The sequence below is a fragment of the Natator depressus genome, chromosome 10, assembly GCF_965152275.1.
Source record: "Natator depressus isolate rNatDep1 chromosome 10, rNatDep2.hap1, whole genome shotgun sequence".
NCBI classification, from domain to species: domain Eukaryota; kingdom Metazoa; phylum Chordata; order Testudines; family Cheloniidae; genus Natator; species Natator depressus.
In genome coordinates, this window is record NC_134243.1 from 32,267,869 (window position 1) to 32,818,430 (window position 550,562).

General features: G+C 48.9%; 10 protein-coding genes and 1 long non-coding RNA gene across 30 annotated transcripts; 4 read left to right on the forward strand and 7 right to left on the reverse strand.

Moving 5' to 3' along the window:
* Positions 1 to 3,778: 3,778 nt before the first annotated feature.
* NUDT16L1 (nudix hydrolase 16 like 1) lies at positions 3,779 to 8,671 on the reverse strand. Of its 2 annotated transcripts, XM_074965657.1 has the most exons (3): positions 8,417 to 8,671; positions 6,151 to 6,411; positions 3,779 to 4,884 (listed from the first exon to the last, which is right to left on the reverse strand). In XM_074965657.1, the coding sequence occupies exons 1-3, from the start codon at positions 8,615 to 8,617 to the stop codon at positions 4,480 to 4,482; spliced, it is 867 nt and encodes a 288-aa protein (XP_074821758.1). In that variant the 5' UTR covers positions 8,618 to 8,671; the 3' UTR covers positions 3,779 to 4,479. The 2 variants fall into 2 exon arrangements, with proteins under 2 accessions (XP_074821758.1, XP_074821759.1); XM_074965658.1 differs by lacking the exon at positions 6,151 to 6,411.
* A 17,007-nt stretch (positions 8,672 to 25,678) lies between these two features.
* LOC141994442 (forkhead box protein J1-B-like) lies at positions 25,679 to 34,747 on the forward strand. Of its 4 annotated transcripts, XM_074964666.1 has the most exons (4): positions 25,679 to 25,809; positions 27,497 to 27,621; positions 28,517 to 29,061; positions 31,721 to 34,747. In XM_074964666.1, exons 3-4 carry the CDS (start codon positions 28,546 to 28,548, stop codon positions 32,492 to 32,494), a joined length of 1,290 nt encoding a protein of 429 aa, XP_074820767.1. In that variant the 5' UTR covers positions 25,679 to 25,809; positions 27,497 to 27,621; positions 28,517 to 28,545; the 3' UTR covers positions 32,495 to 34,747. The 4 variants fall into 4 exon arrangements, with proteins under 4 accessions (XP_074820767.1, XP_074820766.1, XP_074820768.1 ...); XM_074964665.1 differs by lacking the exon at positions 27,497 to 27,621; XM_074964667.1 differs by lacking the exons at positions 25,679 to 25,809; positions 27,497 to 27,621 and adding an exon at positions 25,948 to 26,007.
* A 29,676-nt stretch (positions 34,748 to 64,423) lies between these two features.
* Positions 64,424 to 169,984, reverse strand: MGRN1 (mahogunin ring finger 1). 3 transcript variants are annotated; one of them, XM_074965659.1, is made up of 18 exons: positions 169,774 to 169,984; positions 146,101 to 146,219; positions 144,483 to 144,571; positions 131,275 to 131,421; positions 123,895 to 124,012; positions 109,395 to 109,461; positions 107,434 to 107,466; positions 105,717 to 105,769; positions 95,709 to 95,756; positions 87,233 to 87,301; positions 84,362 to 84,521; positions 76,119 to 76,228; positions 73,253 to 73,476; positions 72,359 to 72,482; positions 71,540 to 71,585; positions 69,528 to 69,635; positions 68,395 to 68,439; positions 67,032 to 67,172 (listed from the first exon to the last, which is right to left on the reverse strand). In XM_074965659.1, exons 1-17 carry the CDS (start codon positions 169,859 to 169,861, stop codon positions 68,399 to 68,401), a joined length of 1,644 nt encoding a protein of 547 aa, XP_074821760.1. In that variant the 5' UTR covers positions 169,862 to 169,984; the 3' UTR covers positions 67,032 to 67,172; positions 68,395 to 68,398. The 3 variants fall into 3 exon arrangements, with proteins under 3 accessions (XP_074821762.1, XP_074821760.1, XP_074821761.1); XM_074965660.1 differs by lacking the exon at positions 107,434 to 107,466 and having other exon boundaries at positions 169,774 to 169,983; XM_074965661.1 differs by lacking the exons at positions 68,395 to 68,439; positions 107,434 to 107,466 and having other exon boundaries at positions 64,424 to 67,172.
* Positions 169,985 to 175,354: 5,370 nt separating this feature from the next.
* Positions 175,355 to 177,801, forward strand: LOC141994443 (uncharacterized). The gene is made up of 3 exons (XR_012641129.1): positions 175,355 to 175,455; positions 176,378 to 176,575; positions 177,237 to 177,801. It is a non-coding gene; the product is annotated as an uncharacterized LOC141994443 (long non-coding RNA).
* A 14,363-nt stretch (positions 177,802 to 192,164) lies between these two features.
* On the forward strand, positions 192,165 to 212,241 carry UBALD1 (UBA like domain containing 1). Its single transcript, XM_074965662.1, has 3 exons — positions 192,165 to 192,434; positions 201,488 to 201,547; positions 207,180 to 212,241. The coding sequence occupies exons 1-3, from the start codon at positions 192,315 to 192,317 to the stop codon at positions 207,501 to 207,503; spliced, it is 504 nt and encodes a 167-aa protein (XP_074821763.1). The 5' UTR covers positions 192,165 to 192,314; the 3' UTR covers positions 207,504 to 212,241.
* An 8,675-nt stretch (positions 212,242 to 220,916) lies between these two features.
* On the reverse strand, positions 220,917 to 250,773 carry C10H16orf96 (chromosome 10 C16orf96 homolog). Its single transcript, XM_074965663.1, has 16 exons — positions 250,272 to 250,773; positions 241,251 to 241,355; positions 240,057 to 240,137; positions 237,905 to 237,991; positions 236,741 to 236,894; positions 234,758 to 234,843; positions 231,164 to 231,274; positions 229,803 to 229,877; positions 228,407 to 228,571; positions 225,404 to 225,522; positions 224,235 to 224,297; positions 224,025 to 224,120; positions 223,539 to 223,716; positions 223,115 to 223,214; positions 222,366 to 222,458; positions 220,917 to 221,163 (listed from the first exon to the last, which is right to left on the reverse strand). The coding sequence occupies exons 1-16, from the start codon at positions 250,692 to 250,694 to the stop codon at positions 221,024 to 221,026; spliced, it is 2,076 nt and encodes a 691-aa protein (XP_074821764.1). The 5' UTR covers positions 250,695 to 250,773; the 3' UTR covers positions 220,917 to 221,023.
* A 4,195-nt stretch (positions 250,774 to 254,968) lies between these two features.
* On the forward strand, positions 254,969 to 290,342 carry CDIP1 (cell death inducing p53 target 1). Of its 2 annotated transcripts, XM_074965664.1 has the most exons (5): positions 254,969 to 255,134; positions 282,181 to 282,278; positions 285,080 to 285,226; positions 286,012 to 286,273; positions 287,145 to 290,342. In XM_074965664.1, exons 2-5 carry the CDS (start codon positions 282,194 to 282,196, stop codon positions 287,254 to 287,256), a joined length of 606 nt encoding a protein of 201 aa, XP_074821765.1. In that variant the 5' UTR covers positions 254,969 to 255,134; positions 282,181 to 282,193; the 3' UTR covers positions 287,257 to 290,342. The 2 variants fall into 2 exon arrangements, with proteins under 2 accessions (XP_074821765.1, XP_074821767.1); XM_074965666.1 differs by lacking the exon at positions 254,969 to 255,134 and having other exon boundaries at positions 282,194 to 282,278; positions 285,084 to 285,226.
* Positions 290,343 to 292,785: 2,443 nt separating this feature from the next.
* HMOX2 (heme oxygenase 2) lies at positions 292,786 to 386,708 on the reverse strand. 6 transcript variants are annotated; one of them, XM_074965674.1, is made up of 8 exons: positions 340,358 to 340,400; positions 334,267 to 334,341; positions 333,338 to 333,526; positions 304,428 to 304,562; positions 299,813 to 299,930; positions 297,778 to 298,269; positions 293,775 to 293,895; positions 292,786 to 293,692 (listed from the first exon to the last, which is right to left on the reverse strand). In XM_074965674.1, the coding sequence occupies exons 4-8, from the start codon at positions 304,514 to 304,516 to the stop codon at positions 293,568 to 293,570; spliced, it is 945 nt and encodes a 314-aa protein (XP_074821775.1). In that variant the 5' UTR covers positions 304,517 to 304,562; positions 333,338 to 333,526; positions 334,267 to 334,341; positions 340,358 to 340,400; the 3' UTR covers positions 292,786 to 293,567. The 6 variants fall into 6 exon arrangements, with proteins under 6 accessions (XP_074821775.1, XP_074821774.1, XP_074821776.1 ...); XM_074965673.1 differs by lacking the exon at positions 340,358 to 340,400 and having other exon boundaries at positions 334,267 to 334,380; XM_074965675.1 differs by lacking the exons at positions 333,338 to 333,526; positions 334,267 to 334,341; positions 340,358 to 340,400 and adding an exon at positions 386,592 to 386,708.
* On the reverse strand, positions 330,771 to 389,287 carry LOC141994999 (uncharacterized). Of its 5 annotated transcripts, XM_074965671.1 has the most exons (7): positions 389,270 to 389,285; positions 386,592 to 386,705; positions 372,554 to 373,657; positions 359,212 to 360,122; positions 349,410 to 349,423; positions 342,413 to 342,419; positions 330,771 to 333,251 (listed from the first exon to the last, which is right to left on the reverse strand). In XM_074965671.1, the coding sequence occupies exons 2-7, from the start codon at positions 386,611 to 386,613 to the stop codon at positions 332,331 to 332,333; spliced, it is 2,979 nt and encodes a 992-aa protein (XP_074821772.1). In that variant the 5' UTR covers positions 386,614 to 386,705; positions 389,270 to 389,285; the 3' UTR covers positions 330,771 to 332,330. The 5 variants fall into 5 exon arrangements, with proteins under 5 accessions (XP_074821772.1, XP_074821768.1, XP_074821769.1 ...); XM_074965667.1 differs by lacking the exons at positions 330,771 to 333,251; positions 342,413 to 342,419; positions 349,410 to 349,423; positions 372,554 to 373,657 and adding an exon at positions 363,087 to 363,200 and having other exon boundaries at positions 358,926 to 360,389; positions 389,270 to 389,287; XM_074965668.1 differs by lacking the exons at positions 330,771 to 333,251; positions 342,413 to 342,419; positions 349,410 to 349,423; ... (1 more) ...; positions 386,592 to 386,705; positions 389,270 to 389,285 and adding exons at positions 363,087 to 363,200; positions 365,588 to 365,791 and having other exon boundaries at positions 358,926 to 360,389.
* Positions 389,288 to 395,601: 6,314 nt separating this feature from the next.
* SLX4 (SLX4 structure-specific endonuclease subunit) lies at positions 395,602 to 434,657 on the reverse strand. Of its 4 annotated transcripts, none has more exons than XM_074965680.1 (15): positions 434,525 to 434,657; positions 422,453 to 423,154; positions 421,320 to 421,568; positions 419,328 to 419,505; positions 418,234 to 418,449; positions 416,706 to 416,923; positions 415,317 to 415,576; positions 413,458 to 413,674; positions 410,995 to 411,083; positions 407,499 to 407,645; positions 405,137 to 405,306; positions 400,978 to 403,487; positions 399,391 to 399,493; positions 398,594 to 399,094; positions 395,603 to 397,910 (listed from the first exon to the last, which is right to left on the reverse strand). In XM_074965680.1, exons 2-15 carry the CDS (start codon positions 422,820 to 422,822, stop codon positions 397,577 to 397,579), a joined length of 5,562 nt encoding a protein of 1,853 aa, XP_074821781.1. In that variant the 5' UTR covers positions 422,823 to 423,154; positions 434,525 to 434,657; the 3' UTR covers positions 395,603 to 397,576. The 4 variants fall into 4 exon arrangements, with proteins under 4 accessions (XP_074821782.1, XP_074821781.1, XP_074821780.1 ...); XM_074965679.1 differs by having other exon boundaries at positions 413,458 to 413,671; positions 415,317 to 415,630; XM_074965678.1 differs by having other exon boundaries at positions 415,317 to 415,630.
* A 13,346-nt stretch (positions 434,658 to 448,003) lies between these two features.
* On the reverse strand, positions 448,004 to 527,100 carry TRAP1 (TNF receptor associated protein 1). The gene is made up of 18 exons (XM_074965682.1): positions 526,998 to 527,100; positions 505,849 to 506,016; positions 504,005 to 504,087; positions 502,937 to 503,077; positions 484,725 to 484,796; positions 483,660 to 483,820; positions 482,005 to 482,114; positions 479,657 to 479,730; positions 473,069 to 473,224; positions 472,469 to 472,589; positions 472,176 to 472,245; positions 463,338 to 463,485; positions 459,637 to 459,822; positions 457,867 to 458,005; positions 456,755 to 456,840; positions 449,970 to 450,115; positions 449,480 to 449,552; positions 448,004 to 448,850 (listed from the first exon to the last, which is right to left on the reverse strand). The coding sequence occupies exons 1-18, from the start codon at positions 527,083 to 527,085 to the stop codon at positions 448,749 to 448,751; spliced, it is 2,124 nt and encodes a 707-aa protein (XP_074821783.1). The 5' UTR covers positions 527,086 to 527,100; the 3' UTR covers positions 448,004 to 448,748.
* Between the last annotated feature and the right edge of the window lie 23,462 nt (positions 527,101 to 550,562).

The following is a 550,562-nucleotide window of genomic DNA, read 5'->3' on the forward strand; positions in this document are numbered from 1 at the left end:
GTTGAAGTGACTTGCACTACTTCCCATTGACAGTGGCACCTGGTAGTGTTCTTGGCACTGTTAGGGCAGTCTGCATAGCAGCTCTTCTGTCTCATCATCAGGTCCATTTGCACCATTTTATCAGCAGGTCTTTCTCCTGGGGGTCAGTAAGATTCATAGTTCACCCTCTTCTTGCCCCTTGTCCCCCTCAAACACACTTTCTGGATGGCTGCATTAAGGGGGTTGTACTGACAAGCATCTCACTGCTGCTGATCCAGGCACATCCCTTGGTGCTGCTCCTATTTTTGCCTCTCCCCCTCATGTAGCTGAAGGGGGGAAATGGCATCTTATGTTGAAGTCATACTACCCCCCTTCCTGGGCAACCATAACCCAAGCATTGGCTCTCTCCAGCTCCATGGGGGCTGGCTGATGCAATACTTGATGTCACTTTATCTCAAGACCTTCCCATCTTCTCTGGTCCTTCCATCAGAGCTCATAGAGCTGACAGCCTTAAAGGACCTAGCAGAGCCTTGCTGACTACCCAACCAGCACAAGTGTGATGGGAGGTGGCTTCTTCCTCTATTTCAGCCCCATGATAGCTGTCACTGATCTCCAGTACAGCCTCACCAGAGCAATCTGTCTGAACTAATCAGATCCTGAGTGCAGCGCTGCTGGCTGCCAGTTACCCTAGCCCCATAGCATTGGCATTAAGCAACCATAGCAATGGATCTGGCAGCTTACAAGGGTAGACTGAGAGGGGTGACACCTATCACTGTAGTGCATTGGGATGAGACTTATGTTGCAGAGAATGTCCAGGATTGCTATTGTGAAAGAGGTTAACAGGGACTTCCCTGAAACTACATACAGCTTTGCTGGGTTGAGGTAAGACTTTTAAGGCTAACCTGACCTCTTTCCCCAGGCTCCAGGGCAATCTAGCTAAGGGCCCCTGCAGTGACATCAGGGGAGCAGGAGCTGGATCTAGCGCCTCTCCTGCCAATAACAGTGGACCCATCAATTGAGTGGACAGGCTCTAGCAGAGATGGTTAACATCTCTCTAGGGCAACTATTGGACTACTCCACATGTCCATGCTGGTTGTCTGCCTCGAGCTGATTTTTTTTTAAATTCCAGCTCTCTCTCAGAAGCAGGCAAGGGGCAAGACATTTTGTCAATGTGAGAAAACAGATTTTTTTTTTGTAGAACAGGGACATGCAAGAGGCATAGGCCTTTGTGTCAGGCATGTGTCTTTGTCTGAAAATCCACCCACAGTTAGCCACTTAAGCCTTTTGGAAAATGAGCTTGCCTATGCTTTGTGAAGACTTGCTAGAGCAGGGGTGGGCAAACTTTTTGGCCCAAGGGCCACATCAGAGTTGCAAAACTGTATGGAGGGCTAGGTAGGGAAGGTTGTGCCTCCCCAACAGCTTCCACACACACCCCCCACTTCCTGCCCCCCTCAGCACCCCTGACCACCCCCTCCCTGTCTGTGACCCCTCTCCACACCCCTGCCAGGCCCCCTGGGACTCCCACACTTATCCAACCCATCCCCTGACCACCACCCCCCAAAACCTCTTTCCCTTATCCAACCCCCCCCCCCACCCCAATACCATGCCACTCAAAGCGGCATGTCTGGTGGCCACACTGCCCAGCAGGAGCTTGCTTGCTGTGCTGAGGCTGCAGGGGAAGGGCTGGGGGTGCTAAAGTTTAACTCCAAAAATCTCCAGAGAAATGGATCCAATAAAATGTGACTCACTTTGTCTAGTATCTAGCACCAACCCTGGAAAGAAAAGTCTCTAAAGACTTTTTATGGTGCATGTTCTCTCCCCCCACCCACCCCCACCACACACACGTCAACCTGACTACATGCACCAACCCTACAGCCCCACTGAGCATGCTCCAGCCCAGGGCTGCAATAGGGCTAGGGAGCAGAGAAGCTGTCTTTCCTGGGTGCTAGGTACCATCCCCTGCCCAGTCTCACTGGCAATCAGGCACAGTAAAGGACAAAGCCATCCCCTTCAAACACTGAAGTGACTAACAGACATAAGGTGCTGTAGAAGAGGGCTGGGGGGGATTAGATGGAACAAGGAGCCTGGGAGCAGAGACTGAATCTGGAGGCTGGGTGTCAGGGAGGAGGGAACTGATCAGATGAGGAGCCTGGGAACCAGCAGAGCATGGGGGGAGATGGAGCTGACAAGGAGCCAGATGCAGGGGGAGTACTGAGTGGCTGGCAGAAGGAGCTGGGGGAAGCATGAAGGATACAGATTGAATGAGAAGCCAGGAGGAATGGAGAATATGAGGCAGGAGGCAGAGTAGGGCATTGGAGGGAACTAGCATCAACTGGACAAGGAGACCAGGAGTAGGGAGAAGACAGTCTGGCCAGGTGGGACAAGAACTTACTGGGCAAGGAGACAGGGGGTCCAAAGCCCGAGTAGAAACTGGAACAAGTGGAGGGGTTGGTCAGCTCATCAGGCCCACCAGATAACTTGGTGACATTTGGTGTGAGCTGTGGGATGTCCTGGTGGGGCACAAACTAGGAGATGGAGACAAGAGGTCAGAGATGACTCTGGGGTCAGACTCTGGCTCTCAAGCTAGAGAAAACTCATATTCCACTCCAAGAGGCAGAGGGGGCTGGAGAAAGAGGGAGTAGAGAAGAGGATTAATGGGAAGAAAGTGAAGTACTGGCCAATCTTAGGAGAACCCCATACCAAGCATCAAGGAATCTATTCTTGCCTTGAGCATCCTGTTACAGCAATCTGAGCTGTCAGGAGAAGAGGGATACAGAGACAGGCCCACAGTGGAGAGCTTCCTTGGCTCAGAATGATTATTCAGTGACCAAAGCAAACAGCTTGGTAGGAGTACCTGAAACAGATATGGCAGCATCAGGCTCCACCCTATGACCCTTGGTAGGGCAAGGTTGCGCTGCAGGGCTGGGGGAATCTGCTGGAGGATAGTTCATAGAGAGCTGACATTATCCCATCTGTTGAGCAGGAAAACACAGAGCCAGATGTGAATGAATGGAAACAACATGCCTGGCCACAGGAGGAGAAGAGGGCCATCTGTTTGGTTCCCCTGTTGTCAGGGAAAGCTCTGGATGCAACTCGTGCCGTCAGCAAGGATTTGGTAAATGATTATGCAGAAGTGAAGAAGGCAATTCTTTGAAAATACCAAATTATGAGACATTGACAGTGGTTCATGGCCACTGAGATAACTCCAGACACTCATCTCTCCCTCCCCCACTCCCGAGACTGAGACCACAGGCACTGGCTGCAGCCAAAGAGGAGACCTGGGAACAGTTCCTAACCATATTGGGGAAGGAATTCAATATGTAGGTCCAAGAGTGGCAACCACAGTCCAGCACAGACATGGCGATGTTGGCAGACCTATAGTGGTGATGCCTGGTGGATTTCCAAATAAGGACTGCTCCAGTTCCACCTAAGAGTTTGAAGTGAATAAGGGAACAAAGACTGTGGGCCAGGGTGGACTAAAGGAAAAGGGGGTGAGAAATATAAGGGTAAACTGAAAATGGCTAGTCCAGTGGACAAAGGAAAGGAACCAGTTAAGTGCTATTACTTTAGTCAGAGGGGGCACAAAGCCCAGGATCACCCTACAACAAAATCAAAAGTTACTAACCTCTTATGAGCCTGGCAAGTCAGCAAATGGAAGCTCCCAGCAATCAAGTGCTGGCTGCTCCATTCCACGCAGATGCAGACACCAAGGCGTACAGCCACTCAAAGCGTGCTAGCGGGAATAGCTTTGCTCTCCAGTTTTCATTTCAAGAAAGAAAAGGTCCCAAGGGCGAAGAAGTACAGCAAAGCCATTTATTTAATTTTCCTGCTCCCCCAACTCACCATACGCAAAGCCACACACTACCTTTCTGCACCCCACAGGGGCACCGACAACTAAGCCACCTGGGAACTGCCACTAGCCAGGTAAGCTGCCACCGTAAACACTTCCATGTGATACCAAAGTCACGAAACCTGGGAAAACTAGGAGCATCCCTGGACTGTTCCTACAGGAGGGCAGTTTCATTTCTGCACATGGCATGGAGCTAGAGCTGGCAGACTTGTCTCTCTTCAGTTGGGTTCACTTATTTCCCCCCACCCCCACCCCCACAAAACAGCTGTGATGGGTTCACAATACTGCAGCAGGGGGCTAAAAACTCTGCTTGGAACAATTTAAAAAGTAACATTTCTGTTCATTAAAACAATACCCAAGCTGGGACCTGAATGGAGCAGAGCATCCCTGTAAATTAAAGCATTCTAAGACAGTCCTCAGGTAAGCACATGGACTCCAGAGGGGGACAGTTAAGAGAGATCTGGAAAGCTTGGTACTGTTTATGGGCCTTACAAAATATAGCTTTCCATTGCTTCAGGCAAATCTAATCCCATCCCACCTGAGGAGCACTGAGGTGGAGTCGAATGGGCAGCATTTGCAGCCAGTGACTGTCTGGAAAGTAAGAAGAAAGTCTCTTTACCCATTATTAACCAAGTCAAACAAAAAATTGGTCACTCAGCCATAGACTCAGCCACTGGCTCAGTCACAGGCTCTGCTGCTGACTCAGCTGCTGGCTTTGCTGCTGGTTCAGCCACTGACACAGCTAAAGGCCGATTTGCCAGCTCATTTGCTGGCTTAGCCACCATCTGATTGGCCGTCACAGCAGCCGTCACACTGGCCGTCACAGCAGCCGTCACACTGGCCGTCACAGCAGCAGGCTCAGCTGCAGGCTTTTTTTGCTTCTGGGTGGCAGCCACCGCTTCTGCCAGCTTCTCCTCAGGCACCATATTCAAAACCTTCAGGGCAAAGAGCAGCTGGAATTTAGCAGTCCCGATGAAGGAGTTCCCCAGGAAGTTTGGCAGTCCGCCCATGCGGTCCTTCTGGGTGTACAAAGGGACACGGACCATTCCCATCACCTGCAACAGCACACACAATTCAGTAACAACAAATTACACTTTCAGCCCACCCTCAGTGCAAGCCCCACCAGCCACCATGATCCATGCAGGATGAGCACCAGCTTATCTGCAGGTGCCATACCTCCCCAGACCACACCCTACCTCCCAGACCATGTATGCCCTCCTCATACCAGCCCCTCTTATTCCCCCAGGATGAGCACAGGTGCCACATCCAACACCCCAACCCCCAGCATGAATACCACACCCCTGCCCATTACTCCATACCAAACCCAGGTGATGCCCCACATACCCTCTGAACAAGCACCCTAGCCCCAGTCTGACCACCCACTCTACTTACCCATTCCACCAACCAACCCAAAACACCACCACTTCTTCCCTCCAGCATACCAGACCTTACCCTTTGCTCTATCCCATCCCCCAGTATAAGCACCACAGCTTACCACCCCACCTTTCCCTACCCCATGTTCCATACCACTCCCCACCACCACATCCCAGGTGTACCACCAACTGCCCCCAGGGATGATCTACATTCTGGGTCTAGGCCGTGCCCTTCATACCACTCTGCAAGAGTGCTGTGGCTCCATGTCCCCCTCAACAGGTGCCACAACCCAGGGTCACATTTAGTGCACACGCAGCATCACTCCTGGCAGATCACAGCATCGCACCCAGGCTGTACAAAGGGTCCTCCACCATCTGTGTTCTACATCAGGGGCATTAGATGACCCGGCACAAGCTCGCCAACCCTGCCAGAGAATGCTGTTGCACCAGATTCCCCAGAAAGAAACTCATGTCTCTTTCTCTGACTTCTTACCAATTTGTGTGCAATCCAAGCTGGGCCCAATACCTTGTTGATTAAAGCAATGCACTGCCACACAGAAGATCACATTTCCAGTCAGACACAACACATCCAGACCTCGCGTGATGCTCACCAGAGCTGAGGGTGACTTGAAGTTCACCCAACCCCCATGTCAGAGGCACCATCTTTATGACTGACAAGCAAACAGGACTCCCCTTCAAAGTGCAGCACAAAGCCCTGCCTATGCTACCGCATCCCTGCCAACTCCCCAGTGAAAGGCCAGGGCTCAAAACTAGGATTGCCATGTGGCAGTGCGTAGCACTTGCTAGTTGCCACTAGTAGCTGTTAAATGCGGTGCATTCCCCCGCCCAGCTGCAATGGATAGCAGCCCAGCAGGCCTAGTGAGGGAAGTTTCATTCCCCGATGATGTGAAGTCTCAGAGCTTCCAGACACCCCCCCGAATACCCCACCTCCAGCCCGTGGTCTCGGGAATGCACCGCGCAGATCTCGATGGTGTGCAGCTCCTCCAGGGTCAGCTGCCTGGCGTAGAAGTGCGCCACCACGCGATGTGGCCCCTCTGTCAGGTGCGAGCATAGATAATCAGCTTCCGTCAGGCGCACACAGCCCAAACCCAAGCCCAGCACCCGATTCAGACCATCCTCCAGGGACCAGTAACGGCGATCCACGAACCCCCCAGGAAAGCCCAGTAGTCCGTCAAATCGCATCTGCATCTGCAATAGAGGCGCATTATGTTAATGGGGCACAGCACATAGCCCCAGGGACCCTGTGGGAGAGGAGAGGGTACCCCCAGCCAAGAGCTGGACACTTACCACCACAGGAAACCTCTCCAAGACAAAGGGGCCAAAGCAGGTGAGGCACAAGACAATCTGTACCCTAATCAGAGAGGTTTGAGGCTTTATTGTACCCCTCTTCCATTGCCCCACTTGCTTTGGCACAATATTAGCTTCTTTTTAAATTGCCTTTGTGAAGGAAAACCTAGAACCTGACCCAGTGCTGGGCTGTCAGACAGTTTTTGCAGCTGAGAGGCATGAACTGCCCCACTCATCTCACTAGGAAATAAGTGCTGAAGGCCAAACAGCTCTTTCACTGTGATCATTTTTAGCAGAAAATCCTTGGTATTTGAACAGTTTGATACTGTCAATTTTGCCTACCCCCTCCAATTTTAGCCTAGTGGTACCCCCAGAAAGCCCATTCCTACTTCTCTGCAGGATGAAGCTGAGCCTCAAGCAGGTCGCCTTCTTATGAGATACCTACAGAATGACAAAACAGTACTGGGGAATCCTGACACATCAATACTGCATCATATGAAGAGCCTAAAAGGGAAACCCATCCAGCCTCGTGCCACTGTTGGAGTCAGGTGACCTGCAAGCAGCCAGCATCAAGTCTTCACAAGTGCACCAGACACATCGCAGCCAGAGGACCAAGCCTACCAACCAGAGATACACAGAAAAGACAGAGCCACTGGTGAGCTCAAGGGGCACATTCAGTCCCCACCTCCTAGCTACTGTCCAGGAGTGGCATGCCAGTTTTGGAGTTCCATGTTTTGGATCAGCCTCAGATAGTGGATGGTTGAAAAATCTGAAGCGCCAGCCTTTCTGCCTGCAGGAAGGGAGATGGGTCTCTCCTCTGCAGGCTGCTATGAATGGGGCATTTCCGCTGCTCTGCCCCTCCCCCACATCTGGGTTTGAATCCTTCTGGGTGACTACCTCTGGGCTCTGCTCAGCCCTTCCCAAGGTGCAGCAGAGTGAAACAGACATGACTCTTGTCAGTTTCAATGTCACTTACAGCACTGTGGAGAGCAACAGCAAAACCAGCCAGACTTGTTCAGTTCACTTTGTTCTTGCTCAGCAAAATCCTGTGCGACAGCAGAGGCAATGGAACACCCCGTCTGCAAACTCAGGCAGACGGCATTGCAGAAGTTCACGTCTGCAAAGCCATAAGGGCCTTACAACTATAGGTAGAGACACATGCGCGCACACGCACACACACACACCCTCTCTCTATGGATTAAAGGGCCTGTTCTGCAACAACTGCCAGCATAGAATCCACTGGCCCAGGGAGACCCCGCTCAACGCGCAGCATGAGCGGGGAGGGCTAGTGGTGTGTAGGGGAAGGTGGTTAGCCACTGTCCTCGGGCCGGCTGCTCACGCCCTGCTGGGGCGAGGCAGGGCCAGGCAGGGTAGAACTAGCAGATCTGTGCTTGGGCAGCGACAGGCAGCCCCCCTAGGGAGTTGGTGCAGTAGCGCGGGGAAGGCCTCAGCCCTAGCCCTGGGCGGGGGTCCCAGCTCTCCATCCCGCCAAGGGGACTCATGGCGTTCCCGCACCCTGAAGGCCGGCTCCCCACTCCCCACCGCGGGCCCCAATCGCCACTCAACCACGCCCGGCTCCCCACTCCCGCCCCCAGCCCTCGCCCAACCGGCCCCGCCCCCGGCCCTACCCCAAACCCGGCCCCAGGCCCGGCCCCCCACCTCGCCCAACCGGCCCCGCCCCCGCCCCTACCCGAAACCCCAAACCCGGCCCCAGGCCCGGCCCCCCACCTCGCCCAACCGGCCCCGCCCCCGCCCCCGCCCCTACCCCTACCCGAAACCCCAAACCCGGCCCCAGGCCCGGCCCCCCACCTCGCCCAACCGGACCTGACCTAGGCCCCAGCCCCCAACCGGACCCCAGGCCCCGCCCCATGGAACCCGCCCGAGGCCCGCCCCAGGCCCCGCTGACCAGCACGGCGTAGCGCAGCGGGATGCGCCCGAAGAGCATGCCCGGGTTGGGCGCGTACAGCATGGCGTGGCACGAGTGGCTCCAGCCGGGCCCGAGCCGCATGGCCTCGTAGCGGCTCAGCGGCTTCAGCTCGGTCACGCCGGGCACCGAGAGGGAGGGCAGCAGCCCCGCCGCGCCCGCGCTCCCCGTCAGAGCCGCCATCACCACACGGAGCCGCGACGAGAGAGGGGCCAACCCCCCTCTGCGCGCTGACCTATCACAGAGCTGCGGGGCGGAGCCACACCTGAAACAGCCGATCACCGAGCCCACTGTCCGCATCCAGCCAATCAGACCACGGCGTGTGACGCCAATGCAACAGCCACCACCCAATCCGAGCAATTCCATTCCCAGGAGGCGGGCACTGTAACGCCATCCGTGGCCCTAGTAGCCAATCAGCAATCAGATCAAAGCTGTGGGCAGTGAGGCGCGGCCGCGCGGCATGCTGGGTTCGGGCCAGGCCGGGGAGGGGAGGGGCTCTTTACTCCCAGGCAGAGCTGACTAGAGCCCACTTCCCGGGGGGTGGGCAGCGAGGAGAGGTGGCGGGAGTAGCTCCTTAGCACCGCCCTCCCCGTGACCCCTGGCTGCTGCCCACAGTCGTGATTGGCTGCTGCGACCAAGAGGTGGGGCAGTGAGGAAAGGCAACAGAGGCGGATCCCAGCTACGAAAAACGCGGTCGCTGGTGGGGGCGGGACTCTCACTGAGCTCGCGGGCTTATTACCAGCGCCTGGACCGACGAGACGGGGGAGGAGCTGGGGGGAGGGGCTGCACTGTTACCCCGGGCGGGAGGAGCTGGGGGGACACGCGCCGCACTGTGACCCCGGGCGGGAGGAGCTGGGGGGGGGGACACGCGCCGCACTGTGACCCCGGGGGGGGGGGCGGGACACGCGCCGCACTGTGACCCCGGGCGGGAGGAGCTGGGGAATGGGACAGGCGCCGCACTGTGACCCCGGGGGGGGGGCGGGACACGCGCCGCACTGTGACCCCGGGGGGGGGGGCGGGACACGCGCCGCACTGTGACCCCGGGCGGGAGGAGCTGGGGGGGGGGACACGCGCCGCACTGTGACCCCGGGGGGGGGGCGGGACACGCGCCGCACTGTGACCCCGGGCGGGAGGAGCTGGGGAATGGGACAGGCGCCGCACTGTGACCCCGGGGGGGGGGGGGGGCGGGACACGCGCCGCACTGTGACCCCGGGCGGGAGGAGCTGGGGGGCGGGACACGCGCCGCACTGTGACCCCGGGCGGGAGGAACGGGGGGGGGCACAAGCGCTGTACTGTGACCCCGGGCGGGGGGGGACGACACAAGCGCTGTACTGTGACCCCAGGCGGGAGGAGCTCGGGGGGGGGGGGGGAGACACTCGCCGCACTGTGACACCGGGCGGGAGGAGCTGGGGAATGGGACAGGCGCCGCACTGTGACCCCGGGGGGGGGGGGGGCGGGACACGCGCCGCACTGTGACCCGGGGGGGGGGGGGGGGCGGGACACGCGCCGCACTGTGACCCCGGGCGAAGGGGGGGGGGAGACACGAGCTGCACTGTGACCCCGGGCGGGAGGAGCTGGGGAATGGGACAGGCGCCGCACTGTGACCCCGGGGGGGGGGGGGGGGCGGGACACGCGCCGCACTGTGACCCGGGGGGGGGGGGCGGGACACGCGCCGCACTGTGACCCCGGGCGAAGGGGGGGGGGAGACACGAGCTGCACTGTGACCCCGGGCGGGAGGAGCTGGGGAATGGTACAGGCGCCGCACTGTGACCCCGGGGGCGGGACACGCGCCGCACTGTGACCCCGGGGGGGGGGCGGGACACGCGCCGCACTGTGACCCCGGGCGAAGGGGGGGGGGAGACACGAGCTGCACTGTGACCCCGGGCGGGAGGAGCTGGGGGGGGGGGAACGACACGCGCCGCACTGTGACCCCGGGCGGAGGGGGGGGGGCGGGACACGCGCCGCACTGTGACTCCGGGCGGGAGGAGCTGGGAGGGCGGGACACGTGCCGCACTGTGACCCCGGGCGGGAGGAGCTGGGGGGGGAGGGGTCGGGACACGCGCCGCACTGTGACCCCAGGCGGGAGGCGCTGGGGGGGGGCGGGACACGCGCCGCACTGTGACCCCGGCGGGAGGAGCTGGGGGGGGCGGAGACGGCGTCACACTGTGACCCGGGGAGCTGTGCGGTGTTTGGGGCGGGGCAGGAGTAGCTGGGTGGGGAAGACTGGGTCATGTGGGGGGGGCGTGGGGTCTGGCCACGGGTACAATGGTTCCTAATCTGCATTATACTGTTCAGCCATCAGGTGGCGCTGAATGTAAATACCCTACTTAAGCGCCCCACAGCTGTCCTTGGCAAAGCTTTAGGGACGAACACATCTGGGGTGTGAGGGAGCTCTGTAGCAACATCTAAACACCACATTCCCTCCTCTCTTAAGAAAAACTCTCCCAATTATAATAAACGTTGTTCTAAGCACAGGAACAAATAGGAAACAAAACAGTAGACTGTAGACAGAATTATTACACTAAAAACACTATAGATACTACATAACATAGTCTCTAGTCCAGACAGGTGGTTGTTGGTCTGACAGGCCGTCTCTCAAGCCCCGGTTCCAGTGCACTGTCTTGTGTTGATACTACGGTGAAGTCATCCAATGCAGACTGGGTTTGTATAATCTCTTCTTTGTGCATAGGCAGGTGCAAGACTTTCATACCCTCCCGTCAGAAAGTCGATAGGTGTAAGGTCCCTTCTTCTCTATGATTTTAAGAGGAGCTGTGAATTTATGGTCCCCTTTGCGTAAAGTTCCAGGTTTTCGTATTCTAACAAAGGAACAACACTGAAACTTTGGTTCCTTAGCACCACGCCGCTTGTCTGTGAAAGCCTTATACTTTGCTTGGTTCTGTTCAACTGTTTTTCTCACAACATCCTCGGTTGGGGCCTCAGGTCATGCCTTTAACAATCCAGCAATGTTCAGTTTAGTATTCATCTGTTTCCCATGCAGTAACTCTGCGGGTGATCTTTGCGTTGTGGCATGTCGTGTAGCCCAGTATACTTGCAAGAAATCAGTAGTGAAGGTTATCCACAAGTAGCCGTTTGCAAACTCTCTTTCAAACTTCTGTTAAACCGTTCAGTTTCCCCATAGGCTTGAGGGTAGTATACGGATGACCTTCTGTGTAAAATGTTCCTCTCTACTAGAAAAGTTTCAAACTCCAGGAAAGTAAATTGACTACCATCATCTGAAACCAGTTCTTTGGGGTTACCTTCCCTGCTAAAAACTGAAGAGAGGAACTTAATTACTGTAGAAAAAGAAAAGGAGTACTTGTGGCACCTTAGAGACTAACCAATTTATTTGAGCATAAGCTTTCGTGAGCTACAGCTCACTTTATCAGATGCAAAGTACAGAAGATCTTTTTATACACACAAACCATGAAAAAATGGGTGTTTACCACTACAAAAGGTTTTCTCTCCCCCCACCCCACTCTCCTGCTGGTAATAGCTTATCTAAAGTGATCACTCTCCTTACAATGTGTATGATAATCAAGTAACAGAAGAGATTTGCGATGTAAACGCTACCTCAGGCCATTTACTGAAATAGTCTATTAAGGTGATGGCATAACGACAGTCAATTGGAGCAGTATCAAAGGGTCCTACAATGTCAATCGCCACTTTTTCCCATGCAGATTAAGGAAGAGGAACAGGCTGTAATGGAGGGGTACATGTCACTGCTGTCTTATCGTGCATTTGGTAAGTGATGCAGGATTTTATGAGTGCTTCAGTTTGAGAGTCCATCCCTGGCCACCAATACAGATCCTGTGGTCGTTGTTTGGTTCTGACAATTCCTTGATGAGTATCGTGTGCCAGGTGTATGAGTTTTGACTGTAATTCTTCTGGCACAAGTAGCCGGTGTGTACCTCGTAGCACACAGCCATCGAGCAAAGAAAGTTCATCCTTGTCAAGGTTCCTCCCCCACTCTGAACTCTAGGGTACAGATGTGGGGACCTCCATGAAAAACCTCCTAGGCTTATCTTTACCAGCTTAGGTCAAAACTTCCCCAAGGTACAAAATATTCCACCCTTTGTCCTTGGATTGGCCGCTACCACCACCAAACAAATACTGGTTACTGGGGAAGAGCTGTTTGGACACGTCTTTCCCCCCCAAATACTTCCCAAAACCTTGCACCCCACTTTCTGGACAAGGTTTGGTAAAAAGCCTCACCAATTTGCCTAGGTGACTACAGACCCAGACCCTTGGATCCTAAGGGTATGTCTACACTACGGAATAAGGTCGAATTTATAGAAGTCGGTTTTTTAGAAATCGGTTTTATATATTCGAGTGTGTGTGTCCCCACAGAAGTGCATTAAGTGCATTAACTCGGCGGAGTGCTTCCACAGTACCGAGGCTAGAGTCGACTTCCGGAGCGTTGCACTGTGGGTAGCTATCCCACAGTTCCCGCAGTCTCCGCTGCCCATTGGAATTCTGGGTTGAGATCCCAATGCCTGATGGGGCTGAAACATTGTCGCGGGTGGTTCTGGGTACATATCGTCAGTCCCCCCTTCCCTCCCTCCCTCCCTCCATGAAAGCAAGGGCAGACAATCGTTTCGTGCCTTTTTTCCCGAGTTACCTGTGCGGACGCCATACCACCACAAGCATGGAGCCCGCTCAGGTAACCGTCACCGTATGTCTCCTGGGTGCTGGCAGACGCGGTACGGCATTGCTACACAGTAGCAGCAACCCATTGCCTTGTGGCAGCAGACGGTACAATACGACTGGTAGCCGTCCTCGTCATGTCCGAGGTACTCCTGGCCGCCTCTGTGAGGTCGATCAGGAGCTCCTGGGCAGACATGGGCGCAGGGACTAAATTTTTAGTGACTTGACCAGGTCATTCTCTTAAGTCCGGCAGTCAGTCCTATTGAACCGTCTTATGGTGAGCAGGTAGGCAATATGTCCTTCTGCACCGTCTGCTGCCAGCCAAAGATGTAAAAGATAGATGGAGTGGATCAAAACAAGAAATAGACCAGATTTGTTTTGTACTCATTTGCCTCCTCCCCTGTCTAGGGGACTCATTCCTCTAGGTCACACTGCAGTCACTCACAGACAAGGTGCAGCAAGGTAAATCTAGCCATGTATCAATCAGAGGCCAGGCTAACCTCCTTGTTCCAATAAGAACAGTAACTTAGGTGCACCATTTCTTACTGGAACCCTCCGTGAAGTCCTGCCTGAACTACTCCTTGATGTAAAGCCACCCCCTTTGTGGATTTTAGCCCCCTGAAGCCAACCCTGTAAGCCGTGTCGTCAGTCGCCCCTCCCTCCGTCAGAGCAATGGCAGACAATCATTCTGCGCCTTTTTTCTGTGCGGACACCATACCAAGACAAGCATGGAGTCCGCTCAGCTCACTTTGGCAATTAGGAGCACATTAAACACCACACGCATTATCCAGCAGTATATGCAGCACCAGAACCTGGCAAAGCAAAACCGGGCAAGTAGGTGACGTCAGCGTGGTCACGTGAGTGATCAGGACATGGACACAGATTTCTCTGAAAGCATGGGCCCTGCCAATGTAGGCATCATGGTGCTAATGGGGCAGGTTCATGCTGTGGAATGCCGATTCTGGGCTCGGGAAACAAGCACAGACTGGTGGGACCGCATAGTGTTGCAGGTCTGGGACGATTCCCAGTGGCTGCGAAACTTTCGCATGCGTAAGGGCACTTTCATGGAACTTTGTGACTTGCTTTCCCCTGCCCTGAAGCGCATGAATACCAAGATGAGAGCAGCCCTCACAGTTGAGAAGCGAGTGGCGATAGCCCTGTGGAAGCTTGCAACGCCAGACAGCTACCGGTCAGTTGGGAATCAATTTGGAGTGGGCAAATCTACTGTTGGGGCTGCTGTGATGCAAGTAGCCCACGCAATCAAAGATCTGCTGATATCAAGGGTAGTGACCCTGGGAAATGTGCAGGTCATAGTGGATGGCTTTGCTGCAATGGGATTCCCTAACTGTGGTGGGGCCATAGATGGAACCCATATCCCTATCTTGGCACTGGAGCACCAAGCCGGCAAGTACATAAACCTCAAGGGGTACTTTTCAATAGTGCTGCAAGCTCTGGTGGATCACAAGGGACGTTTCACCAACATCAACGTGGGATGGCCGGGAAAGCTACATGACGCTCGCACCTTCAGGAACTCTGGTCTGTTTCAAAAGCTGCAAGAAGGGACTTTATTACCAGACCAGAAAATAACTGTTGGGGATGTTGAAATGCCTATATGTATCCTTGGGGACCCAGCCTACCCCTTAATGCCATGGTTCATGAAGCCGTACACAGGCAGCCTGGACAGTAGTCAGGAGCTGTTCAACTACAGGCTGAGCAAGTGCAGAGTGGTGGTAGAATGTGCATTTGGACGTTTAAAGGCGCGCTGGCGCAGTTTACTGACTCGCTTAGACCTCAGCGAAACCAATATTCCCACTGTTATTACTGCTTGCTGTGTGCTCCACAATATCTGTGAGAGTAAGGGGGAGACGTTTATGGCGGGGTGGGAGGTTGAGGCAAATCGCCTGGCTGCTGGTTACGCGCAGCCAGACACCAGGGCGGTTAGAAGAGCACAGGAGGGCGCGGTACGCATCAGAGAGGCTTTGAAAACCAGTTTCATGACTGGCCAGGCTACGGTGTGAAAGTTCTGTTTGTTTCTCCTTGATGAAACCCCCCGCCCCTTGGTTCACTCTACTTCCCTGTAAGCTAACCACCCTCTCCTCCTCCCTTTGATCACCGCTTGCAGAGGCAATAAAGTCCTTGTTGCTTCACATTCATGCATTCTTTATTAATTCATCACACAAATAGGGGGATGACTACCAAGGTAGCCCAGGAGGGGTGGTGGAGGAGGGAAGGAAAATGCCACACAGCACTTTAAAAGTTTACAACTTTAAAATTTATTGAATGACAGCCTTCTTTTTTTTTGGGCAATCCTCTGTGGCGGAGTGGCTGGTTGGCCGGTGGCCCCCCCACCGCGTTCTTGGGCGTCTGGGTGTGGAGGCTATGGAACTTGGGGAGGAGGGCGGTTGGTTACACAGGGGCTGTAGTGGCAGTCTGTGCTCCAGCTGCCTTTGCTGCAGCTCAACCATACACTGGAGCATACTGGTTTGGTCCTCCAGCAGCCTCAGCATTGAATCCTGCCTCCTCTCATCACGCTGCCACCACATTCGAGCTTCAGCCCTCTCTTCAGCCCGCCACCTCTCCTCCTGGTCATTTTGTGCTTTCCTGCAGTCTGACATTATTTGCCTCCACGCATTCGTCTGTGCTCTGTCAGTGTGGGAGGACAGCATGAGCTCGGAGAACATTTCATCTCGAGTGCGTTTTTTTTTCTTTCTAATCTTCACTAGCCTCTGGGAAGGAGAAGATCCTGTGATCATTGAAACACATGCAGCTGGTGGAGGAAAAAAAAAGGGACAGCGGTATTTAAAGAGACACATTTTATAAAACACTGGCTACACTCTTTCAGGGTAAACCTTGCTGTTAACATTACATACATAGCACATGTGCTTTCGTTACAAGGTCGCATTTTGCCTCCCCCCACCGCGTGGCTACCCCCTCAACCCTCCCCCCTCGCTGTGGCTAACAGCGGGGAACATTTCTGTTCAGCCGCAGGCAAACAGCCCAGCAGGAATGGGCTCCTCTGAGTGTCCCCTGAAGAAAAGCACCCTATTTCAACCAGGTGACCATGGATTATATCTCACTCTCCTGAGGATAACACAGAGAGATAAAGAACGGATGTTGCTTGAACGCCAGCAAACATACACTGCAATGCTTTGTTGTACAATGATTCCCGAGTACGTGTTACTGGCCTGGAGTGGTAAAGTGTCCTACCATGAAGGACGCAATAAGTCTGCCCTCCCCAGAAACCTTTTGCAAAGGCTTTGGGAGTATATCCAGGAGAGCCGCGAATGCCAGGGCAAAGTAATCCTTTCACATGCTTGCTTTTAAACCATGTATAGTATTTTAAAAGGTACACTCACCGGAGGTCCCTTCTCCGCCTGCTGGGTCCAGGAGGCAGCCTTGGGTGGGTTCAGGGGGTACTGGCTCCAGGTCCAGGGTGAGAAACAGTTCCTGGCTGTCGGGAAAACCGGTTTCTCCGCTTGCTTGCTGTGAGCTATCTACAACCTCGTCATCATCATCATCATCTTCTTCGTCCCCAAAACCTGCTTCTGTATTGCCTCCATCTCCATTGAAGGAGTCAAACAACACGGCTGGGGTAGTGGTGGCTGAACCCCCTAAAATGGCATGCAGCTCATCATAGAAGCGGCATGTTTGGGGCTCTGACCCGGAGCGGCCGTTCGCCTCTCTGGTTTTCTGGTAGGCTTGCCTCAGCTCCTTCAGTTTCACGCGGCACTGCTTCGGGTCCCTGTTATGGCCTCTGTCCTTCATGCCCTGGGAGATTTTGACAAAGGTTTTGGCATTTCGAAAACTGGAACGGAGTTCTGATAGCACGGATTCCTCTCCCCATACAGCAATCAGATCCCGTATCTCCCGTTCGGTCCATGCTGGAGCTCTTTTGCGATTCTGAGACTCCATCATGGTCACCTCTGCTGATGAGCTCTGCGTGGTCACCTGCAGCTTGCCATGCTGGCCAAACAGGAAATGAGATTCAAAAGTTCGCGGTTCTTTTCCTGTCTACCTGGCCAGTGCATCTGAGTTGAGAGTGCTGTCCAGAGCGGTCAAAATGGAGCACTCTGGGATAGCTCCCGGAGGCCAATACCGTCGAATTGTGTCCACAGTACCCCAAATTCGACCCGGCAAGGCCGATTTAAGCGCTAATCCACTTGTCAGGGGTGGAGTAAGGAAATCGATTTTAAGAGCCCTTTAAGTCGAAATAAAGGGCTTCATCGTGTGGACGGGTGCAGGTTTACATCGATTTAATGCTGCTAAATTCGACGTAAAGTCCTAGTGTAGACCAGGGCTAAGAACAATGAATAATCCTCCCAACACTTGCACCCCCCCTTTCCTGGGAAATGTTGGATAAAAAGCCTCACCAATTTGCATAGGTGACCACAGACCCAAACCCTTGGATCTGAGAACAATGAAAAAGCATTCAGTTTTTTTATTAAAAGTCTTTTTGTAAGAATAGAAGTAATTAGAAATAAGAAATGCCCCCTGTAAAATCAGGATGGTAGATACCTTACAGGGTAATTAGATTCAAAACATAGAGAACCCCTCTAGGCAACACCCTAAGTTACAAAAAAGATACACAGACAGAAATAGTTATTCTATTCAGCACAATTCTTTTCTCAGCCATTTAAAGAAATCATAATCTAACACGTACCTAGCTAGATTACTTACTAAAAGTTCTAAGACTCCATTCCTGGTCTATCCCCGGCAAAGACAGAATATAGACAGACACACAGACCCCTTGTTTCTCTCCCTCCTCCCAGCTTTTGAAAGTATCTTGTCTCCTCATTGGTCATTTTGGTCAGGTGCCAGCGAGGTTACCTTTAGCTTCTTAACCCTTTACAGGTGAGAGGAGATTTCCTCTGGCCAGGAGGGATTTTAAAGGGGTTTACCCTTCCCTTTATATTTATGACAATCCTGAACTCTAAAATAAGGCCGCAAAACTGGGTCAAGGTTTTTGGGGTTACTGGGCCATCTCTTTGTCAGAAATTCCTGTAGTTTTTGTTGAATCGGACACGCTGAACAAGAAGCTTGAAATTGTTCTCTTGTAACTGCAGTAAGAGTGTTTGTAATAAGCACAACCACTACATCCTCATCCTCTGGTGGATAATCTGGTGAAGGCAAAGGCAGGCGAGAAAGGCAATTAGCTACCACATTTTGGTTTCCAGACTTATATTCCAGTTCATAATTGAAAGAGAGTGGTCTTGCAGACCATCTAGCAATACGATAGCCTGCTCTTCCCAGTCCTTTCGTGGTGAGCAACGTCATCAAAGAGCTGTGGGCTGTGCGCAACTTGAACGTGCAGCCCCACAGGTAAGTTCTCCATTTTTCAGTAACCCAGACACAAGCAAGTGCTTCGTTTTTGACTGTAGAATATTTTCTCTCAGGATTACTTAGTGTCCTTGAAGCAAATGCAACAGTCCTCTCTGTGTTGTCCTCATGAAGTTGTATGACGACAGCCCCAAGTCCATAATCAGAAGCATCAGTAGTTACAATTGTGGGCAATGCAGGACTGAATAGTACAAGTACTGGACTATGTACAATCAAGTCTTTCACCATTTCGAAACTAGCTTGTGCATCCGTTGTCCACACTAAGGTTAAACTTCCCCATAGTAATTCTCATAACGGTTCAATGACAGAAGCATAATTGGGAATGAATTTTGCATATCAGGAGGTAAGACCCAAGAAGGAACATAAGGTTTGCAAATCTGTTGGAGGAGGAGCATTTGAAATTGCCAGGATATGAGCCGGATCAGGTTTTAGGCCAGCCTGTGAAGTTGTATGCCCCAGAAAGGAGAGTTCAGTTTGTCTAAATTTCCATTTGGACCTATTGAGCTTGAGGTCTGCTTTGCTGATGCAGTTTAGTACAGATTGCAGATTATTGTCATGCTCCTCCAAAGTATTTCCAAACACAATAATATCATCCAATAGCACTGAACTCCATGTTGATTCTTCAAAATCAATGACATTTTTTGGAAGGCACTTGGGGCTGATGCGAGACCATATGGAACACGTTTAAAACAGAATAGTCCCTCGTGTAATAAATGCTGTGAGGTCTCTGCTATCTTCATGCCACATAACCTGGTGGTATGCGCACTGCAGATCAAGAGTAGAAAACATCTTTGCTCCACGGAGTTCTGCAAATACTTCTTTGATTTGAGGAAGAGGATGGCTGACAGTCACAATGCTTTATTTGGCTCCCTTAAGTCCTCACAAAGGCGAATGCCTCCACTCTTCTTCTGCGTCACTACTAAAGGTGAAACCCATTCCGAGGAGTTAATCTCTTCAATAATATCCTCTTGAACAAGTTTTCTAAGTTCCTCTGAAACAGCTTCCCTGACTGAAAATGGTAAGTGCTGTAATTTCTGTCATACAGGCCTCACATTATTCCACATTTTAACTTTATGCAGAAACCCATAAGCACAGCTGAGTTTCTCCTCAACATGGTGTTGGGTCCCAGCTGAAACTGGTCTATGTACCGCAAGAGTGCTTTGCTGAGGAAGATCAATTCGTCCATTAACTACCCTGAGATTTAAAGCAGCCAATAAATCCAAGGATAGGAGTGCCTTTGTGGACAATGTAGAACTCTGCAATTACACAGCAATCACCAAAAGTAACTATTGCTGGCAGGCAGCCATGTACTGGAATATGGTTTTTCAAATAGCACACCAAGTGAAGCTTGGGTTCAGTAAGAGGCACATCTTTAAAGTAATGCAAATAGATGGAATCAGGTAGTATAGATACTGCTGAGCCAGTGTCCAACATTAGCTGAATAGCGTGTGTGATTTGCCTGAGGGTATGGCTGAAATGTTTACCATGCACTTTATTTGTTCTGGAATATGTGCAGTAGTGATTTTGTCCACGCGCAGCACAGTAACATCTGGTATTGTAACTGCATGCACCTGTTGATTGAACTGGCTGCTGCGACATACTTTAGCAAAATGCCCAATCTTTTTGCAATGATTGCACTGAGCTACTTTTGCCGGACATCCTGTGTAGTTGCAAGATGTTGCGGGGATCCACAGTGAAAACATGCTTTTACTGTATTTTGAATTTGCTGATTTGGTGGTTTTTCATTAGTTTTCCTCTTGTAATTGTTTGTCTGCAGCGCTGGTGAACTTTTCTACAAAGTAGTCACAGCCTGGACTGTGCCTCCTGTATCCATGCTCATTACTTTGGCTTCAGCTGTAGCTGACTCAATCTGGGTAGCAATGGTTATTGCTTTTTCTAGTGTAAGTTGTGGTTCTAGAAGTTAACATTCTCTTACAAGAAGCATGGGATTTTTCCTCAATGAGCTGGTCTCTAATCATCTCATCTGCCATATTTCCAAAGTCACAAGTTACAATCAGACTCCTCAGGGAAGCAATATACTGCATTATAGTCTCCCCTAGTTTCTGCTTACACTGGTGAAATCTGTAGCGATTAGCTACTACATTCACTTTTGGTACAAAAGCATTCTTTAATGCAGTGAGTGCAGTCTCATATTTATTGTCTGCAAGGGGAAAAGTGTAAAATATATGCTGCCCTTCTGCTCCAAGGCAGTGGATTAGCAGAGCATGCTTTCTTACTTCAGAAATCTCTGTAGCACTGATTGCAAGCAGATAAGTCTCAAACATATGGACCCAGGCAGTAAAAGCAATTGGAGGCTCACCTGGGCTTTGTAGAAAGGGTGCAGGTGGGTTCAGAGGCAGAAGATCCATCCTCATCACCAAAATGTTGTAGTAGCCAGGCAAGGTACTAACAAACTTCAACAGAACTTTATTTTTTGAAGTGGAAACCTCTTTACCAAGCTGCTGCTGCTGCACCCTCAGTAGCTCTCCCTCAGCCTCTTCAACTCCTCCTCCCTCCTTCCTGTTTCCTGTCCTTTCAGACTCCCATCAGCCAGTGCTCCCAATTCTAATAATTACAAGCAACATCTAAACACCACACCTCCCCCTCCCCAGATCCCTGTTCCAGCCCAGCCCAGCCCAGAGCATTGCTCCTGTTACACACCTTGGATAGTGCTGTGCAGATACTGGGGTGTGGGTGTCTGCTCCTGGCTGGGGTTTCAGAGGGAGCACGGTGGCCTTGGCTAGAGGATTACACCCCCTACACACACCCAGATCTTCAGTTATTGCAAAGTTGAGCTGGGAAAGCTCCAGCCATCCCATTCACCCAGCCATGGGGATGACCTGTTTGCTCACATCGCAGTGCTGGAAAGGATTGACTAGAGCTGCCTGTTCTAACTGGGCAGGCTCCTTTCTCTGCAGTTGGTATCGAAATGTTGGGGGGCGGAGGAGACTGAGGTGGATATTTCCTTCACAAATCAAAGGCAAAAGCCCAGCTCCCTGGTGTTCCAGCCATGGCTGAAATGTCTCCAGATCAGCTGGCTCTGTGCCCAAATTGTCATTAGCATTCACTCATCCCTTCTTGTTGGGTTCTTTTCAGAGGTTCTGGAGGGAATCAATGCTCAAATGGCTGGGATTGAGGGGGATAGAGGGATTGGGGGGCTGGGGAAGGAGAGAGTGCTCTGCCCACACTGGGATGATACTGCCTTTTTTCGTTACTCCATTAACCAAGAGAAGGTGCCTGCAGTCTGCCTGGGGAGAGATTGCACAGGCATATGTATGGGCTGCCCTGAGGGTGCAGCCTGGTGCTCTTCGATAGCTCAGTGGGTCGTGCAGGGTGCTATAGTGTGCTTGGAATTATGCCCTTAGATCTCTGGTTTGAGTCCAGCTGGGAGGAATGGTCCGTCCTGAAAAACAGCTGTCCCATGACCACTCACACAAAGCATGTTAACAGCTGCTTAGCATTTGCTGCCAAAGCCTTAGGCTTCCCTTTGGAAGCAGAGATGTAAAGGAGATCTGTGAGTGAAGGAGTGATGGGATGAAGCAAGGACACCAAGGGCCTTCTCTGAATAGAAATATGGAGGTTGTACCTCGAGGGCGGCCCATGAGGTGAAGGTGGACCTGACCCAGACATCCCTGTCTGGCTATAGATGTTGCAGGAGAACCAGTTCGGAATGTGCTTTTCTGGCTGTAGGTCTGAGGGAGGTGGCAGCCCCCCTTCCAGGTGTAAAGCAGTCCAAAGCCAGCAAGGGCAAACCAAACAACATTGGAGCCCCCAAAGAGTCCAGGCTCCCCCAGTAGTTGCCTGAAAGGTAAGAGGGCAGGGGTGTCTGGAAAGGCAGCCTGGCTCCGTGACCCCTCCTGTCCAGAGGACCCAGGCTGAGGGCCCTAGGTTCCAAACAAAGTAAAGATGGTCCCTCTACTTCAGGGGATGCAGGTAGCAGAGGCTCTTCAGCTCTGCTCTCTGAGTGCCACCCTGCATATGGCTTGGATCCTCCCTTTTAAAGGGCCACCCCTCTCCAAGTTTGACAGGCCCCCCACCTGTGCCAAGTTGGGACTGACTTTGCTCTGCTGAGCTCTGTAACCTCTACCTGCCTGAGGGGTAAGAACTGTCCTGTCCCACCACAGGAATATAAAGGGTTCACATCTCCCAGGCAGCAGGCACAGAGCCAGGCACCCAGAGTACTCCTGCAGCTGGTTGGTTGGCCATAAGGATTCCTTTCCTTCCGCTCCTAGGTAGAGGCAGAAGCTCTTTCCTTACCCTCCCTATCTCACAAAGGGGGGAATGCACTTAGCTATCATCATTGAAAAGGGCCTCCTTTGGCAAAGGCACCTGATGATGGGCCTGCCAAAGTCAGGATTGAACCAAGGACCTTCAGGTAGTCAGTGCTATGTTTGCCTGAGGGCACTAAAGTGCTTAACTGTGGCTTTTTCTCTTGGAGGGGGAAGGGCCTTGGTAATGAGCCATGAAGCTTTAGTGCAAAACTTGCTTGAGACTTCAACTGTCACAACTGCTGTGCAGGTTCTTCTAGCAACTCTCATGCCCAGAGTCAGAGCCTTGGATCAACAACCCCTCTGCTTCCCATAGTGCTGAGAGGAATGAGTGACCTATGCACCACAGGTATTTCAGAGTTGGGCCGACACACTCACCAGGAATTGACCCTTCCTCTCCTACCACAGTCCGGCAGGTATCCCTAGACCAGCACAGCCTGCGTTGTGCCCTGAGTGTCTGGATTTCTGAACACTGTTTGAAATCACACACTGGAAACACCTTTATTTTCACAAGCTCTTTTCGAGGCTGGGCCCCACAGCCTGTTTCTTGCAGAAAGGAATTGGTTACCTAACACTCAGCCTGCCTGGATGCAGGTAGTAGATTCTGCCGGGATCTCTCTGGGGCCGTGGCTCTTTGCCTCTCACTCAGACCTTGACCTTATTCAGCCCAAAAATCCCATAGTGTAATCTGACCTTGGCCCCCCATAGCCAGGACATTCAGTGATGTTTACTGACCTGTATGCCAGGGGAGGGGGTGGTCCGTTAACGAGTGACAGCAATAAGAGCAGTGTGGTGGCACATGGGTGAGGGGTCATGTACCCCTCTGGAGGCCCATGTGCATTGGATGAGTTTGTGGCTGCAGAAGGGTCCCCAGGATGCTGTGGCAGAGCTTTGGTTGGGGGGGCCCCAGTGTTGGTCACCTGTAGGTCCAGTGGCTACTGGTAACCTTGGCAGTCTACACAGGCCAAGAGTCAAACAGGGTGGGGCAGGGGGGTGCTGCCAGCTAACACCCAAAACCTTTCAATCACCAGCATATTCCAGCCCAGCATGATCCCTGTCCCTGCATCTCACAAGCCCTTCAGCATACCTGGCCACGTCTGTGTCAGTGCTGCAGAGCATGAGGTGGATTCCCATCCCATGAGCTCCCCGCACATCCTGGACAGCCAACAACACCTAGTCACAACTTCCCTGGGCTAGGTCAGAACTGGCGACCTGGCGATGGGTCCCTAGCCCAGGCCCCCTTCCTGCCTCCCTCTCCCCAGCCCTTGCTGGCTGTTGGTGGCTCCCAGAGTCCAGCTCTGGTGGCCAAAGCTCAACATCTGGCCTCCCCTTTGAGGCCTTGGGGTAGGGAGAGAGGGGAATATTGAGGTTGAAGTGACTAGGACTAGAGTCCAGGGGAGAGTGAATGTGTTGGACATTGGGACCAGCCCCAGGAGCTGCTCCAATAAGTTTGGGTCAAATAAAAGATGCTCAGGCAGAGTCCTGCTGCCAGGCAGAGGTACACTCCTGTCTAGCCCTACTCTGCCCCAGGGCCAAGGCTCACCAGGGAGTGGGTGCAAATAGGAGACTCCAAACACAGTGTGACTTGTGGGGAGCCAGCAGTGCGTGTATGTTCGTGCATTGAGGTCCCTGCCCGTGCCTCTTGAGGCAGTTTGATTTCTTTCCTTCCAAGAGACCCCCTCTGCCCTTCCCTGCTCCCCCGCTCTCTGGCCTCTGACTAGCTAGGGCCGGGGCTGTTTAGTTTATCAGACTGATGAGGGGAAGTGCTGAAGCAGGGGCTAAGGTGTCCAAACTTTGCAGCCCCGAAGACCATGCTGGGACCTGTAGCATCCAAGAACTGGACCATGTGCTCTGATAGGGAGGGAAATGCTGTAGCTGGTGTTTAAAATGGGCTAAGAAAAGTCTGGGGTCTGTCATTGTTCATGGAAGGTTAGAGCAGGGGACTGGGAGCCAGGACTCCTGGGTTCCATTCCAGCTCTGTCCTGAACTTGCTGTGTGACCTTGGGCAAGTAACTTTCCCTCTGAGGCTATGCCTCAGTCTCCCTATCTATGGTGTGTAGATAATTCCCCCCTTTCGAAGTATGGGCTTTGTCTGTGGATGGAACATGGTAAAGGTGCCACATTTAAATACAGTGACACTGTCCTTTGCCAGCAGGCAGCTCACCTGGGATGCAACACATTTGGAATAGGATATACACCCTCTGTCATCCCCCATGCTTGGAGCTGTGCCTGTGGTCTCCATGGCCCCTGCTCTGGCCAGTATGGGATGGTGCATGCTGGGATTTGCAGGCTCTGTGAGCTGCAATATGCATTGCAGCTGGCATTGCTCTATAGACCTTTCTGGGTCTCCTCTGAAGGGCTGATTTTCAGAGGTCCTGAGGCTTTGGAAGCTGCAGGTGGCTGAACGTCTCTTATCCCCCAGCTCTCACACCACTTCTTCGCCCTCCCACACAAGCCGGACTCATCCTTGCCACTGGCCAAGGACCTATGTGGAAGACGCTTTCCCCTCTTCCTTAGTTTCACAGGCGGCCAGCTCTGGAGATTTCAGCATGGGCCTCCCAACAATTGGTGTTTTTCTTAAAGTCTGGGTTCCTGGAGTCAGGTGATGATGTGAGACTCAGCTTGCATTTTAAAATCCATTCCTAGCCCTGGTGGTTGCGGAGAAAAGCTGGAAAACGTGACCCCCCAAAGGCTCAGAGACCAGGAGACCAACGGGGAGAAGCTAGATTTAGGATTTCTGAAAATCTCCTGAGGTTTAAGTCAATCTCATGGTCTGGAGGCCCACCTTGTGCTCTTGCTCCCGGCCCCTCAACTCAAGGCACTTTTCTTTGTCCAGCATGAGAATTTATAGAGGCTCCCTAAGTGCTGAGCGGGCTGGGAGCCTCCCTCCGGGCCTCATTGGCCAGAAGGCACAAGGGACTCCACACGCCAGCAGCCAATGAGACACCCAGGATCGGTTTAAAGCCGCCCCCCCCGCCCTACAAAAGGCGATACGGGCGCCCCCAGCATCTCCCTGCCAGGCCAGCCGGGCGGGTGGGGCGGTAGCAGGGGGCGCGGAGTGTCTCTCTACCGGTCCAGACAGGTGCCCCTGGGGCCGCCACCCCCAGCCCGCACCTCTCGGCAAAGGTAAGAGCTCCGCTGTCCCTGGCAAGCGCCCGCCCGCCCCGTTCCGGGGCTAGCCCCTGCAGCTCGACACGGGGTTTGGCAAGTTTGAGGAAGAGACGTCCCCTTTGATACCCCCCCCCCCCCGCCCCGCTCGGGCGCTGCTCCAAGAGGCTGCTGATCCCAGCACCCAGGCTGCGAGGCACGCCACGAGCGCATCCGGTGGGTCCGGGCAGACGTGCGGGCATCGGGTTTGGATCTGGATCTCGTCTGAACGTGGCTCCTTTCCTGATCTGCCCCCAAAGGAAAAGCGGGGTGGGGAGAGCAGGTCCCGGACGGGGTTGGCCTCGCAAAGCGGGCTCTGTCTGGAGGCCCCAGGAGCTGGAGCTGTGGGTCCGATCGGATCCGCACGCATCCGTGCCTCTAGCCTGGTTGCATAACCAGCGTCGTGTTCATTTTGTGGGTGGGGGCAGAGGGGGTGTCTCAGACCTTAGGGGGCTGTGACGGCCTTCATCCCCTGCCGGGGGATGGGACGGGAAGGTTGCCTTCGGCTGAGAGTCTGGGGCTTGGCCGGGATCTCCTGTGTTCCAGTTCCAGTCCCAGCTCTGCGTGGCCTGGAGACACTAGCTCCGTGCCTCGGTTTCCCTGTCTGTAACAGGCTAAGCTTGACGTTGCCCTGCCTCCCAGGTGGCAGTAACCGGCCTCTCAGGAAGCCTGGTGTGGGTCCAACTGTGTCAGGCATAGAGTAGAACAGCCCCTCTTGTAGATGCCCCAGGTTGGCTCTGCCTGGCTGCCCTGAGGTTTGCTGAGGAGCCCAGGAGCCACTGAGTGAGAGGGGACTTTCTGAGCTGCCCCATCCTGCCACCACTTGGGCCCTCCTGGCAGCTAGCAATGGGTCTGGCTCTCCAGGCTCTCTGCCACGCATGTTGCTGCTGGTCCATTCTCAAGCTGCTAGCGCCTGGGGCCACCCCGAGCCGCCCTCCCCGGTGGCATTGTGTTCCCCATCGGCTGTGCAGTGCCCCCGGTCTGTCGGCGCACGACCTTAATGAGCGTCATTGTGTGGCCACCTGCGGTAACAGGAGAACTCCTACCTGGAGGCCGCCTCAGCACTTTTGTTTTCCACACTGCACGTCCCAGGTGAGCAGGGCAGAGCCAGGTGCCAGTGTAACTCATCTCGCCGCAGGTGGCAACTGCTTGGCCTTTGTCTCCCTGCTGGCTGCACAGCTCCGTCCCGCGCCTGGGGAGCAGGGGACTCAAAGCCTGGGCACTGCCCTCGCTCAGTGCAAAAGGGGACTCTGCATTTGAGGGTGCATTTTCCAAGGGTGAGAACCAGCTGATTCCTTGCCCTTCTCCTTGGCGCTCCCTGAGCAGGTCCCTGTGCTTCCTCAGTTTCCCGTGTGTAAATGCAGATGGTAACACAGGGTTGGAAGGTGCTTTGAGGTCCCTGCTGGAAGGTGTCAAAGATATGCCTGTTCTATTGTGCTGGAGCCTCCTCCAGCAAGGTCTGACTGAGGTCTTCCCGGAGACCTAGTAATGAGCTGGGGGTGGGGGGTTCAGGGCCAGACTGTATTTACATGAACACAGCCACTCTGTCGAGGTGCAAGCAGACAGAGCTGTGTTGCCCAAGTTATCAGTTCTGGCTGGCACTGGGGTACAAATCACTTTAATGCTGAATACAGGGCTCATGAAATGTTATCCTTTATTGTACCAGTGAAGGGCACCAGGACTGCGTAGCCAGGCCTGATTGAGGTGGGGCTCACCCTCAACTGAACTGAACTCGCTAAGCAGGGGGTTTGGATGCCCTCTGCCAGCAGAGGTGGGGAGGAGTTTGTGCCGGTAGGTGTTGACTCTGCCTAAGGGTTACAGGCACCATCTGACCTGCCCCACTCCACTGTTTAAACACAGAACTGATCAGCTCTAGCTGTTCACTTAAAATGAAAGATTCCCAGTGGAGCTTGAATTTCATGCTAATCAGGTCTTAGTGTTGACCGGGTGGTTTCTGCAGAAGGCTGTCCAGCCTGCAGCAGTGAGGTTCCCTCACTGAGAGCTGAAATCACTGAGTACCAGGGGAGAGGCCAGGGGCAGCAGATGAATACAACAGCAGGGAAGACGTTGCTTGAGGTTTCTTTCTGTGAACGCTGGGTCTCTGCTGACCAAGGACAGCAGCTGTGAGTGGGGTGTGGTGGACGGGGTGGCGTGTTACAGGGACATTTGTTGGTTGGACTTGCACACCGCCAGTTGAGAAGCGGAGGCCAAGGGGACTGCATGTACTCCGGGACGGGAGTTTTGCTCATGGGCAGACATGTTCGAATCACGGTTGTGGTGGTTCCCCTTTGATTACATTTTCTCCGCTACGCACAGACTCTACTTGCGAGTGGGGTGCTGTTGCCTCTTAGAGGCACCAGGGGAGGGGAGTGTTTAGTTTTCCCTGATTACTGGGTGGGGTCTTGAGCCAGTTCTGTGTTGCATTGTTAAGAGGGACCCCTGGATGTTGAAAACCTGGCCTTGGTTGCTGCCAACTCCACCTGGCAGAAGGGCTACACTCCCAGGGAAAGATCCACATCCCCAGCAGCTCCTGGAAACCCCAGCCCTAGCTGTCCACTCCCTGCAGCCTGGGTCTCTCCTCCCTCCACCCACAGATGTCCTCCCCTGCGGTGCGTCTCACAAAGAGCTGTGCAGGGCATGGGAGAGGGCTGGCCTATGGCTGACGTGCCTCTGTTCTGCCCCGCAGTGGGAGTGGAGGGAGTCTATCCACGGAGGATGCCCATCCTCGCCTCGCCTGACATCGCTGCCCGGTTCAAGGAGAAGTGGCTGCTGCTGCACCCTGAGGACCGGGACAATGTGGGTGGGGCCGTGACCTTGGACGACAGCCTCACCAGCCTGCAGTGGCTCCAAGACTTTTCTATCGTCACCGCTGATCCGGAGAGACCACCTGTCCCCAGCCACCCTCTCCACCAGCCTCCCCAGCAGCTCTTCCAAGGGTCTGAGGCCCCGGCCAGCCCACCAGCAGGAGACACTGCAGCCAAGGGGATGCCCCTGCGCCTCGGCAAACCCACCTCCACAGCCACCTCCCCTAGCACCAGCTACCTTCCCGGCCTCGGCGCGGCAGTGATTGATTACAAGAGCAACCCTGGGGTGAAGCCCCCTTACTCCTACGCCACCCTCATCTGCATGGCTCTGCAGGCCAGCAAGCAGGCCAAGGTCACCTTGTCAGCCATCTACAGCTGGATCATGGAGAACTTCTGCTACTACCGGCATGCTGAGCCCAGCTGGCAGGTGAGTCGGTGGCTTGAATAATTAACAGCCCTGTTGAGGCGATGGACAATGGAGGCCTCCGTCTGTCACCAGGAGGACCGGGGCTCCACAGGTGGATAAATGAGCTGCGGCATTTGATTCCTTCTGCCTCGGTCACCCCCCATCGAGGCTGCATGTGCCGAGGGGTGGGGGTGGGGAGCGCAGGGCACTGTTTCTCTTTCTCTGTTGCTTCTTGGAAGACCCCAGCAAACACTGTGTTTAGCTGTGTGGCTGCTCCTCCAACAGGTGTCTTCTGGAGTGGGGAATACTGGAAAGGTGGCTTATCCACCCTTATTTCCCTGTGGCCTTTCACTCTACAGGTGGTAGAGAGGGTGTCTGCTTGGGACTGAAATGCAGCCACCTCTGGGGCAGGTCACGGCTGTGGGAGAGCTCCCAGCAAACCTACCGAGCAGTCTCCTTGCTCAGTGGGTCAGCTCTGCCCACTCGTCATGGTGGCCATGCAAATCGCTTCCCCACCTCCGCTGTGCGGAGAGGAGCTTGCTGGGATTTCAGAGGGATAAGTGAGAGGACTCGGGGGGAGGTGGGTCTCCAAGAGCCAGTGTCTCTGGGTTCATCAAAAGCCCCTCGCTATAAAGAGCAGGGGATGAACACACCGGGCTTGTTTGTCTAGACCCAGGGCTGCTAATGGGGCCACCTGAGCTCTGGCAGGGAAGGCTCTGGGCCAGGGGGGTCCCAGGAGGCATCGGCAGGTCTCTGACCGTGCTGACAAGTGAGCAAGAGGCAGATTCGACCCCAGGCGTGTTGTTCCTGCTCCTGGGAGCTGGACATGGACAGCGTAATGCTTCCGGGCAGCCCTGCACCCATGCTCACCGTGCTACCCGCCCCAAGTGTTTCAACACCATCGCTGCGGTCCCGAAGACTCGTGAGACTGGCTGAAAAAACCTGTGATTCTAACACAGGAAACAGTGGGTGTCTTTTCTCCTCGGGGTGTGGAAGCTGCTGGGAGGGCGGGGAGAAGCTGGAAAACATGGTCCCAACACGCATTCTTCTTAGACCAAGCTGAGGTCCCCATTAGCAACACACCAAGGCCACGTGCACCTGCTGGGCAGCGTCAGGGCAGGCTGAACTAAGCAGGGCTAATCCGCGGGGCTGCTGCCAGACCCCCTGGTGGCTGCAGCTTAATTCCAGCCCAGCCACCCCCAGCTCCAAGGGGGAGCCCAGCCCATGCAGCCACACGGCCTTCCCTGAACAGTCCTGACTCCACGCAGCCCCTTCCCTGGGCCTTCCTGCTGTGGGCAGCGGGTGCTGCTCTGCCCAGCTGGCTCTCTGGGGGCAGGGCAAAGACCCTCCAAAAGACACAGGACTAGTCCATGGTGTCTAAGCCCACACGGGCTCTTTGCTGGTCCCTGCCTTGCTGGGATGCCTGGGAGTGTCTCAGGAGAGGAGCTGGCGGGGTGGGTGTGTGTGTGTGGGGGGGGGGGGTGTGACACCTGCCCAGTATGTCCCAAAGAGCCCTTGCTGCCCAGATGGCACGTTCAGCCCAGCGCTGCCCCCACAGGCCGCACCTTACCTTGCTCGTGGTCTTCTTATAAGCCTTAGGCTCAGAAAGGTGCCAGGAGCAGCTCTGGGGAGGAGCATCTCCCTGGCCACAGCCCATACACCCTTTGCTCCTGAGCCCAGCTGCAGGGGAGAGGGGTCCAGCGTCTGTGGCCCATTCAGCTGGACAGGGCTGTGTGTGACATGGGTGGTTGGTTTCGGACCTGCCCGTGCTTTTTATAATGGCTGCTGCATAGTCCTGGGGGTGGGGGGTGGTTTGCTGCACCGGGAGCAAGGGCAGCCTCAAGTGGACAGGCTCTTCTCGGCACTTGGTCCAGAGCTGCTTGTCGGGGGGGCAGGGAAGGGCCCTGGATCTGTATCTGGAGGCTGAGGGATGGCCCTGACTGGTGGAGGATGCTTGAGCTCCAGCACAGCCTCTGCAGGGCTGCCCCCAGAGCAGAGGGGCTTCGTGTTAAGGACCCATTGAGATGCATGGGGCATTTTCCCATCTCCGAGAGCACCGGTGTCAGGCTCTCAGCAGACTCAGGCAGGTGCCCCGCATTGGTCGCCCTCCAGTCACATTTCTTCTCAGCCAGGAGGGCCAGAAAGGGACATTGTTAAGACTGAAAGTGGAGATTCTGCTCCGCACGTGACTGAGGCCTTCGCTGGGCCTGTAGTGCCTGAATTTCCTGGCCCCCAACCCCAAACGCTCACATGGTGAGTCACACATGTATGTTCCTCTGCGGGCCCCATCTGTACCATGGAGCCTGGATATTGGCAATGGGCAAAGCTGGCAACCCTGCAGGGCTATGGGGCCACCCCACGCACATTAGTGGGACATGGAGAGGTGAAGGGACTGGCTAGATTGGGTAAAGGGTGCGAATGGTTGGGACTGGGAGCCAGGAGGCCTGGTTCTGATCTGGTTTCCTTCCCAGGTAAGTCACTTAGGCACCTAAAGATCTTTGAGGATCTGGGCCTAACTCCTTGGTCCTTAAAGCCCAGTGCCTCGGTTTCCCCAGCTGTCCAATGGGGCGAATGCTATGCACTCTCTAGGTGCTGGGAGGACTCAGCACGTCCAGGTACTGCTGGCCCTGCCTTGCCACCGTGTCCTTCATGGGCCTGTTCCTCCTTCTCTTGGCTGCAGAACTCCATCCGGCACAACCTGTCCTTGAACAAATGCTTCCGGAAGGTGCCGCGGCAGAAAGACGAGCCGGGCAAGGGGGGCTTCTGGGAGATCGACCCGCAGTATGCCGATATGTTCGTCAACGGTGTGTTCAAGCGGAGACGGCCCCTGGCCGCGCCCTACAGCCCGCCACGGCAGCACCCCGCCGTGCCCGCCCCAGAGGCTGGGTGCAGCCTCTTGTCCCCCATTCCTCACCTGGGGGACAGGCAGCCAGGGCACACCCCTCACCAGGCTGCCCACGGCCCTCTGCACCAGCATGGCCAACGCTGCCCCTTGCTGGATGCCTCCAGCCCTCCGCCGAAGCGCGGCTGCCCAGCAACCAGAACTGCCCCGTCCCCTCTGCTGCCCTCTAGTGGCAGAGACGCAGAGGCCCTGCGGGGAGATTTCGACTGGGCCGATGCCTTTGACGACGTCTTCCGGGGAAACGGCAGCAATTTTGAGGACCTGGATATTAACGCAGCGCTCAGCTCGCTGGCCACAGAGATGGACCTTGCCGTGCAAGGCAACTACATACCCCCTGCTGGCAAGTGGGGCGCTCTGGCTACCAATCACCCCAGCCCAGGGGCTTCCCACTGGGAGGATTTCACCCCCTTTGCCGACACCCCCCAGCACCCCTGGGAGGAGGCGAGGGGGGAGGCACTCGGCAACCCCTGGGGCTTTGAGCAGGGTTTCAACTTCTGTGACAGCTTCCTCAGCGAGATGCAGCCCTGGGACAAAGTCGATGCCTTCATGTGATCCCCCTCTCTCCTCTGGGGCAGGGCCCCAGGCGCCCATGGGCTGCAGCGCCCAGCCCCCCAACTGATCGCTCTTCTCTGACTGCCCCTCACTCAGCTGAGCTGGATCCAGGCCCTGGCAGGTTGCCAAGGTGCAACCGTTCCCCTGCAGGGGGCACTGGGCCCCTGCCTGTCTCCTACCCCCTGGCGTGAAGGCAGGCCGAGTCCCGCCTGCTCTCCCAAGTGCTCTATGGGCAAGGCCCTGTCTCTGCTGTCCCCGAATGCCAGCACCTGCGGCTTCCCGAGCCCTCGTGCAGGGGTCGCATGGGGAGTCGTCCCCCCACTCCCACCCCAGCAAGCTGTAATGCCCCAGAGCGGCAACTGGGCCGTGCAGTGACCATTGCAGGGCAGGCCGGATCCTGGCCCTAAGCCGCAGGAGGCTCTGTGCCCCATTGCAGTCCCCAGGTTGCAGGGGGGGCCAAGGTGGCAGCAGCTGTGGGGCAGGACCATGGGGGAGGCGCCTGAGGAAGCTGTAGGGGAAGAGAAGGGGTGGGCAGGAGGCTCGCAGGGCACTGCCATGAATGGCGTCGTGCCCGAAACACACCAGGATGGCCCAGGACAGGAGGGAAGAGCTGGCACCAGAGTTGCGTAGCCTGCCCCAACAACACCGCTGTGGGTGACCTGCTTCTTGGGCTGGGAGGGGCCTCTGCTGGGATCGCCCCAGCCTGGGAGGGAGGAGGGAGCAGCTGTGCCATGGCATGAGCCCCACTGCCAGGACCTGGGTATTTGGCAAGTGGCCTGGAGACCCAACCGCTCCTCCTGCTGGGAGCTGCTGATGCCCAGCCAGGGAGGGGGGTGAGCTGGCAGTGAAATTCCCTCCTGCACTCGCCCGTTGCAGTAGCTGAGCCTGGAGCTGCAGGTCTGCCAGGCAAACCAAAGGAGCCTCCCCCGGCTGCATGGCTCCAAGCCAGTGCTGGCCACTTTCTACCCCTGAGGGAAGCAACTGGCTCTGCAGCAGGGCCCTAGCCAGCTTCACTGCTTCTAGGCCTCATCTGGGCTGGCTGCTAGGCATGGCAGCCTCCCCTCCCCCTCAGGGTGAAGATGGCAGAGGTCACCCTGCCTCAGGAGTGGGCAGTGCTACCCTTTGGAGCAGGGAGCCAGCGAGAGGCAGAGGCAAATGGGCCAGCTGGGTCCTGTTCCCGCTTCTGCCATTATCCTGCACTGTGAGCTTGGGGAAGTGCCGCTTGGTGCCTCAGTTTCCCCACCTGTGAAATGAGGAAAATGATGAGCCGGGGGTTGAGCAATGAGCACCCCCCAGCACACTGGAAAGTTTGTGCCTGTAGCTCCAGCCCCGGAGTCCTATACAAGGAGCCGCATATGAACTTCTGAAGAGCCGCACATGGCTCTGGAGCCGCAGGTTGGCCACCCCTTGGTTAACTGACCCTAACCTTTAGCCCCCAGCCCCGTGGGCCAGCCAGCCAGAGCAGTCCCAGCCGCAGAGGCCCCAGCCCCTCTCCCCTTTATTGGTTAACCCTTTAAATGATCTAATTGTAATAGTTTAAATGGTTAACTTTTAAAATGGATATTTACATCCCTAATTAAGAGGGAACAGAGGCAGGGTGTGAGAGTGAGAAAATGTGTGTGTGGCTGTGAGTCCCCTACAGCCATTCAACGGGCAGCCCAGCTTTGCCAGGCCAGGCCGCAGGCGTTCTTGGAGATTTCACAGAAAACAAAGCACAAAATCTCAATGGATCTATGGACGCTTCTCAAACCTGTGCCCGGCGGAGCCGTGCCTGGGCACCCAGACGGCAAAGGAGCCGGGCTGAAGCACATCCTTGCAGCCTTTGGCCTGAAATCCCTGGGCTTGCGATGGCCCTGCAACTTGACTGAATTTGTAAACACGCACATGCACATTCATGTGTGTCAGGAGAGTCCGACTGAATGTTTCCCACTTCCACCCACGTCCTCCCATCCCCCGCCCTGCCTGGGCCGTGGTCACAGTGACGACTAACCCTGCACCAGTGCTCAGTGCACCTGCGCCGAAGCGGCATTGACCGGGCAGCCCCTGTTCCCTGGATGATGCGCTGCTGACAATGTGTTCTTTGCCTGCTGGCGTGTGAGCGTGCAGCGAACGGGCCTGCTGACCTGGCACGGCGCTGAAGCTCCTGGGAGAAGCCACATGCTGAAGTCTCTGACTTGTGCAGCTTTTTGTGTTTAATTCCCTTGGGTTTTTGTTTGTTGTTTTTATTGTAAAAGACAAAAAGAATAAAAATAGACCCCTCCTACAGCGTAGCGTTCAGTTCCAGCGTTCACGGCCCATTGCATGGGCTGGGATCATGCCCAGCTGCCCCCCAGCACACAGTGGCACGGCTCCTAATGCCAGGCTGAGAACACACCAGCCCATCGGTGTGCCAGGCAGTTCTTACCCCTGACGGAGGGGCGGGGGGGGGTGGCAGGGCAGCCGAGGTGAGCGAGCCCCGTATGGCGAGCAGGGCTGATGCCAGCTGGGCCAGCTAATATGGGCATTGCTGCATCCAGGGGTGCAAACCTCCAGTGCAGGGTTCCCTGGTCCAGATGTGAATGCGCCAGGGGCCTCTGTGTCCCAAGGCTGCCAGGCCTCACCCTGCTTTGCTGCCCAGATGGTTAATCTGGTGCTCAGCACCTCCAGGCAGGTGGAGTCCAGCCCCTCTGCCCCTCCCACCTCATGGAGAGCTTCAGGTCATTCCCCCTTCACTGCTCCCCAGCCCCACCTCCCTCTCTGAGACTCACCCCCCCCCCGACCAGCCAGAGCCCTGGCACTGCCACACCTTGCCCAAAGCAGGCTTAGCCAGGTGGCTGCTGACCCCCATGATCCTCCACTCCCACCCTATTCTGTGTGCTGAGCACTAGGCTGGACCCTTTAAGCAGAGCTGAACGGCTGCCTCCCATGCAGTGGCATGGAAAGGCAGGGGCCTCCTTGGGGTCTGGCCCTTTTATCCATCTCAGCTCACCCCGCAGGCTGAGGGACACCACACAGAGAGACTGCCCCTGGGCTGCGGGAGATGGCGCCACTGCTCTGAGTGTCACACTGAAATTTGGCTGGGGCTGTCCTCTGCCCAGCTGGCACTGCCCTTGGAGCTGCAGTCGCACCCATGCCCGCTGCGTGCTCTGCCAGTCTCCCCCAGCCTGGCAGCAATGCCATGGGAATCAGGACAGAGGCAAAACTCCATTTTGTCCCCGCCCCTGCCCACTCCCTATGGTACTGTTCAGCCTAACCAGTTTAGCCAACAGCTCACTGACCCCATAAACCAAAGCCAAAGCGCCTTGCAGCCCAGGCCCCTTGACCCTGCATAGCCCCAGCGGGCACGGCCTTTTGAAGCCGGGAGCTGTAAATTGACGCAGGAGGATGAATGGCATGAGCCGGAACTGGCTCCGAGTCCCTCCCAGGGCAGCTAGCGGGATCCCCAAGCAGTGGGGCTGGCTCAGCCGGCTGGAGCTAGGACCAATGGCTGCCTCTCACCAGTGGGCATCACTGCCCCAAATCCCCCTCACTGCCCCCCCATCCCTGGGGCTGGTCAGCAAATACTCAGCACAATGTGAAGTGGGCTGAGCACGGAGGCTCAGCACTTGGGCTGGCTGCCATGGGGGGTCCGCAGAGCCAGGCTAGGAACAGAGACTGAGGCTAGGGGGCAGGCGCTGGTTGGGTTCAGGTTGCTGGGAATGCTGAGCTTGCTTTGCAAGACCTATGGCCTGGGCCAGTGAGCCACGGACTGCGGCGTGCGAGCCTCAAGTGGCTCTTTAATGTGCCTCCTGCTGCCCTGTGCAGCCCATGTGTGATTTCATTGTTAACTGATCAGAGTTATTAACCAATCAGGAGGCTTTTACTATGTAATTAACCAATTGCAGTTGATAAAATAATAAACCTTGTCAGTGATTTTGCTGTGAGAATAATAGCGAGTGACACACACAGATATATGTAGAGAACCTCAGTATTTCCCCTGCCATGCTGTTTAAATAGGATTTGCACTCCGGTGCCAGAAACAATGAATGTACACGACCGCGGCTCTTTGGGAAATGGTGAGCGCTAATTTGTCTCCTGAACCACTGAGGTTTAGCACACTGGCCTAGGCTATTTGCATTGCCCGCTCAAACCACTGACCCCTCTCCAGCTGCGGGCTGGCTTAGGCAGGTGCCCCGTGCTGTCACATTTTGGGCAGTACCATGGGTGATATTTTAGGTAAATCATTTAATGAGCTGATTGGCATATTTGAAATGAACGGACACATACCCATATCTGCTGCTGCAATTGGTGAGGGCGTGGGTGACCGCCCTGGTGGACACGGCCCTCTGAGTTCCTGCAGGGCATCGGGGCAAGCTACCCTGCCCCTGCCCTGCCAGCCTGGCGCAACCTGATCTGGGAATTCTGGGGGCAGTGGGAGCCTGAGGGGTCACTGAGGGATTGGGGTTTAGGGTGACTGCCCCCCATCATACTCTGACCCCTGGCCCCATTCTCCCCCTCTTTGCTTCTGCCTCTTCTCTGGCAACAACTGTGCCCAAGGCCTGTGGGGGAGTGGGGGGGAACCCTGCCCACCCTGCAGCTGGGCACGTGATGTTGCGGCTGGCTCCATCTGCCCCCCAGGCTCCCCACTGCCCCCATCTCTAGGCCTCACCCAGCACGTGTCTGATGCCCTGCTCATCCTGCGGGTGTTGGAGCACAGCAAACTCCCACCATGAGGCTCAGGGCCAGCCCTCCCACCTTGCCCCTCTTTGGCAGGGGGCTCGTGCTAGGGCATTTCTGCTTTAAGTGCCATTTTATAATCCATTGCATTGAGTCCCTAGGTGCTTGGAGAGCCAGCGCTGGGCATGGGGAGACTAAGGGGTCACAAGGCCTGCTGAAATCTCAGCACCTAATCCTGGGCACAGACCCACCCATAGCACCCAGAACTCCAGGCATAAGAACCTATGTACTGCAGCGAGTGCCCCTCTGGAGCCTGGGAAGCCCCAACCTGCTGCCTTGTGGGGCCTTCTGAGCTCCCCACACCCAGTGATTCAAACCACCCCACCCAGCTGGGCCTTTTCCACACATCCCTGCAGGACAGGGGGGCACACAAACCTACATGGGGGCAAGTCCCCAGGGCTGTTCACAACCTGCCAGAAACGGTGAGACGGAGGCCCTGTGATTGGCCAGGCTAGGCCCCGCATTTCCTTCACACCTCCTCTGTGCAGCCCTCACCCAGTTCCCCCTGGGGCAGACGGGCAGTGGGGACCCAGTAGTGTGTGTGTGGGGGGGGTGCCTGGTCCCCCTTCTGCTAAGGGATGGGATTCTCATAACAGGCCTGTGCTGGAAGCGCTAACCCAGCCAGACCCCTAGGGCCTCCCCACTGCCCCCAGGCTCTCTACAGGGCCCTTTCCCCTGCCCTCCGTGCAGGCTGGCTCTCGGTCTGGGCTCGCTGCGTGGGGCTGGCAGGTGGAATGTGGGTGGCATGTTTGCACACAGGCGGTAGCTGTGAATGTCATGCTCGAGCGCACAGGACTGCATGGCGCGGGCTGCGAGCGGGAACGGAGCCCAGCGGGTGGGTGCTGGCAGCTCCTGCCAGCACCGGAGTGACCGGCACTGAACCCGGGCACACAATGGCTGATTAACCCCCTGGCTGCCGGGCTATGGGACAGATGCAGAAGAGGGGTGCTGGGAACAGGGGCATGTCACCTGCAATGTCACGCTAAGCTACTTGCAGGAAAGAGCTGGCTGAGCTTCAAGCCCTGCTTCCTGGAGCCCAGCAGAGCAGGCAGAACTGGCTTGGCCAGCCCTGCCTAGGAATGGGACTGGGAGTCCCCACAGAGCACATCCCACTGGGGGATAGGGCCAACCTGAGCTCCTTCCCCACTTCACTGAAGCAGGGCAGCATGGTGGGGTCCTGCACAGGCCCTTCCCCTTGAGGGGCTGGGTTTAGTGTGGGACCGAGAGCAGTGAGCAGGAGCTGACCCACCTCCCTTTGCACACCTGGCAGCTTCTGGTCCAGACTAGCAGGGGGTAGCGGGGACTGCCTGTAATGGTTGAGGAGCAGCAGCTGAACTGTAAGCGTGGGGAGCCCTGGGCTGGGATAGCGGGGGGGTTGAGGGGCAGAGCTGGGGACAGAGGAGAGCCCAGGGCTAGAATAGCAGGAGGGCTCCGGGTCAGGATTGAGGGGTATTGGCAGAGCTGGGGGGCAGCCTAAGGCTAGACTAGCAGAGGAGCTGAGGGTCAGGATTGAGGGGCACCAGCAGAGACAGGTGGCACAGGTGTAGTTTAACTTCTATATTTCAGGGGGGGGGGCAGCTCCAGTCACCGCTGGAGAGCTCAGCTCTCTGGACTGGGCCAGAGCTGCTCCAGAGGCAGGGCCCCAGGGTTCAGTGCCAGGTGCTGGAGGGAGCCCCAGGGAGCAGGCTGTGGGCTAACCCAGCCCTGGGGCCAGGCTGCATGGGACACAACTGGGCCCCTCCATCGCTCAGGAGTCTTGGCCCTTGGGCATTTCACGGGTCAGGTCCAGGAGCTTCCCAAGCTCAGTGTCCCAAGTGGGGCTGGGTGGGGGGAGGTGCCATGCGTGCCACCCTTGTCCCTCCAGGTAGCCTGCGGCACCAGCTTGGCCCTGGGGCAGGGAGTGGCTCACTGAAGAAAGGCCCCATTAGCGGGTGTCTGGTGCCATCCCTGCCAGTGCTGGAGCCTTAGGCCTCCCATGCCCCCAATGCTGAGACAGGGCAGCCCATGGCTATCCAGTCCTCCCAGCATCACATGGGGGACTCTCCAAAAGCCAGCACCCCGTGGCTTTCCATGCAGGAGGGCACACTAAAATGGGGTGCACAGGCCCCCAAGTATTGGGGGGCACTTGTGGGTCAGTGTGAGGTAAGCGTGTAAGGTCCCCACTTCGCCCTCCCCTACATTGCTGGGGCAGGGACCATGGGTGGGGGGATAGGGCTGAGGAGAGAAAGCCCCCCTGGTAGCTGCAGGCAGGACATGACCCTGAACCCACAGACTGGCACCATGCTGCCCTGCCTGAGCTCCCTCCCACAGTGTGTCCTTCCCCCTCTGTGTGTGCCTCCCTCTCCCTTCCTCTGTGTGTACCCCGCCCCCCCCCATCAGGTGCACTGTACGTGTCTGGGCTTGCCCTGCAGTGCCCGCCGTGTCTCGTGGCGCTCAGGAGACCCGAGCATGCCAGGGCGCGAGTGAGCGGGAGGCGCAGGCCCAGCGAGCAGCATGGGGTGAACAGCGTCGGCCCACGTGGGAGTGGCCCAACCAGCCGGGTGCAGCCTCATTCTTCCTGCCTATTTGTCTTGGCACAAACGAGGCACTGACTAATCCCATCCCATATGAGGCCCTCCTGGCTCCAGCATGTGCAGCTTCTGGGGGCATGGCCCCTAGCACAGCCCTCCTCCCCCCCCACCCCGGGGTCACCAGACAAGTCAGGCTCCTACACCTCCATCCACCCCCTTCTCTCATCCCACTTCCCCCTCCTCCACTCTCCCCCACCCCTCAAGATGTTAGTCCCCCCCACAGATTGCTGGAGAGGCACGAGGGGCTCACACCTCAGTGAGGGCCCCACATCCTCTGGGCATGACCCAAGGGTATGTGATGGGGCGGTATCAGTGGCCTCACTGCAAAGTAGGACCCTGAGCCCCAAGCGGCTGGGCTGAGACACTTCCAGACATGCCAACTCTCACAAATCTGTCACGAGAGACGTGAGTTCTAAGTAAAATTAAGCCTCATTCAGGATCCCGTGATAGAACTTGCAAATCTTTGGATTTTTTCGCTCCTGGAGCAATTCACATGAACAGGGCCGGCCTTAGGGGTGGGTGACTGCCCAGGGCACAGTGCGGGGTGGGGTGGGAGGGCATCTGAGTACCACACATTGCGGGGGGGAGTTATTGCAGGTGAGCCTGGGGTTGGAACCCCTGGCCAGCTGGGTGGGAGTGGGCAATGCCCCTCGGAGCTACTACACAGTAGCCAGGGAAAGGCGGTCTGGCAGAGTTGCCAACTCTTGCCAACTGATTGCGAGCCACAGGAGTTTGGGGCCTGCAGGAGCCAGGAGCTGTTGTGATGACACAAGACGATCCTCCAGCCCTGTGATTTCCAGGCCTGGGCCCATGACAGAGCTCTGTGCGGCAGCCTTGGGGCTAAGGAAACAGACCTGCCCTGCCGCTGAACCAGGCATGGTCCTAGCGCAGAACCCGAGGGCAAGCTGCGGCTGGGGCCTCCCACTGCTTTGGACCCGCTCCTCTACTTGGGAGCTGGAGAGAGGAGAAGCCGGGGCCGGGGGGAGGCGGTGAGCTGGTGTTGGTGGGTCCAAGGAAGGTGAGAAGCCCAGGGGGCAGCCAGCCAGGGGAGGACGGGGTGGGAGTCAAGTGGATGGCAGGTCCCCTATCATAGGCATGCGGGGAGGGTAAGTGGGGTCTCCATCTGAGCAGCCAGGGACAGGAGATTTCTGTGTGTGCATTAACGGCTGAGTTTTCAGTCGGAACCTGTCACACCTGGCCAGAAGTGGGGAGGGGGGAGAACCAGTGATCCCACTGGCGCTACGATGGGGCTCCTACACCAGACTCACTGGGGTGGAGTTAAGGGTGCTGCCAGGGGACCGGGGCTGGAGGAGTGGCCCGACGTGGGTCGCACGCCAGTGCTTTCCTCCTGCTTGCCTTGTCTCGACACCAGGCCCCTCTCGGTGCGCTCTGTCCGATGTTTTTTCCCTCAGCACCGGAGCTGGAGAACAGCATCGAGACGCGCGGTGCTGTTGGGGCACTTTGTCCCGGAGCGCTGAATCCGAGCGGTTTCCACGCAGCGAGCCCTCAGTCCAGCCTCTCTGTCTTGCTTCGTACGAGGCTTAAACTCCCGACCGATCTGACAGAGCTCTCGATCGTGAGCCTCTCCCAGACACTTCGGCCAACTGGAGCGTGGGTCGCTCGCCAGTATAGGTTTGCCACAGGCGGCACAAGGTTTGATGCCCGGGGACCAAGGCATGCCGGGCCCCAGGGGCAAAGGGAGCCCCTCTAACTAACGGCAGCGGGCTATCTACACTAGCACTGTTTACACTATTTACACTACTGCTACTACATTAAGACTAATAAACTAAGCTGACAAGAAAACACTGAAAACGCCTTGCCAAAGCAAGAGGAGCTGTTCCAGCAGCCGTCACAGGTGGTAAGAAGGAACTGAGCGGGCCCGGGGCCGGCGGTGCTCCTTATACCAGCGCCTGAGTGTGCGGCACCAGAGGGCCTAGAGCCGGCCCGACGGCTGCCACGGAGGGGACAATGCGGTGTGGAACGGACGTGCGCAAGCCCTCGAAGAAGAACCCCAAATAACACCTAATGGGCTATTTCCCTAGCCACAGCAAAAAAAAAAACCCTCATCATTTCTACTAATCGGCAAAGCAACTTCTAGCCACAAGAGTAACAGTCAGACACCCGGCCCCAAGGTCAGCTAGTCACACTCCCATTCTCATGGCTGTCACTTATTAGTCTGATTAACCAAAGCTACAGCTGTGTTGGTCTGGCTGCCTAAGCAAGGCCACATTATCTTTGCTGACTATGTGGGTTTCTTGTTCTCAGCTTCTGGTGGGAAGAACACAAAATGACAGTGGGTTATGCCAAGTCCAAGGCTCTCGCACCACCAGGCCTCAGGTCTGATAAACCTTTGCCAGCCCCCAGCCCCCCCCAGCACCTGCCCCCAAGCCCTGGTGTTTGGGGAAGCCAAGCTGTGGCCAGTAGCAGGCTGAGAAGAGATTATGGGGGGGAATAGGCAGCAGGGGGCTACAGGGAGCATGGAAAGTGCTGGCAGGGAGGGAGGGTCCCCAGCACACAGCGGTGTTCCCGGGTGCCATCCCCACCTGGCAGTGTGAGACTGATGGCCTGTGCCACACACTGCACACCAGATGCTGGCTGGGCATAGCAGGAGTACGGGCAGTAGCTGTGCTCCCCACGGCACAAAGAAACACCCTGCGCTGGCTCCCTGCCCGGCCTGCTTTGGCACTCCATGCTGAGCAGGCAGGACAGGGAGCCTAGCCAATCAACGCTCACTGCCCTTGCTCTGTGCCAGTTACAGGGCACAGGCACAGAGCAAGGGCAGTGAGCATTGATTGGCTAGGTTGGCCTTTTTGGGTGATGGCAAAGCCACACCGCAGCTGAGACTCATCACTGTAATGAGCTGTCAGTCCTGAGGTCTCCCCGGGATGCCCTGGGTCCAGGTGGTAAAGGCCTGTGGGTTGAAAGCAAGTTCTATCCCTGCCTGAGACCCTAGCAGGCCTGGCCCTGGCATGCACCATCTGCTCTGGCTTATTCCACTGGGGGCGCTCGTCCCTTCAAGTCACTCCTATAAAGCAGGTCAGGGTTGTTATTTTCGTTTGACTGGTGGAGAACTGAGGCAGAGGGAGATCTGACCTAGGTTGCACAGAGCGTCTATGGCAGAGCTGGGGCCTGACCGGCGAGCTCCCATGCCCCAGGGTTGTGCTCCCAGAGGTTGGGCTGCTTTTTCATATGAAGGAAACTTGACCTCCTCTAAGCATGTGGCTCACAAGGGGTCCCCCAGCACAGATCATGAGCACGGAGGGGCTGATTAAGTTGTCCAGACACATTCCACCCTGGAGGAGTATTAGAGCGGCTCCAAAGGTATCCAGCGAAAAGGTTTCCAGAAAAAAATGGCCAAGTTTAGAAAAGAGAAGTTGAGCAAAAGAAATGGTCAAATGTTTTGTGAAAAAACTTTTTCCATTTAAAAAAAGAAGTTTTTTTCCCCAGAAACGTCTCCAAATGGTTCTCCAAACAAACAAAACTTTTCAATAACGTTTTTCAATAGAAATATTAGGGGGGAAAACACAGAAAATGGCAAACAATGAAAAACGGCTCCGTTTCAAATGGAACCAATGCCAAAAGGGCAGTATTTTTGGCACAGAGTTTGATTTTTCAGTTGGCTCTCGTTACTGTGTGTGCCTCTCCAGGTCCCTTCCTGCTGCAATTTGGAGACAACGTTCTTCTTTGCTTCCTGCTCTGAACTGTTGGGTGGTGCTGCTGTGCGGTGTTAAACAGCTGCCGTGCTCCACCCTAGAGGTGGCTGTAGGTCTGTCGTGGGCAAAGTGATTTCTGGGGCTATAGTGGGTAAAGCACTTCGGGATAACTCAGGCCTAGAGATGAGCCGGAAGCAAAACTCTGGCTCGGAAAAGGCCCCTGTGGGGAAAGTTTGGATTCAACTCAGCATCTTGTGGCTTGGGCCCATCTTTAGTCCAGGTGAACAGGACTGTGCCGGGCAGGCCTCGCTGTCATGAGCGCCAGAGTGTGTGGGCCCCCTGCTGCAGTGGCAGCTCCTGGACGTCCCTATGGCTGCAGGCAGAGTGGGGTGGGTGTCCACATCCTGCTGCTTCCTCTGAACTCCGAGGCGGAAGGAATGAACCAGCTGCTCCCCGACAGAAGCAACAATCCTCCCCAAAGGGGCTGTTCAGACTGGGCCTCCCCAGCTCCCAGAGCGCACAGGGACAATCCCTGCTCTCCTAGCCCCCTCACCTGCTGCTGAGACAGGAGCAATGCCAAGGGGAAGGGGAAAGGGCAGCTGCGTGGGAGTGGGGTAGTCCATGGAGAGGCCCACAAAGGCCCAGCAGGGTTAATGGCATGTTCCTGGCCTGTGTGACGCAGGATCAGCCCCTGGGACTCACCAAATGTGAACCAGGAGGGTTTTAAAAGTAAACAGGGTCCATTCTCCTTTGAGAACTGGTCAGTGTTGAACAAAATCTCCCCCAACCCCCACCCCAAGTGAAAACGGCTCCATTATTCAGCTGCAGCCCCTTTCCCACCAAGCACACGGAGACTCAGCTTTGGAGGAGAGACTAGCTGCCCCAGTGGCACTGAAATCTCATCCAGAGGGGGGGCCAGACACGGCCAACTTGGTGATAACGTTGGTGCCCAGCACTGCGCAAGGGGCTGTTCTCACGGTTAACATTCAGGATGCCTAGGCACTAGTCCCTGCTCTACCACTAACTCAGGCAGGTTCCCGGCTCTCTGCGACTCAGTTTCCCTGACTGTACAATGGGGATGCTGCTGCTGACATGTCCTGGGGGGCTATGGGGATTAATTACTGCTGCTTGTGAAGTGCTGGGAGCCTAGGGGATGGAGGCTGTGGAAGGAGCATGCTAGAAAATGTGTCCTAAGGCCAGAGTGTTCACCCCACCACCACTGTTGACCCTTGACAGGTCCAGTGCAGAGCCCCCCGAGCCTTTGGGCTGGGAATCTGCTCAGTGCAGGTTCTCCCCCACATTCTCTCTTCCAGAGAGGGCAGGCCAGGATAACCCCCTTCCTTGTTGAATTTCTGCTTCCTGGGGATGTTTGTTCCTGTCCACGTGCAAAGGTTTGCTCAGCCCCTCTAGGCCCCCAGCCCTGCACAGGCCGGGCTGTAACACAGCATGGAACCACCACCAGGGAGATGCCAGGCTGGGGTCGGCAGCAGCCCTGCACCATGGGGTGGGGTCAGGGGCATGGGGGTGGTTAATAAGAGGGTCACAGCCTGCCCCAGGATACTTCCAGAGAGCAGCTGGGACTTGAAGCAGAGCCAATACCCAGGGCCCGGTTTGCCCCTGGCCACAGGCCCTTAGCGTCATCTCACCTACCAGCTCCCTGCCTTAGCTGCAAGCAGCATGGGCTTGCCCATGCCCCCCAGCTACATGCAGTTACAGTGCTGGCACCACCGGCCAGGGCATGGGGAACCCTGCTCTAGATGGCAGGTGAGGTGGGATGGGCGGGGGGTTTGTCTAGGAACAGGCCCTGACAGCCCTGAGATCTCAGCCTAGGCCTGGCCAGGGATTGCCTGGATGGGTTAATGTTGCCCTATGGGTGGCCGAGATGCTGCGTTTTGTGACCACCCCCTCCCCTGAGGTGTGATTTACCCTGCTACATGTCACAGGGAAATTCCTCGGGGGACCGTCTGCTCCTGACAGCAAACCCCAGAAACCAGCTCGCCTGCACCTCTGCAGAGATGCGGTCCCGGCCGATTGGCCAGGCAGCCCCAATTGCAGAGGAACCCTCTGCTCGGTTGCCTTTCCTCTCACAGCCCCCAGCCTGGCCTGTCCCGACTTGATCAGCCACCTCAAGTCACCTTCAGCCCTTGTCCCTGGGATGGGAATCAGCAGTGTTCCGTGGCTGCAAGCATGATGTGGTCCTACAAGAAGATAGAGGGAGGGTTTTACCCAACCCCACTAGCTGGCTCAGCTCTGGGAACTGGCTGAGACTGGCGGAAGCGCCTCCTGGCTGAGCCGGGACATTTCATAGGGCCACAGGGTTGGAGGGTTTGGTCTGTTTCTGCTTGACCCATCATTGTATCTTTTCTGCAAACTGAGTCCCCCCGTGACCATCACCTTCCAGAGCTCTGGGTGAGGGGCAGCCACCAGGGTGAGTGATTGGGTCCTGACATGGAGAGCCAGGGGAGTCCACAGATCACCCCCAGAGTGCCAGGCAGAATGGACGAGTAGCTAGGGCCAGGTCTGGGGCTCTGGATCTGGGTTCTGCCCCTGGCTGAGCCAGGCACTAAGTCCAAGCTAGTGAGCTCTGACGGAGGAGAGACCAGCCCTGTTCCCTTTGGCTGTTGCTCCTGAAGTGGCTCCAGGCATCATTTCTTCTGTTCCTGGCACCTCCAAGCCCCAGCACAGTCAGCCTGCCCCTGCACCTGGACCTCCTTCTTAGGGTGGGGCACCTGTTCCCAAACCTGACCCCAGGGATGGCACCCCCAGGGACTCTGCTTGCTTTTCGAGCACCTTGAAGCCCACAAGATTGCAAAGTGCTTTGCAAACTACATGCCCAAGAATTGCTTCCCTCCTGGCTGAGATGCAGCAGCCTTTGGGGTGGGACGTAGCAGCTGCTGAACAGAGCATAGCAATGCTATGCCACAGTTCAGGACAGCAGGGAAGGATGCTGTTTCCCACTGAAACTGCCGGGGTGTACATGGAGAGGAAATTCAATTGCCCACATTTGCATTTGGCCAGTGTGGGCGGGGAGGGCTAACATCCCTACTCTGTGTCATGTGGACATTAATGAGCCCAACCGCCGTATGAAATCCCCTTCAAAAGGCTGCGCTGTGCCCCCCGTGCTGAAACCAATGAATTACCAAAGCTGCCCCGAGCAGCACCCACCAAGAACCACAGAGTCCTGAGCCATCTCCCAGGGGAGCCCTTCCCCCAGGCTGACACCCGCCACTGCTTGGCTGGCGGCACAGAGGCCGCATTGAACTCGCAGCCCCATTGCTTGGCCATAACTGCTGCTTGACTCTTGACGCTCTAATAGTCTTGCCTTGTTCTGAGAGACGGGGCGTCTGGCTGAGTGGCTCTGGGTATCAGGGTGGGGCTTTCTCTGGCCTGTGGCTCAGTAGCCCCTGTGCCCTCATCTGTTAAGAGAGGGGGAGGGGGAGGGATGGCCTAATGCAGCAGCTGTCTGGCCTGTGCTCACAGGGTTGATGAGGTTGGTCTTAGCACCAAATAGGGATGTCTCCCCTTAGATGTGTGGGACAACATACTCCAGGCCTTTCAACCCATGGGAATCCAGGTGTGCCATCTGTCACGTTCCCTCCACCCCTCCAGCACAGGGGCCAAACCCTGAGCTGGGGTAAGGAGCCGCAGCGCTCTGGGCTCAGCTGATGCCAGCTGACCCCGGGCCAAGTCCGGCCTGTTGGCTTGTCCCTGCTTGGCTCTAGCCCGGGTGGTGGAACCGCTGACAAGGCCTGAGGCTCCTCCTCAGCACAGGCTGGTCCTGGGGTGAGAGGTTGCTAGGGGGGATCGTGAGGCTCAGGACCCTGGAAGGGGCCGGGGGGCTCCCCTGGCCCTCATGCCCATCCTGCGGAGTCTGTGGCACACACAGCCTGGCTGGTTCAGAGGCTGTGTGAGCAACCCCTCGCTAATGTCTGGCAGGGTTCAGGATGCAGTGAGAGCGGTAGGGGCTGTCTGTGCCCATTGGGCCCAAACAAGAAGCTTGCCTGGCTTGTCTCTGCCAGTCCAGATGGGAGCACTGCCAGGCTCTTATTAGCTGGATAGTTTGGAGGCAGATATCTCCCCCTTCCCACAGATTCCTCCTCCCGCTCTCATTTGGGGCTCACAGAGGAGAGTCTCTTGCTCAAAGTGTCTCTTCCAGCCCAACCCCTGGGTGTCTGGGCCCTGGGCCAGTGGGGGAGAGGAAGAGGAGTCCATGCACCCGCCCCATTGTGGCACCAAAGCCATGGGCCAGAGCAGCAGCGAAGGAGGCTGTGACGTTATTGACTTGAACTGGGACCATATAGAACATTGTTGCAACCAAGGTCCTGTAGTGGCACCAAATCTTGTATAAAAGGGGTCAAATAAGGTGTCTAAGACAAGGTTATGGTTTGCTGGTTATGATTATGCTATTTGTTTGCATGTATCATTTTTGTATTTAAAGATATAAGTATTGGCTCTATACTGTCTGTATTTCAAACTTATGCTATGCTTCCAGGTGACACCCCAGACAAGTTGGTGTCAGCTCTGCCTAGCCTGCTTGATGGCCAATTAAGGACCATCAGCTAGATAACTGACCCATTGAGAGAAGGCAGACATGCCTTGGGACTCAGCAAGGTATGCAGGGACATGCCTGTGGACAGAACTCTGAGGTTTTTCCAGGCCGTGTGATGGACAGCTTGTCTTTGGAACAAAGAAAGAAAGACCACATGGCAAGAGAAGTAATAATTTTTTTAAGATGATGTTAAAATAAAAATAAAACAGTACAAAGTTTAAGCATAGAAGTTTCTGGTTATCAGGGAATAAGGTACAGATTATCAAGGGGTGTGAAGTTCGGTTTAGGAATGGGTGGCGTAAGGAATACATAATCTGCAATGTCCCCGATTGGGGGTAAAAGGTTAACAGGTCAAAGTACAGCCATTGAGATATGGGGGTATATTGTTCATATAATGGCTATGTTCAGGTGTGGAGTATAATGAGTGGATACGATGATGAGGATGGATTTACCCTCATTTGGTGAGATTTAATGTTCAGTGAGTTTATGGTTCCAGTTCATATGGTCCAATGGAAAAAGTCTCTTGGTCCCTTTCTCATAGTGGATGCACGATGTCGTACCGGTTCACACCTCCTGGTACTGTCGGTGGCCGGTGATGTGTTCGATGTCGATGTCCCTGGACCATCGGATGGTGTCCGAGACCATGAGGTGCCGCATGAGCCGTGCGTAGCGTCGACCGATCCCACAGGTCCACAGCACACGCTCGTTGCAGGGGTCCCAAGCGCCCAGGGCTCCGACGATCAGGGCATCCATCTGCACCTCGTAGCCCTTCACTCTCAGGGTGTCGGCCAGGGGGCGTATTTTTCCAGCTTACGAGCTCAGGCTTCATGGGAGGCTGGGGTCCTGTTCTCAAAGGAGACTGTGATGTCGATGAGGATGATCTTTTTCTGGGCCTCGTCGGTGACTACCACGTCAGGTCGCAACTGGCTGTCAGTACCAGGGATGGCGCAGTTCACTGCGACCTCCCCCAGGCGCGGTGCAATGGCTTTCACCAGGCGGTTCTGGATGGCATTGTGGCGCAGCTGCCAGGCTCTGGAATGGGGCTTGCAGCTACACAGGATGTGGGGCAGGGTCTCGTTGAGTAGCCGCACTTCCTGCAACGCTTGTCTCGGTTCCCGTGGCGGACAGCTCCGTTGAGCGGGACGGAGTTGAGCCGGGCACGGTGGATGAACTGCCAGTCGGCGAAACAGGTGAAGCTGCCCCCGGTGAGGAAATGGTTGCTGGCGTCCCACTTGTTGGTCAGTTTGAAGGCTTTACCCTGATCGGGTTTACACTTCAGGGTTTCCATGTACACTGAGTGGGTGGCTGCCTTCAGGGTCCTCTCCAGCATGCCCCTGGCGTGTAAAGAGTTGCTGCAGCTCCTCTGTCTGGTCTTCAGTCCTGTTTCATACCTCTGGAGGGACTTGGCTACACGGAAGCTTTGAACCAAGGACTGAAAGACCCATCCCAGCTGTGGATGTTCTCCAGAGACTTGATTTGAACCTGCAGTTTATTCCATCACCGCTGCAAGCCTGAACCAAGAACTTTGCCATGACTGTATGTAATTGATTCCATTCAACCAATTCTAGCTCTCATCTGTATCTTTTTCCTTTTATGAATAAACCTTTAGATTTTAGATTCTAAAGGATTGGTGATAGCGTGATTTGTGGGTAAGATCTGATTTGTATATTGACCTGGGTCTGGGGCTTGGTCCTTTGGGATCGAGAGAACCTCTTTTCTTTTACTGGGGTATTGGTTTTCATAACCATTTGTCCCCATAACGAGTGGCGCTGGTGGGGATACTGGGAAAGTGGAGTGTCTAAGGGAATTGCTTGTGTGACTTGTGGTTAGTCAGTGGGGTGAGACCAAAGTCCTCTCTATCCGGCTGGTTTGGTTTGCCTTGTTGTGCATAGAAACCCCAGCCTTGGGCTGTAACTGCCCTGCTTTAAGCAGTTTGTCCTGAATTGGCACTCTCCGCTGGGTCCCACCAGAACCAGCATCGTTACAGTGGTGTAGTTGTGCTAGGATCCACAGAACCAGGTCAATTAAACTTTGGGTCAGAACCCCACACTATCCAAATTTGAATTTTGGTATTGAGAGTTTGGTTGGTTAAAGAACAGTTCCAATGGGTGAGCAAAGAGCATATGAGGGCCTTGGCAAAAAAGCCCTGGAAGATTTGTGTTCAGAAAAGGGGATAAGCTTTAGAAAGAAAGCTACAAATCAAGAACTGAGAGATCTGTTAATGGCCGGTGATCAGGAGGCAGGAGCACAGCCTTACCTGATGCTACAGAAGGTGCAGAAGCAATTGGAATGCAAAAGGCAGCAAACAAATGGCAACTTGAGCATGAAAAGAAACTAGCAGAAATTCGATGGCTGGGAAAGCAAAGGATCGCTGCTGAGGAGAGGGTTCACCAGCTGCGACAAGAAACTGCCAGAATTCAGCTCAAAGTCAAAAAAGCAATCGAGAAACTACCCTCTTGAAGTTTCAGTTTATAACAATGTTGGTATGTTATATTGCTCTGACCAGGGGGAGCGGGATTCTAACCTGGTGGGAAATAGCTGTTTGTCTGCAAAAAAGCAGTTTGTCTGTGAATGAAGTTTCTGAATGTCTGTCTAATGTCTCAGAAGTGAATCTGGAATTAGATAAAGAGCAGAAAGAACTCATTGGTCAGGAAAATGTTTCTCAGGAGCAGATTAAAGTGGATGGTCAGGTGGAAGTCCTAACGGAGGAAGGAAAGGGTAGATTTTTGATGGGTGATGGATTATTGGCAAGTACAGCTTGTAAAAGTGAACCTGGAAAAGGTAACTGATTTGCTGGAAGTAGCTCAGTGTAGTGAGAAGAGCAGCAGTTTATCTGTTGGGAGTGGCAATGTGCCTGGTAAGGAAATTTTGGATGAGCCTAGGCAGCTTTGTGAGCTGATGGCTTTGTCTAGTCAGCAGTTTGGGAAGGCAAGGATAGTGGAAGATGAGTGTCCTTTTACCTTACCTGTTAACTGTGTGGAGAAGTGTGACAGTGAAGGAAATGTGCCTGTGTCTGTCAGGGGTATTGACTTGCCTATGGAGGGAGTTACCCCGGTCTCCAAGCAGACAAGGGAAAGGATATCCCAAGCCGTGTGTCTGGTAAAGGAGAATGTGTCTCTGGCTCTTTGTCTGTGGAGCAGACAGAAGGTGCCTTTCAGCCTGTGATGGCTGAGAATAGTGCAGTTGTCTCAGAGTTGGTTCTGAATTCAACTAAAGCCCAGGAAGGGAATGGTCCTAAGTTTGTGTCTTCTAGGGAGAATGGCACTGTAACTAGGTTGCATCCAGTTAGTGTCCTAGCAAAATCCCAGAGATCAGACAATTCTGGTGCTTGTGTGTTGTTGGGAAAGGGTGTAGCAACTTTGTCTAATCAGGGTGATATCCTAGCCAGGGCACAAGGAGAGCAGAAAGGTGATATGCTGGTGTTACCTGATGGTGTGGAAACTTGTAGCAAGAAGGAAAAGATTCCTGAACTTGTGTGTGGCAAAGGGAAGGAGAATGCTTCTAACTTTTTATCTAGGAAGTCTATAAGTTTGCCTGAAAGGGGACTGTGTAGGAATCCGCTTGATGGGCCAGAGGTGATCCTGGTTGTAAGTGAGACCCAGACAGAGTCTGTTGCTGCTCAGGAAAGTGTTCCTTTAGAGTAAGCCCTAGGTGAAGAGGGTAAGGGCAGAATTTCTGTGAAAGGTGAATTTTTGCTTAGAAAAGCTCCTGGGGAAAGGAATCCTCATAGTAGTCTTTGCAAGCAGTTTACTGCAACTGAAGGGTGTGAAAGTGATGTAATCAAGAAAGTTTCAGTTCCTAACAACCAGAAATTTTCTGTGGTGAATGGATCCCCTGACTTTCCTTTTGGAAAGTGTGGATAGCTTTGAGAAGGTCTCAGATCCAGTGTGGATAGCTTTGAGAAGGTCTCAGATGGAGTGAAAGCTGTTAAGAAAGTTGGACAGCCCTATAACCAAGTGGCTGTGTTTGGCCAGCTTGTTGGGGAGACAAGGTTGTTGAGAGAGGAATGTCTCCATGCTGATTCTGTAAGTGAACAGTCTGTGTCTCAGGTTCAGAGGGAAGACTGGGTAGCTGAGTCTGCAGAGCAGAACAGCTGTGCAGTTAATCTCTCAAGAATGCAGGGGATGGCAGGTATACTCTCATCTCCAGACGCTTTGGATATGACTTGTAGTCTCTCAGTGAACTTAACATCTAATTCCATGTGGAAGCAGAGGTTGGTAAGGGAAGGACAACAGAACTTTGAGTATAGCTTGTTAGTGAAAATGGATGGTATCTCTTTAAGACAGAGTCCAGCCTTGGAATTGGTAGCAGTTAAGGATCTGAAAACTGGGGAACTGGCTCCTGTCTGTGGTAATGCAAATTACTTGGCTGGCAGGGAGAAGAAGGACTTGCTAATAGCTGTTAGCACAGAGAGCACACGCAATCTGCCAGTGAATTCTGTTAAGCAAGAGAAATCAGGGTTTGATCCTTCAGGACAAGGAGGAAAAAGAGAACTTAATTTTGCAAAGGGAAGCCACAGGTTAACCCTAAAATGCCAAAACCCCAATGGTATTGTGCCAAAGGTGTGGCATGACAAACATGACTGTAGATGGACACTTGCAAAGAATTTGTTCGTATTACTCATGGTAATTTTTGTGACTAATGTGTTGCTATGACCAAAAACTGTAAAAATGCATGATGTGCCTAATCTTTTGGAAAATCCCTTGAACATGTTAAAAGGACCACACTTTACATTAAAAGGCTTTGTTATACTGATATTTCACAGTTAATGCCTGTAAACAGTATTGGAACTTTTCACAGGGGAAAAGACATTCCAAACCTGATGTGATGTATGAAAAGGGAAACTGAGGCACACTACCATATTGCTTTCATGGCTAAATGCCAAGATTCCTGTACTATAAAGAACAGTAATATCTACATTAAGTTGATGTTAATTGAGTTCCAAACATTTGCCAGAACATGTATGGATAAAGTAGCTATGTTCTTTAGCTCTTGGCAAGATCATGAGACATACAGAAACCATGCTGCAAGAGCAGATCCACTATTGTTCTAACCAAGTTTTACCTTGAGTTGGTAAAGAGAATCCATCATGTTACTGAACATGACATTTTTATTATACACTGATATGGCTTCTAAACTAATACTTGCTGTAGTAAGACAGAACCAAGGATGGGGAGCACTTGGGATGCGGTCAGTGATATTTGTGTTAGCCCTTCCTGCATCCATTTTGCGTTGGGAGTGTGGCTTTATTGACTTGAACTGGGACTGTATAGAACATCATTGCAACCAAGGTCCTGTAGTGGCACCAAATCTTGTATAAAGGGGGTCAAATAACGTGTCTAAGACAAGGTTATGGTTTGCTGGTTATGATTTTGCTATCTGTTTGCATGTATCATTTTTGTATTTAAAGATATAAGTATTGGCTCTATACTGTCTGTATTTCAAACTTATGCTATGATTCCGGGTGACACCCCAGACAAGTTGGTGTCAGCTCTGCCTAGCCTGCTTGATGGCCCATTAAGGACCATCAGCTAGACAACTGACCCATTGAGAGAAGGCAGACATGCCTTGGGACTCAGCAAGGCATGCAGGGACATGCCTGTGGACAGAACTCTGAGGTGTTTCCAGGCCGTGTGATGGACAGCTTGTCTTTGGAACAAAGAAAGACAGACCACATGGCAAGAGAATATAACAAGCTGCTGCAGCTCCTCCATCTTGTCTTCAATCCTGCTTCATACCTCTGGAGGGACTTGGCTACACTGAAGCTTTGAACCAAGGACTGAAAGACCCATCCCAGCTGTGGATGTTCTCCAGAGACTTGATTTGAACCTGCAGTTTATTCCATCACTGCTGCAAGCCTGAACCAAGAACTTTGCCATGACTGTATGTAATTGATTCCATTCAACCAATTCTAGCTCTCATCTGTATCTTTTTCCTTTTATGAATAAACCTTTAGATCTTAGATTCTAAAGGATTGGCAACAGTGTGATTTGAGGGTAAGATCTGATTTGTATATTGACCTGGGTCTGGGGCTTGGTCCTTTGGGATCAAGAGAACCATTTTTCTTTTACAGGGGTATTGGTTTTCATAACCATTTGTCCCCATAACGAGTGGCACTGGTGGGGATACTAGGAAACTGGAGCGTCTAAGGGAATTGCTTGTGTGACTTGTGATTAGTCAGTGGGGTGAGACCAAAGTCCTCTCTGTCCGGCTGGTTTGGTTTGCCTTGTTGTGCACAGAAACCTCAGCCTTGGGCTGTAACTGCCCTGCTTTAAGCAGTTTGTCCTGAATTGGCACTCTCCGTTAAGTCCCACCAGAACCAGCATCGTTACAGAGGCTGAGTCGGGGAGGGAGAAAAGGGTCCCTTCCCCATGCTGGGCCTGCTGGACTGGATGAGGGGTGGGGAGGCTGCAGGGAAACCAGATCCGTCTGACTACCTCTCCCTTGCCTATTGTCCCTGGGCCAGGGTTTGTGTGAGGTGCTTAGCACAGAGCAAGCTGGGGCTTGCTTGCACCACCAGACAGATGTACCTGCCCTGCTCCGCATTCCAGCCACCGCCTCCCGCTCCCTGCCTGGCCATTGTTCAGTGGCTTGGTCACTGGCCTGAGCTGTATGGCACAGGTCCCATGTGGACTAGGGTGCTGTGCCCCATGCACATGTCCCAGCAGTGGGAGCAAGGCCCGGTCCCAGGCGTCACAGCCTAGGGGGAAGGCAGGGCCTGGGGAGGAAAGCTGGGGCCCCTTTGGGGAGTACTGGGCTGTGGGGATCCAGCCCTGGGCTTGACTTCCCCTCTCTGACCTGGCTGAATCTTGTGCCTCATTCCCTGTCCCAGGGGCTAGTTCTGTCCCAGAGGGCCCCCTGGGAAAGGTGGGTCTGAGATCCCCGCCGAGGTACTGGGGGCGGGGGGGCAGTGGGATGCAATGGGCCAAGTGAGGGTGGCTTTCTCCGGGACCCCCAGTTCTGTGTAGTGCTGAGTGTGTATGGGGGAGGTGGTGGGGAACCTCATGCTGCTTGACAGGGACTCAGGGGGTGTACCCTCCCAGCACACCTGGTGTGGTCTGGGTGAATCTGTGCCCCCCAGCCCTGTGCTCCCTATTCCCTCTCTGTGCTGCTTCCCCCTCCCACCTGCTGGGAAAGGCCTTGTACAGAGCCCCCCCAGGACAGAGCAACCCCCCCCAGCCCAGCCCCAGGGGAACACACAATGGATGATCCCACATGGAGATGGGGGCGGGACCAGCCAGGATAGTAGGGGCTAGACTCAGGGACAGTGATTCCAGACAGTATGGGGACCCCACACAGCTCTTCCAGCGTCCCACAGCTCCTGTAGCTCTGTTGATGCCTCTCAGTCCTGACCTGCAGCCCCTTGGCAATGAGACTGAACCATGCCTGGGCAGGGCAAAGCCAGAGGACACTCGAGTCAGTCGTCCATCCTGGGCATAGGGGCACAGACCCAGCAACCCATCTAGTAGCTGGTGCTTGTCTGTATCAGCAGTTTTATCTGACACAGCGAATGACTGCAGGTTGTGGGGCTGAAATGATCTCAAGTTGTTCTCAGGCTGTCCGTGGGTGAGGTGCTCGGCTCGCTTTCATGGAGCCGGGCATGGGACAGGAGTGCCTAGTGCTCGCTTTCAGTAAGCAGACCTGGTGCTGTGAGATGAGCCGAACGCTGGGTTTAGGCGCCTGATGCCGATGCTCATCAGAGCCCAGGAAAGGTGCTGGTTGATACAGACAGCAGGACGGTGGCCATGGAAGTGGGAATCCAAGGAGCATGTAACAACTCACCTGCCTGGAAAATGGAGATGCTGGAGGGTTGGGCCCATCCCCAGACACTGCCAGCGATGAGAGCTGAGGGATCTACGCTGTGTCAGGCAGGAGGGCTGCTGAGGTATGGGCTCAGGGGGAGCTGCGGTAGGTGCAGAGCTTGGTGGCAGTAGCAAATATTCAAACAAGAACTTTGAAGACCGGAGTGGAGAAGGGTGAATAGGGTTGGTTGGTCCAAAGGGCCGGGCAAGAACCATTCCGAAGAGATAGGCAAGTGCCGTTCTGAACAGACAGCCGATTGAAAGGGAGTCGGGTGCAGATTCACGAATCTGGAGTGTCAGAGATGGGTGCCATGAGGCATCCAGTGCAGTAACGCAACTGATCCCGGAGAAGCCGGCGGGAGCCCCGGTAAGAGTTCTCTTTTCTTTGTGAAGGGCAGGGCACCCTTGAATGGGTTCGCCCCAAGAAAGGGGCCCGAGCCTTGGAAAGCATCATGGCTCCAGCAGCATCCGGTGAGCTCTCACTGAGCCTTGAAAATCCGGGGGAGATGGTGTAAATCTCGCATTGGCTGTACCCATCTCCGTAGAATCATAGAATATCAGGGTTGGAAGGGACCTCAGGAGGTCATCTAGTCCAATCCCCTGCTCAGACCAGGACCAATCCCCAACTAAATCATCTCAGCCAGGGCTTTGTCAAGCCTGACCTTAAAAACCTGTAAGGAAGGAGATTCCACCACCACCCTAGGTAACCCATTCCAGTGCTTCACCACCCTCCTAGTGAAAAAGTTTTTCCTAACATGTAACCTACATCTCCCCCACTGTGACTTGAGACCATTACTCCTTGTTCTGTCATCTGCTACCTCTCAGAACAGTCTAGATCCACCCTCTTTGGAACCCCCCTTCAGGTAGTTGAAAGCAGCTATCAAATCCCCCCTCATTCTTCTCTTCCGTAGACTAAACATCCCCAGTTCCCTCAGCCTCTCCTCATACGTCATGTGCTCCAGCCTCCTAATCATTTTTGTTCCCTCCACTGGACACTTTCCAATTTTTCCACATCCTTCTTGTAGTGTGGGGCCCAAAACTGGACACAGGACCCAGATGAGGCCTCATCAATGTCGAATAGAGGGGAACGAGCAAGTCCCTCTATCTGCTGGCACTGCCCCTATTTATGCAGCCCAAAATGCCGTTAGCCATCTTGGCAACAAGGGCACACTGTTGACTCATAGCACATAGTTGACCTCCACAGCAGGTCTCCAAGGGAACAGCCTTTGGTATGTGTAGGAAGGGAAGTCGGCAAGCCGGATTGGGATAAGGATTGGCTCTAAGCCGGGCTGGGTCAGTCGGGTTTGGGTGTGCAGTAGAGCTGCACGAGATGCCCTTCTGGATATAAGCTGCGGATCCTGAGGATCGCCCAAACTGCAGTGGGCATTGCTCCCCTCTGGCCTTCTGGGGGGTAGCTGCTGCCCTGCCTGGCACCAAGTAGCTGATTTAGTACCGGTGGGAACAGGGAACGCCAACAATTTAATTCACACAAATGCCTGTTGGGGCGCTGGTACAATGTGAATTCTGCTCAAAATGTCAACCTGAAGCAATTCCATGAAGCACATGCACAGACACTGGTCAGGCGGAACTAGGACTGGCACAGTCTGACCCTGAGGTCCCACTGCCTGGAAGCAGCCCAGGCCTTTTAGAGCCAATCGATGTGGGTCAGTGGGCCCTGCTTGAGCGGCCCGTTCCTCAGAGCAGTCCCTAGACACAGCCCCATGCAGACGCCCAAGGCACTTGCCAAGCTGGGCTCCTCACACCTTTCCAGGGCTGGGACACTTCTGTTCTATTTGTTAAGATCCCTTTGATGTCACTTGTATTCAAGGTCATTTTCTTTTTGCTTTTCCTTAGCTGTCTTTCTTGCCCTGTGAGTTGGGACCCCCTGTCACGGGGTACTGGCTCTCGGAGGCAGGCTGGGAGGGCAGTCGCCCCATTCCATGTGCCTGGGCAAGGTGAATAGGGCTGAAGGAATAACCAAACTAGGCTCTGGGAGAGAGGAAGATGGGGCTCGAGAACCCAGGCCATTGTTCCTTTCAGGGTCTGAGGCCAGGCACCTTGGTGGAAGGGCAGCCCGGCGCCCCATGAGCCTAGGCAGGAGTTGGGGGGATTAGACCCATTGGGGAAGGACCAAGGGCAGGGGCAGATGACCGGGTGGGTGATCCAAAAAACAGGCTCCATCCAAGTCAAGGAGACAGCTGCGAGGCATAGCTGAGCCAGGGCACAGCCGCACTAGGAGGGCTGAGACCTTGCACCAACTGGGCCAGCTGGCAGGCTGGGGAAGTGCACACATGAACCACCCAATGCTCAGGAGGCATGTGGAGCCCCAGACATGGTGTGTGTGGGGGCAGATAGGAGGACTCTGCTGGGAGCCAGCTGATGTTTAACAAACCAGAGGGGCGCACTCTTTGTAGCTTCTGTGGGCTGAGCCCCAGGAGCTCCTTGCATCCCTGCATTAGCTCCCTGCGGGCTACGCTCCAATCACCTTTCTTGCAGGGAATCCGTGGAAGCCCCCAACCTCCTCCCAGTCTGGGGTTTTGTGCGCCCTCCAGTCCCAGCTCCACTCACTCCAGGGTCCCCCAGCCCAGTGGCTCAGTGTGCACCATTCCCACTCCACCCCATGCCTTCCATTCCCCCCACTGCCAGGGCCTCTGTTCACCCCTTCCCACCAAGGTCCTCTATCCCCCACCACTCCATGCCAGACCCAAAGCATCTGCATTGGTGTTGCTTCAGCCAGGCCTGAACTGCAGTGGGGGCGTAGCTGGCCAGGTGCTCCTTGCCCGGCAGTGGCGCTGTGCCAGGGGGTTGTTGTCTGTGTATACAGTAAAGTGAGCAGCTGCCAGGTACCTCTTAAACCTCAGACAAGGGCTAGCAGTTCTACTGGGAAGTTGCTGTAGTGGCCATTGTCCATACCAGAGCTGTTCAGTCCCCAGCTGGCATATGCTACCCCCCACCTTCCTGCCCTGGGGAAGCCCCGCACCCACCCCATGTAGCAGCATGGGAACAGCATTTGAGGGGAAGGGCGTAATTTGGGTAGGCTGGTATCTTTGCCGCTAGCAGGGTGGATTTCAAGCAGTGGAAGGGCTCCTGGCAGCCTTCAGTCCAGCCGAAGTGACTCCTTGGCACCCGTGAGAACAGGGAGGTGGATCTGGGGCACTCAATGGCTCGATGATGAGGGGAGCGGGTGTGCGTCCTCATGTAGGCCGCACAGAAGCATAGTTTCCTGTCAGAGGACAGTGGGGGCTGCCCTGGCTGTAGCCTTCTCTGATCACATCTACTCCTTTCATCTCATCAAGCACCATCCCAGGCTGTGCCCGTGAGCTGGTCCCACAGCGCTAAGGGCTGGGCTGGCATAGTGGGAGGCAGCCCGCGGCGCCTCACAGTGGGGCCCGGCCATGGGGACAGAGCAGGAGAGGGATGCAGGCAGTGACTTCGGCGCCAAATCCGGCCACTGCGTCATGACACGCTGGGCAGAAACTAGGGTTACCATGTAGCCAGGTTTTCCCACACGTGACCTCGCTTTTGGTCCGCCGAGCTCCGTCAAGGCACATTTTTGAAATATGAACAAATGTCCACGATTTACTTACTTACCTTACTTCTGCGGTGCCTTCAGAGCCGGGCAGCTGGCTGCTGCCCCCCGCCCCATTCTCCTTACACCCCAGCCCCCCTGCAGCATCCTCTATTTGGGAACCTGAACGTGGTAACCCAAGCAGAAAAATCTTCTCTCGCCACCGCGCGGCATCCTGGGAGATGTAGTCCTGCCCCGAGCCGGGCTGCTAGGAAAGAGGGGCATGGCCCATCACCTCCATGGGCTTCCCTCCCAGCAACAGGCAGCCAGCGCCATGGGGAGGCACCCCAGCCCTTCCTCTCACTCACCCACCAGGGCCCGGGGCTGAGCGTGCTGGAGGCTCCCCAGAGCCCCATAGTGCCCCCCAACACTAGGAGCCTGTATTCCAACCCCATGAGTGTCACTTCTACCCCGCCCTCCCCCATACTATGAGTCTCCATTCTAACCCTATGTGTCTCCTCTACCTCCCCCGCCCGGGCCTCCAGTCTAACCCCATGTGCCTCCCCCGCCCCCTTCCTGGGGCCTCCATTCTAACCCCATGTGTCTCTCTACCCCCCCCCCCCCCCCCACACACACACCAGGGGTCTCCGTTCTAACCTCATGTGCCTCTCCAGCTGGGGGGAAGGGGTCAAAGTGATCTTTGGGATGAGGGTAATTGCTCCAAGAGGGCAGGGGCAGGGGAGGCACTTGGAGCCACAAGCTGGGCACCGGCCACAGCTGCCATTTTTCTGGGTGCTGCGCGCCTGCCCTTTCCAGCACCTCCATTTGGCAGGGTGGCCCAGGGTAGCTGTTCCATGAGATCTAGAGCTGGTGAGGCCATGGGAACAAGCCCACCTGATGTGGCCAACCAATGGCTCGGTGCTTAGGGGGGACCTCTCGGAGTGTGGTGCCATGGGTGGGCTCTGCCTCCTGTTCCCTTTCCTCCCTCCCATAGCATCTGCACCCATCTCCCCAGCTCAGGCCAGGCGGAAACTCAGCCTGGAGCGGCCTGGCCGAGGTCACACCCTCTCGGGGGGTGCCTCATGAAGTGGCGTTGTCCGCAAGGGCCCATCACAGAGGGGCTCGGGGCTGTGGGACATCAGGTCTTCAGGCCCCATGACCTGCTAAGGCATGCAGAAATGCGTGTGGTCCTGCTTGTACAGGGAGGGCAGTTCTGACGGGAGGCCTGTGTGGTTGAAGTCCATGGCTGCCTTTGTTACAAGCAACCCACTGAACTTCTCCTGTCCAGATCACTGGTGCTCCCCTCTCCGTCGCGGGGGGATGCCTTATGCCTAATGGCCTCGCCCTACGGCGGAGCCATGGAACAGCAGGTATAAATGGCTGGGGATCCTCTTGGGAGCAATTTCCCTGGGCTGGGCAGGGCCCGAGAAAGGTCATCCCCCCTTGCTCCATGCCCGTGATGGTCGAGCTCTCTGGGCCGGCCCCGAGACTGCAGAACTCCTGGGAGGGAAGGGAAAGGTAGAGGAGAGCAGGCAGAAGGCATGCACACACCTTGCAGGGACCTTGCTGTGGGACAGGGTGAAGAGAGGGGTGCTTTGTCTTATACACGCAACTACACCCCCCCCCCCCAAAAAAAAGTGTCCCAATTTTTCGCACTAGCTATCTGGTCACCCTAGCCTGACCCTGCCCTTGACACTTCCCAGGTAGGTCTTAATAACCCCAGCACCTGTCTCGGCCATGAGGGAGAGGGGAGTGCGTCCTCTGATACCAGTCCCTCATGCCAGACACTTTAGGCTTCAAAGCGATAACTCTAAGGCAGGGGTGGGCAAACTTTTTAGCCTGAGAGCCACATTTGGGTATGGAAATTGTATGGTGGGCATACATGATGGGCCATGAATGCTCATGAAATTGGAGGTTGGGGTGTGGGAGTGGGTGAGGGCTCTAGCTGGGGGTGCAGGCTCTGGAGTGGGGCTGAGGAGTTTGGGGGTGCAGGAAGGTGCCATGGCCTGGGACCGAGGGGTTTGGAGGGCGGGAAAGAGATCAGGGCTGGGGCAGGGCGTTGGGGCCCAGGAGAGGGACAGGGGTGCAGGCACCGGGCAGCGTTTACCTCAAGCAGTTCCCGGAAGCAGCAGCATGACCCCCCTTCAGCTCCTAGGCAGAGGCGTGGCCAGGCAGCTCTGCACGTTGGCCCGTCCGCAGGTGCCACCCCTGCAGCTCCCATTGGCTGTGGTTCCTGGCCAATGGGAGCTATGGGGGCCACACCTGGGGTGGAGGGGGGGGCAGCGTGCAGCACTCCCTGACTGCCCCTATGCATAGGAGTCAGAGGGGGACTTGCCGCTGCTTCCGGAAGCCATGCGGAGCCACAGCATGCACAGAGCAGGGCCAACCCCTGACCCTGCTCCCCGGCTGGAGCAGGGCAAGCCCCAGACCCTGCTCCCAGTGGGAGCTTGAGGGCCGGATTAAAACATCTGAAGGGCTGGATGCAGCCCCTGGGAATTTCTGAAGTCAAAATGGCTGAGAACTTAAAAACTGAGACAGATCATTAAACCCAGTGACGACTGACCCTAGTGATATTCTGAACCAAAAGAGCCCCGGATTGTAGCTGTCTCCATCACTTCACACAGACTCAATATTCTAGGCTTCAGTGTGACACACAGCTCAACAATGCTGGGATCTTCTATTACCAAAACTGAAAACGCTGCCTTTCAGTCTTTAGCCCAGCCAGACATGGATTTTTCCCTTTCCCCTGATGTTATTAGTTTCCTTATCAATCTTTTACGCTTACACACACACACACTCTCTCTCACACACACACAAACACTGAAAAAGGACAGGCTTTTACCCAAAGTTGTCCTCTTTCTCCATGTTAGAATAATACTTTTTGGCCATCTAAAGTCATGGGGGCAGGGCATCAGTGAGGGTCCCACAGGTTGAGAAGACAGGGATTGTCATGGATCCAGTGGTGGGCAGTATGTTTTGAAGGGAGGAATGAAAGGGGGAGGGAGGGCAGGGACGTGGGAGTTGGGAGACAGAGTTGAAGACCCCCAACACCCCCCTGAACAACTCTGACCCCTGTTTTTCTCCCCATACTCTCCTACCCTGCTTTGAGCTCCTCTTTCTCCCTAGAAACAGCATCATTGGAGGAAAAGGGGTAAGGCTGGTGCCCTGTCCCCATGCTTGGAGAGAGCATGGGAAAATAGGGAATTCTGGGTTCCCTTTCCCTATTGAAGAACAGTGGAGGGAAGGGGAAATCCTTGAGCTCACCCCCTGACCTGGTGGAGCAGGCACGGGGAGGGATTGTAGAGGATGTTGGGGGTAGTTTTAGGGGAGGGAACAGATTGTTCTCTGGGGCTCAAAATCACTGACCGAACAGAATCAGAAAGGGGAAAGTTGGGAGATCAAAGGCCCCTTTGAAGACCATCCCTCTTTCACCAAGGGATCAAAATCAGTTTTTCATCAGCGCTCTAGTCAATGAACTGGGGTTTCTAAAGATGGGGTTTGGCTGGTCCCCTACATCTTCTCGAACACAGAATATTCTCACCTGCTGCTCTGACCGCATCTCTGCTGCTCTGACCGTTGAGCTATGCACCACTCAGTGGCCAGCTCCACTTCCTCCTGGCCATGCCTTAAGGGGAAGTGGTGGCGCTGCGAGGAGCCCATGGACCCACCTGTGGCAGGCAGGGGTCGCAGAGTGGAAATGCAGAGTCCCTGTGCCAGCTCTGGGCCCTATGAGGCACAGGGGACTCTACACATCCATCTACAGCACAGAGAGTTCTGGGAGCTGTGAAGTGGCCCATTCATCTCAATGAGGCGTTCTCAACTGAGTGAGAACACCCATGCAGATGAATACAGCCTGAAAGAAGGTGTCAACTGCTCCAGTCACCTCAGTGGGTATTCTCAGCCCTTCTTCCTGTGGGCCTATACCAGGCACTGAGCATGCCCATTCTCAGCTCCCAACTATGATCTCAGAGCTGCGCACTGTGCCACACACCAAACATACCCATTCTTAGCTTCCCACTAGCGCCAGGGGCTCCTGGACACCAGGAAGAGAGCAGTAGCTTTGGAAACATCTTGAGCCTGGCCCCTGACCCCATTTCTCAGTGTCTCAGGGCAGGCCAGGGCTGTACCTTTTAGGGGAGAGGTGATCAGGGCCTGAGTTTTGTCTCCTTCTTCTGCAACCCGAACAGTTATAAGAATCCCAAAATGATAAAAGCAGCTCGGGCTGAACCTTCTATCTCCGGAACCCCTCATCCCACCCCCAAATGCACCCCAGGCTCTGGCAATGAACAGGGATAGCCAAGCTGTCCACCGGCTCAAGCTTCCTTGGCTCCCAGCGAACAGCAATTGGGGTCTGAGAGTTGGGGGCAGGGAGGCCAGGCTGAGCTCCTAGCTCCAACATGGGGTGGGAGGGAAGGGCCCCCCCCCACCAACCACTGGCTGTAATCGGTGGTTTCTGCACTGTGACATGTAGTTAACCCTTTGACTCCTGGAGTCTCAGTTATCACCACTGTTAAAGGCTAGGCGCAAGCTTAGGGGACACAAGGCAGCAGCAGGGAGTGCCAGGAGAAGCTTGATGCCAGGGAGTGAGCAGGCACCGTGTCAGAGCTGAGGGGAAGAGCAGGGCGCCTACTCCCAGTGCACAGTCATGTTGGCGGGGTGGGTGCCACCAGCCCCGGAGCAGTGAGTCCAGGTGCTAGATGGAATGAGCCCATCCTGCTTGTGCAGCAGGGACGTCTCCCCACAGCCAGTGGATGAGCTGGCCTGAGGGTGGGGAGGGCCATGGTCTGAAGAAGCAGTCATGAGCAGCAGGGCCCCAGCAGCCCCCTGGGAACCTGGAGCCTGCCTGCACCCAGCCAGACCCCAGGCCTGGGGCTTTGCCGATAGCTGCTTGGGGAGACAGGTGCTGTGCTCGGAGGGTGGGGCTGGCAGGACGGAGACCCCTTAACACCTCTGCAGCCACAGCCTCCACCAGACCTCTCCGGGCCCGCTGTGCACATCATGGGGTCTGAGTGCCGTGGGGCCTGGCCTCTGCAGCGGAGTCGGTGTCCGGTGACAGGGCAAACCCAGGCCCGAGTCTGGGCTCAGCCGCCTGCCCCAGAATGCTCTGCTCCGCTCCCCCTGCATGGGGCGGGGGATGCACACATAGACTACAATAACAGCCAAACAGAGGCTATTGCTCCATGGATTTATTACTCTAAACAGAGGAACAAAGGGAGGAGCCCCCAGAAATCCCTGCCGGGGAGACAGGCGGCTGGCCCATCTCGCTGGGGAGGAGCAGAGAATGACAGGCATGGTGGCAAACGGAAGCAGACGGCAGAGCCCAGCAGCCATGCACACAAACCTGCCCCTGGGAATGCGTCCTTGTGGGCAGAGCTCCCAATAGGGACAGAAGACTCCCGCAGGGTCCAGGCCAGCCCCAGGGATGGGGTGAGGGGCTCCCCACAGCACAGAAAGCAGGAACAAGGCACACGGCAAGGACACCGCACTGAGCAACATGGATCAAGGCGGGCACAGGGGGCACCAACAAGGCCATGGGTGCTGGGGAAAAGCAGGTGCCCAAACGCCTCCTGCTCCAGGTCCCGGTGTGCAGCTGTGTACAGAGTGCAGGTCTCCCTCAGCGCCATAGGCTGTCAGCACCCCCACGGCCCGCTAGCCCCACTTGGAACCCTGCCCAGGGAGCATGCAGCTGCAGGTCAGGACGAAGGGCAGAGAGATTCACGCCCCTGGAGATAGCGGTGATAGGAGCTGCCCTGCTACCAAAGGGAGTCACCGAAGTCAGTGGCAAGGGCCGGGAGGTGCTTTTCACGGCATCTTCCTGTGCCATGGCTGTGCCTGCTCTCGGAGGGAGGAGCCGTAGCAGGAGCATTGGGAAGACCGCCCCCTCTGCTACCCCTGTGCACACCCCATCTCCTCAGCAACAGACACCCGAGCCCAGGAGAGTGCAATGAGGGCCCAGGGCTGATCTTCTGCCTCATGAAGGCCTTACCAGGGTGGGAGCAGCTGGCTGCAACTCAAAGGGGCCATGGGTTAGGGGGTGGTTCTCTGCCATGGAGGCCTTTCCCATGCCCCAGCGTGGCAGGAATCCTGTACCATGGGGCAGGACCCCTCCGCCTGGGCTTCACTGCTGGTGGTGCTGCGTGCTGAGCATGGAGCTGCTGGCTTTGGAGAGATGCTGGGCCCAACCCCACCCACAGCTGAGTGCTCGACTCAGCGGCCCTGCCCCAGCCAGCGGGAAACAAACTGCCAGGCTGATCCTCCCACACCTTTGGGCCCTCAGCTGTAACAGGGCCTAGCACTGCCAGGGCGCTGCTCCCCACTCTCTGCAGGCTGGGCTCCCTGCCCCTGCCAGGGCTCAGACACACCACGGTGGTGCTGGGGCTATGGGGAGATTCCAGGGGCTAGGACTTGGGCTGGGGAAGGGTTTCCCCAGAGCTAGGAGGAGCAGGTGGCAGGGCTTCACCGCAGCAGGGAAAGTGGGCAGAATAGTAAAGGACGAAGAACAGGCTATTCTCCCTAAGGGCTCCCCTGATGTGTCACTCAGCAGGGCCCCGCTGGCCCTGGCCCTGCAGGTAGCCAAGTGGGTGCTGCTGGTGGCTGCCTGGCGGGGCAAAGCCCCCCCTTCCGGCAGGAGGCTTGTGCTTGTGTCTAAGGAGCTCAGAAAGCAGCCCCTGGAGCCTGAGGGCGCTGACAGAGCAGGCTGCCCTGGAGCCGCTGGCAGGCGTTCGCCAGTGCTGTGAGCTAGGTAAGAGCTTGCCTGCAGCCATGCATGGCATGCTGAGGGCCCAGGAACCAGGGCCTGGCAGGAAGAAGCCACACAGCAGGGCGGGACAGGTGCTAGGTCCACCCCGGCGCAGCAGTGACCAACTCCCCAAGAAGGACGGGCTGGAGGGAGCAGGGTACCAGCTGGTGGCTGAACCCAAGAGCCCCCGTGCAGGATCAGGAAGGGGAGTGGCATCCCGTGCTCCCCATGCTGGAGATTTGGCTGGATCTTCCCTGGGAAGGACTGAGCAGGAGCAGGAGCAGGCTTCCCACAGAGGGGCTGTCCCTCCTGTGAGTGCAGCTGGGGCCCTCGTCCCTCTGCAGGGGAAGGCATAAGCCCATCCACACTGCTCCTCCCACACGAGGCTGCAGGGGAGCCAGCGCCAGCTGCAAAGCAATCATGGGGCCACCAGCTGGACAGGCAGCAATGCCACACCCAGGGGACCATCGCCTGGGGACAGTGGCACCAGGAGGAGAGGGAGTGCCACATAAGCCTGGCTAGAGACCCCCCTGGGCTGGGTGCCCCCAGGAGAAAGCAGAGCAGACCCTGGCCGGCCTGCAAGGGGCGACTGGCCCAAGACGTATTTACAGGGGAGGGGCAGCGCAACCCTACAGCTGCGAACAGTCATCGTGTTTACAAAATATACATGGGAGTGTCCTTCATTTGCACCCCGCCCCCCACCAACTCCCTCCCGCCAGCTCCTCTGTGGAGGGAGGGAAAGGGGGCGGAGGGGTTAGAACGGGAAGTACTTTAAACATCTTTAAAAAACCAACCTGTGCAAAAGTTGTGCCCGTTGGTGAGGGGAGCAGCCAGTCCCAAGAGGAAAGTGGGAGCCTGGCTCGAACCCGCTGCAGGGGGCAGCGCCTGGCCTTCCTCTTGCCCCGTTTACAGACTCATTTAACACACCCGAGCCATGTTCAGAGTGTCATTTGGGGGCCCTGCTGGGCGTGGGAGGCTCCCAGCTCCCTCGGGGAGAGGAGAGCTTGTGCATGTGGCTTGGGACGCAGCTGAGACCGCCGCAGGCCTGGGCGGAAGGAAAGGCTGCGCGCATCCTCTGGGCAGAGCTGGGGCTGGTCGAAGAGGAGGGGCTGAGTGGGACTGTTGGCGCCATGGCTTGGAAGGGTCTTGGAGTCGGACGACCCTGAAGGAGGGGGGAGAGAGAGAGACAGATGTCACAGCCCAGGAAGACAGCTCGCTCGCCTTGCGGTCCCTCCCTCCCTCCCTCCGATCAGCCTAGGGGTGGAGCAGGCGGGCACAGGACGGGCTGAGCCACAGCTTGGGGGAAATCAGCCAGCATGTGCGCACCAGAGGAGCCCTGTGGGCACGGGACCTTTCGGGGGGGGGGGGGGGGGGCTAGAGGGACTCAGGCTGCAAACGGGACGCTCCCCACAGTCCAGCATATGCCAGGTATGTCCCGCTCTCCTTTGCTCGGGAAGGGAACTGCCCTGTGCTGGCTCCCAGGACAGAGGGGCTGGGTGGCGACCCAACAAGGATTTCCTCTCCAGTTTCTTGGCTTTGCTGATGAGTGCATGAGCCCCATGCCCTCTGCCACAGTTCAGCAGGACGCGGACCCAGCGGGCACCGGGGCCCAGATGGGAACCCCCGCAGGTTTCAGGCTCTTGGCCCCCCAAGTCTTTGGGGAATCCTGCACATGGTGAGCGGAAGCAGATCAGATCAGATCTCCTTGTGTGTGTGTGTGAGAGGGGGTTTCTGGGCCAGTTCCGCACCCTGGCCACTTGTGCTAACAGGGCTGAGTTACCCACTTGCTTATGGGCCTCCTGCAGGAGCATTCAGCGAGGGGCTGAGGGAGGGTGCTCAGCATGGCAGGGACCAGGCTCCTCTGTTCCTGTAACAGCAGCGGTGGCTGGAGGCACCATGTGCCCCTAGTCGTGAGGAGCAGTGAGCTGAACTCACCTCGCTCTCTTGGGGAGAGGGACACTGGTGGCCTGCCCAGTGGAGCCTGGCGGGGTGCTCGGCCTGGCTAGCGCTGGGCAGAGGGGACTCAGGAATGCTGCCAGGGGCTGGGATCAGAGCTGACAAGTCACTTTGCAGACAATTCACAAAGGACGCACAAGCTGAGCAGTCTGGAGAGAGAAGCCCTGGGAGCAGCTGAACTCCAGGATTTCAGGCCAGTTGGCTGAAATCCCATGCCCTGCACTGGGGCCTGTTACTGCCACCCTGTGGTGAGGGGAAACCATTGCAGCAATGCACCATCCTGGGCCGAGCTGGAAGGGCAGGGAGGGGAGAAGGGGCCAGCCTGGTACTGACACATTCAGCTAGTCTGCCCCCACCACAGCCCCACCCTGAAAGGGGTCCTGCTGCCCCATGCAATTCCCTGCGCGTAAGAGAATGAGACGACGTACCAGCTTACTCCTCTATCCCAATAGAGCAGGAATCGGGACCCAGTGCTGCCCAGGGCAGGAGCAGGGAGGCAGACAGAAGGAAGGAGACATTAGAGAGATGCTCAGAACAGACCGCGACTCTACGGGGGAGAACAGGCTGCAAGGACTACAGCTGACGGAGCTGCACTGGGAGCAGCTCAGCCACGAAGCCCCCCGAAGCGCAATCCCCCGCCCGCGGCACAGTGAGTGGGCCCCTCCCTCGCACAGGGCAGGCTGGTTCCAGGATGAGCCCAGTGTGCCGCGTGTGGATTGTGGTGACAGCAGGCACAATCCCCCTGCTGCCACAGCCCTTCCTGCACAGGCATCCTGGAGGAGGATTCCCCTGCTCTAACGGCAGCGGGGCTGCAGCCTGGGTCCTCCCCTGCACAGCCAGCAATGCTCACTGCTCAGCGGCCCCAGCATGGCAGGCCCTGCCTCTCCCTCCCTGGGTCAGCAGTATGGAGACAAGGAGCAATAAAGCCAGGAGCCTGCGCTCTTCTCTGGGTGTGCCCGGGATCTGCTGCCAGGTGGGCTTTTCCCCTTGGTGGGAGCTCACAGCTGGAGAGCCAGGGCCAGTGATCAGATGCGGCTGTCACTAGAGGAGGGAGACCAGGGGTTTTCAGCCCCCCCCCCGCCCCCATGTTATGCCTCTATTCATGTATTCATGAATCTTCGGTGGAGTGGGGAAAGAGAATCTCACCAACTTTCACACCCCCCATGTCCCGCACTTTCAATTGTGTTGCCGTCTAGTGGCTGCAGCCCAAAGAGCAGAAAGGAGGAAAGGGGGTGGGACTGGAAGCAGCAAGACAAAAGGGTGAGGGAGGAGGGGGACGGCAAAGGGAGATATAGGGCAAGTTACCTCTCTGGGAGCCCCACTCACCCATGCTCCTGGGGGCAGCAGTTAGCTCCATATGATCATGGCAAGTGGGTGCTTTAGGGGAGAGTTTCACTCTCCACTGGAGACGAGCTGCCTGATGCGCCGACCCAGGCAAGCAAGCTGCAAGCAGGGTGGCTCAGCCTGCAGCCAATAGGCACAGCACAGACCCCTTGCCAAGCCGCGGCGGCGCCACCCACCGCCAATCAGCGCCGTGCCAGCACAAGGGCTGGGCTGTTACCTGGCAGGTACACATCAACGGGGGGGTCGCTCTCCGACCGCGTAAGGCTCCTGTGCTCGCTGCAGCTGCTCTCCGGCAGGATGTCTTCCATGGAGGGCAGGCGGCTACCTGGAGTCAGCAGAGAGCTGGACAGCTTAGTCCCGGGAGAGAGACGGAAGGGCCTGTGCTGCCTTCCCTCCCAAGGAGAGACCAGTGCTAACAAGGGCCCCCCACTGGCATGCGCATGGGGAGAACAGGTTCCTTCCCCACTGCCCCTTGCTGCGCCCTGCAAACGCTGCCAGGTGACAGGGCCAGCGACTGAAAAAGGCACTTCTCTTGTCTGCAGCCGAGACACTTGAAGACACATCAGGCCTAGGGAGCCCAGCGAAGTCGCGAAGTGCCTCCTGCCATTTCTCCTGACAGCCCTGCCCTGGGCACTGATCACAGCACTAGAGTGCGAATCCTAGCAGAGCACTGAGCCAGTCCCAGGCATGCAGGAAACAGCCTGGATCTTACCCACGGAGCAGCACTGGAGCAGGGAGATGGCCACCTGGCACTGGGCAGGACGGAGAACCACCCCTGGTGCTCTCCTCCCTCCCCATGTGGAAGCCACCTCCCACAGCAGATCAACAGGCAGCCTGGTGTTACTGAGGGTTTGTCTAGGGAATGAGATCTAGGCTTTTAAGTTGCAGTGAAATTTCCCATCAAGTGTTTGGGAATGGTGGGTGCTGCCTGGCACAATGGCCAACCGAGAGCCTTTGCCTCCCACCTGGCCCTTAGGCGCAGGCTGGGGAACATGGTGACAGCAGCAAAGGGGAGGGGAATGCACACAGCCAGCCTGGCACTGCACTACTGATCTGCCCCGTCAGCCCACCCTGGGCAGAGCTCAGCTCCAGGGAGAGCCGGCTGGGAAGGAACGCATGAGAAATTTCAGTCACTGTCGCTTTCCTAGTTCCCAACTGGCACGGTTTCCCCTTCAGCTTCCACCACTGTCCAAATGCAGTTTTTAAATGCTCCCTTTGGAAGATCTGAGACATGAGACACGCTGGAAGGAGTCACAGCACACAGAGCTCTGCAGATCTTGATAGTTCTTCACACAAAGATCCCTGTTGCACAAAGTCCATGTTTCAATGAAGAATCACACCTGGGGCCCAGCAGTGATGGGTCAGGCGCTGTGTCTGTGCACAAGCACTAGGGGGCGCTCAGTCTCCAAGGAAATCCCATGGCAAAGCTCAGGCTTGTCTAGAGGGTGAGTGCATGGCAAACTGGGGTGTCAATCTGCAGCACAGCAGCCTGCCCCTGCGCTAACTGGCCATGTGGACCCTGCTACCACACGCAGAGCTCCCGAGCGCTCAATGCACACAGGGGAATGTTTACGTCTTGCCTCTGAGTTGGGAGGTGAGATTCCCAGCTCAGGTTAGCGTGTTAAGAACAGTGGTGTAGCTGGGGCTGCATGGGTGGCTGCTCAGACCAGCCACCTGTGTATGTACCCGGGATCCAGGCAAGTACGTATTCCAGCAGCTATCCCAAGCCGCGGCCCATGCTACCCCAGTTCCACTATTTTCAGCGTGCTAGCTCAAGCAGAGCTAGTGCAGGTATGTCTGCACAGGCTGGAAATCACATCTCCCAGATTAAACGTGCACATACCCTGAGTGCATGGTCGAAGGATCCATGTGGCCAGTTGATACGCAGCAGGCTAGCGTGCTGCAGATTAACCCCCCAGCTTGTTGCCCAGACAGGCCCACAGACTGGGGAATTGCAGCTGATTAGCCATTGTCAGATTCAAGTTTCCAAGGGGAACTGGAAACCCCAAAGCCGGTCCCTGGCAGAGGGATTCCCACATTCAACAGAGATCAGTGACCCGGGCATGTGATCCTAGGCTGAGACCATGTCCATCCCCAAGGAGCACCTTCCAGAGGGATTAGAAGGAGTCCTGCCATAAGCTGAGAGAGCAAGGCCAAAAGGCTAGCAGGGGGTCAATTCCAGCCTCAAACTCCACCCTCTAGACTAACTTATCTTAAGGCAGGACGTACCTTGCTGCAGAGATGAGATCCCCTCCATTTCTTCAGCCACTATGCTCTGGAAAAGGAGAGAACAGAATGATCTCTGCAGGCTGGAACCTCTCCCCTCGGACTCAGTATACTGTACCGACATGCTCAGGAGGGCTGTGCCCAGGACGGGGGGCAGCCTGATGCCCCGATACAGGGTGCCCAGCATTATCACCACACTAGTACCGTACTGGCCTGGGGAACGAAGGTGGCCACCTGTCCAGTCACACCACCCCCTGCTGAAACCCCCTCCTGGAGGTTCCCAGGTGTCAGATGCTGATTGTGGGTGCACTGGGCAGGCCCAGGTTGGGGGGTTCAGAGCTAGGAAGCTGCAAAGCCAGCTGCAGTGATTGGAGCCAGAATTAACCTAGATCTGCCACTCAGAAACCCTTCTGCACCGGCAGGAGCATCCCATGTTAACAAAGCCCTTCAGGCGCCAGCCCCAAGGGGTTAGAAATGCCCTCCCGGGCTGTAATTGTAATAGTTCCCATTGTGCCCAGGGGGAGGGGTTGGCAGCTTGGGAAACCCAAGGCATTGGGGGTGGGGGGTAGAGAGCTGTGGAGTTAAGGGAGATGGGAAGTGTTTGGGGCTCCCCGGCAGCAGACTCCGGGCTCCTTCCCATCACGCACTAAAGGGTTTACCCTGAGCCCTGTTACTCAGGAAGATCCTGCCCGAAATGCACCTCCCCCCAGACTGGCACCCGTAGCCAGCCGCCAGGCCATAGCCCAGAGAGTGGCCTTTCACTGGTGCAGGGCTCATGGGGCAGGGAGCGACCAGGGTTGAGTGCTTGGGATGGGGACTTACTCCAGGAGAGCTGTTCTTCCTCAGTACCAGCTCGGCCCCGCTCAGCGCTGGCTGGGAGTCTGAGTCCTCAGAGAGCTTCTCCTCATCCTCTTCGTGGATCGGCGACGAAGGAGATCGTAACGCACTGGGGGTAGGAGAAGAGTGACGTTGCAGAGAGCCACAAAACACAGCAATTTACATTCCCATGGCACCTCCCAGCCCCCGGCAGGCACAGCACAGCAGAAACGGCAGAAGCCAGGAGGTGCACAAGAGTGCAGGCAGGGGAACGTGTGATCAGGAACCTCCCTCTCATAGAAAGGGCCACAAGGGCATAAGCAGCCGCTTCGAGTGCTCAGACCCCTGGTGCGTGTCATTTGAGACACAAGTCAACAGTCACCTGCACAGAACCTGCTCAGCAGGGCAAAGGGTCACCTCAGGCCTGCTGGGATCTGAACTTGGCATTCCCAGGAGTTTCAGCCCCTTCTTGCAATGCTTGTCAGGGCTCTGCTTCCGGACTGGGCCTCCACGTGTCAAGGGGAGGTTCACCTGCCTGGGGCTTGAGGGGCATGATACCAGAAAAAGCTCAAAGGAAGTGTGGGCATAGAACTGGGGGTGCGGGACATGGGGGGTGTGAAAGCACAGCTGCAAAACCAGGCTGAAAATCCGGGGCTGCCACTTCCCAGCCTCACACGGCACTAGGACAGCAGATCGCTGTGTGACCAGGAGCCAGGAAGGCTACTCCCCAGCTCAGTGTGTTTATGGACAGCTGATATGAGAAAGCTGGGGACCTCCTGTGATGCAGCCTACGGAGACAGATGGGAATGGTCGGTAGCTCTGAGCTCTCTAGGGGTATTTTAGAAGGCACGTGCAGGGAAGAGGCCCTGGGGGAGGGACGTTTCCGAAGTTAGGGCTGACCTGTCTGGAGATTTGCTCCGCTTGCTCTTTTGAGGGCCGCTCTCCATGGCTCTGTCAATCCCGGCTAGTGGGCGGCCGGCTGGGGGCAGTCCATCCACCACCCCAGTGTAGCTGATTTCCTCGTACAGAGGAGCGGAAGGGATGGATGGGGAGATGGAGCGGAGGCCATTCAATGCTTCCAGCAGCGAAATGGGCTCATATCCTGGAGGGATGTTGTCGGAGCTCTGCAGGTGAGGAAAACAGGGGTAATATTAGGCAACCCCACCAAGCTGGACCCAGTGCGAAACCGGGATCCCTGCTTTATTCTTTGCACAGTAAATCCTTTGCTCCTTTAATGGTTAATTTAAAGGGGCACCACCAGCTTAAAATTTTGTGCACACATCTGTTTCAAACAACAGTCAAAATTCTATAAGGGAAAGATTAGAGAGAGCAATATCTTATGTATCTTATGTGCTTGCTATTTGTCAGTTTATTTCTTTTGCGCATCCAACAGCCCTTCCTGCTGCTTCCTCCACATAGTGAGTTTCCTTTGTTGTGTGTCTGGGTCTTTCACATGACTGGGAAACTGGGGGATGAGGGGACATGCCGTACATGTCGACGGTGTCCTGTTAAAAGTAGTTAAACCAATTATTAATCACCATCATCAGCGGCAAACTGCGCCTCAATTCTGCACTGCAGTGCTTGTGTTTTGGGGGCAGGCTGGTAAATTCCCAAAGGGAAGTTTTTATTGCGCTGAGGAGGAGTATAAAGAATATGCCCAGCTCAGCATCTCTGCCACTGACTGAGATGTTATAACCCATTCACTTTGTGATGCCTTTCAGTGCCAACAACATCTGCTCTGACAAAGCACAAGTGCCTTGTAGAGGTTGGTGCATGCGTGCCGGAGGACATGGCAGCGAGGTACAGCACACTGTGGGTTTAGGCAATTGGAGAGGCAGTGGGGGATAGTGAGCTAAGCGAGCAATGAAATTCTTAATTGCATTGACACTAAAACTGCCCCTAGGTTCCAGGATTATTGCCCCACCAAGCTGGAGGGGGCATTGTGTACAGACACCAGCTCAGAGCTCCTGTTTCAGGAGGCAGCAGACGTGAGGAGACAGTAACAGATTGGTTTATATTGGGGACGTTTTCTTCGCAGTCATGAGGGGCAAGAACCAACCCTTTAATTTTGTGTTTTCTTTTTTAAGCGAAAGCTCAGGTGCTGTAGCTCGGTTCTGAGGCCGGGGGATGGGGGTTGGGGGGGTGGATCCTGCAGTGAAGTCCACAGCCAGGGGCCACGCAGGGCCCTGCGAATCAGTCACTGAAACTTACATCTTTAAGCAACAGCTCCCTATCATCGGGCACTTACCACCCAGCTGTCCCTGCAGCCTATTGCTCTGCCTACAGCACCACAGGGAAGGGAGGGATAGCTCAGTAGGAAGGGAGGGATAGCTCAGTGGTTTAAGCATTGGCCTGCTAAACCCAGGGTTGAGAGTTCAATCCTGGAGGGGGCCATTTGGGATCTGGGGCAAAAATTGGGGATTGGTCCTGCTTTGAGCAGGGGGTTGGACTAGATGACCTCCTGAGGTCCCTTCCAACCCTGATATTCTATGATTCTATGACCACTGCAGGGTGCCCTGCGCGATCCTCAGAGGGCTGCAGCTTGCGAGGAGGCTGCGGGCTGTGTCAAGCTTGTATAACAGCATCAGACAACAGCCCTCATCTTTAATGAAGAGATGTGACCTGCAGAGAAAACAGGTCCCAGTGCGCCACGCTCCACCATGAGCCAAGCCCCCAGGCTGATTGGAGCAAGAGGAAGCAGGAGCCTCCCTGGTGTTGAAGATGAGGGTAGCTGCAAGCCTCACTGGATAGGTCTAGGGGATAACAATGGATTGCTCCTCCCTCTCTTAGGTCCGTCACTTGCATTTATACTTCAGCTGTGCTTCCCCCTCCTACTTGCCAAGGCGCGGCCCCTGATTCGCTGCGCTGTACCGCAATAATGAACAAGTCCCAGGGTGCAAACACTCAACTAGAAGAGTTTTAGAGAGGTTTTTTTAAGCAACTTCACAAACAAAGGTGTTTGCTTTACACAAGGTGTGCAGGGACTCTTTTGCAATCAGTTCTGCTTGCATCTGAGACTTGGTTTGACTCTGCTATTGTCAACCCCAACCTCTCTGAACAAGAGTTTTACAAAGAGAGCCCAAGCATGCCCTTCAAAGAGATCAGGGCTAGACAAATCCAGACAAGCTCCCTCAAGCAATCCCATGGGTGGAACAGGAACTCGATAGAGGCTCTTTTGCCCAGTCCTAGAGTCTGGAGCAGGAAAACAACTAAGAAAGGGTTTTGATCTCAGGGTTCCAGTACAGGACCGGGGCCAGGAATCCCTGTGTTCTGATACTGACTCCCTCTGGACTACAGGCAAGTCTCCCAAAATGTATCCATCTGTAAAACAAGGATAATGCTGCTTCCCTCCAGCACAGTGGTTGGGCGAGCGCTATTAGAACGAATGGGAACAGTGTCTGGGGTTAGGGCACTTTGAGCATTGGGAGGAAGCGAAGCCCAGAGTGTTAGCAAGCCCTCGCACGTGGAAGGTCTCACATGCTAGTGAGACTCCTGGTGATTAATGACAGGTTTCAGAGTAGCAGCCATGTTAGTCTGTATCCGTAAAAAGAAAAGGAGGACTTGTGGCACCTTAGAGACTAACAAATTTATTTGAGCATAAGCTTTCGTGAGCTACAGCTCACTTCATCGAAAGCTTATGCTCTGATGATTAATGTGACCAAGTCCACTCACTGTTTCCCTTGCACATTTCCTGTTGGGTAGGGAGACAGCACTCACTTTGGCGGAACACAGGGCCAGAAGCCATACAGGGTTGAGAGTTACTTACAGAGTGCTCATCATGGTCCATGGTCTGGGCCAGGACGGGGCTGAACGAGACGGGCGACAGAGCCCCAGGCTTCTTCCTCACGGCTCGGATCTGCAGCAGGGCGCGGAAGGCTAGGAGGGAACATTGTACAGGTGACTAGATGGCCAAAGCAGCATGCCAGACAGCGCCGGCTTGTGCCACAGCAACTCCACTAGGGACATGGCTCAGACACCCCGTTAGCAGGCAGAATTCACCATGGTGAGACCCTGCACCCCAGAGACCAGGAGCTCCTGGGGGGAGCTGCCTCCAGCTGACTGGCACCGATTTCAGGCTAAGGTCTCGTAGCTGAACACACGGAAGCCAAGTGCTGGTGTCCAGCCCCCTTAGCTCATCCACTAGTGCAAGAAACTGGAGGGAGGAGCAGTCTGGCAGCAGACAGAGCCCCTGGGCCCGAGCAGCATCTGTAGCGAATGAAACGGCAGCTCTATTTATATGGAAATACAGCCCCATGCCCTTCTGGAAGTGCCCACTCTCATAACTAACCTGGGGGGCGCTGCTGCACCTGAGCAAGGCCCTACATCTGCGGCCAGCGCCAGCTGTGTCAGCCTGCCCCCAGCCAGCGACCCACAGGGAGGAGAGGGGCTGACACATGGTGGGAGGCCAGGAGTTGGTACACTGTGGCAATCCCCGATGCAGGCCCAGGGCAAAGATGCAGTCGCCAGGCTCGGGCACCGTGGGGCAGCACTGCAAAGGCCCTCAGACAGGCAGGGACCCCAGCCATGGCTCAGGAAGATTCCTTGGTGCATGGGATGTTGCACTAGTGCTGGGAGGTGTGGGGATGGGGCCAGGCCTGGGGCTACTCCCTGAGAAGTGGGAAGGAGAAAGAAAAGCAGGCCAGGCTCTGACAGATTTGCACACAGAGCGCCAAGGAGACCGTCAGCAGCTCTCTGTGACTGCTCTGCAAGAACCGCGCTGGGGGCAGGAGAGACAGCTCCCTCTACTGTTTCTCAGCCTCAGATTTGTTGCTCCAGGCCAGGGTGGGGGTGAGGAGTTGGCCACTGTGTTAATGTGGCATTAATTTTCTGGTAACGGGGGGGAGTTAAACGATGACTTGTTAACATGCTAGGGCTAGGAGGCACATCAGATGCGCTGAAATCCCCTAGTGAACAAGACTCTGAGATAGTCTGAAACGGGTCCCGGCCCATCCCATACAAAGGGACAAGGTGATTAAACTCAGGCCTCCTTGTTTCATTCACAGGCTCACGTTGGCCTCCATGTCACTACCCTAGAGCAGCCTCTGCCCAGGGTGCAGACAAATCAATGGGTTCTTTTGAGGGAAAAAAATAGATTTTTTTTCACCACTAGAAATCAAGGGTTGCTATTTAAATTACACGGTTTTCTTTTTAAAAAGAAACCTGATTAAAATGAAATCTGAATTTAACCCAAAATATGTTAAGGCCTAAACTTACTATAATTTTTTAAAACATTTAAATAAAAAATAAATATACTGAATCCATGAGCCTCTATCAAAAACTGTGAGATAAAGGCTGCTTTATTGATGTAAAGAATCCAGGGAACACAGCTAACTTTTGAGGTCAAGCTTTATAAATATGGCACATTAGGTAATGCACTGTATTAAGGCCTTATTTTATTTAATAAAAAATCAATTTTATGTGCTGTTGTGTGTGTTTAATTAAATTCCAGTTACTATCCTATTGCAACTTAACACAAATTACAAGAAAAAAGTTAATTAGCTAGTAAATAAGCAATATATTATTCACCATTTTCTAACATACTAAAAATATACAATTAATAAGCATTTGAAAATATTAAGCTACATAATTGCTTAAATAAATGTATGTAGTTATAGTGTACTGTCCTAGGTAGCAAAAAGATGTCCTAAATCTAGAGTAAAGGCTCTATTTAGTTGTAAATCAACATGTTTAAATGGTTATATCAACCAATGACAAGGCACCTTTCTGTAGAAATAACTGAAGTACAGCTGGAAAAGTTGATTCAAATTGATGATTTGGCTGTCCATGGGGTGATTTACATCAATTCACCCTGCCTCCATCTCATTTCTGGCCCCAACTCACTCTCTGGAAAGCTCTAATTTTGTCACTTTGCTCAGACTTAGGTTAAAGGGAGTCTAAGAATACACCAGGCTTGCAACTGTTACCGCTTGCTTGTGCTTAAAGACAACCCAGGGATTAGTCAGTTTCCCTGTTGCCCTCAGCAGCTAGCAGGGCAGCGTGAAGCCAGAGGTTACGGGGAGTTTGAGCTGCGTTGGCTGTAACTTGGTCTAAATTCAGTTTCAGGACTAGACAAGAGCCTCTGATCAGGATGCTGCTGCAGACTTGGATGCTTGAGGCACTGCACACTATCCAGTTGTCTAGGTAAGGGACATGCTGGACACCTAGGCAGCGCAGGCAGGCTGATACACGCGCCAGGCCAAAGGGGAGCACCGGGTGTTGACTGCATGTATCTCAAGCTATAACGTGAAGGTGCTTCCTGTGGCCTGGATGTATTACCAGGAGTATGTGTCCTGCACATCGAGGGCAGCATACCAATCTCCACTCTCCAGGGTAGGGTAATGGAAGCGAGGGGGACCATCTGGAACTTGATTTTCTTAGTTCAACTTCCTGGAAGTTTTGGGGAATTAGGAATAGAATCCCTCTGTGATGACAATGAGCCTTTTCTATCACTCCCCATTGCAGAAGAGACCGGACTTCTTAGAGTAATACAGTCTTGTGAGATGTCCCTGAAAGGGGACCGGGAAGGTGGGCCGCGGGGAGGGAGGTGAACTGGATAACACATTCCTCTTCACATTGCTGAGCACCCACTGGTCTGACGTTATTTGAGTTCCAAGCACTGTTAAAAGTGCAATAGGCATCTTCCAAAAGCTGGGATACATGGAGAGACTGGTATGCTGTCCAAGTGACTGTTAAGAAGCTGTTGATGTCTAGTGAGAAGGGCCTGATGGAGACAAAGCCATCCGGTGCCATCGAGAAGGCCTAGATTGTCTCTTAAGAGTCCTGAAATCTCTGCTGGAAATGTGATCTGTGAGGGCAGAGGTCTAAACTGTTTCCTCTTTGATTGGGGTGTACACCCCTATTGAGCTCAGCTGTCCAGGAGTTTTTCAGGGTGCACGTGACAACGTCAGTCTTTTGAGAGAACAATTCAGACCGCTCAACGGCAAATCCCAGATTGCAGCTCCTTTGGAATTCCAGAAACCTGGAGCCACGGGGAACATCTCATGGCAAGGACAGTGGCCACGGATCACAAGGCTGTATCAGTTGCATCAGTGGCTGCGTGGAGGGATGTTTTTGCTGTGAGGTGCCCTTCAGAGCCATAAACTGTTCCCTAGTCTTCTCTGGTAGTCTGGCTAAAGCTGTAAAATTAATACAATTGTATTTGGACAGGAGAACTTGACGGTTAGCCACCCTCATCTGCAGAGTAACTGTAGAGTGAGTTTTCCTGCCATATATAGCCAGTCTCTTGAGCAACCTGTCTTTAAGCTTGGCTTTGAGATGAGACAGGTGGGAATGCTCACTGGCGGCCATAACCACCAGTGAGTTGGAGACACATCAGAGAGTGTGATAACTGATAACAATCAGAATCCATTTGAGGAGCTTGGCAGCATCTTTCCTGTCTTTTGGCTGCAGGTGGAATAGAAACTGGGGTCGCCCAAGGATTTTCTCTGGTCTCAAGCAGGGCTTCTTCAATGGGAAGGACCACGTTTCCCGTAGCAAGTGTTTGTGCAGCATCAAGGAGACTGCAGATTTTCTTGAACCAGCTTCACCTGCACTCCTAAAGAAGAGGCCACTCTTCTCATTAGGTCCTGGACAACCTTGAAGTCCTCTGGAGGTGACTCTGCGGGTGACAGCCTTGTCTGGAGATGACGAAGTGCGTGGAGGGACATCCAGGGGTTACTTGAGTATTTCATCCTCCTCAATAGGGGACAGTCAGAGGAGCCTGGTGAAAGGCTTCTTGCACTGGAGAAGGGGACCCCGGCTGGTCTGAGATTCTGAAGGAGGTCTCAGTTCCCTTGGAATGGGCCACGACCAGTATGGCCAAGAGAGGGGAACTCCACAGTTGGAGCCTCCCACAGTGGAGGGCACCATCTTGGGGCTTCCTTGAAAAAAGACGAGTCATAGTCCTTAGAATCTGTGCCCCTGTCATGATGTCTACGAGGTGATCTGAAAGGTCAGGATGGTAACAGAGTTCCGAATCTGAAGAGGGAACGTGTAACTCCCCAAGGAACAGAGGGAGCATTCCTGTCGGGGCTCATGGGGGTCTTGAGAGAGATGGGCCCTGTAGTCCATATATCGCATGGGATAAGGAGGTTTGAATGCTGATGAGGTAATGGGTGTTGGCAGTTTTGAAGTCGACTTTGTCAGTGATGACAAAGGCTTCGGTTTTAATTATCGCTCTGGGAAAGCTGACTTCATGAATGGTCCCGGATACGTTGAAAATACTGGCAATGTCTACCACACCAGATGTGTCTGTGTGGATGGTGCCAGGTGTGTCAACAGTATGGACAGGGCCAGTGGTGCGGATAGTGCTGAGAATGCCAAAGACCCTGTGGTGCTCAATACTAGAGCTGGGTGTTGCAGTAATGGAAAGGCTGGTAAAAGGAGACACCCAAGATCTCTTGCAGACAGGAAGGCTAAAGGAGTCAGAGGCACAGACTCGATCATTGGTGGATCCAGCATTGCCAAGGTGGTCTGGATTGTCTGTACAGGTGAAGAGGGGCCTAGTAAAGATAAAGGCATGGGACTCAATGGCCCTGGAGGAACTGGAGTCTGATGGAGCTGGTGAGTGCTTATGTTTACGATGCCTCAAACCGGTACTGAAGGACTTACTGGAAGGCTTGCTCGACGAAGCCTAAGATTTCAAGTGCTTTTCAGCATCGGAATGCTTTGGGTGCTTTGAGGCGGCCGACAGTGAGAGGAAGAACACTGTTTTTCTCTTGACTTGCATTCCGAGATGCGGGCAGCTGGAGGGGCATTCCTTGTGGATTCAGAATCCATCATCTCATGTGCGGGTTCAGTTCCAAGGCAAACCCACCGCCACAGTGAACTTCTGGCAAAAATCCCTCTGCTTTTTAACTTTAGTGGGGGAGGAGGTACAAACTGGATATCTGTCCCTCACAATACCTTTTCCTAGTTAGAATAAGCAGCTTTTGTGCCTGTCCATGCCAAGGAACAGAGGAGGTGGTGGCGGACATGCCCCTTTCGTGGCCTTGGCTCACTGCACAAGGAGAGTAGGAGGGCATGTGCCACCTAGTGGTCTGCTGGCAAAAGCCTTTGACTTGAACACACTGAGCACCCGTATCCCTGCACTGGAACATACATGTGCACAATCACTTGTTTTATCTAGTAGTTATTAAAAAAAACAACAACCCACACACTTCAGCCTGTCTCCCCCCAGTGTGTGTCTTCCCCCCCCACCCAGTTCTTATCCTTTCCCCCCACTTCTGTCTACTCCTGAGTCTCTACATTCCTCCACTGTCAGCAAATAGACATGCTCTGCCAGCAGGTTTCATCTCCCTCTAGTGGTCAGTTCACAAGGAAGATAACGGCCTTCTATTACTACCAATTACTCAGCTCAAGTGGCAGAGGTCCCAAACTAGCTGGTGACCTATGTGAGGGTCAACATGGTTCCACATGAGGGCATCAGTTTTTTCAGTAAGCTTTTTTTAAAAAAAGAAAATGATATAAAAGACTGTGTTAAAAAGAATGTTAAGATTGTACAGTGAAGCACTCATAAGTTAGCCTTACATCTGGCATTTCCTGTCTGTACAACCTTAATTTGCCCCCCTCCAATACATATGCATTATGATATAGTCTTTAGTTACACGATCAGATACTGTTCTTTCCACAGGATCTTCTGAAGACCCAGCTATCCTTTTTAATGGTGATCTGGAAACAAATGGGGGTTTTCTTTGTTTGCTTTTTTATGCATAAAGAATGCCTGAAAGGGTTTCTGTGGTGTCTAGAACAGAGGAGTTTTGAGAGCGCTCTATGGTGCACACTACATTCTAGGTCTTAAAAGACACCAGAAACCAGCAGTATATATGAAGCCAGGCTGTGTGCGTGTGCAAGTATTTAGTTAACATGGTTACTTGGGACCCAACTGTGCCTTTGTGGCTTCATCACATTATTTTTGATATGTAAAGAGCAAAAGCATAAGAGTTTTCTATTTAAAAAGAGGTTACTTTTGAGGGGGGAGGGTTCTTTTTCTTGGAGTACTCTATGGATCCCTTGATTCCCTGCTCTGTTCACTCCCTCTGAGGCACCTGGCATTGGCCACTGTCGGAAGACAGGATACTAGGCTAGATGGATCTTTGGCCTGACCCAGTATGGTTGTTTTTATGGAGGACTAGAGAACTAAGGTGATATCACAAGTATCAAGGAAGTGAAACCCAAGGAATGACAAGGAAAAATGATGTCTAGTAGGACCATTTAAAAGTCTCTGTTGAAGATTTAAATATCAGCATCCTTTCAATTAAGGACCTATAAAGCTTCTCCCCTCCCCCCCCAGCACTTCTCTGGTCTTTTCCCAGCAATTATTTCCCTCCCCCTCAGCTCCTCCATTACCCCTGACTCTCCCCCAGCCTTTGCACTGCTTCTGGCGGTGTGGGAAATACGGTTCTGTATTGCAGTTTAAATGAATTATTACTCAGAGTTCTGTATTAATATGCCTAGTAAGGAATCTATTTGTCAAAAAACATTTCCTGAATCTTTTCTGTTGTCTGTATTTTTACAGACATACTTGCCGACAGGTATTTTGAAATAAATGACCAAAAGTAATTGAAACTGGTGTGATTATATTGTGTTATTTTGACAAATAAAATATTCAGCGTTTTGCAGAATTTTAATTTTTTTGTTGCAGAATTTTTAACTTTTTGGCACAGAATTCCCCCAGGAGTAGTATTTGGTGCATTTACGAGCACCAGAGAGAACACCATCTTCTGAAGCAGTCGGGGACACTTAAATATTTATATTGCAGTAGCTCCCAGAGGCCCCAAGCAGGATCAGCTTCCCAGTATGCTGGGCACTCCACAAATTCACACCAAGACAGGCCTTGTCCCAAAGATCTTACAGTCCAAAACAGTGAGCGGGGGACAGACTGGAGGGGATCCAGGATGGAGCAGGGGGAGAGGAACTCAAGGCAACAGCTGTAAATACATGTTTGAGGAATTTGGAGGTGAAGGGTACCGGGGATATGGGGCGGTAATTGAAGAGGTAGGCGAGTATGGGATAGGTTCAATACATCTGATACCATGGTTTGATTCCGGCTGATCATATGGCTTTCGGGTGGCCAACAAACAAGCAGGGAAAGCCAGCTGCTTCAGGCCCTTTCAAATCATAACACTGAGCTGTTTAGTGCAAGGTTAGCCACCCAGCCCCAGAGACACTTAAACGAGCTTGCAATTAAACGAGTTACAATTAAATGAGCTTGCGTCCACAATAGGCCCTCCCGAGGCTCAGAAAAACGATCATGCTTGGAAGAGCTCATCAGAGCCGAGGCCCAACTTGCAACCTCCCAACCTGTTTGATTAGCTCCCAGCATGGGGACATGCTTGTGACCTAATCCAATTTTCTGTCCTATTCCTCGTAACTGCTGAAATATTAACAGGGCACTGAGCTGGAGACAGGGCTGCAGTTACTCTGCTCTGCATCAGGCATTCATTTTTTGAATGAATAGGCCCTGAATTAGGGGATATGGAAAGGATTTAACACCTCCAAGTGCTGGACGAAAAGCAGGCTGGTGGTAGAAGCCAAACAGACTGCTCACTCGCAAGAGCTCCAATCATTTAATAGAATGCCAGTGAGTTAGCATCGACCCTCTGGAGTGACGGGAGCCAGTTTGCTTCAGGAAAAACGGTGGTGCTTACATAAAAGACACACCCTTTTCCTCTCCCAGATGGGGCTGCTAGCTTGACACACAGGGTGAGTGGACTGAAAGGAAGATGAAGGTACACACTGCTGGGACACTGGTTGGAGGAAGCTAAGCAGGCTATAATTCATCTAGACTTTGCCTCCCATTCTGGTCCCACTGGCTGAGCAGGAGGGGAGAGAATCAGACTACAGGTTTCTGCCCCACCCATAATCCCAGGGCACCAACCAGTCACTTATGCTGCTGGTAGGTAAAGCCACCCCTGCCCAGAGAGGTTAGGGCTTTTGTACCCGAATGGGGAGACTGCAGCTACCCAATGGATGGCAGTGAGACCTGCGCCCTCTGCTGAGTGTACTCACGCAGCCTGCAGATGGGGCAGTTGTTGGCCTGGTAGCGCAGGGTGTCTGCACAGGAATTGCACAAGCACAGGTGCCTACAGGGCAAGATGAGGGTGTCTCTCAGGTCGGACAGGCACACCACGCACTCGTTGCTGTTGTCACTGTTCTCGTCATCGGAAGGCTGTTACGAGAGGAGAGGCAGTGCCACATGAATACAGGTGCTTTGCTGGGAAGGAAAGGGACACTGCAATCCAATGAGGTCCTTGCAGCTCAAAGGTGAAATATGGCTCAAAAGGTAAAGAGGCTGCAATCCATGCTCAAGGAGCTCAATCTATTTAACTTAAAGAGAAGGTTAAGGGGTGACAATCACAGTCTACGAGTATCTACACAGGGAACGAATATTTGATAATGGGCTCTTCAGTCTAGCAGAGAAAGGTCTAACACACTACACATTTTTTAACCACTGCAACAATTTACCAAGGGTCGTAGTGGATCACTAGCAACTTTTAAAACCAAGACTGGATGTTTAGAAAAACATTTGCTCTAGGAAGGATCTTGGGGCAGGTCTCTGGGCTGTGTTCTACAGAAGGATCGCCCTCGACGATCACAATGCTCCTGTCCAGCCTTCTTCCCCTGCAACAGAACAGGCAACCAGCAGGGGAGCTGCTGAGCAGCAGGAGAGAAGGGCAGCAGCTGCCCACAGCTCAAACCAGATCTGCCCTGGGGCCAGGGCCGGCTCTAGGCACCAGCCTAGTAAGCAGGTGCCTGGGGCGGCAAACGGGAAAGGGTGGCACTGCGGCGGCTTTCGGCGGCACGCCAGAGGCAGCTCCTCCGCTTCCCTCTTCGGCAGCATTTTCCATCGCTGCTTGGGGAGGCCAAAAAGGTAGAGCCGCCCCTGCCTGGGGCAGCGGCGGAGGGAGGTGGTGACACCTACCATCCCCTCCTGCTGATTCACACACATTAATTTCAAAGTCCTGGCTGCAGCTCAGGGAACACTGTCCATTCAGAACCCAACACTTGTGAACAGTCACCCTCCAGGGCCGCAATGCAGAGCCTCAAGGGCTTCTAAGTAGCCCCAGGGACACAGGCTGCGGCAGGGAGTTTATGGCCTTATTCAAAGTGAGATACCTAGGGTGGGAGAGGGAAGATCCCTCCATCCCCCTTGGTGTAACACTGCCGCACTCTGGGCTCGATTATACGGCTTTCATTAAACAAAGCCCTGTAACTTGCAACTGACAGCCAAATGCAGCAGTCGCTACAAAGAGGAACTTGCTCCCAGTCACAGCAGCTCCCTCTGCTGAAGCCGGGGGGGGAGGAGAGAGGAATCCTTCCAGTGCAGTGGACCCTGCTCCCCCCCATCAGCACCCCTTGCTGAACCTGGAGCAGTCGCAATTGTTGGGGAAGGGCCCAACCATTAGTGACCTCAGTGATGTGCACAGACATGCTCGACCTTTCGTGTGAGTTCCCTTTGCTGACGCACGCTGGGACGCACGCCGCACCGTGGGGCGACCTAGACGTAAACAAGAAGACACAGCATCTGCTCCTGCCAGATGAGCGAGCCAACCTGCTGACCACACTAGCGAGCAGCTGGAAGCTGCCTACGGACATCGTGTGTGCTCTTGATCAATTTCAGGGCTCCTGCGTGTTGCGCAAGGAGGTCCTTCCTCTCTCCTTTTCACACTGGCTGCTCAGTGTACTGGAACTGAACGACAAACAGCCCGAAGTCTCGTACTGACAGGGCTCTGTCTGAAAGAGCTGGGTCCAAGGGCTCGTCAGAAGACAGCAGGAGTGCAAAGAGGAGTCTCTAAGGGGACCAGGTAATAGGATTTGAAAAGAGTTCCCTGCCTCTCCACGGGGCTACCTGGTGGAGCAGCCACACAGAGGGCAAAGATTGTTAGCACAGGCCTGGGAAAAGGCTGGGGGAGAAGGGGCGGGGCTTCCCCTGTTCTGTTCCCTTCCTAACATCACTTCCTCCCGCAAGTGCAGCACTGGGGAATCGAGTACAGCACTCCCAAAAGCATGCAAATTTGTAGAGGCCAACACCCGGCACTCACCGTGCTTCTCATCTGCAGAGCACATCACAGATGAATACTCTCAGCCTCTCCCCCCTGCCCACTGAGCTGGGAACATTACAGCATTACAGAGGGGTAAACTGAGGCTCAGAGAAGTTAAATGACTTGCCCAAGGCCATGCAATAAATAAGAACCCAGGATCAAATCCCAGGCTTGTCTTCTCAGGAAGGAGCTGATTATGTTTGTAGTTGAAGCGGTTTCCATATAATCCCTTTGGCACTAGTGAGACTACTCAGAGTCAACTCCTCCACGGCTGCAGGGACATGGAGAGAACAGCAGTCCATTCCAACACCCGGCCATGTCCAAGGGATGCACTACAGTGGCAGACCCGGCAGAAGGGGAATGTTAACCCCTGGCAACGAGGAGCCAACCTGCACACACTAACAGCACCGCTACAGTCGCAAACCTCAGGGATGCAGAGAGCTCTCCTCAGCCTGCCCTGTGCTAACCGACGAGTCAGCTGCAAGGAGTGATCTCAGGGGGTGGGATCAAGGACCCATTTACAGGGGAGGAAAAGGAAGACTTTTCTGGGCTGGGAAGCAGCCTGTGCAGGGCACCAGAGACAGAGCGCGCAGCAGCTGAGACTGGCATGGCTCTTCTCGTGATGGACCGTTATTGGTATGGGCTATGGAGAGAGGTGCCCACAGAAACCCAACAGCAGCTGGTGCCTCACTCCCTCTAGCTCCTGTGAACATCAGGCACAGAGCCCATCCTCAGGCTGCCAAACAAAACCAAAGGGGACAAATTCACCACTGACTGTGGCATCACAACAGAAGGGCCTGGACTGCCATAATTAGCAGTAAGGCAACATGACCAGTACCTTTGTCTCCTGGTTGTTTTTATTCTCGATGCCATAGATCTCCTGAAGCAGGTAACTCACCCGATCCACCTAGGAAAGAAAGGGACTTCACTTAGCCTAGGAGTCATGGCTGCTCTATTTGCATTTATTCCATTTTAGTCACTTCACCTGCAACAAGGGAGAGAATGGGCTGCCAGACCAGCGCCACAGCCTAGGGCGGGGGTGAGCAAACTTTTTGGCTCGAGGACCACACTTGGGTGGGGAAATTGTATGCAGGACCATGAATGTAGGGCTGGGGCAGGGGGTTGGGGTGCAGGAGGGGGTGCGGTGTGCAGGAAGGGGCTCAGGGCAGGAGGTTGGGGTGCAGGAGGGGTGTGGCAGGGGGCTCAGGGCAAATGGGTTCGGGGTGCAGGCTCCGGCCTGGCACTGCTTACCTCGAGTGGGTCCGGGGTGGCAGTGGTGCACAGGGGACTAAGGCAGGCTCCCTGCCTGCCCTGGCCGTGCACCACACCCGGAAGCGGCCAGCATGTCCGGCAGTGGCTCCTGGGGGTAGGGTGGAGAAGGCGGCTCCACCACATCCTGCCCTTGTCTGTGGGTACCACCCCCAAAGCTCCCATTGGCCGCAGATCCCCATTCCCGGACAATGGGAGCTGTGGGGGGCAGTGCACGGAGCCCTCTGCCCCAGGGGCCACAGGAACGTGGTGCTGGCCGCTTCCGGGAGTAGTGTGGAGCCAGGGCAGGCAGGGATCCTGCCTTCGACCCATTGCGCCATGGGGCTGGCAATCCCGCAGGCCGGACTGAAAGCCCTGATGGGCCAGATCCGGCCCACGGGCCATAGTTTGCCCTCCCCTGGCCTAGGGGGTGTAGCACTGCCCGTGCAGTGCTGAAGGGGAGCTGATCTACACAAACATAGCAAAGGAGAGAGTCTGGATGAGCCACAGCCCAGCAGAGCCCCTCCCTTCACCTTCACGCTGAGGAGCGGGCTTCAGACAGGGGCACCGGAAAAGGGGGGGCCCAGGAGGCCATTAGTGGCGGTGAGTGCAAGTGATGTGAAGGGAGGGGAGGAGCGAGTGGAGGCGGGGTGAGGGCAGGGCCTTTGGGGCAGGGCCATGGTTCCGGCGCCAGCGACCCCCTCCGCTTTTAGGGAGCTTCCGTTGCCCCAGCTTCAGAACTGGCTGAGGGGCAGGGACAGAACAGGGGTTACATCAAACACAACTGATAATACTGCACTTGGCTCATAGCAGGCCTGCAGCAGGCGCCTGCAACTTCCGCTGGCTTCAATGGGCGCTGCAGGACCTGGCCCCTCTCAGGATCAGGCCCTTCTTGGTGGCTTAGCTTTAATCATGGATGGCCATGCTGAACTTCAGACCCCCCGGCTCAGTTCCGTATAGGAAAGGCTGGACAAACGCAGCAGCAGCAGACCTTGCTTCTGCACTGTGGCAGCCAAGTTTCCCCAGCACTTGTTACCAGCATGTGGTGCTCTGCTTGCAGATACCCACGAGTCAACAGAGCCGGAGAATTGGTTCTGTATGAGAAAGCTACTTCAGAGGGTCAGGCTCCTGGGAGAGCGCTCCATGAGCGCAGTGAATTTACCTACAAAAGTGCTCGAGCCCTTGGGGTGTCTCCCCTTTAGGACAGTACATGGATAATTACTGGGATGGCACGTGCAAGTGCAAAGAGGCACAGCTGGCAAATCGTGGTAACTGGGTATGGACTGTACTGCAGCTGCTATGCACCTTTGGCCTTGCCATGTGCCCAACGCAGTGGCCCTCCGCATGAAAACCCGTGGAGGAGCAGGATCAGCAGCTAGTGCGGTGATGCCTTGGCCTAGAGTGCGTGTGCATGTAGTAACTAGGTCACAGGTTCAGTTCCCACTGTGGGAAGGCTTCTTAGGTTATGTTTTCCCACACTGGGGAGATGTGGCAGGGCGGGGGTCTGCCACTGCATCACGAGACAGATGGGGTAAGAGGGTGCAGAGGATCTTTTCTTCTCTGTTCCAGGAAAGGGTTGAGGGGGAGACACTGAAAACTGAAGAGAGGAAGAAGGGCTCAGTGTTCAGAGCAGACCGGGGACTTGCCAGTAGGGGCTTTTACAGAGGACAGCTGGGGCAGCCACGCTGGCAGGTGCAGTGCTAATCTCATCTCAGCCTTCTACGCATGGAAGCACCCTGGTAACGGACACAACCATTGATCACTGCACTTTGTTGCAGATGCTATACAGTGAGCTCCACCAAAAAGCAAATCTCTCCTGGATCCACCCTGTGAAAAGCCCAGGGAGTGGGCCAAATGGTGGGGCGACCCTCAGTACTGCCCAGAGTGACATCCTGAAGATGGGACATGGAAACGTTTTACTGCATATCCAAAACTGACCCTTTGCCACTACTCTGCAAAGCCACCTGGAATCAGATGCTCGAACTCTCCCACCAGTCGGCCAGTTGAGTTTTCCACCTCCAGCCAATAACAAGAACTTGGTTGTTTGAAGGGCTGTGTCTGTGACTAAGAGCTTCAGTGCTGCAGGAAGCAGCACACACAGACGACACAGGCCAAGCCTAATTATATCCATCCTGCTTGCCAGTTTAAAATGCTCTGACTCATGAACCAGCAGCTTAATTCCAGTGTCTCCCCACTGAACTCAGCATGGAGCCTACATCCATGCTGGGGCTGCATTTCAAGGCAATGAGGTCAGTGGTTGGACTCTGGAGTGAAATTCTCCACAGTGCCTCTAAGCTACAGGCTGGGGAGTTTTAGAATTATTGTGTGGGAGCAGAGCGTTTATAGCTGGACATTTCAAAGAGGGCCTTGTTCCATCCTCCTGACTCCTTGGGTAATCAAGATGTGCAGAGGGGGTCAGCTCCAAGGGTGCCGACGGATGGCAGCGTGGGCACTGGAATCTAACCAGGGTGATGTGTTCCCTTTATTGAAAGATCTCTAAAATAGAATGTAGGATCACACGCCAGTTAGAAATATACGAGGCCCAGTCGACGGCGAAATCCACCTCTCCAACAAGGTAGAATGCAACTCCTGCTAGAGAGACCTTTAGGTATTAATTAGTGCACTACACCCCATCTAGCCAAGAGAAACTCAGCTCAGATCATTAGCCAAAGGGCTTACAGCACTGGGTACCCAGAAGACCTCAGGGAGTAACAGGTGGTTACAGTGGTAGGGAGGGAAGGAAAGAAGTCTAATGATGGTATGAGAAAAGTTGACATTAATATACACACACCTCAGTCCACTACTTTTCAGCTCATTCTACACACACGGGGAGCAGACTAATCCATGTTAATTTCTGCAGAACTCTGTGTTCTTGTAGGAACAGCTTACAGGTCTATTTTAAAAACCTGGGAACATTATGGGTGGGACTGTTTAGCTCCTAGATTTTATGAGCTGAGGAGGAAGAGACAATTAGGAAGGCAGAACTGTGTCAGCAAAGAGAGACAGACAAATACACACTATTTCATAGCAGGAGTGGGCTCCCATATTGTGGTAAGCTGAGAACTGTGCTGGCGGCCAGTTAAAAGGAAACAGCTCTCCATTTCAGCAGGCTAAAGTACTAAGGGAGAGCCATGCACATGTAATGTAAGTCCATGCAGTAACCAGCATTTATTTGAATAGATCATTGCCATGTGGGCCAATACTTTACCACCAGCAAACTTGGCAAGAAGAACAGGCTGGTTTTGTGAGCTTGTGAATGCAACATTTCTTCCTGATTTAAAAAAAACAAACACACACACAAACAAAACCAACCCTGAAGAGGAGACACTGCTGATTTCACTGTGCTCTGCTCCTTCACAGCCACAGGGCAGCCTCCAAGATGGCATTCTGCTCTACACTGCCTGGGAGTTCTCAAATTCACAACAACGACCGTTGGGGATAATCCCTTTCTGGGCCTTACTTTACACACGTCAGTTAGTTTTCTGGGCTGAATTCTCTTGCTCCGTATCTTAAACCTATTGATGGGAGCTCCACGACCGGAGCGGAGACTGAGTTTTAATATAGCCAAAGGCAAAGGGAGACATCTAGCAAAGAGGAATGCAGGCCAGACCTTCTGAATGGGGGACTGTACTCTGGAAAGCAAGAACACTGAAAAGGATTTAGGGGTCAGAGCGGACAAGCAATTGAACACGAACACCCAGTGCGAAGTTGTAGCAGAAAGAGCTAATGTGATCCTTGGATGTGTAGACAGGGGAGCAGTAAGTACAAGCAGGAGGTGATTTTAACTCTGTGTATGGCACTGGTGAGACCAATGCTGGAATACTGTGCCCAGTTCTGGTCTCTGTATTTTAAAAAGGATGTTGAAAAACTGGCCAGGGTGTACAATGATTTGAGAACTGAAAAAAATGCCTTACAGTGAGAGGCATACAGAGCTCAATCTGTTTTGTTTATCCAAAAGGAGACTGAGAGGTGACTTTGTTACAGGGTCTAAGTATCTTCATGGGGAGAAAATACCGGGTATCAAAGGGCTCCTGAATCTAGCAGAGAATGGCAGAACAAGACCCAGCGGCTCAAAGCTGAAGCCTGACATATTCAATGAGAAATAAGGCACATGTTTTTAAGAATGCAGGTGATTGACCTTTGGAACAAATGACCAAGGGAAATGGTGGATTCTCCATCTCCTGATGTCTTCAGATCAATGCCGACTGCCTTGCTGGAAGATATGCTTTAGCCAATCAGAAGTTATTGGGCTCAGTGCAGGGGTAAGTGGGTGGTGTTGGTGGCCTATGATACACAGGATGTCAGACTAGATGATCTAATGATCCTTTCTGGCTTTAAACTCTCTGAATCCCCAATGGCCTAGAGAAGAGTATGAGCTATGGTGAACATCAGCAATTCATCCCTCTCTGTGGCCTACTGCAGATGAATGCTTTTCCCCACTGCTTGAGTTCTTAGATGAGTACGTTTACAGCAGCTTGAACTGGAGCGAGCAACTCTTGCTGTGTAGATGTCCCACAGCAGGAGGCTTGAGACACTTTTCACACTGCTTTGACTGTGGAAAGCTCTTTTAAGGACTCATCTACACTTGAAATTCTGCAACTGCACTGCTGTAGACATTACCTAGATCAACAGAAGGGGTTCTCCCATCAGCATAAGTAATCCACCTCCCTGACAGGGGATAGTTAGGTCGATGGAAGAATTATTCTGTTGACCAATCGCTGTCTACACCATGGGGTAGGTCAGCTTAACTATATCACTCAGGGGTGTGGATTTTCACACCCTGAGGGACGTAGCTGGGTCAACCTAACTTTAGTATAGACCAGGCCAAAGTCAAGAAGATACCACTTTCAGCCCATCTTCCCCAGCAGTAAATGTCTAAGCCACTAACTCCCTGCTGGCTGCAGCTACAGAGGCAAAACAGACCAGCTCTGATATGGACAGTAGAGGAGCCTTATATGACAACAAGTTTCCAAGATCAGTTCCAGAGTCAAAAGTTTATTGAGAACAGCTGTTTCCAAGTAGCCATAGTCTAACTGCCTTTTGTTTTTGCCAAGTTTCCTGGTGTGGAGCCTATATTTTTCCTGTACCCTTTGTAGGCAACCTTTGGAGAGACACCGGGATTGAAATGAGTCAGACGGAGTTCCCCTCTCCCCCATACAGGTGGCCCTTCCAGGTTATGCGGCTGCTCCCCTTGCTGTGGATCAACAGAAGTGTCAGATTCCATATCCCATTCCAATTCCCTGAGTAACCCAGTTTCCATAGCAAGCCTTTTCCCTCCCCCCCAAGTTTCAGCCTAAAGCAAAATTTGACATGGCTAGATTAGAGAAGGGCTATGATAGATTTCATCCTTTGTGCAAGTCTTGTAGAAGCAAGTGGGAGCCAACCCAGCCCAGAGACGATGCAGTTAGTGAATAAAGACTACAGCCCAGCCAGCTGCATCAGATGCACCACAGTAACAACAGTATTTACTGAGAATAAATGACCAGTGCAGAAATTAGATCACTAGCCAGATCACTGGCTGTAGAAACAGGCAAGCAAACTGAGTTACTGTTTGCTCAGTGCTGGGAAGATGTCCCATGTTAAGTATTGACAGGTTTCAGAGTAACAGCCGTATTAGTCTGTATTCGCAAAAAGAAAAGGAGTACTTGTGGCACCTTAGAGACTAACCAATTTATTTGAGCATAAGCTTTCGTGAGCTACAGCTCACTTCATCAGATGTATCCGATGAAGTGAGCTGTAGCTCACTAAAGCTTATGCTCAAATAAATTGGTTAGTCTCTAAGATGTTAAGTATTATGATGATCACAGGTCAAAGACAGAGTCCACTCTTAAAGACCAACCAGAACGGCAACTTATTAATGACATTCACATCAAACCAAGGCAACACATCTCACGTTTTAGGGGCTTTTTATCTTGCTATTTTTTTCCACCAAAAAGCACTACCTAAAAGCTACAGAGAGGCATAGTTTTTAAACCTCCCCCACCCACTGAGTTCTATCAGCCCATCAGGACAAAGCACTCTAACAGGCAATGCTCTCTCTAAAGCAGCTCAGGGAAAATGCAGCTTTATTCAAAAACTGAATAGCCACATTAGAAATAAGGCACACATCTGCCAGGGAAGTGCAAGCCCCAGCACCCAAAGTCTTAGGGAGAGCTAAGTAAGGTGCAAAGAAGAGGGAGACATGATTAAGGTGAGGGGAAAGGAAGAGATGGGTAGTTGTTCTGTGGGTGGACTGGAACAGGGGAGAGGAGAAAAACCGGGTGGGTGCAGAAGTCTTTGTTCAGTGCTTAACACAATGGGGTCCTGGGCCATGACCTTAGCTCCTAGGCACAACCGCAATACACATCATAAAGGCAAGGTGGTCATCGGTCAGGGTGCCACAAAATGGATGAATTTGGTAGTGGGATAGAGAGGAAGGAATGAGTTTCCAAAATGCAGAGAATACAACAGCAGGATTTAGGAAGGGCCTGGATGGGAAGAGAAAATGAAATCTCAGACTTGACACCAATACTGCAAGCTTTGGCCGTGGGAAGGGAAGCAAGGCTGCCAATGGAGACATGAGGGAGACGGGGAAGAAGATCAGGCTGGGTTTTTGCCACGCTATCAATCCTGTTGCTATGCTGCAAAGGAGTCTAACTGTAAATAACCTGCTGCTCTTTTTAAACTCCACATCACTGGTGCCTCCGATCCTCAGCATGAGATCTGCTGGACTAATTCCTCCCTGCTGAGCAGATCTGTTGAGATCACCAGCTCAATGTCACGGTGAACTCAGCCAAATTCCCACGAGGGGAGGGGCCACCATCATATAACCAGTTTAGAATAGTCTTCCAACAAGGGCACACTCCTGGGCATGAGTGGAAACTGTACATGCCCAGTCTGCTTCTGGATTGAATAGCCACTGCATTCACCACAGCTCACTCTTTAGTCTTCTGTTACCTCAGCTGAACATCTGTGTGCTGCGTTTTCTTCAAGGCCCTGCACTGCAGGTGCCCCCAAGCCACCTCACCTTACTCCTGGCAGAGAGATAGCGTCAAACTTCTCCTCCAAAGTCTGAATTCCTTGGGAACCTCGGTGTCTTGTGAGTCTTCCAGCTCTCAGGATATTCCCTTTAACTCTGCTTGGAATTATATGATGGCTTCAGTGTTGCTCATTCTCGCTAGGCAACATCCATGCCAGCTCTCTCAAGTCCCTCTGCGCTGGCAGGAAGATGGACCAGGTGAGTTAACAGCTCTTCTATCTCTGCTTTCTTGCAGTTGCTCCCAGGTTTCCTTTTAGCTGCCTGTGGACCAAGCACCCTCCATTTAGATCTCCTTGGACTGCTCCCGTCACCCCAGCTGCTCCTAGGATATCACCAGCAAAAGACGTTCCTTTTCTCAGCGAATAAGGAGACTTGACACATTGTGCAGGGAGAAAACAAGTACAGAGATCCCTGCAATTAGCTAAGGCATGCAGATGTGCAAGGAAAAGAGCTAACAGTTGTGAGGAGGTGGCTAACACTGGGGTGGCCAAAAAATGGTCCACCCAATTAGACTTCTAGAGCCTCTATCACAGCACACAGAGCTGAAGGGGCAAAGAGTAGATTCTGAGCAAGTGGCGTTTGTGCTGCCCAACACATCCAGCAATGATGCAATTCAGACAGACCTCAAACTGATGTTGATAGAGCTTAGTGAAGACATCAGGACGGTAGATATTTCTAAGGCACTTACCATTTTGATATGCCTAAATCGGCTATGGAGATCCAGGAGCACAGAATGACAGACGTTGATCTAAACACAATGCACCACTCAAGCCAATACAAAAGGTGCTACCCGTGACATTACAAGTCCCACGGCGCAATGCTGGCACCTTTTGGTTGCACAGGCCCTACCTCCACAATAAAGAAGAGGAAGGCTCCCATCTGCTCCTTAATCTAGACAAATTAGGTGCAGCCCGTGGGCTTCTGGCTATCTGCCAATGCAGCTGCCCTTTGGGCACATGGGGGCATCTCTGAGATGGCAGCAAACATCTTGGCCCAGGGCATTTTTTTTTTTGTCTATAAATGATATAAACAGGGACCATATACTTACAATCTGCTTCTGTTTTAAAGGCTTCACAGAGAAGCTGCCATCCACGTGCTGGTGGGGGGAAAAGACAGAGAGAGGTTAAACGGACTCTACGGAAATAGCCAAAGCAACAGTGCAAAGACACTCAATGCGCAATTAGTGTCCCCACACAGGGAGTGAGTGCACAGCAGGTAGTGCACCCCAGGTCCTGAGGGTTTCTTCCCCGTGTAGACAACCCTTCGATGCTGCACCAGGAGTAGCGGGATAGCTCACGGCGGGAGGGGTAGCTCAGTGGTTTGAGCATTGGCCTGCTAAACCCAAATTTGTGAGTTCAATCCTTGAGGGGGCCATTTAGGGATCTGGGGCAAAATTGGGGATTGGTCCTGCTTTGAGCAGGGGGTAGGATTAGATGACCTCCTGAGGTCCCTTCCAACCCTGATATTCTATGATTCTAGTCCTTACTTTATCTATCTGAAAGTGTCACTTGAAGCATTACAGGACTAGGGGCCTCATTCCACAATCAGGCAGAGCTGTGGTTTTCCCAACATTTGCCAGGTGCACAGAGCATGTGGCAGAGAGTCAAAACGGACTTACAGATGGTCACCATGTGCTCCTGTGACTGCAAATTTAGTTAGAGCTACCACGCTAATGGGCCACGCTTACTTAATCGACTGTAAAAGCTAGACCAGAAGAACAGAATCTACTACAGCTGCTCAGCACAAGACTCTTCAGCCACAGCTCAGCTCAATGCTCCGCAGAGCCCTTTGATTTTGTAATTGAGGCAATGTGCGCTCCAAAATTACCATCAGCAGGGGGAAAAAAAAAGCCACAGCTTTTGCTTTGGGGAAGCAGCCATGCTGCAGAAAGGGCTGTTTGGGAGTTTGCCATCCAAGGCTTAAGTTACATTCACTGGGAGCACAAGCCAAAGGGCTGCTGTGAATCAGGAGGGGCCTCCTGATGGGATGGGGGAGACCAGTCTTATCTAGTACCTGGGTTATTTTAAGTGCATCATCTTACAGAGTGTGAAGGGAGTAAGAACATCTCCAGAGACCTAGTGACAAGAGGACTAAAAACACTTTCCCTGCAGAGTTTCACACAGCTTGTGTGGTCTCCTTACAGACCTACAGGGAAGGAAGGAATCTAAGTAAACAGAACCATTTACGCTGGCACTCCCCAAAGCAGTTCTGTATTGCAGGACAACGGAAGTATGTCAAACTGACTGGTAATATGTCAAGCACCATTCAATCCTGCTTTGGGGAAGTGCACCGCAGATAAGAGGCTGTAATTACCAGGAGGAGACGGCTCCCTCCACTGAAAAACAGAAGCCAATGGAACAACTCTTAAGATTTTTTTTTTTTTTAAACTGAAGTTGTTTGTACATTGGCCTGTGGCCTCATGAGCAAACCACACAGGCCGCCCAAGGGGATGCAGCGAGACTGACTTTCTTTCAACCAAGATCCTGAAAACAAGTTCATCTGGGCCTCCAGTAGCAGGTCCTGGGCATCACCTGCATATTGATACCAGACCCAGCTGCAGGAAGCTGCGAGGACCAAAAAGTCAGAATCCCTTCAAAATGTATCTACTGCCATGCCCCCCGCTGGGTGCTACCCCAGTGCAGGAGACTGTTCTCATGCGACTCCCGCACCAAGCCAGGCGATCTGGAGAAACATCCCGCTGGTGGGACCTTATCCAAAATGGGACATTTGCCCAGTCCGTTCTCTACCAGGTGATTCCTGATTTCTGAAGCTGCCACTACACTGCTGCAGCTGCTATTGTAACGTATGGAAACTAACTAAAGACAAAGGGAGCCCCTGTCCCTCGGACTAGACTCAGACCACCCATGGGGGGTCTCTCAACAGAAGGTCTGCCTGTGCCTTTGGTGTCCCTGATCTCCCTAGAGGTTTATCACAGACAGGGTTTGTTGGGACCCAGGAAGCAGCACGAGTGGCTCTAGCAGGTTTTCCATGTGGTGTGTGTGCAACCATGTAGCTCCCCCACAGCAAGACAGCAAGGTCTGACTACCCTACTGGGATGACACTGTTGTTTTGTGTTTGTACAAACTCTTAAGGCTTTCAGCTGCTAGAAAGGAGGACCCCATTTATGTCCTGGCATGAAGAGAAAGCAGCTAGTCTCAGCTAAAAATTCCTGCAAACTCAGTGTCTTACTTTGTAATTCAGACATTTCACTATGGTTTCTGTCCTGCTACTTATCAACACCAGAGCACAGGAGAGGCAGGCATCAAACATTTATTTGTGAGGCTACCACAGATTTCTAGCGAAATCTTTCTCAATGCTCCGTTGAGGAGGTGCTCACCTCCCATCACCCCACCTCTGTTACCACCTCAATACCAGGGTTTGCTAGATGGAAATGCAAACCCGCTGAATGAGTTTTGAAGCTAGGAGCTTTTAAAAAACCTGTTAAACAATTAACGGCTCTACAAGTACATCTCCAGATGCAAAAATGACGAGAGCACTGACGTGGGCTAGAAAGAAGAAGAATGGATGTGAATGGGCGAATGTACAAGGAGCATGAGGGGAACTTGGCTGGTGGCAGCAGCCAGAGCTGTAATTTTGCCATCACAAGGTGAGCAGGGCAGAGAGATCAGGTAATCAAAGGGGCAACACCTACCATAATATGCCCTCTGCAACTTCCCGTAACTATCAGGTTGAAGGTGTGGCCCAGACCAATGGCTCTCAACCTTTCCAGACTATGGTACCTCTTTCAGGAGTCTCATTTGTCTTGCGTACCCCAAGTTTCACCTCACTTAAAAACTACAGGCGTACAAAATCAGACAAAAATATAAGTGTCCCACCCCACTATTGCTGAAAAATTGCTGACTTTCTCATTTTCACCATATCATTATAAAATAAATCAATTGGAATATAAATATTGTAGTTACATTTCAGTGGATATTATATAGAGCAGTATAAACAAGTCATTGTATGAAATTTTAGTTTGTGCTGACTTCACTAGTGCTTTTTATGTAGCTTGTAAAACTAGGCAAATATCTAGACGAGTTGATGTACCTCCTGGAAGACCTCTGCATACCCCTAATTGAGAACCAATGGCCTAGAGGAAAGAGAGCAGGGCAGGGCTCACAGACAGCCAGCCACGTAAGCAGAAAGCACCCCTCTCTTTTTGAGATTTTAAACATGAAGATGCACAGCCCAAAGCATGGTATTTTAACGCCCTTGCATGGCTATCTTGTCAGTCTCTAAGACATAGATTTTCTCCAGCAACAACAATGACAAATTGAATCCCACTTCTTGCTTTAGAAGTGTCTCAACAAAGCAGAGATGGGCAGACAAGAGGAATTCTAACAAAGGATACAAGAGAATACAAGTTCCCTAATGAAGCCATGTCTCAGCCTGTCACCTAACAATGCTCTTGAAGGGCAATATGCAGATACTGAATTCTGCAACATTTACTTTTCACATTTAACAGCCAGAGAGCTAGGAAAGTGACTCCAAAAGGTCCGAATTCAGTCACACACACACACACACACACACGAAGAGCACCATGCTGTAGAGTCATCATCAGGAGCATGCTACAGGGCCTACACGCTAACAGCAAGGCATGACACTGGAGGGAAGGATGCATGGTGAGGACACAGGCCTGGGAACCAGGAGAGCTGGTGTGACATTGCATTCCATATGCTTTATGAAAATATGCTTGGAATGTGAGTATCATGTATGGAATGTTTCAGAATAGCAGCCGTGTTAGTCTGTATCCGCAAAAAGAAAAGGAGTACTTGTGGCACCTTAGAGACTAACAAATTTATTTGAGCATAAGCTTTCGTGAGCTACAGTGGTTCCTCTAGGCCAGTGGTTCTCAACCAGGGATATGCAGAGGTCGCCCAGGAGGTACATCAACTCATCTAGATATTTGTATGGAATATGCTTCAAGCAAAAGGTCTCTTGTAAGGTATCATTACAAAGCTTATAATCTACTGAGTGTGTTCATCCTATTTGTATGCATGTATCATTCTTGTATCTAAAACTAGAAATATGACATATTACTTTGAAGTACTACTGTAACTATGCAAAGTGTGGGCCATTAATGGTGGCTTGGAATCTTGATGGCTCCCATTAACTAGGACAATTGGTTGTAAATGGCTGAGTGATGAAGACTGAAAATCAGGGTGTTAAACTTCATTCGCTGCAGATGACATTTGGAAATGGAAGCGGAAGTCTTGAAAAGAAGTCCATTGAAAAGTAATTTACAGGGCATTTCTACCCTGAAAAGGGATGTGTCAAAACAGCCCCGCCTTACTCAATAAGCATTCTCCCTGGGGGCATTCAGAGCCAGAACTCTTAACACACTACAAGTGATTACTCCATTTTACCAATATGAGTGCTCCAAAGCCAGCCCAGCTCTGAGAGTAGGAGCTGGAATCTAGTCTGGCTCTTGCACCACCCAAATTGTTATCTCAGTAGCATCCAGAGGTGAAAGTAAGCCGGTCCGGTCCGGTGTACCAGCAAGAGCCAGTACTCCATGCCGGACTGGACCAGCTTCCCCAGGCTGGAGCTTTAAAGGGCCCAGGGCTCTCCGCAGTGGCCGGAGCCCTGGGCCCTTTAAAGCACTGCCGGAGCCTTGCCACCACTACCCCAGGGGCTCCGGCCGCAGGTCTCGGGGGGCGCTTTAAAGGGCCCATGGCTCCCGGCAGTGGCTGGAACCCCTTGCCCTTTAAAGCGTTGCCCAAGCCCCGCTGCCGGAGCCCCTGGGGTAGTGGTGGCAGGGCTCCAGTGGTGATTTAAAGGCCCTGGAGCTCTGCTGCGGTAGCGACGGCCAGAGCCTGGGGCCCTTTAAATTGCCCCTGAGCTCCCAGCCACCTCTGCAGCTGGTAGCTCTGGGGGTGATTTAAAGGCCCCGGGGCTCCCAGCCACAGCCGGAGCCTTTTAATCTTGATTTAAAGGGCCCCAGTATTTAAAGGCCCTGCCTCTTCCGATTGAGGCCAAGCCCCTTCCTGTCGAGGCCACGCCCCCTAAGTCCTTAAATTACTTTCACCCCAGTAGCATCCCATTGTAGAATAGTTGCTGATGAAGAGTGAGCCAGAGAGAGAGCATGGGGGAGTATGCAGGGCTGGTAGGAAAGCCATCTCTTTGCTTGACAGCTGTGTAGATTTGATCTCGAGTCAGACACAATTAACATGATTCCATTTTCAGAGCAGAACTGTATTTAACTCATCTAGCTGGCACGTCTAGAGTTGGAACAAGTTTACATGCAAAGGATACTAGAGATGGGACTCCATGGCACTATTCTTTTTTCCATTTCCTCTGTGTTCCTGGGGACACTCAAGGTGCAATTAGTCAGTTACAACCCAGAAAAGAAGTGGCTGATTGAGATATTTTGGGGATGGGAGAGGAGATTTACTGCAAGACACTTAATAGCCCTGGGAACCATCTAGCAGATTGATAGGTGTGTACACATGTAAGCACACATCTGTTCACTGAGGCAGTCATAAAAAGGAAAGAACTGCATCATTAACATGAAACACACAAAAAGACTCAAGAGCCGCATTTTCCAGTCACACACTGAACTGCCGAGGCCAGCAGACTACACACGTACTGCCGAGGTTACATGTTTGTTTTACCAATACATAAATAGCAAATTACTGAAGCCTGCTGGTATGTCCGAGTTCTGTGAGCACCCTTCTCCGCTTGCTCTGGTGACTCTGGCAGTAATTGGATCCTTAACAAACAAAGCTGCTTTGGATTAATGGCCTGCACTTCAAACAGCCCCAGACCTTTCTAAGGAGAGTAAATGTGCTTTAAGCAAACAAGGTGGGGAGGGCCATGGCTGGGGTGGAGATTGTCTGGAAGGAGCAAGGCTGCGGCTGCAGAGCAGAAAACTGGCAGAGCAGAAAACGTGCAGCTTCCTGGTTGCTTGAAGCCTGTATTCCTTTCATGAGCAGTGCGGGGGGCTGCAAGGGACATTTTGCTGCTATGTTCCATCTATGCTTGGATTTGCCTTCCCTAGTCTGCCAAACATGGGCGATGGGTGAACCGTGGGCTCGGGGAGGCTAGCCCCCAGCCTGCCCCTTCTGTCCAAGGCCCTGCAGCCCCCCCTCCCCGCAGGCCGCCTGAACGCCCCCAGTCCCGGAGCACCACGTGGGTGGTGTGAGCACTGGCTCCAGCCACCCGGAGTTCCTGGCTGCAGGCTGGCCCCCACTAGCCCCAGCCTGGGGCCCCGGTCATGGGGGAAGAGCTGTAGAGCGCAGGGAAGCAGGAGGGGACCTGGGGACAGAGCCACCATGCAGGGCTGTTTGGGAAGGTTCAACCTCCCCTGGCCTCTGATATCTGCTGCCGATGGGGCTAAAGTCCTCAATGGTCACTGCACTTCACAAGCTCTCTGTTCAGACTGCAGTTGGGTAGCTCAGCCTTGCGAGCAGAGTTTTGGAGCCATGACAGGATCATGGCAGGATGCGCTCTCAGGTTGCAAACATGCATCACCCATCACTGCGTCACAATCCCATCAAGCAAAGTCAAGGAACCATATCCCAATTCCATGGCTCCCTTTACACTTTCCTGCGTCTTCCACCAAGACTCCTGGCTGCTTAGCCCTCTGGAGAAGGGTCCTAGAGGCTCCCTCCATTTGCTCAGCAGTGGGCAGCACATTCTGGAAATTGCCACTATATTCTGTGCCCAACGCTGGGCAGGACCCGAATGGCATCAGCCAGCAACGTGAATTCCATGCAAGGCCACCGAGAGTTCTGGCCTGCTGCATGAACAGTCTGAGGGAGGCCAAGGCTGCCCCTGGGGACATACACATTGCTCAGCGAATGGACTGACAAAGAACTCCTGTCTATAAAACACCCTAATGTTAAAATTGTTCAGCTCCCAGTCTGCCACTCACTAGCAAGCCACCTGCTGGCATGGCACAGGCAACATTGCTCCTCAGTCTTCAAACAGGTAACCAGCTACTCCTCTTTACTGCACCCCCCCCCCCCACCCCCTTTCCAACCCTCCCACTCTGCAATGCCTCACACAGGGCCACGGATCAGGCCAACCCGCCTCCACTGTGCTCCCAAAACACCAGGCAAAGAATAACCCTCCACGCTCGCCAGCAACCCCGGACACAGGGGGCCAAACAAACAGGGCTAGAAATCAAGGAAATAAAGCAGGTAACCTAGCCCCTCATAACATGGTCAGGGCATGGGAGGTTCCCCAGAGAAGAGGGTGTCCCTCCTGACTGTCCCAGGCCCAATAGGGGAGGGTTGGTCTGCATTTAGCCTTTAAGGTGACATTCAACAAGACACAGGAAACCAAGGGCCAGCTATGGGGGCAGGAAGATGGGGGGGCTATGGTTTAGGAGAAGGAGCCATGGGTGTGTTCCACCCCCAGTCCAGGATCAGCTGGGCCATCAGCCCCTCCACAGCATGAGGGGAACCCCATACAGTGATCACAGACTCCTTACTGCCCTGGGACTCCACCCTCCATTCCACACTGGCTGGGCTGTGCTGAAGGCAGGGGCTGTGGTGCAATGCTCCCTGAAGCAGTCTGGCAGCCAAGTCTAGCAGGAGGCACTCAGGACCGCCCAGGAAAATCACCAATACCTAGGAGCAGGCTGCACCAAGGATGGTGATGTCCAGCTGGTGGGCTAGCAAGCACAGAGCAGGTGGAGAGTGAAGAGGAATGATGGAGCACTCTCAGTCCTTGTGTTCAAACATGGGGCACTCAAGAGGTCTGGGCACTGGACTGAGCTCAGCACCACTGATGCAATGGCCCAGGCAGCTTTAGGTGCTTTTGAGTTTTGCTGAGCACCTTGCTCTGCTCTCTAAATATTAGGGAGCCACTCATCTCCACCTGGCATAAGGTGCACTTGGCATGCTTCCCCTTCAGCCGAAACCCCATGGACCTCCACAGTACAATAGCTGGAGATCTCAGTGCTCTATGCATCAGGTCAAAAGCACCCAGACTCCTTGGAATTACAGGTTAAGCCCTTGGATCTTCTGAAGGAGAGAAAGTTCCAGGAGGGCTCAAAACCCCAAGATCCTTTCTGCCTTGCTTGGAAAGCGAGCAGCCCGTGGGCCACTCTGCTCCTCCCCACCATGCGGCAACATGCCGTGTGAGTACTAGCTGCTGCCTCTCTCCCAGAGTGAGCTGAGTGTCGGTGTCACTGTGCATCCAGAGTGTTGGACTCTCTGGGACAGAAAGTGCTACTGAAATGGAAACTATCACAGCAGCACTAATGATTTCTAACAGAATTATCATGCACCATGGAATGTTGCACCTTCCGGTATCAGTCACAGTGAGGTGCCAATTCTCACAGCTCAGGAGACAAAACTTGCTCCATCAGCCAGAGGGCATGGGGAACAGATTTCTATAAGAAGCGTTTATTATAAAGGCTGGCCACATGGTGCTAGAATATGATGCCAGGAATGCAGAGCAAGGTTCATTTCAGGACTCCAGCTCCGCAGCCACAGGAGGCTGGGCACTATGCGAGAGTGGTGAGCTTGGTCTTCTCAAGCGGATAGTGGCGAGACAAACCCCATCCCTCTGACTGTCCTGCATACAAAATTACACTGGCAGTGGATTTGGCGCTAGCTACAGCCAAGAGGGCACGAAGGCAGCAGCAAGGGGAATAACTAAGGGTCTTTGGAGAGCAGGGAACGGTGAACGCTTTGGCTACAGACGTTAATTCACCAGGCACCGTGCAACACCACTCACTTTTGTCTCACATGGAACAAGGGCCTGATCCTTCCCATAATCTCATCATAGTCCCAAAGGGGCACCTAGAGAATCTCCCACCACAGGCAACAGCCTGGCTCTGACCATTGCAGGTTTCAATACCTGCCCGGCTCTCTCCTGATTCACAGTATGGGCAGGGCCAGATATACTGGGAGAGAGCAAGTTTGCTCTTCCTGCTTCCAGGAGAATTTAGGGAAGAGGCAGGAGGGAATTCCCAGAGGAAGCGAAAGCTGCCCTTTTCCTTGTTCTAACAGTTCCCTAGCTGGCAGATGGCACCCCCAGCTGAGCTCTCTCTATCCACCGGTGGGCCTCCCCACTCCCCAAAGCAGATCGAAGAGAGACTTTTTATCCACCTCCAAGGTCAGCAAACACCACGTAAAATAACTTAGTTCCCAGAGCACCTTTCCAGCCAGGGGTTTTCTCCAGCACCGACTGATTAGCCCTCCCACTCCCTTGGAGGAAGCTATCCCCACCATGTTACAGCTGGGAAAACTGGGGCAGGGAGGTTGTGCAACTTGGCCAGGGTCCCAGCAAGCCCTGAGCAGAACCAGGCTTAGACCTCAGGCATTGCAGACTCCCACACTTGGGGTACTAGTCCACGGCTCGGAAAAAGAAAAGCAAACACGCTGCTCCCTCCGATCGCTCTCCCAGCCCCTCTCGCCTCACCCTCAAGTGCAGTTTGCACCACTAAACTCCCTGAACAACCTCTAGGTATTCCCACTAAGATGCCTTAACAGCTGCAGCATGGAGAAGCAGTAGCTGCACTGCTATCAGAATCTGCATGCCGCGGGGGGGGGAGACAATCAAAAATACAAGGACCTATCCATACAGCAGAGTTCCCTGTAACATATCATGGTTTAGATTTGCCCTCTGGGTGGGAATAAGCTACTATTACCATGTTCCCAAACACTGTGAGAGCCCTGGTCTTCACATATGACATAGCACCAGTTTGTAACAGGATTTGGTCTCAGACTGAACAGTCATATAGCAGATCTGGTCCTGCAGATGGATCTTAAGGCTCTGATCATACTACCATGACAGCCTTCTTTTGTCTAAACACCACTGCATTTAAACATCCTGGATGCTGGAATCATTCCAATCCTCAGGTGACCAGGAGATGTTGCCTACAATTGGCTGGTTGACCACCACAACTCTGTGTACTGAATACACCTGCATGGGAGCTGATGTATGTTACATATGATGGTAGCGTATTATGGTAGCACCTGGGAGCCCCAGTCACGTGAAACAGAACAAAAGACAGACATTCTGTACCATGGACACTTCCATCCACGTGGCTATGTGGACACACAGGAAAGGAAGCAGAACGGCAGGGCTCAGTTACCTTTTCAAATGCAGCCAGGAGAACGTGAGCATGGCCAGTAACTTCAACCACCACTGGAAAGAGAGAACAACATTGGTTAAAACCTTGAACAAGGTTGGCACCTCCAAGCCCACCACACACACAGGGAATAGAACGAGGGTTATGCTTCTCCCCGCCATTTTTCGGTGGGGGGGTGGGGGGGGCAGGAAAGGGGGAGAGAGAGTATTTCATGGCTATTGCTCTGTGAGGCCAATCCCCTTATGGTTTGGAGCATGTTGGGGAGAAGGGGTTCAGCATAAAGAATGTAACAGCCCAGATTATTATGACTGGGAATCCAGCTGCTGCACACAAGTTGAATTCTATCCCATTTCCCCCTTTAATTGGCCCATGCTGCATTTTCATCCTTGTCTGCAATGTCAACAGCTCTCCCAGTTTATACTGTCCAGGAATTCAATTAGTGGCTTCTCCACATTAGCCTCTGGAGAATGGTAAACACTTGGGCCCAGAGAACAGCCCTGTAGGGCCAAATGGCACCTCCATCCTGCAGACAGCCTGTGAACCACTGCCCACTCAGATCCATTTTACCAGCTGCATCTCTCGCAGCTGTTCCGTGCAATCCAGCTTCTCCTTTACAGACACCAAAGCAGTGAGAGCGAAAAGCTTGCTGGGTTTCTTTTACTCCCTAAGCTTGTTACCCTCGCAAAGAGAGACGTCAGGCTGGTTTATCTACAGCTGGCAAATCCTCAGTGTTTATTGCCTTATTTTACTCTAGTCCTAGGGATTCCCAATGCATTTATTAATTGTACCAGCAGTTTATCAAGTACAGACACAAACATCTTGGTTTCATTCTCTGGCCCCTTCTGTCTTTTTCCCCCAAAACAGATATCACGTTTGGCCCCTTCCCAATTGGGGGTGATCTCATTCTTCTAGGAGAGCTCAAAAGCAACTGCTGAAGCTTCCAGCACTGTACGTGTGGCTCCATCAACACTCAGGAGCCAGGCAAAGACAGCGTGTTTTAGGAGTCAGACTTGTACATGCAGAGCCTCGGATGAGAGTCTGGAGGAGTCACGAGGCAAGACAAGGGGGACAAGGGGTATAACTGCCTTTGGTCCCACTCACATGACCACATGGCAACTAGCTAGGGATGCAGGGAAGGTTTTGAGTGACCTGCAGATTCTGCTGTCAGCTCCCAGGCTAGTAACGGCAGAAGGAAATGACTCTGCTTCCAAAGGGAAGGGAGCTCGGTAGTTCCTTTGCAGCCCCAAAGGGTATAAACGACAAGGCAACCCATTCATTTGATTCTGGCTTAAAAAAGCAACATGTGGGAGGAGGAACTATGGACTCTCTTGCCAAGAGTGACTGGTGACCCTTGGGGTCACACCGAGCTCTCACAGAGAGTCTTTAGCAGGTAAAGTATAGTTGGCAAAGATAACAGTGTGTGTATGGAGGGCCAGGGGGGCTGATCCCCTCCCTGCTATCAGTGAGGGGGAAACACGATTTTTCTGCAAACAAGCCAGTATAAATTCTAATCTGAGCAATGGAATTAACTTCAGCTCTCCCATAAACCATTTTAAAGCCAAGTTAGAGATAGAAGAACCTAAACGGAAACTACGCCTGTTCATGCAGGCAGCTTGCATAGCCAGAACTGGACAGTCACATGCTGCACAGAAATCTCCCCTCCATTAAGGATTTTAAACTTAGAGCAGTTCCAGTTCCAGCCCAGTAGCTTTATACTCACAGTTCTGCACAGAAAGCAAGCATCTCCTGGCAGCTTTCGGACAAACAAAGCATTTTGCTGATTGCTCTTTTCATTTACCATTCAATTTTATTTAATGTACATGCCTATCACTTACCAGGTGATCAGAACACCTACTACTAGCTCTTTCATTCATTAAAAGGAAAGAAAAAGGCACATCAGATTTTCTCAGATCCCTTTGCAGTGTCATATACTGTGTGCGTTGATATTTTTTCCAGGAGGCGATTTAAAAGCCATTGCCTGTCTAGGTTATTAGGACAGATTTACAGAGTTTATTAAATCAAATGAGAGTGCATTATTGACTAAGAGACACTGCAGTATGCACACAGCTGTATGCTTGCTTCCTTATTCCCCATCTCTTCTTGTTCTATTTATCAGGCCATGATAGGCATTTCTATATATACGCACCACTGCAGTATACAAGTAGATTGTCAAAGCACTCCCCAGACATAATGAAAGAGACACTTTTACATCTAAGAAAAACCAAACTTCTTTACCAGTGTTACTAACAGCACCTTAGATTATTACAACTGCAAACATTTTACAACTCCTTTCCTTCATGCTGTATTATGCCTTATTGCTCAACTTCATGTTGGTTCATATTTGGGGATTTTTCTCAACTGGTTTTGCTTGCCATCAGTTTCTGGACAGTTTCACATTTCTGGTTCCCATGTCCTAGCACAATGCTGCAATGTTTGTGCTGGAAATGGAGTTACTGTAAATAATCTGTTGGTCTCTGCTTTGGAAGACATTACAAAAAAAAAAAACAAAAAAAAACTAGGGTGAAATCCTGGCCCCATTGACTTCAATAGGGAAAGGACTGCGTTTAGGACAAAGGTAACCAAAATGTCTCCCATTAACTGCCGACATTCAGAAGGAGTGGTAGCCACACACACAGCCTGCAGAGGAACAAACCTCATGCAACATGAATGGCAGTCTAGATATTTATTAGCCAGCCATGCATCAAAAAAAAGCAATGAATGTTTTTAAATGGGTGAATGTATTAAAAACCAACAAATAAAAAGCTGCTCTGGCTGATTGTCAAGTAGGGCCGAAAGAATTCAGCTGCCCTTTGAACTAACAAAAGCCTTTCAACATTCAAAGTTAGGTTTCACTGTAAAAACAGTTTGATTTAACAGTGATTTGAAGAGCTTGGAAACATTAATATTATAACAGCACCTAAAGATTTCACACAGATCAGGGCCTGCCTGCCTGCACATACACATAGCCAGAGGACTTGCAGTCTGATCAGACAAAGAGCAAGTATTACTATCCCCATTTTACAGATGGGAACTGAGGTGCAGCAGGATGAAGGGACTTGCCCCAGGTCACACCACAGTCTGTGGCACAGCCAGGAACTGAACCAAGGTCTGACCTAGCCAGTGCCTTAGCCATAAGACCACCCTTCCTCTCCAAATGAAATCTGAGTGTAAAAGGCAGATTTGACTGTTACCTGGGCCCCTTTCCCCTGGATGTTTAAGTCACATTCCTGAAACACCGGAAGCACATGGAGTCATTAAGCCCCATCCTGCATGAAGCTCGTGTTTGGGGGTAGCACCCCTCTACAGCTATCTCTACATGCAAGCCAAGGGTGTGATTCCCCTGCTTATGTACATATACTCAGGCTGGAGCTAGCACAAGTATAAAGAGCAGGGTAGCCGCAGAAACACAGGTACTGGCAGTGGAGGCATGGCTGAGTCGTGCTGAGTCCAACCCCCGCCCCGAAACTGGTGGGTACGTACTCAGCACGGCTCAGCCATGCGGCTGCTGACACCCCTTGTGCTACTGAGGCTACACTGCTATGCGTGCTCTCGTTAGCTTGCTGAGAGCTAGTGTGCGTGTGCGTATGAGAGAGGGGGACTCAATCACCGAGTTCACAGTGCAGACAAAGCCTCCAAGGAGCTTGGAGAAACAACCAATCAATGAAAAAGCATCTAGCTTACCATCCCCTTCATCCACTACGGCTTGGATCACCACAGGGAACACGCCACGATCCAAATCAAAGTTCAACTGAGAAGAAAGAAAACGGGGTTTCAATAATGAGAGACAAAGCCCACGTTAAGCCAACTCCAAGACAGATTAAAAAGTAAGGCTCAAGACTGGTGGCTGGCTGTGGGGAGCTGTATTGTGATACAGAGTGTGGCCCACAAAAAGTGATGATTCTTTGTTAGGCCTGGGTGGCTGAGCTCCCCTCCCAGCTTTAGGGGGTGGGGCTGCCAGGGTAGAGCAGAGGCACTCTGGTGAGGTAGTACAGGGGGACTCCCCGGCCACCTCCTGTGCTGTACTTGTTCTGCAGAGAGAGGATGTCATTCTGATGGGCTGTCAATCCCCACTTCCAATGAACACAAAGAATCTGTACCAAACATAAGACAACGCTTATCTTCCAGAAGGAAGAAATGAACATATTTATTACGGGTAGAGTGATTAAACAGGAAACATGGCTAGCAGACTAAGGAACCAGAGCAATTTGGATTTATTTGCACCCCACCAATTCACATATCCAAAGGAGCTCCTGTGCAATTTCCAGCTGCACAAAGTATCTAGAAAATAACTAATGCCATTAGTGATGCGTCGGAATGGTACGCTGTAGTAGCAGTATCTAAGGGTAGTGTTGCAGATTTTGCTTCCTGTTTTATACAAACTACGTATCACAAACTAAATATGAGTCAATAGTGAAATACTGCTGCAAAAAAAGCAAACGTCATTCTGGGATGCATTAGCAGTAGTGTTGCAAGCAAGGCAAGAGAAGTAATTCTCTCTCTTTACTCAGCATCGATAAGGCCTCAACTGGAGCACTGGGTCCCATTCTGGGCCGCACACTTCAGGAAAGATGTGGACAAAATTGGAGAAAATCCAGAGAGGAGCAACAAAAATGATTAAAGGTCTAGAAAACATGACATGCGAGGAGTGATTGAAAAAACTGGGTTTGTTTAGTCAGGAGAAGAGAAGACTGAGGGGGGACATAACAGTCTTCAGTATATAAGTGGTAGTTATAAACAGGAGGGTATTAAATTATTCTTCTTATCCACCGAGGACAGGACAAGTAATGGACTTAAATTGCAGCAAGGGACTTCTAGGTTGGCCATTAGGAAAAAACTTCCTAACTCTCAGGATAGTTAAGCACTAGAACAAATTATCTAAAGAGGTTGTGGAATTTCAGTCAAAGGAGGTTTTTTAAGAGCAGGTTAGACAAACACTTGTCAGCGATGGTCTAGATAATCCTTAGTCCTGCCTCAGTGCAGGGGACTGGACTAGATAACCCACCGAGGTCCCTTCCAGTTCTGCAGTTCTGTGATTCTATCACAGCAGTAATGTCCTAAGTGGTGTGGTACAGATTTTGCTTCCCACTTTATACCTCAGCACAATAATAATAGGCTACAACATTTTAAAAGCATGTTCTTCAGCTGGTAAATTAGCAACCCTGCCTATACCACGAAAGAAACCCAGAGTGCCACATACAGTCCTTGATGTTAGATTATCACACACCCCAGATCAGTAAAATTGCAATCTGGCATAAACCTCTCCCCCTGAAACACAGCACACGGATTTTCCTCTCCTGCCATGTTGTGTACACAGTAGGTCAGGAACACGAATTTCAAAACAACAGCAGACAGTGACAATTTAAAATCTCACTTGAGAGTGCACAGCATAGGCCCAAATGCTTCCATTGCCTGAACTTCATAAAGCACTTTAAGAACTGCAGGGAATCTTATAAATTACAGAAAATGGAACTTTAAAGTATCGTCAGATGCCAGGAGAGGAGGTGGCTCAGGAATTCATTTCTTGGAGTTTTCTGAAACTACTGCATCAGTTCCCTGGCTCAACTTGCAAGCCTGACTAAGTCTGTTAGCTACAGAGCTCTAAGTAGCTGCAGTTACACACTAAGCCATGGCTTCTCTTGTGCTCAGCACTGGCCATGAGATCTCCAAGGCAGAAGAGCAGAGTGAAAGGGACCGGCTTCCAGCTGGAGAAGGCACCAGCCCTTGGGGGAAAGGCATGGAGGAGGGCAAGAAACTCAGTACCTGAGGTTATTGAGGCTGTGGTGCCCCAAAACAGGCTAGGTTTCTTGCCCTCCTCCATGCCCTTCCCCCCAGGGCTGGTGTTGTCCATGGTCCCACTTGCCCTCCAAGTCTGTTTGCAATTTAAATTGAAGGCTGACTTGAGAAGAGCCTTTCTTCTCAGCCTTTCTTCTGGACTCCTAATGAGCAAGAAAGAAGAGTCCATTGGATAAAGATGGGGCCTATTATTCACAGATTTATTTTAAGATGAACAAGTGATCATCCTAGGTCGGACTATCAGAAATGACCCTTTCAAGGCCTCTTCCTGCTCTCTGAGTCCTCCACAGTTCAGAAAATAGGAACATTTAACTACAGCACCTATCTCACAATAGTATCCAAACACTGTGTCAGACTCATCAATGTCACATACACTTATGGCACACCTGCTGTCAGATGTGCACAGGGGATCTGAGCTACATGAGCAAGGTTCACACAGACATAGCGGAATACCACAGCCAAGTTCCAATTTGCAGACCAAGAGTTCTCCCCCTGCACTTCAGGATAATCACCCTTGTTCTACAAAACAGCACACACATACCACCACAGATGGGTGCCTGGGGGAATGAGAAATGGCGGTCCAACTGTTAACGTTCTGCATTTGGTGGGAGAAAGGATAAAGCCCCTAAGTCAGATCTCTGAGGTATCCAATGAGTCCTCCAACACCAACAACATAACAACAAAAACCCAATATTCCTACGGAAAAAAAATAAGCAGAAAATTCCTTTTAGGCCATCTTTACACAGCATGTAAAGCAGCAAAACGACCTCACAGTGCAGATACTTTCCCTCTTTTATCGGGTCTCATTTATCAAAGCCACCAGGCCAACCAAACGCCTCAGGCAAGGAGACCCTATTCACGTGTATATCCCCAGACAGATAATTAGAAGTTCCCTAGCAACTAATCAACTTTGCCTGCAAACAGAACCCTAAAGGGCTGTTGTGGGCAATATGCTGCTTTCAAAAGCCACCTCAAGTTGTTAGTTGCCATTAATGGCCTCATCGTTATAGCTGTTTACTGCATTAAAAAAGCACTGAAAGGAGCCAGCCTTCTGCTCTTGCTGGCAAGTGAAAGCACAGTGCCTGAAGTGACATCTTCACCATGAGCTCGGGTGCGATTCCCCTGCTCATGCTACCTGAGCATAAATAGATGTGTAGCCATGGTAGCCCGGGTAGATGCAGCAGAGGGATGGTTGAGCCATGCTGAGCACATACCCACTAGTTTCAGGGAGGTTTGGCTCAGCCGTGCCCCCAAAGCCGCTACGCGTGATATCAAGGCTACGCTGCTATTTATATTAGCACAAACTTCATGAGAGCCGGCATGAGCATGTGTACACAAGCAGGGGAGTGACACCTCTGGCTCGTACTGCAGATGTAGCCTTACACACACACACACACACACACACACACACACACACACACACTTCGGATGCTAAGAATGCAGATACCCCAAAGTAGTGAATTAACAAAGCTGGCAGGAGGGGGCCTGATTCAAAGGAGAGAGGCTGGAAAATAATACCGGGGAAAGATGTTGCCAGGCTCAAGAGGTTCAATGAACATCTGGCCTTTCCTTCCAATAGGGTAAAAATGGACTTGAACTGCTCCCCCCACCCCAAACGCACACCCTAGAACTCCTATGCCTTCAATTTCACAGGAATAATGAGACCAGAGCATGCATCTGTAGAGTATGAGACTTGAACCTCTGGGGCCATGTCCCTTTCTCCCCACCCCATGCTTCCTAGGTTTCTCTCTCCCCAGCTCTGGATGCTGCAGAGAGCCCAGGGCGTCAGATGCTGGGCCAGCAGCCACTGTGACTGCCATTCAGGGTCTGCACAGGCGCCAAGAGCCAAGTTGGAGGCTGCATGGCTGGTCTTTGCCTGCTGCCGTGCTGTGCACCCTGCTGCCAGACAGAGCTCCTTCCTGACCCTGGCCCTTCAGCACAGCACCAGGGCACGCAGCCCCATCCACTTGCCCTGCCAGACAGACAGACAGCCTGTGCAGGGAAAGCAGAGGGGACTGCGCTCAGCGGCTAGAGTCAGTAGGAGGCCAGTAATCATGGGTGTATCTGTCCACTCCCCTCCCAGCCCTGAGCCCAGTCTGCTTTCCCTGCGCAGCACTGAAGGGCCAGAGTTGGGAGGGGAGTGGAAAGATGCACCTGTGAGTACTGACTGGCCCCCTGCTGTTGAAATATGGGATAAAAGGTGTCCCAATTTAGTAAGGGACAGGTAATTTTCCATTTAAATAAGGGATGTCCCTTGTAATACAGGACTGCTGGCACCCTACCCTCAAGTCAAGCTGAATCGCAACAGCAGGAGGTAACAGAGCTGCGAGGGGATGACACTGCCCAGGCTCATTCCATGGCTACCTGACGGCTTCACTTTCCAGCCCTGCCAATCCAGCAGTAGTGACAAAGAAATCAATGCCTGCAGGCTATAGGTCACTAGATTCCCTCAAAGCCACAGAAAGGCCCAATTCCAGAAAGGGCTCACACAGCTGCTTCACAAAAGCAAAACATTGTGAGAAAGGAAAGAGTGTCTGTGTTCGTTCTGAAAAGCGCCAGAAGAGGTTTGGACACATCCCCACATGCCAGCATCGTGTGCGCGCACTAGAAAAGGAAGAGAATGATGAATTCCTGCAGGAGGTTACAAAAAAGTTCCAGATGCTCAAGGTTCACTCTGGAAATGGAGGAGTGAGAATGATGGTCCACAGTATGAGACAGGTTATATACCACATCTTCTCCTTGGGTCACAGACAGGCATCCAGATACGCTCCTCCTGGTATCTGTACTGATGACCAGCTTTTCTGGATCCAACATCAGGTAGCTGATAAATAGACACTCTCGCTCATTGGGTTTGATCAGCAGCAAAAGGTCAGAACATTTTAATCTTTAGGTTTCGCCGTTCTCACCCAAATGAGTCAAATGGGAGCAGCTCACTCCTCTCAGAGGTATTGTTTCAGGCTGTCTGCAGCCAGAGGCAGACGGCACTGCACAGTGGTTACAGGCAGTTTGCAATTTGAAGGTTATCTTCATGGGGCTAGAGACTTAATTTCAAAGCAACAACACTTGTCTTCTAGAGCACGAGACATCCACCAATGAAAAAGCAGTCCTCAGGGAGCAGCGGTGAGCCTCTCCAATTGGACCCCCCCTTTATCTTGTTTTTTCCCCAGACTTCATCTAGGACTGATTTTATCACCTAGTATCTCTAAAAAGAATGCTTTATAACTGTTGACTGCTGGAATTCCAAACATCCAGAGCACTCCTTTTCAGCTGTGTAGTTTCTCAGCAGGAGACCCTGAGTACATCTGGCAAATCGGGGGCAGGGAGGAAGGGGGAGAGGAGAAACAGAAGAGAGTAAACTCCCATGTAGTTAAAAGCATAATACCCAAGAGAGCTTCTGAGTAGGGATAACTATCCTGTACTGCACTTGAAGTTCTAGCATGTCTTTCCATCTCTAACTGCTATGAGCTTAATTTAAACCTAGTAACTTTACCCACAGCTGTTCATGATGTTCCTTCAGGGGAGCATTTAGTATGCTGAGAATGGCTTCATTTTCAAACCATGGCACAAGGGGCATTTCTATAGAAAACAGAGACCCACCATCCCATTACCTCTCTCTGTTCAGTGTGCTTCCTTCCATTAATTATAACCTAAATTTTAAAAGGTTTCAGCGTGGTAGCCGTGTTACTCTGTATCAGCAAAAATAACGAGGAGTCCTTGTTATTTTTGCTATTTTTAAAAGGTGTAACAGTGGATCTCTTAGGCCTGCGCTGCACTAAAAAGTTAGGTCGATCCTGCTACATCACTCAGAGTTGTGAAAGATCCACAACCTGAGCCATGTAGTTTAGCTGATCCAGTACAGAGCGTGCTGGGTTGATGGCCTCATGGACGGTAGAACCTCTCCCACTGGTGTAGGTAGGGTCTACACTGAAGCGCTATGGCAATGCAGCTGAAGTTGTGCTGCTGTAGCCCTTCAAGTGTAGACAAGCCCTCAGATACAAAGTATACTAGTACCACCTACCAAGTACAATGTGGCCCATTAAATACCCTGCTGTACTGCCACCAGACGGGCAGCATACGTAATATCTTAGGCCTATCAGGCTGCAGCAAGCTCCCAGGGCTAGAGTAGATCTTCACTAGAAAAGCTGCAGCAGCACAGGGGTTCTTCCCTCGCTAGGTCAACGGGATCTACACTGGGATGTAGGTTGGCTTAACCATGTCGCTCAGGGGGTGTGGATTTTTCACACCCCTGAGCGAGGTAGCTGGGTCAAGTCAACTTTTTAGCATAGACCTGGCCTTAGTCCAGATTTCCACTACAAACTTATGTCGGCGGAAGTTAGGTCGGCACAGAGCTGCTGCAGTTGGTACACTGCTCATGTGCGTGCATACCGGCCCCTTTGTGTTGGCAGTGTGCGTACTCACCAGGATTGCTTGTATCGATGCAGAGTGTGGATAGGTATCCCACTATGCAACTCACCACCTTCCAGCACACTGTATTTTGGGAAGTCTTGGCAATGCATGATGCGGCCAAAACGAGTCGCACAAGACTGACTGGGAGCACGGGGTCAACTTCCCAGTTTGCAACTGTCTCCATCCCATAATTTTATCTGTATCCCAAAATCTTTGCACCTTTTTTCAAAATCCCCCAAACCCACATGGCCCTCTTCACTGTCCGCCACGTCTGACAGAAGCATGGCACCTGTATAACTCTGCACTAGTGTCATGAATGTTGCAAGCACAGGGCGCCTGATCCTGAGGAATTTGCAGAGATGCAAGAACTACTGAATGCGTGAGGAACGTGACATTTCCCTGGAGGATAGCGTGCTGTGGGCCATAGCGAGAACCAATTCAAGTTTGTGGGCAGCATTTGCGGAGCAGCTGCAGATGGTGGAGCACCACTTCTGGGACTGAGAAACAAGCACCGACTGGTGAGATCACATCGTAATGCAGGTTTGGGATGACAAGCAGTGGCTCCAGAACTTTCAGATGCGCAAGGCCATATTCCTGGATCTGTTTGCTGAGCTTGCCCCAGCTCTCCAGCGTAGGGACACCAAAATGAGAGCTGCACTGGCAGCAGAGAAGCGAATGGTGATTGCATTGCGGAAACTTGCAACGCCAAATTTATACCGATCAGCAGGAAATCAATTTGGAGTCGGGAAATCCACTGCGGGGACTGCTGTGATGCAAATGTGCAGGGCCATTAATCGCCTCCTGATACGCAGGGCTGTGATTCTCGGCAATGTGCAGGACATAGTGGATGGATTTGCAGCAATGGGGTTCCTGAACTACAGTGGAGCAATAAACGGCACACACATCCCTATTCTGGCACCAGACCACCACGCCACAGAGAGTATATCAACAGAAAGGGCTAATATTCCACAGTTAGGCAAGTGTTGGTGGATCACTGGGAACACCTTACTGATATCAGTGTGGGCTGCTCAGGGAAGGTGCACGATGCTCTCATCGTTAAGAACACAGGACTGTTCAGAAAGCTGCAAGCAGGGACTTTCTTTCAGCAATGCAGAATGACAGTTGAGTGCACTTTTGGTCATTTGAAGGGACGCAGGCGCTGTTTACTCAGTGACCTCAGTGAGAAAAATAAGCCAATGGCTATTGCTACCTGTTGTGTCCTGCATAACATCTGTGAAGCAAGGGAGAAAAACGTTTCTGGCGGGTAGAGGCAGAGCAGCTGTCTGCTGAATCTGGACAGCCAGATACAAGGGCTATTAGAAGAGTTCAGTGTGGAGCTACACAGCTCAGGGAAGCTTTGTAAGACCATTTTAACAGTGAGCCACAGTAGCATGTGTTGGTGTAGTGGGCTCTACCTCACCCTGCTCTTTAGTGGCCTGGTAGGAATCGTGTGGTGATTGCTGTACGTGTAGTAATACAACATTGTCAATGCACCTATTAATGTTGTTTCTGAATGACCTTATGAGTTGTGAGACACTTTACAGTAACAGGTAATTGGCTGCTTTCAGAACTGCTGAGCACTCAGCAGCATATGTTGTGAACTAATAAAAATGAATGGTTACAAATAATAGAATTTTATTCTGTAACAAATTCAGTGCAAAAAGAACCCGTGCAATTTCAAAACAAATCCATTAAAAATGGAATTTATTAAGAGAACAGAACTTGTGAAGGGGAAAGAACATTCATGTCCATTTCAGCTACAAATACACCGACTGTGGCTGTCATGGGTCAGTGTATGTAAAGCTGTGATTGTTTTTCATGTGCCCCCGGGTGGAGCGGCAGGGGTACTGCAGTGACCCCTGATTACACGTGAAATGTTGAGAAGGGGGTCTGTAGGGAGGTCCCAATATTGGGTTCTCAATGGGCTGCAAAGAGAGGTGAACCTGAGATTGTTAAACCTGCACCAGAGTCTGCAGCATTTGTGTTTGCTGTCTGAGAAGCCCCATTATGTCTTGGTGCATTTCCGTCTCCTTGTCCTGCTGGAACTCCTGAGCCTTTCTCCTCCACTCTTTCCTTCTCCAGGTGTCCACAAAGTTCATCCTCCAGGCCCTGTGCTCATGGTGCAGTGCAATACAGGATCTCATTAAAGATGTCATCCTGAGTTCTCCTTTTTGTCCTCCTTATCTGGCTCTGCCAGTATGGAGGGGGAAACCCTGAAGGTCGCAATGGCAGCAGCTGCAGATATAAACACACAGAGGTACCACTGTCAGCATATTCACCACAGAAAGCAAAACTTAAGATGCTCAATTCACTCCCGTTGCTCCTCTAAAGTTTTAAGCTCTGCATTCTTGCTTCTACTTGGGATTGCTTGTGCACGGCACCAGTCACTGCACCAGCCATGGTGAGTATGATCCACTGGGGGTAGGGGAAATGAGGAGGGAATTGTTTGATCACATGATTCTAGTCATACAAGGCAATGGCACTGTATACTGAATGGCACAGACGAGGGTGATTTTAACTGATATCTCAGCCCTGAGGGTAACAGAGGCAGAGAGAGCACAGCTGCTGCTGGTGTCCCAAAGCTGCCCGGCTCATATGCTGCTAGCCTGTGTACTGCAATGGTGCCTGCTAAAATGATCACCAAGTGGCATGGGACAGCGTCCTACCACGGTAGAAGAAATAAGACAGCCCTCCCTAGCAACCTTCGGCTGACAATGGAAGAGGACTGCCATGAAAGTTTCATTGAGATGTTCATGGAGAATTCAAGGGACATCCCTGTGTACATAAACACGTGGCCCCCTTGCCTAACTCTAGAGGGGAATGAAAACCTGATAGCAAACTCTACCTCTCTTGGTTGTACCACTCCCTCTTCTAGCAAGAATCAATTAATAAGAATGCCCTGCTACTTTGGAGATGCCACTCCTGTAACTGAAATATTTATCCACACACACTTACCAAGGCTCTTTACCCTGCAGTGGACTTGCCCAGGATCAAAAGGCAGGACTGGCTGGATTGCGGTGGAATCAAAAACTGGTCCTCACTGTGCAGCTGGATTCCCCCGGTCACCTGTCTCCCATATTCCTCCTCCTCCACGTCCTCCTTGCTGTTCATGGCAGGGACCTGTGACTCAGGCTCCTCAGAGATATCCACGGTGCTGGGGGTGGTGGTGGGGTCTCCACCGAGGATGGCAAACAGATCTTTGTAAGAGCAGCAGGTCTGTGGCTCGGCACTAGACCGATTGTTGGCCTTCCTGGCCTTCTGGTACATCTTCTGCAGTTCCTTGACTTTCACGCGGCACTGCTGGTGGTCCCTGGTCATGCCCCTTCTCTTGCATCCCCTGAGCAATTTGCTCATGGATGTCAAGGTTTCTACTGCTGGTTCAGATCTATGCCTGCACAGCCTTTTCTCCCCACAGGCCCAGGAGATCCAATATCTCCTGCCTACTCCAGGCAGGAGTGTGCAGCCATCATGGTCAACTGTGCAGTTTCACTCAACAAGAGAGAGCTGTTAGGTGTGGTCGACAAGCCAGGCAATCAGGAAAAGGAATTTCAAAAATGTGCAGGGCTTTAAGGGGTGGAGGTGGGGGTTCTGGTCTCTGTGACCCCGGGGAAGCAGAGTTCACAATGATGACCAAAGCAGTCAGTGTGGGGCATTGTGGGACAGCTGCTGGAGGACAGTTAAGGTCGACATAAGTAACACGGCGTCTACACTTGCACTGCATTGACCTAAGTACAATGGCTATGGCTCTTCGCTGCTTATGGTGTCAGCGTAATGGGGCACTTCCATTGGTGGGAGACAAAGTTAAGAATAGACAAATGCACAACTAGGTCCACGTATGCTATCTTGCATCGACCTAACTTTGCAATGTAGACCAGGCTTAATTTACTTTGTGGAGGGTGCAGGAGAATAGAAAATTGGGAATCTACCACCTTTTTATTCCTAGCTTCAGTCTAATCGTTACAGAGGCCGAATGTTCTAGGAAATGTTTAACTATGGTTAGTCTACAGGCTTCCTAGAAAAATTTTCAGTTCTCAACTATATAATGACATGACTATGTATCAATTTAGACCAGTTGCTATTAAAGGTCTTGTGACTGAAACCACTTCCTGTCTCAGCTCAGCCTCAAACACTGCGAGATCCTCTGCAGGGGTTCGCTGCGTCTCTAGCTAGCCATTTCTATACCACATTTTCAAAACTACCATGTCTCACTCCAAACATTCCCAACTCATTAAAGATAATTGACTAAGGTGCAGCTGAAAGCAGCTCTTAGGTTCCTGCTCCGCTTTCTGCTCCCAGGTTTCAGAGAAGCAGCCGTGTTAATCTGTATTCGCAAAAAGAAAAGGAGTACTTGTGGCACCTTAGAGACTAACCAATTTGAGCATAAGCTTTCGTGAGCTACAGCTCACTTCATCGGATGCTAAGTCTCTAAGGTGCCACAAGTACTCCTTTTCTTTCTGCTCCCAATCTACTATTGCAAGAGCACAGCTACATTTTGGCACGTTTGGCGGGGAAAGCATAGGCCAGAAGTACTTTGTGAATTTGTGCACTGTCTGAATGTACGGTCTCCCAAAGGCTGCACTTCATGTTCCCTCTTGGATGTGTAGAAGACAGTCTTTCGACAACGAAAGCCTCTTAGTACAGTTTGCCAATGAACCAACACATTTGTAAAGACAAACTAAAACATGCACTTAGTAAGATTTATCCAGCCAGCCACCCCAGGCAAGACTGCTTTCCATCCTGTCATGTGGTCAAGGGCTGTGTCATATACAACCACTGCAGTAGGCAAAAGCATGAACTCCATCTTATTCTGACAAACTAACAGTGAAGCTGGCAAGCAGTCCACAGGGTTTAAGTGAATACAGCTGAACAGCAGCACACAGTTTGATGTCCGACAGGAGTGCTGCATTTCAGAGAGTAGTTAGGAAGACCTAGCCACATGCATGTTATTGGGCGTGGAGGGGGGAAGGGAAGGTAGATATACACACAGAAACCCTCCTCTGAGCCATGCTGCCTGTTCTACATTTGCTCTCCAAGCAGGACTCCCAGTGAAGTCAGTTGCAGACCTGCCAGACGGCAGGGCTGATTATGCAACAGATCGGCAGAGTGGATCAGCAGAATTTGGTCCGAAGAGGAGATGGGAAGGGGGTTTACAGCTTATGTTTCTATAGTACCTCTGACTCCAAAGAGCTTTGAAGACTTGATCAACAGATGTGCAATACACAGATCACCTCCACCTCTGCTGACACACAGCTGTTTAAAGACGAGCTGCAAAACTTTTGCTAAGAGTTAAAAACCTGTTTGCACAATTACAAGTGACTCTGGCTGGTCAGAAATGCCATTAACAGAGGATTTGAACAAATTTGCTTTTCTAAGAGGCTGAGGAGAGTCTGGGCTGCCAGCATCTTGCTTCCTTCATCAGAGCGAGTGACAAAGGGAACGAAAAGCAGGGCTGAGAATGGGACAGTTCTTTCAGGCTGTCGTAGGTGTACTTGTGAGGTCATCTATTGGCAGAGAAACTAGAACATCTGCAGCCCAGATTTCTCAGGATCATGGGGAAGAGCCTGGTAATTGCCTTACGGTTTGTTTTGAAACTATGGTTAGGGGTGTATTTTACCAATGGCTATTCGCTCTGCTGGGATTGCACAACATATATAGGGTTTTTTTTGTTTCCACGTTTAACCATGCACTGCAGCATTACAACAGTTTGGGACAGGAAGTGAATATCATCATATCCAGTTGAACTTGGACAGTAGGGTGAGGGTTAGAGAAAGTCCCTATCTTGGTTGGAATCTGGCCAAAACACCTGGATTAATACCACTCATAATACTCTTCTGAGCAGAGAGCATCATTAACCACAAATGGCCAAGACCTTGGTATTATAGCTCATCAACAAGGACAGCACCTCTAGCAGCAAAGCTTCCCGCAATTCCATGCTGGAGCACTGGTATGTTACTGACTCAAAGGACGCCACTTCCTCTAGCACATAGGCAAGGAAAGTATTTAGCTAAAGAAAACCCAGCCTTCCATAGCTAGTGATATGTGACAAGTTCCGAGGATAAGCTAAAGGAAATGGTATTGAGGAAGCCAGTCAGATGCGCCTATTAATCTTGTCCCAGGAGACAAAAATAAAGGGAATTTAGGAACTGAAATGAGGCAAATTTAAAACCAATCAGAGAAAATGCTATTTTGTACAGAGTGTAGTTCACATGTTGGTCTCAATGCCAAGATACGACTGAGATAGACTTCAGCATGATTAAAATACCAGGTAATAACTCATTTATATGAACAGGGAACCCTTACAGCTCGCTAGCTAGGTTTAGAGGCATATTCACCATCAGTATTTTAGTAATTTGACAACTATGCCGTCCAAGGGTGGTTAACATCAGTTATGGTAAACACGATATTTTAAACTGAGAAAGATCCCACCCAATATTTACTTAACTGGCAGGTGCTGGGAAAAATGGAAACAAAAGAAAAGAAATGCAGTGACTAGCTCAGTCACCTCTGATCTCACAATCCTCCTCTGCAGTAAGGTGCACCATCATTTTGAAATTAAAATCAGCAGACATAAAAGTCTCACCCTAAGGCTGATAAACCAGATGGAACAGTGAAATTAAACATACCAAAAATGCTGTTAAACATACAAAGAAACCCAGAAAAAATACCAATCTTTTTCTCGCTAATCTCTCAGTTCTAGGAAGGTAGGCAAGTTACTTGTAATAACAGTAACTAACATGTCACACAGTATCATTTTGGAGTTGACATATCCCTTTATGTTTTGGGCCCACATGACTTGATAGAATCCCTTTCATTTTCTTGTAAGAATCTTCTTATCTATCAGATACCGGACAAAGGGAAGCTTATGGAAGGCTATACATAAACGCTCACTTTCCCAACCAACACAGCTCCAGTCATGGTGATCTTGAGTTCTTTGAAACCTGTGAATGAATGCAGATATGCCTTATAGGCTCAATTACCTTTGTAGCATCTTTCCAAAAGGGTTGTGGTGAATTCTCCATTACTGGCAATTTTTAAATCAAGATTTGGGGGATGCTTTTCTAAACTATCTACTCTAGTTCAAATAGGAATGATTGTGGGGCAGTTCTCTGGCCTGTGTTACACAGGAGATCAGGCTACATGATTGCAGCGGTCCCTCATCCCTTCTAGCCTTGGAATCTATGAACACATATGCGCCCCCTCAATATTCTGTAACAGACACACACTAGGAAAAAACAAACACACGCCGATTCACCAGTAGGACATCATGAGAAGTGGAATACTAATACTAATTCACAGCTCAGAACACAATTCAGAATTGTACTCTTTTCTAGAGAAGATAAGTATTTATTTTCAAAGCGATCAAATTCCACCCTGCTTGTATGATTCTGACTTCCTTTGATGGGGTAAAAAAAAAAAAAAAAAAAGAAGTGAATATTGTAACTGGAGACTCTCTCTTTAAAAAGAAGTTTACTTATCAATCATGTGGTTTAATACGTTTGCTAAGTGGACACCGACTTTTCTGCAGGCTCTGTGTAACCAGACACATTACTAGGTGATAAATGCCTCTCTGAAGGGGACTTGCGTTCCTGAGCTCCCATAGTGCCCTGATCAGTTGGGAGAACATCACATCAAGACTGGATGAAAAAGCAGCAGCTTCCTCTGGAGATGGCACCAGTGTCATTCACCCAGAGAGCTGTAGATAAGTTCCAATCTACTCCAGGTATCTGAGATCTCGACAGACAGTCCAACCCGCCCCATCCCATGCCCCCCCCCCCTTTTTTTTTTTGGCTTAATATACCTACCCAACAGTTGTCCTGAATGTTTCAGACCCATTTTTCCCAGGGCCCTTCACCCCACACTGACAGATCATGCCATGGACTGGTAATTTTCCAGCTACAACTCAGGAAGTTAAACAAACAGAGCCCAGTGTTTCTGGAACAATAGGGTTTTGGAGAAGAGGGAAATCTAAGGAGAGATTTACCTCATCGTCCTTCCAGTCTGAGAAATCAATCTTGAAGGAAGGCAGGGAGAATTGCTGGCTCACCCCTCTCTTGTAATGAACCGTCTCTGACTGCAGAGAAGGATTCTTTGTGCTGTATCTGGAGAGGGGGCAAAAAAGAAAACTCAATGTAACAAGTGATTGCTCTGTGCTGGACTCTAAGAAAGTCATTCACGCCTGCAGCCTCCCAGGAATCACAAATGGCTGCTCTGAGAAGAGGAGCTGGCAGGGGCTGGCAGCCATTCACTCTGGACACAAAAAGGAAGGGAAAGTGAGCTCAGGAGAGGGAAACAGCGCAAGAACACAGCCTTGATCTGCAGTCAAGTTGATCAGTTCCATAGTGGCCTGGCTGGGAATATTAGTCAATGGGGCAGCACAAAGCACTGCAGACAAGGGACCCCAGTCTAGCAAAGGCTGACCCCACAGGTCTGGAGTATGGGTACTGGTAGCACATATTTTAACAGGCTCGGGTCTCCTCAATACCTTTGAAGAGGAAGCCTGGCCCCTCCCCTCACACGCACAGCTGAAAGCTTGAGCAGTGATCTAACAGTGATAAATCTTTCCACACCTCCCCTCACTTGCTGACAGGCTGCCTGCGTCCCGCCTGCGGGATGGCATTTGGCTCCCTCTAATGGCTGCACACAGAGAGCAGTGGCAGCTTAGCATTGGATTAGCATTTGGGCCAAGTAGCAGGAACTAAATTTGATACCCTCCTCTCACACCCATGTCTCCAAGCCCCATGCCCCTTTCCCTCCCTGCAAGAGCAGCATCCTTGATCTGAAGGCAGTACAATTCCACTAGCTCAAGGGCACCCCCCACCAGCCGCACCAATACCAGATCCAGGGGTGTTGGCCAACTTTCCCGCCACACCTACGGTGGAGTGACAGTTATTCCCTTGTATAGGGTCTTACTCTGAAACCAAGGCATCACCTGGAGCAGTAGGGCCAGCTGCTACCCTCCAGGCCTTCTGTACTTGTAATCGGCTGGGTTCTCTACCCTAACCCAAGTTAGAAGTTCCAGCAGGGCTGTAAGCATCCCAGGAAACTTCCGCCTGGTGCCACTATTTACTGTGTCCAGGGTGTAAAGTGGTATCTTACAAATCATAGGGGAAGCAAATGTCCCTGGTGCAAGCTAATGCAGAAATAATGATCCTTGAAGGGTGTTTAGCAGAGTTCAAACCAAGGACCTACAGTCCAGACCTTTATGTACTTGAGCTAAAGGAGTAACTCCATTGGTTAGCCATAGTAATAGGCTGTTATCCTCAGTATTCTCCGTTGTAAGGGAGAGGAATAGCAGCGGCTCTATAAAAACAAATGGTTTGAAAGAGAGGCTTTGTGCTTGCTCAAAGAGCAGGGGCTGGAGAGAAACCAAGCAAGGGAAGTGAGGAGAATGGGAGGCGCAGCTCTTGAGGTGAAAGAGGATGAGAGAAGGGCAGAGGTGTGCGAAGGGCAAGACCATGGCTCTGAGGAAAGTGTGCAAGGAAAGAGGAAACCAGGGAGTAGAAGCACCGCTAGGAGATCTGGATTCAGCATCTTTAAAGGATCTGATTAGCCCTTTTGTGATACAGAAGTGGAGCTTGCAGACTGTCAGGAACTAAAGCACCTGCTGTGACTGGAAAGCACACTTGCAACTTCCACGAAGTACAACTTGGCCAAGGTAACTAACGCAAAGCGTGTGGAAAAGAGATGGTAAGACACAGCTCCCACGAGGGCTCCAAAGAACACGACAACAGCCACTACCACCTACTGTGCCCTGCCTCTGCTCCAGCCAGGAGCACGATGCAGCTCCCACATATTTACACAACAGCAGTCATCACCCTCACGTTTTCTGTCTTGCATTTAGAGCTTAAAGCTTCCCAGAGCTCCACAGTAATGCTTTTGTTGCCATGGTTGCATGGTACAGTTGGTTGGCTCCTTAGATGCACTTTTAACTAGCTGATAGCTCCATTTCCAGCGTGTTGGTTGGCAGTCTAAAGCAGGGGATGTTCTCTTCGGAGCCCACAGCAGGCTGCTCCAGGACAGCTACACCGCTCACCCACCTAACAGCCAAGAGATTTAATGCAGTTCTGACACATGTGATCAATAATTAGCTACCCACAGCCTGTTTTGAGCACCACTGCACACCTACCATTAAAAAGCACCAACCCAGGGAAAGCACCTGCTCATCTGCCCTTACCCTTACACGCTCAAGCCAATACTTTCAAACTGGGGGCCTAAAGTTAGGCTCCTAAATCCACAGTCAAGTCCTTAGGATTTAGCTGCCTGATTGTCAGAGAAGCTGAGCACTTACAAATCCCACTCAAGCCCGTGGGAGCAGGAAGCTTGGAGAAAGAGACAACTTCTATTTTAGGAGTTTAAACGTCTGATTTTAGGTCTCCCAGTTTGGCCTCAGCTATCTTGGTGATGAGCACAGTATAAATGTCTGGAGGAGAAAGAACTGAGGATGTCTTAGCCAGCCGGCCTGAGCCAAAAATTACATGCCCCAGGCAAGCTCCCCAGTTGGTGTACACTGGCATAGTTACACTGGAAATCCATTGCCACGACACTGACACCAGCTAAGAACCTGGCTGGTAGAATTTGCCAGGCTGATTAGACAGTCAGTGGAACCACTTGCATGGGGTGCCAAAGACTGATTTTGCAAATTAACAGCTGGGTGAATAAAAAAAACATCCAGGGGACTGCACTAAAACGTGCTTTGTTCATTCTTGCCGGGGTAGTTTCATTTTAATGATTTATGACAATACTTCACAATGTACTAGAAAAATGTTCAGAACAGTACAGCATAAAAATAACACAGCTGTAGTAATAGGAGATCTCGCTGCAACGCTGTTATTAAAGTGCTGTGGGGAGGTGGGAAGTGACAGCTGCTTTGTGTGTGAATTATAGGGTACGCAGGTGAGTGTGGTTTTACTTACTATACAGTCAAATCAGCTACAGCAAGCACATGGTGTCCCAAGTCAGGCATAGGCATCACTTCAATTCAATGGCAGAATACGCTAGACAAATGTTGCTAAAGGCTGAGTATGAAAAGCCAGATCCCTCAGGTCTCTGTCAGAGTCACTTAGGACCCATGCAGGACAGGTCACACACAATGTTTGGGGTTTGATCCTGTGTCCGTTTGTATGTCCATTCCTGACCTGGTGGTAGGTTGCCACATAGTGCAATGTCAACTCTCTCCTTTCTCCCAGGAAGAGGCACAGCTTCTCTGCACCAGCCCCGGAGAAACTGTGGCCGAGTGTGTGAAATCTGCCCTTTGGCAGGCAGGTTTCACCATCCCAAGACTGTAGCAGGTCTAGATTTGCTAGCTGGACTTATTGTGTAAGACGTGCTGCACTCATATTTACTCTAACTAGTATGCCCAAGTTGTTCAGTTACATGCTAGTGCAGCTGCAGAGAAAGGCAAGAGGGGGCTAAACTCTTATTAAAGAAAGAGGGTTTACCTGTGGGCAGTGAAATCTCTGGAATTTAGTTGTATGGCATAGGAGTTTCAAGCACTATAGCATTTCTTTGGGGGCTGCTATCTGTATGGCTCAAAGCAGGCTTTGGCCTTAAAGAGAGGAGTGGGTTTGTGCCCAGCAGTAAATACCCAGCCCTGGATTGCTTCACACACTTCTGCTATAGACACTCATGCTTAATTTGACTTCTCTGTACAATCAAGGAGAAAGGACTTTCACAGGCCATGAATAAGCATGAGACTATTAAGTGACAAGAGGATCATCTAGTACTGCTGCCTCCTTTCTGTACACACTCAACTGAATGCAGCCAGTAGGCCAAGGCATACATTTAATTAGCTGGTTCACCGCCATCAAAAGGAATTAAGTTCAAAATCCCACATTCAAACAGAATGTGTAACAGGTAAGTGACCCAGTGTCACATGGGCTGTCACTTTAAGAGAGACAGGGTTGGGTGGGGTGGTTTTGCAATACCTGATACTAATAGAAATGAAATGTAATAAATCATTCCAATGAAATCAGCTGTGCTTCATTGTGCCTGCAAGCAAACAGTGCAGTATAAGTAATTTAGGGAAGAGCATCTCTTGTCTCTAGAGCACATGGAGAAGAAAAGCTCTGCACAAGTACTGAGCAGTATCCTCACACAGAGTTAGAAACCAAAACTATTAGGTCACCTTTGGCAGCACAGAATTGTTCCTTAAAGTGCATGTCCAGCCCAAATGGCTAGTTTTAAGTGACTCCAGTCATGGGGCTGACTCCAACTCTTTCCCTTAAGGGACTACTGAACGTTCATACCTCACAGTTAGGAAATGGTTTTGTGACATTCAGCAAGACACCTGCAGCTGTAAAATCCCTAGGGACCCTGTTTTAACGAAGAGCATGACATGCCAGTGTGGTGTGAGGCTTTGGACAGATTAGGGAAGGGAGCTCAAAGCCACTAATCACGCAATGAAACACACAGGCTGCTCATACCACACACACATGCTATCTTCCCCAGCCTAACAGGTTCCAGAAAACTCAGCTGTCTCATGAAACAGACAGACAAGTCTCAGGCAGAGAAGAGACAAGAGACTCCTTGTGTCTTCAAGATGGATTCCCGTGGTACTGATGCCATTCCTTTTCTAATTGGAGTGCTGAGCCATTCTGGGAGGAGATTTCCTTTTGTCTTTGAAATGGACCCCAGTTCTCTCAGCAAAGGGAAGGAGACCTATTAGCTCTGGATAGAGCTGCAGGATAAGCAGGCCGGGGGGGGGGGTTGTGGTTCATGTAGAATGGTCTCTGCACAGAGAGCTGAGAGTCCCTCCTCCAAAATGCAGCAAAATGACTCGAAGAGGCCCAAGCCATGCTCCAAGCCGGGGACTGAAACAAACATCATGTTAGTATGATTAGGGATTGTGAGGTGGGTCTTTCAGCAAAGTAGCCAGGGAAGTGAGCTTCAGCCATTTAGAACTTCCAAGGAGCATGCTGCAGACTGGTGGCTAAGAGGACACGTCTGCCTTGGCACCTTTGGAGGAAGCCTCTCCTGCTTCAGAGATTGGCTTCCACTTAAGAGGAAAAAGTGACTTTGGTTTTCAGAGATCCTGTTCCCCCCTGAAGCACTGGGCATATCAGTCTGAAAGGGGTGAGAGGGGGCATTGATTCTAACACACACAACAGTTGCACACACTGACCCTTCAGTTTAGATATTAGCGTCAAACCAATGGAGATAAAGTACCCTCAATGATCGTGCACTCCAATTAGTGTGCTAAAAACGCAGCTCTCCACTTTGAGGTGTTCTAAAAATGCAGCCCAGAGTTGTTTTTTCCACCAGAACTTGGAGAATAAATCAAAGCAATTATAGTGTTTGCCCTTACAGAACTGCTTGGCAAAGCTAAAATCAGGGCTTTAAAAGAACGTTTTTAGTAGCAGCGTGCTAAATCCAGAGAAGCAGAGATACCCACTTCAGGCAGCTGCACTAGCCCCAAGATGTGCTTACAAAGCTGCCGCCACCATCACATGGGAAAATAGTCTGGGTTGAATTAAAGCAGTTTATAAAAGTCTATATTTGCTGCTCTCTTCCCCAGATCCCTATTATCTACCACATCTGCATTAAATCAGGATCTTGGCTTCAGAAGAGTCCATCGGCTTCTGTTGCAACCATAACCACCACCACCACCACACAGTCATAAGCCATCATTATCCTCATTGTATGGGTGGGGAAACTGAGGCATGGTTGATTTGCTCAAGGGTCAGTGAAAGGCAGGAACAGAACCCAGCTGTGCTCTTTCAGTCTAAGGACTTGCGCACTGGACAGCTATGCCACCCCAACATAAAGGCACAGTCCCTAAAGATGATCCCTTTTCAGAGCAAGGATGAGGGATATTCTGCAGGGCAGTAGGAGAGAAGCTGGCACCGCTGCTTAGCCATGTTTCACCAGTTTTAGGGACAGAGGACTTCAAGTGCCAAGAGTGTCAAGCCAAGACCTTCGCTAGCACTAAATTCACAGGAAACCTTTTTAAAGACTTACAAAAACATAACATGGAAACAGTTAGGATTTCTAGAAGCCTGCCTATATACTGCACTGCTCAGGAGAAACTGGGGCTGAAGAGCTGGGTTTTCAAAGCTTCCCAAGAGGTGCCAAAGCTTTGTAAGAGGAGCTAATTTATTACTTTTCACAAAGAGTAAAGACAGCTGCAGGCTTTAACAAAACTAGAGAGGAACCTGATCAAAATCCTGACTTTGGACACCCTCCAAGTTTGGAGGAATTCACATCTGGATGGGAATGTTCAGCCTTTGGCCCCATTTCTAAAAACAACATTCATTGATCATTAGCAGGATGTTTACATTGTGCCTAAGCAAGTCTTTTGACATCAATTCTATTTGATTTTTTTTTCTGCTTTAATCATCAATAGATCACTTATCTTAAATTACACAAGTCTCCTTTAAAAGCCAGTATGATGTATAACACAATTGCAGAAACCCTTAATTCTAACTGTAGAGAGATGTCAGCCATCAATTAGAGATCTACATTAAGCTTCTCCAGGCTAGAGATTTCTGTTAGTGACAAAAGATCCTGAGCTATTTATAAATAGAGGGGTCTAAAAATCATGCCATCTGAGGCCTGCAGTAGTAAGTCACCAGGCCCCCGTGTACTTAAATTGCATGGAAAAAAAGAAAATTACAGGCACCCTAGGTCTTTAAACACAGGAGTGTGCCCCCTTGAGACTAAAACATCCCAAAAATATAAAACTCCGCCTTGATTGGACGCAGCCTAGATATGCTGATCTAGATTAAGCATTGCATATTAGGACTTTGAGTCTTCATGACTGAATTATATTGACGATACAAGCCACACTAACATTCCCTTGGTTGAACTTTGACCACACAAATGTTAGAGTAGGCATCTGGAAGGAAACATCTAACAGGCATTATTGCCTATAAAACACAGGAGAGACCCTTCAGTATAATTAATTTCATAAGATGGTCATTTAACCCCTAAAGCCGGGGGAGGTGGCTCGATTCCTTACACATTTTTCCCCTCTCCTGATCCTTGAAGGGCGCTCATTCTCACTGCATCAGTTCTATTGACCCAGGTGTCGCAATGAAAAGGGACATCCTCTTGAAATCTAGTCGGTCAGTTTCAAAAAATGAGCTTACACCTTCAGGAGCTACACCTTGTGTCTCCCTGAGAAACTGTATGGCTTTAGTTTTCTTTTCCCAAATGTGCGTGGAAAAACCCACACAACTAACTAACAGGGGAAACTACTAAGATACAGAGCTGCCAAATGCACAAAGCAAGCAAACTGTAAAGGAGAAACCTCGCGCTCTCTCCTGCCTCCTTTGGTGCTACTTGTACCAGGAGAAAAATTTCAGACAGACTTGTGACCTGTAAGTCGCCAGTGCCCCTTTAAATCTGTTTTCCCAGTACTTACACTGCCATGCCACTGATGAATTCCTCTGTAGCCTGGCAGTAGATTGTGATGGCAACACGGGCATCAGCATCAAAGGTGAATTCTAGGCTGTACAGGACTTTCTGCTTCCCGTTCTCCTCAGTAGGACTGTCTAGGTCATCCTTATACCTACAAGAAAAAGCCAGAGTCAGGACAAACTTTACAGATGGAAGAGACTTGCTATCTCATCTACTTCATCCCCAGAGGCCAGTGCAAGAGTGTTCCTAGAGTATGTTAAGCTTTGTCCAGTACAGTCTTAATGATTAAAGCGATGGGTCACCGTGTCACCACAGAGAGGTCCACTGTTCCAGCAGAGCTAACTGTCAGGAAGGTTTTTCGGATAGTCAGCCTAAATTTCCTTGTTATCTGCCTCAGATCAAGATACCCCCCTAAACCCATCCAAGTCACCCTGCTCTTGCGAGCAACCCCAAGCAGCATAAGTCTCCCTGAGATGAGCATTTAAGCCAAGAGGAGGAGATCTGCCCTAAGCAGCAGCTGAATCTCTTTCAGAGGTTATTTAACTGAAAAATGCCTGCTACTGACGTGTTAGCTCAGGGGTGGCCAACCTGAGCCTGAGAAGGAGCCAGAATTTACCAATGTACATTGCCAAAGAGCCACAGTAATACGTCAGCACCCCCCCATCTGCTCCCCCACCTGCCGCTCCCAGCACCTCCCACCCACTGGCAGCCCCACCAACAAGCACCTCCCCCTCCCTGCCCACACCTCCCGATCAGCTGTTTTGTGGCATGCAGGAGGCTCGGGGGGCGAGGGGTAGGAACAAGGGCACAGCAGGCTCAGGGGAGGGGGCAGGAAGGGGTGGAATGGGGGTAGGGCCTGTTGCAGAGCCGGGGGTTGACCAGTGAGCACCCCCGGCACATTGGAAAGTTGGCACCAATATCTCCAGCCCCGGAGTCAGCACCTATACAAGGAGATGCATATTAAACTTCTCAAGAGCCATACGTGGCTCCGGAGCCACAGGTTGGCCACCCTTGTGCTAGCTGATCTCACAGTCACTCTATTTCAGTCCCAGGGAGGCAACGGTCACAATCCTACAGAAGAGAAAGCATTATAAATGAAGTTATCCACACAATGGACAATGCACACTACAGCCTGGTTCCCGCCGATGTAAGTGCCATAGTACACCGACATAATAACCCCATCTCCATGAGAGGCAAAGGGCTTATGTCAGCGCAAAACTGTTCCTTACATCGGCTGGAGCCATGAAATTGACAAGAAAGCCAGCTTCCAGCTAGGCTGCTGCTGGGTCTCCACCCCAAGCTGGGCTGCCACTCAGGCTCCTGGCTTAGACTGCCACCCGGGCTCCCCAGAGGGAGCCCTGCTGTCCCCTGGTGTCTCGACTCCCTGCTAGGAACATGGCAGCTGACCAGATTCTGGGCATGGATCACCCCACCGGAGGCGAGACACACCAGGCAGCTTCCCCTCCACTCTCAGTAGAGAGGTAAGAAGCCCTGGCCAGGCAGCTGGGCTTCCGGTGGGAAGCAGTGCAGCGCTGAGAGCCCTGGATCTCAGGCCCCCACACTGCCCCTCTTCAGACAGTGGACGTGCTCCTGGTGAGGACATGCACCACTGACAGGACGGCAGTGTGGACATCAGCTGTCACATTAATTACTGTGGTGGCTGTAAGTCAATCTAACATAGGTCAACTTAATACTGTAGTGGAGACATGCCCTGAAGGAGAGATAGAAGGGACAAGACACACTGGAAAATCAGAGGAGGATGTAATTTAAAATGCTCCTCCACCGCCATCATCCCTTTCTCCGTCACAGTCCTAGGGTACGGAGGCCTGGTAGGGAGCAAGGCTCCACAGCCCTGGGGCTCACTTCTGGTTTATGCTTTATGTTCCTAGAGCCATGCTTCAGGGTTTCAGCTGGCCACCTGCAGCAGTCAGGAAGGGATTCTCTCCACAACATATCTGGGGAGGGTTTGGGTTTTTTTTGTTTTGTTTTTAAATATCTCCTTCCTTCATCAGCGATGGGTATGGCTGGAGATGGGACACTGGCCTCTGAGGTGGCACCGAGCATTCTCTCTCTCTCACATGCTTAGACGGCTGGCTGTTGCTCAGGGTCCAACTGATCGCCATATGTGGGGTCAAGAAAGAATATTCTCCTAGGTGAGATTGGCAGTGATTTGGGGCATTTTTCACCTTCCTATGCAGTTTGGGGTGCAGGTCACTTGCCAGGATTAGCTGGGTCTATCTCACTTAGTTCCTTGCCGCTGCAGGGGCCTTGAGCACTGGTACACCTTGGCTCTCCTGATCTCTGCCTGCAGCATAAATGCGTAGTCTCATTTTGGTTGTGGGGTTAGCATCTGGATGCTGGGTGGTGGTGGTGGTCTGGGAGGTCAGACTATATGATCTGGTGAACCCTTGTGGGCTTAAACTCTACTACTTTATGTTGTTCAGCACTTCCTGGGCAGTGCTGGACTTCCACTAGTCCAGTATCTGGTCTCATGGGCTACTATCAGATGCTTCAGAGGAAGGTGGAAAATGATGAAATAATCTAGCCCCATCAGTTAGGGGTTGGTTTGTGTCCTAGAGTAGGACGGTTTATCTTTCTTATACATTTTTATCCAGCCTAATGTCACTGCTGATTCTGTCATTATCCCTGTACATTCTAATCCTTTTCTGAACCCTGTAAGCTCTCTTAGTTGCAAGAACATCCTGAGGCAATGAGTGCCTGTCAGGCAGAAGAAGGGTTAAAGCAGCCTTGGAGAGGCTGCGCAGAACCCAGATAATTAGAAGAGGGCTGACTGAGCCAGCCAATAGGGAGAAGGCTTAGTGGAGCAGCCAATTAGGGCCAGGCTGGCCCATATAAGAAGGGCTGCTGAATAGAACAGAGGGAATCTCTCCCTGGAGTGCAAGGGAGAAGGACTGGCTGCCTTAGAGGAGTACCTTAGATAGAGCAGTGCTGGGTAGGGTTAGGGGAGCAATAGTGAGCTCTAGCCTGAGGATTGCCAGACTGAGGCCCCTGATAAAAAGGGCCAGGAAGGTGCTAGGGCTACAGGGAAGTGGCCCAGGGAAATAGGCAGTGGGAGTTGGAGGAGCGGCAGCACATGGCCGCCGGCTATAGGGTCCCTGGGTCAGGGCCCAGAATAGTGGGCAGGTCCGTCCACCCTCTTTTCTCCCACTTGTCACAGAGGGAGTGACCAGTATTCAGACTGTAGTTTACACCTTGAGGGGAGGGGCTAGACCGAAGGCTGCAGTAGGCCACAGCAACAAGTGGATGGACTAGAGACAGCTGGTTCCCCCGGAAGAGGGGAGAAAGCGGAGTGGGGCACAGCTGGAGAGCCGTGCCCAGAGGAGGACGCCACGATCTGGGGAGCGATGCGGGTCTTAGAGGCAGAGCAGAAGTGATGGCAGTGAGACACCACTAGAGGAATGCTCATTGGTAACCAAGAGCTAATTTCCAGCATGGCCAGCAGGAGGCACTGAGGTGGTGAGTCCTGCCCCATTACAGTGCCTTAGTTATTTATGTGCTTGTAGAAAAGTTATTTCTGTGGATCAGTTTTAAACGGATTGCCTTTTAAATGTCTATAATGATACTGAGCTTGCTGCCCAAGCCCAGCTTCTAACATCCTACCAGTAGCACATCTGAGGCTCAGCTGGTTAAATTAGGTGGACAAACCATTCAGGGAGGCCTAGATAACAAAGGGGCTTTTGCCTAGAATCCTTCTGGCTCTCCAGCACCTGTAGATCTTCTCTCCCAAATAGCCACACAGAGCACTCTATAAGGCTATCCGGAATACACAGCAGATGTAGCTAGATGTTACTTTAGCAGGATGTCTCCAAGAGAATCCATAATCAACATAAATCCAAACACCAACATAAATTCCACCTTCAGTGGGCATTTAATAGGTATGAGGTTTTAAAGCATCAGTGATTTAATATAAAAGCTGCCAAATAAAGATTAAAAATAGTCAAATTAAACAAGCAATGCAGGGAATGGTTACAGCCTTATTTTTATTTCCTTAGTGCACAGCTATCTGGAAGATTCCATACAAATCAAGCAAGAGACGACAGACCTTTCTCCAGGGTTCACCTAGGTCAAAACAGGAACTGGCTTCTTAACCAGCGCTTTTCCAACTTGCTGGAATAAAAAGGATAAAAGCAAGAAATAGCTGCCATTCTGAAACCGTGGCCGCTATGACCTACATAAGGCAGCCGAAGTAGAACGTGACCAGGTTGCGTTTGCACTATTATGCAAATAGATACAGTCCTGATCTAAGTCTGGTTACCGGTGCCACTCAAGAGAATAAATTCACGGTAAAGCTCAACGCTGTAACCATGGAAAGGCATAGCCAGATCAGCAAGCTCTCCGAGTGAGCGCGAGTGTAACTTCGGCATTTCAAGCAGACTGACAGACTGAAGGAAGCAGAAACCTCTAGACCAAAATTTTCAACAAAAAAATCCAACTTTTTCCCACTTGCAGATCTCTACAAAATTTCAAAGGGAGTTGCGGACCACTTTAGAAATCTTAGACAGTCTGTGGCCAGGGGGCCGCAGACCACCGGTTGAAAACCACTGCTCTAGACATGTACAACACAGAGAGCAGCAGTGCAAGCTTCCCTGCACCATTCCCTGCCAGCGTGCTTGCCCCTGAGCTCAAAGAACACCCCCTAAAGGCTCAGGAGACCTTTGTCTCCATGCCACCACTGACATTGGGGGAGGGGGAATCAGTACCAATTTTGAGTGGGAGGGGAGATGGTGATGGGGACACCTCCCCAGTGGGAAATGTACCAAAACGTAGACCTCATTTCACATAGGCAGCCAGGCAGCCATTGGCCAGGAATACCATTGGCCTAGGCAGGGTTAAAAAATCAGCAACACAAGCTCTATATACTATTAACAGCCACCAAGCTAGCCAGGATGTGCATATTAACATACACTAGGCGAAAGCAGGGAAGCTACACGTAGCCATGGGAACAAATGCAGCACAGTTAGAGGTAAGAAAGTTGCGTATCGTGTCATTCCGAGGGCTCTGACAGTGCGCACCCACTGATACCAGCCCGTTTCTCCACGGTGCTTGCTGTGCACGCTAGGTACGGCAGTGGCAGACACAGCCAGGCTAACCCTGCCGCATGTTAAACCCTATGGGATGGGATTGTTAGAAGCACTCAGCACTTTGTCTGGAGCCTGACAACAGTGACCTCGGAAAAGACTGCGGAAACGTACAGTAAACTCCGCTCCCTGGGACTTCAAGGGAAGTGGAATTAAGCCAACACCAAGCACTTTTGAAGGTCTCTCCCTACAGGTTCTGAGCTCAGTCATTAGCAGGGATATAGTTAATTTCTCTTTACAAACATTAATACCCGCTGCCCCTTATGAGGCATGTATGGTAAGCAGTACCCCCATTTTATGGATGGGAAAACTGCAGCAGACGATGTTAAGAAACTCATCCAAGGTCACAGTGGAGTCAGTGTCAGAGCAGGGATTAAGACCCACAAGTTCCTGGCTCTCAGGGCTGTGCTGACACCTGTCAGCGTCTCAGTGTACCTTAATGAAGATCTGTGGTGTGCTTCTCTGCATCACAATGCCTCTAGTAACCACTTTGCTCATGCCTATTGGGGCCAGGTGAGGACTCTCAGACAGGCAGGAGAGTTCGGGGGTGTGCTCCCACCTGCAGGACCTACATAGTCTCTTGCCATAAAGGACTCCATCTGCTTTGTGAGATACTATCTTTAAAGCATGATCTGATGAGAGATGGAGCACCCCGAGAGAACCAAGTAGTCGGGAGCACATTACACCCCAGATTGGCTGTCCACTCGAGGCGCTGGTTACAATCGTTAACCTTTTAGATCCCAGAGAATCTTTGTGGTGTCATGAACACCGAGAGAGATCAGAGGGTTTCCTGCTCTTAGATCACTGAAACCTGTTCAGAAAGGAGGTTGAGGGCCCCTCGGCCTGCTCTGCAGTTCTTCTTACTACAGACCACCTCTTTGTCCTCTAACCTGTCTCTCAGCTTCCTCCACCGCAGAGGGCTGGGGAGCTCTGTTGCACAGCTAGCTGGCGGTTCAGCTGAGCTGCTGATGTGTCGAGAAGCCATGCACTCTCCTGGGTCCCCCACTCATCTCTCAAGGTTCTCACTGTTCCAGGTCTCCCTACTCCCATCACCTCTGGATCGGCTGCCAATGTTTGTCTCTGTCCCCATCATTCCTAGAAATAAAGTGTTTAAACCCTACATGGTCTAGGATCCAGTTATGCGAGATTGCACCTCCTCTCCCTTGCATCCCATCTGGATCGTTATAGTCAGCTGGCTTGCTCTCCTGGTCAGGTGCTGGAGTTGCACTCTCTGGAAGCTGCTCCTGTTGGCAGTCCAGCAGAGTTGGAGTTCTGTCTGACTGGAGCCGGGGATGGCGCATTTACGCTTTGAGCCCAACCATCATGGAGTAACGCTGTTGACGTATTTAACACCAGGTGCCCTGGGGCTGGGTGTAAAGAACCTGCCAGTAAGTAGGGGTGCAGGTGGTCGAAGGTTATGCTGTGCACTATGCTGGCCTGCTGCAGGAGCGAGGAGCACTGAGGGCTATTTCAGACTGCTGTGCAGAGAGCAGAGAGATCCTTTTCTACGGCCTAGTTTATCACACAGCTGGTGGCTGCAGCTTCAGGAGAAAATTGTGTACTTAATCCTCCTGTGATCCTTGCAATGTGGAGCATCAGTAGGTGGCTCTGGGGTTAGTGAGCGCTCTCCAATTCCTGAGTCCAGTTCACTTTACAGTACATTTACACAATCCTTTCTGATTGCAGGGGCGAAAGGCCCAGGGAAAGATACTGTATGCACGTACTCGGTCAATTTCAAGTTACAGTGTGTGGAAGACTTTGGGCATTCATGTCCAGTACTATGTATACAGAGTCCTTTTACAGCCATCACTATGTATGATGTTAGAGGCACGTCTGAGAACAGAGATTTGATCCATTGTTTCACCAGTATTCAAAAAGGGTGAACGGGATGACCGGGGTAACTACAGGCTTATTAGCCTAGCATTAACCCTGGACAAAACCATAGGAAAGCTGATACACGATTCAATCACTAAAGAATTAAAAGGAGAGGAATATCATTAATGCCAGGCAACATGGTTTTATGGAAAACAGATCTTCTCAAACAAATCTGATTTCACTCTTTGAAGGGGTTACCAGTTTGGTTGATAAAGGGAATTGTGTAGATATAACAGACTTTTGTGAGGTATTTGACTGAGTACCGCATAGTGTTCTGATTAAAGAACGAGCACGATACAATAATAAAGCATACTTCAAATGGATTAGGAACTGACTGACAAATCTCAAAAAGCAGTTATCAATGGGGAATCCTCATCAAAGAGGGGTGTTTCTAGTAGGGCTCTGCACGGATTGGTACAGGTTCCAAGACTACTCAACATTTTGTTGATAAATGGCATAGTCAATTGCTTGATCACACTTTGGTTCATTATAAAATATACTCAAGAGACCAAATAACCAGTGTCAGTCAGGTTTAGAGTTATGAGCCAATAATCATATAGTACAGGAAAAAGGTTCTCTTTGATACCAGGGTCCGGGAAGCCATCCTGTGCAGTAATGTTACATGCACCTTACATAGAAAGCGTGCTCCCAAAATTACACATTCCATGTGGTGTTATTTAGATCATGATTTTACAAGTTACACATCTCTTTCTACGTTGCTCAAATCCAACCCATCAGTTTGTCCCAGTACCCTAACTTGTTTTTCTGTTCCTTCCTTATCTTTGTTTGGGAAATTACCTTCCAGGTACTGGCCATGAAGGTACTTCCCTACTTTGTACGAAGGCATGGAACAAATGTATCTTGATTTTGACAAGTTTCCTTATTCCAAATGCTTACTTCAGCAAATGCAAGGAGTTATGGAATACTTAGCATAGTGAACAGGGTTATGGTACAGGCCAGCTTAGGCTATATCACTGTTACAATATTTGTGCTTTATGTTAATGGTGCACAAGGCATACCAATATATTTATATGTTGCAGATAATATATATTAGTGTGTATACATATAAATATATATTAGTTGCAGATAATATATATTAGTGTGCATACACACACACACGCACATGCTAGCCAGCATATATTAGCCAACAATTTTAATCAAATTTCTGGAAGTAAATATCAATCTATTGATGATGAACTTGCAGATGACACAAAGATTGATATAATGCGAAATGATGATTGAGGACAGGGCAGTCATACACAGCCATTTGGGTTGCTCATTAAGCTGTGCCCATTCAAACAAAACACGTTCATCCAGCCAAATGCAAAAATTACATGCCTGGGAACAAGGAATGTAGGCCAGACCCACAGAATGGTGGACTGTATCCTGGAAAGCAGTGATTATGAACAGGATTTAGGGATCATAGTGGACAGGCAACTGAAACATGAGCTCCTAGTGCAATGCTGTGGCAAAAAGGGCTAATGTTTTCTTTGGATGGATAAACGGGGAGTAGTGAGGAGTGGAGAGCGTTTTCATGGCACTAGCAGGACTGATACTAGAATACTACATCCAGTTCTGGGGTCCACATTTTAAAAAGGATGTTGAGAAAATAGGAGAGGGTGCAGAAAAGAGCCACAAAAATTATTCAAAGGCTGAAGAAAGTGCCCTAGAGTAAGGGATTTAAAAAGCTCAATCTGTTTAGTTTATGAGAAAGATTGAGAGGCGCCTTGATTACAGTGAACAGGTATCTTCACAGGGAGAAAATATTGAGTACTAAAGGGCTCTCTAATCTAGCAGAGAAAGGCAAAACAAGAACCAGTGACTCGAAGCTGAAGCCAGACAATTTCAAACTGGAAATAAGCCACAAATATTTATCAGTAATAATAATAATAAAGTATATTTCTTATAGAGCTTCTTTTATCAGCAGATCTCAACGTGTTTCACAAAACCCCTTGAGGTGCAGAAACGTCATCCCCATTTTACAGATGGGAAACTGAGGCACTGAGAGGCTTGTCCCAGGCCACACAGGGAGACCATGGCAGAGCAGGGAATTGAAGCCGGGTCCCCCACATCCTTAGCCAGTGCCCTAACCACTGGGCTATCCTTCCTCCAGTAAGGGTAATTAACCATTGGAACAAAAGACCAAAGGAAGTAGTGGGTTATCCATCTCTTGATGTTCTCAAATCCAGACTGGCTGCCTTTCTGGAAGACGCTTTAGTCAAAAACAAGCTATTGGGTTCAACACTGGGGAACTGGGGTGCAATGTAATATGGCCTGTGATATCTAGATGATCCACTGGTCCCTTCTGATCCCTGCCCAAGGAGCTTACTATCTGATTCCAGAAGTGATACAAGTGAGAGCAGCAAATGCCATGCTTAATGAAGGAAGGGGAGAACGGGACTGTGAGACCCCTAAAACAACCTGGGCCAAGTTAAATGAAGTCACACAGGGATGAAATAGCCCTGCAGCTCCCAGTGCTGTCAATGCGAGATGCACAGGCAGTTTGATTTTTTGCTGAGCACCTACAAGTTCCAGGGCTGCTTTGATCTGAGCCACACCCACCACAACATGGGTTCCTCTGCTTGTCTCTCTTCCTTGAAGTTCTCTCTTGGGGACAGCAGAAGTTTTACTTTCTCTCCCTTGGCCTGTCGGTTCGCAGCATGAGCTGGCCAACGAAGCAGGAGCGGAGTTACAGTAGTAGGGTGATGCGACAGAGGTGCAAGCCTTAATTACAAACAAGCAACTATTCTCCGCTGGCAAGTGCCAGGTAAATCGCTCTGGGCAGACTCCCAAGCGACAAAGTGGTATACTGCCTGCCTCCTCCAGCATCCCCACGCAGCCTCCCTTCGTCTCAGGCAAGATGTGGACAAATTGGAGAAAGTCCAGAGAAGAGCAACAAAAATGATTAAAGGACTAGAAAACATGACCTATGAGGGAAGATTGAAAAAACTGGGTTTGTTTAGTCTGGAAAAGCGAAGACTGAGAGGGGACATAACAGTTTTCAAGTACATAAAAGGTTGTTACAAGGTGGAGGTAGGAAAATTGTTCTTCTTAACCTCTGAGGATAGGACAAGAAGCAATGGGCTTAAATTGCAGCAAGGGCAGTTTAGATTGGACATTTGAAAAAATTTCCTAACTGTCAGAGTGATTAAGCACTGGAATAAATTACCTAGGGAGGTTGTGTAATCTCCATCATGAAGGATTTTTAAGAGCAGGTTGGACAAACACCTGTCAGGGATGGGCTAGATAATACTTAGTCCTGCCTTGAGTGCAAGGGACTGGACTAGATGACCTCTCGAGGTCCCTTCCAGTTCTATGATAAGTCTGAAGAAAGCAGCAGCGGCAGAGGGCAACAAGATCCCACCACCAGATGGCCTCTTTCCACACACATAATGCATCTCAGGACTCAATCTCCCTCCAATAACTGGAGATGACATCCAGGTTAGGAGCTGCTGACCAACGCTGGCTTCCTGACTTACTTTCAAACTTATTCATAGCACCAAGAGGAGAAAACTTCCTCAGCCATTTGACTCTCAGGACTTTATGTGGTGACAATTGGCTTGCAGCTGTTCTGTCTCCTGTGGGGACTCACCAGCTGGCAGAGTTCCTATCAGGAACTCACAGTCAGCTTATGAAGTGGCAGGGCAGGAGGGAAAAGAGGTCATCTGACTCTGTTATATTCAACAGGAGAGCTCACCCCTGCCCCTTCTGAAGTTAACACAGGGGAGTCTGGTCCTGGCAGGAAATCAGGAATTTGCACAAGTTCTCAAAGACACAGAGGTTCAGGCAGGAACATTAATGAGTGCGGAATTTCTCCCAGTGACCACCACAAATACTTCAGGTTTGGCAACACTCTGAACTTTGCTCACCAGTCACAGCATGGCCCGGAGCCAGAGTGGAAGTTTCCTCACACCCTCCCCCAAAGCTCTGAACTGCAATCTAGAAGGATCACCTAGCCCTCCAGACAGGTGAGACTCCAGCTAACAATTCGGAGACAGGGAAAACCCAAGAGCTTGTGGGAATTTTACAGTCAGATCTCATCTTTCATCAAAAAGTGAGCCAAATTCAGCCCATTTTACAGGGACAGGAGGGAGAGAAGAGGAGAATCTCCAGAGAACTAGGAACTGGCTGTTTTTCCATGTTCACAATCACAAAGAAACCCTTGCTGGAGAGGTCAGGGAGGGGCTTTTACACGTTCCTAGGGAGAGGGGTTGAACTTCCACTCAGGACAGGCAGCACAGTGCAAACTGAGACCTTTCCCTTGTGAAAAAGGCTGCTAACCCTTAAGTGTTAAAGGATTCTTTAAGTGTCTGGGTCACTAGAACTCCTAAACATACTGATCTCAAGAGAAAATTAAACAGTGCAGCACTGACCGTGCTCTGGAGCTCACTCAGGACCAGTAAGACTGACTACCATGTGAGAGGCCAACTCTTGAAAGCAGATAGTACCTGCATCTATGTGGGTTCATCGCTGTGGTACCACTGAGCACCTTACAAACAGCAATGCAGCCTCAACTCCCCCGGATGGCAGGTCAATTTCATTCTCCCCACTTGACAAATAGGGTAACTAAGCTGCAAAGCGGGGAGATGACTTGTCCATCAGCAGGCCTGTGACAGAGCTCAAATTAGCACTTACAAATTCCTGTACTAGCAGCAGGCCCTTTCACAGATATAAGACTCCGCACATCTGAGAGCTGGTGCGTTGCTAACCTATGCTTCCTAGAGGACTAGGACACTGTTTACATAGCAAGTCCTGGCTTCAGAGGAAGCAGGAATTAAGGTGTTATCCCAATAGAGACAGACATACCCTTTGGCTAGAAGAGTCAAGAGCTCTTCGTAACATGGACATTTGCCAAGGCCCACTATCTGAGTGGGCGCTTCTTCCTTCTCCACCTGTCCAGCTCATTCTGAGACCATCACTTTGAGTTTTTGACCATTAAAAAAGACTAATCAGAGTTTTCAAAGAAAAACAAGGTTGATCAGTTTCAAATGCAGTTCTGGTTAATCTAGCCCCTTTTCTACCAAGAGAGACAAGGTGGGTGAGGTAATTTCTTTTATTGGACCATCTGCTGGTGGTGAGACAGACAAACTTTCGAGCCACATGGAGCTCTTCTTCAGGGCTGGGAAAGGGACTCCCAGCGTCACAGCAAAATGCAAGGTGGAACAGAGTGTTTAGCATAAATAGTTAGCATATATCTTATGTTCTTATGACCACTCAAGGTGGTCATAGGACAAAAAGAGAGGGTTAGTAGATTACAGATTGTTGTAATAAGCCATAAATCTGGTGTCTGTTCAGTTCATGATTGTTAGTGTCTAGCAAAGTAATAAATTTAAGCTCCCAGCAGCTATAACTACACTGCCATACACTTTATACCAAGGCACCCAAACCTTGCCCAGCCATGACCTGGAATTGGCAACTTGCCAGGAATGCACACATTTCCATAAAATGACAAACGGCACAGACTCTCCAGGGGCTGTATGAAATGCTCCATGCAGCTGCCAGGCTGCTCCGACTGTGTGCTGGGACCTAGATCTACCCCAAGGCTCTACACCTGTATTAAACAAGTACAGCTGCAGGCTGATTGTTAAGACACTCCACAGCTACATTTAATCCACAGTCCTAACTCTAGCTACCTCTGCATTCGATTTAAGTGCAGAGCAGTGAGATATAGACCCGTTAGGCTGGATGAGCTATCTCCCTACAATTGTGGGATACAGTCACATGAAAGTGTGTGGATCAAGTGGGACTACACTGTGTTTTAGCCAGCAAGAAAAATCTGAAGCAGAGTTTTATTCAAAACTAATCAGTCCTCCTGGCCTGGCCCTTGCACCAAAAACAACTTCTAGCTTTGCAAACACAAAAGTTCAGAAAGAAATCTGTCTGCAGGTGTAGTGACATGACTATTATTTTCTATTTGTGTTAGTGTTCCTGAGTGAGACCCAAGTGTCACAGCTTCTTACAAGGCAGCGTTTGCTCTACTCAGCCTCTAGAGAAAGATGTCTCCCCAGTGCTGGTTGGAAATGCTGATTACCCAACTCTGGGGAAATAAATAACAGGAGTTATCTGAAAAGCCCTGGACAGCATTGATTACATGTGAACCCTGAATATTCTGAACACCCTTGGGAGTGACACTGGAATAAGGACTTGTCACTTAGTGCACTGAAGAGAAGGCCATCAAATGTAAGCGTGTCCCACCCTTTGCCTTCAATACAACAAACAGTTTGGTCAGTAAAGGTACCTCACGAGACGTAGAGAGTCTTTGCGGATATTCACTAAACTTCTCAGTGTCTTCACAGGCTCGTGTGGGGCTGGTGTGACATAGGGAAACTAGAATGAGAGGCAAGAAGTTGCTTTGTTAATATACCATCTTGGGAATTAACACTTTAAGCAAGATGCGACCTAATACAAGAAACATCCACACTGTCCGAGATCATGCTCATGTCAACACTGGGCTGCAACCAACTACAGCTGGCACTAAACAGCAATCCCACTGGCAGGCTCAGTAGAGAGACTCAAGCTGAATAGGCTAGAGAGACTAATCAGTCCTCTCCAGCTCAGCAGCAGTCCCCACAGCAGAGTGTACAAACACTGGCAGGACACAGTGCAGAGCCTGTCCTGAAGCTGCCCATGTTGTCCTTATGCAGCACTTTTCACCACAACCAGACATCTCTCTCTTAAATACCTCGCAGCTCATGCACATCTACTGTTAAATTGTCTGCCACAGGCAGGAGGCGGCACCTCTTCATGCTTGTGCTTTCTACTCCCCTCCTGGAAAGCTTGGTATTTGTTTAGTCTAAAATAAATCTCCACCCTTGGTTTGAGAAGAAGGAATATAATGCTTTCCTAAGTGCTACAGCCTAGGCTTGGCCATCTTAGCTCTACTCCTGCTCAGAACAGCGAAGTCTGAGGAAAAGACCCACGGGGAAATCCAGGACCAAGACTACTGTCCTTGTTCAAGAGAGACCAATTTACTTTCTCTCCCAGTCAGAGCCAATAGCCTCAGAGGTGCACACAAAGGGGAAAAGAAAAAGGTCTTGGACAGGGTCTTTCCCAGCAGGGAGTTGGCTGAAAGCCTGCGCTGAATTTATCCCCAGGTCTAAAACCTCCCTGCAGGAGAATCCAGGAGGTCATAGCAGTGCAATAGGTTTACAAGTGACTGCAAGGTAACTATACGGGAATCAGAGAGTCTCAGACCCAGTGCTGACAGCAGGTCAGAACTACTCAGCTCAGCAGTCTGCATTGAAGGGTAAAAGAACCAATGGCAATTAGGCTATTGATATCAAGCCTGTTCATAAGGCTTGGAAGCTTGTATAAAATGCAAATTTGAGAATCAGGAGCAGCACCCATGACAAACTGAATCATGCACTACTGTTACTTCCTGTTCATACCAAAGCAATCACGAGATGGAAAAAATCTCTCTCCAGACAGAGCATTCTGCAATTCCGTATTGCTGTCCATGCCAGGATCTCAGAGCTCCTTACAGTCTTGTCAGACACCTGAGAGGTAGGCATGATGCCCATATTGCAAATTGGAAAACAGAAGCAGAGAGAGGCGATGTGATTTGCCCAAAATCTGTGCTGCAGTGGGGCTGGATCGTGGCAGGATGTTCTCAAAATGGCATCCTCCATGTGGATGAGGGCATTATACCAGATGCCCACTCACAAATATACCACTGCCCAAGATCACACAGCAACTCACTGGCAGAGCCAGAAATGGAACATAGGGATATCCCAATCCCCTAGTATTGTGCGCCAGCTCCAAGACAATGCTCAGTCTCCTCCTGGGTAAGTATCGAAGCTGGGTTTCCTACTGACAGACACATACAGATGTGAAATTAACAGCACATGTGAACTTGCCTGAACGGGTCTGTTCCCCAGGAAGTTTAAATCCATGTTCTCCCCGAAGAGGTAACCCTCGGGATGTGGGGTATCAAACTTCTCACCTCCCATGAAAAAGTGACTTGCAAAGTAGTTTCCTGGAAAGAGAAAAAATTAACAAATTCATGTGAGATTCATTCCTGGAGCATGGCAGAAATGTGCAGTTTTTAGTTGGGGGGAAGGCGGCTGAGCAGGGGAGCATAAGACTTTTTTTTCAGGCAACAGCCATAAATCACAGCATCGCATTAAACAGCTCCTGGCAACACTGAATCATGCAGTCAGCGCCAACAGCACTGGGCAAGAAGCAGCAACCAGAACCCTACAGAAGGCAAGTCACTGGACATTTTTCATAAAAATATGCCCTACTTCAAATGGGACTTCTATCAGGGACATTCTCTGGCCTGTGTCATACAGGCAGGTAGATGTGAGGATCACAGTGGGGCCTCATGGCCTTGGAATCAATGTATTACAGGGTTGTTAACCCGATCGTAAATTTCTCCCCCAAGGAAGAAAGGAGGCAGATTCTTCACAACACTGCTGAATTCTGGGAATTATCCCACTTTCCATCCTCATTTTCAAGGTCCACCATGTGCCTAGCCAATGAGGAATGGACACGTTTCCTTTCAGATCCCATGAACTTAGTTCCTCATACAGCCAGAGGAGTGACTGTGAAGCAATGCTTGGTTCTTCTCCCTTCCCCATGCCCCTAGGGTGAAAACACATTACAGATAGGGTGCTAGAGGTAACCCACACGGATGCTAGTCTTGATTAAACACAGACAGCTATAACTGTAAAAAACACAGAGATCTGTAAGAGATAAACCCCAAGACTGAACACAACCTTTGCTCTGCGAGAGCCTCGCCACACGTTCATCTAATTCCATTTCAAGGGGATGCACTGAGGCGGCAAACGGTGTGAGACAAACTGGGTGCAAGGTCACTGGAACTCCTTCCTCCAGCAGTCACTGAATTACTCACAAATGCCACACACAATCTAGTCACTTGCAGAAAAGAGCTAGCCGCTTTGGGCAACTGCTACTCTCAAATGCAGCCGTCACATGTTCACAGTGCAGAGAAGTGAGAGGTGGCTCAGACCTATTAAGCCCCCATCCGAGCTATCTTCCTGCAGTTTTGAAATGGGGCTTTTCCATGCCCACAATGAGAAAGGAAATGGGCCGAATATAGCTTCACTGTCTTGGCTCGGTGCAATATACAGGAATTTTGGGCCCCTCAAAAGAGCACTACCTAGAGTGACTGCATCTGGAAGGTTATGGAGAGGAAGGAGAAGAATCCATCTGGCTAGCAGCACTGGTGAGTTGCTCTCTAAAAACAAGAGGGGTTTCATGAAAGGTTTCTCCTTTTTCAATTATATTCGTTCCTTTGGCTCCAAGAAAGGCTTTTTTTTTTTTTAACCCTGCACAGCTGGTACCACTTTAATGATGAGCTCCACACTGCTGAGCTCAGCTAACAAGCTCACAGGCCTCCAGATGTTTGTGTTTTAAAAACAAGCCTGCTCCCTGGATACACCAATCACAAGCTTCGCCTGGGTCCAGAATCTAGAGGGTACCAAGTCCACTGCAGCAGCATGGCAGTATTGAGGTATCCCAAACCACAGACCCCCCCAGGCAACTAGGAGCAAAAGGAAAAGCTATTCCCGTTACAAATCCAAGCCAGATTTTCTGCTCAATATAGCCACGGATGCATTGTGATATTTATGCTTATGCTGTGGTTTGTGAAAGCAGGATTTAGGAATCAATTTTACATTTTATGTAGGTCACGCAGGAGGATGTTTTGAGGCATTTGATCTGATTAACTCCAAGGAAAAGTCCTCTGCAAAAAATCTCAGAATTGCAGTGGCTGATTATCCTGGCTCAGTGTCAGATGGCTTGCTCTTGACTCTGGTTTGATATTCTATGAATGGGATGTGTTAACGGGATTATAGCTCTTCTCAATGAACCTGGATTTATGTGCAGTTCACATTAACATTACTGTACACAAATCCCCATATATTCAAAGGAGGTTGTATCCTTTAATAGCCTCATCAGAGCACCCATGGTACTTTTTCTCCCACAGGAACTCAAGGTGCTTTATAAACCATGGACCAATCCTGCATAGACCTACTCATGTGAGTAAGGTTTCCAGGAGCAGGCACTATCCCCACATGGATCACTTTGCCCACCACTGAAATGCAGCCCTAGCAGCTGTTTAAAAGAGCACAGCAATGCTGCGCTACATTACAGTTCAGGATGAGAAGTGAAGCAGACTATCATAGCCAACTGGAACTGCAGGGGGGATTTTAGGAAGATGGAACAGAACTGGCCAACTGTAATCTGGCCAGGACATTGCAGCTAGTATTTTCACACTTCTGAGAAGTGGTATTAGTATCTTTAATGTCCACAAATGATTAGGATCTCGGTTTTCGTTCTCATCCAGAAAATGGCCCACCTAGCAACACAGCCACCCTCTAATTGCAAGCTAGAGCATCTGTTTGGTACTCAGTCAAGAATCTCTCCTCCACTATATTACATCCTGGAGCACCCAGCATTTTACCTAGGGCAGTGGTTCTCAACCGGTGGTTCACAGGCCCCTGGGGGTCTGCAGACTGTCTAAGGGGTCCGTGAAAGGTTGTTGTTACCACAGAACAGTGGTTTTCAACCTGTGGTCATTGGGCCCCTGGAGGTCTGCAGACTATGTCTAAGATTTCCAAAGAGGTCCACACCTCCATTCAGCATTTTTTAGGGGTCTGCAAACCAAAAAAGGCTGAGAACCACTGCCCTAAAGGCCTCTCATTCACAAGTATTGCCCAGGCCTGATCTCACGTAGCTTGCAAGATATCTGACAATATCACAGCCCTACCTCAGCTGGGTGTTGGAAGGATAATGAATGTGTGAGGCACTCAGTGCTATGGAAAAGTCTATAAATAAACCTTGCCATACTGATGGTAGGCTGTATATGCCACCCAAAGCTGGGGAGGACTTCCAGGTCAAAACGTGAATTCTTGCTCTGCGGATGGCCCTTCTGCCTTAAAGTACTAAGGGTCTGCCTTGAGCAAGAGGTGCATGGTACAGAGAACAGCCATTATGTGACCCCAAACACTATTTCCTCCTCTCCTCCCCTATGGCAACTGGTAGATGTAAGGGTGAGTGCACATGCACGTAAAGTGCTCATTGAAAGGCAGACATTCCAAGCAAGAAACATAGCACTGTGCAAGTCCTAGAGAGCATAGGGCAAGGGATTTATAGGAGCTAAGAGGAAAAAAGCCAGAACAGCATCAGAAGCCCTTGGGAGTACTGGTAAAGACTTGGGGAAATGTACTAAATTAGTGCTAGATGGTTACCTAACAAGTCAAAGATGGCAGTGACCTGTGGTGACAGATTCATAATACAGTGTGCAATAGTTAGCAAAATATAAGTAGGTGGACACTTTTCACAAAGCGATCCCTCTGTGTCTGACCTATCAGGCCTCATCTGCAAAGGAAACCAGCTCAACACTTTCAAAAGATGAGCGTGGGAGCTTAAATTCATAACTTTGCTAGACACTGTGACATTGCACCCCATAATGCTTTATAGAAATATGCTTATGAGTGTAAATATGACATAACCAGAATATGCTTTATGCTAGATTTGCCATGTAACATATCTCTGCAAAGGTTATAATCTACGGATATATTCATCCTATTTGTATGTATGTATCATTTTTGTATTCGAAGTTATGAATATTGGCTATGTACCTGTTTGATTTTAAGTAGCCTCAGTGAAGCATTTGGTCAGCTTCTTGAGAAAAGACTGTTCTCAGTAAGTGCCCAATCAAGAAACACGTAAGCTGACAATGAACTTTGAGAGACACCAATCCCCATCTGAGCTTTCCTGGGAATGTGGCATCGGCCTGTAAAGAACTGAGTCATGCACGGACATGTGACTTGCCCATGTGACTCCAAAACTCCATCTCGTAGCTGGATTCTGCACAGGAGAGGAGAAGGAATTTCCACCCACAAGAAATGGAGGGGTTTCCCCAGGGGCTAAATAAGCCCCTGGGGAAACCCCTCCATTTGGTCTTCAGCTGGCTCAAGAGATAGCCTCTCCACCCCAAAGAATGCCTGAAAGAAACTGAAACAAAGGACAGTAACTACAGGGACGTGAGTGACAGCTGGACCCAGACTAGAAGGAGGCTAGTCTGTCAAAGAAGCTTATTGGAACATTTCTGAGGGTGAGATTTACCTGCATTTAGTTTCCTAATGTATCAGGCTTAGACTTGCGTGTTTTATTTTATTTTGTTTGGTAATTTACTTTGTTCTGTCTATTATTACTTGGAACCACTTAAATCCTACTTTCTATATTTAATAAAATCACTTTTTACTTATTAATTAACCCAGAGTATGTATTAATACCTGGGCGGGCAAACAGTTGTGCATCTCTCTCTATCAGTGTTATAGAGGGCGAACAATTTATGAGTCTACCCTGTATAAGCTTTATACAGGGTAAAATGGATTTATTTGGGGTTTGGACCCCATTGGGAGCTGGGTATCTGAGTGCTGGAGACAAGAGCACTTCTTAAGCGGTTTTCAGTTAAACCTGCAGCTTGTGGGGGACGTGGTTGAGACTTGGATCTGTTTGCAGCAGGCAAGTGTGTCTGACTCAAACAAGGCAAGGTACTGACGTCCCAAGCTGGCAGGAAAAATTGGCTCAGAGGGAGTCTAGGAACATCAGGTGGCAGTCCCAAAGGGGTTTCGGTGATCCAACCCATCACACTAACGATCATGGTTTTAATAAAGACACAGGATTCATGGCTTATTACAACCACCTGTAAGCCACTAAACCGCATTTTTGTCCTATGACTACGGGGTGTCAACGGGCCACTTCACCTTTATTGGTCCCTTAGAATGTGCGCTAAATACATATGCTAAACTATCTGTTCCAACTTGTATTTAGCTGTGACACACTTAGCCCTGGTCTACACTTCAGAATTACTTTGGTAGAACTGTCAATGAAGCGCTCCTTGCTGCTGTCCAGGTTTCCAGTGTAAGGCTTCATGAGCCACAGGGGTAATGGGCAATGTTCCCTCTAATCTTTTACATCCATGTGCAGAATGAATTTTGTTATGTGCACCAATATGGAGGTGATGTGTGGCGGGGGGGGGAGGGAGGCGAGGGATTCAGAGTGTGTGAGGGGCTCAGATATGGGGCAGAGAGTTGGGATGTGGGGGGAGGGGGAGGGCTCTGAGATGGGGCCAGGGATGTGGGGTTCATGGTATGGAAGGGGGCTCAGGGTTGGGTGTGGGGGGTGATGGCTCTGGTTGGGGCCAGAGGTCAGGGGTTCAGGGTGTGGGAGGGGGCTCAGGGCTGGGAGAGAGTGCTTGAGTGTGGGGAGGGTGCGGGCTCTGGGGTGGGGCCGGGGATGAGGGGTTTGGGGTGCAGGCTGCCCTGGGGCTGCGTCGGGGAGAGAGGACTCTGCCCAGCCTTCTCGCGCCACAGGAGCTCCGGGGACGGGGGAGAGGTGCCTTTCCCTGGCAGCTCCTCTCCCCTCTCCAGTCCAGGCCCCTGTGACTGCGCTGCGCAGCCCTTGATAGCCTGCTGCGTGGCTTTGGGGGAACTTAGGTAAGGGGTAGGTTGGGTCTCCAAAGATCACGATTGGCATTTCAACATCCCCCATTGGAATCTTCCGGTCTGGAAAGAAAGTCCCTGCATGCAGCTTTCTATACAGGCCAGTGTTCCTTAAGATGCATGGGCCATGCACCCTCCCTGACCACCCCATGTTGATGTCAGTGAAAGGACCCTGGTGATCCTCCAGAGCCTGCAATACCATAGAAAAGTAGCCCTTTCCGTTGATGCACTCTGTCGCAAGGTGGTCTGGGGCCAAAATTGGGACATGCCTTCCATCTATCACCCCACCGCAATTAGGGAATCCCATTGCAGCAAAGCCATGCACTGTTTCCTGCCCATTGCTCAGAGTCACAGTCCTTCGCAGCAGGAAGCAATTAATGGCCCTGCACACTTGCATCACCGCAACCCCCATGGTGGACTTCCCGACTCCAGACTGATATGAGAGTGACCGGTAGCAGTCTGGAGTTGCCAGCTTCCACACAGCAATCGCCGTGTGCTTTTCCCCTGTGAAGGAAGCTCTCATACTCGTGTCCTTGCGCCGCAGGGCATGGATGAGCTCCACACAGAGTTCAAGGAAGGTGGCTTTGCGCATCCAAAAGTTCTGCAGCCACTGCTCCTCATCCCATACCTGCATCACAGTCCGATCCCACCACTTAGTGCTTGTTTCCCGAGTCCAGTAGTGACGGTGCAGCTGCTCCCATGAATGCCAACATCAGTCTTGAACTGTTTCTTTCCATGGCACACAGCAGGGCAGGCAGCACAGATTCTTGTTCAGCTCATGAAATACTGCAGGATCTGCAGCGCTGTGCTCATAACACTCAGCACAAGACTGGAGAGCAGTGCAGGATCCCATGCTTTCAGGTAGAGATGGCGGGTGCACAGTTCACAGGGACAGTTGAAAAATGGCGCAAAATGAAGTCAGAAGCCCATGGAATGACGAGACGCAGAAAACTGCATCATGGGGTGGTGAGCCTTCCCCCAGGATGCACCGTGATCCACTCCCAGAACTCCTAGTGGCAGAAGGTGGTGAGTTGCATAGTGGGGTAGCTACCCATGGTGCACCGCTCTCTCTGTCGGTGTGAAAGCAAACTGGGGAAGTGCTCCACTGACACAAGAAGTGTTGTGTGAACGTGCACAAGCGATGTAATTACAGCAGTTTATGATCGTCAACGTAACTTACATCAACTTAACTCTGTAGCACAGACATGGTCTAAATTTAAACCTCTACTACCAATGACAAGCTGCTCAACCACAGTCACAGCTGACTTTTGAAGCTTGCCCAAAATAAAGAGAACATAGAACTCTTTATAAAGTCCTTACCCTGTTTAACTAGCACCTCAGATTCGTAGAACAGGGAGAATTGGGAGGGCGGGGGAAATCCAACTGAGTTTTCCCTGCTCATGCTTTGTTTGCTTCTTTACATTTTCCTCTAGACACAAATTAAGGGCTTGCTACACTTGCAAGTTAGAGAGCATTAAAGCAGCCCCGGGCGCCCTATTTCATGAGTGTCCACACTGGCAAGGCACGTAGTGCATCCGGACTCCGCAGCTGGAGCGTTCCCGATAATCCACCTCCACGAGAAGCATAACGCTTGCTGCGCCCCAGATGGAGTGCCGTGGCGCCAGTGTGGATGCCCTGGTCTATTAACGTGCTCTGATCGGCCTCCAGAAGTGTCCCACGCTGCCTGTTCTAGCCACTCTGGTCATCACTTTGAACTCTACTGCCCTGCCCTCAGACCCACCCTTTAAATTCTCTGGGAATTTTGAAATTCCCCTTCCTGTTTGCTCAGCAAGGCATGGACTGCTCTCAGTGCATCTTTCCAGGTGACCATGCCTCCACACACCAGGCGATCCCCAGTATGGAGCAATGGCGAGGTGCTGGACCTCATCAGTGTTTGGGGGGAGGAAGCTGTCCAGTCCCAGCTGCACTCCAGCCGTAGGAATTACGATACCTTTGGGCAGATATCAAGGGACATGATGAAAAGGGGCCATGAGCGGGATGCACTGCAGTGCAGGGTTAAAGTGAAGGAGCTGCGGAATGCGTACCACAAAGGACGTGAGGCAAACCGCCGCTCTGGTGCTGCCCCCATGACCTGCCATTTCTACAAAGAGCTGGAAGCAATACTTTGGGGCGACCCCACCTCCACTCTGATGACCACCATGGACACTTCAGAGCCCAAGGCAGGAGGAGGAAAGCGGGAGCGAGGGTGCTGAGGAGCTGGGGTGGGGGGGACGGGACAGCCCAGCATCCCTAGATGCATGCAACCAGGAGCTGTTTTCAAGCCAGGAGGAAGGTAGCCAGTCACAGTGGACAGTGCTTGGGGAAGAACAAACAGCAGAGGAGGTGCCCGGTAAGTGGCTTTTATTTTGGGAAGGTAGTTGTTCAGTGTGGGCTCTTGGGGCGAGGAGGGTTAAGGCTGCATGCATGTCTAGATGCGAAATAGGGCATTGATGTGCTCTCTCACATTGTGGTAATCGGCCTCAGTGATCTCTTCAAAGGTCTCATGCAGAAGCTGGGCAATCGGCTTACACAGGGTCCTTGGCAGAGCTACTGTGCTCCTTGTCCCAGTAAGGCTAACATGTCCAAGCCACTGTGCTGTGATGGGCGGGGGGACCATTGCTGTACACAGGCAAGCCGCATATGGGCCAGGGTGGAAGTAGAATTGTAGTAGAAGACCCTCCCTTGCTTCCCAGGTCACCCTCAGTAGTGAGATCTCTTCCAGGACGAACTCATCCTGTGGAAAATGGGGGGACAGTGTTCAGTATAGGGGCCCCCCTGCAGCTGTTGGCTCTCCCCAAAGCACAGAACCCCAGAGGACAGTACGGCCGTGAAACAATCAATCCCCCTTGCCCCTGTGCTTACTCACCACTTTGGGGCTCCTTGTGGGTTATGTGCACTCACTTTGGGATCGGCAATTTCTGCTATTGTGTACACTGTACTTGTCTTTAAGTACAGCAGAATCATTGCTCTGTCTGGTGTGAACAATGCTGCCTCTGTTAAGTCTTGCATATTAGCTTTACAGATGCAACCTTGAGATCCCAGCCATCCTTGTTATCAACAGCCAAAAGACTCCAAAGAATCAGGAAGCATCCGTGAAGAAGCAAAGAGGACATACTGCATGAAGTATCATGGAGCGCCAAGCAGACTCAATACAGGCACTCGCAGCAATGCAGTCGGAGCACATCCATGCCCATCCCCGTCCCAAAACTCTTTCCTTTGTGCCCCTATGTCACCTCCAATGCACTTTCCCCAACATCCGGGTTCTTATCGCCACCAACTGCCTCCAACACGTGTAGCTTCACCACCCAGCCCTGCAAACTACAACCATTACCCACTGCACTCAACCCCCATCACGATGCGTTTTAGCTAGCCTGAAGTGCAGCACTCATTGCACTGCACTCCAGACAGGAAGGCAGAGTATAACAGGACATACGCAAATCTCTGATTGTCCCATTCCCCACCCCATCCCCTTCCCTCATCCCACACAGCATAGATGTGTCATGCCCTTTCTGTTTCCCAAACAGTTGTGTTTCTTTTCAATAAATGAATTTTTTGGCTTTGAAAACATTCTTTATTATTGCATTAAGTAAAAGATACCGTAGCCCAGGAAAGCAACAGGCACTGCAAGTCAGCGCATCATATGTAGCAAACATGGATTCCTACTAACATTGGAACCACTGCACTTCACTCCCGTGCAGGGCACCAAACATTATTGGTGGCTTTCAGCATCAAATTGTTCCCTCAAGGCCTTACAGCCCCGCGCTGGGCCCCTATAATCCCTAATCCTTACAGCCCTGTGCTGGGCCCTTCTAATTGCCCTGCTCTCTGGCTATTCAGCCTCCAGGTGTTGAACCTCCAAGGTCCATGCCTGAGTGAAGCTTTCACCCTTCCCTTCACAAATGTTATGGAGGGTACAGCACCCGGATATAACCGTGAGGATGTTGTCATCAGCCAGGTCCAGCTTCCCATACAGACCACGCCAGCGGCCCTTTAAACAGCCAAAAGCACACTCCACAGTCATTCTGCACTGACTCAGACTGTTGTTAAACCACTCCTTGCTGCTGTCAAGGCTCTTTGTGTAGGGTTTCATGAGCCAGGGCATTAAAGGGTAAGCGGGGTCTCCAAGGATCACAATGGGCATTTTGACTTCCCTTATATGATCTTCTGGTATGGGAAGAAAGTCCCAGCTTGCAGCTTCCTGAACAGGCCTGTGTTCCGAAAGATGCGTGCGTCATGCACCTTTCCGGACCAGCCTGCGTTAATGTCAATGAAATGCCCACGGTGATCCACAAGCGCCTGGAGAACCATAGAGAAATCCCCCTTCCGATTTATGTACTCGGAGGTTAAGTGGGCTGGTGCCAGAATTGGAATATGCGTCCCATCTATCGCCCCTCCACAGTTAGGGAAACCCATTTGTGCAAAGCCATCCACAATGTCATGCACGTTACCCAGAGTCACGGTTCTTCTAAGCAGGATGCGATTAATGGCCCTGCAAACTTGCACTAACATGATTCTAACATGATTCCAACGGTCGACTTTCCCACTCCAAACTGGTTAGCGACCGATTGGTAACTGTCTGGAGTTGCCAGCTTCCAGACTGCAATAGCCACCCGCTTATCCACTGGCAGGGCAGTTCTCAATCTTGTGTCCTTGCGCCACAGGGTGGGGCCAAGCTCAGCACACAGTCCCATAAAAGTGGCTTTTCTCATCCGAAAGTTCTGCAGCCACTGCTCGTCACCCAAGACTTGCATGACAACGTGATCCCACCACTCAGTGCTTGTTTCCTGAGCCCAAAAGTGGCGTTCCACTGTGGTGAGCATGTCCGTGAATGCCACAAGCAATCTCATGTCATATGCGTTATGCGAGTCGACATCATCGTTGGACTCCTCACTGTCAGTTTGTAGCTTAAGGAGTAACTCGACTGCCATTCGGGACACGCTGGCGAGACCCATCAGCATATTCCTCACAAGTTCAGGATCCATTCCCGAAGACCGAAAGGGAAGACAGAGCGCGCAGTACAAAAAACGTTGAAAGATGGTGCCAAATGTGGACGGAAGCACAAGGATTGCTGGGTGGCGAAGTGATGCATCACAGGGCATTGAACAGGATGCCCTGCACCCCCACCCCCTACCCACAAGCCACAGCGCCAGAATGGGAAGAGGTTCTTTGTGGGTGCTCTCAATGCCGCTGCAAGTGCCGCAAATGTGGCCACGCCAGTGTGCTTGCAGCTGACAGCGTGAACACACTGCAGCGCTTTCCCTGCTGCGGTCTCTAAGGGCTGGTTTAACTCACAGCGCTCTACATCCGCAAGTGTAGCCATGCCCTAAATTAGTCAGTTTCACTTTCTGGCTTCCAAATATTTAGCACAAAGCGATGGGCTTCTAATATTGTCCTGGAAGGTTTACACTACATTTAAAGAAACTTTGCTATTCACTGAACTTTGCTGTGTGCCCACCCATTTCCCCCCTACTCTTTTTTTTTTTTTTAAAGTAAAATTCAGATTTTGGGCTTGATTTTTATTAAAAAAAAGTTTTAAATATATTTTTAAAGACCCAAACCCAAATGCTTTACCTAGTGCTACTGCAACTTTAGTATGCTTGACTTCAACGTTAGAGTCAGGAAATTCCAAACATTCAGGGTGGGGAACTCAGATCTGCTATGCATCCTATGTGTTTTACAACGTAAACATTAAGGTTTCACCCTTTAACAAGAGGAATATAAAATGCTCTTGTTTATTTTGGAGATGTATAAAATTCACCCTTCCACATGCTCATAATAGAATTTTTTAAAAAAAGTAAATCTACCTCTTTTCACAGACAGAGTAAAAATAGTAAAAAGAAAAGGAGTTCTTGTGGCACCTTAGAGACTAACCAATTTATTTTAGTCTCTAAGGTGCCACAAGTACTCCTTTTCTTTTTGCGAATACAGACTAACACGGCTGTTACTCTGAAACCAGTAAAAATAGTGTATACTTATTTTGTGACTGAGTTAAAGGTGACCTGCAAAGAAAAAAAAAATCACATCTTTTTCTTTCTGCTTCTTCAGAATGTATAATGGTAGCATGAAAGTTGGGTGGGTAGTTGTTTTCTGGTTACTTTTTACATTAAAAATTCAGGTCTTGTTTATCCACAGAATATTCTACAGAGCATAAGAGAACTGATAGGGTTACCACAAAAATCAGAGTACACAGAAGTGAAATCTGACAGACATGGGAAGCTATTTTTATTCATACTAATTAAAACTTTGTTTCTTTTTGTTAACAGCTATTTAACTCAATTGCCCAACACACTTAGGAGAAAAGAAGTCTTTGTTAAATAGTTAACATTTTCCCCCGCCACCACCCTATACTCACACACTCCTTCAATGAAGAACTGAGAAGGAATAAATTCTATATGCACAGTCCTACTGAAGACAATGTCTGTCAAATTGTAAGTGTTAGAGACCTCTGCTTATAAAAACAAAACACCCACTAGCAATAGCAAAAGTCTGCGACACTCCTTGTATACAGTATTTGCTTCAATAGAGGAATGTTTATTAAAAAAAGCAGGAGCTAGAACTCAACTTTCATTCTAGCGTCTTCTGAATTACTAGCATCTCTAGCTCTTTGCTGCTGGCCAAGTCTTGCTTAACAATTGCCAGCTGCGCTAAGGGATTATGCTCAACCCTTTGGCCCAGTGGCTGGAAACTAGAGCTCAGCAGAGGAGGAAGCTAAGGAGGCAAACAACAGGGTACTGCATACAGGGTTTGGAGAGAAGCAAGTGATGCTCCAGGACCAGAATCCAAGTGAGTTAAATCAGTATTTGGGAGAAGCCTAGGCAATCCCTTTAAGTGTCTTAATACTATGGTGACACTTTTGATGATGGAACCAGAATAGTACAGTGCAAGCATGCCTCCATACCCCTCTGGTTTCCAACTGAGTTTGCTAACTAGGATGGACTCCCATTAGACACTTTGGCGCAGATCTACAAAAGGACTTAGGTGTTGCAATGCCCAACTTTTAGGCACCTAGAGAAAAAAAAAATCACAGGAGCAACACTGCAATCCACAAAGCCTGAGTTAGGGGCCTTGGCTCCCTATACAATGAATGGGGAGAGAGCGATGCCTTAGAATGCAATTCACAAAAGCCAGCTCACTAGGCGGGGTGCCAACGAAGCTAGCCAATGAGAGATGCCAAGGAGAGGGGTGTGTGCTAAGCCTTTTCCCTCTCTCTGAGAGAGGTAAGTAAGTTCAGGCTGCAGGGAGGTGCCTGTCTCTGCTTAGCTACCCATACACAAGAACCTCCTCCCCCTCCCCTCTCCCCCCACCCCCAGTCAGCTGCACCTATTGTATTTCTTGTGGGAATGAAGCACCTGCCTTGCGCCACACAAAATGGCCAAAGGAGGAGGCAAGCATCTCTGGATAACGTGTGCAATGAGTTGTTTGCTAAGAAGAACAAAACACATGAGAACCTGCCACCAACAGTGGCCTCCTTCAGGCCTCCTTCACCTGAAAAGTGCAAATCATCCGTCAGCGATATGGAATCATGCAACAGTTCAGTATCTTCACATGTCCCATCTGCAACAGATGGGTGATAGACAGCATGGGACATCTTGTTCCTAACATGATGGTGCTGCCACCTGCTCCAGAAGCCTTCCTCACCTTTGTGCAGTGTGGCTGAGAGTGTACCAGTGCAACAAGGAGATGCAAATGTCGCAGGGAAAATTTGGCGTGCTCCAACGCGTGCAGCTGGGACAGTGACAAGTGTAGCAACAGACTAACGAACTCATCAGACACAGATTCTGAGGGGAAGTAGAAATGTTTCAACTATCTGCAAATTACTGTGACTATTTTTGTGAATAAATATAGCTTGAATATAGTGTTGCATTAGGCTTTCACTAGCTCATCGTTATATGTAGGAATTACATAAGAGTACATGGTTATACTTCGTTATTCACAAGGTATGTTCAAGACATTCTACAGCCCTGATATAACTCTAAGGGGACTTAGACGTCGTTTACACATACTGTTGTATTCAGTGATAGCAAGAAGATAATTTACAGTTGTACCACAGGAGCTTTAGAGCAGATATCCAAAGTATGTTTTATAGTAAGGGGGTAGGCCTGATCTACCTAACTGCATAAAAATAGACTGAAAAACTTCTCTCCAATCAGTCCATTCTACAAATGATGACAAGTACTTTGATGTATTACCTGGTACAAACAAGTTCATACCGTCATAGGACTACAAACTTTTGCTTTAACTGAAGGCAGGAAAATCCATATCACCTGGGGCTAAATATTTCCTGAATGTTCCAAAACGGTACAATTTGAGCACCAAGTTGCATTAATTGGATTTAGAAGCTTTCTGCCCATTTTGGTCAAAGTTAAACTACATTTCTATGAGTTACGGCCCTTTTTCTGATTTTATGATTTTCCAGATTGGATGCAGGATAATGTTAAACACCGAGACAGAAAAACTGCACCATCTCCAGCAACTACATCCACGCTGGTGATGACCACCAGATATGTGCCTAACGTGGTAACAATGACATTTTGCTAGCTGATAGGTTACTTCTTAGTGCCCAAAATAGTCCAACGCTGGCAGTAATGATGCCACCACCCACCTTAGCCCAGCAGTTAGAGCATTCACCTGGGATGTGGGAGACCTGGGTTCTGCTTGATGGGGAGAATGGGAGACTCCAGTTCAAATCCTTTCCCCCCATCATACAGAGGGGTGAGTTGAACCCAGGTCTCCCACATCCCAGTTGAGTGCTCTAACCACTGGGCCATGTGATAGTCTGATAGCTTCATGTCTCAGTCTCTCTTGTTGAAGCTGTTCCACTGGGGATAAATAATAACAGTGACTGAGCAAACTGGATCCTGTCTCCTACCTCCCGGTGGGGCCCCAGTCATTCTTTCATCATTTATCCACAGTGGAACAGCTTCAGCAGGAGACACTGACGTACCCCCACATCAGAATATCCCACTGCCCAGAGATCAGCCAGAGGCGGCCTCTAAGCAAACATACCGGATCAGGCCCTGCACGCAAGATAGACAACCAAATACCTATCTTCCCCTGGTTGATGGATCACTCTGGGGCTAAGGCAGGAGACAAGCATCTGGATGCCTAGGGGGAAGCAACAGGTGCTGAGGGAAGTTTTACCCTGAAAATTTAGGCATCAAGTGAGTTTAGGCGCCTATAGGGCTCAGCAGGAGTTTTGCAGATCACAGGGGTGCATAGAACTGGGACTAAGTACCTTGGGGGATCCCATCCTTTAACAGTGGAGCAAATCCATAAGGAGCAGGAGATTCACTTTTATGGGCTCCCTAAATGACTTTCACTTCACCCCCTGTATATTTGGTATGTTGTGTTATTTGTGCACGTTAAATTTAAGCCCTACCAGATATGGGTAGTGTTACAGTTATTGTGGAAACCATAACTAACTTTTCTGTGCATTTACAAATACATTACATGAGGAAATCTACACTGAAGTGCTATCACTGCTTAGAATCTAAAGGAAGGAAAATGTGAGAAAGATGTGTTCTTGATCGCACATTCCAATGTCTATAACGTGTGGAGTAACTCACAAGGCCACACGTCTGCAACTCTGTGCCCTGTTATGTTACATTTAATTGCAAGTCTCATGCCAGACACCTGCGTATGTTGGTTAGTTGTTGTCTTTCCTTCCCACACCCCACCATCCTTCCCATCTGTCCCTCTTTCCTCACTTCTCCAGGTCCCTGCCTCTTTCCATCTGACTGTATTCTCTCTTCCTTGGGAGTTTTGATGTGGAGTCATTATCAGACCACACCACAAACTCTCCCTTCCTCACCCTATCATCCTTAGCTCTGGCCCTTTCCCCATCACCTGTCTCCGATGCTTTCTCCCGAGTACAGGCTCTTCACTGCCACCTAGTCTCTGTGCTCCATGCTAGAGACATCTCTCTCCTTCCCTTTGTGGAGCACCAAGGCAAAAAACAACAGCTAGAGGAATGGAACTGCTACAACAAACACCTTGCTGGGATGCAAGTTCTAGGAAGCAAGCACTTGGTATTCTTAGTTAGTGGCTTCAGAATCTAGAACAGGACCCCAACGTTGCTGCCAAGTTACAAATAATAATAAACTCCAGAAACCAATGGAAGCTGGCACAGCACTCCAACAGCTTCTGCGCATGGGAAACCAGGTGCAAAATGGACTAATGCTTCCTCTCTCCCACCTTTGTCTTGTTTATTTATATTACAAGCTCTTCAAAGTAAGACTTCTGTCTTATTTGAGTATGTGTAGCCCGAATGGAACCTCAGTTCTGATTGAGGCCTCTCAGTGTTGTTAGTTTATAGTAGCAGTAATAAAATAAAGGGAACCCATCACTTTTTTTGGCCATTCAAACAAAATACCAACAAGCAGCTACTAACATTTGCCAAGTAATGGACTCTAAGTAATTGAGTCAATTCCATTATGCTGAGCTGCTGGAGGAAGAACATCAAGCATGAAGACTGCACCAAGGATCTGCGTGTTATGCTGCTGATCCAGCCAGAGCTGCAGGAGGGGACTCATTTGTTCCCTGTGATTGCCTATTTGTGGCCCATTTTGTATGGGCACCACTTCCCCTTCCCCACACAAAAACTCGCCGGACCAGCTGGCATGTGCACCCATTTCTGGCTTGCCCCTTGAGCTAGCTGGCCATCAGTAGAGCCAGCTCAGTCTCCATCCAGCAGATGACTGAGGCTAAAGGGTACTAGTAAAAAGGAACAAAAGGAGATCACAGGTTTTGGTCTAGTGAAGCAGTGCTTAGTGGGGTAGGTAAAAACTTTTTGGCCCGAGGGCCACATCTGGGTATGGAAATTGTATGGTGGGCCATGAATGCTCACAAAATTGGGAGTTGGGGTGCAGGAGAGGGTGAGGACTCCAGCTGTGGGTACAGGCTCTAGGGTGGGGCCAGAAATGAGGAGTTCAGGGTGCGGGAGGGGGCTCTGGGCTGGGACAGGGGGTTGGGGTGCAGCGGGGAGGTGAGGGCTCCAGCTGGGGGTGCGGGCTCTAGGACAGGGAATGCGGGGTTGGGGGTGCAGGAGGGTGCTCCGGGCTGGGACCAAGGTGTTAGGAAGACAGGAGGGGGATCTGGGCTGGAGCAGAGGGTTGGGGCGCAGAAGTGGGTCAGGGGTGCAGGCGCCACATGGCACTTACCTCAAGCAGCTCCCGGAAGCAGTGGCACGTCCCCACCTCTGGCTCCTACACAGAGGCATGGCCGGGCAGCTCTGCGTGCTGCCCTGGCTGCAGGCGCCACCCTTGCAGTTTCCATTGGCCGTGGTTCCCGGACAATGGGAGCTGCGGGGGTGACACTTGGGGAAAGGGCAGCGCACCAAGCCCCCTGGTTGCCCCTATGTGTAGGAGCCAGAGGGGGCACATGCTGCTGCTTCCAGGAGCCTTGCAGAGCAAGGGCACGCGCGGAGCCGGGCAAGCCCCCAACCCCACTCACCAGCGGGCGCTCGAGCGCCGGATTAAAACATCTGAAGGGCCGGATATGGCCGCCGGGCAGTAGTCTGCCCATCACTGGCTTAGACGGAATCCTAAGGCTGGGAGCTCACAGCACCAAGGCAGAGCTCCAGGTCTTCTGCTAGCACATGGAGAAGGCAGCTGAGGAGTGGGAATAGCTAACAAGGTGCTCTGCTCCAGCTCTGCGACAGCTTTATCTACTTTTGCATGTCCCTCAACTGTAGAATGACTGCGGGACTAGCAAGAGGGCCTACTCTTCCTCTGCAATCCCTCAACAGGCAAGATCCTTGCTGTATCAGCGCCTGTCTTGTCTACCCACCTCCCTATGAGGGAAAATGCGGCCAGCCAAAAAACGGAGTCAACTGTCTTGCAGGAGCAGACGGTGTTTTCAGAGAAATCTTGCTGTAGAAAGGCATATAAGCATCTCCTCTACAAAGATAGCTGGTAAAAGGCCTGTCAACACTTCATTGGTAACCATCCTCCAACACAATCCATCAGAAATACAAGGAGAGGCAAAGAATATGAGCCTAGGTGGACGCTGCACCTGTGCTCTGCTAACTCTCCTGTACAGCTATCATAGCATAGACACATCAGAAGGGCATACCTGAAAACCAAGCATTCATCACAGCCCTCGTATCCAGTGATAGCCCACCAAGGTGCTGTCACTCTGCATGACATCGTAAGCGGTCATGTTCCTTTCAGTGTGAAGGTTGTCATCTTTCTTATCTAAAAACTGTATTATTATTATTATTATTATATATTATATAATATTATTATGTATTATAACTGTATCATTATTTCTAACAATGTCCTTTCTGGGAGCCTTCTTTAAAGCCATTTTTGGCCTAAAGGATTTTGTCCCAAGTTGAAAACTTGCACCTTTGCAAATGATCCAGAGACTGGTTCACTCCTGATTTGAGCTGTCTCAGCAGCACGTCATGCACGCTCACAGTGAGCCTGTAGGGGCTCAAATCACAGGCCGCACCAGGTGGCAGAGAACCTGATGTGCAACAGGAGACATTTAGAGACTAATTAGCAATTAAAATAGGATGGAATCTGTGGATAAAAATGTCAGCTGAGATATTCTGAAAGACAGCCAAAAACACAGTATATGTACTCAGGAGACTGGTCAGGCATGTGCGCACATGGACACACAGCAAAACTAAACAAAAAACAAAGGTTCCTTTTAATATCTCTATTGGTAACAGAGGTACATGTAAAGGGACAGCATCAAGTTAAAAATCGTATTAAGAACAAGTTCTAACTATCACATTGTGCTCCAGAAATAATTAAGATATAACTGCTTTGCACAGTTTAACTTTTGATTTCATGGTCTAAGCTGGGAGAAATACAAAACTAGTCACTTGCATTTGTTTCCAGTCTATTTCATTTTCAGTTCTCAGGCCCTGGTCCTCTGGTAACCAGTCTTTCAGCCTGCGGGCCAAACACTGTATTCCCAAAAGTCAAGAGTCACAAATCAACAGTTTAGGGACAGATTTTCTGCCCTATTCTGCTCCCTTTGTGGCGCAAAAAAAGCAGAAGGTATCTGCGGTCCCCTGCTGTGGATCTCTTTTTTTGCTGTATTCATAACTTTTTGTCTCCAAACCAGGAGGAGGCTATCCTGGTTCCTGGTGAATTTTTTTTTTTTTTCAAAGGAAACAACCTTTAATATTTATATAACATTAGGGCAGCAGCTTTTCCATAAATGCTCCAGACTCTGGATTTTCCATCGCTGCTGGACAGCCCAGAATACATGCGTTTTGAAATTATGCTTGGTCTACTGGTAGCTCTACCTGGCTTTTCAGCCCAGCACTGTCTTTAGTCAGTCCTTTGTTCTAAGCAGTAACCACCACTAACGATGGAGTTTGTACATTCACTCCAGACTGATCCAATTCAATCATTTTAATTTCTCCTCCAAAGAAGTCAGAGGGCTGGAGTTTACCTACTCCAGAAGTAAGGTCACTCTAAGGCCTGGTCTACACTACAAAGTTAGGTCAACATACACCGCCTTGCGTTAACCTCACTGCGCATGTGTGTCTACACTTAAATTTGCCTCCCACCGATGTAAGTGCCCCATTACAGCAATGCAGTAGCACGACCTCCCTGAGACGTGTAGCACCATGGTCGACGTAGTGAGATCGCTGCAATGCAAGTGCAGACGCTGCATTACCTATGTCGACCTTAACAGTCCTCCAGCAGCTGTCCCGATGCTGACAGCTCTGGTCACAATTATGAACTCCACATCCCAGGGGTCAAAGAGAATAAAAGCCTACCACAGACCCTGCCTTTAAAACTCTGCAGTTTTTTGAAATGCCTTTTCCTGACTGTACAGCTTGGTGAGCACACCTAGCAGTCATCCACTGTTGTATGCAACTGCCCAGCCGACTATGCCTGCTACAAGCTCCTGACATGCTTCAGGACAGATATTAGTTATCGTAGTCTTGTGGGGAGAAGAGGCTGTGTAAGCACAGCTACAGACCACAGAAACATAGACATCTATGAGCAGGTTGCACAGGAGATCAGGATAAAGGGTACGACAGGGACCAGCAGCAGTGCCGCAGGAAAACAAAGGAACTATGACATGCATACCAGACGGCCAGGAAGACTAGCAGTCAATCCAGTGCCGAGCTGCAAGCCTGCCACCTTTACAAAGAGCCATACAGCTCTGTACTGAGCTCTTCTAATAGTCCTTGCATCTGGCTGCTCAAACTCAGTGGCCAGCTGCTTCATCTCCACCCTGGCAGCAAGTTTTCCCCTTTGCTTGACAGATACTATGCAAGACACAGCAGTCAGCTATAACCATTGGGATATTTTTCTCACAGAGATCCAATCTGGTGAGTAAACAACATCAGCATCCCTTCAATCTACCAAAAGCACATTCAGCTGGGATTCTGCACCTGCTGAGCCGATGAATCTCTCCCTTGGTGCTGTCCAGGTGGCCGGTATACAGCTCCATGAGCCAGGGGAGTAAGAGGTAGGCTGGATCCAGCAGGATCATTATTAGCATTTCAATATCACCAATGGTAATCCACTGGTTGGTAAAGCAAGTCCCTGCTTGCAGCTTTCTGAAAAGTCCTGTATTCCTAAAGATGTGAAGATTATGCACCCTCCTGGACCAGCCCACGTTGATGTTGGCGAAGCATCCCAAGTGATCCACCAACACTTGCATAACCATAGAGAAGTATCCCTTTCTGTAGATGTACTCTGGGGCAAGATGGGATGGGGCCAAAATCATACAGCCACTGCAGTTATTAAATCGTTTCTGTGTGCACACTTGGCTTCTCGTGTCGGCCATGCGTGTCCTCCCCAGGAGCACTTGTGTCGATTGTACTATCAATGTGGGACAGATCCTGAAACCTAGTAACAGCTGACATAAGCAACGACACCGCGCCAACCTAATGACATCAACCATGACTCTATGCCGGTCGAGGAGGTGGTGTTACTAAATCGGTGGAGAGAGGCATGTACGTCGACAGGAGCCAAAGGTAAGTGAAGACGCTTTCATATCTAGGTCAAGGCAAGGCAGCTTACTAACTGTGTAGTGTAGACCAGGCCTGAGTTTCAAGCCTTTTTAGGCAGGGCCAGGATTGTGCATGCCTTTAGGAAGCAGACCCATCCCCACAGACCATAATGCTGAAGGTGGCTGTCCATCTCTGGAAATTCAGGGTCAGGAATTCTGTACCCACAGTGGGAAATAAAGAACTGCATGGGGACCAATCAATGAACATCCCTGTAATCAAACTGCTACAACTACTGAGAAATGTCTCACAAACAATGTCTTCTGTCCATACATACTCTGAGCCTCTTAAAATAAGATGAATTAGATCATCATTCCCTCTGAAGAAATAGCACAGTAATCTAAATGCCAGGATGACTGACAAGTTACAGCCATCAGGAGCCTACATCTGGAACGCACTGTGATGACTGGCCTTACATTCCAATTACACAAAGCAGCACCATAAGTCTCTTGCTTTTTCAGTTAGTAGGCTGGTTCCCCTATACATTTCAAATCACCCCAAGATCACCAACTTCCGTCTTCCTTTCCCCGTCGTCAGGCCATTTAGAGATTCTATTGATACACTGATTTGACCACTGCTGACATATACCAGTGAACAGTGCCTCAGGTTTGTCGATCACAGCAGTGTCTCTCCAGAACAAGCACAAGGGCATCTGCTTAAGAAGCCCTTGGGAAAACGATGCCAGAGACATAGAGCTCTTTGACAGCCACCTCTTAAACGGTGGAACACAAACACTTTCGCCCCCACTGAAAGCTTCACCATTAAGTCTAATTTAACCCACATCTCTACAGTCCCATGGCAACAGGTGCCCCTGATTTATTTGAATGCCAATTAATTATCCTGGGGAGGGTAAGAGACACAAAGGATAAAGAGTCACGTGGCATTGGCAACACAGATGTTTGTGTGTGTTTGTCATTACTAGGAGAGCAGCTAGAAGGCCTGATAAAAATGTTTCACGTTAACAGATAAGTTATCACATCAACCTGGTTCCTATTTTCCCTTGCAAACCAATACTCAAGAGCAACATTTAGGTGAACCTAGAGTCTTGAAGGCTGTGGGGATTCAGGACTGGATGTCCCAACCTAAGTTCCCTATGAGCTGCACCTATTAAGCACTGTTCAGGCACTCAGGGAACCTGCCCGGCTGGGAACTGCCATGGCCGGGGGAGGGGCGCCTCTCCCCCAGCCCAAACCCAGCCCCAGAGCTGCCACATCTGGGGCACCCCTTCCCCAGCCCAAACCTGCTGCAGCCGGGGGAGGGGCACCCCTCCCCAGATCATGTGTGGGAAAAATTAGAGGGAACACTCCCAATTCTCTTTAACCAATGACAGGCAATCTCCTCTTCAGTTCAGATTTGTGCAAACTTCAGGCTGGAGCTTAGTAGTCACATTCTGGGGTCTCTGGAACTCCCAGTTTGAGGAATTCATGAATCAGAAGAATCAAATGACCCTGCCCTATGGACCATAGACAAAAATCCCTCCGTAAGCAGAATTAATGACACTGAACAAGCCTCCCATTCGTAGGAGAAAGGAAGAAAGGAAAATGATGGATGGAGCAAAACAGAAGTGGCAGGCAGGGAGCCTTTGCAGCCATACAGATCATAGAATCATAGAATCACAGAATCTCAGGGCTGGAAGGGGCCTCAGGAGGTCATCTAGTCCAACCCCCTGCTCAAAGCAGGACCAATCCCCAGTGAGGAGTCAAAGGGAAAAAAAAAAAAATCAAATAGAACCTTTTTATTGAAGCAACACATTTATACCATCAGGCAAAAAAATCCTTTCCATAAGACTTTTGGGGCTGGACAGCCTGGAAGTTACAGATTTATTGATTCAGTAAGAATCAGGTTTTCTTCCTGCGGAGGCACGCGTTTCTTGTTAAGTTCTGATGGTGCAAGGGGTTGTCTCCAACCCATGCAGTGACAGCAGGAAGCATTAAGTCTGAGGAGATGCTGTCCTCTTACTGCAAGATGTTGCTTTCTATGTCTTTAACCCTGAGATCAGACACTGGCTGGAAGGAAGCATTTCCCTGAAAGAGACCATTACCCCACCCAGTAATTTTTGTTGAGCACCACACACCTTGTATTGTTTACACTGTACAAAAAGGAAGTTAAATGCAGAGATGGGGAAATAGAGAACAGCCCTTATGGGGTAAAAAAGTCAAATGCTCTGAGTTTTAGAAGAGCAGGGCTAAGCCCCAAAAGCCCATGAAGTGCTCTTAAAACTCTACTTGAGATCCACACATTCTTTTTCCAGGGATCTCCCCTCTCCTGTACTATAACACAACCCGAAAGACTCCTGGCAGGCATTACAGGCCCATCATTTAAGAGTTTGATAAGCAAAGGTCTCTATAAGCTCCAAGGTGAAGAAAAGTCTTCCCATGACATAAATTCTCCTGTTGCGTATGCAACCCAAACTCTGCACCCTTGTGCTAGGACGGGGTCCTGAAAGAGGGACCTGGCCAGCTGCGTGCCAACCAAGCAGTGATAGCAGCAGTCAACTGCACAGGTGAGGCCCAGCAAGGTCTGAAGTAATAACTTCACTGTCAATAACACAAGGGGGTGTGCGCCGGATGGGCGGTAACTGGTCAGTGTACCTTGGGACTGCGCTGATCACACCTACACAACTGCATCACACAGTGGTCTTTAACCTCCAACCTCCCCAAGGCCCCAGGGAACGGGTGCAGGGTGAAAGCAACCTCCTGGGGGTAGAGATGGGGCCAAGCCCCAGACCTGAGCACCACCAAGGGGGGCCAGGGCCCAGGGGCGAGCACAATGCTCAGGGGCACTGAGAGGGGTGGAGGGGGCCAAGGCCCGGGGGGAGCGACAGGGGGCTGAGAGGAGGTTGAGGCGGGGGCAGGGCCCGGGGCGCTGTGCGGGGGAGTGGTGGGTGGAGGCCCGGGGGCGCTGTGGGGGGGGGGTCGAGGCCCGGGAGTGGGGGAAGGCCCGGAGGCGCTATGGGGGGGGGGGGTCGAGGCCCGGGGGCACTGGGGAGGAGGGGTCGAGGCGGGGGGGGGTCCAGGCCCGGGGGAGCTGGCGGGGGAGGGTCTGCCCCCGGGCCGAGCCGCCCTTACCGGACTTGGGCGGGTAGCGATAGGCCGAGTTGGCCTGGATGTCGATGTCCTCCACGCCCGCGATGCGCCGGCTCAGCAGGGAGCCCATGGCGGGACCGGCCCGGCCGGGGACCCAGCAGCGGCGAGAGCGGCGGGCGATCGAGCGCCCCGGACCCAGCGACTCGCCCCACCACAACCAGCCGCGAGGCAGCACGGGAAAGCGAGTCCGCCCGGCCCGTCGCGCAAGGCTGCCCCCGCCCCCAGAACAACAACTCCCAGCAGCCATCGCGCCCGGTCCTCCAGACCATTGCCCGACGGCTCGGCCGGGCCGTACCAACAGCGGAGTGGGGGGTGCGAGTACTGTGCCCCTTCACCCAATGGAGTCTTCCGGGAGTGTGGGAGATGTAATGCCCACAGCCGCCAGCAGAGGGCGACGCCTCCTGTCGGGCAGCTCAGCCCCGCCGACGAAGCTTGAGCTTGCTGCAGCCGGGTCAGCTGGAGCAGCCGTGGGCCGCGGCCAGCCCCCCTGCCCGGCCCACCCCGCAGCGCCAGGGCGGTGGGGATCCCTGATAAGGACCCCCAGCATGGCTGGGCAGGGCAACGGAGCCTCCCCGCCCTGGGATCCGCCTAGCATAGCCAGAGCACCCCGGGCATGGTGGGGGAGGGTGACAGGGAGCCCCTAGGCAGAGCGTCCCAGGGCAGCCTACGTCTAAAATGATTGGGGGAGGGGTAGCTCAGTGGTTTGAGCATTGGCCTGCTAAACCCAGCGTTGTGGGTTCAATCCTTGAGGGGGCCATTTAGGGATCTGGGGCAAAAAAAATTGGGGATTGGTCCTGCTTTGAGCAAGGGGTTGGACTAGATGACCTCCTCAAGTCCCTTGCAACCCTGATATTCTAGATTAGCTGTTACCACTCAAGAAAGAGATCTGGGAGTCACTGTGGAGAGTTCTCTGAAAACATCCACTCAATGTGCACCCACAGTCAAAAAAGCAAAGACAATGTTGAGACTCATTAAGAAAGGGACAGAAAATATCATATTGCCTCTGTATAAATCCATGGTACGCCCACATCTTAAATACTGCCTGCAGATGTGGTCACCCCATCTCAAAAAAGATATATTGGACTTGGAAAAGGTTCAGAAAAGGGCAACAAAAAATATTAGGGGTATGGAACGGCTTCCATATGAGGGGAGATTAATAAAACTGGGACTTTTCAGCTTGTAAAAGAGATGACTAAGGGGGATATGACTGAGGTCTATAAAATTATTACTGGTGTCGAGAAAGTAAATAAGGAAGTGTTATTTACTCCTCATAATTCAAGAACTAGGGGTCACCAAATGAAATTAATAGGCAGCAGGTTTAAAATAGGGCTGTTAATCGCAGTTAACTCACATGATTAACTCAAAAAATTAATCACAATTAAAAAAATTAATCGTGATTAATCGTGGTTTTAATTGCACTGTTAATAGACTACCAATTGAAATTTATTAAATATTTTGGATATTTTTCTACATTTTCATATATATTGTATTCGGTGTTGTAATTGAAATCAAAGTGTATATTATTTTTGCTTACAAATATTTTCACAGTAAAAATGATAAAAGAAATAGTATTTTTCAATTCACCTCATACAAGTACTGTAGTGCAATCTCTTTGTCATGAAAGTGCAACTTACAAATGTAGATTTTTTTGTTACATGACTGCATTCAAAAACAAAACAATGTAAAACTTCAGAGCCTACAAGTCCACTCAGCTCTACTTCTTGTTCAGCCAATCGTTAAGACAAATGAGTTTGTTTACATTTAAGGGAGATAATGCTGCCCTCTTCTTGTTTACAATGTCACCAGAAAGTGAGAACAGGTATTTGCATGGCACTTTTGTAGCCAGCATTGCAAGGTATGTACGTGCCAGATATGCTAAACATTTGTATGTCCCTTCTTCCTTCGGCCACCATTCCAGAGGACATGCTTCCATGCTGATGATGCTCATTAAAAAAATAAGCATTAATTAAATTTCTTACTGAACTCCTTGGGGCAGAATTGTATGTCCCCTGCTCTGTTTTAACCGCATTATGCCATATATTTCCTGTTATAGCCGTCTCAGATGATGACCCAGCACATGTTCATTTTAAGAACACTTTCACTGCAGATTTGACAAAACACAAAGAAGGTAGCAATGTGAGATTTCTAAAGATAGCTAGGGCAGTCGACCCAAGGTTTAAGAAATGGAAGTGCCTTCCAAAATCTGAGAGGGATGTGGTCTGGAGCATGCTTTCAGAAGTCTTAACAGAGCAACACTCTGATGCAGAAACTACAGAACCCAAACCACTAAAAAGGAAAATCAGCCTTGTGCTGGTGGCATCTGACTCAGATGATGAAAATGAACATGTGTCGGTTCGCACTGCTTTGGATTCTTATCAAGCAGAACCCATCATCAGCATGGATGCATGTCTTCTGGAATGGTGGCTGAAGCATGAAGGGACATGTGAATCTTTAGCGCATCTGGCACGTAAATATCTTGCGATGCCGGCTACCACAGTGCCATGAGAATGCCTGTTCTCACTTTCAGGTGACATTGTAAACAAGAAGTGGGCAGCATTATCTCCTGCAAATGTAAACAAACTTGATTGGCTGAACAAGAAGTAGGACTGAGTGGACATGTAGGCTCTAAAATTTTACATTGTTTTATTTTTGAATTTAGGTTTTTTGTACATAATTCTACATTTGTAAGTTCAACTTTCATGATAAAGACATTGCACTACAGTACTTGTATTAGGTGAATTGAAAAATACTATTTCTTTTGTTTTTTTACCGTGCAAATACTTGTAATCAAAAATAAAAAATAAAGTGAGCACTGTACACTTTGTATTCTGTGTTGTAATTGAAATCAATTATATTTGAAAATGTAGAAAACATCCAAAAATATTTAAATAAACGGTACTCTATTATTGTTTAACAGTGCGATTAATCACGATTAATGTTTTTAATTGCGCAATTAATTGCGATTAACTTTTTTAATCGCTTGACAGCCCTAGTTTAAAACAAACAAAAAGAAGTATTTTTTCACACAATGCACAGTCAACCTATGGAACTCTTTGCCAGACGATGTTGTGAAGGCCAAGACTATAACAGGGTTCAAATAAGAACTAGATAAGTTAATAGAGGATAGGTCCATCAATGGCTATTAGCCAGGATGGGAAGGGATGGTGTCCCTAGCCTCTGTTTGCCAGAAGCTGGGAATGGGTGACAGGGGATGAATCACTTGATGATTACCTGTTCTGTTCATTCCTCTGGGGCACCTGGCACTGGCCACTGTAGGAAGACAGGATACTGGGCTAGATGGACCTTTGGTCTGACCCAGTATGGCTGTTCTTATGTTCTTATAACATGATCTGCAGGCTGGGGGCATTGCAGAGACAGATAGATCTAGCTGCCAGGGCAAGGGATTGGCCTTACCCTGCAGTGCTCAACCACGGGCAGGGTGCTACCTGCAGGGATCCCACAGGCATGGGGCCATTCCCACAAAGGGGCTTGGCACTCTCTGTGCCCACTAGCTTTGCCTGCATCAAGGGGGACCCGTCAGGTACTCAATGCAGACCCAGGGATGTGATGGGGGGAATGGGTGAGGTTGGAGGGGACATGCCCTGGCCAGGAGATGGCTTGGGCTGTGGAATCGTCTCCCACAAATGGGCTGGGAGCCTCTCACTTGGGACAGTTAACCCTAGACCAGTGAAGCACTGGCAGACATGCAATAGGGAGCAGTCCTGTCCCAGCCTGGGAATGGAAGGATGGGGCTCAAGGACGATTCCAGCTCTGACTGCTGACAGGCGATGGATGTTGCTGGAAATGCTTCTTCTCTGCTGTGGGGCCTGTGGAGATGACTGGCCCCAGTGAGTGAGATGCCATCACGATCCAGGCAGCTGATTAGGGGTGCAGTGTCTAGCTTGGATCACGGTGGGCTTGGCCTCAGACTATGCTGGGGCAGGTAGTCTCCAGGGACCCCTGCTGTGACTCGACTGGCAAGACGATGCTCTGTCTTCATGCTAACTAAAAACCCACCCAAGGAACAGGCGCGTCACATGAGTTTTACTGCCTCATAAGAAGTTCTCAGTGATCCGCCCAGGGTGGGTCCCCATTGTGCACTTTGATCTGCAATTGTCTCCTGCCTGAAACCTGTGGAGGCAGCCTCCTTCCAGCCTTGGGACTGACATCACAGCACCCATCTGTGGGCCTGATCCTGCAAAGGGCTGAGTGCCCGCAGCTCCCATATTCACAGGAAGGGGAGGATGCTCCGCACCTCCCAGGATCTGGCCTTATGTGAGGGCTGCACCATCAGGACGTGTGAGAAGGTCAGAGGGAGCTCGCGCCTCCCAAACACAGATTTGTTTAGGTTTCAGAGTAGCAGCCATGTTAGTCTGTATTCGCAAAAAGAAAAGGAGTACTTGTGGCACCTTAGAGACTAACCAATTTATTTGAGCATAAGCTTTCGTGAGCTACAGCTCACTTCATCGGATGCACTTTTGTTTTGTTTAGGTACATTCACCTGGGCCGTGTTATCAGAGATGCAGCTAACCTTCAAAGGGACCAGAGATTCGCCAGATCAGATTTCTCATCAACGGGCCAGACCAGCTCTCCAGCTGGTGTCAATCAGTGTAGCTCCATAAAGTCAACGAGCTACAGTGATTTACCTCAGAAGAGGAGATGGCCCTCCATAGGAAGGGGTCCAGAGCAGGGGTGCTGGAACAGGAGGAGCCGAGCGCCATGTCCTTCACACTTTTAAAAGAGGCTGGGCTATGCCCTTCCACTTTTTATTGGCCCTAAGGACAAATGACTGTTGGGGGGGAGGGCGGGTTTTGGGGGGAAGAGGCTGTGTGGGAGCAGGGCTTCTGGGGAAGAGGCAGCATGAGGGCAGGAGCTTGGGGAGAAGGGGCAGTGTCGGGGCATAGCCTCAGGGAAAGGGGTGGTGCAAGGGCGGGGTCTCAGGGAGAAAGGACTGGGTTGGGCGTCGAGGAGAAGGGGCAGGGTGGGGCCTTGAGGGAATTGGCAGGACAGAGGAGAAGGGCAGTGCAGAGGGTGGGACCGTGGTTTGGGGGCGCAAGTTAACCCATCTGAGTATTCAGGCTTCTAGCATTTGAATACGAGCATTTATAAAATGTGTCACTATTTAGTTGTCTGCCTTCATGTGATGTAACTGAATGGGACTTTCATGCTTCATGCAGAGATGGGGCTGGAAACAGGGACCTGTAAAAGCTGGGGACGCAGGCTCTGCCCATGGGGAAAGCTTATGGGGGAGAAAGACAAGGGAAACTGGTTTGATCCGTTCACGAGCCAAGAAGCAGGAGAGTTGGGGGGGAGCTGAGTGATGGGGAGATCGGGGGCCAGGCGGATGATTGGGAGAGCAGGTGTTGGGGGGCGGGGGTTGATAAGGCAAGAGGCAGGGTCTGAGGCATGTGGCAGGGCAAAGGAAAGTGCAGCATTAACACTCTTTACTGAGGGGACGGCACAAGAGTCAAGGTTTCTGGCTTCCTGTGCCCAGTAGTGGCTGAGCTCTGAGTGGAGGGAAGTCCCAGGTCTGGACTTTGTGCTCCTAGTGTGTGTGCACTCCCAGAGCAGGGAGTGGAGACGAAGGGCATGCCTTCGTCACTAGAGAAAGACCTGGCTTGGCTTTCCGCTTAGCTGCTTTGCATCTGCTTCTGTGACCTGCTGGTAAGTTGGGCAAAGCATCCCATCAGCACCGCCCTGGGCACCAGCTGTGCTGCTGCCCTCTCACCTCTCCCCCACCCTCACATACATCCTCTGCTCCCCCTCCCTCCATCAGCCAGCCATTCTCGGAGCCCTCACCTCTCTACTTCCCAAGCATTCCACCATCATAGGAGCACTCTACGGCTGTGTATGCCCTGGTCTACACTAGGACTTGAGGTTGAATTTAGCAGCGTTAAATCGATTTAACCCTGCACCCGTCCACATGACGAAGCCCTTTTTTTCGACTTAAAGGGCTCTTAAAATCGATTTCCTTACTCCACCTCTGACGAGGGGATTAGCGCGAAATCGGCCTTGCCGGGTCGAATTTGGGGTATTGTGGATGCAATTCGACGGTATTGGCCTCTGGGAGCTATCCCAGAGTGCTCAGTTGTGACTGCTCTGGAAAGCACTCTCAACTCAGATGCACTGGCCAGGTAGACAGGAAAAGGCCCGCAAACTTTTGAATTTCATTTCCTGTTTGGCCAGCGTGGCGAGCTGCAGGTGAGTGCAGAGCTCATCAGCAGAGGTGACCATGATGGAGTCCCAGAATCGCAAAAGAGCTCCAGCATGGACCGAACGGGAGGTACGGGATCTGATCGCTGTATGGGGAGACGAATCCTTGCTATCAGAACTCTGTTCCAGTTTTCGAAATCCCAAAACATTTGTCAAAATCTCCCAGGGCATGAAGGGCAGAGGCATAATAGGGACCCGAAGCAGTGCAGCGTGAAACTTAAGGAGCTGAGGCAAACCAACCAGAAAACCAGAGAGGCAAACGGCCACTCCGGGTCAGAGCCCAAAACATGCCACTTCTATGATGAGCTGCATGCCATTTTAGGGGGTTCAGCCACCACTACCCCAACCGTGTTGTTTGATTCCTTCAATGGAGATGGAGGCAACACGGAAGCAGGTTTTGGGGACGAGGAAGATGATGATGATGAGGTTGTAGATAGCTCACAGCAAGCAAGCAGAGAAACTGGTTTTCCCAACAGCCAGGAACTGTTTCTCACCCTGGACCTGGAGCCAGTACCCCCTGAAGCCACCCAAGGCTGCCTCCCGGACCCACCAGACGGAGAAGGGACCTCTGGTGAGTGTACCTTTTTAAATAATATACATGGTTTAAAAGCAAGCATGTTTAATGATTAATTTGCCCTGGCATTCGCAGCCAGTACAGCTACTGGAAAAGTCTGTTAACATGTCTGGGGATGGAGCGGAAATCCTCCACGGACATCTCCATAAAGCTCTCCTGGATGTACTCCCAAAGCCTTTGCAAAAGGTTTCTTGGGAGGGCAGCTTTATTCCGTCCACCATGGTAGGACACTTTATCACCTAGGCCAGTAGCACGTAGTCAGGAATCATTGTAGAACAAAGCATTGCAGTGTATGTTTGCTGGCGTTCAAACAACATCCCTTCTTTATCTCTCTGTGTTATCCTCAGGAGAGTGATATCATTCATGGTCACCTGGTTGAAATAGGGTGCTTTTCTTAAGGGGACATTCAGAGGTGCCTGTTCCTACTGGGCTGTTTGCCTGTGGCTGAACAGAAATGTTCCCTGCTGTTAGCCACAGGGAGAGGGGAGGGGGGAGGGGCTAGCCATGTGGTGGGGGAGGCAAAATGCGACCTTGGAACGAAAGCATATGTGCTATGTATGTAATGTTAACAGCAAGGTTTACCGTGAAAGAGTGTACCCATTGTTCTATAAAATGTGCCTTTTTAAATACCACTGTCCCTTTTTTTTCCCTCCACCAGCTGCATGTGTTTCAACGATCACAGGATCTTCTCCTTCCCAGAGGCTAGCGAAGATTAGAAGGCAAAAAAAACGCACTCGCGATTAAATGTTCTCTGAGCTCATGCTGTCCTCCCACACTGACAGAGCACAGACAAATGCGTGGAGGCAGACAATGTCAGAGTGCAGGAAAGCACAAAATGACCAGGAGGAGAGGTGGCGGGCTGAAGACAGTAAGTGGTGGACTGAAGAGAGGGCTGAAGCTGAAAGGTGGCGGCAGCGTGATGAGAGGAGGCAGGATTCAATGCTGAGGCTGCTGGAGGATCAAACTAATATGCTCCAGCATATGGTTGAGCTGCAGGAAAGGCAGCAGGAGCATAGACCGCCGCTACAGCCCCTGTGTAACCAACCGCACTCCTCCCCAAGTTCCATAGCCTCCTCACCCAGACGCCCAAGAACGCAGTGGAGGGGCCTCTGGCCACCCGGCCAGTCCACCCTAGAGGATTGCCCAAGCAACAGAAGGCTGGCATTCAATAAGTTTTAAAGTTTTAAACTTTTTAAAGTGCTATGTGGCCTTGTCCTTCCTTCCTCCACCACCCCTCCTGGTGCTTCTCTCCTCCACCACCCCTCCCGAGCTACCTTGGCAGTTATCCCCCTATTTGTGTGATGAATAAATAAAGAATGCATGAATGTGACACAACAATGACTTTATTGCCTCTGCAAGCGGTGATCGAAGGGAGGAGGGGAGGGTGGTTAGCTTACAGGGAAGTAGAGTGAACCAATGGTGCGGGGGGTTTCATCAAGGAGAAACAAACAGAACTTTCACACCGTAGCCTGGCCAGTCATGAAACTGGTTTTCAAAGCTTCTCTAATGCGCACCGCGCCTTCCTGTGCTCTTCTAACCACCCTGGTGTCTGGCTGTGCATAACCAGCGGCCAGGCGATTTGCTTCAACCTCCCACCCCGCCATAAACATCTCCCCCTTACTCTCACAGATATTGTGGAGAGCACAGCAAGCAGTAATAACAATGGGAATACTGGTTTTGCTGAGGTCTAACTGAGTCAGTAAACTGCACCAGTGCACTTTTAAACATCCAAATGCACATTCTACCACCATTCTGCACTTGCTCAACCTGTAGCTGAACAGCTCCTGACTACTGTGTAGGCTGCCTATGTATGGCTTCATGAGCCATGGCATTAAGGGGTAGGCTGGGTCCCTAAGGATAACTATAGGCATTTCAACATCCCCAATGGTTATTTTCTGGTCTGGGAATAAAGTCCCTTCCTGCAGCTTTTGAAACAGACCAGAGTTCCTGAAGATGCGAGCGTCATGTACCTTTCCCAGCCATCCCACGTTGATGTTGGTGAAACATCCCTTGTGATCCACCAGTGCTTGCAGCACTATTGAAAAATACCCCTTGCGGTTTATGTACTCGCCAGCTTGGTGCTCCGGTGCCAAGATAGGGATATGGGTTCCGTCTATGGCCCCACCACAGTTAGGGAATCCCATTGCAGCAAAGCCATCCACCATGACCTGCACATTTCCCAGGGTCACTACCCTTGATATCAGCAGATCTTTGATTGTGTTGGCTACTTGCATCACAGCAGCCCCCACAGTAGATTTGCCCACTCCAAATTGATTCCCGACTGACTGGTAGCTGTCTGGCGTTGCAAGCTTCCACAGGGCTGTTGCCACTCGCTTCTCAACTGTGAGGGCTGCTCTCATCTTGGTATTCTTGCACCTCAGGGCAGGGGAAAGCAAGTCACAAAGTTCCATGGAAGTGCCCTTACGCATGCGAAAGTTTCACAGCCACTGGGAATCATTCCAGACCTGCAACACTATGTGGTCCCACCAGTCTGTGCTTGTTTCCCGGGCACAGAATTGGTGTTCCATGCATGAACCTGCCCCATTAGCACCATGATGCCCACATTGCCAGGGCCCATGCTTTGAGAGAAGTGTGTGTCCATGTCCTCATCACTCTTGTCACCGCGCTGACATTGCCTACTCACCCAGTTTCGCTTTGCCAGGTTCTGGTGCTGCATATACTGCTGGATAATACGCATGGTGTTTAAGGTACTGCTAATTGCCAAAGTGATCTGAGCGGCCTCCATGCTTGCCGTGGTATGGCGTCCGCACAGAAAAAAGGCGCGGAACGATTGTCTGCCATTGCTCTCATGGAGGGAGGGGTGACTGACGACATGGCTTACAGGGTTGGCTTACAGGGAATTAAAATCAACAAAGGGGGTTGCTTTACATCAAGGAGAAACAAAAACAACTGTTGCACAGAATGGCCTCCTCAAGGATTGAACTCAAAACCCTGGGTTTAGCAGGCCAATGCTCAACCCAATGAGCTATCCCTCCCCCCAGTATTTCAGGCAGGACTGCATCTCCATTAAACTTTTCAAGGTGCCCATGACAGACCTCACTGAAACGATTGTCGGCCGTTGATTTCACAGAGGGAGGGAGAGAGGGGGGAAGCAAATGAATACAAAACAAATCTGGTCTATTTCTTGTTTTGATCCACTCCATCTATCTTTTACATCTTTGGCTGGCAGCAGACAGTGCAGTAGGACTGCCAGTCATCCTCATCTCCTGGCTGCTCGGCAGAAGACGGTACATAGGACTGACGGCAGGACTAAAGAGAATGACCTGGTCGAGTCACTCCTATTTTAGTCCCTGCGCCCATGTCTGCCCAGGCACTCCTGACTGACCTTACCTAGGCAGCCAGGAACACCTCGGACATGACAACAATGGCTATCAGGCCTATTGCACCGTCTGCTGCCACAAGGCAATGGGTTGCTGCTGTGTAGCAATGCAGTACCGCGTCTGCCAGCACCCAGGAGACGTATGGTGACAGTGAGCTGAGTGGGCTCCATGCTTGCCGTGCTATGGCGTCTGCACAGGTAACTCAGGAAAAAAGGCGAGAAACAATTGTCTGCCATTGCTTTCATGGAGGGAAGGAGGGAGGGAGGGAGGGCCTGACGACATGTACCCAGAACCACCCGCGACAATGTTTTTGCCCCATTAGGCATTGGGATCTCAACCCAGAATTCCAATGGGCGGCGGAGACTGTGGGAAAGCTACCCACAGTGCAACGCTCTGGAAGTCGACGCTTGCCTCGGTACTGTGGAAGCACTCCGCCGAGTTAATGCACTTAATGCACTTAGAGCATTTTGTGTGGGGACACACACAATCGACTATATAAAAACGATTTCTAAAAAACCGACTTCTATAAATTCGACCTAATTTCGTAGTGTAGACATACCCTATATGTAGACAGCTAGCTAGCTAACAGATCAGGTGCCAGTAGATGGTGCTCAAGAACAGAGGCCCTGGGTTTGGCCTGACGGAGCTGTGCCAGCAAGTGGGTCCGTGCAGTTATACCAGTATAGTATACGGCAAGGGTATAGCTAGCATATAGGATACCGGTATCGCTATTCCAGCAAAGCGCTCCCCCTGATGTAAACAGTGCTAGAATGGTGGAAGAATTCTTCCATCAACCTAGCTACCTCCTCTCAGGCAACAGCAAGGGGAGAACAACAGCAAAGGGAGAACCCCTCCCATTGCTGCAGGTACTGCCTATGCTGTGGGGCTGATGCCACAGTGCAGCTGCGCTGTTATAGCATTTTAAGTGTAGGCACACCCCTAGTCTCACCATTGCAGGTGCAAGAGCCTTCTTCTCTGCAGCATCCATTTGTCTCTGCAGCCTCTGATGATATCAGACTGGCCCACCAGGCACTTGCCCCGTGGGCCTGTCACTTTCTTGGTTTAGGGCCAACCTGCCCCTCTCCTCACTGACTGATACCTTTGTCCACAGGCTGCTGCATGAATGAACAACAGAGAAGAGGCAGGAGCCCTGGGGCTGGTAGGTATTTGGCTGTAGGAGAGGGTGGATCAGAGAGTGTGGGAGAGAGTGTTTTTGGATGCAGATTCTGTGTGCGAGTGGGATGTCTGTATGTGGGTGAAAATATATAAGTGGGTGTGTATGTGGAGGAATGGGGGAGGATTGTAAATGGTCCAGGCCAGACCAGGATGAGGAAGCAGATGACATCCCAGTCTCCATGGCTGGGTCATGAGCAGCTACTTAGTTGGGAAGGAAGTAGCCAGCCAGAAGAAATCTACGCAGAGTGCATCACTTGCTGTGACCATCACTGGGCAGCGTGAGAAGCCAAAAGCAGCCTGATCGCAGTAGAAAAAACTACAACCCACAGATGGGCCCAAAGGGACATAAGAGCAACCTAATCAGTGTCGGGAGCAAAGCAAGGGGCTTGCTGGGCCGTTTGCTGAGTCCGTAATTGTCCAGCAACTGAGCTGGGAGTGTCACAGACTGAAGCTGCATTTCCCTGGCTCTTGCTCTCTCTTCCCCTTTGTACACTTTTGTTTGGCTTCTCTTAAGAAGAAAGAAGGGTTAGACCTTAAGAGCAGAAGTTCAGAGCTACCTCAGATATTTGGGAGACAGTGAGGTCTAGTGGACAGAGCACTAGACACAGGAGACAAACAACTGGAATTGTCCTTTTCTGCATTATTATTGATAATTCTACCATCTCCACCTAGTAATGGACCAATACCATTGTTAGGATCCTTTTTGTTCCTAATATACTTAAAAAAACTCCTTCTTATTGTCTGTTTCAGTAACAGCAACTACATGAAATATATGCTAATCAATGAGCAATTCCAGATTGTCTTGAGAAATAAAGAGGAACTGATCACAGAACTAAAAATTAATGGTAACTTAGGTACAAGTGATCATGTCTTGGTCACATTTATAATGTGTGAACAGAATAAAGTCCTGACCAGTGATATACATAGTTGGTGCTTTAAAAGGGCCAAGTTCACAAAGATTAAAACAATTCTGAGCCAAACCAGCTGCAAGGAAGAATTTAATCAGAAAAATGTGAATGATAATTGGGAATTGTTTAAAAACACCTGACTAGATGCCACCAAAAAACCCTCACAATCCTCTAATTGAGGAAGAAGTCCATAATGGTTAAAAAACTGACCTGATTTAGAGGGGAAGTAAGGCAGCTATAAAAAAAATATATAAAACAAATGGAAGAAAGATGAAGTTGATAATAATGAATATAAATCAGAAGCTTGGAATTGTAGAAAATAGATAAGGGAGACAAAGGGACACAAGGACAAACCTGTGGCCAGCAGAGTTACAGACAATAAGAAGGAGTTTTTTAAGTATATTAGGAACAAAAAGGATCCTAACAATGGTATTGGTCCATTACTAGGTGGAGATGGTAGAATTATCAATAATAATGCAGAAAAGGCAGAAATATTCAATGAATTCTGTTCTGTATTTGGGAAAAGAACAGGTGATGTAGTCATATCATATGATAACACTCTTTCCATCCCACTAGTATCTCAGGAGGATGTTAAAAAGCAGAACTTGCATCCAAGAGTTTTAAAAGAGCTGGATGAGGGCCTTGCCGGACCAATAATGTTGATTTTCAATAAGTCTTGGAACACTGGGGAAATTCCAGAAAACTGGAAGAAAGCTAATATTGTGCTAATATTTAAAAAAATATTTAAATGGGACAACTTGAGTATAGGCCTGTTATTGATCCTGGGCAAGATAATGGAGTGGCTGATACAGGACTCAATTAATAAAAAATTAAAGGAGGGTAATGTAATTAATGCCAATAAACATGGGTGTACAGAAAATAGATCCTGTCAAACTAACTTGATATCTTTTTTTAATGAGCTTACAAGTTTTGTTGATAAAGGTGATAGCAATATATTTAGACTTCTGCAAGATATTTGACTTGGTACCACATGACATTTTGATTAGAAAACTAGAAACATATAAAATTAACATGGCACATATTAAATGCCTTAAAAGCTAGGTAACTGATAGGTCTCAAAATGTAAATGGGAAATCATCATCAAACGGGTGTGTTTCTAGTGGGGTCCCACAGCGATTAGTTCTTGGCCCTTCACTATCTAACATTTCTATTTGTGACCGGGAAGAAAAACACAAAATCATCACTGATAAAGTTTGCAGATGACACAAAAATTAAGAGAATGGTAAATAATGAAGAGGGCAGGTCACTGATACCGAGCGATCTGGATTGCTCGGTAAATTGGGCACAAGCAAACAGTATGTATTTTAATATGGCTAAATGTAAAAGTATACATCTAGGAACAAAAAATGTAGGCCATACTTGAATGATGGGAGACTCTATCCTGGGAAGCAGTGACTCTGAAAAGCTTTGGAGGTGGAGATGGATAATCTGCTGAACATGAGATCTGAGTGCAATGCTGTGGTCAAAAGTGCTTATGTGATTGTAGGTTACATAAATGGGAATCTCGAGTAGGAGCAGAGAGGTTGTTTTACCTCCATATCTGGCACTAAAAGCTCTGCTCTAGGAATTATTGTGGGACAGTTCTCCGGCCTGTGTTACACAGGAGGTCAGACGATGATCACAGTGGTTCCTTCTGGCCTTGGAATTTCTGAATCTTCTCTCCCCTGAATTCCTAGGGCAGGGTTGGGCAAACTTTTTGGCTCGAGGGCCACATCTGGGTATGGAAATTGTATGGCGGGCCATGAATGTTCACAAAATTGGGGTTGAGGTGCAGCCTCCGGAGTGGGGGCAGAAATGAGGAGTTCAGGGAGGGTGGGGTGTGGGGAGGGACTGAGGGCTCCAGCTGGGGGTGCGGGCTCTGGGGTGGGGTTGAGGATGAGGGGTTTGGGGTGCAGAAGTGGGCTCCAGGCTGGAGCTGAGGGGTTCGGAGTGCAGGAGGGGGTTCTGGGCTGGTGCAAGGGGATGGGATGGGGTGGCGGTGAGGGCTCTGGCTCAGGATGCAGACTCTGGGATGGGGCTGGGGATGAGGGGTTTGGGGTGTAGGAGGGTGCTCCAGGCTGGGACCGAGGGGTTTGGAGGGTGGGAGGGGGATCAGGGCTGGGGCACAGGGTTGGGGCGCCTGGGGATGGCTCAGGGGCTGGCTCCGGGTGGCGCTTACCTCAAGCAGCTCCCAGAAGCAGTGGCATGTCCCCCTTCTGGCTCCTACGTGGAGGCGTGGCCAGGTGATTCTGCTGCGTGCCATCCCATCTGCAGGCCCCACCCCTGCAGCTCCCATTGGCCACGGTCCCTGGCCAATGGTAGCTGTGGGGGCGACATTTGGGGCGGGGGTAGTATGCGGAGCAGAGCCCCCTGGCTGCCCCTATGCATAGGAGCCGGAGAGGGGACTTGCCGCTGTTTTCAGGAGCTGTGTGGAGTGGCCTCCGACCCTGCTCCCTGGCTGGAGTGCCGGAGCGGGGCAAGCCCCAGAACCCACTTCCCAGTGGGAGCTCAAGGGCCAGATTAAAATGGCTGGCGGGCTAGATGTGGCCCGCGGGCCATAGTTTGCCCATCCCTGTCCTAGGGGCTGCTTGCAGAGTAAGGTGCAACCATCCAAGCCAGAAGGGAGGGGGGGGTCAGACCCTGTGCTGCTGAGCTTTGCCATTCCAGTGGATAACTATGCAAAGCATTTGGGAAGAGTGCTTCAAGGATAGTCACGGCTATGCTGCTCTCTGAAGCCCAGCACTGAGTGGGGAGAGTTAACTGCAAAAAAGCAAAGGAGAAGGATGTGTCCCAGAAGGCTGAACTCCTTCAGGGGTATCTCAGTCAACTCTGTCCACATATCTGTTCAAGGGACACCATCATAAGACCTAAGCACATCAGCCACACCATCAGGGGCTCGTTCACCTGCACATCTACCAATGTGATATATGCCATCATGTGCCAGCAATGCCCCTCTGGGGGGGAGGGATAGCTCAGTGGTTTGAGCATTAGCCTGCTAAACCCAGGGTTGTGAGTTCAATCCTTGAGGGGGCCATTTAGGGATCTGGGGCAAAAATTAGGGATTGGTCCTGCTTTGAGCAGGGGGTTGGACTAGATAACCTCCTGAAGTCTCTTCCAACCCTGATATTCTATGATATGCCATCACCTGCCCCAGGAGAAGGGCCTATTGTGGTTAATGTAAATGGGGCTACTTGTGCTGTGGTTAAAGTAAATGGGGCTACTTGTGCTTAAAAGTTAGAATTATTCAAGTTGCAGTGGGGGAGGGTTTAGGTTGGATATTAGGGAAAACTTTTTCACTAGGAGGGTGGTGAAACACTGGAATGTGTTACTTAGGGAGGTGGTGGAATCTCCTTCCTTAGATATTTTTAAGGTCAGGCTTGACAAAGCCCAGGCTGGGATGATTTAGTTGGGGATTGATCCTGCTTTGAGCAGGGGGTTGGACTAGATGACCTCCCTTTCAACCCTGATATTCTATGATTCTATGAACATTGGCCAAACCGGACAGTCTTTACGCATAAGAATAAATGGACACAAATCAGACATCAAGAATTTGAACATTCCAAAACCAGTCGGAAAACACTTCAACCTCCCTGGTCAGTCAATTACATTCCTAAAAGTCGCAATTCTTCAACAAAAAAAATGTAAAAACAGACTCCAATGAGAAACTGCAAAACTGGAATTAATTTGCAAACTGGACACCATTAAACTAGGCTTGAATAAAGTCTGGGAGTGGATGGGTATTACACAAACTAAAAACTATTTCCCCATACTAATTTCCCCCGTACTGTTACTCACACCTTCTTGTCAACTGTTTGAAATGGGCCATCCTGATTATCATTACAAAAGTTGTTTTTCTCCTGCTGATAATAGCCCACCTTAATTGACTAGTCTCGTTAGAGTTGGTATGGCAACCCCCATTTTTTCATGTTCTCTGTATATATGTATCTTCCTACTGTATTTTCTACTCCATGCATCTGATGAAGTGAATTTTAGCCCACGAAAGCTTATGCCCAAATAAATTTGTTAGTCTCTAAGGTGCCATAAGTGCTGCTCATTCTTTCAGCACAGAAGGGAGCTGATGGGGCCAGGGGAGAAGAACCAAGGAGCAATCATATCGATAGTCTTTTGCTTAGTGCACAGAATCTCCAGCCAGTACGTGCGTTCTTTCAGGGAGCATTAAGGAAATGACTGTGCCACTCTGGAGGATTTATTTCTCATCGTGGAGGCCAGGGGCCTGGGTTATAGAATATCTCCATATGGGTTCTGCTGTACAGAATCCATGTGCTAGAGACAACAGAGAATTGCTCCATTAATCACATGCAGGAGCTGGGATTGGACGCTGCCCTTCTGCTACAAAACCCATAGGCCCAGAATTGCTTGAGCTAAAGAGCATCACCCTCAGCTGACAGCAGTAGCAGGTCCTTTATCCTCTGTGGGCCCAGGGGATGTCACACGCTCACACACAGAAAGCCAGGATATTACATCGAGTGGCATGTTGAAAGCAGCAGGAACAATTCGAGGCCAGAAGAGCAGCAACACACGGTCACATAGAGATCTGAGCCAGCTCCCGCCCCCCTGGGAATGCTGAATGGGGGCTGGCTTCAGCTGTTGGGAAGGAAAGGGGAGTGCTTGTGATCAGTAGCACAACAGCATGGCAAGAGGAGAGCAATCAGGTCTTGTGCTTTTGTGGGCAGCACGGTCACAGAGGCTAGGCAGGAACCTTCTGTACTGCACTGCGCTGCTGGCCAGATGAATTGGGGCAAGAGGCCCTTTCTTCAGAAGCATCATAGAGCAAAAGCAGGATGTGCACCTGATGCAGCAATAGCCTGCTCCAGGCCCATGAATCTGAAGCTTGGGTTGTAGTTTGACCAAAGTAAGCAAGCAGGCTGTCACTGCTCAGAGGCCGCAGGGACGAGCCTGGCACAAACAACAATCCCCAGCTCTTATCCTCAGGGGATTTCAAAGCACTTTATGAAGGGGCCAGCGTAATTATTCCCATTTCTCTGAGGTGGAGGGAGGGGACGTGATATGCCCACGGTCGCTGACCAGCAGAGCTGAGACTGGAACCTGAACTCCTGAGTCCCAGTCCAGTGCTCTGTCCACTCAGCCAGTGGTTTTCAACTTGTGGGGGTCCGCAGACTACATCTAAGATTTCCAAAGGGGTCCACACCTCCATTTGAAATTTTGTAGGTGTCCACCAATGAGAAAACCACTGTGCTAGGCCACTCTGCCTCACTAAGAGACTGTCTACACTGCAACTGAAAGGGGTTATTGCAGCCCGTGTAGACATTCCCAAGCTAGCTGTGATCTAGCCAGATCCCAGCTAGCTTGAGTAACAATAGCAGCGAAGCCCTCTCAGTCTTTCTGCTGAAAGGAGCTGCAGCTGGACAGGTGAGTGAGCCCTCATTTGCACACTCACAGAACACCAAACAGTGCCTGTGACCATTTTCCACTTGCCCTCATTCTCTGACAAGATCACACCTGGCATGTAAAATTTGGCCTAAAGTGAGTTCTGAAATCTGACTTCAGTTACCCCAATGTGAATTGGGAGTGACCCCAATTAAGTATATGGAGTTAAGTGGTGTAAATCAGGACAAGACCAGTGACATCTAGGCAGTTAACTGGTGTAACTCCAGTGAAGTCTACCTGCTGTGAATCAGGAGCAACTCCGGTAAGGCATATGGAGTTTCTCCAGGATAAAGTGGAGTAAGAGGTAGATCAGGCCCTCAGTCTTTATTAATACTGCTAAAGTATTTCTCCAGCTAAAAAGAATTGCCCTTCAGCTGCCTCCTGGGCTATGAAGGAGGCGTGCTTGTTTGAATAAGGAAATGTATTTGCCTTCAGACCCTAGAACAACAGAGTGGCTCATCCAAAGTCCAGTGCTTCAGGATTTTATTACCCACTAAAACAATCTGGTTTGTCTTTCCTGCTAGGCATCTGTTTCCCCCTCACTGCCACTCATGTTCCAGCTGTAAAAGCCAACGTTCACCACCTATTCCTAGAATAACAAATACAGTCCTGGAGATTCAAGGCAATTTATGTGTGACCTAGGAGTGGTGCCTGTGACCTCTGCCTCTATAAACACCACTCTGCTCCCAAGGGCTTTGAACACTCCTCTGTTGGCTTGGGGCCCAAAGCCTCCCCCCTCTAAAAAACCAAACGCTAGTTTCTAAAAATATTGATTTTTCTTTAATTAAACCAGTTTTTAGGGGGAAATTTGTTTTCCCTGCCGTGTTTACACCTTGTCAGCTAAAGATCCCTCTGGGCTGTTCTGTGGGGGCTGGCTTGACCTTATAAAAACACTAGTCACATCCTGGAACACGGGGTACTTCTCCAAACTCTGTGATGGGCCCGGATGGTAACTGGCCCACAGAGTGCACTGCTGTTATTCTATGGTCACCCCCCAGTGTAAATGCAGACCAATGGGATCAAGTAGGTGTAAGGCCTGCCCTGCTTTGCACCGTGACTGCAGCGCACCCTCGTACTAGTAATGGACAATACTGTGGCATGTTTGTACAAAAGCAATGGAAACCACTGCAAATCACACAGGTTAGATAAGGGACCTGCTAGAGCGCTTTCCATGAACCCTTCTGGCCCTGACATATGTGCGACTGCACCCAAAATGCAGCCAAGGGATGGAGGAGTTAGGAAGCAATGTGCTCGGACGGCTCTTAGACTAGCATTCTGCACCCACCATATCACCACAAAACGCAGCAAGGCCAGAACTACTCAGCCATTGCTGGGGGCCTGCGTGTTCATTGCTAAGCACTGGGAGCACCGTGGACTTGGGAACGTTTTTTTCCCCTTTCAGCTCCACTTGCCATTTTTCCTTTGCTTTATTATCTCCCAGCCCTTCACACTGAATGTCCATGCCTGCTTATCATTCCCTGGTACTTAGCAACGCCATTATTTCCTTGTCTGCCTTGCTGATAGTGCCGAGCAGCCCAGCAGTGCCTGCCTGGCTGCGTGCTTTCTTCTGCTATGGTAATGCTGGGTTCTCAAAGGAGCCTTTCATGTCACCAGGAGCCCCCGGCTGCTTTCCAGAGCATTCAGCCACTATGGGCTCTTGTTTTACAACTTGACAACTATGTAAATGGAATGGGAACATGGTTCAGTGAAGCTAGAGATGTGAGAATGGGCCTGCAGGCTGTGCAATTCACTATCTTGCATTACTTATTTATTAGTAGTATTTATTATTATTTATCATTTGTGCTGTGGTCACATCTAGGAGCCCTAGTCACAAGCCAGGACCCCGTTGCGCTAGGTGCTGTGCAAATACAAGAAAGAGCCATTGTAACTGGATGGCTTGCCCTGCTGGGCTGGAGACCTGGCGCTATGCCAACCCTGGCTTTGAAACAAGCCCCACCTGAGGGGAATCAGGTACTTCCCTAAGAGAACCAAAAAATGAGAGAAGACTCTGGTAGCAGGAGCTTGGAGGGAAAAGCCCAGTGAGCAGGAGGCAGTGGGCGAGGGGACCCCTGACTGTGTTTGGGACTGGATGTCAGAGCCCCAGGCAGGGAGAGCTGGGAGGACTGGCCAGGAGCTGAGAGTTGAAAGAAAAGCCCTGGGACTAAGAAAAAATGCCAGTGCTATGTATGGACTTCAGTTTGGGACTCTGGGTTGTTGTGAACTGATTCTGATATTAAACTAGCCCCAGGCAAGGGTATTGTTAAGTAATCAGAGAAAGCCCCCGTGAGTTCTTAAAGGGCCCTGAAGAGAGGAAACAAACAGAGGTGGGGAGCCTGCAGAGACACCTCTGCCCAGAAGGGGGTGCTCAGTAAGAGGCCACCCCATTATAGACAGTCCCTGCCCCAAAGCGCTTACCATCCCCAGCTGCTTTAGTTCTGCTTGGATAGTGATGGGAGCAAGGCACACAATTTGGATCTAAATCACACATGCTGAATTCCAGGGATGCGGGACTGCAAGGAGGGGATGTTAGTTCAGCCTGGAACAGCTTGCATTCTTTCTACACTTACTAGTTTGGTGCCAGTTGTGTGCCCAGAAATGCACACAACAGAACACACAGATAGTCCCTGGCCCAAATGCTTTCATATAGAACATCACATTTGAGGATTTGGGGTTCAGTTTGGCCTACTATGCACCTGGAGCTCATTTGAAGAATTGGGATCCAGATAAAGATTTGGCTTCCCAAAGCTCAGAAACATTTCAATTAGGACAATAGGTTCCAAGGCCATCGTGAGACCATTGTGATCATCTAGTCTGGCCTCGTGTATAACACAGGACAGAGAACTGCCCTACTGAACTCAAACCTGTTTATCTGAGGAGTTGGATTCCTGACCCCAGGTGAATGTAGCATACAGATCATTACTGTGTGTACAAGCTCCATAAAGGACAATGTACATTGAGAACACATCCATGATCCTCCTAATGGATAATGCAGCTTCTCATAATAATGAACTCACTGCTGTCACTTTCCCTGATTAAACATTACCCTGGTTTAACCAGAACAACATATTGATTGCCCCTGCAGATTTTCATGTGGCAGGAGAACCTGGGGAAGGCTAAAGTGTATACTCCCCAGCCCTGCTCTGCAGCCTGCTAGAATCCAGGAACCTATAAAACGTCCTTGTGAGTCTCATTATCAATGTGGAAGTCGGATCAGAGGTGACAACCTCCAGCCTGCGGTGCTTCCTCCTTGGATGCTTACAACACTGTATCCTGGAACCTGTCACCTCCGCTCTCAGTGTGTATGGGGAGCACCAATCCATTCCTTTTCACACCCTCTGGCTCCGGGCTAATCAGCCGTTAGCTGGGCATCGCCTGTGCAGGGGCTGTACGACAGGGCCATCCCACAGGGTGTATGGCAAGGAATCCACCATACCTTGCCGTCCACCCAGCTTTGGCCTAGTTTCAGACAAAGGTTTACACACAATATGCCTTAAGCCAGATCCTGGGGCCCTTTGTGCTAGTGCATTAGCTGGAGCCTGAACCTCCCTACACACAAACAGGAAACTGCATGCGGCTGATTGTAAACAGTGCGAGCCTCCCTCCCACGCTATTGCCATGCTGGCAATGGTCCCAGGCGCAGCAACGCCAGCCTCACTACTGCCCTAGCTGCGCTGCGCTGCGCTGCGCCCAGCCCAGCCCAGCCCAGCCCCGCCCCGCCCCGCCCCGCGCCCACCTCTCTCGCGTGCTCATTGGGGGCGCCAGATTTGTTTACCTTATATGGTCAGGTACTAACACAGCATGGCCGATGACTGGCTGTCCTGACACGTCACTCAGCGGACGTCAGCCTCCCCTGTAAAACTATGCAAACAAACCATGGGCTCCTGGGAAACGTAGTGCTGGGTACCTTACCTACCTGGGAGCGGGGTGCCTGCTGGCTGCTCAGCCTGGTGCGGGGGGGACCTGACTGCCTGGCAGTGCTGTTACTAGCCAATGGGGGGCCTTAAGCAGGAATATTTTGGGGGCCCCTGCTCACACAATACATACTATAATTAATAGGGGGCTCCTGGAGCTGCTCCAGGTCTGAAGCCATGGCTCAGGCGGTTATGCAGAGCCCTGGTTCTGCTGACCACAGTCAGCCACTTTCTTGGTGTGTGACGAGAGCCCTGCTGCTGGGTCTGAGAACGGCTGGCAGGGCAGTGGTGGGAGGTAGGCGATCTTCGCCAGACAGGGCGGCTACATGCCTGTCCTGGCTCCCAGACACAGCTCCACGCACCCTACGCGACAGCCTATTTCCTAGCCTGTGCAGGGTGAGTCCCCGCGGTGGGGACGGAGGGGAGCCCCCAGAGCAGCCCTGCGCTGCTTTCTGCTTTTAAAACTGGACCAGGCAAAGGAGGCGCGCTAGGAAGCAACGCCGCTATGGCCTGTGTACCAGCGGCGGGGCTGTCCCACCTCCTTGGCCAACGCGAACAACTGCGGCCTTGACGCAGCCCACGCTAGCCTTGCCTAGGCCCAGCCAGCGCATCAGCCCATGGCAGCGGTGCATGGGGTCAAGTCCTGCAAAGGACCCGTTGATCTGTGGCGCGCAGAGGGGACTTGCTCTGCCAGCCTGCCTGTGTGCACGGGTGGGTCCGTTCCAAAGCTTGTCTCTCTCACCAACAGAGGCTGGTCCAATGCCAGCTGTTACCCCACCCGCCTGGCACCGCAGCTAACCAGCCCAGCCTCTGGACTACAGCTCCCAGCCTGCCCGCCCGGCCCCGCCCTGGCTGTGCCGTCAGGGAGGCCAGGCTGGGTGAGTCAGTCCCCTGCCTCCAGTAAATATTTGTATTAGCAGGAGCCGGCTCTGTAATGGTGGCTGCGCTGTGAGCGGCGCAGACCCAGGGACCCCAGGGCACGGCAGGCGGCATGTCGGTGAACATGGACGAGCTGAAGCACCAGGTCATGATTAACCAGTTCGTGCTGACCGCGGGCTGCGCCGCCGACCAGGCGAAGCAGCTGCTGCAGGCGGCGCACTGGCAGTTCGAGGTGAGCCCCCAGGGCGAGGCAGAGCTGGCTGGGCGGGGGCGCCCTGCCCGGGGGGCCGCGATCTTTGCCCATTTGCAGCACCGGCGAGGTCACGGCTGGCCTGGCCCTGCAGGCTGGGGCGCCGCGGAAGGGCTGGGGCGGCCGTGGGGCAGCTGGCGAGCAGACCCCCGCCGAGCTGGAGGGCGCGGGTGGGGCAGGAGGGGTTTCCTGGCGCTCTGCTACAGCCCGCGCCGCGGGGGGAGCTCAGCGCGGCCAGCCCCGATCGGTGCCTCTGGCGCCTCAGCCTGGCACCTCGGGCGGGCCGGGGGCTTGAGCCTGAGGGGGCGGTGGAGGCAGGAGCTCCCGGGCGTGGGGCTCCAGGGCGTGGGCAGTGCCGCTGCGGAGAGGAGCCCCAGTGCTGGGCTGGGGGGGCCAGTCCGGAGCAAGCCTTGTGCCCAGGGTGTGAGCCAAGCCATCTAATCTGCCCACCTGACTGCTGTGTCCAGAGCAAGCCCCAGGGCACTCACAGCGGCCCCCAGTGGGCTGCCATGGAGTGAATGTGGGGAGAGGGGTGCCTGAGAGGCCCCAGTGCTATATGCCCCCATCCTGCCCCTCAGAAGGCTAATCCCGGGCACCTCCAACGTGCCTTAGCTGCCGCCAATTGCTGCGGGTGCCCCAGGGTCTGGCGGAATGGAAGGTGCCACAGCTGGGGCTACTGCCACAGTTCAGGGAGTGGGTGGTGGGACCGGGAGTTGTTTGGGATACGACCGCCTGTGACAGCATCTCTGCGCTGCCCTGACAGACATTCGTGTGTGCCATGTGTGTGTGTTCAGCACACCCGCTTCTGAGGAACGCTCCATGCTGTCATGGTACTGCTGTTTGTCAGGCCCATACAGGTCAGCCTCCCTAGGCCAGGGGTGGCTTTTCTGTCTCTGACCATTCTTGGGAAAGAAGACCGCCATCAGTACTGTCACTGCGGCGCTGTTTTAGTGTTGGTGTGAATTGTGTATGTGTACGTGGATGGGGTATATGTGTACAGCCCTGTGTGTATTAGATGTGTGTGTACGAGTGTATATATGTCTAGTGTGTGAGTACTATATAGCAGGGGTGTATCTCTGTGTACGGGGTGTGCTTGTCTTCTGCCTGTGTTATTAAAGTGGGACTGTGTTTCATTGCTCCCAGATGGTCAGGGTTTCCCGAGGCTGGCTGTAGCAGATCCGCAGGGGCCACCCACCCCTTTCTGGGCCCCACTCAGGAGTGGATTTGCTTTTAAAAGGAGGTAGAAGGAACACACACAGAGCATACGGGCAGTGTTGGGGCGAGCTCTGGCACTGCTAGGGCAGTCTTTCCGAGCTCACCTGTACTTGGTGCTTGGGGGGAACATAGCAATAACTGACCTTATGTGCACTCCCGCAACACCTCTCCCTGTTCCCTGCAAGCAGAATGATGCCCCTTAGTGGCTGTGGGTTGAAGAGCCCCGGTCTGGCCTTTCCTGTGTTCCTGTCCCCTGGGGTTTGATTCCTAAGGCAGCACCAGGAGAACAGATTTTGCTGGTTAAAACTTCATTGGCTCCAACTGCTTATTCCTTTGGAGTCAGGATCCTCTGTGACATCGACAGTGATTGCTGGGGAAGTGACTGTGATGTCACTCTCGGGATTGCAGCTTCAGGTGGGGAACATGCAGGCGGACTGTGTGAGCGCAGTAGTCCCAGAAAGCTCCCTGGTGGTAAAGAATGGGAGTGTGTGTGCGTGCTCAGGGGATGGACACAGCCCTGCCTGCTACAAACAAGATGTTTTCCATGCGGCACCAGCAGCTCTTTGCAGCTCAGTGTGACGGTTTTGTCACTAATGGCACTGTTGTAATTAGCGTGTCTGTTCTGTGACACAGAAGGAGGTTTGAGTCAGTGTAGAGAGCAAGAGGTTTCTACTGCACACATTAGCATGGCTGGGGCATCCCTTGTTCTATATGCACTATAAAAGAAACAATTCTGGGTGATTTTATAGCATGGAGTCACTTGACTCCCTGTGCTGCTGGTTTGATCAGGTAGTTCAGACAGCTAGATACTGTATTCACAGGTTTTCTGGGTGCAAAATCAGAGGCTGATGGTCAAAATCAGACTGTCTGTGTGTGTGTGTGCGTGTGCAAATCCAAACAGATGAATATCTCACGCTCTCTCTGTGCACTGACTATGCACACCGAGAGAGGCACCCACAAGGCAAGCCCATCTGTATATTTTCAGATTTTGCAAAAGGAAATATTGGACACATTTAAATGGGTAGTATGACCTAGTTTCTGTTCACCAATGTAAATGAAGAGCAGCCCTACTGGACATTGTAAGACAGGTGTGAGAGAAGGATCAGACCCTACCACCTTTTACATGTGAAGCACCAGGAGTAGGAACTTGCGACAGAAAGTTATTGTTTCAATTACATTTTCCAGAAATTTGCCACTATTTGGCAAGCTGCACAAGTGCAAACAGCAATGTGCTGGCCGTGGGTCTCCCGTGCTGGTTTGGCACTTGCATGACTCAGAGGAAGCTCAGCTGTAAACAACCCAATGGGACAAGTTACCAGTCACTTTTGGTGCAAAATGCTCAGATAATTCCCTTTGCAAAACGGCTGCTGAGCATGCCCCCTTCTCAGAGCTCTGCTCTAGGAGTACTGTCTTCCGGGTACTCCAAATCCCTCTCAGTCTGAGCCCATGATCTGCGTTTGCAGAGTATTGTTACTCCACCCCCTTTCACGGATGCCCTTCTCCAGGCTGAACCAGCTCCTCGACGTGTATGACTCCCTGGAGTTCAGTGGAGCTGTGCTAATTTACCCCTGCTGAGGAGCTGGTCCACTGAGTGGTCTCCTTGGTTTCAGAAGCATTACTCCTGCATCAAGGGATTGCTCAGTGTAAAGGTGGCAGAATCGCGCTCTGCGGGTATTGATGCATACTGTCTCTTTCACAGGGGGGACCACATTGCTCCTGTTACTCAGAACTCCGTAACCCATGATCCCATGAGCATTATTATGTGCCTCTCCTGCATCACACTGTGGCCCAGGGACAGAGAGCGCGGCCCAGCCACTAGTGTTTCACTGGCAGCTGATGTTCCCATTCTCTTTGGGCACGATGGTCCATTCCCGTTTAAACTAACATTTCAAGATAATAAACTGCCTGACAACAAAGCTGAAATGAGTGACAAAGCAACAGGAGTTGGCTGTTCCTGCTGCATCTTTGGGCTTGTCTAGAGGAGAAGTTTACTGGCATAACTCTACTAATATAATTCTACCAGTCTAGTTACACCAGTGTCACCCCTTGTGTGGACGCTCTGATACCAGAATAAGGATCTCCATCCAGGGTTATACCAGTTTAACTAGAGTGGTATCATTACACTGGTAGAATTATGCTGGTAAATTTATCCATCTAGACAAAGCCCTTAAATACATACAATCTGCCCCATTTACAGCCCTTCCAGACTGCTCCATGCAGCACGGTAATGCTTTAACCTTTGATCGTTGTGCTGTTTCCAAGCATGTGATACTTGGGCTGTGCTCATTTAAGGGCTGGAGGGAGTGGATCTGGGGAGTGAGAAGTGTTTCCAGCTACTGGGAGGCGGGTTGCACAGGATCACATGAACACACATTGCAAACTCTCTGGGGGCAAGGGCTGTCTGTGTTTGTACAGTACCTAGCACAGTGGTGGTCCTACTCCATGACTAAGTTTCTAGGCCCTGTGGTAATGCACATCATAATAATGAGGGGGCATTTCCTTCAGCAGGGTTGGGGTGCACAGTGGGGGAGGGAACCAGCAGTGGGTGGGGAGGCCAAGTTGTTGTGCTCTGGGGCAGGGGAACTGGAAGGTAATCTTGATGGGAGGGGGTAGGGATCAGCATTTGGGGGAGCTGTAGGAGGCATTTGTCTCTGAGGACAAGCACACTTGTCTTTAGTTCCTTTGGGGTGAGCTTCACTCTTTCTCGGCATTGCAAGGGTTAGTAGTGAATTTCTGGGCTCCTGTCATTTTGCCACCCAGCCTCTCTGGGCTGTTTGGGAATTTCCAAATCTGTCCATTCACATCAGAGGAGAATTCCGGTCCCATAAAAGCCTTGGTACCCGGTAACCCACACAATCTCAGGGAAAAGCTGACAGACAAACCAAGGGGCTGGCTGCTCTTGATTCACTGGAGCTGAGGATTGTTGGTAATTTACTCTGTAAAATGTGTGTTGACTTTGGCCTGATCAGAGGCTGGTCTCCAGAAGGGATTTATCCAGCATTTACCAATGAGTGAAGCTAAATCTGTTGTCAGCAAAGCCGAGATCGCAGGGATCCCATCTGCTCAATCATAGCGGTGTACTTCAGGAGGAGACTCACTCAAGTCTATTGAATTGTTCCAGATTCATCCCAATGTACCTGAGAGCAGAACCTGGCCCTACCTGTCAATTGGTAACTGTTGGTAGGTGAAGCACCTTCAGATCATGCATCCTCTGGGACAAACCCACACATTGACATCTTTGTGCAATGCGAAGATTACTGTGTTGTGGTGCACTGCCATGGTGTCAGAACACTGCCCGGGCCCCAGCCGTGTTACATGATGCTCTCAATGTCCTGCAAGTCTCCATACGGCCCTGTCAGATCCAGCAGGCCAGGAGCTCCCAGGAGGTATCTGATATCAATGGGGAGGGAAACATAACCAAAGACAACACACGCTTGTGGAGCGGGAGGTTGGGAAACTGTTAGTTTGCATCCATGTAAGAGGATTACAGCCTGCAACACATTAAAAAAGGCCTGAGAAGGAAACCATTCATTTCGAAGGAACATTTTCCTGTCTCTGGGAAATGGGGTGGCTCTAGGGAGTTGGGGGTATTTTGAGGGTTCCGTCTCTGGCTCTTTCACTAGCTCTAAATTCACTCCCATTTGAATACGGAAACCAGGGCAGATTTTTCTCTCTGTGTGGTTTTTTTTTTTTTTTTTTTTAAAGTTTGCTGCTGTTGCAATGATGTCAACTTTGTTGCCACTGTTTAGGGGGTGGGATTGGGTGTGTGCCACCAGGGGATTGGCTGTTCCCATATGCCCCTCCTCCTGGTGGAGGCGTTCCATCCTTGGATTAGACTGGTGGCTTTCCAGAGCTCGGGGAGGGGGAGCGTTCGGGAGCCGCTCCTGGTGGGTGACTCTCCCCATGGGCCAGGCTGTTATTGAGGGGGCCAGGAACAGTAACTCCACCCAGCCAGTGGAAGGACATGAAAAGGGTTTCACTGAGATATTTACAGAGCACACATGGGGCTGTTTGTGAAATATAAGAGCTTGCAATAATTCCTAGGGCTCGATTCCCTTCTGCTGCTATAAATGCGGGGGAGCAGCGGGGAAGAAGAGAGACACCACTGAAGTCAGGGGGGCTGCACCAGGGTGAAACCAGAGTGAACGAGAAGAGGATTAGTTGCTTCATTTTGCATGTGTGCACACACTTCTGTGTCCTGCCTAGATTCATATCTGGACCATCCACTTCACCCACTTACATTCCTTTGTTGTTGTAAGGCAGGGCAAACCACAGTCCTGCCCAGCAGCCACATTCTGCTGCCCTTCTCCCCCAGACTCTGAAACTGCAGCCCGTGCTCGCCCTACAACTGCTGATCTGATCTACTGCCCATTCTGTTGCTGGGGAACACAGCTATCGAGCAATTATTGGGCCTCTCTGGTGAAAGGCAGGAAGACTAGTACTCTGCCAGGTGCCTTTAGTAGCAGTGGGCACCAGGATCAAACAATGCCTGGAGTCCTGTTTAAATTAACTGAAACCAGGGAGTCTCACCCTTCTAGCTTCTGTGTCGCTCCTTGAACACACCAGGGGCTCCCTGTGGGCCACCCTCCCACCTCCCAGGTATTGCAGGGACATACTACAGACCATGATCTCCTCCCTCATTCCAGGGGCACTCCATTGCCCCCTCGGCCACATGCTAAGAGCTCTGGGCCCTCCAATCTCCCCATGCCAGGGGCTGTCTCCTTTTTCTCTCCTGCTCCAAAGGACCTTTCGTCCCCCTGGACAGAAGGGAGGGGTGGGCAGCTGGTGTCCTCTCCTCCCGCCCCCAGCCTGGAGCAGGGTTTGGGCAGGCTGTGAACGGCTTCGCTTTCTTTGCCCTCGGACTCCCCTCCTGGCTGAGCACCCACTCTGCTGCTGGGAGACAGCTCAGCGGGGAGAGCAAAGAGCCATTGTTAACTGATGAACGCTTTTAGCCCTGCCAGGGGCTCTGGGAGCCCCTCCCCCCACCGGGGGCTCTGGGGGCCCCTCCGCATTCATCCTTCCCCCCTGCCCATGCCAGGGGCTCTGGGGGCCCCTCCCCATTCACTCTCCCCCCAGAGGCTCTGGGGGCCCCTCCCCACTGACCCTTTCCCCCATGCCAGAGGCTCTTTGTGCCGTCCATTCTTCCCACCCTCCATTCTTATTTTCTTCCTGGGTGTCAGAATTTTAAACTCCTTGGGAGGAAGGGCAGAGGTAATGTGGGTTATTTTGCTAGAAGGTTTTAATGGCTCCATCCACCAGTTCTTTGATCCACCGACAATTTCAGACCTGATTACAGCTGAGGGGTCTGCCAACCAGATGCCAAGGGCTCCGTATGTCCCCTATTTTCCTCCTCCCAGTTTGCCACTTTCCCCCCAAATCAATAGGTTTCTGCGCATTGAGGTCTAGAACGTTGCCTGGAATTTTGCAGTTAATCACATTTAGCATTTAAAAGTTATCACTTTACATCCAAACAGCCAAGTGCCATCAGGTGGAGTGTAGGGCCTCAGAAACTCAGCCAATGGAGGCTGCCTGCCCTTAACTAAAACCATATCCCCCTCAAGGGTTTGGGACCAAAAAAAAAACCCCCTTAAACTCCCTGGTCTCCTTTATCAATAATTGCCTTCCCCTCTCTGAGTTTTGTTCACATTTACGGGGATATAACCAGCCAACTAAATGACTACTAGATCAACCAACTGGCTGGTAGCCAGCTGCCATAAAACCTGAGCTCCCAGCCCCACCTCAGCCACCCGCCCCACCTCACGTGACTTCTCTCAACCGATAAGCTACCCTCTGCAGTTCCTCTCGCCAGGGCTCCAGCCCCTGTTTTAAGGTATGTCTGCCTTATAGTCACGGTATAATTACAGTTTGAGTAGCCATACCCAGACTAGCTTTAATCTAGCTAGGTGAGGTCCCAGCACAGCGAAATTGCAGCTGTGTGTTCTCAGCATTGGCTGTACAAACCCAGCTAGAACCTGCACAATTAGCCATGGGACGAGGCTGTGCTGACACATTGCCACAGCTTCACAGCCACCAAGACGTGAACTAGCAGGATTAAAGATAGCTCAGAGCTATCATCACACCCTGTGCTTAAAAGCTTGGTCCTGGCTACCCACTTTGGGCCCATTTCCCCTATTAGGTAACCCCAGGTGTGTTCTCATTCACTTCCCCCTTCACATACTTGCCATTGCACAATAAAGAGATCGCAGTGTGGGGAAAGGCCAGACTGCTCAGTTTGGGGCATGCTATTGAACCCCCAGAGGTATAGGAAAACTATACCTGCCAGCTGGTACAGAGACCCTCAACTTTCCCACTTTGCCTATAGGGGGAGCCAGAGAGCAGCATCTGAATATTATTCTGTTGTCCGGTAGGGACCCACCCTCTGTCCTCCCATATCACCCCCAGAGAGAGGCACGCCTGTTACCCCCCACCCTGTGGTTTACACAAGCAACTAGCCAAGCAGATGCCACCACGGCCCTCAGTATTGCAAACATTGGCACCTCTGCGCTAACTGAGCATGGCACACTCTTCACTTCCTCCCCTGAACTATTCCGCAGAGTAGCTGTTAACAGCTGCCGTGGTTTACCCCAGAAGTGGCTGCATTTTGGGGGGTGGTCGAATTGATTCCTACAGGGATATTGTGTGAGACTCTGTAAAATGCTGTGAGGATGGCAAAACTTGCTATAGAAATCAGTTAACAATATGATGAAAAGACATTGCACTGGGCACATACAGTAAAACACCACAGACCTGATTCTTCTCTCATCTCCGTTCTTAAACAGTGTGAACCACTGACTTACCTGGAGTTACTCCAGATTTACACAGTGGGAGAGGAGTGTCCAGTCCCTTCCATCCAACGCTCCCTCTGGTCTGTTTGATTGTTTAATTCTCCGGAGTCTCTCAAACTCCCAAATGATTTGGATGTTCCTCAGAATGTCAGTTAAACGGGGATTTCTATGCCAGTGCCTCAGGCTGGTGTTAGGGGATGCTGTGCTGCTGGAGGTGAGACATAAAAGCAAGGTCCTAACTGCTTGTGGTCATTATAGATCCCGTCGCACTTTCCATGAGCGTAGGAGTGCTCGCCCTGGTCTCCTTGTCTAATTCAAGCTTCGGTAATTACATTCCACTACCCTAAATTCTCCCTAGAGCCCCAGTTGGATTTGGTATTCTTCTACACTTCCTGTGCCAAACGGCTGCATAATGTAGTACTGGGCTCCACCCCAGAAATGGCTGCATTTCACCAGTGAGTGAAGTAAGTCCATATGTGTAGCATCTGTCTGTGAAACTAAATGAAAAACACCGTTCGCTCTGCAGAGGCCCTTGGAGCTGTTCTGCATGCAGCGTTGTGTGTTTTTTTAAAGAAGACGTGACGGTCTCGGGGGGGTTTCTCTGGAGCCATGGCATGTGCTGACCAAGGGGGCCATGCATGTTTTTGCATGGCATGGAGGCCAGTGCCCAAAGGGGCTATTTCAGAGTGGTTGCAGGGTTCTGATCACATGAGGTGGACTGGAAGTGACACAGGATCCAGAGTTTGGTGGCAAACGGAGGGGTGATTTTGCTTTCGCGCACACACAGGTGGGCTTCTTCTCTGCTGCACTGCCTGCTCCAGGAGCCCCACCCACCAACAGAGAGCAGGACGCTGGCAGTCAAGAGCTACCCATGCTGAGCCAAGAGTGGAGCTGTGCCCTAGGACCCTGATCCTGGAGCCCTACTCTGGGGCATGAGGGAGCTAGACCAAGCCCTAGGCTTGTGCTCCAGAGGGTCGGGTGGAAGAGTGCCTCGTTCCCAGACAAATGATAAATCTCTTCCTTCCTTTTTTGCAGACTGCACTCAGTGCTTTTTTCCAAGAAACAAACATCCCCTACAGCCATCACCATCAGATGGTAAGTGCTTCCCTGACCCTTCCCTTTGCTAAACCGGTGCAGCAGCAGTGCTGGCCTTGCATAGCTGGGCTGCTCTTGCTAATGTCCAGGCCTCTGTTCCACTCCTCCGTGAGGGAGGGCAGAAATATACAGCAAAGTCACGGGGCGGGAGGCAGGAAGCTTCCTGCCAAGAGAGAGAAGCTGGGGGTGGGCTGTGTTCTGGAAACATCCATGGGGGGAGCCAAAGGCCCCAGGCTGGTGCTTGCAGTGTGCCTTATTTGGGGTGAGGGTAAATGAGGCCTGCAAGCCAGGGTGCAGTAGCATGCAGTGTGCCCTGTACTGTGGGGGGCGCTCTATAGGGAAATGAGAGGAGGAAGAAGCTGTAATTTGCACCTGTCTGATAATGCAAAGCAGAGACTGCGGCAGGAGGGGCAGGCAGGCTTGGTGGGTGGGAGGGAGCAGAGATGTGGGGCAGGCATAGAGGGAGGGGCTGAGGGGGGGCACTCAGAGCAAAGCCAGGGTCGTCCGGGAGGCTGATCCTTGGTGCTCTGAGTGCAGGAGAAGCAGGCAGAGGGTGACGGGAACAGGGCCTGCACCCAGTGGCTTGGAGCTGAACCAGACTCACTCCCTTTGGCCCTTCATCCCCATTACTGGACCACCCTGCCCTTCCCCTCCTGGGGCTGTAGCTGTGAGAGCCTCCCTGAGAGCTGCAAGCTGGCTAGCTCCATCAAGTCCCCCAGCCCAAGAAGGTGCCTGACAGGAAACTGAACCCTGCTCTGCCCAGTGGGAAGCTTTCTCCCAAGAGTCCATCTGTGGGAGGTGCTGGAGGTGAATGCATCCATGGAGTCCAGCGTAGTTCAGTGCACTGGCCACAGGTGGGTGTTGGTGGCCCACTGCTGTTTGTGGTGGCCCTGAATGTCCCATGAGCTCCTGTGCTGCAATGAGCAGGCAGAGTAGGAATGTAGCAATTTGCTGCCCCTCCTGCTGTGTGCTGGTGCTAGTCCCATTGCCCTGCACCTGCCGGCCAGCCAGGCCCTTGCTGTTGCTGGCTGGGGAAGTTTGGGTCCCAGGAGAGTCCACAGTGCAGCCTGCACCCCGACACTAAGGCTGCACAGAACTGCAGTGTTACAGGAGCTCTCAGCGGTGCCTGGAGAAGCTGCCAGTTCCCTGGAGGCAGCTGTGATGCTCTCTGGCCTGGAGACCCTTCTCATGTCTCCTGCAGCCTCCATGGTGTGGAGGGGCCAGGTGGTCAAGGCTCCGCGTCGCTCTGCTCTTTGCACTGCCGATGACACCTATCCCATCTGCCCCACCACGGGAGGGCTCAGGTGAACGGCCCAGCGGCAGGGCCAGGGATTTGGGATGGCAAAGCCAGCTCGGCCATTTCACCTCCTGGGCGCAAACAGTCACCCCAGACTGTCGAGGGAGCCGCTGCCTGGTGGGCCCTGCTCCAGGCAGTGCAGAGAGGGTGGCTGGCTCCGGCGACAGGGCTGGAATGTGTGTGGGCGGGGGGAGGCCTGATGCCCTAAGCATCATCAGCTTCTCTCCTGGGCCAACGGCATGGGGGCAGCAACTCATGTGGCGGCTCCTGGCCTGTCTCCTGGGTTGCCACAGCAGAGCCGAACCCCAGTGAGCGGGCTCCAGGGCAGGGGGAGGTTGCGCTGCTCTTGGGCACTGCCTGGAGGCCAATTGAGGAACAACAGTGCAGCGTGCATGTGGGCGGGGCTCTTGCAGCCTCCCCCAGAGCCCCTGGCCCTGGCAGGGCCACCCCTGCCTCCCTCACACGGGTCCAGCAGCACTTGGCTGCCATGTGCTGAGTGAGGTGAGGGGTGGGCGAGTGGCATCCCAGACAGAGGGGTAGTGGCTGGTTAACGCTCCCTGTCCCGCTGAGCCGGGCTCCTGGCTTCCTGGGCCTAACCTGCAGCCCAGCAGTGGGTCCACATGTCCTGCACGACCCAGCAGTGCCAGGTTGGCTTCTCAGTTGGGCCATTCAGTTCCGGGGGAGCTCCTACCCCCACCAGCGCCCCTGGGGCAGGTGGGCTGAATGGAGTCCAGGAGGAGGAACTGACCCCCTCAGAGATGAGAAGCCTAGAAAAGGACCTTGTGGGCCCTGGCATTGGTCCCATTCTGAGTCCATGGCAAACCAGTCTGCTCCGCGCCTACCCTGCCCCTCCTTGGGAGCTGCAGCTAGGCTCTGTTGGTGTGAGAGGCGAGAACAGAAGGGCCCTGCACTTGTAACGTAGCAGATACACGGACATGTGCAGACACACAGAGACATGCAGAAATATATGTGTGCTCTCACAAATGCCTGCTTACACACGCACTCACGGGCGTAGACCACAGTCACAGGCACACACACACACACTATTTCCCTTTAAATCTCTCTTCCCAGCAGCCCCTGGGCTGCCCAGCACTCTGCCAATTTGCTTCTTGACAGCCTGTGACCCCCCCCTTATCCTCCACCCAACACTTTTCCTTGTTATATCTTGCCCACAGAAGCCCCTGGGGTCCCCATGCTCTGCCCCTTTAACTCTCGTGCCTGGGCAGCCTGTAGTCTGCCTGTGCAGATGGGTCCCTGGGATTTGCTGGCTGCCGTGTCCTCATTTGACTCCACCGTTCTCTGGGGCAATCAGGGATTTGGAGCATGCAGTGAGCATGCAGAGCGAGCACCCAGCAAGAGCCACGCTACAAAGAGCCTCCAGCGCAGGCAGCCAAGGGGGTGGGGACAGACAGTGTTGCATGGGGCTGGACACCCTGGAGTCCGTTGGGCTGCAAACCGTGAGCTCAGGGCAGGGGCTGGCTGTGTGGAGATGGTGTCCTGGCCAGCTGATTCTTGGGGTGGCACAAGCTCGCAGGTGAGGGGGAGCCCTGGCTTTGGAATCCAGTCCATCCCAGAGCAGGGGCTCTCAGGCAGGGGGGCCACCTCCCCCTCCCTCGTCCTTCCCAAACTGAGTGATGTGTCCCCAGTTGGTTAGATGGGAGGGGGATCCTGCTATGAGCTGGGTGACGGGCAGCAGGGGCTGAGCATACGCCAGGTGGCCAGGGCATCTGGATTGGGGATCCAGTTTCTGTGTATCAGAAGGGCCCCTGGCATATGTCATAAACCACAGTGGGGCTGAGGCCCCCACTTACCCCTCCCCTTTCCTCCCTCCCAATGTAGCTTCACCATTCATATTCCCTCATGGGCACCCCCTCCCCGCAAAGGGTCTGTCCGCTGGAGAGATGAGGGTGCAGGGAGGGGCTGGATCTCAAGAGTACCATGTACCGCTCCTGTCTGGGACGTTTGACATGAGCTCTTGAAAGACGATTAGTCCTCGGGGGCCTGAAATAACTACTTCTTGCAGGGAGCAGCCTTGATAGGAGCTGGCAGCCTGGCAGAACCACCCAGACGTGCTGGCTCCAATACCCACCCCCACCGAGCGCCTGCTCCAAGCCGCTTACCTGCCTGCACGAATCTGCAGGGAAGCTGCAGCTGTGGGCACTGCCCCATCTGAGGAGGGGGAGAGGCTGTAGGTGCAGTCGCCCACCCCAGCCCCCACTGCAGCCCCTATGCCAGGACCCAGCAGAGCCTCAGCCCCTCCTGAGCACAGCGTGCAGGGCACCTTGCTGCGCCTCGCCTGGCCACCCCCAGACACTGGTCAGAATGGCGAGTAATGTAATCACTGTACTGGGGGGTTCTGAGTCAGCACTGGCCCCCGTGCAGTGCTAGGGGGCGCTGTGCTACAAGGAGCAGGATGGGGGCTCGGCAGGGGTCGCTCTACCCTCTCAGTGCTGACCCCCATGGCCTGGCATACTGCTTGGGGGCTCTGTGCTGTAGGTGGGCAGGGTGGGAGCTCAGTGGGGGGTGCTCTCCTTACGCAGTCAATGCTGTCCCCAATGCAGAGCTAGGGGCGCTTTCCCTTCCTAGTGTGGACCCCAGGGAATTACAGGGTGTAGTGCTGCAGCAAGCAGGATGGGTCAGTAGGGGGCGCTCTCTGCTGGGAGTGCTGAGTGCACTGCGGTGCTAGTGGGTGCTGTCCTGCAGGGAGCTTTAGGATGAGACATAAAATGGCATAAAAACCCTTGTGGAGTAAGGCTCAGAGTTGGTTTTCTCAAGTAATAACAGTGTAATGCTTGGTACGGACCTAGCACAGCTCACAAGCTCTGCACAGACCGCGCAAGCGTTAATGTGAATGTTCATGTCAGCGTTTGGACTGAATTCCTCCCCAAATCCACCCCCTGCAGTTTCAATTGGGTACGGTGCTCTTCACTTCCCGGCCCAGACTGTGGTGAGGTGCTGCTTTGCCACTCGGGGCTACACCCCCTGCATTTGACTGCTGAGTGATGTGATCCCCGAATATCTCAACCTTGGCAGACTCCATTAAAGCCCTGGAAGGGGAGGTGCTGTGGTAGCAATAGCTATTACTGATTGCAGCTTGCCATGGAGTTATGGGGTGGGGTGCTGCCTGTCATGCCCAGGGGTTGGATGCTGGGATCCTCTCTGGCCCAGGTTGGGCTAACACAAATCAGTCGCATCCTTGCCCCAGTGGCAAGGGAAGACGACAGCTCCCGGCAAGTTTGTCAGGGATGCAGTGGCTCCGAGTTCTGTGAGTGCCCCTCGCTCCCTGGACGGTCCCTGCCAGTGCCGGCTGTGGGGAGGCAGAGGCCTGCAGTGTCCTCCGCCTACTGCTGTGCATTGTGGAGGCCACGTCTTCCCAAACGCAGTGACGGGGAAGCCACAGGAACCCGCCTGACCTTGTGGTGGCTCCTAGCCAGCTCCGGGTTCTGTCAAAGACCAGTGCTGCTGGGAAGGTAGAGCGGGAGAAGAGTGCAGAGCCGCTGACTCCAGCGGGCAGCAGTTGAGGCAAAGCAGGCCTGAGGGACCTCAGCAGAGCTTTGTGTGTGTCTGGGCATGGGGGGAGCCCAGGACTGGAATTGCAGGGGGCTGCGGGTTAGGATAGAGGGGCACTAGCAGAGCTTGCCCAGCAGCACCGTGTACCATGGCCGGCTCTGGCTAGGGCTGCGAGGCCCTGGCTTCCACGGGCATCAAACTGACACACAGATTCAGTGCTGGGTTACATGGGGAATGTGCCAGCATACCGGTACCGCCATAATTCTGCTGGCGGCAGTCCCCGGGGGCCACTGTTGCTCCCAGAGTTACCCTGGTATAATTACCGGAGGTTCATTATGCTGGTGAATTTCCCTGCATAGACGAGCCCTTAAAGATAGATAAATGTTCCACCCCGGTGCCCTCTTCCAGCTGCTTGGCCTGCACCAGCTCTCCCCTAGCCCTGCCTGCCTGGGCCTGGCTAGTGCTTGGGTAGAGACCACCAAGGAAAGGCCCAGGTGTGGCAGGGAACCGCGCTGGCGATCCAGCTGCTGGCACTCTTGCTGAGTTAGAACTGATGCCCCTGTGTGGTGCTTGGGGTCCTGGGCTGCTGACTTTTGGGGGAGACCCTGAGCCCTTGGGTCATTAACCGCGTCCTGCAGTCAGCCTCCCTGACCGCCCCTGCAGCCTCCCTTGGACGTAGGTCTCACCCTCATGGCCGGTGGGGTGTTTCCATGCTGTTACACTGTGCCACTCTCCACCCCAGAACTGGCTGCGCACTGCACTCTCTGGCCCTGAGGGTGAGGGGCTGTGTCTCTGACTAGCTTCTGTCTCTTTGTTCCCCTGCAGATGTGCACTCCTGCCAACACGCCCGCCACGCCCCCCAACTTCCCCGATGCCCTCACCATGTTCTCCCGCCTCAAGGCCTCCGAGAGCTTCCACAGCAGCAGCCCTGTGGCGTCTATGGCAACCTCCCCTCCTCCCCCACCCCCACCGCTCCCCCAGCCCGGGGGCTTCAACCCAGCCTGGGCTGCGGCTCCCCCCTCCATCCAGCAGCAGCAGAGCATGTGGACTTCGCCCCCGCCCTCGCAGCCATCGGGCTGGCCCGCCACAGTCTCCCAACAAGCCACGTCAGAACAGAAGGCCAACGTGACCATGGAGGCCGAGAGATGAGGCCGCGGGGGAGCAGGAACACGATGTGGGGAGGGACCCCCTATGGCCCCAGCTTTCATTTCCCCCCCCCCCCTTTCTGAGGAGGAGAGGAACTTTGTTGCCTCAGAGACTGGCAACCACATTGAGACAGACAGACACGCGAGCAAATAGCCACCTTGCATGGGTTTGGTTTGAAGTAGTTTTTACTTGTCCTAGAGCTGACCAGAGCTCCCCAAAGACCCAGGGAGGCCACGCTGGATGCAGGAGCCATCTCTGGCCTTTGCGTCCTGGAGCCTGTCTTTGTAGGAATCTCTCAATGAGGGGACCCCACTCCTATCTTTCCTGTTGGGACGCTGGATTTTTGCATGCAAGTGACTTGGGGGGGGGGTAAATCCCTTCTTCATGACCCACTTCTCCCTCCTAGCACCTGGAAGGGTCCCACTGCCAGGCAGAACAGGACTGTGGGTAATACACATCTCCCCCTCCCTACACCGCTCCCCCAACCCTGCCGAATGGGGGTTTTTTAAAGAAAAAAGGAGGGGAAAAAAACATTTCTGCTCAGCTGCAGGCCTCGAACCCATGCACTGAGCTTGCTTTGTACTGAGAGGGAGGGGAACGGGGGCTCCTTTGGAGAAATATAGCCACTTGTTTTCTATGACCCAAGCTCTCTGCTTTCCCCAGAGCGGGGACCTACACCCCCTCTCAGAGCCTGGGGGATCAGATTCCCATTGAGATGTGTGGGTGAGGCTGGCTGGGCAGTCTCCTCTCATGCTGCCAGGGTGGGGGGCTAGCACCCTTTGCATGACTCAGCGTATGCCCCACGGAGGCTGGGCTTGCTTTGACACCCTCTGCTCTTTGCTCCCTGCGGGGGGAAGGCCCTTCGGACACGCTCTGGCGCCACCCGGCCTGGGCATTCAGCAGTGGCTGCTTGCAATACACGCTCTTCTGCTTTGAACCCCAGTGTCCGTGCTTCGTTTTCAGCAGCCTGGGGAGGCGGGAATGCCTTTTCCGGGGTCAGGGACCTCACCTCACGCCTCCTGGCACATGCCCAGGCACGCAGTCACACGCAGACAGGGCTCATGAGGGAAGGGATTCTGTTTTATGATGCAGTGATGTGGGAGGGGAGTGGGGCTTCCTCCTCCCTGCCCTCCCCCACTCCCTCCAGGGCTGGGCTATGGGGCAGCGCTCACCCTGGCCTCACAACTGTATTGGCTAGAGACCTGAGAGGGGAAGCTTGACGGGCCGGGGAGCCCTGGGTCCCCAGAGGTAATCGGGAGCTGCTGAACTCCTCACCAGGGGTCAGCAAGAGATTCTCCTCCCCCCCAACAGGGAGACCCAGGAGAGTTGGGATGAGGTGACGTACTGCCTCTATAAATCACCCCTGCTTTGGCTGGAGTGCCCTTTCTCCTCGCTGCCTGTGTGGGCTTGCGCTAATGTTATACTGTGGCTGCGTTCTGCCCCAGAGGTGGCTGCATGGGGGGGAGTTGCTGGCATAAGAGGTGCTTCTCTTCGAGGGTGAGGTGCTATGTGCGGGGAATTGCACCAAGGGGGAGCAGGAAAGCAACTAGCCCTCAGGCTGCAGAGGTAACTGAAAGCTACATTTCCCAAGGGCTTTGCTGCAGCCATGTCTGAGGAATCCAGAGTTGTGTGGCCCAGAGACAGAGAGGCTCCATACACGTCAGACAGGTGGCGGGAGAGGAGCCATCCGGAGGCCGTGCCGCTAAGAACTCCCCAAGCTTTCCTTAGTCTGAGTGACTGCTGGTGTCTAACCAAAGCGTGCTGGGAAAGCTACCCCGCTCCTCGCTAGGGCAGGACCTGCCACAGGCATCAGGGGCAGCATCCTCTGCCCAGAGGTGGAGCATTAGCCAAAGCTACTTGAGTGCCTCGTATGAGGGCGCTGCCCAGCCAGCGCTGAGCAGCACGGGCATTTGGCGTCCCTCGATCTGTCACTCCGAACGTTGGCTGAGGCCCTGGAGAGGAGCAGTCAGTGGGTTGGAGGGAACGGGCTGGTGGCCAGGAGTGAAAGGCGGAGTGGCTGGAACAATGAACCCCATGGGACTGTGAGTGAGATGCAGCTATCTGAGCTGCCTAGTGCTCTGTCCTGTGGAGGGGTGAGCGGGGGGGGACTGCTGGGACATGGCTCTGCACAGCCTGCTCAGCGCTCACGCCGTGGGTCTGATGCGGGAGGCCAGGTACGGGGTCGCGGGCAGCAGGACTTGGACTCTGGCTGTGGCAGTAGCCAGTGCACTGTTCCCTCCAGGTGTTGTGGCTGCTGGAAGCCCAGGATGAGCTAAGCACATCCACGGGCTGGAGCTGGCATGTCGGGGGGCTGATGGGCGAGCAAAGTATGGCTGGGCTTCGACACCCCCTGGCAGAGGGGGGCATGCTGCTGGGTTTTCTCAGTGCTCCCCCCCAGCAGCAGGCTCAGCGAGAAGCACATCCTGGCTGCAGGACAGGTCTCTGGGGAGCAGCCAGCGGCACAGACCAGCCTGGCACAGCTCCCTGGGCAGGACCAGAACTCATGCCCAGCATGGCCCCCTCCGCAACAATGGCCTGGAGTTAACCCTTGAAACTAGGACTTCTCTACCCAGAATGCATTGCTGCTGCAGCTTTCTTGGCCTGCCGGAGACTCGAGGAACTTAAGCCCGTTCTAGCTGACTGAGGGGTGCTGCTGACTGGGGGCTTGGTGTTGGTGCACTGGCCCAGAGGCTGCTCATGTTACCTGGGTTGAGTGCATGGGAGAAGCTCAAAAATGGCTTGGAAAGGAGAAGATGGTGTAGCCCAGACAGAGGCCTCAGGGCAGGGGTGGAGGGAGGCCCAACCCAGAATCACCTTTGGGGTCATTTGCAGGCTCCATACAGCCCTTGGAGTTCTGTGCCTGCAGCCCAATGCATGGCTGCTTTGGTGGATCTCTACCCCGGCCCTTTGGCTGTGCCCATTGCTGTAGGGTCTGTCCTTCTGTGGACCCATGTGGCAGGGAATCTCAGAAGGGATTTCAGTAGATTTCATTCGTGGGGCATTGGTGTGGGGAGGTGACAGTGTGTCTGCACATGGGCAGAGCCTGCAGTCAGCTCCATGTGGGCCCTAGGGCTGGCAGTCAGGAGGAGACGTGTTCACATGCAGCAGGAGTGGGATGGTCTCTCATGCTGCCCCCTCATGCAAGGTCAGTCCCTGGCATGGGCCACATCTGTCCCACCATCCTCTGGTGCCACCCCGAGCAGCTGGCAGCCCTCCCAGGAAGGTCATCCTGCAGGATGCGGGGATGGGGAATCGATGGAGGGTCTGTGCTGGCATTTCCTACGTGATCCTGGGACACGTCGGCAGGAGTGACCAGCTTTGGTGTGTTGGGTGAGACCACCGCAAGGGCGGGCACATTCCCCTTCAATGCCTGATGCCTGGCACGAGCTGGCAGGGCCAGCAGAGAAAGCTCTGTGCCCATGCAACATCTTTGAGCTCTGTCCTTCCATGCTCAGCCCTTGGAAGGAGCCAGCAAAGGCCCTTTTCCCATGCTGTCCTTGCTGCCTTTCTTCTGCTCCCAATGCCCTCAGAGCCATGCTCCCTCTGCAGTGTGGCAGCTGGCTCAGGAAAAAGGGGCTTGTGCTCCCATTTTAGTTCCCTTAGTGACAGAAAATGGGCCCAGGCTAGGTGGGGCTTGCACAGTGCAGGAAGCAGATGCCCAGCTGCACTGGCAGAGGATTTGCAAGCTGGCAGGTCAATGCCAGCTGCTCTGAGCACCCCCAAGCCTCCTCCTTAGCCACTTCGTGGATGTCATTGGACATCAGTGGATGTGGTGTAGAGATGGTGTCCAGGCTCAGCAGCAGGCTGCCATATACAGATGTACTAGGATTGGACCACTTCACACGCAGGGTCTCCAGGTTAGTTAGCACCCCAGAGTTCTGCCTTCATGGTCCAGGGCACAGTAATGCTTCCCCGGGCTGGCCACTAGAATGGCCCAACCCTCCCATTCTGGTCTTGGTGCCAGCTGTCAGCACAGTGAAACCCTAAGCCATGGCTTCTCTCGTGCTCAGGGCCAGCCAGGAGGTCTCCAAGGCAGAGGAGCAGCGTGAAAGGGACGGGCTTCCAGCTGGAGAAGGCACCTGCCCTGGGTGGCAGGGCCTGGAGGAGGGCAAGAAGACAGTCTAGTGGGAGGACCCAGCTTCCTACCTGTGCTGAACCCAACCTGCACCCCACAGTTTCCATTCCCCCTGGGGAGGGCGCACAGCCAGGTCAGTGCCACGTTACTGGTGTGGGCAGTGCTGGAGCTCCCAGCACGTCACCTACAGCGTGGGGCACCCCCTGAACTAGGCCCAGAATGCACAGCTCCAGTCCAGCCTCCACTTCTTGCCACAGAACCAGCACTAGGCATGAGCAGACTTAGCAATGGCTTAGGGCCCCGAGCAGCTCAAGAGGGCCCTCTATTTGCTTTTTTAGTATGTGATGATGGGTGTGGGGAGGGACAAACATATTCCTTCTTGGGGCCCCCAATGGGCTAGCACTGGCTCTGCCCTGCCGGCAGTACTGGGAGAATCTTCCGATTCCCCCTTCTGTCTGGATTCACTTACTAGTTGCATGCCCAGCCCCCTCCTTTCACACCTGTCCTGAGCCCTGGTTCTTCCCCTGCTCCCAGGGGGTACTGTCACTCCAAGGGGCCCTGCCACAGCATCTCCCCGGGGGCTGTAACAATGCTGCTCCCACAATAGTTGTGGACTCTCATTAATAATTCAATCCCTTTTTGTGTGTGTGTTGCTAAAATAAACACCGGCCCTACCAACAATACCACCCATGCCGCCTACTGTCTTCCTTCTGCCCAGCCTCTAGAGACAAGCAAGCAGGACGTACTGCGGCTGTTCACCAGAGGATTCTGGAAGATGGGGCATCCTGTCCAGAAGCTCTCCCGCAGCTGGAGAAAGGCCCTCCCACCATATGCCCACCTTTTAGGATGAAAGCTCCCCAAAGCACTCTACAGATCAGTCACTTCACCCACCACTGAAATTCAGCCACCTCTGAGGGATTGCACAACAGCTGTTAAAGAGAAACAGCAACACTGTCTTCTATCCAGTAGAGACTGCAGGGGAGTGTAGATGGCAGGATGCACTTGGAATCTGGGCAGAACCCAAGGGTTCCTGGTTCATTCATAATGTTGTGACACTGAATGCAGGTGAAGTTGAACAAGTGCAACTTTATTAATTCCAGGGGGAATTAATCTCTGGAATTCCATCCGCCAAGATGGCCATTGACTGAAAACCACACAACACCTGGGAGGGGATCACATTCATACGGGAACATATCTCTGTCCCCCCAGGACCTGCGAGACTGGCGTTCTTCAACTATGCCACAACTCCACCCTGGCAGGACACGTGGACCGATATATAACCCAGCTGATGTCCTGGTACTTCTGGTGGCCCTGGATGAGCTTCACAATAGAGACTTTTGTCACTTCCTGCCAGGTGTGTGCCCACACCAAGATCCCACACCAGAGACCCTGAGGTTTCCTCCAACCTCTGCACACCCCACCTCGGCCCTGGGAACCATCTGCTGCAGTCCCAAGTGACACATCTCCTAGCAGAAAATCAGACACTCTGAAAGCAGCTAGCATGGTTCCCGGAGGAAAATTCCATGTTCCAGGTCCAGTTTGGGCCACTACCCTCTGATCCAAGCCCCATGGTATCAATTGGCGAATGTTTTGATGGGAGCCATGAGGGGATTCTTGAACCAATGCAGTCTCCCTTTCCTGCTCCGCCCTTGAATATATCCAACCGACCAGGCCAGGGTGGGAATAGTGATCAGTTTGCTTAGTGGAGAAGCACTGGTTTGGGCCTCCCCCGTGCTGGAGCAGGGCAGCCTGGTGTTAACAGACTGGAATGCCTTCCTGTGAGCATTGTTCGCCATCTTTAACAACTCTCATCTAGCTCACTCAGCGGAAGCTGCACTGTGACGGCTCCAGCAAGGGCAGGAGCCAGCTGCCTCGTATGTTGTCTGGTTCCAGCGACTCACGGCTAATGTTGAGTGGAACGAGGCAGCGCACCTGCATCATTTTTGGTGTGGACTCAGTGAGGAGGTAAAGTACGAGCTAGCCTGCATTGAGACCCCGACCTGCTTGGATGCGTTTATCAACCTCTCTCTCTGTGTCAACCATCAGCTGCATGAGCAAAAGGAGGAGAGGAAGAGCACCCTGCTATGACTTCACCCACACCCTACACCAAAAACCCCAGGGCCCGACCATAAACCGATGCAGTTTGATCTGGGCCACCAACACTTTTCCCTCGAAGAAAAGGAACAGCAATGGTGCAATAACCTATGTTTTTATTGCAGAGCACCAGGACACGCCCCCGCCTTATGCCCATTGTGAACCCCAACCCTCAAGGAGTCAGGAAATGAGCACACCCAGGCTGTAGGGGGAGCTGGCCTGGGCACTATGCTCTGAAACTATCCCCCAGCCCTCAAGAGAAACTCACTCTAGGAGATGTGGGTCCTCCCCACACTTCCAAGTACAACTAGAGTTACAAACCATGGATGGGACCAAGCCAATGCCCCCCAGTGGGCCCTGATCGATTCCTGGATTACTGATAACTTTGTAGATGCTAAAGCCACTTGAGCACGACAATTCCCCCTCAATTGAAAGCCCTCGTAGAAACAATAGATGGGTCCCTCCTGTCCTCAGGGCCAGTGACTCAGGAAACAGTTCCCCTAGAAGCTGTAATCCAGGGCCATCGGGAAGTGCTACAGTTTAATATGATCCACTGCTCACATTTCCCACTAATTCTTGGTGTCATCTGGCTGGAGCAGTGTGACCCTTGATCCTCTTTTCTCTCCAGGACATGCAACTTCCCCTCAAAATACTACCTAAGGGTCTGCCTGTGCACAGCCAGCCCCAATCTTCTGGTCCTGGGCTGCTGAGGCCAATCAGAAATGACAGCGCCCGTGGGAGGACTCCAGAGAGTGGCAGTTAGCCAGAAGAAATCACTCCCAAGCCTAAGTCTCCATCTTCCTGAGAAGTACTGGGGTTATGGAGACGTTTTTGCAAAGAATGTAGACACACTACCTCCACACTGAGACTATGCCTGCCCTATAGATCTGCAATCCAGGACGAAGGTCCCTAGATGGACGGATCTGTGCGATGTCCGAGCCTGAACTGGCAGTCCTTCATGAATACATCCAGGAAAACCTAGCCAAGGGCTTCACCTAGTATTCCATCCCTTTTCATCAAGAAAAAGGACAGAACGCTATGCCTTTGCATAGACTATTGGGCCCTAAACCAAGTAATAATACGCTATCAGTATCCTCTGCACACAATCTCGTAACTCTGAGATCAAGGGCAGTCTGCCAGAATCTTCACCAAACTGGACCTCCGGGGTGCTTACAATCTTGTGTGCATCAGGGCAGGGGATGAAAGGAAGAGCACATTTTGAACCCACTACGGGGACTTCAAATATTTAGTAATGCCATTCAGGCTGACCAATGCTCCTGCAACCTTTCAACATTTTGTGAATGACAAATTTAGAGACATCCTGGACCAGTACGTAGTCATCTATCTCGATGACATACTTGTGTTTATGGCCTGGCCACAAAATTTGACTAGTCCTCTACAGAATTTCTGGGTTACATCCTTTCCCCAGAGGGTGTCAAGATGGATCCCTGCCCCAGAAGGTGGAAGCCATGTGTAGCTGGACCATGTCCAAGTCCTGCTGGGAGTTACAGTGCTTCCTGGGCTTTGTGAACTTTTACTGACAATTTCATTCTAAACTTCCTCTGCAAGGCCACCAAATTTGTTTGGACACCTGAAGCTCACCATGCTTTCGAACAACACAAGGCTGCTTTCACCACCTCTCCCATTCTAGCATGCCTGGATGCAGCTCAGGCATTCATAATGGAAGCTGATGCCTCCAACATAGCCATAGGGGTGATATTCTCCCAGAGGCATGGTCCACAGCAAGTCCTGCACCCCTGCACCTACCACTCCCGAAAACTCACCCCTGCTGAACGGAATTATGAAATATTGGATAAGGAACTACTTGCAAACAAATCACCCTCCAAAGAATGGCGCTATCACCTGAAGGGAGCCTGACACCCAGAGCAAGTCTTTTCGTACCATATGAACCTTGCATATCTGTGGAAGGAATGAGCCTTGAACCAAAGACAGCTCAGGTGGGCATTATTCTTCCCTCAGTTTGATTTTTGTCGTCACCTATTGCCTGGGAACCAGGAACGGGAAAGCTGACGCCTTATCCCGAAAGGGCGAATACTACCAAGAGGGCAAGGAGCCTAGCCAAGAACCACCCTAAAACCTAAGGTCTCCTAAAACCTTGCAACATTCTCAGTGTCACAATACACCAAGACTTGCTTGATCTAATCTGGTCTGCTTTGCAGGGCAATCCATTAGCCTAGGAGGTGACAGAACAGTCTGAGCAAACAAAAGCCAGAACCAAGATGCAACACTCCACACAGGATGGGATAACCTACCTTGATGGGTGCATATACATTCCACCAGGGCACCCCCAGCTAGAAGTGCTCCATCTCTGTCATGACCCTCCATTGGCAGGCCACTTTGGGAAGCCATGTGGAAGGTCTTAAGGTAGCCATTTCTTCTGATGGCCATGTATGCAAGCTGAAGTCAGTCCAGGACTGCTAATTCTTGTGAGCTGTGTGCATGCACCAAGATGCCACATGCTAAGCTCCTTGGCACTCTAGTACCTCTGGAGACCCTATCTAGACCCTGGGCCTCAATCATCCTGAACTTCATCATGACTCTGTTGGCCACACAGTGGTCTTGACTGTTGTAGATGAACTGATCATGTGGTCTGCCTTCATGGTTTTCCAGACTGTATCACTTCAAACTGAGGCCCGCAATTTATCTCATGATTTTGACATGAAGTGCTCTGGCTAATCAACATTCGTGCTTTTACCTGCTCCACATACCATCCCCAGACAGACGGGCAGCCAGAGAGGGTAAACCAAGTAGTAGAGCAATACCTGAAAAGCTTTGTCAACTATCATAAAGAAAACTGGTTCTTTCTCCTTCTGTATGCTGAGTTCTCATACAACAATGCAGAGTCTCTTCTTTGCCAATTATGGTTTCCACTCTCGCTTCCACCCAGCCTTGCCAGCAATCTCCCTGAACCCTGCAGCTGCCAACTGGATCCAGTGAATTCATCATACCCAGGAGGAGCTTAAGGACCACTTTGGAGATGTGAAAAGGGACTATCCTTGACTCTAGAGGGAGAGACTGTACTATCTAATCAAGTGGAAGGGCAATGGTCCTGAAGAGTGCTCCTGGAAACCTTCTGTCCATGCTGCTGACCTGGTAGAAAGGTTTAATCAAGGCCACCCAGATAAACCTAGCTCAGCGCCCACCAGGAGGAAGGCGATGTAAGGATCAGGGGACTAGAATCTGGGTCTGTACAGCCTGGAACAGCTGATGTTCCCACAGTGCCACCAGGAGACCGCATGGAAGCACAGCCGGGGGCACTGTGGAGCGTAGGTGCCACAGGAAGTACCACCCAAGACACCCAGTTTGACGGTACCCTGTAGCCTGCTGATTGGCCAACCGCCATATTAAACCACAGGGTTGCCTGAAGTTGTCTGGGCAACCACACAGGCTTTGGCCTGCTGCAACACCAGACTTTGCCTGATCTCCAGTCTTCGACTCCAGCCTGACTCTGACCTTGCCTCCTGATTCTAGCCTCTTATTGCTTCTGATCTCCAACCCTGGCCTGACTCTGACCGTGATTCTTGCTTATGGGACCTGGCTTTTGAGATTCTTCCAACTCCTTCTTGGCGACTACTTGGTTCTGGGCTGGGGGTGCAGGCTCTGGGGTGGGGCTGTGGATGAAGGGCTTGGGGTGCAGGAAGGGGATCTGGGTTTGGGGGGGGCTCAGGGGTGGGGCAGGAGATTGGGCATGGTCTTACCTTGGACGGCTCCTGATCAGCGGTGCAGCAGGGGTGTTAAGGCAGGCTTCCTGCCTATCCTGGCAGCACGGACCGCGTGGCACCCTGGAAGCAGCCAGCAGCAGGTCTGACTCCTAGGTGGAGGTGCACAAGCGGCTCCGTGTGGCTCTCACCCACAGACTCCACCCCCCCCCCACAGCTCCCGGCCAATGGGAGAGCAGAGCTGGTGCTCGGGGCGGGGGCAGTGTGCGGATCCCTCTGGTCCCCACGTCTAGGAGCCGGACCTGCTGCTGGCCGCTTCCAGGGTGCAGCACGGTGTCAGAATAGGTAGGGACTAGCCTGTCTTAGCCGGGCAGCACCACTGCCGGGACTTTTAACAGCCAGGTCAGCGCTGTTGATCATAACCACCACGACCCAGTGCCTTATACTGTATTCCATGACCCAGTACTGGGCCGCGACCCACAGTTTGAAAACCACTGCCCTATGGGGCCAGGAGCAAATGAGGAGTTCCCCACAGTGCAGACTGGCTGGACAAAGGGCTGGAACCCCACCTTCCTCTGCTGCACCATTTCCCCAGGCTCCATCCAAAACCTACAAGCATCATTCTGGCCTTGTCCGGACAGGGCCTGAGCTGGCTCGCTCTTGTCCATGTGCCAACCTCAGCCACATGCTGGGAAAGCAGAGACTATCCCCTGCTGGGCCTCATGGAAATGGGACGTCTGCACCCCGACCCCCTGCAGCCTCTTCTCCCAAGAGCCCTCATGACAGATGGGCAATTGGCCAAAGCACCCACTAGGGTCTCTCACTGCAGAGAGAAACAAACCATTGACACGCAGCCCCATCTGTCCTGCCTGGGTCCATGGTTGATCTAGCTGCGTGGCACGGTCCTTGGGATTGCAGGCTGCCAGGGCTTCCAGCCTGGGCCCAAACCAGCCACCATGGAGCCCAGAGCATTGGCCGCAGGCAGAAGCATGTGACTAGCACTGACCGGGAGACGACAGTCTGCTTCATGGCAACTTTGATAGGTTTCATCATTTGTTTCCATTCCTCACTGGGCCAACCCCAACCCCTTGCTCTGTTGTGAAATGGGTCGGGATTGTGTTGAAATGTCCGGGAAGGCGGGAGGGGGAGCCGGTTTCAAGGCCCTGCTCTGCCTGACTCAGAGCAGACTTTTTTTATCCTAGGCCACTCAGAATCAGGCAGTGCAGGGCTCCCCCAGGCCAGTGCCCGAACCCCCAGGCCGTAGTGCCTGAGAGAGGCTCTGGCTGAGCCAGAAGCGAAACTGGCAGTGCCCACGCTTCGCACAACAGGAGCCACTTGCCAGGCTGAATTTTACAAATGCAATTCCCACTCTGTGTAGGCCTGACGCTGACAGTGGCTGGCAGGGACGCACTACACGGCTGTCCTGTTGTCTTCTGCTCTCTGTGTTTGCTTGACAAGGACACTTGTTCCCAGAACAATGTGTGGCTTGGCTCTGTCAGAGGGAGCCCACTGTTAAATATCAATGCTTCTGCGCCTCAGCAATGCTGCTGCCACTGGTTGAGTGCTCTGGCACCTGCATTGGTGCAGGCATTGCTCCAGGACCAGCTCTCGTGGCCCAATGCACTGGCCACAGACTCTGCTCCATGGGGCTCTGTTATGTTGCTTTGGCGGGCCCAGCTCTCGGTTCTCCCTCAGGGACAACCCCTCCAGATTCAGATGCTCTCAGTCCTTCCCAGCTAGCTTTCCCCAAGTACCGGCACCAACACTGCAGGCCTGACTTGTGGACAAGAGCATGACATTCTCTCAGAGGTGCAGGGCTGTGCAGATGCCTGGGAGCCAGGATCATCTGCATTCTAATCCTACCGCTGCCTCCAACTCCTCCTTACAGCCCTGGGCAAGTCACTTCACCTCTCTCCACCTTTTCTCCCCTACCCATAATGGAGGGACAATTGGCGTACATGAGTGTGAGCAAAGGCAGAACTAGTCCCCGGTAGAAGAGACAGAATCTAGTGATTTCAAACCACTGTAGCCAGCGAACTACCTTCCTCAGTGTGTGGGGAAATATGACACTGGACTGACACGCTACCCCTGAGGCCACAAAACAGGGACAGCACCAATGTGCCTCACTGTTCTGCCGCCATGGCCGTCTTGTCCTTGGCCTCGCTGGCCTGGTGTGACACTGAGTACTACAAGATGGACCGAGGCCAGCACTAAGCTGCCAGGTGGGAACGGCTTTTCTCTTCCCATGCTTGGACTGGATTAGAACCTCTGACCTCGAGGCAAAGGGCTGGTCACTGATCTCACGCTGATGTAACTCCTGTCATTTTGGGGGGTTACTCCAGATTTACACTGGTATAAACCGGGTTAGCATTGCCCCCAACAGCCCTGCAGGCATAGGCTGCAAGATGCTGCTCATGGTAAGAGGGGATGTTCCCAGCCATCCCTCATGCCCTGTGGCCCAGCACCCAGGCCTCAACAAGCGTGTGATCAGTAACCTCTCACCACCTGCAGTGGGGCTCTCCCCTCGGCACCAGCATGAAACGATCCCACCCAAAGCTGCTTAGAAAAGTGAAAACTTTATGGAGTTCCTTAAGTTAGTCTGTTGTGAATGCACAGCTGCGAGGGCGGGCAGCAGCTCTGGGGTGCCTGTTTTCCATGCCCAGCGCTGGGAGAGAAAAGGGGAGTGTGTTCGCAGGCCAAACCAAAGGGCCCCTGCTGGGTCTGGAGAGTGGACAGGCCCAGGAACAGCAATCTGATCTGGCGCTGTCTGGTGGAGGCCTGCACGTGTTGCCGTGCTCGGGCTCCTGTTCAGAACCCCAGGCCTCGGTGCCTCACGGATCAAGGTGATCCATGCAGTGATGCACCCTGCTGGAGGTCCAGATCCTCATGTGCCAGGAGTGCTGCACCTGGTGGAGGGACCCAGTTTGTTGGAGACGTATGGGGCCCTGGAGGCGACAGTAGCAGGAGCCTGCTGGTCTGGTGGTGGCAGGACAGAGGGAGGGAATTCTCCTGGGAACCCAGGTAAGGGGGAGGGAGGGAGGCTAGACGACTGTGTAAGGGCCAGAGATGCTCCCCCTGCAGACCCAGAGGAGCTCCCCTGACCTCAATGCAACACGCCTGGGCCTGGGTGATCTTTATAACGATTCAGCAGCCAAGCTAGCCACAGGCCCCTGAGCAGGGCAGCCTTTGGGACTCATCACAAGCTCCCATGGCCTGGGGATCCTGCTGGTGGGGCGGTTGGCTCGGCTCTGCCCCAGGGGTCCCTCTGTGCCTCGTGGATCCTGCCTGTGACTCTGTGTGAAGGCAGAACTGGTTGGTCTGGGGGAGCGACTGGTTTATAATGAGGTGACACATTCTGTCAGGGGCAGCCCTCCCTGCCCCCATCCTGCCCCCCCCATGGCTGCCCCCAGTAGAGCTCCTGGTGGAGCTGATGGCTGGTGAGTCCCTGCTGCATGGAGCGTGCCCTGCCCAGTAAGAAACCCCGCTCGCTGGCCCGGTTGTATGGGAGACGGTGGGTCTGGCCTGCTGGCGATGCCGTCCAGGGGCCATGTGCAGCAGGAACGCCTGGGGATGGCCGACCCACACAGCGACGTAGCACGGTATTTACACAAGGAATGGTGGGTAAAGGAAGGGGTGGGGGCGGGGCCCGTGGAACTGCCACAGCCCCTTGCGGCTCACAGGCTGGCCACGCCCCCCTCGCTCGGCAGCTGCCCCGGGGGGAGCTCGGTCTTCACCCGCACCACGCAGGCCGGCAGCTCTTGGGCAGGCTGCGACTTCCTCCCTGCGGACGTGGCCCTCATCCGGCCGACAGAGGCTGCAACACACCGAGGGAAGAAAACACGCTTAGCCCACAGGCTGGGTGACTCAAGGTGGCCCCAGCCCCAGGGAGTCATGGCCACCAGCTGGCAAGGGGGCGGCTTTATAGCCACCCCTGGAGTTCAAGGGGGTGAGACAGGGAAGCCTGCCCACCGCCAAGGTCCCTGGCAGCCTGGGGTAGGGGTTGGGGCTGGTCCGCAGGGGGTGCTGTGTGGAGGCTCCAGGGATCTGCCTCCCCCCACTCAGCCGTGAGTCTGCCCATGGGATGATGAGCTGAGTGGGCCAGAGCCCACAGTGATGTGACGGCTGTTGCGAGCTAGAGCCAGGGCCTGGTTCCTGCCCCCTCTCCAGCGCTGACCTCAGTGGGGTTCCTCTGACGGCCTTGCATGTGGCTGGCACAGCCACACCACTCTCACCGCCAGGAGCTGCCTGGCACCAGGTTGGTGATGGATATCAGGTTGGTGATGGTCGTGTGACCCGGTTGCTCCCCTTCACTGTCTAGCCAACCCCACCCCCTGACATCGACACGGACAGCAGCCACTAGGTCCACCTGGGAGAGCCACATCCCCAGTTGGGTCTGCCGGCCACTGGCGGAGGGCGGCTGGAGCTCTGCGCTGCTCCAGGGCAGCAAGCCGGCTGGCTGGCCTAGCAGCTTGCTCTCCTCTCCACCGCCTGCAAGTCTCTAAAGCTCAGATCGACCCTGCATAGTGGCAGACCCGCTCCTGGATTTGCTCCAGACTGTCTCCAGACCCTGCCCCTCCTTGCTTTAGTCTCCTCCCTACTGCCTCTGCTCATCCAGCACCCACCCACCCTGTGCCGCTGCACAACCCTCCCCACAATCCCCCACCCCCTTGGTGTGAGAGCCTTCTGCACTGCAGCCACTACCAGATCTCCATAGAGTGTCACGCCCCCGCGCGTGACGTCTTTCCCACTGCCCCTTGCCCATGCCCTGCTCCCTCCACTTGCATTCTCTGACTCTGCACAGCTTGTGTGGCGGCTAGTACACAAGAATATTGTTGCGCTGTGTGACCCTGGCTGTTCCCCACGTCAGGAGCCTGCTGGATGCACTCCCCCTGCCATCACAGACACGTATTTCACTGTGCACTCATAGAGCAGAGCTCTGGAGCCAGGAGACGCGCAACAGAGGCAGGCCCTGACCAGCCCCTGGGAATGCCACCCTGCAGGGACACCAGCACTCACATGCATAGGGTGACACATAGTGGCTGCCATAGGAGGTGGCAGAGTGCGTTCTTTCCATCCCATGTTTGGAGGGTGGCCGGGGGGTCTTTGCTCCTGCAGAGAGAAGAATTGAAAGAGACCAGTTAGCGTGTCAAGAGGCTAAAGCCGTGTCCAAGCAGTATGGGGAGTGCGGGGGGGGGGGGGGGGCCAGCCCAGCAGGGACAGCCCCAGGACAGAGCAAGACTAGGGGTGCAAGCCTACCGGGAGGAGATCTCACCCCCAAGCAGCCGTCTTGCGCTCTGGCCCTGAGTGTATGGAACGAGGTGGGGCCAGGGATTCATGTGACGCCCCCACAGGAATGTCTGAGTTGCTGTCCACACAGCACTCCCCACAGCAGGCTCTGCTCATGCCTCATGGCCGCACTCAGTCGGGCTGGGCACATGGTGTATGTCCATCAGCTACCAAAATGCCCAGCCCAGGCGGCTGCAGGGAACCCACTACGGCCACTTAGAACATTTATACAATGGAGCTGATAGCAGCCCCCTTCATCTTTAGGGCCACCCATGCTGACTACAGAGCCCAGCATGCAATGTCCATTTTGGGCTGAGTAGCTCGAGTGCCTGGAGCTAGTCCATTGCATGCTGGGGGTGGGGTCATCTCCACATCTCCACTCTAAAAGCACAAGTGGCCCCAGCTGTGTTTAGCCTGTGGGCTGAACCCCTCGCCCTGCCCCACACCCTCTGCCAGAGGAGCTGCCCCCTCCAACCAACCTGAGAACTCCTTCTCCAGAGAGACACTCCGGTTTGCCAGCTGTGAGCTTACCCTACCCTTGTAGAGAACTCCGTTGATGCCCAGGATATCCACTTCGCTCTGCAGGGAAGAACACAATGTGCATGGAGATCTCACCTGAATGCTGCTCTCCTCACACCGGGGGCCCTGACTTCCTCCCCGCTGCTAATCTCTTCCTCTCCCCTCTGCCACCCACCTCCCTCTCACTCACAGCCACTGCCCTCCCTGCCCCCCTGTCAGATCAATCCCCTCCAGCAGGTTCTTCTGGTGGCCCCATCTCCCCATGCTGGCCCTTGGCCTGACTCTCCAGTGGAGAAGTGGCCCCAAGCCGATTGGTCTAAAGGGAAGTGCTGTGCTGAGATTAGCATGGGAGGGGAAAACACAGGGCAACACGGGCTGGCTTACGTTATCGTAGGTGAGGACTGTCGGGTCTCCGTAGGGGTACATGGTGGTAAGAGCCTTCACCTTGGACAATCGCTTGATGGGGTAGGCGGCATGTGCCTGGCATTGCCAGCACTGCTGGGAGGAGAGCTGCCCATGGCTAGTCATTTCACGCCCGTCATTGCCCTCTACAACTTGCTCCCTGGGGAAGGAGAAAGCAGCCAGTCCGCTGCAGAACCCTGATCTTGACCAGCCAAGAATCAGCCAGTCTCCCAGAGGAAAGCGGATGAGCAGGGCTCTGCATGGATCAGCCTGTGCTTGCATGTGGTGAGCCGGGCACCTGAATTAGAGGGCTGGGAAGTACACAGGCGGCATGTGAGGAGTGCCCCATGCAGGCCCGGGAACAGCTAGGTACATGGCACGTCCCTCGTCAGATGCAACTACACAAGAGAAGCCTCCTGGCTGTTTTAGCCGTGCTGGGGACCTGCAGCTCCCTGGGGAATTGCTCACCTTGCTAGCTGCTTGAGTGCCAGGTACTCGTAACCGTTGGCACTAGCCGGACGTGGCCGTGAGAGCAGATTTGCTTTTCGGACTGTCACCAGGTGCCTGCACAAAAGTAACAGTATGAAAAGAAGTCAAACAGTGCCCTCTAGTGGAAACATCCTGTGCTAGCCTGGCTCAGCCAGAACTGCAGGAAATGGGGCATTGCTTGATACTCACGGCCCAGTCATCATGGCCACGGGTCTGTCACAGGAAATGCACTTCACTCGTTCAAAGAGCTGCCTGAAACAGACACAGCGACTCGCCTTATGCCATGCTCATGCTACGCTGTAGCCTACCGCAAAGCTCACAGGTGGCATTGACGGTAGCTTAGAAACACATTTCTTTTGATTTGTATTATGGTAGCAAATGAGATCCCAAATGAGATCAGGACCTTGGACATGCACAGTGAGAGCCAGTCCCTGCCCCGAAGAGCTTATACTGTACAAAGGGGAAGGAGGAACCAAAGTGGGGAAGTGACTTATTCAAGGTCCCGCAGCAGGTCAGGAGCAGAGCCAAGACCAGAAGCCAGTTCACCTGAGTCCCAGCCCAGTGCTCTGTCCACTGACCAGCCTGGCTTTCTAAAGCCCACTCTATGAATCTGCCCAAGGAACTCAGGTCAGTCATTCTTGCCTTGGGCATGAGCAACAGAGGAAACAGAACTATTAACTCCATTTTCCAAATATTCTAGGTGAGACTGAGCATTTGCAGCAGATGTCGAGGAGGCCAACCTGTGCTTAGCTTTTGACACTATGGGCCCTGTGTGTGGAGGCAGCTGGAGGGGATGTGGAGCAGCTGCTCCAGTTTCACTGCGAACCTTGCAAGCTGCCAGGTTAAATCCTGAGCTTCAGGAGAGAGCAGGACCTCCCATGACTAAGGGTTTGTGACTGACTGCGCACGAAGCCAGAGTCTATCAAACATGATACTGACAAGCCTGTTAGAATCCAGAGCATTGGTCATGGCAGGGCTGGTGAAGTCCTGCCTGTAAGCCTCTGTGTCTACAATGCTCCCGCAGCTGCCCTTGTCTTTCAAGGGAGGTGCCCAATGAGATTACAGCTCCCAGCAGGCAATTGGGGCCCCCTCATGATGCAAGGAGTTTGGCGGCTAGCTGCAGGATGCAGCATTTCTTGCTGGGACTAGTAGTTCTCTTTGCCGCCTCTCTATGAGCGTGGCTACCTTTGGCTCCATTTTATCCAGCAAAGTGCAGCCCTCGACTCTGGGCTGTCTACCCACGCAGTCCTTGGCGGGGCACAGCCCAGCTGTTCCTTTGTGATCTCTCCAAGGTAGAGCCAGAGGGAGGGCCCAATACTCCGCTCCCCTTCTCAGGACCCTGCCTCTCACCCACTCACCTTTTAAAGCCAGCAGCACTATCAGCATCAAAGCGGGGGCCCTCACTCAAATACTTCTTAATGAACTTCCACACTTCCTCCAGCTGCTTCCGCAGAGGGTCCAGGGCCATGCGGTCCAACTGCATAGGGATGGGGGAGAGAGAAGCCAGGTGACCAAGAAAGGAGCCCTGCCAGCAGCAGCAGGCATCTCTGTCAGTCTGCACTTTACTCCCCCTGTAATGCAATGCTAAACTGTATTATACTGTTCAGCCATTAGATGGCACTGTCTGTAAAAGACCTTATTTAAGCTAACCATAGTCATACCTGGCAGAGCACTGAAGGATCTCATAGTGAACACATCTAATGTGCATCTCTCTGAGAAGTAAGCTCTGTAGTCAGTCCGTATCTGATACGGAAGCTTGACGTGCTAGTAGCAGCCCTGCAACCTATCATGTACAAGAAGTACATGACATGGTGTCAGAAGTAAGCTAGTGCCAGAGGGGAACAAACAGAAGGAACAAAGCAACAAAGGTTGCAGGAGTTTGTCCACATGCCACTCTTCAATGCCCTAGAGAACTTCAGCTTTGACAAACCTTCACAGTGGACAGACTGGAAGTAGTATTTTGCAAGATTTCAGATCACTACAAAGCTCCACCAGTTAACTGGAGATACACAGTTATCATCTTTAATTTATACTATGGAGAAGCAGGCAAAGCATATCTTTAAATCCTTTCAGTTTACTGAAGACAGGCACAAAGATGACTAGGAAAGGGTTCTGGCTATGTTTGATGCATACTTTATACCTCAGAGAAATGTGGTTTATGAAAGAGCATGTTTTCACCAGAGAATTCATCAACCATGGGAAAACACTGAATTTTTTATAAGAGTTCTGCATGCATTAACTGAAACCTGGGATTGCAGAACATGAAAATATCAGAGACAGGTTCCTTATTGGATTAACAGATAAAATCTTTCATAGCAGCTACAGTTGAAGACAGATTTAACCCTAGCTACAGCTATACAGATAACAAAGCAGTCTGAACTAGTCAAACAGCAGAATCAAAGACAGGAGCAACTTGAAAAACCTGAAACTAGCTTAGAAGCTATAAACACACAGTTGATTGTTAAAAGTCATTATCATGAAACCCCTGAGACAAGGAGACGGAAATCCCAGGCTAAGAGGGTCAAATTCCAGCCTCTGTACACACAGTGTAGAAAAAGTCATATCCCAAGAAATGATGCATGTCCAGCCAGAGGCTCACAGTGTAATACATGCACAAAATATGGACACTTTGCAGCTGTTTGCTGCACAAAAGCAGTCAAAGAGTTGAATCAAGGGCCATGGCTTCTGGGATCTATCACTTGTGATGATACAGAATCTGCCTGGAGCGTGAAACTGAATATTCATGGCAAGACTATTGGCTTTAAAATTGACTCAGGAGCTGACAGTCATCTCAGAAGAGATTTACAATCACCTTGAACCCCTTCCAGAGCTGAAGTCACCTGACACTACTCTGACTAGCCCCGGAGGTGTTGTGAACTGCAAGGGCCAGTTCACCACAGAAACAACTTACAGAAGTCGTGCATTCAGAATGTATGTGATCAAAGGACCACAGACCAATAGCCTTCTCAGTTGCAGTGTGGCACCCTTGATGGGCCCAGTGAGAAAGGCGGAAGAACTTGGAATATTTTGTGATATTGGACTTTTGAAAGGAGCTCCAGTATAAATCACCTGAAGAGACAATGCTAAACCCTACGACAGGCAGGCTTCCTATCTCATTACTTTATAAAGTAGAAACTGAGTTATAGAGAATGGAGCGGATTGGCACATCGAGAAAATGTCTGAACCAACAGCATGGTGTGCCCTGCTGGTACTGGTTACAAAGAAAAATGGAAAGATACGAATCTGTGTGGATCTGAAAAGACTGAATGAAGCAGTTGTCAGAGAAAAATATATCCTCCCAACATGGGATGACTCTCTCCCCCCTCCCCCCCCCAAAAAAAGTGAAAGGAGCTACAATATTCTCCAAACTGGATGTCTCAAGTGGACTCTAGCAAATTCCTTTAGCCAAAGAAAGTGCTAAACTGAGTACATTTATCACACCCTTTGGGGAATTTTGCATATGAAGTTTCCCTTTTGGGATTGCTAGTGCACCTGAATGTTTTCACAGAAAGACAGCAGAACTGTTAACGAACATACATGGAGCTGTAGTTTCCATGAACAGCATTTTGATATGTGGGTCTTCAATGGAAGGACACGACAAAACCCTCAGCTAAGTCCTGAGCCTAATCAGTCAGTCCGGACTGAAGTTGAACAAGGAAAAGTGCAATTTCTGCCTACCCCAAATCAGGGTTTTGGGACAGACAATAAGCAAAGATGGAATCAGTCCCTTCTGGCTGCTGGCAGGGCAGATAAGCCCATCAGAGCACAGTGCAGCCAGCAGTGATTAGAGAATGGAGCCCAGGCCTGTGCCCTTTCCTCTCCATCCCTGTGTCAGCTGAATGGATCCCTCAGTGAAGCATCAGCACAAGACTCAGAAGCAGGGGCAGCATGCTCCCTCTGTGGGGAGACCCCTGCCACATTAGTGCCCTGGGGCCAGGGCAGCAGAGCTCAAAGCAGCCCTGAGGTAGAAGGGAGTATGTGGGCCAGATCCTGCTGCCATTGGGAGTGACTGCATTTACCTGGGAGGAACAGAACCAGGCCTGGCCTGCATGCTCCCTTGATCCCCTGCCCCTCACACAGAGGGGGGCTGGTCAGCCTGTCCCCAAGCAGCATGCTTTTTACCCAGGGAGCTGGCTGCAGGGAAGGGGGGCACTAGGGAGAGTGATCCTGGTCTCACATCAGTTTCACTCCAGCAGAGTCTGGAGTCTTTCCATTTACACGGTGTGAAAGGAAGATCAGGCTGATGGTGCTTTACACCCTATTCAACTGCTGCTTGTACCCCAGGCCCCTGCACCCATTTGCTCTGGAGTGTAGTGATTTCATGCGCTGACCATTCCCTCCCTCCCCGGTGAAGCTGCTACCTTGGAGTCCACGTCACTGAACAGCTTCTCCAGCGCCTTCTGCCAATCGTTGTCCTGCAGGGACATCTTCTGCAGCAGATCCTGCATCATCTCGTTCAGCTGAGTAGTGGCGCTTTGCAGCTCCCCGTGGTTCACCATGGCCTCCAGCGCACTCTTGTCTGCTTTCTAGTGGAGAGGCAGCGTTTTAAAGGGCTGGTCCCATCCTAAGTGGCTGTGATGCAGGGACTCAGACCTGGTGGGGTTTGGGATTCCACTGCCCCTGCCACATGGCTGCAGCCTACAAAGAAGATACCCTACAAGCTAGGACTTTCCCTCAGTGCAAGGGGTAGGGGCTGCAATTCGGGAGCAGAGGTTGCTGAGCTCTGTGTAGGCTGCATGTGCAGCATCACTAAGGACAGAGTTGCGTTTAGCATGTGGGCAAAGGCATTGTAAGGGGTGTGAGCTGAGGAGCTGAAAGGAAGCAGTTTCTGGAGGAATTCTGCCACAATTTAAGGCTGGTCCAGGTTCCTCAGGCCTCAGGGGCCCAGACCGGTGGTGAGGAGGCAGGATTTATGTAATGGGAGACCTGGATTTGGTACCAACTGCAGGATCCCATCTCTCTTGCCCTTGTTCTACCAGGTGCTGCACAATCCCTGCACAGTGCTGAGAGCTCCCATCCCATCATGGAGAGGATGGGACTGCCCAGGAGACAGGCAGTGGTGGCAGGGCAAGGCTAGGGTTGGGAGGGTGAAAAGAGGGGCAGATCCCTGGGGCTCAGTCAGAGATGGGTGGTGTCCCTGACCCAGGCAAGAAACAGAAAGGGTTAAATGCCTAGCACTAAGGCCTTGGTCCTAAAGCAACAGAGATACCTATCCTCCTCCTCCTTCCTAGGTGACTAGGCTACACTTCAAAGGGCTGCCTGGACCCAGCTCCATTCACAGCAGGAGAGAGAGAGAGAGAGAGAATTAGAGATACTGAGAAATTCATCTCAGCGGTAGCAGAGGGAATGCCTTCTGCTCTGAGATCAGGTGGTCGCAGCACCCCCTTCGAGCCTGCAAGGAGAGCAGCACCCGGGGCTAACTGAGATCCCCAGGGAAAGGCTGGGCCACTCTATGCACCATGGTCAGAATTTAAGGTCCAGGCACCGGGCTTGCAGCTGCTAGGATTTATTCCCTTTGCTGGATCCTTTCCTGTGCTCTTTACTAAGCTCCAGGACCTGCCCACATGTGGTGGGATAAGTGCTAGACTGGTGCCCTGCAAGTTCAAGAGCGCCATCGGGAGAAATGTGTTCTGTGCCTGGGCCATTTGTGCAGTGAGCGCCGAGCTTGACCCTGTACTGCAAAGCCAAACATATTATGGGGGAGGAGGGAATAAGCCCTTAGCCCTGAGATCGGTGCCATGGGGTGTCTCCACTCACCACATTCATCTCCTGCTCCAGCAGGGCTTTGTCTGCCTTATTCAGGTCCAGCTGCTGAACCATCATCCGCAGGTTCTGTGGGCAGGCAAAACATACTGTTGTAGTCAAGCATTTCCTAGATGTTAAGGCCAGAAGGGGCCAGTATGATCCTCTAGTCTGTATAACCCAGGGCAGAGAACCTCACCTTCCTGCGTCCAGCCCAGGAACTAGGGGCTGAGTGAGAGCAGCTGTTTTACAAAGAGATGTCCAATCATGATTTAAAAGCTTCAAGGGATGGAGAATTCACCAGGTCCCTGGGCAAGTTGTGTCAATAGTAATTCCCTCATTTAAAAAAAGGCTGAATTTGTCTAGCTTTGGCTTCAAGACACTGGGTCTCTCTCACTCTACCTGTGCCTGCTGGATTAGATCAGAAACCCTCCTCCCCATGTCGACCCTTGGAGACCATGATCAAGTCACTCTTTAACCTTCTCTTTGTTAAGATAAACAGACTGCGCTTCTTTAGTCCGTCACTGCCTGAAGCTCTGCCTCATTCTTCTCCTGTCGTGTCAAGCTGCCTGTATGTGTCAGTCCTGGGGAGGGACAGTCAGCACAGAACTTCAGGGCCAACCAAGCCACAGGGTGGTGGCAGATGCTAGGGTCACAAATCATCCCACGGTCTGTGGCCATGAGTGGCAAGAATTGGGCCATGTCACTTCCCCACCCACCTGGGCACCTTGTGCCCCATCTACCCCCTGGCACAGAGGGGTTTGTGGCGTTCCCACCAGGAGCAATGACAAGGAGCACGGCCTGAGCTGCGTCTGCACTGCCGTTTTTCTCACCGCACGACCACGCGTCAGCCATGTTTGTGCTGCAGCCCCACCAAGCTGCCTAACTGTGTTTGTCCCAGTGCCTTCTGGGAAATCTGGGCAGCTCTCCCTTCATGCCTGGTGCACACAGCACATGTGGCATCCCACGAGTCATGAAGGGCCCAAGGGAAAACCTCATACAAACTATTTAACCCCTCCCCCCGCTGATCCCTATGAGGTCCCAAAGCAGCCAGAGGCCAGTTTCCTAAGGGAAAGCCCCTGGGATCAGGGACCCAGAATTTTCCCTGGTTAGTGCCAGATTGTTGCTGGCTCTAGCATGCGTGTGTGAGGAGAAAGGCACAAGAAGCCTTCCCCCCTTGTTTCCCCCACACGGGGGGCAGGCCAAAGGCTGTCCCTGCTGGTGCCCTGGTGGGCGCTGGCCTCCCCAATGGTGGTGCAGGAGGCTCTACACCCAGCAAGGCTGGTCAGGCACACACAAGGGGCCCTGCGCCCTGCTGTCTTCCCCTGACCCCTCCTTGGGGGGTGCCTGGAAGGTTGCAGTGGGTTTGCTCTTACCTGGAAATCCCCCATGCTGCTCAGCAGCCTCTCCGAGGCTTTCTGCAGCTTCTCGTACTGCTCCTTCAGCTTCTGCACCTGGGCCTGCAAGTCCCTCTGAAACTCACTCCCCTGCGGAGAGCAAGGCACAGCGCCGTCTCAGACACCCAGCACAGCGATCGCCGCCCCATGCCCTCTAGAGCTAAGGCTGCCAAGCAGTTTCCCTCCAACGCCCAGCTTTCAGATGCTCTAGCATCAGGCATTCCTCAAACGCCCAGATGGGTCAAATGTGAACATGAAGCTTTGCAAAGACGAGACCTTGCTGGGGGCTAGTGGTTGGATTTCATAGAGTAAAGCTGACACAGGGTGGATGGGACCCTTTAGGAGGGAATTGGTCCAGCCCACCTGTGCCTCATTAACAGCCTTTCAAATGGGGCCTGGTAGAGGGCAGCTAGTCTCTGTAAAGAGCCAGAGAGGAACAAGAAAGTGTGCAGATGGGAATAGGTACATCCCTTTTCGCAGATGACTGCTCTACGGACTAAGCACAAAAGACGTAAAGTAACCATAGAAAGACAAATGAGAAACTCCAGAGCATTTCCAAGTGGGGAAATGATTTGGGATTGAAATTCTCACTTGCAAAAACCAGGGGAATGCTTTTAACCAGGAAGAAAATTTGGGAAGAACGGGACTTATTTTTTTATGGTGAAAAAAATTCAGATAGTTCAAAAATTGATGTTCCTTGGAGTAGTGTTTGATAATAAATTAACTTGGAAAGGTCCCATAGATAATATCATACAGAAGTGTAAAAGTTGGATGAACTTACTTAAAAGGGTAGCTGGAAGCCAATGGAATACAGATAAGATACTGATGATGATATAGAGAGCTTTATGGATGCCAGTTTTAGACTACAGATGCCAAGCTTTTGATTCAGCCTCAAAAACAATTCTTAGAAATTTGGAACAGCTCAGGCTCAAGCTCTGCTTGGCATGTGGTGTAATGATAACCCCACTAGAGTATGTGCTGCCAATAGCCACTGGAGAAACACCTATAAATCTAAGGATGAAACTATTAGATCTAACCTTTTGGGCAAAGGTAAAAAGAATCATGAAAATAAAAGTACAGATTTATGAGGATTGCTGGGAGCTTAGTAGACAAAATAATATGGAATCCCACAGACTTCCTCATATTATCAGGGACAAAAAACGGGTAAAGGTGACATGTACAAAAGACAAATGGAAAGAATGAAAAATTTTTAGTCATAGGAAGTCCAATTATAGCTGGACAATTCCCCGGTTTGTGGATTTGGAATTGTATGAAAAAGAAAAAATGAGGGAAGAAAAAACCCAAACATTTTATGACCAATGACATTTCTGCATTTACATATGGAAAATGGGGACAGCTTTGCCAAGTCTATACAGACAGATCAAAATATGACAACTTGGGTACAGTGGGAACAGTCTTCTGTGTTCCTAGTCTTGGAACCCAGATATCTAAAAGGCTATCGAATAATGTGCCATTTTGACAGCTGAACTAATGGGGTAATGTTGGCACTAATTTGAATTAGAGCTGAGCGACTGGCTACAGTTGTAATTTTATCCGATTCCTTGTTAGGCATAATGACAATCAGAACAGGAACTTCAGAAAGCTGAAATGACTAATCAGTGAAGTAACGTTCCTAACTCCAGAAATAATGCGCGCTACCTGTAAAGCCCGGAAAATCTGAGGATATCCACTTTACATCTGCGGATAGCTGCAGACCACGTTTGCGGATCGGATCTGGATAAAAATTTTGTATCTGCGCAGGGCTCTAGCTCTCTGTGTAACAATGGCATGGATTCCGGTGCATATGGGAATACCAGGAAATGAGATGGATGACAAAGCTATTACCAGCAGGAGAGTGGGGTGGGGGGAGAGAAAACCTTTTGTAGTGATAATCACCCATTTTTTCATGGTTTGTGTGTATAAAAACGTCTTCTGTACTTTCCACAGTATTCATCCGATGAAGTGAGCTGTAGCTCACGAAAGCTTATGCTCAAATAAATTGGTTAGTCGCTAAGGTGCCACAAGTCCTCCTTTTCTTAAAGCAACAAAGCATGCTCTAAAAAACAAGGAGGTGGATATCAAAATACCCTTATGTAGAGAAGAGTGCGGTCATGAAGGTGCTCACAAAGGAATGGCGAGACTTATGGACTAAAGAAACAAAAAGATGAAGGTTCTAAGATGTATGCTCAAAAATCGAAGCGAATACTACAGTAGAACCTCAGAGTTACAAACGCCTCGGGAACGGAGGCTGTTCGTAACTCTGAACAAAACATTACGGTGGTTCTTTCAAAAGATTAAAACTGAACATTGACTTAATACAGCTTTGAAACTTTACTATGCAGAAGAAAAATGCTGCTTTCCCCCCCCCTTTTTTTTAGTAGTTTATGTTTAACACAGTACTGTGCTGTCTCTGCTTCTTTTTTTTGGTCTCTGCTGCTGCCTGATTGCGTACGTCCGGTTCCAAAGGAGGGGTGCGGTTGTCTCTGGTGTTCGTAACTCTGAGGTTCTACTGCACGCTCCGTAGTCATGGCAGAAAAAGTGGAGTAAGTCATTTTTAGAGGGTTAACATGTCTTTGTGCCTTAAATAATAAGTTAAACGTATTAAAAAGACAGAAAGACGGGCTGTGTAATGTTGCAAAACCAAAGCAATTGTTGATTGTGTTCGCCAGTATTGTGGGTAATTGTCTATGGAAAGTAAGTTTCTTTATGAAAAATTAAGTTGGCTTGGAATCAAAGGAACTAGCGAGACTGTCAGGAAAATGGAATAGTGCAACAAAAGCCCTACTGTGGTTTCTCAAGGATACTAGACTCAGTGCAAAGGTATAAAAAAAAAATACCCTGGCAAAAAAAAGAATGAGGAAAGTGGCGGTCCAAGACTCGTATGACTGCTGCATCAAAACCAAACAAAAGACAAAAAGAAACAGGGAGAGGAAGCTGTGACAGAGGCGTCAGAAAGCAGGAGGTGCCTGCGGGAGACCCTTGACCGGGATGAAAGGTTTGGGCCTGGAAGCCAGAGCTAAAGGGCTGACGAAGGCTGAGGGCCAGGGAGAGCTGACTCCACCCAGAGTGGCCAGCCAAGGCAAGGAAGAGCTGCCCAGAGCAGACCCTGGGGGAAAAGGGGGAGAAGAAAAGCCCCCAGCCCTGAGTTTTGTTTTGAGTTTTGTGTCAATAAACTGGCCCCAGTGGAAGGGCATTACTGGGTAAAAAACCTGTGTGAAGTTTAATACAGAGCCCTGAAGAGGGGAAACTGAGGGAGCTGCATAGCCATCCCAGGCCATGAGGGGGTGCACAGGAGGAAGCAATGCTGTAACATGGGAGCATTAGCATATCACACCCTGTGCCCATGCAATAGAGAACGCCCTTACACGGGGCCCTTGGCATGCATGCACACTTAGGCAAGGGAACACAACTACCATTGCAATCACCCCATTTCTGCATCTATGCCCCATTCTGCTCCAGGTCCCTCCCCACTCTGATTGTAGCCATTGCAAGAGACTATGAGAGAAATAAGATGTGCTCTGAGCTACAGCGCTATCTTGGGACAAACACGCTACAGCCCTGGACCCAGATCACCTTGTCTTCTTTGCTTTGTAGGCTGCTTATTTCGTTTTTCATTCTCTCCAGATCTGCGGCTACGTCATCTGAGATCCCAAGTTTGGCTGGAACCAAATGAAAGACACCAAAGCTGTGTCTGCACGGAGAGCTCCAGGGAATTCCCCCACCACTGTCACATTACAGGTGCAGCTCCATCCCTGCCAGCAATGGTCTTGTAGTCCAGCTGCCAGCGGTTCTACCACTGGCTCACCCAGGGCTGCTCTGGGCACATCCAGGGATGAAGTGCTGGAGCTCTGTCTACACTAGTGCTCCCAATATTGCCAGTCCCAGGTGAGCTGCACCGGTGTGCTAGAGCTGAGGTGAGAGAATGCCCCCCCAATTATAGCATGTACATGGTTCTCCATAGGGGCAGGGACCTGAATGGCTCAAGCAGTAAAGGAACCATGGAAGGAAGGTTTGCTTGAAATACAGAGAAGCCTTTGGGGGCTACTCAGACCTGGATTCATAGTGAGAGCCCATCATTAAAGCTAATTCAAGATCAGGCAATGCCTCACAGAGCTACTGGAGATAAGTCACCGTCTGTGGGATAAAGGGTGATGGGGGTGGATGGGGTGAGCCCCAGAGGACATGGCAGCCCAGGCTGCATTCCCAGCTCTGCTGTAGGTATTAGTGAGGCCATCAATGGTAGCTGGAGGAACTTCTCAATGCTTTAGCACTCTGTCCTCCTGCCCTCGGACTTCCCTCTAAGAGCCCCCATCCAGGGCGGGGTGTTCCTGCCGAGAGCAGCCTCACTGCAAGAACAATGCTTCCCTGGCAAGTCAGCTCTAGGGAAGGTCGTCAAGGGCAACTCAGCTCTGAAGACAGACTGTAGACCTGGTGTAGGGGTCTCCTGCTAGGTTTGCCAACTTTCTAATTTCTGAAAACTGGACCCCCACCCCCAGCCTGCCTCTTCCCCTGAGGCCTCACCCCCTGCCCTCTTCTTTCTCAAGGCCCTGCCCCTCCTCTTCCCCCAAGGCCCTGCTGTCCCATCCCTGCTCCGCCTCTTCCCTAGAGGCCACGCCCCCACTCACTCCTCTTCCCCCCACTCCCCATTGCTCACTTCTCTCCCTCATCCCTCTTCCTCGTAGCTCGATCCTCTCCACCTGCTTCCTCCCTAGCTGGGCTCCCTGGGTCCCAGGGCTGGGATGGGAGCTGCAGCTTGACATGGTACCTGCTGCCTGCCTACCCATGAGATGCAGGTAGGAGGTGGCCCTGGCTGAGCAGGGGCTGGTGTGGGTTGATGACCCAGCACTCCACCCCCCACCTCCCCCCGCCGCCCATGGTAACCAGATTTTTGGTGTCCTGTTAGATGTATTGACCAGACACTGTCCAGGTTCCCTTTCAACCGGACATGCTGGTTGAAAACGGGACATCTGGCAAGCCTAGCTCCTGCACTTACTGCATCTCTGAGTCCAGACCCGACCTCCTCACTTTTCAGGAGGCAAGATGCTTTTCCCAGCTCCCAGCCCTGCGAGCTCCCCGGGGCTGGGCTCCCTCTGCTTCCAACATCACCAGTAGGAAGAAAGATGCTGCATTCTGGACAATGCCCAGGCCCCAAGCCGGGATAGTCCCCTGCTCCGCCTCTCTGAGAGTCGGCTTCCCCTCCCCCAGAACTGGGCTGGACCCTGCAGAGACAAATCCTAGTTCCCCTCCTGTGGAGCTGGGCTGGGCCCTGCCAGATAGACACCCCCCCTGCCCCGGGTCCCCTCTCCTGGAGCCGGGCTGGGACCTACCGAATAGACCCCGACTCCCCTCCCCCAGAGCCAGGCTGGGCTCTGCAGGACTGGCAGGCTGTCCAGTCTCACTTGTGTCCCTCCAGGCAGTGGCTCTGATTGCCCAGTAGGAAGGAGTTGGTTGCACCCAGTCAGGTCTGGGCCCTTGCTGCCCTCTAAGGCCCCGGATTTCTCCTGGAAGACAGGCCCAACCCAGGGATGGGAGCGAAGCTGGATGCTGGGGCCTCACCTAGGTGATCCACTTGCTGCTTGAGCTCACTCTCCAGCAGGCTGATGCGGGTTCCCAAGGCTTCATGCTTCTCCGGCAGTTGGCACAGCTTGCTAAGGGCCTCCCTGACCGTGTCCCGTTTTGAGTCGAGGCTGGGCACTGGGTCTGAGGAGCTCTGAAAGAAAACACCTCCGCGCTGGTTTTATGGCAGGTTGGTTCCTGCAGACAGCTCAGAAAGGGGGTGCTGATCAGAGCTGGAGTGGGGGAGTGCAGGGGACTGGCTGGGGCAGTTGGGTCATGTTTGCAGATTCCAAGTTCTCGCTATTGGAAGAACAAAACAGCAACCAGTGTCCAGCAACCTCCTTCTGCCTTTGAGAACTGTGCCCACACTGGAGTTATTCACCTGGCCTCCCCAAACCGTAGGGGTCGGCTAATACAGACACTGATCCCACTCATCCCTTTACAGCATCAATCATGACACCACCCTGCATTACGGAGCTCAGATCAGCCAGGTATCTGGGCTAACCTTGTTGGTGTGCGGGCTCAGGAGTGTCTTGAGTGAGGATGCAGGCTGGTGCTGGTTGCTGCACGCCAGGGTGCAGGGTTGTGGCTGCTAGAGGTTCCCCATAGATTTCAGAGGCCCAGTAGCATAGGGAGGAGAGCGATTGGCTGGGGATTATAACCAACCCCTGCAATAATCCCCTGGGGGCATTACTGGATGTGCTGAGGAGTGGTCATCAAGGGGTGAGCCGATCCCAGCAGAGGGCATAGACTGCTGGGTTACAGGGTGAGTGTGTGTGATGGCAGAAGAGTTTACTGTGACCTAGCACACCCTGAGAGTCCAGAGGCTTCAACTTTGCAGCATTCTCTTCCCGCTCTGAGAGAGACACCAACCCTCTTGTGCCCTGGATTGGAGCCAATCAGTGATGAGACCCACATGATCTTGATCTCAGCATGAATCAGTACAGTAGCCTTGCCTCACCCTGCAGGCTCTTAAAATCTGATCAAATGGTGAACAATAACCCACAGCAAATCCAGAGGGAGCTGGCTTGCCCCATTCAAAGAGTTGTGATGGACACAGAAACACAATTCTCATTGCTCCCAAGATGCTTCCGCTCAATTCTATCTCGAGTGAGCCCTCAGTTCGAGATAAGGTCCACCAGGCAGGTGGGAATCTGCACCTACCTTGTCAGCGAGCGAATCAAAGAGAGAGCTCCACTGCACTATGTCCACCTGCTCGGGGAAAGAACTCAGCTGTGCCTGCATCTTGTCCTGCATTCAGAGGAAGAGAAAAGGAGCTGCACATCAGAGGGGAATGGCCTTGCACTTTATATCAGAGCGAGGGATGGGTAATCTGGGACAGGGCATGCAGGAACAAACCCAGTCCTGCCCCCTGCCAGACCCAAACCTCTCAGCAGGTTCAGCAATGGCATCATCCCCACAGTATCTTTCCCTTGCACATGGCCATGGAGTTCAGGTTCCACTTGGGACTGGAAGTGCAGAAGTACCATGATAGAGCCTGTCTGCCGGGGATCTCATTAGGCAGCCTGCTCCCAGGAGATTGTCAGCTCCATTTTGCAAGTTTAAGTGGTTTGGAGAGAGGACTGGCCCTAGGAACCGGTGGTCTTGTAAGGTGCCTGAGGGTGGTCCATTGGGGGCAGGTAGGCAGGGAGAGGCCAAGGTGCATGTCACTGCTCAGGGATGTGGCTGGAGGTGGTTCTCTGCAAAGGGGATCAGAGAGGAGTGGGAGGGGAACCTGAGACCCTTTCACGGTATGTGTAGGGGTCATCCCTGCTTGTGCTTCCAAGCAGTAGTTACACCAGAGAGGCATGCTGGGACACAGCACCCACACAGCAGGGCGCACCCTGAGCAGTGACACCCTTAGCCTGCTCTAGGGCCAGCCTCTGTTGCATAATTCTCCAAGCACTCCCCCAGCCGGCACCTCCTCAACCGGCAGGCCGATCGCCCACCACCCGCTGCCATGCATGGGGCTGTGCAGGGAGCAATGCTGTGCTGAATGCAACTGCCCTCCCCCGAGCCCCAGGCAAAGCGAGAGTTGATCTGAGCTGCTAAATTCTGAGCAGAATGTGAGGCCCAGAAGAGGCGTTTGTGGCTCACGGGCCATTGACTGAGTATGGCTGCTACAGCCTGTGAGCAGCAGGGGACGTTACTGCAGATGATCAGTGGCCAGGGCCCTAGGCCAATGCCGTTCTCAGGAGCAGAGGGTGGAGTGAGGACAGGATACACTCTGCACACTCACCCACTGAGTGCGAAGGCAGCAGGAGCCTCCGTCACCCTTCCTGTGGGCACCCTACTTACAGCTACCTGCACTGGAGAGGCAGGGTGCACCAATACTGCAAGCTGCCCTCCTCTCGGGCTGCACCTGCCGTGCCTCGGAGCACAGCAGCAGCGGGGCACAGGCCAGTGCTGGCAGGTCCAAACACCTTGAAGACAAGTCGGTTCCCCCACTGCCAGTGGGCGGTGTGAAGCAGCAGCATGAATGTTGACCAGGCAGCCTTTGGTATGGAGGCCTGGCTGTGCTGCCAGCTGCTCACCCGCACAGAGCCCGGCTTCCCATCCAACGAGCGCACAGGTAACATGGCTACTGAGCTGGCGACATCTACGCATCTGGACTGGCCAGGCGTAAAGACTTCCCCATGGGACTGTGTATATTACACACTGCACCTAGCTTGCTCTTTAGTTGAGCTGTTTGTTACAGATGCTATCACAAATACAGCCACTCGCCTGGCTAGGGAATGGAGATGGACTCCACCAGGGGAGGTGAACTTGTTGGTCTAGATTCTCCACTGGCGTAAATCATCCTCGTTCCGCCAAAGTCAGTGGAACCCTTATACACCAGCTAAGGATCTGGCCCATTGTTTCTAAAGATTGCTTTGGATTGCCTTTGCAGCCCTGGGTTGTTTGTGAGCTGCTCCCTTGCGCTGGGCACGGATAGTGCTGTGGGACTGGTCACCTGTACCACTTGATGTGGAACTCAGCGGCGTAATTAACCCTTCAGAAAGGCCACGCTCTGGCGTCTATGCAAAGGGCACTAAAAGTGCGGCATCACTAAGCCCTGTGCTCTGCAAGGCTGAGCGGAGTGGCCAGGGGAGTTGGGCAGCTTGCACTCTGCCCAAGGCTCTGAAAAGCTTATCTCCCAAGGTTCCCAAGCGAAGGGACCAATGCCCACAGTAAGGCTGAAGCAGGCTCCGCTGCTCCTTCGCTGGCTGTGGCAGCCCTGCCTGGCTCCTCCTGGCTACGCTCCCTGAGTGTGCGAGCCTTCTCCAAAGCCCATTGCCAGCAGGTTCTCTCTGACTCCCAGAATCTCCCCACTCACCAGCCTGTCCAGGATGGCTTGGATGAGCTGGCTCTGCTGATCCAGCTGTGCGAGCCGCTCTCTCATTTCATCCATGTTGACCTGTTAAGCAAACCACATCGGTGGAGGAGGGATAGCTCAATGGTTTGAGCATTGGCCTGCTAAACCCAGGATTGTGAGTTCAATCCTTGGGGGGGCCATTTAGGGATCTGGGGCAAAAATTGGGGATTGGCCCTACTTTGAGCAGGGGGTTAGACTAGATGACCTCCAGAGGTCCCTTTCAACGCTGATATTCTATGGCGCGATGTGCAGAGGGAATGAGTGGCCAGCGGTGTCCTGCCAGCTCCGCACTCCAGCCTGTGCCCTGGCTCTGGAGTGGCAAGGGAATACCTGACTAACTGCACATGAGCCTCGTGCCCGGGGCTAGCTGAGGCTCACTGATCTCTGGTTGCACACAGCATGAGAGGGCTGGAAAGGGCTGCACTGGGGCTGAGCCAGGCAGGGAGCCCAGTCTTGGGCTCCTCACATTAGCAGCTCAGCTCCTCTGATGGAGAGTCAGTGTTCTCTAACACTCAGCGGATCCCCTCCGGGTAATTCAGGAATGCCTTTGGCCAAGGACGCTGTATCCTGGCTTCACTGGTTGGATGGACGGGAGCTGGGGGACAGGGCCTTGGAGGGAAGGGTCCCGCAGGGAACAAAGCAGAGGGGCTTAGTCAGGAAAGGGGAACTGGCTTGCTTGAAAGACAATAAGCATGTAAAACAATCCCAGCAGGGGGCAGCCTCCAGCTGCATGTCAGCATCCAACTCTGTCAAGGGGGACCAGGCCTCGTGCTTGGCTCGACAAGGAAGAGCATGGACCAAAGTCTGAAAGGAGCCCCGTGGAGCAGCCCTGGAAGGATGTCAGTAGCACTGCAGCAAGAGTGCGCACGCCAGTGATCTCAGGGCTGTGCTTGGACTCAGGATTTCATGGCTACTTAATTTTGTCCAGTGGGGAGGCTTGGTGTTCCTGTGTTCCCCCATCAGAGCACCCAGGTCTCACTCCAACCCCCACCCCCTCATTTTTCTTTGCTATGGGGAACAGGAGCACAGGCAGGGAAGCCGGATTCCCTGCAGGCCAGTGCAGTGCTCCTGAGTCACCAGGGCGCCCGTTTGCTAAGAGATCTCTCCAAGGGCAGCACCCCCCGCCGCCCCTTTGCCATGGGCAGACGTACGTACTTGTTGGAAGTTATCCTTCAAGACCCCCAGCTCTTCCTGGAAGGTGTTGACAGTGCTTTGCAGGGAGTAGATGTTGGTGAGCAGATCCTGCAGCGTGTTCATGGCCTGGGGAAGTGAAGAGGACAGGGAAATGAAGGAGTCAGCACCAGCTCGAAGCAGACTGGGCAGGACTGGAAACAAGCCAAGAGTGCTCTGCATGGACAGTCAGCCTGACATGACGCAGGAGCCCACACTCTGCCCACCCTGGCGCCAGAGGGCCATACCCGACTTGCTGCCGACAGAGCCGACTACAGCCAACCAACCTCTTCTTTAACCCAGAGAGCAGCCGTGGAGACTCCAGGGGCCCAGAAAACAACGTTCTATCTGGAGCCAAGTAGCCTATCCTGGGATCAAGATGCAGCATTGGATGCTCAGATCTGTAGTTTCCATGGATTACACCTCTGTGTTAAAGGGCAACTGGGGCAAACTCTGTGGGAGACTCCCAGGTCACATTGTCCATCCTGCAGAAATTAAAGCGTGGCCACAGTTAAACTGGGGCAGAATACATCCTCGGGGGCCTCTGGGAATGGTCTGCTTCTTTACCTGGCACCACGTACTTATTACAAACAGCACCTATCAGGTGGTGAGAACTGTTGGAGAGTGATGAAGAGTGGTTCAATGAGCCCAGGGCTCTCCTGACTCTGTCACAGCCTGTTCTCTCCTCAAGTACAGCTGGAATAGCCATGCCTCCCTGATGGAAATCTGGCTTCCAGTTTTATCCTGGGGGTGCTGGGCTGTGATCAGGCAAGCATCCATTCCATCGCTCACGTTGATTCAGTTCAGCCTCTATGAGCCCAATTCTCATTTCCTCTCTAGTCATTGGTTTCCTCACACTGTAAGGGGCCTTATCATGGGCAGAGCAGTGTGAAGTGGTCTTCATGCAAGTGAGAATCAGACCCTACATCTTCTGCCAGGACACTTAGGAGAGCAGTGCTGTGCCCTAAGAGGTGTTAACCATCTCTGGCAGTAGTGATATTGACTATATGGATGAGGCAGCCTGTTGGCTGTTCTCCACTGGGGAGTCCCTCAGGGCTCAGTCCATGCAGAGCAGTCTCTCATGTACACAATACCCAGCAGAAGGCTTTGCCTAAAAACAATCCCCAAATCTAGTTTCCAGAAGGGATTTGATCTCTTCCGTCGGCCTGCTGTAGCTAGAATGGAGAGGACTGAGGCTCTGTGACATCATTTACACTCATGCAATGTGGGTCTAAAATGCTACCAAGCGAGACCCTTCTGTGCTGTCACCCCTGGATGGCACAGGTGTAAATGGCTCCATGGGAGAGAGTCCAGCCCCATACATTATGGTGAGTATGAACTGCTGTAGGTCAGAGGAGAATCAGGTCCTGGATACTTTACAACAGAGCTGTGAGGGGGGTGCAGAGACCCCACGCGGCGGAGGAAGGGGCCAGAGAGGTCCTGGGAGCAGGGCTTCTCCACCCCTCTGGCCTTGTCAATCACACAGGACAGGGAGGAGAGGAGACCTTTAAAAGGGAGGAAGCTGCAGTCAGTGAGGGGAAGGAGTGGGGTTGCCCTAGGAGTGACTTCTGAAGCTGTGGAGGAAACTGCCAGACAGGAAACCTTCCCTCTGCCCCAAGGAGAGTACAGAGGACTCCCTGGTAAGACAGACAGGCTGAGCCTGCCTCCCAGACTCAGCCAGAGCCATCGCACATGTGCTGGATTGTTGGCAGCACTGTAGATTTGCCACCCCCAGAGTGTGTGTGGGGTTTGTGACTTTCTTTGTGATTCCCCAGCTGGAGAGACTTAAGGAGGCCCACAAAGGGCAGAGCCCCCCTGCAAGGAGTGGGGAAGTGGGGCCTGGATTGTGACCACCCAATGGATGTTGCTTGGGAAGGGATTAAAGTGAAACTGAAAAAGCTGCTCATATAAGAGCAGCCACATGTAGGATCAGACTGGTATAACTGACTGATTCACTGGTAAAACTTCCCATGCAGACAAGCCCTCAGTGACTAGAGGCAGGGATCTGATTCTTCTTTCACGCTGGTGTAAATCAGGAATAACTCCCCCAGAGTAACCCAGTGTGAAACCAGTGCCCGTGAGATCAGAATCAGGCCCAGGCACTCCAAAGGCAAGGCTGTCTCTGGCCCCAGTCCTCGGCTATGACCAAGGACTGTACAGCACAGCTCAGCCCAGGGCTGGCTGGACATCGGACTGGTCCCCAGCCTAACTTAGAGCAGCCTGGAGGCTGTGTTAAGTTGTGCAAGCTAGCAATGGCCCCGAGGGATTGACCCAGCAGGCAGCAGTCAGCAGGGTGTGAGGCTGCCCTGATTGTAGTGCAAGGGCGGCATACAGCCTGGCTCTCTCTTTACTTCCAATTGCAATTCAAGGCTCTGATTCTGACCTGTCAGACCCCATAGCAGGCTGGGTGGCTCCTGCGTCGTAGATGTAAACATCAGGAGCAGGAAGAACCGAGCGCTCTCCGGGAGTTCACTGCTTCGTTGCCCTGCCAGGTCCAGAGGGCCCAGTGCCAGGCCCACCACAGTGCTCGGACCCAGGGGCAGTTAACTTTGGGGAATGCCCATCTCTCCAAGAGGCAGACACTGCCCGCTGCATTCCAGCGCTTCCTACACAACTGAGCATGTCGGACTCGGACTCGGCCGGGGTGCCTGGGAGATCGTTCGCTGTTAACAGAGCCCCCACAGCAGGACTCGCGAGCTGAGCTGCTGAGCATGCGCCAATCTTGACATGTCCAGGCTTGTGCGCCTAGCTAGCACTTGACACAGTGTCTCTCAGGCCCTGACAGGAACGCCATGGGGAGAGGTAGCGTTGCCAAGTCTCCAGGATTGTCCTGGAGTCTCCAGGAATTAAAGGTTAACCTTCAATTACAGATTATGTCATGTGATAAAATGTCCAGGAATATGGGGGTAGGGATAGCTCAGTGGTTTGAGCATTGGCCTGCTAAACCCAGGGTTGTGAGTTCAATCCTTGAGGGGGCCATTTAGGGATCTGGGGCAAAAATTGGGGATTGGTCCTGCTTTCAGCAGGGGGTTGGACTAGATGACCTCCTGAGGTCCCTTCCAACCCTGATATTCTATGATTCTATGAAAATTGGCAATGCTAGGGAGGGGGCAGGTGTGTGTGCACAAGGAGTTCTGACACTGCTTGGCAATCCCCCGTCCCCACCAGGACGAGTGTGCAATGCAGAGCTGCTCCATCCCATGGAGAGCTCTGGAAGCCAGGGATTGTGCTTCCCCACAGCACAATGGGGCGGGGGGCAATAATCCCTCCTAGAACTCCCTGCATGCTGGGGACTGCCCCCACCCTATAGGAGTGCGCAGCTCCCCTCTGCAGCCAGCCAGCTGGCCTGTGAATTGGGGAATGCCCTTTTGGGGTGGATATGCCCCATGGCACCATCAGGGGACAGGCCTTGGGCTACCAATGCTGTGGGGTGGCTCCCTCACTGGCCCTTGCAACATCCCAGCAAGCTGCAGTTGGAAGGCTTTGCAGGGCCCTTTAAGGCCACATCCAGACTAAGAAAACAGGCCATGTTTTCAAACATGCCCCCTGCTCAGGTCAACCCTGGGAGGAGCCTGGATTGGCTCCAGCCAGCTGTCACAGTGCTGAGACCATTGCCACATGGTCTCCTTGTGCTCCCCTGTCTTCCCCACTTGTTACTTCTTGTCTTGTACTGGCAGAGACTGGCTTTCTGTTCTGCGCCTAGCACAGTGAGGCCCCAGCCCATGACAAGGGGTCCTAGGTGCTAGGGGAATACAAATCAATAATAATTAAACTCAATTTGCCCTGCCTAGACTAGGTGCAAAGTTCTGTGTCAGTAGCAATTGCTCAGACAGACAAGCTAGCACATTTCCAAACAACAGCCAACCTGCTCCGAGAGACTGCGGCTAGAGCTGGCTGCGAATGATGCTTCTTGAGAACATTTTCAAAAAGGTTTTAAATACTATTGTTGGAAGGGAAAATTGGGCTGTTATTTTTTAAATCTCTCCTGCGCCTCCCCCTTCTTTCTTCCTTCCTTCCACTGGAAAAAAGTTTAAAAAAAAAAAAAAGAGTAAAATGGGGATTTTCGTCATTTCAATCCAAAACATTTAGAAAAATTTTGATTTTTTTTTCGGTTTTAAATTTTTCCTTTTGAAATTTCATTGGAAAACAAAGAGCTGTTGATTAAAAATGACATTTTTCTGCAGAGAGTTTTGTCATCCTCAAACCCCCATTTTTTGGTTAAAAAAACAACAACATTTTTTATCAGCTCCTGTCCCAAGCCGGAGCAGAGGGGCTGCCAGGGAGGGGCAGGACCAGGCATTCCCATGGTAACAACACGACAAACATGGAGCACACTAGTTACCTCTCGAGTCCATTGGTTCCGCAGGAGTGAAAGGTTACCAGGACCTGACCTTGCACCGTAACTGCCATTGACTCTGTGGGCACTGCAGGTGTTCAGCTTCTTGGAATCAAGCCACAGGTTGGCTGCACTCAAAAGTAACGAGGGCAGCTGGCCCAGCGCCAGATTATCAGCAGCTGCAAGAGATCGGACTGTCCCATGCCTGGGAGCTTCTAGCAACAGCAGCCCCTGTGCCATAATGCATTTACAGCTTACAGGCAAGCAAGTTCCACCCCAACACGCAGCAGCTGATTGCCCCGCACAGTTGGCCGTTCACACAGAGAGCTTTCCTCCCAAATGTCCCCTCTGGCCAGGCAAGGGGAAGCCAGAAACGTATCCCTCTCCTCTAGTTCTGATTCAAACAAATTAAATAAGAAATCTGAGCAATCACCTGCCCCAAGCCAGCACTGAACCTGTTGCATTAACCCCTCCTAAGGGCTCGCTAACCTTCTCTGCCCTGATGCTGCTTGTCCCCTACTGCCACACACAGGCAAGCAACAGGAGCAGGCTGGCACATCAACAGAAGGGGGGCAGCGAGCAGAATTAGTGTATTAGCAAGCAGAATTGTCCCAAATAAGGAGCTGACACAACAGCAATCCCTGTGCACCTGTGCCAATCCCCACGTTCGATCCTTGGGCAGCAGCTGGGTAACCTCTTTGTTTACACAGAAACAGCTTTCTCATATTCCTAACTTGGGAGGGAGAAGCACCAAACAAAGGGAGGCCAGCTAAGCACTGCAACAGGTCACCTGGGAAGGTCATGGCATCCTTGCCTTGTCACTGAAGGTTTTTAAGAACAGGTTAGAGAGACAAACATCTGTCAGAGATGGGCTAGGTTTACTTGATTGTGCCTTAGCATGGGGAATATCCGAGATGACCACTCAAGCTCCCTCCTAGCCCTATGATTCTATGACCTAGTGCTGCTATCAAAAATGCTTCCATTTTGTCCTTGAAATGTTTATTTAAAAACATAATAATACCAGATGTTTCTAGACTAGAGTGCCCTAAAGGATGCCTTTCCAGTGATATGCCAACTCTAGTATGGTGCACGTGTAAATCACTGCACCTACCACTGAAATGCAGCCACTGCTGGGAAGGAACCCAGCTGCAACGCCACACAACAATTTATGAGAAGACGGGAATGGGAATGCTACATCTGATTGATCTGACAGGAGATTTAGTGAAACAAAATGTAAAGTCCCAGGAAGTGGGTTTCTAACTGGCTGGAGTTTGACAGACACAGCTGAACATTTGTCAGCCAGCAAGGCCAGTATTACCACTAATTCAACACGGGCTTACGCTGGGATAATCATTTTAAAAGGCAAGATGACTAAATATGGCAATTACATTCTGGCCTCCATAAATTCCCCCTTTAGGTTCAAATGAATCTCATTTCCTGTCCATCCTAAAGTACTGTGTGATGTTAAGCAGCTGTCACTTTCCACCCCAGAGGTGGTTACATTTCAATGGTGGGTAAGGTCCTTGCTCCACATCCTTCAGTGCCTCACAGGGGTATTGTGAGTTGTAGTCAGTTAGCATTTTTGAAGCACAGCAAGGCCCTCAGGTGAAAGGTGCTATGGAAGTGCAGAGTATTATTAGTGTTGTGGCTTGCAGTATGTTTAGCACCATGATGTGTGGTTGTTGGTGTACTGGCTGTGTGCCCCTTCAGAGGGACAACTAACTGATGTGATTTGCTGCCTGGCATGTGCCCATACAAGGGACATCTGCCAGCTGCCAGACTGCGATGCTGACCCTTTGGTACCATATGCAGGGGGAGTGTAGGTCTGCGCTATTTGTTCTCCTACTGCCCCATTGTTTTACTCCTTTCTCTCGCCCCACCTGGCACAGCAGCACCACCTGTCAGCCATGGGGAGGAAGTGCACGCTCTGCCAAGGTGGCCTTACCAGGTGGCCTTCCTCCCCCTGCTCAGGGCACGACTGTCTGTGTGCTCCTGCTCACGCTGTTTCTAAACCCTCGCAGCTGAGTTAGAGTCAAGGAGGTGCTGCTGCACACAGAGAAGAAGTGGACAGAAGTGAATCTCTGTCCCCAGTGGAGAAAGGAGGCAGGAGAATGACCCTGCAACAGCACATCAGACCCATGTGAGGAAACGTCAGAACAGCCCATTACAGCCAGCCTGTCCCTCCTGCTAGGGGCATGGCAACCCATGAGCCATGGGACTGGTTGGGAATACAGGACAATTCTTATGCATTTCCTCTGGGAAAGCCTAGATTCATCCCCCAGGTAACCCCCACACACCCCTTCCCAAAAGGGAAATGAATGATACTCAAGGGGAACTGCAGAGACAGACCAAGGATTACATCAAGGGCTGTAGGTGGGATGAGGGGGCACCGGCACTCCCTCCCCCACTAACCTGGCCCAGAGGCAGACAACCCCACCACTGCTAACCTGGCTGCTAATCTGACAAGATCATGTGCAGAGGGCCAAGGAAAGCCCCTCTCCATCTGACCAGGAACAGGACAAGGAGATGGCGCTTAGAGAGCTCACAACTTTCCCTTGTTTCACGGCCTCAGCTACACCCTAACCAGGCAACTGGACTGGACCTAGAAAGAACAACTCTGTTCAGGCCAAGACTCCTGGAACAACAATGCTGGTCGGGGGTAAACTGCCTGCCCAGATGGTGAAAGGACACCAGCACTTGCTACCTGGACGGAAAGCCAAGAGGACCATGGGAGGACGGGGAATGGAGGATTCTGGCTGGGCAGCAACAGCTGAGCTAGTTGTGCTGCTTTCTGTCTGTGCAGAGCTCTGAGGGAAGGGGTTTTCTCTGACTATGCTGGGAAGGGGTTAGACTCTTGTGTTTTCAAACTCCCTTCCTGAGCCAGTAAATGAAGAACTTAGCATGTGGTTCTGCTCCGGGGAGGGACACGGTGACAATCACGTCATGGGGTCCCAATTGCCAGATCAAGTGGGCTCCATTTACAACTACAAAGATTTTTTTTCTGCCAGTCCTGTGTCCTCCCCGTGGGCTCCGAGAGTGACAGTGGGCTCCTTTCTTCTGCACATCAGTAGCAACAGTAGTGAGGATTTTGCAGGTAAATTATGTCCTCACAGGCTCTGATGATGATGCAGGAGGAGGTGTGGACTCCAACCCCTCCCACAGCCGAGCTGACTCTGCAGGATGGAGGGGAGAGGAAAGCACTAAGCAGTCATGGCTAGAAGATGATGCTGTTTTTACCTGGTCACATATCAGGGTGACATACTGCACTTTAACAACAAAATAAGCTGCGTTCTGAGCAAACTGAAATTCCCTGTGCAATTGCAACATGTTTTCTAGGTACAATGTGGCCTTTTAACATGAATGAGGTCTTCCAGGGTTAAGCCTGTCAATTTAACATCAGAGAACAGAATTAAAAAGGATCAGATTTTAGATAATGCAGAATGTCCCTCCTTGCCTGGAGAGTGACAGATAAGCTCCCGGGGTCAGGGTCTGACTCCCTCTACATCTGTGAAGGACAGGACAAACTGACAGTACTTAATAATGAAATAACACAGTAGTGATGGATAAAGAGAAGGTGCCAGAGGAACCGTCTTTCTCCTAGTTCTTTTCCAGCTCTGCCTTCAGTAATGTCACTCAAAGCACATAGGGGCTGCCAATTAACTACATGCTCAAGTCTCCTCTTCGACCTGTCACTCAAGACCAAATGCATTGCTCTTCTGCAGTGTGGGTGGACCACCACTTCCCAGGGAAGCTAACACTGCACTCTTGCCCTTGAACCCATGTCTCCAGAATGGCTGTGTGAATCTTTAGCTCAGGTCAGGAGATGATATGTCTTGGGGCCTGATTCCCCATCGCCTTGCACCTATAGCAGTCATTCCCACCAGTGCAGAGGGATGTGAGACCATTCTGATTCAGTGGCGTTTTATACCCACCTTACCCTGCTATCAATGATAACACAAGATTTGGGGCAGCAGAGAAGTGGGCTCTCTGGTTTCCTTGTCCAGTGCAGAGCCTTACCAGGGGCATGGTGTGTCAATGGGTAGAGGATCTTGGATCGCAGTAATGGCCTATCAATACTGAAGTGTGCTGTGGGGAAGGTCTAGGAGGGACCTTTCTCAGGGGTCACAGGCCAGTGAAGTCAAAAGCAAAACTGAAATGGACTTCTTAGGACGCAAGAGGAGCCCCCAAGTGAGTTATTGCTGGGACAGGCATAGCGAGAGCCTATTCTAGGGGAGCAGGGACTGAAACCCAGGTCTGGGTGTCCCATCTTCTTCCTGGAGTGGATTAACAGCAGTCTGAGGGAGTCTTCTCCTGCCCATGCTATGAAATACACCACATCAAACCAGTGCTCTTTAACTCAGTTTGATCCTTCCTCTATGATCTGGACCAAACTGGGCTGTAACCTGCTTAGATAAACCTGCATTAGTGCTGATCAGATTCCTAGGAGACATTTCCCCACAGGGTCCATGGCCTAATGATTCCCAACTGCACTCTCTGGGCTCCTGTGAACCAGACACCCCCTCTAGCTGGCTTTGTCAGGACACTGTCAGGACACTGGGTATGTCAGTGGCAGGAGCTGTAGGCAGTACGATTTATACCCAGTGAGGATCTGGCCCTGACAGACCTGAGAGAAGGGAAGCAGAAACTTTCCCAAAGCAGGGCTGTCTCACCTTAGTCATTCCTTCCTCGTTCATTTCCATCTTCTTCTTCAACTGCATCATTTGCCACATTTCCTCAGCGGGCTTGTTGAAGGGCTGGCTCCGGGCCAGCAGCTGTGCTGTGGTAGGGGGATTATTCAGATGGATCAGCTGACTTTCAACCCTTGTCAGCCTCTCCTGAAGCTGGTGAAAGAGCGAGCTGGATTTCCTCTCCAGGGGGACCTGCTCCTGGACCTGGCCTTCCGCTGTAAAGCTAGGGGCAGCCTGGAGAAAATCCCTCTCCTCCTGGGAGATCTCCTTCTTGATATCCTGGAGCTGGAGGTGCTCCAGCAGGCCGTGCAGCAGGACATGCAGGGCATTGAAGTTGACGTTGCCGAGCTCAGGCGTGCCAATCGCAATGTTCACCAGCTCCGCAAACGTAACGGAGAAGCTCATTTTTCGTTCAGTCTCTGACCTTGGGAGACCAGCAGCTGTGAGCACTGAGGTGGCCTTGATACAGTGAGGTTAGTTCCCAGGACCAGTCGTCCTAGGGATCCACAATAACACACCGTGATAGGCTCAAAGTTAATAAGTCATGGCCATGGGCATGTGATTGGCTTATGGGAGCATCGGTCTGGTCTGAGTTCTCCTCTGAAAGTTTCTGCTGGTTGCTAGGATACCAAGGAACGTGCTGAGATCTGAAAGAAGACGGACAACTTAAGAAACGTGGCGAGATGGTGATGAATGGGGTGAGTCACTGTGCTGTTTGGCCATGGACCAGGGCAAATCAGAAGCAGTGACACCTGGTACAGGAGTAAAGGAATGTGCTCTTGGAAGCAGGAGAGCCCGGTTGTTGAGAGCGTGAGGTAACTGTGGCTGGTTACCGAGGGATTCTTCTTGAGATTCCGTGCCCATCTCTCTTGCACCCAGGATTTTATTCGGCTCCTAGGGATGAAATACAAACCGCTGGCAAAGGCAAATCCCCCCACTCTGGCAGGAGACTTAGACTGTGTAATACACCCCGGGATGCCCTCCATCAGAGCAAGAGTGTTCGCCCCAGCAGCATGACCAGATTCCAGTGGGAAGGATTATATGGCACCTGCCTAAGCTGACCCTCATCATGTCAGCTGGAAAAAGATGCTCCTTGCTTTTCTGTCCTTGGCACGTCAGGGTAATTCTACCTTCCTGGCATCCAGGAAAGTCTCTGTTCTCAGGGCCTGCCTGGCACCCCAGTCACTTCTATAGAAACGGCTTGCTGGTCCTGGTTTCTGCAGCCCTCATCAGACTCTGGCAACCTGAGGGAGCTTCTGGCCAGCTGAGCCAGCAAAATGCCACAGGCTGGCTGAGAACGGGGGGTCCCTTGGGCCATGCCTCTCTGGATTGCCATTTGGCAGGATGACCCCCCTGAGCCACGCAGGGAATTGCCAAGCCCCAGCTTTTTTCCCTGGGTTATTATTTTGTAGCATCTAGGAGCCCCAGGCATGGCCCAGGGCCCCATTGTGTTAGGTGCTGTACAGACACAGGACAGGAAAGGCAGTCGCTGCCCCAGAGAGCTTAGGCAGTTTGTAAGTCTGCTCCCAGCCCTGCTTTGTGGCTGCAGGAAAGAGAGAGAGAGAGATTGTAAAGCTGTTTGGACAAGAGACTGTGTCTACCTCTCTGTTTATACAGGCTCCTAACTCAATAGGATCCTGATGCCATCAGATCCTCTAGGTAGCATAATAATAATTAATTGGCAGGCACCCTTTCCCCCTCCCCTCAAGCTCCCACATCCCTCCCCAATGCACCTTCTTGACTCCCACCTAGACCCCCTCTTTCCTGCACTCTCCTGTCCCCACCTCCCTGTAATAATTGCTTTGAAAAGCTGGTCATCCCAGAGCTGGCTGCATTACAAGGATGGGTGAAAGGGCCCCTCTCTGGCGTGGCGTGTTCAGGGATTCTCCTGGATGACAGCCACTACAAGCAACACATCTGGGCCAGATTCTGCCAGCAGTTAGCCCAGGGTAAATCTCGAGTCACTCAATGGACTTGACTGGAGTTGCCCAATGTAGAGTAACTCCAATGGAGTCAGTAGAGTTACTCAGATTTAGGCAGGTGTAACTGACAGCAAAGTCTGCCCCATGATCTTTACATAAAACCCAGGACTTCCTAACTTGTATTTTTAGCCTTGGGATACACTAACTCCAAAATACAAACCCTAATACAATAAAGAGAGCACCAGATTGACCGGTGAATTCTGCCTGATTTGCAAAGCAGCTTTACACCCAGCGCAACTGGTCGGCTGCACTGGGGTTATGGCTGCCCTGCCTCACCCAGCTCCAATCAGCAAATCTGCTGGCCCACTGTCCGTAGCTCAGTGGGCTGCATTATTATTTTGGTTTCTGCACAAAACAGTCACATTCCAGTTCTTCCCTGTAGGCTGTGTCTAGATGGCACCATGGTAAAAACACCTCTGTCCTGGATATATCCCCATTGCTGGAGATTTCCTGACAAACATAGTGAAGTCAAGAGCTAAGAGATCACATGTGCTTAGTCCACGGAGTGTAGGTCACAGCAGTCTGGGAATTCAGCATGGAAGAGAGCTAACGCCTATGAGTTGCCACCATACCCTCCCCACCCCCTTCCCACTTGTTTGTCTCTGCCATGTGTTATGTCTGGTCTTTAGACCATCAGCTCTTTGGGGCAGGGACTCTCACTTGCCACCTGTAGGTACAATGGAGTCCTGATCAGCTGGGCCTATAGGTGTCAAGCTGTCTGGAGTGGCCCAAGAAGGTGAGTGCCAACCTCACGGCAGTCTGTTAGAAACCATGGCACAAACCCCAAATTGGCTGTGAGTTCTTGTGACACAGTGCACCCAGCCCTTTGAGGCCCCTTGCTGGAGGCCCTACAGTCCTACCACACACCGCCCCAGGAAGAAGCAGCGAAGGTCCTCCAAGCCTGCCCAAAAAGGCTGCACAGAAGCAGCCAATCAGAGCACAGCAGGCTCAGTTAAAAGAAGCTATAGGGGCTAAGTAGGGCAGTCCCTGGCTGGGACCAGATGAGGAGGGGTGGAGGCGGCTGATATTCATATACAAATACCTCTGATGGCAAAGGAGGCATGTTATTAGCACAATCAGTATCAGAGTTGTCACGCCATAAACAATAATGGTGCATTTAACATCTTTGAGTCAGCAGTATAGTTTGTCCCCTCACTACAAAGAAAATGTATTTTTACCAAAGGGTAATTAACATGCATTAGCTATCCCACTGTAAAAACATAGTGGACACAGTGTATTTTAATTTCACCAAAAGACAAACTATACTTCCTGCTCACCAATGCAAAGGTGTAACACAATCATTTATTTTAAAAAATCCCTGATTTCGGCAGTACAAAACAGTAAACTTGTCAGAATGAAAAACATCACTTCAATGTATCATAGCAAAATATGTAACGTACATAAAAGGCTATAAATGTCAGATATGGATTTAGAAATATAAACAATTCAGTAGAAAAATCACCATCTATGTATGCAACAAGTGAAGTAACAGATGAGTAAAGCATGTTGTTCAGTGTCTGCAGGATGGGGGATTGGTTATACAAATAAGTATTTTTCATAAATTTTCAGTTAAAAGGGGAAGGAGGCGGCAGAATCACATGCTAGTGGCAGTCCAAAATAGTACCGAATATTATAGGAATGTACAAACGTTTTAGGTATATTGATTTTAGGATGCAGATTCTTTGAAAAAGAGTACTTGTGGCACCTTAGAGACTAACCCATTTATTTGAGCATAAGCTTTCGTGAGCTACAGCTCACTTCATCGGATGCATACTGTGGAAAGTGTAGAAGATCTTTTTATATACACACAAAGCATGAAAAAATACCTCCTCCCACCCCACTCTCCTGCTGGTAATACACTTTCCACAGTATGCATCCGATGAAGTGAGCTGTAGCTCACGAAAGCTTAGAGACTAACCAATTTATTTGAGCATAAGCTTTCGTGAGCTACAGCTCACTTCATCGGATGCATACTGTGGAAAGTGTATTACCAGCAGGAGAGTGGGGTGGGAGGAGGTATTTTTTCATGCTTTGTGTGTATATAAAAAGATCTTCTACACTTTTCACAGTATGCATCCGATGAAGTGAGCTGTAGCTCACGAAAGCTTATGCTCAAATAAATTGGTTAGTCTCTAAGGTGCCACAAGTACTCCTTTTCTTTTTGCGAATACAGACTAACACGGCTGCTACTCTGAAACCTGTCTTTGAGAAAGGTAACAGCAGAAGTATGATGCTGGTGCACCATCCACGACTCCGACACAAGAAAGCAAATAAAAACTATGTGTGTGCGTGTCTATATTTTTCAATTTCATAACTTTTGGTGCACAACCCATGACTTTTGAATTCTTGCGGCCGGCTGTCTATCTCAGGGTTATCCATCTTTGTAAGAACGACAGTGGAGTCTGCCTACAGACTAGCAGCCACAGAACCCCATGGGCCAGGCTTGTCCAGGTGTGTGGGCTCGCAGCGAGTGATAAGGGCAGTCAGGTGATCTCAGTCTCACCAGGCAGCTAAACAACAGCTGGACTAACCCGGCCCTAGAGCCTGGCCTGACCTTCACCCCGTGCGCTCCCTTTGCCCCTCCCCCGGTCGCCAGCTGGCTGAGTCTGACCCGCTCCTGCACAGGCTCCGCCCATCCCCCCTCCTCCCCTCGGATTGGCCCCGCGCCGCTAGCCGCAGGGACGCCGCTGTCATCCCAAGTGAGGGCAGAGCGGGGCCCCAGCTTCAGCGGATGTTACTGCGCATGCACAGCTTCCCAGTGCGCATGCTCAGTCACAGCAAGGCAGTACAACGGAGCGGATTCTCTTGCTACCTCCCGCCGCTGGTCTGTCAGGGGCCTCCCGCGCTGCCGCCTTGCTATCCGGTAGGTGGCGCGTGCGGCGAGGGGGGCCGGGTGGTTCCGACAACGGGGCGGCAGTGCCCCCTCGTCTCGGTGCCTGCGCCGCGCTCCCTCAACAGGGTTGGGGCAGTAGGGACTTGAGCGCTTCCCACAGGGTGGCTCCGCTCCCCGCGCGGGGCATGCCGGGGTCTGTAGTCTGGCCGGGCCTCGCGCTCCGGGGAGAGCCGGGAGAGGGGAGGGGTCGAGAACTACAACTCCCAACGGCCGCCGCGACGCAACCAACCTGCGCCTGTGAGGCAGCAAGCCTTCGAGGGGCCCGGGGCCGGCATGGCGGGGGGTCTCTGGGCGCCGCTCGGCAGCCAGAGCCGGGCTGGGGGGCGCCCCCGGGGGGCCTGTGGACTCCAGCGCGTTGCGGCACCACCTGGCGGCTCGCTGTGGAGCCGGCACTGTCCGGATCCGCGTCCCCCTGGGGCTGGAGCTGCACCCCCTGCCCCGGGCACAAGTCGGGGGAAAACTGCAGGGGCCGGGGCGGCTGGCGAGCCTGGGGCATGAGAGGAGCCGCTAGTCGGGTTGAGCTGTCTGGAGGATGTTGTTGGGTGTGTCTGCGGGGCAGGATCCCCCCCCCCCCCCCCCGCTGTGTCTCTGTTTACTTTCCTGTAAGGAACTGGTGAAAATCAACTGGGCTGCTGCGTGCCCTGTTAGCCCAATCCTTAAAGCATGACCCGGGGGGAAACGTTATGCAGGTCTTGCAGGCTCCTATCTTGTGAGGCAAAGCAAAGGTCAAGCTCCCAGCCACACACCCCACTTGTGATACACAGCCATAAAAATACTTTTTGCTTGTAGAGCTCCTTCAGTGTGAGCAGCATAAAGCGGTTTAGAGAAGTGGAAAATCATAAATAGGTGGAAACTGAGATCAAGTGTAAGGCCTTGGTGGTGCATGAACATTGTCTCATTTTAACAGGACTGGTATAGAATCATAGAAGGTTAGGGTTGGGAGGGAGCTCAGGAGGTCATCTAGTCCAACCCCCTGCTTGAAGCAGGACCAATCCCCAATTTTTTCCCCAGATCCCTAAATGGCCCCCTCAAGGATTGACTGTGGGGCAACTTCCTGGTGTGGATCCGGTATCAGAGTGCATGTACCAGTATAGAATTACATCCACACTTGGGCTTGTACTGGGATAACTAAATTGGTTTAAAAAAACTATACCCCTAACCAAAATAGTTACCCTGGTACAAAATCTCTGTGTAGAGCAGGCCTTAGTGACTTGCCCAGGGTCACCGAATGAGGCAGTGATATAGTCAGAAATGCTGTGCCAGAAGTCCTGATTTCCTGTCCTGTACACTAACAGCCGTCCTTAATTTTTAGCAAAATAGCTACTATATTTTCCATTCTGTCCATACACTCAATTCCAGATTTTTGGATTTTCATTATATTAAAAGATGTGCCTTGGATTGTCTCCCAAATATCTTGGATTGTAGTTTTCAGATATTTCCTGGTATGACTCATATGAAGGAAAGTAGGTACAAAATGTTGTAAGTGTTGGTTTCATGGGTATGAGACCTTTGATTAGAGATTTATATTATTACTGAGTTTGAAAGTGGTTTCATAAGTACAGTTTTTTTTCATGCACTAGTAAAGAATTCCACTAAACTTTTCATGAGTGCTTTGTAAATTGTAGCATTCCATGTCATGACAAAAATGGTTCACTTTTAACAGATGACAGACTTGGTTAAATGTGGTAATGTTTTCTTTGGTACACTTTTAAAACTTTATTTTAACTCTCATACAAGGTTTAAAAAAACCCTTCTTTATAATAGAAGTTATTCTGAGGCACTCATAACTCATTCAGGCGCACTTTGTGAACACTTCGAACATCAAGATCGTTCCCCTTTGGCATCCTTTGGGCCTAATATGCCAAAATATTTGGAGTTCCACTTTGACATGGCATTGCTCTGAGCTCACCTTTATGTATTTACAAAGAAGGCCTTCCCCCTTTTCAAGTAAACCTGAGTGAGCTGGGGTAGGAAATAACTGGGGAGAAAGTGGTGATTAGTTATTGTTAACTTGTAAACAACTGGTGATGTGCTCTACCCTTATACAAGATCCTGCTCTAAAGGTCTTTCAGTCAAAAATCTGTAATTGAGAAGACTGCAGGCCCCTATAGACACAGAGACAGGATTAAAACGACTTATTTTTTTCACTTCTTTTAGGTATCCTGTAAGAAGTGAATCTTTAGGAGGGGTTTGAAACCAGAGAGGGGCTGGGGAATGGTAAATGTGGTAATGGCACTGAGTGAGAGGAAATGAGTGGAGTCCTGCAATAGTCATCAATGGAGGAAGGAAGTGGGTGAAGTTCATGCATATAAACTAGTTCAGAGACTGTAGGCCAGAGCACAGTTCTGAAGGACTTAGAGTGAGAACAAGAGTTTAAACTTGATGTGGTGGATAATGGGGGAAAGAAAGGGAAGGAATTCAAAGATGGGCATGACATCATCTGAATAATTCTAGCAGGTGCATTTTGGAAACACAAGAGTAGTGATGTGAATATTGGGGAGACAGGAGGAGGAAGTTGTAATTAGTGGTGCCTGTTCCTTTTTTAAAGTTGAGGAGGGGGTCTTTCAGCCATGTTACTAACCCTGCACGTCCATGGCACTGGTAATTTCCAGAGCACACCTTTTAATTCTTTCACCCTGTCATATTGCAATGTGTGTGGCATAGGCAAATGCAGTTGTCTCATTTGTATTTAAAATGGGGGGTAATGTCAAATCTATATTAATTGCCTCTGATGTCAGTGCAGCTTCACAAAGTTAGAAGCCTGAAAGGGGGCAGGGGGTGAAGGGCCTTTTTTCTTTGATAGTAGAAAACTCAAAGGAAGGCATGAGTTTGAATCAGTTTGGGAAGTAGAACAGAATGAGTGTGTCTGCATTAAATTCCTCAAGCTTCTGTTCTAACCTATTGGTGATCCTTACTGGGTACTTTAGAAAGCAAAAAGCACTGAGGAACTTTATTATGTAAAAACTGATTTTTTGTTGTTGTTGGTCCACGTAGAAAATACTGTTAAAAGCGGTGACTAATGCACAACTCTTCCCACTCTGGGGGTGATTTGGTTTTGGAAGGAGATACGAGATACACAGTCCTTTAGCATGTGCTCTGATCCAGAGATATTTGGTTGGAATATATGTAGCAAAGAGGTTGCAACTGGACCCTTTTGGAGAAGTTCCTTTATGCCCTCTTAAAAGGCCTATATTAGAGTTATAGGCTATGTCAAGGTTCCTTCCCCACTCTGAACTCTAGGGTACAGATGTGGGGACCTGCATGAAAACCTCCTAAGCTTACTTTTACCAGCTTAGGTTAAAACTTCCCCAAGGTACAAACTATTTTACCCTTGGACTTCCACTGCTGCCACCAAACGTTTAACCGGTTACTGGGAAAGAGTTGTTTGGAAACGTCTTTCCCCAAAAAATCCTCCCAACCCTTACACCCCACTTCCTGGGGAAGGTTTGGTAAAAATCCTCACCAATTTGCATTGGTGACCACAGACCCAAACCCTTGGATCTTAAGAACAATGAAAAAGCATTCAGTTTCTGAAAAGAAGAATTTTAATAGAAGTAAAAAGAATCACCTCTGTAAAATCAGGATGGCAAATACCTTACAGGGTAATTAGATTCAAAACATAGAGAATCCCTCTAGGCAAAACCTTAGGTTACAAAAAGACAGGAATATCCATTCCTTTCAGCACAGCTTATTTCCTCAGCCATTTAAAGAAATCATAATCTAACACATATCTAGCTAGATTACTTACTAAGTTCTAAGACTCCATTCCTGTTCTGTCCCCGACAAAAGCATCACACAGACAGACCAAGACCATTTGTTTCTCCCTCCCCCCAGCTTTTGAAAGTATTTTGTCTCCTCATTGGTCATTTTGGTCAGGTGCCAGCGAGGTTCTCCTAGCTTCTTAACCCTTTACAGGTGAAAGGATTTTTCCTCTGGCCAGGAGGGATTTTAAAGGTGTTTACCCTTCCCTTTATATTTATGACAGGCTATAATATAGATAATTGCTATAATCTGAAAGAGAGTGTGTTGGGCTCTAAAGGAGTTTATTAAAATCTAATCTTTAAATGATTTTTGTAGGACCTAGAACAAAACAGAGTTTTGTCCTCCCCTGCTGACATCACTTCCAGAGTTCTGTGAACATGATGTCTGATGTGGCTGAACGAAGTTTGAGTTTGAGGTTGTGAGACGCTCTATTAGTTATTAAATACAAACAGGCATCTTAAGTTTAGTGTAGTGTAATGTTTGCCAAGTGCGAATAGGACAAAATGGCAGCCTGATAACATGGTGATTAGAATGAAATCATTAGAATGGGGGGTACATGCAGCAGTGGCAGAATTTACATTTTCAAGCTTCTAAACTGGCATACTAAACTGCTGGGTAAAAAACAAACCACGTACTTGCGGGTGCACTGCTTCCCCAGACTGAATGTGGCTGGGTGGTTGGTTGGATGGTTTTGTTTTTGTGACTGAGCTGATTCTGTTGTTCTAATCCCCTCCCCACACAACCTTTAATCATCTCTCCTAACTTAACTACATAGGAGGCTTGGACAGGATGTCCTGCTTGCACCCAAGGTGAGGAAGGGTGGTGAAAAGGTAATGGAAGCAAGCCTTGTGTTGCAGCTCTTAGGTAGTAAGATGATATCTCTGTATCTGTGACATCATAGAGGAAAGCTTTAAATCTAGTTCTCTTCCATCCCCCCTCATGGCGGAAATGATATTTTATAGGAAACATACCTATTGTATCAATTCCTTTTTTAATAGGCAAAAGGTTGATTAAGGGCCTGACCCAGCAGCTTTTATGCAGGCAAAGCTCACTAAAATAAAGCTGATTGTAGGATCAGGCCCTTGAGCACTTTTATTTTCAGAGAGCAAGTGTGTCAACTTCTGTCTTTTGATGCGATATTTACATTGTTCTTCTTGTGCTTTGATTTCTGACAGAAGTAATTTGTGATCATCTGCAAACCAGAAAGAAAGCAACTTGATTTTCATAAGTTATGTTCCCTTAAATGCAGAACAAAGCATAGGCCTTTTTCAGCTATTAAAATGAACCAATATAGTGTAGTTGCCATGATGGACCAGACATTGTTTTAGAAGAGAGACAAGGTGGGTGAGGTAATATCTTATTGGACCAGTTTCTGTTGGTAAGAGAAACTTTACACTTCTTCGGGTCTGGGAATGGTACTCAGAGTGTCACAGCTAAATACAAGGGTGGAACAGATTGTTTAGCATAAGTAGTTAACACATGTTACAATGGAGTATTCAAGGGTAAGTGGCTACAACAGCACTGTATACATATGTCATTTTATTACTAGTACAGAGAGTCCCCTGGTGGAGGGTTTAGAGAGCACCATGTGCACTCTCAACATAAAATTATGATGATGGAAACACTTGGCTGCTGTGCTATGGTGTCATTTTGGGGAAACATTCTCTATAGATATTATTGAATTTTAGGTGTGGTTTTTATACTGGTGAAAGATGCCTGTCTGACAGGCTTGGACTGAAAGCCTGTGTTTAATCTCAAGCCAGATGTAGCATGGGCAGTGAGTGATGAGACAGACTTCCTCCATGCTCCAAACCTGACCTGAAGGCACCTATTCTAGAACTAGATCTACATTAGATCTATATTGGAAAGGGTTTACTGGTGTAGCTATACTGGCAACCCCTTCTAGTGGAGATATAGCCTATACCGGCAAAAGAGTGCTTTTGCTGGTATAGTTTACACCAGTTTTATGAACAAAGTAAACTATACTGGCAAAAGCATTTTGTTGCTAGTATAACTGTGTCTACACTAGGGATTTTTGCCAGAATAAAAATGTCATATAGTAATGTCAGATAGTGGTGTGATTTTTTTAATCAGCAAAAGCTTCTAGTGTGAACCTGGCCTAGGTGTGAGTAGGTAGCTTGGTCTTTGTGACTCATTCAGTCCTTTTTCTCTGTTGGAGAGACTCAGAAATGCCGTTGTGTTGATATTTTTGTAACATGTACACCTGGCTGCTGGGAACTGGATTGTTCGCACAGGCAGCCTTCCAGGATAAATATGGTCACAGTCATTGGTCATCGCCAGTCTTGGCTGGATTTGAGCCTGTGATGTGCTCACTAACATTAAGAATATAATGAATATGTTTGGAAAGGGTGCGAGCTGTGTGTATGTCCTGTAAAATGCCATCATTCAGGAGTCATCTCTGCAAGGTGAGTTTTCAAATAGAACTAGGCAGATGGGCTTTTTCCACTGAAACTGAGTCACAATTATCCATCAGTCTCTAAGTGGATGCATCTCACACAAACAGTTTAGTGAGGGGGTGTATGCTGGTGGACCTCAGTCTTCCTGCCTTCATTGTTTCTCTAACTTAATTACGCATCAGACTCTCCAGATAAATTAGATCAGATTTTCGCCCCCCAAAAAAGAGGTTTGAGGCCTAAATAGTTATTGCGTGAGAAGTAGAGTCCTCCAGATGGGGAGTGAAGAATAGCTGAATATTAATTACATTAAACCTAAACCACCATCACTCAGAAATCCCCTGTGTTCCCTCCAAAAGCCGTGCAGCTGGAATGGCTGAAAAGAATGGCCGGAAGAGAAGGTATAATCTGTTAGACAAACGAATAATCTTAAATTCCTGTAGAGAACTATTGAAATATTGATTTTTAATTTAGCTCACAGAATAAAGAGTGTTGGGTGGACTGATTTTTAGCAAAACTTAACTGTGGCTTAGCACTGGGGGTGGATTCATTGCTTTGTTGTGGGCAGGACTGAGGTTGGCTGCAAAATAATTGCACAAGTAGCAGACCTGCTGTAATTGCTCTCATCCTTTTGTTTTGAAATTGGGAGGCCCTGAGTTGTATTGTCGTGAAGTCTGCCAATATGCCACACAGCACATTGCATTCTTCTGGTGTGGGTGGTGGGAATAGTTCCTCTTAACCCAATAGCAGTGTCCCTAAAATGGGCCATTATCCATATTTTGAAAGGCAAATATAGGTTATTCTGCCAGAGTGTCTGCATGACATTTAAATGCTGAGACAATTTTCCTGTCTTTCCTTCCTTTTTAATTTTTCAGGTTCAGGTTCTTGTCATTCAATGCTTTCTTGATGCTTCTGTGCTTCCTGGTGCCTGAAATTGCAGTTCTTGACAGTGCTTCCTGCCTTTGACTGACAAGGGGTGCTGTTAAAGATTTTCTCAGTCTGTCCTGTGATCTTTTCTCTCTTTCCCAATCATCTGTTTGTTCTAAGATGCAGGATTGCAGCAGGGGCATATTGTTTCCCTGGTATTATGGTAAAAAAATCCTCCAGGGATTGTTTGCGTTGTGCTTTTGCAGTTCTGTGTTACAAACAGTACCACTGCTTGGAACACTTTCAGAGTCTGAAGCGATCATCTTTCTCTAACACTGTTGCACCTATCCATATATATATCATAATACTTTTTTAAAGCCTTGACTGTATCCCTCTAATTCTCGGGTTGCTGTCAGGCTTAGGTTTTCACTGATCTGCCATGCAAGACAAAATTGTGAGGGTTGTAGACAGTCCCACAGTGCATCACAACATTGCATTGTACCATCTCAGCATCTCAGAAACCCTGCAAGTTTTGACCACAGGGATAGAGGAAAATGCTGTCCCATTTTAAGCTAATGGATAAGGATAATTTTGGGAGCCTCCTCCTTTCTATATAACTTCACAATTAGGAAGATCGTGTGAACTAGGATGAATCCTTTTGATGGCTTTCTTAGTTAGAAACAGCCTGTGTAATTTTTTTAAAAATGTGTGTGTGGGAGAGGGCTTCAGGGATTCTTTTTATGTTCTCTTTGAAACACCTTGTGCTGGGTGATGCAGCTTCTCATAGTGGAGAGCTATTAAGCTTCTTCTGGGAGTCCATCAACTTACTGCACCGCTGACTGGAAGAGGCTTGTTTACCAATGACAAGTGGCACGTACCAGGCTGATCATGCTGTCTCCCATCATTTGTTGCTGGGGCAGTTTGAAGTTAATTTGTATTAGACACAACCAGAGACAGATTAAGATAACACTGTATCAAGAACAAAACTATATTGATCAAGACTCTTGAGGTATTGCAGCCCATGACTTGAAATAACTGCTGCTTTTTATAGAATCTTGAGGCATTGTATATTTTCTCAAAGACTGGGGTTACCAATCGCCATTAAACTAACAAAAGTAGGACAGAGCTTGGAACACAGAGTGCAGTGTTTCTGTTAAGAATCCCCTCTGTTTTTGGATATGCCATGTTGTTTAGCCAACCAAACTAAAAACCTTCCTACGCAAGAAAGCGCTATAAATGTTCCACTACAGGAGTAAATTAACCCCTTTGAGAATAAATTATTTGATGAGATGCTACATCCATTTATGTCACATTTGCAGTACACATTTTTATATGTCACAATCTGTTTAATAGCTGTGAACTCACAAAAACTAAATTCAGAGTTGAAACTTCCAACTGCATCCTTAAGTGAGCCAAATAGGATCATATCTGGCAGCTGATAGCCTGGTTTGCGTATAGTTATTAATCTTTAAAACAAAGTTTGTGCCTTTATTGCTGCCTTATGATTATAAAGAGGAGCTCTCAGTTTAACAGAGCAAGCTTTCTGAAGGGTCAAAATTCTCTCCCTGAAGTTGGAGAGAGCTGCAACTTTTCAGCCATCCTGGTCCTCCAAAAATCTTGCAAAACTCTGCCAGTACTGTGCGAGAAAGCAGGACCTGAGCTGCCTGCCTGTTCTACTAAAAAAAATCAGAGAAGTATTCTCTAAACTGTAGATTCCATTTTCATCCATCTCAAAAGGAGCAGGAAAGAACACAGATTTTTTTTTTTTCCCACATCTGTGTGGTGCCATTGATTATGATGGTGTAAGTTAAGGATGGAGTAGGATTCCTTGACTCTGAATTTATTGGTGTATGGGATTTTGAGGCTAATCCTAAATGTTACTTTTAATGTAGGGTGGATGGGAAAGGGAGGCAGAGTGTAAAGGGAAAGTATTTCACTAGATTTTTTTCAATTCCTCTTTGGAGTTGCCATTTGAATACATTTGTCCTTTGGAAGTTGAAAGATTCCTTTGAAACACTCTGCTTCAAAGTATGATTGACATAGGTTGAAATCCTTTAGCAGTTGTTTCAGGCTACACGAATTCATGCAGGTTGGTAAGAGACACTGTAAGATGGATTAGACTGATAGGAGTTCAGTTCTAAACTGGCTAAAGGGGTGCTCTCATTGAAAAGGCAGGAAGAGAGGTTTCCCTGGAAGGGTTTCACAGCCATGGCACTTGGTATCAGTCTCATGAAGGAGTGGCTACTCTTGAAAGCTTTAGAATTAGAAACTTGGTCACCAATAATACATTTACCCTTCCGAAACAGTGATGTTTTAATTTACACTGACAAAAAGGAGAGGAGGGGGAATTGGAATCACCCAAATTTTAGGCGTGGGGAAATCTCTCTCCAAGTCCTCCTGATTTGGCTGGCAGGTATTCTTCCACTCCAGATAGACGGTAATGCTTGTACTCAGGTAAACCCTTATAAATGCTCCCTTTGTCAGGTGAGGGGAGACAGAACTAGAATGGGTAACTTTGTCTAACACCCACCAGGAAGCTGCATTTCTCTGTGTAGGAAAGCTTTATTCAACCTTGACTAAGAAATGGATAATATGTTTCTCTCCTACAGGATCTCTTGTGATGAAGGTCCTTATTACTAACTTAATTACAGATAGGGGATTAGTACTCCTGATTTCTTCCTTGGTGGTGGCAGTTGGCATCCCTATTGGAAAGGGCCTTAGCAGACTCCACCAAGTTCCCAATTTTGTCAAATTATTGACAAATGAATCAGTGCAAGAGTAGAGCTCCAACTATTGTATTCCCAAGGATCTGTCTCAAGTGCTCCTAGCCTAGCTTCCTATAAAGCATCCCTCATAAGTAGGGCTTCTGTTTTTCAGGGTTTTTTAATTTCATTTTTCAGGGTTTATTTTTAGCAATTTTTGAGTTTTTATGTAGATGTCCAAAATCAGGGTTTTTGGGTGGGCTTTCTTTTTGTACAGTATGTGCTGTTATGTGTAATTTCTTTGTAATGTTCCCTAGTGCACTTTAATGTACTACTATTTCAAACAGCACTAGGGAACATTTTCACAGATTTGCCGTCACAATAGGCCTGTCTACACTAGAGAAATGTGCACTGGTGGACCTGTGTAATAATTTTGATCAGTGTCATTTTGGAGGGGAGAAGGGGACAGGGATAGAGGCGAAGCTTTGTCTCTCTGTGATTCAGTCACTCCAGATTACCTGCTGGGGTCTTTGAAATGCTGCGGCTGGAAGGTGATGTTAGTCCAACATCTTGTAGGGCTTGCTGTAGGATATCCCTGACTTGGATGGGATTCAAAAGAGGTTATAATCAAAAGTGTGCATCCTTTTGCAATCAGAAAATATTTTTCTTGTGAATTTTGGTGCCTGTGGAAGTGTCACACAGATAAAGGGGAAGTAACATGGTCTAGTGGTACAGGCATGGGACTGGAGGTCGGGAGAGCTGAGTTTAGTCCTGACTCTCCCACCTGCTCATTGTATGATCTTAGGTAAGTCACTTAACCTTCCTTAAGAATATAAAACAGCCATACTGGGTCAAACCAAAGGTCTATCTAGCCCAGTATCTTGTCTTCCGACAGTGACCAGTCCCAGGTGCTTCAGAGGGAATGAACAGAACAGGTAATCATCAATTGATACATCCATCCCTCCTCTGTTTTCCCACAGTAAAATGGGAATAATACTTGCCTTCCCTCGTAAGGTACTTTGAGATCTTTGGGTGAACGTTATTTGTTGCTGTAGCAGACTTGGCTTAGCCTAGTGCAGGTAAGTGCTGCATGAGCTCCCTATCCCAGATCTGTCAGTGAACCGTGAAGTCCTGACTTGCATCTCTTCAGTGGCCTGCTTATTGAGCCCCAGTTATGTCAAATGAAGGCGTGGCTTTATGGTAAGTATGTGTTTGTGGGGATCACACATTTTTCAGCTCATCCTGCACTTTCTTTTCTCCTGTTTGATGTATCACTCTACAGAACCAGGCCAACCATGTCCAGATTGTGTCCCTTCTTGGCATCTGCCAAGTGGCTGCCTGGAGGTCTGGGTAGGGTCTTGAGGCCTCAGTGGCTTTTGTCTCACCTGTAGAGGTGACCTGCTGCTCTAGCCCTGCCTGGTAAGGGAGACAGCGCAGTTAGGAGCAGGGAGAAGGAAGTGGCCTAACCGATAAGTTGTCCTCTCCCTGAAAGACTAATTCATGCAAAGGCCAAGAGCCCTCTGTGACACTCTGTACCTTGGGGGAACACCCAGCACCCCCATGTTCATCCTTGTAAAATGATTGTGTGGTATCCAATGCAAAGTTTGTTCTGTCGGGGGTCTTTGGAAGGCTCATGATGTACCGAGCATTGTTGTTATAGTGTTATAGTAATGTTAACTATATACATGAAATTATAACCTTTATGAGGCTGAAAAATGTATCCTCATGGCTTAAAGCAAGCCCAGACAAAAACTCTCCAGAAGCAGAGGGGCAGTTCACACCTCAACAGGGCATGGATGGGACAAACCAAGCCCAGCCTCACAGGAACAATAGACGCTGGCCTAGGCAGCAACAGAAGAATCTGTTAGACTCTCGGGGGAGGCACCCCCCTTCCTTTGGTCAGTTTGGAACTGCGATGAGGTAATGCTCACCTGACTCTGAAGGGGTGGGGAGCAAAGCCAAGAGAGAAGAAAGGACATGATGAAAAAGGAGAGACATTTGCTATGCTCTCTGTCTCTCTTCCACCTACATCTACAGACCCCACGCCAAGTGACTGAAGTGCCAATGAAAGGGGAGATCCTTTCTGAAGAGCAGCCAGCCAGCCTGTGGTGAGAAGCATCTAAGTTTGTAAGGACATTGAAAGTGTTAAGGTCAGCTTAGAATGCGTTTTGCTTTTATTTCATTTGACTAAGTCTGACTTATGCTTTGACTTATAATCACTTTAAAATCTATTTGTTTATTCTACCTGAAGCAGTGCATTTGGATTGAAGCGTGTCAGAGACTCCCCTTGGGATAACAAGCCTGGTACATATCAATTTCTTTGTTAAATTGATGAACTCATATAGGCTTGCAGCATCCAGTGGGCATAACTGGACACTGTAAGACGGAGGTTCCCAGGGTTGTGTCTGGAACCGGAGATATTGGCTAGTGTCATTCGTTTGCAAGTAGCTGGGAGCAGCTTACATGCCAGAGGCTGTGCGTGAACAGCCTGGGAGTGGGGGTTCTCACAGCAGAGCAGAGTAAGGCTGGCTCCCAGAGTCAAGGATTGGAGTGACCTAGCAGATCACTGGCCCAGATAACACCGGAGGGGAACATCATAACCTCTTTCCTTCCTAACCACAGAAGGGTGAGTAGTGAATTGGTGGGGATGAGAAGAACGCTGAGTTGGGGGTGGTGAACTGGCAGAGAAGAGGGGCATGAGGGAAAGGCAAAGGGCCTAGTACTTCCCATACACGTACATGTGAAATTCTAACATGTGAACAAGAAAGTGTCTCCTCCAAAATGGAACTAGAGCCTTGTTTTGTGGTATAACCGAACCTTCCCTAGTGGCTACACTGAGCACTTCCCAAGCACTTGTGAGCGAAACTGGGTTCCGGCTTCCAGAGGTGAAAGTTTGGTGCTCTCGCTGCTGCTCCCTTAGAGCCATCTCCCCAAACACACATCAGCTTAGCTGGGGAGTTCTGTTAGCTTCTGTGTTATGCAACAGTGCCTATGTGTGCTCCTGGTGTGTATGAACACATGTGTAGTGATATGTCTAGCACCCAGAAATGTGCAGGGGTAAGGCACACCACAAGCTGGCAGAGTAGACTTAGCGATAGGCACCCCTAACATTTTTCAGGGTATCAGAATGAGTTACCCCATGTGTGATCTGGGATCTTCCCAGTGTGTCCCTGTGTTAATCCTGAGCTAAATTTTGAGGGGGCTTAGTGAGGAGCAAAATACAATGTGACTGCTAGCACCAAACTGTTAAAAGGAACTAAATCCCTGTTCTGGCAAGGAGCTGCTAGAAGTATGGGTCATGCCAGTGCCTCTGCATTTAAGAATAAGCCTGCACCATCTGTTGTGTTCCATACCTCGTGAATGTAGGAAGATCTAATTACATCCTGTGAGCAGTAAGTAGTGTTTGATGCAGCACACAAGCCAGCAGTACAGCAAGTGCAAAGTTCTTCACTTAGGAAGGAAAAATCAAATTCACAGCTACAAAATGGGGAATAACTGTCCAGGTGGTAGTACTGCTGAAAAGGATCTGGAGGTTATAGTGGTTCACAAATTGAATGTGAGTCAACAATATGAGGCAGTTGTGAAAAAAGCTAATACTATGCTGGCTGAATGGAAGACACGAGAGGCAATTGTACTGCTCTTCTTGGCACTGGTGAGGCCTCAGCTGGAGTACTGTGTCCAATTCTGGTTGCCACACTTCCGGAAAGATGTGGATAAATTGGAGAGAGTCCAGAGGAGAGCAACAAAAAGGAGGATATAAGGTTTAGAAAACCTGACCTATGAGGAAAGGTTAAAAAAAAAATTGGAGATGATTAGCCTTGAGAAAAGAAGACTGAAGGGGGACCCCATAGCAATCAGTCTTCAAATATGTTACAACACTGGCAGACCAGATGCCAGCTCTTGCCTAAGCCCTTTGGGCATTAGCTAAGAGCGGATGGTGTCACAGTTGGAGACCAGACCAGGTTACCTGTGTGTTCATTTTGCTCAAAACAGATATTAGTCTTATAAGAATGTATTTAGAGTCTATGAAATGCTTGTATGTTGCTGTGTGCATTAATCTCACTTATAATAGCTACATCCCCTGTTATAAGGTAATAGTTACAGAGCAAACACTTAACTATCAACCCCCACATTCAAGAGAGAGACATTACTCAGTGTGAAACACGGGAGGTGTTACCTCCTGCCCAGCAAAAGAAGGCCCATAGACACCAGACAAACCATTGTGGAACATCAGAGGACAAAAGACCTTGTTGATTGCTTCCCCCCATACCCGCATGAAGAGGAGATGTGCACATGAACTTGTCCATCTTGAATTCTGGGGGGAAAGGAATAAAAATCCATGACAAGAAACATCATCTTTTTGGCTGTTTGACGAAAGACACTAAACTGAAACCAGAGATCCTCAGGGGCTGCCTCCTGCGGCTGCCCTGAGAGACACTTTGAACTGACAGATCACTACAACTCTGTCACTCTTAGGATTTAGATGATAACTTATTTGTGTGTATATGTTTGCTTGCTTTAATCAGTAAATAACTGTCTTATTTCTTTTTTCCTAGTGAATAAACCTATGGATAGTTTATTACAGGATTGGCTACAAACATTGTCTTTGGCATAAGATCTAGGGTACTAACTGATTTGGGGGGTAAGTGACTGGAAGCCACCTGAGTGTGTGGTGGTTTTTTTGAGGGGGGGGGAGGAAGTGACCATTTATCACTAAGTCCAGTTTGTCTGGGTGGCAGGATAAACTGGAGAGTCTCAGGGTACTGTCTGTGACTCCATGGTAAGACTGTTATAGTGATCCAGGAGTTCACGTTTGTTATTGGCTTGGTGAAATCTAATTATAGAACATACCACCAGCTTGGGGTGTCTGCCCTGTTACTGACAATCTGCCCTGAGGTAGGCACTCACGGTCGTGAGCCGCTCCAGACAGTGTGACATGTTAAAGTCTGTTTTAAAGAGGACAGTGTTCAATTATTTTCCATGTCCACTGAAGGTAAAACAAGAAATAAAGGGCTTAATCTGCAGCAGGGGAGGTCTAGGTTAGATATTAGGGAAAACTTTCTAGCTATAAGGATAGTTGAGCTCTGGAATAAGCTTCCAAAGGAGGTTGTGGAATCACCATTATTTGAAGGTTTCTAAGAACAGGTTGGACAAACCTGTCAAGGATGGTCTAGATTACTTGGTCCTGCCTCAACACAGGGGACTGAACTAGATGACTCTTGAGGTCCCTTCCAGCCTTACATTTCTATGATTCTATAAGCTCCCTTCTGTGGAGATATCTTTAGCAGGGTCTGTGTGTCACCTTTTCACTTAGCACTATCTCATGGCCCACAACTCATTAAGTTGATCTTCCTCAGTGGGTGCCACGTGACTTTCAGCTTCTGGTTCACCCTTTTCCCCCCATCTTTATCCTCCTGGTAGACAACGCCATAAAAACAATGCAGCATCTGGTGAGAAGCAAGCAACCTCCTCCAAGGCTGCAGGGTCCGCTTAATTGGGATTCAGTTTCTCTATCTTAGGGCATGGCTACGCTTGCGGATGTAGAGCGCTTTGAGTTAAACCAGCCTTGGTAGAGCGCAGTAGGGAAAGCGCTGCAGTCTGTCTACACAGTCTGTCTACCGCTTCAAGTGCACTGGCGTGGCCACATTTGCAGCAGCATTGGGAGCGGTGCATTATGGGCAGCTATCCCAGCATGCAAGTGGCTGCAACATGCTTCCCAAATGGGGGTGGGGTGGAGTGTGACAGGGAGTGTGTTGTGTGTGTATGGGGGGAGAGAGAGAGTGGGTTTTTGGGGGGCTGAGAGCATGTCAGTCTGCTGTCTTGTAAGTTAAGACAGCAGCAGACTCCCCTCGTCCCCCCCCCCACCCCCCTCTCACACACACACACACAGCATTCCACACTAATGGTTGCTTTGTCTTGGCACAGATAAGCAGCTGGCTGTCAGAAACGGAGCTTTCAAAGGGCATTTCCGCATTTCTACAGCCGATTCCAAACAATGACAAGGGTGGCCACTTGACTTAAGGGGATTATGGGATGTTTCCGTAGGCTGATCAGAGCACAGTAAAGCAACACCTCATTCACACTGGTGCTGCGGTGCTCCAGCAGGGGCGCAGCAAACGTTATTCCACTCACTGAGGGGGAGTACCAGCAGCACTGTAGCCGCGGAGTCAGCGCTCTCCATGCCTTGTCAGTGTGGATGGGTAGTGAGCTAGTGCAGCCGGGGCTCCTTTATTGCGCTGTAACTCGCAAGTGTAGCCAAGCCCTTAGGTACTTACCAATGTATCTGAGCACCTCACGATCTTTAATGCTTGCTTGCAACACCCCTGTGAAGTAGGGCAGGGCTGTTATCCCATTTTACAGATGGAAAACTGAGCCACAGAGAGGCCCAAGGTCACAAAAGAAGTGGAGCAAGGAATTGAACCCTGGTTTCCCAAGTCCTAGGCTGGTGCCCTCATCATTGAACCATCCTTAGTGAGTGTTTATATATTGTCTTTCTCTGGAACATTGCCTCAGTGATTATGCCCCACCTGCATCTCTGTTAGCCCAAGGAAGGTGTCCTGAAGCTGTGCCTAGCTTAGCATGCTATCCAAAATCTAAGGTCTTCCACTGCCAGGAGTCCACCTTCTAGATGAAAGTTTTGTCTTTCATAAGCCTTGGTTGAGTATCTCCAGGCCCTTTGCAAATATTAGCTAAACCTCACACCATCACTGAGTTAGTGTTGTCATTTTGCAGTTGGGGAAATTGAGGTACAGATCAGCTAAGTGACTTGCCCATGGTGTCTCAGCCTGTGGCAGAGTTGGGAAAAGAACCCACGTCTCCTGTCTCCCAGGGTTCTGTTTTAACTGCAAGACCATGTAGCCTTGCTAGAAATGACCATGGAATCTGAAAAAACAAAAATCAAACATCTGACTTAGAGGATATTTCTCACAAGTCTTCAGTAACAACAGCCATGTGACATTTATAGCAAGCAAGCACAACTTCCCTAGTCCTAAGATCAGAATATCTGCAGAGAGAGAAAATGGAAAAATCCACACCCCTGAGCGACGTAGTTAAACCGATCTAATCCCCGGTGTAGAAAGTGCTAGGTAGATGGAAGAATTCCTGTGCAAATGGGAGATCTCTCCTGTCAGAGTAGGTAGTGTCTACACTTTACAGTGAAGCACGACAGTGGTGTGGCTGCAGCATTTCAAGTGTAAACAAGCCAACTGCGGCATGAACTCGGCCTTGTCCTTCCTGCTTGTTTCATGCGATACATTTTATTGCAGTAAACAGTAACCTATTAAACTGCACATTCCAGCAGAAGAAAATAGGAAGAGAAGCACTTTGTATATGCAGTGATGAATTTTCTAATGCTTTGCAGAATTGCTGCATTTGGAGTTTATCTAAAATAGGAACATTTATCTTATTTCAGTCAATAATATGTTAAACCACAAAACAATGTAACAAGCCCATCATAGATTACTGCTGTACAGACTATTGGACTACATTAGTTATAATGCTATGGACAATTGTTATTTGGGGTTTATGAAAATTTAGACTAGAGATTAGATCCAGGTATTGGGCCATATCCAATTGCCACTGAAATCAAGGAGAGACTTTCCACTGAATTTATGGAGCATTTGATTGGGCCCACAGTGAGATGTGCAAACTTCTCTGTCAACGTGTCTCAGTTCTGGCCTGCAGCACCCCTGCCATTCTAGCTTTGGAGCTGTTCTAGAGCAGAGACTTGTAAGGGATAGAAGAATTAAGATTTGGGTTCTGCTGTTCATTTTAAGTGAGTTAATTACATCCACTATAACACCCAGAGTATACTGAAGCCTGCCCTTTGTGTTCTGAATCCACCTCACTGTCAGCACAGGGCAAGACAGCAAGTAATTGTGGGGATATTAATTTCTCAATGATTAATGCTACAGCCTACTGTGTGTTGGGCTCTGGGTCTCCATGTTATTCTTAGAAAAATGTCTGAAGAAACAAATACAACTGCTTTGATGGCGCAAAGTATAACGCGTGTCTGAGCTGTTCTTGTGTGCTCTTTTAGCAATATCAAGGTTGGGATTTGGTTTCTGTTTAAGGTTTTAGTTTTAAGTGTCGATTAAAGAGCTGCAGCCTAATTTGCTGTTTAATTTTTAATTTTTTTTAAGCAGGCTTGTTTTAAATGTTCAAGTTAACCATCTCCTGCTAACTCTGCTCTGGCATTGCCAGTGCTGAAGACAAACAGTGCATGATCAAAGCAGCCCACCTGGAGGCACAAGGTCCATCTGAGTGCTCCTCCCACGGTGTAACCCTTTGAGGGATGCTGGGGGAGAATCAGCCTTTGTTTTCTTTGGGAATTTATTTGCAGTTTTTCCTGATCTCTCTCGTTTTTTCCACCCAGCTCCACAACAAATCTGATTTTCTAGCTGAGGAGCAGGTGAACCCTAACAGCAGCATGCTGTTTGTTTTGTTGTGCTTGTAATTTATTTCCCTGGGAATCTTGCCTTGGATGCAGCATCTGGTTTTCAGTGAGCTTTCTACTGCTCATTCGGTTTTCCAGCTGCGTTAACTGAGGCACATGGAAGATCAAGTGACTTGCCCAAGGTCACTGGATAAAATGAGTGGCTCAGCGGTGACTGGAACCCAAGATCTTCCTGCAGAGAAATGCAGGCTGTAGATCAGGGATGGGAAGCATCATCTGTCTGACTCAGATGGATTTGCCAAGGTGAATGTCGTTATTTTTCTATGCAGGCAGCCCTTTTTGTTTGTTTGTGTTTCGTTTGTAAGTACTGCTTTTGTCCTGCTCTGCCAGCGGGTCTCTCCAGCCCTGCACCAAAGAAGCTTGACACCCTGGAAGCAGCAATATTTCTACAGCTGGAAGCTGGCGGCAGAGTGTGAGTGGCAAATTCTTTTTGGGAAGAGGGTGCCAGTGTAGATTTGGCTCTTTCAGCATGGTGTGGCTCTGCTCCTGGAGGATAATGCTAAATACACACAGCCTGTGCCCAGGAAAATACAGTAGAGTAGCTCAGAAATATAACTGACCTTTCATTAGAGCTAACTGGATTTCTAACCATTTCCACTGCACATGCAAACTGTAGTCACTCCCTTTTGCCGTCTTGCCCAGTATCTGGTGGTAACAAGTGTTGGTTTGTGAGCAGGTACTCTCAATGGGTGAGAGAAAGGGAGCGTGCGACACAGCCAGGTGTGGTGTCCGGTTCAGCTGTCAGTTATTTATTCTTTTCCTCGCTTCCCAGCATACTCCCCAGACTGCAGAACATGCTTTAGTTTTATCCTTGGTAAAATATATTTAATGTCTTTAGTGCCTTTGATCTTCAAGGGTTCCAAAGAGCTTTACAAGCTACACACTCCTGAAAAGAGACCTGTAAAAGAAACTCAAAATTGGGTCTGTGCCCTGTTTTTTTTGTTGGGGGAAGTGTGGGAGGATTCTGCTTGTTGAGCAGTATCGGGAATCTTGAGCCTTTTGCTCTCTGCTGTGCTGGAGATCTTGTTAGGGCCCAGAGATGTACACTGGAAGCATTCTCAGTCCTGGGATGCTAAATCTGTAACAGAGTTTTAATTCTGTGGGTTTGTCATTGTCAGGTATTGATTTAAATGAATTTTAAAGCAAACAAGATTTAGGAAGTGATTTTTATTCAGATTCTCTATCTCAATGGCTTACATTTTGTTTCCTTGGTGCTTATGATACTAACTTGTAATCCTAGTTTTGCCACATTAGCCAAGACCTGAATTTCTAATGAAAAATCAAGCGGAATGCTCCCTGCTTAACAAACAAACAACAAACATGAAGGGCCTGAGTTTTATTTCTCAAATACATCAGGAGCAAAAAAGGGCTGTCATAAATATAAAGGGAAGGGTAACCATCTTTCTGTATACAGTGCTATAAAATCCCTCCTGGCCAGAGGCAACATGCTGTTACCTGTAAAGGGTTAAGAAGCTCAGCTAATCTGGCTGGCACCTGACCCAAAGGACCAATAAGGGGACAAGATACTTTCAAATCTTCGGGGGGAGGCTTTTGTTTGTGCTCTTTGTTTACGTGGTTGTTCTCTCTTGGGACTGAGAGAGGCCAGATAGAAATCCATCTTCTCCAACCCATCCTAATCCAAGTCTCCAATATTGCAACCAGTATAGGTAAACCAGGCAAGGCGGATTAGTTTATCTTTTGTTTTATGTGAATTTTCCCTGTGTTGAGGGAGGTTTATTCCTGTTTTCTGTAACTTTAAGGTTTTGCCCAGAGGGGGATCCTGTGTGTTTTTGAATCTGAATACCCTGTAAAGTATTTTCCATCCTGATATTACAGAGATGATTTTTACCTTTTTTTTTTTTTTTAAATAAAATCCTTCTTTTAGGAATCTGACTGATTTTTCCATTGTTCCAAGATCCAGGGGTTTGGGTCTTTGATTTTGTAACAAATTGGTTAGGATATTATTCTCAAGCCTCCCCAGAAAAGGGATGTGTAGGGCTTGGGGGGGATATTTTGGGGAAAGACGTCTCCAAGTGGTCTCTTTCCCTGTTCTTTGTTTAAAATGCTTGGTGGTGGCAGCATACTGTTCAAGGACAAGGAAACGTTTGTACCTTCGGGAAGCTTTTAACCTAAGCTGGTAAGAATAAGCTTAGGGGGTCTTTCATGCGGGTCCCCACATCTGTACCCTAGAGTTCAGAGTGGGGAAGGAACCCTGACAAGGGCACAAACCCATATTTTGTTTCCCTTGCAGGTCCGCTTTAGCCTTCCAGCTGAATGATCCTCAGAAGGGAGTTTAGCTCCTGATCTGTCTTGAAGGCTGGCATACTGAACAGTCTGGTGCTACTTAAAAGTGACTTGCAAAGAGTGTGGAAATTGTTTCGTGGCTTTTTTGCTGCTTCATGATGTATAAATGAAACCTGACAGATTATTATGATTATTTTTTAATCTTAGCAATGTCAGGCATGTCAAGTTTTGCCTTCCCTGTTTTTGTTCTCGAGTCCTCCAAGAGGGCCTTCAGCCCTCCTGTGAAGGTGGAGGGAAAATACTGTTGTTAAAGATTCAGCTCCCAACAGATTGGCCAATGTTTTGCGTTTGCTGTAACAAAAAGCAAATGGAAAAATAGAGCTTTAAATGGTCTGACAAAAATACCTTCCTCCCCCTATAGCTTTGATTTCAGCATCTTGTGATGTCACCTGCCACTAGCTCTCCAGACAGCCGTAGAGTCCTCCAGCAGAAACAGGGTAGAACAGACCATATGTTTCTAGTGTTAAAAACAAGCAGGAAAAACGGCTGCTTCTTTTTAGGGGGTAGCAGCTTTCTGCATACACCTTAGAGGAACAACAAGGAATGCACAGATGTTTCTTACCCTTTACATGCCTCTCTTTATGGGCACATTCTTCCAGTGGGAAAAGGGACTTGGTGTGCTCGGCAAGTACTTCCGATGGCCTCATTTGTTTATACAGAATTTAAACTTTCATTTACAAACTAATTCAGTTCTTAGCCCTTTTTTCTTTGTAGCAAAGAAAACATTCTGGCCCTGACCTGTTATGCAGCTGTCTTGCTGAGTCTGCAAAATCACAACCTGAAACAATAGTTTGGCAATGTGTGAACTGCCTCTGTTCCTCTTAAGAGGATGTTGATTCAGAAGCCTAATGATGACATTTTAATTGCTAGCCTTATTATCTGTTTCGCTTCTGGTTATTTTAGCGAAGCTATCTTGCCGCCCACCATGTTTTTTCCAAACCGATCCTTGGAGGGGGTTATTTTCCATGACACACTGGTGTGCCCATCAGTGGGGTTCAGTTGTTGAAAGGGAGCTATGTGGTCAAAACTTTTCAAATGAAGTATTTAGAAAAAAAAACAAACCACGCACACACAACCATAGCACTCCCTTGGGGCCATCGTAATCTTTGAAACTAACGCTTTAATCGCATTGTCTATTACAGGGGTGGCCAAACTTACTGGCCCTCCAAGCCACATACGACAATCTTCAGAAGTTCGAGAACCGGGACAAATCTGCCGGGAGCTGGGGGTTGGAGCTTCAGCCCCACTCCTGCTGAAGCCCTGAGCCCTGGCAAGTGCGTCCTGCAGGGCCGAAGCCCTGAGGCGACACCCCCTCCCTGCTGGGCAGAAGCCTCTACCGCACCACCCTGCTGCAAAGCAGAGGTCTTGAGCGCCCCCCCCCCCCCAGTCTGGTAGGTGGAGAATGGGGTCCATGGGGGACTTCGTGAGCTAAACCCTAATGGTAAAAGAGCCACATGTGGCTCGCGAGCCAGTTTGACCACCCCTGGTCTATTAGAATGGGCAGATCCTGCCTACCCTGGGCTGGAGCAGGTATTCAGTGGGACTATACAATACTGTAGTTTAGTGTATCCCTTTTCTCTGTTCTCTGAAGATCCTCTGTCCTACCTCACTGCCTCGATCCTATAGCACCTTAGGCTTTCTCTACACACATTTGCTCTAGTTTATTGACACTCTTATTTTGGCTTAAAAGGGGGCTTATTTCAGTTTAGTTTCCATCTGTTAAGAATAGACTTAAGCTAAACAGAAATAAGCCTAGTTTAAACTGATAGTGTCCACATACCTTTTGCAGCCCTTTAACTGTATCAGTTTAAAATACTTGCACCTTGAGTTAAGCCAGTGAAACTTTGTATATAGAAATGAGCCCTGCAACTGATTGGTACAGCCACTGCCTGCCCAGCCCAGGGGGACTGGACGCCTTCCTTTGGGAATGCGTCAGTCAGCACTGCTCTTCACTAGGCCACATCTGAGAGACCCCATTCTCTTCCCCTCCTAACATCCTGAATGAAAGTGACTTACATGTTGTAGTGCAGCATTCTGACTTGTTGCAATTTGGACGAAATGGCAATTTAGCAGCCACAGGCAGAGAGGGGTGAGCAGTTGGTGTTTTAATGGTTGCTTGGAGGGTCAGTCCCTCTGAGTATTTAAAAGATGGGTTATTCCTTAAGGGTCTTTATTCCCTATTTCCAGTGAGCAGAAGTTTGTCTCACACACTGAAAAAAAGTGTATTAGCCCTAGAAACAGGAGAGAGGCTTGTGGCCAGGGTAATTTCTGGACTGAGAGTTAGGATTTAAGATATCTACTGTATTTAACTCTTGCCCCACCCTGCCAAAATCTATAGAGGCTTTAAGGTGACTGGCAAACACAAAATGTGGGTTTGTGCTCTCTCTCTCTCTGCTTTATGATTTATAAAAAAGGCCTCCTGGGTTTTTTTTTTTCCCCCTCTCCCTGGGTTTTCACATAAGACACATAGGTCTTATCTACCCTGGAAGAATATCTGGATGAGTCGTGAACTATTAGGATAATTGAGATTACAAGTACCAAAGTAAGTGATACCTGAGCAACTGAGAGGGGGGAGTGACTTTTTAGTGAAAAGATTAGGGTTTAAAATGTAATGGTTTTGTTTATCACTTATTTAACTCAAACACTCTGTGGGGCAAAACAGCTCTCTTAAAGGATTTAATACCTCTTCAGTTCAGTGCTGGGAGAGCTCTCAATCCATATGTGAGTCACTCGTGGAGACTCCAAGTACAAATGGGGAAGAGCAGACCTGACATTCCTGTTATTTCAATGAAGCTAAAATGGGCATAAACCCAATTTCTGTCTTTCCAGGTCACGCAGATAGAATGATGATCTAGAGAGATGCTGCAAATTGATTAAGCTACTCTGAAATAAGTACTGCTTTCCCCCGGGCGTTTGAAAATGGAGATTGGCGAAGACTGTAATTGTTCGAGGGGGATTTGTGGTGGATTTTCCCCAAGTGCTGCACTTATGATGCATTTTGAAATTATGTCAAGGGTGCCCTAGAGCATAAATCTAAGGGCTTGTCTTCGTGTACTGGTACAGCTGTGCCACTGTAGCGCTTTAGTGAAGACGCTACTGTGCTGACGAGAGAGCCACTGTAGCACTGTCTACATGTGGGGTTAGGTCAGTATAACTGTTACTCAGGGGTATGGATTTTTCACACCGCTGAGTGATGTAGTTATTCTGATATAGGTCTGTAGTGTAGATCTGGCTTAAGTAAAGAAATAGAGACATCTGAAGACATATGGGCCTTGATCAGTGGATCTCAAACTTTTGTACTGGTGACCCCTTTCACAGAGCAAGCCTCTGAGTGTGACCCCCCCCCCTTATAAATTAAAAAACACTTTTTTGTATATTTAACACCATTATAAATGCTGGAGGCAAAGCGGGGTTTGGGGTGGAGGCTGAGAGCTCACGACCCCCCGTGTAATAATTTCGCAGCCCCCTGAGGGGTCCCAACCTCCAGTTTGAGAACTCCTGGCCTTGATGGATTCACTTGCTCCCCTGGAGATATCAGAAGGTTCCTGGATGATTAAAAGTTTGGAAGAGAAGAGGGTGATGTATGATTGAATTGTGATGATGTGGTAAGATTTTTCTGCAGTTTCCTACAAAATTATCCTTGACTGGGTTATGCTTTGAGTGATCTATTACAAAAGAAACAGGGAAGGTCATTGGAAAAATATGAGCAGAATAAACAGGCAAAAGGAGCTATAAGTTGTAACAGGTGGAAGTTAGTCTCCTCCCTCCCTCAATTTAGCTTTCTGTGAAATGGGTATAATGCTTCACAGAGGAGACTTGCTGCATGTTTGAAGTTTCTTGAGAAAGGCGAGTGTTTGTTGTATAGATTTGTCCTTACTCAGGTACTTGCCTTGTTTAATTTTTCATGTCAAGGCCTTGTCTGCGCCTTGCTTAGTAGCTACATGGAAGACGCATAGTTCAGAGACAGGCGGTAGAAGAGCAGGCAAAAATTACATCCCAGTTCTGGGCATCTCCAAGTCACTCTTCCCCTTCTCTACTGCAATGGGAGTCTGGAATCCCAGTCCTTAGTGCTGGACTCTGCTAAGGGGATGAAATTCCCCTAGAACGGGATGTGATGCCATGAATTCTGCGTTGGCAGAGTCTGAGCTGTTTAATTACTGCTGCATTTCAGTGCTGTTTGCCCCAGTAGCCAGTAACCCTGGTTAATGGTGACCCTAAAAAATACTCTGTTCCTGGGGGCTGGAGTACCAGGGAATAGATAGCTCTTGTGCGTGCTGCAGCTTGTTTTTCAAAATAGCTATGTGCTTCTATTTGGAAGGGAAATAGTGTTTCTTATCCCTTGCCAATCACTGTGAAATACTGCTCAAGGGGCAAGAAATACTGTATAAACTTGTGTATAAACCACCCTCTTAATCTCTTTATCTAAAGCTTTGCTAAATGAGTGCCCTATAGGTAAACTGATACCCATCCCCTTTCCCTCTCCCTGTCCCTTCCCACTAAGGAGCCCTACCCCAGCATGAGGTGCTCAGCAGATCATTCCCAGTGACCCTGTAGTCCGGACTGCAGCAAGGGAAAGATCCTGGTGGGGGAGAAGTTTCCAGATGGATTCCCATATCAAGTGCATCCCTCACCCACGTAGAAAAGCTGTCTTGAAATACTGGTAGGAATGTGTCTGATCTACACAAGGCTATATGGTAGTGCTTGGTCCCCAAGTTTAATACTGTTGTTATCACACAGTCTCAGTCTAGCCCCAGGGCAAGTCCCAGCTCTTGCCCTCCAACAAAGTGCTATCTATAATCTACATGGTTACCCAGTGGTGATTAGTGCTGCCAGTGTGCTTGACACCAGCCTGAGACCTTTTGAGAGCCATACTCAGTGTGTGCTGTGTAAGGGAAAATGTGTTTTATTTCTGAAGTAAAACACTGTGCTAGAAGCATGGATGAGCTGTGGACAGCTGCGTCCCAGCAGCAGGCTCCAAATGGGAGTGTGGTGTAAACCTATCCTTTAGGAATGGATACCCAACATGGCTTCTTGTCCATTGCTCTGCTGCTGAAAAGCTGGCACTGCATGACCTGAACTGAACTTCCTAGTGAAAAGAGAAAGTGTAGGCTCCAATTGTGATGAGTTTATAATCTTCTGAGGAAGGTCTTGAGCCTGAGAGCTCTGGTTCCCCACTGGCACATGCACAGTCTCTGTGAGGAGTGTTGCTCTAGATAGCATGTTCCATTGCTGGGGGCTTTCTTAGTCATAAACACATCCAGAAAAGAAGCCGTTCCCAGTAAGTACAAAATAAAGCACCCAGGACTTTCTGGATCCTGATCTTCCACGCAGGCTTCTTCCCTACTGATTCACACAGGGAGGGGGCAACCGCTGGCCTGAATGGAGATTTGTGCAGATACAAAGTTCTTTTGCATATAGACACACCCAGAAAGCGGTGTGGGGGAATCATTTTGCTCATTTGATAAAGTGTGTGTGTTTCCCCGCAGACAACTTCATCTGATTAACATGACTTTCAACCTGCATAATTTAGACAAGAATTTTGTCATTTTCTTGACTCAGTCAGGGCATCTGATTTGCCCAGCTCTAGGCAGAAGAAAGGTAAAACTATTTGGAAACTAAAGATGATCCTTTTCCTAAGCCTGTTAGAAGCTGACTAGGCAGTTCTAGGAACTAATATTTAATTTCCTTCAGTGCTTTATGGGTTTTTTCTTCCTGTTCTTGCCCCCTAGGTGTGTCTTTTTTAACATAAGACAAAGCTTTGATTCTAACCCTAATGAAGTGTGAATCCAGAGTTCAGGGCCTATGTTTTTCAGATGTGCGTCCTCTACCCCTGATCCCACAATGATGCTGCTGATCTTTTTTGTAGAGCAGCTTCCATCCTGAATAATCCCAAAGCATTTAGGAAATATATGCAGGAATTGCATCAGTGACCTGCAGCTGTTGTTTAACTCTCTACAGCCTTTTTAAGTACGACGGGAAGAAGGATAATGTATCCAGTTGAAACAGCAGGAGAATATAGGGAGGTGGAATGTAGTTACTTAAAATCAAATTTAGACACTTGGGTTAATATTTTCCCTTTCATGAAAAATGCCGCAGTGGTTAGGTCTACTATTATGCATCCCCTCTGCAAGCTCAGCTCTTCCAGCATAGCACCTTGAACACTGAGCTGGGTTAATTTTAGCACTGGCTCCAAGGACCGAGGGTCACTGAATCAGCAGCAGTGCTGCCTGCAGCACCATGGGTTCCCCATGAGTTCTGACCCCAGCTTGAGCTGCTTAGCTTGGGAGATATGAGGACAAGATCACAGCCCAGGGTGTTAGGGTTGGAGCGAGTGTCCGTCGATGAGCTGGCTTAGGATCCCACAAAAATGACACTTGTGGAAAAATCTGGTTCCTGTCGGTAACCCTAAAGCTCTCCCTCTCTGCCTGCATTGAGCTGTACTGGGGTGTGTGGATGCCTCTGTACTTCCAAGGGTGATGAGTTTGTATGTATTGTAATTCTTTTCCTTGTAGACAGCTGTAAGTGATGTCCAGTGACCCTCCCCCACCCTACCCAGGGGGACCTTCTGCACCGCTAATAGAAGAGAAGAATGGCCCACCCACCATGTCAGGTAAGTTGCAGAGGATGGGGCATCCCATCTACATTGCGATCCAGTCCCAATGGCAATGGGAGTAGGGCAGATGCAGGGGAAACCCCGGGGCAGGTGGTCTCCTTACAGTCACACTGCTGGGTGCGGTGCGCTGGGGTTGATGCAGAGCTGCTATAGCAGTGAAGTCAGCACGTTGTTCCACCTCGATTTCAGACCCTTTACTCCCTAACAGGGAGACAAGGAGAGGTCTGTGGTGCAGCTATGCAGCGGGTAGCTTGGAGAAGCTGTAATAAAACCATCCCAGGGTCTCCCGACCCCCAATGGGTCTGGTCACCCAGCCAAGTGACTCTTTGTGCAGGCCAGACTCTAGCCCAGCATGGCAGGGCCTGCCTCTCTCTCCTGAACCTTCCAGGCAGTGACTCAGCTGTTGGCCAGTTGAGCAGTGTATTTCTCGTCCTTGCCTTGCTGGCCCAAGGAGTGACAGACTTGGTCGAAGCAGGTTGACTCCTCTCTGTAGAGGAGCCCCTGCCTCTGGCCCCATGCAGACCACTCTCACCAGGGCCCTTGACCAAATCTCGCTTCCTCTCCTGTGCTTTTGCTCCATGAGCCAGCTGCTGCCTCAGTTGATCACCCTCCTGCTGCCTGTCCCTTGTCTCTCTGGGCTTCCAAGTAACTGCTCTTCTGGGGGTTCTGACCCCAACTTTGGGTGTTTTTTCCACCCTCTGCCTCTCAGCTGGTATCTCTCAGGGATCCATCCTTGACTCCTCCTCCTGCCCTGGATGATCTCACCAGCTCTTGTGGCTCCCTGTACCCCCCTCACAAATCTGCCTCTTGTTTTCAGTCCAGTCTTGCTTCTCTGCCTGTCTCTCCACTGTCCCATCTTGAATGGCTCGCTGCCACCTTAGACCCAGCATGGCTAAAACAAAGTCCCTGAGCTCTCCCACTGGGCCGTCTCCCCTTCTGCTTCTCTCAGTACCAGCTGCTCCCCTCCTTGGGGGTGCCTGGATCCTCCCTTTTTCTCCCCTCACACCCATGTCCTGCCCAAAATCCTGCCACCGCTGCATGGTGCTGTATAACTGAGTATGCAGCATGGTTCCTTGGGGTTTGTGAAACGTTTCTGTAGCCACAGGACCCCTCACAAGCTGAAGCAGACAGAGAATTGTTCATTTTATATTTCTTTTCCACTGCTCTCCTGGCCACTTGAGGTTTGGTGGGCCCCAAATGGGTCCCATTGTTTCTGCTGAAAAGATGGATCTGAGGAAGCACATCTGGCTGTGCACTTGCCTGCACCCTTTGTCTGATAGGAGGGCATTAATCCCAGCATGCCAGAAGCCCTTTACTTTAAAGGGATAGTGTTTGGCTGCTCGCAAGTCTCCCAGAATTCCTTTTCGAAGACGCTTGGCCCCAGGATCACTGGAGTCAGGGTGGCTGCTCAGCATTCTTTGTACCTCCCAAAAAATCAGAACAACGGCTAGTAGCAACCGGGTGGGATTTCTTAGCTCCTTAATGCAATGATGTGAATCGGCTTTGGGGGGGATTTTACTGCACTTTGAGTATCAGCCCATGCCCTGGCACTGCCCCTATGTTGAGCGAGGGGGAGAGCTGTGTTTCCCAGTAACTCTGCAGCTTGGTTTGAGCAGCAAGTACCTGACTATATTGGGGCATGGATCAGGTGCTCTCCAGGTTCCTAAGGAGGCCCTTGAGACACCCAGCACTGGTATGTCTCTGCAGGCATGGCTGACGCAATGCAGCACACAGCACGTTAGTCTGAGGCAGGGTGGCTATGGCAGGTCTAAAATCCTAGTTCTCTCAGAGCAAAAGGAGCCAAGCTGCTGGTGGAGGCCTGCTGTGCACCCCTGGGGTGGATGCATATATACTGGAACTCCACAAACCCCAGTTCACATCCATCTCGGATGTGGAGATCCCAAACGAGGACTGGGACTGAAACCTGCCTGTCTGGCACAGCTGCAGCCAGAGGGGAGATACAGGCGAGTTGGACGTCAGTCGTTAAGAGTGTACTGGCAGGCCAGTTCAGCTCCCAAATGGTCCTGCCCATCCCCCTCTCATCGTGGCTGCTCCCCCAGCTGGCCGGACTGAATGACTGTAGTTCATAACTATCTTCCCGAAGAGTCCATAGTGTTCTGTAAGAGAACTCACATCAGCCATGGCTCAGATGGTTCCCAGCCCCCCAAGCAGAGCAGGGAGTGAGGCACAGAGCTATAGACGTTGGCTGGAACTGCAGGGGGCTGTTAGGCCAGTGCCCAAGCAAAATACAGCTGGTCTCCAGCTAATGCCTCTTCCACAGTTTGGGCCTTTAATCCCGGTGCTCAGGGATCTGCTCTAGGCACCTTTTTGCCCGTGTGGGGGGCTTCCAGTACTGGCTGGGAGGGAGGAGCGCCCCCTGCTGAAGTATGGTCACTGCAGATGAGTTGCTCCCTGAACACGGTGCGTGTTAAAGTACCTGAGTTGGGAAGGGGAGATGTTGGGGTCTCTTTGGCAGAGCTTGCTTGGCTGAGAGACACTTCCTGATTCCCTCTAGCACAGCACAGGGTTTCCAGTTTTGCTGGATTCTTCCCATTGGCAGTGCCTGGTTGTGGATGTGGCCCTCATTGCAACATTAAGTTGATCTCCACCAGGTTGGTCTCTGCCAGGCCCACCTTAATGTTGCACTCTATATGCTGGGGGCCTGGCTGCCACTGCAGCCTGGCTTAGAACGCCTCGGCTCAGCTGTGCTTGGCCACTCGCTGCCTCTCCCCTCCACTCTCCCCAGTGACTTCCTTCCAGTCCAGCTAATCCTTTATGCCTTCCACCTTTCCTTTCAGACAGAGTCTCCACTGCTGGAGTCCAGCCCTATGGGATGCCTGTGCCCCCTTCAGATTTTGGGCCACCCCCGTACGAGCCACCCCTGCAGCCGGGCTACATCCCCCCTCCCGTTTCTGCAGATGGCTCTGTGCCCTACATGCCCCATGGTGAGTATTCGAGGGGCTGGGTAATGCGGAGAATGGCTTTCGGCGGGAGCTCCGACGAATGCGTGCTCCTTCCAGACGCTTTGTCTTGGTGCAGTGAAGGGAGTCCAGAAATCTGACTGGACTATTGCCTGCTCTCCACAGCAGCCTGGGCTTCTCGCCATGCCAGCTGTCCTGCTAGGGGATACACAGTCGCTGCTCTCTGTGGCATAGCAGGATAGGATCTTGTGTCACGTGACCCAGTGCCAGTTACTGTCAGGACCAGGCAGGCAAACACAGTGGCTGCTGTGTACTCTCAGGAGCTCCCAGAGCTTAAGTGCTGGGTTCTGTGCTGTGGGCAGAGGAGATGTTCATTAGGGGTCTGGCGTTCTCCTAGAGCCAAGGTAGGAGCCTCAGCTCCCGGGCCCCTGCAACCTACCTTTCTGGAGAGGTGTTGGTGGTAATCTGCAACTGACTCTGCCTGGTTCCTCTCTCCACAGTGCCCACACTCCACAGAGCCATGTGCTGGGTTAGCAGTTACAGGGCTGCAGTGTCCTCAGTTGCACTCGCTGGGGTACGATGTGCCTACGACTCGTATAGTACCAGCTCAGTGGGGCCCCGATCCTGGCTGGCCCTAGGCATTGCCATAATCAGTGTACTAACTGTCATTGCTGAGCCCACAGAGCTAGCCAGCTGGGGAGCACTGAGCAGCTGGATGCTAACATAGTCCCGCTGCTCAGAAACGTGGAATAGGGATCGCTTGTTAATGTGCTAAGGCCTCTCACTGTGTGTGTTTTTATCACTGGCAGGTTATTGTCCACCCCCAGGACCTCACCCTCCCATGGGCTATTACCCGGCTGCGGGACATTACCCCTCTCCTGGTGGCCACACAGCAACTGTCATTGTACCATCGGGGGCTGCAACCACGGTCACCGTGCTGCAAGGGGAAATATTCCAGGGCAGCCCCGTGCAGACGGTGTGTCCTCACTGCCAGCAGGCCATCACCACCGCGATCACACATGAGATAGGGCTCATGAACTTCCTCCTCGGCTTCTTCTGCTGCTTTGTCGGGTATGTGCCGGGAGGACGAAGAACTGTGCTGTTCTCCGGTGCCTTCCACTCGGGTCACTGACTGATTGGGGAGGGATGAGCTAAAGGAGCAAGCAGTGGACTTGCCCAAGCAGCACTGACTTCTCCTCTCTGTTAACTGGCTACTCGTCCAGCTGGCTTTATCCCCTACAGAGCCCCCCACAGGACTGGGCCTTGAAGCCCCTCTCGCCTGCTGCTGGCAGAGGAGGAAATTGGGCCAGTAGGTAGTGAGGTGTCATGCGGGTCCCAAGCTGCTGTGTGTGTGTGATAGTCCATGTGTGGCTCTGCACCGGCCCTTTGCCTTGCCTGGTGACCCTGTGCCTGTCCCTTCCATCTTAGCTGGGCTTGAGGCCAGTTGCTGGTGGGCTCTGGCCACTCCCTAGTACAGCTCTGGTGCTAGCAGGAAGCTGCCCCCACTGCACTCACCGTGGTGTCAGGAGAGCTCCTTTCGTGGGGAGCATCTCTCTGCAGAGCGATGGGACTGGTTTTTTTAGCTGGAAGGAGAATTTCCGGCTGGGCGTCCCTACGCTCCCAATTGTGAGCGTCCATCCAGCAGCGAATGATGTTAAATCAGGTGTTTTGCTGTGTTCTTTAAATATGGACCCTTAAAAGGCTTTGCTCTTCTCAGCCTGCTGGGAGGGGGGCGTCTGTACCGGGTTCCAAAGGCATGTTAGGGCTTACTAGGGAAGCCCCCAGAGTTCAGTGGGAGCAGGTTTCACTGGGTGTCTGGGGTGGCAGCAGTGTGTGTGTGTAGTTAGTCGGCCAGGCTGTGAGGGGCAGAGTGGAGGCCCCAACGGAGCTTGCCATGCCCTGCCCCTGCTCACTTGGCTTTGATCTCTCCCTCTTTTTCCAGATGTGATCTGGGCTGCTGCTTCATTCCATGTCTAATAGACGACTTCAAGGATGTGACCCACACTTGTCCCAACTGCAAAGCCTACATCTACACGTACAAGCGCATGTGCTAACAGCACCCCTGGGAGCCACACCTGCTGGAATGACGTCAGCCCCTCCTCCACGCCGATCTACACGTGCCGAATGCTCCTTTGCTTAGCTCTTCGTTGGTAGTGTGTGTTTATTTCCCCTTCCATTTTAAAGAGCTTCGAATGCTGTAGTAGAGCGACGGTACTCACACACTGACAAGGAAGCTGTAGGCCCACGCCGCAAACAGCTAGAGCTGGTGTATAGATGTGAGCTCTGACAGGTAGCTGGGCTAGGCTATGAGATTGAATAGCTGCAACGCTCACCTTGCCGTTCCAGCCGTCCCGTCTCGTTCTCATCCTTACAGCTGTTTGCAGAGGGCTTAAACTAGGATTGCAAATGAGGCATCAGACTGCACAGAAGACTTTTCCTTCCCGGATTATGTCTGCCCGTCAGAGCCACCTCTGTTGGTTTGTCCTACCTCACTTTCCTGCATCCCCCCCATCAGTCACTGTTGGTAGCCACTGTTAAAGGAGACAGTGACGTAAGGCAGACATCCTTCAACAGGCAGCATGCAGGGACGGCCATTCCAATGGACTCTTGCCCAGTTAGTGATAGACTGAGCCATTGCAATAGGGGGGCGCTTTCCTTCCATTCCATGATGGCAGCTCGCTTATTTCTCTAGAAGCTATGAATACGTCTGCTCCCACAGGACTGTGGGGTGCTCTTGTGCTCACCAGCTCGGTCTCTTTTTAAAGCAGACGGATCCTGTAGTTGTTTAGTTGAGTGTTGCAGTTCTCTACAAACCACAAATTCAAAGCAAGCACATCCGTCCATCCCCAGGAAATGCAGTGCTTCTGACTGTTTGCTTTCTTTAGACACCTACACTCACTCAGTTTCTCTGCTTTGTCTGTAGGCTAGCAGCAAGGGGGTGCATGTTGCTGGACAAAGATGGGCCGTCGTCCTTGGACTACGTGGTGTGAAAGGGAAGGTTTATTTTAGGGCCAGTGTTTGTTTAGTTCTGTATGTTGTGCTTTTACATCTGGCTGTGCCATGCAGCTGAGTAAAGCTAATGTTTGTTTCCTGCCTTGGAGCCCAGCCAGCTCTGCCTTGCACTGAAGGAGATGGGGAAGCAGCAGCTCTGTTTAGTTTGCAGGTGGCCAGGGGTGCGGTTCTGTTCCTTTTGAAGTGCTTTGGGATCTTGGAGCTTCAGGTGTCGGTCCCTAGGTCTGGCTCTTCCATGGGTGTAATGGCTCCTGTAGCCCCAGGGTGATTACACACAGCAGCTCAGAGGCATTGGGTTACGGAAGGCATCTACCACCATTTGAGGCACAGATGAAGAGACAGGCCTTTATTTGCAGTGCGGGTGCAGGCATTAACCCACCAATTCTGTATGGAAATTGGCAGCTACTAGAAATCCCCATCCTCAGTTGTCTTGAGAAACTTTCCTTACAGAGCCAGGGAGGGGGAATGGAGCAGTAGCTCCTGCTGTGAGTCTGCTGGAATCATGAAGCCACTTTTACCCTTTAGGTGCTGTAGACCCTACTATATGCCAAGGGATGTGAAAGCTCAGCCTGTGGGAGGCGGTGAGGGTTGGTTCTCTCTGGAACTCAGCATTAAGTAGCAGTCTTTTCCCTGCTCCCCCACCCACCCCACCCCCAAATCTAGTGAACAATGAGCATGAGAAGAGAGCTAGAAGAATGGGCCTTATCTTGTTCCCATTCATTCAGTGGAATTCAGGAGATTCAGGCCCTCTGTGCTCCAAGCTCCCCCATGGACTAGCTGGAGCTGTCTGTCTAGTGTGAAATAATAGAAACCATGTGTGCATCTGCCTTTCCTTTGCCTTGACTTTCTAATAAGCTTTCACCTGGGACTCTGGTGTAGCCATTAGCCTTTATCACCAGAGACCTGGGTTCACATCGGTAGCCAATCACAAGTGCAATGGGCTTGGTGACCTCACTGAATATCTGACCCAAATCCATCAGCCAGTCGGGAGTCTCCAGTCAAGAGCACTCCCCTGTCAGAGTAAGAGGTGGGGAAGCCTGAGGAGTCCCCACACTCATCTGCCTTCATCACCCTCAGCTCTAGCCGATGCAGTCAGCCTCTCTCCTGCCCCTTACTGAAAGACCTATCGAACCCATGTAGTGCAATGAAAGGGAAGGTGGATGACTCTAGCCATTTCTGGCTATGACAGTATTACGCTGCTCTCTTCCTAGGTGTGTAGGTTTGCAGTGTATGCCTTGTTCTTATTTTGTTCTGTTCAATGTCTATGTTTGGGGGATAGAAAAACTGGTGAATCTCCCTCAATGCACTTTTTCACTGTGCTACCTAGGGCCCAACGTTTCATTACTCCCCACTAATATGGCAGTGCATCCAAGTGGGTAGATAACTCAGTGCAGCACTGTAGGGGGGCTTGTTTTTATTTTAATTTAACTATATATTATTATTATTTAAATGGCCACCAGGTTGTAACTAACTTACCAGAAATGTGAATCCTCTACCCTTCAAGCCCAATCAGTTTTTGCATGAAAATGAAGAGTCACTGCCCAGAGGTCCATCACTAATGGGTATGGTACGAATTAGTCTATGCACGGGGTTCTGTTCTGGTTCCTTTTTTATACTAGGAAGAAGAAATGTAGATTTTGGAGGGTTAAAACTAGCTGATGTTATTGGGATGCTGAGCCCAAGGCTATTCAGGGAGCCTTTGCTGAATCTCCATTTTTCAGTGGCTCTGTATTTTAGTTTATTCCAGCTGATGTAATCCTTTCTGGTTTGTGTCTCTTGAGTGCATGCCATCAAAACACAGTGAAGATCTGCTCTTTGTCTGTCACTCCCCTCATTAAACTAGGCCAGATGGATGCACGTGGGGGCTCTAGCCTTCCAGGTCATGGATGTGAAATGGTTGATTTTGTTCTTTAAGCTGATTGGTTAGACAGAAACAGCCCAAAGCATGGCCCTGACTTTAAACTACTCCAATGCAAGTAAACATTTTAAACCAACTGGAAGTCTTAAAATGAACTCCTTCGGCTTGTGGGTCAGGTGTCAGCTTTGTTTGATGTCAGGAGTGAATTATTCTGTACTTAAAAAGCAAACTGTTGGCGCTTTTACATAATGTTTGTATATAAATAAAAGACAGCCTGATTTCACTGTACTGCTCTTCTTTAAGCTCTCTGAGATTTGGATGTCTCAAGGAAATGGTAGTGAGACAGTCTTTCCACGCTGAGGTACGTGGCCCACAAGGCTGGCCCAGGGCAGCATTGCCCAGATAGTGGTTCAGCCCAGGTCTTGGCAGAGATTTCTATGGTTACAGCCAGCACAATGTGGCTCCTTTCTTGGTTGGAGACTAAGGACTGAAAATTTCTGCCTTGCCAGGTCATGCCTGAGGCACACTGGCATTGGAGAAGGTTGCAGTACGGTCTGGGGCTAAAACAACAAACTTCCCTCTAGGGCATCAATAATAGTTGTATGTGCTAATTGGACCCCTTCCTGCACTGAAGTGGGAGGAAAAGTTAAAAACATGAAAAGGTCAAAGTGGCTTTCACCAGAACTCTGGGGGTGGGGGGAGAGAGGGTAGGAAACTTTCCAGGTGAGACTAGAGCCCATGCAAGCAGGCTGGGAAGGAGAGCTTTTTTGATATCAGTTTTGAGGGATAAGATCAATGATCACTTCTGGTGATCGTTATGAGGGGTCATTTTAAAAACTGAACGCTAACTCACCACCCTTTGCTTTTTGAGCTTCAGTTCACTGATGCTCCCAACCCTCCTGCAGCAGCCTATGGGAAGAAAGTTTCCACCTGTGAGTGGAGTCCCCAATGTATACAAACTGCATTGATGAATGGTAATATACCCAGCCCTTCAATCTTCTGCCATGGTCCTGGGCAAATACCTCCCAGCAGCAATTGAGCACTAGGAGACTGACAACAAAAAAAATACAAGCAGCCACTTTTGCCTCACCAGTAATTGTACAGGGCTGGGCCTGGAGGTGGGGGTTCCACAGCTGTTGGAGGGGAGATTTAAGCATCAGGGGGTACAGCTGCTGCTCACATCATTTGGGACAAATATAGATGTTTGTGCTTAAATGGGGGTACACTGTTGCCCTCCTGTAGAGGTATGGCTACAGGTTACCCCCACACCTCTGCCTTGTTTTAAAGGAACTGATTAGCCTGGAGAGTAAAAATTAGCTCCCCTCAGGGAATCTAGCCATCAGCACTCCCAGCAAATGAGTGTGGCCCTTAAAGAAGAGGCAGTTTCCACAAGGACTTGATGGGGTTGTGCAGCCACCCCTGGTGGCTGGATTCTGAAATGCAGGCAAGCAGCTTACAGCAAAGGCAGTAAGCATTAACCCACCTTGTCAGCCCCCTAGCTGCTTTGTCCCCATAGACAGCAAGATTTATTAGCCTGTGCAGAAAAGCCCCACACTTTCACACAGGCTCTAGGTCCAGTCCACTCAGCAAGGGGCAGTTGCTTTGCCTACAGCATGGCATCTCCCAGCCCACCCCACACACTAGGAGGCAAGGCTTTGTGCTGCTACTGATTAATAGTGTTTTGTCAGCAGGGGAGAGTACTGCTTCCCCTGGGCATAGGCTCTCTGTGTTCTGCCCACTACTCTTTCCCCTCTCAACAGGGGTGGGAAGAGCTCCTCTGGAATCAGACCTCTGGCTGCAGTGGGACACCACTCCTCCAAAGGCATTCAGGTTGCCCACTGTGGGCTTGGTGTAAAGGTACAGTGGCATACCCTTTCCAATAGCACAAACCCCTGCTGTGAAAGTCTAGGAGACCTGAGCCTCCTGTGGCCCATGGTTTCAGAAGATAATACATCAAGCAATCCCAGCTCTCTCTGACTAACAAAGACAGAAAATTGCATATGAAAGCTACTGGGGAAAGAAAAAATTATATTCATCTGCATCCTGTGCAGCATGAGGAAAGCTTGGTTTCCTTAGTTAACCAGATACAATTCACATGCTAGAAGATCTCTCCAAAACCCTACCCAGCCCTTGGACAGGGCTCCTGCAATAACATCTACAGTGCAATTCAATTCACTGTCACACACTAGAATCTGGTTTCCATGATGATTAGACAGTCTGAGGGGGAAGATCTGTTCCTTTGTGACAAAAGCAGCCCTCACTTTTGAGCAACCAAGTGTCTGTTGGACATAAGGAGCAGAAGGCAAACTACTTCCTTTGAGAGTCTCAGATAGGAAAGAATATCACAAGGTTTTACATGCAGCTATGGTATAGGTAAGCAATTCCACCTCTTGAGGTTGCTCTAATAAACTGAATAATTTTGGAGGCAAAAACCAAAGCTAGTCTGTCCAGAGTGCCCAGAAGAATGCCAGTTGGAGATCCATTTGAAAGGAGTGAGTGGAAAGTCAAGGTTTCACAACACTGCACATAGTAATTACCAGTGCCAAATTAAGCCTCCAAATGAATTCCATGCTGTGAATACATGCTCCCTGTGCAACCTTGCATCCATCCTTGCAGAGATGAACTGACTGTAAAGGCCAGTTTGCAATGAAGTTCTCAGGGACTGGACCTCTCCTCTTCCACCTCTCTGCATGAAGAAAAACTCCCTTACGAAGACAGAGTATAAACTTTATTGGGTCAAAGGCTTTATCACAATTAAGTTACATGAAAAAGTTAACCGTTAACTTTAATATATACAAGGACTTGCTCCCCCAGCCCATACAAAGTTATTCGCTCGGCAATTGTTACATGCCAGGGCAAAAAAGGACCCTAATTTATAAAACTGGTTTTGAGCCTAGGGTCCTTGCAGCATGAGCAGCAAGTTATTCTGCCTTTGGGGCAACTGAGCTGTTTTTGGAGCAGTTTGAATTCCCCCCCCCCCCCACCTTCTCCTTGGGAAGGACAAAGTGCAATTCCTGATTGAGCCAGCTCTGAATGCTCTGTCCCAGTGTCACAAACTACATGCTTGATCAGCATGTGAGGAGCCATATGACATTGGAAGGGGCAAACCACACTATCAAACCCTAGCCTGCTCAGGGATATGAAGAGCTGATCATTTGACAATAGCTGGCTAAAGCCATCCCCTGATTTAAGACCCGCACCAGGTCACTATAGATTTTGGCTTCAAGTGGCAGTTGTGGAGCTAGACTACAATTCCTGCATTAAGTTACTAGCTCAGAACCCTGCTGGGTAATTATATAGATTACTAGGTGTGGTACCATGCAGTATTTGGGTTATTGGTATGCAAACAGTCCTAGGCATTCACTGCAGATTCTGGTTTATTGTTTACTTAAATCTTGCATTTAAAAACTCCACCAACAGCAGAGGAGCAGTCCCAAAAAGTGTGTGTCCATCTGCTTGTGTCACCATGAGGTAACTCCATCTAGTGTCCATCCATCACATCACATACCAGGCTGCAACACCTGCAGCCAAGGCAATGCAAGCTGCAAGGACAAACTGTATGGTGGGCTGCTTCAGCATGGCCATGGCAACGTGATAAGGGCAGCCTGAGTCCCCCTTGCCTGCAGGGAAGGGCAGAAAGCACTGTTAGCAATATTACATTAATCTGCATTTCTGGGGTACTTGTAATAAAAGAAAACCTACCTAGTTTTGTGGCATAGTATGGGCACTTGCGCAGGTCTCCTTTTCCATCATGCACTGGGAGCCCTCCATCCTGGGCTTCTTCCGTTAACAATGCACCAATTTTGTCCAATTCATCAAATACCTGCAAGGGAAAATGAAGATTCAATGAGAGTCACCAAGAGCAAACAGCACTTCACAGCCATTCTGGTAATTTCACTTAAGTGCAGTTTGAAGCTGAAGTGTCATCTCACATTTAGTCTCAGTTTCCAGATCAAATTAGCTCAGCTAACAAGAGCTGCTGGCCAAGGTCTTCAGAAGGGACTGGTAATTTGGGTGCCCAACTTGACATTTTAAAGGGGTCTGGGTCTTCAGAACATGCTGATCACCCATTTTCTCAAAAGTTGGACACCCCCTGCCTCCCCCCCCAGTCACTTTTGAAAGTCTTTGCTTCTTTTCCTAGCTACCAGCCCTGCAAACTCAGTCTGAGGCTTGAGTGTTAAAGCTGGGCTCCTACCTTTAATATGTCAGCTGAATTAGGAATTTTGGTGAAGAACCAAACCAGTATACTCGAGCTCAGGGGTTCTCAACCTTTTTGCTGAGGCCCTCTCAACATGCTATAAAAATTCCATGGCTCACCTGGGCCACAACAACTGGTTTTCTGCATATAAAAGCCAAGGCCAGGGCTAGGGGGTAGCAAGCAGCACAACTGCCCGGGCCCCATGCCACAAGGGGCCCACAAAGCTAAGTTGCTCAGTCTTCGGATTCAGCCCTGGGTGGTGGGGCTCAGGGCCCCAGCCCCATGCAGTAGGGCTTTGGCTTTCTGCTCTGGGCCCCAGCAAGTCTAACGCTGGCCCTGCTTGGTGGCAGCCCAGGCCCCTGGTTGAGAACCACTGCTCTAGCTCACTCCCCCAGGGCAGGCTTACTCTGCAAGGCTAATGAGAATTAAATTCTCTCTTCTAGTTCTGATGCACTAGGCAAGCGGGGCCATTTAAATAAACTTTTCAGACTAGAACTAAACCCTTGAACAGAGTACTAGGATTTATTTTTAGTTCAATATTTAGTAAATGAAGTGTGCAACTCCAAGTACTCTGAGGCTAACAACATGACTTCTCTGTTGAAATGCTACTGTGCAGCTTGCTCCAGCAATGTTACTCATTAAACAGAACAGTTTCATGCAGCACTGTAAAACAGGATGAGCCCTTTACATGCTGGCACCTGAAACAGGTGTCTAGGTTGCAGGTGAATCTTGTGGTTTGTGTGGACTTTACATGACACAGCACTCCCGCCAGCAACAAAGGTAGCAGAACTTTCAGTGAGCCCTGTGAAACTGGAGGGACAGGGTGCTGGCCCTCTTGTACTGGAACGAATGGATCCTTAAATCCTAGAGGTTGTGAAGAAATCCCATCTTCCACCCTTCCGTGAGAGTCATGAAGGAGGGGAAATAACCGTAGATACATCAAGCAGGGATCACCAGCAAGAGGGCACATCCCACACGGTTAGTCCACAGAGTTATTATATGGGGACCTTGGCTCTTCTTCCCCCCATTATGTTTACATACAGAGCAGTCCTAAAAAACAAAAATCTTGAAATGCCTACTGGGGACTATCTGTGCCTACAGGCCCCTGAAAAACAAACATTGGAGAAGCGCCAACATCTGACTGTCATAAACAGCACTAATTGTTCTCTAGTGCATCACGTGAAATCCACATACGCAATGAGATTCATGGTCTCTCTACTCCTGTTTACTCCCAAGGAGGGCAAATGTCAGTTTGGAGGGGTCAGCTCCATTTACAGCCCTATTTAAAACTGATTTCTCCAGAGCTGGCCGGGCCATGGAAATGTTACAGCCTGGAACTCTGCCCTGTTTGCAAGTGAGAGATTCAAGAGATCTTTCTTGTTCATTTTACAGGGTTTCACTGAAGGTGAAATGCCTGCACAGCACCAAGCATATTCTGGGAGCTACTGTTACAGGAATAAAAAAAGTCAGAGTCCCAGGTAAGACAGGGCAGGGTGGGATTCTACTCCACACAGATGAGAATACTGCTTTCACCAGCAGTGTTCCCAGCCCTCTCCCAAGTGCCTAGAGGAAAAGTTGGGAGGTCTCAGTGAAGTGTATTAGCAACTCAAAACAGCCTTGAGTATTGTAGAAGGGTTGAGGCCACCAGGCTCTCCTGCTGTTCCTTTCCCTTTAGACTCTGGACTGAAAAACCCCTTTCCCAATCCATTCTCTCCTCAGACATTCCTGTGAGCGTCACTCTGCTCCCTTTACTCCCTGTGAACACATTTTCGGTTCCCCCCTGCCCTGCATCCCACCCCCAAACAGAGTGCTGAGCTTCATCATTCCCCTTGATTCTGTCTGCTGGCAGAGAGCCCCTCCCAACTTGGAGGGTGAGGGAGTTTTAGTCTAAAACAAAAGTTAAGGAGAACTACAGCACTATTTGCTGGGACCTGTGTCCCCTATGTTCTGAACCCAGCTATCACAGCTTGAACAAGGCAAGAGAGTACTTGGATAGTTTTATTCCAGGGTTTTTGGGGGGGGAGGGCGGGGGCGGTTTGGCAGGGGGGAGAAGGGGAGGAAGAGAACTACTTTTGGTAGAACTGAACTGGGAATGTAAGAAATCATAACTTGTGCTCCTCTGTGCTCTCACACTCCAGCCAACAGGAGAAAGCGTCAGGTAGGGATTCAATATGACATGGAAGAACACATCAAATAAATAGGGCAAGACTATGACAGAAGCATCCTGATGCTTGGTGTGAAGCTTGGAGAGGAGGCTCAAATAGTTTGCATTTAACTTGTGTAGATGGTACAACCCAGCATGCTCAACATGGTAGATGGGTGCTGTTGGGATAATTGGGCCTACAAAATTTACCTTAATTGTGAGTTCAACTGGAGGAAGTGAGTGTCGATGAGAAAAGATATGAAAGGCAGGGGAAAGGGGGGGTAGACTGAATTACTCTAAACGAAAAGGCCTAATGATGTAATTCAAAGACTGTATTAAGATCATGCCTGGTAAACAAGCACGGAATCAGAAAATCAATGAAACAAAATAGAGGTGTCAAAGACTAGGCCTAATCAGTGGAACAATTAGGGGACAGGCCCTTTGTGGGTCTTTAAAGAAAGATTTGGGGGAAGAAAAAAATTGGCTACTTGAGCAAGCTTCACCATCATGGTGCCAGCCCCACTATCTCCTGGGACCCTGGGCCTTTGTCATCTCAATCCCGAGATGTTCTGACCAGACTAGGCCAGAGAGGAACCTAATTTAATACTATTTAATGCTGGACAGTGACTGGGTCATGTTAACCACATCTAAATTAATACAACAATACTTAAGTGCATAGAGGCCAAAACAGGTAGAACCTGTACATCAAAACTTGTACCCTCCCATCTGACTGATAGGGAATCAAAGCAGGTTGTGTGGTCCTGATGACCCACTGCATGCTGGAATGTTTAGTCTCTAGGTTACACCTTCAGATTAAAGAGGTAAAATAGCTGCAGTCTGCTCCGTTTTATATAAATACAAAGCAGCCCTCAGGATCCTGCTAAATCATCAAGTCAGCCTTTAGATGGCCAGAATGTGGAAGCCCCTGAGTGTATGATGCATTTGGCTAATTAAGTGCTTCCTTGGCACTCCAAAGGTTGGACGTAGGTTCAGATAAGTTTGTGGGGTTTTCCCCATTGGAGGAAGCCTGGTTTCTTCCCCTTATCTTACTGAATAAGTAAGCATGTATTAATTATTGGAATTACAATAACTCCTGGAGGCCCCAACAAAGATTTGAGCCCGAGCGTGGTAGTGCTCTACATGTCCTTAGTAGAGACATCAGATGCAGTTTGCATTTCTTGTTTAAAAGGCTTATAGCTCTACTCTTTCCTCCTTCCCCTGTTTACATTACCCCTGGATTTGGCTAACGCCATCAGTCCTGCATTGTCAGGAACATTAACATTCCGTCTAAACCAGGTAGAAGATTAAAGCAGTGTAGCTTACTTAGGTACAGGCAGTTACAAAAGTTTGGGGGTGCATGGTACCTGCATGTTGAATTCAAATGCCTTATTGGCTTCCTCCACAATCCTCTCCTTGGCTTTCTTGTCCAAGTCCAGGGCATTTATCCTGGCCCTGTAGAACTGCTTGAACTGCTGTGCATTGGAAACGTTGTCAAACACATAGAACTGGATCCCTTCCCCAGTACTGGGCAGCTTCAAGGCCCTCTGGGCTACCTTCTTGAGTACCTGGCCCCCAGACAGGTCCCCCATGTACCGTGTGTAGGCATGGGCTACCAGCAGCTCCGGCTCATACTGCCCAACATGATGGATTCTGTCTACGTAACTCCTAGTTGCCTCTGAACACTGAATCTTCTCTTTCCAATTTTCCCCGTAGAAATACTCCATGTCTTTAGTCAATGCTTCTTTCCGATGAAGCTCTAGAGGGAAGTACAAAGGGGCAAATGCAGGGTGGTCCTTGTTGCAGTCCATTTCCTCTTCCAGGGCAGAGTATGTGTAGTAAAGTGCCACAGTAGCCAACTAGGAACAAAAGCACAATGTATGTGAGAGACCACTTGCTGGAAAGAATGATGTATTTAGACAGATTATGTACAGACCCATGCGTTCCTCCCAATAAACCACACTTCATACAGACCACACTTGCCCCACCATATTATCTATTAGGCTGGGAAGGAATCTTAAAAGGAAATGGTGAAGTCCCTTTGCTTGGGACACATCCAGACACGAGACTGTAGGGACAATCCTGCAGGGACTGACAGAACACAGATGAGATGTCCTGAGAAATCGTCTCTCCCTCAGATTTCTGTAATGGAGAACAGACTTCCCCTCAAAGCATTGGACTGGGAGCCCAGAGTTCTAGGTTCTACTGCCAGTTCTGCTATGGACTTGTCTAAGGTGATGCAGCAAGTCACTGAACCCCTATGCCTCAATACCTATCTGTAAAATGGGGACAACACATCCTACTTCAAAAGGGTGTAGAGAAGCTTAATTCATTACTGCTTTAAGCCCCTATTTAGATGTGCAGACTGTTATGATCAAAAGATGATGTTCATATGTCTATGCTGAATGCTCTGATCTGCTCAAAAGGGACTGGCAATTAAAACAATAGAGAAAACACCTTAGTATAAATAGCTAACATAATTCCCAATACTTTCTGAAAATTTCAACTGCACTGGCATTTATAGACCTGAGGCATGACGTTAAGGGGCTTCCAGAAGCAGTCATGACAATGGAGGGGTGGCTGAGCCAAACACAAGTGGAGTTACAACGCTCTGCACCAGGTCACAAACACCAAGAGCAGGGAGGCAGGCCCAGCCCCACAGGACATGAGCTGCTGCTGCTGGACACATGTGAGGTAAGCTCACTTTACAACCTCTCCCCGGGGCCTCCCTTCCACACCAAGCCTACCACCCATCTAGAACCTTCTTGCAACCCACTTGTCTGTGGGGACCCACTGTTTTGGAAACACTGCTTTAGCTCTCCATTAATTGTTTTCCAGACCAGCCAGCACAAGGTGCTGTGGAGCAACTTTAAGCTGACTCCCAACCCAAATTGCTAACTATGCCAATTCTGTAGCACTACAAAGTACTGCTAATTCTGGGAGTGAGACACCATGCTGGATTCCCTGACATGTTACACACAGTGTCACTTCTAGGCAAGTCAGGTTTCCAGCAGTTTAGTTTGATTTAGTTTGCCCATGACAAGCAAAAATCCACACCCAGAACATAAAAATAATATTACCTGGTTCTTATATAGCCCTTGTCATCAGTAGATTTCAAAGGGCTTCAGTCTGATGTAGGGAAGTATTATCCCCATTTTAGAGACTGGGAACTGAGGGAGAGGCGCTAAGCAAATTGCTCAAGTTCGCACAGGAAGTTTCTGAAAAAGCAGGGAATTGAACCCAAGTCTCCAGAGTCCCAGGTTAGTGCCCTAACCACTGGACCATCCTTCCTCTCATTGTAACAGTGTGTCATGTCTCCAACTTGGGATAGAGCTTTCAACTCTACAGCTCAAGAGCTTATCACACATGCTGTTAAGGAAGCAGAGAGTTAGAAGTGCAAACCTTAAAGAGCTCCTTCTTGATCCGTCCTTTCAGAAAGTCTTTGACAAACTGAGTGTTCTCTGCACGATCATGAGACTCTTTCGTCCCCTCCTTGAGCATCTCTGAGAGGTCAGTGGGACTGTGAAGAACAGAAATTCACAAAGGGCATGAGATGGAGAACATGCCCAAAGGATCCCAGGAAGATTCTGTAGGTCTTAAGAGCAACTTTTAAATTACACAGGGCCAGGGCCAGGCCCAGGCCCAGGCCCATACATTGGACCAAGGCAGCTGTTTGTGCTTCAGGACAGTTCTGCATTAGACCTGGTAGAAACTGAATTCCTATTTGCTGATGGCAAGCTCCAGGAAGATGCCATCTGTGTCTTTTTGTCAATTAGTGCTAACTGACATCCAGCTCAAGACAGAGTTATTCTCTGGCTCAAAATGTGGAGGGGAAATCCTGCTCCTCTGGCCACAGGGGACACAAAGTGCCGCTCCAAAAATCAGCCAATTTTTTATTCCTGTGCACATCCCTAAGCTTCAGGGATACAGTTTACATGAAATATACTACATAAACCTGTGCTGTAAGGTCCCACAAGTGAGGTTTTGGACACCACCATCATGGTCTCTTAAAATGTTGTCTTTGGGATAGGACTGTGCCTCACATCATCACGCTGTCAGCATGGAAGTACAAACACCACCATACAAAACATGCTGAAGAACAATAACCACAGCATGATGACATTACGCTTGTCCTGTTGACATTTTGGGTTGCTTTGAACATCCAGTCCCAATATGTTAGCCTCAAACAGGCAGTCTCATCAAACCCAGGACTGTCCCACAAAGTCATCATCAGCGATTACCCCAGATGCAACAGAAATCCAACTGACAATGCTCAGAGAATAAGATCAAGCACAAAGGTGACAGCAGCTCATAAGAGATGTTGAATATACTACTGAGCTATGGTAGTGTGAATCCACATTCTAGCACAGTCTGGATGTGCCTTGAGGTCTGACAGGTAGCAATACCAGCAGGAGAGAGAGGCTAACAGGTATGTTCCATTCACCACATTCAGACACCCAAATACCAAGTCATTAAAACTGACTTTTTTGCACAAATTCCCCTACCGTGAATTTTGAGAGTATAGTAGAACCCCAGAGTTACAAACTGACCAGTCAAAACACACACCTCATTTGGAACTGGAAGTATGCAATCAGGCAGAAGCAGAGAGGGGGAGGGGGAAAAAAGAAAATACAGTACAGTACTGTGTTAAACATAAACCACTAAAAAAAAAAAAAAAAAAGATTTGACCTGGTAAGGAAACTGTTTCTGAGCTGGTTTCATTTAAATTAAGATGGTTAAAAGCAGCATTTTTCTTCTGCATAGTAAAGTCTCAAAGCTGTATTAAGTCAATGTTCAGTTGTAAACTTTTCAAAGAACCACAATGTTTTGATCAGAGTTACCAACAGTTCAGAGTTACAAACAACCTCCATTCCCAAGGTGTTCGTAACTGAGCTTCTAATGTAATCTGAGAATAGTAAGCAAGCCCTTCACCACATGGCTGGTGATCTCCCTGTGATCACTGTATTAGCTGTGCACCTTTGACAGCCTCAACTGCACTCTGCCCATTAACCCAATCTCACGTACGTCTATTAACATTCCAAACCTCTGAGCTGCTTCAGTTAAAAAACAACCTGACCTCAATGTTTTCCCTACTCCCAGTTGTGGAATTGTCCCATAGTCAGTCCTGAACTAATGCCAACTCGAAGATCGCTCAGCTTGTGACCCATCACAGGTAGGAAACAGGAACTCTTCCTTCCCAATGACTCAGGACTTTCTTGTTTCTGGTATTAGTGCCTTGAGATGGCAGATTTTAATAATTTACTACAACAGATAGCCTTAGTTCCTGTCTTCCGACAATGGCCAATGCCAGATGCTTCAGAGGGAATGAACAGAACAGGTAATCAAGTGATCCATCCCGTCACCCATTCCCAGCTTCTGGCAAACAGAGGCTAGGGACACCATCCCTGCCCATCCTGGCTAATAGCCATTGATGGACCGATCCTCCATGAATTTATCCAGTTATTTTTTGAACCCTGTGAAGGCCAAGACTATAATAGCCTCTGGCAAGGAGTTCCACAGGTTGACTGTGTATTGTATGAAAAATAATAGGCAGCACGTCTAAAACACAAGGAAGTAATTTCATTTGGTGACCCCTAATTCTTATGTTATGAGGAGTAAATAACACTTCCTTATTTACTTTCTCCACACCAGTCATAATTTTATAGACCTCTATCATATCCCCCCTTAGTCATCTCTTTTCCAAGCTGAAAAGTCCCAGGTTTATTAATCTTTCCTCATATAGAAGCTGCTCCAACGTCCTAATCATTTTTGTTGCCCTTTTCTGTATCTTTTCCAATTCCAGTATATCTTTTTTGAGATGGGGCAACCACATTTGCACACAGTATTCAAAATGTGGGCATACCATGGATTTATACAGAGGCAATATGATATTTTCTGTCTTCTTTTCTATCCCCATCTTAATGATTCCCAACGTTCTGTTCGCTTTTTTAACTGCTGCTGCACACTGAGTGGATGTTTTCAGAGAACCATCCACAATGACGCCAAGATCTCTTTTTTGAGCGGTAACAGCTAATTTAGACCCCATCATTTTATATGTAGAGTTGGGATTATGTTTGCTAACATGCATTATTTTGCATTTATCAACACTGAATTTCATCTGCCATTTTGTTGCCCCGTCATCCAGTTTTGAGAGATCCTTTTGTAGCTCTTCGCAGTCTGAGACTTAACTATCTTGAGTAGTTTTGTCTCATCTGCAAATTTTGCCATCTCACTTTTTCCAGATCATTTATGAATATGTTGAATAGGCCTGGTCCCAGTACAGACCCCTGGGGGACACCATCATTTACCTCTCTCCATTCTGAAAATGGACCATTTATTCCTACCCTTTGTTTCCTATCTTTTAACCAGTTACCATCCCATGACAGCTTACTTTGCTTAAGAGCTTTGGTGAGGGGCCTTGTCAAAGGCTTTCTGAAAACGAATGAATTAGCAGGATAAACTGAAATTAAGAAAATATTCTTTGCATCTGCAGAATAGCCTACTGCCATCAAAAGCTCATTTAGAGAGACAAGGTGGGTGAGGTAGTATCTTTTATTGGACCAACTTCTGTTGATGAAAGGAAACAGAGCTCTGCCAGCTTGAGAGCTTATCTCTTTCACCAACAGAAGCTGGTCCAATAAAAGTTATTACCTCATCCATCTTGTCTCTCTAATATCCTGGGATCAACATGGCTACAACCACACTGCAGAAACCTGGTTCCAGATGCTTAGCCAGTGACTTCCACCAGTTCTTTAGCTTGACTTTCTTTAAAAGCTCAGCAGCAAACATATACTGCTTGTATATTGTTTTTATATTTATTAAAATAATTTAAATTAGACTATAGTCTATTTAAGCCTTAACACTGGTTGCTAATGTTAAATGGGTTTACTCTTCAAATGAAAACTGAATTTAAATTAAGACAACAAAATCTGATTTTTAAAGTCAGTTTTGATCCACTCTAATAAACTGCTCTATAGGAGATGATAAAACACTCTCACCCTTCAATCCAGCAATGATTCCAGCCTCACCACCACATTCACTTCCTTCTAGGTCTTCCATGCTTCCAATGCCTGGACAGCCTCCCAATTCCAGTGTTCCATGCCATGCCCTCAGCCTCTCATTCAAATCCCAGTTTAAGGTCCATCTCCTCCATGTAGCCCCACAAATATTACTCAAATGCACTCTCCACCCCAACCTTCAGTAAGGGAGATACCGTGAAAGGCTCTTTCTGGGTTTCCTAGTGCATCTGATTTTATCTACATCTTTTAGACTAAGCTCTCTGGGGCAGGGACTGTGGGTGTTGTAGCTACTGAGAACACTCTTGGTGCATAACAAAAAGAGTCAATATACTCCTGGTTATAGACGTGCGCTGCATTTTCATCTCACTAGAGGGTTTTTGATTTTTAGTAAAGTGAATAGATGCACTTTATCAAGTCACAGCATCTCCCGGTGGATCCTTAATGAAAGGGTTCAGCTTTGCAGCTGCTTCACCCCAGAAATGCACAAGACAAGACTTTTGAACCGTCCAGTGATTCAGGAGGGATAGATTATTGCACTCCAAAACATACAAGAAAGGGAAAATCTCAATCAGAATATAAGGAATTATTTCTTGGCAGAAAGTAAATAGGCTGTGGAAGAATCTTACCGTAAGTGGAAGAAACCCTATTAACTCTTGTCATTTGAAACTGGATGGGATAACACTGTAGGAAATAAATGTGCTGGCCCCAGGGAGATGAGCTGGATTATCTATTCACATCCCAATACATCCTCATCACTAGTCTTTCACTTCAGCCATTTACAGATATCCTTCTCTCCTGAATGGGGGTGGAATATATATGAAAAAGTGTTCCCACATTACTGAAAGGGGGGGGGGGGGGAAGGAGAGAAAAAGAGAGGGGACAGCAAGCACCACATTCCTGCCTGCAACCCACATGCAGAGATACCCCTCTAGAAGACAAGTTGTTCTAACCAAGTAAAGCCCCACACTCACTAGCCAGGAAGGCCTGACAGGACTCACCTGACATTGTCGTCCTCTTCTGTTTCCTCATAGCGGACATTCTCTGCCTCATCTACCCCCTCAGAGGTTTCTGTTACATCAGACAGCATCTCTCCACAGACCTGATCTTCCTAATGTTCTCTTCACTTTTCAGTCCTGTTTGGAAACAGCCAGAGTTCATCATCCAGTTATTTCAGCAACACTTTAAGTGACTGAAGAGCAAAAACTTGACTTTAATAAAGCAGAAGATTCCTGAATGAGGAGTGGGGGGTGGAGGGAAGCACCAAAAGCTGCAATTCCTTGAGCTAAGAAAGCCTTAACTCCCTCAAACACATGCATTGTCAGTCGACAGAGCTATGCACTTGACATTCTCCCTTGGTGGACTCAAGGATATAGGGCATAATACAAGCTTACCTGTTTATGGTCCAACACTGCCTTAGAAAACAAAGAACCTTGTGTCCCCTCTTGCAGCTCTAAGCAAAGGCACTGACAGCCTCAGCTCAGAGTTACATACAGTGCATAACAAAGCAGCTCACATACTAATAAACCATAACCTTGTGCAAGAAAGACACCTGTAACTCAGCAAGCAATCCAAGTTAGGCTTCCCACTTGGGTTTGGTGAATCAACTGAGCAGACTAGAAGACCTGTATTTCACCAGCCTGCATGATGATACTTCTGACCAAAACAACTCTCTTCCACCAGGACTGCAAAAAAATCCCTAGGCCATCTGCAGAAAAGCAAGATTTAGAGCAGAGTGACTGACCTGGGGAAGGAAGGGAAACAACCCTCCCCCCTAGATCTTTTTCCGCGTTAGTTTCTGTGATTTGAGCTGCAACCGACTCGCTTACATCAGCAACCTGCAGCTTCTCCTCTCTCCTACTAGCACTGCAGTAAGTTACACCAGCTAAGCCACAAAGGCAGACAGCTTGGCAGGGAATTAACAAAGCCTCTCTCTCTGCAACGTAGCACATCTGGAAGGGAAGAGAAATGGGTCATGGGATCGCAAAACAATGCTAGCAAAACAGGCCTCCAGATTGCACAGTTCTTTTCAAAAAGGCAAAGGCAGAGTTCACTAGCCTGGCTTTCCGGGACAGGCTCCACACCTGTCCAAAGAGTTTGACAAAGCAAAACTCCTATGCGGCTGAAGCATTTTTCTTTTGTTCCCCTTACATTATTCTGTTCCAGCATGGACTCTCCCAAATAATAGATCCCAATTATTCAATAGGCTTTAAAAAGGACTATTTGAAAAAGCTTGAGATAATATTGAATCTGTTGCACTGCATACTACTTTAAGGACTAGGAGCCAAACATCTGGCTTTTATTACCAACTCTGACTCACTGACACCTTGGGTAAACCACTCTGCCTCTGTTTCCCTCTCCCTACCCCCCCAAATCTGTAAAATGGGAAATAAGACAATTAGCTGGTAGACACTAATCACCACTAAGTTAAGAGTAGAAGATAGCAGAGCTGACAGATAATGCCAGAAGGCAGCTGGGCACAGACCAAGCCCACTGCTTATTATTTAGAAAGCATGTGTGCTAAACGCTGTCTGCCAAACACATTTCATCCTCTTATACCATGTCTCCCAATCACCTCACTATGAGCCAGATATGTAGGTCACCACTCACCTTAAGAAAGCTTGTTTTAATCCTACATGTCTATGTTCGGAGGCTGGGAAAACAGTAAATGAGATAAGACTGTGCAGAGCAGGCCAAGCTAGTTAATGTGAAGCCAGAATTGGCAGCTCAGTCCCCAGCTCCCAGTCTGAAGAACACACACACAAAAAGGATGCATCAATTAACTGCCCTTCCAGTTAATGACCTCTGGTTTCCTAACCCTCTCCTTCTGCCTTCCAGTAACTGCCCTACCTCCCCCACCACTTTCTCTAAGTTTTACTAAAAAAATTTTCAAGCAAAAGGTTCCAGCTGGAATGTCCTGAAGACTGAAGCCTTCAGTGATACACAAACAGCACAAACAATAGCCAGATAAGCCAGCCCTGCACAATGTGCCTTGCCCAAACCTGAAGGCGCTATCACTCACAGGGTATGTCTACCCTGCGATTAAAAACCCATGGCTGGCCTGTGCCAGCTGACTCGGGCTCAAAGGGTTTGCACTAAGGGACTGTTTAACTGCAGTATAGGTGTTTGGGCTCCAGGACCTGTGAGATGGGAGGGTCTAGCCCACGCCCCAGGAGCCCAAGTCAGCTGGCGCAGGCCAGTTGCAGGTGTCTAATAACAGTGTACACATACCTACAGTGACCACAATTATGATTCATGCAATCTTTGGCCTCTACTAAGAATACCAACTGCCCCGAATTGTGATAGCTATTATGCTGAAGACACTTGCCTACTGGGAACTGGCCTAAGACCCAGCATCTCATTTCATACAAGTTGCCAACACTCTTTGTATGGTAAGTTAGTCAATGTAAAACTGAGCCAGATTCAAATTTCTGACTTAGAGGTCACAGCCTTGTATCTCTATTATCAATCCCCCCACAAGCCAGGCAGTGCCCACAATCTTCACTCCTCCTGGAAAACCAGTCAAAGCCTACTTTACGTGTTTTCTGTTGGACACGGTAAGCCTGTCAGAGTTACAAAGCTTTCCAAGCTTTGTCTCTGCAACCATGTCCTTATTTTCCTCATTCCCTTTCTTTGATTACCGCCCCAGTTCCAACAGCAAATATGCATGCTCTAACAGCTACCTGTTAAACGAACAGTACGTGTTCTCCAAGTGCTACACAGATACTCAATTTTGCTTAATGCCCCTCAGATGGTATTAATCTCATTTTACAAGGAAGAACTGAGGCAGAGAGGTTAAGTGACTTGCCCAAGCTCACACAAGGAAGTCTGGCCAAGATGGGGATGGAAATAGAATGTCTCCTGCTCTAGACACATGCATAGAAACAGCAGTAGGTCAATCTTGTCTGCACACCACTTCCTTACAGCTGTGCTCTCAGTGAGCATTTGATTTAGTCCCTGCTCCAATATTTCAAAATTCAGGTTTTAAAGTCATAAATTTGCATCCAAGCCCAATCATTCCAAAAGTTCAGTCTTGTGTTCCCCAGAAAATAAACCAAACTTCTGGAGAAATGGTATATAGATCTAGAACCACTACTGATATGGAAGCAGAGCATCTCTGGTACTGCAGCAAGTTACACCAGTTAAGGCATTTCACCAGGAAGCTTGGCAGGGCAGAGTAAAGCCTTTCCCCATGCAATGCAGCACATCTGGTAGGGAAGAGATTGCACAGTACTCTTCAAAAAGGCAGAGGCAGTGTTCAGAGAGCTGCTCTGGCATCACTTCCACTCACTCAATGATACAACAGAGGTTAAAAACAAAAAAAACAAACACCGCCCTCCCCAGCAAAATCCTTCATGTAAAGGGAAGCAAACTGAACAAGAATAGATTTAAAAAAAAAAAAAAAAAAAAGACAGGCAAGAGGAACTGCATGAGATAAGCCACAGTAACATGGTTTGATAAAGGTTCTTAGCAACCAGGTTTTATATAACACTGACTCTTTGGGTCTATTTTGTAAACAAATAATCCCACCAAGTGGCCTTTCGACTCCTCTCCCACAGTTTTTTTTAAGACCAGCATTTTCCTTGGCAAATTCATAATACAGTTTATAAAGTTTCAGTAGCAGCAAGTACTTGAAAGCAATTAGTCTCCTCTCCACACACGTATCAGATTTTCTTTAATTAATACAAGCACTTTCCCATAGCTTTTGTGCCAGAGAGAGAAAAATGGTATAGCATAACACTGCTAGTTATGAAGCATATGGCATGTGCAGGAGATACTGTTTTAGAGGCAAACAGACCTTGAAAGATTAATAAGTCCCAAAAAAGCACCTTCGTTTTACATTTTCTTGTAACTGATTACAACAGGGTTCTTCTAGCTCCATTTTCATGTAATTTATCCTTTAAAAAGGGCACCAGTTCCCGTAGACCTACATACAATGTTGAGCCATATGCTGGAGAAAACCTCTTTCAAAACACTAAGCTTCTAAAGGGTAAACTGATAATTTTAAAAGACTGAAAATACCTCCACAGTGTTTGTGGAAGTTCCAGGCCAGCAAAGTCTAGGAGGCCAACCCTCTCCAAGGTTTGAATTCATTCATGGGGCATGGGAACTTGAAAATAAGGAGTCATACTAACTTGGCATATTTACCTTCATACCATCTGTTCTAGACTGTGGCTGTTGAGTGAAAGGAACAGACTAGAGTCCCCTTCCCTAGAGCAGTGGTTTTCAAACTTCTTTCCTGGCTACCCAGTTGGAGAAAATTGTTGATGCCTGTGACCCAACAGAGCTGGGGATGAGAGGTTTGGGATGTGGAAGGGACTCAGGGCTGGGGCAGAGGGCTGGGGTGTGGGAAGAGGTCAGGGCTCTGGGCTGAAGGTGTAGGCTCTGGGGTTGGGCTGGGGATGACTGGTTTGAGGTGCAGGAAGGGGCTCCAGGTTTGGGGGGGTGGGGCTCAGGGCGAGGGCAGGGTATTGGGGCGTGGGCTTACCTCGGATGGCTCCTGGTCGCCGGGGTGCTAAGGCAGGTGCCTGTCCTGGCACCGTGGACCATGCTGCACCCTGGAAGCGGCCAGCAGCAGGTCGGGCTCCAAGGCGGAGGCACACAAGCAGCTCTGCACAGCTCTCGCCCACAGGCACCACCCCGCCTCCCCCAGGCTCCCACTGGCCGGTTCCCAGCCAATGGGAATATGGAGCTGGTGCTCGGGATGGGGGCAGCGTGCAGAGCCCCGTGGCCCCCCACCTAGGAGCTGTACCTGCTGCTGACCGCTTCTGGGGCACGGCACAGTGTCAGAACAGGTAGGAACTAGCCTGCCTTAGCCAGGCAGCACCACCACCGGCACTTTTAACGGCTCAATACATAGCAGTTATGACAAATGTGTTATTCATGTATCTCACAATGGAAGCATTACCAGTGAGGTGGGGACAGTAAGAGGTCTCAGAGAAATGCCATTTTCAAAGCTCTTTACAGAACTAAATTTGGACAGTGTTAGAGGTACAAGTGGCTGATGCCAGTTCTTTACACTTGTGTGTACTGTTAACAGCACACGGATTGTAATAGATCCAAAATACTATAAATACTTCCATACTGAAGGACCTTAAAAGTCCTTTACTAACAATTACAGTAAACACAAGGATATCTTCCATCTACCCGTTAACTGCAGCCCTCTCTGAGATGGAACATGCAATCATCTAACCACACTACACAATAGTGTAGGATGATGGGGAATGCTATCCAAAGGAAACTGAAGGGTAAATTTAGGAAGACAGAATGATTATCAACGTTGCAATTCAGTCAGAACACTGCACTAATAGACATATTACTCTTTGATAAAGAATTCTGCGAACCTTTTCACCAGTCAGTACCTTGATTTATATCTTATCCAAAGGACAGCATTTCCAGCAACACAGTGCCCCAAAGTATAATACAGGGGCATTGGTTCAGTACTGACTCTGGAAGAAAAGCACCAATACCACTTCCTGACACACACAGAGGAACAATGTACTACTTCCAAGGGCCGACTAGCACAACCCTGAATAGTGTGCAAAATATGCCAGTTGCACCACAAGGTGAGGTGGCTGCAGGCAGCACAGAAGGTTGTGTGTTGGGTTTGAAAGAAAAAGATTCTTCCTCATTTAGCTGATGCCACACCAGATTAGAACTAACATCTGAAAGTGGAAAGCAGGCCAGATGTGGCAAAACTGAAACAGGAAGAGACCACAAAGGACCAAGAAGATAGAAATTTTGTTGAAGATAAGAAACCAAAATAGGTTCCTCCACAACAGAGGTGAAAGGATAAAATCTGCACATACACGTAAGTAGCGAGGCTGCAACATTCTGAATGAAGCTACCCCAGTTCTCTGAAAAAAGCTAGCAAAACAAGCACCCACTAGCGTGGGGAGTCCAGTTACCCATGGAAACCGGTACATGATTACCTATTTGACAATATAGTTCACAGTTACCAGACTTGCCATAGAAGATCAGTTCCACCATCTCTTTTGAAAGCATAGGATACAAGATGGGCAGAAGAGCTTTTTAATGGCAAAAAAAGGGATGTGACAAGGCTTTCCAGGATATCATGGGAAGGTGTTGTCATCACTCCAGTATGGCAGCTAGAACTTTGCTTCCTCACATGATTGTGTCTCCTCCAGGCCCACGTGTACATTGTTGCAGTTGGCCAGATACATCATAGGGGTATGACACTTTCCATAAAAACAAAAGACAGCCATAGCCAGAAATAGGAAACTGGACCTGATGAAGCAGTGACCTAACCTTTTGTTGTTCTAATTTGTTGGGAACAGGTGGAAGGTTTCCTGTGATTACTAAGGGTAGATATTTGTGGACCTTCCCATCCTCTGTTCAAGATCCTGGGAAGGACCACATCTGGGATGGATTCTTCCTTGCCTCTGTACAAATAAGAGGCCATCTTTAACTCCTAAATGGTAGAGGAGTAAGCTGTTAATCATCTGGTTGGACTAGATACTTATTAAGGCCAACACTAAACAAAAACAGGCCAAATGGATAAATTCAGAGATGTAGGCCTACAACTGATTTCAGAATAAGGATATTCCAAAAAGGTATTTCTAGTACAGCAGCAGTTTCTCCAGGAGTCAGCTGGAGTTCAACTGCAGAGGTCTCCTCTGACCAGCAGTGATTGTGCAAAGAGGAACACATCTATGAATTGTGATTGCATACTGAAATGCTGACAAAGGGGAAAGTTGGAAATTCTGCAACATTTTAAAAATCACAGTTGTCATTATTGTTTTATTTTGAAGTTGTCCAAGTACATCCTGTGGTTTGACTAGACACCAGAAGGATAATCCCATTGAGGAAACTAAATTCCCAGCAGCAGTTTTTTGCTATTTACTGTAGGAAAATATCTGTTGCTGCTAGGCCACAAATTATGGTTTACTCTGGATTAGTTGAGGACTGCTCAAGCAGTCCTCATTGTGATTAATGTACTGGCATATTAGAAATTTAAACAGGCCTAGCACTGTAGTTGTACCAACCAATTTCATTGCAGTGAGAAGATTGCTGTTGCTAGGCCCTGAGTGATTTCCAGAAATAAGGCATGTAGAAAAGAGCAATGCACTATTTGTATCTTGTTAATGGATTACCATGGTTAGCAGAGTAAATACATTTCTAGTGTCTCATTGCCTCTGCTTGGCTCTGTTTCCTGAGTAGTACATTTTTATAACTGTTTACGGATAAAGATAAAAATATCAAATCATTTGAGTCATTTATTCAATAAGAAATCAGGCAATGTGTTTTCTGGGCATTTCTACTTGCAGTGATATGGCACTTTACAAAGTCAACTAATCGGTCTTCTCAACACCCCTATGACGTAAACAAGAATTATCCTCATCTTATAGGAGGAAGAGATTAGTACCTGCCAAAGGGCACACAGGAAGTTTGTGTCAGCATAGGAATTGGAATTCTGGAGCTACTGATTCCTGGCCCTTTGTTCAAGCCATTATTTAAAAAGCTGCAGTCCAATTAAAAATAAAATATAAACTGCCCAGCAGCTATTGCTTCTCACTGAAAGACAAAGGCTTAGAACTAAAGGGACAGCTATGAACGGTGTTTCAGGACATGCGCGTTGAAGGTCAATTTACTGTTTGGAACCATATCATGGCAGACATTAACAGAATTAACAGAGTCAGCCAAGCACTCTCCACTGTCCTCTAGTACTGGAAACACCAGCTCTAATAGAAAGTGAGGAATTTTAAGACGGGGATAGCAAAATGTTATCCTTGGACTTTACTATATTGCCCACAGTTGCCCAAATCTCAGTTCTTACATGACACCCATCACAGTGGAATCCAAATGTTTCACAAAAATTAGAGTATACAAAGATATTTAACTCTTTCCTTTAGTCAACTGGGACCAGATGTGTGTGTTAAGTTATTATGGGAAGGCTTGGTTGAAGTGGGTTTTGCAGTTCGATCAGAAAATGCCGACATTCACAGTCATCCCGGAGCTCATTCCAAACTCTCAGGCTGTTCAATGAGAAAGCTCAGCCTTCTACATACAAGAGTTCAATTCTTGAAACTGACAGTTCCAGTGCAACTTGGCTATCATGGGAGTTCCTGATTTTGCAGCAGAAAGTGGTCCCCGTACAGATATGGATCAATCTCATGGCGAACTTAAGAGGAGAACTGAAAAATGCTGAGTCAAATCTAAGTTAACAGGGAACCAAATGCAGAGAACAGCGAAGATTTTTATGCTCTTGGCTGCTTGCGTTGTTGAGAAGCCTCACTGTTGCATCCTATGTCAAGTCTTCATGTTTTATTTTCTAGATTGCAATGAAATTGTCAATTTTCTGTATGATATCAGACCTGGATGTGTGACTGAGTTGATTCCAACAGGAGTGGGTAGAGTTCTTGTCAGCTGTAGATTAACAATCAGAGGGTAAACACCCCCAAAAGAAGGTGATGTTATAGAAGTGGAGAGTTCTTCAAAATATTTTCTTCTATCCATTAGCTTCAGCTCAGTCTTTCCAAGAATTAGCTTCAACCAGCTGCAGATCTCAGCCAGGTGCTTAGAACTTAAAGAAGGTGCCATCTAGTACTGATGTCAAGGCAACAGAAGGGATCTGTCTTCTTATTGATGACTTAAAGAAGAAGGTGGTGTGGGCTTTTTTTTTTTCTTCTTTTAAATGATTTGCTTTTAAATGAAGCTGGAAGGGCATACTGAATGGGGGTCCCACAGGGATCAGTTCTGGGTCTGGTTCTGTTCAATAACTTCATCAATGATTTAGATAATGGCATGGAGAGTACATTTATAAAAAGTTTGTGGACAATACCAAGCTGGGAGAGGTTGCAAGTGCTTTGGCGGACAGGATTAAAATTCAAAATGATCTGGACAAACTGGAGAAATGGGATGAAATTTAATAAGAACAAATGCAAAGTACTCCACTTAGGAAGGAACAATCCATTGTCTACATACAACATGGGAAACAACTGCCCAGGAAGGAGTACTGCAGAAAGGGATCTAGGGATCACAAGCTAAATCTGAGTGAACGGAGTAACACTGTTGCGGAAAAAAAAAAAAAAAAACCCAAAAAACGCAAACATTCTGGGATGTATTAGCAGGAGTGTTTTAAGCAAGACAGAAGAAGTAATTCTTATACTCTACTCTGCGCTGATTAGGCCTCAGCTGGAGCACTGTTTCCAATCCCAGGCACCACATTTCAAGAAAGATGTGGACAAATTGGAGAAAGCAGAGAAGAGTAACAAAAATGACTGAAGGTCTAGAAAACATGACTGCGACAGGGTGCTGGGCAAAGGGTTGCAGATCCAGCCCTCTGTCACACCCGCTCCTTGTTAGGGGAACAAATTAGAGCAGGCTGGAGATAACCTGGCCCTAACTGGGGAGACAGAGACAGCTGCTACCTAATTAGCCGGGGACTGCATAAAAGCCTTCAGAGAAGAAAGCCAGGAGAGAGCAGGAGAAAGGAAAAATGGAGGGAATGGAAACTAGGGGGTAGCTCTCCCCCCCCGTAGACAGTGAAAGGTTACTTGCACATGGTGAAACGGTGGTGGGAACAAGCCTGAGAACAAAGTGCCTCAGTGGTTACTAAACCGAGGGTCTCAGCATGACTTTATGAACCTGGCAGAAGTCAAGGGGGCCCTGCTACACTCTGCTACAATAACCTATGAGGGGAGATTGAAAAAATTGGGTTTGTTTACTCTAGAGAAGAGAAGGCTATGGAGGGACATGATCACAGTATTCAAGTACATAAAAGGTTGCTACAAGAAGGAGGGAGAAATATTGTTCTCCTTAACCTCTGAGGATAGGACAAGAAGCTTTGGGCTTAAACTGCAGCAAGGGCTGTTTAGGTTGGACCTTAGGAAAAACCTGTTGTCAGGGTGGTTAAGCACTGGATTAAATTGCCTAGGGAGGTTGTGAAATCTCAATCGTTGAAGATTTTTAAGAGCAGGTTTGACAAACACCTGTCAGGGATGGTCTAGATAATACTTAGTCCTGCCATGAGTGCAGGGGACAGGACTAGATGACCTCTTGAGGTCCCTTCCAGTCTTACAATTCTGTGCTTCTATAAGTGCACCCTCTCTTCCATGCATTGTACTTGTCAAATATTTGCTCATTCAGAGCAAGCAATGCTCTCCCGTTACCATGAAGAGATTTTAGCCTGACTTTATAAAACAAACATGAACCTCAGTACAAGTGCTCCAGTGAAGGTTTGGGAGGGGAAAAGCCACAAACATGCAACCCTGCTTTCAAAGCCTTAATGAGCTCAGCTGGAAGAGAGCAAAACAGTATCACCTTCCTTCACCCCCATGGACATGAAGAGAAATGACAGTACAAGGACTTGGTATTTTCCATATTTACATTTTAAAAAAATCTCCATCCTCCCCTAACTTGTCAGTTTTGCAGTCCAAAACCAGTATGTCATGTAGTAACGCAAACTTAATATTCAATAAAATCCATTTAACTCAGTGCTAAATTGTGAGGTCCCAAGGTGTTGGGACTTTTAAGTTAAGATGTGACATGCACACAAATGTACATGCTAGCCATTTCATTTTACTGAATAAGAAGAAGTAGTCAAAGTCAGAGATTGTCCTCCCCCCTTCACCTTTGACATTAATGCTGTAGTTCCCAGGAAACTGAATGGCATCAAAACTTTATTACACACAGCAGCAGCGAAGAGTATATCAGCTCCTCTTGCACCCAGATCCAGACATGTAACAGTGAGATCAGTCCCAGACTTTTAGTGACACAAGTAAAATTAAATCTTTTCTGTTTTTAATTTCAGATTATGCATATGCCCTATTGTGTGTTTTATGGAAATGATTTAAGCAATAATGATAAGGAGGAGGGCACTTTTTGACAGCCAGTGACCCAGGGAGACTCATCATATAAAGTCAGTGACCAAAAAACAGAGGAGGAAGAGGAAAAAAAAACAGTCTACCCCCAGAGACCAACAGCTGGACAGCCAATGTGACAGGTGATGGACACAGAAGCTGAAGCATCCCAAAAGAGGAGTGCAAGAGAAGCGTTTTCTCCGAGGAATGGCACCGCTCTTTCCATTGAGGCAGGGGCAGGAAAAGCTGCGCCTCGCCCCGGGAGGCAGGAGAGGCGCCAGCCCCTGGGCAGCGGCAAGAGGACGGAGGGCGGTAGAGCGCAGGCAGACAGCGCTGTGCAGCCCCAGGCACGTGCCCGGTGACCCCCCCGGGACAGACAGGCGGGATGATCTCACACCGGCACGTCTCGGCCCGCCCGTCACGGTCTCCACCTGCCCTCCTGGGGCTGAGGCGAGGCGGTTCCCGCCCCCAGCAACGGGCCCAGGCCGCTCCGCCTGCCACCGCGCGCGCTCCAGGCTGCACGCCCGTTGCCAGGGGCGCCGCTCCGCGGAGCCGGCACCCCACGCCCCCGCCTGTCCCAGCCGGGCTCCGAGGGGCGCCCGCCCTCGATCACGGCCAGAGGCGGCTCCGGGCAGCGAGCGGCAGCCACCCGCGGACACGGCTCCGTGGCGGGCGGTCTGAACACTGCTCGCCCCGCCACCACCTGTCAGGGACCCCGAGCCGCTGCCGCACCGCCAGCCCGCCCGCTTGGCGGGGCGCACGCCGGGGCTGGGGCCGCACGGCCGGCGGGCAGGGCACCAGCCTCGCCCCGCGGCGCCCACCCGGCCGAGGGACGCTCCGAGCGGCACCCCCGAGCCCCGCTGGGCTCATCCCGCCCGGCACTCACCCGCAGCAGCTCCAGCCCAGCTCCTCTCAGCGCCGCCGCAGCCGCCTCGGCCTGCTGGAAAAGGTGGGACAAAGGACTGTCGGGCTGATTAATTATTCACGAGAAGGCGGGGCACCGGCGAGTTTTTCCGTAATTCAGCCCAGGCTGACGTGACTGGAGCCCTGACGTAACAGTCCCCACCCCTTTGCAGAGGCCCCGCCCCTCATTCCCCCCCCCCCCCCATAGCCCGTGCATCGGGAACGTCCACGTACCCTCCCTGGCTTTGCAGCTCGTGGATGGCACTCTGCACTCCCACGTGCTCCCTTGCCCCAGCCAACAAGCTGTCCCTGATTGTCCATCATTAATGAGTGCCCAGAGTTCCCTGTCAGGGCTGGGGCTTCACTGCAGTAGGTACTATATACATAGCCTAGAATAAAGTCTCTGCCCTTTTCGGTCCACCCCCCCCCCCCATAATTTGTAGTAAAAATCACAGGCAGGTCCTGGGCTTCCATGAATTTTATTTATTGCCCCAGACCTGTCTCTGATATTTACTAAAAATAACTGTGATAAAATCATCTCAACCTTAGCAATGTAGGGCTGGAAGGGACCTTGAGTGGTCAAGTCAAGCCCTCTGCGCAGGGCAGGACCAAATAACCTAGATCAGCCCTGCCCTGACAGGTGTTTGTCCAAGCTGTTTTCCACAGGCTCCCTTGGAAGCCTATGCCAGAGCTTAACTGCCTTTACAACTAGAAAGCTTTTTCCTAATATCTGACCTAAACCTCCCTTACTGCAGATTAAGCCCATTACCTCTTGTCCTAACTTCAGTGGAAAGACAAGTGATCACTGTCCTCTTTATAACAGCCCTTAGCATATTTGAAGACTGTTTTCAGGTGTCTCCTCAGTTTTCTTCTCTCAAGCCTAAACATACCCACTTTCTTTAACCTATCCTCAGAGGTAAGGTTTTCTAAACCTTTTATTATTTTTGTTGCTCTCATTTGGACTCCAATCTATCCACACCCTTCCTAAAGTGTGGTGTCCAGAACTGGACACAGTACTCCAGCTGAGGCCTCACCAGTGCTGAGCAGAGCAGTACAATTACCTCCCATGTTTTATGACACTAGTGTTAATACATCCCATTAGCCTTTTTTTGCAACTACATCACACTGTTGACTCATACTCAATTTGCAATCCACTATGCCCCCCAGATCCTTTTCAGCAGTACTACCACCCAGCCAGTTATTCCCCATTTTGTAGTTGTGCATTGGATTTGTCCTTCCTTCGTGAAGTACTTTGCATTTGTCTTGATTGAATTTCAACTTGTTGATTTCAGACCACTTCTCCAATTTGTCAAGGTCATTCTGAATTCTAATCCTCCCCTTCAAAGTGCTTGCAGCCCACCCCAGCTTGGTGTCACCTGCAAATTTTATAAGCTTACTTGCCACTTCGTTATCCAAGTCATTAATGAAAATATTGAATAGTACCAGACACAGGACTGACCCCAGAGGGATCCCACTAGATACACTCTCCCAGTTGAACAGTGAGCCATTGATAACTACTTTTTGGGTATGGCCTTTCAACACATTGTGCACCCACCTTATAGGAATTTCATCTAGACCACATTTCCCTAGTTTGCTTATGAGAATGTCATGGTGGATTGTGCCAAAAGCCTTACTAAAATGAAGATATACGACATCTACTGCTTTCCCTCATCCACTAGGCCAGTAACCCTGTCAAAGAAGGAAATTATGTTGGTTTGGAATGATTTGTTCTCACAAATCCATGATGGCTAGTCCTTATAAGCCTATTATTTTCCAGGTGCTTACAAATTGATTGTTTAATAATTTTTTCCAGTATCTTTCCAGGTATCAGAGTTATGCTGACTACTTTATAATTCCCTGGGTCCTCTTTTTCCCCCTTTTTGAAGATAGATACTATCTCTTCTGGGACCTCACATGTCCTCCAGGCACAGTTGCCAACTTTCACGTGGTAAATAAGCACCCCGACTTTCACAATAAGCCAAAAATCAAGAAAATCCCGTTTCAAAACAAGGCCAAAACAAGCCAATCCCTAAGAACCCCAACACTCTATGTCTGGGACTGTGGTGGGCCTGGCACCCCTGACTCTCTCTCCCCTTCTTCCTATCCCTTGTCCCTGCTTGCTGGAAGTTGATAAAAAAAAAGAAGCTACAAGCCAAACAAGAAACAAGCTACAAGCCAAAAACTAGCCAACAAGCAACTCACAAGCCAATTAAGCCAAAAACAAGCCCAATTTCTGTGTTTTGTTTGTTTGTTTGTTTTGCGGGTTTGGCATGTCTGCTTCCAGGAGTTCTCAAACAGTTCTGAGATTGCTGCAGCTGGTTCCTTAAGTACCCTAGGATGAATGTCATCAGGACCTGTTGCCTTAAGTACATCTAACTTATCTAAATATTCTTTATCCTGTTTTTTTTCCCTATTTTGGCTCATGGGCCTTCCTCTTGTTAATATGAATTGTATTGTCTGGTCACCATTAACCATTTTAGTGAAGACTGAAGCAAGATAGGCATTAAACACCTTAGCTTTCTTGATGTCATTCATTGTAGCACACCTTCCCTGTTAAGTAGAGGAACCTACACTTTCCTTTGTCTTTCTCTTGCTCCTAATTAAAGAACTTCTTATTGCCTTTTATGGCCCTTGCTAAGTTAACTCATTTTGTGCCTTAGCCTTTCTGATTTTGTTCCTACAAGCTTGTGCTGTTCTTTTGTATATCTCCTTAGCAATTTGTCCATGTTTCCATTTTTTGTAGGATTCCCTTTGATTTTCAGGTCATTAAAGAGCTCCTGATGGAACCATATTGGCCTCTTAATAGTCTTCCTGTCTTTCCTTTGCAGCAGGATAGTTTGCAGTTATGCCTTTAATGTTGCCTCCTTGAGAACCAACTAGCTGTCCTGCACTCCTTTTTCCCTTACAGTTCCTCCCCATGGGACTTTATCTACCAGTTCTTTGAGTGAGTTTGCTAAAGTAAGCTTTTTTGAAATCCAGCATTCTTATTCTGCTGCTCTCACTCCTTCCTTTCCTTAGAATCATGAAATCTATCACTTCAGAGTCACTTTCACTCAAATTGACTTCCACCTTCAGATTCGCTACCAATTTCTCCTTGTTCATCAGAATCAAATCTAAAATGACTGTCCCCCTGGTTACTTCCTCCACTTTCTGGAATAAAACATTGTCCACAATATGTTCCAAGAACTTACTGGAAATTTTGTGTTTTCCCATATTACATTTCCAGCAGATTTCAGGGTAGTTAAAATCCCCCATTATTACTAGGTTTGTGTTTTGGATATTTCTGGAATCCTCTGCCCTTAGTGAATTCCTTGGCCCCATGCTTCTCTGCCCCCCTAGAAGAATGCTTCCTCTCTCAAGCTCCTCGTCAGCCTCCCAGGGAAAATCCTTTCCCCTCCCCCACTGATTTTAAACATATTAAAACAGTAGTTCACCAACTGTGGTCCTTGCAGGGCACCCACACAGAATTGGCTGGTCACATGCTGCTGGTTCTTCTTTTTTCAGCTCTTATATTCCATTAAAGAAAACTAAAAATAAACAAATACTGAAGGTGATTTGTAAGAAATTGTGTCAGTTGCCATGGAGATTATATATGATTTTGTACGACAAGGAAATCAGTCTGTTTGCTAGCAAATATAGGGGGATGAGTGAAAGGAGAGGGGCTGACAATCGTGCATGGGAGGTGGGCAATCGTGACTGGGGGTAAAGGCCCACAAGACACTCTTTATTAAGGGGTGGTGCCCACTATGGTGAAGGTTGCAAACACCTGAATTAGATACAGACAAGCATTTGCCGTTTTACTCTCCCTGATGCTCAGTTACTCAGTGACACCAGCCATCCTTTGTTCTGTATCCAGGTTACATGTCCCTCTCTCATGGACAAGCTGTTGCTCTGATCTGAGCTGCACTATATAAATTCTGGCTGCATAGACTAACTGGGGCACCTAACCTGAGCCTGAGAAGAAACACTGATTCCTAACTTAGTTTCCCTGTAAATGCCACCAAATGGCAGACAACCCCAGAATGCAGCACCGTCCCTGTTCCTTCCCCAAGTGCAGAGTCCAGCTGGCCAAGGAGACTCAGAGGAGGAATTACTCAAACAGTGAGTTCGGCAGGGCAAATCTATTTCTCCTGGTGTTTATAAGGAACCAGAAGCAAGAGGCCAGTTCTCATTTTCCAGCTGAGTCTGGAGGCACTGACAATCGGTGTGTAATGGGAACACATGGAGTGATGTTCTGCCTCCCTGCCATTATTCAAACAGCAAGCGGCATGGTTTGGGTTGAAGCTTGACACATTCAGATTGAAAAATAAGGCACACTTTTAACAGTGAGGGTAATTAACAATTACAAGGGCCGTGATAGATTCTACCAGTGATGCTTAGGAAATAGGTCTACTTCAAAGTCTCCATGATTACCTATGGTTTGCCTAAGGACTCCTGAGTTGTCAAGAGAAGGCCTGGAACTGTATAAAGATGTCTTGGGTCCTGATCCTTTTTATCTCAGATCTGCTTGATACTTTATGCAGGGGAAGCTTGAGTCATAAGACTGAAATCTCCAGTCCCATCTGGATCACCCTAGATATGAACATTGGACTATAACCTATGGAATAATTCTGAAAGAACTCTTTGCAACTGCAAAGCTCACCATCTCTACCATGCAACTGCTCTGAGAACTGTACTCATGTCTGTGTGTATACTGATCTTTTAACCAATACTTTCTTTTCTTTTTTAATAAATTTTAGTTTAGTTAATAAGAATTGGCTGTAAGCATGTATTTGGGTAAGATCTGAAATATTCATTAACCTAGCAGGTAATGTGTCCAATCCTTTGGGATTGGTAGAAATTTCTTATCTGATTAATAAGATTTTCAGTAATTTTCAACATATTTCACTTGGGTATCTGGGTGGAGGCCTGAGGCTGGGTTGCTTTAAGGGAACTGTGTTTTGGCTTCTGGGTAACCAGTAAGGTATTATAGAAGCTGTTTTGAGGCTAGCTTGGTGGATCTAAGTACTGGAATGAGCACCAGCTTTAGGGATTGTCTGTCCCATTCTTTGCAGTTTGCCCTAATTAAGTAACCCGGTCCCAGTCACAACTCTTCTACCAGCTAGTGCTGGCATCAACGAAGACTGGGTTCAATATTTAGGGGTTCCTCCTAATGTTACAAAACAGCTCAAGCACCCACCCAGAATGTGGGAAAACTAAACACCACCCTTGGGTGCCTCTAACAGGCAATACTTCACCTCTTACAAACACAGTCTGCATATAACAAAAAAAACCTTTTATTAAAAGGAAGAGGGAACTCAGCATTAATTTGGGAAAACAGCACAACAATTCAAAAGCGTGCAAACAATAAGTAAACATCCACCCCACAGTATCTTGGGCAGTATCCTTTGCCTCAGTTTTCCACCTTGCAGTGTGAATGTCCAACAGATGAATATCCCTTTAACACACTACTCCCCTTTTCCTTCCACTGTACCCCAACTCTCAGTGGTTGCAAGTTCAGCAAAGTCCCAGAATCCAAGGGTGCATTCATATGGGTTCACCTTCAACCCCTGAAGGGGGATAGTGGTCGGGCAATTCCTCCACTGCTCATTGTGTTCTGAGGTTCTATCACATAACCTACTTCTTAATGATTTCAGCCATGGGCAGCATGTATAATAGGCTGGGGAAGGCTGTGCCAAGGCCCCCTCCTGCTACTAGTTGGCCCCAGCCCAGGCAGGCTGCTTCTCTTCTGGGAAGCCTGCTGGGGCTGGGCCTGGAGCTAGGGTGGCTGGGACTTCTTGGGATGGCTGGGGCCATGCCGCCCAGTGCTCCAGGGCTGGTAGGAGGAGAGACTGTGCACCACCTGCCCACTTGGTGCTCCGGGGCTGGGCGGGAACCGCCCGCTGCCCACCGGGCACTCTGGGGCTGGAGGCACTCGGGTGACCCGAGGCTGGGAGGAGGGGGCTGGCAGCCACCAGGTGGGTGGTGGGGAACCTCTGGGCTTCAGGTGTGCAACGGGATGGGAGGGGTGGGCCAGGCTGGGGGCCAGCCTCCCCAAGCCTGTGGTTCACTCACCCTCAATGAGGTCAGCTCTTATTGATTTCTCTGGGTAATGGGGAACCTCACGCTGCTTCCCTCTCTAAATTGCCTTTCATCACAACACTGGTTTAAGCTTCATCCCCCTAAATCACTGATTTCAGCACCAGTGATTGGTAAGCAGAAACAAGGATTACAAATTGAGTCCAATCAACTCTGTCTTTAAACACTGGAGAAAAAAGATCAAAAGATATCTAGGACTCTTTAAACAGCAGCCACACACCACATAGGAATTCACTAAGGGCAGAGGATTCCACATCCCCATCCTCTCTGATGTGGCCTATAGGGCTGGCGTGCTTGCTTGCCTATACAGTAACTCCTTGCTTAACATTGTAGTTATGTTCCTGAAAAATGCTACTTTAAGCAAAATGATGTAAGCAAATCCAATTTCCCCATAAGAATTAATGTAAATGGGGCAGCAGGGGGCGGTTAGGTTCCAGGGAATTTTTTTTCACCAGACAAAAGACTATATTTTATTATATACACAGTATAAGTTTTAAACAAACAATTTAATACTGTACACAGTAATGATGATTGTGAAGCTTGGTTAAGGTGGTGGAGTCAGAGGGTGGAAAAGGGTGGGATATTTCCCAGGGAATGCCTTACTGCTAAATGATGAACTAGCACTCGGCTGAGCCCTCAAGGGTTAAAACATTGCATTTAATGTAGCCTCACACTCTACAAGGCAGCATGAATAGAGGGAGGAGACACAGCACGGCGGAGAGAGACAGAGACACGGTAGGTGTGAGAGAGAGAGACGCATTGCCCTTTTACGTACGCTGACCCCACTCTAAGTACACTGCCTTTTTAAGTAGATCAGCAAGTTTAGACAGCAGCTGCTGCCAGTAAGCTCCCACAGTCCTGAGCCCTGTCGTGTGTCGTCCCCCACACCGTTCTATGGAGATGGGGTACAGGAGCAGGGGGGCAGGAGTGGAGGAAGGGGGACACCCTGACATTAGCACCCCTTTTCCCCCCACCCCTGCACAGCAAGCAGGAGGCTCCTGGGAGCAGCTCCAAGGCAGAGGGCAGGAGCAGCACAGGGCAGTGCGAGGAGCGACAGCTGAACTGCCCAGCAATTGATAGCCTGCTGGGGAGCTGATAAGGGGGCTGCCGGTCCACCCTCGTGCCAAGCCCCCACCAGCTAGCTCTAACAAGCTGCTCTTCCTGCAAGCAGTGGACAAAGCAGGTGGCTGCCCAAACAACGTTATAAGGGAGCATTGCACAACTTTAAACAAGCATTTCCTCTAACTGATCAGCAACGTAACAATGAAACAATGGGGACTATGTTAAGTGAAGGGTTACTGTATATATCTCTTTTCTTATGGGTTTATTTGTTTTGTTATAATAGATTTATAGGTGTATATTAGAGCATTTTTGGTTGTAATGCAGTGGTTCTCAAACCTTTGTACTGGTGACCCCTTTCACATAGCAAGCCTCTGAGTGTGACCCCCCCCTTAAAAATTAAAAACACTTTTTTATATATTTAATACCATTATAAATGCTGGATGCAAAGCGGGGTTTGGGGTGGAGGCTGACAGCTCGCAACCCCCTGAGGGTTCCCAACCCCCAGTTTGAGAACCCCTGCTGTAATGCAAGGGATCTACAGGCCACATCTTGTACGTTGAGCTAAGGCAAAGTTAGTGTACATATGTGTGGGACCTTTCACCTAGATAGGTGGCAATGAGTTGGAGTGCGGGAGGTGGTGCAGGGTGCAGGTGGGAGTTAGGGTGTGGGAGGGGGTTCTGACCTGGGGCAAGGGGTACGGACTTCAGCAGGGCAGCGCTTACCTCAGGCAGCTCCCAGTTGGCGGTGCAGCAGGACTAAGGCAGGCTCCGCGCTGCTCCCAGAAGCAGCTGGCATGTCTGGCCCCTAGGCAGAGGTGCCCCAACAGCTCTGCCCGGTGACCGCACCCACAGGTGCCGACCCCGCAGCTCCCATTGGCCACAGTTCCCAGCCAATGGGAGCTGCAGAGCCAGTGCTGGGGGCAGGGGCAGCCTGCAGAGCTTCCCTAATCGCCCCTGCACCTAGGGGCCAGACATGCCAGCTGCTTCTGGGAGCTGCACAGAGCCAGGGTAGGCAGGGGGCCTGCCTGAGCCCCACTGCACCGCTGAAAGGACTTTTAATGGGCCAGTCAGCGGTGCTGACTGGAGCCGCCAGGGTCCCTTTTCGACCAGGCGTTCTGGTCAAAAAACGGATGCCTGTCCACCCTTAATTAGCGCATGTTAAGTTCAGTTCTGGTGCTCTTTAGTCATACAGTAAGGATAACAACATTTCATTATCCCACGTCTAAAACTAAAGTGAATTTTAACTGAAAACAGCCAAAATTGATCACTTTGGCAAAGCAGGGCTGCCTGCTGATCCCCTAGGGAAAGTAGGTGTGTCTATGGAAATACAGGCTGCTCTTGGAAGTCTTTTCCTCCAGTTCATTGTCATGCTGTCTGGAGTGGCTCATGACTGAGAGAACCAACCTCAGGGCAGACTCTCAAAGAGCAGGGCAGGCACTAGGGTGACCAGGTGTCTGGTTTTTGACCGGAACGCTCGGTTGAAAAGGGACCCTGGCGGCTCTGGTCAGCACCACTGACTGGGCCGTTAAAAGTCCGGTCAGCGGTGCAGTGGGGCCTTCCACATTTCAAAAAGGATGTTGAAAAATCATACAAGAGTTATCTGAGCTCTGGAAAACGTGCCGTATAGTGAGAAACTAAAGAAGATAGATCTATTTAGTTTATCCAAGACAGGGTTAAGAGCTGACTGAATCACAGTCTATAAATACTTACATGGGAAAGAGATTTCTGATAGTAGATGGCTCTTTAATCTGTTATGGTCACAATATACAAATAGAGAAGCTGAAGTATTTTATGTTTTTATCCTTCTGGAAGGTTGCAACATAACACTACTTTATTTCTTAAGATCCAGAACTTTCACACACCAGAACCAAAAACAGGTTGCTCCCTAAGGCAAAGAGGCCCAACTCCCACCGCCTTGCTCTAGGTCAGCGGTTCTCAAACTGTGGGTTGGGACCCCAAAGTGGGTCATGACCCCATTTTAATGGGGTTGCCATGGCTGGCATTGGACTTGCTGGGCTTCATCTTTGGCTCCCCGACCTGGGGTGGCAAGGCTCAGGTTTCGGTCTCCCTTCCTGGGGTCATGTAGTAATTTTTGTTGTCAGAAGGGTGTCAAGGTACAATGAAGTTTGAGAACCCCTGTTCTAGGTTGGCTCTTTGCAGACTGACTGCTGAAAGACCCAGATAGCATACTTCCCTAGAGGGCCACTGTGATGGGTTTGGTCACAGAGACCCCCTTGGGACTGCCACCTGATGTGCTGAAATTACCTCCAAGCCCATTTTCCCTGATGGCTTGGGACTCCAGAACCCTGCCTTGTTGAGCCAGACACGATGGTCTGCTGCATCACAGACCCAGGTCTGAACCACGCCCCCAAAGCTGCAGGCTTTAACTGAAAACCACTCAGCAGGTTACCTATCTCCTCTACCCAGACACCCAATTCCCAGTGGGATCCAAACCCCAAATAAATCCGTTTTACTCTGTATAAAGCTTATATAGGGTAAACTCATGAATTGTCCGCCCTCTATAACACAGAGAGAGAGATATACACAGCTGTTTGCTCCCCCAGCTATTAATCACTTACTCTGGGTTTAATAATAAACAAAAGTGATTTTATTAAGTATAAAAAGGATTTAAGTGGTTTCAAGGAATAACAGACAGAACAAAGTAAGTTACCAAGAAAAATAAAACAAAACACACAAGTCTAAGCCTAATACATTTAAGAAACTGAATACAGGTAAATCTCACCCTCAGAGATGTTCCAATAAGCTTCTTTCACAGACTAGACTCCTTCCTAGTCTGGGCCCAATCCTTTCCCCTGGTACAGTTCTTGTTAGTTCCATCTCAGATGGTAACTAGGGGATTTCTCATGACTGGCAGCCCCCTTTGTTCTGGTCCACCTCCTTTTATGGCTTTGGCACAAGGAGGGAATATTTTGTCTCTCTGGGTCCCCACCCCTCCTTCTAAATGGAAAAGTACCAGGTTTAAGATGGATTCCAATACCAAGTGACATGGGCACATGTCCTGTGAGACCCCAAGCCTCCATTCTTTCCAGCCTGACTCACATGAACACAGGAAGTCTTACACATAAACAGAGCCATTTACAAATATTGTCCTAGTTAATGGGAGCCATCAAGATTCTAAACCACCACTAATGGACCACACTTTGCATAATTACAACAGGACTTCAGAGTAATACTTCATATTTCTAGCTTCCGTCACAAGAATGATACATTCATACAAATAGGATGAACACACTCAGTAAATTATAAGCTTTGTAATGATACCTTAAAAGAGACCTTTTGCATAAAGCATACTCCAGTTACAGTATATTCACACTCATAAGCATATTTCCATAAACATATGGAGTGCAACGTCACAGCCACTACTAACCTGGAAGCAGGACCTGGAAAACCCCTAAGAATTTAAAGTGATAGGTTATAATTTTAAGACAATTTTCAATACACCACACAATCTGTCAGAAAAAGGCTGAATGAGATCCATTCTGAAGCTGAAACTAGACAAATTCAGATTAGAAATAGGGTGCACATTTTTAACAAAGAGGTTAATTAGCTATTGGCATAACGTACCTAGGGACATGGTGGATTCTTTCTAAAACATCAGCTCTAGCTCAAACACAAATTATAAGTTTGATGCAAAGATTACTAGGTGAGGTTCTTTAGCCTGTGTTATGCAAGAAGTCAGACTTAGATGATCATAATGCCCCTTCAGGCCTTGATTTATTAATATATGAAAACTACAGTCTAGTGGTTAGAGATAGCCAAGCACAGTTTTGGCACGCTCATTCTGAGAGGCAGTGTGGCAAAGTGGAAATATTTGGGTCTGTCATAACAGAGACCTGTTTTTTATTCCCAGCTCTGCCTGAAGTGACATTGTGCAAGCTCTCAGTTATCAGCACAATGAAACAGTTACATAATAGTTGCCTGTCCTCAAAACAGTTGTGAAATATGCAGATATATTAACAGAAAAGCTGGGACTAGAACTCATGGTTTCCTAGCTTATAGCACATTCCATATAGGAGAAAGTCACCCCCATTCATATGGTATTTTATTCATAATGTGGGCAGGCGCGGCAGAACTCAAAGGGGACCTTTAAATCACCACTGGAGTTCCATGGTAGCTGTAGCTGCGGCAGCGGCTGGGAGCCCCAAGGCTCTGGCAGCAATTTAAAGGGCCAGGGGCTCTGGCTGCTGCCAGGAGCCCAGGGCCCTTTTAAATTGCCCACCTGGGGAAGCTGCCGCCTGCTGGTACGGTTGGCTGTGTACCGGCTCTTGCCGGTACACCCGACCAGACCAGCTTACTTTCCCGTCTGAAGGCAATACTTATATACTGTCTGACATTGACAATATGGCAGCATTTATTGGGAGGAAATCTGAGCATCTGTGTACAGGAGTAGCACCCGCTTCCACCAAAACTGAAAATCAACCAATAATTCGGAAATAGGCTTGGAATACTGGCAAAGTTGAAATTTATAACAGATGACCAAAAATCTGGGAATTCAAAGCCATTGAAACAAAAGGGATTGAGATCTTCATTTGATAAATCCTACCAAGATCCCTGATGCATTTAGTTTTGACTCTTGCTTTACTGACAGGATTGAGTTTATAGTGAATGGATGAATTATGATTACTGCTTGTTTATAAGAAATCATTTATGTCAGCTACAGACCTGTATTTTCAATTTACTTCTTTTTACAAGGCATTTAATGCCTGAAATTGAATCTGCCATACACGAATCTTTGTGACTTATAAGCCTCTAAAATGTTTCTGTGGCTTTTACAGTGCAGCAGTAGTTCTTCAGCCAGACAGCTCTATACTCTTGCAGCAGTTATGATAGTGCATCTCAAGAAACAAATGTGCTCTAGAGGGCCAGGTCCTTCCAGGAAGTAATGGCTCACAGGACAGCCAGAGTCTCCAAGCATGGCAACTCAGACCTCCAGGAGGCTAGTGCCCAGTGATAAGCCAGTGCAACCCAGGAGGCCAGACAAGCCAGTTGCTATAATATCCACTCAGTCGGCTCTGACTGCCTCATTTGGAGCTTTGCTTCCAGCATGCAGAGATTTAACCCATTAGTTTACAGGGGATTTCCTAGTTTGATAATTTGCATCATAGATGCCTTTCAAAATATTGTTATAAACTGAAATAAAAAATTAAAAATAAAACACCTCCCCAAGACTAGGAGCTGGGTAGAGGTGAAGAGACATGTTAGGTGTATGTGACACTTTTGGGGTAAATCACTACCACCCATTCACAGCAGGAGGGAGCCTTGTCTGTGCCCACCAGGGGAAACTCTCCCTAACCACTGGCTGCTGGAACCACAACTGCTCTGCGGCCCCCACTCTCTCCCTCTGGAGACTAGCAATTAGCACACTCCACCTTGCTATACTTGAGTGCCCAGTCCATTGTCTTCTGGACATCTGCTGACTCCGAGGAAGCCGTGCACTCCAGTTTAGTGGCTTCACTTCAGTTCAGCGGCTTCACTTCAGTTCAGCATTCTCATTGGCACAAGGCACTCAGACATAGCTATAGTAAAATCAAACTGACGTTTATTTAACAAAGGTTGAGTTAAGGATTCAACTAAGGCAAGTTAAAGAATTTGGAAACATAAGGTTACAGGTAAAAGAAAAATATAAAACTTCCTGCCTAGGGAGCTGTGGAAGCTCCTTCACTTGAGGTTTTCAAAAGGAGGCTGGACAGCCATCTGTCTTGGATGGTATAGACACAACAAATCCTGCATCTTGGCAGGGGATTAGACTAGATGACCCTTGAAGTTCCTTCTAACCCTATGGTTCTATGAACCTACAGCCTATACCTATTAAGTTATTTTCCTGTCTAATAAGGTATTTCTCACCCAGTGGTCAGTCCTTACAGCACTTGTGTAGTCCAAAGAGCTGGGATTCACTTTTCATGAGACACTCCCACTGGCTGAATATCACCTCTATGATGGATAACATCTTGTGCTCTTTCCTCTTCTGTTACACGGTTACAGACTATTGTCTCTTACAGCAGGGGGTTCCCTAGTCAGAGACTTTTCTTGCGGCTCTTTTGTCTTTGTAAATGCGCAAGCCTACATCTGAACCAGACAGCAAACACGGGACTCGGGCTGGCTCCACGTCAATTGTTTTCAATGTTGACGGAGTCAACACTCAGACTCCCTGCCTCAGATGACAAGTTTCACTTCCAACAGTTTTGGAACATCATATCCTGCATGTTACATAACTCTAAAACTATTTTCCTGTACAAACATCTCACAATAACCATAACAATCAGCTAGTTCTTAGCTTTTGACAGAGACCAGACAAAACCCCCTTTGGTGAAATATTAAGAAGATGGTGAGACACAGGGGTAATATACCTGTCTGGGTATGTCTGTGTTACAGGTTAGATACCACTTCATCTGCATAGATGGTTTGGTTGGAGAGTAGCACTGGATACAGTTTGTAGGTTATGGAGCAGCTTCACAGCTGCAGCAGAATTAAGGTTGAAATACCATTTCTGTTCAAAGGTAATTTTTTTTAAGTGTTCCACATGCATGGTCAAATAGGCCTGAAAATCACTATGCCAGTAAGTGGATCAGGACAGAATTTATGGTGCACTTTTGGGCAATGGGTAGCTGTAGCAGATAAGCTAGACACTTGGACCTAGATTCTTCACGCTACCTGAATTGCACTTGGACGGAATGAAAAGAGGGGACCATGGAACCATTTGTAGCTCCCTGATTTGGGGCCACATGGCAAATTAGGGCTGCCCAGGGCAAAGAGAAAAGAATGGTTACTTACTCTACAGCAACTGTGGTTGTTCAAGATATGTCATCTACATGTATTCCACTTCTGGTGACTCACAAGCAGTGACCTCCCATTCCAGAGATGGGTGCTCGGAGTCTATTGAAACAACCATTGTAAGACAGCTCTACCAAAGAGGACCCGGCCCACGCATGCTAGAGCTATCATTACCATAATGTGATTTGCATAGAGGGCCAACCCACAGGAAACCCAGAGAGGAAGTCAGGGTGTGATGCTGCACGGGATCCTTGTCACTCATACCCACCTTTGTGGCCATTTCCTTGGCTCTGTGAGGGCCAGTGCAAGCCAGCGCTTTCTCCTGACTCCCTCTCTGGGTCTTCTGTGGTTTGGCTCTCTGGCCAAGTCACATACCCTGGATGGGGAGTGAACTGTTAACTACATGTTCAACTTGAAGTTCACAAACAATGTACATACACCTCTACACAGATATAAATACAAATTAAGCAGAGCACACATTCCTTTGTTTGAGACAGACCTGTTTGCCAGCCTCAGTTTGGAACGTGTTAATAACACCATACAGTGGAATCTTATTACTTCAATTAGCAGACAATACTCAGATGATCACAAGTGGTCTGTCATTGGTGCTTGAGTTTTATGGAGCCAGAACCTCCAAGGGGGGGCCTTTGAGAGAAAATAGGCCAGTGGAGTATGCTGGGGGGGGGGGGGTTAATCCAGAGAAAGGGACAGAACAGGAAATTGGGGGATTCCAAAAAGTGCCACAAGACAAAATCCGGACATCTGATGGGAGCCAAAAGCCTGAGATGGAGTCTGGCCAGAACATCTGAAAACAAGCTCTGGCTGTTCAGTTTAAACAAAGAAAATTAGTTAAATTCTTAAAGATAAATGGAAGCCACAAAGAGAAGAATAGTGCTGAAGACACTCCAGAAAGAAGAAGACAGGGTACGCTGTCTCCAGCTGAAGTGTCCGTATAACCAGTCTCTCAGGAAGGAGCCATGCCAGTTCTAAGACCCTGTCTACAATAAGGAAATTTGCACCGGTGTCACTACATCTATGTTATCAGACTGAGCTGCTCTGATGACAGCCCCAATTTGTGCTGTGCAGCACATCTACAGTTATTATATTGGTGCAATTTCTTTAATACAGCCAGAACCTGAATGATCCCTTGTGTTTCCACGTACCCGATTTCTGGTGTTCACAAGCATTTGTAAATGGGCTGGATATAGTGATTTATGCTAACCCTATTTGGGGATCTTTTTGACATACTTCTTGACAGTGAGAAAATTTCCAGGCAACTGGAGGAGACATGGATTTTTAGGCAATTTAAAAAATAATGAAGATGATGTTTTTTGAAACTAGAATTAAACTCATAGGCTGTAGCATTTCCAGATGCAGCAGTAACCACACTCAGAGGAAAAACTAAAAGAATCCTTAATCCCATAACTCTGTTAATATTCCAAGTTATTAACAGGTACAAGAGAATCCCAAAAAAGAAGCTGTTTTTTTAAACTGTAAACTCTTCCAGACAGGAACCATGTAATCCTGTTCGTGCAGCACCTAACACAACGTGGCCAATGGGCACTACTGTAATATAGATATTAATATTATCTCAGTTTTACAGACAGGTAAACCTAGGTACAGCAAGGTGAAGTGAGCTAAGGTCACAGAAAAAAAAAATCAATGACAGAGTTGGAAGTAGAACCCAAGAGCCCTGACTCTCCACCTCCTTCTCTAAACCACTAGAAAACAATCCCTAGCAGAGCCAGAAATAAAACAGCCCTACTCCTATCCCACTCATCTTGATATTACATAGAAATGAGTCCTGAAATACCCCAAAAGCCCCATTTGACTGTGAAAATCTCACTATAAATTGTCTAAAGCCCATCCTGGGCATAGGGGAATAGGGCAATTTTATCTTTTCTCTTAAATGTATGTTTATTGACAACCTTCACAACATGACTTCTCTCCAATTATACCAACAGCTTCCCTTTTATCTCCAAATGCTCCATCCTCCTGCTGCCCACAGCACCTCCTGGTCTCTGGCTCTGGCTCCCACCATACATTCCTCTCCACACCTCAGGCCCCTATATGACTCGTCTCTCTATACCAACATTTCCTCTTGTTTAACTTGACCATCCTCAGCAAGGCATTTTTCATTCTCTGTGAAAAGAGAAGAGCCTTATGGACTCAAAGCAAGAAACATGCCTGGCTACTATCCATTGGGAGACTCTGGAGGGGTATCTGACATGAAGCTTTCAGCCCATTTTTAGGGTTTCCCTCCCATGTGGATTCTCTGATGTCGAATGAGGGCAGAGCTCACAGTGAAGCCCTTTCCACAGTCGACACATTCATAGGGTCTCTCCCCAGTGTGGATTCTCTGATGCTGAATAAGATGCGCGCTCTGACGGAAGCTTTCACCACATTCAGTACACTCATAGGGTTTCTGTCCTGTGTGGATTCTCTGATGTCGAAGAAGGGCTGATCTCCAAAGGAAGCCTTTCCCACAGTCAGCACATTCATAGGGCTTTTCCCCTGTGTGAACTCTCCGGTGCTGAATCAGGTGTGAGCTCACTGTGAAGCTTTTCCCACACTCAGCACACTCATAAGGTCTTTCCCCCGTGTGAAATCTCTGATGCTGAATGAGGGCAGAGCTCACACTGAAGCTCTTCCCACACTCGGAACACTCATAGGGTCTCTCACCCGTATGAATTCGCTGATGCTGAATAAGGTGCGAGCGCTGCCGAAAGCTTTCCCCACACTCGGTGCATTCATAAGGTTTCTCTCCAGTATGGGTTCTCTGATGTTGAGTAAGGGCTGAGCTCACACTGAAGCTCTTCCCACAGTCACCACATTTGTAGGGTCTCTCACCCGTGTGAACTCTCTGGTGCAGGATAAGCTGTGAGTTCCCAATGAAGCTCTTGCCACACTCACCACATTTATAGGGTTTTTCTCCTGTGTGGATTATCTGATGCCGAATGAGTTTTGAGCTCATACTGAAGCTTTTCCCACACTCGGTACATTCATAGGGTCTCTCCCCCGTGTGCTTTGTCTTATGCTGAATAAGATGTGAGCGCTGCCGGAAGCTTTCCCCACACTCAGCACATCCAAAGGGTTTCTCTCCGGTGTGAATCCTTTGATGTTGTCTGAGGTTTGATCTCAGCCGGAAGCTTTTCCCACAGTCATCACATATTATTGATTTCCCCATTTTGGGATTTCCTAGGTGGATAATGTCTGGCAGTTTCCTAAAACCTATTTCACATGCAGTTGATTTACCTTGTCTCTTTCCTGGAGGAGTGTTTTGGTGCCTTTCTGATCTGTGCTGACCCTCACAAGCTTTATCCTGCTCAGGAGACTGGGAAATATTCCTTTGGGATGCTCCTGATAATGTGCCATGTGGTTCCATTGACTCATGACTGTCCTGGTGTGGATTCTCCTCCTCATTCTCATTCACAATCCCATCACCTGTTAGAATAAAATGAGAATCTAGAGAAGAGTGACTGGAGAAAAAGGAAACCTTGGGAAAGGGAATATCATATTTCCATATGAACACATTGTAGCTACTGTTTTTTACAGGTGACCCATAAGATAGTAAAAGAATGGTGAAAAGAACCTTCTGAATAAACAGCACAGCAGAAAAGCACCCGTAACGAATTTTAGAGGAAATGTTATAAATTAAGTTATATTGTTTAAAGGGAGAATTGATTTTTTTTTAAAATTTAGTCAAAAAATCAAGTTGACCACAGCTCCTGGGAGACCCAATCAGGGACCCACTCCCTAGACACTGAACAAACAACTAATAAGTAGAGTCCCTGTCCCAGAGTGCTCACAGTCTAGCTTGAAATACGGTTTCAGGACTAGAAGGGTTCCAGGTTTCAAACAGGACTAAAATCTGAGAGCAGAACTGAACTGAAACTGAGACTGAAACTGAACTGAGAGCAGATTCTTTCCCCAAAGCGGGGGAGAGGCCCTATTTTCCCTCCACATTCCATCTGAACTCTCAGCAGAACAACAAGTGAGGTCACAGACGCCCACCTGAAGTTAATCAATATGGCTGGGAAGCCCTCAGAGATATCTGTCTTGAGAACATGATGAGTATTGGTTACAATAATGGGACAAAATGGTGCACAGCACTTCTGCGGGAATTCCAGAGTTTTATTCTACTCACTGACAGTTCTCCAGAGACAGTTGAGCTTATTCCTCACCTGCACAGGTGCCACTCAGCATCTCCTTTTCCTCGTAGTCCAGAAGATCAGGAACCCACGGCTCTTCCTCTCATTCTATGAGGGAGATTATATCTGGTTTTTTAACTGGAAATTCTGCTCAGGGTGGGAAAAATGAGCAAGATCAAGGTTTGTCACATCTTGCTACAAAAAATCCTGCCTCTCTCTTTGCTGGGGGGACATTTCATCTGCATGGAAAGGAAATAGCTCCTGGGAAAGTCAGATGTGCTGTTAAGTGTGTTGTGCCACTTGTAGGAGATTCAGAGATCTCCACACCATGGGGGACTATGGCAGAGTATTACTGTGCCATTTGCACATCTCTAACCCAGCCGGTTAGAGACCAGGGCCTGCTAGAGAATAGAACCAGCCCCAAGAGTGGAGGAACAGCCATTCTATGTGTGTGACTGACCAGTGACAGGTTAATGTCACAGTTTTTTCCCCCTTGGAAGCCCTGGGCAGAGGGAGATTGGCAGTGGTGTGGTTTCTCTGATCCTCCTTCCCAAATGGAGGAGATAGGAGAATACAGTCTCTTCCCACAAGCTTTTGGAGCTATCAGGAGTGAATACATAACAGGGAGTATGCCACCAGGCATTTGCTGATGGTGGTGACCCCCTATCTAGGCCACAGGGCTGCTGAAGAGAAGGAACAATGTCCTGTTCTATGCTAGCACTGCCTGCTCCCACTCACTTGTCCACAGAATATCAGGGTTGGAAGGGACCTCAGGAGGTCATCTAGTCCAGCCCCCTGCTCAAAGCAGGACCGATCCACAACTAAATCATCCCAGCCAGGGCTTTGTCAAGCCTGACCTTAAAAATGTCTAAGGAAGGAGATTCCACCACCTCCCTAGGTAACGCATTCCAGTGCTTCACCACCCTCCTAGTGAAAAAGTTTTTCCTAATATCCAACCTAAACCTCCCCCCACTGCAACTTGAGACCATTACTCTTTGTTCTGTCATCTGCTAGCACTGAGAACAGCCTAGCTCCATCCCCTTTGGACCCCCTTTCAGGTAGTTGAAAGCAGCTATCAAATCCCCCCTCATTCTTCTTTTCTGCAGACTAAATAATCCCAGTTCCCTCAGCCTCTCCTCATACATCATGTGCTCCAGCCCCCTAATAATTTTTGTTGCCCTCCACTGGACTCTTTCCAAATCCTCCTTGTAGTGTGGGGCCCAAAATTGGACCCAGTACTCCAGAGGAGGCCTCACCAATGCCAAATAGAGGGGAATGATCATGTCCCTCGATCTGCTGGCAATGCTCGTACCTATACAGCCCAAAATGCCATTAGCCTTCTTGGCAACAAGGGCACACTGTTGACTCATATCCAGCTTTTCGTCCACTGTATCCCCTAGGTCATTTTCTGCAGGACTGCTGCCTAGCCACTCAGGCCCTAGTCTGTAGCTGTGCATGAGATTCTTCCATCCTAAGTGCAGGACTCTGCACTTGTCCTTGTTGAACCTCATCAGATTTCTTTTGGCCCAATCCTCCAATTTGTCTAGGGCCCTCTGTATCCTATCCCTACCCTCCAGCGTATCTACCACTCCTCCCAGTTTAGTGTCATCTGCAAACTTGCTGAGGGTGCAATCCAGGTGATTCTCCAGATCATTAATGAAGATATTGAACAAAACCGGTCCCAGGACCGACTCTTGGGGCACTCCACTTGATACCGGCTGCCAACTAGACATGGAACCATTGATCACTACCTGCTGAGCCTGATGATCTAGCCAGCTTTCTATCCACCTTACAGTCCATTCATCCAGCCCATACTTCTTTAACATGCTGGCAAGAATACTGTGGGAGACCGTATCAAAAGCTTTGTTAAAGTCAAGGAATAACAGGTTCACTACTTTCCCCTCATCCACAGAGCCAGTTCTCATCATAGAAGGCAATTAGGTTAGCCAGGCATGACTTGCCCTTGGTGAATCCATGCTGACTTTCCTGATCACTTTCCTCTCCTCAAAGTGCTTCAGAATTGATTCCTTGAAGACCTGCTCCATGATTTTTCCAGGGACTGAGGTGAGGCTGACTGGCCTGTAGTTCCCCGGATCCTCCTCCTTCCCTTTTTTAAAGATGGGCGCTACATTAGCTTTTTTCCAGTCATCCGGGACCTCCCCCAATAGTCATGAGTTTTCAAAGATAATGACCAATGGCTCTGCAATCACATCCGCCAACTCCTTTAGCACCGTTGGATGCAGTGCATCTGGCCCCATGGACTTGTGCTCATCTAGCTTTTCTAAATAGTCCTGAACCACTTCTTTCTCCACAGAGGGCTGGTCACCTCCTCCCCATACTGTGCTGCCCAGTGCAGTAGTCTGAGAGCTGACCTTGTTTGTGAAGACAGAGGCAAAAAAAGCATTGAGTACATTAGCTTTTTCCACATCCTCTGTCACTATGTTGCCTCCCCCATTCAGTAAAGGGCTCACACTTTCCCTGACCTGAAGGAAAGAGGCCAACTCCTGTTCTCCCCACTCTTACTCTACTCTTCCATGGAGACCAGGGAAAACTCTCTCTGCCACTTCCATGTGGATGGGACTGCTGGGAACGACCTCAGGGCCCCTGTGGGAGACATTCCACTAGCCAAAGAAGAAAGTAGATTGGCGTGTGACTGGGGGTCTGAATAGAAAGGTGACTAATATGTGAGAGATATGGGCCTGAGGGGTAGAATGGCAGGATGACTGGTGTGTAAGTGGCTAGGTCTGTATGTGACAGCGTGGGTGATGTACGATTTGTGTGGGGTAGACTGGAATTGGGGCGGGGGGGGTCATGACCTAAGAGTGGCAATTTTGGGACATCTGAATGAGAAACTGGGCTGAGTGAGGAAGGTGAGGAAACTGTTGGTGGGGAGGTGAAGAGAGTATTAAAGGATGAAGAGTGGGGGTAAAATATTAAGAGAGAAGAGGGGGAAAGGGAGGAGAAAGCATGATTCAGGAAAGGCAAGGGGGACTGAAAGAGAAGGAAATAAGCAGGGAGAGGGATAGAGCATAAAATGAGAGTGGGAAGAAAAAGAAAGAAAGAAAGATAAATAAATACATACATACAGGAAAGGGAAAAAAGAAAGAAAAACTCCAAAGAAGAGACAAACACAAATTACTCAGTTATTTTTGGGCTGCTTGAAAGATATTGCGTAGACTGTTTCTACCTTCCAGGAACCAGAGAAGAACGCAGAGCTAAAGTCACCCTGGGAACACCAGAGACCACAAAGCTCCTACTAAAAATGGACAAATAAATCCTTCATCACCGATAGCAGAATCTGGTCATTCTCCTGCTCAATGTCTTTGCAGAGGGCCCCTCCCACCTTAAAGGTCCCTCTCTGCCTAGGTTAAACACGTAGCTGCTTCCTCAAGCGTCACTGGCATCACTCCCTTTTTTTGGTCCTGAAAGAAAGAGACTTTGGGAGGACTAGAATAGATAGAAGAACAGAGAGACACTATTGAAGCAAACTTCACCATCACAGCTGCCACCCCCCACCACCTCTTGGGATGCTGGGTTTTTGTCATCCCAAGAGATTTCCTGACTAGACCAGGCTAGCAAGAGGGATACAAATGACATCACCCTCCCTACCAGCTCTAGCTGAATCCAAAATACCACCTGAGATGAAATGGGATGGGTCTTTAACACAATAGCTCCAGCCCACCTCAACTAACTTCCTGTCTTTTCCCCAAAGGATAGTATCAAAGATGGTAATAACTATCTAAGAGATTGTCAAACAAGGGGGTTTTGCTTCTAAAACTCTCTCCAGCTAGAGAGAAAGGGAATAAGAAATGTTGTTAAAATGAAAGCCTTACTTAATACTTTACATTTCAACACTTTAACTGTTTTTCCTTTTCTATATCTTTAATAAAAGGTTAAAATGGTGCATTTGCCATGGTACTAAGCAGGCTGAGATATGCCAAACTTCAGACCTTCTTACTGTTTAGTGACTGGGTTATCTTAGCCCATATATTCCATCTAAATTAATATAACAGGTAATCTGGAGTGACACACAGGAAGCTATTCTACAACTTGTCAGGGTGATAAAGGGTTTTGGTCCATTTTAAAGCTAAATTCTCCTCAGGCTTTCCTTGGGCACAGATATTCTAAACTCTGATATTGAAAACCACTTGGTCCCTTTACTACAGTCCAGACCCAGCATCTTCCCCGGAACTAAATGAACCAAGACCTTTGTGTAACCTCCCTTTAACAGACTGAACAAATTTCTGTAGAGGAGCAAAATAAAACACTACACTTTGGGGAGCTTCCCTGACAATGTCCCTAAGAGCAGTGCATTTCCTCTGCTGCATGGTTACTAGGCAGAGATAGGGCACTGCCTTTTTACTCTTGTTCTTCTCAATTTGCACAGTGATGATGCAGTAACAGGACTGGGTAGCACTGGGAGCTCATCACCTCTCATTATTTTTCCTGTCTCTTTCAGTCCCTCTTCCTTTCTATCTCCTCCCACTCTGCTGGGAGATTTGGTGACTTCCATTTCCGGGTGCATAGGCGCTCCCCTATCTGGATTGGCTCCTGCATGTGCTAACAGGACCAAGAACCCGTGTGTGAGTGTCAGTAAAGTCAGCAGATCTGAGCCGTACAGTCACACATGGAGCAGACATGGGGGGTGGAAGGGGCCATAGGCGGCAAGTTATATTGGCCCGTGGTGCCTTGGCATCAGCAATATTCAGAGCCCAGGGGCCCAGCTCCACCAATATTTGGGGCTGGGTGTCCCCCCACCCTGCCCACCTGCCACCACCTCACGCCTCCTAGGAGTGTCCCCTGGCCTCCCCTTGGTGCCCCCACCCACCGGAGCAGAGTGTCCCTGCCTCTGCTGTGCAGCTCCATGCTGCCTCCCTGCAGCAACTGCTGCCGCAGGGTCCTAGTGCCCCCCCTCCCCCTCTCGACTGCCAGGGAAGACTGACTGTGAGCCTGCCTTTCCACCTCAGACCCTTCCCTTTTCTGGCAGGACCCTCCACCAGCACAGGGGGCCCCCCCTGCCCGCAGTCATAGCTCCTGCCCCATGCTGGGCAAGGAGACAGCCCCATTGCTCACTCCCAGTGAGGCTACAATCAGGGGCAACAGCAGGGGAGGAGGCACATGCAGCACCCCCCCGCACCCACCATGGGGGAGGCAAGGGAGATTCCTGGACCTGAGAGAGGCCCTAGGAGCACATGCAGTGACAGTGGTGGGGATGAATGTGCTGCTGAGGGGGCAGGAAAGGGGGGCTCCTCCCCCAGAGCTCACTGCTGCCAACAGGGAAAGGGCTGGGGGAGTCCTCCTCTCTGGGCCCTGTCCCAGAGCAGCCTTCCTGCACCCCAAACTCATCCCCAGCCCTGCCCCACCCCAGAGCCCACACCCCCAGCCAGAGCTTTCACCCCCCCACACACCCCCTCAACCCTAGCCCTGAGCCCCTCCACCACCCCAAACACCTTATCCCCAGTCCTAGCCAGAGCCCTCATCCCCCTGCACTCCAACCCCCTGCCTTAGCCCTGAGCCTCTCCAACACCACAAACCCCTCATCTCCAGTCCCAGCCAGAGCCCTCATCCCCCCCACACCCTAACCCTCTGCCTGAGCCCCTCCAGCACCCCAGACACCTTATCCCCAGTCCCAGTCAGAGCCCTCATCCCCCTGTACTCCAACCCTCTGCCCCAGCCCTGAGCCTCTCCAACACCCCAAACCCCCCAGCCCCAGACAGAGCCCTCACCCCCTACACCCTTACTCTCATCCTGAGCCCCTCCCAAACCCCTCATCTGCAGCCATACTTCAAAGCCCTCACCCCCCACCCCTGCAGCCCCTCCCTCTGCACCCCCTCCCAGAGTCTGCACCCTGCACCCCAATCCCCTGCCCCAGCATAGGGCCTGCACCCCAGACCTCCTCCCCCATCCAAACTCCCTCCCAGAGCCTTAGGCAGGTGGGGGGTGGAGTTTGGGCAGGGGCGGGTTCTGGGCACCACCAAAAATTATACAAACCTGCCGCCCCGGAAGGCGCAGATTTACAATCACGTTCCCCAAGTTCTCTCGGTTACCTGGAGTCTTCGCTCCGAAAGAAGCTAGTTACAGTCTGAAACTATCCCCCACCTTACTTGGAACAGAAAAATCTTACCATACAAAACAGGAAGAGAAGAAAGTGAACCGCAGCTACCGTGCTCGGGCTCCTGGTAAAAATAAGGCAGCAGCAGCAGACTCAGAAGCGGGAGCGCTAGCCTTTGTCACGTGACAGTGGTAATGCTAAGGAACCAGGAATTGTCATGTGACAATAGCAGCAACTTACAGAATCCCTTTTTCCCAGAGCTGAACAAGGGAGTTGTCTAGATGCAACCACTGGCTCATTTTGTTGTTCTTTTAATGTTAAATAATAGGCAAAAGCATAACAACTCTGTGCTCTGAACAAGACTAAACTAGTGCCAACAAAGAGAACGATTTTATTGTATGGAAATGAGAAACCGCTAGGTTTGATGGGTTCATTCAACAAAACAGTGACAAAGGAGTGCACTGGCCACAGAATCAATGAGTTCTGTAAAAAGAAAAGGAGTACTTGTGGCATCTTAGAGACTAACAAATTTATTTGAGCATAAGCTTTCGTGAGCTACAGCTCACTTCATCGGATGCAATGAGTTCTGTGTCACTCAAGTATCACATAAAGAAAAGGAGTATTAGTGGCACCTTAGAGACTAACCAATTTATTTAGCATAAGCTTTCATGAGCTACAGCTCACTTCATCGGATGCATTCAGTGGAAAATACCACTGAATGCATCCGATGAAGTGAGCTGTGGCTCACGAAAGCTTATGCTCAAATAAATTGGTTAGTTTCTAAGGTGCCACTAGTACTCCTTTTCTTTTTGCGAATACAGACTAACATGGCTGCTACTCTGAAACCTGTCAAGTATCACATGTATACTTATTTGCTTCTACACTAAAATTAAAAATGTTGTAAATACAAAGGTTGACCAAAATTCTGATAACAATAAAATACAACAGTTGTAGACTATTAGAGGACAAGACTATTTTATGGCTTTAGTAAAACAAAGGATTTCCAGGTTAATTTACATAGAGCTACATCAGATCTCTAAATCAGGAATACCTGAGCATTCTTATTCATGTCAGAAAATGCAACTGCCCAAGAAATTAAGATAACTGGGAAGGTCAGAAAGAGAAACAACTTTCCCATTAATATCTCCAAAAGAAGTAATCCCCAGAAGACAAACCAAAGATACAGTATGCCATGCATTAGCCGAATGTTGCAATTCAATGAGAATGCCATATTAGACCAACTCTGGACAGGATATTAATATGACGATAATGGAGTTGCATTCTTCTCAAAACTGGACAACGTTAAGAGTTACCATCTGTCAGAACTACACCCTAGCTGCATCTACTCACATTGGCCTCTGATTCTATCAAAAATTGTCATTTGGAATACTATTGGCTGCAGAAACATTGCAAGATATTTGGAGACAAATAATGAGTCCTCTGAATAATGTGCTGAAATACAATGATGACATTCTTGTTTTTGCAAAAAGACATGATGAAAAGCTCAGGAGTGGCTCCTTGTTTTCTCCTTTCTCCTCACCAAAATAAGGCTACAAGCAATCTGGACAAAGACTTGGGAAAATAGAGTAAACTTATAATATAATGTATTGTTTTCCTATTTCAAGTTCCCCCATACAAGTAGCAAACACAGGTGTAAAAGCCTGAAAAATACATCTATTTTATATTAGAAAACAAAAAAGCTAGACTAAATACAGTGTTCAAATCATATTACATATAAAAACTATGTTAAAAATTAGGTTGTAAATTCAAGCACTCCAAAGTTGGAAATTCCAGGTTTAATTCTTTAATTCTGCTCCTGTGTGATTCCATGCTGTGCACTGCATGAGGCAGGGGTCCTGAAGAAAAAGTATGTTATCATGGATTTAAAGAATGCATCATAATGCATACACAGAGGGAGACCAATTTAAGATTGCACGTGCAACTTTATAGCTGGCATTTTCTAACTTTCAGCACTTAATTTTTAGGTACCGCTCAGGAATGACCTTTCCTCATAGCCCTGGAGATCCATGGCTTTACTTGTTCTCTTATTCCATGTGGGAGATCTTGTCAGTTTTGGGGGTAGGAAATCCTGTTTAGAGGAGGAGAAATGAGCAAGATCAAGATTTTGTCGTAGCTTCACTTATTATTTGCTAAAAAGAACTCTCCATGATTTTAAACCCAACTCCTGTCTATATATTGGGAGGTTCTCAGACCTGAGGAAGAGGTCTGTGAAGCTTGAAAGCTTGTCTCTTTCACCAACAGAAGTTGTTCCAATAAAAAGGATTACTTCAACCACCTTGTCTCTCCTATATATTGGGGGGACATTTCATGCGCATGGAAGGGAACTAGCTCTTGGGAAAATCAGATGTGCTTGGAAATATGTTGTGCCGCCTGTAGCATAAAATCCCTCCTTTACCTGTAAGGGGTTAAGAAGCGCAAATAACCTGGTTGGCACCTGCCCAAAAGGACCAATAAGGGAAGAAGATCCTTTCAAATCTGTGGGGGAGGTTTTGTTTGTGCTCTCTTTGTGTGCTCTCTCGGGACAGAAAGAGGGACCAGGCAGGAAAAAAAAAACCCTCTCCTAAAAGCCTACCTGAATTAAGCATCTAAGATTACAAAAATTGTAAGTAAAGCAAGGAAATTCGTTAGATTGTCTTTTGTTTTAGCTTGTGAATTTTCCCTATGCTAAGCAGGAGGTTTATGCCTGTTTTTTGTAACTTTGAAGTTTTGCCAAGAGGGGAATCCTCTGTGTTTTAAATCTTATTACCCTGTAAAATTACCTTCCATCCTGATTTTACAAAGGTGCTTCTTTTACTTTTTTCTTTATAATAAAGTTCTGCTTTTAAGAACCTAATTGGTTTTTAGCATCCTAAAAACTCAAGGGTCTGGTCTGTGCTCACCTTGTTTACCTATTTGGTTGGTATATTATTCTCAAGCCTCCCCAGCACAGGCGGTGAAGGGGTTTGGGGGGATATTTTGGGGAAACAGGAACTCCAAGTGGTCCTTTTCCTGCATCTTTGTCTAACTCACTTGGTGGTGGCAGCAATACAGTCCAAGGACATGGAAGAATTTGTGCCTTGGGGAAGTTTTTAACCTAAGATGGTAGAAATAAGCTTAGGGGGTCTTTCATGTGGATCCCTACATCTGTACCCCAGAGTTCAGAGTGGGGCGGGAACCCTGACATGGGGACTTTAGCAAAGGACAATAATATGCCACTTGTACATATCTAAAATGGCAGAGATAACACAAGATAGAACCAGACCCAGAAACGGAGGGATGTTTAGAATGCAGAACAAAGCTCGTCCAAGCTTAAACCAGGAGATCAGTTCTGAAAAAAAGGAATGAGGACAAATATTGACATCACCAGCTGTTGTTAGTGGACATAAGATGTGTACTCTAAGATCCTACAGGGATCAAGGTACTAAGCACAAAAGAAATGGCAGCATCTTCAGCTCATTCCAAACCCAGCTGAATTACTGTGTGACCCTGATAGCAATGGCACTTCCATCACAATTTTAGTGACAGGAGCAAATGCTGTTGTGAATAAATCCTGAACTAACTGAAAAGAAGGGTACACCTTTGGGATTGGATAATCTAGACCGGGGTAGGCAACCTATTGCACATGTGCCAAAGGCGGCACGCGAGCTGATTTTTAGCGGCACTCACACTGCCCAGGTCCTGGCTACCGGTCCCGGGGGCTCTACTGCCGGCCTGGGGTACTGTCCACCGGTCCTCTACCAGCCAGAGTTCCATCTGCTAGCCCCACTCAGCCCGCTGCCAGCCCTGGGTCACGGCACTGGTCCCAGGGGCTTTGCTGCCGGCCTGGGATACTGGCCGCTGGCCCACTGCCAGCTGGGGTTCTGGCCGCGCGCCCCCTCAGCCCACTACCAGGCCCCAGTCTCGGCCACCAGTCCGGGGGCTCAGCTGCTGGCCTGGGATACCAGCCACCAGCCCCCTGCTAGTCGGGGTTCCAGTCGCTGGCCCCACTCAGCCGGCTGCTGGCCCCGGGTCACAGCCACTTGTCCGGGGAGCTCTGCTGCTGGCCTGGGGTCCCGGCTGCCGGCCTGGGGCTCTGCAGCTTCCCCCAGCTATGGCCCTCTGCCCCCAGCCTAGGGCAGTGAGGGGTGCAGACAGGGCCAAGAGGGGGCACAGCTCAGCATGGATCACATGGATTCTTATTACTGGCACACAAAACCTTAAATTTGAGCGAATAAATGAAGACTCAGCACACCACTTCTGAAAGGTTGCCAACCGCTGATCTAGACAAATCCACCAAACAAAAACCCACCTCTCAAAACCAGATGATGACCAGATCTGGATGAGTGCTGAAACTACTTTCTCAGCTGGATCTTTTCTGTTGTAATTTGTTAAATATAGGTTCTGTTCTTTAAATCTGTCTTAGGAAGCTGGGGAGCATTCTCGGTAAAGCTCTCCAGTGACACAATGGTAGAGACTGACAAGATTTAAGGTAATACTTCAGTAAATGGGAAATGACTGCCTAGGAAGGAGTACCGTGGAAAGGGATCTGGGGGCCACAGTGGAACACAAACGAAATATGAGTCAACAGTGTAACACTGTTGCAAAAAAAGCAAACATGATTCTGGGATGTATTAACAGGAGTGTTGTAAGCAAGACATGAGAAGTAATTCTTCTGCTCTACTCCATGCTGATTAGGCCTCAACTGGAGTATTGTGTCCAGTTCTGGGTGCCACATTTCAGGAAAGAGGTGGACAAATTGGAGAAAGCCCAGAGAAGAGCAGCAAAAATGATTAAAGGTCTAGACAACATGACCTGTGAAGGAAGATTGAAAAAATTGGGTTTGTTTAGTCTGGAAAAGAGAAGACTGAGAGGGGACATTATAACAGTTTTCAAATACATAAAAGGTTGTTACAAGGAGGAGGGAGAATAATTGTTCTTCTTAACCTCTGAGGATAGGACAAGAAGCACTGGGCTTAAATGCAGCAAGGGAGGTTTTGGGTGGACATTAGGAGAAACTTCCTAACTGTCAGGGTAGTTAAATACTGGAATAAATTGCCTAGGGAGGTTGTGGAATCCCCATCATTGGAGATTTTTAATAGTAGGTTAGACTAACACCTGTCAAGAATGGTCTAGATAATACTTAGTCCTGCCATGAGTGCAGGAAACTGGACTAGATGACCTCTCGAGGTCCCTTCCAGTCCTATGATTTTATTATGCCAGTACCTGTTATATTATCCCAAGCATTCCTATTTTGGGGCATTTCTAAATGTAGCTTAGTGACATGATCAGCTACAGTCAAAATTTTTCAAGTGCCAGCAGATACCCTGTTAGTCACCAGAGGCCACTGTTTCATTCACTGAGTAGACAACATTGGCTGTGCAGTGAGCCCAACATAGCAGGGCAGTGGGAGTAACCACAGTATTAACACCCTCAAAAGTTCAGAATCATGAGTCAGACCCCAAAAAATCAAGAGACTTAAAAAAATATTATATCATGCTTTGGTCTATCTTTTGATGTTTGAATTCCTCCTGCCCACCCCCAGTGTGTGCAACAATTTCACAGCTGCCCATTCTCCCAAATGTATAGAACGGTACTCAGACCTCAGTAGTGTGAATTCATTGTTTCATTTACTATAGTAATGTAAGCAGCCAGAATGAGCTCTCCCTTGACATCTGGTGGTGAGCTATGGAAAAGGACTTCAGGGGCTGATCTCTTTTGCATGGGCATACCCAACCTGCCTAGCACCCTTATTGGGGCAGGAGTAATAAAGGGTTGTTATCCCGGTTACGTGAATCAAGGACAGTAGAACTGTACTTGGCATTTTATGACTAAGGGACTCACCCTCAAATAAGCAGCACTCACTAGGCAAGGGGCATGGGTTCCAAAGCCCAGTGAATTGAGAGAGGTTGGGGATAGGTATTTGTACCTGGTAGCATGGGCCCCTTTTAAGGTTTCTAAACACCACCTTGATCCTTCCTCTCTCCACTGTGTAATAATAGAGCTAATTAGACTCAAGTAAGAGTCTTGTTACATGCTGCAGAGCTGAAATCACTGATACCTAGGTCTAAGCATTAGACCTACTCTGGGCTAGTGGTTCTGATGCAAGAAGACTATCCAGGTGCACCAGCAGTGAGGCTCCCCTACTAACAGCTGAAACCACTGAGAGTTGAAATCACAGAGAGCTGTGTTAAGTAGCGGGGGCCTGAAGGCATATTGGTGAGCTGCTAGCAGGACGGCTAGTGGAGAAGTGCAGCCAGCTGGGTGGCTCGTGGAGAGGCGCGGCTAGCAGGACAGCTGGCAGAGAGGCATGGCTAGCGGGACGGCTGGCGGAGAGGCTTGGGAAGCTGGATGGCTAGTGGAGACACACAGCCAACTGAGCAGCTGGCGGAGAGGCGCGGCTAGCAGGATGGCTGGCGGAGAGGCACGGCTAGCGAAACAGCTGGCGGAGAGGACGGGAGCAGCACCCCACAGACAGGTGTGGCAATCAGCTGTCGAGGGCCGAACAGCGGAGAGTGTAAGGTGCCTCCATACCTCCACCCAGGCTGGGAGGTGAACTCTACCAATGAACTTCTGAACTCTAGGGCTGCACTGACCAAGGACAGCATCTGTGAGTGGGGGGACTTTTGGGTTGCTGGACTTAAGACCCTGAGTGGAAAAGGACACTGCCCAACTTACTTGGCGGTGGGTCTTTTGCTCATGGTTTGTGTTATGAATCCTGTTTATTGCGTTTCCTGAACCTAATGCTGCATTGTTTCCCTCCTTTATTAAAAGGCTTTTGCTACACTCAGACTCTGTGCTTGCAAGAGGGGAAGTATTGCCTCTTAGAGGCACCCAGGGGGGTGGTACGTAATTATCCAAGGTCATTGGGCAGGGGCTTGAGCCCGTTTTGCATTGTGTTATTGAAAAGGAACCCCTAAATACTGAACCCGTCCCTTGTTGCTGCCAACTCTGACAGGCAGCAGGGTTACAGTATTATTCATATTTAAAAACAGTATGCCCCCGGAAATATTTATATATTATATTCACAGCAACTAAGTTAATAACAGTGCAAGTTGACAACTTAATTGGTTAATAACAGTAAAAGCATTCTGATTGGTTAATAACTTTCTTCATAGAATCATAGAAGATTAGGGTTGGAAGAGACCTCAGGAGGTCTTCTAGTCCAACTCCCTGCTCAAAGCAGGACCAACACCAACTAAATCATCCCAGCCAAGGCTTTGTCAAGCTGGGCCTTAAAAACCTCTAAGGATGGAGATTCCACCACCGCCCTAGGTAACCCATTCCAATGCTTCACCACCCTCCTAGTGAAATAGTGTTTCCTAATATTCCACCTAGACCTCCCACACTTCAACTTAAGACCATTGCTCCTTGTTCTGCCATCTGCCACCACTGAGAACAGCCTAGCTCCATCCTCTTTGGAACACCCTTTCAGATAGTTGAAGGCTGCTATCAAATCCCCCCTCACTTTTCTCTTCTGCAAACTAAACAAGCCCAGTTCCCTCAGCCTCTCCTCATAAGTCATGTGCCCCAGCCCCCTGATCATTTTCATTGCCCTACGCTGGACTCTCTCCAATTTGTCCACATCCTTTCTGTAGTGGGGGGCCCAAAACTGGACGCAATACTCAAGATGTTGCCTCACCAGTGTGGAATAGAGGGGAATAATCACTTCCCTCGATCTGCTGGCAGTGCTCCTACTAATACAGCCCAATATGCCGTTAGCCTTCTTGGCAACAAGGGCACACTGCTGACTCATATCCAGCTTCTCATCCACTGTAATCCCCAGGTCCTTTTCTGCAGAACTGTCGCTTAGACAGTCGGTCCCTAGCCTGTAGTGGTGTATGGGAGTCTTCCATCCTAAGTGCAGGACTCTGCACTTGTGCTTGTTGAACCTCATCAGATTTCTTTTGGCCCAATCCTCCAATTTGTCTAGGTCACTCTGGACCCTACCCCTACCGTCCAGCATATCTATCTCTCCCCCCAGCTTAGTGTCCTCTGTGAACTTGCTGAGGATGAAATCCATCCCATCATCCAGATCATTAATAAAGATGTTGAACAAAACCAGCCCTAGGACTGACCCCTAGCGTATTCCACTTGATACCAGCTGCCAAGTAGACATCGAGCTGTTGATCACTACCTGTTGAGCACAACAATCTAGCCAGCTTTCTATCCACCTTGTAGTCCATTCATCCAGTCCATACTTTTTTAACTTGCTGGCAAGAATACTGTGGGAGACCATATCAAAAGCTTTGCTAAAGTCAAGATATCACATCCACCACTTTCCCCATATCCACAGAGCCAGTTATCCCATCATAGAAGGCAATCAGGTTGGTCAGGCATGACTTGCCCTTGGTGAATCCATGTTGACTGTTCCTGATCACCTTCCGCTCTTCCAAGTGCTTCAAAATGGATTCCTTGAGGACCTGCTCCACGATTTTTCCAGGGACTGAGGTGAGGCTGACCGGTTTGTAGTTCCCCAGGTTCTCCTTCTTTTCTTTTTTAAAGATGGGCACTTGATTGGTTAATACTGTAGAACCTCAGAGGGAAAAATACCTCGGGAATGGAGGGTGTTTGTAGCTCTGAAACGTTTGTAACTCTGAACAAAATGTTATGGTGGCTCTTTCAAAAGTTTACAACTGAACATTGACTTACTACAGCTTTGAAACTTTACTATGCAGAAGAAAAATGATGATTTAACCATCTCAATTTAAATGAAACAAGCACAGAAACAGTCTCCTTACTTTGTCAACTTTCTTTAGACTTTCCCTTTATTTTTTAGTAGTTTACATTTAACACAGTACTGTGCTGTACAGTATTTGCTTTTTTATTTCATCTCTGCTGCCTGACTGCGTACTTCTGGCTCCAAAGGAGGTGTGTGGTTGACCGGTCAGTTTGTAATTCTGGTGTACATAATGCAGAGGTTCGACTGTAATTAAATCACACACTGTTTTAATATCACGTGCTGCAAAGAGCCAAAGGAGACACATTAAAGAACCAATTTCTGCTCGCGAGCCGCAGTCTGAGTTATCACTAGTATAGGACAAGGGGATTTGGGCCCCTGTTGCAGGAGCTCTCCACTACAAGACCCAGCTGAGATCAAATCATAAAAGGTTGTCTAAAACACTGCCTGATGGCACAGAGAATTCACAGCTTCTCCCCAGACTCATATTCTACTTAATTAATTCTGCATCCTAGCTCAGCCTTCCCCCTACTCCAGCAATTAAGTATGCACCTCCGCCCCAAGAACAACCTCCTCTTATTAATCCAGGAATTTATGTGTCCCCACCACTGTAGTGTCTATTTGGTGTACTTTTTTTATTCCTGAGTTACATTCAAACAGGCCATTGTCACTTGTGAGTATCAAGTTTTCCATTGTATATTCTGCCTATCCCGTTTCTATGCCCCGCCTATACAGTCAATACTAGGAAAGGAGGGTAGGCCACTTTCTGTTTGGGATCAAAGGGAGAAATTGGTGCTTGCATTAATTCAATTGCTTTAAAGCAAGAGAAACGTTCCACCCCAGCTCCCCCTCTGCTCTGATTCAGCCACTGCCTGAGCAGCCAGAACATGCTATTGTAAGAGACAGGTGGAAAGTTCCATTTCCCTGTGGGGCTGTCCATGGATAAATTCTAGAGAATTTCACATAATTCAGTGTTTTTTTTTCTGACATAAAAATCAGAAATTAGCCATAGGGATTCTCAGAGGTGAGAGCACGGGAGAGATTGGAGGCTTCAGTTAAAAAAAAACTGAGGTAAAATTCTGACAAGGACACATCTTTCCACGATGAGACATTCCCCCAGGGATCAGATGGCTCATCCCACTGGCTTGTTTACTCTTCAGGTGCTGTAGCATTTCCCTCCAACAAATCCATAAAGCCCACCCCCATCCGCATGGCTCAGCAAAGCCAGTAGGTGTCAGGCTGTAGACATGTATATCTAGTTCCCTATAGTGTTGTACTGCTGCAATCCATCCCACGCACCCCAGAAACACAGCCTGAGGCCCCTTTCCCTCAAAGGCCTTCTAAACAACACCAGTTGGATGGGCTAGAGTTCAGATGAGCCTGAGAAAGCCAGGGGGTTGTTGCAGGGTGAACAGGGACGTTGTGAGAACCTCTGCTATTTGAAACACCATTTCTGACTTTTACCAAACTTCACAGCAAACTCTGCTCCGGGATGAGATAGGGCGAGTGACATTTCAATGGGATCCCATTTTTTTTGAGGGGGAAGTTGTGGTGAAGAGGGTTTAAAAATCAGGATTCAACCTTGACTATGGAAAGACTACTGCTGTCAGACTGTTTGGGGCGACATTTCTTGTCAGAGGGAACACTACAGCCAATACATTCTACCCTCTAACCCTGTGCCAGGACTTTCCCCCATTTTACTGACCCCCTCCTAGCTGTAGGCAGATACCTCTATGTTCCTGCTCAGGACAGAGGGATGGGACCTCCCTGTAGCAGGACAGGGAATGACAAATTCTCATTCCTGTTGCTGCTACCAAAAAAAAAAAAGAGTTGGGGAGGACAGGGGAAATGAAGGATCTGGCACCCCCATTCTGGTGCTTTCAGCCATTTTAGGGGAGATAACACACTAGTGTCAGATGAGCACAGTGATAGCCCCCACTTCCTGAGACCTCCTTTCTTGCTTCACTGCTAGTTGACTTCATTAACATGTCAGCTTGCTCACTGGTTCTCCTGGTGATACATACTACATCCACTTCCTCCAGACCACCCTCTCCACACCACCACAAATAATCTGGCATAGGAACTCTAAGGACCACAATGCTACATTCAGATCAACACCCGTCTCCTATCCCATCAAAAGAAGCATCGTAAACACAGCCTTGGTACAAAGTATATGGCAAGCCCTTTCTCTCCTCACTCGTAATTGCACCTCTAACCTCCTTGCAGGGAAAGGTGCACCAGGCACGCCCGCCACCTACACAAACGCCTTTTCAGGAAGAAGAAACACTGTCCCAGCAGTGATCCTCACTTGAATCTCCCATCACATCCCTTCTCCTCAAAACTTCAGAAGGGAACACAGAGAAAGGAGTAGCTGGTTTCCTCTTCATGCTATATGCCTTTTGCATATGCTGACCCTATATCTCATTATAAATATAGCAAGTTTGCTGCTCATTCCCAACTCTAGGTCTCTTTTGCCCATTGCTTCTTCTGCACATTTCACCTCCCACTGAATAGCTGTTTTTCTGATTCACCATTAAAATTTTACATTTCCCCCCAAATTCATTACTGTTTTGTAATCTTCTGACCATATTTCCAGTCTCCCTAGGCCCCTTTGGATTAATCCTCTGTCACCTATAGAATAATGACTGGTTTGGAGAAAGTAAATAAGGAAGTGTTATTTATTCCTTCTCACAACACAAGAACTAGGGGTCACTAAATGAAATTAATAGGCAGCACGTTTAAAACAAACAAAAGGAAGTATTTCTTCACACATCACACAGTCAACCTATGGAACTCTTTGCCAGAGGATGTTGTGAAGGCCAAGTTATAACAATTCAAAAAAGAACTAGATAAATTCATGGAGGATAGGTCCATCAATGGCTATTAGGGATGGTGTCCCTAGCCTTTGTTTTCCAGAAGCTGGGAATGGGTGACAGGGGAATGGATCACTTGATGATGACCTGTTCTGTTAATTCCCTCTGAAGCACCTGGCATTGGCCACTATTGGAAGACCCAGTATGGCCATTCTTATGTCACCACAGCTCCCAACCCTTTCTTTCTCCCAAAGCGATCTTAGAGAAATTTCCTGGACAGGACAGTTCTGTTTCTATTTTAGGGTTTGTCTACACAGGGGATTTAATCAGCAGCTATTTGGCAAGCTTTAGGTAACACACAATAAGAAAACAACACTAATAGCATGCCTACAGAATGGGTGTACCCACTTCAGTTTACATTATGGCGTGCACACGGTGGGGGTCTGCTGCGTAATAAGCATGCAGCATGAGTCTTAGGGGATATCCCATGATCCTTTGCTTTGCTGCTGAGCTGTGTGCATACAAGGATTTTTCTCACTGCACATTATGGGATGCATATAGCACAGGGGCGGGCATATTTTTTGGCCTGAGGGCCACATCGGGTTTCCAAAATTGTATGGAGGGCCGGTTAGGGGAGGCTGTGTCTCCCCAAAAAAGCCAGGCGAGGCCCGGCCCCCACCTCCTATCCCCCTTCCCCTCCCCCGCTTCTCGCCCCCTGACAGATCCCCTGGGACTCCTGACCCATCTACGGCTAGCCCACCAAGCAGATGATGTGGCAGCAGCTCCTAGAGAAACAGCAGCAACCGCTTCAGTGGTGGTGGAGGAAGCAGGACAAGGATGATGAAGGGGGGTGGGGAGGGTAACACCAAGCAACTGCTACTACAAGCGTGGTTCCTGGGGCAGTTTCACATGGTACAATGCTGTTTCTGGACTTGGGAAAGCAACATTGATTGGTGGGAAAGGATTGCACTGCAGACCTAGGATGAACAATAGTGACAAGAGAATTTCAGGATGACAAAGGTGATCTTTTTTGAAATATGTGTTGAAATAGCTCCAGAGCTGCAGTGGGAGTGTACCAACCTGCAATGCCCCATATCATAGTGGGTTGTGATCAAGCTGCTTGCTCGTAAAGAGGAGAGACTCTCCTTCCCCGTCTGTACACCCCATTACAGTCCTCTCCCCGAAGTGCTGCAGGAGTGGAAGGAAATTGCGAGTTATACTGGGAAGAATGTTCATGCAGCTATCCCTCATAATTTTCAGACCAAAACTGAGCAATTTCTCAGCCTCAGATTCTGCTTTCTCTCTCCTGCAGACATGGTGAAAGTGAAGAGAAAAACAGAGAGGGTTTTGCACTTACTGACTGAAGCATTCACTGTTCCCAGGCTTTCTTTATGCAAGTGTGTGAAAAGCCATTAAAAGAGTTGCTATAGGGAGTTGTAGTCTTAGTATCTGTACGGCTACGCAATGCCCATGTCTACTTCACGTAAACGGTTGAATTTCCCAGAATTGCATGTTTTCATTGTTAGACTATGCTGTGGGAGAAGAGGGGAGGTGGGGTAGAGGTTGTAGCTGCCCTATGCTGCTGGCTGACATTTTGAGCAGACAAACAGGGTTGGGGAGTGGGGTGGGGGTGGTTCACTGGGCAGACAGAGGCAGGAAGGGAAAGGAAAATAGGTAAATCGGTATGTGCCCTCCGTTGCATGGTCTTGCAAACATTTGATGATCAGGACTCTAGGATGTGACAGAAGCCAACTGTTCAGCAAGAGGAGCCACCATTATGAAAATGTATATGCAGGAGGGAGGGGGTGTGCGTGAGAGTTGGCTGAGGGAGGGAGGTGAGGGCTGGAGACTCAGAAAGCCTTCTACTTCACATCTGTGAAAAATGGCTGTGGCTGTGGGACAGAACAGAAGGTACCACAGCAGCATAGTATATTAATATATGATGAAGATAGACACTTACTTGCCGAGGTTCCCTCTATAGGATCTGCCTCCAGAGTCCCGGCCTGGGTTTCTGACTGGGAATTGGCCTCACAGCCTACAGGGCTGCCCTGAGGGTCCTGACCTGAGGAAATCCTGGGTTTCCAGGGAGATCTCTTCACCTTATCTTCATTGTGTCCCTCCTCCAATGACTTTCTGCTTTGAGGGGCTTTTGGGTCACAGGGTCTACAACCTCCTTGGGTTCAGTAGTGATGTAATTGCATAAAATCTTGTCCAGCTCCCCCAAAATGGACACACTATATGTCCACATCCACACTATTTCCTGCCATCCCTGTGTGACGGGATCCCCAGGGTGCAGCCTGGGACTGTGGGACTACTGTGCCCCCTGAACTCTCTCCAGCCTCGGCTGTCTCTCACAATGCCTTGCTAATGACCAGCAGCAAACCCCTCCAGGTGCTGTGATCAAGCAGCACAACAGCATGTAGAACCCCACACCCAGCTATATTGCATGAATGCTCCCAGAGCCACTCATGAATCACACAGAGAAAGGCACCAGAACCAAATCCCCCCAGCACTGTACCTTAGATATATATCATCTTGCACTGCTGAAGACGAGCAATGCAGATTTATTAATTGGTTCACCACTTCATCAATGGAAAGTGGATATACACCAGCCTTTGTAAAACCTAAGTGGATTTACCACACATTTCAAGGCAAACTCACTGGTAAAGATAAACAATTAAAGAAGTGTATTGATTACAAAAGATAGATTTTAAGTGATATTAAGTGATAAGCAAAAAGGTCAGAGTTAGTTATCAAAAGAAATAAAATATAAGCACGCAGGCTAAACTCTCAACTCTATTAGACTTGGCAACATCTAGATTAAGCAGTTTTTCTCGCCCCATTGGATATTGCAGTCCTTAATATACAGATTTGTCCCTTAAATCTGGGCCAGTCTCCTTTGTTGGAGTTTTCAGCCTTCTTCTTGGTGTCTTTGTTGTTTGCAGCATAGGCGGGGGCAGGAGAAAAGGCCAAGCATGTGGTCACTGTGTCTGTTTTATACCCTCAGTCCATGTGCTTGGAAAATACAAGTCCAGGCATGTCTGATGGGCATTGCTGAGTCTCCAGGCAAGGTTGAGCAATTCCCCTAGTGTGGCCTCATGCAGGTGAGTCATTGCATCGTAGCTCCTTTGCTGGACAATGGTAATTGAAGGGTTGATTGACACTCCCACCTCGGTGCTGGCTACTTTCCTTATGGTTGCCTCTGGGGAGCTAATGTCTGGCTGAGTCCCCAGTTTACAGCACATTTTAGTGACCATCATATAACACAATTCTCATAACTTCATATGCATTAATGATACACATATATAGATAGAGAAATGACTTTCAGCAGATCATAACCTTTCTCCGATACTTTTCAAGGCATGCTTTAGATGTAAGATCACGATAATATAAAAATGAGGAATATGGGGGTTCCAGGATGCTCCCCCAAGGTATAGAATGTCACACCCTGGTTTTAGTGTAAATACCCCTGAGCTGTTTGCTCAGCATTGGTAGGCACCCAGTTGTAACCCCTTGCAGACATCTCCTTAGCCACATCCACAAAAAGATCTTTATTCCAGTGACTTGCCACATAAGATAGTTGCACCAACACTTCTCCCCAGATGGCTATGAGGTCTCAACACTCCAAAAGGCATAGAGTAATAGAATCATAGACTTTAAGGTCAGAAGGGACCATTATGATCATCTAGTCTGACCTCCTGCAAAACGCAGGCCAAGGAATCTCACCCACCAACTCCTGTAACAAACACCTAACTTATGTCTGAGTTACTGAAGTCCTCAAATTGTGGTTTAAAGACTTCAGGGTGCAGAGAATCTTCCAGCAAGTGACCTGTGCCCCACGCTGCAGAGGAAGGTGAAAAACCCCCGGGGCTGCTGCCAATCTGCCCTGGGGGAAAATTCCTTCCCGACTCCAAATATGGCGATCATGTGGCATGTGGGCAAGACTCACCAGCCAGACACCCAGGAAAGAATTCTCTGTAATAACTCAGCTCACACCATATCTAACATCCCATCAGAGGCCATTGGGCATATCTACCGCTAGTGGTCGAGTATCAATTAATTGCCAAAATTAGGCTATCCCATCATCTCATCTCCTCCATAAATTTATCAAGTTTAATCTCGAAGCCAGATATGTCTTTTGCCCCACTGCTTCCCAGAACTTCACTCCTCTGATGGTTAGAAACCTTTGACTAATTTCAAGTCTAAACTTCCTGATGGCCAGGTTATATCCATTTGTTCTTGTGTCCACAGTGGTACTGAGCTTAAATAATTCTTCTCCCTCCATTGTATTTATCCCTCTGATATATTTATAGAGAGCAATCATATCTCCCCTCAGCCTTCTTTTAGTTAGGCTAAACAAACCAAGCTCATTGATTCTCCTTTCATAAAACAGATTTTCCATTCCTCCGATCATCCTAGTAGCCCTTCTCTGTATCTGTTTGATTTTGAATTCATCCTTCTTAAACATGAGAGACCAGAACTGCACACACAATATTCCAGATGAGGTCTCACCAGTGCCTTGTATAACGGTACTAACACCTCCTTATCTCGACTGGAAATACCTCACCTGATGCATCCCAAGACCGCATTAGCTTTTTTCATGGCCATATCACATTGGCGGCTCAGTCATCCTGTGATCAACCAATACTCTGAGGTCCTTCTTCTCCTCCTCTGTTACTTCCAAGTAATGCGTCCCCAGCTTAAAACAGAAATTCTTGTTATTAATCCCTAAATGCATGACCTTGCACTTTTCACTATTAAATTTCATCCTATTACTATTACTCCAGTTTACAAAGTCATCCAGATCTTCCTGTATGATATCCCGGTCCTTCTCTGTATTGGCAATACCTCCCAGCTTTGTGTCATCCACAAACTTTATTAGCACACTCCCACTTTTTGTGCCAAGGTCAGTAATAAAAAGATTAAATAAGATTGGTCCCAAAACTGATCCCTGAGGAACTCCACTAGTAACCTCCTTCCAGTCTGACAGTTCACCTTTCAGTGTGACCCGCTGTAGTCTCCCCTTTAACCAGTTCCTCATCCACCTTTCAATTTTCATATTGATCCCCATCTTTCCAATTTAACTAATAATTCTCCATGTGGAACCGTATCAAATGCCTTACTGAAATTGAGGTAAATTAGAGCCACTGCATTCCTTTTGTCTAAAAAAATCTGTTACCTTCTCAAAGAAGGAGATCAGCTTGGTTTGGCGTGATCTACCTTTTGTAAAGCCATGTTGTATTTTGTCCCAATTACCATTGACCTCAATGTCCTTAACTACTTTCTCCTTCAAAATTTTTTCCAAGACCTTGCATACAGATGTCAAACTAACAGGCCTGTAGTTACCCGGATTGATTTTTTAACCTTTCTTAAAAATAGAAACTATGTTAGCAATTCTCCACTGATACGGTACAACCCCTGAGTTTACAGATTGATTAAAAATTCTTGCTAATGGACTTGCAATTTCATGTGCCAGTTCCTCCTCTGTTACTCCCAAGTAATGCGTCCCCACTTTATAACAGAAATTGCATGTTCCAAAGTTTCTGAAATAGCATTACAGCAACGCTGCTATAGTCAAATCCAGGAGCAAATGGGCAACTTCTGGGCCTGTGCCAGTTTTTAAATGCAGGAAGGAACATCTGGTCAACTTGACCCCAGAGCAGTGGAGGGCACACAGGTAAACAGACAGGTCAATAATGGACACCCACAAAGCAGTGTGGGATATAAGTTGGAAGACTGCCAAAACAGTGCAGACAAACAAGGGACCTAACTTGATTTGCATCAAACAATACACTTTGAAAGAGAATTCCAGAGCTTGTGATAAATGTGGCGTTCATGCACTGTGACGAACTGTGTTGTGTATACGCAGACATTTTCACACTGGACTAACTTGAGTTAATGCGGACTAAACCCCTCCCATTTAGACACACCCATAAGGGTTTATACTGCCACCCACCATGCTAGTATCTGAGCACCTTCCAGGTGAAATCAATAGCATTAGTCCTAATGGCCTTTATGGAGTCTGTCACTACTCCCTTTTCAGTATAAAAAATCAGCTTAGAGTGGTTTTTTTTAAATTAACACATTTTAAGTTGATTGGTTTCAGGTTTTTGTTTTTTGTTTTGATATTTATGGGAGGGAGGTGAGGGAGGGGTTGAATACATTTTTTGGGGGTAAAAGAAGGTGGCAATGCCTTTTGCTCCCGTTCAGACTAAGTGGGTGAGGCTAGTATAAAACATCAAACTAAAATGATTTGTCTAATAATTTTAGATTTTAACACGTCACACGTTTTCTCCAATAATCCCAGTTGTTTGCTGACCTGTACAAAGACAAGTGGGTGAATGTAATCAGAGCCCAGCTATTGAGATGCAACTATAAGCCCTGTCTATAGAGCCAGAACCTCCAAGGGGGTCTTTGAGATAGAAAATGGGCTAGCTGAGTATCAAGGAAAGAGGATGTAGGGACTCTTGACACAGCAGGAAACACAGATCATTTTAAACAACTTTTTATTAGAACTTTAAAAAAACAAAGATAATGTTTTTTGAAACTCAAATTAAACTCAGATACCCTGTGAAATCCATATTTCAAAACACACACACAAATAAAAACACACAACCATGCTCCCTGCACTCACAAAAAGAATCCTCAAAGTTCATAACTTCAAGAAAAATTCTTGTCAGTAACAAGGGCTACAGAATCCCAGAGAAGGAAGCTGGTTTCTTACATTGTAAACTCTTCCGGGCAGGAACTGTGCAAACCTCATTGTGCACCACCTAGTACAATATAGCCCCAATTCCTGATGATGCCTCTGGGCACTACTTTAATATAGACATTAAATAATAAAATCCTCCTGTGAGAGTGATTATCATTATTATTATAGTCTCCGTTTTACAGATGGCGGGGCGGGGGGGGCGGGGAGAACGAAGGCACAGTGAGGAAGTGAGCTGCCCAGAGTTACCAAACAAGTCTGTGACAGAATTGGGAATAGGACCCAAGAGTGTTGACTTTCCACCTTCTGCTCAATCTGCTAGAAGATGCGCCACTTATTTCCCACTATAAATTGTCTGGTGCCCTCCCTGTGCTCATTTTTTCATTCCTCTTAAATATATTTATTAAAAATGACTAAAATCACTTCCCCTTAATTACAGTACATACTCCCCCCTTCCATCACCCAAATGACCCCCCCCCAGCACCTCCTGGTCCTTCCTCTGGCTCCCACCATGCATTTCTCCCTACACCCTAGGGCCCTACATGACTCTTCTTCCAGCACCAACACTGCCTCTTTGTCTAACTCAACCACCTACACTCCATCCTCAGCAAGGCATTTTTCATTCACTATGAAAAGGGAAGAGCCAAAGTGGAAACACAACTGGCTTCCATCCACTGGGAGACCCTGGAAGGATATCAGATATGAAGTTTTCTCCATTTTCAGACAGCTCTTAGGGCTCCCCCACAACATGGATTCTCTGATGTCGAATAAGGGCAGAGCTCACAGTGAAGCCTTTCCCACAGTTGGCACATTCATAGGGTTTCTCCCCAGTGTGGATTCGGCGATGCTGGATAAGATGCGCACTCTGACGGAAGCTTTCCCCACATTCAGTGCATTCATAGGGTCTCTCTCCTGTGTGGATTCTCCGATGTCGAAGAAGGGCTGATCTCCAAAGGAAGCTTTTCCCACAGTCAGCACATTCATAGGGCCTTTCCCCTGTGTGGAATCGCCGGTGCTGAATGAGGTGTGAGCTCACTGTGAAGCTTTTCCCACACTCAGCACATTCATAAGGTCTTTCCCCCATGTGGAATCTCCGATGCTGAATGAGGGCAGAGCTCACACTGAAGCTCTTCCCACACTCAGCACACTCATAGGGCTTCTCGCCTGTGTGGACTCTTTGATGTTTCATAAGCTCTGAGCTCTGACTGAAGGTTTTCCTGCACTCGGCACATTCATAAGGTTTCTCTCCAGTGTGGGTTCTCTGATGACGAGTAAGGGCTGAGCTCACACTGAAAGTCTTCCCACAGTCACCACATTCGTAGGGTCTCTCTCCTGTGTGGATTCTCTGATGCTGGATTAGCTGCCAGTTCCCACTAAAGCTCTTGCCACATTCGGCACATTTATAGGGTTTTTCTCCTGTGTGGATTATCTGATGCCGAATGAGTTTTGAACTCATACTGAAGCTTTTCCCACATTCAGAACATTCATAGGGTCTCTCCCCTGTGTGGATTCTTTGATGCTGAATAAGGTGTGATCGTTGTCGGAAATTTTCCCCACACTCGGCACATCCAAAGGGTTTCTCTCCAGTGTGGATTCTCTGGTGCTGTCTGAGGTTTGAGCTCACCCTGAAGCTTTTCCCACAGTCATCACACATTATTGATTTCCTCCTCATGGAATTTCCCTGTTGGACAATGTCTGGCAGTTTCCTGAAAGCTCTTTCACATGCAGTTGATTTACTTTGTCTCTTCCCTGGAAGAGTTTGCAGATGCCGTTCCGATCTGCGTTGACCGCCACAGGCTTTGCCCTGTTCAGGACTCTGGGAAATATTCCTTTGGGGCATTTGTGATAACTTGCCCTGTGGTTCCATTGACTCAGGACCTTCCTGGTGTGGATTCTCCTCCTCATTGTCACTCACAATCCCATCACCTAGTCAATAAAATGAGAATCCAGAGATAAGTCACAGGGGAGAAACGAAACCTTAGAACAAGGACTCATCTTGAAAATCTTATTTACATATGAACATATGACACCTGCACTTGTTACATGTGACCCCACAGGGTATGTCTACACTTCAAGCCTGGGGGTGTAGTTCCCAGCTTGTGGAGACATATTCATGCTAGTTCTCATCTAAGTTAGCATGCTAAAAACAGAATGCAGCCCCAGCAGCAGGATGGGCTAGCCACCCTGAGTACATGTTTATGGTCTTGGACAGACAAGCATGCCAGGTGGCTCCCTCCAGCTACTTGTCCTACCATGGCTACATTTTATTTTTTGTTTAAATAAATGCCTATAGATATAGTGTATACTCCTGGTTAGTAAAAAGTACCAAATTTTGTGTAAAGGCTATATTTGGTTGAAAAGCACTATATTTTTAATAGTTATACCAACCATGAGATTTAACATTTCTTTAGGAAAGTAACTAAAAAGTACAAATGCAAAACAAGATTAAAATTACTATTTAAATCAAGGTTTCCTGCTTGCTAATTTAAACCATGATTTAAATCAGAGATTTAAATGACTTTGAAAAGCCCTGGCTGGGATGATTTAGTTGGGGTTGGTCCTGCTGTGAGCAATGGGTTGGACTGGATGACCTCCTGAGGTCTCTTCCAACCCTAATCTTCTATGATTTAACTCAATCCAGCCTGCTCTGCATATTCAGCAGTTTGGGTTGTCTAGTTGGGGTTTGCCAGAGGGCTTTGTCTGGTTTCAATATGCCTTTGTTAATGGGCATTTCTAGACAGAGGGTATCAAATAATCTGTGGGCCTGTCTGTTGAACCACTGAAGTCTCAATCTCCAGTGTCTCAGTGATTCTGAATAGCAGATCCTGAAAGGCTTTAAAGTCATCTGAGGCCAGTAATTGTGCTGAAGATACTGCTGCCTCAGGAGAGGAAGATGAGAGGTCCATTGGAGAGGCTGGATCTAGAAACTGCTGATCAAGTATTCTTCCACCTCTTCCCTAGCTATTGAAGAAGGTCTAGGTAGGGACATCTCAGTATGAGAAGTCAAAAGCAGCAGCAGCAGAGCTAGATCTTCACCACTGCATAGATGAGTGAGAGGGGCAAGCTTTGGAGGGAGGGCTTCAATCTCTAAAGTGTTGCCAAGAGGGAATATTAAAAGGAAAAGGCTGATAGGGTTGAGTAGGCCAAGGTGAGGGCCAAGCAGAATGTGAAGGGTGAGATAGGGCCCTAGGATGAGGAGCTATATGGTGAGAAGGCGACCCATCATCTGACCCAGTTGCACAGGGAGAAGAAACTGGGGATGGTTTCTACCTAGAGGAGGGAGAAAAAGCATGGTCAAGAGAGGAGAAGGAATATGCTGTAAGTAGTGATCTTGACGATGACAGAAGCTACCAGTGATATGGTGACTGAAGCCAACAGGCTGTCTGCTGGCATCACAATTGATTCAACCACCAGTGCTTGTTCTGGTACCAAGGGCTTCAGTGTCTAGTAAAACTGCCTGGTTTTGGACTCTGGCACCAGGGTTGATTTGACTTTGCTTGGTACTGAGCATGCAGGCATTCCTGCCACATTAGCCCCTGCGGTAGGAGATGGCTTAATGTTTGGCTCCTGGAGGAGGCAGAAGGGATATGATTCTTCTTAAGCCTCTTAGATTTTTCCTTTTATGGGGAGGCAGATAGGTGCCGGGAGTCTTCTGACTGATGCGCTGACCTGCCTTGCCATAGTGTGGAGGAGGCAGGGTTGGTCTTTGACACTCCCAATGGTGCCAGGTGTGGATTAGGAATCCAGGGATTACCCAACACCAGTACTGATACTGGTCTTAGGTGTTGGGTCTCCACTCACCGGAGCACTGGCTGGATATGATTTCAAGGCCCCAGGTCCTTTTTTAGTGTCAGAGGTGCATTCTTCTGGATGAGATGTTCCTCTCCTTGACTGTTCCAGGAGTAACAGCTTCAGATGAGTATCTCTCGACTGACAGGCTCTTGATGAGAAGGGCTAGCAGATCAAACACCTATCAGGCACATGGTTCTCACACAAACAAAATAAGCAACAGCAGTGGCTGTCAGCCAGGGGAATAAGTCCACTACAAGATGGACAAGGCTTAAAGCCCAAAGGCTTTGAATTCCCTATTCAAGGTGATAGTGACAAAGACACAAGGAGATAACAAAGAAACCTTTTTTTAATTAACAAAAAGATGGCTGGTTGACTAACCCAAACTCACCAATTATTAAGAGTTAAAGAGAAAAAATGATGCACAGTAGAAGGCGGACACCACCGAGTTCCATCTTGCTGCCAAGGGCAGTAAGGGGGGAAGTCAGGAACAGTTGTGGCCACTCGGCTCTTTATGAACTCAGATGGATGACACAAGGATATGCAGGGGCAGCCCCAATGGACTGGTGAAAGATTCTGATCTCACACGCATGAGGGACATGTTTAAAGACTCAAAAAAGACTGGTTACAACAGTGGTCTGAGTTAGACAAGACAAAGTGGTGAGAACTCACAACAGGTCTGAGGGAATTCCAGATTTTCATTATGCTCACATGCATCCGATGAAGTGAGCTGTAGCTCACGAAAGCTTATGCTCAAATAAATTTGTTAGTCTCTGAGGTGCCACAAGTACTCCTTTTCTTTTTGACTATTCCCTATTTTATCTTATGTCTCACCTGTGCAGGTGCAATTTAGTCTCGCTGTTTCCTCATAGCCCTGGAAAGAGGGGATCAACAGCTCTCCCTTTTGTTCCATGTGGCAGATCATCTCCGGTTTGATAACTGGAAATCCTGATCAAGGGAGGAGAAATGGGCAAGATCAGGACTCTCTTTACTGAGGGACATTTTAGTTGCATGGAAGGGAAATACCTGTGCTAAAGTCAGATGTGTGCTAGGACGTGTATTGTGTCCCCAGTAGGAGAGTCGGCTCTTCATAAATTGGGGGATTTAGGAGGAGAACAATACTAAGCGACTTGCAAAGATCTTACTGGCAGAGACCAGAGCCCATCAGAAAACACAAGCCTGGGGAGTGGAGGGGACAGCGATTCTATGTGTGTGGGTAACTAGACAGGTTAATGTCAGTTCTCTCCCCACTGGAAGCCCTGGGCAGAAGGAGATGTGGCCTCTCTGACACTCCTTCCCAAAGGGAAGAAATAGGAGCTGACAATCTTTCCCCACAGGCACAAGACATTTGCTGTGTGTAGTGCAGAGATGGGCAAACTATGGTCCACAGGCCACATCCTGCCTGGCCCTTGAGCTCCCAGCCAGGGAGACTAGCCCCCGGCCCCTCCCTTGCAGCCTCAGCTAGCCGTGACGCCAGTGCTCTGGGCTGTGAGCTCCTGCTGGGCAGCGCAGCGGCATGGCTGGGCTGGGCTGGGCCGCGCGGCTGCCAGTCCTGCTGCTCTGAGTGGCATGGTAAGGGGGCAGGAGGTTTGGATAAGGGGCAGGAGGTCCCGGGGGGCAGTCAGGGGACAGGGAGCAGGGTGCGGTTGGATGGGGTGGAGGTCAGGGGACAGGGGACAGGGAACGGGGGGGGGGGGGTTGGATAGGCATGGGAGGCCCGGGGGGCCTGTCAGGGGGCAGGGGTGTGGATAGGGGTTGGGGCAGTCAGGGGACAGGGAGCGTTGGATGAGTCAGGGGTTGTGAGGGGGGAAGTCAGGGGGTGGGAAGTGGGAGGGGGAAGACAGGGGGTGGGGGCCAGACTGTTTGGAGAGGCACAGCCTTCCCTACCTAGCCCTCCATACAGTTTTGGAACCCCAGTGTGGCTCTCAGGCCAAAAGTTTGCCCATCCCGGTGCAGTGGTCACCTGTTCTATGCTGGCACTGCCCGCTCCCACTCACCTGTCCTGAAAAGCTGCCTCTACCCCTTAATTAAAGCATTGCTAACCTAAGTGTTCAAATATCATGTAATTTTTAAAAACAAATTTATTTGCTTTCTGGTTTTTGAGCCTTTAGAGATCATGTTTTAAATGACAACAGATTCTCACATAATCACAAAGCTGGAGCTTTAAGAGAAACACCAATTATGAGAGTTGGCAACACTGGTTAATGTCTCCCTCCTGCCTTCCTGAATTTATTGCTTCCTCACCCTTTTCCTGATATCTCCATTAACAGTTCCCCGAGTCAGCTCCCCTGCAGTCATTTCACTTCCCCTGGCTCCCCGGGGGAAATCGGGCAGAGTCACAGGGGCCAACTTCTCATGGCGCCAGTGGGTGCTCGTGCCCCCCTGACCGCCCCCATTCCAACCCCTTCCCCCAAAGTCCCTGCCCCAACTCCACCCCCTCCCTGCCCCTATTGGATCCCTCCCCAAATCCACACCCCGGCCCTGCCTCCTCCCCTGAGCGCGCTGCTTTCCGCCTCCCCCCAGCTGTTTCGCTGCGGCAAGCGCTGGGGGGGAAAGCGGGCACCTGGCGCGCTCACGGAGGAGGAGGCAAAGGCGAAGGCAAGCCGTGGCGGGGGGGGGGAAGGGTGGCGAGCTGCCGCTGGCTGCAGAGCCCCAGAGCACCCACGGAGTCGGCGCCTATGGACAAAGTAACACATGGATGTTGTTCAGATCAGGGCAACTGGGGAGATTTTATAAAGGGTTTCAGTCCATTTTGAAGCTGAAGTCCCCTCAGGCTCTTCTGCAGAGATACCACTTGCTTGTCCCTCTGCTACTGTGCAGACCCTGCATCTTCCACAGGACTAAATGAACCAAGACATTTGTGTAACCTCCCTTTAACAGAGCCTGAACAAAACACTGGGAGAGAGCAGAATAACGGGCTACACTGTGGGTGGTTTCCCTGACCGTGTCTGGGAGGGCAGCATAATCTTTCATCAGCATAGGTACTAAACAGAGATAGGGCACTGCCTTTTACTCTGCCTCCTTTTAGATTAATTCTTCTCGATGATACAATGACAGCTCTGGGCAGCACTTCTCTTGCAGTTTATCACCCCTTTTCTTATTTTTCCTTCCCCTCTCTTTCCTTCTAACCCCTTCCCTCTCCAGCTGGGGGACTTGGTTATTGCTCCATTTCCGGGTGTACTTGCTGTCCTATAACTGGGTCAGCGCCTGTGGGCGCTAAGGGGATGTCAGTAAAGCCAGCCGGTCTGGGACTCGCAGACACATAGGGAGCGGAGATGGGGCGGGGGCGGGGCGGTGTTTTTACTGACGCACTTTACCCGAGATCTCTCAGTTACCTTGAGTCTCCGGCTCAGGAGTTGGCGTTTGGAGAGTCCTAGGGAGCTAGTTACAGCCTGAGACAGTCCCCAGCTTGGCTAGGCTAGTAATTGAAGCCTTCCTCCCGGGCGCACAGCCGAGGAGAGGAGAGCGGACGACCTGGACCAGCTGGGGGCTCTGCGAAGAAACCAGGCAGCAGCAGTAGCTAGCCCTTATCATGTGACATTGCTAAGGAATCACAGTTTCTCCCCTGCTAAGCATGGGAGTGTCATGTGACAGTGTTAACAAATCACAGAGAGGGACATTGCTCCCAGTGACGAAGAAGGGGATCGGAACGATTATCGAGCAAACACCCTGTAACTTCCTTTTGTGACACTTACATTATTTGTAACTAACAAGCCAGCCCATAAGAGCAGCTAAGGAGCCATACAAAGGAGAACCACTGGGTGGTCACTGAGCAGGGAAAAATATATAGGCTAATATCCATATTTAAACTATTACGTTAACTATAAAAATGGGATTCTCTTGCAAAGAAATTAAAGCCCTTTCAATAGTCTCTATTACCAACATATAAAAACGAGACTATCTATGCTTGTAGAGTAAAAGGGACTTTGAAGACTGGGGAAAAGCAGGTATTTATATATTCAGTGACACATTCCAAATGAAACATTATTTGAGTGAGAGGGAAAAATACAATTACCAAGATTTGCAGGATTCACAACATTTACAAATCGAGGAATACAGCACTCAGAAAAGAGCAAAGAAGCTTTAGATAGGGATGTTAGTACAGATAACTAAAATGTTCCAGAGAAGCATATAAAAGAAGCTGTGTCATAAAGCTTTGAATAATTTTGATACTGTAATGTAGTTGTGACACATTTCTTATTAGGAAGGACAATGGGAGCATCAGACTGAATACATTCTATCCTCCAACCCTGCTCCAGCCCTTACTCCCATTGTACTGACCCCTCCTAGCTCCAGGTACCTGTCAGTGCTGCACTTATAGATGTTGCAGGCACTGTGGTCCTGTGTCTGTCTTGTCTGAGGGATCCGATGATCTGCAAAGCAGTCTGGATCTCAGAAATAGTTTTTCAGCTCCAAGAGATGGTCTGAATCTTGGGAAAACGCTCTTAGATATAAGCTTTCTGCTTTTCCTCCTGGCTGAAGTAACTTTCAGGAATCAGGCTGTAGGCTATGGCAGCTGAGGTAGCCAGCCGAGCTGTCCCTTGGGCAGTCATTCCCTTTACAATGCTGCAGTAGGCCCTGTGGGAACCTAACTTGACAGAGTTTTCCATTTAAGATTGACTATTTTTTTCAATTTTCCCAATCTGTGAGGGGGGCTGGATGCTCCCTTCCCCTCTGGCTCTCTCTGCCCCCCCCTCTTCCCTTTCAACTGACACCCTTGAGGGGGGTCTACCTTCTCTCTCCCAGGCATCTGGTCTGGAGTCAGGCTGAGCCAGAGCAAGTGAGGGGGGAGTTATAGAGTGAACAGGGACCTTGTGAGAACCTCCACTATTTAAAACTCCTTTTCTGAATTTTACAAAACTGCCCAGCAAACTCTGCTCAGGGATGAGATACTGCACATGAAATTTTCAGGGGGATACAGTTATTTTTTTGGAAATCTTGGGTAAAGAGGGTTCAAAAATCAGGCTTCAACCTTAACTATCGTAGGCTACTGCTGCCAAACTGTTATTGTCTGGGGAGCCAAGATAGGTGAGGTATTATCTTTTATTGGACCAACTTCAGATCCTGAAGAAGAGCTGTGTGGGGCTCAAAAGCTTGTCTCTCTCACCAACAGAAGTTGGTTCAATAAAAGATACACTTCACCCTCCTTGTCTCGCTAATATTCTGGGACCAACATGGCTACAACACCACTGCAGACAAGATTATTTGGGGAGACATTTCATACCAGGAAGGTCAGACCCATCACATTGTTTCCTCTAGCCCTGCTTCAGGCCTTAACCCCATTTTATGGACTCTGCTGGTAAGATAACATGCTGGCGTCAGATGAGCACAGAGAAGCACACACACATCTTGCTTCACCACTAGGTGATTTTATTAATGTACCAGCTTGCGCACTGGCTTTCCGCATGGTTCAAGCTACATTTACCTCCTCCAGACCATCCCTCTCCTCACTCACTGCAAATAATCTGTGCTGGGGATATCAAGTACTATGGTGCTTTATTCAGGGCAACATTCCTCCTCCTATGCCATTAAGGCAAGCAGTTAAAGATAGGCCCTCTGCTAAGCATCTGGAGAGACCCTGCTCACCCCACAATTTCCACCTCTGACTGCCCCAGGAACTCCTCCCCTCATGCACTGATTTCAGGAAGAAGAAGAAAAGCCATTCCTCCTGCGGTGAGTTCCCTCTCCAACCCCCAGCTCTCCCATTGCTATTGTCTGCCCCCTCCCCATCTCTTGATGAGGGTGAAGAAAGGGGTACCTTGTTTCCTTTCCTTGTTTCATGCTATGAGGCCTTTGTGTACATGATCCTTGTATCATAACACAAATATAGCAAGATTGCTGCCCCCTCCATCCTCTCCCTTTCTCCCATTGCTGCTTTCTAGTTTTCATCCTCCCACTATCTGTGCTTCCAATTCATCATTAAGATTTCAAATTTCCCCTGAAATTCATTCCCATTTGGTAATTTCCTGCTCAAATGTCCATTCTGTCTAGGCTCCTTTGGATTATTTTTCTGTCATCATCAGTCCTTCCAACCCCATTTATCTAGTTCAGGAATGAAATCTCACTTTCTCTTCAAGAGATCCTGGAGAAATTCCTTCGTCAGAATGGTTTTGTTTCTCTCCTATTTAGATGACATATATGAGTCTATTCTAAAATACCAGACTAAGATCATTTAACTAATAATTTTAGATTGTAAACAAGAGTCAGATGTTTTGTCCAGTGATGTTAGTTGTTTGCTGTCCTGCGCAAAGACAAGTAGACTGATATGCAATCAGAGACCAGCTGTTGAAATTCAGTGGTCCCATCTATATAGCCAGAACCTCTAAGATGCAACTTTGACACAGAAGATGGGCCAGTGGAGTACCAGGGAAACACACCAGGGAACTGAGTATTCCAAAAAGTTCCAGAAAATTGGGACAGGAGGTGGTCAGCTGATTAATACCAGAAGCCTGGGAGGGAGTCTGGCCAGAACCTCTGAAAGGAGCTCTGGCTGTTCTGTTTAAATAAAACCAGTTAATTAAATTCCTAAAGAGAAATGGAATCAACAGAGGGGAGACAGCTGCAGATACTGCTGCCAGGGAGGAGACAAGTTGTGCCCCAGCTGGAAGAGTTCATACGTCCAGGCTCTCGGGAAGTAGCCATTCTAGCTCTAATGCCCTATCTACATTAAGGAAAGTCATACATGTATCCCTACATTAGTGTTACCAAACTGAACAACCCGATCAAAGCCTCACTTTGTGCCATGCAGCTTGTCTGCATCAGGGGTTAGCATCCGTGTACATTCATTACATTGGTGCAAATTTCCTTCAAGTAGCCAGGGTCTGAGCAAGCTGTTTAGTGCACACATACCCCTTATTCCTGATTGTGGAGAGATAAGTGAGTAAGGGGGAAATTTGTCACCTTGGGAATCTTTGTCACAAACATCTCAGATACTGAAAACATTTCCAGGAAACTGGAGGACACAAAGGAGTTTTTAAAACAAGTTTTTATTAGGAATTTTAATAAAGGATAAAGACTGTTTTATGAAGCTAGAATTAAACTCTGATGCTCTCTAAAGCCCACATTTTCAGAAAGTTCACCTCAGCCTAGAGAAAAAGGAAAAGAAGTCTAGTCCCAATCTCAAAGCTCCAAGAAAAATCTTAGTAATAAGGAAGCTGAGACCTACCTTACGGTAGGCCTGGCTTAACATGAGTAATTGGACATTAGTGCGGCCTTATTTTTTGGGAGACAGGATTAGGGAGGTAATGAATTAGTAGGCTGGAAACAGAATGTCTGTACTAGCTAAAATAAGGGGGAACACCCATGGGAACCATTCAATAATGTTATAATTACTTTAAAAATATAAAATTAAGTCAATATGTTCTAATAACAACACTTGTAGTATTTAAAAAATAGATGCTATACAAAGTAAAAGCAGCCTTAAGTAATATAAAGCAAAACAAAAAAACAAAAAACTTGCCCTCTTATCACCACAAAAAAATTAAAAATTTTGTACAAGAAAGTAACATCAGTTAGTGCAAAATAAAAAAAACAAACAACAAGAGTCCAATATCATAAAATTAAATGTAAAAGCACTGCAATCCATACAGTGTAAAAAAAAAGGTTGTTTTCCCTCCTCAAACAATGCAAAGTCTAACCCCCACCCCAAACTGTACTGCTGTTTGACCCTAAAAACACTTACACATGCAAGTGTAATGTCACACACACAAAACTGCTAGCATGTGGGTTCACTTTAAAAAAGAAATCTACCTCCAAAATGCACAGTACAGTTAAAAATGTTAAAACATTAGTAAAATAAATCTATCTATACTAAAAATGGAAAGTCCTGTGTAATAGCTAAAGAAAACCACTTCCAATATAACCCCCCCAAAATGTTATATTCATTAACTTATGTGCTACTTCACAGCTAAATTTCCTGTAGTAATAAATAAAAACATTATGTCCCCTACCAGTTTTTTAAAGTGTAATTAAAATAAAAGCAAAAAGTTAACATTACAAAAATATACTTTGAAAGAAAAACAAGTAATTTATAATATAAAATTACACCCTGGTAGGCTATATATAAAAAGTAAGCTTGCACTCCCTGGTTCATACTTTAAGACTAATATTAATAATAATTCAAATAATTACAACTACTATAATCTTAAAATATATTGCTAATTAATAAACTTTTTTTTGAAAGCACAACCCCCCTCCCCAAAATACAAAAAAATAAAATATATATAAAACACAAACAAAAGCAGAGGAATGTACACCTGGCTTGACATGAGTAATTGGACATGGGTGAGGCCTCATTTCTTGGGAGACAGGATTAAGGAGGTAAGTGGATTAGCAGGCTGGAAACAAAATGTCTATACTAACTGAAATAAAAAGGAACACTCAAGGAACTATTTACAATGGACAAAATAACAATGAATAAAATAAACCTGAAACATAAGATGAGGTAAAGAGTAAGTCATACACAGACAGTGCATAGACAAAGCATGCTGATCAGCAGGGGTGGGCAAACTACGGCCCATGGGCCGCATCTGTCCCACCAGCCATTTTAATCCAGCCCTCGAGCTCCTGCTGGGGAGCAAGGTAGGGGGCTTGCCCCGCTCCAGCCGGGGAGCAGGGTCAGGGGCCACGGCATGTCGTCTCTCCAGCTCCTATGTGTAGGGGCAGCCAGGGGGCTCTGCTCTGCATGCTGCCCCCACCCCTAGCGCCACTCCCACAGCTCCCATTGGCCAGAAACCATGGCCAATGGAAGCTGCAGGGGCAGCGCCTGTGGACAGGGCAGTGCGCAGCAGAACCTCCTGGCCGTGCTTCAGCATAGAAGCCGGAGAGGGACATGCTGCTGCTTCAGGGAGCTGCTTGAGGTAAGCGCCACTCTGAGCCTGCATCTCTGAGCCACCTCCCCAGGCCCTAACCCCCTGTCCCAGCCCTGATTCCCATACCACCCTCCAAAACCCTTGATCTGAGCCTGGAGCACCCTCCTGCATCCCAAACCCCTCATCCTGAGCCCCACCCCAGAGCCTGCACTCCAGCCAGAGCCCTCATGCACCACCCCCTGCCCCAGCCCTGATCCCCCTCCCACCCCCTCTGCCCCAGCCCAGAGCCCCTTGCCTCACCTTGAACTCTTCATTTCTGGCCCCACCCTGGAGCCCGCACCCCCAGCTAGAGCCCTTACCCCCTCCCAAATCCCAACCCCAATTTCATGAGCATTCATGGCCCGCCATACAATTTCTATACCCAGATGTGGCCCTCGGGCCAAAAAGTTTGCCCACCCCTGCTGTACAGGGATTGGTTCCTACAAAGTAACCAAGCCAATCTCAAAACATGTAATGCAACATATAGTAAATGTAATGTAATGTGTAATTGTATATAAAAGAGGTTTGATGTGTAACTTTAAATGTGTGGTACATTCTACAGTCACTCCCTATGCTTGAGTCTAATCAACTTAGCGTAGCTTTGCTGTATGCCAAATATGAAAACCTAAGTAACAAGACTGAGGTCAAACTAAGTTTTTAAAATAACAAATGAAAAAGGTCTCAAAACCCCCCAACACCTATAAACAAAGAGAAGAGAATCCTAGAAAAAGAATCTAGTTCTTCTGGGCAGGGACCATTCTATTCCTCTCTGTGCAGAATTTAATGTGGCCCCAATTCTTATGACTCTGTGAGTCTACTTTAAATAGTATGTGAGGTGGGTGATTCTTATCCCAGTTTTACAAATGGGGAAACAAAGGCACAGAGAAGTGGAGTGAGTTACCTGAGCTTGTAAAACAAGTAAGTGGCAGAGCTGGGAAAGAATCTTTGCACCCCACTCTGACCTGCAGAAGACCCTCCCTACAGGAGCCAGGAGTAGGTTTCATTCCATCCCACAGCAATGAGCCATGCAGTCCCTATAAAGCCTCCACTTGACTGTGAAATTCGCTCTATAACTTGTCTGAAGCCCACCCCGTGCACAGAGAAATGGGCAAGTTTACCTTTTCTCCTAAATGTATTTATTAATACCCCATGAAAGTGACTTCTGCCTAATTACACTAACAGGTCTCCCTCCCTCCCAAATGATCCATCCCCTCCAGCATCTCCTGGTTCCTCCTCTGGCTCCCACCACACATTCCTCTACACGACTCATCTCCCTGCACTAACCATTCCTCTTTGTCTAACGCAACCACCTACACTCCATCCTCAACAATCCACTTTTCATTCTCTATGAACAGGTCAGAGCCCTACAGGCCCAAAGAAACACATTTGGCTTCTATCCATTGGGAAGGCTATCTGACACGAAGCCTTCCCCACCCTTAGCCCATTCTCAGGGATTCCCTCCCATGTGGATTCTCTGATGCTGAACAAGGTGCGAGCTCTGACTGAAGCTTTTCCCACACCCTTCGCATTCATAGGGTCTCTCCCCTGTGTGGATTCTGCTATGTTTGATAAGTGCTGAGCTCCAACTAAAGCTCTTTCCACACTCAGCACATTCATACGGTCTCTCTCCTGTATGGATCCTCTGATGTTTCATAAGGTCTGAGCTCTGACTGAAGCTTTTCCCACAGTTGGCACACTCATAGGGTCGCTCTCCTGTGTGGATTCTCTGATGCTGAATAAGATGAGAGCTCACACAGAAGCTCTTTCCACAGTCAGTGCATTTGTAGGGCCTCTCTCCTGTGTGAATTCTCTGATGTTTCATAAGGTCTGAGCTCTGACTGAAGCTTTTCCCACACATGGTGCATTCATAAGGTTTCTCTCCAGTGTGGGTTCGCTGATGACGAGTAAGGGCTGAGCTCACACTGAAGCTCTTCCCACAGTCACCGCATTCATAGGGTTTCTCACCCGTGTGGATTCTCTGGTGCTGGATAAGCTGTGAGTTCCCACTAAAGCTCTTCCTGCATTCGGCACATTTATAGGGTTTCTCTCCAGTGTGGATTATCTGATGCCGAATAAGGTTTGAGCTCACAGTGAAACTTTTCCCACACTCGGTACATTCATAAGGTCTCTCCCCCGTGTGCTTTGTCTGATGCTGAATAAGGTGTGACCGCTGCCGGAAGCTTTCCCCACACTCGGCACATCCAAAGGGTTTCTCTCCAGTGTGGATTCTCTGATGCTGTCTGAAGTTTGAGCTCACCCTGAAGCTTTTCCCACAGTCACCACATACTGTTGATCTCCCCATAGTGGGGTTTCCCAGCTGGTCAATGTCTGGCAGTTTCCTGAAACCTCTTTCACAAGCAGTTGATTTACCTTGCCTCTTCTCTGGAGCAGTTGTCTGATGCCTTTCTGATTTGTGCTGACCCTCACAGGCTTTGCTCTGCTCAGGACTCTGGGAAATATTCTTTTGAGATATTCCAGATAATGTGCCACATGGTTCCATGAACTCAGGACCTTCCTGGTGGGCATACTCCTCATTTTCACTCATAATCCTATCACCTGGTGCATTGAAATGAGAATCCAGAGATGAGTCATTGGAGAGAAAGGACATCTTAGGAAGGGGCACTGAAAGGGATACAACTTGAAAATCATATTTCCGTATGAACATGAGATACCTACCATCATTACAGGTGACCCCTAATTGCTGCTGTTGCTGCTCTCAGACCCACCGAAAATAGCCTTCTAAACAAACAATAGAGCAAAAACATGCCAGCAACAAATTTTACAGGACATTTTAAAAAATCACAGCAGACTATTTAAAGGGAGCCCTGACAGAGACTGATTTATTTATATTAGTCAATAAAAATAATCAAGTTGATTCTGTCCCTTGAAATCCAGTGAAAGATATCACCTTACCCACCGTGTCTCTCTAATGGTTCCTAACATTCTATTCACTTTTTTGACTTCTGCTACACATTGAGCAGATGTTTTTGGCCATCAACAAGTTTAGGCTTGATATTAGACAAATGTATCTAACCCTCAGAGGAATGAAGTTCTGGAACAGCCTTCCAAAGAAAGTAGTGGGGACCAAAAAAACCCTAATTTGTTTCAAGACTGAGCTTGATACATTTATGCAGGGGATGGTATGAGGAGGTTGCCTACAATGGCATATGGCCAATCTGCAACTGCAATTAGTAAATATTTCAAACCAGTGGAGATGGGACACTAGATGGGGAGGGTTCTGAGTTACTACAGTGAATTCTTTACCAAATATCTGGCTCGTGGGTCTTGCCCACATGCTCAGGGTTTAACTAATCACCATATTTGGGGTTGAAAAGGAATTTCTCCCCCCAGGTCAGATTGGCAGAGACCTGAGGATTTTTTGCCTTTGCTTGCAGTGTGGGGCCTGGGTCACTTGTTGGTTTGAACTAAAGTGAATGGCAGAGTCTCTGTAACTTGAGGACTTCAGTAACTCAGCCAGAGGTTATGGGCTATTACAAGAGTGGGGCATGAGGTTCTGCAGCCTGTGATGTGCAGGAGGTCAGACTAGATGATCATGATGGCCCTTCTGGTCTTAAAGTCTGAGTCTAAGTCCTGATGCAGAAAGCTATACAGTTTGAAATTCTCTGTGCAGCAGACGCTGATCTCCCATCCTTTCTGCACATCAGTCTCAGTGAGGATCTAATTTGTTTGGTACTGTCAATATAGAAAGAGAGAGCTCATAGCACATCTAATGTGTGGAGTCTCTCTTCATCTTTATGGCTATGAGGCTTTGGAAAGAATATCAGAAGGTGAAAGTCAGATACCACTTTACTTAGGAATTTGGAGGTAAAGTCTTAAAGAAACTTTATCTTTATAAAACACCATGTATGGAGGCCCCACCATCAGATACTGTAGCTCTTCCACTCTGACATGATCACTACCAAGAAGGCTGTCTTTTTAGACATAAGAGAAAAAGAGGGGGAGACCAGTGGCAAAAATACCATGACAAGATCCAAGGGAGGGATGGGTTCATGAATGGGAGGATAAATCCTCATTAGTTCCTTCAGAAATCTCCCAACCATGGAATGTGAGAAAACCAAATGTTCTTAAATGGGAGAGTGGATTGCTGAGTTGGATGATAAATGAACTTTTATTGAGCTCATGAAGACGCCCAACTCCTTCAATTGCAGTGGATATTCCTGCATTTTAGATGGGGAGAGAGAGTATCTAGTGGCCAGATGGAAAATCTCTTCCACTTTGCAACATTAGTTGTCCTGGTGGAAACCTTTCTGCTACTGATAAGAATGTTTTGAACTCCTTGAGAGCAGGCTCTTTCCCCTGGGTTCAGCCACTCAACTCCCTTGCTGTGAGGTGGAGACCGTGAGGGTTGGGGTGGAGAACTTTGGTCATGGTTCAGTGATAGTAAGGCCTGAACAATGGTAGTGCCATTGGAGGCTGTATCGAGAGAATCTGGAGGTCTGACAACCAGTGGTGTCTCAAGCATGCTGGGACTATAGGTATCAGCCTGGCATGTGCCTTCCTCAGCTTCTTGAAGAAACTGTGTAGCAGTAGGACTGGAGGGAATGCATAGAGAGGCTCCAATCCCCAAGGAAGCAGAAACACATCCCTGACTGAGCCTGGACTCAGACTTGCCCTGGCACAAAAACAATGACTTTTTGGTTTTGTCTTGCTGTGAACAGATTGGAAGGGAGGCTGATGGGAGATACAGAAATCTTACTAGCAGAGGCTAGTACAGGGGTGGGCAAACTTTTTGGCCCAAGGGCCACATCTGGGTATGGAAACTGTATGGCGGGCCATGAATGCTCATGAAATTGGGGGTTGGGGTGCGGGAGGGGGTGAGGGCTCTGGCTGGGGGTGCGGACTCCGGGGTGGGGCTGGAGATGAGGGGTTGGGGGTGCAGGAGGGTGGAACCGAGGGGTTCAGAGGGAGGGAGGGGGATCAGGGCTGGGGCAGGGGGTTGGGGCGTGGGGCGTCAGGAGTGCAGGTTCTGGGCAGTGCTTACCTCAAACAGCTCCCAGAAGCAGCGACATGTCCCCTCTCCTGCTCCTATGGGGAGGCGTGGCCAGGCAGCGATGCGCACTGCCCCCTCCGCAGGTGCTGCCCCTGCAGCTCCCATTGGCTATGGTTCCTGGCCAATGGGAGCTGCAGGGGTAGCGCTAGGGGTGGGGGCAGCGTGTGCATAGGAGCTGGAGGGGGGACATGCTGCTTCTTCCAGGAGCTGCACGAAGTGGGGCAAGCCCCTGATCCTGCTCCCCGGCTGAAGCACCAGAGCGGGGCAAGCCCCAGACCCCACTCCCTGGCTGGAGCACTGGAGCAGGACAAGCCCTGGACCCTGCTCCCCAGCGGGATCTTGAGGGCTGGATTAAAACGTCTGGAGGGCTGGGTGCAGCCCTCAGGCCATAGTTTGCCCACCCCTAGGCTAGTACAATCCTAGGGGCAGGAAGGGGCCGGATGAGCTTCACCTATGAGCAGGAAGGCCATAGCCACCACTCTTGCATCAATGTGGACTGTGACTATGCCATAGCCTGCTTCCCCAAGCCCTCAACACTCCTTGGGAATCCCAGTGCTCTTGTTGTCCCCGATATAGTCAAAGGGGTGGAGTTTCCAGGGACTGGCTGACTCCAGACATTCATATGTGAGCAGCTACTGGGCCCGAATTTCCCACTGATTGAGGGAATGTTTTTTATAGGGTGTACCCATAGAGATTTCCCACCCTCCCCCATTACCGGGCTTAAGCTGTCTGTAAATAGGAGGTCTTCAGAGTTGGTGGTGACCATGGCAAAAGAACGGTCATACCCCATGGTGCTGGGCTGCTACTGGGGCCTGGTAACTGGCCTGCTACAAGAGGCAAACCAGTCATGCCCAGATGCTAACTTGCCTGGGGAAGAGGGACAGGGTGGATGTACTGCGGGGAAAGATCTTCCCTTTGCTGACCCTGAGCTCTGAGGCCCTACAAATCTGACCCAGAAAACAAGTGAAGAGCATCACCTTGCCTGGAACAAGCTCTAGTGACATGTTAGGGTCCAGGGAGATGGGCCAAAAAAATCTGCTGCCAACTAATACGACTCTGACCTGCCTGGAAATATCTCTGCAGGGTCAAATTCCCTGGCATCAACAACTGCAGAAATCCAAGGTCCTAGGGGCCCTACAGTCCCCCAAGCCAGAACCAGTGAAATAATCGTGCAAGGACACGATCACCCAGTGCAGTTTGAACACCCCTAAGAAGTCCACACAAGTGTTGCTTCTTCCAGAACCTCCCACTGCTGGATGATCAGTCTCTAGCCTGTTCCAGTGACTTTGTGTAAGAGCAGAAAAATCATAGGGTGTTAACCAGCTGTACGGACCATTAGCCACGGGGAAACAGAGCAATGTGGATGCGATACGGGATGCAAAATATTCTCACTTCGAGATAGAGGGATATTTCCTGATTCAGGTGGCCAAACAGCCCCAAATGGGGATACATTTGGTCTCCAGGTCCTTTAGGAACAAAGTACGCAGGCTGGGCCATGAAATACCATGGTCTGGTCACTTAGGGGATGGAAAAAAACCAGGAATGGATATGGGCTTATTTCTTATTTCTTCTGGCCTGGGGAATACCAAAAGATCAAGAACTATTGCAACTCCTGTTCCAAATGCCAGCTAATGAGTTCCAAATCTACCCAAAGGACCCCCTTGGTTCCTCTTTCCCCTTGGTAGATGCTCCATTTGAGCGCATTGGGGTAGATTTAGCTGAACCCCTCTGACCTGAGGATTAGTGGGTGCTGCTATATTTTAGTCATTGTAGATTACACCATCTGGTACCCCAAAGCCATTCTTTTGCAATCAATGTCAGCCTAATTAGTCACCAATGAGTTGCTAAAATCATCTCTTGGGTAGGTATTCCCAGGGTGATATTAAACCAATCAAGGCAGCACCTTCATGTCAAGGTTATCATGAGAAGTTTGCTTTCTACTTGAAATAAAGTCCATAAGAACATTGGCCTACCACCCCCAAACATATGAGTTGGTGGAATGTTTTAATCGGATCCTCCAAGAAATGCTGCTCAAGTTCATAAGAGCCAAATCCCACAACTAGAACAAACTCCTGCTGTATCTACTGTTTGCCATCAGGGAAGTGCCTCAGTCTTCCATGGGGTTCTCTCCTTTTAAGATGGTGCATGGAAGGGAGCCCTGTGGAATTCTGGACCTTGTGTAGGAAGCTTGTTGGGACCAAAGCTGAGAATGTTGTGCAGTATGTCCCAAATCTGCAGGAATGGATGGACTTGATAGGGCCGCCTTTGTCCGGCAGAATTTTCAGGGTTTGCAAAACTCACAGGAGCTATATTATAATAGAAATGTGGCACTGATGGTGTATCAACAGAGGATGATGTTATTACTACCTAGCTCTGAGAGCAAACTACTAGCTAAAGGGCAGAGGCCCTGTAAGACAGTGCGCTGAGTAGGGGAGTTAGCTTGTGAGATTTGGTTAGTAGATCTACTGAGTGAATGTACTAAAGCCCTGAAAGAACTGTGAGGCCATGTTTATCCACCCTGTTCAACAAGAATTAGACTTAGGCCCTCAGGTACCAGAGGCAGGGGTCTGCAGGGGAGTTTGAGTGGGAATTTGAGGGGAAGACTAGGAGAACCAGGCAGAGGAACAGACAGGTTAGTGAAGGGAGTGTGTGGTGTTCTGGCAGTATTGTGGTGCTTGTTGGGGGTTTGTTTTGGTTTGGTTTGTGTTTCCCGGACTAACAGGACTTAGGTGAGAAGACTATGACAGATACAGAGGCAGCAGTGGTAGTGACCCAAGCAGTGGAAGACACAATGAAGATGACTGGATGTGGAAGCTGTGGCATGTACATGATCCTGAAGGGGGTACCTGGTAAGAGTTTTGTCTGCATGAAGTACTGCCTGATAGAGCTGATGGAAGAAAAGATCCGAGGATTGGAGATGCAGGTGGAAACTCTGGTTGAGTTTAGAAGGGGTTTCAAGTGGATGATGGAGCAAAGACATGAGCAGGCTGAAGGGAAAAGCTCAGACTTGCAGATGGAAGTAGGATCAAAGAACTCTGAGGGGAGACTGCTGGGTGAGGAAAGTGGACAGTGGAAGCACGTGACTAAGAGAACCAGGCAGAGGAAAAGACGGGCTAGTGAAGGAGAAATAGAGCTCAGGAACAGGTTTGCAGAGTTGAAAAATGAAGAAGGGGCACAGCAGGCGGTCACTGAAGGTGGGAGGACAAGGAAGAAGAGAAGAGCAGCTAGTTCTATAGGAAGAGGGGAAGAGTCAATGGAGATAACACCACCAAATATGAGCCCCGGGAGGATACAGGATGGGTTGCAGAGGATTGCAAGGGAGAATAGGAATCGAGAGGACTTGCAGCCAGAGGGAACAGGGGATAGACCGGAGAATCGCACCATGACCAGGAAAAGGCAGGTCTACATGATTGGAGACTCCTTACTGAGAAAAATAGACAGGCCTGTAAAGCTGATCCAGAGAACAGAAGGGTGTGCTATCTGCCGGGTGCTAAGATATGGGATGTAGACCGGAGGCTGAAGAGGATCCTAACGGGAGTGGAAAAGAATCCACAGATTGTCCTTCATGTGGGAACAAATGATCCAGCGAGAATCTAGCTGTAATATATCAAGGGAGACTATGCCAGGCTGGGGAAAACGCTTAGGAAATCGAGGCTCAGGTGATCTTCAGTGGGATTCTGCCTGTTCTTAGAGAATGGCAACAAAAGATGTGACAAGATTATGATGATCAGCAGATTGCTCAGGCAGTGGTGCTATAAGGAGGGCTTTGGGATGTATGGCCACTGGGAGGCATTCATGGACAGGGGATTGTTTTCTCGGGATGGACTTCACCTGAGTAGGGAGGGAAATGGACTTCTAGGATGGAGGCTGGCACAACTGATCAAGAGAGCTTTAAACTAGGAATTTGGGGGAGATGGCTGGGAGATGTCCAGGTAATCTCCACGCCGGATTTTAGCATTGAGAGGGAAGAAAACGAAGTAAGAACGGATACAGCCGTGAGTAGAGGAATGGACATAAGGAGGAAGGGTAGTGTAGATACCAGTCTAATAGGTGATACTGGCGGTAGAATGTCTGTGCCTAATCGTGTAAAGAATGTGAGCGAAGCCAAACAGCAAAAATTAAGATGTTTGTACACCAATGCGAGGAGCCTATGTAACAAATGGAGGAACTAGAGCTACTGGTGCAGGAAGTGAAACCAGATATTATAGGGATAACAGAAACATGGTGGAATAGTAGTCACGACTGGAGTACAGGTATTGAAGGGTATGTGCTGTTTAGGAAAGACAGAAATAAAGGTAAAGGTGGTGGACTAGCATTGTATAACAATGATGAGGTAGAATGTAAAGAAATAAGAAGTGATGGAATGGATAAGACAGAGTCTGTCTGAGCAAAAATTATATTGGGGAAGAAAGCTACTAGAGCCTCCCCTGGGATAGCGCCTGGGGTGTGCTATAGACCGCCGGGATCCGATCTGGATATGGATAGAGACCGCTTTAATGTTTTTAATGAAGTAAATACTAATGGAAAACTGCGTGATCATGGGAGACTTTAACTTCCCAGATATAGACTGGAGGACGAGTGCTAGTAATAATAAAAGGGCTCAGATTTTCCTGGATGCGATAGCTGATGGATTCCTTCACCAAGTAGTTGCTGAACCAACAAGAGGGGATGCCATTTTAGATTTGGTTTTGGTGAGTAGTGAAGACCTTATAGAAGGAGGGATAGCTCAGTGGTTTGAGCATTGGCCTGCTAAACCCAGGGTTGTGAGTTCAATCCTTGAGGGGGCCATTTAGGGATCTGGGGCAAAAATTGGGGATTGGTCCTGCTTTGAGCAGGGGGTTGGACTAGATGACCTCCTGAGGTCCCTTCCAACCCTGATATTCTATGAAATCTAAGAAATGGTTGTAGGGGACAACCTTGGTTCGAGTGATCATGAGATAATTCAGTTCAAACTAAATGGAAGGATAAACAAAAATAGATCTGTGATTAGGATTTTTGATTTCAAAAGGGCTAACTTTAAAAAATTAAGGAAATTAGTTAGGGAAGTGGATTGGACTGAAGAACTTGTGGATCTAAAGGCAGAGGAGGCCTGGAATTACTTCAAGTCAAAGTTGCAGAAACTATCAGAACCCTGCATCCCAAGAAAGGGGAAAAAATTCATAGGCAGGAGTTGTAGACCAAGCTGGATGAGCAAGCATCTCAGAGAGGTGATTAAGAAAAGGCAGAAAGTCTACAAGGAATGGAAGATGGGAGAGATCAGCAAGGAAAGCTACTTTATTGAGGTCAGAACATGTAGGGATAAAGTGAGAAAGGCCAAAAGCCATGTAGAGTTGGACCTTGCAAAGGGAATTAAAACCAATAGTAAAAGGTTCTACAGCCATATAATTAAGAAGAAAACATAGAAAGAAGAAGTGGGACTGCTAAACACTGAGGATGGAGTGGAGGTTAAGGATAATCTAGGCATGGCCCAATATCTAAACAAATACTTTGTCTCAGTCTTTAATGAGGAGCTTAGGGATAACTGTAGGATGACAAATGGGACTGAGGATATAGAGGTAGATTTTACCACATCCGAGGTAGAAGCCAAACTCGAACAGCTTAATGGGACTAAATCGGGGGGCCCCAGATAATCTTCATCCAAGAATATTAAAGGAACTGGCACATGAAATTGCAAGCCCATCAGCAAGAATTTTTAATGAATCTGTAAACTCAGGGGTTGTACCATATGAGTGGAGAACTGCTAACATAGTTCCTATTTTTAAGAAAGGGAAAAAACATGATCCTGGCAACTACAGGCCTGTTAGTTTGACATCTGTAGCATGCAAGGTCTTGGAAAAAGTTTTGAAGGAGAAAGTAGTTAAGGACATTGAGGTCAGTGGTAATTGGGACAAAATACAACGTGGTTTTACAAAAGGTAGATCATGCCAAACCAACCTGATCTCCGTCTTTGAGAAGGTAACAGATTTTTTAGGCAAAGGAAACGCAGTTAATCTAATTTACCTCGATTTCAGTAAGGCATTTGATACAGTTCCACATGGAGAATTATTAGTTAAATTGGAAAAGATGGGGATCAATATGAAAATTGAAAGGTGGACTGGTTAAACTGGAACTGGTTAAAGGGGAGACTACGATGGGTGAAAGGTGAACTGTCAGGCTGGAGGGAGGTTACCAGTGGAGTTCCTCAGGGATCAGTTTTGGGACCAATCTTATTTAATCTTTTTATTACTGACCTTGGCACAAAAAGTGGGAGTGTGCTAATAAAGTTTGCGGATGACACAATGCTGGGAGGTATTGCCAATACAGAGAAGGACCGGGATATCATACAGGAAGATCTGGATGACCTCGTAAACTGGAGTAATAGCAATAGGATGAAATGTAACAGTGAAAAATACAAGGTCATGCATTTAGGGATTAATAACAAGAATTTTTGTTATAAGCTGGGGACTCATCAGTTGGAAGTAACAGAGGAGGAGAAGGACCTCGGAGTATTGGTTGATCACAGGATGACTATGAGCCGCCAATGTGATATGGCCGTGAAAAAAGCTAATGCGGTCTTGGGATGCATCAGGTGAGGTATTTTCAGTAGAGATAAGGAGGTGTTAGTACCGTTATACAAGGCACTGGTGAGACCTCATCTGGAATATTGTGTGCAGTTCTGGTCTCCCATGTTTAAGAAGGATGAATTCAAACTGGAACAGGTACAGAGAAGGGCTACTAGGATGATCTGAGGAATGGAAAACCTGTCTTTTGCAAGGAGACTCAAGGAGCTTGGCTTGTTTAGCCTAACCAAAAGAAGGCTGAGGGGAGATATGATTGCTCTCTATAAATGTATCAGAGGGATAAATACCAGGGAGGGAGAGGAATTAGTTAAGCTCAGTACCAATGTGGACACAAGAACAAATGGATATAAACTGGCCATCAGGAAATTTAGACTTGAAATTAGGCGAAGGTTTCTAACCATCAGTGGAGTGAAGTTCTGGAACAGCCTTCCAAGGGAAGCAGTGGGGGCAAAAGACATATCTGGCTTCAAGACTAAGCTTGATAAGTTTATGGAGGGGATGGTATGATGGGATAGCCAAATTTGGCAATTAATTGATCTTTGACTATTAGAGGTAAATATGCTCAATGGCCTATGATGGGATGTTAGATGAGGTGTGATCCGAGTTACTACAGAGAATTCTTTCTTGGGTGTCTGGCTGGTGAGTCTTGCCCACATACTCAGGATTTAGCTGATCGCCATATTTGGGGTCGGGAAGGAATTTTCCTCCAGCGCAGATTGGCAGAGGCCCTGGGGGTTTTTCACCTACCTCTGCAGCGTGGGGCACAGGTCACTTGCTGGAGGATTCTCTGCACCTTGAAGTCTTTAAACCATGGTTTGAGGACTTCAACAGCTCAGACATTGGTTAGGGGTTTATTACAGGAGTGGGTGGGTGAGATTCTGTGGCCTGCGTTGTGCAGGAGGTCAAACTAGATGATCATAATGGTCCCTTCTGACCTTAAAGTCTAACTCTGGGAGACTAACCTGCAGCTAACAGAGAGAGTGAGCCTGAAAGCTAGTCCAGAACTTTAATGATGTCTTCACCACCAGGCCTGTGAAGACTCACCTCCTAGAGCACCACATACAAATTATCCCAGGAGTCAGTGCACAGAAGAGAGGCTTCTAAATCCCTGAATGAACATGGGAGATTTTCAAGAGGGAGAAAGAAAGTAGGTTAGAACGAGGGGTAGTCGAGGAGTTGCAAAGTGAATGGTGCAGCCCAATTGTTCTAGTTCCCAAGTCAGACAATAGCGTTCATGTTTTGTGTTGATGTTAGAACAGTTAATATATAATGATGAGGTCTAAATTAGGTGTTACCACTCAAGAGATCTTGGCGTCATTGTGGATGGTTCTCTGAAAACGTTCACTCAATGTGCAGCAGCAGTCAAAAAAGCAAACAGAATGGTGGGAATCATTAAGGAAGGGATAGATAATAACACAGAGAATATCATATTGCCTCCATATAAATTTATGGTATGGCCACATCTTGAAAACTGCGTGCAGATGTGGTAGTCCCATCTCAAAAAAGATATATTGGAATGGAAAAGGTTCAGAAAAGGGCAACAAAAATTATTAGGGGTATTGAACGGCTTCTGTTTGAGCAAATATTAAGAAGACTGGACTTTTCAGCTGGAAAAAGAGACGACTAAGGGGGGATATGATAGAGGTCTATAAAATCATGACTGGTTTGGAGAAAGTAAATAAGGAAGTGTTATTTACTCCTTCTCATAACACAAGAACTAGGAGTCACCAAATGAAATTAATAGGCAGCAGGTTTAACACAAACAAAAGGAAGTATTTCTTCACCCAGTGCAGAGTCAACCTGTGGAACTCCTTGCCAGAGGATGTTGTGAAGGCCAAGACTATAACAAGGTTCAAAAAAGAACTAGATAAATTCATGGAGGATAGGCTATTAGCCAAGACGGAATGGTGTCCCTAGCCTCTTTGCCAGTAGCTGGGAATGGGTGACAGGGGATGGATCACTTGATGATTGTCTGTTGTGTTCATTCCCTCTGAAGCACCTGGCATTGGCCACAGTGAGAAGACAGGATACTGAGCTAGATGGACCATTGGTCTGACCAGTATGGCTGTTCCTACATTCTTATGTTCTAATGCCATGTCAAAGTTCAGCTCAAATCCCATGCTGAAGTAGATGAGTTGCTGGATAGGGCCCAGTTCATGACCACATTCAACCATACTAAAGCTACTGGCAAATTCCTCTGGCACCAGAATCCAAAGAAAATCTGGCCTTTGCTACCCCTTTTGGCCTATGTCAGTTCTGAACCCTCCCATTTAGATTCTGTGAGGTGCCTGCCACCTTCCAGTGACTAATGGACAGGGCATTACGGCCCTATCGGCAGTACGCTGCTGCCTAGCTCAACAATGCTGTAATCTATTCTAGTCCAAGGGGAGAGCATCTCCAGAGGATTGCTGAAGTTTCTAAGGGAAGCAGGCCTAAGTGCAAGGTGAGTAGTACCAAAATTTAACACTTAGACCTTGGAGAATGGGTGAATCTGACCCTTGGCCAGCTAAGTGAAAGTCCCGCTAGAGTTCCCAATCCCTGCCCACCAAAAGGCAGGCAAAGACATTCCTGGGGTTATCAGGGTATCACAGGTGCTTTGTCTCCAGGTTTTCCCCTAACAGCACCCCTCCCAGACCCCCTAAAGGACAAGCCCCTCAAAATGTCCAATGGACAGCAGCTTGTGCAGGTACATTTGGCGCAGTCAAGCGCATCTTGTGTAGTAAACTGGACCTGCTGAGTCCAGATTTTACAAAAGGAGTCATACTACAAAGTGATGCCTCTGAGGTGGGACTTGGGATGGTTGTATTGCAGGTGGCGGAGGATGGAGAACACCCCATCCTAAATCTCAGTAGGAAGCTTCTCCCACAGAAGAACTATTCCAATATAGGAAAGGAAAGTCTTGCAGCGAAGTGGGCAGTGAAGACATTATGATACTACCTCCTGGAAGCACCCTTCACCCTGGTCACGGACCAGGCCCCCCTTAAATAGCTGCAGGCTATGAAAGATGACAACCCCAGACTCACGCCCTGCAGCCATTTACTTCTTGGTGCACCACAGCACATGGAAACACCAATTTTTTTCCCCATAAGGGGCAGGTGATGTTTTCACAGAGCATGCCCTTTGCCACACTTGCAGGGGTGCATGACAGGGTAAAAAGGCACTCCCTAGCCCAGACCCTAACAGGTTAATGCAGCAGCCAATTAACCCTGCTGCTTAGAGGGAGCAAGGGACATATAAAGGGCTGCCTGGGAGATGGGGGAACAGCTGGGTCTGAGCTGGAGTCCCACCCTGAGGTCTACATGGGGAGACCATTGGTTGCAGTTTCCGTCTTTGTTTCGCTATGGCAGGTTTTGTTCTGTTTGGACACCCTATGTTTTCATAAAGATGGCCCTGTGGAGAAGGGGCCACAACTAACTGAAGGCTGCCTGACTATTTTATTTTTGTGCCTCCAAAACACCCCTGTTTGCTGCTCCAGTTCATCAGTTCAAAAGTCCCACCCCATCCTCCCCCTCCTTCTCCCCTTGGCATCTGACTTATCGCCTAAGCCTCACTGGCCAGCTCTCAGTACCAGTGACATATTCACCCCACAGAGACTTCAACCACTGAGGCTGATCACAGACCCAAAAGTCCAAGCCACATAGCTCTCACTGCGGCACAAGCATCCCAGTCTCATCTGGCCTATTCACGGCCTCAAGGCCCAGCCACACAACCCTTGCAGAGAACAGAAATAGGCAGACTTAATGCACCATTCATCTAGTCCCTCTACACACAAGCACAGACTCCACAGCTACGCCCTCTGAATCGCCCGTTTGCTGTTCCTGTTCACCTGGGATGCTGGGAGCTCATGGCAGCACTTCGGCAAATCCAGATTTTCACCTCATTCACTGACAGTTCCCAAATGGTTTAGTTTATTCCTCACCTGTGCAGGTGCCACTCAGCATCTCCTTTTCATCGTAGCTCTGGAGAGTGGGGACCCGCAGCTCTTCCTCTCATTCCCGGCTGGAGATCATGTCTTGTTTGGGAATGGGAAATCCTGAGAAATGGGCAAGATCAGGGCTTGTCACATCTTCACCAAAGATTTGCTACACAGATCCCTCTGGGGTTTAAAACCCAGCCCCTCTCTTTGCTGAGGGAACATTTCACCTGCACAGAAATACCTCCTGGGAAGCGTGCTGTGCCGCTTCAGGGATCTCCACACACTGAGGGACTTGACAAAAAGCAAAAACAAGCCACTTGCACATCTCTAACCAGGCCTATTAGAGACCAGAACCAGGCCTTGGGGCGGAGGGACCCCAGGCAGGACAATGTCATAGTTCTGTCCCCCTTGGAAGCCCTGAGCAGAGGGAGATGAGCAGCAGTGCAATGTCTCTCAACCTCCTTCCCAGAGGGATGGTATGGGAGGTGACAAAGGCATTGGGGCCATCAGGGCAGAAAGCATGGTTGGAATGGGCCCCAACAGGTGGCCCCTTGGCTGGGGCTGCAGCAGTGCAGGAGCAGTGATTGCTCTCTACTAGCACTGCCTGCTCCCACTTATCTGTCTAGCAGGACTGCCTCCACCCTTACCCCACCACAGGGAGAGAGACAATGATCTGGGACTCAGAGTTCCCCTTCAGCATGGGGAGGGGGAGAGAGACCAGCTCCTGCTCCCCACATGGGGGTCAGGGAAGACTCTCTCGGCTACTCCAGTTCTTCCATGTGGTGGGGAGGGCTGGGAACAACCTCAGTGGAAGCTGCTGCTGGGCAGGAAGGGAATTGGGCTGGAGTGTGACTTGGGGGTGTGAATGGGGAGGTGAATGTTGTGTGGGAGATGTAGGGCAGGGTGCTGGGATGACTAGTGTGTGAGTGGTTCGGTCTGTAGTGACAGGATGCCTGGTATAGGAGTTGCGGGGGGGAAGGGGGTGACCGAAATGGGGGTGTGTGAGTGGAGAGTGGTGATTTTAGGGGGCTGAGTGAGAGACTGGGCTGGGGAAGAGGTGGAGAAACTCTTGGCCAGGGCTGAGGATGATAGTAAAGAATGGAGGGGGGAGAGAGCTTGGGTCAGGGAAGGAAGGGAGGATGGAAAGAGAAGGAAAGGAAAGGGAGAGGGAGAGAGACAGCAGCATGAGAGAGGGGAAAGAGCAAAATAAGGGAAAAGGGAAGGATGGTAGGAGAGCACTAAGGAGCAAAAGGGAGTTCCCTGGTGAACACAGTATTTACCAGAGCACAGCAAGAATACGGAGAACATCTGCCTAGAATGGGGCAGCAGTGGGAATTCCTCTGAGCCCAACTGCCCCAGCCCCCCACAGAGGGGCTGACACCCCTCCCAGCCCAGAAATTACTTGAGCATTTATGGGTTGCTTGAAGGAGAATGCATAGGATGTTTCCACCAGCCAGGGCCAGGGGCCAGAGAAGCAACCTTGGGAGCTTCAGAGATCACAAAGCTCCTAACACTCATGAGGAAACCTGTCACTCTCCTGCAGTGTCCCCGCAGAGGGCTCTCTGCGTTTCACCCTCAGGGCCCCTTTCTGCCTAGGAGAAAGACATGACCACTTCCTCAAATGCTGGCAGCTGGAACAAGTATCCCCAGCTCCCTGCCTGCTTCAACCCCACTGGGCAGGGAAGGGGCTCCCAGGTTTGGCCCAGATTCCCATACCTTATGCACCCTGGAACAATAATAGCTCCCATGAATCCTGGCTTAGGCTCATCACTCCCAGCTGGGCCTTTATACCCAGGGTGCCCACACTCCAGACCCACTTCCCTCGCCCCATACAGACTGCTGCTCTCTCCCTGTCAATAACGACTCGGAAGGAAGCAGCAGCTACAGAAAACACACTTCATAGCTCCATCCTGTGCCCACTGTGTGTCCATGTGTGACCCATAGTAACCCCATGTGGGTCTTTGTCCCCCACGACGGGATTTATGAGGCTGCTGCTCGTAACAACACCACAGCTGGGAGATCAAGCCCAAGACCTCTTAAGCTAAGGGCACGAGCCTCTACTGCTTGAGCTCATGGCACAGGTCCATTAACTTTCAGGCAGTGGCGGAGTCAAACTTCTGAGCTCTGCTTTACCAGCTTGGGTACAAAAATCTACACTTTGCCGCTGGGAATTGCTTGGTGCCTTTACTACGGTGCAGACCCAGCACCTTCCACCAGCACTAAATGCACAGACATGTGTATCATGTCCCTTTAACAGAGCCTGAACTAAACAGTGTCAAAGAGAAGAATAAACAGCTACACTGTGGGGAGTGTCCCCGAAGCAGCATCATTATTAGGCAGAGACAGGGCACTGCCTTTTAGTCTCACTCCTGTTAGACTAAATCTGCCCAGGGATGAGGCAGTTAACGGGTCTGGGCAGCACTATTCTTGGACCTCGTCAGCTCTTTTTTTATTTTTCCTATCCCCTTCAGTCTCCTTCCTTTCTCTCTCCTCCCCCTCCAGCTGGGAGAGTTGGTTATTGTTCCATTTCTGCATACATGCTCGCTCCAATAGCTGGATCAGCTAAGAGCCTGTGCGTGTCAATAAAGCAGCAGATCTGTGACTCACAGACACACATGGAGCAGAGATGGGGGAGGTGGAGCATTTTTACAGAATCACTTTCCCCAAGTTCTCTCAATTACCTGGAATTTCCGTCTCAGGAGTTAGTGTTTGCAGAGTCCGGAGCTTCCCCTAGGAGGCTAGTTACTGTCGGAGACAGTCCCCAGCATGGCTAGTAACAGAAGGGTCTTTAAATAAGGCAGATAGTGTAGAGAGGAGAGGAGGGAAGCAGCAGTTACTCAGTCTAGGCTCCTGGGAAGAAAACAGGCAGCTGCAGCAGCAACCCTCATCATGTGACAGTGGTAAAGGGGAGAGAGAGAGAGAGTCCTTTCTTCCAACACTGAACAAGGAACTGGCATGTGACAGTGGTAACCAATCAGAGAGAGAGAGAGTTGATTTCTCCCAACGCTGAACAAGGAACTTTATTAGAACAAGGAAAACAGTATTATCCCTAAAGCCATTCTCTCTCTCTGCTTCCCTGCTGAATTTCTACTTAGAATCTTACCCAGCCCTGCTCCCTTGCCTAGCTTCCTGTTACAGATTTAAAGCCACAGCGTACATATCCTCACAGCTGCTTAACTATTTAACCTGTCTGTACTGTCACGTCTGCAATGGGGCCAACACACTGGGCCATGCAACTGTATTTGTTCAGGAAGGAAAACCCAAAAGGCATGTGACACCCAAGCAAGGGAAACTGGTTTGCCGCTGGTTTTGAGGATAACAGCAACCAAGGTCACAGCACAATGCAGCGCAACACAATGTACAAGACACAGCTAATCCAAAAGCAGATGAAAGGGAACAGTACACAGATGCTAAGCATCCGAACTCCCGTGTGGCTCTTCTCAGCCTTCCCAAGCTTTGTATAACAAAGACAATTTGTATAACAAGGACAATCTAAGTTTAGAGAGGTTTCAGAGTAGCAGCCGTGTTAGTCTGTATTCGCAAAAAGAAAAGGAGTACTTGTGGCACCTTAGAGACTAACCAATTTATTTGAGCATAAGCTTTCGTGAGCTACAGCTCACTTCATCGGATGCATGTAGCTCACGAAAGCTTATGCTCATGTAAATTTGTTAGTCTCTAAGGTGCCACAAGTACTCCTTTCTTTTTAAGTTTAGAGAGCCACTCAAGATCGTGCAACAGAAAAGCCCTTCTATACATAACCTATGAGTAGACTTGGATGGATTAGATTTTTGTTGGTAAATGTCAATTTAATCATGTACACACAAACCCACCAAAAATATTTCCATTGATAAACAATATTTACAGATAGGCAAAATAAGAAAAATGCTGCTCGAGAACTTAGAGTTTGAGTTAAGGATCGGTACTGTATATATTTTGCATATGATGTTGATCATTTGTGTTTTAATGGTAATAAAGCTTTAACTCTTTGAATCTCAACATTTACTGTCATTAAATAATTAGTCAGACCCCCCCACTGTTGTCTGACTCTCCCCCATAATTTCCCACAACTGGGAATATTTAAATAGATAAAAGTTTTTAAAATGCTTAACATAATTTTGCACAACTGTGAAAATTTAAATTGATAAAAATAGAAAAATGCTTAAAAAGAAACAACTTCAGTAAAAATTATTTAAAAAAAACAAAAACAAATTCTGCCAAGACTGCCTATCAGATGGGGAAATGCGGAATGCTACACATCCGTATGTGTACACCAGGAACAGAAAGACCGCATTGCTATTTCTTGGGTAGATCATGGTATTTGTTCCCCACTGAAAGTTGTTCTCTAGTGAAAACATTGTGCCATGCTGCCACAGCATTAGAACAAGAGGAACACTGGTATGGACCAGGGACTTTCAGATGACAAGATGATAGATGTAGATGATCTACTTTTCAAACTCTAAAAAGAACGAGGAGTCCTTGTGGCACCTTAGAGACTAACAAATTTATTTGCGCTCAAACTTCTGAGCCTAAACCCAAATAAATTTGTTAGTCTCTAAGGTGCCACAAGGACTCCTCATTCTTTTTGCTGATACACACTAACACGGCTACAACTCTGAAACATTTTCAAATTGTGTTGGCTGTACAATGATGTAATGTTCCAAACAGGTATCGGGGTTAATTGTCACCTGTACATATGACTGACATCTGTAAACAATTCTCTCGGTTCTTCTGGAATTTGATTGCATCAGAGCCTCACTAATTCTCACTCAGAGCAGGAAGGCTCATTGCAAATCAGTGCAGCTTATGAAGCAGCATAATAAAAAAAGATTGTCAGAGTTTTGACAATTGTTTAATTTACAGATGCATCTTTTCTAAAAATAATAAAATTTTAGCATTCTTTGGACCTCACCGCCAAGTTATTAGTATAGGCAGCATTTGGGGGGGGGCACATGGGAGGCATTGTCCCCCCAAACTGCAAGCCTCAGGGGCAGGCAGCCTAATGTGCAATGTAATGAGTTCTGCAGAGAAGGTGAGGAGCTGCTCCCAGCTTGTGCTCCTGAAGCAGGGAATCAGAATGTTGTTTATAAACAGAGTAATTAACAGGTGATTAAGATAGGTTTTTTCCTAAAGTTAAATGATCTGTTCCAAGCTTGGTGAACTGTAAAAAGTAAAAAGAAAAGGACGACTTGTGGCACCTTAGAGACTAACCAATTTATTTGAGCATAAACTTTCGTGAGCAATAGCTCAAAGTGAGCTGTAGCTCACGAAAGCTTATGCTCAAATAAATTGGTTAGTCTCTAAGGTGCCACAAGTCCTCCTTTTCTTTTTGCGGATACAGACTAACACGGCTGCTACTCTGAAACCTGTAAAAAGTAAGTAGCCTAAGGCTTTGTCTACACTGCACTTTCGTTGGTAAAAGTTTCGTGGTTCAGTGATGTGAAAAAAACCACACATCCCCAAATGACAAAAGTTCTACCAATGAAAAGTGCCAGTGTGGACAGCGCTTTGTCGGCGGGAGATGCTCTCCCGCTGACAAGGCTACCACTGCTCATTGGGGGTGGATTTATTTTGTGGGTGGGAGAGCTCTTGCCTGCCAACAAAGAGTGGCTACATTGCACATCTTTTAGCGGGAGGGCTGTAGCGACAGTGTAGACATAACCTAAATGATAGAAAATAATTGTAGATTTTTCTACAATTGTTTCAACTGTTATATTCACGAGGTTGTAACAAAGTTACTAATACCTTTCTTTGAGAAGATAACTGATTTTTTTAGCCAAAGGAAAGGCAGTAGATCTAATCTACCTGGATGTCAGTAAGGCATTTGATACAGTTCCACATGAGACATTGTTAAATTGGAGAAGATGGGGTTTAATATGAGACCGGAAAGGTGTATAAGGAACTGGTTAAGGAGGAGACTACAAGAGATCATGCTGAAAGGTGAACACTCAGGCTAGAGGGAGGTTACTAGTGGAGTTCCTTAGGGATGAGTCTTGGGACCAACCTTATTTAACATGTTTATTACTGACTTTGGCACGAAAAGTGGGTGTGCGCTAATAAAATTTGCAGATGACACAAACTTGGAGGACATTGCCAATAGTGAGGAGGACTGGAATATCATACGAGAAGATCTGGATGACCTTTTAAACTGGAGTAATAGAAATGGGATATTTAATAATGCAAAGTACAAGGTCATGCATTTAGGGACTAACAACAAGAATTTTTGCTATAAGCTGGAGACTTATCAGTTGGAAGTGACAGAGGAGGAAAAAGAGCTGGGGGTATCGGTTGATCAGAGGATAACTATGAGCCATCAATGTGATGTGGTGGTGAAAGAGGCTAATGCGGTCATATGATACATCAGACAAGGTATTTCCAGTAGAGACAGTGAAGAGTTAGTACCATTATACAAGGCACTAGTGAGACTCATCTGGAGTATTGTGTGCAGTTCTGGTCTCCCACGTTTAAGAAAGATGAATTCAAACTGGAACAGGTGCAGAGAAGGGCTACTAAAATGATCTGAGGAAAGGAAAACCTGTCTTATGAGAAGATACTCAAACAGCTTGGCTTGTTTTGTATAACCAATAGAAGGCTGAGGGGAGCTATGATTACTCTGTATAAATACACCAGAGGGCTAAATACTAGGGAGGGAGCGGAGTTATTTAAGGTAAGCATCAACGTGGACCCCAGAACAAATACATATAAACTGGCCATCAACAAGTTTAGGCTTGAAATTAGGTGAAGGTTTCTAACCATCAGAGGAGTGAAGTTTGGAGCAGTGTGGGCAAAAAAATCTAACCGGCTTCAAAGCTGAACTTGATAAGTTTATGGAGGGGATGGTATGACAGGACTGCCTATAATGGCATGTGGCCCATCGGCAACTGCCTGTAGCAAAAATCCCCAATGGCTGGAGACGGGACACTAGATGGGGAGGGCTCTGAGTTACTACAGAGAATTCTTTCCCAGTTGTCTCCCTGGTGGGTCTTGCCCACATGCTCAGGGTCTAACTGATCACTATATTAGGAGTCAGGAAGGAATTACCCCCCGGTCAGATTGGCAGAGACCGGGTTTTTGTTTTTTTACCATCTTCTGCAACACAGGGCCCAGGTCACTTGCAGGTTTAAACTAGTGTAAATGGTGGATTCTCTGTAACTTGAAATCTTTAAATCATGATTTGAGGCCTTCAGTAACTCACTGAGAGGTTAGGGGTCTATCACAGGAGTGAATAGGTGAGATTCTATGGCCTGTGATGTGCAGGAGGTCAGACGAGATGAGCACGATGGTCCAGTCTGATTTTAGTAAGAGTATCCGAGTAAGAAGATACAATTTTAAACCTATCCAGTGACCCTCAAGTGACTTGCCACAAGATGTCAGAACATGATAGTATTAGAGCTGAGTGGGTCTAATATTTATTTATTTTTCTTTCTTAATATAGAAATTAGATATAATGCGCCTGCCAGATATTTCTAAGTTATCTGCAAAAACACTAGAGTTTTCAGTTGCCTAAGTAGCCCCTGGAATTACTGTTAAAGTTGTGCCCCCTCCCCACCTGAAATGGTGCCCCTGCAGGCACAGAATTTGTTGTCGCCCCCGGCCACACACAGCCCCATTGGCTTGACTGGAGCCGCCCTCCCAAATATAGACGTCAAACTATGTCCATGGTTATTAGCTAGTGCTGAGAACTGTGGGCAGACTGCAAATACTTTGCATTCATCCTATAGCGTGCAGGTGAACATTTCTGTGCAAGCAAGTCCCTATGGACAGAGAGGGCCATGTCGAGGTGGTTTACAGAGGGAGGTCACTAGAACAGCCTTCAGAGTTGCTATACTAATGTGACTGCTTGGGGGACAATTCTTGTCGCTGTTTATTCCAGGAACATGCACAGAGACTGTTTTGCTTTACTGAGTTGTTACACTAGTCTGACACCCCGTCAGCACGGATGGTGGCCTAACATGCATCCACCCTTCCCCACAAATCCTATAGGAAGGGAGAGAAACGCAGGCATCAGGCAGGTGAAGCTGTCTTTCCCTTCCTGTTGGCATAGAGCTGAGCAGTTAGCAGGCATGTGGGGAAGGAGGCCCTGTGAGCCTTACATGATGAAGAAATAAGAGTCTCAGCCCCTGTCCCAGTACCTGACCAAACCAGAGGGAGGGAGGACAAGGGTAATAAATCAGCTGACGTGGGGGCCAGGTCAATGATATGCACATCTGAATGGCTAATTTCTAAGTCACACTGCAGCTGTATGTGTCCTCTTCACCTCCCTTCCCTTCTCACCCTGTGCACAGCTTTGACAGGGTGAAGGAGGAGAGAGGATACATGAGAGTGGGGGAGGAGGGAGGAGAGGTGGGGTGCCTGAAGAGAAGGAAGGGCCAGGGAGATGGAGATGTAGTAGCAGCTCCAGAGCATCAAACTGGCTGCAGCAGCCAACCTGGTGCACAGCCACCGTGACTCACAGAAATGCATGGGGTCCATGAGCGTCCAGCAGCTGGGCACTCCACCTCCAGCCTCCCCTCCTCCAGTTCCACCTACCACCAACCCACTTTCAGTGTCCGGCAGATTGGATTCCTCCTGCAGTTTTTCCTAGCCTCTGATCCCGGCAGATGGAGACTCCTTCCCCAGCCCTGCCCTTGGCTCCCCGTATCAGATGGATTTGCTTGCCTTCCTCAGTCCTCTCCATATAACAAGGCCAGACTCCCATTTGGTGCTGCAGCAGCTCTCCAGCCTCCTGCTCCCCACAGTAACCTGACTCCTCCCTCTTCCTCCAACTCCTTGTCAGGGTCTTTAGCCAACATGAGAGGCACACTAGTTGCTGGGATGCCCCTGCAGCTCCAAGGCTGGGCCCAAGATTTTAAACAATAAATTGCCTACAAGCCTTTTACTTGATGCTACCTGTTAACAAAGTTTACAGCTGAAGGTTCTTACAATTTTTATTGCACATAATGTACATCCAATAAAAACCACACTATACTGTATCAAAAATTAAAAAACAGACATTCTTATGCTACAGAAATACCAACACTGGTTTTGAGGAGCTTGGCTTCTTTTTTTTACAAAGTGAGGCCATCATCAATTCACAACTCCCAAGGCTGGAAAGAGTCAGCACATCTCTGAAGATTAAATAAACAGAAGTTAATTCTCTAGGATCCACGATTTCCCTGTTGCAAATTTAGCAAAGCGCCTGGCAGCAGTCCAGTTTGGAAACTAGATTATGTAGCAAGGTGTGGTTAGGTGAGGAATGAGTACGAGGCTCTGAAGGTGTCCAGTGGTCACTGCAACATAACTGTGGGGGTCTCCTGTAAAAAAAGGTGTGGGGGGGCAGCAGTGGAAATTGTCCAAGCCCAGGCCACATGGCAACTTGACAGGAGTTCCAGTACGACTTGCAGTTCTCAGAAAATGGAGTCGACAGTATCTTTAACAAAGAGGTCTAACCCTACAGATTCCAGTACGCAATGCTCTACCTCAGTCCAAGCAGTCAAAACACACCACTGCATCTTGGGACCTGTAGCCTCTGAGGTCCTTATCACTGTACTAAATAGAAGAGGGCTGCAGGACTCCTGGTACCCATCTCAAATCTGTAGAATAAGAGTGCTTGTAGATTGTATGTAAACAGTATCTCTTCCTTGCTTTCTCCACAACACAGCTGTTACCAGTAAGTTACATTTTCAATACAGTAAGTAACATTCTGTATTTCTGTATCACTTTCTTCCATTCTGAGCCATTCAAAATGCTTTCCAAAGGTGAGCAGCCCTCATTCCCCTCTTCTACAGGTGAAGCACAGAGAAATTAAGGCTCAGACTTTCAAAGCAGCCATTCATTTTGGGTGCCCAACATCAAACACCTGTGGACAATTTCAGAGGTGCTCAATACCCGGTACCATCAACTGAAGTCAGTGGGATCTGCTGGTGCTCGGTATTTGCTGAAAAACCAAGCCCTAAGTGTCCACTGTTAGGCACACAACAAATGAAGCAACCAAAATTTGAGTCCACTTGCCAAAGATCACAAAGTGAGCCAGGAACAGAAGCTAGGTCTCCTGAACTACCCACTAGACAATGTTACCACCACAACACTCCCTGACCCTACCCCTCAATCTGTAGAGTGAAATCTCAAACTGAATAAACAGACTGAAAAAACAATTGGGTCCCAAAGACAAACCTGAACATCTGGCTGTTCTCACTGCTTTACACATCAGGGCAAAGTGACTTGTTTCCTGCTAGCGTGGTGAGGTAGGCAGGTCTGTTTCTATTCTAGGACAGAACAATCCAGGGGGATTTGACCTGCTTCCTTCCACGGCCAGCACTGCCTACGGAACTCTTACCATTCAGGCAGGACCTTATGTTCCAGCACTGATGCACTCAGTGAGGAGCTTGGGAGTAGCACCCTCTGTCAGGCACTTAGAAGAAGTTCTGCCTCTAGAAGCAGCAGTTAGAAGCAAGGCTGAAATAAAATCTATTTGAAAAGAGGAAGGCAAGAGGGGAGGACAAGAGGAGAGGAAACGGCAGAGGAGGACAGATAAAAGAAAGTGGAATGGAAGGGGAAAAGATGACAGAAAAGGCAAAAGGAAACTGATGGCTAAAGAACTAGGAAAACAGGCAGAGGGATCATATTAACCGTATGCTGAAACTCCAGCAGTACTGGTAGGGGCCTTGGTGTCCCAGAGATCCGGCAGGCACTCTTCCAGCAGGGAGCGGGATGGATAGTGCTGAAAGCATGTCGGGTCTCTGCACCTCTAAAGCGGAGTGACTGGGAACAGATGCTTCCCTCACAGTTCCAAGCCATTCGAGCACGTCCGGGAGCAATGTTCTGACGGAAAAATCAGCAGCATAAGCACATGTGTGCAGCAGATTCCACCGGGGCAGGGAGAATGTTTAGTAGCAAAACAGAAGAGCAATTCTTGAAGAAGCTCTGACACGGAACAAGGGGAAGAGTTTTAGAGCCTGCAGTGGGGAAGTGTGAATGCACCAAGGCAGCAGGGATGGGAGAGGAGGCTCCAGTCAGTATCGTTTGCATCCCTTTTTCTTGCCCCCGCGTTGCTGCTGCTTCTCTTTCCGTGCCCCAGCCGTGGTAAAGGTGATACAGTGAGCGTCCAAAAAGTCCAGCAGTTTTCCCAGCGCAATCTTAATGCCATTCTGCTTCAGCTCTGCCTGCAGCCCAGTCAGCTCAAAGGGCTGGTAAAGGAGGATCTTCTGGTACAGGCCGGGGTTGGAATGGATGTAGCATCTCACTGCCTCCAGCTTATCTGCCTCTCGGGCTGCAGCCTGAGACGCTGGGAACCCCTCGTCCTCTTCAGATGTAAGCACACCTGTCTCAAACTCATTGGAAGAAGAACTGAAAATGAGAGAGAGGAGAGAGCAATTAAATGCCAATGATCATGGACCAACAGGGAACATGGTGGAGTTATTGATTAAACGCCCTTGTATGGCCCTCCCTAGTGCTATGAATTCTCTGACATTTTAGGTCTCATGAAAATAACTGTCTGATGGGACAGGCAGCATGGGCAAGTGTTCAGTGAACTTCCATTCTCAGCTCGGCCAATGCCCCTCCTGCTTTACCGGCAGCATCTCCCGCTATTCCAGTCTTGGCCCCCTCATACATAGCTGTGCTGGTGCTCCTCACTCCTGACCAGCACTACCTGCTTCTATTCTACTCTTGGACTCCTTATGCACAGCTCTGTTACCGCACCTCCTGTGACCAGCAGGGACCCCTGCTATTCCAGTTCTGGGCCTCCATTCAGCTCTGCCAGTGCTTCTCACTCTTGACCTACAGAGCCCAGACATCCCAGGCGTGGGCCTTTACCAAGCTCAGAATATCAGATATGCCAAACTACGGTTTTGTGATTGACAAGAGATCACTAGGAATTAAACTGAAAACCCCCCAAAAAGGATATGTGGGTGACCTAAGCCCAGGACAAAGGACAGCGCTTCTCTACTTTGAAGGAGAGCTGAGGTGTCTCCCCCACGCCCCTGGACCACACCAGTAATGAGGTTTTCCTTGCAGTTTCAGTCCCTTACCTCTGTGACCCAAAGGAGTTGTCACTTCCAGCTGCTGAAGAAGCTGCAGACTCCTGAGATGCTGAGAGCACCTGTCCATCAGCACTGCCCACCAGAGAACCTTTAACTGGAGATGTAGCTGGAGACAAAGTAGCTCCCTTTAGCCCTCTGGCTCCTCCTGGGTGGCCTTTAGTTTCAGCTGTTTTCTTAGTCCTCAGATAGCCTGTTGTAGAGGGGCCCGTTGAGCTGTCAGCATCACCACTGCCCAGAACTGGCAGGGAAGGGACCGAAACCCCCAGCTTCTGCTCGCACCCTACACCGGAGGCCTTGGAATTCTCTTCTCTCAGTTCAATCAAGTCCGGTTGGGGTTGGCTGGGGTGCTTGGCAGTGGCTTTCCGTAAGGGTGGTTGGGAGGATGGGATCTCATCCTCCGAGTCAGAGGACATGATCTGATGAGTATACTGGAATATCTCCTTCAACTTTAACACCATCTGCCGTTTTGGGAGAGGACGGACTCCAAATCTAAAATACAAAGGTGACACTTTAGTTAAGCAGTATGGTAAGCTTAGGCTTATGTGGTGACGCCGCATCTTTGTGGCGTCGCAGCGTGGGTGGAGGAATTGAAGGCTCCAGTCCCACATGAAGTCTGCAGTCCAGCCATCACTACTAACTGGGTCTCAAGCAACATTTACTGGAATGCCATCAAATGTTTCTCTCTTGCTGAAAAGGGGCTTCTCTGTCAAGCTACTTCCCTGCAGATATCTGCACATTAAGAAACTGGCCTTGCTCTCCAAGGTGCTAATGGAGGCAACACTAACCTGTTCAGTTCCTTCTTCAGCTCTGGGGTCTCCATGATGGAGTAAGCTGGTACTGGTGTTATGGGAACTCTGGGGGGCTGGTTTCTCTTGTGACAGGCAAGGTCTGCAGCAAAATGAAATTACAATGAGAATAAATATATCAACATGGAGGGTCCTGGGACTGGCTGATGATTTCTAGTCTTTGTGAGAGATATTACAAGGACACATAATAGCAATATCTAGGGCATCATTTTCCCCCAAAAGATCCCACAGCCCTTTACCAGCTATCTCATGTTCATTTTAGACAGACCTTTGAAAACTTTGGGGGGTTTTGGGTGGACTCAAGTCGGCCTCTTTTTGTTTTATTTTTACTCACTTTACCTAAGAAAACAGTTTAATTTAAAAGAAAGGACAAATTTTGGACCCAAAGTCCCTATGCTGTAAGGACAGGCACCTTTTGCCAGTTAACAAAAGGTTGTGTTATTGAACTTTGTAAAGGGACCACGGCTGGCATGAGCCATGTCTGTAGCACAGGAGGGTGAAATTCAGAGGAGAGGGGCTGTTGTTCCAGAGGTAAACAAATGGGTCTTACCTCTCTGGAGAGCAGAGTTGGGTCTAGAACACTGAGCTGGGTCTAAAGCAAAATTAGTTTGTTGGCCACTTCCTAATCCCTTACTGTGAAACTATCACCCAAAATAGCGTGACTAATTAACACTATGAGATCCTGGACAGAAGGAGCTACATCAGTCTATAGAGATTTAAAAACTGTAATCAAATAAGCTCTCCAGCACTGCAGAGAGGCAAGTGTCAGGTCACACGTATAGATATTTAAGCTGAAGCACAGAGATGTTAAGTTGCTGCCCAAATCACACAGTGAGTCGGTGTCAGAGATGGGAAGAGCCCAACCTCCCGCTCATATCCATAGATCATACTATTTCCCTATTCGTAGGTCAAGATTTGGGTGTATTACGAGAGCCTCTGGGAAGGGGCCCAGAACTGGGGCTGCAGTTCAGGACTGAGGGGCCCTGTCTGAGCTTTAAAGGAAAGCTTGCATGATGCCCATCTGCAGGCTGCCTAGTGCTTGCCAGTGCTATAAATCTCCCAATTTCTTGAGTGCCACATTCATATGCGTAAAAAGAAAGACGACTGCAACTGTTCTACTGACAAAGTAGCTGATCTGAAGGCCTCACGTGCTGTTAACGGAAGGGTCACAGAGTATTTGAACAGTAAGGATCATACTGATATCAAACCATACCCACAGCAGCCAAGCATCCAGTAGGATTTAGATAAAAAAACCACCTGTATTGTGACCTTGATATCGCTCACTGCAGAAACCTCCCTGGGGAATGGGACTCATGAAACAAACAATGTGAATGAAACACAAAAACACTCTATTCCAATAATACTGAGTGTCAAGTGGAATCCCCTACCTAGCAACAAGGAACTGTGAAGCTGACACTACCTCTTTGGCACCTGGCCTTGAAAATCATGTCAGACCAGCAGGTGAACCGCCTAAACACAACAAGGTGAACTACAGACAGAGTGACGAGTTCAAATGAAAACAGCACAATTCATTGCAATGTTTCTAGGATTCATACAAGTACTTACCAGGAGTCTTTAGGGGCTGGGTATTCTGGGCAGCTGCTGCAGCTGACACCCTCTGTGTGAGAGGAAGAATCTCGGGGACTTCATCTTCATCCCACTCATCCCAGACTTTAGAGTTCAGAAAACTTAGCCTATTGCTCACTGAAGAATGTGCCTCAATAGGACTCTCTTCACGACAGAGCAAGGTCTTTCTATTGCCAACAGGATTTCCTCGAAGAGGAGTGCTACCTGTAATTTCCAGGGCTCTGGTTGGGCTCTTCCATTGGTCGTGCTGAACGCCACTTTCTCCGCGGATGAGACTGCTGGTATTTGCCCAGTCCGCCCTCTCAAGCACCTTGTTGTTATCTTTGATTGGTGACAGATGTTTGACACTCCAGCAGTCGTCATCAACTGGAATTGGTGGCTCATCACCAAGCAGGAAGCTGCCACTCGAAGGGAGCAGAGCCACCTCCTTTTCCTCCTCACTGTCCTCTACCTCAACCACACTAATGTCTGTTTTATTCTCCAAAGACAGCTCACGGCATAGAAGGCCTTGTTTGGGTGAAGACAAGTTTTCTGAAGACTTCTCTTTCACACGAACACAGGCAGGTGAGAGTGGAGCTGGAGAAACTCGCAGAGAATCCTTCCAAAAGTGACCTAAAGGGCTTCCAGGAGAGGTTTTTTTGCTGACTGAGGAGTTCTCTGTAAGCAAATGTTTTTGTGAGGAAGTTGCAAGTAACAGATCTGAAGTTATCTCTGGAATCTTCATAGCTTCCCCATCTTGTTTATGGTCACTATTATTTACCAATAAAGCTTTAGTCCTGTGCTTAGACCCTTGACTCCTGAAACAACTCAAACTTGTTGCCTGGGTCTGTGTTGAGCAGTTCCTGCTTCTGGTAAGAAGAGGTGTGTCTGGCACCAACCATGAGGTGTCCATGTTAGAGCTCTCCTCATGGCTCAGATTCAGTCTGCTATCAATACAGGTCCCAACCTGGTTGTTAAGAGACATCTTTCCTGACAGCTTTACAGCATTCTCACTGTGCACCTTGTCTTGACTTCCTAGTGACACTTGAAATGGTCTCTGGTGTATTGCAATGTCAGCAACTGAAACAGGTCCAGAGTTTGGTACCTCGTGCTCTTGCTCCACTTTCTTACAGTTATAATCCAATCGCCTGGAGATTTCCATTTCCCTCAGGGAAGGTTCAGAATCTGATTTCTCCTTCATTTGTTCTAACTCCATTTCTTCATCAGAATCCAGCAAAAGAATAACTTCAGCCTCTTGGTTCACATGAGAAGCAGTATTCTGAGTTGTGAGGACCAACGATGAGCAAGCTGGGACATGTTTTTGCTTTTTTAAGTCAATGCAGGGAGACTTTGCTGGAGAAAGTGTGTTCTTTATGATCTTCTCAAGTCCTGAATCATCATTCTGTTCGCTGGCTTTTTGGAAGGATGCACCATCAGACTGAAAGAGTCCTTTATTTTGCTTTTGCTTTGGTGCTGATACAGGAGAAATTTCTGTGGATACTCTGGAAAATGTCCTATTTGATTCTGGAGACATAGGTGATGAACCAACAGCTGGCAAAACTGGTGAGGAAGGGTTGATAAGAGGACTGCTACACAAATCACTCCTAACTGACAGGAGGTCTTTCTGTGACTGATGGTGAACAGGTGGATTATTAACCTCAACAGGTGTTCCACTGGAAATCTCTCCTGACTCTTTGTTGGCTTCATTTAGTGGAGAAGGCTCACAATGTTCCCCTTGGGTTGCGGAAAACATGGGATCATAACTTTTACTGAGGTCAGCATCATTGTGTTGGCAACTAGGGAACAGTTTTTCCCACGCATCATCCTCTTCTTCACCTTGTGAAATCTGAGAGACTCTAGAAACCTTCACTACTTTGGGCATTCTCCGACAGCCCTCTCTTTCATCAGAGGCTCCACCATGGGAAGCCGAAACGTCACCGCACTCACAAGGCTTACCCTGCAAGTGCACAGGCGCAATTCGTGTAATGCTCACGTTCTCACTCCTACTTATACCTAGGATTTTCTTTTCTTGCCCAGGTGATTCACAGCTGGATCTTCCCAGGCCAAAGTTTTCCTTCCATTCTTTAATCTTGCTGCTTGTTGAGGGAGATTCACACACCACCACCTCTTCATCCTCAGTCTGTCGGTTCACATTTTGGGCCTCCTCTGTTTCACTGTAAGTGCATCTGCCTGTGCCTTCCTCCACCTCTGCTTCATCTCGAACAATCTTTCGCTGAGTGGCAACAAACTCATAAATTTCCTCCAGTTCCTGCTCATCCACTTTCTCATTGTCTTCCTCTTCCTGGTCTTCAGGTTTCAGCAAAGCTACTTCTTCCTCATCTTCATCTACCCACATTGACCTCAAGAGCTCCTGGAAGTTCTCAGCTCTGTTCTCACAATTCTCTTCTTCCCCCATGGAGAAAAGTTCATCTCCTGAGTCTACCCCAGCATGCTCCTGCTTCTCCCCAGGGCTGTTTCCACATATAGAGATCAGTTCACTCACACCAAACCTGCAATGATACAATGGAAGGTTATTGTTTTTCCTCCACCAGTTAGCTGGCTCACCAGCATCCTCAGCAGATTTCCTTACAAGAATCATGTGTCTCATTTCCATTAGGTGCATCAGCTCAAATCTAACTTTATTATTCAGAATCCCCTTTCCCAGCCGATACCCGAAAGCACTAGTCCCACTCCTTAAAGCTTGTATTTAAAGGTAAAAGACTTTACATGGCTGGAATTAAAATTCCTAGCACCGCAGACAAAAATCAAGAAGCAAACCAAGAGCCCTCCCAAGGAGCAGGACTATCATGATTACACTTCTTGTGTTTCTGCCTCCATCATGGACTCCTTTGCTAAGAAGGCTCTGATGTCTGAGCAGCTTCTCCCTGAAAGAGAAGCTAGTAGGCTAGTTTAACACCCCCCAAAGCAGAGAACATTTAATGTTCTCAAGGGTCTAAATTTGCCACACTGCAAAAAGGGGCAGAAGGTCAGGTGTCAAGGACAGAGCCTCAGTCAAACTGATAGGCTTAGAAAATATGCTTGATACATTCCATCGATCGGACATACAACATCCATGCAAACTCATCAGCCTTGCTGTAGCTACATTGCAACTCCAACCCACAGTCTGCTCTGTTTCCACCTACCTCTCCTGCCGCTCACTAGGCACAAGAACTAGGGCCTGGTTTGTGAATGTGTCCTTGCAAATTAGATGCAGTTTCCTTAGCGGGACACAATCAATTTGAAATCTACTCAGTCGAAAGGTCAAGTTTTACACCTTCCCCGTGTCCATTTTTGTGGTTTTAGAATCATACTTTTTTCCTGTTTTTAAAAATCTGTTTCTGTCTCACTACTGCGAAGGAATATACAAACGTCAGGGGAAACTGACTGACTAGTTGTTGGTACGGAGGAAAGTACCATGAATGCACAGAAAATATAGAATATGTTTTTCTTTCACTTCTTTCACTCCGAGTCATTAGGTGTTAATTGTAAAACTAACAGGTCCACATTTTCAGAGGGGTGATTTTTAAGTTGACAGAATCCCTTGAATCTGTCCGTTTTTTAAGGATTATTTCTGAAGTGCACTTAGAGTCATGAAATGACAGTAAGGCTGATACCGCAAGTTAGTGTTACACACAGTATTGATCTTCTCTCAGCAGGTCTTCTGGGGATTAACTAACTATAGTTAGTGAAGTGCTTAGAGAACCTCAGATGAAAGACATACTAACTATTATTACATCGCCACCAGCAGCAACAACAGAGACCATGGAATCAAATGCTGCTGAGGACACTAGGGGCAGAATGGAATGGCTTGTTCTCCCCCAGACTATAATGGGCCTGTGCTGACAGGTGTAACTTGGCAGATACACCCAGTGAGAAGATGAGGGGAGTGACACTTTTGTGACAATGGTCACACTGGAAACGTACACAGAGAACTAAAAAGTTTGTTGTAGCCACTCAGGCCAGGAATGAAGATGGCAGGCTAGATGTGTGCAGGAAAACTGCAAAACACTGACCCCCACTGACCATCTGAACTGAAAGGACTTCACCTAAACCAATGCAGCCTGGGGGAGTCACCTCTGCAGAAACTTGGGTGTAAATTCCCAGGCTGGGACCCTAAATAAATCTCACTGTGTAAGTGATTAGACAGCAGCATACACACCTGATGGCAAGAGCTCCCACATCAGAGAGCACCTGGGCAGGGATACTGGTATCAGCTGCATAAAGGTACTGCAGAAATGCACGGGCTGCCTCGACCGTCACCTCACTCAGCAGCACTCGACGGGTCTGCAAATTCCCATCCTCTTCCACTAAGAAACCTTCACGGTGAACCTGAGAGTGAAAAGAATCAAACAGCCAAAGCAAGGTCATTTGTCAGCAAGAGAGGGGCGCAGGGGGATCAGCCCCAGAATGCCCACACCAGATCAGACCTTTCATCCACCAAATCCTCATCTGGACTCTGGCAGTAGTCAGTACCTGAGACTTCAGAGGAAAGCTAAAAAAGTCAAATATGCAATGCTCTTTATGGGGGCGGGGGAGTGTTCCTCCTAACCCGTACAGCCACCACCTTACACCCGGAAATATGACATCTGATCCTTCTGTATAACTGCCACACATCAGTCATAACCTTATCCAGCCCCTTTCTAAATCCAGTACCTTCCAGAGCAGTGAACTGCATAGGCTGACTATATGCTGGATAAAGAAAAGTTTCCTTGGATTGGTTCTAAATTTACCAATCATGGGTTGCATTGAGTGGCCTCTTGCTATCCTGTTATGGGACAGCATAGAAAGGAGGGACTGATCAGCTTTTCCCATATCCTTCGCACCCTGAATCATACCCACTGCACCCACATGGATCCACCCTGCTCCCCTCTCTTGCTGGGATGCTTCCACCCCGTCCACCCCTAGCATCTACTGCAGTATCTGAGATTCTCTCTTATGGTACTGAATGTCACCCAAAAGCTACAGCTAACACTTGGAGCTAGGGCTGTGATTCCCAGCTTTTGCAGAAATACTCACGCTACCTCTTATTGAGCTAGCATGCTAAAACAGCAGTGCAGTTGCAGTAGCAAGGGTAGCAGTGAGTGGAAGCATGGGCTAGCTGCCCGAGTAAAAACCCATTCAGACCCCACAGGCCTGTACTCTTGGCCGCTAGCCATGCTGCTGCTCACCACCACCCTGGTACTATGACTACACTACTATATTTAGTGCACTAGCTCCTCAAGAGCTAGCATGAGTTTGCCTATGCAAGCTGGGAATCAATCCCCCAACTCCAAGTGTAGAAACAGCCAAACAGAAAACACAGGCTCCCAGTTGCTTCTGATTCCTCTGTTAACTCCCGGTGGCTCAAGATCTCTGAAAATTGCAAGACCTGACTCTTACAACACTCCCCTGGCCAACAGAGAGACTAAATGGAAAACACTACACTGCAGAAAAGGGAAACGATCCACACAGAAGGGATTAAACACATCACGTAGGGGACGGATCCTACAACCATTATGCACACAAGTAGTTCCTATGCACGCAAGTAATTAATGAGGACTACTCAGGTAAGAAAGGGTTGCAGGGTTGGGCTATGGATCAGTGATGTTGGGAGTGTGCATGGGGCTAAACCACTGTGCATGGGGCTAAACCATGACCTCAGTCTCCTAACTCCATTTACAAAGGGGTCTCAGGGCGTACAGGTGCCTCTGAGTTAACAGCATTTAAGGAAACTCAAAATGTGTTCAGATGCTGGTGGCAGCTCTTGGTACTACGACCTAGGGTTCAGATCCTAGACTCAGGGCCCGTCACACTGCACTGGTGGGATGCTATTGAGGATGTACTGTGTGCTGCTCGACTGCACACCCTGCTGTGGAGCGTGAGGAGCATTTCACTGTCCTTGGTGAGAAGCTCTGTTCAGCACTGTTAGCGCAATGGCAACTGTGGGAGGAGAGGCCTTGTACAGGGAAATGGTTTCTACTCCGGGGGAGGGGTGGAGACCGACCCTCATAAAGGTCACGCACAGGCATAGCTAGACTCTCCACAGTCTAGTCCCTGGATTTCATGTGTCGCCCAAGCTCAGCTCTAGGAGAAGGGCATGACAGATGTACCCGTCAGGACACACTAGCCTAGGCCTGTGTGGGGTGGGAAGCTATGGAAATCCAGAGGGCAAACATATAGTTAGATAGATACCCTCCCATATAAACTGCTGGCAGATTGCTGTGTCTACCATCGCCCTCACTCCTTCAAGCAAACTGCCACGCACTCTCTTTGACAACACCACAGGACTCTTGCTACCTGCCTGTGGGGAGGGGCGGGTGGCTGCAATTCACAGCTGGGTCGGAAGTGTCTTCTGCACCAGGCTTTAGCACCTGCTCCTGACTCTGAAGCAGTACTCTCTGTACAGACTGGAGCCAATCTCCTCCTAGTTAGGAGGAGAGTAGCGCATAGCAGCTGTGCCCAGAGACAGCAGCACTGCCAGAAGGAAGAGGAAGGCAGCACAGCAAACAAATGCAAAAGCAAACACATCCAGCCATACTTACGACTTCAGTCAGCTGTGGGCACCGTGCATAAAGCACAAACATATGGGCATAAAGGACTTCCCCACTGTCTACCTGGAACTGGACGTCACTTAGATGGGGGTTGTTGACCATTCCACTGAAATCGACAGCCAGCGACCTGAGTGAGGACTAGAACAAAGAAGGAAGGAGAGAGAAAAACGCTGTAATTCATTTCCCTAACAAAGGCAGAGGGGATAACCCAGTTTGTCAGTGCTGCTGTACTCTGGGCCCAGGTTTGGATGGATTTAGCTTTCCCCCTTGTGATGATTCATGTCCTCGATTAAATTTCACTTCTAAGCCAACAATAATGAATTTCAGAAGCAACTAGTATCAAGCTTTCCCTTCGGAGTTACCATCCTGCAGTTGGAGTCATGCTTCCTGCTGAGCTCTGTTACCCTGCCTGTTCTGGCAGACAGGACAATTTCAGTGAGACTTCAGTTTAACTGGCCTTAAACACACTGGGCCAAATTCTCTGAAGGCGTAGCGGCAAACAGCTGCATTTACTCCAGCAGAGAATTTGACCCACAGGCTGACTGCAGTGTGGGTAAGCAGTCCTCACTGGGATGTACTCAGCATCTAAGCCAAACTTGGGAGGTGAGGCTGGAGCAGACTTCTGAAATTGTTCTGACTGCTACTGCAGCTAGAAACAAAGTCATGCCATGAGGTGCACCTATCCCCAACCAATGCAACAAGCATATCAACACAGGGTCTTCCCAAGCAACATCAGCATGCTAATTTATAGCACCTCTCTGGTTGCAATGTCTACCTGGAATTATTTTAACTGAATGCAGAATAATGGGAAAGGGCACAAAGGAAAGTGGAAGACTCAGGGACTGCATCATGGGATACAGAGCCTTTTCTTCTCTAGTTCATTGTAGTCTGGCTCACACTGATATGAGCTGAGAGATGTCACCATCTAACTGGGTGTTCCATGGCTTGTGTTCTCACTCCGTTTCCCAATAGACAGGTACACTGGGTGGGATTTTCAAAAGTGCTTAAGTGACCTTAGGTGTTTGTCCAGTCACTCAAGCTATTTTGAAAATCCTACTCACTCGTCATTAAAAAAAAACCCTACTATTAGCAGAAATAGGGTCCCTCGCTGGCAGGCTGAAGAGGGGAGACATGGAGACTGAGCTCCCTCACATGGCTCGTGATGGTGCCCCAGGTCAGGACTGGGGCACACTGCCAGGGCATCAAGTGAGGGAAACTTGCCCTGCCACCTCCTGTGCTGCACCTGTTCTGAGGCTAGAGAATTTCAGTACCAGGCTGCCAAACCAGTGCTTTTCACTAGCATGAAATTCAAAGGAAAAGAAAACAGCGTACGGTCCATTTCTCCTTTAGGAGCTTTGGAACTGCCCCAGACAGTCAGATCTTTAAGAGACTGAATCCAACTAGTCTGATATCTGGCCACCAGACACCGCCTGTTCTTTGAAGGAAAGTGAAAATCCTCATCTTGTCAGTTGTACACTGGAGGGGCTTCCCCCACCCAACTAGGAATCAGCTTACACTTGAAGCACTGGTCACAGACCTGGTACATTTTTAACCTGTAGTAGCTTGAGGAACTCCCAATGTTATTCCTATAGACATCTGCACGAGATGCAGCTACATCTGCAACAACACAGCTCTTTAATTTATTTTAGCAGGTTTCTGTATTCTGCAGTGGACTGTGGAAACCAACATTTGATTTGACACAGTACATGCTCATGGGTGGCTGATACTACATAGTACTGAACTATCAGTGCACATCCTAAACAGCCTTCCTGGACTTGCTAGGTTGGCTGGAGAAGGCTTCATGGGTCTGGGCAGCAACGTGGAGGAAGGGGGAAGACAGGAAGCAGAGGCTGGAAACCAATCAGATGTTTCTCGCTGTCTTATTCTTGGCAAGATGTTCCCTTACAATGCCATCGAACCAAACACACTGGCGCCACATTCCGGGCAGGGAGCCAAGATCGGCTTTCCTGCTGCAGCTAAAATCATGAATGAGGAAAAGGGAAATGAATTCAAACTAGAAACCTTCTCCTGGCTGTACAGTAGCCTGGCAAAAGTGAGTGGCTGGGTCTCAATCCAGTTCTGAGTGGACAGCTGTTCACATCACAGAACCCACACACTGCTCCTGGCAACATCAACAGCAAGGCCAAGTTCTGCAATGTGCCAAAGAACTGAACTTCCGCATAAAACAGAAAAGGCTCCGGCGTGAGGCACAGAGGCTGAGCAGTGTGAGGAAGCCTGAACTCCTCTGTCTTTGCTCTAGTTCCGGTCACATAGAGAACTGGATCTTCAAGGATTTTTTGATCGCCCCAAAGGATCACAGTCTCAGACTGGAACTTCTGCTGGAGTTTCTGCAGCGAGAACCTCAGGCTGAGAAGTGGGGCTCCCAAACCCCCAACAGATTACATGCCAGAGCTTACCACTGACCCCTAAGAGACTGGATTCCTTTCAGAAGTCTCTTAATGCTATCAGCCAAAAACAAAAGTCTTCATCCTCAAGGATTCAAAATATATCTGGCCTGAAAATCCACAAGGCGCCATGACATATGCACCGGATAAATAAAGGATAACAAATTTCTACTACATAAAGTGGATGATCTTGATAACAAAGATAAGAATTAGAAACCTCTACAAAATTATACATATACTGCAAGTGTGGGAACTTGAGTATGATTCTGCAGGGCAAGGTCCCTGCATCTGGGGTTAAATGTGATCGATGAAGTATTACAGGCTTGATGGGAAACCCCCTGGGGATTGCATACCACATGGCACTGCACTGCGCACCATGTGGGAGTGCAGAATCTGGCAGGCCGCAGCTCTCAAAGGACACTTCGACCCATCCAGCTATCTTCTCTGAAATGTGTTCACCTATGGACTGAGGGTACCACAGAAAGATTTTCTTGGAGAGTAATAATAGTGCTGAGCTCTTACAAAGTGCTTCTCATCCATAGATCTCCCAGCATTCCATCCCATCTGCAAGCTTCTTATGCCAGATGAGTGAGTTCAGTGTAAATCAGCCTGACTCTGTAAGAACCCATCTCTTTATTTTTATTTATATAACTAGGTGCTGGACAGACAGATAAGACGACATGGTTTTCTGCCCTGAAAAGCTTAGAAACTAAGTGCATTACCTCCTGTACACAAGGCACTTGTCTTTACACAAATCACCTGGATATTTACCTAATGTTCTCATAGTTTAGATCTTTCTATTTCCCTGTAGGACAAAGTCTTGGTCACATACACAGGCCTCTTCGTGGGCATTAGTGAGACACTGGGTGTGTTGACATCAGCTGCCTTTTCTGATGATCCCTACCACAGAAGGATGGGACCTCAGGGCACCTCTTCCTTTTCTACAGATAGGGATGTATTTTGTGTCACTCTCTAGGTATTTCTGCTCTTACATGAATTAACATGCCCCCTTCAACCCCCGAAATACACAACAGTAAAAATACAAAAAAAATAAGAAGAACTAAACAAGGCTCTGTCCTTACTGTGTGAAGGCTGCCGCTCTGGCACATTTTCACCTTGGATTGAGGGACGAAGCCACTAAGTGGAATGTCGCTGGCCACTGATTCTCCTCCTCAAGGAAGAAAATACAAACCAAATTCAAACACAACCTCTATGCGAGACAAGCTGCAACGTAAACATTCCTAATGGCACCTGTGCTTTGACAGATACCCCAAACTTGTGATTCCCCCCACTCATACGTGAACTAGTCCTGACATGTCAGCCTCCCTCTCCCTTACTTAACAGTGAGCCTCTGGGCTGGGCTGCTGATGTCTGAATCCCATTCGGCTGTGGGCAGCACCCACCTACCATGGATTCTGAGTGAATCTGAGACTGGGGTTTCAAAGTGTGGTGTGCAGAACAAAATGGGGAGTGACGGAAGAAACCTAAGTCTGGAGAAACTGGTACAAGTTCATTAGCATCTATTTAATGCCTTTCATCTCAGAGGGCTCAAGCCAAAATACATATATGCATGAGAATTACTTCAATCACTAGCAAAGTGAAGTCCCCTCCAAAATGGACCAGGGCTGCAGTTTAACATGCCCAGCAGCGCTACACAACAGGAAATGAAGAATACTACACCCAGCTGAAAATGCAGAGATGGCACAATTTATTAACTGAGTTCTCCTTTATAGGGACACAGGAGATACATAATATAACCATTCCTGACAAGTGGCCAGATCCTCAGTTTTCAAGGGCCACTGTCAACTTGAAAATCACTTCACCCTCTGAAAATCTGGCACCTGCTGTTGTTCTAAGTAAAACCTTAGGGCAGCGGTCTCCAAACGTTTTTGATCACGCACCCCTATCAGTAAAAATTTTTTGAGCACGCACCCCCAATATATGTGTATTTATTTATGTATAAATTATATACATGTACTACTGTACTAATATATTGTGTAAATAATAAAACATACACAAAAAATAGAAATTAAAAAAGATGACATAAAGATGAAATAATATTTTTAAAATAATTTTTTATTTTATTAATGGTACAAAAAACCTTTTTGCTCTCACTAAAAAAAATTATTATTAATAATATTTTTAGTGAGAGCAATGTGATGAAATATGCTTTATTATTTTTGAAAATCTTGGTTTAACACTTTGTGATACAGCGGGCGCTCAGGATGGGGTGCGGAGTCTGGGAGGGAGTTAGGGTGTGGGAGGGTGCTCAGGGTGGGGGTGCGGGGTCTGAGAGGGAGTTAGGGTGTGGGGGGGGCTCTCAGGATGGGGATGCGGGAAGAGGCTCAGGGCTGGGCAGGCAGGAGGTGCAGAGCACTTACCTGGGGCAGCTCCTGTTTGGTGCAGGGGGTGTGCAGCTGGCTCTGCGCAGCGCAGCACCACCCCCATGGCCACGATTCTGCGAGCCCCCCCCCCCCCCCACGGCAGGCAGGGCCACCCAGAACACAGGGGCTTTAGGGGCTTCAGGGCTCTGGGCTAAGGGGGACCCGGGGTCCTGGCCTGCAGCTCTAAAGCCCCTTTCAGAATGTGGCCCTGAGAGCACAGGCCGGAGGACTCAGGGGCAGCCGTGCAGCCAGCGGCCGGAGAGAAGTGGCACCTTCCCCTTCAAAGTGCCGCTTCTCTCTGGCTGGCTTTGAAGGGGGAAGTGCCACTTCTTTCCATCCGCTGGCTGCGCGGCTGGCCCTGCTCCTCCACGAGCCGGGGGACTCAGGGCTGTCCCCCCACCCTTTTTTCCCCCTTCTGGCGGTGCTCCTCCTGCTGCGTCCCCCAATTGATCGTCTTGCGCACCCCACTTTGGAGACCACTGCCTTAGGGGACTATAACTGTGAGATGAGAGAGAAATAAATATTCTGTTTTCTGTTTACACAGAGTTTCCTTGTGTATAGTCAGCCTCACTATTTTGCTGATGGTCAGTTGCAATTCCTGGCTCACATTCCAGCATGACATCACTACTGTGCTCTGTTTTGGGAGAAGCTTACAAACATCACGGCCTTCCGTGGACTCTGGAAGAGTGTGCTGCCAGTGTCCGCCAACAGACATAAACAGGGAGGGGTGTGCATGGAAAGAAAAGGGGGAGGTGAGGAGGGCTGGGCCAGGTATTTTTAGCATTGCTCTTGGATGTGTCCAAAAGACCCTCCTGGGCATCAGCTGAAGAGCAGAAAAACACTTTTTAAGGAATTGTAAAAATAAAACTCAGGATATGCTGTTTAAAGGGACTCTGTCCAAACTGGGATGTATGAAAAATAAGTCAGTTTAAAAAGTGTCAAGTTGACAGTCTCCCAGGCTCACACCTGCCGCAGAACAGTGCCCCATACACCATGCTTGGCACATTCATGATTCTGTGGGAAAAGTGCCACCTACTGAATCACCTTTATTATTTCCTGCAGCCTCTGGTCAAGCCTCTGCTATCCAAGTTTTGACCAGGCCCAGTTCTACTTAGCTGATGTGATTTGATGGGATCAGTTCACAGGGCTGCCAGAACTTACTCAGTTGCTTCACTGCCCTGGTGTGGTCAATGTTCCACTGCGTGAGAGTAAGTCCTTCCCCAGCCAGCTCCACCAGGTCCTCCAGAGTCTGAACATCCTTCTGGCTGCAAGACAGAAACTGCTGCTCTCCATCAGGGTCTGCCTGGGGATCATCAGAAGTTCTGTTTCCAAGCCCCACAGAAGCAGGATCAGGATGATTGCTGCTGGTCTGTAACTGCTGAGATAGTTGTGGTTAGTCAGATCTCACTGATGGCAAAATAGTCCCTGACTTATGACAGACAGACAGAAAGAACTGGTTCCTGTCTTGTGTGTTCATACAGCTTGGGAATCACTCAGTGGCTGGACTACACTCTAGTTCAGTTTTAAAGCCCTAGTGTAAAGGTTAAACAGTCCCCAGATGCCGTTGCTACCTACAGAGGCAAATTTTCTTTGCATACGGAGAGGTCTATGGAGATAAGAGAACTCAAACCACCATCAGAAGCAAGCTGACTGCAATGGAGAATGTGAGAAGAGGGGTTTCCCTGGGAGTGTACCTGTGTGACAGCAGCTGCTAAGCAGGGAGGATGGATGGTAGAAGTAGTCCCACTCTAACAGCTGAACATTTCATTATGGCTGGAGCTCATGGAGACAGCTATGGCTAAGGCAGCCAATGGCTCCATTCTGAAGGGTCTTTTTGCAGTTACTTATAACTTAGAACTTTTACCTTTTGGGCTGAAATTTTCCAGGTTTGGTCTCTCCTTTAGGTTTTGTGGTGTTTGGGTCCCCCCTGCTATTTCAATGAAAACGGCTCAGCCATTTCAGAGAATGAAAATTATGAGGGAAAAATACACTCTTGCCATTATTTAAAATGGTTTGTAACCTGTTTTTGAACAGCTCTAGTGCCTCATCATTAGACACTTGAAATCTGGCACAGAAGTAGCTCTTAGGTCAGATGTGTGCCTTTGAGTCACCAACTGAAAAGCTGCTGGGATTTAACTGAGTTATAAGAGTTGAAACAAGGTACTTGCACATGCACACCACATTTCTTGTTTTAAAAAAGAATGTCCAACTATTCTTCTGGTGTCCATGAATAAGGAAGGCAGCAAAGTGAAATTTTCCCTCCTGGAGAGTAAGTGTGAAAAAAGACAGAACTCTGAAGGAGTCCTATCAATGTTTACACTGAATGAAGTGCAATGAAAGAGGCGGGAGATCTGTGAAAAAAACAGTCTGTGATTGTGTAATTAAAGAGTGTACCATAAAGCATATGCACGAGGGGGCAGAGTTAAGTTTGCACGAGCAACCTCAGATTTGGCAAAGCCTGATGTTTGAATGCTTCACTTTGCAACCTTAATTTACTTGGGCCATACTCTTTGTATGGAATACTAACAAATGTCCTCAAAACACAGGTGCAACTTAATTCCTATCTAGTCAAGTACTGTATATGGATTAGGAAACAGATATAGAAGGTGGTGAGCATGCCAGAGCCAATCAAAGAACCAGGAACTCTCTGGGCCGCAACAATGCAGGAGGCAAACATACACCTAAACTGGGGTCAAAATGACTGGTTAAGATTTCCTTATCTAATTACCCTCTATCGCTGCACAGCTTCTTTTTCTGAAATGTAAAAGAAAGAGACTCTAAACAGACCAGCAGGTGCCTTTGCCTTCAGTTCTAAAAGCGGATGTACACAGTCAGACCACAAGAGGGCAGTGGTGGAAACTGGAAGGGTAAACACGCAATGCCAATGAGTGTGCAGACTCAGGAGGGCGGCAGGGCCCCAGAGCAAAGGAGCGCAACTGCAAGTGTGAAAGAAAGAAGGTGGAAGGGACAAGCCACTGGTGAGAATAAGTAGTAGAGGAAAGAACAGAAGGATTCCTCACCTGCACAGGTTTCCAAGGTAAAATAGGAGGCGTTAATCCCACTGCATAGAAGGATTCTGGGACACAGGGTCCCGTCAAAGTACTATACTCCCACAAAATGCAACGCTGGTCTTTGGGCAAAGATAGAAGCCAGGCTGCCTTCCTAGGCTCCTCCTCCAAAATCCTGCTGGCAGGGAGCGGAGGGGTGCTCGGGAACTCCACCTCCTCTGTTAATAGCATGGCCATCCGGTTTTGGATCCGTTTATGGGCTGTCTCTGGATCTTGAAGTAACAATGGAGGAGGCGTGAGGGGGGTGTTCTTACGCCTTTTTTTCTCTATAAAAAAAAAAGTGTAGAATAGAACATACAGGGTGCAGGAGCACAACATGCAAGCTCCTCTGAGAGCTGAAGACAGGGAACATGAAGTGCAGCTCACAGGCCAAATGGGGCTCACAGAGCTCCACAACACCTGCAGCTGCCTTCATTTTTAATACAGAGCAACAACCCCCTTGAAACTACAGCTCCCACTATGCATGCTCCATGATGAGAGCTGTGAACTTTGAGTTTCACTTTCATCATATGCAATCTCTCTATTTTACTGAAGTTATGGGCATCTTCCAGGTTCATGGCAAGATACCAATGCAGCTTTTGGTTGCCTGTCCCTGCCGCAGGAAAACAGCGCAGCACCTTGCAGCCACTGTCACTGTCTCTTTGTGACTTCTGATGCCCAACACCAGGTCCCCAACTCCACACAACTGCCATTCACCAATCTCTGTGCCTTACTGGCTTGCTTTCTCCACTACCAGGCTCTTCTGCATTCCCCAACGCAGCTGTGAGCTCAGTAACTGGAGCCTTGGCAGGAGGACGCTAAGAATTAGAGCACACTCCTGAAGAGTATCTTCACCCTCCTTATTTTCCAGACAACTGGCTTTCTTTCAAAATCTTTATTGCATGAAGCATAAGCAAGGCATGCAACCCCCACTATCCATTCTCCATCACATGTCCATCACAGCCGCAACATGGAGCACAGGTAAGGTTGGGTGAGCAGCGTGATTCAGGTTGGATGATAACGAGTAATGCAGAGTACGTGGCAGTGGAAAAATGGAGTGACCCCTTAGCTGTTCATTTCTACACTGTACAAAAAAAAAAAAAAACGTCTACAACTTCAAAACTCCCAACAACAGAAAGAAAGTGTAAGACTACAAGGGGACTCCACTGAAACTCACTGACGACCAGGAATCCCTTTTAACTACGTTTTGTGTAGGAATTATATATTGCGTTAGAAACTGACATGAGATATAGGCAGGGTTGTCATACATACACACCACTTAGGTTTTAATCCAGGATATACTGTGTTACATTGCTCTAAAAACACTGCCAGCCACTGACACTAAAACACTTCAATATGTACCTGCTCCAGGCTTCCACTTGATCGGCAAAGCACTCTCCAGTTTAATGCTTGTTACCGATTTTGCTTCCTCCTGCCTTATTTGCTCCAGCAGAGATCGTGACATTGCCATGGCAACCAGAAGATCCTCATCGGTGGTCTCCACCTTGGATGTCTTCTGCTTTTTCTTTGACTCCTTCTCTTTGGAGGAGCCTTTTCGCTTTGATCTACCTAGCTGATTGCTGAAATGTAAGAATGCAGCATGACACACAAGTTAACTACAACTGGATCAGAGACAAGGAGCACTCCACATCAGCTGTTCTAATCACTTAGGTAGATTCCCATTTCCAGGATAAGGGGAAAACATTCACAGTAAACTACTCTTGAACAGAGGGAAGCATTTATCATCATCTGTGGACCCTTAGAGCAATCTGGAGACTGTTTGAAAGGGTAAGTGGCACTTAAACCGAGAATTGTGAGTTCAATCCTTGAGGGGGCCATTTAGGGATCTGGGGCAAAAATTGTGGATTGGTCCTGCTTGAGCAGGGGTTTGGACTAGATGACCTCCTGAGGTCCCTTCCAACCCTGATATTCTATGATTCTACGATGCAGACTGGAAACCTGATATGGTTTCTAATTGACTGATCTGCCCTTTTTAGGGATGATCCTTAGGACTATCCTCTTAGAAAGAAAATCATCCAGGCATGGGAAACCTCAATTTCACTATCTAGGAGGTTAAGAGAAGGGCAGAGAGGATGCCACTGAAGCAAAACATAGAAGCGTGTTACACAGTACCAGAAGCTGGCTGTAAGTGCTTCACAGCTGCTTCTGGAATCTTGTGTTTGCAATTCTGCCTTTTAAGTCCCACATCCTTTAAAACTTGGTGCCATAGAACAGCAAAAAACAAGTCAATGTGGGGCAAAAAGCGCAAACACCAAAAAGTGCTCTGCCATTTCCAACTTGGCTGGGGGGACAGGAATCAGCTTCTCCCCAACCCAATGGGACTAACAGACTTTCCACGTATTGAATTTAGTAGTCAGCCAGTGTTTGATTTACTATATAGACACTACTTGAGGCACTTGCTCAGAGAAAAGCCGATTCCACCTAGCCCCCATTCTCAGCATAAATTTTTATACATCCGATTCTTATGTGTATTCCCTCTTCATGTCTAGGTACAAAATGTTCCTAAGCTCCAGTCTGTCTAATAAACTCCAATGGACCATTCAGTTTAATTTTCATAATTACCTCAGCTAGTGTAAACACCTCAGCCAAGTCAATGCAAGACTAATCCCTGTTTTGCCCCTCTCTGCTCAGCCATTATCCCCTCCACCCTACTGATCATCTTGGTTGCCCTACTGTGCTCTCACCAACTGAACTGCAGCTTTCTTCAACTACGGTGCCGAAGCTGGCTCCTGTCCGATTCCTCCTGGTTTCAGAGCCCACACAGGGTGTGCACTTACCCTGACTCTACAGACTGGTTTCATGGACATGGAGTTAGTGCTTCTCTCAACCAAAAGGATTCTACTAACATCGCTTATTTGCTCCAGCTCACCTGGGTGCTACAGGGAGCCCATCACTCAGGGCCAATGCCTGCGATTGCACTGCCTGGAGAAGCAACTGCGGAGGGACCTCCATCTTGACAGCACAGCGTTTCAAGTGACTGGCTCGGCTTTTGGGTGTATGGAACTGCTTCCCACAGATGGGGCACTCAGGGATCTGTGGGTTGCTAGAAGAGGGCACCTGTGACTTCTCCATCTCATCCAGACACCTGCAGGAAAACAGCAGAGTTTGCTCTTAAAAGTATTTAAACTCTGCTCACACTAACACTTTTAAACCACATTAAAGAAGAACTGGAGTAATCAGCTCTAATGCCTGAAACAACCGAAGCAACACTCCCTAAAGAAGTGTGTGTTACATATTATACACTGTTACCTAGCAGCTCTGTGTTCTTGGGGAACGAGGGCACAGTATCCAGCCTGTCTGATTCACGAAAGACCTCCTCCCTCTACCCCACCCCCTCAGCTTGAGCCAAAGCCGATCAGAAGAAAGATTTACAAAAAGCAATGAAAAGGCAATGGAAGACACACCTAAACCCTTGGGACAAGGGTGACAGGATTAAGGAAACTCCCCCAGCCTCATCTGCATCGAAGATGGGACAGGGAGGCACCTCCATTAGTTAGCATACAGAATGGAGAACAGAGATTCCAAGGCAAGAACAGCACTGAACTGTGGGACCAGAAAAGCAGGAAAGCACTGCATGATGGGTAAATCTCTGCTCCAGATGTTAACGAACCCACGCCTGCACACACCCAGCTCAGTAGTTATCAGACCAATTCTAGTAATAAATCCTTTATTGGTATCCAAAATACTGAAGCTGCCTAATTGCATTGTGAGCTCCCTCAAAGGAACACCACCTATAGCCAGGAATAATTAGTTCCTATTGAACAAAACAACTTTGTGCTACAGGACAAAGAATTCAGTCCATGCTGTGACCCTCACAACAGGTTATATTTACTTACATCTTCAACGTTAAAATTACTGTGACACCACCTCAGCTTTTGTCCTTTTCTACAGTAGTTAGGCCGGCTGAGTCTCTAGTCTAGGAGCCCAGGGGAGAGAGGGCAATAATAAACACTGGCCTTTCACCTGTTAACATGCTGCCCCCGTCGTGTTGCATTCATGGCTGAGAGGTCCCTCTGACAGATCTGACAAAAAAATAAGCCTGCCTCTTCCAGACTTCCAGGTACTACTTCTTTGAGCTCCTGCTGGAGGGCCACTGCCAGGGCAACATCTGGCTCCTTCGCAGGCAGATCCGGAGTGGTCACTAGGGTGAAGGAAAGATCTTCTCAGAGACAGCACTAAGCATTTTTATAAAAGGTTTGAACCTGTTATATTCAGTTATTTTATTGAATTGGATCCTTAAAAATACAAGGTGAACTTTCTCTAGCACCTTTCATTCTAAAGGGTCTCAAAGTGCATTGCAAACTACACACACAGCATCACTGAAATGCAGCCACTTCTGGGGTGGATGGTGGCAATCAGCACACCACCATACAATACAGCAGAGGAGAGCAGTGGTGCAAGGAGGGCGGTCTGGTCCAGTCTGCCAGTAAGATATTTATACTTGGTACGCTGTACCAGAAAGACAGAGAAGGAGCAGAAAGTGGGGCAGCTCCTCTGGCGTGGCTGTATCATCCCCACCTGTAACACCACCCTGTTCCACGTACCTTTGTCTAGTGTCTCCTGTCTGGGTCTGCAGGCAGTCCTGCCAGAGGGCAGGGCTGCGGGCGGTACTGGTACTGCCGCGCCAGAGGACCTGCCGGCGTGGGGCCAACGTTCCACTCCTTTCGCTGCTGCGGTTCCTGGGAGAGCCCTGCAGTTTAGGTCAGTGGCGAAAGGAGCAGAATGTGCAGCTCCTCTGGCGCGGCTATACCGCCCCCAGCCCTTGCACGTAGCTACATGCCTGTTTCTCCTCTCCGGGGTCTGTAAAGGAGCCCCACCAGAGGACAGGGCTGGGGGCGGTACAGCCGCACCGGAGGAGCTGCTGGTGTGGGGCTGCCAGGGCTCCTTTTGCCACTGCAGTTCCCAGGAGAGCCCTGCCATTCAGGGCTCTCCCAGGAACAGCAGTGGCAAAAGGAGCAGAACCCCAAGCTGGCAGCTCCTCTGACATGGCTGTACCGCCCCAGCCTTGCCCCCCAAGCCTTGCCCCCCGAGCCTTGTCCTCCAGCAGAGCTGCTGTACAGACCCCAGACAGGACTCAGGAGGAACAGCTGCGTGGAAGGCCTGGGGGCAGTTCAGCTGCGCTGGAAGAGCTGCTGGCGGGGGGCTGCCCGGTGGCCCCACGTTCTGCAGCTTTCGCTGCTGTGGTTCTGGAGAGCTCTCTAGTTCAGAAGTCTGTGGCGCAGCAGAAGGAGGACAGGGCCTCCCCACCCCTCCCCAAAGTAACATGGGATGAATCATGGAGAGAGAGTGCGCAGGGGTCTGGGCTGGGGGCGGGTCACATGTGCAGGTCACATGTCCCCCCCTTTAGCTGGTGCAACGTATTGGTGAGAAATGAATTCTATTTGCACCACTGGAGGAGACGGGGAACTTTGGCTAGGGTCACTAGGGCAAGCCATGGCTCTTACATGAAGGCCAAGGAGATTTTTAATGTCCACACAGAGCCAAGATGACCTTAGTTTTCAAAGATTCAGTTTATCTACAATGATATGGACCTCCTTGAAAAAATGCTTTGAGATCTACTGATGAAAGCTCTATATAAGAGTTAGCTATTATCATTATTCTTACACTGGAAGGACGAAAGAGTGAACTGATCCTATTGGGATTTGAATCTGTGCTTCCAAGAAATTTATTTCAAACAGGATACTTAGATCATCATCCCCTTCAGGATCTAAAAGCCTGTTACAGACATTAACTAAGCCACACAACAGCCCTGTGAGGCAGGTATTAATGGCCTCATTTTACAGATGAGGAAAGTGAGACACACAGAGATTAATGGATTTATCCAAGGCCACATAATGAGCCAGTGGCAGAGCTGGAAATAAAATCCAGGACTCCTGAAGCTGACTCCCAGTCTGGCACTCTAACCACTAGACAACACTCCCTGTATGTTTAGGATAGATTGCATGAGACATATACCATTTCCTGGCTGGTGGTTCTCCTGGCTCACATCAGGGATGTTTCCATCTGTTACTGTCTCTGGCAAGATGCTGCCCAGGGTGTGTTTCAGCTGTTTTGGTTCCACTCTCTTAAACTGCTGCATCCTCTCCAGCACCAGCTCTGCTACCCGCAGCCTGGTTCCTGAGATCTGGCGCATCTTTGCAGGGGATGAGGTGGAGGTTGCTGGTTCTGCAGCAGCAGCAAAGGATGATCTGCGCTTGTCACTGCCTGGTGGGGAAAAAAGCAGTCCTAATAACTGTCCCATCTGGGGCTTTGCAAATCTGCATTAAACACCCAGCTAACAGGCCAGATGAGAGGTTTTTCAGAGAAGCCTCCTTTTACAGCAGCCTGAGAGATTCTTGATTTTGGAGTATGCTGATTCTGAGTGGACTGGATGCACAATCTGCTTAGCTACTGAGTTTCACCCCATAACAATAATCATACCTAGCTCTTCTACAGCACTTATCATCAGTAGATCTCAAAGTGCTTTACCAAGGAGGTCAGTGTCGTCAACCTCATTTTACAGATGTGGAAACTGAGGCACTGAGCAGTGACATGTCTGGCCCCAGGTCATACAGCAGGTCAGTTGCAGAGCTGGGAATAGGACCCAGATCTCCTGAATTCCAGTCCATGCGCTATCCATTGGGCCACACCAACTCCGAACCAGCGCTCTAGGATCTGACTTCCAACCTCTACCAATGATGGGGCCTGAGAGATGCTGAGCAGTAGGGGTGAAGGGTTTCTGGAGAGGAGAAATAGGGAGCAGCAGGCAGAAGGAGTTGCCAGGGCAACACCTCACTGCAGCCTTGGCTGCTTTGGGGAACCCTCCATTCTCTGTGCTTCACCTGACCGAGGGAGACCTCTCCTATCTGACAGCACTGTTGAAGAAAAGTTACTAGAAACAGTCAAAGGTGTCAGTCTAACGAGTTGAATACTGTCTAATGCACTGTCTAATGCAAAATGCACCCCCTGTGCCATCCTAACTGCCTGGTACCCCTCTTGGGTGGAGTTTAGAAAAGTTCCACTGAACGGGAGAGTCCTTCCAGCCCCAGGCTATTTTCCATTAGAAACATTTCAGAGTGAGGGAAGGAGACAGAGGTTGGAGATGTTACCTGCCAGGCTGTTCTGATTACAGTTTGGTGTCATAGCATACAACTGAATGGCAGAACGAGGATCTCCATTTCCATCTCCCAGTGGAGGCCCATCATTTCCACAGGCTGTAGCTTCACCTTCTGGTTCATGCCCCAGTGCCTGCTCATTGGAGTCCGTGCACCCTGGCAAGCCCACTCTCTTTCCAACAGAGGAGTCATGCTGGCTTTTGCTCTTAGCAGCTGACTTGCTCTTTTTTAATTTGCTTTTTGTTGCAGTGCTCCTTGTCCCGCTCTGAACCTTCCTCCCTCCCTCGGCATCTCCAGCCTTTTTCCTGACCCTGCTCAATAGGTTAGCACAGAGTTCTTTAAAATCATTGTCCAGCTCATCCATCAGCCACCAGCCTCAAGACGCTCAGCTTGGCTTCAGTGTGATGGAGCATGTGGGAGTACTGGACTGGGACAGCAGGGTCAGCGCAGATCTGCCTCCTTTGATGACCTAGTCCTCATTGTGCCTTCCACCATCCCGGAGATCTGCACGCTCTGGATTCCAACAAGATCAACAGTGGGCACGTTTCTGGCTGGTCCAATATTTCGCCCTCTATAATCACAACTTAGCCATTAAGTCTAGTACAATCTTCAAGGAGTCCATTTGATATCATTCATATTTAGGGGATTTCCTTGCTCTTTGCGAAGAAGGCTTTGCGAGGAGCTTTATCACAGCATCTAAATAAAAGAGATAAAAAAAGAGTGTAAATGAAGGATGGTCTGGAATAAGGTGGAGCTTTGAGGATCAGTGCAGGAAAACCCTGAATAGATAAGGTATATAACTGACACAAAGTATGATCAACACTGAACTGCCAACAGACACAGGGCATGTTAGGAGGTGAGACACAAGCATTTCAAAGTAGGTCCCTGACATTAGGCACAACTGTCACATACACAGAAGCATGTTTCCTACTTTATGAATGGGCTGGAGCTCAGGACTTAAGAGTGACTTTTTAAAAAAAAAAAAAAAAAAAGTTCTGGAAGTGAATGCTAGGGAGTGGAACTAAAACCACACACACACACGTCAGATTGAACACCTATGCCGTCATAGTGTGAAATTCAGGCTTTTGTCAGAGCACCTTTTAATAGGATGGCCTGACATGGATAAGGCTTTTTCTGCTCCTGGTCTGTGTCTGGGAGCAACCCCACTATACATAGTCAAACCCACATCCCTTCCCTTTCCTCTCTCTCTATACACAGATACTTACTGCTGTCTGATCACTTTCAGTGTTTGCTGTGGTCATTGCTGGTAAACACTGCCTTGCAGGGCCTGAGGAAGGTTCACTCAGCAAACCAGACACTGGCCACTCTACAACGTTCCATCAAAGTACAGAGACTAAATAATCTGAGGTTTCAGAGTAGCAGCCTTGTTAGTCTGTATCCGCAAAAAGAAAAGGAGGACTTGTGGCACCTTAGAGACTAACAAATTTATTTATAATAATCTGAGAACATTTTAAAAAATATCAACAAATATTGTTGTTTTTGTGGATACAGATTAACAGGGCTACCCCTCTGATACTTAAGAAAAAAACTTTAATCTCTCTGAGTTATAGTAAACATAACACACTACTCAGGGGTTACCTGGATAGACATGTCCAGATGGAAATTGATCAAACCCCAAGTGATATTACAGCTAGATCTCTATTCTTAGACTGACTTCTTCCTAGTCCCAGAATATGGTATGGGCATGACTCATTTACAAGAGGTTTTATATTGCTCCCAATTCCTACTGCTTTCAGTCCTGAAACTGAGCGTTTCACTTGGAATGGCAGCAGTCACTGTTCAGTTTCTCCAGCAAAACTCTGGGCACCAAAAGAGTCAAAATGCAGGAAAAACACAAGATGGATTGTTTTCTCAAATGGCTTGGCTTCAGACACACAAGGCGAAGGAATGCTGGTTACACACTTTATGGGTCAGCCTCTCCTATAAGCAATGACAGATGTTAATGGATATTTTTCTTTCAACAGTCTCCCAAACCTGTAGAGATTTTGCTGTGAATCTTAGAGTAATTTCTTATGAGAGAGAAACAGATTTTTTTTTTTTTGTAGCCAGTTCATTAAATTTATTTTCCTGGACAGAGTCTTGAGGCAGTTGTCACGACAAATTGACCACATTCTTCTAAGTAGAAGACAGCATAGAGAGAGAAACTGAATCTTCAGCCTCTAAGTTTCTACACAGTCCTCACAGACAAACTAGTGCTGTCACATTACTTAATGGTGACTTTCAAATACTGTACTTTGAAACAAATCCAGCACTTCTTTGTTTACTGTATGTGTTCAATGTGAGATGGGCAAAGCACAAAACTGATGTAGAACTTACTTTTTATATTCCTTCTTTTTCAGGTCTCAAAGTCTGGATTTGCAGGCTCTTGGTCATGCACTGTGCTGACAGTATCACATGAAACTTGCGGCTTGTCTTCACAAGAACACGCAGAAAATTAATCCGAATGAAAAAGGTGTGAATTTAAAGTGGATTAGTTAAATTGCATTAAATCCCTGCATGTTTTCTGATTCACTTCCAAAGTGAATTAAGATAAATCAAATTAATGCTGCTTTAAATCTGAATAAGAGTGTCCACACTGGGGTCCAATGCAGTTTAACGAATCCATTTTTAAAAAATCATTCAGATTAACTTTCCTGAGTATTCCCATGTAGACAAGCCCTTAGAAATCCTTGGGCATTGGCTTAAAAGGGAAGGGAAGTATTGCTTCTTCACAACACTTCATGGTTTGCAAAGTGCTTCTTTTAAATATCATATGCTCTTCCCCTATGGGATCAAAAAATCTTTCAAAGCCACCCAAACTAGCAAAATAAAATAAAAACACCACCACTTAGACCACCTAGATGCCAACCCTATGATCCAGGTGGGTCCTGTGACTGATCTCCCATCACTGATCTCCCATCACTCGTGCATGCTGGGATGTCATACAAAATGGGACCAATAAAAGTGGATGTTGGGACCTGGAAAAATATGGGGGGAAAAGGTAAGAGTTAATTATGTTCTGAGTGCCTCTCTCACCTAGGCTATTTGACAGACAGGGAACACAACTCTAAAGGTGCTAGATTTTTCAAAGAATTTGCCATCTCCTTTAAATAGTGTAAATTATTTAAAATTGTCTGTGAGATCAGCTATAAGGGTCTCAGGGATTTGAAGGTTCAGCTGCTTTAGGCTTTCTTTTTTCCAAGTAGTGAAGTACTCTATGGAAATTATGACTACAAAAAGAAAGTGAACCATGAGCCCTTCTCAAGAGGAAAAGCATGAAAAAGTCAGTGAGCAAATCTACTGGAAGAGAAAGAAAACTAGACACCACAAAAATAATAATTATTAATAAAAATACTTTATTTCTCTATTTACTCCTGAAATAGATGACTTCTTGTCTCATTGGAACATAGGAATTCTGACATTGGATCTAGTCCAGTATTCTGTCTCCAACAGTGGGCCAGATGCTTCAAAGGATGGTACATGAAATCATGCAGTAGGCAGATGTGGAATAATCTGCACCCCACATTAAATCTCATCCTAATCCCTAATGATTATCTTAAACCCAGAACCATGAAATTTAATATCCCTTCCAAAATGTGTTAGCAGTAATGACAACAACTCTGGATATTCTTGTTACCTATATAATATCCAATCCCTCTTTGAATCTTGCTAAATTTTTGGACTCACTGACATCCTGTGGCAATGAATTCCCCAGTTTAATTAGGTGCTGTGTGAAAAAGTATTTCTTTTTATCACTTCTGACTTCACCAGGTTTTAATTTAAAACCCTGTAAGGTGTTCAAGTAGGGTGGTCACCAACAGTGCTCCCTCTAATTTTTTCCACACATGTGCGTGATGAATTTTGTTATGTGCATCAATATGGAGGTGATGTGTGGTGGGACCAAGGGGTTCGGAGTGTGGGAGGGGGCCCAGGGCTGGGGCACAGGGTAGGGGTGCAGGGGTGTGAGGCCTCCGGGAGGGGGTGTGGGCTCTGGGGTGAGGCCAGGGATGAGCAGCTCAGGCTGGGGCAGAGGGTTGGGGTGCGGGCTCTGGGGTGGGGCAGGGGATTAGGGGTTCAGGGCTGGGGCAGAGGGTTGGGGTGCGGGCTCTGGGGTGGGGCAGGGGATGAGGGGCCCAGGGCTGGGGCACAGGGTAGGGGTGCAGGGGTGTGAGGCCTCCGGGAGGGGGTGTGGGCTCTGGGGTGAGGCCAGGGATGAGCAGCTCAGGCTGGGGCAGAGGGTTGGGGTGTGGGCTCTGGGGTGGGGCAGGGGATGAGGGGTTCAGGGCTGGGGCAGAAGGTTGGGGTGGCGGGGTGAGGGCCCTGGCTGGGGGTGTGGGCTCTGGGGTGGGGATGGGGATGAGGGGCTCGGGGTACAGGCTGTCCCAGGGCCACAGTGGGGAGAGAGGACTCCCCCCAGCAGCACCTGGGCTGGGGGGAGAGGCGCATCTCCCCTGGCCATGGCAGGTCCGGGACTGAGTTGGGGCCGAGGAAGGGGCGCCCCACCACCAGCAGGTTCAGGCTGCGGCTGGGTTCAGGCCGCGGCTGGGTTCAGGCCGATGGAGGGGTGCTCCTACCCTGGCTGTTCCGGGCAGGGGCTAGGTTCAGGCTGGGGGAGGGATACCCCTCCCCCAGCAGGTCCCAGCCAGGCGGGTTCGCTGAGTGCCCATGCGGCGCTTAATAGGCTGCTGCGCAGCCACCCAGCTGTGCAGCTTACAGGGAACTTAGGTCACCAACAAATCCACAGAATACCTGGTATTCTGGTACTGGTGCATGAGATCATGTCAGTGGGGGCTAAGCGGCACACTCTTCAAAATTGCTTCCTCCACGTGTGACACTGGACAAAGGTTTTATATTAGTACCAGACAGGGAACAAACCACAAAAAACATAAAACCAGAAGCTTAAAAATCAGACAAATGGCCTGTCTATGTCCAAGTAATTTACATTTTCCCCTCCTATGTGCATTCCTTTGCATTTATCAACCCTTAACTTCATGTGCCATTGTGTTGCCCATTAACCCAGCTGGATTAGATCTTTCTGAATTTCCTCACAGGCCTGTCTGGTCCTGACTAACTTAAATAATGTTGTGTCATCTGGAAAATCTTATTACCTCACTGCTCTCCTCTCTGTCTGGATCATTAATATACATACACCGGACCTAGTATCGAACCCCGAGTCCTACTGTTAACTTTTTGCCTTGATGAAAATTGACCATTTATTTCTACTCTTTGTATCCTGTCTCCTAGTCAGTTTCTGATCTATGACAATACTTTGCTTCTCACACCATAACTACTTAACTTCAGAGTGGATTGATTTAAATCAAAGTGATCTGAATCACCAATTTTAATCAGTATTTAAATCAGCAATCTGGAAACCTTGATTTAACTCATTGATTTTTAATCTTGTTTTGCTTTTGTACTTTTTAGTTACTTTCCTAAAGAAAGGTTGATTCTCACTGGTTGGTAACCATTATCACATGTTGATTTGCAACTAAATATAGCCTCTACACTAAATTTGGTCCTTCTTTTTGATAACCAGGAGGATACACTATATCTATACACGTTTATTTAAGTTACATGGCTCAACTCCCATTTATTCAGATTCTTAGCATTTATATTTTTTATTATATTAGAAAATGATGAACGATAGATTTCTTATTTACTAGATGATTAATTTTTTACTTGTGATTTGTGTCAAGTTCTATTTGGATGGAAATTGAAGTTCAATTAAAAATGCACCAAAACAGCATTTAAAAAAAAATAAATAAAATTATCTTAAATGTTCTGGACACATAAGGAAAAAAATATATCATAATATATTTTGCATTTAAAATTAACTGATTTATTAAGCAAAACAAGTATTATCTGTAGTTAGTGAACTGAACTGATTGTTTCCAGTCACCCTGTCCATCAAGATTTTAGAACTAGTAGAGTTGGTTCTCTCCCACCTACTTTTTATTCATAAGTTGGAAGAGGAAAACAAGCTTTCCTGCTTTTTCAGCTCCCATTCAGTTTCTCAACTTTGAATGAATTAGTCATTGACCTAAACTAACTGAATATACTGATGTGAAAAGAAAATTCTCTCTGCACCTGCCGAAGAGGAGGCTGCTGCTGTCAAAGACTAGTTTAGCACTTCAACAAACTCTGGTTCCAGATGCTCAACCAGTGAGTACCACCAATTCAGGGGTCTGACTTTCTTTAAAACTTAGCAGCAAACATGTACTGCTTACCATTATTTTTTTATTTTAATTTGATTTTAATAGTTTATAAGTTTAGGACTTAATATAATTTATCAATTTCAAATTTAACTATGTTTATTTAAAAAATAAATAAACTTGTATTTAACTTAAATTTTAAAATGCCAAGTTAAATACAAAAAATATTTTTATCCACCCCGCTTAGCTTCTTTAGCATCTTCCTGTGGGAGACATTGTCAAAAGCCCTTTGAAAGTCTAAGTAAACTATGTTGACTGGTTTTCCTTTATCCACTACTTTCCTGACATGTTCAAAGTATTCAAAAGGTTAGTGAGACATGATTTTCCTTTGCAGAAACCATGCTGATTTGACCCTCACATTATGATTTTCCACAGGTTTTATCATTATATTTTTAAATATCATTTCAACCAATTTACAAGGTACAAATGCAAGGCTTACTGGTCTGTAACTCCCCAGCTCACCCTTATAATCTTTTTTTTAAAATAACGTAAAACATTTCCTACCCTCTAATCCTCTGGTGCAGTAGCTGTTTTTAATGAGACTGAACATTTTTTCCTAGCAGCTCGGTTCCCTCAGGACTCTTTGATGCACCATCTAGGCCTGGTGACTTATTGTCTTTAAATCACCAATTTGTTCCAGGATCTCTTCTTCTGTCATCTCAATCTCAGCGACTATCTCATCTTTATCATCAGAAAAGTGCAGGTCTGGAATAGATATCTTCCTGAAACCTCCTCTGTATCCTGTAGACACCTGTTTTCTACCTTGCTACTAAATACACTTCCATGTCCATTATTCATGAAGGCCTCATTCTCAAAGATCCAGATTCTGCCACCCTTACTGATAAATAATATGTTACTCTGTGATTATTCCTTAATTTGAACAGGATTACCTGGGGAATAAGGCACGAAACATCAGTAAGGGTGGCAAAATCAGACCCTTTAAAAATTAAGGGTCTGATTCTGACATCATTTGTTGTTCCCTCGAGGAGATAGTGCAGATTACACCATCCTACAGAGAGCCATGCTGGTTCCATATGCCCACGGCTCCATCAGCAGCACAGCTTTGAAGGAGAGTGCGAATTCTGACGTGGGATGCAGAGAACTGGGAGGAACTGATACATTTGCAGTGCCTGACACTGAAGAGCAAGAGACCCAGACTCAAATCACAGTCTGTGTGCCAGCCATAGCTTGGACTGCTAAAAAAGCAGCTCACCCATGTTTGGGGGAGTGCCTCATCTCACTCAAGAGCAGATCAATAAAGTATTGGCACTGATGGTCCCTCAAGGGTGGCCATAATTTAAGGAGGTCCCAAGGGATAGGGTCAAAGTAGCGGGAAGGTTGGAGGCGCCTCATTCTTCAAAAATTAAATTAAATGTTTCTTTTTTCCATATGCACCTAGGTTTCTAATTATAGAAAGTTCCCAATGAAGAGTTGCTCCATGCTGCTGTGCTGGCACTATAAATATTACTTCCCCTCCCTTGAAGGCTAGTTACAAAAGATCTGGAAGGTTGGTAGCAGAGTCTTCAATCAAGCCAGTCAAAACACAGCATGGGGAAAGAACTGGTGTTTGTGCTGGAAACCACATAGAAAGAGACAGACCCCCTGGAATATTTCCAACCCAAATACTGCAACTAAAAACTTTCCTACAGTCCTCAGTACTTCCCATTCCTGCTGGAAAGAAACTCACAGATACAAAGCAGACCTTCCTGAGGAGCAGAGACCTCTATGCCTCTCACACACCTTCCCTCATGCAGTCTCTCTCTATCCAGTTCTACACAGGTTCTTATACCATGCTCGTCACAGTAGTATCTCCAGCACATGCACTTATCTGTAAACACAGTATGGCAGACTCACTATATTGCTGGACTGTCCACAAGGTATGGCTTCTCTATGGCCCTGGGTGAGCAGAAAACATCTCAATGTGCAATGGCAATCACAAAAGCTAAAAGAATATTAGGAAAGGGATAGATAAGAAAATATCATAGTGCCACTACAGAAATCCATAATATGCCCACACCTTGAATACAGCATGCAGATTTGGTCATCCCATCCCAATAAAGATATATTAGAATTGAAAAAAGTACAGAAAAGAGCAACAAAAATGAGGACTGTTCATCTTAGAAAAAAGATGACTAAGGTAGGATATGATAAAGGTCTACAAAATAATTAATGGTGTGGAGAAAGTGAATAGGGAAGTGTTATTTACCCCTTCTCATAACACAAGAACCAGGGGTCCCTTAATTTCATTAAGTACTTCTTAACACAATGCACAGTCAACCTCTGGAACTTGTTGCCAGGGGATGTTGTGAAGGCCAAAACTATAACTGGCTTCAAAAAAGATCATGGCGGATAGGTCCATCAATGGCTATTAACTCAGATGGTCAGAGGTGTCACTAAACCACTCACTGCTAAAAGCTGGGACTGGATCACAGGAAATGTATCACTTGATAATTGCCCTGTTCTGTTCATTCCCTCTGAAGCATCTGGCACTGGTCACTGTTGGAAGACAGGATACGGGGACAAATGGACCAGTCATTGGTCTGACCCAGCATAGCTATTCTTATGTTCTTCTGAATCCATGTACAAGTGCAACCACAAAATACCATCAGTACCACATTCAAGGCAAATAGCTTTAAGAAGTAATTAATAACCTCACCTGCTCATCAAGCTGACCAAGTCTATTAAAAATAGACTTTCTGATTTGGTTCATTGCTCCCAAAATGTATTTTTACATTTCTCTCAAGTAAACTACTTTTTCTCTGACTAACTTAAGTTCCAGACCACTCAGTATCCCATTGCAATGTTACTTACCATTGTTACACACCCCATCTGAATGCTATTGTTAAGCTCTGATATCATACAAACAATTTCAGTTTAGAACAGGAATTCCCACTTATTTCCATTTTGCAGACTACTGCAAAAGAACAAGAGACCATCTCACAGACCTGCATTTGAAATGCTCTGATGCCTGCTTCTCAAAAAGATTAATTCTACAAACCATAAACAAGGGCTTTGCACACTCCTGAAACATAGTTTGAGATTGAGTCGTCTAGAACAAAGTATTTAATCATAGCACCCTGTTTATGTTGCTGTACCGTATCACTAGGCACTTCCACTGGATATCACTATTATCACATACGGCTAGGGCTGGGGGGGAAATCATATGTAAAAGGACCTGTGGTCTATTTTTCTTGGACTCTAAAGCTGATCTTTAAAAAGTTTCTAGATGTTTCAATAACAAAGATACATCTTTGTACAGAGCACTGTGTCCTAATAACCAGCATGCAAAAAACTACCTCCAGCCAATCAGCAGCAGCAGGCAGCAAAGGTGGAAACTCACCCACTCCATGGATCTCAATGAGATCTGAACTTCAATCCCACTTGGGACTTTTTCAGTGCTAAAGCAATGACTGCACCCACCTGGAGACATGAGATTTTCTAACATCTGTACAATGTCCAGCACAATGGCGCCCCAATTAGGACTAGGGCCTTTGAGTATTATCATAATATATGTATTTACTCATGATAATAATAAAGGCCCTGCAAACACTTGTGCTTAACTTTACTACCACGAGTAGCCCACTGAAGTCAATTCAACTACCTGTGATAGTAATAATAAATCACAATAAGACCTAGCTTTTATATAGCACTTTTCATCAATAGATCCTGAAGCACTTTACAAAAGATGTCAGTATCATTAACCGCATTTTACAGATGAGGAAACTGAAGCATAAAGTGGGGGAAGGTGACTTGCCGAAGGGCACACACCAGGCCAGTAGCACAGTAACCCTAAGCTGGAAATAAAGCTGAGCATGAGAATGTTTGCAGGCTCAAGGCCAACACTTTGTCTTAAACCAGTGCTTCTCAAGCTATCTGATGTGGGGGACTGGCAATTTTTCCCCCCAATGTGCGCACAGACCGGCAGCCGATGGCCCGTGGACCGGCACCGGCCCGCGGACCACCACTTTGAGTAGCACTGTTTTAAACCACCACACCCCCTGCTTTTCCACCCAGGATGAGCTCTTTCTGTACCCAGTCCCTTCTGTCCTTGAAAGCGAAAGGCAGATTTCCACTTTGCTGCCTTGAAGAAGCTGCAGAGAGAGTCCTCAACTGCTGAATCCCCAGGTAATGTGGCCTGAGTGAACGTGCATTACCTATTTTTAAGCAACAGCACAAGTGAGTGAAGTAGCTAACCGTGAATTTGATTACTATAAATATCCGTAACCATAAGACAGTGCTGCAATAGCCTAAGGAAAAATCCACGCAATTTTTAACAATATCCCACATTTTAATTTTTACTGCAAATTCCTAAAGGCATTTATTATTTCATCTCTGCACCACTTGGTTATGTGTAGAATCTGCATGAAAGGCCTGATTCACCTCTCTTGCCTGTTTAATTCTACTGAAGTCAATGGAGTTATTTCTGATATACACTGATAAGAGAGGAGAAGCAGGCCCTAGATATGGCAATTGTTTTGGCTTCACTTTACTAATATAAATCTAACTTTTAGTGAATTTAATCCTAGGGATAGATGCCACACTGGATACTGAAATCTTCAATCCATAGAACAATTACTACAGAATATAGGAATTGCCACCTGGATTGGACCTGAGATCCATCCAGTCTGATATGCTGTCTCTAACAATGGCTAGTACCAGATGCTTCAGAGAAAGATGCATGAAACCACTCAATATGAAGATATGGGATTATCTGCCCCCATGAAGACCTCACCATAATCCCTAATAGTTAGAGGTTGGTTTGAGCACTGAAGCATTTTCATCTCTCTTTCAAAATTTGTTACCATTATCTATTGTAACTATGAATGTTCTTGTTATCCATATAAACGCTCAATCTCTCTTTGAATTTTGCTAATGTTATGGCCTCAAAGACAACCTGCGGCAATGAGTTCCACAGTATAATTACACCTGTGAAATTTTTTTACATTTGCTATAATTTAATTCCATTGATATCCCCTTGTTCCTGTGTTGGAAGACAGGGAGAACAGAAACTCCTGATCTGCATTCTATATACCAGTAATTATTTGATAGATTTTTATCATGTACTATCACAATCCACTTAAAAAAGAGATGAGCATTTTAAAAGGTATAATAAAAAGAGGATAATTTAACAGTGGCTTTACTCTTCCTTTTAAAGGGCATTTATTCACCAAATCCCATACTGTAATATGTTTTCTCCACAATTCCAGTTAGATGTTTTGCCACTTTTTAAAATCCATGAAAATCAGACTGAATTGTACAGCAATGTTTCCCATTGCCCTAAATATGAGTTACAGATAACTTTACCTATGCTTAAAAAAAAGAAAGTGAGCTAGTATTGTTTATGCTCCCCTGAACCAGGGTTTGTCCTTTGTCCCTTTCTAGGCCGTGGGAGGTTGGAAAGGTGTAAGGTGATCAGGCCAGCTCGACTTCCTGCACGTGTACTAGCTATAGAAAGGAGGAGGTAACACTGGTCGGCGTGGAATGCACATTAGGAAACCTTAACCAGCGCAGTGCTATGTCAAGTGCCTCCTCTGCTGGTGGGCAGAGGCTGCCCGTCGAGTTGTCACTAGTCTTGCCCCATTTCCCAGCAGGTGCTGGGGAGACATCATGCTGCTAGGTAACACAGTGATGATGGTACAATGACATCAAAGCAGCACAGCCTGACGTGACCATGGTATAACGGCACAGTAGTGACATCATCTATACGTGCTGACATCATGGATGCGGTGCTGATGTCACGGAACAAGCAGTGGTGCCAGGGCTGTCAGGGCAATAGGAAACCTCCCCCCAAGGTGCAGGCAGGGCCCCCCTCCCGCTACACCGGCTCTCCCCGGCCTCCCCTGGCCCCTCTGACCTCTGCTGGGAGGGGCGGGCTCCATCCGCTCCGCACCCCTTGGCACAAACAGCCAGGCGGCAACAAATTCCGTCCGAGGCGCATGCGCGCATGATCGGGCGCGCATGCGTAGAACAAACGGTGGCGGTTGCCCGTGAACACTAGAGCGCCTTCCGTCGCCTTGTCCCTTTGCGCATGCGTAAAACATGCCGTCACTTCACAAGGCCCACCTCCCAAACGTGTTTCTCTACGCATGCGCAAAGCCACACCTGTGTGCCCTGCTGGGCATGCTCGGGAAGAGCTAGGCAGGGGAGGGGCCGGAAATAATAGTTAGGGGAGCTCCCCCAATGGTGGCGGCGGCCGTTTGTCAGTCACGTGAGAAGGGGGGAGAGCGGGCCCGGTTGTGGGGAGGGGCTCCGCGCTCGGCTCTTGCCAGTCACGGGAGGCGGGGCCGCTTCGCCCGCCCCAGGCTCGCCGCTCCTGGTGCTGGAGCGCTCAGCTGCCCGGCGGCGCACCTGTCCTAGTGCCCTGGGCAGCCGGGGCAGTCGCAGCAGGCAGTGGCCCTGGGTCCGGAAAGGAGGGAAGTTCGGCTTTGTCTGCGCTACCACTTTTGTTGGCCAGGGGTGTGAAAAAACCAGCCCCCTGATGGACATAAGTTTCACCAACAAAAGTGCAGGTGTGTGGTGTAGAGGCTCTTGTGCCAACATCGCTTCCGCCGCTGGTTGGAGGTGGTTTAATTAAGTCAGCAGGAGAGCTCTCTCCTGCCAGCAAAGAGCAGTTACCCATGAGACAAGGTCTGTAGTGTAGACACAGCCGTAGAGGGAACTTGCCCTATCCGTAGTTACCAGTGCACGGAGAATGGAGCAGTCGCTTCCCTTCGCACAGCCCTGTGATCTGACAATACGGAATCTCATTACTAGCCCAATAACTTCAAAGAAAAGAAAAGAAATACCCCTTGTACAATATAGTCTCAGCAGCTGGGTAGTTCACTGTCACAGGAGGACAGAGGAAGATTATTTTAACACCAATGATAATTATGCATACTAAAACAAGGGTAATCTTTCAATGGAAGTTAGGAGCCTAAATACCTTTGAAGATCTGGGCCTGAGTGGCTTTGTTGAATGTAAGCCTGCAAAATTCATTCTCTCAATCTCATACCAAAGGAGCCATTGAATGCTTTTCAGTATTTCAGGCTCCTGCAATGGTTTTACATTTTAAGCATTGAGAAACAACTATGTTGGGCCTTCTGGCAAGACTATCTGAAATAAAAATCCCTAATGGCCCTTATTTCACACATGCACAGCTTGGTTATGTGTTGGGGCTTTGTTGGGGGATGGTTCCTGGGATTCAAATAAGCCAAGTTTCCACCTTTCAATATCCATAGGTCCTACACATGCCTATCACAACATGTGGTGTAGCTCATTCACTGCATCAAATGCCCCAATGTCCAGCTGAAACCAATCACTGCACTCTCAAATGAACTCACACAGAAAAATAATAAAAGACAGAAACATCGTATCTCCCCTGGGTAACGCTTTTCACAAAACAGGTTTCAGAGTAACAGCCGTGTTAGTCTGTATTCGCAAAAAGAAAAGGAGTACTTGTGGCACCTTAGAGACTAACCAATTTATTTGAACATGAGCTTTCGTGAGCTACAGCTCACTTCATCGGATGAAGTGAGCTGTAGCTGACGAAAGCTCATGCTCAAATAAATTGGTTAGTCTCTAAGGTGCCACAAGTACTCCTTTTCTTTTCACAAAACAGTCATTCCTTATCTGACCTCTGACTCCTTATTCTCAAAGGAAATCTGCACAACACCTTCAAAAGACAAGCCTGTCCTAAATTCATAACTTTGTTAGGTTTCAGAGTAGCAGCCGTGTTAGTCTGTATCTGCAAAAAGAACAGGGTTACTTGTGGCACCTAAGAGACTAACAAATTTATTTGAGCAAAAGCTTTTGTGGGCTACAGCCCACTTCATCGGATGCATGCAGTGGAAAATACAATGGGGAGATTTTATATACACAGAGAACATGAAACAATGGGTGTTACCATACACACTGTAACGAGAGTGATCAGTTAAGGTGAGCTATTACCAGCAGGAGAGGAAAAAAACCTTTTGTAGTGATAATCAAGAGGGGCCATTTTTCCAGCAGTTGACAAGAACGTGTGAGGAACCGGGGGGGGGGGGGGGGAATAAACATGGGGAAATAGTTTTACTTTGTGTAGTGACACATCCACTCCCAGTCTTTTTTCAAGCCTAATGTAATGGTGTCCAGTTTGCAAATTAATTCCAATTCAGCAGTCTCTCGTTGGAGTCTGTTTTTGAAGGGTTTTTTTGGTAATATTGTGACTTTTATGTCTGTAATCGAGTGACCAGATAGATTGAAGGGTTCTCCGACTGGTTTTTGAATGTTATAATTCTTGACGTCTGATTTGTGTCCATTTCTTCTTTTACATAGAGACTGCCGATTTGGCCAATGTACATGGCAGAGGGGCATTGCTGGAACATGATGGCATATATCACATTGGTAGATATGTAGGTGAACGAGCCTCTGATAGTGTGGCTGATGTGATTAGGCCCTATGATGGTGTCCCCTGAATAGATATGTGGACACAGTTGGCAATGTGCTTTGTTGCAAGGATAGGTTCCTGGGTTAGTGTTTTTGTTGTGTGGTGTGTGGTTGCTGGTGAGTATTTGCTTCAGGTTGGGGGGCTGTCTGTAAGCAAGGACTGGCCTGTCTCCCAAGATCTGTGAGAGTGATGGGTCTTCCTTCAGGAGAGGTTGTAGATCCTTGATAGTGCGCTGGAGAGGGTTTAGTGGTAACACCCATTGTTTCATGTTCTCTATGTATATAAAATCGTCCTACTGTATTTTCCACTGCATGCATCCGATGAAGTGGGCTGTAGCCCACGAAAGCTTATGCTCAAATAAATTTGTTAGTCTCTAAGGTGCCACAAGTACTCCATAACTTTGTTAGACACTAAAAACCACGGACTCAATAGACACTGAACATAGGCCTGCAAAACTCATTCTCTGAATCTCATACCAAAGGCGGGACTGCTTTTCAGTACTTCATATCTCACTCACTACAACAGTGGTCACCAACCAGTAGATCACGATCGACTAGTTGATCATGGAACCTCTGACAGTCGACCTCAGTCTCCCATCTTGTTTTCTTCCTCCTCCACTCCACACCCGCTCTAGAGGTCCACGCCATTCACCAGGTCCCTCCTCTCCTCCACCCCCGCGGAGTTAGGGGGGTGAAGAGGGACACAGTAAGTAGGGGGGTCAGGAGGAGAGCCGTGGGCTGGTGAGGGTCTTGTGGCGGAAGGGTGAGGAGGCAACTGGCAGGAGGGGGGATCTGGGAGCGGGCCAAGGGGGTGAGGAGGTGAGTGGCAGGTGGGGGTGTCTTGTGCTGGGTGGCAAAGGAGGCAAGCAGCAGGTGAGTGGTAGGCAGGGGGGATCTGGTGGCGGGCCAGAGGGTGAGGAGGTGAGCAGCAGGCAGGGGGGATCTGGCAGCGGTCCGGGGGTGAGGAGGCCAGGGGCAGGTGTGGGGGATCCAGCGAGGGGGCGGTGAGGAGAAGAGTGGCAGGTGTGGGGGGGATCTGGTGGCAGGCCAGGGAAGTGAGGTGGTGAGCGGCAGGTGGGGGGGAGGGGTCTGGCAGTGGGCTGTGGAGGCAAGTGGCAGGCAGGGGGGGTTTGTGGCAGGCAGGTGAGGAGGCGAACCGCAGCTGGGTGTCTAGGTGAGCGGCAGGTGGGGGGGATCTGGTGGCAGGTGGGGGAGGGGCCTTGTGGTGGGCAGGTGGGGAAGCGATCTTGTGGTGGGCAGGTGAGGAGGTGAGCAGTAGGCTAGTGGCAGGCAGGGAGGGATCTGGCAGCAGGCCCGGGGGGTGAGGAAGCAAGCAGCAGGCGGGGGAGGGATCCTGTGGCAGGTGGGTGGTATGTCTTGTGGTTGGCGGGTGAGGAGGCAAGCAGCAGGCGGGGGGATCTGGCGACAGGCCAGGGGATGAGGAGGTGAGCAGCAGGCAAGTGAGGAGGTGAGTGGGAGGTAGGGGGATCTGGCAGCGGGCCGGGGGGCAAGGAGGCGAACGGCAGGCAGGTGAAAAGGTGAGTGGCAAGTGCTGGGTATCTGGCAGTGGGCCAGGGGCTGAGGAGGCGAGCGGCAGGCAAGGGGGGGGGTCTTGTGGTGGGCAGGTGAGGAGGCAAGCAACAGGCGGGGGAGGGGTCTTGTGGTGGGCGGGGGGAGGAGGCGGGTGACCAAGTGAGGGGGATCTGGCGGCAGGCCGGGGGAGGGTGGGGGAGGAGGCGAGCAGCAGGCCAGTAGCAGGCAGGGGGGATCCGGCGGCGGGCCAGGGAGGTGAGGAGGCAAGTGGAAGGCCGTGGGGGGTCTTGTGGCAGGTGGGGAGAGTTTCTCGCGGCAGACGGGTGGGATCTAGGAGCAGGCCAGGGGGGTGAGGAAGTGAGCAGCAGACAGTGGGGAAGGTGTCTCATGGCAGCTGGGTGAAGAGACTAGCATCAGGAGAGGGGAGGTTTGGACACGGGAAGGGGGGTCTTGCAGCAGGCAGGGGATGAGGAGGGACTGGGTGGGGAGGTCTTGTGGCAGGATGCAGTGAGTGGGGCCAGAGGCGGGGCTGGGGTTGAGTGTGGGCTGGCCATGGACAGAAGAGGTGGGACAGGGAGCTAGGTTCCCCGCTGGGAAGCTTTACCTACTGCCCATGCTAGCTAGGCATGATGAATTGATCCCCTCAACATGACAAGTTATTAATTTGAAACAGCTTTGTAACTACATTTAAAACAGCACTTATTACTGTTTGCAAATGCAGAATTGAAAAAAAGAAAAGAAAAAAAGCTTATCATGCATGGCATGTATGTCTACCGCTCAGAAGCGTTTCCTATAGACTACAGTCGTAGCTAGTGCTCTCCTGTTTTCTCTTTTTATAATAAAAAATACATACCTAGCTAACAAAGAGTGATGAACCCGAGCCATCTAAAAAGAAACCAAAACCCTACAACTTTCCATTCGGAATGGGAAAATGAATTTCTGTTTGCAACAGTAAAAGGTAAGTGTGTATGTCTTCTCTGTCACACAAGTATATCCAGAAGTAAAAAGGGGAATTTAGAAAGACATCACAAACAATGCATAGCAAATTCAAGGACAGTTTCCCCTTGAACAGCTCACTTCATTCAAATAAAGTTAATTAATTGAAGGCTGCTTTGAAAACTCAACTGTCATTTTTTACTAAACCAGCAGCAAAAGGGAAGGTCTCTACGGAAGCATCGTTACATGTTTGCCATCTGCTGGCAAAACACAAGAAATCGTTTACAGATGGAGAAGTATTTAAAGAAGCAACGACTGTGGCATTGCAATGACTGTGGCACTCCTTATTTAAAGACTTTAAAAACAAAGAGGAAATAATGACAGCAATCCAGAGCATATCACTTGGTGCTTCCACAGTAGCAAGACGGATGGAATCTTTGTCTGAAGACATCTTTCTGCAACTACAGGAGGATTTGAATGACTGCGAATGCTTTTCACTGCAGTTCAATGAATGAGTCGACGTGACGGACACAGACCAGGTAATTGTTTTTGTTCAAATGGTTTTTAAGGACGTGACAACTAAAGAGGACCTTCTGACTGTTTTGACCCTTAAAGAAAGAACAAAAGGTGAAGATATCTATGACAAATTCAAAAAGCACGTGCTTGAGAAAATCATTCCAATCAAGAAACTTGTTTCGATCACAACAGATGGTGCACCCGCCATGCTTGACGCACATGCTGACATGATCCAGATTTTCCTTCATTTGTGGATTACCACTGTGTAATCCACCAGCAAGCACTAGCGAGTGAAGTTAATGGATTTCTCACATGTAATGAAAATCATTGTCAGAACTGTAAACTCAATTTGAGCAAGAGCCCTCCAGCACCGCTTGTTTAAATCCTTACAAAAGCAATTTTCCTTCTCTTGCTATTGACATCTCCTCATCAATTATTGGGAGTGGACCACATCCACCCTGATTGAATTGGCCCTGTCAACACTCGTTCTCCACTTGTAAGGTAACTCCCTTCTCTTCATGTGTCAGTATTTTTATGACTGCATCTGTAATTTTCACTCCATGCATCTGAAGTGGGTTTTTTACCCACGAAAGCTTACACCTAAATAAATCTGTTAAATCTTTAAGGTGCCACCGGACTCCTCATTGTTTTTACTTGAAGAAGTGGATTCTGCTTATGGTGAGCTGCTCCTCTATGTGGATGTGAGGTGATTAAGCAGGATCGAATTTTGGATTTTTGGATCTAATACCTGAAATCATCACTTTTCTAAAATCAAGGAACAAAGTGTGCAATGAGCCATCAGACAATGCATGGCTGCTAGATTTCAGGTTCCTCCTTACTGACATAACATCCTAACTGAACGAGCTGAACAGTGAACTGCTGGGAAAGGACAGAGACTTATCACATATGATCAGTGCAGTGAATGCATTCAAATTGATACTGGGTTGATAGTGTGATGGGTTCGGTCACAAAGACCCTCCTGGGACTGTCACATGATGTGCTGAGATTACCTCTGAGCCCATTTTCCCTGCCAGCTTGGGACTCCAGAACCCTGTCTTGTTGAGCCAGACATGCTAGCCTGCTGCAACACAGACCCAGGGTCTTGGCCATGCCCCCAAACCTGCAGACTAAACTGAAAACAGCTCAGCAGGTTTACCTGTCTCCAGCACCCAGATACCCACCTCCCAGTTGGATCCAAACCCCAAACAAATCTGTTTTACTCTGTATAAAGTTTATACAGGGTAAACTCATAAATCGTCCGCCCTCCATAACACTGATAGAGAGAGATGCACAGCTGTTTTCTCCCCCAGGTATTAATCACTTACTCTGGGTTCATTAATAAAGAAAAGTGATTTTATTAAGTACAAAAATACAAAAAGTAGGATTTAAGTAGTTTCAAGTAATAACAGACAGAACAAAGTAAGTCACCAAGCAAAATAAAGCAAAAACACGCAAGTCTAAGCCTAGTACCTTAAGAAACTGATTACAGGTAAATCTCACCCTCTGAGATGTTCCAATAAGCTTCTTTCACAGACTAGACTCCCTCCTAGTCTGGGCCTAATCCTTTCCCCTGGTACAGTCCTTGTTAGTTCCAGCAGACATCTTAGGTGGAAAGCAGGGGTTCTCTCATGACTTGGAACCCTCTTTGTTCTGTTCCACTCCCTTTCATAGCTTTGGCACAAGGTGGGACTCTTTTGTCTCTCTGGGTCCCTCCCCCTCCCCCCCCCTTTTAAATGGAAAAGTACCAGATTTAAAATGGATTCCAGTATCAGGTGTCATGATCACATGTCCTGTGAGTCCCCAGACTCCATTCTTCCTGGGCTGGCCCACAAGCACACAGGAAGGTTTGAAAGTAAACAGAGCCATTTACAACCAATTGTCCAAGTCAATGGGAGCCATCAAGATTCTAAACCACCATTAATGGCCCACACTTTGCATAATTACAATAGGACCTCAGAGTTATACTTCATATTTCTAGCTTCAGATACAAGAATGATACATACATACAAATAGGAGGAATATATTCAGTAGGTTATAACCTTTGTTATGATACCTTACAATAGACCTTTTGCATAAAGCATATTCAAGTTACATCACATTCACACTCATAAGCATATTTCCATAAAACATATGGAGTGCAATGTCACATGTGGTCCTCCCAGTTAAAGGATAAAATGCTGCAACACTTCCCGAGTCTGGAGAAAATACTAGAAAAAATTTAAGACAAAGAAAAATGCTTCCATCCAGAAATATTCTGTGCATAGCTGACCAAATTAGCAGAGGAATTCAACAGGCGATTTCAAGAATTAGACATGATGGAGCCAATCGTTATGTGTATCTCAAATCCATTCCTTCCAGCAGACATTGGTGCGTTGACTGTGACATTCCATCAGGTGTTTGATTTACAAAGTAGTGGAATTGATACAGAGAAAATTACCGTGCAAAGTGACATTGAGCTGAAAGCCAGATCAAGGGACAGCAAATTTTGGGGACTTGTAAACCGAGAAAAGTACCCCCTTCTATTGTCCTGTACTTTAAAAGTGGAAGCTTACTTTTGTTCCACCCATCTGTATAAGATGGTGTTCTCACAAATGAAGATGATCAAGTCCAAGTATCACACCTGTCTCACAGATGCTCATCTGCAGGACTGCATGTGACTAGCTATTTCAGATTACAACCTGAATTTTGAGACACTGGCAGATAATGTGTAGTCACAAGTGTCACACTGAGACTCAGTAAGTAGGGAAAATGTATAATTATGTATATTAAGCACTTGATCTCAGCTTATTTCTACATTTTCTTTGAGGTAGATCCTGGGCTGCACTTAAATTAAAAAAGTGATCTTGTGATTAAAAAGGTTGGAGACCACTGCATTACAACAATCTGTAACCCACTCGACCTCTCCCCCCTTTGTCCTATGCCTGTGTTATGAGAGAATGGGACTTGACATAACAGCAGCCATTTTGTGTGTTCAGATACCATTAACTGGAAGCAAGACACCGCATAGTCGGAAATAATTTGGCTTTTTCTTAGGCAGATAAAACAGCTGCACAGCTGCTTTGTCATGAATAAGGACAGATAAAGTGACAGACTCATGAGAATGAAAGGGAGTGTGGATAGCTGACCTTGGATGTGGGTGTCTGACTCTGAGTTTCTTGCTGGGAGTTGCTTTTGCTGATAAGTAGAAATGATGAGTTCTTTGTTGTTGCTAGGGAAATTGTCAGCCCATTAGGGGTTACTATGAGTTGTGGGCTTTGTTTTGAGCAACCTATAAGGATTAGTTAAGTGTGTGCAATTTGGAGATAGGTTTCAGAGTAACAGCCGTGTTAGTCTGTATTTGCAAAAAGAAAAGGAGTACTTGTGGCACCTTAGAGACGAACCAATTTATTTGAGCATAAGCTTTTGTGAGCTACAGCTCACTTCATCGGATGAAGTGAGCTGTAGCTCACGAAAGCTTATGCTCAAATAAATTGGTTCGTCTCTAAGGTGCCACAAGTACTCCTTTTCAATTTGGAGATAGTTGGGAGAAGTTCGGAGAGGATTTCTACAAGCTGGAAGACTGATATCTAACTCCCCGGTGGCTAGGAGGAAGGCTGGGCACTGGAACCCTGAGCATTCAACACCATCTCAGACTTTGGGTAACTGTATGTAGGGGCTCTAGATTATTGCTATTTTAGATGTGTGCTGTAGACTCAATAAAAACAAGGATTTTGGGGTGAAAGCACTTGTGCATACCAATCATTCATCAGACAGAGGAGCTGTGTCCCTATTGATTTATGTCCTGACAGCGCGTGGAAAACACAGACTAGTTACCATAGTTTCAGATTCAGAAAACCCCAGGTAACAACTGCAGAGGTGTTAATTGCCCACTTCATCTTGAATGGTTTCTTGTCATACATGTTAACGCCTTATGCTTAACAATCTGTTACACCTTATATTTAGCTGTGACACACTGATTACCTTTTAGACCTGAAGTAGACAGAGTTCTGTGTAGCTCTAAAGCTTGTCTCTTTCACCAACAGACGTTGGTCCAATAAAAACTATCACCTCACCCACCTTGTCTCTCTCATATCCTGGTACCACCATGGCTACAACAACGCTTCAAAGTGCCAGGCATTCTGGGACCCTTAAGACATTCCTATTAAACAAAACCTGTTTCCTCAGAAAGCACACACAATCCCTTTGGGTTGACGATCACATAGCAGACCTCACAATTGCCCCTAAAGACAGCTTTCGAACATTAAACTGAACTGGAGAATGGGTAGGAATTCTCTTGGGAAACAGGCTCCTGAGCTGCTGTCTACCCAACCTAGGCCAGAAACTCTGGATAGTTTTAGATCTCTGAAATGGCTACCTGCAGACAATACTGACCTACTTCACAAGAGGTTGGGAGAATTAGTGTTTGTAAAGCAAGACAGAAGTGCTAAGTATTATTAATGTCTCCTGAGTTCTCTGCTTTTGGAAACAATGGCCACTTCTTCCCTTAATGTGTTAAACAGTTGCTAGTGGAGGAGCTTAGACTGCAGATTCCTGGCTTGTGGTTTGTCTGTAAATCACAAAGCTGGACTCTACCCAAGACTCTCTCTTGAATGTTTCAGCAGGAAGTCTGGATGAAGAAAGCTCTGTTCTCAGTTATGTGGCCCAGTGAACTACTTTATGAGCTGGTCCAGTTTCCAGGTCCCAGCTAGACCTGCAAGGGATTCTGTCCAAGTCTCAAAGCACAGGGTCTCAGACACATTCTTCCAAACTGGATTTCACTGCCCATAAACATTTTACGTCTCCTGTGTTGAGGATGTATGTGACTCCTCAGTGCTGCCTGTGGGTCAGCTGACCAGCCTCAGAAAAAGGAGGAGGCTTGAGAGCCCAATTTATTACCTCTGTGAACTACATAAACACTTAGGGCTCATCTGTACACAGAATCTGAACTGGTTTAAACTTATTCCAATGTAGTTAAACCAGTGCTTAGATCAGTGGAGCCTGAAGCACAACCTAACAATCTTAACCAGTTTTGAATCAATAGATTGCCCACACACACAGGTTGCAGTGCTTTAACTAACTTGGAATAAAATCACACCTTATCAATATAATGGTGTGTAGGCCCGGACTTACTACTGCTTGTAGCCATGAATCAAAACAACATGGATGGGGCCTGAGCACTTCAGAGGACCCTAATGCTGTCCCAACTTGGGTCCTGGTGAAATCTGGCATGGAATTAAGCAGCACAGTTGAAAGCAAAATACATCAGGAAGGATGAACCAAGTGGCCCATCCATCAAAACTACCCACCAACATTGCAGGATGTTAAACGTTATTGGGAGGTTTGATTTTTGCTTGCTAGAGGAATCACAAAGGCTGCTCTGTTCTGTCTGCAAAGTCCAGAAAAAGTACCTGCTGGGATGGAAAGAGTTTGCTGGTGCAAATGCAAAGGAGGATGAATAATTTAGTACCTCTGCATGAAAGGAATGTGGTCAGAAGACAACAATTGACAACGCTGGTTTGCTGCCACCCTCCATATTGAACTTCTGCTGTAATGTGCATGTTCCATACAATGGTTTTTTTTTCTGCATAGAGCGTTCCCATATGGAGTGGAAGTGGGAAACTAGGCTGTCTATTCCTAGCTCAAGTGCCTCTTTTTTTACCTATATGTTTGGAGCAGCTCATCCTTTACATCACTTTTGTTAATGAAGGAGCCTCTGTTGTTCACTATGAAGAGCCCCCCTCAGACTCAAAGTCATTTGCAGACCAGTTGTCAAGCAAATCCTTTGCATCCATAGCATGACACTGCCAACGGGTCAGTAGTTTTTGTTCATCCCCTAATGGTGCTACATCTCATTTTCCCACCTATGCTTTGTAATGCTAACAGTGCATAAAATGTTCACAAAGCCTGCCTGCCTCAGCTACTCATTGCCTCTCCTGTCATGCACAGCTTTACCTTTGCAAACATATGGGTCCTGCATCAAAAGGATACGTCAATAGATCATTTTAATTCTATCACATCATGACTCGGTTGTTTCCATTCTCTTGCTGCATGGGCAGTCTCTGTTCCCCTTCTTCAGGGCTCTGGTATCAGCCATCATCAATGCAGAAGGATGGGATGGGTCAGGAATAAGGAATACGTGATACATCTCCTGCTTTGATATAGCATGATCACAAATGTGACTTTCTGATTAAAGTCTGACCCTCTGCTGCATGCTGCTGGTACTGCCTTCTTCACACACAGTTTATTGCCCCTTCTCATACTGACACAACAAAGGCTAGGGGGCAGGTTTTCATCTGAACAATTGTTACTTTGCTCCATCTTTTAGTCAGTCACCTCTCAACCACAAAGTTAGGGCCCTAAGGGCTGGTTGGTGCACAGGGTTCTTGGGATCATAGCCTGTTAGATAAGAGTTTATGCCCCTGCCAGGGGAGGATTTAGTTCCTGATAGAACACACAGGTTTTATAAACCAACACTGAACTTCAACTTAGCCAAAAGGACTCATTCCACTATGCAACACCTCCCCCGACCCCTATCAGCAATTGTCAGCAAACTCTGAATGGCCAGAGTGCAGGTGAGTACTTATCAGGAATTCACCAGAAATTTCCATTTCTTCACTCTGTTTCCATAAAAAGCTATAGCAACACATTACAATACAGTCTAGTTCCATGGATGCATACTATTTCTCCAGCAGTACAGGACAGCATACTATTTCTCCAGTGATCATACAGAGTTCTAACAAGCCCTGGATATACATGTAGCATCTAGTAATAACCTGTCATTCCTATATACTTGCACTGATTTGTTGGTAGAATGATCCAATATATCTGTTAACGGACTCTGCATAGAAGGTTGCCTCTCTTTAAGGAATATATTTTAAACAACTGTGCAGTCTTGGTTCAGTTCATGGAAGGAGGCATTTAATGACAGATTAACTACTGGCTGCAAATGTAGAGGCCTATATATGCCAGCTCATTTGCACTCTTACTGTTATACACAATATAACGCAGATTAGGTGTAAAACAGTTTACTGGATACTTCTCATTTAAATGACTAAGGAATTCCATCACAAACAGTGACAAGATGCCACATGTATCTTACTGGGAGCTGGACCGTGACCCACCACTCATTTCATATAAGCCACTGAACAGACTTCAGTCAGTGATGACACTGGTCATCATTTATCTGGTCTGGGTTAATCCTGGAGATGTAGAGGTGAAAGGTTCTACTCTCATTATCAGCCCCCAGACCAATCAGCCATTAGTTACTACTCTTCCTCATCTGAGTAAAACTGAAGGCTAAGGTAAGTATGTAAAAATGACACTACATTACTCTTGGATCTTATCTGGTCAGCATCATAAATGCTGATTTAGTGACTAGTTTTTACTACTTATTTGTGTTCACCTGCCGAGCTCACATAGCTCTGGGAGAGAGCTGACATCTATTCTGGCTCACATAGCACCAGAATCATTAACCAAGTTCTACTTACAGAATCTTATTACTGGAGATTTAAGGATGAACCAGAAAGAGCCTGGCCTGACTCTCAGAGCCCATGTTAAGTTTGCAGAGTTGCCAGTTATTAAAAAAAATCTTGTACACTGATTTGTCCATGTGTAACTGAGAAACAAACTTGGAGGACCATGATGACTCGTCTATCTCAGGCCCTTTCTGCTGGGTAGCAAGCACACGTTAGAAATCTGGAGTTCAGCTCTTATACCCTTAAGGACAAGAATAAGGGTTCATAGCGAAGGACTTGCCTCCCATCTTCCTTCCATTTCCCTCTATACTGCCTCCCCTAATCCACTCATGTTCCCACCAGCAGAGGGAACCCTCGCCCACCATTCTAGGATCCTGCTGCCTCTCAGAACTGGGGACTGTCTGAAGGGTTAAGAACTATCATTCTGTCAGACCTGGGACACAACATAGAACAAAATGAGGCAAAATCCCATGATGAAGGTACCTTGAAATGAAGAGGAATTTATTTAACATAAATAAACAGAACAGAGATTACCAGGGGCATGCAAATTATGCCACAAGGGAAGCAAAAACCCTGGAAACTGTCCAAAAAGTCAAGTGGTCTTGTCAAACATTTCCCCAGCTGCAGGGATGAGTTCAGTGATCCAGCAGCTGAGCTACCTTACCTGCTACGCTACTCTGTTGACAGATCATTGTTCCATTAATAGTACCTGTGTTTGCTAGTGGCAACAATCCATCCTTGTGCCTGCTAAGCCCTAGGTGCCAGGCAGAGGTGGAGGTTTCCTGACAAGCTAATGCATTTTGCTAGTGCTGAAGGCTGGTGTTCTGAGCCCAAGGGCTAATTCCTGGGTGGGCATACGGGGAGCTAATCTGGACTCCTGGTGTCAACTACTCTGTTGGGAAAGGCTGTTTCTACAATCAATATGAAATTAAGACTTTTGGGCCAAATGTAGAAATCCTGGCAAATCATTTTAGCAGTAACCTCCAGGTTTTGTCTCAGCAGGACGATGGGACTCTGTGTGGGCAATACACAGTCCAGTAATTACAACTGCAACCTCCCTATAAAGTGAAACTTGGAAGCATATTTAGATGTCACGCAGAGATGCAGATATTCTACCCCACGCAGCAGAGTCTGGGAACAGACGGATGTTCCAACAGTCAACAACAAAAGCAGTTGTGCTGGAGGAAACAGTGACTGGCATCTGGCACAGAGCTTGCCCTTTCGATCAGTTTGGGCTCAGTGTTTTTCCAGGGCTTTGGTAAGGAGTTCATTCAGACGGCTCACCATAGGTCTGGGGTCATCATTCAGTCCTGCTGCTATCATGGCGTTCTCATAAATCTGAGTGAGACAAGGGCACAGAGAAGAGAAGGAATGTTATTAGCAGCAGGAGCCACCTTGGTATGAAATGGAGAAGTGCAGCTCCTCTGTAGAAGATCATGGGATACACATCAAGGCACATCTGGGGGGATCATATGATAGGAAGAGGTGGTGACCAGGGATTCTCTCCAGCACCCCATGCCCCGGAGTGCATGTGAGTGTGACGTCCCATTTGGAGTCTTGGTCGGTTTCAGACAGACTTACCATCCCCTCCCCACTTCAAAAGAGCCATCTTAAATGCCAGGTGCTTCCAACACACAAGCCTATGAACTCTCTCTGCTTTTTCCCTCCCTGCCCTTCTTTCCCAAGCGCAGTCCACCCCGCAGGGTGAACAGCATAGCTCCTAGCTCTGCACCAGACATGAGTTGCAGTAGGGTCAGAGTGGGTAACACTGAGCCACGTTCCTGGACGACATCACAACATTATAGAAAAAATGGACCCTGGGCCATGCAGGACTAAAAATACCTAGAATGGGGACCATTGGGTGTATGGTTCCAGCTGGTCAGGAGGACAGCCTTGGCCCACTCCCTTACTGCCCATTGATATGGCAGCCTGCCCAGGGAGCATGGTGGTGCAGACATGGCTCTCACCTGATCGAGCAGCAGCTGGGCCAGGTCGGGCTGGCTAACCCTCAGCTGACTGAGTTTCTTGATCAGCGCATGCCTGCAACGGAATGAGAGATCAACACAGCGTCGCAGTGCCCCTTGGACGCATGACAACACCACTGATCACAAGAGGAGCAAGGCGCTATGGAGGAATAGCAAAATGCCTCCCTTATGGCCAAAAGTTCCCTTCTCTGCCTCTTTACCTGTGAGCTTCTCCCTCCCTCCTTCCACATCCCAGCCCCATAACCTATGGGGTGGATAATGCAGATGGTAACTGCTGCGGGACCCCCATGAGGCTGGACATCATGTGAGCTTGCATCCGTCACTGTGCACAGCTCCACAGGCCAAGACACAGCAACATAAATGCAGCACTTAGAGAATGGAGGATCCCAGCTGGTTCAAGTTCGCCATGCCAGCCGGTGTCTGCCTTTGCACAACATCCAAGCTGAAGTGCTCTGGCTCTGCCCCACCTCACCCCGTGTTTATCTCCAGTGTGGGCTGCAGGATCTGGGCACGCTCCTCGTTGGTCTTGGCCAGCTGCTGCATGCGCAGAAAGTGGCGGGCAGCCCCCATCTCAAGCACAGTGATCATGGCCGGGTGGGTGTCCAGTCGTGGAGTCACCTGTCAGAGGAACAACAAACAGTGATGGGATGGGAAATGCAGGCGGCTCAGAAGTCAGGGATAATGAAGGGCTCAAAGGCTGGTTTTCGGCCAAGGAGGAGGATGTCTCCTCAGTGCAGAAACTACACAAAACTCCAAGAGAACTGACACCCACACTCAAGAAACTGCCTACAACGGGGTGAAAGCCCACGGCCTGAACGGTACCTTTTTGAGTGCGTGTGTGTGAGTGAGAGAGACAGACAGACACTGAGCACAGGGCGGGAAGCTTGGATGATATGGGTCTAATTCTGCCTCTGCCGTTATCTACCTACCTAAGGGTATGTCTACACTACGAAATTAGGTCGATTTTATAGAAGTCCATTTTTAGAAATCGATTTCATATGTCCACATTAAGTGCATTAAGTTGGCAGAGTGCATCCTCACTACCGTGGCTAGCATTGATTTACGGAGCGGTGCACTGTGGGTGGCTATCCCACAGTTCCCACAGTCTCTGCCACCCATTGGAATTCTAGATTAAGCTCCCAATGCCTGATGGGGCAAAAACATTGTTGCGGGTGGTTTTGGGTACGTCGTCAATTGCCCCTCCCTCCGTGAAAGCAATGGCAGACAATCGTTTCGCGCGTTTTTTCCATGCAGACGCTGTCAGGGTTCCCTCCCCACTCTGAACTCTAGGGTACAGATGTGGGGACCTGCATGAAAGATCCCCTAAGCTTATTTCTACCAGCTTAGGTTAAAAACTTCCCCCAGGCACAAATACTTCCTTGTCTTTGGATGGGTACTACTGCCACCACCAAGTGAGTTAGACAAAGATACAGGAAAAGGACCACTTGGAGTTCCTCTTTCCCTAAAATATCCCCCCTAGCCCATTCACCCCCTTTCCTGGGGAGGCTTGAGAATAATATACCGACCAAATAGGTTAACAAAGTGAGCACAGACCAGCCCTTTGGGTTTTTAGGACACTAAAAACTAATCAGGTTCTTAAAAACAGAACTTTATTATAAAAACAAAATAAAAGAAGCACCTTTGTAAAATCAGGATGAAAGGTAATTTTACAGGGTAATCAGATTCAAAACACAGAGGATTCCCCTCTAGGCAAAACTTTAAAGTTACAAAAAAAACAAAACAAAAAAAAAAACAGGAAAAAACCTCCCTCTTAGCCTAGGGAAAATTCACAAGCTAAAACAAAAGATAATCTAACGCATTTTCCTTCCTATTACTTAGGATTTGTAATCTTAGATGCTTAGTTCAGGTATGGCTTTAGGAGATGTATTTTCCCTGCCCTGCTTCCTCGCTGACCCGGAGAGAACACACAGAAAAACAAAACAAAAACCTTCCCCCATAGATTTGAAAGTATCTTCTCCCCTTATTGGCCCTTTTGGTCAGGTGCCAACCAGGTTATCTGAGCTTCTTGACCTTTGACAGGCAAAAGGAGGGATTTTATGCTACCCTTAACTGTATGTTTATGACAGACGCCATACCTCGGCAAGCATGGAGCCCGCTCAGCTCAGTGTCACCGCTGCTATTATGTCCTGGGTGTTGCTGTCAGCAGACGGTGCGTACGACTGCTAACCGTCATCATCCACCGCTTCCGTTACAACTCTGCTCTCCTGTTCTTGTAAATGAGCTCAGTCTCAATAGCAAATTTCTCCATGTTATCATCATCCACCGCTTCCGCTGCAACACTACTCTCCTGGTGCCATGAATCCACCTCGCAGGTCCTCTTGTCGTTCTACATAAATATCTATTTTTGTGGCATCCGTCATCATCCATCGCTTCTGCTGCAACTCTGCTCTCCTACAGACGCCATACCACGGCAAGCATGGAGCCCACTCAGCTCACCGCTGTTGTTGTGAGCATTGTAAACACCTCACGCATTATCCTGGAGCATGTGCAGAACCGGGCTAAGAGACGCCAGCACGAGGACGATCTTGATGAAGACATGGACACAGACGTTGGGACATCATGGTGGCAGTGGGGCTGACTGATACTGTGGAACGCTGATTCTGGGCCCCGCAAACAAGCACAGACTGGTGCGACCGCATAGTGTTGCGGGTATGGGATGATTCACAGTGGCTGCGAAACTTTCGCATGCGTAAGGCCACTTTCCTGGAACTCTGTGAGTTGCTTTCCCCCGCCCTGAAGCGCAGGAATACCAAGATGAGAGCTGCCCTGACAGTTGAGAAGCGAGTGGTGATAGCCCTGTGGAAGCTTGCTACGCCTGACTGCTACCGGTCAGTCGGGAATCAATTTGGAGTGGGCAAATCTACTGTGGGGGCTGCTGTCATCCAAGTAGCCAATGCAATCATTGACGTTCTGTTATCAAGGATAGTGACTCTGGGAAATGTGCAGGTCATACTGGATGGCTTTGCTGCAATGGGTTTCCCTAACTGTGGTGGGGTTACAGACAGGACGCTATCTTGGCACCAGACCACCTTGCCAACCAGTACGTATACCGCAAGGGGTACTTCTCAATGGTGCTGCAAGCACTGGTGGATCACAAGGGAGGTTTCACCGACATCAGTGTGGGATGGCCGGGAAAGGTACATGATGCTCGCATTTTTAGGAACTCCGGGCTGTTCGAGCAGCTGCAAGAAGGGACTTAATTCCCAGACCAGAAAATTACTGTTGGGGATGTTGAAATACCAATAGTTACCCTTGGGGACCCAGCCTACCCCTTGCTCCCATGGCTCATGAAGCCATACACAGGCAGCCTGGACAGTAGTAAGGAGCAGTTCAACTATAGGCTGAACAAGTGCAGAATGGTGGTAGAATGTGCCTTTGGACATTTAAAAGCTTGCTGGCGTTGTTTGCTGACTAGGTCAGACCTTAGCGCAACCAACATTCCCATTGTTATTGCTGCTTGCTGTGTGCTCCATAATATCTGTGAGAATAAGGGGGAGACTTTTATGGCAGGGTGGGCGGTTGAGGCAAATCGCCTGGCATCCGATTTTGAGCAGCCAGACACCAGGGCGATTAGAAAAGCATAGCAAGGCACACTGCGCATCAGGGAAGCTTTGAAAACCAGTTTCATGACTGACCAGGCTTCAGTGTGACAGTTGTGTGTATTTCTCCTTGATGCAAACCTGCCCCCTTTGTTGTTTTTAATTCCCTGTAAGCCAACCACCCTCCCCCCTTCGAAATAAAGTAACTATTGTTTTGAAACCATGCATTCTTTATTAATTAAAAAAATGGGAGATAACTGACAAGGTAGACCGGGTTGGGGGCGGGGGAGGGAAGGACAAGTCCACATTGCTTATTGTAGCCACACTACAAATGAAACTGTTTGAATGACAGCCTTCTGTTGCTTGGGCCATCCTCTGGAGTGTAGTGGCTGGGTGCCTGGAGCTTCCCCACCCCACGTTCCTGGGTGTCTGGGTGAGGAGGATATGGAACTTGGGGAGGAAGTCAGGCGGTTGTACAATGGATGCAGCGGGGGTCTGTGCTCTTGTTGGCTTTCCTGTAGCTGCACCAGATGCTTCATCATGTTCGTTTGCTGCCCCATTAGCCTTAGCATCGCCTCCTGTCTCCACTCTCCTGCCTATGCTCTTCGCGCTCACTTAATGCTTTCCTAGCCTCTAACATTGAATGCCTCCATGCATTCAGCTGTGCCCTATCAGTGCGGGAGGACTGCATGAGCTCGGAAAACACGTCATTGCGAGTGCGTTTTTTTCACCTTCTAATCTGCGATAACTTCAGGGACAGAGATGATAGGGGAGCCTAGAAACATTTGCACCTGGGGAGAGATAAAAAGGGAGAGTAAAATTTACGATGATACATTTCTGAGAACAAAAGGGAGACTCTTTAACAGTGAATCAAGCAATTCACAGCAGACAGCACATGTGCTTTAGGTACAAGGTCGCATTTTGCCTTTTATATTGAGCGCCTGCCGGTATGGGGACACATCACACACGGCTGGGCAACAGAATTTGGTTTCCATGCAGCCATGGTAAGGCAAAGGGTACGCAGGATTGGCTTCTTATGCATAACACGTGGGAATGGTTTCAAACTGCAGCGCCATCCTTTCCCATAGCAAGCAATGGGTTGGGTTTCACATTTAAAAGGAGGAGCTGCAGTTTTAGGGTGGATGTGCAGCATACATCTCCCTCAAACCCACCGCGTGGCTATTCTCTGGGATGATCCCTTTTAGCCAAGCGCAAAGAGCCCAGCATGAACAGGGTCCTTTTACTGTTCCCTTACAAAAATTCTCCTATTTCAACCAGGTGACCATGAATGATATCACTCTCCTGGGGCTAACACAGAAAGATATAGACCGAATGTTGCTTGAATGTGACCAAAACCCAAGACCATTTGCTGCCATGCTTTGTGCTGCAGTGATTCCAGAATACTTCCAGAGTACCTCCAGGAGAGGTTCATGGAGATGTCCCTGGAGGATTCCTGCTCCATCCCCAGACATGTGAACAGACTTTTCCAGTAGCTGTACCGGCCACAAATGCATCCCAATTCTTCAGGGCAAATCAAACATTAAACACTATTGCTTTTAAACCCTGTACTGTAGTTACAAATGTGCACTCACCAGAGGTGCCTTCTCCAGCTTCAGGGTCGGGGATCCCACCTTCGGAGGGTATTGGCTCCAGGGTGATGAAAAGGTCCTGGCTGCTGGGAAGAACGGATTCACCGCTTGCCTGCGGCGCATTCTCCTCCTCCTCCTCATCCACAAAATCCTCCTCCCTGTTGTGCGAGACTCCCCCCTTTCAAGTGTCCACGGACAGTGGTGGCAGGGTCCCCTCCTAGAATGCCGTGCAGCTGATCATAGAAACGGCATGTCTGGGGCTCTGACCCTGAGCTACCGTTTGCCTCCTTTGTCTTTTTGGTAGGCTTGCCTCAGCTCCTTAACTTTCACGCGGCACTGCTTTGTGTCCCTGTTGTAGCCTCTCTTCAACATGCCCTGTGAGATTTTGGCAAATATATTTGCATTTCTTTTTTTTTTATCGGAATTCTGCCCGCACAGATGCTTCTCCCCATACAGGAATCAGATCCAGTGTCTCTCTTTCAGTCCATGCTGGAACTCGTTTGTGATTCTAGGAGGACTGCATGGTCACCTGTGCTGCTGAGTTCGCCACGCTGACCAAACAGGAAATGAAATTCAAAAATTCCTGGGGCTTTTCCTGTGTACCTGGCTAGTGCATCGGAGATCAAAGTGCTGTCCAGAGCAGTCACAATGGAGCACTCTGGGATAGCTCCCGGAGGCCAATACCGTCGATTTGCGTCTGCACTACCCCAAATTCGACCCAGCAAGGTCAATTTTAGTGCTACTCCTAGTGCTACTCTCCTCCAGGGAGAAGTACAGAAGTCGATTTTAAGAGCCCTTTAAAGTCGATGGAACGGGGTTGGTTGTGTGGATGCATTCATTTTAAAATCGACCTAATGCGGCTAAATTCGACCTAACCCCGTAGTGTAGACCAGGCCTAAGAGTTTGCTACAGTGCCCGTCCCCACAGTATGTAACTGCTCCACTGACTCCTTTTCTCTGACCTCAAGCCAGTCACCTACCTACACTGTACAGAGGCAGAACAATTAAGATCCTCCACCCAGAGGGGTGTATACGCTTGTGAAGCACTCTGAAGATGAAGCGCTGTATCAGTTCACTCTACTGTTTACAGAGTGAGAACTTGAAGAATTATTCTACCAACAAACATTATTGATCACTCAGCATGTTCACTACTAGCCTAACTACTCCTTGGTAACCCAAGTGTACCTGAACAATCCGACTACAATCACACCTCTGAGCCAAGCCAAAGAACTGGTGTCTGTAGGAGCACATCCTGGCCTCTAGAGCGCTTTCCTGTGTCCTGGAGTGGTGCTGCAGGGGTCCTTTCAATCTAACAAACCCTCCAGCCCTTCTGGTGTCAAGAGAATCTGTCATCTTATGCAGCCTAGTTCTCTAGCTAAGTCACTGCTCAGTCTATCTCCTTTTGTAGCGAGCAGAAAGGTCCAAATATAAGGAACTCGAAGTCCAGCGGTCTTGGACTCGCTCCTCTGACCTATGACTAATGCTCACTGTCCTTGACCATTTTCCACCTCCCTTCTTAGTCTGGGTAAGAGGTAGGAGGACCCAGGCCCCCCCACTCTACTGGGCTCCAGCTCAGGACCTTTGTTCGGCGCAGGCAGAGTTAACCCTTCTCAAGACTCTTGCTGTTCCCTACCTCTTTGGGTTTTACAGTCTCTTGTTCTGCTCCTCTCTCTCTTTGGAGTGTTGGCTTCTCTTCTTACCATTTTGTTATCAGGAGTTTCTCTCTCCAGTACCTCTGTCTCTCTAGCAGCTACCCTGCCGTCCTGCCATACAGCCCTTTAATACTCCCAGCTGCCGTGGGGCTGCCAATCAGCTCAGGCTGAGCAGACAGACAGACAGTCTGCATTAGCCCTTTGGTTGCACCTACACGGCTAACTAGACAAGACAGACAAAGGAATGGTTCTTACACCCATTTTACAGGTGGGGAATTGAGGCACAGAGAGATTAAATGATTTGCCCAAGGTCACATTGAAAATCTGTGGCTGAACCCACATCTTCTGGACCCTAGTTCAGTGCCTTGACCACAAGACCATCCTTCCTCTTTTCAGAGGTTATGATCTATACAGGTCTTTTCTACCTTTAGCTACTAGAATCCTATAGCACGTGTACCTTAACATTGGTGACTCGAGAGCCCAATGCATTCCTCATCCAGGCCATCAGCTCCTCAGCCTCTTTCTCCGTCAGGCGTTCTGCAGCTGGGGAGGAGGAGGATGGGTTACATTACAGTACTGTCTGTCACTGGGCAGCACTGTGCTTTGCTCCTGAAAAGCAGCTTTGTCCTTTCACATATCCATCCATCTGCTCTCTTACCAAACAGAGATGCAGAGATACGGCACCATGCCAAACGCACAAGCTCAACCTGCATCATTCCAGAGACCACCTCATACATAAAGAGGGCAAGCTTATTCCACCCCAATCCCCACGCTGAAATATCACCCCTAGGATCAGGAGTTTCTGCTTTTAAAATGAAGCTGGCTTTAAAACTACGATAGACCAGAGGTGCCCATGAACTCACTATGCAATATTTTAATCACTGTTTTAAACTAGAAAACTGCTTGGGTCCTGTCCACAGCAGGGCCTGCTCTCTTACCAGACAGGGTTTTGACCCCAGTGTAGACAGGACAACGTTAGATTTCTTTTATTTTAAAGAGAAGAATTTACCTCTATACTATAATGCTCCTGCTTCATGGTTCTCGGTGTTATTATTGAGAATATAATCAACACTTCATAGCCCTTTACAGTCACTGGCCTCATGAATCCTCAGTGGCCCACTGAGCTTTGTAGGACAATGCAGGCTGGCTAAAAGGCCTCCCAGAGTGGGCCTGCAGCACTGGTTGGGGAAGGGAGGCTGCATCCCCACCCGCTCCTTCTTCAGGGAGGGTCGGGAAGTAACAGGAAAGGAACTTGCAAGAACTGGTGCTCAGCAGCTTACAAACCAAGAGCAGGCACTATACAAAGAGACAGCTGCCCAGGTCAGGGGCAGAGCTGCCACGGGGGCCTCTGAGCACTACAGAGGCAGGATGCTAACTAGAGAGAGTTTGCTCACATGCCTAACAAAGGCAATGCTTTCTTGAGGGAGGGCACAAAAATAGGGTATTCTCACTGGCTACCATCTTGGCTGCCATGTGGGAGGCTCAGCTCCACCTGGCTGCTGAGCTGGAGAATGTAGGTGCTGAGCCCAAGGCCATGCACTGGACGTGTTGGGGGAAGGGATGCTCTACCTGGGCGGCTCTCCTCAAACTTCTCTTCCTTATAGTGGTCAACAACGATGTCAGTCTCTACTGAGATCAGCTTCTTCTTGTCAAACTCCCGAAGGTGCAAGAGTGTCAGCTCATCAAACTGCTCATAGCAGAACAGCACCTGTATTGGAAAGGACAGTAAGCAACACGGTGTCCAGTGATGAAAAGGATTGCCAGCAGCTCATCAGAGCTGCAGGGACAATAGCCTCTTCCCTTTCCCAGGGTGCAAAGCTGTGCTAGCCAGCAAGAGCATCACAAGTGAATGCTGGCAGATCCACCACTGCCCGCCCCCCCGACACCCTGGCTCCCCAGACACAGACAGCAACTGAACAGGCCAACAGGTTTGTTGATCGACATTGCTGAGCTCTGTGCAAACCCTTCCCCTTGCAGCAGCAGTTCCCAAATGGGGTCGTGCTACAAGCAGATGGGGTCACGGCTGTCCCTAGTGCGCAGAGGACATCATTCTGCTCTGCACAGCGTGACCTCACATGTATGGTGCTTGCAAGGTTATAATGCATGGAGGACATTTTGCTCTACAAAGTGGCATCCTCCGCACAGCATGACTTTGCACGCACCATACGTATGAGGTAATGCTGTGCGGAGGATGCCACTTTGTAGAGCAAAATGGCGTCCTCTGTGTGGTGAGACCTCACACATATGGTGCGTGTGCAGTCATGCAAGGGGGGAGGATGCCATTTTGCTTTGCAAAGTGGCACCCTCCATGCAATCTGTGACCCCAGGAGGAAATGGTTCATTAAAATGGGGTCAAGCAGGCAAAAAGCATGGGAATCCCTGCCTTGCAATATCGACCCTGCCATGACGTACAATGTCTCAGCATGCACAAAACAGCCTTCTGTGAAAAGGTCTCCTCTTTGCAGGGGCAGTGCTGAGTCAAGAAACTGCTGATTATAGATACATCTTCTCGTACTTCAGTGTTCTCCAGATTTTCATCCCTACCCTCTACTACAGATCCCTAGCAGTCCCAGGAAATGGACTGTGCCCACTTGATCCTATCAGATCCCTGCTCAGTGCCCAGGAGAAACTGAACATCCCACAGGGTTCTGCTAACACGCGTAAGGTGAAATTCCCTCCTGCCCCAAATGTGAAGGATCCCAAAGTAGCCTGGAGGGGCCTGGAGATGGAGAATTCTTGCTGCCCTGGGGAGGAACTGTGAAAGGTGAGGAGGACCATCCTAGGACACCTGGAAAAGACCAAAGGCCCAGACACTGACCTGCTCCTCACTCATCACCCTGGTACAGGCATTGCAAACCAATGGCTGGGCTCTGAGGCAAAGCAGCTTTACTGCTGTGGTGTTAAGCTGAGAGAAGGGCAAGAGCTAACGGATTTTCCCCAGTACAGACCAATACTAACTCATACGTTTGTGAGGCTCCCATTGCCCTTCGCTTCTGAATAAAGAGACAGCTCTAATAATCCCCTCCCTACCACAGGGTGAATATCTGAGGCCAAGAGGAGGCAGAGGGCTGCTAAGCTGCACCGGCCCCGCAGAATGACTGAAGAGGAAGTAACATATGCAGAGGGCAGGGAGCAACGTATCTCAAAGGTTGTCTCTCCTTTGCAGCGGATCTGCTGTATCCAGCAAGCCCCTAAAATACACCAGACACAGGGGACCCTACAGAGAGGAAGCTAGGCCTGGCAGCAGAGACAGCACTCTGTGGTGCTGATGCCGATTGGCAGCAGCAGAGGGCAGCACACAGCTGCATCCTGCTGAGACACAGTGCATTGCTCACCCACCTCCATATCCTTTTTCTTCATGGCCTCGAAGTACGGCGAGTGCTCAGCCAGGTGCCGATTGGGCGCACACAAGTAGTAGATATTTCGGCTCCCTGCCTGCATGCGGCTGGCGTACTCTGTCAGGCTGGTCAGCTGGCCTGCAGGCAGTGCCGAGGACTCGTAACGCAGCAGCTTCGCTATGTCCTCCTGGGAGAGGAGATTTACCTTGTTAGAGGTGGAGTACTTGTGGCACCTTAGAGACTAACAAATTTATTTGAGCATAAGCATTCGTGAGCTACAGCTCACTTCATTGGATGCATTCAGTGGAAAATAAAGTGGGGAGATTTTATATACACAGAGAACATGAAACAATGGGTGTTACCATACACACTGTAACGAGAGTGATCAGGTAAGGTGAGCTACTCTGAAACTTGTTAGAGGTGTGATCTCCCTTGCAAGGGGCTGGAAACCTGCTTTGGTTTCTGCCCAGGTCTCCTGCAGTGACACACAGTACAGAGCAGAAGGGGGTCTAGGGGCAGAAGGGTCATCAGAGAAGCTGGAGGAGCTTCTCCCCCATAGCACAGAGGGAAATTTGGTTTCTTTAGAGGGTGTTTTTATGGCACTTGTCCCCGCAGTAGTTGAGCACCTCAGGGTTCTGCACAGATCTCTGAACTACCTTAGCCAGCAGGCCAGGCTGGGGCAGTGCAGCCACTCTGCACTCAGAACAAGCATGGGCTGTCAGTAGCTGTTTTACTAATGTGGGAGAGAGGGGTGTTGGCCAGGACACCAAGATAATCCACCATGCCATAGGGCTTCAGCCCTCCCACGAGCAGACAGAAGGGAGCTCAGTCCAAGGACCGAGGAGGAAGAGGAGGAAACTCTCCTCTGCACTTTACAAATCCAAGTGATTATAGCAGTCTGAGGTTACGCCCAGCCATCTCATACTGTAACCCACAGGGACCAACAAAGCCTAATATGAGCAACTGCCTTAGCCACTATGCAAGGTGAGTGTATGGGTAACTATAGCTTCTAATATGGTATATACATGTCAGCAAAAGACTGGCAACATTTGCCATAAACACCCAGCCCTGTTAGCAGGCGCTGATCCTGCTACAAAAGGGTTAAGTGGGTTCTGCTGACTCACTACCCTTCCTGGATACAAAGGAGGTGGGAATGGCCCTCGAGTGTGGGCTAAGCAGTCCTGAGTGAGGAATCCTGGAAGAAGCAAAGCCTGGGGAGAAAGGCTGAGCTGAACATTATGTTCTGTTCTTGTTTACAGATAGATTCCAAAGCAAGAAGGGACCACTCTCATAATGAAGTCTGACCACCTGTGTAACACAGGCCTGAGACCTGCCCCACAATAATTCTTAGAGCAGAGCTTTTAGAAAAACATCCAATCTCGATTTAAAATGGTCACCGATGGAGAATCCACCATAACCCTTGGTAAATTGTTCCAATGGTTCTCTATTCTCACTATTAAAAAAATATGCTTCATTTCCAGTCTATATTTGTCTTGCTTCAACTTCCAGCCGCTGGGGTGAGCAAACTATGGCCCAGAGGCCAAATCTGGCCCTCCAGAAGTTTTAAACTGGCTCTCGAGCTCCTGCCAGGGAGCAGGGTCCGGAGCTTGCCCTGCTCTGGTGCTCCAGCCAGGGAGCGGGGTCAGGGGCTTGCCCCAGTGCATACGGCTCCTGGAAGCAGTGGCATGTCCCCCTTCTGGCTCCTACGCATAAGGGCAACCAGGGGGCTCCGCATGTTGCCACCACCCCAAGCACTGTCCCCACAGCTCCCATTGGTCGGGAACCACAGCTAATGGGAGCTGCAAGGGCAGCGCCTGCGGACGGGGCAGCGCGCAGAGCTGCCTGGCCGCACCTCTGCGTAGGAGCTGGAGGGGGGACATGCTGCTGCTTCTGGGAGCTGCTTGAGGTAAGCACCGCCTGGAGCCTGCCCCCCTGCCTGCACCCCAACCCCCTGCCCCAGCCCTGATCCCCCTCCCGCCCTCCAAACCCTTCGGTCCCAGCCTGGAGCACCCTCCTGCACCCCCAACCCCTCATCCCCAGCCTCACCCCAGAGCCTGCACCCCCAACCGGAGCCCTCACCCCCTCCTGCACCCCAACCCCCAATTTCGTGAGCATTCATGGCCCACCATACAATTTCCATATCCAGATGTGGCCCTCAGGCCAAAAAGTTTGCCCACCCCTGTGTTAGACCCTTCTCTGCTAGACTGAAGAGCCCATTAGTAAATATTTGTTCCCCGTGTAGCTACTTATAGACTGTAATCAAATCACGCCATAACCTTTTCTTTGCTCAGCTAACTAGATTGAACTCTGACTCTATCACTGCAAGGCATGTTTTCTAATCCTTTAATCATTCTTGTGGCTCTTCTCTGAACTCACTCCAATGTATCAACATTCTTCCTGAATTGTGGACACCAGAACTGGACACAGAATTCCAGCAGCATTCAAACCAGTGCCAAATACAGAGGTAAAAATCACCTCCCTATTTCTACTCAAGATTTTCCTGCTTATAAATCTAAAGATTGCATTAGCCCTTTAGGCTACAGCTTTGCACTGGAAGCCCATATACAACTAATTATCCACCACGAGCCCCAAATCTTTTTCAGAGTGGCTGCTTCCCAGGATAGACTCCCCCATCCTGTAAGTAGGGCCTCCATTCTTTGTTCTTAGATGTATACATTTAACCATATAAAAAACACATATTGAGAGCCCTGCAAATCTGCAGATATCTGCTTTATATTCACGGATATCCACATACGTGGACCATCTTTGCAGATCGGATGCAGATACAAATTTTGTATCCGCACAGGGCTCTACATGTATTGTTTGCTTGAGCCCAGCTTACCAACCCATCCACATCGCTCTGTGTCAGTGACCTGTTCTCTTCATTAGTTAGCACTCCCCCAATTTTTGTGTCACCTGCAAATTTTATCAGTGATGATTTATGTTTTCTTCCAGGTCATTGATAAAAATGTTGAACAACACAGGGCCAAGAACCAATCTCTGCAGAACCCTACTAGGGACACACCCGCTCAATGAGGATTCCTATTTACAACTACATTTTGAGTCCTGTCAGTTAGTCAGCTTTTAATCATGTGCCACATTCATTTTATATCTTTCTAGTTTTTAAATCAAAATGTCATTCAATACCAAGTCAAATGCTTTACAGAAGTCTATTACATCATCACTATTATCAGCCAAACCTGTAATCTCACCAAAAAAAGATATCAAGTTAGTTTGACAGGAGCTATTTTCCATAAACCCATGTTGATTGGCATTGATTATATCACCCTCCGTTAATCCTTGATTAATCGGGTCCCGTATCAGCTGCTCTATTACCTTGCCCAGGATCGATGTTAGACTGACAGACCTAAAATTAGGGAGGTGGAAGTATTAATATTCATATTAATAAAACCAAGCCCCAGAGCGAGGGCATGTTTACTCTGTATAGTGTGTGGGCTGTGCCTGAGAAGGGATGGGGAATGGCACCTGTCCACATCCCCCTTTCTAAAAGCTTGTAGGACACTGTGGAGGTCAGAATATTTTGGAGGATCTGTAAAATTCCAAAGGATCAGGCACAAAAGGCCACGAGCAAATGGTAGGATCCCCAGAAGAGAATCACCTTCCCGCACCACTGCCTTATCCCCAGTCTGGGCAGTAGTCTGCACTCTTTCATGCCAGCCAGACACTTAGTATGGTATGTACCTTGACGTCCTGCTCTGCTATCGTCACAATCCCCTCTCTCATGAACAGCCCGTAGTCTTCAAAGAACTTGGCATATTTCTCAGGGTCCTTCTTGCTTTGGTCAATGAAAAACTTGATCAGCCTCTTCTGCAAAACATCCCGGAGTTTCCTGCAGGGAGAATAAGTATTGTTAAAGGCAGTCGATAGGCCAAGATGTTCAATGGTTTTAGGTTAATGTCCCTTTCCCTGTATACAGTCATGGGTTTCCTACACAAGGGTTGGCTCAGAAAGAACAAAGGAGAACTGCCAAGCCACAGCCTTCCTCCTCTCACCCCATCTTCACATGGGATCTGAAATCGGTTTCCACTCTCATCTCAGGTAGGGGCAGCTCTTGGTGCTAGAGACGGGGTGAGGTAGTATCCCAAACCTACTGCTGGAGCCTGGCTCCTCCTGACCTAGAAGACTCCACCATTCTGCACTGCACAAGAGGTTTAGTGCACTCTCCCAATAGGCAGCTCACCCCACACCTGCCAAAATCAAATGCAGTGAGGAGGTGGCTATAATGTAGTCATTTTTGGGGGGTGGGGTGTTCTTAACTAATTAAGAACATATACAATGATGGAGGCTTTTTATCTTCCTATTAAGAAGAATTATTTTGATTACTGTAAAAAAGCACCTATTCTAAATCTCAAAGCACTTCAACAACAGTAGAATACACAATGCAGCTGCAACACCAAAGGCAACAACCCCACCTCAGGCAATAGAATACAAAATAACACCCTGACCTCTCTCTGGCAACACTCAGCCATGACAGGTGCCTTGGTCTGTTGTCCTTCTGGACACATTGTAAAGAGGAGTGAATTCCAAATTCAAGGGCACTCTTAGAGAAGGCCGGCCTTACAATGCTTGGCTCTGTTGACCCTCAGGGCATGGTGTAAAAGCCGATCTATTTGGTCAGACCTTTGATAAAGGGGTAACTGTAGGTGTGTTATGTATGTAGCTTAACATTGCAGCATGTCTGAAAAGAGGCCCAGAACACTGTCCAGTATTAGGAGGATGTTATGAAGGACATATTTCAAAAATGTATGCACAATAGATGGTGTTACTTTAGCGTGGGCCCAGCCTCCCTGTGTCTGCAGCTGACTTCTTGATGTGTTTTAGAACCTTTTATTTTCCAATCAATGGACCTGTTGAGGAAGTCAGAGGGCCCTAGATACTAAATTCATTCTCCCAATTTCCAGCCAAGCCTGCTGTAAGTCAGTCTGTACCGTGGATGATACATGACCCAAGAGGGAACCCGGCAAGTATTCAGAATATCCAGCAGATTGTGACACAGAACATTGCCCCAGCAACCATGAAATGTGACTGCTGAAAAAGTTTGCTCTGGAGTTGCTCTTAACCACCCTCCCTTGTTCAAAGTGAATGAACTCACTAAAGGAAAGGAGTGGTTACTCACCTCATGCAGTAACTGGAATTCTTTGAGATGTGTGTCCCAGTGAGAGCTCCATTTCCAGTGCACGTGTGTCTCTGCACCCTTTATCTGAGATTTTTGGCAGCAGTGCTTGTTTGGCCCACGCATGTGCCCCCTCGCAATCCTGCACCGAGGATATATAGGTCTGTGCAGGCGAATCACCTGCAGTTTCTTCTCTATCACAACGTCCCACAAGGTAAAACTCCAAAGCAGAGGGGAAGGAGGGCAAGTAGTGGAGCACCCACAGGGAAACATATCTGGAAGAACTCCAGTTACTGCACAAGGTGAGCAACCCATCCTTCTTCTTCGAGTAGTGTTCCTATGGGTGTTCCACTTCAGATGACTCCAAACCAGTATCCCCACAAGGAGGGGGGAGTGTCAGAACAACATCCAATACCAAAGACAAAACTGCACTGCCAACTGCAGCATCTGATCTAGAGGCGAGAATTAATAGTTGGAGAAAGTACATACAGAGGTCCAGGTTGCAGCTCTGCAGATTTCAGTGACTGGACCGTCTTTGAATAATACGACAGATGTAGAGTGTGACGTTGCAGAATGAGCTCTAGAACAGTGGTTCTCAACCGGGGTACATGTATCCCTGGGTGTACGCAGAGGTCTTGCAGGGGTACTCAACTGATCTAGATCAGAGTTTCTCAACCTGAGGGTTGTGACCCCCGGGAAGGTGTCACAGGATGGGTTTTCGGGTGTTGCAAGTGCGGGGTCGGCATTAGGGGTGGCAAGCAGGGCAATTGCCCAGGAACCCACGCCACAGGGGCCCCACCAAAGCTAAGTTACATGCTTCAGCTCTGGGCAATGGGGCTCGGGCTTCAGACAATGCTAACAAGTGAAAAACAGGCTCAAGTATCACACTGAAATGTAAGTACAATATTTATATTCCAATCGATTTATTTTATAATTATGTGGCAAAAATAAGAAAGTAAGCACTTTTTCAGTAATAGTGTGCTGTAACACTTCTGTATTTTTATGTCTGATTTTGTAAGCAAGTAGTTTTTCAGGGAGGTGAAACTTGGTATATGCAAAACAAATCAGACTCCTGAAAGGGGTACAGTAGGCTGGGAAGGTTGAGAACCACTGCTCTAGAAAGAGGTTGAACGTCAGCAGACACATAATTTGAAGTAATACACCTCAAGATCCATTTTGAGAATCTCTGGGTGGAGACTATGGATCCCTTGCATCTTGTCACAATTGAAACAAACAATCTAGGAGACTTTCAGAAAGGTTTCATTCTGTCCAGATAGAAGGGTAACACCTTTCTGACATCTAAAGTATCGAAGGCAGAATCCTGCTTAGTCCGAGGTGGTTTCAGGAGAAAACCTGGAAGGTGAATAGTCTCGTCTATATAAAATTCAAAGGACACATCGGGTAAAAACTTGGGATGTGGTTACAATGATACCTTGTCCTTAAAAACACTGTGAAAGAAGGATCTGCCATTAAAGCCCCCAATTCTCCGACTCTCTAGGCAAAAGTGATGGCTACCAAGAAAGCTGTTTTCATTGATAGGTGAACCAATGAACATGTAGCTAGTGACTCAAAGTGGTCCTTCGTAAGATCAAGTTCCATACAGGAGCAGGTTCTCTAATCTGTGGAAATAGGTTCATTAAGCCTCTGAGAAACCTTGAGATCGTGGGATGAGAAAAACAAACAATCAAAGAAAAAACCTTTTATCAAGGAGTGAAAGGCTGTAACTCCGCAAGTGAACCTTGACCAAGCTCATATCAAGACGAGATCTTTTGAACTCAAACAGGTAGTTAAGGACAGAGGATAGAGAAGAGTGATCTGGAGAAACTTGTTGAAGGATACACCAGTGATGAAATCTCTTCTGTTTCTGAAGGTAAATGTCCTTTTGCTGTTTAATAATATCCGTTGTACTTCTGCTGAACAGGGGGTCTCTATCCCCAAAAGTCATTTAGGAGCCATGCCTGAAGTTGCAGAACTTGCAGATTGAATGAGGTAAGGATACCAGACTTGTCTCAGCCAGATCAGTGCAATTACAATGAATCTAGCCTTGTCTTGCTTGATCTTGTTCAGTACTTTCAAAAGTAACGGTGGTGGTGGACACGCATGAAGGAGACCTCTTGTCCATGAGATGAGGAAGGCATCCCTCAGTGATTAAGGGTCTAGTCCCACTCGAGCAAAATTCCGTGTGTTGGTGGTGGTTGCAAAGAGGCCCACTTCTGCAAACCCTCAGGTTAGAAATATGCTGTTGAAGACTTGCATGTCCAACTCCCATTAGTAATTCTGAGGAAAATGCCTGCTCAGGTGATCTGCCATAGTGTTCTGCATCCTCGGAAGGTAAGAAGCTGAGATGATTATCTGGTTGACTATGCACCAATTCCAGAGTTTTAGTGCTTCAGCACAAAGTGAGAAAGAATGCATCCCATCCTGAGACTGATGTAGATCATGCAGACCATGTTGTCTGTCATGATCTTGATGGATTGGGCCTTGACCAGAGGAAGGAAATGAATGCAAGAATGTCTGACTGCCTTCAGCTGTAGATGGTTGATGTGGAGAAGCTACTTTTGGGACAACCATTTGCCTTGGATTGTGTGACACGCCAGATGTGCATCCCCCATCCCAAGAGGGATGTGTCTCATGATATGACAATGGTAGGAGGATCTTGACTAAATGGGACTTCTGCACAGATCTTCGAAGGTCTCTTGTATCAGCTGAGTGTCTGTAGAACCAAGCGAGGGACAGACATATACTTTCTGGGCATATAGACTGTCTTGAGCCATCCCTGGAGGCACCGAAGATGTAAACTGGCATGTTGAGTTACGAAAATGCAAGATGCCATGTTCCCTAATAGTTGGAGAGAACTTCTTGCTGAGGTTTGAGGACTGAGCTGAATCCTTGAGAAGCTGGGGCAAGATGGCAAGGGATGGATCACTTGAAATTGGTCCGTTTTGTTCGTTCTCTCTGAAGCATCTGACATTGGTCGCTGTTAGAAGATAGGATACTGGGCTCAGATGAACCACTGGTCTGATCCAGTATGGCTGGTTTTATGTGATTCTTTAGGGCAACAAATCTGTTCATATGTAGGTAAACCCTGGCTGTCACCACATCCAGAGAAGCTCCTACGAAATCTATCCGATGTGCTGGTGTAAAAGCAAATTTCTCAAGATTGAGCCAGAGGCCTAAACTGTGGAATACCAACCTTGTTGTTTGTACTGCTGACCATACCTCTTGATAAGATCAGTCCCCTGAGCAGCCAATCATTGAGATAAGGGAGGATGATTATCCCCAGATAACGTAGGTAGTAGGGATATAAATATCGGTTAAAAAAGTTAACCAGTTAAACGATTAAATTGTTTTGTTTAACTGGTTAACTGAGGTAGCTCGGGGGCTTTGGCACTGTGAGGGTTGGGGCCAATCCAGCTGGGGTTGGGATCCAGCCACCTGGCTCAACGCAGCATGGCCAGGGCAGGTGTCCAGCTGGCTGGCTGGTGCAGCCAGGGCTGGGCTCCTGCCAGCCGGCTGGGGGCCTGCTCCGGCCCGGACTGGGTCCCACCGGCTCAGCTGGTGTGGCGTGGCATTGCCGGCATGGCAGGGCTGGGGCTCCTCCGGCCCAGTTGGGGCTGGGGTCCCTCCCACCAGCCTGACGCGAGGCTGCTGGGGTTAACGGTTAACTTTGGTTAACCAGTAAGCCTAATGCTTACCGGTTAACCAGTTAACCTTTTACATCCCTAGTAGGTAGGCGGGTATGACTCCCATGATCTTTGAGAATACCTTTGGAGCAGAGGAGAGGCCAAAAGGGAGCAAGAGGTGCTGGTAGTGGTCGAGGTTGACTATGAAGCAAAGAAACCTCCTGTGAGAGTGGTGAATCGCAACATAAAAATAAGCATCTTGAAGGTCGAGAGTTGCAAACCAATCCCTGCAATTTAGGGGGAATTATAGCTGCAAGGGTCACCACCCTGATTTTCTGCTGTTCACATCACTGTTCAGATGTCTGAGATCTACTATTGGTCTCCATCCTCTGTTCTTTTGGGGAACCAGAAAGTACTTGGTATAAAACCCCTTTCCCCTGTGCTGAACGGGGACGGGTTCTATAGCTCCTAAGCATAGAAGAGAGGCCACCTCCAGTCTCAGCAACTGAATGCGAGATGAGTCCCTGAAAAGGGACAAGGAAGTGCGGTAGGTGGGAGGGAGGGACAGAAGTGAAATGGATGGAGTAATTAGATGTTATGGTCTCCAAAATGCATTTGTTGGTGTTATGCTCTTCTGTGTAGACTGAAATTGGGAGATGCGGTATTCAAAAATGGGGGGATGCGGACAAAATGGTACAGCAGTAAATCCATATGCAGTGGGTGGTTCACACTCTCGACCAAGCCATCACAACTGGCACTGGGACAATGCAGGTGGCTGGGATGAAGTAGCTGTGGCCTCTTGGTCACTGGTTCGGGTGGCTGACAGAACCTAGAAAAATGAGCTGGGTGAGACCTCTGCGCTCTCTGAGATCTGCTTAAATTATTATTTGCATGGGTATAGATCCCGAGGGATCTAAGTGTGTCCCTCGAGTCCTTCAAAGTGGGAAGGGACAAGGGAGTTGTCCTTAGACTCAGAAAACAACTTGTGACTGATGAAAGGAAGGTCTTCTACACTAGATTTGTAACTCCCTAGGGAAGCCAGATTGCTGGACCCAGATGCTCATTGTATCATGACAGTGGTCGAAATGGAGTGGGCTGCAGTATAGGCTGCGTCTAACGTGGCCTGTAATAGCATCTTTGCCAAGAGCTGGCCTCCATTTATGATGGCCTTAAATTATTGATGGAGAAATATTCAACAAAGGTATTAAATTTATTGTAAAGCAGGTAGTCACGGTTTGACATGAGCACCTGGTGATTCACTATCCTGAATTACAATGTTACAAAATCTACTCTGTGACTGAAAAGATCAAGATGCTTCTGCTTCTTGCCTCAGTTTTGTGCTGCCTCTCACGTTCATTAACTGCATCTACATCCAAGGAATTCAGTGTTGGATGTGAAAATAAAAATTCTGAACCCTTACATGGGAAGTTGTATTGTTTGTTGGCCTATTTGCATGTAGGAGGTATCAGGGCAGGAGTCTGACAGATCATCTTGGCTGGCTGTATTGGGAATGCCACACATGTCACAGCTGAGGTATGTAAAAGGTCCAAGAGTTTATTATAGGAGTCCTGGACTTCCATAAGACGAATTTGAAGTATATCTGTGACATGCTTCATCAGCTTCTGGAACTGTCAAAAGTCATCCACCCTGGAAGGCGGTAGAGGCATTACAGCCTCATCCGGCAATGATGAGGACATATCTGTGTGAGGTGTCACCTTGTCAGCCTTGCCTCCTGTTCTTCAAAGGTCTCCTCTACAGCTCCAGGTGTCCTCTCACAGGGGAGGGAAAGGGCAACATCCTAGGAGGTTGGACCAACTCTACAGGACGGTGCTGGTCCCACAGCCCCTATATGGACAACAGGATGGGTTGAATGGAGATTGCAGAAGTCTCCATGGCCTGGGGTAGCATCGGCTCTGAGATGGGTGATGAGGTGTAGGTTGGTCCCAGTTTTGTCCAAGTCTTCTGACCAGGAAGGTGGGTCTTGGAGGAGGGAATAATGATTCATCAGATGGTTTAGAATCTCCTGATGGAGAGAAAGAGGATTCCAGTTCCAACGGCAGTACCAATGAGGCTGCTGGAGGGAAGTCATAGCCTGAAGATGGAATGAGAGACAGACTCCTCCTGAAGACTGGCTCTGCTCGTGGAGTTATAACCCTTCTGAAAAGGGAGACTCTGGGTATGGGGCAGCAAAGATGTCCGCAAGAGGCGCCTAGGTCTTGGCTCTTCCCAGAACTAAAGGGATCCAGTCCACCAGAGCTGCAGCAGAGACAGTCAGTGCCACAGCCACTGAGAACAAAGACTGCACATGGGTAACTGATGCTCTCGATGATCGGTCTTCGTCAGTGCTGGTGGATTCTGGGGTTTCTGTTTGGAGGTAGTGCCACCAGACTTGTGTGGACTTTCTTGTCATGCTTCTGAGACGTGGGACATCCTAGGTTCTCTTCAGCTAAGCTTATAGACTTGTTTGGTTTAGGCAGGGCTGAATCCAACTTCTTCAAAATGGATATGAAGGAAGTCTTAGCCTCATACTTATGAGCATGCTCTCTGCTCTCCTTACAAGATTCCGCCGAGGGATCTGTGGGGGTTGACTCCTTCGCTCCCAAGTTGGACCTCATGGCAGGAGATGCACTCCTTGTTGAATCAGGCCAGTGTACAATGGAGGGAGGGACGTCCCCTGGCCAGGGTCCGATTGCGGCATCATGCCCTTTTCCATTAGGTGCATCTGAAGGCGAAGTTCCCACCCTTCCTGAGTATGGCTGGAGAACGAGAAGCAGATACTACAACTTGCTGCAATGTGGGCTTCCTTGAGAGAGTGCAAGCAGCATTGGTGGTCATCGCTGACCAAGAGGGATTGCGGGAAGAAAGCACAAATTTTGAAGCCTAGAGTACTGGGCATAGTCCAGTACCGAATCAGGGAACAGAACATGGGGTGAAAGAGGAGTGGCTCTCCAGGCCAGGAAGACTAACTACAAAACACTATAACTATCAGATAAAAACCTGAAAACACTAGAATGATAAAAACTATTTACAGATAGCCAAAACTATGGACACTGGAAGTTCTGACACAGACAATGAGGCAGTGAGAAGGAACTGAAGAGGTGGTCAGTTTGCACTGTCCTTTAACTGCTCAGTCAGGGGCATGAGGTGAGCCAGGGTGCATGGGCGGACCAACAGACACTGCTTGCAAAATTCTCCATCTCTGGGCACATGCATACCCCATAGTGGAATACACATGGGGACCACTCGAAAAACTGGAGCGCTTCACGATGTATGTCCCTGTGGGTGCTCCATTACCTGCCTTCCTTCCACTCTGCCTCAGTTTTCCCTTGTGGGACTTTGTGGTAGAGAAGGAACTGAGGGTGGTTTGTCTGCACAGCCCTATACGTCCTCGGTGCAGGACATGAGGATGAGCAGGGTGCATGCATGGGCTGAATAGGCACTGCTACCAAAATCTTGGCTCAAAGGCGCAGGCGCACCAGAAGCGGAGCGCTCACAGGGACACAACTCAAAGAAGAAGCTGGATGGTGCACAGCAAGTTAACACTCTGTCTACCATGTCTGGTTGAGAAACACCTCATGGATGAGAGAGTTTGGAGCTTCTCAGGCTACATAGTATCAGATTACACACAGAAACTCTTGTTAATGGGAACTGCACAGCTCACCTGCCAGGTCTTGATCTCAGTTGACATCCTATAGCTTTATCACCACCCACCCATAGACGGGTTAGCACCCATGCACTCACCAAAATCCGCTCCCCTGGGAACCAGCCCCTCTATCTGCTCACCTGATGAGGGTGCTCTCCTGCAGCAGCTCCCTGCTGAGGTTCAGAGGAATGTCCTCACTATCGACAACACCTAGAACAAACAGTGGCAATGAAGTGACTCAAGACTAGGATACAACTGGACTCAGAGGACTCAGCCTTTTGCTAACTCCTCCCTCCCCACAAATCTCCGGCAGATGTCTCATGTCACCATCCTGGCTGCCTTCAGAAATCTGCCTCCACTGCCCTAAGTGACACTCAAGGAAGGTGCTGCTGCAGCCTGTTGCACTCTCCTGCTTGCTCCCTGACCAGCCTACCTCTGAGGAAACGCAGCCATTTTGGCAGGATGTCAGCAGCTTTGGTTTGGATGAGGATTTTGCGGCTGTATAGGGCAACACTGGAGCCCAGCTCCCTGCTGACATCAAACATGGATGGTTTCTGTGGAAGCAAGAGGGGAAGAGGTTACACCATCCAAACCCAGGATGCTTGGGGCCCAAGTGGGGCTCATACAAAAGCCCCACACTCTGCTGATGTTCACTATGGGTTTCACAGGTCTGAGATGATCAGAGCAAATCACGTTTTTATCCTCCCCACCAGAACGGAACTACAGGAGCGTGTGAATCTTGCCCTGTGACGGTTTCTCCCACCTAAGCCAGATTCTGCTCCTGACAAATAGACACAGTTCAATGCACCCCATTTATCCTGTGGCACACTACTCCCATTGGAGAGATGCTTCCATCTCTTTTAGATACTGGGCATTCCCTTTTGGCTACTCCAAAAGAATTCTGCAGTGCTGGGCACACAAGGCTGAAACTGTTCAAGTTGGAAAGGACGTCTATTCTGTGATGATCTCACCCATCTGATCCTTCCCTTCACTGAGGATTTCCCACACCTCCAAGAGAATGCCACAGTCTCACCATCTCAGGCACATAAAAGATACTGCGGATATTGAGGGGGGCATCTGTCTTGTAGTGCAGGGTGTAGCGAGGCTTGTCATAAGCCTGGGCTATGAAACGGTAGAACTCCTCATGCTGCCATTCACCAATCTCCTTGGAGTCCATCATCCAGAGCGCCTGTGGGGAAGGAGGGAGGCTTAAAATCCCCACCCATCTGGTAACACTCACACACACCCCCCACCCCACAGCCACACGCTAAGACTCATTTGCTTTTAATTCTGCCCTCCCTAGCACGTCCCATTGTCAACAGCTTCCTTTGTGCTGGACAGGGCCCAGAGCTAGGCATCACTATTACTAATTCTGGTCTGGTCTTTCAAAGCCTGTAGAACTGATCAATGAAATTGTTTTTAATTGCTCACTTTATTAATATAACTTCATAAGTAAAGTATTATGAACGAAACTACATTCATTCATAAAACCAGGTACCCCAATAACTGGCTAATTGAGTTTCACTTTCAATCCAATTGCTGCTTAAATCACTGAAACTTGCACTGCTTCAACATTGTAACTTCTGTTCACTGTTTGCCATTCCTTACACTTGTCCATGTTGTAACCCAAACTCCATTTTAACTTGTCCCAAACTCCATTTTAAAATGCTCACTTCATTTTTGCAAAACCCTGCTGTAATCTGATTAGTGTAGTTTAGATGTGTGAATGAGGTATATATGGATGATGGACTCAACCTCCAGCCCCAGCCCCTCCTGACAAAATAAAGTGTAAACACCAAGGGCTGAAGATGCAGACAACAGCCCCGACAAAGCAAGAAGAGTCCACCCTCAAAAGAAGAGAACAAAAGAACAACTGAAGAAACATCAAAGCCAGGTCCTAGGCTGAAAGTCATGTCTGCAATTGACGGGTGATCAATCACACCGAACTCAGAGGCAGCGTGACACAGCAAGACCTATAGACTCTGGATTCAAACTAAAGCCTACAAAAAGGATGGGTGAGATGGAAGACTTTGAAGAGTAACATTCTGCTGCCAACATGGAAGGGCATTGGTGCATGCTCAACAGAGACCCAGTTCTTCCTTGTGCCTGGCTTTCCTGGCCAGTTAGCCACCCCAAGCCACAAACCCAAGCTACATTCAGGACTGGTAACTATCTAGTAGCTGCAGAACATTTGGGGTGTGCGCGTGCGTGTGTGTGTGCGTACATAGGTATTAGATATTAGTTATTGGTCTTAAATCAAATTGTGTTATTATAATAAACATGACACCTTGTCTTGTCCCCTGAAACGATACTGTGCAGTTTTATCTGTATAACAAGCCGACAAACCCTGCGCAGCCTAGGGATTCCCTCCTTACAAAGACTGGCTCTCTCCCTGCAGCCAGACCCCTACCCCCTCTCCTCCCAAGGATTCCCCAGTGATTGCACAGGGAGGCCTGTATCCAGAAAGTGTCTTGACAAAGTACGTTGGGCTGGTTTTATTCCTGAAGTTCTGTCGTCATCTCCCTCTCAGAAGAATCACTGTGTTGACACAGCACCTTACCTCCTCAAAGAGCTTTACAAACATCATGATTCTTGGTCTTAGTATAGCACCATGCTTGTGATCAGTAAAGATGTGAGGGATCCTGCCCATATAATTTGTGTTTGGAACCAATGTAGAGGTCTCAGGTTTGCTGCTGGGCTAGGTTTACTTTCTTACATAGATTGTTTGCCCTTGGTGTCATCTCCAAGTGCTGATCAGTAGCAGAGGCAGAGGTCCCCAAGTCATACCCCCTGTCTTCCAATAGCAAGCCCAACAGGCCCACTACTCTTGCAGCTCAGGCAATATGCTGAGTACGCTTCCTTTTTTAGAACGGTCATTCCCAAGCAGCCCCTTGATATGACCAGAAGTTACAACGGTGTCGTAGGGTTTCCAGGATCCAAGGTGTAACTGGGATTCACTGGGGAGTTCAGATGCTTTACAACACCTCTTGCTAGGACCAGAGTTCTATGCTGCTCCCCAGAGTGCTGACCACTGTCCATGAAAGAGCCAGCAGGTCCTTCACTTGTGCCCAAACAGCATATCAGACTTAAGGCTAAGATTTTTTCATGGTTATTTTTAGTAAAAGTCACAAACAGGTCACGGGCAATAAACAAAAATGCACAGAGCCCATGACTTGTCCATTACTTTAATAAAAATAACCGGGGCAGGGCTCGGTAGGGGGGGAAGAACGGAGTCCCGGGGGGGGAGAGAAGAGAGAGAGACTGACAGGCCATGCCTCCTGACTCCAGTGGCCACAGCAGGGGGGTCACAACCACGGGGGGGGGGGGGGGGGGAAGAGGAGAAGAGAAACGAAACGACACACAGCCCTTGCTCCAGAGCTGGCCCAGCTGTAGGACAGGAGCGCGTGGCCCGACTGCAGCCCCCAACCAAGCCCTGGCCGCAGTGGGGGGCGGGGCATACGACCCTGGGAAGCCACAAGGGGGGCGCATGGCCCAAGCTGCAGCCTGCAGTGAGAGCTGCAGGACTGGGGTGCACGGTCCCGGCTGCAGCCCCGCCAAGTCTAGGACGCCACAGGGCTGGGGCACGTGGCCCCGGCTGCAGCCCTGCCAAGCCCAGGACTCCATGGGGATCGGGCGCCTGGCCCCGGCTGCAGCCTCCAGCCCAGCTGCAGCCCCCGGAGAAAGGGTCCTGATTCCAGCCAGCCCCAGTTGCAGGGCAGGGGCGCACAGTCCCACCTCCTCCTCCTGAAGCCCTAGAAGTCACAGACGTCCGGAAAAGTCACGGAATCCATGACTGCTGTGACCTCCGTGACCAAATCGTAGACCTAATCATATTTAAATGGGAAGAGGCTCCAATGTAGTGTTGGCTAAATGGTAATAATTTCTAGGGGGAAATCAGTTTGTGCAATATGGGTCCCATCTCCAGGTTTCTGTTTACAGGGAATCAGTCTTGTCGTGTGTAGAAATGGAAGCATGAAATCCAGGATAGGACTTTGGGCAGGAGGAGGCCACCTGCTTATTAAGAAGACAGCTGCGGCCATTCCCCTCAAGAGAACAGACTTTCTAACTGGTGAGAAAGAGAAAGTAATACTAAGTCTATATAAAAGATCTCTGTCTCCCCACCTTACTACTACTCGTCCCCAATGACTTAGGTCTGTTAGCTGTTGGGGTAAGCAGTGGTTTAGAGTTATTTTTGGTTTTGTGGTTTATGGCACAGGTCTTGGACAAGAGCCTTTTTTTATTATTGTAGGAATCTAAATATGTAATAGGGATAGGGTTTATTAGTATTTAAATATTCACGTTAAAACATCTACGTACAATCTGGAATGACCTTTATTTCCACACCCACATTCTAGGAAGAGATCCCTGCCCTAGACCTGCTCTTGTCAGATAATAAAGATGAGGCACAGTCAGAGCTTAAGGCATCAGTGGATGAGATGCTGGAAAAATTTACTCATAGACTTTATTTTAAAGGCAGAAGGGAACATTATTATAATTGAATCTATGTGTATCTCATGTGTAACCCGGGTCAGAGAATGTCACCCAGAGATTCCTGCATCCAACTGAACAATTTGTGATTGAACTGGGAGTTTATCTTTTGATAACTGATAAAATTATATGGCAACCAATCACTAAGACAAGACGACATTCATCCAAGAGTTCTGAAGGAGCTTAAGGAAGTGGCTGAGTAGCTAACAAAAGTATCCTCTCATTAAAATCAGTTACTATGCAAAAGGACAAGAGGATAGCAAGTGTTGTAGTAAACAGTACTGGGGTGAGTTGGGCAATTAAAGAGCATGATCCTCCTGTTACAGATAATCTGGCTGAAACAATAATTAAAAACAGAATTATTAAACTCCTAAGTAACCAGGGTATGATCTGGGAAAATAGGCATGGCTTCTGAAAACGAAAATTTTACTTTGCTAATCTACGAAAATTCCTTGAGCATGTCAACAAAATAGTGCATAAAGGAGGAAAAGTCAAAGGGTACAAACATGGAGCATCAGAACAGAAGGCAGACTTGATGTTTGTAAAGACAAGCCCTGATTTATCTCCTTTCTTTTTGAGTCTTCTTTCATATGGAAATAGCAACACTTCCAAGTTAACAGAAAATGTTTGAAATCCATTCCAGGGCCTCAAGAGATGCAGAGTGCACCTTTGCTATACCTCCTGGAAATGAAAAGATGGGGTACTTGTTCATAATGTTTTCAATAGTTTGGAAGTCTCCACATTTGCACTGTGGCAAATTCTTGATTCTCCATTTGTCCATCAGGTGCTCATATCTTCCATATAATGCCCTAATATGGTTGATTGTCGTCCATTGTCTTTGATGGAGCAAGAAGCCAGGCAGTTCGACGGTGGGATCATCTTGAGTGCTTGCTGTTTACATCAGAGCTTCCCCACTGCATCCGCCAGGTGTCTTCTGGGTTGAAGCTGGATGACAGAAGAGCTTCTTCAATGCCCAGAACACCCGGTGGGACTTAAGGCAGGCATGAGGCTGATTAACATGGTTGTCATGGAGCAGGAGCTCAGGTTAGCGAGGGTCTTCTTGTACTCGTGCAATGTAGCATCTCTCTCTGGATCTCTGGAGGAAGGATGCTTGATAGGACTGGAAGCCAAGGCTGTGGAGCATGTAGCTGCATATCGATGAGGTCCATGTGCGAACTTCTTCCTAAAACAAGTACACAGTACTCGGCCATGAAACAATCTACATCCAAGATTGCCATTTGTAGCATTGGAGCAATGACAATCCCAGCTAGAATCTGCTATCTTTTGGATGATATTGATGTGATTCTTTGTTTTATGGCTCACTTTCTTCAGATGTTGTTGACAGGTAAGGCTATGATCAAGGGTAATTCTCAGGTCACAGAGGTTAGGATCGTGGGCAAGTTCCTTGCCACAGAGGTTTACGTTCAGCGTCCTCTCAGCTTCAGAATCGCTGAGAAGGAAAGCTGATGACACTCTCTTTGATAGATTGGGTTTGAGCCACCAGTATCAAAAGTACAGTAGTTTTCCATCCACTTCAGAGCAGCATTACGGATGTATTCTGCTTCCTTGGGAGTTGCAGCCTGTGTCATTAGTGCCAGGTCGTCAGCTTAAATGAACTTGCAGCATATCATTTGGGGCACATCATTCATGTATAAGTTAAAAAGGGATGATGCCTGTGTTCCCTGTAAGCTGCGCACTTGGGCAGCAGCCCAGGAGAGATTCAAATGCTGCGCAGTTAATTAGCAGAGCATGCACAGCTGGCAGCATGTGTTCAGGTGACCCTCCCCTCACGTTGCTCCGTCCTGCAGCTGCTCCCCTCCCGGGACCCTCCACATACATCGGTGGAACACATCGGTCTCGACCAACCTGTCATCACAAGTGTACCAGTTCCATGCTGGAACTTGAGATGGGCAGACTGGCTGGGTTTCTCCACTGCTGTCAAGAAACCCCATCAGTAGCATACCACCAATGCCCAAAAACTTTGACTACTTCATGGAGCTTATTATTAAAGCCACACAAAAGAATATCCCGTTTGGTTACAGGACCTTTTTTATGTCGTGCTGGAGCCCAGAGAGCAAAACACTCCTAAGGGCATATAAAGCTACTGGCGACCCAGACGTAGCCACTGCTCTCCTGCAATCATTGGACTGTACAAGATTACAACTATGGATAGATACAGGGGAGGCCACAGATTTCATGCATTCAAGCCATAAAGCACGGGCCCTTCTCCGGCCCCTCGATGATGTGATGCCATCACACACAAACGCTGCAAGTCATTGCTAACAGCATCGTCAGGCTCCTATTAAGAAATCCAGACAACTGTCAGAGGGTTGGTGAAAACAGTTCTTAATTAATCCTGTGCACTGAGTGCCCCTCCATCAAGTCTCTGTCAAACCTTCACAAGAACCAAGATCGAAGCTCTCCTCTCTGCTACCAGAGCAGGAAAAGCAGCTGGCATTGGCGGCATCCTTCCAGATTTCTTTAACTATCTTGGGCCAAGAGGGCGCAATTGAATGGCAGCACTATTGATGGAAGTCATCACCACCAGCAAACTCCCAACAACTTGGAGACCATCAGAAGTCATTGCCATTTTATAACCTGGAAAGCTGCCCTACGACCTCCACAGCTACTGCCCTATCTCTCCTCTGTACAAGATACAAATTACTGGAGTGGGCGATCTTGGCGAGGCTGACCCCCCATCCTGGAGACCACAATCCCCCAGAATAGGCATTTTTCAGCACAGGGAAAAGCTGCTGTGACCAAGTGCTTGCACTGTCTACACATACTCAAGCCAGCTTCCAGCAGAAGCTTAAAACAGCTGCAGCTTTTATCGACTTGTCATCAGCCTATGATCCTGTCAGGCACAAAGGCCTACGGCTGAAGCCAGCCAACCAGCTTCACCGCAACCAGACATTTCAACTCACTAGGTCAATGGTTTCGGAGAGAATGTTCATCTTGAATAACTCCTCATCTCAGAAAGGCTCTGTGATCCCCTGCCCTGGACAATCACCACCACCCCACCCATTCACAGTTCTTTGTCCTTTTTGGACCCATTCACTCATTTCCTGAGCCCACTGCAGGGTTACAAGTTTCCCCCCCTAGTCACTACCCTGTCCATGGCTCTCAGTCTAACCTGTAACGTGTTGAGGCGTCTCCCGTTGAGGAAGAGGGGAAAGCTGATGAAGTTGCTGTATTTTGTCACCACCCCTGGAACAGAGAGAAACATTTTCAACAAAAAAACCAGAACACAGGTCTTATCAGTTTCAACCACCATATCGTTGTGACTGAGACGAGCTATGGGAACCTGTCATATCAGCACAGGTTAGCTCCTTTGAAGTGTCCCTGCTCTCCACTGCAGCCTGCTCCTGCCCCCCACTATGTTTTCCCACAGCCCATCAGGTAATCAGAAAAAATTCATGGACTGAAGGAGCTCAGAAAAGAGCAACAAAGAACGTTAGTGGCCTGGAGAGATTGAATGTTTAGCTTAGCAAAGGGATGGTGACTGGAGGTAGTGGCGGTGAGAACAGTCTACAAACATCTGAACTGCGTGAATACCTAAGTGGGAGAGGAGTATTTAATGTAGCACTCTGAGGTACAAGTAGGAGTAATGGGACAGAGGGAAGGGAATATTTTGGCTGAATATCAGTGAGAGCCATCAAGCTGTAGAACCCTCTCCCCCGAGGGAAGGGGTGGATTGGTTAGGGCATATAAAACTAGACTCAGCAAAATGCCAGAAAAAACCTCTAGCGAATAATCCTGCACTGGCCCCAGGGAGAGGAGAGGACGACGTTAAAGGACTTTTCTCTCTCTTGCTTCTACAGTTACAACTTTGGTATGGCACAGCCAATTCTGTAGTGACCAGCACTTCTCAGCACAGGATCTCAAAACATTACGGGGTGAGGAGAACATAGGGACACCTACAGTTAAAGGGTGGGGGTTCAAGTGTTTCCATGGTTACCCAGCTTTTACCGTGGCTCACAACCTCCTGAATCTTTCCCTTGTCAAGATACAATTTAAGAGACTTGGTTTCTGCCCAGAGATAAATGAGTTTCTTTGAAAACTTTGAGTAAAAATTATTCAGCTATTTGAGATCCAGAGAGGGAAGGGGACACTTTCCCATTAGATATGGTATCCTTGCTTTAACCCCCACCCCTCCCCAAGCTCTAGCACCTGTGCAGTGTGAAGTAGAGAGCTGGAAACTGGCAGGAATATGGTTCCTAAGGAGGAAAGGTGACTTTTAGGATCCCAGGAAAAACTGGTTTACATTTGGCCATGTTAGAACCATTTTAAAATGAAATTCACATATGTGCATGTGTGGTAAAACATTTTAAACAATACACCATCCACTGTGCTCACAAAACAGACAGGTGTCTGTGGAAATAGCAGCAGATCATGTAATTAGACACTGCATTGCAATGCCTATGCGGAAGTTGGCAAAGTTACGGTTAGCAGCCTGCCATAACCTTCTCATTTGCTAACTACATTTTGAAATCTCAATGTTTCTTTTAACAGTTTTTCCCCTACCCTGTGAAATATAAGGAATTAAGCCAGGGTTAAAAGACTAGGGGGTCTAAACTCCCAGACATGTCTATAGAAAAAGCAGGCATGACAATTCAACCAGATTTTCCCATTTCTTTGGGAGAAGTCAATGAGTTAAACTGGCAGCACCCTGTATATTCCTGGATTAGAACAGAGGTAGAAGGAGATGGAGTAATGGCCTTTGGGGCTGGCAAGCTGCTCCTGGATTATATAAATAGGAGCCACATTCTACTTTGGTGAGCAGCACCTGTGGTGAGCAAAGGACAGATATTCTCTGCATACATCCCATCTGCCCAAGCTCACCCTTAAAATCTCATCATCCTCTGCCCTTCCCAGGCCCCTTCAGCAGAGGATCTCAGAGCACTTTACAAACATTAGCCACCCCATTGTAACAACACCCAAGTAAGAGAGAACTTCCGAGTTTCTAATACTGGCCATGGAGCTTTCCACAGCTCCAAGATAACCTGAGAGGATTAGGGTTTGCCTGGGACTGCTCAAAGGAAGAGAAAGCATGGTGGTAGAAGAGCTACACAGGGGACAAGCCCACAGTGCCTCACCCCCATCACTGTAACCCTTACACCCATCCACAGGGCTCCAGAAGCCCAGTCGATCTTCACAAGAGCAACAGCATTGATGTGGAGCCCCACAAGGGCAGGAGTGTAAAGTGGGAAGAGCCACAGGGCTCTGGCAATGAAATGTTGACCCTCAGGGGGGGGCACAGGGGGGACAGCATCAACCAACAGGCAACTTACAAGTGTAAGCATCAAAGCCTGGAGTGCAGTGCAGTGCAGAAGACTAGGAGTCAGGACACTGGAGTCTAATCTAAGCTCTGCCACCACGTCACCACCTCTCCAGGCCTCTGTGAGATGGGGACAGCAATCCTCAGGGGGAAGGGGCTACAGGAGTCCAAAGAATACCATTTCATTTCTGCACCCTGCTCACCTTTGACGCGGTCCTCATTCGCAAACTCTTTGCACTCCTCTTTGAGATGGATAATTATTTTGGTCCCAGGTCTGACGCCAGAGGCTTCGGCGATCTCAAACATTCCCGAGCTAGGATTAGAAACACAGCATCACATAGAAACCTTTTCCTTGGGGGATGTTTATTAACAAGGGAGAATGAAAAGGGAACATTTCATTAACCAAGGGGACGATTTTCAAAGCACAAATGACACTACAGCACCCAGCTCCCATTGAAGTCAATGGAAGTCAGGCACTGTGGAGTTTTAAATGTGGTCACCCAGATATACAATATGGTGATGCAGCCTGCGGAGACTACAGGTCCCAGCAGACAATGCTTCATAATACCAGCAGCCTCTACTGACAACAGCATTGCACACTGGGTGATGTCATCAGCCTGGACTAAACCTCCATGGAAGCAACTGAAATCTTCTCCATTTTATACAGATACTTGCAGCCCTCCAGGCTCCAGACAAGCAGACTGCATGGCTCTTTGTTGGTCCAGCACGTGTGCCCCAGTCTACAATTATTTCCACTAGACTGCAGCAATACCCTCTGATGAAGGGCTTCTGCACTGAGCTACAGGATCCCCTTTCCTACCAATGGTCATCTCCACTCTTTCTAGTTCCGAGTGACTGCTCCATCTGTCTGAGGGTCAAATGTTCCAGGGAGCAGCACCAATTCAAGGGTAGAAAACACACTTTGTGAAAGGTGCAGGAATGGCAGGTGATCCTTCAGTGATCCTGACAGGTTACAAGCAGGAGGACTATAACATTTAGCACAATAAAGCGGATTATTATCTGGAACACAACAGGATCCGAAGTTTCAACTGTAAAACCGTTTTCAGGGATTTATAAACTCGGCAAATTCTTTCTTCCCACGGGCTTTTAATAGGAGGTGGAGATTTTCACATCTAGGGCTCTGGTCCAAGTCTGCAGTAACTCAAAGCTTCTGCCATCTGATGGACATTCTGTGGCCTGTGTTAAATGAGTGGGTGATCTATATGGAAGTCTAGCTCACAGAAGACATCTGCCCATGTTATAACCCATACCACAACAGGTCTGCTTGTTGGCATTCTCAGCAAAAAGACTACTCCAGAGAGATTGGATTTCCTTCTCACCCCTGCAGTATCCCTTCAAGGCAGGACTGAGGCCCATTGGTGGGGTGGAGAGGAGAAAGCTTGTACTGTCTGTGCCATGCCTGCTCTGTGGGCAGACTGCAGTCAGTCTCTAGGGCTGTCAATCTGGCACACTTAGCAGGACTGAATTCACGTGTGGTTTTCTTGTTTAACAAGCCCGTAGCAGTGAGGCTGCAGTGAAGGGCACCACACAGCTCTCCTAATGCACCATTCTCTTGCCTTATAGCAGCCTTGGCTATTCAAACCCAAGCTCTGTGCCAGCACAGCCAGGCTGCTGAGTTACATGGGGGGGTGGTTTTGTAATGAAGACTTTCACTTGTAACCTAAGCAGGATTTTAACGGAGGTGTCTAGCTGCAAAAGACCAGTGCCCTACCTCACCTTGCGCTTCCCTGCACAGCTTCCAATCCCCACCCAGGTGGAGCTACAGACAACGTCACAACACTCGCTCGTTCTCTCTAATACATTGGCCTCCAATAATTCCAGTTTTGCAGACTCTTACCCATCTGAAGACCAGTGGTAGCCAGGGCTCCCGGACTCTGCAGATTGCGAGTACACCTCCACTTTATTAGCCACCATGAAGGCAGAGTAGAAGCCCACTCCAAACTGGCCAATGATCTTATTACTGGCCTCCGCCTGGCTCTGCAGCGCATCCAGAAATGCCTGTAGGGACAACGAGTAGCAGGTATACTGGACTGCAGGTCCACTGACCCTCGGCTACAGCTGGGAGGCTGCAGCCTCCTCCCAAACCCCCACAGCTGCTCTCCCCACACTCCCTGACTCAGCCTGTTGCTGTTTGCTCAGTGTGAGCCAGGCACCCCAGAACATTCCTCTCCAAGGGGACTCCTCCCCTTCAACTGCTTTGCAGCAATCAGCACTCTGGGGGGCTGAGCTCACCCTCCTGAGGACAGCACAAGTAGAAGCAGCTCCAGTGACTTGCTCCTACAGAGCGACATAGTAAGGGAGGAGCAGTGACTGCAGCTTTGGAACAGAAAAGCGTTGCCTAGGGCAGTGCCTGCTGCAACGGGTGGGAGAGAAGAAAGAGAATGGGGTGTGATTGCTCAGTTGCAGGAAATGAATAGGGATTTCAGAGATGGAAAAACCGGGCAAATATATGCACCAGCGAACAGCTGTGTCCACCCCTGGCCCACCAGTAACTGTGCTGCAACTTGCGGCCCAGACAGCACTTAGAGAACATGAAGGTAGAGAGCTTATGGATCTGGATCACGATGCTTTGGGGGAAAGAAGTTTGCTTTTACAAAGCGGCACAGCCAAATGCACCATGTCTATATAAAGAGCCTGGATCTACAGAACAGAGGACACATAAGGGATCCCCCAGCTAATGGGACCCTGCTTCCCCAACGAGAGGAAAATGGTTCTTTAGTGTTGTCCTAGTACCAATGACCACACACTTCATGGGTCAGGAATGACAATGGAGCCTTGGGCTGGTTTCACCTCCCAACAGGGGTCCCCTTCACGATAGGGCCTAAGGAGATGCAGGATCGAGGAGCCTCAGGGGAATGAAAATGGCGATGAGGACACAACATGAAGGAGGTATCTCTCTTACCTTCGAGCCAGATCGAGCAATGGTGCCAAGATTAGAAACAAGCTCCTCCTGGGTCATTCCAATGCCAGTATCCTGCAGGGAATACAACGATAGAACCTGATGTACCAGGGCACGTGCATTTCCGCAGCAGAAAGGACATAGAGCATCCCAGTAAATTCCCAAAAATCAGACACCACTACCATCGGGGACATTTAGCTAAAAAATTGCAAGAGTGGATTTTTCCCCACAGTGGATGGTTCCCCTTCCCCAGGCCAGGACATGGGAATCAGGAAAATGCACAGTTCTAAGGTGCAGAAATGACTGCCCAGTGGCTTCAAACCAAATGTTAGCAGAATGCAGAGTAGACACAAAAAAGCACTAAGAAACCAACTGACTTCTATACCCTCATAATAGAATATTTTTATCACAGCAGTGCCTACTGGCCCCGACCAAGAGGGCCCCACTATGGTAGGTGCTGTACAGACACTTAGCGAAGAACAGTCCCTGTCCCTAAAGAGATCAGACCAAGTGTGGGAGAAAGGAAGGCTAATTCCCAAGGTGCCGCAGGGAGTCTATGGCAGGGCAGTGAACTGAACCCAGATCCCCCAAGCCTCAGCCAGCCAGTTCAGTACCTTGACCACAAGACCATCCATCCTCATTGTGGGTGTTACCATGAACCAGCTCTTCTTTATTCTCTGTCACCTTCACTAGCCCAATGCTACCCTCTGCAAAACTCGACAGCCAAGTATGCTGTTCGTACACTGGCATCCAGGCTGGAGAACTGGGTATGAATGTGTGTCAGAGCACTCTCATCCTGGCTTCCCACACAGAGGCTGCCATTTGTGTTGGGTGGTCCAGGAATTGGCTATTACACTGACTGTTACCTGACATGTAGCCCAGACTTTGAACACTGGCATCTGGTAGAATGAAGTTTGTTGGTCTATTGTTAGTTATTTTCATCCATTTCAGTCTGAATTTACATTCCCATTTATCACAATAAATAACTCACTCCTTGCCATCCTTGATGTCCATCTCTCAGACAGGAGATCCCTGGACATTAGCAGTAAGAATGGGTTTGCTTTGATTCAGCTTTAGTTTTCCCTGCCGCTCCTTCGGACAATTCTGTGGCAGTATGGCAAAAATCACAACTCAGAAATGGCCAACCCATAACATAGGGGTCCAATCCACTGTGAAACCATAACATAGGGGTCCGATCCACTGCAAATACACCAGTTCTTACTTCCTGCTTTGCAAGAGCTTCCCTGAACCCTTCCCACATTGGGTTTCCCTTTTAAGTTGCTGCATTTGAACTCGGTTCCCTTCAGACCTTCCACAGAAACGAAGTGCAAGCTAATCACATCAGAACGGTGAGAAAATGGGCTTGGTGTCACTTTTCAAATGCAAGCTTTCCACAGCACAGCATCACCAGCTGCATTACAAAGGGTTAAGTGAAGTCACTCCAACAGATGTCTCTGAGTCCCTCTGATTATGCACGATGGCACATGATGTGTAACTAGATTTAGTGCCACAGTAAAATGAGGTTTTTGTCCAAAGGAGGGGTTTGAGTCATCTACCATCACCGAGCACAAATCACTACATGCCTTGCAAAATCAGAAGCAGAACAGGGTCTGATTTCACATGCTCTGAGCACATCTTGTCTAGAGTTCAGGTCCAAGCCCCCAAATGTCAAAAGAATGAATCTGAGTGGAACTGAACAGCACGAGCAGGGATCTCACTGAAATCCAGCCCCTTTGGTGTCTGCTACTTACCCCCCCCCCACCTAACTATTTCCTCACCATGTAGGCTTCTTCTTAACTAGCAAAACAAAATGTCATAATTAATGCCGACAATGCACAATTATTTTTTTTAGATCAGTGTTTATTTCCAATGGATGATCAAAATATCTTCAAGTGCATGCAAGACATTGGTTCAAGTTTATGTCTTGGTAATTGGTGAGGTGTTTCCTCTGTGTCCACACAGCTCCCCCTTTTGACACAGAAAAGTGACGCCTTTCATGTGATTAAAGATGGCAGCCCAATCAGTCACCTTAAAGATGTGAAGTGAATTGGATGCCAGGTAGGGTCTCAATAGCAGGGTTTGTACAGCCAGAAAAAACAAACAGTGAATGGCAAAACCTCAGGAATCTGACAAGAACGTCCCTGCCCCCAGGCCAGAAAGAAAAGTTTTCAGCATCTGGTTCAGGTTTTGTTCATTCCAGACCCCTGAACAGAGCTCTGAGCTCCTCTGATCCACTCCTATTTATAGCATAGCACATCATTCCAAAATTCCTATACCTTAAAAAATAAATCCCTGCTTTCTGAATGTAATTGGCCATTATCGAACCTCTGCCAAACTTACTGCAAAATGCTTAAGGAAAATTTCTGGAGACTGGTTTGAATGGAATGAAACACAACTGCAGTGAAGACAGCTTACAGTTCAAACTGACTGCTCCCAAAACAGCTCTGAACTCAGCTGCTATAGCAGGGGTGGGCAAACTTTTTGGTGAGGGCCACATCGGGGTTGCAAAACTGTAAGGAGGGCCAAATAGGGAAGGCTGTGCCTCCCCAAACAGCCTGGCCCCCGCCCCCTATCCGACCCCTCCCACTTCCTGCCCCAACTACCCCCCTCAGAATCCCTGACCCATCCAACCTCCCCACTCCTTGTCTCCTGACCACCCCCTCCTGAGACCCCCTGACCCTAACCGCTCCCCTGGGACCCCACCCCTATCCAACCCCCCCTGCTCCCTGTCCCCTGACTGCCCCAACCCCTATCCACACCCCTGCTCCCCAGGACCCTACCCAGCCCCCCTCCCCTGACTGCCCCACCCCTATCCGTACCCCCACCCCGACAGGCCCCCTGGGACTCCCACGCTTACCCAACCTGCCCCTGTTCCTCGTCCCCTGACCGCCCCCCCCACCAGAACCTCCGCTCCATCCAACCGCCCTCTGCTCCCTGTCCCCTGACTGCCCCCCAGGACCCCCTGACCCTTATCCAACCCCCCAGGACCCCCTGCTCCCTTACCATGGTGCTCAGAGCAGCATGTCTGGCAGCTGCGCTGCTCGGCGAGAGACAGACACGCTACCGCGCTGCCCTGCCGCCCAGAGCACTGCCCATGCAGCGGCGTAGCTGCAGGGGAGGGGGGACAACAGGGGAGGGGCCGGAGGCTAGCCTCCATGGCCGGGAGCTCAAGTGCCGGGCCAGATGTGGCCCACAGGCCATAGTTTGCCCACGTCTGTGCTATAGGGAAATGGGAACAGTACTTGTACGTGGCTGGCCAAGAATCCCAGCAAAATGATGTGCCATATAGCAGGAAAATACCTGGACTGGCCGAGATAAATGTGATCAGCTTACAAACTTCTCTCTTTCAGTGCACAGGCTCTCTGACAGCTGCAGCTCTTTTGTCACCAGATGGCACTGCTCCCAGCCAGCCAGCCAGCTAGCTCTCTAATCAATGAGCAGCACTCTAGGGAATGATGTCCTGCAGCAAAGACCAGTCATACTTATGCAAAGCAGGCCCTCTACAGGTTTGGAAAGTAAATAAAACTCCCAGGAATGTGGAGGGGGGGCAGAAAGGGCTAAGAGCCAACAACACAGGCTCCAGTAAAACCAAAGACAGGAACCACTGGAGTTTCTATTCTCATCACCCAGCAGCTTACAGTGAAGTCAGTCAGCGGTGTGCATTTCTAGGAGAGTCTTAGCCAGAGGCGACTGCATGACCACAGAATTAAGAACATTTTAAAAACACTTTCTAACCCTGCTGCATCCAACATTATTAGAAAGAGAGCAGTCACTCCATTGTTCAAATTGGGTTTATAAGGGACACTTAGCTGCAGTTTCAGACCCCACTCTGAAATCCACAAGAAAAGTGATACCATCCTCAAAATTGGTAGGTTACATTGGGTGCAAAGGTAAAATTTTTCTACAGAATGGGAAGTGAATTGGACACTATTAATTGAGAGATGTGTTCTCCAGAGTTCAGGAGAGCTAATGTTTTTCTGCAACTTTGTAGCAAAGATGACAAACCACAATGCAGAAAAGAAACAGAAGTAGTTCATAGTATTCCCCTATCTCAGATCTAAAGCATAGCACCAACATTTCATTGATTGAAGGTTAATTACAGAAGTTATTAACATACAGCTCACCAGGGGCTGATTCATATCCCAGATGGAGCACCTGTGACATTGCCCAAGACTCAGAGATGGGCTCCCTGGCTAAGGATCTTATCAGTGTACATTAGTGTGGCTCCCCTCCTGCATACCCCAATTCCACATTAGGACTATGTAAAAAGCTAAGGAAATTCCCCCATAAAAATATTTACAGTGACATCAAAGGTGCAGGCACATCATAGAGGTTTCAGTCTACATTACCTTTCAAGCATGTTACGGCTTGTCCACATGGGTACACTCAAGTAAATTAATCCAAATTAACAAAAAGTGCGAATTTAAAGTGCATTTATTAAATCTCATAAACCCCTGTGTGGACACTCTTAAAATGGATTTAGTTTGATTTCTCTTAGAAATCAATTAGTTTAGATTCACTTCTACTTTAATTCTGAATAAGAGTGTCCACAAAGAAATTTAATGCAGTTTAACTAATCCACTTTAAAAATTAATTCAGATTAACTCTCATGAGTGTCCCCAGGTAGACAATCCCTTAGACACACAAGAATTTCAGAATTACGGTTGCACTTCTCCAACTAAACATCCACATAACTAACTAAACATAAGTCTTTTTCTGAAGAGATGCCACTCTGCCACCTTACTTTTTGAAGAGCATAGAAAAACTACTCCATGGCTCATTGGTTTCATAATCCTTTTTCATACAGAGATGCCTCTGATACAACGTGAGATGATCTGTCACCACACTGACCTTTGTTCTAAGGGCTTTTCTACCCATGGGGTAATGTGCTACATGGGGGGTGGGGGGGGAACAGGAGGGGAAGGGAAGGGGTGATTTCTAAAGTGTGCTAAATTGTTGTATATTAATTGGTCCATGTAGACCCTGCTGGTGCGCACTAATGGTTCCCCAGTGTGCTTTAACATAGAAGCGCACTCGGGAACCTTTAACATGCACCAGCATGGTCTATAGCAGGGGTTCTCAACCTTTTTCTTGCTGAGGACCCCCCTTAACATGCTATAAAAATGCCAGGGCCCAGCAGGGGTGGGGGCTCCCAGTGCTGCTCCCAGCTTCGGGGCAGGGGGGGCAGGGGCTCCCAGCTTCAGCCCCCTGCTGCTCCTGGCTTGCGGGGGGCAGGGAGGTTTGCCGGCTTCAGCACCACACTGCTCCCGGCTTTGGGGGCTTGATGGGGGGATGGGCGCTGCCTTTAGACCCATGCCTCTCCCGGCTGGGATGGAGGGGGCTGCCGGCTTTAGCCCTGCACTGCTCCACAGACCCCCAGTTGAGAACCACTAGTCTATATGGACTAGTTATTACACAACATGTTAGCACACTTTAGAACAGGGGTTCTCTAACTAGGGATTACAACCCCTCACGGGGTTGCAATATTACATGGCCCATCAGCATCCACCCACAAATCCTGCTTCGCCTCCAGCATTTATAAGAGTGTTAAATATAAAAAATGTGTTTTTTAATTTATAAGGGGAGGGGGGGTCAGAGGCTTGCTGTGTGAAAGGGGTCACCTGTACAAAAGTTTGAGAACCACTGCTTTAGAACATAAGAACGGCCATACTGGGTCAGACCAAAGGTCCATCTAGCCCAGTATCCTGTCTGCCAACAGTGACTAATGCCAGAAGCTTCAGAGGGAATGAACAGAACAGGCAATCATCAAATGATCCTTCCCATGTGGCCCATTCCCAGCTTCTGACAAACACCTCCAGAAATCACCTCCAGAGAGTATGTAGACAAGCCCTAACTTTGTGATCTGGGCATGTATGTCTTGTAACTTGGATAACTGGCTGGCATGTGGAATCTTGGGGTTAGCACCATGAGGTGCTAAGTACCTTCTCCATGACTCAGGACCTTGAACCCCTTAATGAAGAGAAATAAATGAATGCCTTCAGCTTGCTCTGTGCTAAGAGCCAATTTGCTAAAAGCTTGCTAATCAGGACTTTGTAAAATTCTTGTATGTGTACTATGCTTGACTGTAAAGCAACCCAACCACTACAGAATTACAACAATCTAGTTTTTAGAGTAGCAGCCGTGTTAGTCTGTATTCACAAAATACAGTTTTTGTATCTTTTTGAATCTAGTTTTTGTGGCCACCGCCAAAATGAAGCTATTTGTTAGGGATCAATGAGGTACAGCAGCAGGAAGGCTCACTTTCTGAGTTCTCTCATTGGGGTCAGACTTAAGCTAGTTTGGGTTCTTTGCTTAAGGAGAGTAACTGAAATCCACAGGAACACAGGCATTGCCAGGATAGATTAGACCTGTGGTCCATCTAGTCCTGTGTCCCGCCTCCAGCAGTGACCTGTGTCTGATGCTTCAGAGGAAGGTGCAAGAGATGCTGCAGTGGGAAGATGTGAGGTGATTTCCTCCCAGGAAGGTCTCATCCTAATATTTAGAGATTGGCTTAAGCCCTGTAGCCTGATGTTTTATTTCCTTCCCAATACTCTTTTTGGCATCATTAACAATAACAATTCTGAATCTTACTAAGTTCTTGGCCTCAACACCTTCTTGTGCCAGTGAGTTCTACAGTCTATCTACACATTGTGTGAAAAAGTATTTCTTTTTATCAGTCTTGAATCTCCCACCTTTTAAATGTCATTGAATGTTCCCTTGTTCTTGTATTATGCGACAGAGCCCAGAAGCTCCCAAACCACCTTCTGCAGACTGTGTGTTATTATTTTATATATTTTTATACTCCTTGGGTCTCTAACTTGTTTGTGAGAAGCAGTAATGCTTTTGAACGGTAACACACCCTCCAGCCACTGTTACACACCTGTAACCTGGACTTCACCTGGAAGATTTCTGCATGTGTTTCTTAACTGTTAGAGCTAACAAGGTGCTCACTCCTGTTCAGAATACTAGCCTCAGGTCCATCCTGTCCCTGCAACAAAGAGCGCACAATCCATAGGACAGGAAGGACGCGCTAGGAGACCCAGACAAAGGAACTGCTTTAGTTAACTGTTTTTATTCCCCCTTTCCACAATTATTCCATTTGGAGGCCTCACAGAAGTGGGTCTTTAGGACAGACTTGACTTCTAGGAGAGGAAGAGAGCCTAGCACAATGGGGTGGGGGATTGGGGTTTCTACAAGTCGAGTAGAGTGGGACAATTATACTCCCATGTCTTACATCCGACACCCCAGAATGATATTAGCCTTTTCCACAACTGCATCACATTCTTAATTCATATTCAATTTGTGAACACCCAGGATCCTTTGCAGCAGTACTACCACCTAGTCAGTTATTCTCCATTTTGTAGTTATGATTTGATTTGTCCTTCCTAAGTGAAGTATTTAACACTTAACTTCATTGAATTTCATCTTGTTGAGTTCAGACCAAAGCTCTAAATTGTCACGGTCATTTTAAATTATAATCCTGTCCTCCAACGTGCCTGCAACAACTTCCATCTGCAAAGTTTATAAGCATAATCTCCACTTCATTATCCAAGTCACTGTTGAAAATATTGAACAGTTCAGGACCCAGGACTGACTCCTGTGGGACTCCACTATAGATTACGCCCTCCCAGTTTGACAGCAAATTATTGATAACTATTCTTTGAGTATGTCCCTTCAACCAGTTGTGCATCAATCTTATGGCAATTTCATCTAGACCACATTTCTCTAGTTTGCTTATGAGAATGTCACGTGGGACTGTGTCAGAAGTTCTATTAAAATCAAGATATCATGTCTACTACTCCCCCCATCCACTACGCCAGTAACCCTCTCAAGGAAGGAAATCAGGTTGGTTTGGAAAGATTTGTTCTTGACAAATCCATGCTGGCTCGATCCTATAACCCTAGTAACCTTCAGGTGCTTACAAATTGATTTTTTAGTAATTTATTCCAGTATTTTTCCAGGTATTGACTTTATGTTGACTGTTCTATAATTCCCTGGGTCCTCTTTGTTCTCTTTTTGAAAATAGCACTATGTTCGCCTTTCGCCAATCCTCTGGGACCTCTCTCGTCTTCCATGAGTTCTCCAGGATAATCACTAATGGTCCTCAGACTGCTCCAGCTCGTTCCTTAAGTACCCTACGATGAATTTCATCAAGTCCTGCTGACTTGAGTACATTTTAATATTCTTTATCCTGTTCTTTCCCTATTTTGGCTTGTGGTCCTTCCTCCTTGTTGTTAATATTAATTGTGTTGAGTATCTGGTCACCATTAACCTTTTTACTGAAGACTGAAGCAAAATAGAATTAAATTCCTCAGACTTCTTTTGATGTTATCAGTTATTAGTTCTCCTGCCCCGCTAAGCAGAGGACTTACACCTTCCTTCAAATTGCCTTTCACCTTCACTACCAATTCCTTTCTGCTGATCAGAATGAAGTCTAAAATGGCTGTCCTGTGGTTACTTCCTCCACTGTCTGAAACAAAAAACTGTCCTCGGTACATTCCAAGAACTTACTGGAAAATTTTGTGTTTTACTGTACAGTAACTCTTTGCTTAATGTTGTAATTATGTTCCTGAAAAATGCTACTTTAGACAAAACGATGTTAAGCTAATCCAATTTCCCCATAAGAATTAATGTAAATCGGGGTGGTTAGGTTCCAGGGAAATGTTTTTCGCCAGACAAAAGACATTACACACACACACAGAGTATAAGTTTTAAACAAACAATTTAATACTGTACACAGCAATGATGATTGTGAAGCTTGGTTGAGGCGGTGGAGTTAGAGGGTGGTATATTTCCCAGTGAATGCCTTACTGCTAAATGATGAGCTAACGCTCGGCTGAGCCCTCAAGGGTTAACACATTGTTAATGTATGCTCACATTCTACAAGGCAGCACTAACGGAGGGAGAAGACACAAAAGACACATGGCAGTGGCTGCAAACATTCCCTGCAGAAACTGAACATAATGATGAACCCACGCTACCCCACTGGAGCACACTACTCCTTCCACTTTCCAAAGTGCCGGGCTGTGCATGTGTGCGTGTGTGAGAGAGACACACACAGACCATGTGTGTGTGTGTGTGTGTGTGTGTGTGTGTGTGTGTGAGAGAGAGAGAGACAAACATCGTGTGTGTGTGTGTGTATGTTCGTGTGTGTGAGAGACACACACATTGCCCCTTTAAGTACGCTGACCCCACTCTCAGTACACTGCCTTTTTAAGTAGATCAGCAAGTTGAGATAGCAGCTACTGCCAGCAAGCTTCCTCCATCCTGAGCCCTGTGTGTTCCCCCCGCTCTGTGGAGATGGGGTACAGGAGTGGGGGGAGGGGGACACCCTGACATCAGCACCCCTTTTCCCCCACAGCCCCTGCACAACAAGCAGGAGGCTCCCGGGAGCAGCTCTAAGGCAGAGGGCAGGAGCAGCACACGGCAGTGGGGGGGAGCGACACCTGAACTGCCCAGCACTTGACAGCCTGCCGCACAGGGAATTTAGGGGAGATGATGGGGGGGCTGCCAGCCCACCCTGGTTTCAAGCCCCCACCAACTAGCTCCAACAGGCTGCTCTTTCTGCAAGCAGCGGACAAAGCAGGAGGCAGCCAAACAATGTTATAAGGGAGCATTGTGCAACTTTAAACAAGCATGTTCTCTAACTGATCAGAGACGTAACAATGAAGCAATGTTAACCAGGACTACATTAAGTGAGGAGTTACTGTATTACTTTTCCAACAGATGCTTGGGTAGTTCAAGTCCCCCATTGCTACCAGGCTTTGTGTTTTGGATATTTCAGCTATTTGTTCTGGAAATGCCTCATCCACCTTCTCTTCCTGATTTGGGGGTCAACAGTAGACCCCTACCTGGAGACTTTCAACTAGTTTGCCTCTCACCTCCTTCTGGACCTCAGAACCTTGATGTATTATGCAACCCATCTCCCTTTTTATCCTTTCTGAACAAGCTATATCCCTCTATATCAATATTCCAGACATGAGACTTCTCATCATGTCTCTATGACACCAATTAAGTCATAGTTTAGCTTATGTACTAATACATCCAGTTCTTACTGCTCATTCCCCATACTCTTTGGATCTGTATATAGACATCTAAGATGTTTAGCTGATTCCCCCACTGATTTCCCTCGTTGCTCCTATGACCTTTTGTAATTTTCCATGTCTCCGTAACAACTTCTACCCCTCTGCTAACATTCCTTTTTTTTAATGCTTCCCTGTGTGCTTTTGTCACCTCCCCCCTTTGAAACTAATTTAAAGCCTTCCTCACTAGGTTGGCAAGATGGTGCGAGACAATTCTCTTTCCCTTCTTGGTGAAGTGGACACCATCTATTCCCAGCAGACTTCTTCCTGGAACAGCATTCCATGGTGGAGGAAGCTGAAGCCTTCCTGTCAACACCATCTATACAGCCATGCATTCATCTGCAGGATGCGCATGTGCCTGCCTGGGCCCTTACCCTCAACTAGGAGAATTCACAAGAGCACAACCTGCGTCCCCAACTCCTTCACCCTTGCTCCCAGCCTCCTGCCATCTGTGGGATTCTGCCTTCCCAGTGCAGTTACTAATAGATGGCAAGAGAACAGGAACAGCAAACGCGGATCTGGGAGCTCTCTAGGTGGAGGAGTGACTTTATGTGACCGTTGGAGTAACACTGCTGTCTGTTTGTTGTTGTGTGCTTGCTTACCTTGTGCCTGCTTTATTTAAGTTTATGTGCTGAGCCAACTGGCCTGCGAGGCAAGGCTGAGAGCTTCCTAACGAGGCTCCACTTTGCCATCCTTAGACCCCTAATCCCTTTAGGATATCTTGACAAGAGGCTGGGGCTAACTGAAGGAGAAGAGGGGTTTAAAAAGCCAGCTCGTAAGCGACCAGAAGAGCGAGTGAACAGGAGCAGAAAACAGGGGAGTTTTGCGAGGGAGTTTAGAGAGGAAGCCTAAGAACCAGATATACCTAATATTCCCTAAATTTAGGGCAATAACCCATCCCCTCAAAACAAAAAACAAAAACCCAACATTTGTAAGTGCTTGCATAAAAATGGAAGAAGTCTAAATACTAGATGGCTGAACTTCAGTGCCTGGTATTAAATGAGGATATTTATATAACAGACATCACAAAAACTTGGTGGAATGATGATAATCCATGGGACATGGTAATATCAGGTACCAAGTATATAAGAATGGCCATGTAGGTCACAGTGGAGGGAGAGTGACACTATATGTGAAAGGAAGCATACAGTGAAAATTTTAAATGAATCCAACTGTACCATAGAATCTCTATGGACATAAATTCCATGCTCAAATAATATAGAATATAGCAATAAGAATATATTATCAACCGCCTCACTGGGATGTTGACAGTGATTGTGAAATACTCAGGTTGATTAGAGAGGCCACAAAATCAGAAAACTCAATAATAATGGGGGATTTCAAGTATCCCCATATTGCTTGGGAACATGTTACCTCAAGGTGTGATGCAGAGATAAAATTTCAAGATACCATTAATGACTACTTCTTGGAGCCATTCTGGATTTAGTCCTACGTGAAGCACAGGTTCTGGTCTAAGAGACAAATATAGCTGAACCGCTCAGTAACAGCAACAATCATGTAATTAAATTTAACATCCTTGCAGGAGGGAAAATACCAAAGAAACCCACCACAGTAGCATTTAACTTCAAAAAGGGGAACTAAACAAAAATGAGGAGGCTAGTTAAACAGAAATCAAAAGGAACAGTCACGAGTGAAATGCCTGTAAGCTTCATGGAAAATTTTAAAAAACACCATAATAAAGGCTCAAATTATATGTATACCTCCCATAAACAAAAGTAGTAAGAGGATCAAAAAAATGTGACCATGGCTAAACAACAGAGTAAAATAGGCAGTTAGAGACAAAAAGACATTTTCTAAAAAGTGGAGGTCAAATCCTACTGAGGAAAATAGAAAGGAGCATAAACTGTGGCAAGTGTAAAAGTATAATCAGGCAGGCCAAAAGAGAATTTGAAGACCAATAGCAAAAGACACAAAAACTAACAGCAGATTTATTTTTTAAGTACATCAGAAGCTGAAAGCCTGCTAAACAATCAATCAGTGGGGCCACTGGACAACTAAGGTGCTAAAGGAGCACTCAAAGAAGAAAACACTGTTACAGAGAAGCTAAATGAATTCTCTGCATTGGTCTTCACTGCAGAGGATGTCAGGAAATTCCCACACCTAAGTCATTCTTTTTAGGTGACAAATCTGAGGTACTGTCCCAGATTGAGGTGTCGTTAGAGGTGGTTTTGGAACAAATTGATAAATTAAACAGTAATAAGTCATCAGGACCAGATGGTATTCATCCAGGAGTGCTGAAGGAACTCATATATGAAAATGCAGAGATGGGACACTAGATAGGGAGGGCTCTGAGTTACTACAGATAATTCTTTCCCAGGTGTCTCCCTGGTGGGTCTTTCCCACATGCTCAAGGCCTAACCCAGGGGGTGGGCAAACTTTTTGGCCCAAGGGCCACATCTGGGTATGGAAATTGTATGGTGGGCCATGAATGCTCATGAAATTGGGGGTTGGGGTGGGGGGAAGGGGGAGGGCTCTGGCTGGGGCTGTGGGTTCTGGGATGGGGCTGGGGATGAGGGGTTGTGGGTCCCGGGGTCCCAGCCTTCGGCCCTGCTCAGCCTGCTGCCTGCCTGGATGAACAGAACCCCAGGCTGGCAGCGGGCTGAGCGGGGTTGGAGGCTGGGACCCCGGCTGGCAGGAGCCATCGGATAGAATAGCAGGCCGGCTGCGGGGCTGAGTGGGGCCGGCAGCCAGGACCCCAGCTGGCAGGAGCTGGAGGCCAGAACCCCAGACTGGCAGAGAGTTGAGCCACTCAGCCCGCTGCCAGTCTGGGATTCCGGCCGCCGGCCCTGCTCAGCCCGCTGCAGGCCTGGGATACCAGCTGCCAGCCCCCGCTTACCTCACTGCCAGTCTGGGGTTCCAGCCCCCTGCCAGCTGGGGTCCGGGCCTCTGGCCCCGCTCAGCCTGCTGCAGGCCTGAGGTACCAGCAGCAAGCCCGGGGCTCTGCTCCTGGCCTCGGCACAGCGCTCTGCAGCTGGCCCCAGCCTGAGGCAGTGAGGGGTGCAGACAGGGGCAAGAGGGGGCGCAGCTCAGCACCACCACTTTAAAAGTTGTTCCTGGTCCTGGTTTGCTGCTTATATCAGACCATGTCTGCGTTTGACCTTGTGCGTGCCCTATGTCGCCATTTTTCCCCCCACTGACAGTTGAGGGGAACATTTGAAAAAATGGCAGCTCCTAAGAAAGCAAAGTTAGATGTCCGTACATTTCAGCCTTCTTGGACAGACACATCTGGATTTATTCAAAAGAAGGACTGTGCTGTTTGTGCTTTCTGTTGTGAAAGTGTTGTTTATCGCACATCAAGTGTTCGGTGACATTTTGAAACGAAGCACGAGAAAACCTTTCTTGATGAAGCAGACAAGACTGAATCGATCAAAAAGGCAGTAGCAGGAAATGAGAAGCAAAGCAGTGTTTTTAAAAGCTTAAGTGTGAGTAAAAATCAAGCTACAGAAGAAAGTTACAAGATTGCACAGTGCATTGCAAAAAACTGAAAGCCATTTACAGAGGGGGAACATATAAAAAGTTTTTCTCAGCAGTTCAGAGATTTTGTTCAATGATTTACCAAATAAAGATACAATCATATCTAGAATAAAAGAATTGCCTGTCTGACAGAACAGCTGAGAGAAGCATAAGCGAAATGGCAGAAAACATTAAGGAAAAGCAGATGACTGCATTAAAAGACACAGCAGTGTTTAGCATTGCAGTTGATGACAGCGTGGATATAAACGACTTTCCACGTTTGACAGTTGTTGCAAGATATTGTGCTTCCGATGAAATCCAAGAGGAACTTTGTTGCCAAAAACCCCTGCATGGCACAACAAAGGGGAAAGATATAGTGGAAAGTTTTATAAACCATTCTGAAGAACGAGGAGTTGACATCAGAAAAATATTTTGTGTGACAACAGATGGTGCTCCTGCCATGGTCAGAAAACAGAAGGGATTTGTAAAGTTACTTGAAGATCAAATTGGCCACCCAACAGTCAAATTTCACTGTATCATCCATCAAGAAAACCTGTGTTCTAAAATTTCTAATTCCGAACTTAATAATGTGATGAATACAGTGGTGCGAATTGTGAATTTCCTTGTTGCTCCATCTGCTTTGACTCACAGACAGTTTCAAGCACTGCTAGAAGAGATGGACAGTGCTTATAACAACATTCCCCTTCACAACAACATTCGGTGGCTAAGTAGTGGCAAGGTTTTGGTGCACTTTGTAAACTGTTTTGATGCAATCAAGGCCTTTTTGTCAGAAAAAGGACAAAACTAGCCCCAACTGGATGATGACAAATGGCTGTTTAAGTTCATGTTTATAACTGACATCGCTGCTCACCTAAACGAACTCAACCTCTGTCTCCAGGGCAAATGTGTCTGGATCTTTATGAAGCCTGGAAGGCATTTGTTGTAAAACTAGCAGTTTTTGCTCGGGATATTCAAAGTTCTACTTTCCACTACTTCCAACACGTAAAAGAGCTATCGACACGTTGCGCTATCAGTGTCGATGAGATTGGAATGTACATGCAAGAACTGAAATCAGAAATTTCTGACAGATTTCCAGCAATTTGGCCCAATGCTTTCTTTTCTAATTAAACCTGAAAAGTTAAAGTCACTTTCGTTGGTCTGTATTTCAGTGGATGGGTGTTGATTTCGAAATGCAGCTCATTCAGTTAAAAAGCTCAGAATTGTGAGCATCAAAGTTTGTAGATCTGCGGAGTGCACTTGAAGCTACCGAGAGAGATCATGGGTCCTCTATTCTGACCTGCTGGACGTCCCTGCCACTGAAATTTAACGGTTTGAAAAAAATTGCATTTGCAATGCATTCAGCATTTGGATCCATGTACCTGTGTGAACAGGCATTTTCACACATGAAATTTATCCTCTGTCCCTCTCGGAGCTGGTTAACAACTGATCACTCAGAAGGCGGTGTGCAGCTTAAAGTATCCAAATACAAGCCAGACATTGGAAAACTCAGCAAGGAAAAGCAAGGGCAAGTATCACACTAAACTGATAAGATCTGCATTTAATTTAATTTTAAATGAAGCTTCTTAAACATTTTTAAAACCTTATTTACTTTACATACAACAACAGTTTAGTTATATAATGTAGACTTATAGAGAGAGACCTTCTAAAAACGTTAAAATGTATTACTGGCACGTGAAACCTGAAATTACAGTGAATAAATGAAGATTTGGCACACCACTTCTGAAAGGCTGCCGACCCCTGATATAAGGTATACTTGGATTTCAACAAGCCGCTGACAAGGTCCCTCACCAAAGGCTCTTAAGCAAAGTAGGCAGACACAAGATAAGAGGGAAGGTCCTCTCATGGATCAGTAACTGCTTAAAAAAATAGGAAAAAGAGGGGAGGAATAAATTGTCAGTTTTCATAGTGAACAGGGGTAAACAACAGGATCCCCAAGGATCTGTACTGGGACCAGTGCTGTGCAACATATTCAAAAACGAGCTGGAAAAAGGGGTAAACAGTGAGGTGGCAAAATTTTCAGACAAGATAGTTAAATACGAAGCTAACTGTGAACAGTTACAGAGAGATCTCACAAAACTGGGTGATGGGATCAAAATGGTAGATGAAATTCAATACTGAGAAGAGCAAAGTAACGTACATTGGAAAACACAATCCCAATTATGCATACAAAATGAAGGTAACAGCTAATTTAGACCCCACTCAACAAAGACATCTTGAACTCATGGTGTATCTCTGAAAACATCTGCTCAAAAAAAACAGCAGTCAAAAAAGTTAATAATGTTAGGAACCATAAAGAAAGGTATAGCTAATAAGACAGAAAATATCGTAACGCCACTATGGAAATCCATGGTACACCCTTGAATACGACATGCAGCTCTGGTCACCTCATCTCAAAAACATATATTAGACTTGGAATAAGTGGAGAAAATGGCAACCAAAATGATTAGAGGTAAGGAATAGTTGCCATATGAGGAGAGATTAAAAAGACTGGGACTGTTCTGCTTAGAAAAGAGACAACCGAGGGGGGGATATGATAGAGGTCTTTCTCCATGGTATAGAGAAAGTGAATAGGGAAGTGTTATTTACCCTTTCAGATAACACAAGAATCAGACTTCACTCAATGAAATTAATAGGCAGCAGGTTAAAACAAACATAAGGAAGTACTTCTTCAAACAACCTAGAGTCAACCCGTGGAACTCATTGCAAGGGGATGTTGTGAAGGCCAAAAGCATAACTGGGTTCAAAAATAATTAGATAAATTCACGGAGGACAGGTCCATCAATGGCTATTAGCCAAAATGGTCAGGGAGGGAACCCAATGCCATGTCCAAAACCCAGAGCATGCCCTGCAAATCCCAGGAAGAGCAGATATGGGCTCGACAGGAACTGCATCCCAGTGCTGGGATTACAGCTGTGTCTAGGTCTCTAATGAAAAAATCACTTGCTTAGACAATGGCCAAGGAAATATAACAACACTGTGAAACTCAGAAAGTAACAAATACGATTCACTAATCCAGGGATTCTCAAACACTCCCTACTGTGGAACACAACACACACGTTGTATTGCCCAGCCCCAGTCTTCCCACTCATGATCACTTATCATCCCTATGGCAACTGCAGCAGGCCCTTACATGGAAAAGTGAAAGTATCTAGTATATTTTAACAGTCTCCGAAGACATAAGTGCTTTGTCCTTTGTGATAAAGATTACTTATGCTGTGTCCTTTGGGCTTCATCTCATCTCCCTGTCCCCTCTGTTCTGCTCCCTTCTCCCTACACATTCCCGTCCCTTGTCCTCCTTCTCCCCTCAATGTGCTGCCCAGCTACCCCATCCCCTGGTCCCCTTGGCACTCCTCTAGGTCCTGCCGGTGCCTCAAAGCTCCAGACTCACTGGTCACTCTGGCCCATGAGGAAAGCTCCTGCTTCCTCTCCGATTATATAGCAGTGACCCCAGTGTAGGCATCTACGCTCATTCCAAGATTTTTTTTTTTTTTTTTTTTTTAAAGGAAGAACCCGGCCAACAACAGAAGCAACTAGAAACAGAGAGAAGATTGGGCTCCACGTGACCAACTAGTGCTCTGCGGGCCACAGCTTGGGAGTGTTCGCCCTACCCTAAAAACTGCCTCTCTTTTGCTCCTAGAAAAAGTGAAAGCATCTCTGTCCTCCTTTCTCTGCCTCTGCAAGAGGAACAGTGCATTCTCCCCCTGCCACAAGAGAGATGACGTCAGAGATGCACCCCCTTTCCTCTGGAGCATGCTGCATAAGAAAGAAATGTCACATAAATTTGGATACCGAGTAAATTCCACGACCCCTCTGCCAGCAGCAGGTACCCCTCAAACGCCAACCTTGACTCGGGCAGCAGGAAGCAAGAACATTTGAAAGACAAGGCACCAGAGATCTGCCTGCCAGAGTTTTAGTCATCCCTGAAGTGCAGCTTTATGGTGAAATATTTCATAGCTCAATACCAGGAAACCAGAGTTAGGGGACTTGCTCATCCTGACAGAGCAAATGTGGCTGGGAGAGGGACACAACAAACCAGGGGAGGGTTGCCCTCACCGCACCAGCACCTCCTGCAGAGCTAGTTAGGACGGGAGCTCTGCCTGTTGTCAGCACATGAGGTTTCAGACCCAGAGAAGAGCAGAGTCTCGGTGAAGAAAACCCCCGCATGCACACACTGTACGGCAGCATGCTGTGCACCTGGCTGCCCTCCTCCCACATGGGAGGCTGCCTTTTAGTGGGGATACATGCACAGAACCTGGAAAGTGCTTTAGTCCCAGCATGGTAACAGGCACTATGGGAGAAGCCACAGGTTGTTTCCAGGAAAGGGCTGGAGCAGGTGAGGGCAACCCTCCCCTGGTTTGTGGTGTCCCTCTCCCAGCCACTCAGGGGCATGGTATGGGTGGGCGGGGGGGGCACAAACTTGCTGGCCTTTCATCAAAGCTTGGGGTTACAGACTCAATCTAGCATCACTGTCGAGCATTGACCAGCCCTGCAGACACCCAGCTGTGAAGGGCCAGGGGCACAGGGAGGCTGTGGAGACTGATGAGGGTTACACTCCAGCTCAGCTTCTACTGGGCTTCAGCTGGGATAAGCTGTGCAGCAAAGTGACTTCCTGTTCCTCTTGCCAGCAAAGGGAGATACCTGGATGGTGATGGTTCCCTTCTCGCTGTCTGTCTGCAGGTGAATCTCCATCTCTGGTAAGACCTTCCCTTCAGACATCAGCTTATGACGCAGCTTTTCCAGTGCATCGCTGCCATTGGAGATCAGCTCCCGGATAAACACCTGGGGAAGGAACATTGTTATGTACTGCAGCCTCTGTCTAGCCAGCACCGCTCCCAGCCAGCTGTGTGGCACCCCCACAGCGTTCAGGGCACGTTGCTGGCTCATACACAGGTTTTCATCCCAACAGAGGGACTTGTCGAGAGACAGACACGCAGACTGCAACACTCTAGGTGTGGCCATGTCACAGCCCCTAAACGGGGTACCAGAAGAGGAGGGGTTTGAGGCAGCATTCTTTACGCTGGCACCGTTGGCTCCTATGGAAAGGACATGTGGGTTTTTAGCACTTTAGTCTTCAGAGTGATACTGATGCCAGAACCCCAGAGTGCATCCTTTCCAATGGAGTCAGAAGTCCCAGAGTGAAGCTTCCTTTCCCAAACATGGCTGGATGGTGTGTATAGGCAAGGCCTTAGTCAAAAATCTAGAGCACACCCCATTCTGACCAGGGCACAAAGACATACCTCTGCCGGCGAGGACAGGGCAGCCTTCTATCAATCCCTGCATTTAAAATGCTGCACTAAAAGCCAAGGGAGAAAAGTGGCCAGTAAAAGGAAGGGGATAGTTCCAGTGAGGCAGCAGGCTAGCACAGCACTGCCTTGACTCCATTAACGCCATCCCGCTGGAACGCTACATGCAGTGCAGCACAGAGCCAACTGTATTTCTCCATTTAGTGGTGTGGGGGCTGGTCTGTTTAAACTTGGTGCTAAAACACAGCCAACTGCCAGAGCCAAAACAGGCCTACTGAGTCATCTAGATGTATTTACATATGAAATTAAAAACATACTCTGTTGGGAAGTCAAGCAGGCATTTCCACTGCAAGGGCAGTGTCTCGCCCTGCCACAGACAGACAGAGACAGATATATATATACACACACACGGCTTTGCAAACAGAAACTTCACCAGCATCGGTATGATTAGCAGGTGACCCACCTCCTTCTCCGAGTACAAGGAACGTGCAACAATGTCCAACAGCTTCTTCGTCTCTGCCTGGAACTCATGTTTGGAGGCTTCTCCTAGAATTAATCACACACACGCACACCCAAGGGCATTTCACACAGTTCTCTCATACAGGAAAGGCACACACAGCCTCACTAGTGTGCCTCAGCCTCTCAGGGCCCTGGCTAGGAGTGGCAGGGGATATGGGCATCTATGGCCTCCATGGAAACGGCCAACAAAGGCGCTATTTATTTTGAAATGTGAGAATGGTTTTTGCCATGTGGGCACACTATCAGCCTAGACAAGGGCTGAGACAACACACAGACTGCAGAACGGCCATTAGACGATATATTATGTGAGTTCAGGTCACTACATGTCTGGGCTGAAGCTGAATCAGTGACCTAGAGGTGAAAAATTACACTCCATTCCTGATCCATGGAGCTATCCAATCCCCAAATCTTCATCTCTAAAAATGCCCTCCCCTGCTTCGTAGCCAATCCTCCCCCCTCTAATTTTTAGAGCACCACACGCTGCCAGATGTGAGCCCTCGCTGTTGTACCAAATAGAGGCTGGTGGGGAAAGGGAGCTCCAACATGTAAAGGAGCTATCTGCAAACACCCCACTCTAAGAGCTTTCAACAAGCACTCTAAGTTCCCAACATAAAAAGCATACTCTAAGTAAAACAGAAGAAGCCATTGTGTTAATCTGGCACCTCTCTGCTGAAGCACCCTTGATACTGCACACACCCCGCTGATTAATATACTTAATCTTTCTGAATGACAACAGGGGCTCAAAGAGAATAACACTTTACAAAATGCTTCTCTCAATAGGCTCTCTTTCCGGCTCTTTTTAAAAGGCCCGATCTTTGGCATTTCCTATGTTAGACACACTTAAGACACTAGCAGCACAGTCAAAGTTACCCGTGACCTGTCACATGTCTGCAGCGGCTTGCAGACAAAACCCCAGATTCTCTGACCCCAGAGGGCAAGATGATGGGTGCAGGGGGACCAAGTTCATTTAAGGGTTTCATAGCCCTGGATCTTCAAAAATACAAGGTGTTTGGAAAAGGCCTTGGAATATTGAGTTTAAGATGCTATTTCTGTGTTCAGATAACTCACATGACTTTGTTTTAAAGCAGCTCTGCTTGGAGGCAGGCAAAGCAATTAGTTCTAACTAAAGGGATGACAGCATGATTTTAATCAGAGATCTCCATCATCAAAAGCAATGAGCTGGGCACACACAGTTCACCTATGTAACAACAGATGTAACAGCAGGCAAGAGGCAGGTCCTTTGGAACCCCCTACCTACACACACGAAAGTTACATGCACCAGAGCACACTGCAGGCTTCTGCCAGACTGCAACTATAGAGGTGCGTCTATCTCACTCTTAAGTAGTTTTATTTCTCAACAGGTTCATGCTTCCTGCGAGATATTGAGAGGGTACAGGGGTGAACCTGTTCCTACTGTTTTATTCTTTACTCTGTATTTACTACTTTGCTAGAGGGATGTTTGCCTTGTGTTCATTCTGGTAATTTTATTTTTGCTAGGATACCTAGCAGTCCTTGACCATGAGACTCCAAGAATTTACTGTTATTGAAGCATCAATGACAACTTCCTTCCACAAGTCTCGAAAGTCCATCCCAAAAGCCATTCTAACTGATGGGATGACAAACACCTGCACCTCTCCCCCTCCAGAGGTGGGGAAGGTACCTTGGGAGATAGCGCCAAGCTCCTGCCCTCCCAGTTAGGCACTGTTTTGCCAAGGCAGTGCCATTTCACTGGGTTTTCAACGCACCCCAAGAGACTTCCTTCCCGTGATATCCCCAGCCTCTGCTCACCTTTCACATTCTCTGTATTGCTGATGATGGTGTGCAGGGGCTCCTCTTCCTTGTTCTCAGCTGCCTGGGTACTGTACTTCTGCCCAACAAGAACGCTGAAGGCAGCTAAGTTGTGCCGGGGGACTGGGAAATGGAGGGCTGCTCTCTGAAGACATGTGGTTCCTCTTCCTAGAAGATGCAATTCAAGCGGTTTTAGTCTCAATCACACATATTACAGATAGGAAAGCTCTGTCAAGGTCACAATTCCCTTTCCCAAGGGCTAATGCAGGATTGCTCCCTAAGGTACACTGTCCTATGCATTGTCCAGTTGAGTTTTCAATCCCCACATGACTGGGCTCCGGCCGGAGCCTGGGCTCTGAGACACAGCAAGGGGGGGGAAGGTCGCAGAGCTGAGCCAAAACATCGCATTGCTTAGCCCCATAGCACAAGCCCAAGTAAACTGACCCAGGCTCTGAGACTTGCTACTGCAGGTCTTTTTTTTCTTTTTTTTTGCAGTGTAAAGATACTGCTATATTTTACTGACAGAAAGTTTTCCTACTATCAAATCTGTTTTCCTTTGCTCAGTTACATTTCATTACTCCTGGTTACATCCCATTTGACCACCCCCTATAGAATTCTACTCCAATTTGGCCCTTACACCTGGTGGTTTATGATATCGGCAGTAAACATTCAACCCTGAGCTCTCAAAGACGTCTCCTTTGGCAGAGTGTAGCTACTGGTCAGAATGCCAGAATCACACCCCCCGGCAGAGCCAGTTTTAGGAGTAAACAGCACATGCTGCCTCTCAGGGTCCTATCAGAAGCAAGAGTCACAACCCAAAAAGCTATAAAAGACAGCAAATTCCACTAGCTCCACAAGGAACATAGGAATTGCCACCTTTGTCATAGCTTTGCCTGTCTGACTTAGTGAAGTACATCATAGGAGACCCTCTTCCGTTTGGCAGAGAATGAAACGAAAACAAACACTGGCTACTAACCAACATTTGCAGCACTTGGCAGATACAAAACACTGTCTTATATTAGTGCTCAGTGTGATTATCTATGTTGTGAAGACAAAAGGAAATGGTGGTAAAACGATGTTCCAATGTAGAAGGCAAGGCAAATATATTCAGAGGTGGGTGAACGTGCATGCAGCCACATAACCACATATTCAAGCTGGTTTCAGGTGGACTGGGTTATGCCAGTTCCACAGGAAAACGATGGTGTACGAGAACCTCAAAAGGCCCTTTTAAGAAAGCTTGAGATCCAACAGGCCCTGTAACACACAGAAGCAATTTCCAGACTTTACCTCCTTCAGGTTTCCACTGTATATTTTACACCTAATGAGCAGCAAACTCTGCTGCATTCCACTTGCCAGGACTGAGTGGTCCTGAGCCTGGGGCTGAGGGGAAATTATCAGGCAGAGGAGGGTACATTAATTCACCTCCTCCATGACAATGGATACAAAATGGAATAAGAATGCTCTGGCAAGTGGATGGGTGGTTTTCCATCCTTCGCCACTCCAGCCCAGTATTAAGCTGCAGCTCGCCCCACATTGCGAGTGGCAGAGCTTCCTTGGGGCCAGGTGGGGCGAGGGAGAGAACCTCGTCAAGCCACAAAAGCCAGGAGCGGGCAGCAACAGCAGACAATTCTGGGCTTTTACAAAAACTCTTTTTTGCCCTTGTAGGCTGTTTCATCAGCTGAGGAAGCGAAGCAAACTCCAGATTTAAGTCTGTTATAAAGGCCCTTACCTCTGGGCCCCATTCATTATTTATTGTTTACAACAACAGGTACAAACAAAATAAAACTATCCAACCAAAAATGCTGATTAGAATCCCAAGAACCTTGGGGTGTGGGTGTGGGTGTGTGGCCACCACACACCCCTCCCCTGGTACCCCTTTGGATCCAGCTTCCTTTTCCAGCCATGTGATAGGCAGAAATCTCTTAACTCTTTCCAGGCTGCTGCTTTTACCTCGACATAGTACCTGATACAACTTACCACCCCTTACCCTTCACAAACATGTCCCATAGTCCTCTAGTTGTTGTCTGGCTGATCCAAGTCCCTTCCAAGGTCAGCTTATGCTGACCCTAACCAACCTAGCAGATGATGCTGACTACCAACATACAGTTAACACCCCTAAAACACACAGACATTTAGTATCTGCCATTCTGAAGCTCTGAAAAGACCAAGGTATATCTCAATCCAAATGCATCAAAACCAGAGCTCTCAGCATTACTGTCGCCCTTCCAAAAGGTAAGCAGCTCTGCTGCTTCCCTATGCCTCAGACCCTAGGTTGAACCAGTTATCAACCCCAAATAGTCCCTTACCATGTCTCCCATTCAGAAACAGTTCCAAGACATGATGCACTTTTCCAGCCAGAACCCCCAATTATTTCTCAATTAGTTCTGTCCTTAAAGAGCCTGTGAATAGCTCTCATGCACTTGAATACCTCCTACACCCATAACTGCTGTATCACACACAGTTCTGCCTCATTGTTCAAGCAAAAGTCTGTAGCTTTCATTCCAATGCATTTGTTGGACTGATCCAAGAAAATGAAGGAAAAGCCCACATAAATGAGGATCTAAGAACCAGAGAGTTCAGTATATGGTGAACCAGTCCATCACACTTAGCCCTGGTCTACACTACGAGTTTAGGTCGAATTTAGCAGCGTTAGGTCGATTTAACCCTGCACCCATCCACATGACCAAGCCTGTTTTGTTGACTTAAAGGGCTCTTAACATTCATTTCTGTACTCCTCCCCGGCGAGGGGATTAGCTCTAAAATCGACCTCGCTGGGTCGAATTTGGGGTCATGTGGACGGATGGTATTGGCCTCCAAGACCTATCCCGGAGTGCTCCATTGTGACCGCTCTGGACAGCACTCTCAACTCACATGCACTGGCCAGGTAGACAGGAAAAGCCCCGGGAACGTTTGAATTTCATTTCCTGTTTGGCCAGCGTGGCAAGCTGATCAGCACAGGTGACCATGCAGTCCCAGAATAGCAAAAGAGCTCCAGCATGGACCGAACGGGAGGTACTGGATCTGATCGCTGTATGGGGAGAAGAATCCATGCAGGCTGAACTCCGTTCCAAAAGATAAAATGCCAATACATTTGCCAAAATCTCCAAGGGCGTGATGGACAGAGGCTACACCAGGGTCACACAGCAGTGCCACGTGAAAGTTAAGGAGCTGAGGCAAGCCTACCAAAAAACAAAGGATGCAAACGGTCACACTGGCTCAGAGCCCCATACATGTCGCTTCTATGATGAGCTGCATGCAAGTCTAGGAGGGCCCCCTACCACTACCCCACCACTGTCCGTGGACACCTGCAAGGGGGGAGTCTCACGCAACAGGGATGAGGATTTTGTAGATGAGGAGGAGGTTGAGGATAGCACACCGCAGGCAAGCAGAGAATCCCTTCTCCCCGGTAGCCAGGAACTGTCCATGACCCTAGAGTCAATACCCTCCCAACGCGGGCTCCCGGACCATGAAGCCGGAGAAAGCACCTCTGGTGAGTGTACCTTTGTAAATACAATACAGGATTTAAAAACAAGCGTGTTTAATGATTAATTTGCCCTGAAGACTTGGAATGCATTTGTGGCCAGTATAGCTACTGGAAAAGTCTGTTAACATGTCTGGGGATGGAACGGAAATCCTCCAGGAACATCTCCATGAAGCTCTCCTGGAGGTACTCCCAAAGCCTTTGCCACGCGGTGGGGCAAGACCCGTTCATGCTGAGCTGTTCGCGTTTGGCTGAGAGGGATCTTCCCTGATACTAGCCACGCGGTGGGGGGAGAGGGGAGTGAAGCACATGTGCTGTGTAATGTGAATCGCTTGATTCAGTGTGAAATAGTTTTCCCTTTGTTCTCTAAAATGTATCTTTTTAAATACTACTCTCCCTTTTTTCCCTCCTGCAGCAGCAAATGTTTCTGAGCTCCCCCTATCATCTCCATCCCAGAGGCTAGCACAGATTAGAAGGCGGAAAAAACACACTCGCGATGACATGTTCTCAGAGCTCAGCAGAATGCATGGAGGCAAACAATGGCAGAGTCCAGCAAAGCGTTAAATGAACACGCTGAGAGGAGGGAGGAGCACGCTGAGAGGAGGCAGGATGCAATGCTGAGCCTAATGGGGGAGCAAACTGACATGCTCAGGTGTCTGGCGGAGCTGCAAGAAAGGCAGCAGGAGCACATACCGCCGCTGCAGCCCCTGTATACCCGCCTGCCCTCCTTCCCAAGTTTCAAGTTCCATATCCTCCTCACACAGACGCTCCCAAGAACACCGGGGGGGGGGGGGGGGGGGGAGGCTACAGGCACCCAGCCACTCCACCCCAGAGGATTGCCCAAGCAACAGAAGGCTGGTATTCAATAAGTTTTGAACTGTAGTATGGCCTTGTCCTTCCCTCCTCACCTCAACCACCACCCCACCCAGTGCCTCCCTCCTCACCCACCCCTCCCGGGCTACCTTGCGAGTTTTCCCCCTATTTGTGTGATGAATTAATAAAGAATGCATGATTTTGAAAGAATAATGACTTTATTGCCTCTGAAAGCGGAGATCAAAGGGGGGAGGTCGGTTGGCTTACAGGGAAGTAGAGTGAACCAAGGGGGCAGGTTTTCATCAAGGAGAAACAAACAGAACTGTCACACCGTAGCCTGGTCAGTCATGAAACTGGTTTTCAAAGCTTCTCTGATGCGCAGGGCGCCCAGACATGCTCTCCTAATCGCCCTGGTGTCTGGCTGCTCAAAATCGGATGCCAGGCGATTTGCCTCAACCGCCCACCCTGCCATAAAAGTCTCCCCCTTATTCTCACAGATATTATGGAGCACACAGCAAGCAGCAATAACAATGGGAATGTTGGTTGCGCTAAGGTCTGACCTAGTCAGCAAACAGCCCCAGCAAGCTTTTAAATGTCCAAAGGCACATTCTACCACCATTCTGCACTTGCTCAGCCTATAGTTAAACTGCTCCTTACTACTGTCCAGGGTGCCTGTGTATGGCTTCATGAGCCATGGCATTAAGGGGTAGGCTGGGTCCCCAAGGATAACTATTGGTATTTCAACATCCCCAACAGTAATTTTCTGGTCTGGGAATTAAGTCCCTTCTTGCAGCTGCTCGAACAGCCCGGAGTTCCTAAAGATGCGAGCGTCATGTACCTTTCCCGGCCATCCCACGTTGACATCAGTGAAACATCCCTTGTGATCCACCAGTGCTTGCAGCACCATTGAAAAGTACCCCTTGCGGTTTACGTACTGGCTGCCAAGGTGGTCCGGTCCCAAGATAGGGATATGCATTCCGTCTGTCGCCCCACCACAGTTAGGGAACCTCATTGGCAGCAAAGCCATCCACTCTGACCTGTACAATTCCCAGAGTCACTGCCCTTGATAGCAGCGACTCAGTGATTGCGTTGGCTACTTGGATCACAGCAGCCCCCACAGTAGATTTGACCACTCCAAATTGATTCCCAACTGACCAGTAGCTGCCTGGTGTTGCAAGCTTCCAGAGGGCTATCGCCACTCACTTCTCAACTGTGAGGGCTACTCTCATCTTGGTATTCCAGCACTTCAGGGCAGGCGAAAGCAAGTCACAAAGATCCATGGAAGTGCCCTTACGCATGCAAAAGTTTCGCAGCCACTGGGAATCATCCCAGGCCTGCAACACTATGCGGTCCCACTGTTGGATCATATTAAAGAAGTTCTGTATTAAAATCACAAATGAGTTTGATTCCCCATAGTTTAAATTCCAGGGTATTACTAATTAAGAGGTCTCTTGGTTTTTGGTACTGTTTCTCTCCCTCTGTATGTGAAACTTGCAAGCTGCTAATTGCGTTAGTACATTCTAAGACAGAGTCTGTTCTCAAAGCAATTCACAGAGAGAGACTCAAAGCAATACTCTAACAACAGACACAGCACCCAGAGACTCCCCGCCCTTTTGTTGTATTAACAACTGTGATTAAAATAGAGATAGAGGATGGATGTGGATGGATGCTTGGTGTGGATAAGAACTGAATGATCAGGGAGGTGCCAGCCTAAGAATCCAGTGTCCATCGGCTGAAGAAGGCGTCAAGTGGAAATAACCAGAGGACCCCGGAGGGCAGACTGGAATCCACCCAACAGCCTCAAGAATGGGAGAACCAAAGAACAAGATAACATCTAGCAGCACGGAGCCGTCAGGAATGTGCTATCTGCTGATTGATTCAGCAACAGCATGATGAAGCAATTCCCATAGACTGGCATAGGAAGAAATTCCTATAAAAATAGACTCTAAAAAAGTGAGAATTTTGGGGTCTGATTCTGCAAACCAACTTCCAGGAGCATCAGATGAGCATCTGACAAGGCCCTGCTCCCTCCTCATGTCCAGGCCACCTGGCCAGTGGCTTGGCATGAGCAACTCTAAGGCTGGTAACTATAATGACAACCTTGCAGAACCTGTGTGTGTGTGTGTGTGTGTGTGTGTGTGAATGTGTGAATAAATATGAGATTGAATGGAATGTTATAGCTATAACTAACTGCTTACTATGATAACAACCTTGCAGAACCTGTGTGTGTGTGTATGAATGAATGAGTGAATAAAGATGAGATTGAATGGAATGTAACTAACTGCTTACTATGATTCTTTCTGTATTCACAATAAATGTGGTATTTTGCCTTTTTCCCTTTAATAAGATCCTGCTGGTTTTTAATTTATTGGTACAACACCACTGGTCTGTGTTTGTTTGCCGGGCCCAGAATCGGCGTTCCACTGTATCAACCAGCCCTATGCCACCGTGATGTCCCAGCTGCCACAGCCCGTGCTTTCAGGAACGTCTGTGTCCATGTCCTCATCAAAATCGCCGTCATGCTGGCGTCTCTTAGCCCGGTTCTGCACATACTCCAGGAAAATGCACGAGGTGTTTACAATGCTCAAAACAGCAGCGGTGAGCTGAGCGGGCTCCATGCTTGTCATGGTATGGCGTCTGCAGGAGAGCAGAGTTGCAGCGGAAGCGGTGGATGACGATGGATGCCACGAGAATAGATATTTATACAGAACGACGAGAGGACCTGCGAGGTGGATTCATGGCACCAGGAGAGCAGGAGAGCAGAGTTGCAGCGGAAATGGTGGATGACGACGGTTAGCAGTCCTACTGCACTGTCTGCTGACAGCAGTATGGAGTCTGCACAGAAAAAAGAGGCGAAACGATTGTCTGCCGTTGCTTTCACGGAGGGAGGGGTGACTGACGACATGCACTCAAAACCACCAGCAACAATGTTTTTGCCCCATCAGGCATTGGGAGCTCAACCCAGAATTCCAATGGGCAGTGGAGACTGCAGGAACTGTGGGATAGCTACCCACAGTGCAACACTCCGAAAGTCAACGCTAGCCACGGTACTGTGGACGCACTCTGCCGACTTAATGTGCTTAGTGGGGACACACACAATCGGCTGTATAAAATCGCTTCCTAAAAATCGACTTCTATAAATTCAACCTAATTTCGTAGTGTAGACATACCCTAAGAGAAGGGTCAGCTCAGGAAGAGACACAGGCAATGCCTGAGCCAGCCTGGGCTTTACACTCTGACATTTTAACCCTGTGGTGCAGAACAAACAAACAAAAAAATCTGCAAATACACCCACACTCAGGAATCACGGAATATGAGAGGAGCTTTGCCCAGTCACTGCCTCCAATGACCCAAAAGGAAAAACAATCCGCTGGCATTTTCCTCCCATTCTCAAGTCAACTTCTGTCATCAGGTTTACAAACAGCAAGTCCTGAGAGACTATTCACCCCATATACACAAACAGAATGCTGCCCCCACACACAAGTGCTGGATCTCTCTGGAAACCCCAAATATTTATAATTCTTGGCCTAGTCACATCTTCTGCCTCTCTCTCTCCAAAGCACAATGAATAAATCATCATCAATCAATTCCAAGGTTATTTTTGGATCTGTATAACATTTGGTCTTAATATCATTAATTAATAGTTGGCATTGTGTCAGCCAAAGACAAAAACTGTTAAATTCAAGCTGCAGCTTTTTCAGATCATTTGCCTCCTGTGAAACCCCTGCTTGGCCAGCAGAGGAGGGACCCACAGCAATTTCAAGCCACAGAACCATGGCCATTTATATATGCAGAATAAGTGAGAAAGTGCTCTCAGAACTAGCAAGGAAAAGCCACACACACAAAAACAGCTTGGGAAGCAAAGCTCCTGACACCCAGAGACAAAGTGGAATTAACTCACATGCCTTGTCTAACTTTGGATATCAGCCCCAAGCTGTGCCATGTTAGAGCATGATGTATTAGGGATGGGGCTTTGGGTGGTCAGGAAGCCTCCAAGGGGTGTCACCACTACCCCGTTTGCCACTGTAGCATTTTAAGCGTAGACAAGCCGTAAAGCAGTGGTTTTCAAACTTTTTAGGCTGTGTACCCCTTTCCATATAACGTAGTCTACTATGTATCCCCTTCTGAGATAGGGTCATAATATACCTATGATTAGATTGCCAAGTCTTACTAAATAAAGCATATTGTCCGCCATTACAGGATTTTTCTTGCATACCCCCGACAAGAGCTCACATACTCTTTAGGGGACGCATAACCCAGTTTGAAAACCACTGCTCTAAAGTATTCCTGAGAAGTCTCCCATTCAAGTACTGCGCGGGCCTCAACCTGCTTAACCGATGAGATTTGACAGGACTGCAGCTGAGCCTGGTATGGATGAAGAGAAGAAGTGACAGCCCTTCTAAGCAGGGGAAGTCATCTCTCTTGCATCACTTTAATTCAGCCTATAAAATTGTGTATACTTAAAACACTGCAGGGGCACCGCTGCACCACTACAGCACTTCAGTGTGGACTACTCACATTGACTGGAGCGGTTCTCCTGTCAGGGTAGGTAATCCACATCCTTGAGAGGCGGTAGGCAGGTCAATGGAAGAGCACAGTCTACATGGGGACTTAGGTCAGTTTAACTACGCTGTTCAGGGGAGTGGATTTTTCACTTGCCTGAGCAACGTAGTTATGCCGACCTAATTTTCTAGGGTAGATGAGGCCTAAGTCACTGTCCTCATTTCTCACCCCACAGAGCAGGGCACACACCTGGCTCTTTCCAGCAGGCCTCAAGGACATTTTTAAAAGGCAACATTCAAGCAGTGCTTGAGCGGGATGCAGACCAAGCTACCCAATCCCAGACACACAGCTCCTCCTCAGACATGACTGCTAACAAGCCATCAAGTATTCCCTCTATAGAGGAGATGAACTGCCCAGAAAAGTTGGCCTTATCTGCACTAGGGTTCCCTGTGTTACATCTCTTCCTCATACCACAAAGGGAATCCACAGACCATAGTGACAGCCTACAAAGCAGCAGCATCAAGCCACTTGGTGATTAGGAGCCACACAAACTCCAAGGAAACCGTGATGAGCAGAGGCTGCTAAGAGCCCAGCATACAGGGAGATTCAGGGAGGAAGCTGCCAAAACCCACTACTTCTTGCATTTTACTGCACTTGAAACTCACCAGCACATTCTCATTAACTCTGATACTATTCGCAGGTTTGACAATGCAGCTGTAAGAAAGCAAGGGAAGTTGCAACTGTTATCACAGTATATGAGCTTTCAGATTCCCTTAGCCTGTCATCTTGTCAGATCTCTTAAGCATGGTCAGTATTCGCCTAGGAAATTTCCAAGGCCTTTAGAACCAAAGACAGTTCCTTGGAAGTTCCCCTCATAGTGGTCACTGCCACAGCATGATGCTTGCAGGCAGTGCTATATTTTGGATAAAATGTGAAACTTCAAATACTGATCATCTTGAATTATTTAAAAAAATCCTGTGGCACTTTTGCAAGTGTAGGAGTGCTATCTCCAACTTCCTGGTCAAGTTAAACTGGGCTAGTTATTTTCTAACCTAAATAAGATCTCCCTGCAGTTTCAATGGCATTGTCTATTCTTCCACAAACTGACAGGAACTGTAGATGGAAAAAACCCATCAGGTAATCAATCCATCCTATCACCCTCCCCCCAATCCCATTTCCTACTTCAGATTTTCAGGTGGGTTGTCTATTTCTCCAGTATCTCAGTCCTCACCATCCCATTACAGTATAGTCCTGATTATCAGAATAGCAAGGGGGACACAGATTTTTTTGGACAACTGGGAGTTTGAATAATGAAGAGGGCAGGAGCCAGGGTGGATTTGATTTAAATCACTAGTCAGGAAGACTCGATTTAATCATGGATTTCTACATAAAAGTGCATTCTTGTTGGTTGTTATAACCTTAATACATATTCTTCACAACTCAGAGATAGATGTAGGTTTCATTTTTAGAAGGTACACACTAAACATTTTTAAAGTGATTTATTTTGAACACTTTTCAGATTCGTTTTACAGCTATATCAGAAAATCAATGATTGGTTATTTCATTTACCAAAGGAAATTGAAGCAGATATTTATGAAGTCATTGGGAGGTGACCTATCTCCAATTCAACAGGTTAATCATTAATATTTGGAGGATTTTCTTGCCATGCTGTATTAGGAGGAGAACACCACCAGACAAACACTTAAATTATTTAACTAAAACAACAACGTTATGTATTCTGGATATTTTTCTTCAACAGCAAACATTAATATTTTAACAAAACAAGCATATGCAATTTGAATTTAGTTAAACATTCAAGTTTTTTAAAATTAGGTTTATTTTTGTTAAAATTGTTTTTAACTAAAATAGTTAAATGAAATATTTAAAAAACAAAACAAAAAACCAATATTAAATCGACTGTCAGCCAGGTCAATATGAGAAACTTAAAATACTGGCTTCTGCAGCTAACTCAGTCATCTTCACCTTCATTTTCCTGTTTATTCGTAATCTGGAAAAGAAAAACGAGCTTTCCTGCTTTTTCAGGTCCCAAACAATCTCTCAGTTTGGAATGAATTAGTCCACAGAAAGAAAATATTCTTTCTACACCAGCAGAAGAAGCTACTGCTGTTAAAAGTGAGATGATCACTTCAACAGTCTCTGAATCTAAGTGCTTAAGTGACTTCCACCAGTTCACTGGTGTGACTTTCTTTAAAATATCATCAGCAAACATATATTTCTTGAATGGTTCACCCTTAGCTCTGAAGTTTATTATAGTTGGCATTATGAAGGGACTGCTGGATGTCCATGTCATAGCCAACTCCTCTTCTTCAGCACTTAAGGTTTGACCCTGGTACCGAGTATTGAGAATATCTGCAAGAAAATGAGCTGGAGAGAGTGTTTGTCCAATTCGTTTTTTTAATGCTTGTAATTTAACTTTGTCATTGCATATTTCTCTTTTAAGATCTCACTCAGTTCCTTCCAAATTTCAACAGCATCAGCAATAAAACAGCTGTTTCCCTGCATTTTGTTCAGGGCTACAGAAATAAGCTTCAGGGTACTCAGCATGTGTTCAACCTTTCTCTTAAGCCCAATGTTGAGAACGTTGGCTGTGACAGTGCCATCTATTTTTTCACGATTTTGTTCACAATCTGTCATCAGATTAGGCCAGTTCTTGATCTAGTGCTCAAAACAGTCCACTACTGAGTTCCATCGCACGTCTTGGTTCCTCCCACTTTTTTCAGAGCAGCTGCTGCAAAGCAGTTGTTACCCAAGTATTTTGCAATTTCAACAAGATTAGCCTTCATTTCTGGAACACTGAAGTCTTTGGCTAGGAGGTGCAACAAATGAGCACTGCAACTGTATGTTATTAGCTTGGGACTCTCTTCACTCTCTTCTAAATAATTTCTTTTCATCTTGGATACATTTGCAGCATTGTCTGTCACCAAGCTGCATACTAGACATTTGAATTTTTTTTCCCCACAGTTTGTTATAGCTTTTACTGCTACTTCTTGTAAGTATTCTGTTGGGTGTGCATTTCCTGATCTATCAATTGTTTCTGTAAGGAAGACATTCCCTTCTTCTGTTGTCACACAAGCACATACAACAGGATCATTGTGGACATTGCTCCACCCATCAAGACTCAGGTTAACAATTTTACCCTCTAGACCTTTTGCACACTGCTCAATTTCTCTTTCATACGCTTTATCCAGCACTTTGCCTGCGACATCTGCTCTGTTGGGTGGACTATATCCATGGTTAATGACTGAACCATGTTAGTGAAGTGTGGGTTCTCAATCATATGGAAAGGAGAGTTTGTTGCATAAATAAACCATTTATTGCAATTTTTTCATCAATTACCTCTTTTTGTAATCGGCTGGTTCTTATCACAAACTATGGTTGTTTCTGGAAATGGAGATTTTTTCTTTTTGCTACAGGTAAAAATACTAAAAAGATATACTGTGACATACATGATGTGACAGAAACACTATTATTGGCAAAATACTCTGAAACTATAGAAAATGATGGTGATCTTGAAAGTGGATAGCCTTCAGAATCCTGCATGTTGAGGATGGATTCCCCTAAAAAAAAATAATTCAATGCAGTTATTTAATTATTATTACCATACTGCTTATTTAGTATTACTCATTGCATTCACTGACACTCAGTACTACTTTAAAGGTGAAATTGTAAAAGGAAGATCTGCCTATTTCAGCTATTCATTTTTTATCACAACTGCATCTAAAGTGATAGTATCATAGAGTAACAACTACATTTTTTGCTCAAACATGAGAATTCAAGACTAGTCCAGAAGGAAGACAGGCAGTCCTTAAGAAAGAAGTATGAAATAAAAAAGTTTACCAACCTGAAGATCCTGCATGTTCAGACGTGTTCCTTTCATCATCTTCAACGCAGCTTCCTCTTGAGAAGGAACACTTCTCATGATGTTGTGTCATTCGGGAAACCAGGCCTTGCATTTCTTTGTTGCACTGTTTGCATTTTGCACACATGCCTGTCTTACCCACAGGTAGAGGAACTTCATTAAAATATTCCCAAACTGGGTCTCTCTTACGGCCTACTGCCATTAGAGGTTTTCCCTTCTAGTGAGAGAATGATATGGTAGATCTCAAATCAATGAAGGCTACACTCAGAAAGACCTCAAGACTTCTGGAATATGCTGCTCAAACAGTTTCACTTTTGTTTCTATTGCCTGTCCCTCCCTTCTCACATTTATCTCCAAACTTCTTCTCCTTGTCCAGATCCACCCCCAACAATCTTCTATTCACTGAACTTTTTGAAACTTTGCACTTTTAGAGAGAGGTAAGGGATTGCCTCTATGTACACAAATTTGCAGAGGGACAATAGGGTTGAGGTCTGTCATTTCTCACCTCTATATATTATTTATTTTAAAACATTTCTGCTGTTAACAAGCATGTTATCTCTGGAAACACAAATCCACAGTTTGAGAACTGCATAACTAAGCACCTCTGATGGTATCTTCTAGACTGAGCACTGAGTCCTATTGGGTAGATAGAAAGATTAACCTAAATAATCTATACAGAAGCCCCTGGAACCCCATAAAATTGCATCCCTAATCCATGAACTATTGGAACTCATTTACAAAACTTTACTTAAACATTAGATGAATATATTGTCTCTTACTACAGAATTAGAATTTATAATCACTATTCCATGATGAGATATCTTTGAGCTATAATGTATCTATCTTTAGATAGGTTTTTTTCCTCAAAAAGCATTTTATCAAAAAAATCCAATTTAAATTTAAAAAATCCAAATTTTTTTGATTTTTTTTAAAAAAAACATTGATTTTTATCCACCAGGGCCACAGCCTCACCCCCACCCAGTGCCTGCAGGAATCAGGTGTCATCAGCCCAGCGGTAGCACAGGGAGCCCTCTGCAGTTCTGCTGTCATAGCCCCACTCATTCGCTCTTGTGACAGCAGGGCTGCAGAAGGCTCCCTATGCTGCCACAGGAGCCATCCAGTAGCAGGGTGACCTCCCACACGGCCAGCGGCTCCTCCTCCTCCTCACAGTTTGGGCCGGGTAGGGGGGTCTCTGCTCCGTTATATGAACCTCCGCATTATCCGATTCTCTTCCTTGTCCCCCAGCATGAGATTCATGCGGGGAGGCAAGGAAAGGATTTGGCTAATGCAGGGGTTCAAATAACAGGGTTTTGGATATATGGAAGTATACTGTATTCCTAAACTGTGTGCCTCAGTTACTCGTGTACCACCCTAAATAAATCCTTTTCCTCCTTGGCATTTACATTCTTCACATATTTGCTGCTTAGCCAAGCTATATCCAGTAAGAGCTAAATGTCTCAGTCAGCTCCTTCAGGCCCTGAACATTTATGCTGCTCTTCTCCAAACGCTCTACAGTCTGCCATAATCTATAATCTGCAACCAAAGTGTCCAGACAGAAGAGTACAATGGCCTAGGTGCAATGGTATCATGGACATATGGAGGGACTATGACTTCCCTGCTCTATTTCCTTTCCAAGATCGTTATGCATTAGTATTCGTTAATCATTGACAATATGCTCAAACCTGTATAAGCTACAAGACAGCCTCACTCTAGTCAGCTAGGGTTGTGTAGTTTCTGGTAACTGACCAATGCTGTAATACCTACAGACTGTAAAGCAACTTGAAGTCCAGTTCTTCTGACTGGAAAGAATGTATTACTACAGCCTTTTAACTCTGGAGAACTGAGCATACTAGGGTTAAATTAAAAGTGAAATAAATTTGTTGGTGTAAGTAGAGAACCTAGTAATTGTCACCAGATGTTAAGAGAGACTAACACAACCAGAAGCCTGAGAGAAACAAAGAGTTTACAAGGGTTTTGTCAGGACTGCAGAAGACCCAAAATTCACATCGCAGGGGATGCTGCAGATCAGAGATGGGGTGCATTAGTAGAGGTAAACTGTCACAGCCCCCACCTGCTTTAGCAAGCCCATTCAGCAAAATATCAATGCGCTTCCTTAAGATTAAGCATGTGCTTCAAGTCTATTGAAGTTAATGTGAATTAACACTTGCCCAGTGTTAAAAATGTATTTAAATGCTTTGCTGTATAGGGACAGCTGACAAATACAGGCACTTGGCTGACCAGAACCAGGATCTCTCTCATATTCTAGAGCAGTGCATGCCAGCAAATTCACACAAATATCCTAACACCTCATACATATGGCTTTAAAACTAAAAAAAAAAAAAGCTAATTTCATCTCCTCAGCAACACAAACTAACACGAGCACAGCACACCTGTTCTCCGCTGTCTACACTGGCTTCCCATAGAATTTCAAATCAAGGTCTCAGCCCTTACCTTCAAAATGTTCTATGGCCTGGACCCAACGTATCTAAAAGATTGTCTGAAGCCAGGGACGAAGACCATTGTTGTCACCTACACTCCTCTGGCACAACCAAACTTTCTACAGTAAAAGTAAAGCTTGTCTGTGCTGGAGACAGAACTTTCTATGGGGAGACGGTCCAGAAATACAGAATGAACTCTACCAAGAATTAAGGACTACCACAAATCTCCCTCCCCACTTGCTGCTCCAAGTGCAAAGTGCATTTCTTTAGCCTTGCCTTCTCTGATGTAAACACAAAGCAACATATATAACAAACAAAACAAAACAAAAACTATCAAAACAAGACACTCCTCTTCACATGCTTCTCCTTGTGGGGAAAGCATGAGAGAACAAACAACAAATGACACAAGTCATATCAGTTAATGCACAACCAGATGGGACTTACATACTACCGTGATCAGTGTGGTATTAAAAACCTAAATAGAATATACTATAACTGTATTTACTGGGAAAATACCATGGCCTTTTGAAATTTCCTTTAAATTTTGTGTCTCATTTTTCTCAAAACAGCGGAATGACCTGGACTCTAGGAATCTAAGTGCTCTTAGTGTTGGATGTTGTGATAAAGTAATTCCACTGTGATCCCCTCCATGTAACTGAGGATAAGCACGTTGTTACTAAGCATTTTTAATAAAGCAGCACCAAAGCATGAAGATCAAGCACTTCCCAAACATTACTCTGACACAGCTGCCAGACCAAGAAGTTATCACATTATTTCAGCATAAATCAGCCATGATGAGAAAAACCCACTGAAACATGATTTTCCTATAGAGTTATGGTCTATCATATAGATTTTCCTATATGATAGACCATATCATATAGCATCATATGGTCACTGTGCTTCATTCACTTCAGACAACACAAGCAGCTAAGCCCCCCTTTCTCATAACCTCTGCTGTGTGTTAAGTATTATACTGCTACAGACTCATACAATATAGGCACCAAAACAAAAAGTCTCTTCCTTATTTTCTCATTTTATTACATGCTTTTAGGTTGCAGGGGAAGATGCTGTTCGCTAAAGCGAAGGACTACACCCAAACCCAGAGCTGGAAGATGCTACAAAAGCTTCCACACACAGTTCTGTCAATGCCCTATAGTTCTAAAATGCAGCATCCCCTACTACTCCAGTTCTGACCACAGCTCTGCCAATGCCCCTCACTCCTGATCTGCAGCCCTCCTACTATTCATGCTGGGTTTGCCCTGTGTAGATACCTAATCCATGACAAACTGAATTATTCCATCATTCTCTCATGCCAGTCCTTGAAGTTCCAGAATCTTCACAACTCCACCCTCCAGACCCTACACCAGAGGTGGGCAAACTTTTTGGCCCAAGGGCCACATCTGGGTGGGGAAATTGTATGCAGGGCCATGAATGTAGGGCTGGAGCAGGGGGTTGGGGTGCGGGAGGGAGTGCGGGGTGTGGGATGGTGTGCTGTGTGCAGGAAGGGGGCTCAGGGCAGGGGGTTGGGGTGCAGAAGGCATGCGGGGTGCGGCAGGGGGCTCAGAGGGTTGGGATGCAGGAGGGGTGTAGCAGGGGGCTCAAGGCAGGGGTTTAAAAGGCTCAGGGGAGAGGGTCGGGATGCAGGAGGGGATTCAGGGTGCGGGCTCCGGCCTAGCGCCGCTTACCTCGAACAGCTCCAGGGTGGCAGCAGCGCGCAGCGGGCCTAAGGCAGGCTCCCTGCCGGCCCTGGCCCCATGCCACTCCTAGAAGTGGCCAGCATGTCCGGCATTGGCTCCTGGTTGTGGGGTGGGGCAGGCAGCTCCACCGTGCGCTGCCCTCACCTGTGGATACCATCCCCAAACCTCCCACTGGCTGTGGTTCCCCGTTCCTGTTCCCACCCAACGGGAACTGCAGAGGGCAGTGCCTGCAGGTGAGGGCAGCGCATGGAGCCCTCTGCCCCCCCTTCCCCCCAGGGGCCGCAGGGACGTGGTACTGGCCACTTCTGGGAGCAGTACAGGGAGAGGGCAGGCAGGCAGGGAGCCTGCCTTAGCTCTGCTGCACCATGGGGCTGGCAATCCCGCAGGCCGGACTGAAAGCCCTGATGGGCTGGATCTGGCCCACGGGCCGTAGTTTGCCCTCCCCTGCCCTACGCCATTGCGACTGCCCTCCAGTCAGAGGAGAGACATAGATGCCTCTGGAGCCAATGAATGCCACTCCTCCTCCTCCATGGGACTCAGCACACTTCCCCTGCAGTGCTCAAACTTTGCAAATCCAGGGACTGAGAGATGCCAGGGTGAGGCACTACTGTCAGAGCACTGGGCCAGCTCAGTCACTGTCCTCAGAGAGCCAAACCAGCCCAGAGTCATCCCGGACTCGCAGCTCCCAAAGGTGAATAAATGTTCACAGAAGAGAAATCACTTACTCTTAATACATAAAAAGGAGTGGTTATGGAGATGGGATGCGAAAATCTACTTCAAAATCTCTGTACCAGTCAAATTCAAATTAGATCACAAACTTTACTTGTATTGCAAGGGTCACCCAAAGCTCCCACTCAGAACTGGGCCCCCACTGAATGAGTCAACAACGTGATGCTGTTGAGAATATGTCATCCCACAAATGTCACTGTGGGATGTTGCCAAGGTTCCTTCCCCACTCTGAACTCTAGGGTACAGATGTGGGGACCTGCATGAAAAACCCCCTCAGCTTATTTTTACCAGCTTAGGTTAAAACTTCCCCAAGATACAAACTATTTTACCTTTTGCCCTTGGACTTTATTGCTGCCACCACCAAGCATCTAACAAATATGTAACAGGGAAAGAGCCCACTTGGAAACGTCTTTCCCCCCAAAATCCTCCCCAAACCCTACACCCCCTTTCCTGGGGAAGGCTTGATAAAAATCCTCACCGATTTGCATAGGTGAACACAGACCCAAACCCTTGGATCTTAAGAACAATGAAAAAGCAATCAGGTTCTTAAAAGAAGAATTTTAATTGAAGAAAACGTAAAAGAATCATCTCTGTAGAATCAGGATGGTAAATACCTTACAGGGTAATCAGATTCAAAACACAGAGAAACCCTCTAGGCAAAACCTTAAGTTACAAAAAGACACAAAAACGGAATGTATATTCCATTCAGCACAACTTATTTTATCAACCATTTAAACAAAACCGAATCTAACACATATCTAGCTAGATTGCTTACTAAGTTCTAAGACTCCACTCTTGTTCTGTTCCTGGCAAAAAGCATCACACAGACCGAGAGAACATTTGTTTCTCCCCCACTCCAGCTTTGAAAACATCTTGTCTCCTCATTGGTCATTTTGGTCAGGTGCCAGCGAGGTTATCCTAGCTTCTTAACCCTTTACAGGTAAAAGGGTTTTTCCTCTGGCCAGGAGGGATTTTAAAGGTGTTTACCCTTCCCTTTATATTTATGACAGATGCATTAACAGGAGTGTCATACACAAGATATGGGAAGTAATTGTTCCACTCTACTTGACACTGGTGAGGCATCAGCTGGAGCATTGTGTCCAATTTTGGACAGAACACTCCAAGAAAGATGTGGACCAATTGGAGTCCAGAGGACAGCAACAAAAATGAAGAGGTTTAAAGGAAATGTTGAAAGAACTGGACATGTTTAGTCTTCAGAAGAGAAGGCTGAGGGGGCACAATAGTAACAAAAAGATTGTTATAAAGAGGATAGTGATCAATTATTGTCCATGTCCACCGAGGGTAGGACAAGAAGTACTCAGCTTAGTTTACAGCAAGGGAGGTTTAGGTTGTATATTAGGAAAAACTTTCTAACGATAAGGATCGATAACCACTAGTTTACCTAGGGAGGTTGTGGAGTCATTGGAGGTATTTAAAAACAAGTAGACAAACACCTGGCACGGACAGTCTAGGTATTAGTCCTCCCTTGACACAGGGGTCTGGACTAGATGTCCTCCTGAGGTCCCTTCCAGCCCTACATATCTATAATTGTACTAGGCACAGTACAAATACTCATGAATACATGGTCCCTGAGTGACAGGATTAAAATCCTGAGACACCTTTTCTGTGTGTGCAGTAAGCAGTCCAGCAGGGATAGCAGAAAATGTAGAGTTCAGAGCTGTACGGTGAAGGAGAACATGCCTGTATGAAAACTTTTAAAAATCATTTCTCTACAGAAAGTTAAAAATTCCCCATGCTGGTGAGTTCAGTACCCAGAGTTGAAGGAAAGAAAGAAAGGCCCTCACACCAAAAGGTTGATTTCCTACAGCCATACTGGGTTAGACCAAGGTCCGTCTACCCCAGTATCCTGTCTTCCAACAGTGGCCAATGCCAGGTGCCCCAGATGGAATGAACAGAACAGGTAATCACCCAATGATCCATCCCGTCGCCCATTCCCAGCTTCTAGCAAACAGAGGCTAGGGACACCAGCCCTGCCCATCCTGGCTAATATCCATTGATGGACCTATCCTCCATGAACTTATCTAGCTCTTTTTTGAACCCTGTTATAGTCTTTCATTCTACAGGGTTGGTAAGAGGCAATTTTTAGACTACAAATTAAGCTCTGGTAATCACCCAATGCTTTGTGCATCACGATGGGCACGTCCCACAATACCCTGCCAGTAGACAGACACCGTGTGTTGACTGGTTCAGAGTCTGTTCCTGTCACTTTAATGAGTAAATTTGTGCTTCTGAAGATTAAGGGACTGGCATGCAGTGATGGAGCCACTGGTCAGGCAGCTGTACTGCAAATTTCTTCCAATGCAGTTCCCAACAGTGATCTCAAGTGAAATCATATGGTCATTTTTTCCTAACAAACCTGACTGCTCAGCCTGCGTTTAGGACTGCTTACTGCTGGAAACTTGCCAGTAAAAAGACTGAATCCTACTCAGCTAAGCAGACTGTATCTAAGTTGTTGGCTTCCTCAAAGGTATTTTTTAAAAAGGAGGCAAACTGGTATGAAGGAAGGTCGCTAAAGGTCATTTGTCCAAGCAAGGTTCATTTTTATTTATTATTTTAACAAGATTGGTCACTCCACTAGCTCCCTTTTTATGTCTCCTGTTCTTTAGAATTAAGTGTCAAACTACCTTCTACACGTAGGGACCATCTCACTTCACCAGATACATACATCCTCACAAGAATTTCAGCAATTTTCTCCACATCCCACTAAAGATTAAGTAGCCAAGTGCTGTAAAGAAGTCTTATAAATCACCAAGATGTAATTAAATTCAGAAAACATACCACACTGTATTGGTTTTAATTATGTAGAATACTTCATGGTACCCTAAGTTACCCTTCTCAAAATAAATGAACTAGAGTACACTCCATAACACAATTTTATTTTCAATTGTGTTTGTTCACTTTCTTACTCATTTATACATGGGAGGAATTTGTGATGGGTCACCAGGTAAATGTGAATTAGGGACGTTCCAGTATAACAATTTTCAAATAGAAAGGTCTGAAGATCAGTTTGGACTCTGCGCTCCCATTTCTACTGCAGTGATTTACACCAGAATGTAAACCCGGTGCAGGTCAAGCTGCGCTTTAGAACGCCGAAGAAACAGGGGAAGAGGTTTCCCCTGCTTGTACCACTGGCCGAGTTCATTCACATTTGCCCCTCTGCTTTTGGCTGTTCCAGTCTCTACCCTGGCTGGCAGGCGGCACCTAGAAACGCGGGTGTCTTTTACCGCAGCCAGGCGCTGCGGGAGAGCCAGCCACACGACTGCCCCAGCAGCAGGCTGGGGGTTAACACGTTCATGGCGATTCGCGGTGCCGGCTGCAGACGACAGGTCCCGGCAGAGACTCTTCCAGCGCCCACGTGCTCCCGGCAGGGGCCGCCAGCTCCTCTGCTAGCCCGGCGCCACCCTCGGACTCGAGCTGCGGGGTGAGGCCCTACAGCCCTGGGCGCCAGGCCAAGGCAACAGCGGCTCCTCGGCAGGTCCGAGCCGGCTGCAGCCGCCGCGGGGCCCGCCAGGCCCCGATCCTCCCGGCTCCCCTCCCCCACCAACCAGCCCCCGAGCCGCGCGACGCCGGGACAGCCCCGCCCTCACCTGCCGCCGGCGCCCGCAGCCGCGCGGCGCTCCCCGCCCGCAGCAGGGCCCGCAGGCGGCTCCCACGCAACAGCATCGCCCGGGCCATGCCGGGCCGGCCGCTCGCTCGCTCGCTCTCCTGGGCGCACGCAACACGCGCGCGGCAGCTGTGAGCGGAAAGTCCGACGACCGCACAGACGCGGCGCGCGCTGATGATGTCACATTGCCTGGGCGACCCCTGAGCGCCTGACAGGAACCGCCCCCCTCCCTGGGGCGGCGCAGAGAGGCGGTGCGGAGCTGCGGGCGGGGTTCGTCCGCTCGCTGCCTTCGCGAGGGGCTGCGAGGGCAGCGCCCGCAGCTTACAAAGCTCCCTTCCCGCAGCGAGTGCCCATCCCCCCGGCCTGGTTGCCCCTTGCCCGCCCCCCGCGGGTGCCCGCCCTCACGCGCCCTGTTGCCCTCCCAGCTAGCAGATGCTTGTCGACCCCGCACACCCTATTGCCCCGTCTTGCCTGCTTCAAGTCCCACAGCTGCAGGCCACGGGGACATCAACGCCCCTTGGCCTGAGGTGCTTTCTTCTCGCCCCAGATCTTGTTCTGCTTGTTCTACCTAACATGGGTGACCTGCTGTCCCACTTTTATAGGGACAGTCCCGATTTTGGGGTCTTTTTCTTATAGAGGGTCCTATTAACCCCCCTCCCCGCCCCTCATCCTCTGTCCCAATTTTCACATTTGCTTTCTGGTCACCCTACACCAAACCAGCTCATTCCCACTGCACACAAGCCTGCTCCACCGGAGCTTCAGCCCCTGCCTCTCTCCTGCTTGTTCATTAGAAGATAGAGCAGGAGGCAGGACTCAGATTGGTCCAGGCCAGGTCAAAAATCTAGTTCTGTGACTGAAGCTGCCCTCTTGTACTCTAGAACCTCAGCTTTCTATATAAAAAGTAATTTTCTATCAACGTTGCAAAGAACACTTTCATACTGTTAATCATGTGTAACTGATGTAGAGGTGTCTGCCTGAGTCTGCGGAGAGTGTTAAACAATATTTTATATAATTAAAAACAAATGGAAGAAAGAAGAAGTTGATAGTGATGAATACAAGTCAGAAGCTATACATTGTAGAAAGTTGATAAGAGCACCAAAGACATACAAGGGGACAAAAATCTATGGTCGGCAAAGTTACAAATAATAAGTTTTTTGAGTGTATTGAGAACAAAAATATTTGAAACAATGGTACTTGTCCATTACTAGATGGAAATGGTAGAATTAATAATAATACAGAAAAGGCAGAAGCATTCAATAAATATTTCTGTTCTGTATTTGGGAAGGAAATCAATAAAATAGTCATATCATATAGCATATACTAGTATTTCAGAGGATGTTTAACAGCACCTACTAAAGTTAAACACTTAAATCAGCAGGTCCAGATAACTTGCATCCAATAGTTTGAAAAGAGCTGGCTGAGGGGTTCACTGGACTGGTACGCTGATTTTCAATAAATCTTGGAACATCAGGGAAGTTCTAGAAGGCTGGAAGAAACTTAATGTTGGGCCGGTGTTTTTAAAGGTTTAACAGGATGACTTGGCTAATTAGAGGCCTGAGAGTCTGACATCAATCCTGGGCAAGATAATGGAGCAGCTGATATGGAACTAGTAAAGAATTGAAGGACAGTAATATAATTAATGTCAATCAACAAGGGTTTATGGAAAATAGAACCTCTCAAAGTAACTTGATAGATTTTTTATGAGATTACAGGTTTGGTTGATAAAGGTGAGAATGCTGATGACTTCCAGGAAGTTTTTGAAAGTGTTGGGGACAACTTCCTGGTGCAAGTGCTGGAGGAACCAACTAGGGCCCATGCTCCTCTTGACCTACTGCTCACACACAGGGAAGAATTGGTAGGGGAAGTAGAAGTGGGTGGCAACCTGGGCAGCAGTGATCATGAGATGGTAGAGTTCAGGATCCTGACAAAAGGAAGAAAGGAGAGTAGCAGAATACAGATCCTGGACTTCAGAAAAGCAGACTTTGACTCACTCAGGGAACTGATGGGCAGGATCCCCTGGGAGGATAATATGAGGGGGAAAGGAGTCCAGGAGAGCTGGCTGTATTTTAAAGAAGCCTTATTGAGGGCACAGGAACCATAGGAACTGAGTTTCTAATCTACCATGGGGTGCTCCCTCCAGGCTCCACCCCACCCCTTCCTCCAAGGCCCCACCCCTGCCCTGCTTCTTCCCACCCCTGCTCCACCCCGCTTCTTCCCCACCTCTTTCCCCCCTTCCCCACCCAGTTCTGCCCCCTCCCCCAAGCATGCTGTGCCCTCGCTCCTCCCCCTAGTACCTCCTGATGCCACAAAGCAGTGGCAGGTGGTAGGCGTTGGGAGAGAGTGGGAGATGCTGATTGGCTGGGCCCCCCAGCGAGCAGGAGGCACTGTGGGGAGGGGGAGATTCTGGTAGAAGGGCTGCCAGGGGGTGCTCAACACCCACCATTTTTTTCCCATGGGTGCTCCAGCCCCAGAGCACCCACGCAGTCGGCGCCTGGAACAAACCATCCCGATGTGCAGCAAGAATAGCAAATATGGCAGGTTACCAGCTGGGCTTAACAGAGAAATCTTCAGTGAACTTAAACACAAAAAGGAAACTTACAAGAAGTGGAGCTTGGGCAGATAACTAGGGAAGAGTATAAAAATATTGCTTGAGCATGCAGGGGTATAATCACGAAGGCCAAAGCACAATTGGAGTTGCAGCTAGCAAGGGATGTGAAGGGTAACAAGAAGGGTTTCTACAGAGATAGGCACCGACTTCTACTGGCGCTGGTGGGTGCTCAACCCACCTCTGCCCCTGGCCCCGCCCTGACTCCACCCTGCCCTGCCCCTCCCACCCTTGCTCCACCCCCATTCCAACCCTTTCCCCAAAGTCCCTGCCCCAACTCTTCCCCCTCCCTGCCTCTATTCCAACTCTTTCCCCAAATCCCTGCCACGGCCCCGCCTCTTCCCCGCCTTCTCCCCTGAGCTCACCATGTTCCCACTCCTTCCCACTCCCTCCCGGAGCTTGCTATACTGCCAAACAGCTGTTTGGCAGCAGCAAGCGCTGGGAGGGAGGCGGAGGAGCAGGGACGCAGCACGCTCAGGGGAGGAGGCGGAGGTGAGGCGGGGGGGCAGGAAGGGGAGCTGGCTGCCGGTGGGTGCAGAGCACCCACTAATTTTTCCCTGTGGGTGCTCCAGCCCCGGAGCACCCACAGAGTCGGTGCCTATGTCTACACGTATGTTATCAACAAGAAGGTCAGGAAAAGTGTGGGACACTTACTGAATGGTGGAGGAAACCTAGTGACACATGATGTGGAAAAAGCTGAAGTACTCAATGCTTTTCTTGCTTCGGGCTTCACAGACAAGGTCAGCTCCCAGACTTCTGCACTGGGCAGCACAGTATGGGGAGGAGGTGAGCAGCCCTCAGTGGTGAAAGAACAGGTTAAGGACTATTTAGAAAAGCTGGTCATGCACAAATCCATGGGGTCAGATGCAATGTATCCAGGGGTGCTGAGAGAGTTGGCTGATGTGATTGCAGAGCCATTGGCTATTATCTTTGAAAACTCATGGCGACTGGGGGAGGTCCTGGACAATTGTTGATGTTGGTCCTGCTCTGAGCAGGGGATTGGACTAGATGACCTCCTGAGGTCTCTTCCAATCCTAATATTCTATGATTCTATGATTGGAAAAAGGCAAATATAGTGCCCATCTTTAAAAAAAGGAAGAAGGAGAATCTGGGGAAATACAGACCGGTCAGCCTCAGCTCAGTCCCCGGAAAAATCATGAAGCAGGTCCTCAAGGAATCCATTTTGAAGCACTTGGAGGAGAGGAAGGTGATCAGGAACCATCAACAAGGACTCACCAAGGGCAAGTCATGCCTGACCAACCTGATTGCCTTCTATGATGTGATAACTGGCTCTGTGGATATGGGGAAAGCAGTGGACATGATATACCTTGACTTTAGCAAAGCTTTTGATACAGTCTCCCACAGTATTCTTGCCAGCAAATTAAAAAAGCATGGACTGGATGAACGGACTATAAGGTAGATAGAAACCTGGCTAGATCATTGGGCTCAACAGGTAGTGATCAATGGCTTGATGTCTAGTTGGCAGCCAGTATCAAGCGGAATGCCCCTGGGATTGGTCCTGGGGCCAGTTTTCTTCAATATCTTCATTAATGATCTGGATGATGGGATGGACTGCACCCTCAGCACGTTTGCAGATGACACTAAGCTGGGGGGGGGAAGGTAGATATGCTGGAGGGTAGGGATAGGGTCCAGAGTGACCTAGACAAATTGGAGGATTGGGCCAAAAGAAATCTGATGAGGTTCAGCAAGGACAAGTGCAGAGTCCTCCACTTAGGATGGAAAAATCCCACACACCACTACAGGCTGGGGAACGACTGGCTAAGCAGCAGTTCTGCAGAAAAGTACCTAGGGGTTACAGTGGATGAGAAGTTGGATATGAGTCAACAGTGTGCCCTTGTTGCCAAGAAGGCTAACAGCATATTGGGCTGTATTAGTAGGAGCATTGCCAACAGATCGAGGGAAGTGATTATTCCCTGCTATTCAGCACGGGTGAGGCCACATCTGGAGTACTGCGTCCAGTTTTGGGGCCCCCACTACAGAAAGGATGTGGACAAATTAGAGAGAGTCCAGCAGAGAGCAACAAAAATAATTAGGGGGCTGGGGCACATGATTTATGAGGAGAGGCTGAGGGAACTGGGTTTATTTAGTCTGCAGAAAAGAAGAGTGAGGGGAGATTTGATAGCAACTACCTGAAGGGGTGGTTCCAGTGAGGATGGAGCTAGACTGTTCTCAGTGGTGGCAGATGACAGAACATGGAGCAATGGTCTCAAGTTGCAGTGGGGGAAGTCTAGGTTGGATATTAGGAAAAACGATTTAACTCGGAGGGTGGTGAAGCATTGGAATGGGTTACCTAGGGAGGTGGTGGAATCTCAATCCTTAGATGTTTTTAAGGCCTGACTTGACAAAGCCCTGGCTGGGATGATTTAGTTGGGGTTGGTCCTGCTTTGAGCAGGGGCTTGGACTAGATGACCTCCTGAGGTCTCTTCCAACTCTAATCTTCTATGATTCTGTAAGGCATTTGATTTGGCACTGCATGACATTTTGATTTAAAAAAATAGAATATAAAATTAACATGGCACACATTAAATCGATTAAAAGCTGGCCAACTGAAGTTAATGGAGGATAGATCCATCAATGGCTATTAGCCAAGATGGTCAGGGATGCAACCCCATGCTCTGGGTGTCTCCAAACCTCCAACTGCCAGAAGCTGGGACTGGACAACAGGATGGATCACTTGATAATTTTCCTGTTTTGTTCATTTTCTCTGACACATCTGGTACCAGCCACTGTCAGAAGACAGGATACTGGGCTAGAGGAAGACCAAAGACAGGGTAGGCCCATTACTCAGTGAAGGGGGAAAGACAATAACAGAAAATGTGGAAATGGCAGAAGTGCTAAATGACTTTTTTGTTTCAGTTTTCACCAAAAGGGTTAGTAGCAATCAGATATCTAACAAGTCAACACCAGTGAAAATCAGGTAGGATCTGAGGCTAAATTAGGGAAAGAACTAGTTTAAAATTACTTAGACAAGTTAGATGTCTTCAAGTCAGCAGGGTCTGATGAAATACATCATAGAATACTCAAAATGTTGACTGAGGAGATATCTGAGCCATTAGCCATGGAAGATGGGAGAGATTCCAGAGGACTGGAAGAAGGAAAATATAGTGCCCATCTATAAGAACTCTGTGCTGATAACACTTCAGTGGGAATATTGTGCCCAGTTCTGGGCACACATTTCAGGAAAGATGTGGACAAATTGGAGAAAGTCCAGAGGAGAGCAACAAAAATGATGAAAAAAAAACATGACCTATAATGAAAGATTGAAGGAACTGGGTTTGTTTAATCTGGAGAAGAGAAGACTGAGGGGGACATGATAACAGTTTCCAAGTACATAAAAGTTTGTTACACAGAGGTAGGTGAAAAATTGTTCTCCTTAGCCTCTGAGGATAGAACAAGAAGCAATGGGCTTAAATTGCAGCAAGGGAAAATTAGTTAGACATTAGGAAAAACTTCCTAACTGTCAAGGTAGTTAAGCACTGCAACACATTGCCTAGGAAGGTTGTGGAATCTCCGTCCTTGGAGGTTTTTAAGAATAGGTTAGACAAACTCATCAGGTAAGGTCTTCTTATTACTTAGTCCTGCCTTGAGTGCAGGGGACTGGACTAGATGACCTATTGTGATCCCTTCCAGGCCCACACTTCTATGATTTTATGAACCATTGATCTGACCCAGCATGGCCATTCTTTTGTTTTTAACTGATTAGGTCTCAAAAAGGAACTGGAAATGGGGAATCATCATCTAGTGGGTGTGTTTCTAGTGGGGTCCCACATGGATTGGTTCTTGGCCCTGTGCTATTTAACATTTTTATCAATGACCTGGAAAAAAAATCATCACTAATAAAGTTTGCAGATGACACAAAAATTGTGGGGATGGTAAATAATGAAGAGAAAGGTCACTGATACAGCACAATCTTGATTGCTTGGTAAGCTAAGTGCAAGCAAATAATATGTGTTTTAATACATCTCATTAGCGGGTCCTTAGTACCCATCAGCAGCCAGCTTCTCCCCTCCCCTGCAGCGCCTCCCACTTGCCAGTGGCCCTGCCAATCAACTCCTCTCCCTCCCTCCCAGCGCCTCCCATCTGCTATGGATCAGCTCTTCTGTGGTGTGCAGGAGGCACTGAGGGGAGGGGGAGGAGCGGGGATGGGGCGCTGTCAAGGTTCCTTCCCCACTCTGAATGCTAGGGTACAGATGTGGGGACCTGCATGAAAAACCTCCTAAGCTTACTTTTACCAGAAACTTCCCCAAGGTACAAACTATTTTACCCTTTGCCCTTGGACTTTCACTGCCACCACCAAACGTCTAACACCGGTATTATTATTATTAGGAAAGAGTTCGTTTGGAAACGTCTTTCCCCCCAAAATCCCCTTTTTTCTGGGGAAGGTTTGATAAAAATCCTCACCAATATGCATAGGTGACCACAGACCCAAACCCTTGGATCTTAAGAACAACGAGAAAAGCATTCAGTTTCTTAAATGAAGAATTTTAATAGAAGTAAAAAGAATCACCTCTGTAAAATCAGGATGATAAATACCTTACAGGGTAATTAGATTCAAAACAGAGAATCCCTCTAGGCAAAACCTTAAGTTACAAAAAGAAATAAAAACAGGAATATCCATTCCATTCAGCACAGCTTATTTTCTCAGCCACTTAAACAAACAGAATCTAACGCATATCTAGCTAGATTACTTACTAAGTTCTGAGACTCCATTCCTGTTCTGTCCCCGGCAAAAGCATCACCCAGACCGACCCAGACCCTTTGTTTCCCTCCCCTCCAGCTTTGAAAGTAATTTGTCTCCTCATTCATCATTGTGGTCAGGTGCCAGCGAGGTTATCCTAGCTTCTTAAACCTTTACAGGTGAAAGGGTTTTTCCTCTGGCCAGGAGGGATTTTAAACTTCCCTTTATATTTATGACAGGCACGCTCTGTGGAGGGGGCAGACCTCAGCAGAAAGAGGTGGGGTGGGGGTGGGGCCTGGGTCAGAGCGGGGGTTGAGCATACCCAAATCAAAGAGAAACCCAGCACCTGTAATACAGCTAAATGTAAATATACATCTAGGAACAAAGAATGTAGACCATATTTATACATTGGGAAGCAGTGACTCTGAAAAGGATTTGGAGGCAACGGTGGATAACCAGCTGAACATGAGCTCCCAGCATGATGTCATGGCCAGAAGGGCTAATGCGATCCTTGGATACATACACTAGAACAGGAGTGGGCAAACTTTTTGACCTGAGGGCCACATCGGCATTGCGAAACTGTACGGAGAGTCGGGTCGGGTTGGGGAGGCGGTGCCCCCCCAAAGAGCCTGGCCTCCTCCCACTTCCTGCCCCCCTCAGAACCCTCGACCCATCCAACGCTCCTTGTCCCCTGACTACCCCTGCCCAGGACCCCGGCCCCTAACCAGGACTCCACCCCCTATCGAACCCCCCCTTCTCCCTGTCCCGACTGCCCCGACCCCTATTCACACCCCCGCCCCTAGACAAGCCCCCCAGGGACTCCCACGCCTATCCAACCCCCCCTGCTCCCTGTCCCCTGACTGCCCCCTGCCTCTTATCCAACCCCCACCCCCCCCCATGCTGCTCAGAGCAGCAAAGCCCTGCCGCCCGGCTAGAGCCAGCCACACTGCTGCTGTGCTGCCCGGCAGGAGCGGCGGGCCAGAGCGCTGGCAGCGGGTTGTGCAGAGGCTGCAGAGGAGGGGGAGAGGGGCCGGGGGCTAGCCTCCCCGGCTGGGAGCTCAGGGGCCGGGCAGGATGGTCCTGCGGGCCAGATGTGGCCCATGGGCCGTAATTTGCCCACCTCTGTACTAGAATCTTAAGTAGGATTAAGGAGGTTATTTTATCTCTGTATTTGGTTCTGGTACAACCACTGCTGGAATCCTGTGTCCAGTTCTGGTGTCCGCAATTCAAGAAGACAGTTGATAAATTGGAGAGGGTTCAGAGAAGAGCTACAAGAATGAGTAAAGGATTAGAAAATCTGCCTTACAGTGATAAACTAACTAGACTGAGCTCCTCGAGTCTAACAAAGAGAAGATTAAGGAGTGACCTGATCACAATCTATAAGGATATGTCTACACTGGCAGAGTTACAGCGCCGGGAATTACAGCACCACTCAGAGAATGCGAAGGGAAACCGCTGTTGTGTATTCACACTGTCAGCTGCCTGCACAATAGCATGTTCATACTTGTGGCACTTGCAGCGGTATTCGGAGTGGTGCGCTCTGGGGAGCTATCCCACAGAGCATTTCTTCCTCTTCTGCTGCTAAGAGTTGTGGGAAGACGGAAGGGGGTCATGGGGCATCCTGGGTCCAGTCCCAAAGCCCCATGATGCATTGCTTCACATCCCAGCCATCCCTGTGCTTCCGTCCGCATTTGGCGCCATCTTTCAACGCTTTGTGTACCGTGTGCCCTGCCTTTTGGGGCAGCAGGAATGGACAAGTATGCTGCTCGCTCTGACCAACACTTCACGAGTGGCAGTGGAGTTATTCCTTAAACTACAAAGGCAAGAGGAGTGTGACCAGGGCCGGCTCTAGGTTTTTTGCCGCCCCAAGCAAAAAAGGATGGCCGGAATGATGCCGCCCCTGAAATTGTGCCGCCCCAAGCACGCGCTTACTTTGCTGGTGCCTAGAGCCAGTCCTGAGTGCGACACTGATCTCGCCATGCATAGTAGCTATGACCTGAGATTGCTTGTGGCATTCACTGAGGTGCTGACTAAAGTGGAACGCTGCTTTTGGGCTTGGGAAACAAGGGAGAGGGATAGCTCAGTGGTTTGAGCATTGGCCTGCTAAACCAAAGGTTGCGAGTTCAATCCTTGAGGGGGCTGTTTAGCGATCGTGGGCAAAAATTGGGGATTGGTCCTGCTTTGAGCAGGGGGTTGGACTAGATGACCTCCTGAGGTCCCTTCCAACCCTGATAGTCTATGATCTGGGTGCATCCTAGATGCATGTCTGGGCTGACGAGCAGTGGCTGCAGAACTTTCTAATGAGGAAAGCCACATTCATGGGGCTGTGTGATGAGCTCACCCCAGCCCTGTGGCGCAAGGACATGAGAATGAGAGCTGCCCTGCTGTTGAAGAAGCGCGTGGCGATTGCACTTTGGAAGCTGGCTACTCCAGACTGCTACTGATTGGTTGCTAACCCATTCGGAGTGGGAAAGTCTGCTGTTGGACTCGTGTTGACGGAAGTGTGCAGGGCCATTAATTGCATCCTGCTCCAAAGGACCGTGATTCTGGGCAACATGTGTGACATTGTGGATGGCTTGAGCAGGGGGTTGGACTAGTTGACCTCCTGAGGTCTCTTCTATGAAATGGGCTTCCCTAACTGCGGAGGGGTGATAGATGGCACGCATTTTCCAATTCTGGCACCAGACCACCTTGACACTAAGTACATTAATCACAAGGGGTATTTCTCAATGGTTCTCCAAGTGCTTGTGGATCACCATGGGCATTTCACAGACATTAATGCAGGCTGGTCCAGAAAGGTGCATGACGCATGCATCTTTTGGAACACTGGCCTGTTCAGGAAGCTGCAAGCAGGGACTTTCTTCCCGGACCAGAAGATCACCGTAGGGGAAGTTGAAATGCCCATTGTGCTCCTGGGAGATCCTGCCAACCCCTTAATGTCATGGCTTATGAAGCCATACACAAGGCAACTTGACAGCAGCAAGGAGCTGTTCAACAACAGGCTGAGCAAGCGCAGAATGACTGTTGAGTGTGCTTTTGGCCGTTTAAAGGCCAGCTGGCGCTGCCTCTATGGGAAGCTGCACCTAGCCGAGGACAATATTCCTGTGCTTATAGCCACGTGCTGTACACTCCATAATATTTGCGAAGCCAATGGTGAAAGCTTCACTCAAGGCTGGACCACAGATGCTCAGCGCCTGGAGGCTGAGTTTGAATAGCCAGAGACCAGGGCTATTAGAGGGTGCAGCATGTGGCCATAAGGATCAGAGATACCTTGAGGCAGAAATTTGAAGCTGAAAGCCACTAATATTTGTTGCTATGCTCAGGAGTGAAGTGCTTGTAAGGCTAGGAGATGATTGTGATTGGTGCAGACCATGCTTTGTAGGGCTCTCTTTGCTTTCATTTAATAGAATAGAGATTGCTTTCAAACATCTGGATTGCTTTCAAACCCACACAATTCTTTTATTAAAAATCATCAACCAGAGGAGAGAGTCAAACAAACAAAAAAATCAGCAGTGCGGGGGATGGGGGAAGGGAAGGTCCCAAGAGGAGGCGGGGTCCTGGGACGGCTAAAGATTTGTGCACAGCCTGGGATGATATCCAACCTTCTCCTTTGGAGTACAATGCAGAGGATACTGTACTTCAGCAGGGCCAAACTGCAGAGGGATGGGCGTTGAATGCAGTGGGTAATGGGACTCCACAGTGCTGGACTGTGATGGGGGAGGAGTGGAATGCCGCAGGTATAGACTGGAGCCAGGAGGTTGATAAGAGTGTGTTGATGGTGTCTGAGAGGGGGAGTGTGCATGGGAAAGAGTTTTGCGACAGCAGCTGCAGAAGAAGGCGGGTGCAGAACTGCTCACTTTGCAGAGCTAGTATCGCCTGGAGCATGTCTGCTTGGCACCCCATAACCTTTAAAAGCATTTTTAACAGTGAGAGTAATTAACCCTTGGAACAATTTACCAAATGCCATGGTGGATTTGCCATCACTGATCATTTTAAAATTCAAGACTGGATGTTTTTCTAAAAGATTTACTCCAGGAGTTATGTTGGGGAAGTTCTATGGCCTATGTTATGTAGGAAATCACCGTAGATCAGGGGTTCCCAAACTTGGTTCGCAGCTTGTTCAGGGTAAGCTTTGTGTAACTGAACATCTGCAGCTGTGGCTGCTCGCAGCTCCCAGTGGCCGCGGTTCGCCATTCCCAACCAATGGGAGCTGCGGGAAGCGACACGGGCTGGGCCACCATTTCCCGCAGCTCCCATTGGCCGGGAATGGGAAACCACGGCCACTGGGAGCCACGAGCGGCCGTACCTGCAGACGCTCAGGTAAATAAAGCATCTCGTGGCCCACCAGGGGCTTACCCTGAACATGCCATGAACCAAGTTTGGGAACCCCTGCCTAGATTATCACAATGGTCCCTTCCCGCCTTGGAGTGTGTGAATCTATTAAATGGGTCTGAGGTGTGAACTGCCTAGTATTGTGTCAACTTTGTTAATTACTTTACTGCTAATCAAAGCATATTAGGAAGAAGAAAGAGGATGATAGGGAAGATCTCCACAAAATAGTCAGTGACACTTTGTTTTGGTGCAAGAAGTGGCTGGTGTTTTGGAGAATAGTACCACAATCTACACCTGACCTACCAATCCAATTGATGGAGCTAAAAGGCCAGAGGGGTCAGCTGAGTATCCCCTGTCCAGACGAGGCTCCTCCAGAGCAGGTGGTCTCCTTTGGTAGTAGGGTGGGGCCAGATGACCTCCTCCCTGACTAGTGACTGCTGCTTCTGCACCTACTGGAGGCTGCCTGAAGACACTGCAATATAAGGGAGCTGCTGGGTTCCTAGTACATTTGAAAATCAGGTTATGTATTGAGGAGTCTAGATGTTGATTTTGAAAATATTGGGTTAATATTTATAAGAAACAAACACTCATGCTTCAGGACATAAGGCAACCGCTAACTGCCTGGGATGAGGAAATTGCTTCTCCCATAGGCATGTTATTGTATAATTGTCCATTATGCATGACTTACACCTCTCTCTAAAGCATTTGGTACTCACCGCTACGGGAGACAGGATATTGGACAACATAGACTACTGGTTTGATCCAGTATGCCAAGTCCTGTGTTCACTAATCTTCATCTTTTATGTTCCCATTTCTGATTTTTTATATATATATATATATATATATATACACACACATATATATATATATATATATATATACACACACACACATATACTAGGTATCACAAGTTGCAGCACAAGCCTGGGGGGTAGCAGCTGGGCAGACATACTTTCTCATTTAGCATTAGGTGAACTTGTCCTTCTCTGAGGAATGTGAAATGGCCTCAGTGGTGAACCCAGAAAAAGATTGCAGGTCAGGATTATGTGGGCTAAGAAATCTCCAGGTGCTTAAATCAGATGTTTTCCCTGCTGGGTTATTTGCACCTGAAAGGAAAAACAACATATAAAAAAAAGCTGTCCTGCATACTTTCTCTGCTGTCCTCCATTGTATTTGATTTTCTGCCCTTGGATCTGTGTGTGCAGAATGTCTGGATTTTTGTGTCCTTCTCTAAGTCAGTGAGTGAAGAAGCCATGTAAATTTCTTAACAAGTATTTCAGATGCTGCAAAAATTGCATCAGCATCTAAAACCCACTTTGAAAGGTTTCTCTTGGATGTGTACTCTTCCTGCTGGGCTGAGATTGGCATTATTCATGGTAGAAATGCACTTCATTCAGAGGCCCCTTACATCTTTCTTATGCCCTCTTGAGTTTAACAGGAGCGATCAGCTGTGGAACATTTATTGATGGGTCTGTCTGGCTCTCACCTCCTGAACTATTTTTAACAGCACTTTTCTAATTGCACCTCTTGTGCTTCAGGAAATGATTTTATATCTGCAATCCAAAGCTTTGGAGAGGACGTGCTATAGATTTTGATCTGATGTCCAGACCTGTTAGTGATGTATATTCTGCCATTAGGAAACAGTTTTCATTAGCTCTGTATTAAAATTATATTTCTGTGGCTACTTCTTAGTTCTGCTACTGACTCTGAAGTATGCAGCATGCTCTCTGCCTTGGCTAGAGTGCCCAGTTTTTGACAAGGAAGGGTTAGTAAAATGAAGTATATAACTGTTGAATCTCCACAGTGACTGAAACACTGTTCCATTAATCGCTTCTGTGGAATCATTAACACCTTCTGAGTCAGTTTTATTGCCGAAATTTGCTCTGCTTCCAAAAATATAATTAATCAGCAATTCTTATTCATCTATAAGTCACTTCTTTATTATTGGTAGACATAGAGGTGGTGTCTTGCTGAGGCCCCAGAGTCCTTGTTTTTTGTTAGACTTAAGTATTTGGCACATGGCTTGGCCAGGAGTCTCCTTCAAAACATTCTAGTCACTCAATCACAACCATAGCTTTTAGCTCTTGCTCTTTGTTTCATGCTCAGTCAAATCCACCATAAATCCTGAGTATTTCTATGGGAGCCAGACATTCATTTTCTGCCATCCAGGCTGGACTGTCAATGCCTTGCACCAGTTCTCCATTTGTTTACACCTGTTTGGTGTAAAATGAACTCTCAACTCACACCTGCAGCAGCATTTGACACCTATTTTGCACATGTATAAATGCTAAATCAGGTTTCAGGCAGCAAAGAATCAGGTCCTCAGACTTAATTGAAGGGTTGAGGGATGATGAATCTTTAGCAAAAGAGGTTTTCTTCCAGCTGTTTATTCAAACAGTTGAGTCAAGTGGGTGTAGACAAAAAGCAAAATAAAAAAATAATTTTAAATAGCATGAATAAAAATGACCCTCTCTGCCAGGGTCAGATTCTTCTCTGCAATGGTGCAAATCCCTATGCAGCCACTGAAGGGGGACAACTTACCTACACAATCATCGTCGAACTGCTGGCATCAGCTCAGCCTCGATGCAGGTCAGAGTGTGTCCGGGCTGTCCCAAATTACATCCTGGCTGCATTGACCCATTAAGGTCATTGCAGCAATACATAATAGCCAGGGTGTTGGAATGCTCCACCTTCTATACGGTCAATCACTTCCTTTGCCAGATGTCTTCTGAAGTCATTTGACTCTTTGCTTCAATCTCCTTCCTTGCTCGTCTGTCCCATGTACGTACCCACCTCCCCATTTGCTTAATGTGAAGTTCTTCTACCAGAATTTCCTATTTACAAGGTGTTTTTAAACTTCCTACGAAGGTAAAAAGGTAAAAACGTTTATCTCCAAACTTGATCAATTGATTTCATTATTATAAAAACCATTAGGAACACGCTGAAGCCTCCTCTTCCCCACAAAAAATAAAAAATGCATTTTCTTAACCTTCCCTCATAAGCACTATTTTCATAAGGCACCACTTTTATCTCTCCTAAGGTCACTTTGAAGATTTCCACCTATTTTGTTTTTTATTTCATAGTGAATTTAGCAATGGGGAAAGGTGACAGATTGACAGTCCTTGAGTCCTCTATCCACAGAACAAGTTGAGCAGTAGCAATGCAAATCTTTCCTACATTGCCCCCTGCCACACTGTGCCTCTACACTGACCCAGAGGTCACTAGAGAGAGGGAAGGTCATTCTCCAGGGCCTATTTAGTCTTTATCTCTCTGCTGCAACTGCCATCAAATGTGCTGTCTGTGCTGATGGTCAGTTTATTATGTATTTTATGTATTTAGATTTGTAAGAACAGATGCAAAAGAGAACATCTCCCAATCTGGTTTGTGCAGCACCAAATACCCAGCGAGCAATACCTGAGCCAAGACCAGGCCTGAAGACAGTGTCATCCCACCCCAAGTATTGATGTCCCCAGCATGCATTGTTCTTCCCTCGCAGCCACACACAATGCAGCTGGACACCGAAATAAGGACTCCAAGTTAGGCAACAAAAGTCATTTTCAGGGCAAAATCCCTATCAGTCTCTATCCAATGGCTAACGCTAATCCCTCCACATCAACAAAAGGCAACTCACCCTAAACTTGAACTCCCTTTGTTTAAACCTTTCCTAAACCTATGAACTTCTCATGCTTCAAGAAATCCACACACAAGATACCTGCTCGCTGTACACATCCTCCCCATAACACTCTTCCCACCTTCTTATGAAACAATTCCCCTCTGACAGGAGAGGAATATAACCCTGTAATTCATGGGGTTCTCATCTCCTACCACATATATTTCCCCTACTCCTCAGCCGCTCTAGTGAAAGACAAGCCCTTCCTTCTCTAATGAGTCTCTCAGCTTCACCCTGGGAGCTATTGTCACCCATCACCATCCAGGCTCCCGCTGTTGGGTCAACCAGGAGAGGGAGCCAGATTCTCTTGCTCTGTCTCATCCTCACAGAGAGTAAGATGGCAGTATCTCCCTCCCACCCCCCAGACTCTTCCCTTCCCATCCTTACAGCAACATTCTAAATGTTGTTGCCCACTCATATAATCCACTCTCCTACTGTGGTGGTTGCATGTGGGAGAGTTGGGCTCGGCCAGAGCCATTAGATAAAGCTGCTGCCACGGCTCGTCAAGGGCTTGCCCCCTCCACAGCTAGCAGAGTGGGCGCTAGGCATAAACAAACTAAGATTAAGCAATTGCTTAGGGATCCAAGCAGCTCAAGAGGCCCCCCTATTAATTATTAGTATTTGTTGGAGGGGGTGGTATTCCTGCTTAGGGCCCCCAATGGGCTTGCACTAGCACTGATGGCTGGTAAGTCTTAGTGGAAGTGGGGCGGCTGGGACACCCCCCTCTATTTCATACAGGCCACCAGTCACCATAGCGCACAATCAATCCCCTGAGATATCCACTGCTTCTGGCAGTATTTCTGTTGTCCTGTTCAGTCCCCTCTCTAACTTTCCAGTAGTTGCTTAACAATGGGAGCCATAGCCCACAGCCCTAACATCTTGTAACATTATTCAATATGGAACTGTTTATTCCAGGAGTTCTCAAACTTTGGCAACCCGAGGACCCACATTTTGATTTAAAATTTTTCATGGACCCCCAAACTCCTCGCTCAGCCCCAGCCCCCACCCCAAGGTCCCACCCTGCTCCACCTCTTCCTGCCCCATCCCTGCACCTCCTCTTCCCCGCCTCTTTCCTCCCCCTCCCTCGAGCGAGCCCCATCCCCACTCCTTCTCCTCCTTCCCAGCACATCCCACACATCAGGGAAGAGCTGTTCCACAGCGTGCAGGAGGCACTGGGAGGGAAGGGGAGGAATTGAGGGAGGGAGAGGGAGGAGTTGATCAGCGGGCCTGCAGGGCCCCTGGAGTACCCTCGCAGACCCCCAGGGGCCACAGATCCCAGTTTGAGAAATGCTGGTTATTCAAACAAAAGATATTGTACTGTGTCACTGATCTGCTCTTTATGGCCCCAGAGCATAGCTTTGTGTGAACTGAAGTTTAGAGCAGGAGAGACAACTGAACTGGGCACTGTGCTTTTCTGAGAGCCAGTTATGAGGCTCAGGTGATGGTAATAATGAGCAATAGAAAGCCACCATCTAGTGATCCAGGAGCAAAGCTCTGGGCAATGCAGAAGGCACCAGGGAGTGGGGGTCAGAGCTGGGGTGAGAGATGTAACTCACGTGATACTGTTCAGGGGGAGGGAGAAGAAAAGCAAAGGAGCATGGTGGCCTGTGAAGTAATGTGGCTGTTTCTGGGCCTTCTTTCTCAAGGGAGTTCCTGGAGACTGATACCTGTGCCCAGCTGTTCCTCTGGGTGGGTGGAAAGAATCATGGCATTGGGAGCAGCATTCTTTAATGAGGGTGGGGCAGAAGTGGACAGTGAGTCTGTGTAATCTGCTGATGAAGCACAGTTGTTACAGTCGATTAAAAAAATGTGAGAGTCTCCACAGGGATTTGCACACAATTGGGGCAATTTTATCTAATGTAACTTCACTGAAATCAACCAAGTTATGCAAGGGATGAATTTTGCAGCAGGATGACATGAAATTCAGCTAATACACATCACCAAGAACAGTCTTTGTGTTTGCTGGAGGCACTGAGCTTTAAGGATGCCCTGAAGAAGTAAACTTAGAAGTTATTGTGGATACTCAGTGCAGATCTTCAAATGGTATAAATCATCTTCGCTCCAATGAAGTCAATAGAGCGAGGACAGTTTAAACCAGCAAAGGATCTGTGCCTCAGGAAAGATATGGCTAAAGGCGGAAGCAAAGGGGTAGGTGGGCTGTGATTGAGAATCACTTGGTGGTCGAGCAACATAGACACATCAAAAAGAAAAGGACGACTTGTGGCACCTTAGAGACTAACAAATTTATTTGAGCATAAGCTTTTGTGAGCTACAGCTCACTTCATCAGCTGTTTTTGTTAGTCTCTAAGGTGCCACAAGTACTCCTTTTCTTTTTGCGGATACAGACTAACACAGCTGCTACTCTGAAACCTGTCATAGACACATCAGTGGCCTGCTTTGATTCAAACACACTCTTGTACCCTTGGAAGCTGAAATGTGGATGATTTGGCTTCTGGACAATCTGTCAGGAAATGTAAAATGGAGTTTGTTGATACGGGTGTAACGCAGATTAATGGGTCTGACGAAAAAGGGAGACAAGCTTGTTGCTGGGTAGATGAGAGATGGGAAGACTGCAGTGTGCTCACCACACCAAGGGTGTTGAGCCTTGTGATTGCATGTCTTGCATGTGACAGGGGAGCAGTTCCCTGTACAGGGATCCCTCCCCCTGCAGCTGAGGAACGATGGGTGTAGGAAGCCAGGGAGGGAGAAGGGGCATGATCCCCCAACTCTCTCCCTCTGCCTGAAGGGGGAGCACCGTGTGGTCTATTTAATTTCCCCTGGAGGAGCAGCAGCAGATTCACTTTAGCTGCCCTTTAGGGCAAGGAGGAGCCAAGAGGTATGTGCAAAATATGTCTCCTTTTTCATCAGGTTTTAGGACAGGAATCATTGCAACAAACAGTTCATCAGGACCTTGGTTCAGTCAAACCCAAACACACAGTCAAAACCCAAGTCTCTGAGCAGGGCCAGACCTAGGCCAAATAGCACCACAGGGTAGGAGCATCTTCGGGATCCCCTCCTCCCCCTTACACCATAAAACAAGGTTCACAATATCACAGCTGGCCATTCTCTTGCCCCCTCCCGCTTCCTCCTCCCCCCCCCCCCCCATATACCTGCAAGGACATAGCTGACTACATTCTAGGAGGTTCAAGGAAAATGTAGTTCTCAGAAAGTCTGGAAGGTTCCTTGAGATTCCACAAAGGTCCAGAACATTCTAGGAGGTTAATGAAAAATGAATCCACATACAGAATACCTGAAATATTTTATTTCAAACATTCTATTTTCCCTTTTGTCGCTAACAGCAAAAACAGCACACCAAGCCTGGCACCCCCTCAAGCCTGGCACTCCAGGTGGTTGCTTGCCCCTGAATCCAGCCCTGTGTCTGAGTCAGGGTAGGCTTGCCTCCTGGTCCTTCAGAGAGAAACTGCCGCACCACCCAGTGCAGCCTGCCTGGCTTGTATTTGCTTCCCCATCCTTGAATTCCTGGCTGTTCTTGTACGTATGGCCATACTTACACGGTGGGGGACTGTCTAGGGAAGCAGTGTCTCTGAAAGAAACTTGGGGTTTCTAGTGGATAATCAGCTGAACATGAGCGCCTGTGCAACACTGAGGCCACAAGGGCGAATGCAATCCTTGGATGCATAAATAGGGGAATGTGGAGGAGTAGAAGAGAGGTGTAGAAGGGTGCACTCACCGCGGGCATGGTCCCCCGGGGCTGGGTGTGGCATAGCAGCTCTTTTCTCTCTAGAGCCTCTGGCCGATGGTTGCTCCAGTCCTGGGGTGGTCTGCCTCTTCTTGTGACTCAGTCTGCTGGCCAGGTCACGTTTTAGTTTCACCCCTTCGGGGGGTGGGGGATGATAGTAAATCCAACAAATAATCTCAATCTTTACATCTGGTCTTTGTCCCAATGCTGAGCCCCATGGTCTTTACCCTCTCTTATGTGAGGGCTCTCAAAAGTCGTTATCCCCTTATATGAGAGACCTAGCACCACCTGCCCCAGTAACTGGTAGGGAACCCAGGCCCTTCCATTACATTGGGTTCCAGTCCAGGGACCCTATAACCAGGAGCCAAGGTCTGCTCTATCAGCTACCTTGCTGCTGTCTCCCTGGACTTCTTCCTACCATAGCTTGTCGGCAAGCCCCTCCCACAGCCACTCCAAGTTAACCTTTTCTTGGGGCTGAGACTTACTTATTTACCCAGGATCCCCCAATAAACCACAATCCAAAAGCACAACCTTAACCCAACTTCTGTCCTCCTCAAACGAGCTTATTTTCAGTCTGAATTTGTCCAGCTTCAGCTTCCAGTCATTGGCACATACCATATCTTTGTCTGCTACACCGAAGAGCCCGCTATTATATTGTTGTTCCCCATGTAGGTATAGCTAGACTGTGATCAAGTCATCCCTTCACCTTCTCTTTGTTAAGCTAAATAGATTGAGTTGCTTGAGTTTCTCACTATAGGCATGTTTTCCATTCCTTTAGTCATTCTCATGGCTCTGCTCTGATTAGTCTGCAATTTCTCCACATCTTGAACCGTGGACACCAGAACTGGACACACGGGGAATGTAAGGTTTACAGGAGCAGGTGAGCTCAATCAAGGCACCTGGAAAGTGGGCCAGGCCCAATTAAAGATGAAGCCCAGCTGCAGAGGAGGTTGGTTGCTATAAAGAGAGGAAGTCTGGAGCAGAAGGGGGTTGCTGGAAAGAACTATACAGCCATTCTCTTTGTAGTAGAGAATCAAGAGTGAGCAACAGGAGCTGGTGCAAAGAAGGTTGTGATGGAATTGGCCAGAGCTGGGATACCCTGCTGGGTAGAAGGCTTGTGTGGGGCCCTGAGATAAAGGGGAAGAACTGTCTCAACCAGAAGAGAGACAGTGATCCTGAAAGAGCTTGGCAGGGGTAGGGCTTGCAGTGAGTTCTGAGGAGTGGAACACTGAAGGGAGCCTGCCTGTAGATTGTGATGGATTGGGAACACAGAGAAGGGAGGGCAAGATCTGAACTTCCAGGGAGAAAGCTCAGGAACTTGTTCAATAAATACAGAAAAGGAAACATATGAGGGATGAAAGCCACAGGTGGTGGTGGTTTTTTTTTTTTTTTTTAACAGCGAAGGTAATTAATTATTGGAATAACTTGGTGTAGGTGAATTCTGCATCACTGGCAATTTTAAAATCAGGATTGGAAGGTGCCTGACTGACAGACTCCAAGACCCAAGGCCTTTATTAAGTCCTAGAACAGACATTGTAGGTTTCCCCTAAATCAGCTCAGGGATTTACCTATACTGTGACCCAGAGGAGCTCTCTCGCAGGGGTTCAGTCTACGTGGTCCATATAATTTTGGCATCATGATGGAAGTTGCCCTTAGTTTCTCATTAGCCAGTTAATGACAGTTGTGGTGGTGATTTTTATGACAACCCTTTGTCCTCACATCTATCCCCTTGAAACTGGACAAAGATCATAAGTTCATTTGGAGAGGTTTCAAAGTAAGCAGCCAGGTTTCTGCTGTGGATATTGTCTCCAGCCAGTTCCTGTTCCTCCCCTTTCTCAGAAGGGGTGCCCGATCCCACACCCCTGCTGTGCCTGGGTACCCAGCCCCGTGTTTCCACTGTAGAATGCCTGACCTCTAACATTCCACTGATAACACCAGTGGAGCCAGAGATTCCCAATTAGATTAGCCCTGAATCCTGATATCCCAGTCAGGAGGGAGCAGCTGCAAATAATGAACCATTCGCTGAGGATCTCCTCTTCTTTACATACAGGCAGTGGAAAGCACCAGGCTTTTGCCTTAAGGTCAGTGCATCTTGGCATCCTTTACTGTGTATTTCACTTCACTATCTGCAATTTTCCACACATTTTTCTATACACACACAAACTCATTTTCCCCTCAGAGGCTGAGTGACTTACCACTGGAGCACTCCCATCCCTTTGATAGTAAGAGTTTTTCTAGTCTTTATGGTTACAGGCTGGTTCCTAGAAAGAGGAATTGATGTCACAATTAATTACTTGCTTGTTCACTGCTGAATAATTGATATGAAAAATGAATTTCTTGTAAATTTTGCTCTACCAGGTATTTCCTTGCCACTTAGGGATTATCTAGCCATTGTTGATTTTATTAAAAACAGCTAGGATGTGTATGTGTCTTGCAGTTTTATAATTCAAATTAGAGAATCTAAAACTCTACACCTAATCAGATTGCTCAGCTAGCCTGACGTCTTTCTGAATGCAATGGCACTAGACCTGCTCTATTGTTTCTAGCTGGGTGGGGTTTATTGGGTTTTCAGATTTAATTAATAAAAACAAAACCCACCTCTGCTGGTATTTTGCCCAGTTCCCCCCTGCCTGTGTCCCTATCACAGTGATTTTCAATCTTTTCTTCATTTGCAGACCACTAACAGTTTTCAAATGGAGGTGCAGACCCCTTTGGAAATCTTAGACATAGTCTGCCGACCCCCCCAGGAGTCTGCGAACCACAGCTTGAAAACCACTGCCCTATCATAAAGTACTCACTGTGTTTAGATGAAACCAAGAAACATTCCCCTGACCATCCATAATTAGTATCATCCAAACAGCTTGCAAATGCACCTGGTAATTCCAGAAAGAGAAGACCAGGAAACAAGCCCTTTATAAATATATCTGAAAACTCATGGACAAGGGGTGAGGTCCTGGAAGACTGGAGCAGGGCAAACAGTGTCTGTCTTTAAAAAGGTGAACACCAAGGACCTGAGGAATTATAGACCAGTCAGCCTAACTTTGATACCTGGAAAGATACTGGAACAAATTATTAAACAACCAGTTTGTAAGCATCTGGAGGATAAAAGGATTATGAGGAATAGCCAGCATGCATTTGTCAAGCATAATGCCAAACCAACCGAATTTCCTTCTTTGACAGGGTTACTAGCCTAGTAGATGGAGGAAGCAGTGGATGTGATATAACTTGATTTGAGTAAGGCTTTTGACCCAGGCCCACATGAGATTCTCATAAGCAAACTAGGGAAATGTGGTCTGGATGAAATTACTCTACCGTCTTTCAACTAGTTTTGCACCCACCTTATTCAAAGAGTAGTTATCAATTGTTTGCTGTAAAACTGGGGGATCCATATCTAATAATCCCACAGGAGTCAGCCTGGCTCAAGTACTATTAAATATTTTCATTGATTTCTTGGATAAGGGAGTGGAGAGTACTCTTATAAAATTTGCAGGTGACACCAAATTTGGTGGGGTTGCAAGCAATGTTCCCTCTAATTTTTGACAGGCTGGGTGTGCAAAAAATTTCTTCTGTGCAAATTTTTGACAGGCCATGTGTGCAAAAAATTTCTTCTGTGCAAATTGTTGTGCATGTGCACAGGGTTTGGGGTCTGTGTGCGCGCGCACATGAGCACAACTTAGAGGGAACAGTGGTTGTAAGCACTTTGGAGGACAGGATTAGAATTCAAAACCACCTTAACAAATTGGCCTGAACTCAACAAGAGGAAATTTACTAAAGTACTAAATATAGAAGGAAAAATGAAATGCACAACTACAAAATAGGGAATAACTCACTAGGTGGTTGTACTGCTGAAAAGGATCTAGGGCCGGGGTTTACAGTGGATCACAATTTAAATATGAATCAATACTGTGATGCAGTTGCAAAAAAAAGCTAAAATTCTAGGGTGTATGAACAGGAGAGTCGTATGTAAGACCTGGGAGTATAATTGTCTACTTGGCCCTGGTGAAGCCTCAGCTGGGCACTGTATCTGGTTCTGGGCACCACACTTTAAGAAAGATGTGGAAAAACTGGTGAGAGTCCAGGGAAAAACAATGAAAACGATAAAATGCTTAGGAACTAAATGACCTAAAAGGAAGGGTTAAAAAACCTGGGCATGCGTAGGGGATGTCTCCCCTTTAAATGCTACCGCTGCAACGGCCCCACTGTAGTGCTTTAGTGTAGACACTCACCACAGCAACGGGATGGGGTCTTCCATTGCTGCACTTAATCTATCTGTCTGAGAGGTGGTAGCTAGGTTGACAAAAGAATCCGGTTGGGATAGCTGCATCCCAAAGAGATGTGGATTTTTCACATCCCTGAGAAATGAGTTATGCCCATATAAATTTTCAGTGTAGACTGGCCCTTAGTCCTGAGAAAAGACGACGGGGGGTGGGGGGAGGCGCTGCTAAACTCTTCAAACATGTTAAGGGCTATTATAAGGAGGATGGTGACCAGTGGCTTTCTATGTCCACTGAAGGTAGGAAAAAAAAGTAATGAGCTTAATCT

Coding starts and splice junctions, on each gene's coding strand:
- NUDT16L1 (XM_074965657.1), bottom strand. CDS start 8,617: ATGGCGGCTCTGACGGGGAGCGCGGGCGCGGCGGGGCTGCTGCCCTCC. Junction 6,412..8,416: donor CGCTGCGCTACGCCGTGCTG/GTCAGCGGGGCC, acceptor CCTCTATTGCAG/ATGCAGATGCGATTTGACGG. Junction 4,885..6,150: donor CCCGAGACCACGGGCTGGAG/GTGGGGTATTCG, acceptor GTGCTGTTGCAG/GTGATGGGAATGGTCCGTGT.
- LOC141994442 (XM_074964666.1), top strand. CDS start 28,546: ATGCCCATCCTCGCCTCGCCTGACATCGCTGCCCGGTTCAAGGAGAAG. Junction 29,062..31,720: donor ATGCTGAGCCCAGCTGGCAG/GTGAGTCGGTGG, acceptor TCTTGGCTGCAG/AACTCCATCCGGCACAACCT.
- MGRN1 (XM_074965661.1), bottom strand. CDS start 169,861: ATGGGCTCCCTGCTGAGCCGGCGCATCGCGGGCGTGGAGGACATCGAC. Junction 76,229..84,361: donor CTGCCCCATCTGCAGGCTGC/GTGAGTACACTC, acceptor GTTCCCTCCTAG/CCTTCCGCGCCCTGCTGCAG. Junction 73,477..76,118: donor TGGACCATGATGAGCACTCT/GTAAGTAACTCT, acceptor CCTCACCTGCAG/AGCTCCGACAACATCCCTCC.
- UBALD1 (XM_074965662.1), top strand. CDS start 192,315: ATGTCGGTGAACATGGACGAGCTGAAGCACCAGGTCATGATTAACCAG. Junction 192,435..201,487: donor CGGCGCACTGGCAGTTCGAG/GTGAGCCCCCAG, acceptor CCTTTTTTGCAG/ACTGCACTCAGTGCTTTTTT. Junction 201,548..207,179: donor ACAGCCATCACCATCAGATG/GTAAGTGCTTCC, acceptor GTTCCCCTGCAG/ATGTGCACTCCTGCCAACAC.
- C10H16orf96 (XM_074965663.1), bottom strand. CDS start 250,694: ATGAGCTTCTCCGTTACGTTTGCGGAGCTGGTGAACATTGCGATTGGC. Junction 231,275..234,757: donor TACAAAGCAAAGAAGACAAG/GTGATCTGGGTC, acceptor TGCTCTCCGCAG/GGGAGTGAGTTTCAGAGGGA. Junction 228,572..229,802: donor TGGAGCAGGAGATGAATGTG/GTGAGTGGAGAC, acceptor CCTCTCCACTAG/AAAGCAGACAAGAGTGCGCT.
- CDIP1 (XM_074965664.1), top strand. CDS start 282,194: ATGTCCAGTGACCCTCCCCCACCCTACCCAGGGGGACCTTCTGCACCG. Junction 282,279..285,079: donor TGGCCCACCCACCATGTCAG/GTAAGTTGCAGA, acceptor CTTTCCTTTCAG/ACAGAGTCTCCACTGCTGGA. Junction 286,274..287,144: donor TTCTTCTGCTGCTTTGTCGG/GTATGTGCCGGG, acceptor CTCTTTTTCCAG/ATGTGATCTGGGCTGCTGCT.
- HMOX2 (XM_074965675.1), bottom strand. CDS start 304,516: ATGCTGTCTGATGTAACAGAAACCTCTGAGGGGGTAGATGAGGCAGAG. Junction 293,896..297,777: donor CATTTGAATTCAACATGCAG/GTACCATGCACC, acceptor TTTCCCTTGCAG/GTATTTGATGAATTGGACAA. Junction 293,693..293,774: donor ATACTATGCCACAAAACTAG/GTAGGTTTTCTT, acceptor CCTTCCCTGCAG/GCAAGGGGGACTCAGGCTGC.
- LOC141994999 (XM_074965671.1), bottom strand. CDS start 386,613: ATGCTGAGTGGCACCTGCACAG. Junction 373,658..386,591: donor GCTGAGTGGCACCTGCACAG/GTGAGGAATAAA, acceptor TCAATGCACCAG/GTGATAGGATTATGAGTGAA. Junction 360,123..372,553: donor AATCCACATGGGAGGGAATC/CCTGAGAATGGG, acceptor TGAGGAGGAAAT/CAATAATGTGTGATGACTGT.
- SLX4 (XM_074965678.1), bottom strand. CDS start 422,822: ATGGATGAGCTGGACAATGATTTTAAAGAACTCTGTGCTAACCTATTG. Junction 415,631..416,705: donor CAAGTGGAAGCCTGGAGCAG/GTACATATTGAA, acceptor TTTTTTTTATAG/AGAAAAAAAGGCGTAAGAAC. Junction 405,307..407,498: donor GCCCACAGCTGACTGAAGTC/GTAAGTATGGCT, acceptor TTTCACTCTCAG/GTTCACCGTGAAGGTTTCTT.
- TRAP1 (XM_074965682.1), bottom strand. CDS start 527,085: ATGGCCCGGGCGATGCTGTTGCGTGGGAGCCGCCTGCGGGCCCTGCTG. Junction 504,088..505,848: donor CAATACAGAGAATGTGAAAG/GTGAGCAGAGGC, acceptor GATTAATTCTAG/GAGAAGCCTCCAAACATGAG. Junction 503,078..504,004: donor CCTTGTACTCGGAGAAGGAG/GTGGGTCACCTG, acceptor TTCCTTCCCCAG/GTGTTTATCCGGGAGCTGAT.